This window comes from Cupressus sempervirens, chromosome 10 (assembly GCF_028749045.1).
Source record: "Cupressus sempervirens isolate cs-2001-9-10 chromosome 10, ASM2874904v1, whole genome shotgun sequence".
Classification (NCBI taxonomy): domain Eukaryota; kingdom Viridiplantae; phylum Streptophyta; class Pinopsida; order Cupressales; family Cupressaceae; genus Cupressus; species Cupressus sempervirens.
The window spans coordinates 959641811-960218526 of NC_143127.1; positions in this window are offsets into that span (position 1 = coordinate 959641811).

Consider the following 576716-nt stretch of genomic DNA (forward strand, 5'->3'; position numbering starts at 1 on the left):
GTATGAAGGAAGAAATCAAGAATCCATTTGTTGTTTTCTGTGATAATAACAATGTAATTAACATTTCCAAGAATCTTGTGATGCATACAAAAACCAAGCACATTACAATAAAGTATCATTTTTTGAGAGAATTAGTGCAAGACAAGGAAGTAAGATTGGAAATGTGAATGCAAAAGAATAGATTTCAGACATATTCAACAAGCCATTACCTAAGGATGCATTTTTTTATCTGAGAGGTAAGCGAGGGGTCATTCCCCTATCTAAAGCTCACTAATCATATTTTAGTGATGTATTAACCAAGAATTTTGCTCCCATTTTTGTTCTTACCATGATAAAATAAGTGAACTTCAGATATCAAGTCAAACATGGTATTCTTCTATTTTTCTTGTAGTGAGTCTAAGTCTAGTTTTCCTTGAGCTAGGTGATCTTTATCAGGTTTCCCTTATTTCACTTTTCTTCTAATGAATTGGCTAGGTTGTCCTAAATTGATGTTTCATAATGGGTAAGTTTAGTACCTTACTTGATAAAGATCATGTTCCACTCACTCACAACATAATGCAAATATTCAAGGATGATTTTTAAATTTCCATTCTTTATTTTGAAAACTATACCAAAAAAATTAAATTTCCCTTCTCCTATGTGGGTTTCAACCCATGAACTTGGATTTTCAATCAAATGTAGAAGAGAAAGAAAAAATATTCAGGAATGCCCAATCTTTTTAAATAATGCTGAAAGAACTTGGTCAAAGGTGGTCTAACTTTCTTTGAAATCTAATCAATTGCTTTTATTTAATTTGTGCATCTATGTTGCAAAGTTGACAAGTCAAATGACTCAGAGGTTAAATTTAGATCATTAGATGAAGACTAGATCGATGGATTTCATTTTAAGATGAAATTATAATAGTCCTCAAAGACGTATCTTCTTAGCCATCAGATATTAAAAACCAATGAAGAGTTGCATGGTCGTGAGTTGTTAGATGAGACCCAGAGTTAGTATGGTAATAGAGAGAAAGTGTGCATCTACATCATCACAGGGTTAAATGATGAGTTAAGATTTTAAGTGGAGACACATAAAAAATGGTAATAGTTAAACATTAAAATATCATCACAAGGTTGTTAGCTAAGAAACATTAAAGAAATTTTAAGCCACAACCTGGTGAATATGATTACTAAATGCTAAAATTTCTTCATTCACTTGGTTGTGTGGTTTAAGTGAATGAGATGTATTATGTCAATGAATGAGTGAAAGTAGTTAAAGGTGAAATGATTATGAAATTGCAAGAGAAATAAATGTTAAGTCTTAAACCATAGCAAAGATGTGAGATGGTCAATTTAATGGTCATTGCTAGATTGCATCCTATTCTAGTCAAAATAAAATTAAGGTTATGAAGTTCTGACAAAGAAAACATAATGGAACTTGTTCAGATGGGCCCATTATATTCTATAGTCATCAAAATCTCTAGCTAATGAAATAGTGCCACTTGTCTACCACCATGTACACAGCTAGAAGATGGGCCCACACTACAAATCAAACATTGAATTAATTTTTTTGTTAATTATAGTCATTAGATCTTTATTATCAATGCTCATTTAATGTTTACATTTGGTTAAAGATGACCAAGGTCAAGGTTGTGATGATGCAAAAATAAACAAGATGGTTATGCATTAAAGATTATTGCATGTTTGCAAGAAGTCAAGACTAACCCTAGGTTAGGGGTGTGAAATTGTGAAAAGTATTCAATGTAGTTAAATTAGACATAGGTGCAAGATCACAAGGTTTTAGTAATAGTTAAGGTCTCAAGTTGTGAAGTTACTAAATCAAGAAGCTATCAGTTAGAGTGTGATTGCATGGTTTCTAGTAATTAGAAAGTAAGCCAATGTTAACTAGTGAAGCAGTAGAAGTTAGTGGTCACATCATTGCATGGTTAAATTATTAGAAGAATTTCTGAGTTGTGACCCCATGAAGTTGATAGTAGTCAAACTTTAAAACAAATAGTCACATGGTCACAAACGGTTAATCATAACCTAGGGTTGAAGCTATGAAGGGGAAATAATAGCAATTTGCATGGTCACAAGGGGTTAAATGAAACCTCAAGTAAATGTATTGATGTAGCAAAAAGATAAAGGTCACATTGTAACTAACAATTTAAGTCAATCTTGGATTAAGGTCATGAACAAGAGAAAATCTATTGATCATAACATTACATTGGAAGAGGACATTGAATGAATGCTAGTTGCAAAGAAGTGAAAAGGGAAAAAGTAAAAAGGGTTTTAATGTCTCAATCATGATCATTGTTAGCAGATCAATGGTAGAGATTTAAATTTGTAGTGACCATTGGCATATGAAATACAAATTTTGGTGCCAAGATGACTGCTACATATCAAAGGGGAATACAAATCATTTTTTAGGGTTTCCAACTATTTCTACTTCCTTTCTCTGATGTATTGAATTCCAATCAATGATGATTGGATTTCTGAATGATTCAAGTGCTCTATTAATGTAATTGATGAATATGTAATTGGCCAAGAACCTGGAGAGGAGGCCTATAAAAGTAACTTTCATAGTTAATGAAAGGGTCAAAAAATTTTGGTGTGAAATACTCATTGTTGCAGAGACAAGAATTGTAGTGTTTGATATCATTGATTTATTGTTCCATGCATATATTAGTCTATGTATTTCTTTCAATTTAGATTAGAGATCTAGAAATCAATGGAGTTTTTTATCTCTTTTCAATTTGACAAACTTATAAGTAATCAAAGAATTACTAAAGTTAAAAGAAATACTTTTATTATAGTCTTACATATTAGCATCACATCATATCATTCTTCATATAATTCATATTACAAGTTTTCATATTTGCATTATTAACTACATGCATTCATAAGATGTGTGAATTTTTCAAATTGATCTCATTTTAAGACCAACCCATTACTAAGTTCATCCTCCCTAGGTCTAACTTGGTTCACCTCTTATGTTCTCTATTCAAGCACACACGATCATAGGATTAGAAATAAACAAATTCTTTGTAAATCATATATAAGGGAGTTGTACCTATAATTTAGAGGGAAATAAGTTATCAAGTAACATTTTCCCAGTTGTTTTATTCAATTATTATTTACACACTTGGGCACTTTGGGACTTATTATAAGAAAGAACAATCTATTTATCAATAGATTTTTGGCAAGTCTACTAGGGAGATTGAATAGTCACTAGACTAGAAAAGATTTAACATGAGGAAGAATGGTGCTACCTCATGAGAATGTGTTTCATGTACTCAAACCTAACCTTAGATTTCAAGATGATGAAGAAGACATAATTTCTTGCTTGAATATATTTGTCTGGAGATATAGAAGAAATATTGAACATTACAGGAATGCTAGTCACATGCTTAAACAAGAAGAAGCTAGAGCTAAAGAATGAGAAAGAGAAATCCAAGGGAGAGAACTTGAAAGAGAAGAACAAAAAGCTTGGAAATAGAGTTAATTTGAAGCTTTGTATCAAGGAAGATTTCTTAGAAGTACCAAAGAAAAAGATGAGCAAGATCATGTATTTGAAAGGCTTGTAGAACTTGGATTCCCCATATTAAAATTATCCATTCAAAGAAGTGATAGGAAGAGTAGAAGCAAGCCATCTTCACCTCCTAATACACAAGCTCCATTGTCTTCTACTTGTCAAGGATTGACCCTAATCAGAGTAGTTTCTCCTCCTGTTATTAATTTTCTACAATACCTTGCACAAGAAGTCATGGCAACTCCTCGGGCCACTACAACTGGTCCTTTACAACTTGTAGCATATCATTTGCTTCCTACAAGTTCCAAGAAGAATCTTCCTAAATTTTCAAGAGATGGGAAAACTTCTAAAGATGAGCATATCAAATATTTCTTTGTAGAAACTCATATTTTGGGAATTGGACATGAAGATGTGGCTATCTAATTGTTCATTGAAATATTGGTTGAAGTTGTGGCCAACTAGATTTATCATTTAGCTAATGCTTCAATCAAAAGTTGGGACACCATGAGAGTAGTCTTCAAAGTGAGGTTGAAAATAAATGAAGATGAGAATATGTCATTAGCACAATTAACATCCATCAAGAAACAACCTTCTATAAGTATGAGAGATTTAGTTGCTAATTTTAACAAAATCACTAATAGAATCCCTATAGAAGATAGGCCTACTATAGGAAATTTGAAAACCTTCTTCATAAGTGTCATGCCACCTGATATCAACTTTTATTTCCTACTAATTTGGAAGCTGTGTAGAGAATGTATGTAGAATTAAAAGATGATATTATCTTGGGAGGAAGATGGAAATGTGAGATACAAACTAAGGTCAGTACTAGTAATGCTACCTTTTCAGAGGCTAAAATGATTTAGAAGTTGTCAAACGAACTTTTTCCTTGAAAAGATAGCTTCCCAAATTTAGTAACCCTTATCAGTGGACTTTCTTAGACTAGACTAGAAGGAATATTTATGGGAGAAATAATGAAGGTAGAACCTTACAATTTACTAGTCTGCAACAAAGGTTGGCTATAGAAGCGCCTCCTAAAAAGGGAAACATGTGTCTATTTCATTTGAAAATGGACCATGATAGAGAAAGCTTCCTAGATGTAGTCTCCATGATATAGTTGTTGATGACTAATGAATTAAGCACCTCAATGTTGGGGGCTGAAATAGATTCATGATCAAATGGCAACTTTGTAAATTTATTTTTAGAGTATGAGTCTAACTTAGAAAGACACAAAGAATTCTATGCTACTATAGATGGTACTACATATACCATGTTCACTAGAAGTCAAAAAGGAAAAACCACAATTTCTAATTCTCCTTTAGGAACTCATGATCCATCTACTTCAGGTACTATATATGTTAGTAAAGGAATGAAGATTCTCCAATTAGCTAAGAAACAAGGTCCCTTTGATTTTATTAATTTTTTCTAGGATTCCAAAATTCAAATTTCTCCTACAGATTATTTGAAATCTAATCCCACTGAATTAAAGAGATTCATAGACTACTTTAAAAGTGATGATATAAATCTAAATCATAATGTTGCCTCATCCTTAGAAGATGAATCCTTGACATTCAATTTTTTCCAACAAGGAGAACATATGGTTCTAGCCACCTTTCCTAGCCAAAAGCTTGAGCCTTTTTATGTATCCCTTTATATAAATGGTTGCGAATTGAACAACTATATTATAGACTCAGGAGCTTCCAAAAATTTTATGCCCTACCCTATAGCTAAAGCCTTATGTCTCACTCTGACCAAATTTCATGGTAGATGCTACTCTATGGATGCCAAAAAAGTTCCATTGCTTGGAAAAATCAAAGATGCTCAGGTAGCCATGGTTGCTCATTCAGAGAAGAAATTATTGTTGACTATCTTGATTGCTAATATTCCTACTAGATATGGGTTATTTCCAAGTAGAAGTTTTTGCAGATATTTAGGTAGTGAAATGAGAATAGATAGGTCTTAGGCCATAATTCTAGTGGGTAGTAAGAAAATTAAGCTAGAACCTCAAGAGAAAGCCAAATTCACAGTTCTAAAATCAGATTATCCCAAAGCTCAAATCCTATATCAAGTATTATTATTTGGAAACTACATGTTATTTATTGCTGATAGTGTTGATGAACAAAAAGATGAAGAAGAAGAAAATCAAACCTCTGCAGAAAAAGATATACCACAAATTTGGATGCTAGAATTCAATGGAAGTTGTTCATAATCTGGTTCAAGTGCAAGAATTGTATTGATACCTTGGGAAGGTTAACCTAAACCAATGGCATTCAAATTAGCATTTGGGAACACAAACAACATAGCCAAATACAAATCTTTACTTCTTGGAATAATTGTTGCAAAAGAAAAAGGAGTGAAATTTTTGAAAGCTCAGGGAGATGTTGAATTGATTGTTTTACAAATAAAAGGTCAGTATTCTATTAAAAATAATAAATTAAAAAACTATTGTAATAGAGTATGGGATGAGATAGAAGGATTAGATTCTTTCTCAATAGAATTTGTGACAAGAAACTTAAATTCAAAGGTAGTTGCATTAGCAGTATCTGCATCTTTACTACTACCCCATCTAGAATTTAAAGATAAAAGGTATCATGTAGAATTCATATATAGACCATTTGTGCCTAATACTACAGAAGACTGGTAGGTATTTGAAGATGACCAAAGCCTACAATTATTTCTAGAGAAAGCTAGGAGTTTTAATCAAAATGATTAAAGTAGTTGTCAAGAGGACCATCCTAGAAAATGCAAGAAAGAGTAATTTGGTGTTATCTAATTACAAGTTAATACTATTCCTTCCTATTTTGTATCATTGGAAAAAATGTTCAATCACCATGATAATTATATCAAGGAAAAAAGAGTGAAGAAAGGACCTACCACAAGTGAATATGAAGGAGTGAACATTAGATATGAACAAAGTCCTAAGATGAATTAATGTTAGGAAATTTTGCACACTTGAAGAAAGGAAAGAAGCTGAATTTTTTTTCTCAAATACGAAGATATATTCACATGGAGTTATGAAGATTTGGAAAGTTTCATGAATGGAGAATTCAAGCATGGAATTCCTTTAAAATTATATGCTACTCCTTTTCAAAAAAAATAGAGAAGCTATAATCTAAAAGTTGTTGATGCTATATTTAGAGAAGTGGATAAAATGCTTAAGGCAAGAATCATATACACATTCCATCATTCCACCTAGATAGCTGACATAGTGCTAGTTATGAAGAAAAATGGAGAGATAAGGATATGCATAGATTTTTGAAACCTGAATCAAGAATCACTAAAAGATAATTATGCACTTCCTAATATGGATCATCTATTATAGATGGTGGCATGTGCATAAATGATCTCTAAGTTTGAAGGCTTCTTAGGCTACAATTAGGTTGAGGTGGAAAAGAAAGATTAGCATAAAAACACTTTCACCACCCCATGGGGTACTTTCATGTATCACAAAATATCTTTTGACCTCATCAGTGCTAGTACCACTTTCCAAAGAGGCATGAAACTTCCTTTTAAATATATGAAAGGTAAGATTATTGTCATATATTTAGATGACTTGATAGTGTTTTCAAAGAAGAGGAAGGATCATATAAGAGATTTGAGGAAAGTATTGTGAAGATGCCAAGAACATTGGATTTCCTTGAACCCTAAGAAGTTAGTCTTTTGTGTGACTAAATTAAAACTACATGGCCACATAGTGTCTTAGGAATGGATAAGAATCAACCTAGAATAAGTCAAAGCTATACAAAGATTGTGTCTTCCTATAAATAAGACTAGGTTGAAAACTTTTTTGGTCAAGTAAAATTTCTTAGGAGATTTGTTCTAGAATTTTGCAAGATTACTAAATGTACCATGGATATGATGAAAGGAAATTCAACTTTCAAATGGGGTGATTTTGGAAAATAAGCTTTTAAAGATATTAAAGAAGTTATAGCTAAAGCTCCTATTTTGTCTCACCCATATTATAATAAGGAATTCATGATCTAATTCTATTCTTCTAAGCATACCATGTCTGTCATTCTCATGCAGGAAAATAAATAAAGAATTCAAGATCCTATTGCATTTATGAGTTTACCCCTAAAGGATCATGAGTTGAAGTATTCACAAGTAGAAAATCATACCTTTGTTGTAGTAAAAGCTCTAAATAATTTTAGATTTTATATCTTACACACTCATTCTGTAGTTTATGTTCATGATATATTAGTGAAAAGCATATTGACTCAAAAAGATGTAGGATGTAATAATAGAAGAACATGTATAGCTAAAATTTTGGAATATGATATAACAATCAAACCTATAGAACTAGTAAGAGGGAATGCATTATGCAAAGCTATAACGAGAAATCAATTAGATAAAGAACCTAAAGAAAATCAATTTTTCTTGATAGCGAGCCTACAAGATCCATGGTTTGAAAATATCACGTATTTCTTAACTTATGGAGAATGTCCTGAAGGGCTAACAATGAAACAAAGAAGAGATATGAGACTAAAGGTAGCTAAATATGTTATCTAGGATGATAGATTATAAAAAATGTCCACAAATGGAACCTTCCTTAGATGTGTACATAAGCAACAACAAGAGAGGTTATTAAAGACATTCCATGATGAAGCTTTTAGTCAACACTTCTCGTCTTCAATCACTACTTCCAAGATACTTAGGCAATGTTATTATTGGCATGGAATATTCAAAGATACCTACCATTGGGTATCTAAATGGGAGAAGTGCAAGATGTTCATAGGTAGACCCTAATTGGTAGTATTACCTATCAAACTAGTAATAATTGATGGTCCATTTCAATAGTGGGGTCTTGATTTCATAGGTCCTATAAATGTTGTGTCTAGTGCTAGTCATTCTTACATAATCAATCCTACAAATTACTTCATGAAGTGGGTGGAATCAAAGAAAATAAAAAGAACTACTTCTGAGGTAGTGTACAAGTTTATCAAAGAGAACATCATGGTAAGATTTAGGATTCCCACCAAAATAGTGGTGAATAATTTAGCTTATTTTTCCTTCATTAAAATTTCTAATTTTTGTTTCAAATATGGCATAAAAATTAGTCACTCATTTGACTATTTTTTGCAAGGAAATGGTCAAGTTAAATCTAGTAACAAAAACCTGATCAACATTGTGAAGAATATTGTGTCAAATAACCACAAAACTTGGTACAAGAAAATTCATGAGGCACTTTGGGTTGATAGGGTGATTGGAATTTCTTCTTTTGAACTTATTTATGGAGTTGAGGCAAGTCTTCCTTTGCCTTTAGAGTTGGCTATTAGTAAGTTGAGAACTGTGATAGAAGATGAAATTTTTTAATATGGTTTAGAAAAGGGGATCTTGTATTTGAGAAATCTCAAAGAGGAAAGAGAGGAGATTGTAGACCATATTACACAACTATATATGAAGGTTAAGAATTTGTTTTATAAGAAAACTAGACCCCAAAAGTTCATGATAGGAGACATGGTGTTACTATGGGATAAGATAAGAGCACCTAAAGGTATGCATGGAAAAATTGACACACTTTAGAAGGGTCCATTCACCATTCATCAAGATTTTGAGAGAAACTCTTTCAAGTTGGTGTATCCAAATGGTGAAGTACTACCCTTGACCTATAATAGTCAAGAATTGAAGTTGTATCAAGTTTCTAGTTGAAAATGGGTAATCCATATATTGTATTATAGTTGCATTTAGTTTGTAGTTTTATTTTCTTTACTTAGATTCCTTTTCTTTCTTCTCTCTTCCTTGTGTTTCCTTTGTCCTTGGTTTTTTTTTGTTATGTTTCCACCTTTTGCTTATTCTTTTGCAAAACTAGAGATCTAGGATTCATTGCTTGGACATGGAATTGTCAAAGTTCCTAGATAGAGCCAATTGTTGCCCCCACATTTTTTCTTCCCATGAAAAAAAAAGTGAACTTTAGATATCAAGTTAAAATTGGTATTCTTTTTTTTTTTTTCTTATAGTGAGTCTAAGTATAGTTTTCCTTAAGCTAGGAAACCTTTATCAGGATTCCCTCATTTGAATTTTCTTGTGATGAACTAGGTGGGTTATCCTAAATTGACATCTCATAATGGGTAAGTTTAGTACCTAACCTAATAAAGATCATGTTCCATTCACTCACAACATAATGTTGATATTCAAGGATTATTTTCAAATTCCCATTATTTATTCTAAAACTTCTACAAGAATTTTTAGTTTTCCTTCTCCTTGGTGGGTTTCAGCCCATGAAGGTGGATTTTCAATCAAATGCAGAAGAGATAGAAAAAATATTCAGGAATGCTCAATCTACTTAAATAATGGTGAAAGAACCTGGTCAAAGGTGGTCTAAATTTATTTCAAATCCAATTGATAGCTTTTATTTAAGTTGAGTATCTATGTTGCAAAGTTGACAAGTCAAATGGCTTAGAGGTTAAATTTAGATCATCAAAAGAAGACTAGATTGGCAGATGGCATTTTAAGATGAAATTATAATAGTCATCAGAGGTGTATCTTCTTATTCATTAAAACTCAAAGACCAACAAAGAGCCACATGGTCACATTTGGTTAGATGAGACCCAAATTTAGCAAGGTAACAAAGAAAAGGCATGTATCTGCACTATTGCAAGGTCAAATGATGAGTTAAGATTTTAAGTTACAATGTGGTGAAAATAGTAACAGTTAAACATTGAAAGATCATCAAAATGTCACCAACTAAGAAGAATTCAAGAAATGTTATGTTGTGACTTGGAAAATATGATTACTGAATGTTTAAATTTCTTCATTCACTTGGTTGCATGGTTTAAGTGAAAGAAGATAAAGGTGAAGTGATCACAAGAAAACAAGATAAATAAATGTTAAGACTTAAACCTATTGGAAGATTGGAAAGATTAGAAGATTGGTTTGATAATGATATGTTACATTCATGACTGAGTTTTTCATTGGTGTTAACATAGCATGTTTGGTGTCTTCTATGGTATCTGGCAGAAGAACATCAAAAAGATTAAGTTGGTATAGACAGCTAGTTGAGTATGATAACCACCCAAGGTTATGGGAGATACTTTTGAGTATCTTGTATATGAAATTAACATTAGAAGTGGAAAAGACAAGTCTAGAAGAAGTTATGTTATTTTTGGCGATGTTTGTTCTAAGATAGAGTTTACAGATGCATGTTCTAGTAAACTTGTTATATCTCCTAAAAGAGTTATATCTTGAGGATTGAGGTTGAGGACATGAAGAAGACATGTTTAGGATGATGTGGCTAAGCTTGCTCATCATAATATTGCATGTACAAAAATTTATTTAAGTCGCAAGGTGGAAGATTAAGATTATCGCTAAAGTGTAACATGTTCTTAGTGAGGTCCTATAACAATTAATTGAGAAGGACTAACAACCATCTCAGGAATTTTTTTATGGAATTGATATAAAGGAAGGAAATTTTCCTATATCATGATATGGATGAATGGAAATTTAAAATGTTCAAAACGCAACAGAGAGTATGGAATGCAAAGTTGAGTAGAGCAGTGTGGAAGTAAAGGAAACGTCATTGCCAAGGTTTTGCTAAGTGATCTAAGGTTTAGTATTTGGATTTGAGGTTCATGACCTAGTCTACAAGGTCTAAGAGTGATTGGTCTAGTTGATAGGATAGAGGAAAGAATAGAGAAAAGTAGAAGAAACTAGTAAATTACTTGTTTGAGTAGTGAGCTCTTCTTGTGGTTGAAATTGCATTTTTGGGCAGTGGGCTTTTCTTGCATACATTGTACCACAACTCCAAACAAGGTTGGTACAACTCCTAATAAGGATTTAGAGTCTCCTAATAGGTACTCACTATACTAAATTTTGTAACAAACTCCTAATAGGGTCTATCCTCTAATAAGGAACATTTATATTAGTACATCATCTTATGGGCATCATTCCCACTGGGGGTTGCCCTCTGATCAAGGGTTTCCCTAATCAACATATGTGGTGTAATTGTTTATGTGCATCCTTCTATGGTTGCCATTTACTTTGGTTGAATGGTTAAGTTTGTTTAAAGAAGACAAGTGTTTTAATTATTGGATATCTAATTCACCCCCCCAACCCCCCCCTGCCCCCCACCCCCCAATTATCTTGTTGTACTATTGTTTCTAACAATTGGTATCAGAGCATCATGTCCTTGAAGAAAAATTTTAAGAGCTTTGGAAGATTCATGGAAAACATGTTCAGGATAGATAGTCTAAAGTTTGATGGAACAAACTATGATAGCTAGAAGGAAAATATGAAGAAACACTTGTTGTGTATGGGTCTAGGATATTAGATCTTAACAAAATCAACAAAAAAATCATCAAAGAAAATAAGTTGGAAAGTTTCTCTAAAGAAGAAAGAGATATTTTCAAGTGTGATATGAGAGCTAGGGAAGCACTATTGACTACACTCCTAAGATTGAGTACAATTAGGTAAAATCACTTCCTACTTCACATTTGATTCAAAAAGCTTTGGAAAATAGCTTTGAAGGTGATGCACACTCTAAGAATTTGAGGCTAAAAAGTAGGATTTGTATGTTTCAAGATGCTAAGATGATGGAAAATGAATTTGTAAAACATATATTGGTATAATATCAGAAATTACTATAGGTATTAGAGCTTAGTAGTTAACAAAGAAGATGATGAGGTTATATGGAAGATATTGAAGACTCTAACACCACCATTCAAGCTAGCAGTTTAGAGGATATAGTAGTTGATATCTTGTATCAAGGATTTCACAAAGAGACATTGCTTGGAAGGATTGAAGTAGTTGAGAATTAACTTAGAAAATCCAAATAATTAATTAGAATAGAGATAGTTTTTAGTGCCTTGAATATTTGACCTAACCTATCTAGGAGCCCAAGTGCTAGAGGAGATTTTGCTAGTAGCAGTAGATCTAAAGAAGAAAAAAAGATTGATGAAGTAGTAGCCCTTCTAGTAAGAAGAGAGAAAGGAGGTAAGAAAATATTTACATGTTGGACTTGTGATGACTATGGTCATTATGAATCTAAGTGTCCTAAAAGAGAGAAAAAGTATAAGGGAAATCATAAGTCTAGAAAATATAGAGATTGTTTATATGCAAATAAAGATAATGATTCTAAAGATCAAGCATTAAGTGCTAGTGATAATGAAATTAGACATGTGGTAATTAAAGAATAAATTCTAGAGAGTGTATCTTTGGTATCATAGGTTGAGAAGAAATATAATTGGATAAATGATAGTCATTTTTCACATCACATGACTGGTGATATGAACAAGTTTGTTGACTTCAAAAGTTAGGATGGAGGAATTGTCAGAGTGGGAAATAATGTAGCATGTCAAGTAAAAGGTTTTTGATCTATAACTCTTGATGGTAAAACTAATATTGAGGATGTATAATTTGTTGATGGTTTAAATAAAAATCTTTTGAGTGTTGGGTAACTAGTAGACAAAGGTTATCAATTGTAGTTCATAAACAAGACATGCATAATAAGAGACAAAGACAGAAAGGTAATTAGAATAGGAACTAGATCTAGAGGTAATGTATTTTAGTTGAGTCCCATTGAAATGATGTGTTTGGTTGTAAAGGTAGATGATAGTTGGTTATGACATAAAACATTCTATCATATAATTTTTGATAGTATTGTGAGGACTAGTAAAATGTTTGTTGTTAGAGATTTGCCAAAGATTGTAAAGACTACTAATACAATTTGTAAGGAGTATTTTTTGGAAAAGCATAATAGAACCTCTTTTCCTAGCAAGAAGTTTACAACTACATTGAAGTTGGAGATCATAAACATAGATCTCAAAAGTCCTACAAAGAGTAGAGGGTTCTATGGTGAAAGCTATTTTGTGATTCATTTAAATGATTTTTCTAGAATGATGTGGTTGCATTCCTTAAAGAGAAATGTGAGGCATTTGAAAAGTTTAAGATATTCAAGAATAGAGTTGAGAATGAATTTGGGGTAAAGATTAAATGTTTAAGATTAGATAGAGGAGGATAATTTACTTCAAATGGGTTTAACATGTTTTGTGAGGAAAATGGAATTAATATACAACTATCAGCTTTGAGAACCCCTGAATAGAATGGCACTGAAAAGAAAAGAAACAAGTCTATAACATAAGAATGCTATGTTAGTAGAAAATGATGTATCCAAGACATTTTGGAGAGAAGTGGTGAGTACAATAGTCTACACTATGAATAGAGTTCAAGTCAAGAAGGACACAAACAAGACACCTTATGAACTATGGTTTGGTCACTCACCTACAATTAAGTACTTCAAAATATTTGGAAGTGTTACATTAAGAGATATGATGACATTGGTAAGTTTGATGGTAGAAGTGATGAAAGTTTTCTTCTTGATTATTCATTGAAAAGCAAGGCTTATAGATGTTATAATCAGAGATCTAAGACTATTATGGAAAGTGCTAATGTGAGAATTGATGAGAAGTTTTGAGTACAAGAGAGAATGGTTGATTATAATTTAAACGATGATGTTGTTGTTACCAAACCAAGAAATGATGAGGTATTTCTTGAGACCAACAATGATTTATATAATTAAGGAGAGAAAAGGTAGGAAAAAATCTTGGAACCTTTAATAAAGCCAAGAGGTGATACAAAAACTCCTACTTCAAGAAAGAACATGATAACGAATGATGCAAGAAAGAGGTGAATAACTAGGGCCAAATGCTCACCTAGATATCCAAACCACCCTGCAAGAGCTAACACAATGAAAGCAAACATAAGGAACAACACCAAGGAGAGAGAGAGAACAAGAATATATTTATTGATTTGTCAAATATTTAGGATACATGCCTAGTTTTAAGGCCTTCTGGGTTATGACCAATTAAAAATACATCTAAATCTAGACAACCAACTTCAAGTTTTCATCCTTTACTTGATCCTCTAAGTTCTCCTCCCCTGTTCTCAGTAACTCCCCTAAACTCAAACATAGACCTCTTTAAATACTTGCCAAAATAACTTATAGAAGATTCTAGAACACATAAAGCCACAAGTTGACCCACAATAGATATTAATTGCCCATACAAAAAATTAAATGCAAGAAAAGTCAGCCCAAACTAGAACTAGACATAGATAACTTGGCAAATGAAGACTACCAAAAAACTAGCACTCGACACCCACACAAGCTCGGCATCTAAAGGAATCACTCAAAAAAAACTACAAACCTCGCATCCTCCAATGCTCAAAAACCAAAGGAAATTAGTCGGTAACCAAAGGAACTTGGCAACCAAAGGATTTTCTTAGCATCTAAAGAAATTCACTCAACAACTAAAGGAACTTGACAACAACTAAGAATGACTCAGTATCCAAAGAGTTCACTCGACAACAATAGGAACTCAATAATCAAAGTGATGGCTTGGCATCAACATCAACTAAATGCTCTGCATCCACTAAGAACTCAAAAACAATAGGAAAAAAGAACAAAAGGTGCAAGATTACAAGGAAGCCTAGGATACTCCTACATTAGATAGCTAGGGTTGGAGAAAATGATTCTCCTAAATCATGCAAGTGTCACAACCTTAGTTGAATTCAAGTCAGATTGAGAAATCCATGTAGCATCTTCAATTGGTCTATTCTTCCATTTCACCAAATACTCATAGTAATATTTTCTTCTTGTAATCTTTCCAACTCTCTGATCCAAAATCCATTCAACTTCTTTAAACTGCTTCTTAGGATAATCATCAAGTATAGCCATTTCATCATTTGACTCATTATACTTGTATAAATTAGCAACATTGAATATAAGAGATATATCCATATCATCAGGTAACTCCACTTCATACGCATAGCCACTGTCAAACTTCTTCAAGATCTTAAAAGGTCCAAATTTCTTCATCTTCAACTTACTATACATTCCAACTAGAAATCTACCTTTCTTCAAATGAACCATTACCTCATCACCAATTTAAAAAACATGATGTCTTCTAGACTTATCAGCATTCTCCTTATACTTTTGATTACTTTATTCCAACCTCAACTTCACTTCCTTATGCAAAGACTCCATAAAATGAACAAATTCTTCTCCTATAGTGCTTTTCTTTTGTTCAACAACAACATCTCTCAAATCTGATATACCTCTAGGATGCATTCTAGTAACAATCTCAAAAGGTGTTTTCCCTGTACTCCTATTCATAGAATTACTATATGCAAATTTAGCTTGTACCAATACCATCTCCCAATTACTTGGCTTATTCCCAACTAAACATCTTAGTAAATTACCCAAGCTTCTATGCACAACCTCTATCTATCCATCTATTTTGTGGATGGAATGTAGAACTAAATTTTAGCTTAGTACAGATCTTCTTCCACAAAGTCTTCCAAAAATAACCAACAAACTTACTATCTCTATCTGAAATAATACTTCTTGGTAATCCATGCAATCTCACAATCTGTTTAAAGAAAAGTTCAACAACATGCTCAAAATTTGATTTCTTCTTACATGGTATGAAATGATCCATCTTAGAAAATCTATCCACTACAAAAAAAATACGGAATCATACCATTTCACTATCTTAGGAAATTCAAGAACAAAATCCATACTGATATTAGTCCAAGGTTTCTCAGGAATAGTAATAGGTGTATGCAAACCAGTATTTTGACTCACTCCTTTTGCAAATTGACAAACTCCACAACTTTTTACAAATTTTTGAACATCCTTATACATTTGTGGCCAATAATACTTCTCTTTTAGAAAACTCATTTTCTTTTCAATTCCAAAATGTCCAACTAATCCACCACTATGCTTTTGATTAATTAGATTCAACCTCATAAAACTTCTAGAAATACACAATTGAATACTTTTGAACAACATACCTTCTTGAATGAAATATTCATCATAGTTACTTATGTGATCTATCATATTTGGTGCTCTACACTCTCTCCATGCCTCATAAAAAATAGGATCAACATCATACAACTCCTTCATTTCATCAAAACCAAGAACTTCAACCTTCATTTTAGTCAACAAAGAATGTCTTCTACTCAATGCATCAACAACTCTATTAGTAACTCCACTCTTATGCTTGATCACAAATGTAAAACTCTACAAATACTCAACCCACTTCATATGTCTTTGATTCAATTTATGTTGACTTTTCAAGTATTGTAAGGCTTTATGATCAGTATACAACACAAACTCCTTATGAATCAAATAATGTCTCCACTTCTTCAATGCTTAAACAATAGCATAAGATTCTTGATCATACACAAAATACTTCCTTTTAGCATCATTTAACTTTTCAGTATAGAAAGAAATAGGCTTACCTTCTTGACTTAATACAGCTCCTATTGCACTACCACTCACATCACATTTAACTTGAAATACTTTGTTGAAATCAGGCAAAACCAATATAGGTAATTCAACAACCTTTTGTTTCAAAATCTCAAAACTCTTATCAGCTCCATGTGTCCACTTCAATTCCTTGTTGTCTCCTCTCATTGTCTCAGTCACAACATTACAAATAGCATTGAAATTCTTTATAAAATTTTTTTGTAAAAACTAGCCAAATTGTGAAATGATCTTACCTCACCCACACTCTCAAGTGTAGGCCATTCCAAAATTTCTTTAACCTTCTCATGATCCATCTTCAATCCATCAGCTAAAATCAAAAATCTAAAATACACAATCTCCTCTTGCATAAAAGAACACTTTTTCAAATTAATCAGCAACTTTTCCTGTTTCAACCTCTGCAATGCTCATCTAATATGCTCAAGATGTTCTTCCTTAGTCTTGCTAAATATCAGAATATCATCCAAATAAACAATCACAAAATTACCCAAGAATCTTTTCAAAACTTCATTCATCAACCTCATGAAAGTACTAGGTGCATTAGTCAAACCAAAAGGCATAACAACCATTCATACAAACCATCTTTTGTCTTGAAAGTAGTCTTCCATTTATCACCTTCTCTAATTCTGATTTGATGATAGCCACTCTTCAAATAAATCTTGGTAAAATACTTTGCTCCACTCAAGAAATCCATTATTTCATCCATCCTTGGCATAGGAAACTTGTATTTCACTGTTATCTTATTAATGGCTTTAGAATCAATACACATTCTCCATTCTCCATTCTTTTTAGGTGCTAATACAACAAGTACAACACATGGACTCAAGCTTTCTCTGATCAAACCTTTCTACAATTACTCATGCACCTATCTATTAAGTTCTTCATTCTCTATAGGTGTCAATCTATATGGTTCTTTGTTTTGCAAACTAACTCTAGGAATCAGATCCATATAACGACTTATGCTTCTTACTAGAGGTAAACCATGAAGAATATCTTTAGCAAAAATCTATTTATAATCATTTAGCAATTCAGAAATTTCTTCTTATACTCAACTTCCATTAGTTTCTATTGTCACTCAGTCACCACTGAATGGTACTTGACTAACACTATTTTCTAGCACACAACTCAGTCCTCTAGGAATTATAGTAAAACAAACCTAGTTCCTTTTCATTTCCTTTTCAAAATTTTTCCCATTAACTATGCAAATTTTCATAGTAGTACAATTCACTTCATCTAGAGTTTCGATCAAAGGCAACAATATTTGTTTCTTCTCATTTACCCAAAGAGTACATTGATTCAATCTTCCATTATGTGTAGCATATCTATCATATTGCCAAGGTCTACCCAACAAAATGTGACAACAATCCATGGGCATAATATCACACAAAAATTCATCAAAGTAATGTCCAATTTTGAACTTCACCAGGCATTGCTCACTTAAAAATTTCTTATGCTCATCTTTGATCCATGGAACATGATAAGGTTTGGGATGTTTTAGCCTCTACAACTATAACTTTGCAACCAACTCTTCTGATACCAAATTTGTAGAACTTCCACCATCAATGATCACTTTGCATCATTTTTCAGCCATCTTACATCTTGTCTTCTTCGTAAAATAGGTTCCTCATCACTTCCCTTATTACATAAGGTTCTTCTCACTATCAGATTTTCTCCATCCTTAGGTCCACTTGGTGAACCCTCATCATCTCCTTGAATCATAGAATTTATGTTACCTTGCGTACTTTCAAAGGATCTACATTCAAAAGGTCTATGTCCCTCTTTACCACATCTAAAACAATTACCATGAAATCCACCTCTAGAATAAGAATTACTTCTTCCTCAATAAGAATTACCACTTTTCCATTCAATCTTTCCTTTTTCATCATTCTTCCATTCAAATTTTCCTTTTTCCTATACAAAACTTTTAGATCTACCACCTTCACCATAAGATCTACCTCTGCTTCTCTAAATTCTTCCACCTCTACCTCTTTGTCTTTGCTCAAGCTTCTTTGCCAAGATCTCCTCAGCTTTCAAGGCATATTGATATGCTTCTTCCACACTTTCCAATTTCACAAAACTTATTTCATCTTGAATTCTAGATCTTAATCCATTTATGTATCTTGCAATTTTCTCAACATCATCATCCACATGTCCAAATTTGATGTCTAATCTATAGAATTTCTTAGTATATTCTTTCACACTCATGTCTCTTTGTCTCAAATTTTTCATCTTTCTTAGCAAGCTAACTTGGTAATTAGCAGGACTGAATTTTTACTTTACCTTCCTCACCATCTTTGGCCAAGTTCTGATCTTCTCTTTTCCTCTCCTTTTCCTATTAATTTGCAAGTGCTCCTACCATAGCAATGCATGACCTTTCAACCTAGTAACTGCAATTTTCATCTTTCTATTATCATGAGTGTTTTCATACTCAAAGAACTTATTTATATCAGAGATCCAATCCAACATAGCATTGGTATCCAATTTTTCATCATAAGGAACAACCTCCACAATAGGCTTTTAATTTTATCTAGACAATACTCTCAACAATCTAGTTTAATCTTTGTCTTCTTCAAGTTCTTGATTAGGGTTTGGTGCTACTGCTTCATCATCACTTACATCATCAACATGTGCTCCTCTCCTCTGGGCTATCTTCATAGCATCTAATCTGGCTACAATTTTTCTCAATGTATCAAATATTGCATTATTAGCATTATTTCCTCTACCACAAACCATCTTTATAAATTTGGTTCCACAAGATCATAACCCTCTACAAGTTATAGGTCAAATTTGTAGATCTGCCACCCTACAACCAAATCCAAATTAGGGTTATACACAATCCAATCTTCACAAGGATGAACCTCAAGCTCTGATACCACCTAACATAGGTAAGAGGTGAATAACTAGGGCCAAAGGCTCACCCAGCTATCCAAACAACCCTACAAGAGTTAACACAATGGAAGAAAACACAAGGAACAACACCAAGGAGAGAGAGAACAAGAATATCTTTATTGATTCATCAAATATTCAGCATACATGCCCAGCTATAAGGCCTTCTAGGTTACAACCAATTACAAATACATTTGAATCCAAAAAACCAACTTCAAGTTCACATCCTTTACTTGATCCTCCAAGTTCTCCTCCCCTATTCTCACTAACTCCCCCAAAATCAAACCTAGACCTCTTTAAATACTTTCCAAAATAGCTTACAGAAGATTCTAGAACATAGAAAGCCACAATTGAGCCCAAAATAGATATTAACTACCTATGCCAAAATCAAATGCAAGAAAAGTTGGCCCAAACTGGAACTAGACACAGATAAATCAACAAATGAAGACTCCCAAAAAATTGGCACTCAGCACCCACACGAGCTCAACATCCAAAGGAATCACTTGACAACAACTATGAACTTGGCATCCTCCAATGCTCCACAACCAAATAAAATCACTTGATACCCAAAGGAACTTGGAAACCAAAGGATATGTTCAACATCCAAAGAAATTCACTTGGCAACCAATGAAACTTGGTAGCAACTAAGAATGACTTAGCATCCAAAGAGTTCACTTAGCAACCATAGGAACTCAACAATCAAAGGGATGACTCAGCATCAACTAAATGCTCAACATCCACTAAGAACTTGGCAGCAATAGGAAGAAAGAACAAAAGGTGCATGATTACAAGGAAACCCAAGATGCTCCTACATCAAAGAATCACCCATTCAAATAGATCATTAGAAAAAAATACAAAATTGTGATGAAGAGAATTAGAGTTAATGAAAAACTATGCTTGATATCTCAAGTTGAGCTAATGAATGTAGATGAAGACTATCAACATGGCTATTGGAAGCAAGCTATGAAAGAGGAATTGGATCATATGGTAAAGAATTAGACATGGAAATTGGTCCCCAAACTAGTAGATAAAAATTTAATAGGAACTAAATGGATATTCAAGAACAATATGAATGAGCAAGGAGAAGTTGTATGAAATAAAGCAAGATTGGTATGCAAGGTTACTCACAACAAGAAGGAATAGATTATGAGAAGACTTATGCTCCAATGGCTAGAATAGAAGTAGTAAGATTATTCTTAGCCTATGCAACATAGAAGAAATTCAAAGTATATCAAATGGATGTCAAGTTAGCATTTCTAAATGGAGAACTTGAAGAAGAGGTATGCATTGAGTAGCCTGAAGGATGTTCTTTGATAGATGACAAGGACATAGTATGTAGATAGAGGAAAGCACTATATGGATTGAAGCAAGCACCCAAAACTTGGTATGCAAGGTTGGACAAGCATTTGACAAAGCTTGGTAATATTTGTTGATGATATCATATTTGGAGGAAATGATGAAGAAAATAAGAAGTTTTCAAAAGAAATGAAGAAAGAATTTGAAATGAGTATGATAGGAGAGATGATATATTTCCTAAGATTACAGATAATATAGAATAAAGAAAGAATCTTTATTTCTTAGACTAAGTACTTGAAGGATTTACTAAAAAGGTTTGATTTGGAAACATGTAAACCTATTGGAACACCTATGGTAACTAGACATAAGTTATCTACTAAGGTTGAGACACCTACTATTGAGCAAAATAACTACAAATATATGATCAAAGGTTTGAAATATCTGACTCACACAAGGCCAAATATAGCAAATGCAAGTGGAATTGTTGCAAGATTCTAGGTTGATCCCAGAGAAGCACATGATGTTGTAGTGAAAATGATATTTAGATATCTAAAAGGAACTTTAGAATTTGGATTATTGTATGATAGATCTAATCATTTTACTCTAAGTTCTTATACTAATGTAGATTGGGCAGACAATATGGATGACAAAAAGAGCACTAGTGAAGAAGCTTTCTTTCTTAGAGAAAGATTGGTTTCTTGGTTAAGTAAGAAGCAAGATCATACATCTCAAAGTACAACAAAAGTAGAGTATGTTGTAGTAGCAAATAATTGCAATCAAGTTATCTAGATGAAATAGATGCTAACGGATATAAAGATAGGAATCAGTGAACCTATTTTTATACATTGTGACAACACAAGCATGGTAAATATGTCTAAGAATCTAGTGTTGCATTTGAGGACGAAGCACATTTTCATTAAGTATCATATGTTGAGAGAAAAAGTTGTAGAAAAGGATATCAGATTGGAGTATGTGAGCACTAAAGAGAAAATTGAAGATATATTCACTAAGCCTCTTCCCAAAGAGTCTTCTAAGTATTTGCGAGGTATGCTTAGGGATATGCCCCTTCCTAAATCATAGTAGAAGATGCAAAAGTGCACCAATCTAGGGTAACATAGCACCATTATTTGTCTAGACTAGATGCTGATACTTCCTATATGGGGGAGTATTTCTGATGGATAGAGTCATTAAAGACTCTTATTGAGGCTGTTGATGTTGTTTTGAATAGTGTCTTTTGACACTCAAATTGAATAAGTATCAGTTGTTGTAGAGTTTGATGCAAAGATGTTGGTTGCAAAAACCTTTAACATTGATGTCAATGGGAGAGAAGTGTGGCATGAAAAACATTGTACTATGGGGGAGAAGTATTGCAAGAAAGTATTATACTAAAGGATAAGTTTGGTATGCTTTTGTAATAAAATGTTGGTACTGAGCACATTGAGGTGTATCAATGGGGGAGTATGTTCGATGAAGAGGATCTAAAGACTATCTATCTTTTGTTGCTATTCTTGGAACTAGATATTTTGCATCTATGTTGCCATTGATGCCAAAGGGGGATATTTTTGGAAGATTGGCAAGATTGGAAGATTGGTTTGATAATGATATGTTACATTCATGACTGAGTTTTTGGGCCATTCAGAATCTAATGGAGGGGCATAACGTTTGGACCATTGTAAATGACAAAGAGGCCAAGGCTACATTACCCACAACACTAGCTACTATCCAAGATTGGGAGAAAAAAGAATTAAAAGCCAAGATTCTCTTGCACATGTCAGTAAAAGACTTAGTTATCCCTCACATAAGAGACACTACTACTACTAGTGGTACATGGTCAGCATCGAAAGGTTTGTATGAGATTAAAAACCCAAATAGAATTATTTTTTAAAGACAAATTGTCTATCAAAATGGAAGTAAATGATAGTGCTAGTGAATTTCTATCAAGAGTAAAGGAATTGAGGGATAAGTCAGTTGATGTTGGTGAATAAGTATCTAGTAATGATCTAGTAACATTTACTTTGAATGGAATGGTTGGGTTACTGCAAGAAGTTGGGTCTCACTTTTGGGAAAAAAGTGGAAGTGTTTTTCATGTTTTTAAAATTTCTTGTCAATTGATGTCAAAATTTGAGGCATTTAGAGATAGAATATAAAAACAAATTTAGAAATAAAAATTGTAGTGCTTGGAATCTACTTTTTGAATATGTAATTTATTTGTGTACCCATATGATAGATTTTTTTCAGGTATGGATCTTTAAAAACCATTTTTTCAAAGTGCTTGTTTTAGGACCATACCACACTCATGTACAGACACCATAATTCAACACAAATAAATATTTTTTTGTAAATCCTTTTAAAGGAAGTTACCTAATACACCAAAGATTGATGAAAATATTTTCCCTTAATTTTCTATTGAATAATTATTTTATTATTAATTTTTAATTGGCTATAAAGGTAAATTTTAAAACCTCCTATGTATGGACACCACAATTTGATCAAATTTTCACTTTTTTCAAAAAAAATTAATCAACTTCAAAAGAATTGTATGTAGGTTGATGACATAAAAATTAATTTAAGAAAAGTCATAAAATCAAATAATTATTGAAGTTTTAGTAAGCCTCATTATTTTACATTTAGGTGCCACCTTTGATTAAAAAATAATACAAAAATAGTAGATTAAATCATAACACTATAAAAAAATTATTTTTGAAATTAGGATAGTGAGAACTATAATGGGTTCTTGTTTCGTAAAAAAATTGATCGAGAAGACCCTGTAAAAATTATGAAAAGGCCTGAGTTTGTTTGTTCAATGCCTTAGCGAAATCTTGAGAGGTCAAGGCATAGGCTTGGTTTCACCAAGCCTATCCCGAACTAAAATTTGAGGTGGGAGAAAAAAAATCCTACCCCATGTTGTAAGAAACAAGCACCCATTTTGAAAAAGTAAAATTGACATTTTAAATACATTTTAAATCCCATATATATATATATATATATATATATATATATATATATATATATATATATATATATATATGTATATGTATGTATGTATGTATGTATGTATATATGTATGTATGTATGTATGTATGTATGTATGTATGTATATATATGTATGTATATGTATATATATGTATATATATGTGTGTGTGTGTGTGTGTGTGTGTGTGTGTGTGTGTGTGTGTGTGTATACACACAAGGTTTTAAGATAAAAAAATGGCTACCTAATTTTTGAAAATGGGTACTCATTTTTTTAAAATAAAAAATGGGTGCCTATTTCTATTAAAAAAAAAAAAAATTCCATAAATGGGCACCCATTTTTTGAAAATAAAGAAAGGGTCGCTGATTTTTTTTAAAATGGGTGCCCGCTTTTTAAAATTTGGATCAGGTATCTGAGCCTAATATGGGTGCACATTTCTAAATGACCATGATCTCAATCCACAAACTTTCACGGATTTGAGACCCAACTTCTTGCTTCCACCTTGTTAGTGACTATCATTTTTTCATTACTGGTTTGGCTGCAAGAGAAAATGCACCTTCTTTTGAGAATTTGGTAGCTATCCTTCTATAAGAAGACGATAGAAAGAAGCATGCGAATAATGGATCTCAAAGTGTAGAGTCAGGTTTGATGGTGAAAGATAAGAAGCCATATAAATGAAATCAATGGTTAAAGACCAAAGGATGGCGTAAGTTTGACAACCAAAGAAACAAAGAAGAAAAAAGGTATCATGATGAGGAAGCATCAAAATCAAACATAAAAAAATAGAAATTGTAATTATTGTGGAAAACTTGATCATTATGCATATGAATGTTACAAAAAGAAAAATAAGGAGTCCTAGAAAAAAAATATGAGGGTAATTTTGTGAATAGTGATGATACAATTAGTGATAACCTTCATTATTTAAAGTTGTCTCTAATTATGCTCTTTTAGCCGAATCAAGTAATTGTAATGACTAGTTTATAAATTTAGGGGCATCAATCCACAAGTTATGTCATAGAAATTGGTTTAAAAGAATTCAAGAGAAAGATGATGGTAGAAAGATGTATTTAGGAGATAAGTGGTCACATGATGTAAAAGGATGTGGTGATATATGTGTACAACTACCTAATGGTCATGTAAAGAAACTTTCTAATGTTATGTATGTCCTAGGAATTAAGAAAATTTTTATTTCAATTTTAGAAATTGTTGATCAAGGTCTAAATGTTGAATTTTTGAAGACAGGTTGTCAAGTTAAAGATATGGAAAATTAGAATAATGTGATTGTTGAAGGAATCAAGATGGGAGGTTTGTATAAACTTGATGTCAAAATGAAAAGTCATCATGAAATGACTACTAAATGTGTATCTATAGAAGAGCAATGGCATAAGACTTGTATAGTCATTTAAATTTAAAATAAAAAGAAAAGAGATGGTGCAAAGTCTTCCAATATTTAAGGATGAACAAATCATTTGTTATGGATGTGCATTAGGAAAACAACATATAAATGAAGTTTTAGTAAAAACCAATGTGAAGGAAAAATCTATTCTTGAATTAATGCATTCAGATGTGTGTGGTCCTATGCAAACTTAATCACTTGGGGGAGCATCTTATTTTCTTATTTTTTAATGATTGCACTAGATACACTTGGGTATATTTATAGAGTGTAGTGTTTGAATGTTTCAAAGAATTCAACAACATGGTAGAAAAAAACAAGTCATAATGTTAAGATTCTTAGATCAAATCAAGGGAGGGAATAAACTTCTAAATTTTTTGTGAAATATTGCAAAGATAATAAAATTCTTAAACTATATGCAATTTCTCATAATCCTAAAAAAATGGTGTAGTTGAAAGAAAAAATAGAACAATTGTTGAATGTGCTAGGAGTATGCTAAAAGAAAAAATTCTCCATAATAATGTGTGGGCTGGAGTAGTTAATATAGTCATTTATAGTCCTTATGAAGCTCTTCTTGTAATTAAACTAGTTCTTACTCATTTGATAATTTTTGGAAGTAATGCATATTATTATATTCCAGAAGAGAATAGAAGAAAACTTGATGCAAAGTCATTCAAGTGTGTATTTTTTGGTTATTGTATTGATCACAATGCCTACATGATGTATAATCCTAAGTACTACTAATAAGGTATTTTTAGTAGAGATGTTGTATTTCATGAATTTGCAAATGATGTTTAGAAACAAGAAAAGGTGGACAAAACCATTTCATTCAAACTGCTTAAAGAAGATAATGAAAGTTTGGATATTGTAGATCAACAAACACAAGATTGAAGTGGGTATGAGACAAGTTAGGATAAGGCCAATCCATCCAATAATGAAGCAATAAGAAGATCCACAAGGAAAATCAGGGCACCAATCAGATATAATGATTATGTTTCAGTGACTCAAGTAATGAGTGTAGATGAACCTGAAAACTTTGAAGAAGCTAAAAATCATAAAGAATGGATGAATTCAATACATGAAGAATATGTTTCAATTATGAATAATAACACTTGGGAACAAACTGAACTACAAAAAAGTAAAATTCTTGTTGGTTGTTAATGGTTGCTCAAAAAAAAGTTTAATTTTGATTGTGTTGTAGATAAATTCAAAGCTATACTTGTTGCAAAGGAGTACTCACAAAAGGAAGGAATTGAGTAGCTAAAATAAACACTATTAGACTAATGATTACACTTTCTACTAAATTTGATTGGGTTCTTCATCAAATGGTTTTTAAATCAACATTTCTAAATGATAATTTAAGAGAAGATATTTATCTTGTTCAACCTAGAGGTTTTTTAAAATAATGAAAAGAGCATTTGGTATGTAAGTCAAAAAATGACATTATATGGTCTCAAACAAGCACCAAAATCATGGTATGAGAAAATTGATAAATTCTTTTTTTAATAAGGATATGTCAAGAGTAAAAATTATCCAAATTTGTACATAGAATGATGAACATGGGAATGTTGTTTTGTTTTCTTTATATGTGGATGACTTAATCATAATAGGAAGTTCTATAGAGTTGACTGATCAAATCAAGGAAACTCTATCATAAGCATTTGAAATGAAGGATATTGGAAAAATGCATAATTTTCAATGAATTGAAGTGTGAAAACAAAATGGTAGGACTTTGATTACTCAAAGTAAGTATGTAAAGAAGTTAATCCAAAAGTTTAATATTCAAAATTGTTAAGAAATGTGTATTCCATTGAAAAAAAAAAATGAGTTCTCTTGTGATAGTGACACTTTAGAGGTCAATGGGACATTGTATAGGTAGATGGTGGGAAGTCTAAGCTATGTGACCACTACAAGACCTAATATTTCATATTATATCAGCATACTTAGCCAATTCGTGGCTAATCCTCTTGAGGTTTAGTGGAATGCAACAAAAGAGTCATTTAATACCTACAAGGAAACATATATTTTGGCATTGAATATACTAACCATTTGAATGTTGAGTTGATAGGTTATTCTAATTCTAATTGGGTAGGAGATCTAGATGATTGTAAATCAACAAATGGTTATTCATTCAACATAGGATTTGGTGTTATCTCTTAGAGAAGAAAGAAGAAACCAAATATTTATGTTTCATATACTAAAGTTGAGTACAAATCATTTATGCAGTACTACTTGTGAAGCAATTTTGCAAAGGAGTAATCTTGAAGATATGGGACAAAAGAAAGAAGGGCCTACTTCAATCATGCACGAAAATCCAAGTACAATCAAACTTTCAAGAAATCCTATTTATCATCCAATATCTAAGAATATTGAAACACAACATCATTTTGTACATGAGAGAAAATTGTGTCTCAAGAGATAGAGATGAACTATTGTAATACCAATGATAATGTAGCTAATATATTTACTAAGTCCTTGGGAAAAATAAAGCTTGTAACATTTAGAGAGATGTTAAGGGTCAAACGAAATTTGGTTATTCCTTAAGGGGGAGTGTTAGAGTAATGAACAACCAACTACGCATGTGACAACTCAAGTTTGAGATGTTGGTAGCAAGAGCCTAGTTTAATTGTAGTTGTGTCATATAGTTCTAGTTTGATCAAATGACTAATTATAGATGTGTCTCTTAGATCTAGTTAGTTGTCTAGATTACTCCACTTGTCTATTGCTCTTGTTGTGTTGTCAAATTCTCTTAGTGTGTTTCAAACTCTTAATAGTTTATTGTCAATCTCTTTTGCAATATTTTAGGAATGTAGATTGTTCGTTGAGTTGTATAAATAGGCTTCCATTATTCAATAATATCAAATTGCTAGTTCCTCTTCTCTTGTCTATTTTTCTTCTTGTGTATTTCATCTCTAATTTTTAATAAGTACCCTCTCTAAGTAAGTGGTAAAATTGAAACCTACAAAAGAAACATGAATTGAAAGGCCTTGAAAATCCCATTTTACAATGCAAATGGAAACACCCTGAAGCATGACTTCTTGAAACTCTACACAAAAAATAGAACTAGTCAAGCCCAAATACCTCAAATTCATTTCAAAATGCCAATGGAAATTCCCCAATGTGCAACCATCATACAAATTAGACATTCAAAACTATAGATACCACAAAATATGTTGTGTACAATATTTATTTTTCATCCTACAACATACAATAAATTTCAACTAATATCAATTGCAAAAAAAATAACTACTTTAAAAATCTTAGTTCATACAGATATTTTGTAATAATGTCTTGTAATTTTAGTCTAGTTTAGAGTATTTACTCAAATGTTTGATTTTTATTGAAAATTACCATCCTATACCATTGATAGTCACTAGCTTGCACTACACTTGTGTTCTATGTGACAAAAGAAAAAAATTAGAATTTAAAAATTATCCTGTGCATCTCTTTCTCCCATAAATTTTGACATGTTGTTGGTGTTGTAAGGTTAAATAAAAAAACTTGCCAATCTCAATGAGTTTTTTTAAAAATCTCTTTAAATAAACCTCACCAAAATTTCAATGAATGAAATAATGGATCAAGTATGAAAACTATGACCTAAATATATTTAATCTAAAAACAAAATATTGTAAGAAAAATATGATAGAAAATGAGAATTTATCATAAGAGAGCTTACAAAATTCCTAGAATGAGTCATTGTATTCTTGCCCATCTATTTTCTTATAGCTAGTAACTAGATAATTTTATAAAATGATTCTCAAATTAGTAATGAAAATTTTCTACATAAGTTCAATATCTGCACACTTTTCAATTATATTGAGGGAGAATGTAATTCATTTCCCTCAATGTATTAACCCCAAATTCAATATTCCATAATCACATTAAAAAATGACCAATTTTATTGGTAATTATTCAATCCTAATTGTTTCTTGTAATGACCATAAAAAAGATCCCAAAAGAAGGTGTTGACTTCCTCTATAAAATCTTCAAAGGAATTCATAAAAACAAGTTGAACCCAATTTTAAAACTTGAGGAGTTGGGAAAAAATTATAAGAAAAATAAAAAAGTTTGAAAGGGAAAATTCTAAATAGAACTATCTAATAGTTGAAGACATTCTAGTGTCATAGGAAATTTACTTAATGAAGGTCTAATAGAAAAGAGCTTTATGAATTAAAATCCAATACATTAAAAGCCATTTGAAAATTAAGTAAAAATTGTAGAAAGAATAATCTTAATTTAGAAATTTTTAGATACAAATTGATCAGGTTTTCAAAGAACCATAACATTTCACATCATCCACAAGAATACAATAATATTCTATTTTGCAAATGAAAACCATGAGTGTATAAAACCTTTTCTTTATGGTTATGGCCCATATTTTATATGAAAACAAAGTAATCTCACAAAACATAGATAAATTGGTTTACCAAAGGTGAGTAGCAGTCTATGTCATGTACTCAAAAACTTGTTTGCAACAAAGGAAAAAAAAAAACATCTAGATTAGCCTAATAATACAGAAATTTTGCAAGAGCTGCAATTTAGACTTCATTGGTACATGGGACTAAAACTTGGTGATAGTCTGGAACATGGAACAAGTGTAATTTAGACATCATTGGTATGTGGGATTACAAGTTGTTCATAGACTTGAACATGCTTGATATGCAAAAAGAGTACTAAAAAAAATAACTTAACAATCCAAACATATATAAGTTTTACCTTTCCTTGCTTCTAATTTAGATATGTGGCATTACAAGTGTGTACGTGAAATGTGGGCCTCAGATTCTCACATACACTTCAACATGGTAATTATTCAAAAGATCATCCTAGAATGAATATGAGATTATTTACTGGAATAAATCCAATAGTGCAACCTCTTGCCTTCCAACTAGAAGGATTTTTCATTTGCTCTAAAAACAAGAAGTGAGCAACCATACCTCTAGAATGAAGGATTTTAAGCTATATGAGATATGCAAGATTAATCTAGATGAGAATGCATTGTTAAGCTAAGAAATGAAGAAACCTATCCTTCTAAATGGATGCATATTAAACTAGTATGAAATTGATATGCAAGAATACTAAGCTAAGAATGCAAGAGCAAGTGAGTAGATATTTCAGCATAAATTCGATAAAAATTCCAAATTTTGACCTCTGTAATAAGTAATGTAGAGCTTCTTAAATAGAATCCAAGAGGTGATCGATGGTCGAGATTAATTGAGATGGACGATCAAGATCGAAGAGGAGACTTAGTCATAATGGAAACTTCCTCATGAAAAGGGATTTAATTGGTTGCCTTTGAGTGATAAAAATAGTTAACTAATTTAATTTCAGTGATAAAAGGAGTTAACTGATTTATGTCCTTTTTAAATTTTACTTCACCCAAAGTTTCCATTTCTGAACTGAAGAGAAAATTTTGGAGACAATATTTAATCTAATAAAATAGAATATGACCTTATAAATGGATAAACTTTATTTAATTGAATAATTAAATTCAATAATTAAAAAGAGGATATATCTTATTAAATCAAATGTATTTAATTCCCTTGCACATTAGCTAAAGAGGTAATTTTAATTTAATTAAAGTATGAACACTTATAATTAAATTAAATCAATAGGTTTATTATAGCTATTTTGAATTGATATTTAGGAATTAAATAAGTAGTGCGATCAATGCAAATTGGAGTTTTCTACATTTGACACTTAGGTCAAGTAGCGATTATCAGAATTAGAACTGCCTAGTAAAATAGGACTTAGGAATGATTGAATAAACCAAAATTAGTTAATATGGAAATGTTTCCAATTTTGTGGTAAATCATTTTTCCCTTGTTTGAATGAATGTGTGAGAAACATGTTTGATTCAAAGAAATCAAAAGTATGATGTAAAGATCAAGAAATGAGATTGGTTCTAAAATTGTTGATAGAGAGAAAAATTGATAAGCTTTTAAAGGTTATCTCTAAAATGGAGCTTAATCCTAAGGAATCCAGATAGAACACCTAGATACCTAGATTAATAAGTTTTTAAAGATTATCCCCAGAATGAAGCTTAATATTAAGGAATCTAGATAGAACACCTAGATACCTAGAATTACAAGCTTTTAAATATTATCTCTAGATTGAAGCTTAACCTTAACGAATCTAGATAGAGCACCCAAATACCTAGATTGATAAAAGAGATAACAAGACCTATCATGAGTCATAGAATCATCCCTAGAACAAGGCTTGATCCTCAAGAGTCGAGGTTTAGACTATCTTGATACCATGAACTCTGATAAGAACTATTATAAGATAGATGGAAATGATGCAAGGTAGAGGGGACAAGATGCCTTGAGTGATGAGGACATAAGATTGAGATTGAGTTGAAGTGATTTTTGAAAGATTCAATGATGTAATCATGGACGGCCCCCTCAAGAGCGAAATCAAAATATGACACACCAAAAATATGAAGTAGAATAATATATTAAGAGATATACAAGAAATGTGAGTTTTAGAAGAATATGGAAGAGATTAGAATGACCAGAAAAAAATTTGGAGTCAATTCAAAGTGATTGTGAGGTCCAAAAGGCTAAGTTTGACCAAAGTTGACCAGAGTTGATGTTTTTCCAAAAATGTTAGAAAATTTGAAGAAAAATGTGACTTGAAAATATTCTAAGATTCACAAAGTATCAGCAAAATTGGACTACATAAGCGTTTGATCATGTTGGTCCCAAAAATTTAAAGTGTGAATTTGAGATGTTTAAGTGTGTCAAATTTCAAATTTGATCCCAAAAATGGATTCAGAGTAGCCAAATTAGCCAAGGGGTGATGAATCAATCATTTGTCCAGTCATGAAGAAATGTGATACTTTGAAGGAGTCAACAATTCCTCATCATGAAGGATGCAAATAGATCTGCAATCAAACCATGTGCTTATGCAATGGAATCCTATACTAGATGCAACCTTAAACTAGATGCAAGACTAGGTCCAATTACCAAGCTTCTATAATTAGCATCACTAAGCATGTAGAAAATCCTAGACATCATACAATCCCTACTAACATTGTAATCATAGGAATATGGATAGGACATTTATTCTAGTTTTGTTGGGATTAAATATAAGCATTCAAGGCACAAGAAGCTAGAATGATGAGAACATTTGTCCCTTTTAATGTAGCAAGTTAACATGAGCATCAAAGCATAAATGCTAGGATGACTAGAATGTTTCTTGCATACAAACACACTAGATGCACAAGAGATCCTTCTTATGCTAAGTAATTTTTAAGTCTTCTTTCCATAATGACCCTTACATTCATAGCCTGAGATAGAAGTGTACTAAGTATACTCGCAGTGACTCATACATTCACTTAGCAAGATGAGTATCAATATTTACTATAGCATATCGAATTCACTCAAACAAGCAAGGAGAAGAACCAACCTCACTGATGTATCCATATAAAAGGAGTCGAGTTACAAACGGCCATCTAATATGAGACGTAAGCCTCTTATAGTGGACACCCCTCTTTATATGGTTTTTTCAGATCATTACAACTAAACCACGAATAGAAAGAAAAGAAAAGATCATGCCCCTAGTCCGCACTTCTCTAGTCAAAAGTGACATCATCAAGTTTCTCAAAGAGACACGATAAAGAAAAAGGAAACAAAACAAAGAAAAGCTCAGCATATTCCAAATAAATTCATCATTTTCAGTTCAATTTCTATGTTATAGGATTGATGTCAAGTGTCAATCTTCAAAACATGTTTGAAATAAATCTCTTCAATAGGGTGACAATAGTAGATAGATATAGTTAGAACAACTAGTGACTAAAGTCAAAGAGGAATCTTGAATAAGAAGAACCTTGTTAGGAACTAAGCAATAGTAGAAAGATATAGTTAGAACAATTAGTGATTGATACAAGAGAGATGTTCCATGAGAGGAATCTCAAAAGTGACATGAGCAATAGTGTAATGCCCCACCTAGAGATCCTTGGAAACAAGGATGAAATACAAGCAAGATAAAAATATATTTAAACAAGTGTAAGTGCACATAACAACAACATACACAGATCATAAAGATCACAACAGAATACTGTCAATCATTCCAACACCAATGGATCTCTAAATTCCACTACTACCAAAACCACAAACAAAAAAATCTATGAGATCAACCAAGTTAACAGACAAAAGCTTAGTCTTGAAAATTGGCTAAGTCTGAAATCCTAAAGCCCTGAAATTTGGCTAAGTCTAAATTTCTGAAGCCCTAAAATTTCCTAGAATCTTTATCTTAGCTCGTAGAGGTCTGGAAACTATCTCAAATGAATCATTGCATATATTAAAATATAGCTTAAGTATAAGTTGTCAACTTATACTTAAATGATATATTTTAAACCCCAAAGGACTGACTATGGAAAAATACACAACTGGAGTCAAAATGCAACACCAAAGGATTGAAGAACACCAAAGAGGGTATTCAAAACAACTCCCAAAAAGTTTGGGTCTTACCAAAAAGTGTCCACTACCCATCCGTATAGGTTTTTGCAATTTCCAAGAAATACTTTCCAATATCACGTGATACTTCTAAAGAAGCAGGGAGACATTTTCAGGGACTGATCAATACTTCTCTCAAGGGTGTGTGATACTTTTCAAGTATCATATGATATTTCTTCAAAGTGGGTGTGATAATGTAAAGTATCACACAAAAAAACTCCAAGAGGTGTGTGACACAATCAAGAAATGCATGATACAATTATAATGGGTGTGTGATACATTATTGTATCACACCATGTTGACACATGGTCACCTAGGAAACTCAAGAAACACTTAAGGAGAACACAAGAGGGGAAAAATAGAGAATAAAACTTCCACACTAAGGAGTACCAGATCCACATTTTGAGGCAAGAACACTCAAACAAAATGTGAAAGATAGAAATAACAACTAACCATCTAACAAATAGTAAGAAGTAAAAGTATGGAAAGGAAATATCACAGTGAACTGAAAGCAACATCACAATAGCACAAATAACATTGCAATCAACAAAACAACTAAGTATGTGGATTCCTCCCAACCATCAATGGAATCATAAGACCATCATGGGCCCTAGCCATTCCCCACATGTAACATCCCAAGCCACCAACTAGATCATAGGTACTATCATAATAGGGATGTCACTACTAAAACATGCTACAATCATAAGCATAAGGAAATTTAATATGCTAGTGGAAAGCATAAGATAGTCCTACAAGTAAATAACATCACCTATCACATGCTAATCATCATAATAAGGAAATGCATCGGTAACTAACATCATCAAAACGTGATATTACAGCATCTCAATGAAAGCATAAGTCACTAGAAAGCATACTCCAGAAACTGAAGTACCAAGTGAGACATCCAACCATGGTCACACTAGAACAATAGACCATCTTTGTACACCAATCCCTAGTAGTGGTGAAGGTAGCTATGCCTCTCAACCACATGGCACCTATAGGTCCACACCCACCATGCTGATGAAGATAATGATCCAACCACAAACACATAAAAACAACATCCATGGCTAACACACATGCCAAGTAGTATGATGACTGAATCCAAGTCAAAGACAATGCATATAATATAGGTTCTTGTTAGACATCTCAATGGATTTCTATGTAGGGGCTGACATCATGGAGAGTTGCTTGGCATTGACAAGCCCAAGCTAAAATTAGTAGCTACTCCTTTTAATATAAGGTGCATAGCCTAGGAAGCAACTCTTCTCAATGGAAGGTGCACAACCCAAACATTTTATTATCTTATAATTATTACCACCCAAATATTTTAATTTAGTTATCACTTATTTAAAAATTCTTCAAAAAACCAATGGGAAATAGTCACTAGGTTGCAAGATAGAAGCCCCTCCATATGCTACCCTACCCTACCCATGCCCATCTAGCAATGAGTTCCCATAGGCATCCAAACTCCCAACCCAACCCCAATGATCATGACTTCCAGAAAAACCATAGAAGATCAAGGCCTGCAGGTCACCTGAAAAATGTACACATAGGTACTCGTCTGTGGCACACTACCATCATGAAGATCAATACAAGGACTAGATGAGAACACAAACATAAAGTCACTCAACCAAAATAGACTTGGGAGGACAGATGCGACATGTATCCCAATGCAACATAAAGTGCAAAAGTGATCTAGAAGATATCAAAATGGATCATCTAGGTCCACAACCCACATTGTGCCAATAAAACCTAAGAAAATAGGGTGGCATGCAAAATGAGGATAAAACTCCAAATTTTGGAAAAACTCTAAAATTAAAACCCATTTGGCCTTTGGGTGCAAAAACCCTAAAAATCCAAAAATAAATAAAATTGGACACTGTATGCAAAAATGACTAGCATAATGGCTCAAAATCCTAAACCCCCATTTCAAAAATAGGGAAAATGTTCATACCCAACCAATTGGGTAGAACCAACATACAAAAATGGAGGGGAACACTATTTCTCAACCTCCTAACATACTATTACAAGAAATGGAAGTTGAAACGGAGTAAAAACAATAAAACGAGAAGGCCCTACCTGATAGAAAAAGGGGTAGAAATTGAAACTAGTGCAATAAAATAAATCACTTGCCAAATCTACCAAAAATCATGGCAAATCACAGTCTACCTGAGCCAAATCCAATGAGACCAACCTTGCAAAGATCCCACGCTCATAGCTCCCACAAAAAAAAAAAGTCCAATCCTTCAGAAGAGGATTTTGGAAAAGCTCTCCAAATCTCAAATCCAAAAAAGTAAAAGTGAGGAATTAAATTCCTCTTTCAACACTTATTCACTTTTTGAATGAATAGTCGATTAGGACAAATAGCCAACTATAGCAACAAGACTCCGAATTGACCCAAATGAAAATAGGTTATTATCCATAAGAACAATTCACCTAAGGAAAAGCTACTAAAAATTAAATATAAAAAGATTTAAAACCCAAAATAATAGAAAATCACTTAACACTTTCATGACAATGCAAAATTTTAAATGCATAGACATGCTCACTGGTCTAATCACCAAAAGGTTTTAATTAAAACAATTAAAATAAGGAGATGTTGACCATATAGGGGTGAAATTGATAAAATATGAATAGTTGAATCACTAACTACATGTACCACTGCCAGCGATATAAATCCTACACACTAAAACACACAATCAAGTGTAATTGCATATAATATAATAGCTGAAGCAACATGTATTAAAATACCTATTTAATCCATTTACATCACTCATGTTCACAAAAAAGCATAAAGATACAAGAGTGAAGTAAATAACCATGGCATAAAATTCATCTCATAACATAATAAACAATTATGTCCAATAAACCATATAACCAAATATCATCATAGATCTACTGTCATCTCAAAATAGCATCAACATGCAAATATGATAAATTGAATAGTATAGAAGAAAAGCATCTATGGTACTAAATCAAAGTATACATCTTGTATATGAGAAATATGTTAGCAAGTAACACTAATCTATTAAAAGAACAAAAGCATTAACTAGCATAAAAGACATAACATATATGAGAGACAAAGTGAAACCCTCAAATGAGAATATGAGCTATGGAATGGCTCTCCTAATGAGGATGGTCACTTGATTTAGGGATGAGTCTATTTGATAGGATTTGGGAAGTATGCTCAAGCTTCAAACTAGCTTCAATGGAGATTTTTGTGAATTTTGGTGTGGATGCATTCAAAAGTATGGATTTGGCTTCAAAATGGCATTATAACTTTACTTGATGGATTGTGATTGATATGGCTTGGGAGGGGATTCAATTTATAGGCTAAGGTCTTGAGGGATGGAGGGCTAAGATGCAAGGATGGGGAAAAGCTTAAGGAGGGTTGAGATTGCATGAGAGGAGAGCACATGGATTGTGCTTGTTTAGCACCAATCAACGAGTGACACATGTCACAGGGTGAGTAGATGGAGGAAAGGGGATGGATGAGTCAACAAAGGAGGCTCAAGGGATAATATCTTCATAAAGACCCTTCATTATGGCTTATAAGAGCTTGTAAGAGTCTTTATGGCTTTTGTAAGATCATTCATTGCTAAGTGGTTGGGATATTTTGAGGGGAGTTGAGATTGTTGACTTTCCTTGGCTTAGGAAAGTCTTAAGCTTGCTTAGGGAATGTGACAACATTAGGGGGTGGATTAGGCTTGGGTTTAGGATTAGATTAGGGATGTTAGAGATTTGCAAGTGGATGGCATTCATGAGGGTGGGTGAGTTAGTGACTAAGCTTAGTTAGTATGGGTGGATGGGGTGGATTAGGCTAAAAAGAGGGTTTAGGAATAAGTTAGGGGCTTTTAGATTTGAGGGTTTTATTTATAAAATAGATTTATTTAATAAATGAGGATTTTGGAATTAGATATAAGAATAGGATTTAATTGATAAATAATAAGTTATTTGATTTATCAATTAGGACTATAGATAATTAATTAAATTAATCAGCTAGGGGATGGCAAAGGATTAATTAAATAAGAATTTAATTAATGATGCCTTTAGAGATAACTAAATAGGATAACCAAAGTGGTGTAATCAAATTTAGGTGTCTACATTTTGCCCCTCTTTGACATAGTGTTGAGACAACACTATTTCAAAGAAGTTTGAATGAAGATGAAATGAGGAAGATGTTTTAGCAACAAGGTTGCCCTAGTCTCGAATAAGAAGAGGAGAGACTAGACTTAGATGATGCCCCCTCAAGAAGGTGGCGAAGAGAGAAATTAGGCTCGATGGCTTCTTGAAAAATACAAGAATCTGAGGTGAGCAAGGAGACTCAGATTGGCTTAAGAGAAGAGGCTAAATTATCTCAAGCTCTCACTATGGGAGAATGATAAAGGGGCAATCAAAGGCACAAGAGGAAGCAAGCTTAAGACCTCAAGGATTGTAGAGGATGAAGGAGCAGAGCACTATAAAAGGAATCCAGGATGGGGAGATGGATGAGGGGATTAAAAAGCTGATGCAATAGGATTTCAAAGAGTCAGATTGGTGGAAGATGGGTTTTGAAGATCCCTAGGACTAGGATTGTGGATCTCAAAAGATGAGGCTTGGTGGATTGATTTGGATTGGTGGATCCCTAAGACTAGGATTGTGGATCCCTAAAGCTAAAGGTGAGGAGTGATTCAAAGAGATATTGATGCATAAGCTAGGGTAGGAGAGATGGATGCTAGATATCGATGGGGATAATGGAGAGGAAGGGATTACATTGAAGCTTTTTGAGTGGGGGAATACTTCAAAGAGAAGTACCACCATGTAGTTGAGCACTAGATTTGCTATAGGACTGTTGGTTAATTGCCAAGGTTACCAAGAACATCAAGGCCTTTTCACCAACCGTCCAGAGGACTGACGAACTGACTCAAAACAAACATGCAAGGATTGCCCTAGCATCACACATGAATCCCAGAGGAAGCAGTGTGGAACCAACACTGGGTAACCCACAAGGAGAAAAGAAAAGCAAACAAAAGACATGATCAAGACCTTATGCTCTAATTGCCCCATTCGCAGCATAGCATGATATGGAAGATCATGGCAACTTTGAGGAGGGAACAAAAAGATTGTTTGGAAAAGATACTTCAAGACCTAAAAGGGAAGATTCCAAATCAAAAGAAAGTAAAAATCCAAAATAGAATCATTTGCCAATGAGATGGGTAGGATGAGGTACTAACGGACCAAGATCAGACATGAGGAAAGCTATATCCTACAAGGATCTATCAGAGAGCACCTAAGCTGATGGATCTAGATGAGTGATGTATCTGGCAAGTTGAACTAAGAAGGATAACACTTTGGTGATAGGAGATCTAGCTAAAGGATGCATTGAAATAGCTAACCAAGGGTTGTGCGATGTGTGCAAGATGTTGAGCAAGGACAAACTGACACGAAACCTAGATAGATACAATGGTACTAAACTAAAGAGGATGTACAAGTTGACTGACCAAGATATGTTACAAATGTACAAGGTTGTGTTCATGTTTGGGTTTTGTGAGATGGAAATGTTTATGAAGGGTGGGATGTCTATAGTAGTTGATAGGTGGATAGTTAGATGGTTTGCGAAAAGCTTAAGTGAAAATGGGGTTCTTTGTGTGCATGTGATAGGATACAAGCTAGGATACAAGATTATTTACAAGTTGAAATATGGTACAAGCTTTGGACAAGATTTGGATGTACAAGCTATGATACAAGGGGTGATACAAGATTTACAAGGTATAATACAAGCTCTAATACAAGATTTACAAGCTAAGGTACAAAATTTACAAGCTGTACAGGAGGTATTTACAAGCTCCATTAGATTTTGGATATTTGGTTGGAACACCAAGGGAACAAGTAGGTATTTTTATGGGATGGTGGGTTAATGGATGAGGGATAGGATAGTGATAGATAATGGATTAGTCTTAGTACACAAGGCACCTAAATTACTAGGTTTTCACCAAAGTACCTATCCAAGGCGCTTGAATTGCCAAGTTTTCACCACTGGACACTTATTTCTCTTTACTATTTTTTGTATGTTTCAAAAGCTGGGTATACCAAGGATCTTCAAGCATAGAACTTATTGAGATGAATGATATTAGTGGGATCATTCAAGAGTTCTCCTTCTAGTGTAGATAATTGATAGGCTCCAGAGCCAAAGGATGCTGTGACAACATAAGGACCAAGCCAGGTAGGTTCAAACTTACCTTTCTTTTGTCGATCTGCTTGGACTTTCATATTTTCTTTGAGGACCATGTCACCTAGCTGAAAGTGTCGTGGGAGCAGATTCTTGTTGAAATTCCTTTTGAGAAAAGTTTGGTAGAGTGTGAGATGGTCATAGGCTTGTTGTCTCTTCTTGTCTAAGAGATCTAGCTGGGTGAGTCAAGCTACTCTATATTCTTCATCTGATATTTTCCCTCGCAAAGATATGCATAGTGAGGGAAGTTCAACTTCTATAGGTAATACTGCTTCGAAACCATAGACTAAGGAGTATGGAGTTATTCCTGTGGATGTACGAAAGGAGGTTCGATAGGCCCATAGAGATGGACTTATTTGTAGGTGCCAATCGTGGCCAGAATCATTGACAGCTTTCTTTAGGATTTTGAGGAGGGTTTTGTTAGTTGCCTCTGTCTAGCAGTTACCTTGTGGGAAATATGGGCTAGAAAAGTGGTGATGGATGTGGAGGGAAGTGCATAATTCTTCCATGTTGAGAATTTCAAAGTTACCTCCATGGTCAGTGAAGATGGTGGATGGGATACCGAAGTGGCAAACAATGTGGTATAAGATGTACTTGGAGACATGAACTCCTATAGCTAAGACTAGGGGACTGCTTCCACCCATTTAGTGAAATAGTCTGTAGCTATTATTATCCATTTATTTCCATTGGATGAGAGAGGTGTGATAGTTCCAACTAGATCAAGGCCCCAACAAGTGAAAGGGCAAGGTGGTGCAATAGGCTGTAGATCTTGTGTTGGAGTGTGCACAAGATTTGCATGCTGCTAACATGGGAGACACTTTCTGACAAAGTCACAGGAGTCTTCTTCAATGGTAGGCCAATAGTAACCTACTCTAAGGATTTTTCATGCTAGGACAATACCAATCGTGTGGGCATCACAAAGTCTGGAGTGTACTTCTTTTAATGCCATTGCGGCCTGATTTTCATCTAAACATCGAGAGAGAGTATCATGATAACCCTGACAATATAGGGTATTGGCTATGATAACATAGCAGGATGATTTTCAAATGAGGTTCTGGCGTTGGGTGCATGTGAGGTGAGGGGATATGATACCATCATTAAGGTAAGCATGAATTTCATGGTACCAAGAAGATTGGGGACCAACCAAGATACAAACATGGTTTGAATCCTCATTTGCATAAGCGGGTGTGAGGAGCTACTCGACTAAAAACTCGTACTGCATAGCTTCTTGGGGAATTTCCAAGAGTGAGCCGATAGTGGCCATGGTGTCTGCTACTTTGTTCTGTATTCGAGGTACTTGTGTAAACTAAAGCTTTGTAAAATGTTGGGTTAGCTGATCAACTAGCTCTTTGTAGGGTAATAGATTTTCATCTTTGGTTTGATATTCATTTAGGACTTGCTTGATGATGAGCTAAGAATCGCCAAAGATTTGTAACTCAGTGATATTCCATTCTGTAGCTATCTTTAATCCTACTATAAGAGCCTCATATTCAGCTATATTGTTGGTGCTAGGGAATTGTAGCTTGAAGGCTTTTGGAATGTAATCTCCTTGAGGTGTAACCAACAATATTCCTGCCCCTGATCAATGAGATGTGTATGAGCCATCAAAATAAATTTTCCATGGGGGTTGTTCTTCAATTAGGCAGATATGCTCATCTAGAAATTTAGTGAGCAAAGGATATGCATCTACTAGAGGTGCATTAGTTAGGTGATCTGCTATAGCTTGTCATTTGATTGCCTTTCTATCCACATACTGGATGTCAAACTCACTTAGTAGCATAACCCATTTTGCTAGCTGACCTGTGAGTGTTGTTCTAAAGAGCATATACTTGAGAGGATCAATTTTCAAGACTAGTTGGATGGTATTGTAGACACGTAAAAATCCTTTAGAAAATAAAGTATTTTTATTTTCTGAAAAAAATCCCTGATGACATCATCATTTATTAATTAATTAATTATTTAATTTATTTATTTATTTTTATGCCATTAAATCCCTTTATCTTAATTAAAAATATTTAATTAAGGAATCCCTCCCAAAAATGTTTAAATCTTATTTAAACATTATTTCCTTATTTATTAATTATTTAATTAATAAATTGACCAAAAATCTCAAAATAAATAATTTATTTATTTTTTGTCCAAAACTTGGCCAATTTCCTTAAGACCACTAACCTCTTCCAAAATCTTCTAAATCCTTCTTTAATTTTGATTAAAGGCTAATCCCATCATTTCCTACCCCTAATCCCAACTCAAAATATTTAATTAAGATTAAATATTAATCCTCATATTTATTAAAAATATTGTAATAAATATTTCCTCAACCTAAACTCTTCAAATAAATAAAAATTTATTTATTTTTTAAAAAATCTTATTTATCCTCATCCTAAAAGCCTAGACTCTTCTAGAAGATGTCAATTCTAATCCTAAACCCCCCTCTAACCTTGTCACATTCCCTAAACAAGGTTAGCCAACTCCTAAGCTAATCCTAATCCCTCTTCTAATCATGTGCACAACTTAAGCAAGGGTTAAGACTTGCTAACCCAAGCCAAAGTCAATAATCTCATCCTCCTCCCAACCACCTCTAAGCCAAAGTCAACAATCCCATCCTCCTTCCAACCATCTTTATTTATGACCCAACCATCTCTATTTGACCCAACCATTCCCATTTATGGCTCAACCTCCCTCATTACTCCTTTGACCAACCCATATCCTACCCTCTCACATCCAATCACCTTGTGACATGTGTCACCTCCTAATTGGCTTTAAACAAGCACAATCCATGTGCTCCCCTTTGAGTGCATCCTAGCCCTCCCTTACCATCTTGCCATCCTTGCATCCTGACTGTCCATCCTTCCACCCCTTGGCCTATAAATAGAAGCCTCTCCCTTCACTAAAATCATCCACTTTTGAAGCAAACTTATAATGCTATTTTGAGAGCCTAAAAACTACCAAAATACTATTATAATGCTGAAAACCCTCCATACCTTCATTGTTGAATCATTCATCCACACTCATATTTGATTATCACTCATTCATTTGGAGCTTGAGCACATCGTGAGCATACATCCACTATCCATCAGGGACATAGCTTCATCATCATGAGAAGCACTTGAGGAGTTTACCATCTTTGGTCTACTTTCCTCAATTTTGTCTTCTTTGGTCCTATCTTAAGTGTTTATTTGTTTTTAGTATTGAGAATGCCTTTTATAGATTAGTGTTCATTTTACTCTACTAAAATAGGTGATACATTTTGGTATGCCCGATGGGACCCACTTCACGGGTTCTTTGCAAACATGCTAATGTGATTTAGAGTGTTTTCAGATTTTTTAAGCTTATTGGTGGACGGAGCACTTTGAATTCTTCTTCCTCTTCTTGTCTATATTCTTCTTCTATTCCATCTACTTCTTCTTGTGGGATCTTGGCCATTTTTAATTTAATTTTATTTTTTTAAAAAAAATCTCATCTTCTCTCTTCTTCAAATTTTCTTTAAAAAAAAAAAAATTTAAAAAACATTTAAAAAAAAAAAAAATTTGGGTACACCTTTTTTTTGTGAAAGTTTGGTAAAAATATGCATATTCATATATATGTGTTGTAAAAAAAAAAAATTTCAAAAAAGTCTAAAATACGTGGCCATGAAATTTAAACTTGCACTTTGATGATGTCAGCACGACATCATTTCTACATGCCCTTTTAAGCCTTGAGAAGCAACATTTGGTGTTTTGCTCATAACTTGAGCATCTGGACTCTGTTTTCAGAAAATGAAATATCCTCGAAAAGTTGGTTCAGAGCCCGTCATGATGGTATTGGTTTCTATCATATTTTACAGCCTTTTAAATACTTATTTTCACTATCAATGACTGAACTTTGATGGTTTTTGCAGGGATATTTGCTAACTCATGCATTATCGGTTGAAGACTTCTATGAAACCACTAATCACATTTCTTGCAGGTTCTCCTTACATGGTTTAATGCTCTTGGAAAGTGAACTTGAAAATTTAAACACTTGTCTTTGAATGCATGTTGCTAAAATGAACTTGAATGTTTAAACACTTGTCTTTGAATGTATGTCGCTTAAATCAATCTTGAATGCCATGGATTAAAATCAATCTTTCTTGGAATGTATGCTTAAAACAAACAAACTCAATCTTGAATGCAAAAGATCAATTAACCATTGCAATATCTCACACTTCAATTTTTGGGCATAAAAAGAATCTACATTCTAGAAACTTTCTAAATTATAAAAACCAAATAAAGACGCTTTTAGTGAGTTTGTAGTTGGACTCACCCTCTTTAATCACCCATCAATTCAACAATTGGTTGCAATCTCAGTGCCATCTATGGGGATGGGTACACCTAAGAGGGTGTTAAGTGCTCCACAAAGATCAAACTTCACTTACTTGTGTTTTTATTAGTTTTTCTAACTTAGAAAATTCCTTGAATGCACATTAGGTTCGCTAACACTTCATTTGGGCACTAAAATTGAACAACTCTTGACGTGGAGGGCCTCTGGGCGCACTAAATTTGGTCTAGGATATCATCGTAGGCTCTCTTTTCAACTTCCTCAGGAATGTCTTCAATTTTGACAAGGTCGCGATGGATGTTCAAAAAAGCATGATCGTTCTCATTGGTACCCCCAGTTGTGGGTATGGCAAAGCCAAGACCTGACTTCATTTCCCACTTGTGTGCTTCGATGGGACATTGCATGCCCCTTTCTTCTGGTCTTAGACCACCCCCTTGATAGTTCCATTTTTTAGTGATGAGCTTATGTTCTTTGGGATACTTCTGGCTGAAGTGGTCAAGGCGTGCTTGATTTCTTGGAGGTGCATCCTTATATAACCAATTGTTGATATCTGGAGTGAGCTCCTCATGAAGAGGGGTTTTTGAGGATATAAAGGTGGTTGGGCCAAACTATTTGTATCGAGGAGGTGAAATCTCCTTAGCTTTGTGATATGTCGGTCGTCCATGGGTATGTGGATCAAGTGGGATTGCTCCGACAAAAAATGCATCTGATAGACTATACTCTCCACAGCATTTGTTTTTTATCTTTACGGTAGATAGGGTGGAGGCGAGGATGGTTTTTGGGTCATTACAAGTGTGGGATGAGCTGGCGATGGCTGTGTTGATATCAATTCCAGGGCAATGATTTGTATATTGTTAGTGTAGTTTTTTATTTTTTCTATTTTGCTAGGTTTTTCCTACACTTTTAATAATCTCGCTTAGGTTAATAAAGCATGTCTTATTAGGTGAATGGTTGTGAGGTGTCCCCTTCCTACATGTGAGCATCCATTAGCTATCTTGGGAAGATACTTTGCTATCTTTAGTCCGATAGATGGTTGCTCCTCATTGGTTGGTGTTGCCACCTCCTCCCTCTTCTTAGCCTATATAAGCATGCTACCTGGCTTGTATTTGTATCTCTTATTTTTGCATCCTCTTAATGCTATTTTGCTTCCAGCATTTGCATTACTCTCTTGGAGACTAACTCTATGATGCTATTTTGATTTTGTATCATTTGCATTCATAGTTTAGATATTTACTCTTTGCACTAGTTTTCTGGGTTATTAATCTTTTCAGATTCTAACATGGTATCAGAGCTTTTCTATGTGCAAGAGTAGATTTTAGTTTCCTTATTTGAGAGATTCGGGGGGGGCAAATAAAGTTTATTCTAGTTTTTTGAAAAAAGAAGTATGCTCTTCTCTTGCATCTTTGGATGATCTTGAGAATCAGAAAAGTTTTGACAAAAACAGTTTTTCTCTGGGGTTTCAATCTCAAATCTGACAACCAACTTGCATATTTGGAGTTTTCAATCAGTTTTGCAGGTTCCAGCATGCCATTGATGGACTTGAGAAGCTGATCCAGCATTTGCATGTCAAATTTTGGTTGCTGGGGTCATTTTTTGATTTTTGGAGCCCTTTTTTTCTGTTAAAGGCGTCTGATTTACACTACAGCAACATCTTTTGTTCATCAGCAAGAAAAACGCTTTCTGAGTTTTGTTCGCAGCCCCGAAAAACCATCTGGGTATCTTTTAGATTTTGCATGCAAGCTATATATTTTTCATAATCGAGCATGCAAAGCTACAGCCATACCCCTCTCCGTTGGCAGCCGCAGATTTGAATGCAGTTTTCAAATGTCTCGTTCTTGCTCATACGGACTCCGATTTTGATGATTCTTGTTATGAACTTGGCTATTTTTTTGTGCTCTATCCACTATTGGAGTTATTTTTTGATTTTCATGCATGAATTCTTCAGAAATTGCAGATTATCAGCCGTGACTGTGCACAGTTCTTGTTTTGGAAACTTCGAAGGATCATAACTTTCTCATACGACCTCATATCGAGGCGATTCTTTTTTTGAAAGTGCATGATTTTTTGAGTAGATCGCAGTGGTGCTATTCGTTTCCTTGATTATTGTGCCCAAGTTTCACTTTTAACATATGCTCTTCATGAGGGTTTGTAATGCATTGAAATCAAAACCTACTTGTGGTTTTTTGGCCATAACTTTTGCATATGGAGGTATTTTTCCGGTCTGAAAGAAGCGTCGAAAAGCTGGTTCTGAGACAGAGATACTGGTATAGGTTTTTTTGAGTTTTGATATAGTTTGGTTGCCTATTATGGCAATAAAAGTCAGATGTTCTATTTTGCACTCCGGGAGGCGTATCTTGAGCTTCCGATCTCCATTTTTGGACTTCTTTATATCGCTGGAAAGCTCTTTTGGTGCTCTTTCCAGTGATGTTGGTTGTTGTTCCAGATTCTGTTCCAGACACATCCTATTTAGTCTTTTGCATTTTAGCATTTTGGTGGATATTCTGTTTGTTTTAGGTCCGAAGATCAATTTTGTTCCTTCAGTTGCTTCGTTTTGGGCTTTACCTTCTGTTGTTTCAGATTTATGTTTTTTCTGATCATTGTTGATATTCACTGTAAGCATCTTTATGCAACGCACTGAGATAAAGTGTCACTCTTGCAATTCGGGATCCTTTTCATCATTGTGATTCGTTGTACTCGCACTATTATATAAAGTGCCATGGGGGGGATAGTTGTTTGCCGCTTATAGGCTCTCTTTCTCTAATTCCTCATGCAGTGTCGACGACACATGCCTTTATTTGTGTTTGTACCTCACTCTCGATGAGTTTGGCTCCTGTGTTGTAGGAGATTTTTTGGCCCATATTTTCAGCTGTCTGTCACCTCACCTACCTTAAGGGGAGGTTATATTGTTGTTCTATGCTTCTTTGGTTGATGGTTCATGCCTTCTATTTCCATGGAGGTTCCTTTGGTTGATGGTTCGTGCCTTCTATTTCCATCGAGGTTCCTTTAGTTGATTAAGGGGGGATTATGCTGTGTTCTAATGCATCCGTGGTTCGATGGTTCGATAGTGTGAACTATGTATTCAGTGGTTGATCCTACATACAAGGCGATTGCAGTGGCTGGCTACCTATGCATTTCGGTGAGATGGATCATCTACCATATAGACATGCTCGGTTTGTGCCTTCTTCTTCCATGGAGGTTTCTTTGGTTGATGGTTTGTGCCTTCTATTTCCATCGAGGTTCCTTTGGTTGATGGTTCATGCCTTCTATTTCCATGGAGGTTCCTTTGGTTGATGGTTCGTGCCTTCTATTTCCATCGAGGTTCCTTTGGTTGATGGTTCGTGCCTTCTATTTCCATGGAGGTTCCTTTGGTTGATGGTTCGTGCCTTCTATTTCCATGGGGGTTCTATAGATCAGCATTTTGACAGAGTTTTGCGGTTCTTCATGCTTCAGTGATGCCGCTTCTTCATGATCACTCCTTGTTCCTATTTTAGGGGACAATTTCCCTAGCGGGAGACTTCTTCAGTTCTTCACTAGGTTCTTACCTCTTTTTGGGGGAGGGTTTTTCCCTTGTGATTTTCTCTCTTTCCCCGCTTTCAGAGGTTGCATCTTCTTGCATTGTACTTGGGTACCTAACATGGCCTCGTTGCCGGGACCCATTTCTACATCCACCTAAGCTTCGCTTATGGGGGGGTGTTAGTGTAGTTTTTTATTTTTTCTATTTTGCTAGGTTTTTCCTACACTTTTAATAATCTCGCTTAGGTTAATAAAGCATGTCTTATTACGTGAATGGTTGTGAGGTGTCCCCTTCCTACATGTGAGTATCCATTAGCTATCTTGGGAAGATACTTTGCTATCTTTAGTCCGATAGATGGTTGCTCCTCATTGGTTGGTGTTGCCACCTCCTCCCTCTTCTTAGCCTATATAAGCATGCTACCTGGCTTGTATTTGTATCTCTTATTTTTGCATCCTCTTAATGCTATTTTGCTTCCAGCATTTGCATTACTCTCTTGGAGACTAACTCTATGATGCTATTTTGATTTTGTATCATTTGCATTCATAGTTTAGATATTTACTCTTTGCACTAGTTTTCTAGGTTATTAATCTTTTCAGATTCTAACATATATGAGGCTTCAACTACATTGCAATAAGCAAAGGGTTCTGGATCGGCATGGATGATCACCTCAGTGCCCTGATGCAGAAATTTGATGCACTGATGGTAGGTGGATGGAATGACCTTCATAGTGTGAATCCATAGGCGACCAAGGAGGATGTTAAATGGTAGGTTTAGATCAAAAACATGGAAAACTATCTCTTGGATGACTGGCCCAACCTTGATTGGTAGCAAAATAGTTCCTTCTGTGGTTCTTTCCAAGTTGTCATAAGCTTTGATGGTGATAACTTCACTGATCATATTTGCCTTAGTATACCCAGCTTGTTTTATGAATTTTAGGTTGCAAATGTTCAAGGCTGATCCATTATCTATCATTACTCTTTTCACGGCAAAGTTGGATACCATGATGGCTATGCGAAGTGGAAGGGTGTGATCTGGCTTGACCATGGGTATGTCGGTGGGTTTGAAAGATAGGGCACATGAGGATGAAAGGTGTCCGACGAGATTACAAAAGTCAGTAGTGTTGATATCAGAAGGGACATGGGATTCTATGAGGGCACTGTCAAGGATGTCTTTGTACAGAGAACTAGTGCGGAGAAGGTCTAAAATGGAGATTTGGGCTGGCATGTTCCCAAGGTGTTCCAAGATATTGTACCAGCTTTTAGATGGAGCTGATGGTGTTGATGAAACTGGTGGGCCTGCGATGTTAAATTGCGCTCTTTGAGTGGTGACTGCACACTCATTATCTGGTCCTCGGATATTGATAACATTGAGAGAAGGCTCTTTCTCGGATATACAACCTATAAGACTACCATAGTCTATATAGGATGAAGTGTGGTCATTTTTCTTCCCATGCTATTGGTTTGGATGGCAGTTGTTGGTGTTGTTTTGGATAGGTGCTTTTCTAGGATTTTGGTTGTTGTGTGGAGGAAAAGCATGTTGATAAATCTGTAAGCCTGCATTGGGAGAGGTTTGGGCACCAACAGTGATTTCTTTCCGATCAATGAGGTCCTACACATAATCCTTTAGTTTCATGCATCTGAGGGTGGTGTGACCATTTACCCTATGGAACTTGCAATACTCATTATCTTTGTACCATGCAGCTTTGGATTGGCTTGGATCAATTTGCTGGGTAGGAGAAAATTTGATGAGGTTTTCCTTAGCCAATTTCTCAAAAATGACATCCAATGGCTCACCAAGGGGTGTATAGTTTCTAGGTGCAGGTTGGAATCTGGGTTTTTGCCCTATAGCTACATTGATGGCATTAGCTTGATTGTTAGACCCTTGGAAGTTGGGTCTTGGATTATGGTTTTGATAGTTTTGGTTATTCTGTTGTTGGTAATTGATAGCTCATTGGTTGCTTGGTTGATATGGTGGGTTAGACTGGTTTTGAGAAGGACCAACAATATTCACATGTCTGGTGTCAGTAACCCCATCTGTTGCAACATGCTTGTTTTTTTTCCAATACCTAGACTTGTCATTGGAATGTGATTTATTTTGGTTAGTTTCCTTGTAAATCTTGACCACACCATCTTTAATGAGTCCTTGCTCAAGGATCATTCCTTTCTCTTTGGTATCCTTATAGGTCTACAAATAGTTCATGGTCATGTGGTGAGCCAAGCTGGGATGGGCATTATCAATAAATATTTTCACCACATGGTGTTCTGGCAAGGTGCAGGATATGCGGGTGGTAAGGGTTTTCCATCTTTGCAAGTATTCAGCAAGGCTTTCTCGACCTTTTTTCTTAGTGTGGACAAGGTCAACTATTGATAGCTCTATTTCAACAAGATGCACATATTGGGCTACAAATGCCTCAGATAATTCAGCAAAGTTTTTAATTGTGCCATAGGGGATTTCGTAAAACCATTCAAGAGTTGGTCCAACCAAGCTTTTGGGAAAAAGGTGCAAGAGGAAGACATCATTGTATGCCACGTCTTGGTAGTGCATGTAAAATTCTTTGATATGTGTAACAGGGTCTCCTTTTCCTCTGAATTTGTCAAATTTGGGTACCTCAAAGTGTTTGGGAAATGGTGTCATGGTAATGGCTCTATCAAATGGGTAAGGACACACATTCTCAAACTTGAATGTCTTCGGATCATTCCCTTCTTGGATGGCTTTCAGAGTTGTCTTCATTTGCTCCCATTCTGAATTGATAAGTGATGGCTGGGGTGCCCCCAATGTAGGAGTGCCTTGAGGTAGGTATGCACTAGATGGGGCCACTAAATATGGATGGCTATGAGGGATTTTCTGATAGGGATTGTATATTGTTTGGGCAGCTGAATAGTGGATGATGGGTTACTAAGGGGGAGGTGGTGCATATTTCTACATGTGCTACGAGGCTTGCTGTTGATATGGGATTTGAGGTTGGGATTGAGAAACATAAGCTGGCTATGGGATAAATAGATTGCTTTGTGGCGGTAAGGTATAAGATGGTTGTGAGGCTTGGGGAAAGGATTAGGGGGCTTGTGGGGTTTGACCAATATATGTGGGTTGTGCCCCCATTTGGGATGCTATCTGCAAATAATTGGTGGTTGGCTGGGGTGGTGGATTACCTCCTAGAAGTGGCATTGAAAAGTAGTTGGTAATAGGAGCTAATGGATTAGTTGGTGGTGGAGGTGGTGGAAATTGAAAGCTTGGGAATGGAATTGATGTGGTTTGATGGCTTGGTGGCTAGATTTGGAAGCTCGGTAGAGTGGTGGCAGGAGATGGGGTCACTTGGGAGCTTGGAAAAAAATTGGCAGTAGCTTGTGGTATTTGATAGCTTTGTGGAGTGAAGGTAGTAGCTTGTGGATTTGTGGCTGATGGTATTGAGCTCCCAAGACCTAATGGAAATGATGGAATTGTGCTTTGGGCTATGGTGAACAAGCTAGGGGTGATGAAAGGTTGATTACTTGGCCCCATGGGTGGCATCCCTATTGTATATTGCTGAGGTTTGCCAAAGATGCTAGCACTAATTTGGGAGATGGGTGGATTTGGAAGGCTGGGTTGGGGAGCAATAGCAACAATAGTGAAGGGGGTGAACGGTGAGGTGTTTTGGGTAAAGGGGGTTTGGAGCAGAGAGGTATGAACCAAGGATGGAGAGGTGGTGGCTGGGTTGGCTTGCGGCATGGAGATTTAAACTTGGGTGGATGATGGTATGTTTGGGTGTATTGGATCATATGGATTGGCTGGAGGCTCTTCTTTTGGCATATATTGAGGAAAATCTAGATCATAAGAGCCTATGGGTGGTGGCAGCTACCCAAACAATGGGTGAGATGGATATGATAATGGGGGGGGTCTTCCAAAGTCAAAGGTTCCTACATTGTCCCTTCAAAAATTAGCCATGATCGTCTCTTTATTCTTGTCTATAATGGTGTTTACCAATACTGCATTTCCTAGTTGGTTCATGAAACCTTCAATGTCAGTAGGTGATGGCATAGCTTTTTTTGGGCTGAAGGATGGCTGGGCGCTCAAGGGAGGTGGTGCTATTTGATCCAAATGATAGGGCTCCATTGTTTCTTTCTTCTTGGCTAAGTGAGTGATGGGTGGCATGGAAAATGCTCCTAGGGATGAGATGCAATAATGCTGATGGATGCAAAACAGGGGGAAGGCTTTTCTATGCAAATGATTTCCTAGGTTGAGGCAAAGCTATATGAAAAAACCTAAAGAGGATTGGGTTGGGGATTCTAACTTCAAAGATATGTTGCCAAAGCACAAAAGGTCTACTTTCCTATGTGCAAGCTTGGTGGTGATTGTGTCAACTTAAGGATAGACTGATGATCCTTTAGGAAGAACATGAGATTGACCACTTATGGATCCTAACCTTTAGCTCAAGATGATGAGGGATCACAAGTGACAAAGCTGGATTACCCTAGACAAAGCTTTTTCAAAGGGATAACCTTGGTGAGATTGGTGGATTTGAAAGATTTTAGGAATGGCAAACTTTTGGCAAGGTGACAACAATTTTGAAAGCTTAGATGTGCAGATTTTGGATTGCTGGCTAGATGGTTTAGTCCTAAATGAGATGGATGAGCTAATTATGCTTAAGGGGATAACCTAAGATGGTTGGCTTTTCTACAAAGATGACTCTAAAGTGAAGCTTATCCAAGAAGATGTGGAGAAACAAGGGTGTCTAATCATAGAAATCATGCCTAGTTGGTAAGGCATAAGTAGGATTAACTCCTGGGTGTTGGCTGAATTTGATGGTGCACTCTAACTAGGCCTCTTGAAGTGCTTCATCAGTAGCTTTATCCTCTGTTTTGTGGAGTTTGGCAACTCACGGGCTTGGTATTATTTATTTTCTTGGCTGAAAGTTCTTGGTATGCTAGAGATGGCTTGAGTTTGACTTTGTGAAACTTCTGTTTGGGTTTGGGTTGTTTTGACATAAATTCTTAAATTTTCTTGGCTTTGAGAGATTCTAGTTGTTTTTCTTCAACTTGTTCAACTTCTAAAATAGACAGTGACTATGCTAAGTGTACCCTAAGCTAGGATTGACCAAGTTTGGCAAACATTCATTCAACAAGTAAAATAAAATCAAACAATAGATAGAAACACCCAGATAGAAGTTTGTGGTTCTCAGAATGTGATACTTGCGCCGAGGAGTGTGTATGTTCTACAAATGTTTTGATTAGTCACTCCAAACACATTAACACCGTAAATGGTTTTTTGCAAGGCTAACAGTTGGTTTAGCTAGGGAGTCCTTGATATACGCAAGGTACGTGAGGCCCAAATTCGTAGATGAGACCAAAAAGATGTCACACAACTGAGAGGAGTGGTAACCCACATATCCTCTTTCACTTCTCAAGGGTATAAATTTCCTTGAGGCTTAGCCCGAGTGACAAAATCTTGATCCCAAGAGAGGTGTCTTTCGATTCACCTCCCGATTCTTATACTTCGTCGGAATACTAGAGTTGAGGTCATCCAAGGGGTGATGAAATCTCCAAGCAGGCCTCCTAAAAAGAATCAAGGTTTTGGATCCTAATCTTATGCACCCAAGATGGCCTTGAAAGATGAAAAGGGGAGAGAAGACTTGGATGACCTTGGGCTAAAAAACACGCTTGTTCTTTTACCAACTGACTCTTATGTGTGCTAATCTAGACTTTGCAAGCACTCATGTTTAAGAGACAATTTTCAATTCCAATTTGAAGCACCAACAAAAGTAAATCGATCGAAGAATGCAAACAATAAGAAGAGTTAGGGTCAACAAAAGCAAACTCGCGTGCCCGGAGGCCCTCCATGTCAAGTATCGATTAATTTTCTTTAAGGCATTCAAGTTTGAGTGTGAGTTTGTTTTAAGCCCAAAATAAAAGTGTGTGAGATTCAATTTCAAGCGCGTGCCTGAAGGCTCTCCACCTCAGTTGTTGTTCAATTTTAGTGCCCAAACTTGAAGTGTGACTGATTTAATCTAGAGTTTTGGTCATTTAATAATTTTGATAAAGTTAAAGCAAACGTTCAAAGACCAAGTGAGTTAGTTAGATTGTGGAACATTTAACACATTTTTCAAGTAGACCCATCCCCATAAATGGTGCTAAGATTGCAACCAATGGTTGAATTGATGGGCGATTAGAAAAGAGGTGAGTCCAAAGAACTACTCAAATTGAGTTTTGCAAATTTGTATTTAACTTAACAAAGTTTCTTAATTGTCCAAAAATCAAACTTTGCCTAAATTGCATGCAAAAGAGAGATTTGTTTGTTCTTTTTTAGAAGCTCGAAATGAAGTGTTTGATATTGCAATGGTTAATTGATCCTTGGCATTCAAGATTGGATTTATTGTTTTAAGCATGCATTCCAAGAAAAATTGATTTTAATCCATGGCATTCAAGAGTGTGTTTTGAGCAACATTCATTCAATGAAAAATGTGTTTAACCATTCAAGTTCATTTTAGCAACATGCATTCAAAGACAAATGATTAAAAATTCAAGTTCATTTTTTAGCAACATGAAAACCTACAAGAAACATGTTTAATGGTTTCATATGTGCTCCAACCTGCAATGAGACAAAAAAAAGCAATTTAGTTAGTCGCCCAAAATCTTCAAAAATGAAAGCTTAACTATGGAAAAAAAATTTAAAACTTTTTTTGCTATTTTTTCTACGCATAAAAATGCTTAGAATGGTCTAAATCCTATGGAACCACTAAAAGTTAAATTTTGAAACAAAATTTTAAAACAAAAGTGCAACAGAGACAGGCGAAGATGACAGTTCATCAGGCGCAGACACCAAACTGTGGAGACGCTGATCTGCAGAGACGCCAATCTGCGGAGATGACAAACAAAGAAGCAGAGACAACAGGTTAGTTTTGTAGTGCAAAAAAAAATAGGAGACAAGCGAAGATGCTGATTTGCGGAGATGAAGGTCTAGGTTTGCAATGGTGGAGACAACAGTTCAGGTTGGCAGTGGCAGAGACAATAGTTCAGGTTGCGGAGACAATAGAGTAGCCGGCGGAGGTGCTGATCTATGGAGACAGCAGTCCAAGATGCATAGATGATAGTCAAAGATGCCAAATTTTGGAGATGACAATTTGGTTGCGAAGATGACAGAGTAGCTGGCAGAGATGACAGTTTGCAGGCGCAAACGCCAAATTGTGAAGATGACACTGTGCGAAAAAAGCTAAAAAAATGCAAATTTTTTTCCAAAATTTTTTTGATTTTTTGTTATTTTTGGATTTTTGAGGGTATGTCTTCTTCCTAAGTGTGTTCTTTAACTTGCAAAAATAAGAAAAACACCCTACAACTCACTCAAACAACAAGAAATATTAGATTGTTAGACAAACAACATATAGATAGAAATTGATGATTAAATGACCCATAGTGGGGTCCCACCGAGCATGCCAAAATGTATATGAGAAATATGTTAGCAAGTAACACTAATCTATTAAAAGAACAAAAGCATTAACTAGCATAAAAGACATAACATATATGAGAGACAAAGTGAAACCCTCAAATGAGAATATGAGCCATGGAATGGCTCTTCCAATGAGGATGGTCACTTGATTTAGGGATGAGTCTATTTGATAGGATTTGGGATGTATGCTCAAGCTTCAAACTAGCTTCAATGGAGATTTTTAGGATTTTTGGTGTGGATGAATGCAAAAGTATGGATTTGGCTTCAAAATGGCATTATAACTTTACTTGATGGATTGTGATTGATATGGCTTGGGAGGGGATTCAATTTATAGGCTAAGGTCTTGAGGGATGTAGGGCTAAGATGCAAGGATGGGGAAAAGCTTAAGGAGGGTTGAGATTGCATAAGAGGAGAGCACATGGATTGTGCTTGTTTAGCACCAATCAGGGAGTGAAACATGTCATAGGGTGAGTGGATGGAGGAAAGGGGATGGATGAGTCAACAAAGGAGGCTCAAGGGATAATATCTTCATAAATACCTTTCATTATGGCTTGTAAGAGCTTGTAATAGTCTTTATGGCTTTTGTAAGATCATTCATTGCTAAGTGGTTGGAATATTTTGAGGGGAGTTGAGATTGTTGACTTTCCTTGGCTTAGGAAAGTCTTAAGCTTGCTTAGTTAATGTGACAACATTAGGGGGTGGATTAGGCTTGGGTTTAGGATTAGATTAGGGATGTTAGAGATTTGAAAGTGGATGGCATTCATGAGGGTGGGTGAGTTAGTGACTAAGCTTAGTTAGTATGGGTGGATGGGGTGGATTAGGCTAAAAAGAGGGTTTAGGAATAAGTAAGGAGCTTTTAGATTTGAGGATTTTATTTATCAAATAGATTTATTTAATAAATGGGGATTTTGGAATTAGATAGAAGAATAGGATTTAATTGATAAATAATAGGTTATTTGATTTATCAATTAGGACTATAGATAATTAATTAAATTAATTAGCTAGGGGATGGCAAAGGAATAATTAAATAAGAATTTAATTAATGATGCCTTTAGAGATAACTAAATAGGATTACCGAAGCAGTGTAATCAAATTTAGATGTCTACACATCTAACTCTCAGGTCATCTCAAAATACAAATAACAAGAGTATCAAGTATCTCTTGAATCAAAATAGACAAGGTACAAACTATAAACATGAGAGGCACTCAAAATAGTAGGAAGACACAATTAGAACAATTGGTGATTGATGCGAGAGAGATCTTCCATGAGAGGAATATCAAAAAGTGACACTTGTGACAGTAAGTAGACGTAGTTAGAACAACTAGTGACTGACATGAGAGAGATCTTCAATGAGAGGAATCTCAAAAGTGACATGAGCGATAGTAGGTAGATGCAGTTAGAATAATTGGTGACTAATGCGAAAGAGATCTTCCATGAGAGAAATCTCAAAAGGTGACACTAGCAACAATAGGCATACATAGAAAAATTGGTGACTATCACAAGAGATTCCTATGACACTATAAGGTGTTGCCGTTGAGTTATGACAAGATTCATTCCATGGATACATGAGCAAAAGGAACAAACTAAAGTAGGAAAGAAACTATACATGAGCCTAAAGATGCACTAAAAGATATAGCATTGGGAACAAGAGGCGCTTGTTTACTTGGTTTTCACCTTCTTGGCAGAAATTCTATTTTTGCTACCATGATGTTTGTTTCCAAGTGTCCATCAATGGCAAGAAGTTGGGTCTCACTTTTGGCCAAAAAGTGGAAGTGTTTTTCCTGTTTTTAAATATTTTTGTGAATTGATGTCAAAATTTGACGTATTTAGAGATTGAATATAAAAAACTCTAGAAATAAAAAATTTAGTGTTTGGAATCTATTTTTTGAATATGTAATTTAGTTGTGTACCCATATGATAGATTATTTTTTTGGTATGGATCTTTCAAAACCACTTTTTCAAAATGCTTATTTTAAGACCATACCATGCTTGTGTATGGACACCATAATTTGACACAAATAAATAAATTTTCACAAATCCTTTTAAAGGGAGTTACCTAATACACCTAACACTGATGACAATATTTTTCCTTAATTTTTTATTGAATATTTTATTATTATTAATTATTGATTGGCTATAAAGGTAAATTTTAAAACCTCTTGTGTATAGACTACATAATTTGATCAAAATTTCACTTTTTTCAAAAAAAAAAAAAATTAACCTCAAAAGAATTGTATCTAGATTGATGACATATAAATTAATTCAAGAAAAATTATAAAATAAAAAAGTTATTAAAGTTTTAGTGAATGTCACATTTTAATGTTTAGGAGATAGTTTTGATTAATAAATAATGGAAAAATAGCAAATAAACTAATAACACTATAAAATTTACATTTTTGGAATCAAAATAGTAAGACCTATAATGGGTTTTTGTTTCATCAAAAAATTCAATAGGGATGACTATAAAAAAATTATGACAATACCAAAAATTGTTGATTAAATGCCTTAGAAAAAAAATAGATCATAACGGCATGGCTTGGTGGGACCAAGCCTATGCCATGCCTTTCCCCAAGGCAAAACCCCATGCAAAAGTTGGGTGCTGTACCAAATTATTGCTCATGTCTCAAGAATCAAGCACCTAATTTGTAATTCAAAAATTAGGTGCTTGATTGCTTTCAACCATTGTACCTAATTATTTCAAAATTAGGTACCCAATTATTTTTAAATTCGAGTACCCAATTTGTAAACAGGCACCCAATTTTTAAAAAATTGGGTACCTAATTTTTAAGCAATTGGGTACCCATTTCTAATGTACTTGTTAGGCCCCAAAATTTACCCCACATATCGACTTTCAATTATTGAAATGATTGAATATTAGTTTTGATCTACAATAGTGAATTCTATCATAGTTATTCTATTTTCTTTTCCTCTTATACAATTTTCAAGCTACTAATTCAAATTCAAAAGTAGTGCAAACATAGGATCAAAACAATTAAGAAAGAAGAAAGAAAAAGTTCTGATAGATGAGGAGATTGTAGCAAATAAAGAGAATGAAGCACGACATCAACAAGAGAGAAGAAAAAGAATTAGAGACTTCAATAATGTTTCAAAGGAGAAAGAAATTGAGAATACCACGATGGATGAAGAGGTCAAAGAAGAGAACCCAACACAAAAAAATTCAGGTGCACATTCTAATCATGCATTCAATACAGGTGTGTCTCCAAACACCCTCAAATTTTCTCTCATGATGAAATTGGTGATTATTTAGAAGCAAGTTACAATTTAAATGATTTAGATTTTCTTTATGAGAAGCAATTGTCAAATGATCATGCACAAAAAAATTCCAATTGAAATGCATGCCCCAAAAGAAATACCAAGAAAAATTCAAAATGATATTCAAATCCCAAATAATAGTGAAAATAGTAAAGTTGTTGCATGAATGTAGACATAGAAACACCAACCATTGAAAAAACATGTCAGAATGATAGTAAAGTGTCTGAACATAATTTCCATATTCCTAATGATGTGTCAGATAATCTTGAGGGATTGGTTTAATGGAGACAAATTAGGACACATGTTAATATATTGTATAGGCATTTGTTTTATAATAAGAAATTTGGGTTTCAATGTCAGCTAATGTTGCAACTAATTAAAATGTCTAAAATGCAAAAAGTAATGAGAAGGTTGGGAATGTATGTGAAGCCCAAGCATAAAAATGAGTCTTTAAAACAAGTTGTGTCCACTATTACTAGTGCCTTTGATGTTATCATACAGAGAAGTTAGTCTAAAGATAATAATGTAGTATGACAAGCAATAACAATAGCTTTAGTTAACAAATCGACATCTAACAAAAGATTAATTAGCAACATAAGTGGATATCTTAATGTGAATGGTAAGAATTTAGAAAGAGCTATAAAGAGAAGGGTTAACTTTGAATGTGATCTAGCAAATATTTTATGGACTTCTAGTGGTAGACTCCCAAGATGTGATATGAAACTTACTAGTGAAGTCAAAAGTTTAATTTAAAATTTTTGGCAAGATAATACAAGAGTATCACCTAATTCAAGAGATGTTCTATAATTGAGAATTGGGTAAAAAATACATGATCCACATCCTAAACACCTTTTGGACATGACTTAACTAAATTGTTTTAAAAAATTGTAGATGGTAAGCTATTAAATATTACCATTAGTCAAAGATCTTTTGAAAAGTGTAAACCATGCTATGTAAGGATTAACAAGGAAAGAATCACATGTTGTTGTAAAAATCATATTCAATTTTGTTACCATTATGTTAAAAATGGAAAAATAAATATGAAAATAAGCAATACCAGGAAAGAATCTAAGAGAGTTAATGCATGAAAAGATATTACCATAAGATAGGAGAGAGAAAGCTTTAAGATCGAACACCATGAGACAAGATATTTGGAAAGGGGAAAGCAAAGAAAACCCCTTGTGACATTATGAATGAGGCATGAAAAGCCTAAGAAGAAAGAAAGAGAGAGAAAGAGAGAAATTGCTCATACAATAATCGTGAAGAGGAAGAAACCTCATTAGAAATGAGAGAGGAGGGTCATCTCTTAAATAGAGATGAGAGAAAGGAGTTAAAATGTAACTCCCATGTCTATGAATGCCACCATTCATAAGTGTGTGAGGCCAAGTGTGAGATTCCTCTTAAGGATGAATAATCTAAATTACAAATTATAATAAATATTTGTCCTCACATATTCCACTAGATGACAAAATAAGATGTAGTGGAAAAAGGACAAAAAAGAAATATATTAGGATACCTTGGCTTATATCCTAATATATTATAACAATAAATAAAGGAGTTCTAACCTTGGTTTATAAACACACCAAGGAAAGATTACAACTTCTAACACCCCCCTTTAATCTTTACTTGGGGTAATTACATCAATGGGTATTAAACCCATAATTTACAAAAATCTGCAACTTAATCTCCAAAATGAAGTAATTTGATTGACTTCAAGCCATATGGTACATTTGTAGATCCAAGAGAAGTACATGAGTCCTTTCAATGTGGAAGCATAGACACATCTTCATATGTGAAAAATTGAGAAGGTTCCTTGATGGATCACTTGGAAGAAAAAAAAACTAGAGAACAAAAAAACAAGACAACTATCCAAAGTAGAATTACATCGAATGGTCAAGTTAGTAAAAAAATGAAGTTGTAATAATTTAATCAAGGAGGAACTAAGAGAGATGAGAATAAATGAATGTGTTCACCAACATGCAATGGAGTTAACATAATATCTAAAATAAGTCATAAGCTCAAAATGATCATAATATGGGTCAAAATGACCAATCTTTATGCAATAAATCTCTCATGAAAGAAACATACTAATGCACAAATGACCACAAACAAGGCCAACTAATGAAACCTGCATCAACATTGTGTCAATCACATGGATATATATAGTACACTGATGAGTCATCCCACTACAAGTGAATGGCTCTCTAACTATATATCATGCTTCTATGGTTTTTTGTCTTTTTTCCCATGAACTACTCAACTGGATGCTGGTTTTATCAATTTGGAGGAAGCACTAAGCTCACTTGTGCATTATATTCTAATCATCATCTCTTCTTGGAATTTAGAAAATATCTCTTTTAAAATTTAAAAATTTATTTCAACCATCCGCAAGAAATTTCTATAGAAAGCTTGTTGTTTGTTTCTGTTGGAGGGCTTCTGGTAAATATTGTGGGGTTGGTGTTTTTTTCAGGAGGAGCACCATCGTGCCCATGGTGGCGGTAGCTGTTCTCATTCTAATGGATCTCTCTCTCATGCCCATTCGCATGAAATCCATGATTGTGTGTCAGACTGAAATTGCATCCCTTGCAAGAAGAATGGGGCTCTTTAGTGAGCAATATGGAAAGGTGAGAGTGGCAGGATCATTAAGTATATGACCAAGATCTGGGTTCCTATCAATAATTTCTCGCATTTGTGGATTACTCATAATCAAGTTTCGCATCAGATCAAGATTGTTCATGAGATTCTGGATGGTGGGCATGTTCATCATCTCTCTGATCATGTTGGGATTCTGTGTCAGTTGTTGCTGAACCTATTGAAATTTAGGGATTCCTGCACCAAATGCACCAGTCAACCCATTTCCATTAAGGCCATTTCCCCCCAATCTAGGAAAAAGTAGGCTTCCAAGACCAGGCCCACCTAACCCCTCATTGTTACTTGAAGGAACTCCTTGTACAGGTAATGTCCCTGTAGTGTTTGTGGTTGCAGTATCTGTGTTTGCAACAACTAGAGATACGGACGGTGCTGATCCACACACTAAATGAATGGTATGATCACTTTGCAAACCATAACTCAGAAGTGAATTATCATCCTTCAAAATGCAGCCCTTATAAATTAACCATTCTTGGTCTGTGGGAATATCACATCGCGGAGCCAAGAGCTATTTAAATGCTGCGATGGTGCCAACAATATCTGCCTCCACCATAAACTTGGATCCATTCGAGCAAAAAATGTGAATTTGAGCATCACCACTTCCCTTCTCCCCTTCTCCTTCTCCCCCTCCCATTTTGGGGAGGATAATAATTACTTGTTAAAGGTTAGGGGCTGCGCAAGATAACGACAGCGATAGTAGGTTCGATCCCCCTAGAGCCTAGAGAGTGTGAAGGAGAGCAATGAAACCCTTGCAATTAAAAATTTGTGCGATGGGTGATGGGCTGGGGTTTTATGAAGAGAATGACCTATGCTTGTGATTCTTAGAATAAGAAGAAAGACAATGTGGTCATTGGGGCAATCTGCATGGTCTGCGATTTTAGATTTCAATAAGTAGAGAGTGGCACAGCTCTGCAATTAACTGGAATGTGGCTGTTATATCTCCAGCATAATCATTTCCTACTAGTAATTTAAAACCATGGCCTTTTCTGCCATTGCAATCTGTCTTCCCTTACTTGTCTTCGTAGGGTTTCTGCAAGTGCCTTTAATAAAAGATGCAGGGATTTCTTCCATGCACACTGTAGTCACGCATTATGATACAGTCATTCTGCTGGATAGGAAAGTGAATTTAAGTGGCCGGCCATGTTATGACGGAGTTTCAAACTCGAGACATTGCATTTCCCAGTCCAAAGAATACCATCCCAATTCAAATAGGCTGTGCCCACTACAGGGACTGTCCACTGACACGTGGTGCTCATCCGGTCAAGTGGGGGCCGAGGGGATTATTGTTCAAACTGGAGGTAACATTTTCTTGTCTTTTCTTGCAAGATTCTTTCTTCTTTTTTTAGCTCTTGACAGAGGCATCATTTATTTTTTACCATTGCCTTTTGTCAACCTAATTTTGGCATATTATCATTTATTTGTCAGACAGCTCAATATGCAATTGCAAACACATGTGCAATATTTTACTTCAAATCTCTCTTACTCCTTTGTTGAGATTCTTTTCAATATAAGTTTAAACTAATTAAATCTCTTCCATTGAAAAGAATCTAAAATTACGTGGTTTTAAGTTTTTCAAAAAAAAAAGGGGGAAGTTGTAGGATAATTTTTTTTGAGAAGTTTTCTTAGTATTAAAACTAATTAAGTTTTATTATTATTTTTACATAAAAACTTAAGAGTTTTTATGTTTTTTTAAAAATAAATAAATAAATATCCTCATTTATAATTCCTTTTCTTGCCATAATCTAGGAGGATTCTTGTCTTTGTTGGTGATATCTTCTCACTTGTGTTCACCTTGCATGAAGATTTTAACTGATATCTAATAATTTATGCTTATTGCTCTTCCAAATACTCCTTATTTATCTCAAATTATTTAGGTTTATGAGTATCTTACACTATTGCCTTCATTATTTAATGATTTGAGTTAATTGATCTATCTGCACATGGTTGCAGTTTTATGCTTCTATAGCATCGTTCTATGCCCGTGTTGGCACTTTATGGTTTTATACCATTGATTTATATGATATTTTTTTGTAAGTTTCGTCGGGAGCCAATTTATCAAGGTTAACTATGGTGGACCTGACAGTTTTAAACTGACTCATAGTTGCCTTATCTGGCCTATGGAGTATCCCTCCAACCTATAATTGGTGTGCACTTACTTCAATGGAGTTTCCCTCCATTTGTTCCACTTTCTTCCTCAATGCGAGGATGATATTTTATGGGGATTTCCCATTTCAATCTCTTTATCTCCTTGGTGTATGCTCCTAGTTTTGATTTGGTCATGGTATGACTTCCTACACTTTGCTCATTTTTTGAGTGTATAGTTGATGAGGCTACCATATCTTGGAGCACTCCTATTTTGGAGACTTTATTTGAGAAAGTTGTTTTGACCCATGTTGATCTTTTTCCTCATGGAAATGATGTTGCTTGTCCATGATGGATTTCTTATTTGAAAGCAATATGTTGTTACTCCTCATAAACTCTTCTGTTGGTCCACTTTAGCTATAATTCTTGGAAAACCTATAACTTGAATTATTTGGTGCTTGAGGCACATGTTCTACTTATTTATTATTGTCTCTCTTATATTCCTTTGATAAATATACAATGTGATAATGTTCTACATTCTTTACTGCCTAGATCATGGGTCATGTAGGTGATGGAGTCGCAACCCATTCACTTGTAGTGGGATGACTCATTAGTGGACTGTCTATATCCATGTGATTGATGCAATGTTGATGTAGGTTTCATTAGTTGGCCTTGTCTGTGGTCATTTGTGCATTAGTATGTTTCTTTCATGAGAGATTTATTGCATAAAGATTGGTCATTTTGACCCATATTATGATCATTTTGAGCTTATGACTTATTTTAGATATCATGTTAACTCCATTGCATGTTGGTGAACACATTCATTTATTCTCATCTCTATTAGTTCCTCATGATAAGCAATACCAGGAAAGAATCTAAGAGAGTTAATTCATGAAAAGATATTACCACAAGATAGGAGAGAGAAATCTTCAAGATCCAACACCATGAGACAAGATATTTGGAAAGGGGAAAGCAAAGAAAACCCCTTGTGACATTATGAATGAGGCATGAAAAGCCTAAGAAGAAAGAAAGAGAGAGCAAGAGAGCAATTGCTCATACAATAATCGTGAAGAGGAAGAAACCTCATTAGAAATCTATTAAATAGAGATGAGAGAAAGGAGTTAGAATGTAACTCCCATGTCTATGAATGCCACTATTCATAAGTGTGTGAGGCCAAGTGTGAGATTCCTCTTAAGGAGGAATAGTCTAAATTACAAATTATAATAAATATTTATCCTCACATATTCCACTAGATGACAAAATAAGATGATGTGGAAAAAGGACAAAAAATAACTATATTAGGATACCTTGGCTTACATCCTAATATATTATAATACTAAATAAAGGAGGTCTAACCTTGGTTTATAAACACACCAAGGAAAGATTACAACTTCTAACACATTATGATGTATTTTGATCTATACATGGTAACATGCATAGTAAAGAAATATTGCTAGAACGTGTTATAAAAATACCACCTCAAACTATAATAGATTTCATATCAAGTTTGTTTTGTAAGCCACCTAATGATCAATACTTTCTTTTCAATGCATGTCTTTCCGATACATGTGATATGTGTTGCAATCTTTCTTTGTTAGATGAATGTTTGCATGAAAATGCTTTGACTACTTTTGGACAACAATTAGTTGAGGTAAAAAGATTCAAAACTATTGAATATCCATTAAAGGATGGGAAGATAGGAAGAAGGTGTTATCTAGTTATAGATAAAGTTATTTGTCATACATTTATGGATGAGTTTAAGAGTGTGATCATACCACAATATGTTAAACACTCTCAATATTCTAGATGGCTTGATGGCCAATTTCACATATGTAAGAATACATTTCTAATTGGTACTATACTTTTAGTTGTTGACTTTGTAGATAACTACATGCTTGCACTGCAAGAAGAGGTACAACCACAATATTACAATTTAGTGTGAGTAACAATTTATGTTCATATAGTTTATAGGCATGCACTTGATAGTACAAAGGAGGATCAAAATTTATTGAGAGAGCACCATTTTTATATGAGTGATAATAAACTCCATTCATTTGAGTTTGTCCAATATTGTTTCAAGGTTTTTTATGATAATTTAAAAGAGAGACAAATTCAAATGACATAACATTGGATATGGTCAGATAATTGTATAGGACAATTCAATAATGCTAGAATGTTCTATTGGTTGTGTAGGACACATAGGCAAACTAACATCCAACATGTGTGGAGTTTTTTTGAGGCTGGACATGGTAAAGGAGAACATGATGGTGCTATGCATGCATGAAGAGAGCCCATAGTAGAGAGCAATTGAAATTTGAGAGAAAAGCTAAATTCAAAATTGCACATGAGATTGTCAAATGGTGTAACAAATATTTATACACGGGATCAAGTTAGAACTCTACAATCAAACATTTCTTCTACCTAGTTGAAGAAAAGAATATCCTTTCAAGATATGACTATGATATAGTTAGTGAGTCAGCTAAATGGCATTCATTTAGGAGTTCAAATTCTAACACTTGGACTATATGGACTAGGGAGCTTGCTTATTTTTATCAATTTTGTCTTGCAGGTGAATGGGAAGAATGTGAGAATATAGAATGGGTTGAAGATTGGTAACAAAGATCATTAGCACCTACTGACACACATTTTGAAGATGATATAGTAAATGAAGGCTAGAATGTTACTTTTGCATCATAAGACTATGATCGTATTTTAGACCTCATAGAACCTGGTATGCACAATTTAATTTAATTATTTTGTGATCTCATGCTTCAATTTATATAATCTGCATATGTACACTAATGTGATTAAAGTGTTTATGTACTTTACCTTATCTTGAAGGACATGTTTATGTTGTTATTGCACCTAGTGATAATGATGATCAGATTGAGTATTGGCTAGCTAGATGTGTGGAACCTAAGAAAAAATTGACATGTCATCAAGTAGATGATGATGCTTTTGAGTATCTAATTGGGTCTATCATTGTAGCTGGCAGCTAGCTATGTAGATACCTAACAAGAAGAAATTATTTGCCAGCATTTGAAGACTACCAAACTGAAAAGGAGATTTTACACTATTCTCATTTGGTTGTGGCAACAAATATCAAATTAGAAAGATACAAATGGAGACTCACCAATAAGGTATTATGGACAATTTCAATGGATGAGCACAAGACAATAATAGATGCATTACAAAAGAGAGAGGATGTAGATGGTATAGTGGGATGACTACATTTAAATCAAACACATGTAAGTTTTTCCTTTATTGTATTATTTTTATATATATGTACTTATATAATTTAATTACATGTATGTTTGTATTGTCAATACCAATTTAGAGAACTTATATATACCTCTTATTTAGGTCTCAATTACAATTTATGCAAATTTAAATGTTAAAGTGGATTGAACATCAACATCTTGTGCAATTTCACATAGTAAGTACATACAAATTACACACATATTTACATGGTTCAGATACCTCATATTAACTTATGTGTTTTTGTTTTACAATTTTATTTTATAGGATCTCATTTGAAGAGATGTGTTGAACCAATTTTGTATTTTGAGTTCACTTCTATAAATATATCATTGACATTGTCTTACATATATTGTGAAATATGTTGTACAAACTAATTTTAAAATGAGAGTTTACTTCTATTTCAAAGTTAAAGGTATGCACTTGATAAATTATAAATTAATTGTCAATTTAAGTAATGACCTCCTATTTTGTTCCATTACTTTTACATTCAAGCATGTTTAAATTTATGTTGGTTTGAAATTTCAAATTACTATTGATTGTAATATTAAAAACAAGTCACTTGTACATCATAATTTAAAGATTGTTATTCATTGTATTGATTATATGTTATTGTTATGTTGATAATTGACATGTATGTTTAACCATGTTAACCATGTTAAGTGAGAGGGAGGGAAGGATGAAGATAGTGAGAGAGTCCAAGAGGTTTTGATGGATTATAAGGGTTCCTAACAGGTCTTAAGGGGAGATAGGGATTCCTACCAAGTCATAATGTGTGTTATGTAATAGTGAGTCTTACTAGGTAATAATGTGTGTTATGTAATAAAGATGCCTTATTAGGTAATAATGTGTCTTACATTACCAAATGACACATAAGGACCTCTTATGATACATTTCTGGATATTTTTATCCATATATATGTTAAGGGGACCTAGGGAGTCCTAATAGGTCATTATGTCTATTATAGGTTCTGATAGGTATTGATATATTTACTAGAGCATAATAGGTTATTTTAGGTAATAATGAGTCTTACATTACCAAATAACACATTAAGATCACCTATGATACATTTTTAGGTACGTTATCCATACATGTGTGTCTTAAGGGGACATAGGAGTCCTAATAGGTCATTATGTCTATTATAGGTTATGATAGGTATTGATATGTTTACTAGCACATAATGGGTATTGTTAGGTAATAATGAGCCTTACATTACCAAACAACACATTAAGATCACTTATGATACATTGTTAGGTACGTTATCCATACATGTGTGTCTTAAGGGGACATAGGAGTCCTAATAAGTCATAATAATTTTAATAGGTTCTAATAAGTCTTAATATGTATTATTAGGATATAATAGGTCTTATTAGGTAATAATGAGTCTTACATTATCAAACAACACATTAAGATCACTTATGATACATTTTTGCGTACATTATCCATACATGTGTGTCTTAAGGGGACATAGGAGTCCTAGTAGGTCATTATGTCTATTGTAGGTTCTAATAGGTATTGATATGTTTACTAGAATATAATAGGTATTGTTAGGTAATAATGAGTCTTACATTACCAAAAAACACATTAAGATCACTTATGATACATTGTTAGGTATGTTATCCATACATGTGTGTCTTAAGGTGACATGAGTGTCCTAGTAGGTTATTATGTCTATTATAGGTTCTGATAGGTATTGATATGTTTAATAGAACATAACAGGCATTGTTAGGTAATAATCAGTCTCACATTACCAAACAACACATTAAGATCACTTATGATACATTGTTAGGTATGTTATCCATACATGTGTGTCTTAAGGGGATATAGGAGTCCTAATAGGTCATTATGTGTATTATAGGTTATTATAGGTATTGATATGTTTACTAGCACATAATAGGTATTGTTAGGTGATAATGAGTCTTACATTACCAAACAACATATTAAGATCACTTATGATACATTTTTTAGGTACGTTATTCATACATTTTTAAATCTAGTATGTCAATTTTATTTGTATGAATCTCAAAGCATAAATTTGATGTGATATTTATCCTATAATCATTTTCATATTGGTACTAATGCTCTATAAATAGTTAAAATTATTGTTCATCTAGCATATATACTTACAAAATGTGTCATATGTTCATGAATAAAATATGTCAAAATAAAGAAAATTGTTTGAATACTTAAAACATGATGAAACATCATAATATATACTACATGCACAAACATGATAAGAATTCATGAAAAAATAGTACATGGTATAACATACATCATAACATGATTATGAAGTTAAAAAATACATATATAATACAGTTTGAATTGTCCTAACACAAAGTGTATACATCATAAAAACACAATCTATAGGTGCCAACAAGACCTAATCTATTTGATTGAATGTCCTCTTTACTCCATACGAAGAGGACTTAGATGGATCATCATGTGTAATATGAGCTGTTGTGTTATGTGGGACACTCTATGAGGTAGATGGATCACCCTATGTAACATGAGACATGTCTCATCATGTACATGCTTAATTGAAATGGGTTTCAAAATCTAGCTTGTAAATAAATTAAATATTCACTACATAATAAAATAAATACCACATGAGATGGGTGTCCCTCAAGTGGGAAAAGGTGCACTATGAACACTAACAAATGCAATAGTGGTGAGGTCCTGCAATTTACAATACATACATTTTTAAAATTTGATTTTAGAGCATAATTAACTATACATTATGTGCATAAATCACAATACTAACCTCAAAGGATGATGTAGGTACCTCCATCTAGCTAAGTCATGTGCTTTTAGAAACACCCATGGTGACATAGTCCTAAAATTATGGATACATAAACATTTAGTCAAAATTATATATACATGAATGATTACAAAGTATGCAAACTAAAAAGTACATAATTTGTACACTATATTTTTTATACACTATAAATTTAACATGTATATATATGATACCTGAGTAGTAGCCAATGTCATAGATGTGCCTATAGGTATGCTAACACGATGATCATAAGATGGAGTAAAAAATAGACTATATCGAGGCTTGTATGGATGAGTATGACATGGCTCCTGTTCATAAAATCAAAACACATAAAATATATATGTACATGTGAGTCAATTTTATTCAGATTATAAGTTAATAACAATATACATACCTAAAAATAGTACAAATTATTTGTCTTCAGTCAAAAGTTCATACCCTATGTATTTGAGGCTATGCCTCAGTGGTAACTAGAGTAGGACCTGTACTTACATCAAACTATGTAGCTATGGACAATGCCTACAAAATTAGATAAAAAGAAAATATGAGCACATGCTATTAAATTCAAATTTGAATGTACATTTTTATAGTGTAATTCAGAGTGCATACCATATAAGGGATACCAATGTTTGTAGGTCTCGAAAAAGACTATACTATCTCCTAGGAGGAATAATATCATCAATGCTCTGTTATTTCAAAAGTACAAATTAATATGGTTAATACTATTAGACATGTATGTAGAAAGAAAATAATTGTGTACTTTATATTTAAATTAAAATTAAAAATTTACGTGCTGCTCTTGACTCTCTCTAGGCTCTTCATGTTGCATGAGGTCAACAAATGATGATACATCTATCTCATCACTACCATCACCATCAGCAATGTATACATCATCATCAAAATCAACACCCTTAGCACAATGGTCATCCTGTGTTGAATCAACATCTCCTTGGGGGCCTATGCATAAGCCTCCAAAGCTCGTAAAAATATGTCCAAGTGGAGAAGCATGTGTCACATGCATCCACTGATGTACTAAATTGTAAAAAAGGGCACTCAAATGGGTAAAAGCAGATGAAACTATTTGATGATGGTGAGTAGGCACAACATGTGCAGGAAGAGGTACACGGGGTTGAGCTTGCCTGCAATTTCTCATTCCATCACTCAACTTTTCCCTAGGCATATCCTGAGGCATCCCTCTACCAACCCCCTGAAATTCTTTCATATCAAAATAATTGGGTTTCAAACCCAATTCAAACTCAGTCCATAGCTCCTTAAGGAAGTACATGGAAACCTCATGGTAAGCATGTGGTGGATGGTCAAATACTATCCAACACTACTCCCAAAAATGTGCTGCTATACGTGGATGTGTACACCATCTAATGGAAATGTGAGGCTTCTTCTCATTAATTTCCTCACCTATCCTAGGGTTTAAAAAATAACTTTTAAAATTCCCTTTACCTATATTGAGGTTATGAACCTATTTTTATGATAAGCCATCAGAATAGAAGGCACACATACTTTCCCTCCATGATCTAAATGAATCAATGTCAGAATCTAAATGATGTATGGAGTGAATCATGCCTTGCATACTATTTGGAAGATGTAGTAGGTGAGGAGGGGGGTGGGTCTCATGTCAGATAGCCTCTATATCACACATGAGGTCATTAAGGTTACACCTCATGCTCTCATGAAGGTCATCTGTGGTAGGTGGTGGGGGTGGGGGTGGGGGTGGGGGTGGAGGTGGAGGTGGAGGGGGAGGGGCTGGCGATGGGTCCATCAAATATCATCTGAATATATGTTTAAACAATATAAAAAATGACAAAATTACTATTTAATAAAATTTATATCTAAAATATCAACTAGATATAAATGTGCATATCTTTGTTAAAATCATATCAATTAAATAAATAAAGTTAAACAGTTTAGTCAAATTGAACATTAAATACTGAATTTAAGTCTAATCATAAAATAATACTCCAAAAAACTATATCTAGGTTAATTCAAGGTTTCTTTTCTTAAAACAAGAGCCACCTAACTAATTTTTCTTTCATGTACACTTATTTTGTGACATTGGGGGATTGTATTCTCATTATGGATTATATGTTCATCTTAGGATCAAACAAAGTTAAGATTATGGCAAGGTTATGGTTTACAATTTTGTTATGTTTATGGTTTTCATGATGGCTAAGCTTAAGATTATTATAATGATTATGGTCCTTTAATGTTAGGGATCTTACCTAGGATTGTGGTTTTAGTTAGAATTATATTTAGGTTTTAGATATTTATTATGGTCCCATTGTTTAAAGAATATATAATAGATGGCATTAGGATGAGAGTTAAGGTTACAATTAGAATGAAAGCTTAGAGATAGAATTATGATTTGATTTTAAAATTATTTATGATTATAGTTTGAATCCTAAATATTATCTGCTTTTTAATGCAAACTATAAGTCTAGATCATGTCTTAATGAGCTAATACATGAACCCTATCCCTAACCATATAATAATTCTAATTCTAATCATAAATACTTAAACTTCATAAATTATCATTCTTCTTAAGGTGTTTTAATGAGTTGCTGGATATAAACCTTAATTATAAACCTTAATCATAAATCTAAATATACTTATAAAATCTAAATTATAATAGTTTAGATCCTATTTATATTCTAGAATTGAATACAAATCCTAATACTAGATCCTAATCTTAAGTGTTAAATGTTAAAACCTAACCTTATACATGTAAATTATAGTTAAGGTAAAGATTAGGGTTTAACATCCAAGCTTAATATTTTTATTTAGAATTAGGAGAAGGGCTTACCATTTATGATTATTTTTAGGATAAAGGTTTACCATTTAGGATAACTTAGTTACAAGTTATTTAGAAGCACTTGCAAATCACCTAGAATGATTTGCATAACCTTATTACAAAAAATATAGATATCTCAAAAGCTTGAGTTGATTGCACATTTATAGAAATCCCTAGGAGTTCAATAGTTTGGATTCATTCTCCATGAGTGGTGGAGGTTGAATCCTTGATTGATCAATACATGATTAAGCATTATTGGTGGGAATTAATTTCATTTTCCATTACTGATGATATGGATAATTGATCATTTTAATTAATGCATTTAATTAATAGTTCTAGCCATAGGATTTAAAAATTTGATTTGATTAATTATGTTAGGATTAATTAATGAATCAATGCCCCTTTTTATTTTTATTTTTTTAATATATTAAATTATTGATGTTTTGTCATGGACCTCTAGAGTAGGAATCCAAAGGAGAGCCCACATAAGATGTCATTAGGGGACTCTAGAGAATATTGAGAGTAGCATAGTACTAGGTGATAGTCTAGACATAGGTGGTCGTCTGAGCTAGCAAGGTTTACTATTATGATGAATACTCACTTAGGATATAAAGGTTTAGGCATCTAGTGGAAAGACAAGTTATTCACTTCTCTAGATATATTCTTAGGCATCCAAGGGTGTAGTCCCTCCTACTTGCACTGATGTTCCACCTCCACCTCTTGATGGTGAGGGAGGGTTATTTAATTAGATGTTTGATTCATTCTTCTCTTCTATTTTTTTTTTATGATGTATCATTTTGAGACCTTGATATCAATCTTTAATTAGTTTTAGGATTAGGGTTCAATTTGGTTTACTATTTTCTCTTAGGACAAGAGTTAATAAATTGAATTAAGTTTTAAAGTGCTAAATTTGGTTTTAGATATAGAATATAGTTAGAGCTTTTACATTAAATTCAAAAATATTAGGTTTAAATTGTGTTTTAAAGTGTCGTATATATTATTGAGTTAGCTTTAAGTTTAGGGTGATTTGGTTTAGTCTTAAGGTCAACGTTTAACTTGGTTAAATCTTAGGGTAAGGGTTCAATTTGGTTGATGGTTGGGGAAAGGATTCAAGGTTAAATTTGGTTTGTACCATTAAGTTGGGATATATAATTAGGTTTATGATCATTGTTTAATTTAATTTGGTTTATAAGTATAATATTAATTAGTTAAGGGCTAGGGTTAGCTTTCAATCTATTTTGATATTCAATTTGGTTTAGGGTTACCCAAGGGTTAGTTTATTTAGTGATAAATTAATATATGATGCTTCTAAATCACTCATTTTTTGATATTTTGATTATATCACCCCCATACATTAATAGTATATGTGATGAATCTTACAATTATTATTTGATCTCATTACATGTGTCATGGTAATTTTTTTTAGTTTATACATGAGATGCCCCTATGTGGTATTTTTCTTTTCTTATAATATAGTGTTATATATAAATTCACCTAAGTACCCTTCTTGATTATCTATGGTGGATGTAGTAAATGACATATCTCTATATGATTCTTTTGATATGATATGCATGGATAATACAATGAAATTTTTAAATCCTTCCTATGCAATAAATGATGTGATTAGATATGTAAATGTAGATATGATGCTCCTCTAGGATAATTTAGTTTATCATAAATAAGTTCACGATTATGGTTTGACATTTATAAAATTAGTACTTGGTTCTTAGGATCTAGTTATTTAATTATTTATATATTACCTAGTGTAGGTTTTAGCAAATTAAGATTATGGTTAGGATGACAGTAAGGGTTATGATTAGAGTTTTGATTAAAATTGAGATTATAGTTAATCCTAAATGACACCCAACCAAGGGATCCAAAGAACTAATAAAAAGTTTTACTAAGAAAGCAATAACATACATACAATATTTACATTTATAAAAAACATAAGAGATTACATTCCTTAACAAGCACATTTACATTTCATTTTTGAACAATTATAAGTACTAAAAGTAAAATTTAAATAACACGTCCACATGAAATAATAACTACTTGATTTCAATCCATTTAAATAATATACATTTGTTCTGAATTCCACTTGGCAAATTAATTTGGAATGAACAACCATTCACTGTACATGTCACAAGGTATGAAAGGCTAAAAGAATATACATTTATAAAATAGTTTAGATCATCCATTTTTAATCCATGAAACAAAGTACAATACAGTTTAAGTAAAATCATTAAATACTAAGTTTTGTGTTTGGATCCCTTTGTAGGGTGTTACGTGATTAAGTACTTAGTTATATATGTTTATAGTTTTTTTGTACATAACTATATGGTTAGGTCGAGGTTATAGTTTAAATGATGAATTTAGGTTGAGGTTATATGGTTCGTAATTACATGTTTAAACAATGAATTTACATCTAATCAGAATCATTCAACATTGTAATAAATACATAAAATAAATACATTTCAAAACATCTAAAATAATAATTTTTTAAATGAACATTTACGAAACTATATTTTAATTAACAAATATAATAATCTACACATATACTCACTAACAATGTAAATTTACAATTTTACATATATTAAAACTGAAAAAAAAATAACGTACATATAAAATGTAAAAATGAAAAAAAATAAAGTAAAATAGTACAAAACATATTAAAATACCTGGTATATTGAAGACTAGCAATAGGGGTGGTTAGTAAAGCTGAAAATCGAGCTCCCATATCTATCTCTAATCGAGCTCCCATTTTTGAAGTCATGAAAATGACTTCAAAAATGCCAAAATCGAGGGTTATATTAGTTTTTGAAATCGGGTACCTAATTTGAAGCAAATTGGGTACCCAATTTATAAAGCAATCGGGTGCCCAATTTTTAACTACCTCGAGCACCTGATTAGAGTTTTAAAAATTGGGTACCTAATTTTTAAATCCTGGCTCGGGTGTCCAAACCATGAAATTAGAAATGGGTACCCGATTCTAGCAAAATTGGGTATCTATTTATGAGAAGTACATTTTTGTGGATTTGACTTCTGTAAAATTGTGACCTAACTTCTTGTGGTCACCCAAGCCCCTCATCTGACTAATATTATGAGGTGGAGGCATATCCATGATTGCTTGAACTTTCTTTGGATCAACCTTGATTCTTTGCAAACACAATGTAAGAAAGTAATTTCCCATATGTTACCACAAATGCACATTTCTTGGGGTTAAGTCTCAGATTGAATTTCTACATGTGATCTAGGATAGGTCCCAAATCTTGAAGGTGAGTATTGCATTTTGTGCTCTTAACTAGGGTATCATCAACATAGTCCTACATTGTTTTATGCATTATGTCATGAAAAATTGTAGTAATGGCCCTCTAATATGTATCACTAGCATTTTTCAAGACAAATGGCATCACATTCCAATAGAAAGTTCCCCATGCACAAGTGAAAGCAGTCTTTTCCTGATCTTCTTGTGTAATTTTGATCTAATTATAACTAGAAAATCCATCCATGAGTGAGTACATTTCATATCTTGCTATCATGTCCACTATCATATCAATGTTAGGTTGTGGAAAATCATCTTTCAAACATTCTAAGTTTAGATCTTGGAAATCTATACAGACTCTGATAGATTTGTCATGCTCAGGGATTGGAACACTATTTGATATCCGTTCAATGTAATCAATAGCATGGATGAAACTAACTTTTAGAAGCTTCTCCAATTTAGCTTTGACAAGCAATGCAACATGAGGATTCATTTTTCAAAGTTTCTATTTGACTAGTTTAACTCCTGGTGTGATAGACAAGTGATGCATAATGAGATTTGGCATGTTTGAGTATGTCCATGCAAAGTTTATGTTTTTCTCTTGGAGGAAAGCAATGAATTCCTTTTTTTCTTTTGGAGATAGCAATTGTGAAAGATGTATCATGTGAGGTTGTTCCTCTACTCCCAAGTTTATCAGATGCATTTGTTCTATCAACACTAATGATCTTTCTTGGAAATGACTAGGAAGTGTGTCAAATATCTCATCTGTGGGTGCCTCGGAGAGGTTTTCACCCTTCGATACTCCTTTTATTTTTACTTTTTTAGTTTCTAATATTGCCAAAATGTGCTTTTCACCATCAAACCTTTTATTTCTTTTCTTTTTTATTTTATGACTAAGATATTTGATGTTAGCTTCAATTATGTTGACACTTTACTCACTGCTGGAAGACATTACTAGTTTGATAGTATCTAAGTAGTAGGCAAGACCATAATCATTATGGAATGTAGGGACTTCACTAGATGCATTTGAATTCCAGTCTATGAGCTTAGGATTGGTGATTAAAAGAGATGTAATGGGTTTGATTGAATTCATGGTATAATCATTAAATGCTTGGACAAGTAATTTGAGACCTAGAGCAGCTTCATCCATAAGTTTGTTTGAATATCTCTAAGCTTTGACACCATTAATCAAGGACTCAATGACACCAGTTGGATAAGAATCATCTGACCTAAACCTAGACACTTCACCTACTTTGAGGAGGTTTTCATAGTCATGAACTTGATCTATATCTTTGTATGTAGTTGCTCCTGAGAGAGAGTTGAATTTATATTCCTGAGAACCTATGCTACATGGCGACAGATAGTAAAATTCCCCAACAATGATAGGGACAAACTCTCCTTCATCATTTGAATTTTTCCAAAGATACTCAATGTGTAAAGAATGACTAGACTCTCCTTGTTGTTTTTGAGTATGATGTGAATTAGTAGTATCATCAGAAGAAATAGTATCACCATCTATGGTGTTGATATGTGGTACAAAATGATTAGGTTCAACAAAGAATTTAGCAAGATCATTAGGAATGAGATAAGGATAAGGTTTCTTGTGGTCAACATTGTCTAGGAGGTCATCAAACTCAACTTGTGCCTCATTTTTAGATGAATTTTTAGGTTCTAGTACAAATTTTTTGATCCCTAAATAGAAGGGAATCTTCTTGAAGCCTAGACCAGATGTTTCTTGATTCCTTCTAGCTATTGCCTTGATGGGGTCAACCAAACCATTTTTTTTTACATCCAATAGGACCAGTCCCCTTGTAGCCAAATTTTTTCATGAATTTAAGATTGAGACCATATTTTTCAAGAGTAATTTCACGAGCCTATTTTATGAGGTCAACTAGAGTTTCTTCTTTGTAGATCCATGTAGTAATAGCTCTATTTTCAAAGTCCTCCTCAAGAGGTATAGTAGCTTTGAAAAAGGTACCATCATGCTTAGTTTGAGATGTTAACACAAATGGTCTCTTTGACTCAAAGGGTATCCCATAATGATGAGGAGGCTCAGGAAGAGATATCAAAGATAGAACTAGTTCTATGTGGTATTCACCCATTCCAATTTTTTTTTTCTTGAGTGACTATTCAATTTGCTTCAACTTTTTATCATGATAATGTATAGACTCTTTATTAGTAAATATGAAGTTTGTAGAAGATTTCAACATGTTAGAGGTATAGCTAGTACTTGTAGGTATAGTGACTTCAAAGCCATGAAATGGGAACTTTACACATTGATGATAAGTGGAAGGTACAACCCACATCTCATGTATCCATTGTCTTCCTAGAAGAATATTGTAAGCTAAGGGAATGTCTAGGACTTGGCAAGTGACATCCCATTTGACAGGACCAACCCAAAGAGGTAACACAACAAGACCAAAGATTTGTGCTTGACTTCATCATATGCTTTGATAGTTATCATACAATGAGGGTCTATAGACTCTTCAAAATATTCTAATTGTTTAAGTAAAGTAGCAAAGACAATATTTAAACTAGCTCCATTATTGATAAGCACACGTCAGACACATTTCTAGTGTATCATGACCTCAATATGTAGAGCTTGATTATGTGGATGATTCAGTGAATTGTCATCCTTATTAGAGAAGGACATAGAGTAAGGTGAAGTTAGATGACTACCATAGATTGGAACCTCTCAAGATCAAGATCTTGAGGGAAAATTTACCTCAGTGAGGGCTTTGTCAAGAATCTACCTATGAGCAAGCGAGATTTTAAGTAGTTCAAAGATTGTGATTTGAGAATTTGTTTGTTGTAACTAATTGAGGATACTATAGCTAGCAGTCATGAGTTTTGTTCCTTTTCCAGATGGACCAGCAAGAAGTTTTTCTTTGTGTTGTTCTATCTTAAGAGTAGAAGGCGTAGGGCCTTTGAGTACTAATTTGGCATGAGAACATGTAAGTGTGTTGACACAAGTTTGTGATGACTCATTGTTAGATGTGTTGGAAGTAGGACCCCTTAAGAGAAATGGTGTCATAGGTTTAGTTTTTTCTTGTTTACCCTTGATGGTGATAACATCACAATGCTCAACACTTTATGTAGCACAAGGCAATAGAATCTCCAAAGTAGATGTCCTAGCCACCAGCAATATAACCACACAGTGGAAACACAATAGAAAGAAGCAATAATGCAAGATTTGATACCAAATCACAAATCTTTATTTATAAAATAATTGTTACATGCAATGTATCGGGTTGTAAGGCCTTCCACGTTATGACCAAATACAATAGAAATTACAATAATAGTTCTGCAAAATCCCTCAAGTCCAATCCAAACCCTAGCTAGTCTAGATCCACACTTTGGTAGAAGCCCCCAAGGAAGATCTCAACTTGTGCTTGCAAGCCCACCAAGTAATCTCCTTATTTTCCAAGTTGTATCTACTAGCTCTACTCCAGCTTCATCTAAGATCCAAGTGTAAATTGCCTCACATTTGGTGCTCTATCCACACATTCACAACTCCATCACAATCCTACTGTAAACTACCTCACATTTGACAGTTTGTCCATAGACTCATAAAAACTCACTCTTTAGCTGCTCCCACATTCACTCCTCCTCTATATGAATATTCACTCGATCATGAATGAATAATCCTAAAAGACTCCACAAGACCCCCTACTTATACCCAACTAAGCCACAAGCCAGCCTAGTGCATAACAAGCTAAATTAAATCCCTTACATTAAATATATGTTAAGCCACAAGTTGGCCACAACACAAACTAAATACCCATACATAAATTAAATGCCAAAAGTCATCTCACAAGCAACTTGACACCAATAGGGACAATTACCAAGTCAAGTGCTAGAGAGAGCAAGCCAAGCATCAGTAGAACCACAAGCAATATCGAGTTCATAGAACATGCCAAGTTCTATAGACCATACCGAGTTCTAAGACCATGCCAAGCTCCATAGACCATGCTAAGCTCAAAGACCATGCCTAGCTCCATAGACCATGTTGAGCTCCATAATCCATGTTGAGCTCCAAAGCATGCCAAGTAGTAGTCCTTATTTGATTGAGTACTAATCCAAGAACCCTCCAAAGAAACTATTGAGTCTCCTCCCATGAACTCCAAAGTAGTCACTGACAAAACCCAAGATGCGCCTACATCAGACTCCCTAGGTAAATAAAAAGTGTGTCTGACACTTTGATGCCGAAAGAAAGATCAACAACCAAATTTATCTTTACCAAAGGCTTCCACTCTAATAGGGACAAGAAAACCAATTTTCATATCATCCACACCTATATCATTCTATCAAACACTAGAATCTCAACCATATAATCAACATGCTCACTCCTAGGAACAAACTGAACATAATGCTTCAATAATAAATCCTTGTCCAGATCAACAACTAGTGAATCTACACTAGCAACCAAAAATTCCACATTAGTAGCAACAAAATCCACATCAACACATTCCAAACTCACAATACCAATAATCTCATTGCTCACAATAAGATGCTTTGCAATACATAACTCACCACCAATAGAAACTGGATCATCCATGACCAAGTGCTCTATAGTTTCCATGTCAAACTCAGCCAATTAATCATGAAAACCAACCTCTATCTTAGCATCAACAAGGATAGGAATACTCTCAACAAAAACCTCTAGTTGCTCCATAGGTTCTATGTCAGACTTCACAAACTGATCAACAAAACCAAACTCTTCCACCTCAACCTTGCTATGCCATCTTCTCTCACAAAGAAGTCTCTTAACCAACCAAACAACTCTCTTTTGGATTAGTAGACTCTAGCTCCACAAACATCTATGAAATACCTTCCTCATCTTGTCCTTATCTTGATCAGGCAAACTAGTTTCAAATTGAGCAACTACCTCGTTATCTCAATTGGCCAAACTAGCTTCAAACCAAGTAGACATCCTAGAAAAATTCCTCTCCACCAAATCATGAAGATTCACAACCATCTCCGAGTCTAATCCTCTTGGAGCCATCTCCCAAGATCTTTGTAAACTCTCTACAAAAAATCCTTCCCCTGCTCCTTGTGACAACCTTAAATTTTTTTCAAGTCATATCAAAACCTACCACCTCGCATGAATAATCAAGAACTGCATCACAAGTCTAAGACCATGGATCTACAATCCACAACTCTCTACAATCATACCTCAACAAGATCAGTCTTCCATCTTCACATCGATCGATCCATCTACATATCCTTTGCAATTGAAAGTTAGAACCATGATCTACCACCTTGCAACCAAGGGATCTATGACTCCAAATAGAAAATCCACCACCAGATCAAGATCAAATCAGATCTACTTCTCCAACCCAAGTCTTGGTGCAAACTACCTCAACTTCAGTGATCTATTTACATGCTCAAGAACAACCTTCACTCTGATACCATCTGATGCAATGTAGGGTAGGAGTATCCCTAAAGGAGATGTCCTAGCCCCCAGAAATATAAGTTTAAATTGCCTCAAATTTGGCACTCTATCCAGACATTCACAACTCCATCACAGTCCTACTGTAAACTACCTCACATTCAGCACTCTGTCCATAGAATTAGGAAAACTTTTTCTTTAGCTACTCCCACATTCACTCCTCCTCTAAATGAATAATCCTAAAAAACTCCACAAGACCCCCTACTTATACCCAACTAAGCCACAAGTTGACCAAAACATAAATTAAATACGCATACATAAATTAAATGTCAAACATTGGCTCATAGACAACTTGAAATCAATAGGGACCAAAACCAAGCTGAGTGCCAGAGAGACCAAGCCGAGCATCAGTAGAACCACAAGCAATGCCAAGTTCCCAGACCATGCCAAGCTCTATAGACCATGCTGAGTTCCTAGACCATGCCGAGAAACCATAGACCATGCTAAGCTCAAAGCCCATGTTAAGCTCCATAGACCATGCCAAGCTCCAAGACCATGTCAAGCTCCATAGACCATGCTGAGCTCTAAAGCATGCCAAGAACTAGTCCTTCTTTGACTAAGTTCAAATCCAAGCACCCTCTAAAGCAACTACTAAGTCTCCTCCCATGAACTCCAAAGTAGTCACCGAGAAAACCCAAGATTCTCCTGCATCAACACCTATTGGTTCCACCATGTGGACTATCTCATCATCACCATTAGGGTACATATAGTTGACCTTGTTGTTAGGTTTTGGTTTCAAGTTTTCTCCTTTTTTTTTATTGAGGGAATGGCTAGTTGAAAGCCTTGTGATCCAAGTTCTCGTTATGTCCATCCAAAAAAATGTCACCATCGTCAATTAGGCCTTGGATTTTGTGATGCAAGTTGATACAGTTTCTGCTTTTATGACCTTTGTTTTGGTGGTATTCACAAAATGAAGTCTCATTCCACCATGGTAATTGTGGTTGTGGATCATAAGGATGAGAATTATCCAATGGATAAATGATCTTTTTTTCTAACAAGTTGTTGTAAATCTCATTTAGGGTTTGTATCCCATGAGTTCCTTAGTTTGTTTCTAGATGCCTTATTGTTAGAAGGAGGTTTCTCAACATTCTTCGATGCATTGAGATTATTTGTATGATTGAACGATGCCTTGGTAGGTGTTAGTTTGATTTTTCATATGATAAAATTTCCCTTTCCTAGGTAAAAAAAATCAAATTGGATCCATTAATGGTGAATAGGGTTTATGTTTTAGTCTTCCATATTTTGTTTGCCTTTGAAAAAACTTGTTAAAACCCTATGTGTCATTCCTTTTAAAAGTTTTGGGTGCGAAATCTTTTTAAATTTTTGTGAATATTCTATTTCATTTTAAAATTTCCATGCCTCCAAGTGGTCTTGTTCTTTTTATGTCTCTCACCATTTGATTCTAATGAGATTTATGGCAATCGCTACTTTACTATGGTGTGTTGTGCACTTTTTATGTATAGCAAGGTAGCGAATACCACAAAATTTAAAGACAAGACCATAAAATGAAGATGCGATGGTCAAAGATTCTGTTGCAGCTGAAGTTTTAGTCACATGCACTTTGTTAGTACTATTAGAGCTAGAAAAGGAACCCTTTAAAAAGTAGGCAAAATAAATCACTAGAATAATGATTTCTCCAATGAGTCGCTCCTTCGCTATTAAAAAATCAAAGCATCTCACCAATAGTGACATAGCGAGTAACCGGGAAATATGTTACATGATGGCCTCCAAATTTCCTGGTGACCATAATATTTTCCAAGTGGTGTGGTGAGTAATAACTATTATTGTTAGAAGCATTTAATATGGGTGATGGTGACTTGACTTACCTTTATTCTTCTATCACTGAGTTTTGTTAAGAAACCAAAGCTCGCTAAGTCGCTATCAAACAATTTAAGCATCTTGTCATTAGTGACATGGTGAGCTTTTGTGAAATGAACACATGGTGGGACCTCAAGTAATGTAGAAAGGTGACTAGGATTAAAATATAGTTTTATTATGCTAGCTATGCAAGATTTATCATGTCATTAGTATCCTAGACCTATGCCCCCTTCATAAAACACATGAGGGATTTTGATCATCAAATCAAACTAAGATCAACGATTCTCACTATCTCATTATAGAAAGATGTGTGTTGTTTACTCTATGAGACATAGCGAATATGGGACCCACCATATTTCTCTTAAGAGTTGTATTAAATGTCTTCCACATAATCAAAGTAGGATCAATGGTTGTTGCTAGTTCGTTATAGAAAGATGCTCGAATGTTATGTATAGTGAGGTAGCGACTGGATGACACATGTCCCTAGTCATCAGTGGGTCCAGTCTGAAACACCAACAAGGAAGGAATTACACACATGGCTAAATTTCATTGGGTTGACTACCAACATGTCAAGTTGAACATGATTCATTTTTTCTTGCATCCCTAGATCGTAGGATTTTTCAAAAATCTACAGTGTAAATTTGAACATAGAAGGTGGTGCCACTCTATGCATTTATGAAGCTTGAAAGCTTTGCATGTGAAAGAAAAAAAAGTATAATATAGAATATTTCCTTAGTCTCATCCTACAAAAATAAAAATTTTGAGCTTTTCCTAAGAAGAATCCATTACTAAGAAGGTTGTGAGTTACACAAGAACGTGAAGCAAATTTCCAGTGTTTGCGAAAAGATTGTTGAGTTATAGAAAGAAATAAGAAAAGAATCAAGTAAGTTTTTACACTATAATTTCTATAGTATCTTAATTGTACAAATTAAAATTCAAAATTCCTCCAAAGAAGGGATTTTCTAGTCAAGGGAATTACTTGGATAGGAATGTCCATGATGATTTACTTGAGTTGCTTCCCAATTCCACTAGTGAAACTGTGCAAGTAAAAAAGCTCACTACATTAAACCCTAGTTGAAAATAGCAGATGGATTATATGATAAGGGTAATTGGGTTTGGGATGCCAGTACCTCTCAAACTGGCCTAGAATTGTTTAAAAAATGGTTTTTAGAGAGGAACCTTTGTGCCCACATGCCAATATCTAGAATTATGATCTAGGGAAACTGTTGGTTCCTAGTGTTTTCATGGACTATGATCTTCTTGAAGATGTGGCCAAGAGCTATGAACAAGCCATTAGGGTTGTGAGAAGAACTAATGGCCAGGTCCTAATTACAGTCAGCCTAGATGAGATTAGGGAAGTTTTTGGTTTAGGACCTATCACTGATTATCATGTGCCCATTGATTTGGAAGGATTAGAAAAGGAATACAAATCCAAGAATGATATCATTAGACAAGGTGCATTGAAGGAACATATAGGTAAAATTGGAACCCTACCAGCAATAACAAAAACATATAGGGAACCTTTCAAAAGGTCATTTTCAATTCAAGGGCTATAGAGATATATAGGACCCTGTGCAGAGTTTTTGGGAGAGATGAAGAATAGTTTATGCCTGTGGATTTCATGTATATGGTTGTTCAGATTTCATCTTTTGGTATGGACATCATTTTTTATTTTTCTTCTTATTTAGCTGAAGAAATTCACAATGGATTAATTGGGATTGCCAAGAGTAAGCTAGAAAAAACTTTTGGTTATTATTCTTTGTTGATGAATATGTTCTTTTTAAGGGAGATTTTTATTTTGATAAAGAGATGAAATTAAATAGAGAGGAGAATGGGGAAGCACTGTCAGTCCAATTATGGAGTGCAAATATGACTTGGGATGCAAACAATGCTAGTTTTGCCAGGTTTGACAGGTATTTCACTTCCAAGATGAGATGCCTTTTATTAAGTGACAATCCCAGAATCCCCAAGGCATTAATGGGTCTCATTAGGCCTATGGATAACCCTAGTGGTTTGAAAGTTTCACATAATTGGGGGGATATCATCCCATACTTTGTTTCTACTATTTTTAGAATTTATGGTTTTAAGGGAAGTCCTCATGTATTACCCTACCAAGTTCCCTTGAAGGTAGGAGTAGTTGAGTTTTTGTGGTAGTTGGGAGGAGTAGAGGAAACATTTTTGTTGAAAAGATCAACAGGGTCAATTTTCCCCACTTGCATAGTAGCCCATCATTTTGTAATCACAAAAGGGGTTTGGCTTTCTTTGAACAAAATTTTGGACCCCAAAAAATGGCTATTTCTCACCCTGATTTTTTGATTCCAAGGGATTTTTCAATTTCTCCCTAAGGCATAGAATTAAGCTGGGACAAATTGAGCATGAATTTTACTTCCCAGAAGATATAATAAAAAATGAGTACATCCTACAAGAGCAGGAAGCTAGGAAAGAAAAATGGAGAGTCTTTTCTAAAATTTTGGACTTCATTCATTGTTTTGATCTAGATTATAGTCCTTTGGACGATGTAGTTACATATGTAGATAAGATAAGGAAACTTATGAATACTTTTCCTAAAATAATAGAGGCAATGAATGAAAAGACATAATTCTTTATTAGATTTTACCTGGACAAGGCCAAGGAAGTAATGAGAAGATTGGGTTTTACTCCCAATATAGGGGTAGGTCAATCAACTATCTAGAAACGGCTAGGGTACACTCTTATTCAGAATAAAGGGGCCATTGTCGACAAAGGAAAACAAATAATGATATCCACTAGTGCTATTATGGAAGAGAGGCCTTCTAAACCCTCTCTAAAGAGGATAAAGATAATAAGGGAGGAGGATCCTCATGTTGAGGAATACTCACCCTCATAGACCCCCTTAAGAATTGAAGAGGAACAGTTCACTAAAGAGAAAATTGAACAGATGGGATCACAAAGGGAAATCTTGGTCACACAATCAGAAATAAATGAAGGAGAACCCCAAGAGCCTCCAATGCCAAGTTTTGAATTAACAGTTCTAGATTATAGAGGAAGGGAATTGGATCCTATTTTGGAACAAGCTAGTCAAAAAAATTTGTCTGATGATAGCTTTGTCAAGTCTAGGGCTTTCCATCAATTTGCATGGAGGGAAAATATGAGCAATTTTGAGGAAAGATGCAAAAAATTGATAGTAGAGCATCCAAAAATAGATGAAGCCTCTATAAAAAACCAAATAAAGGAACAAATGATGCAAGAGTTCCAAAACATAACCACTAGAGAGGGGAGGCAAATGGTAAAGGATTCTAATATATTATTGTTGCCCAATTGGGATATTGCAAATGCACTAATTTTTAATTCTATTTCTAATAAATTGGAATTACAAGACCCTGATAAAAAGGAGTTTCTAGGGACTTCATTTAGTGAAGATCAAGCTACTCCAATAATGTGGTCAATCAGAAGAGGATCTAGGGCTATTTCATCATAGCCAGATGAATCTAGGTCGATAGGAAACATCATTGTGAGGAGGGTGTATGATACCTTTCATGTGCAAGCAACACATTGGAATGTGGATTCATCCCAATTTCTTTTGGCTATTGCTAAGAAAGAATAATAGGCTATGTTTGAAATATAGAGTAAATATGAAACAATTCTGGAGGCCTACAATAAAGAGGTGAAAAAGATAATTGAGCTTGAGAATAAATTAATGGGAAGGTCTACAGCCCCAAGAATAACATACGCTTGCCCCTCAGTTGAACCTTCCAAATCCAGCACCCTCATAGAAATACTAGATACACCCCAAAGGCTGGAATACTACATAACAAAAGATTTTCAAGAAGAAAAAAGAAAGTTGTGGGCATTACATGTGGAGTTGGAGGCAAAATATGAAAATAATTTAAGAAATGATCTCACATATTTGGGGGACAAAATTGAATGGCCACTAGTCTATGATCAATTGGCTTAGGTGATCAATATATGGGAGGAATTGAAAGCCAATGATAAGGATTTGAAGCCTATTGTGAATAAGTGGGTGAGAAGGAGTAAAGAAATGACATTTTAATGTTATTCTATCATAAAAAAATCTTATGATCAAATTGAGAAAACCTTTGATATTGTTTCTGATTTTTCTAATTTTTACAATAAGAGAATTCATTTACAAAGAATAATAGTAGTCTACTTGAACAAGTACAAGAGCCAAAATTTTAGTTTGTTTCCTCATGCCCTAGATAGGAGAAATAATTCTAAAAATAAAGATGAATGGGAAAAATAACTTGATGATCTATTCTATTTAAGGATGAATATAACTATCAATGAAACAGGGCATGCATGGTGAGCTACCACAACTAAAGAAATAGTGAAAGCCCAAATATTCTTTGATTCTTTGAAACAATAATTTGTTGATATTGACAAGGAGGTAGAATATGTTATAAAAAAGAAACAGGATATTTTGTAGTTTGATTGGGTGGATGACACACAGTTTGACAAATGGATGGTTGATATAGCTCCTAATGAATAGTTTGAGGAAGTTAAAACTGATAGTGATGAGGTGTAGGATGATGAGAATCAAATCATTGATGCCACTACACAAGGATAACATGAAGAAGAGGATAAAAGTGACCAATCAATTTTAGTTGCAGACCCACAATCTCAAGATGCTGACACAACCAAGGATAGAGAGAGAGAGTAAAAGTAACTCTGATGATACAAGATGAAGATAAAGAGAACCCTTGGGTAAAGATTAACTTGAAATCATTAGAGCACCTTTCATCATTGGCTAGCTTCGCAATTACATACATAGAGGAATTATATTAGTAGTCAAATCAACAACCTAAGAGGACGTAACAGAAAGGGACCCACCAAAAGGAATGTTTGATCTAGAAATCTTCTTGTTACTCACAATTTTGTCTTTTTGTGATAGGTGTATGTAAATATCTCTTGTAGAGGGCACCTATAAATTCTCTATGCCTAAAGCTTGTTGCATCTCATAGTATATAAGTGAGATCCTAGGGTTAGAGAATGGTCTAACTTCCAATGCATTTTAGTATTACACTTAGGATGTTTTCGATCCAATTATGAGCAGAACTTTATGATGTATTTTCTCTACATGTTTTGTAAGAATATGTCAATATGGATTGATCTTTGTATATTTTCTTAAGGTCATTTTGAGTGTATGACAGTGGTATACAATTTTCAAAGAAAATTAATATAAGTTATGAGCTGTCCACATATCATTTTTTATTGAATCTTGTCTTCTGAGCTATTACCTAGTTATTTTGAGATTGTGTGAGTTGAATGCAATTAATTTAGTTTGTATGTCAATTCATTACTGCTATTAATTCAATGAATTAAGTAAATGATTTTGATGAATTTGATGGGGTTATCATGGTAATAGAAAGGACATCTATAAAAATGAAATTTAGTAAGAATTGTTGATAATTCTTTTTGTAAAGCAATAGATTAGATTCATAAATTGAAGTACACTCCTGAATCCAAATGGAATAGGCACTGATCAAATTTTACTTAGTATGCAAAATAGATATATTATGAAGGAGCATCAATTCTAAAATCACAATAAGTTTTAATTTACATTTTTTGAAGATCTTAAATGATGGTCAACACTTGTTTGCATGGAATGTTTTAGCCTTAGTTAGCCACTATTGTTGGGAACATTTTCAAATCTATAGAAGAAATATGGCCAAATTTGCTATATGGGATGTGTTTATTCAAAATGTTTGAACCATGCATGTATTTGAGGATTTGAGATGAAAATAAGAATGAAACTAAAATAATTCTCATATAGTATCTTCTAGTCATATAGTTCACATATTTGGACTTGTCCTTATAAGAGGTTGACCCTTATTTAGTGTCCTTCTAAAATGTTAGCTCACCCTTTTTGACCATGAATTCATCTATCTAGATAGCTTGTGTGACCATGTCTTTGAAGGTACATGGACCTTGAAGTTGAAATTTTTACCCAAAATCAGGTAGGAGATTATCTATAAAGATGTCAAGTTTCTACATTTCTAAGAGTTTACATGAGTATTTGGTGTAAACTTGTCTATATGTCTCAAGGAATGTTAGGAAAGGTTCCCAAACTCTCTATTTAAGGTTGCACAAATCTCAAATGTTAACTGGGTGTTGTATATTGTGAGAGTAATGTTGGAAAAATAGGTTAGCAATCTTATCAAATGTTTTGATACCAATAGGCATGTGTGAGAACCACTCCATAGCTTGACGACCTAGACTTCTTGGGAATAGATGAATGAGATATGTCTAATTATGCATGAATTCCATAGAGAAGGCACTAGATTCTCACAAATGATCTTGGTGATCGATAGTTCCAAAGTATTTATCATACTTAGGTAACTCAACTCCTTTTAGAAAAGGAGGCATGTCCATGCTCTTATCAAAAGGAAATGGACAAACAACATCTAAGGTGTATGTTTTTGTAGGTTTTTCTTTATCATGCATCATTTGAGCTAACTATTCTTGTATAATTTTTAATTTCTTTTGCAATTTGGAAGTTTTAGTTTTCTATTTAGGTGTAATGATAGTTTCAATGTTAAAGTGATAAGGCAGCTTGGCTCCCTCTTGGTCAAGTTTGAGAAATTATTTCTCTTTCTCTTTATTAAGAAATATTTCCATGACCTTTTGGAAGTTTTTTTCCTTACAAAATTTCTCAATATGATTAGGGAGTATTTCTTCCTCTTCTTCTTTCTCATCAGTAAAGAGAGGTTCCTTATGTCATTCATTCCTATGTTGATCTTAGTCTCTACTTTGTTCTTCATGTTTGGTTTCTTAAGCAACCAATATAGGAATGTGACAAGGTTCAATGTGTTTTGGTTAAAAAGGTTGTTTGAATAAGATTTCAACTATATTGTTTGGAGATGTATGACCTTTGCTAGTTTTAGGATCCTCTTGATACAAGGGATTCCTAGTTTGTTGTAAGTTTATAGAGAACGTTCTCTAAACATAGGATGATCTAACAAGTGTGAGAGATCATGAAGATTCCTAACTAGATGAACTAGAGATAGACTGTGTGGGAACTAAAAGGAAACCTCTACCATGATTATGACTCGCAGCTCTACCTCATCTAGGTCTAAGGGGATAAAACATGTTTCCACTTCTTGTTGCTATAGCCATAGACAAGAACAAAAAGTGAAAGCTTAAATAGGGACCACACTAGAACGTAGTCTCAAAAAAGTAAGATAAGTGTACTATATACTAAGGTATGAGTTATTTGAGTAGTGGCTAGAATAGCCAAAGATTATGGCTATCATGACACAAAGTATGACAAGAAAAAGAGACAAAGGACAAAATAAATAAGAGACAAGACTAATTTGTGTGTAGGTCACAAGTTGTTAGCTAAGAAAGAAGTCATTGTTTGGCATTGTTTTCAGATAAAAATGAGGTGAACTATTGCAGGTAATAGACCAAACTTAGAGTGCAAATAGCTCTACTAGATAGTTTGATAGTTTTTGGACAAGATTGTTGGTTGTTTGATAGATTTTAGGTAGATAGAAATATGGTTTTTGAATTTTTGAACAACATTTTGGTTTAAAAAAGATAGTTTGTTTTTAGGTAACACAGAAAGCAAGCAATAGTCGCAAACAATCCAACCAAGGGCAAAGGAACTCGGAGGGATAGGGAAGTATTGACCTTTTCATTTCTTGTATAGGTTTGGACAAGTTTAAGACCCAATAACAAACACACTTTTATCCCTATAAAAAAAATGGTAGAGAAGGAAAAACCTTTGTCCCACAACTTATGTGCATGCATTCACCTCACATAGCCATGTCACCCCACTAAAAGGTGCCCATGTTTTTGGTGAATTCCAAGAGCTCAATAACATATAAACTAAATGAAAACCCTTGTGGTAGGGGTCAAGCATGTATACCACCTTCCAACACCTAGGTACATGCCCATGGTGAGTTCTACAGGAGAGATTCTTCCCCCTCCTTGTACAAAGATTATGCCCCCTTTCAGAGGTGAACCAAGTAGCAACTATCTAAGAGATTTTTACTTGGCTTCCATTTATATAAATCCCCACTGGCTTTGCAAGAAAAGTTGAGGCTAGTAGCCCACACTAGCATCTATAAGTGCACACACTTGACTAGCAAGACTGGGGCCGGTGCCGACTAGTGCAGTTTATAGAGCCTCTTCTTGATATGTGATATCAAAATGAAGAAGAGGAAATTAATATTGCTTTAAAGTATTTTGCTCAACAAAGTGAAAGGATTCTACTCACTTGGGTCATTCCCAAAGGTTGGATCACTCGATAGGCCATCTAAATGTTGACTCAGACTAGTGGTTCAAATCTAAGGGTCCAAGTTTCTGATTTCCCTCAAGGGAAAGAGCAAACTTCTCTTCCTTATCATCTTACCCAAGCATGCAAGACATGTTAATCACCAAGTTAGTGTATTGATCCCACCTTGTCCTATTCCAAGACTTTGATTCCCTAAAAGGAAATGATCATCTCTTCATTAAAGGCTCCATTTTGGAGAACCACTAACTTGCTTGCCTCCCCTAGGTACCATCTTTTTGAGGCTTCTAGGTTTTTTATTTAACCTTGGGCATCACTTCTGAGTGGTAAAGAGCATAGACCCCTATTCCCCTATCTTGCAACCTACAAATTTCACAAGCCCTATTTATACTATGTGTGGAAAGCATTAAAAAAAACACAACATTTTAAGTGTGTTTGGAATGAGTCTTTGACATGTGTATCTTTGATAAAGCATCCTAAAATTACACAATTAGTACTTGTTTCAAGTTTTTTAATAAGGTATCTTTGACATGCGTCTTGCAAACCACTGTCAAGCTATTTGAAAACCAAAAATTAGAAATAAAATGCTTCTGAAAACACCGTTAGTCAAATGAAAGCTTAACTATGGGAAAACAAAAGTTAACTTTTTCTATTCTTTTTTATACCCATAGAATAGATTAGAAAATGTCAAAACCTGTGAAAACATCACAAGTCAAAAAAAAATTTATACTCTTTTTAAAAAAAAATTAAAATATCCTACAAATCACTGTTCAGCTACAAAAAAATAGAAATTCAAAAGAAAATGCTTCAGAGAAAACTATTAGTAAAACATCAAAATAAACCAAAATCTGAAAAACTATACTTTGTATTATTGTTGTAAAATTCTGTGCAAAATCATGTATAGACCTGCGCAAAGAAATGATGTGCACCACATGAGAGTCCACATGATTATGTACATTTTTGTGCAAGGAAGTGTAGAGGAAAATGAAAAATCTTTAGTTCTTCATGGGAAAATGAGATTTCTTGCATGAAAATCTAGATAACTGTATGGACAAACATGATAGAATCATAAAAATGTAGAAAATAAAGAAATTGAGGCCAAAAAATTTGATTTCTCAGCCCCACAGTGGGTGCAAAAATGTATACATGAAATTCGGGCCTCAGTTCCTCACATACACTTCAACATGGTCATTATCCACAAGATCATCTGAGAATGAATATGAGATTATTCACCCAAGAAAATCCAATAGTGTAACCTGTTGCCTTCTAACTAGAAGGATTTTTCTTTTTCTCTTAGAATGAGAAGCAAGCAACTAGACCTCTAGAATGAAGGATTTTAAGCTATATGAGATATGCAAGATTAATCTAGATGAGAATGCATTGTTAAGCTAAGAAATGAAGAAACATATCATGCTAAATCGATGCATATTAAACTAGTATGAAATTGATATGCAAGAATATTAAGCTAAGAATGCAAGAGCAAATGAGTAGATATTTCAACATAAGTTCAACACAAATTCCAATTTTCAACCTCCATAATAAGGAATGAAGAGCTTCTTAAATAGAATCCAAGAGGTGATCAAGGGTTGAGATTAATTGGAATGGACGATCAAGATTGAAGAGGAGACTTGGTCATAATGGAAATTTCCTCATGAAAAGGGAGTTAACTAGTTGCCTTTGAGTGATACAAGTAATTAACTGATTTAATTTTAGTGATTAAAGGAGTTAACTAATTCAATTTGAGTGATAAAAGGAGTTAACTGATTTACATCCTTTTTCGATTTTACTTCACCCAAAGTTTCCATTTTTGAATTGAAGAGAAGATTTTGGAGACAATATTTAATCTAATAAAATAGAATATGACCTCATAAATGGATAAAATTTAACTAGTTGAATAATTAAATTCAATAATTAAAAAGAGGAGATATCTTATTAAATCAAATGTATTTAATTCTTTTGTACATGAGCTAAAGAGGTTATTTTAATTTAATTAAAGTATGAACACTTATAATTATATTAAATCAATAAGTTTATTATAGCTAATTTGAGTCAATATTTATGAATTAAATAAGTAGTGTGATTAATGTAGATTAAAGTTTTCTACATTTGACACCTAGGTCAAGTAGCAATTATCAAAATTAGAATTTCCTAGTAAAATAGGATGTAGGAATGATTGAATAAACCAAAATTGGTTAATATGGCAATGTACCAATTTTGGGGTATTACAACAAGTTGGTGATAGACTTGAACATGCTTGATATACAAAAAGGGTATTAAAACAAATAACTTAACAATCCAAACATGTATAGGTTTTACCTTTCCTTGATTCCATTGCCTTATTCATGGGAATCTAATAATCTATAACACACGTATCAACCAACCATCTACAATATGAATAGGAAACAAAAATAATAGTTTATATCAATATAGCATGTAAAAATATTCCAATAGTACATAATAAATTTAGGAAGCAATATATTTTCAAAGAATCACAATAATTTATTTGGGCGAACAAAATATAATTAATCATTGCTTAATTATAGACCCTTCACCACAATGTACTAACAATATTTCAATCTCAGTTTCTAATAAATTAGTACAAATTATTAGGATTAATTGTACAGAGCACCAAGGCAAAGAAGTGCAATAGGTACATGGATTAGTCATTTGAATAAGGTTTTTGAAACAAGACCATACGTAAGGTCAATTGGATCCTTGGTGTCATTATAAGTCAGGGCACCAAATTGAACCAAAGGTTAAATTTGAGGAATTTGAGTTATTTTGTATGCAATAAGGATTATTTAGGTCTTTAGATAGATTTAAATGCCCTTGGGGTCATTGGGCAAATATTTAGGTGTCTAGGAGGTTATTAAAGCAAAAAGGTCAATGTTATCATGCAAAAAATGCAAAATGACAACTTTTCTTGCTAAATTATTAAAAAGGTTGTTGAACATTGGCATAACCATTTGAATGATGGTTATGACCATTGGAGGTAAGGAATACATGTTTTAAAATGTTTTACATGGAGACAACAACATAGTTGTACAGATTGGTGAAGATTTATATGAATAAATCTCTAATTTTTTGTCATTTTCTCTATTTTTTGAGTTGTACGAACATGTACGGATTGGTGAAGGTGATCAACTAGAATTTTTTTATACCCTAAGGAACTAGGTCTCATTTAAATTTGGTTTTAAGGTTATATCTTTTCATTTGCTTAAGTGATTGTAGATGTAGTGAAGGTTGCTTGTTTGGGCCTGAATTCAAGGGTTTTGGCAAACATGTGCACCTAACTTGCAAACCCATGGTTGGAATTTAATGCCTCTTTGGTAGATTAAAGTTAGGGGAGTTTAATTTTAGATGGTAAAATATTAGACCTAGAGGAGTTGGTTTTATATTTTTACCAGTATGCCCTAGCCTGAAGATCCTTATGTGTTCAACCAAGAATAGAAGAAGAAGTGGCATTCAAGCTTCCAAAATAGTTATTTAAACCTAGGTGAAGGGTGAAATGGATTTTTAGGAAGGAAATTGAGTGTTCCATGGGGTTGAGTTGATTTTATGAACCCATCTTGAAGCACTTGCTTTGGACACCTAGCCTAATTATGCCTATTAGGTCTACAGACTAAAGTGGAGTTTGGACATTTTGGAATGGAGTCAACCCTTGATCCTTTGGATTATTCAAGAACTAGGTAAAGGTCATTTGAAAAGGTGATGATTTGGTATCATCCTTTGGAAACTTTGCAATTTTTCCAAGGAACACTAAATTTTGACCTACTAGCATTTCTAGGCCTAAGTTTGGAAAATTGACTCTTGGAAGGTTTTGGAGCCCTAAAAGTGCATGAATCCTCGTGGTCTAAAAATAGCACAATTTTGAAGTCTTGAAACCTTTTTTCTTATTTTTCCTTATTTGGCCTCGTTGAGGGCAAGTTTCCCTAAAGCCTTAAATTGGTCCAAGTTTGCCTTGAGGCCTAGCAAAGGGGAAGGACCAAGTAGGAAAGTGGAGTCCACTTGGAGAGGTAGAGGTCCTCATTTGGCAAAGGTTGATAAACCACAACATCATATTGAAGTGGATTTGGGTACCACTAGGGGTCTAGGAACCAAGTGGTAGAATTGGGCTTTGTGCTCTTCATCAATTAAGGTTCAATTACAGGAATAATAACATGGATATGTTGAGAATTGGATTTTTAATGATGTTATTACATATAATTTATTCTAAATATCTATACTTAGTAAATTAAGTGTCAAAAATGGTAAATGATGTTGGGGTTGGTCTAACCATTATGTAAGATTTATGATATTTTGAAATAAGCTTAGGGAATAAAATTAAGATAAAGTGCAATTAAGTAGTGTATAAATAAATGGTTACAAATATATAAATGAACATTGTAGAACTTGTTAGAAATAATAGTCCACCAAGACATTTGAGGGGCCGAGGGGGGTGAATTAGTTATCCAATAATTAAAACATTGATCTTCATTAAATAAACTTAACAATTCAACCAAACTAAACATCAACCATAATAAAGTGCATATAGAAAATTACACTAGATATGTTGACTAGGGAAACCCTTAGGATCAAAGGGAAAACTCTGATGAGAATGATGCCCACAAGATGATGTTCTAATATAAATATTCCTTTTTAGAGTATGGACCCTGTTAGGAGTTGTGCCAACCCTATTAAGAGTTGTAATATAATGTATTCAAGATGAGCCCACTTCCCAAACATGCAATTTCAACTACAAGAATAGCTCACCACTCAAATAAGTAATTTATAGTTATCTTCTTCTTTCCTTTTTTCTTTCCTCTATACTGTCATTCAGACTAATCACTATCAGATCTTGTAGACCAGGTCACGAATCTTGGATCTAAATACCAAACCTTGGATCATTTAGCAAAACCTCAGCAATGCAGTTTCCTACACTTTTGTACTACTTTTCTCAACTTTTCATTCTGCACTCTCTATTGCTTTTTGAATATTCACAATTTACATTCATCCATACCATGATAAAGAAAAATGTCCTGCCTTTATATTAAGTCCATTAAAAATTCCCTAAGTTGACTATTAGTACTTCTCAATTAATTATTATAGGACCACATTAAGAATACATTACACTAAGTGATAACCTTAATCTTCTACCTTGCATCTTGAATAACTTTTCATATACACAATATTATGATGAGAGAGCTTAGCCATGTTATTCTCAACATGTCTTCTCCTTGTCCTCAACCTCAATCCTCAAGATAACAACTCTGCTAGGAGATATAACAAGTTTACCAAAACTTGCCTTTGTAAACTCTATCTCAGAAAAAACATCACCAAAACTTACATAGCTTCTTCTAGGCTTGTCCTTTCCACTTCCAACATTAACTACATATACCATATACTCAGAAATATCTCCCATAACCTTAGGTGGTTATCATGCTCAGCTAGCTATCTGTACCAACTTGAGCTTTCCATTGTACTTCTATCAGATTGCACATAAAACTGCTTTGTAGACATCAAACATGTTATGTTGATATCAATGACAAACTTATTCATGAATGTAACATATCATCAATATTCATGCTTCCAACTAATCTTCCAACAATCTCCCCTTTTGGTGTTGATGGCAACATAGATGAAAAAATCTAGTTCCAAGAATACCAACAAAAGACTATCAATCTTCAAATCCTCTTCATCAATCGTACTCCCCCATTGATATACCTCAATATGCTCTATACTAAACTATTATGCCACATACTGTGCTTACACAAAAATTCTCCCTTAGCATATTTCCAACCTTTTCCCTTAGTTTAATGTTTTTCATGCCAAACTTCTCCCACATTGACATTAATTTCGAAGGTTTCTGCAACCAACATCTCTACATCAAACTCAGCAACAACTTACTAGATTTATTGTCAAAAGACACTACTCAGAAAAATATAAACAAGAGTCCTAGATGACTCTATCTATCATAGATACTCCCCCATATAGGAAGCATCAACATCTAGTCTAGACAAACAATGGTGCTTTGTTAAACTAGACTGATGCACTCTTGCATCTTCTAATCTAATGTAGGAAGGGGCATAACCCCAATAATACCTCACAAATACTCAAAAGTCTTTTTGAGAAGAGGCTTAGTGAATATATCTACAATCTTCTCTTTAGTGCTCACATACTCCAATTTGTTTTCCTTTTCTACAACTTTTTCTCTCAACATATGATACTTAATAGAAATGTGCTTAGTCCTCCAATGCAATACTAGATTCTTAGACATATTTACCATGCTTGTGTTGTTACAATGTATAACAACATGCTCACTGATTTTTATCCTTATATACTTTAGAAACTACTTCATCCAAATGAATTGATTGCAATTATTTATTGTTGCAACATACTCTTGCTTCTACTTTACTTTGAGATGTACAATCCTACTTCTTGCTTAACCAAGAAACCAATCTTCCTCCAAGAAAGAAAGCTCCTCCACTGGTACTCTTTCTATCATCGATACTGCCTACCCAATCTACATCAGTATAAGAAATTAGAGTATAATCATTAGATCTGTCATACCATAATCCAAACTCAGATGTTCCCTTCTAAAATCTAAATATCCTTTTCACTACTATCTAATTTGCTTCTCTATGATCAGCCTTGAATATTATAACAATTCCAACTACATTTTCTATATATGACCCTATGTGAGTTAAATATTTCAATCCTCTAATCATAGATCTTTACTTCTTCTACTCAATAGTAGGTGTCTCATCCTTTGTAAATAACTTGTGTCCAATTACCATAGGTGGTTCTAATAGCTTTATATTTTTTCGAACCAAATATTTTTAGTAAATCCTTCAAGTTATTAGTCTAATAAATAAAGATTCCTTCTTTATTCTGTACAATCTAAAATCCTAGGAAATATTTTATTTCTCCTATCAATACTCATTTCAAATCCCTTCTTCATCTCTTCTAAAAACTTCTTACTTTCTTCATTATTTCCTCCAAATATGATGTCATCAACAAATATTACTAAAATCATCAAGGCATCATCATTTTCTTTCCAATATAGATTACTATCTACCACACCTTTTCTATAACTAAGATTTGTCAAATGCTTTTCCAACCTTGCATACCAGGTTTTGGGTGCTTGCTTCAATCCATACAATGCTTTCATTAGTCCCCATACTATGTGTGTTTTATCTATCAAATGACATCCTTTAGGCTACTCAATGTATACCTCTTCTTTAAGTTTTCCATTCAAAAATGCTAACTTGACATCCATTTGATATACTTTTAATTTCTTCTGTGTTGTATAGGCTAAGAATAATCTTACTCCTTCTATTCTATTCACTGGACCATATGTCTCCTCATAATCTATTCCTTCTTGCTATGCGTAACCTTTACATACCAATCTTGCTTGGCTTCTTACAACTTCTCCTTGCTTATTCATCTTGTTCCTAAATACTCATTTGGTTCCTATCACATTCTTGTCTGTTGGTCTAGGGATCAATTCCCATGTTTCATTCTTTTCTATCTGATCCAAATCCTCTTCAGAACTTGCTTCCAATAGTTATATTTACATGCTTCATCTACATTCTTAGTCTCAACTTGAGATATCAAGCATAATTCTTCATTTATTCTTCTTTCTTTCATTATACCTTTGTCTTTTCTTTTGATGATTTGTTCAGATGGGTGATTGGTTATCATGTTCTTTCCTGAAGTACGAGTTGTTATCTCAACTCTTAGCTCTATTAAAGGGTTTGAGCTTTGTTCAAGCCTTGGCTCTCCTTCATTCTAAAAATCATTATTAGTCTCAATAAATACCTCATCATTGCTTGGCTTAGTAACAACATCATCATTTGAATTGTAATCAACCTTTTCTCTCTTGTATTATGAATTTCTCATCAATTCTCACATTTTCACTTTCCATAATAGTCATAGTTCTTTGATTATAATATCTATAAGCCTTTCTTTTCAATAAACAACCAAGAAACATTCCTTCATCACTTATAGTATCAAACTTACCAATATATTCATCTCTCTTTATGGAACACTTACTTCCAAATATTCTGAAATACTCAATTGTAGGTGAGTGACCAAACCATAGTTCATAAGGTTTCCTTTTTGTGTCCTTTTTGACTTGTACTATATTCATAGTGTAGATTGGTGTATTCAAATCTTCTCTTAGATACATCATTTTCTACTAACATAGCTCTTGTAGATTCTATAATAGACTTGTTCCTTCTTTCTGTAATGTCATTCTATTTAGGGATTCTCGGAGCTGATAGTTGTCTTTTAATTCCAATTTCTTCACAAAACATGTTAAAATAATTTGAAGTAAATTCTCCTCCTCTATCTAATCTTAAACATTTAATATTCATACCATATTTATTCTCAAGTCTATTCTTGAGTATCTTAAACCTATCAAATGGGTCAAATTTCTCTTTAAGAAATACAACACACATCAGTCTAGAAAAATCATCAACTAGAATCATAAAATACCTTTCACCAAAGAATCCTTTAGTATTTGAGGGACCAATGAGATATGTGTGTACAATATCTGAATTTTCTATAGTCATAAACTTCTTGGTGGGAAAAGAAGTTCTATTATGCTTTTCCAAAACACATTCCTTGCAAACTATTTTAGTAGGCTTTCAATCTTTAGCAAATCTCTAACAGAAAATACTCTACTAGTCCTCACAATATTATCAAATTTTATATGATAGAATATCTTATTCCATAACCAATTTTCATCTACCTTTGCAACCAGGCATGTCATTTCAGTAGGATTCAACTAAAATACATTACCTCTAGATCTAGTTCATGTTCCAATTACCTTTCCAACTTTATCTTTGATCATGCATGTCTTTTCTATGAATTGCAACTAATAATCTTTGTCTATAGTTTTCCAACACTCAAAATATTGTGCTTTAAACCATCAAAAAAGTATACATCCTCAGTATTAGTTTTACCATCAAGAGTTATAGATCCAATACCTTTTACTTGGCATGTTGTATTGTTTCCAACTCTAACAATTCCTCCATCTTGAATTTTGAAGTCAACAAACTTGTTCATATCACTAGTCACATGATGTGAAAAACCACTATCAATCATCTGATTAGATTTCTTCTCAACCTATGATACCAAAGCTATCTTCTTTAAAATTTCTTCTTCAATTGCCAAAAATCCAATTTCATCATCACTAGCACTTAATGCTTGCTCATCAGAATCATTTTCTTCATTTGCATACAAGCATTCTCTATCTTTTCAAGGCTTATAATTTCCCTTATACTTTTTCTCCCTACTAGGAAACTTAGATGCATAATGACCATATTCATCACAAGTCCAACATTGAAATATTTTCTTACCTCCTTTATCTCTTCTTACTAGAAGGGCTACTCCTTCTTCAATATTTTTGTCTTCCTCAGATCTATTTATATTAGCAAAATCTTCTCTACAACTTGTGCTTCTTAATAAGTTTGGTTGAATATTCAAGGCTCTGAAAGCTATCTCTATTTAGGTTAATTCTTTGGATTGTCTAAGTTCATTCTCAAGTGCTTCAAGTCTTCCATGCATTATCTACTTTGTGAAATATTTGGTACATGATATCAACAACTATATCATCTAAACTTCTTACTTGAATGGTGGTGTTAGATTCTCCAATGTCTTCCATATAACCTCATCATCTTCTTCGGTTCCTCCTTGAGCTTTAATCTCTACTGTAATTTCTAATATCCTCCCTATATATGTTCTTATAGATTTATCTTGCATCATTTTAGTATCTTGAAATTCAAAAATCCAACTTTGGTAGCCTCAAATTCTTAGAATTTTCATCACCTTCAAAACTATTTTCCAGAGCTTTCCAAATCAAATGTGAAGTAGCAAGTGATTTTACACGATTGTACTCAATTTCTGGAAGTGTAGTCAATGGTGCTTCTCTAGCTCTTATGTCACACATGAAAAGATCTTTTTCTTCCTTAGTGAAAATTTCCAAATCCTTTTCTTCAATGAATTTCTTTGCTGATTTTGTCAAGATCCAATATCTTAGACCCATATACAACAATTGTGTCTTCATCTTTTTTTTCCAGTTGTCATAGTTTGTTCCATTAAACTTTTATCTTCTTGTTTCCTTTGTTCTTTCCTCTATCCTATCAACTACACCAATAACTATCAAACCTTGTAGACTAGGTCATGAACCTCAAATCTAAATATGAAAACTCAAATCACTCAGCAAAACCTTGACAATGAAGTTTCCTTCACTTCTACACTATTCTACTCAACTTTTCAGTCTGCACTCTCTGTTAGTTTTTGAAAATTTTCAATTCACATTCACCAATACCATGATAAAGGAAAATTTCTTCCCTTTATATCAAGTCCATAAAAAAATTCCTTGAGTTAGTTGTTAGTTATTCTCAATTAATTATTATAGGACTAGATTAAGAAAATGTTACACTTAGCAATAACCTTAATCTTATGCCTTGCAACTTAAATAACTTTCCATACATGCAATATTATGATGAGAAAGATTATCCATGTCATCCTCAACATGTCTTTTCCATTTCCTCAACCTCAATCCTCAAGATATCAACTATGGTAGGAGATATAACAAGTTTACCAAAACATGCCTCTATAAACTCTATCTCAGAACAAACATCACCAAAACCTACATAGCTTCTTCTAGGCTTGTCCTTTCTACTTCCAACATTAACTAGATATACCATATACTCAAAAGTATCTCCCATAGCCTTGGGTGGTTATCATGCTCAACTAGCCATCCATACCAACTTTATCTTTATGTTGTTCTTCTATCAAATAACATAAAAAACTGCTATGTTGACATCAATGAAAAACTCAGTCATGAATTTAATGTATCATCAGTATTCATGCTTCCAACCAATCATTCAATAATCTCCCCAATCTTCCAATAGAATTCTATTCATGAACAAAGTATAATTTTAATGGTTAAAAATTGAGTAGATTTTTATCCTTAATAAGTTTTGAGGCTTTTATTTTTAATTATTTTTAATATAGAAAACATACATGTAATGGGTTTTCTTTGTTGGAAATAAAAAGTGTAACTAAGAGGGGAGGGGTGAATGATTTACCTCAAAAAAATTCCCCCATCCCTATCTATGTCAATTCAAACTTGCATTGGTCATGCAATATTGTCCATGTCGATTAACACTAGAATATTACTATTACTCAGTTAACAAAGAATTGTTATGATTATTAATCCTTTTTTTTATCCTTTAGTAACTTATTTGTAGAAACATAAAGTATTGGAAAAATAACATTGAAACATATGACACTAATATTCAAAGTGGAAACCCAATTGGGAAAAACCACCTTGCAACTAGTCATTATATTTTCCACTCTTCTAAAGTGAGCCCCATTAGGAGCCAACCTTGTTAAAGGGTACAAAACATACTGTTAAGTATGACCTTGTTAGAGGATTTATATCACCTTGCTAGGAGTGGCTTGGTTTGAGGTCTTCAAACACTTCAAGCTTGAAATGTCACCTTATTAGAGGATTTATAAAATGGTTGTTAATTCAACTCTATTAATAGATTTATTTATTGCTACAATGATTATAAGGTAACATCAATTTGACCTAATTTATGAAGCAATTGTCTTTGTAGATTCAAATCTTTTTTTTGGCTTGATCTCTGGATCCTTAATGATCAGATGTTCATTGCATCTTATCTTCCACACTTTTGTCCTTTGCCTTTTCTTTCTCTCACATGTCCATCTTATTTCATATTTCACTCCTACATTCTATCCTGACAACTTGATCTTTCTTATATATCATAGGATCTATCAATTCATCTTGAATACCATTCCAAATAAATAATAATCATCCAAATAGTCAGCCTCAAACAATTAATTATTAGATAATTGCATTTTGTTGTCACTTGTTCAATACTAGGATTGAATGTTTAGTTTGCACTGTGATTCCTTTCATGCCTGACCACTTGGTTAATACTGCAAGAAGGATATCCTTCACTAACCAACTACTTGGTTAATATTGAAATTTCTTCTTTACCCAACTACTTGTTCAATATTGAGATATGAGTATGTGTAGGATCATGGTGTACCAAAAAGTGGCAATTTGAAAAGTATGTAGCTCTAAAATGCCTTAAAGAATTTCAAAATCTATTCCAACTTTTTTCCCACCCATCCTATTATCAAACCAAAAACATAATACCTTTATAAGGCCTACTATATCTTTGGATACCAACCCTACATGTTCAACTTTAAAAATGTCCCAAAAATGTGTTTTTGGTATATTCTTATGTATTTTTTACTTCAAACATGTAGCTGACAATTTTTTTTCCACCCAATTTTATGAAATGAAAAGGATTTCTTAAGAATGTTCTATTGGTATTAGATTGGTTTTTATAATTGAGTGTCAACACACTTAACCAATTATCAAAGATGATGCCAAGTATAACACAAATGCCAAGTTATAGTATGTGTCAAGCTAGAGACTGAATAGGTGTCGAGTGAACTTCAAGTGCCAAGCAAGTTTCAAGTGCTGAGTGACAAGTGATGTCGACTCACTATAGGTGTTGAGAAAAGTATAGATGCTGAGTGAAATAGATTTACTATAGGAGTCAAGCGAGACATAATTCCTATATGTGTCGAGCATCAGCAACTAGTAAGTCTCGAGCAACATAGAATCAACATATGAGTTTGTGCCTTCACAAACTCATATGCAAACCATTTTTGAAGTTGACTTAAGATGAATCTCAAAGGATCTTGAAGATAAGATCGAATCTTTTGTATTTCCTATGTAACTATCATGCAACCAATAAGAAAAAATGGAGAAGGCATGCAACCAAAAGGAAAATGAAGAATGAATATGGATCATGGATTCATACCTAACCCTAAGTCTTCGAACCATTTATAAGGAGGGAAAAATCTCATTATTCGTGTGCATCTGTGAAGTGTATGGGTGAATTATAGCAACATTTAGAGGGGTTTTTTAAGACTTAGAAGGAAGAGAAGCATTGTAGAATTTAGTTTATTTGAATAGAGAAATTAGGATTTTGAGGAGAGGTATATCAGATCAAGCAAGGTTTAGAGTAGACAGAGCAGAACAAGGATTTGGAATCATTAATTAAAGATTACAAGTCATTAGTTCAAGATTTTCTAATAATCTCTAACCATTGTATTAGTAATGAAAATCCTATAATGATAGGTTGGTTTAATAGCCATGTTGTAAACCTTTCAATAAGGTGCTAAATCCTTTAACAGGGTAACATTCCAAGTGAGTGTTTGTAAATCCTTTAACTAGGTCACTTTTAATAGGGTGTAAAGTATTTAACAAGACAAGCCTTTTATAGGGAAAACTATTGGAAGTGGTCAAGCTTTGTAACCTTAAATAGTTACATATTGTTGTAGTAATACTTTGTGGGTGTCATCACACCCCAATTTTACCTTCTTATTTTGGAGGGTTTCTGGGTTACCAAATTCTTGTGTTATCCATTTTCATGCATGTCTTTACTTTCATGTTTATTAGATGACTTTGATGCATGTGAATGATTTTAAGAGCCTTACAACTTGGAGAAAAGATCTAGAAATGGAAGTCTACAAAGTTGGGAAGATCATAGAGAATCACGTAATTGATATACAACATGGTCTACACACTTTGGAAGAAGCTAGAGAAGAACTGAGAAAATCCTTAAAGAGAAGAAGAGACATCACCATAGCTAAGAATGATACACAATACAAGGAGATTGACACCTCAAAATTGTTTTCAAATGGAGATTCCAAAGAGTTTGATGCAGCAATAGTAGACCTAATGGAGAAGAAAAGAGAGTTCAAGTAGAAGAAATTTGAATACTCAAGCTTGAACAAGAATCACAAGCCATGATGATTTCTGAAGTGATTGAACATAACAAAAGAGCCATTGAAGACAAGGCTATGCTAGAAGAAGACAAGAGAAATATTCCCAACAAACTAGAAGAAAATTCAATTGAGCTTGCAAGAATTTCAAACATGCAGCTAGACACTCTAAGCTAGATGATGAATGCACATCATGAACTAAATGTCAAAGACATTGAGATCTCTACACTAAAGATGCAAAATGAACAACTGGAAAATGACTTGAAAAGAGGGAATGAAATTGCAATGAGCTTCAACAAACCAAACAAGGCCATTAAGTACTTTGAGTAGCTACTAAAATCACCAAGGTCTAGAAATGACACTTCAAAACTAGTATACACCAGCACTGAACAAGGAGAGTCATTGAAGACTATAGAAGAAAGAAGTAATAAAGGTAAGAATACTAAACCTACTGGTCATTTTTGTGGTAAAAAAGGACATACCTCTAATTTATGCAGGAACAAAAATGTCCATCATCATGACAAACCTAAAAATGTGAGTTACTATCATAAATGCAACAAGCAAGGACATCAAGCACATAACTATAGAACTGAGACTATTAGAACACCAAGATTTGAAGGTCACTACTACAATTTCAAGAAGTATGGATATAGATATTTCGAATGTAGATAAAAGTCTATGTGGACACCTAATTAGCTACCAAGGGGAAATAATCATGGACATCACTACAATTGGGACTACAACACTAAGTATTGTTACCTATTTTTTCCTCCTACCAAAAGTTTGAATTTTAATGCAGGCCCACCCAATAGGCATCTTCCATATTTAAGTATTACTTAAATGACATGGAAATATAAAAATAAAATAAAACATTTAAAACTTTATGGTATTTCTTTTCTTTCCTATTTTGTTTCTACTTACCTGCAACTTTTTGCACTGTCAGATCTTTGGCAATCCATGGTGGGTGCTTTCTCGAATTCTCAAGATGAACTACCTTTAAACAATGCGGGGAAGCCCCTTTGTGACATGTGGTAGGTGAGGCAAATATTCTTGCATGGGCCACAGAAAGGAAGAAGGTCTATCCAACTAGCAATTTGAATGGTGCCCACTTTCTCACATTCTTTGTTTTGTCAAACTTCCTAACAATGTGGGCAAGTGCTAGGTCACCACGTGTCCTCGCGGGCCCAAAGGAATAAAATCTAAAGTTGTAGTGACATCAAATCTTCTTAGTTTTACCTTCCATCGTTAGATTCAAATAGATCAAGGGCTGGCACTTGCCTTCAATATGAAAGTACATGAGTTTTAAGGAATGTGGGCAAGCCCCTTTGTGACATGTGGCATAGTGTGACATCATGGGCCCACCTTTCTCGAAAGGTAATAATAGTTCATCTTTTATGGTAGTTGTCAAGTGAGTTAGAGTACAAAGAAAGAATCTCATTGGTCCATCCAACTGACTAGGTATGCAGTCATATAAGATTTTGATCACCGTAGATTCAAATGAGATCAAGGGCTAGTGCTTCCCCGCATCATGAAGGTGCAAGCATGTTAAGTAATGTGGGCAAGTGCCTCACTGTCACATGTCCTTATGGGGTCAAGTTTGATCCATATTCCATAAGGTGATGCCAAATGGGGCCAAGTCAGGTTGAGTTAGATGATGAGTGGTTCATGGGCCCAGGAATTTTGAGGGGCAAGCATAGTATGATAAGATCTTTCATAATCATTGATCTCATGGAGATCAACAATTGGTGCTTCCCCACATTCTAGAGATGTGAGGAAGTTAAACATTGTAGGAAAGCACCTCAAGGACATGTGTCCTTACGAGCCTGAGGAGATATGTTATGGCTAGAGTGTTGGCGGTGAAGGCTGGCAGTTATGAGACTGTCACGGTCAGAGTTGGGAGGTGGCATAGTTAGTTATGCAGATGTGGTCAAACTTGGAAAGACCTTGCGAGGTGGTAGAAAAATAAAAGGCTATTGACTCATGTGGCCCATTTGGGTTGTAAGACTCAGTTGACCTGCTGATTTTGCTGACTGATGAGCCAGAAACAAAGGAAATCAAGTTTTCTTACATGATTTGATCCTCATGATCAATTCCAACTACTCTTGAATGAATGCTAAATCTAATAAATAGTAGTAGAACACTCCACCACCCCAATTTATCCACCTACTTGGTCATAATGGTTAATGGCGTCATTTTTGTTAGGGCCCTATTTCAACAAATATCAAATTTCATTGTATCTAAATTTGTACCTAGATTAGATTTTCTCCAGATCTTTATCAAGACTTAATGGCAATGGTTTTGGAGTAACTTTAGTTATAAAATATCTTAGTTATGCATGAGCTATAAAGGCAATTTTTGTAGATTTTGTTCGTGTCAACTCTTCTCTGTTTTCTCTAATATTGCTCTGCAATTTCAATGTAAATCTCCATTGCCTCTAAACTATGTGACATTCTACCTTATCTCCTTCAGCCATTGATGTGAAGTGCAAGAACTATTTGCCTCTCATTAGTGTGTCATAGATATCTACAATCTTGCATGACTGTATCTCTTTTGGCCTATGAATGGTATATAAGTGAATCCTCTCTTTCCTTGTGTCATTCATTTGGGTTTTCTAATCTACATCTGATTGTTAGATTAAAGAAAGTCTAGATGTGTATATCTTTTGGTGTCATGATGGTTCAATAGTGCATGTATTGGTAGAGATTGGTTTGAACACTCTATTTTGGTGCATCACCCCCTTAGGTCAGAATAAGTAGATTTTCTTTCATGCATTCCTTCTCCCTTTTCCTCTCCAAGAGTAGTTAGGTGCACCCTGATAGTAAAGGAAGGTGGCCTTCTCCAAAGACTCAACCTCATAGCTCAAGTCCCACATCTTGGAGGTTCTTTCCATGTTTCACAAGGTTTTCCTTAGGTAAAAAATTTGGACAAGTGTGCAAAATTTTGTGACAACAATTTTTGGCATGCCTGGTGGGACAATATTCAAAAAAATTCAAGTCTACTAGTGTAAAAAGGAAGATTTCAAGATTAATACTGAGGAGATATTACTAGCTTTGATGGTCAAGCCTTAAAGATATTCATTCTTCAAGTACTTGGTGACTCTAAGCTTCAAATAAATCGGGTTCCAAACTAAAGTTGCAATAATTCATGCCCAAAGCTAAAACAAGGGCATCTTCTAGAGGTAAATATAATTACCAAGAGCTTTCATTTTCAAATCCTAGAAGAAGGAAGGCTAGAGTATCTTTATCGCTAGTTAGGAGTGCAATAGTAACAAATATACCTACAAGATCCATCTCTACTCCTCCTATTGTTAGATCTTAGCTTAGATTTTCATCACCATATATTAATAGATCACTTGTCTATATGGCACAACCTAGGGCTCATGCTTTTGCCACCTTTAATGGTGGAAGTACTCTTTTATTGGCCCAATGACATGACATACCAATAGCTACACTCAAAAGTATACTAGAGTTTACTAGTGAAACTTCTATCTCTACCTTAGAACACATCTGAGAAGTTATAAATGTCTACAATATCCATGGTATTACAGAGGATGACGTTGGAGTTGGACTTATAGCCTCATCCTTGAAAGGAAAAGCACTACAATGGTATAGAGGTTTGGCTCATGGTTCCATAGCAGATTGGAATGGATTAGGAGTAGGACTATGCAAACACTTTGAGGAAAAAAATGACCATTTGTCACTTTTAGAATAGTTGACTACTATAAAAAGAGCCCCCCATAAATGTATGACTGATTTCAACTATAGATTTAAAAAGACATGGAATAGAATACCTACTTCAGTAAAACCTACCCCTGGTAATGCCTTCTTGCATTACCTCAGAGCTTTTGACAGCAACATTGCCACTACAATCCAAACTATGGGAGGAGATACCTTGCCTAATGCTTATGACATAGCAATAAAGTTAGAAAACATCCTAATACAAAGAGGTAAGCTAGCTCCAAGGCCTCCTATGCCTTTCTTTCCTAACATTCCAAATCACCAACTAGCAATGGCTCCTCTTCCCATAACTTCCACATTAGAATCCCTTGCCTTAGTCCCTCAAGCTTCCACATCTTCAAATGGAATAGATGAAATCAAGGAGATGATACAATCTATGATGCTGAACATAGAGAATGTAGATAAAAGATTGCAGGGCCAAGAGAAGAAGATGGAGAACAACTTCTCTATGATGTAGAAAGTGAGCAACGAGTTGGTGACTTTAGAGAGATAGCAAGCTCAAGGTAGTAAGGCTCATCAATTGCAATATCAAACTCTGAATAGTGGTAGGCCTCCAAATCATAATCATGGGAATGTTTCTTTTGATTAGAATAGGAAAAATAGACATGCTTCAATCTCAAATGTAAACCAAAGTACAGCCATAGTTCCTCAAAATAACATGGCCCAAGATCAGGATTTTTGTCCCTCCTATAACTACTCCTATGCCTATTGCATGTGTCAAAAGGATGAATTTTATTTGGCTTTGACCATCCAAGAGCTTGCAACAAGACAATCATACAAGGACAAAGTGATTGCTCCTTTATGAATCATCAAGTGGAGGAACATTGTAATGTAAACTAGGATTCTGTTGCTCACAACACTAGGAGCAAAAGAAGAGCTATTGAAGATGCTACCCCTCCTCTTCCCAATTAGGCCTCAACTTCAAATGCAATACCTCATGAACAAGCAATAAATGATCAATCAAATAACTTTCAATAGAAAAGGTGAAATAATGGCAGAAAGGATGTAAGTGATCCTCAGGTTGTTCCATCTCAACCTCCTACAAATTTAGCTCCCAAGGCTTCTACCAAAGTAACTACTACACCATTTAGTGTGGTAGAACAAATGAAGAAGACAAATGTGAATATTTCAATGTGGGATGTTGTTGCTACTATACCCATGCAAAAGAGGTTGCTATAGCAAGAATTGGAAAGTATTGAACCAAAGGATCAGCCACCCAGCATGGAAAGTGCCACAAGGCTAGTAAAACCATCAAGGGAGGAAGATAAAAATAAAAAGGCTGGACCCCCTCCATTTTATGTCTCTCTAATTATAGGGGGCAAACTAGTCCAAAATTGCATGATTGATTTAGGGGCTAGTAGTTTAGTGATGCCTAGGTGTGTTGCTAATGCCTTGGAAATGAAATATGAGTCCACTATTAAGGATGTATTACAGTTGGATGGTACAATTGTCAAGAGTATAGGGATCATTAGGAATGTAGAAATGGCCCTACATGCATGCCCTAGTTGTGCTATAACTTAAGATATATTCGTTGCTAAAGTCAAGCCACATTTTGCCATCTATCTATCAAGAGATATCATTGCCCAAATATGTGGTTACATATCTTCTAAATGGTCATATATGTCTTTTAGAACAAGATAAAGGACCAAAGCTTCAATCAGAGTAGAGCCTCAAGCCATCCATCATATTGAACCCTACACCCCTAATCTCATCAACATGAATTGCACTATCCTAGAAATGGATGAGAATGACATAATGAATGAGCCTACCACTTCCCTAGCAGAGATACCTAATTTTATCATAGATGAATGGGCTAATGCATATCAATTTGATCCTATGATAGAAATCCTTGAGATAGGCCTCAGTACATATTGTATATTAGAGAAAGATTCTCTAGTTCCCAATCTTATGGAGACTAAAGAAGATGTGAGTGAGATATGGAGTATCTAAACCAATAAACCCTTTAAACCCTTTAACCCAAGCAAGTGTGTCTTTGCTACCAATAAAGGAAAATTATTAGGACACATTGTATCTGAGGATGGTTTAACCATTGATCTAGAAAGAACAAAAGAAATACTTTCTCTCCCTCTTCCTAAACATAAGAAAGGGTTGTAAAGTTTCCTTGGTAGGATAAATTTTGTGAGAAGATTTATCCCTAATCTTGCTAACATGGTAAAACCCATTACGACTATGCTCAAGAAAAGTATGGTCTTTATATGGACCAAGGAAGGGAAGGAAAGTTTTGAAGAAATCAAGGTAGCCATAGCCTTAGCCCCTACTCTCATTAATCCAATTTTTGAAAAGGTTTTCATCCTTTATACCCTTGGTGGTGAGTCAAGAATTTTCGCTATCTTGACTCAAACAAATGATAAAGATGTAGAGCAACCCATAGCCTTCTTTAGTGAAGGGCTTAAAGAGTATGAAGACAAATATAGCTATGTAGAGAAGAAAACCCTTGCAGTCATCAGAGCTTTAAAGAAATTTAGACACCTCCTATCTCATAATAAGAGTCATTTGTTAGTACCCCATGTGAGTGTGAAGGATTTCCTTTTGAGCAAAGATATTAGTGAGAAAAGCCCTGGTTGGATTACGAAAGTAATGGAATATGTTGTTGACATCTAGATCACCAAGCTAGTAAGAGGGAGGGGGTTGTGTAAACAGATGATATCATATCAAGAACTGGATGAGGAAGTCGCTATGATACTAACAAAACAACAAGAGACAAGAAATGATGACCCAAGGAATTGGATAGATGATATGAAGAATTTCTTATTAGGCAATGGATATTCTCAAGGATTAGATAGAACTAAAAGGAGACAGTATAGATTACAATCAATTTCTTATGTCATAGTTGATGATATCCTTTCCAGGAAAGATTTTAATGGGGCCCTATTAAGATGCATTGACATAGACCAAGCTAAAAGAATGATCAAAGATCTTCACGATGGTCCTGATGGTGGCCACTTCTAAGCATGGAAAACTGCAATGAAGATCATGAGGGCTGGTTACTACTATCCATCCCTATTCTATGATTTTCATAGGTATGTGAGGAAGTGTGAAAAATGTGCCTTCTTCTCTAGTAAGAAAAAGCTTACAGCTCTTCCTCTTCTTCCCATTTAGGTGGACCAGCCTTTTTCTCAATGGGGATTGGATTTCCTAGGTCCTATCAATCCTTCTTCTAGTTCTAGTCACAAATGGATTTTAGCTGCTATAAATTACTTCACTAGATGGACAGAGGCAGTTACAATGAAGGATTCCACAAAATCTTTAGTTGTTGAGTTCCTTGATCGAATTGTGACCAGATTTGGTGCCCCTTCAATCGTTATTTCAAATAATGCAAAATATTTTGTAGGAGCTTAGATTTATGCATGGGTAGTTGACCATAATATCTACTTGAGCACATCCTCAAACTACTATCCTCAAGGCAATGGTTTAGCTGAGTCATCCAACAAAAACTTGATTAGGATTATGAAAAGAACTATAGAGGATAACCAGAGGTGTTGGCATCGAAAGTTGAGGACTGCAGTATGGGCTGATAGAATAACCCCTAAGAGGTCAATAGGAAATTCACCATTTATGTTGGTATATGATAGAGAAGCAAGGCTTTCAATTTTATTAGAATTCCCATCCCTAGAACTAGCTCATCAGCTAGAGCTAAATGAAGATGATGCCATGATAGTGAGAATGGAAGAGTTGATGGAGCTAGAAGAGAAAAGAGGTCAGGCCAAGCAAACCCTAGAAACATATTAGCAGTAGGTGAAAGGGAGCTTTGACAAGAAGGCTAGGGTTAGAATCTTCAGAGAAGGTGATTTAGTTTTGAAATGGGATGTGCATAGGGCAAAACTAGGAAGATATTAAAAATTTGATGCACTATGGAGTGGTCCCTATGTGATTGTCAATTGCAAGCAGGCTAATGCTTTTCAATTAAGCAAGCCTGGTGGTGAAATTTTCCCTATCTCGGTCAATGGGATCTACCTCAAGACATGTTTTTGATAGGGGTTGAGGTTTCATGTACATAGGTAGCTTAGTTTTCTTCCGTTGGTTTCTAGCTTTCCAAGAAGTGCATGAGAACATGTGTTTTAAAGGTTGTAGAAGTTTCAGTCTCTAGTTCCAGTTGCAGAGATAGGGCTCTTAAGATTTTGTTCCTGTAGAGGTAGGATTAGGGTTTTATAATGCATTAGATGCACATTTTTTATGACTCTATAGCCCAATGGATGCATAAGGCCATTGGTCATATGCATAGCTGGCTTGCGTGCCCTTTGAGTCACCAGAAATGTTATCTATTTTTGCCTCCTGCCAAAAATTTGAATTGTAATGTAGGCCCACCCAATGGTCATCTTCCATATATAAGTATTATTTAAATGCAATGGAAATATTTAAAAATAAATAAAACATTTAAAACTTTATGGTATTTCTTTTCTTTCCTATTTTGTTTCTGCTTACTCGAAACTTTCTGCATTGTTAGATCTTTCGCGATCCATTGTGGGCGCTTTCTTGTATTCTCAAGATAAACTACCTTTAAAAAATGTGGGGAAGCCCCTTTGAATTGAATGGTAAGTGAGGAAACTATTCTTGCATGGGCTGCAAAAAGGAAGAAGGTTAGTCTAGCTAGCAATTTGATTAGTGCCCGCTTTCCTGCATTCTGTGATTTGTCAGACTTCCTGACAATGTGGGTAAGTGCTAGGTCACCATGTGTCCTCACAAACCAAAAGGAATAAAAGCTAAAGTTGTAGTCATGTCACATCTATTGGTATTTTAAAAGGACTAAAACTACTAACAAAAAAAATTCTTAATACCAAGATGATAATACTCATAAAATCTAAAGGTCAGCCAATTCTTTTTATCAATTGCATGTGTAAAGCATTTGGATCCAACTTCAACAAAACCAAAGGTGGGTTTCTACTCTTTTGGCTCTGGAAAACTAGGGTGGGTATACCCATTGATGATTCAAGATTGGGAAAACTATATGAGGATTATCTTTAATTTCATTCTGATTCTCATCTCAAAATCCTCAAACACATACATAATTCTTAATAACTTGATAAACACATCCCATATAATAGATATGGCCAAAGTTTTTTCTATAGACCTGCAGGTGTTCTTAACAATAGTGGCTAACTTAAGCTAAAACATTCCATGCAGACAAGTACTAGCCAACTTTGAAGATCTACAAGAAACAAAAGTAAAATTAATTTAATTCTCCATTTTTGACAACCATTTTTGACATACTTCTCCTTCAGCTAAATTAATTTGATCAGTGCCTAATCCATTGGATTTCAAATTCTATAGCAAATTCTTAGATCTAACTTGTTGCCTTACAACAAATTCTATTAGCAATTCTTATCAGAATTTATCATTCAAAACCCTTTCCATTACTAAAGAAACCTTATCACATTCACCAAAGCTTTTATTTAATCCATTGAATTAACAACAATGATAAACAGAAATACAACCTGACTAGATTGCATTCAATTATGCAAGCCTTTACTTACACAATATCAAGATAACAAGTAATTAGAAGGAGACAAGATTCATAAAAAACTGATATGGGGACAGTTCACAATATGTATTCATTTTCTTTGAAAATTGTATATCATTTACAATAGACTCAGAATGACCTTTAGAAAGAAACACAGCTCATTCTATATTCATGTATTCTCAGAGAATTAACAAAGAAAATACATCATAAATTTGCTTTCAAAAATTTGGACCAAAGACAGACTAAGCATGTCAATTAGAAACAATAGAATTTAGACCATTTTTTAGCCTTGGAATCTCACTTAAATAGTGTGAGATGCAACAAGCTTCAGGCTAAAAGAAAGTGACAGGTGTCTTCTAAAAGATACTAACATATATCTATCATAAAAGAAAAAACAAAATAATAGAAAGGCTATTACATCGAACATTCCTTGGTGGGTCCCTATCTGTTATGCTTCTCAATTGTTGAGACAAGAAAATATGATCTGATTCTTCATTTATTCTTCATCCTTGGAGTAAGTGGCCATGAGGTTAAAAAGTGACATATCATCTTCAACTACCTACACACTTACTTTAATTTGGGGATTTTCCATGTCTTCATTACTAACTATGAGGGTAACTCTTACTTTTGCATCTTCCTCCTCATCATCTTCTCACATTTGTTCTATAAACTAATTTTTCCATTTATTATAAGCAGCATCATTTGGCCAATCAAAATTTAGAGCCTCTCTTTGTATAATCACTAAAGAATTTGCAAATTCCTCTAAATCATCAAACTCTTTTCTCTTGGCATTATAAAATAACTGTATCTTTACTAACTCTTCGTTTGTCCTTGCCTAGAACCAATGGCCAGTTTCACTCATGATGTTCTTGATCCTTTCATAAAATATTTCATCCAACTCTTTTTTTCACTTTTCCTTTTCCTTTATTGTATCAACAGATTCTAAAACACAAGGAAATAAAATGAAATTTTCAGCAATATACTGGGAAAAACAAAGTGTTAATCTTTTCTACAAAGAATCCCTTTTATCATCAAAATCTTCTAGTTTATTTAACAAATCAAAAAATTTCTCTACTTGATGATAAGGCATTTGGACGGAAAATATACACATATTTGTGATATCATTATTCCTCTCCCTCCACTTCTGTGCAAGGGGAGTCAATTTATCCCTATCTCTATTCAACTCATCCATGAGGGTTGCAATTCTTGTCAACTGATCAAAGAAGGTTGACCATTGTATTTTATCCCTTAAATGCATCACACCCTACTTTAATTTTCCTTCATATTGATTTTTTAATTCTACCTACAATTCATGTAATTTAGTTTTTTCTTCTTCAAAGTCCTCTATAGTATAAAATTGGGGCCTTTTAGGGGTGTCTGGTATTTCAACAATAGGGGTTGCTCTATTAAATGACTGTGGAGGGTATGCAATTCTAGGTGCATTGGATTCCCCCACCTTTCTCTTCCCAAGTATCTTCCCCATTTGAGACACTTTTTTTTCCAGTGACTATATCTATATACCCCTTTCCTCATATGCTTTTAAAAATTCTTCAAACCTAGCATTAAGTTGGGTAAATCTATCTTCTTCCTAGCTAGATACAACACCATCAAATTTCAGCACTTCTGAGTCCATTTGCATTATTTTCTTACTACTTACTTTACCAAACCTGTATACTATCAATGTACCAGTATGCTCTACAGTGGGAAACTAATGTATCCTAGTATTTTCCCTCTTTTCCATGGACCATATAACAAGGGCTTGGTGGTCATCACTAAATTTGACTCCTCTATGAGCCTGTAATATTTCTTCAGTAGTTGTTAGTTGAACATCTTTATCCTTCCTTACTGAATAAAAAATAATAGCATTTGCTATATCCCATTCTGGTAGAAGGAGGACTCCTAACTGTCTAACTATTTGCCTCCCAGCTTTAGGAGTAAACTGGGCAAAATCATTCAAAATTTTTGACTTCACCTCCCCCTTAATAACTGAGTTAGGTTTATTTGGTTGCTCAGCCTTGATTTTCTCATAGGCTTTCTCAAAATTTCCCATATTTAATCTCCACAAAAACTGAACAAAAGCCCTAGATCTTACAAAATTTTCATCATTAATAAATCTTTCAAAAGCCTGTGAAAATATTGGGTCAATTTCCTTACCTTGGTAATCAACAATGGTTAGGTCCAAGGAAGGTGTAGGAGGTTCTTGTGGCTCTCCAACATCCAGGTCTGTAGAAGTGACAATCACATCCCCTTCTCCACCCATTTTTCTAAGGTATTCCCTTAGAGATGCTTCATCATCTATATGGATTGGGGATTGGCTTGGGGAGTATTGCTCCTTTTGAGAAGAAGAAGACCCCTGCTCTAATTTTTTCCTTTTTGGAGAGCGGGCTGCAGATGGGCTTCTTGACCTTGTCTTTTGATGAGAGGGTGTTTGTTGCACATTTTGAATCATGACATAACCTGCCCTCTTCTGCAAGGTATATTGGCCAGGAGCTACCACATTTCTACTACTTATTCTTCTTTGTACTTCTGCAGCCTTGTCTGGATGTGTCTCAACATACATTGCTTTCTTTTCATTCATGGTTTGAATTCTTATGGAAAAATTATTCATTAGTGCTTATATTTTAGCTCCCTAGTATTTCTTATCTTTCAATGGGTCATACTGGGGGTCAAAAGCATTAATAAATTCGAGGGTCTTATTGAAAACTATCCATTTCTCTTTTCTCAACTCTTGTTCTTGCAATGTGAAGATATTTTTGATTATATCTTCTTGATATTAAACCTGATGTACCATATGGGAAGCTCTTACCCTTTGTTTTAAAAGGTCATAGAATCCTTCCGGGTCAATGAATCTGGCGTGAGACTCTACGATGTTATATCTATCCAAAAACAAATTTAGGTGCTTCCACCCTTTTCTGACAAAGAAAAAATCATGTAGTACAATAACAATTGGAAATAAAGTGCCCTTCTTAATCAATTCCCTCTCATATATAGTGCCTATTTTCCATAAGAGCTCAGCAATCCCAATCTTCAAAGGCACATGAAAAGGCAACACATATGGCTTTCCCAAAAAACCATATACCCATATCACAGTTGAAACATTATAAGGGATTATATCCCCCCAATTATGACTAACCAAAAGACCTTGTGCATTATCTCTAGGTCTAACGAATTTCAACAATGCTTGTGGAATTCTAGGGCTGTCCCCTCTCAAAAGCAATCTCAGCCTAGATGCAAAAAATTTGTCAAACCTTACATAACTAGCATCTGTGGCTTCTGAAGTCATATCCACACTCCTTAACCACACTAGATTCCTTTCTCCATCCTTGGTTGTTTCCAACTCCATACACTTGGAGAAGAAAGTGTGTCCCTTGTATAAGCATACATGCATCAGCAATCAATACCAATAGAATCATTTGTTTACTTTTTCGCTTGCTATTCCAACCAAACCATTATGAATATCTTTTGATAGAAAAGTCGCAAAATCCAGAATGGTACTTATTCCAAATTGAAGGGTTTGAGCCATTATAAGGACAATAGAACTTGGAATTTGATCACCTTCATCTATCCCAAAAATCTTGCAAAGAGAAAAATACAGTGCTTGAGCTCTCAAGTTGAAATGTCTTCTCAACAATGGCTCTGGGGTACTAGTTGTAATCATAGGCAAATTACCAACTTTGGCAACATGCTCCTATAGTGGCCCTCTTCTTAGGTAAATTCATTGTGCATCATATCTAGCTTGTAAATCATCCATATTAATGATTTCATGCACAACATGGTTCAGTATGATCCTATGGTTCAAAAATCATCCATCTTTTTAGGGTAATAGGATCATATTTCTTTATCAGGTCCATCAATAAATCACTATCAAAGAAAAAAATGGAGACTGTTAATTTACCAATATCAAACTCCCAAACATTTCTCATGGGAGTGTCCAGTTTTTGCTCTAAAATCCATTTCTTAAATAACTCTATACCTCCCATGGAAACTTGGGCATCTCTTACCCAATTAGCTTTTTCATAAAAACCTTCTGCTATGACTATTCTGGGATGTTTCAAGATGAGTTCCCTCCCCTTAGTTATTTCATGCACTAATAAGGGGAATTTTTCAAGAAAGTCATCATGCATAGAACATTTCAAATAATCTTTTTGCCTAGTAAACTCTTTTTGGAGAGGCATTTTGAATGAACCTTAGAAATTTCACAACAAGAGATACTTTAAATTTACTTAGAAAACCACAGAGTACTTACCTACCAAAATTCACACTTCAGCACTATGAGATAACTTCTGCAATTTTACTGGATTGTTAACCAAGAAATTTCGTGCCCTAGATCTAAAAATTTTGTATGCCCTGATATTCTCTCTATGCTTTAGTGGTTCATTAATGGTGAAATCATGGGCTCTTACCATACAATAAAATTGCATGCATAAGGTCTGAATCATATTTACTCTCAGTAACCGTTACTCACAATTTGCATCCAAGTTTTAATCCCATCCATAGATTTTCACTGGATCAGACAGTCCTGATTTAAAATGTAACAAGCATTACGGCTTTTAAAACAATGCTACATGTCACAATTTTTCTTCCCTGCATTATTTAAAATTCTTTCATTTTAGAATTAAGGGGAAGTGTCATTCGTCGATCAAGACAAGATCGACGATCAAACTAATCCACTTTCTAATCAAAACCAATCAGCTATACTGACCAATAAGAAATCACCATATGAGCTCATGTCATCTGACCACACTCCATGCCAGCAGATCTGATATCTTCTTCTGGGCGAGCAAGTACTCTGCATCATTTAGTACACGTGTCATGCTGGCACATTCCTGCTTTCCTTATCTAACAAGCATCTTCAAATTGTGAGCTTGTGCTAGTTGTCGATCTTTGAAAGATCAACGGTGATACTAATTTTACCCTGTACGGAATCTAAACAAAATTTTTGATGTCACCACAGACATGTGTCTGCAGGGCACATTCCCACTTTGTTTAAACTTCACTCAAATTTAAAATGCAAGGAAGCACCTTTCGTTGATCAGGATAAAGATCAATGATCAGAAACAACTTTTCATTTTATGCTCGTATTATCCACTTGGGCCAATGACATGACTGCATTTAACCTACGTGTTCTAACTATTGTGTTTATTTTTGACATTTTTCTGGCCCAGATCATAAATAGCTCCAACTAAGCACATTTGGCAAATCCTATGGCATGACGCCTGCATTCTTCATAGTTTGGTCCCACTGTGACACGTGTCGTAAAGGCACATTCCCACTTTTCTTATCTAACTAGTAGGTTTATAATGCGAGATTGTGCTAACCATAGATCTTCATTTGATCTATGGTTGATAAGACTTCATTTCCATCCAGTAGTCAAACTCCTCTAGTGGCACATCTGGCAGTACATGTCATCAATTATCTATAGTGTGGCATACTGCATTGCAAATACCTGACCCCACCTTGCCACATGTCAAAAATCTGCTTGCCCACATCACTTATTTCCTGTGTAGTTTCAAATTGTGGGCATGCACTGGCCTTTGATCTCTAATAGATCAACGGTTATATAAACTTCACCATTTGAGTAGCATATTGGCTAATAGTGATGAATGATGTTTCTCCACCTATTCCAACTCATCTGACACACACCATAGAGGACATCCCACCATTCTTCTTTTAACAGTAGGCCCATCTCATCAGCCCATGCCACTTGTCCAACTTTTTCTTCCCCACATTATTTATTTGTCAAGCATATTCTTCTTGCAGGGAAGTGCTAGCCCTTGATTGAGATGAAATCAATGGCTAACGCTTCTTGGTGATAAACTACATATCTTTGTAGGCGAATCCACCAATGACATCATGGGAAAATCAAGACATGCGCAAAAGTACTAACAAACCTACAAAAGTTCTTGACAATTTATGATTCACCAGAATTTAGGAATGTAAAGGCTACGTGTCACCAAGTCACATGCCCGCATTACTTAAAGGTCTTGCATCTTGAAATTGTGGTTATGCGATACTCGTTGATCTAAATAGGATCAACAATTAAAAAGACTTTGCACCATCAGAGGTAATTGCCAACAGAATGATTAATCAATTTGTATGCTAATTGTAGTCACGTAAGATTAAACAAAAATATAATGACCTCATGCTTATGAAAGCCCTCCCTTGGGGAAAAATGTTATTGAAAACATTTTTCTAAAAACAATTTTGAGGGTATTCTAAATCTAGGGCAATCTGATGATTTTGAAAAAACACAAGGAATAAAACCCTAATATTCAAAGTTTGAAGATTTAAATGATTTTTCATGAGATTTCCCCTTAACCTCTACATAGTGAAAAATCAGGCCAACAGTGGCTCTATTTGGGGATGATAGACTACCTGAGTCTATGCAAGAATTCAGAATCTATGGGAGAGTAGACCACATACTTGGTGCAAAGTGGCAACTTCTTCAGAAAGCACAGAGCAACACATAGAAAGAAAAAACCAGACTATACAGGGATATTTACAAGGACTTACAGAATATACAGAATGTACAAAACACTAGAAAACTATAACACTACTATTCATGGAGAAAATAAGTATCTTTCAAGAAAAATACCTCTTCATGAACTATCCCTAAACTAGTAGTTCAAGAATATTGTCCAATAAATCTTTGAGTATATAGGAATCCTCACCCCAAGTAGTTTCAATCAAATAAGGACCTAACCAGATAGGACCAAATTTGCCATGTTTCCCTTTTTCTTCAATTCTAGCATTCCACATTAAGACTAGATCTCCATCTTCAAACTTTCTACTTATCGTTCTTTTATCATAGAGTGTCTTAACTTGCAGTTGCAACTTTTGGTTCTTAAGAGATGCTTCTCTTCTGGTTTCTATCAATCCTACCAATTCATCCATCCTTTCTTGCATTTCATCTATAGTATCTTCATCATACAATTGAATGTTATTGTAGAGTCCCATCAAGTTGTTCTGAGGCATTTTGGCTTGAATTCCATATACCATATCAAATGGAGCTACACCAATGGATTTTTTCACAGTTACCTTGTCAGCCCATATTGCTAATTGTGACTTGGAATCCCATGTCTTTTTGTTATCATCCAAAGTTCTCTTAATAACATTCAACAAGCTCTTATTTGTGGATTTAGCTTGTCCATTCCCTTGTGGTTGATAAGGAGAAGATGATGACCTTTTTATTCCATATTTATCGCAAAATTTAATAAATTCCTCAGACCTGAAGCACATAGCATTGTCTATTACAATTTTCTAAGGACAACCAAATCTAGAGATAATATTATTAAGTAGGAAATTATTGATAACTCTACTTGTTGCATTTCTTGTGGGGATAGCCTCTACCCACTTTGTAAAGTAATCAATAGCCACTAGAATCCAAGAGTAGCTAGTGCTACACTTGGGCAATATTTATCCTATGAAATCCAGACCCCATTGTTGAAAGGGTGCTTGAACCTCTACTGGCTTCAATGGAGTATTACCTGAGAACTTCAGTTTTCCAGCAAATCTTTGATAAGGGTCATATTTTCTAATCATATTTTAAGCATCCTTGAAAAGGAAAGGCCACCAAAATCCAGCCCTCATTACTTTATGTGCAGTAGTTTTGGCCATATAGTGTCCCCCACACACTCCAACATGCATTTCCTTCAAGACTTCTTTTGCCTTTTCTTGATCAATACATTTCAACAATAATCCCTCAAAATTTCTCCACCATAGATTACCTTGGACAATTGTATACCTAATGGCTTGCAATTTAGTACTTCTCTTTTCATTTTCAAGCAAGTGAGGGGAAGCTTCCACGTGTTGTAGGTAATATATAACATTGGTGTACCAATCACAATGATCCATGTCACATAAGTTAGATTTGAGGTTACCAACCTCCATATTTATCTAATTTGCATCCAAATTAGATTCAACCATGAGTTTAGCCAAACCTTGACCTCTTACCAACTTAGTTATCTATATGTCAATATTGAATTCTTGGATCCTGTTGATCCATCTACACCTTCTGCCTGATACTTCCTACTAAGAAAATATAGCTTTCACTACAGCACTAGGTACAAAGGCAATGCTAGTAGCACCTACTAGGTAGCATCTAAAAGCTTTTAGAACCTTTACTAAAGCATTGGCCTACTTTTCATTTATCTCATATTTTAATTTAGTAGGCTGCAGTGAGTTACTGAAAAAGGCAATGGGTTGCTCATATCCTTCTTGATTTTTCTGCAATAAAACATCAACTACACTGTGAAAAGATGCAAAAGAAAAGATATGAATAGGCTTTGTGTAATCTGGAGTTCTCAGTACTGGAGCATTTTTTATTGTAGTTTTAATATCCTAGAATGCTCATGAAGGTTCACCATTCCAATCTATAGTGGCTCCCTTCTTGAGCATCTTTGAGATAGGTCTTCTGATCTCAGCAAAATTAGTAACAAATCTCCTAAGGAAATTGACTTGACCAAAGAAGGATTGAATTCCTTTTATATTTTTTGTCTTGGGGACTTTATCAATAGCTGCTACACTTTCAGGGTCTATTTTCACCCCATCCTTAGACACTATATGTCATAGTAATTTGCCTTCTGTCACCCCAAATGTGCATTTCTTTGGGTTCAAGGATACTCCATATTCCAGAGCTTTGATAAAGATTCTTTTCAAGTGTTTATAATGCTCCTCGGCCTTCTTAGAATATAATGTAAGATCATCCTAGTATACAAGCATAAATTTGTCAATATAATCATGAAATGCCACATCCATGGCTCTTTTGAAAGTAGCTCCTACATTAATCAGGCCAAATGGCATCCTTACATATACATATGTTCCCCATTGGGTTGTGAAGGCTATCTTGAATTGTTCACTTTCCTTTACTAGAACTTGATTATATCCAAAGAAACCATCCATCATTGACATTAACTTAGAACTAGTTACTTGTTGCAACATGGCTTCCATATTGGGCAATCCATAATTGTCTTTTAAAGATGCAATGTTTAAGTTCCTGAAATTGACACACAATCTTATATCTCCATTTTTCATTCTGATAGGTACCAAATTTGAAACCCAGGTGGAATTCCTAATTGGTTTAATTATTCCCCCATCCCTTAGTTTGATCAACTCTTCTTGCATTTTGGGAGCTAGGGTAGGGTTTACTGGTCTCTGTTTCTGTTTGAAAGGTTTTACATTATCTTTTAAGGGTATGACATGTTGGAACAGATCTTCCCTATAAGCCTTAAGGTCATCATATGACCATGCAAAAATATGTCTATACTTTCTAAGCAGGTCAATCAATGTTTGTCTAATTTTAACAGGTAGATTTTGGCCAATATAAACCCTTTTGGGGGCTTCATCAGTACCTAGGTTTATCTCTTCTAATTCCTAAGGTTTAAGATCCTTAACTCCTAGTTTTACTCTGTCCTAGTTATCAAAAATGTTTTCCAAGACCACTAGCCCCTTAGGCACTTTATTGGTTTTTAATTACATGATCTCTTGGCCAAAAATGGTTTCCTTACCATCTATGGTTTCAATCAGTTCACTACAATCCATTTCCTAACCATGGTACTTATCTTCATTTAACAAAAAATTTGTAATGTCTTTTTCATCTTCAAAGACTTGCTAATTTTCAATGTTATCAAGTATGGAATGCCTATTTTGTATCTCAATTTGAGATATTCCTGCAAATGATATTTCCTTAGGCTTGATTGCTACATTTGCTAACAAATTAGCCATCTTATTTTGAGTCCTATCTCTCCATGAGATACCAAATGCATCAAAAGATTCTATCTGATCCCAAACTGCATTTCTATAATGCTTTAGTCTCTTATTCTTGGATGCATAAGTTTCTTTTATCTAGGAGATAACTAACTCAGAATCCCCTATAACATGTAACTTTTTAATCCCATGATGTGTGGAAACTTTCAATCCTAGCAACAATGCCTCTTATTCTGCAATATTATTTGTGTAGGAAAAATTTAGTGTGAATGAATATCTAAAGGTATTATTCTCAGGGGAGACAAAAACTACACCTACCCTTGCACCCTCTTTAGAACTAGCCCCATCAAAGAACATTGTCCATAATTTTGGTGAGTTTGTACAACATTCAACTTCATGTTCAATTATAGTAGGTAAATTCTCAACTTCTTGAATAATCAATTCAGCTCTGAAAGCATTTACCCCAGTATCTAAGAAACAAGTGGCATCTTTGTCAATTTCTTCCCCTAAAATGTGACTAACCCTTGGTTCTATATTTACCCTAATAGCTTTATCCCCAATGTGGAAAGTAGCATAGGTTAAGTCACACTGCAGGCTTACCCCCATGGCAACACTCCATTTTCTGGAGAGCAACATTCCATAGTGTGGAGGTATATCCACCACCAAGATAGACATGGTTAACTCTACGTCAGGATATGCAACTAGTTTGAATGGTAAAGAATTTATGGTGCCTATGACTGGGACTTCTGTAGCATCCATTCCTCTACATCTGCCCTGTTTGGTATCCACTTTCAATCCTAAGGCTTCCATTACTTTGAAAGGCATTATGGTGTTGGAAGCTCCTGAGTCTATCATACAGTTTTTTAGGGTCTTCCCTTTTATGATGAGACTGAGGAAAAAAGGGTAAATATCTTCTATAAATGCCACTAAGGAATCATCTAAAAACATTTGAGGAATCTGGGATATGATACCACTATCCTCTATTACTAATGGGGTTTTTTGGGATATAGTTTGATCTACAATAGTATTATTGTTTCCTATTCCACCCAACCATGATAAAGCCTTGTTCTTATGCTCTTCAATTCTAAGAAGTTTAGACAAGGGCACTTTTATAGTAATTTGGGACAACATAGATATCATATCAATAGGTTCAACAATAGTGGGTTTTACAAGAGTACCTAGAGTTGGAGTCTTTTGAGCAGCAGGCACCACTATTTGCTTGATAGTATTAGGTTCTAATTTCTTTGGTTGCATAACTACTTTTGCTGTTTCATTTGTCTAAAAATGAACCTTCTTTTTTGGTTCCCATTTCTTACCCTTATTTTCCTTGATCTTGGGCACATCTTCATTGACTCTCTTATTTTGATCATTCATCTTATGGGTGATATCTTTGATGAATACACTAGATGGCTTTCCTGCATCATTATTTGTTGTTCTACTTCTCAAATTGTAGTTACTATGGACTTGTGAAATCATTTCTGCTCCAATTCTGTCAATCTCCTCTTTGGAGGGCATTCTTAAGCTTGTGAGACCTACATCAAAAGATGTAATGCATACCTTATCTATATCATACCTTTCATCATCTGAAAGCACTTGCTGATGATGTAAATGATAAGCAATTCTCTTATTGGTAATGTCATTTTCAGGCTTTTCTAAATCAGAATCTATCAAATCATCACACATGCTTACCATATTGCAACTTATATCATCATGGATTTTCTCTTCACTTTCTTCTTCAGGTTGCACACCTTGATCTTGGGAAAATGACTGAGCAACAACACAATAATTAGCAGAATGAGTACCCTTATCCTTCACATTGTGGGTCTAGTTGGGAACTGGCTTACCATCTTTCCACTGAGTGGTGTAAGGGTAATTTTGCATTCTAGGCTACCTATTGAAATTGTTGTTATTTATAGGGGTTCTCTTAGCAACATTTGGCTTATTAAAAATTAGTGGGATTCATCTTTTTGAGCAATTCCAAAACCTGGCCTATAGTGGGTTCTTTTGGCTTCTTTCCTATAGGGGTTTTACCAGCTTCCCTTTTATTATTGTTCTTAGGATTGAAAAGCTTTGGATCATCCCTCCTACCAAGTTTGCCAGATGCCTTCCTATTATTCTCTATATTTACTACAATTTTATAGGCATCCCTTAAAGTCTTAGGATCCTTATCCCTCAATTGATAAGCTATTTTGCTATCAAAAGCATTGAAATATGTTGTGAGATAGACATCTTCATTCAACCTCATAACTTGAAATAGTCAGTACATACCTTTTTGGAATCTTACATTGAAATCAAATGTGGACTCATTTGGATTCTTCTTGATGTTGTTCAATTCATTCAACATGAATCTTGCATTACTGTTGTCTCCGTATTTCTCTTTGAACAATTTCTCCAAATCATTCCATGAGGTAATACTATCATTAGGCAACCTCTTAAACCAATCCCTTGCATCCTCAATTAGTGAATGCACAAACAATTTCATTACCATATCTTCATGTTCAACTTCATAATCATTCAACATATCAATAAAAATTCTCAAATGTTCTTCACCAGTAACAACATTATTCCTAGAGGACTTAACCACTTTATCTCTTAAATCAAATGATATGGGATGTGGTGCACCAAGAATAGCAACAAATGATATTTGTCTATAGTTTTCCAGGTATATAGGTTTCTTCTAGAAACTAGGAACATTTGAGGTACTAGGTATATTAGCTTGACTCAGAGGAGTAGCTTGGGATTATTGAGGTGGGACAAATGGGACTTGGGTGCCAATAGTGGAAGATGAGGTAGGAGCAGATTGGGGTACTCCCTGAGTTAATATTATTGGACTACTAGTTGGTTCAAGAATTGTAGGTGGGATAGACAAATTGGGCCATGAAGCCAATGCAGAATTAGATGTTATGAATTGGATTTTTCTCCTAGTTTCTGCAGCTTGAGCTTCATTCTCAACCTTCTCAAGCTCTTTTGCAAGATCTTCCTTCTCTTTTCTAGCCTTCTCTAGATCTAAATCTATTTTTGACATGGAGGGTTGTATGGGTTTTCTTGGTAGAGCTTGAGGTTCATTTATTTGGATTCCTACATCTTTGCCTTTCTCTTTATCTGGAGCTTTTGCGATGGGCTCTATAGGGTCCACTTATATAGGCTTATAGGCTTGGACTTGAGCAATAACTGGTTCTTGCCTTTGATTCAGGCATTTTTCTTGTTCCTATACTTTAGCTCTTAGATTGTCTACATCCCCAAATACATCAGTATGGAGAGTTGTAGTATTTTCTTCTAACTTTTTATTTTGCTCCTTCAAAGCAACCATCCTTCTTAGCAAAGCATCCCTTTCTATTATGGCATCCAAGCTAGCTTGCTCCTTCTCTTTTTTAAGATGAATGTATTTAGCTTCTTCCTTAGCAATTCATTTCTTCAAAAATCCTATCTTAGAGTGCACTTCTTTAGGATCTGTAGAAGTAGCTTTTGAATCAGTAGGATCATCCAGATCTATAAGGTTGGGCTCCACATATGGAGCTGCCCTGGGATTAAAAGGATTATCAAATGAACTCCTAAATCCTAGCCTATAGTTAATTTCTGCTATAGGATCTGGCCTTGATGAAAAAATTCATATCATGGACACATCTTTGTCCTGAAATACTCTCTCATCTGGTAATGTGGTACTAAAAATGCCTCCTAAGAATATTGTAGTTTTGGATTTAGAACTAAGTGAAGAAGATTCTCTTCCTAATACTGGTTGATACTGAGAATTGACAGATGCATTGCCTTTGGGTTTCCAAGTGGGATTTGGATATGTATTTTTCTTATTTTGGTTCTTCCTACCACCTTGGGGTAGATTAGTATACATTGATACATCAGGATTGCCTTCATGTAAGCTCTTGTGTTCTTTCTCTTGTCAGCCATATTCACCTTTTGTTAAAATAAGCACTAGCTTCAAAACCTTGACTGAGTCACCACCCTATTCTAGGGAAAATATACAATGATAGTTAATGCTGACTCAAAGAAAAAAACACACAAGTAGGAGCAAAAATATCTAGCACAGATAGATCAATCATTGATGTTGTAAGACTACAACTCTTTCTTGTTAGATAAGACACTTGGATAAGCTGGATACATCAGTGTGTAGCTAAGGTACTTGGGCTATATCTTCTTTAAATTTTAAAGGTTTGTCACTAAAATATTCCCTTATAACTATAGGAAAAACTTGGATAACATGACACACACGTACTCAGCAAGACCAAAGAAACTGCAGTACTCTTCATAGATGTGTTGGACAACTCCGTAGTAGAGTCACCATTTTGTTGGTGTTTTAAAAGGACTAAAACTACTAAGCAACAAAATTCTTAATACCAAGATGATAATACTCATACAATCTAAAGGTCAACCAATTCTTTTTATCAATTGCATGTGTAAAGAATTTGGACCCAACTTCAACAAAACCAAAGGTGGTTTTCTACTCTTTTGGCTCAGCTAAACCAAGGTGGGTATACCTAGGGATGATTCAAGACTGGGAAAAATATATGAGGGTTATTTTTAGTTTCATTCTGATTCTCATCTCAAAATCCTCAAACACATACATAATTCTTAATAACCTGATAAACACATCCCATATAATAGATATGGCCAAAATTTCTTCTATAGACCTGCAGGTGTTCTTAACAATAGTGGCTAACTTAAGCTAAAACATTCCATGCAGACAAGTACTAGCCAACTTTGAAGATCTACAAGAAAAAAAAGTAAAATTGATTTAATTCTACATTTTTGACAACCATTTGTGACATACTTCTCCTTCAGCTGAATTAATTTGATGAGTGCCTAATCCATTAGGGTTCAGAGTCTGTAGCAAATTCTTAGATCTAACTTGTTGCCTTACAACAAATTCTATCAGCAATTCTTATAAGAATTTATCATTCAAAACCCTTTCCATTACTAAAGAAACCTTATCACATTCACCAAAGCTTTTATTTAATCCATTGAATTAACAACAATGATAAACAGATATACAACTTGACTAGATTGCATTCAATTGCATAAGCCTTTACTTACACAATATCAAGATAACCAAGTAATTAGAAGGAGACAAGATTCATAAAGAACTGATATGGGGACAGTTCACAATATGTATTCATTTTCTTTAAAAATTGTATATCATTTACAATAGACTCATAATAACCTTTAGAAAGAAACATAGCTCATTCTATATTCATGTATTCTCAGAGAATTGACAGAGAAAATACATCATAAATTTTCTTTCAAAAATTTGGACCCAAGACAAACTAAGCATATCACTTAAAAATAATAGAATTCATACCATTCTTTAGCCTTTGAATCTCACTTAAATAGTGTGAGATGCAACAAGCTTCAGGCTAAAGGAAAGTGACAGGTGTCTTCTAAAAGATACTGACATAATCTATCATAAAAGACAAAAGCAAATAATAGAAAGCCTATTAGATCGAACATTCCTTGGTGGGTCCCTTTTTGTTATGCTTCTCAATTGTTGAGACAAGAAAATATGATCTGATTCTTCATTTATTCTTCATCCTTGAAGTAAGTGGCCATGAGGTTAAAAAGTGACGTATCATCTTCAACTACCTGTACACTTACTTTAATCTGGGGATTTTCCATGTCTTCATTACTAAATATGAGGCTAACTTTTAGTTTTGCATCTTCCTCCTCATCATCTTCTAACATTTTTTCTATAAGTTGATTTTTCCATTTATTATAAGTAGCATCATTTGGCCAATCAAAATTTAGAGCTTCTCTTTGTATAATCACTAAAGAATTTGCAAATTCCTCTAAATCATCAAACTCTTTTCTCTTGGCATTATAAAATAACTGTATCTTTACTAACTCTTCGTTTATCCTTGCCCAGAACCAGTGGCCAGTTTCACTCATGATGTTCTTGATCCTTTCATAAAATATTTCATCCAACTCTTTTTTACACTTTTCCTTTTCCTTTATTGTATCAACAGATTCTAAATCACAAGGAAATAAAATGAATTTTTCAGCAATATATTGGGAAAAACAAAGTGTTAATCTTTTCTGCAAAGAATCCCTTTTATCATCAAAATCTTCTAGTTTATTTAACAAATCAAAAAAATTCTCTACTTGATGATAAGGCATTTCGATGGTAGATATACACATAATTGTGATATCATTATTCCTCTCCCTCCACTTCTGTGCAAGGGGAGTCAATTTATCCCTATCTCTATTCAACTCATCCATGAGGGTTGCAATTCTTGTCAACTGATCAAAGAAGGTTGACCATTGTATTTTATCCATTAAATACATCACACCATGCATTAATTTTCCTTCATATTGTTTTTTAAATTCTACCTACAATTCATGTAATTTGGTTTTTTCTTCTTCAAAGTCGTCCGTAGTATAGAATTGGGGCCTTTTAGGGGTGTCTGGTATTTCAACAATAAGGGTTGCTCTATCAAATGATTGTGGAGGGTATGCAATTCTAGGTGCACTAGATTCCCCCACCTTTCTCTTCCCAAGTATCTTCTCCATTTGAGACACTTTGTTTTCTAGTGACTATATCTGTATACCCCTTTCCTCATATGCTTTTAAAAATTCTTTAAACCTAGCATTAAGTTGGGTAAATCTATCTTCTTCCTAGCCAAATACAACACTACCAAATGTTAGCACTTCTGAGGCCATTCCCATTATTTGCTTACTACTTACTTCACCAGCCCTGTATACTGTCAATGTACCAGTATGCTTTGTAGTGGGAAACTCATGCATCCTAGTATTTTCCATCTTTTCCATAGACCATATAACAAGGGTTTGGTGGTCATCACTAAATTTGAATCCTCTATGAGCCTATAATATTTCTTCAATAGTTGTTAGTTGAACATCTTTCTACTTCCTGATTGAATAAAAAACAATAGCATTTGCTATATCCCATTCTGGAAAAAGGAGGACTCCTGACTGTCTAACTATTTGCCTCCCAGCTTCAGGAGCAAACTGGGAAAAATCATTAAAAAAATTTGACTTCACCTCTCCCTTAATAACTGAGTCAGGTTTATCTAGTTTCTTAGCCTTGATTTTTTCAGATCCTTTCTCAAAATTTCTCATATTTAATCTCCACAAAAACTGAGGAAAAGCCCTAGATCTTACAAAATTTTCATCATTAATAAATCTTTTAGAAGCCTATGCAAATATTGGGTCAATTTCCTTACCTTGGTAATCAGCAATGGTTAGGTCCAAGGAAGGTGTAGGAGGTTCTTGTGGCTCTCCAACATCCAGGTTTGTAGAAGTGAAAATCACATCCCCTTCTCCACCCATTTGTCTAAGCTATTCCCTTAGAGATGCTTCATCATCTATATGGATTGGGGATTGGCTTGGGGAGTATTGCTCCTTTTGAGAAGAAGAAGACCCCTACTCTAATTTTTTCCTTTTTGGAGAGCGGGTTGCAAATGGGATTCTTGACCTTGGCTTATGATGAGAGGGTGCTTGTTGCACATTTTGAATCATGACATAACCTGCCCTCTTCCATAATGTATATTGGCCAGGAGCTACCACATTTCTATTGCTTATTCTTCTTTGTACTTCTGCAACCTTGTTTGGATGTGTCTCAACATACATAGCTTTCTTTTCGTTCATGGTTTGAATTATTATGTCAAAATTACTCATTAATGCTTGTATTTTAGCTCCCTAGTATTTATTATCTTTCAATGGGTCATACTGGGGGTCAAAAGCATTAATAAATTCCATAGTTTTACTGAAAACTATCCATTTCTCTTTTCTCAACTCTTGTTCCTGCAATGTGAAGATATTTTTGATTATATCTTCTTGATAGTAAAGCTGATGTACCATATGGGAAGCTCTTACCCTTTGTTTTAAAAGGTCATAGAATCCTTCAGGGTCAATGAATCTGGCATGAGACTCTGCCATGTTATATCTATCCAAAAACAAATTCAGTTGCTTCCACCATTTTTTGACAAAGACAAAATCATGCACTACAGTAACAATTGGAAAGAAAGTGCCCTTCTTAATCAATTCCCTTGGAGAAGAAAGTGTATCCCTTGTATAAGCATACATGCATCAGCAATGAATAGCAACAAAATGGTTTGTTTACTTTTCCCCTTGCTATTCCAACCAAACCATTGTGAATCTCTTTTGATAGAAAAGTGGCAAAATCTAAAATGGTACTCATTCCAAATTGAAGGGTTTGAGCCATTATAAGGACAATAGAACCTAGAATTTGATCACCTTCATCTATCCCAAAAATCTTGTAAAGAGAAAAATACAGTGCTTGAGCTCTCAAGTTGAAATGTCTTCTCAATAATGGCTCTGGGGTACTGGCTGTAGTCACAAGCAAATTACCAACCTTGCCAACATGCTCATGTAGTGGCCCTGTTCTTAGGTAAATTCGTTGCACATCATATTTGGCTTGTAAATCATCCATATCAATGATTTTATGCACAACATGGTTAGGGTTAAGGTTGAAAACCTCACTGAACAGCTCAGGGAAAACTCTAAAAAGATTGATTCTAGATTGATTTTTTACCCATCCCGTAATAGGATCATATTTCTTTGCCAGGTCCATCAATAAATCACTATCAAAGAAAATAGTGGGGACTATTAATTTACCAATATCAAACTTCCAAACATTGCTCATAGGAGTGTCCAATTTTCGCTCTGAAAACCATTTCTTAAATAACTCTAGACCTACCATGGAAACTTGGGCATCTCTTACCCAATTAGCTTTTTCATAAAAACCTTCTGCTACAACTATTCTGGGATGTTTTGGGATGAGTTCCCTCCCCTTAGTTATTTCATGCACTAATAAGGGGAATTGTTCAGGAAAGTCATCATGCACAAAACATTTCAAATAATCTGTTTGCCTAGTAAACTCTTTTCGGTGAGGCATTTTGAATGAACCCTAGAAATTTCACAACAGAAGATACTTTAAATTTACTTAGAAAACCACAGAGTACTTACCCCCCAAAATTCACACTTCTGCACTATGTGATAACTTCTGCAATTCCACCAATGACATCATGGGAAAATCAGGACATGCACAAAAGTATTGACAAACCTGCGAAAGTTCCTGACAATTTATGATTCATTGGAATTTAGGAATGTAAAGGCTAAGTGTCACCAAGTCGCATGCCCACATTACTTAAAGGCCTTGCATCTTGAGATTGTGAGTATGTGGTACTCGTTGATCTGAATAGGATCAACGATTAAAAAGACTTTGCATCATTAGAGGTAATTGCTAACAAAATGATTAATCAATTTGTATGCTAAGTGCAGTCACGTAAGATTAAACAAAAATATAATGACCTCATGCTTATGCAAGCCCTCCCTTGGGGAAAAATGTTCTTGAAAACATTTTTCTGAAAATAATTTTGAGGTTATTCTAAAGCTAGGGCAATCTGATGATTTTGAGGAAACACAAGGAATAAAACCCTAATTTTCAAGATTTAAAGTATTTCTCACAAGATTTCCCCTTAACCTCTACATAGTGAAAAATTAGGCCAACAACATCTTTTTAGTTGTACCTTCCACCATTAGATTCGAACATATCAAGGGTTGGCGCTTTCCCACAATATGAAAGTACATGAGTTTTAAGGAATGCGGGCAAGCCCCTTTTTGATGCGTGGCATAGTGTGACATCAAGGGCCCACCTTTCTCAGAAAGTAATAATAGTTCATCTTTCGAGGTAGTTTTTCAGTGAGTTAGAGTATAAAGAAGGAATCTCATTTTCCGTCCTGCTGACTAGGTATGCAGTCATATAAGATTTTGATTGCCATAGATTCAAATGAGATCGAGGACATGCGCTTCCCCACATCATTAAAGTGCAAGAATTTTAAGTAATGTGGGAAAGCACCTTGTTGTCTCATGTCCTCATGGGGTCAAGTTTGTTCCATATCCCACAGGGTGATTCCAGATGGGGCTAGGTCAGGCTGAGTCAGATGCTAAGTGGTTCATGGGCCCAAGAATTTTGAGGGGCAAGCATAGTATAATAAGATCTTTCACGATCGTTGATCTCATGGAGATCAACAATCGGTGTTTTCCCGCATTCTGGAGATATGAAGAAGTTAAACATTGCAAGAAAGCACCTAAAGGACATGTGTCCTTACAAGCTTGGGGAGATATGTTACAACTAGAGCGTTGGCGATGAGGGCTGGGAATTATGAGACTATCGCGGTCAGAGTTGGAAGGTTGCATAGTTAGTTATGAAGATGTGGTCAAACTCAGGAAGACCTTGCAAGGTGGTAGAAAAATAAAAGGCTATTGGGCCACGTGGCCCATTTGGGTTGTAAGACTCAGTTGACCTGCTGATGAGACAAAAATGAAGGAAATCAAGTTTTCTTACAATATTTGATCCTCATGATCAATTCCAACTACTCTTGAATGAATGTTGAACTTAGTAAATAGTAGGAGAACACTCCACCACCCCAATTTATCCACCTACTTGGTCAGAATAGTTAATGGAATCATTTCTGTCAGGGCCCTATTTGAACAAATATCAAGTTTCATTATATTTGAATCTGTACCCAAATCAAATTTTCTCCAAATCTTTATCAAGACTTAATGGTAGTTTTTGTGGAGTAACTTCAATTAGAAAATATCTCAGTTATCCTTGAGCTATAAAGGCAATTTTTGTAGATTTTGTTCATGTCAACTCTTCTCTATTTTCTATGATATTGCTCTACAATTTCACTGTAAATCCACTTTTCCTCTAAACTGTATGACATTCTACCTTATCTCCTTTAGCCATTGATGTAAAGTGCAAGAACTATTTGTCTCTCATTGGTGTGTTGTAGATATTTGCAATCTTGCATGACTGTATCTCTTTTGGCCTATGAATGAAATATAAGTGAATCCTCTCTTTCCTTGTATCATTCATTTGGGTTTTTTGATCTTCATGTGATTGTTAGATTAAAGAAAATTTGGATGTGTATATCTTTTAGTGTCATGATGGTTCAATAGTGCATGTATGGATAGAGATTGGTTTGGACACTCTATTTTGGTGCATCACCCCCTTAGGTTAGAATAGGTAGATTTGCTTTCATGCATCCATTCTCCCTTTTCCTCTCCAAGAGTAGTTAGGTGCACCCAGATAGTAAAGGAAGCCGGCCTTCTCCGGAGACTCAAGCTCACAGTTCAAGTCCCATAGCTTGGAGGTTGTTTCCATGTTTCACAAGGTTGTACTTAGGTAAAAACTTTGGACAAGGGTGCAAATTTTGTGACAATAGGTATAGCTATCATTATTGTTAGGAATATGGACACATCCCTAAGAACTACATAAGAAAACATTTTAGTGGAAACTATAGCAGATGGCTTAGCCAAACTACATGCTTCAGTTGTTTGAAGACTAGTCATATTAGTAGAAATTTCCCAACAAGGTCAAAGGCTCCCAACTCAAAGAAAAAAAAAGGAAAAGAGAAGGTGGATGTTGAACACATCAAAGGAGAAATGAATGACTTGGAAGAAGAAAGATGGGAGTAGTACATCAAATGAAGGGATCACTTTACCTAAAAGGTCAAGTTATCACACTTCATCAAACTAAGCACAAGAAGACATATTGAATTTATTTATAAGGCTTTATCATACATCAGTTCCTAAAACAAGCAAGTACTAAAAAGGAAAGATCAACATGAATAGAGATGCAAATTTGAAACTTCAAGATTTCATAATTGTTGCCGAGTTTCCCTCATATGTCAAGTAAAATTCCAATACATGCCATGTTGATTGCCAAAGATAATAGAAGTTGAATGACTAGATATAGTCAAGATGGTAGTGGAAGCCAAGTGAAGAGAAATTTCAGTTGAAGCTGAGTGAGGGATATTTTTGTAGATGTCAAGTGTTTGAAAGACAATGGAAGCCGAGTAATGTAGAAATTCTTAAGAAGCTGAGTGGATAGCTATAAATGCACTAAGCATTAAATGTTGTGAAAATAGGGTATATTATTGGATTTTGAGTCATTTTTCTTCATTGCAAATGAAGAGAAAAGATGAAGAAGAGTGTAAAATGACTTCAAAGCACAAAATCTAGCATTTGAGCCAATTTCAACAATAATTCATCATAGTTTCATTGAATTCAAGGTATTTACATTTGTGCTTAGCTATGTAGTTGTAGACACTTAAAATTATCCTAAACACTATTTTAATTAAATGAGTTCATTCTTCTAAGTATTTAAATTTAATTTAAATACTCCTAGCCTTAATGTGTTAAATTAATTTAACACATGATTCTCCATCATCCCCTTTTTAAATAAATTTTTGTTTATTTAATCCTTACATCCTATTAATTCCTCTAAACATATGATTAAATTAAATCATATTTAATTTAATCCTAATCCTATCCTATAACCTAGTCTACAACCATCACTCTCATCCTTCTAAGCCTACCCACTACTTAAACCCACTTTATTATCCTAAATCCCTTTCTTAACACCTTTTAGCTCCTAAGAGTTTTCTCACACATGTGTGAGAATCTCTTGATCCAATAAATCTTCTATCTCTTACACCTCTTACACCTTTGTCCCCCACTCCTCCCAAGGTTGCTCACACCTGTGTGAGCACACCTTGAGCCTCTCAAAAATTAAAGGCTCTTTTTGACTTTTGCACGGCTTGTCCTTTTGCTCATGTGTCTCCCTTGTGGCACCTATGTGGATGCCACATAGATGCCACCTCCCCAAGGCCTCTCTCAAGCCTATAAATAGAACCCTTGTCTCAAGAATTATCCATCTCCTTCATATGCATTGTTATCATGCCAGTTTAGAGTTAGAAGTTTCTAGAGATTTTATGCATAGTTACTAACCCTTTGGTAGTTGTTTATTTCTTGCATTTCTTTGTATATTCATGATAGTATTACATTTTTAGATTTTCTTTCTACATCCATTTCCATTATCCATTGAGTGCTCTCAAGAATGGTTGCTTCCATAGCCATCTCCTGAAGTATTCTTCATCACTTAGCTTAGTTGCATATTCATTATTGCATCTTTCATCATCTTGGGATTTATAGTTGTGTTTGGGGAGAGAGCACTCACATCCCTCCAATCTGAAACACACCAAAATGGCCTCTCATGGGTGCTTTTGTGTAGTTGTTTGAGGTTACATGAGGACTTGATTTATTAGTTGCTTGGAGTTGCAAAACTCAAGCATAATATTAGTTGTGTTTCATTTTTTCTTCAATATCTTAATATCTATGTCCAACTAATATTTTTTTGTTAACTCTTGCTTCTAATAGGTCAAATTCTCTTGCATACATTTTGGCATGCCCGATCAAACCCACGTCCCTGATTTCATTTCAAAAATTTGCTAACAACCTTGGTTCATTCGTAAAACTATGCTTTGTCATCTGTGCGAAACGTAGTGTCCTCTGCATTTTATCATCTCCACAAATTGACGTCTTCATATACTAATGTCTATGACATATTGGCGTCTCTGCATTTTCTCAATTTTAAAAAAAAAATTCTATTCTATCATCTCCAAATTTTGTTTTGTCATCTCCGCTTTGAAGATTGTCATCTTCATTGTGGGCACACTAAACTGTCGTCTGTGCTTCTATTTTGTCATCTACGCTTTTTTGGAAATCTCTTATTTTGTCGTCTTTTCTTTTTCGGCATCTAAACTATCATCTACGTAATTTGTCATCTGCACATTTTGTCGTCTCTGCCTGCATTCTATCGTCTATGATTTTTTTTTTTTAAGTATAAATCAAATTTTGATTTTTGGTGGTTTCATAGGAATTAGGTCATTTTAAGCATATTTATGTATAGAAAAAATTACAAAAAAAAGTTGAAATAAATTTTTCCCACAGTTAGCCTTGATTTTTGAGATTTTGTTGAAGCTAATTAACTTGTTTATTGCAACATTGCAGATGGGAGCATTTTAAACACCTAACTATATTTTCTTGCAAGTTTTTCTTAATATTTTATTGCTCTTGAGAATTAACCTCTAAAGACTTAAAACAAAAACAATAATGATTTTTATCACTAAGGAAGTTTGTAGTGATTCTTATCACTTTAAACTAAGGGGTTAATTAACTTGTATGTTTAATCACTTTCATTTGAATGTATGATGCAAGTTAATAAGTAAACCATTAACACACTCTTGAATGCCTAAAGGAAATCTTTTGTGAATGCTCACACCTTTTTTCGAATGCATGTTTAGGGTAGAAAATATTTAGATTTGGTGCATAAAATGAACTCACACTATCTTGGATGCATTAAGGGACAATTGACATGTATGCCTAGGCTAGATCACATTTGGATTTGGTGCTTAAAATGAAGTTATACACTCTTGAATGCCCTAAAGTAAATTGATTTTATTTTTAGCATCTTTCATTTTTAGAATTTCATTTATGCACGCTTGCTTAACTTTCTTGTTGACGAATCTGCATTTTCATTTATGTTGGCACTATTTCAAGTTGGAAAGAAACTTGCATGTTTTAATCATGAGTGTCTTCAAGTAGATAGAAATCTTAAAGCTTCATTGGGAAAAGAAAAAGTGTCTTTTAAACCCCAAGGCCACTTACATATTCTCTCCCCTTGCGCCTTCAGGTGATCTTGGGTGCACAAGAAATAAGTGGTCTTATTTTTCTCTTTTTAGGAGGTCTTCTTGGGGATTTCATCACCCCTTGGGATGACCTCAACTCCAGTGTTCTGGTGGAGTATAAATAGCGGGAGGTGAATCGAAAGACACCTCTCTTGGAAGCAAAATATTGTCACTCTTAGCTAAGCCCCAAAGAACTTTATACCTTTGGGAAGTGAAGGAGGAGATTTTGGTTATCGTCTCCCCTTGACTATGTGGTAGTGTTTTTTTCATCTGTAGATTTGGGCCTCACGTACCTTGCATATATCGAGGATGCCCTCTAGTTGATCCTTGTACATCCTAGTTGCAACCTTATAGGTTTGTTGGTGTGTTCTACGTGCTTGAATGTTCAAAAACCTCCCCATTCGAAGGGGAAAAACACCATCTAAACTTATCTTGTATATGTTTCCTTATTTTATTTTTCATCTTAAACCTAAAAATTCAAAAACATCATAAAGCATAAAAATCCAAAAAAATTGTAAAACTTCAAAAATTCAAAAAAAAAACAAAAATTTCAAAAACAACAAAAACAAGTATTAGTTGAAGTCCTCTTAGTCAAGTGGTCCACATCAATTCCACATCACTTCCTCTTTCCATCATAATCATCACCCTCATGCATCTCTTATCTTAATCACCTTCTTAATCATTCAAATCATTGCTCAAAATCTTATTCACCTCTAACCATCTGATTCATTTCCTCATCTTCTTAATCTTCATCCTAATCATGGTTCATAATCCGCATCAAGATCCAATTCCTTCATTTAATGATTCATCCTCGTGATTCTTAATCCAATCCCTTGTCAAATTTATTCTTTTCTAATCAATTTCTAATTCGATCCATTTACATCTTCATCCATAATCATTCTTTCTAATCTCATTCCATTCAAGTTTTCTTCTAATTCAACTTTTCATTACATCTTTTACTTTGGACATAGGAGCATTGTCATCACCATTGGACTTTCATTCAAATCTCACATTCACTTGGTTAGGGTTTTTATCAAATCAAATCAAACCCTTATCCAATCAATATCAATATCATATCACATCAAATCAAATCAAATTCAATCAAATCAAATCAAGTGCAATCCATATCAAGTCCATTCCATTTCAAAGTAAATCAACACAAAATTCCAAATTTCTCCTAGTCCCGAGTTCATATCCCATCCATCTTTCATCACTCTTCATCTAGCATCCATGGATCTAAATTTTCTTCATCCAAGGGTTGATGATCTTGCATGACAATATGGAGTTATACCTCCCGTTCAACCTACATATCAAATCCATCCTCAACATTTCACATCCAACTCTAATCCATCTCATGTTCATTATTCTTCTACCTTTGACAAGGGAAATCCACCTCATTATCCTTACACTACATACACTTCTATTCATAGCCCACACACTTGGACTCCAACACAAATTCCCTTGCCATGGAAATAGAGAAACTAAAGAATTATCTCTTGGAAAGCCAACAAAAAGAGGCCACCTTCCATGCCATGTGTCATCTTCCCCCATGTTTCAAAGACCATAGTCCTCATGTCCCATCCAACCCCAACCCTCCACGCAATCCCCTATCCATAGTTCCACCTTCACACAATCCTAATCCTCCAAAAACATCATGCCCACCTCCTAAGGGGTTTTTCACATCACTCTTGGCTAACTATAAAATACAAAATGAAGTGACCCAATCACCCCAAGTCATACCCCCAATTCCATATCATGATCTTCATCCAAAGCATGACATTATAGGTTCCTCTTCCCCTCTAGATCCGAGCATTTCTCCATCCTATCATTCCCCTATCCTTGAAGATCCATTTATCCCTCCTAGTCAATCTCATGATCCCCTTCCTACTCAAGATCAAGACATTCCATGTACTAAACACCTTACCACTTCCATTCCATCTCAAGAGTTAGCCTCCATAGATCCTCCACTTCATGAAGAGATTCATTCCACTCCATCCACTCATACTCCTCCATGTCAAGATCAAATCACTATATCTCATGATCCTATTCCATCTCATGATCCACTTGTGCCACTACACGATCCTCTTTTAAGTCATGATCAAAGCACCCCTTCATTTTTCTTTCATGACCCCACTCCATCTCACGATCCTATTATCCCTCATAATCCCCTTCATGATCCTAATCCTCCACATGATCCTATCCCACCTATCCAATCCCCTCATGTACCCCATCTACATGGACTTGTATCTTGCATTGAAAATAATAAGTATCCCATTGAACAAATAATGTCTCAAGATTTTGGTACACCTTCGACTCCTTCAAAATCCAAAGCTACTCCTTCCAAGCCTAAAGCTTCTCATCATTCATCTTCCACGTCCATTATAGGTCCTTATCTTCCATCCATTCTAGGTCCTTATGTTCCATCGTCAAACCCTTCATCCCTTCCATCCATTTTAGGTCCTTACATACATCCATCCACCATAGCCATGTTTCCCTCCTCATCCCCTCATGTTCCTAGTAAAGATCAACAAAGGCACACATCCTTGAATTCCTCCCAATGTTCACCATCCATATGCTCTTCTTCATGCACCCATACCATGGCCAATGAAAGAAATTTTGATGCCAAAGAAAAATAAAATAAAGCCAAAAATCCACAAAAGAACAAGGATCAACATGTGCCCTCTAAACAACATGTTCGAGAAAAGACAAATATGATCCAAATAAAAATCAAAAGACCACAAGGGCTTAAAATCAAAATTGCAAATATTTTGTGGATACCAAAGCTACTTAATGTCACAATGAATCTCAAAGAAAGATTCCAAATGGCATCTAATTCTACTAATCCATCCAAGCTTCCATCTTCCATCTCCATTTTGGGTCCTTATATACCCAAATCCACCATCCCAAATCCATCATCTCCTTCATCCATTTTGGGTGCCTATATCCCAAAATCCACAATTCCATATCCTCCAAAATTTCCTCCTTTCCATCACCCTTCAAGATGTGTGCCAATGATGATCTTTCTGCTTCCTTCACAAGTCTTCCAACCTAGTGTCCATCAACCATGTCTTCCTCCCACCCACTCCACCCCCTTAATCCAAACCTATTCATAAGTCATTGTCCTCCATTCCCCAATTTGCTTCATCCTTATTTTCACTACCCTACCAACATCTATGAGAAAATAGTAAAACTTTCTTGAAAATACTAAAGAAAGGAAAAATATATCAAGGGATACCATCCACATATATAGATGCTCGAGTCCTCCCTTCATTTCCCTATCATGTATTCATTGCCTCCCTCTTCCACTTATCCCTCCATTCATTTTTCCTCTTCCACTTGCACTCTACACTGGGGGCAAGCTCCAGCCATACTACACTTACATACATATCTTCCATGCTTCCATCCAGCGTTCATTATCCATTTCCATCTTTGATCTTGACTATCTTATTCATTCCATCCATTTTTGCTTACTTTCCGTGCACATTCATTATCCTACATCTTTCCATCCACTTTCATATATTTGATCTTGACATGCTATCCATATCTTGCCTCCCATAGTCCTTTTCATGTTCATCTCATCCATTTTCCATCCATACTGCTACATATTTCCATCCCCCTTTCATATGTCCTTGATCTTGGTTAGCCCATCTATCCCATCCATTTCATATCCCACATTTCCTCCATATCCTTCATATAATTATCCCTTTTTCACACCCTCCCTCCTATATCCCTTGTTCATTCCACTTTCATACCCACACTTGTGATCACTATTAGAGGCACACTACCAAAATGATTATACATGCTTTGGAAGAAGACATGCCTTCCCATCCTCCACATGCTAGCCTTTGCACCATCTTTCCATTTTCATGCATCCTTACCCACCATATTTTCTTCCATTTTACTATCCTCTATATGGGGCATTTGAACTCCTTTGAAACAGGGTCCTTGGATCCCCATTATCTGATACCATATCCTTTGGTCCTCCATATTATTCCTCCATTCAAATATCTCCACCCTTCCCATCCATTTACCATTCCTTGGTTATCCCTTTTCATTGGTTCTACTCTAGTCCACCTTCCATCAATTTTTACTTCTTCCAATTCATTCAATCAATTCATTTCTCCTCTAATCTAATCATATTCCCTTCTTCTAATTATTTCATTCAAATCATTTCCATAATCAATTCCTTCATTTTTCTATCTATTTTCATATACCTTGATCAAATTTATAGGCTTCCATTCAATATTATTTCCTCTATCGAACATTTATCACTTGCTCTCTCACATTCCTCTTCCATTCCAATTCAATTCATCACTTATCTTATCATATCTTATCCAAATTCTTCTATTTATCTCATGACACTGAGCTTCAACCCATCAAACTGAGCTTATCAAAATAGTGATTGCAAACAAACTTACACAAATTCACACTTAGACTAAATGATTTAAGAACATTGTTCCTTTCACACTATTTCCAATGAACGATCACAAAATTTTAATACTATTCAATCAAAAAATCAATTTTTTCCTTACAGAATGAATCCTTCCTACACAGGCTTAACAATTTCACTATCAGAATCAAGTTCATGGCAAGAACTATGGATTGAATGACTACTTGGTCATAAAGTATTTTTGATGATTTTATCTTTGTGTGTCAGCAATGGCCTCTCCATCTGTGCCTCGATCTTAACTATTTTGGTATCATTTGAATGGCTTAACCTAATTACATGTGTCATTTTGCAATATGATCTATTTTCATGATTCTTTAGTACATCTCAATTGGTTTTCATGTTATGATTATGCATTGCTCACTAGGGGCAATGGGTTAGCACACTTTCCACCAAGAACCCTTACAAGATTTTAGGTGTGCCCAGACCTCTCCAGTGTGTATATGTCATTTGTTCCATCATAACTTTGAAACCTACATCTATTGTGTTGAGGGTCTAGTCCATGCAAAGGAATCTTGTCATCTATGCTACTATAGCATTTGGTGCCTAACTCCTTTTCCAAAATCAAACTAAGGTGTGCTATCCCATATGAACACAACCAAATCTCATCCATTCATGTAGTTAAGTTGCATTTAGATTAATCATTAGCCAATTCACCCCACTTCATTCTAATCTTACCAACAAGTCATGCAAGGTCATCTTTTAAGCCTTTTTTCCTTTCAATTTTCCTTCCTATGTCTCTTTTCGAGAAAATGGGGCAAACTATATTCCTTTTTCACCCCATTTCTTTGAGGGGGCACCCTCCTCCCTTGTCATCACTATGACACCACTCCTAGGACTCCTATCCTTCTCTGGAGCAACCTATATTTTCTTTTCTTTGATATGATGCCATCTCGACATCACATCAAAGAGGGGCAAAATGTAGACACTTAAAATTGTCCTAAACACTATATTAATTAATTTTAATATTGCCTGTGATATTGTAATTAATTATTAATTAATTAATTATATTTCTCCCATTCTTCAACTAATTTAATTAAATTATTTTAATTAAATGAGTTCATTCTTCTAAGTATTTAAATTTAATTTAAATACTCCTAGCCTTAATGTGTTAAATTAATTTAACACATGATTCTCCATCATCCCCTTTTTAAAATAAACTTTGTTTATTTAATCCTCACATCCTATTAATTCCTCTAAACCCATGATTAAATTAAATCCTATGTAATTTAATCCTAATCCTATCCTAAAACCTAGTCTACAACCATCACTCTCATCCTTCTAAGCCTACCCACTACTTAAACCCACTTTATTATCCTAAATCCCTTTATAAACACCTTTTAGCTCCTAAGAGTTTTCTCACACATGTGTGAGAAGCTCTTGATCCAAAAAAGCTTCCATCTCTTACACCTCTTACACCTTTGTCCCCTACTCCTTCCCCCAAGGTTGTTCACACATGTGTGAGCACACCTTGAGCCTCTCAAACATTAAAGGCTCTTTTTGACTTTTGCATGGCTTGTCCTTTTTCCCATGTGTCTCCCTTGGGGCACCTATGTGGATGCCACATAGATGCCACCTCCCCAAGGCCTCTCTCAAGCCTATAAATAGAGCCCTTGTCTCAAGCATTATCCATCTCCTCCATATGCATTGTTATCATGCCAATTTAGAGTTAGAACTTTATAGAGATTTTATGCATAGTTACTAACCCTTTGGTAGTTTTTTATTTCTTTCATTTCTTTGTATATTCATGATAGTATTACATTTTTAGATTTTTTTTCTACATCCATTTCCATTATCCATTGAGTGCTCTCAAGAATGGTTGCTTCCATAGCCATCTCCTGAAGTATTCTTCATCACTTAGCTTAGTTGCATATTCATTATTGCATATTTCATCATCTTGGGATTTATAGTTGTGTTTGGAGAGAGCACACTCACATCCCTCCAATCTAAAACACACCAGCATGGCCTCTCATGGGTGTCTTTGTTGAGCTATTTGAGGTTGCATGAGGACTTGATTTATTAGTTTCTTGGAGTTGCAAAACTCAAGCATAATATTAGTTGTGTTTCATTTTGTCTTGAATATCTTAATATCTATGTCCAACTAATTTTTTTTTGTTAACTCTTGCTTCTAGCAGGTCAAATTCTCTTGCATATAGCAGTTTTAAATTTCTTTATGTTAAAATCCTAGCTAGCACAAATGGCCTCTAGTTCTAGGAAACCATAGGAGAAAGAACCATTTGAGGTACAATTAGTGTCAAACAAAGTGAAACAACCATATTTATGACCAATCCTAGAAGTGGAATACAAAAATGACCCAATAGAAGCCCTATCTATTATACCCCCTAAGGTAGTTATGGTTTAAGATGTTAGAAGATGTTATAATTGCAAAATCTGAGCCATAGGAGATATGGAAATGAGGGAAGCCTATGAGAGATTGTACGAAAATGGAGTATTGAAAGAGGAATATCAAATTGTTGAGAAGAAGGGTTTGATGCATGCCCAAGAGTTCCCTACATTTTTCAAAATTGAATGGATCAAGATAGTGTAGAGTAGGATTCATGATGAAAGCTTGTGGCTAGAGGATAGTCTAGTGAAAATAACTAAAAGGATTGTACATAGAGTAATAGGGTACCCAACCCTAGATTGGAAAAAGAACTTTAGGAGTGATTATAAGGAAGCTATTGAAAAGAACACAGGTGCCAAGTGGAACAAGAGAGGAATGACAATAGACACTATGCTAAACCCTCTTGTTGACTTTGCTGTTAGAGACATTGCACACAAATTTCACCAATCTAGCAAACTTAATAGTGTACCATGTATTGCTGTGAATGTGGGTTACAAACTAGTGAAGAAGGATCATACTTATGATCTTGCAAAATTGCAATTGCAACAAATCAATGAGACTTTAGTAGCAATAAGGAGAACCAAGGGAGAATAGTGCAAGTTTACTATAATTTTGATTTGCATATTTTTCTATGTGCAGAATGAATTTTCATCCTTTGGAAAAGTAAGCTAGAAGACCAATAGGTCCATAGTAGCTCAAGTCAATGAGTATATAGAGCAAATGGGAGCTAATTTTGAAACTCTTATGATAAGTTACTTTGAAGACTTCAAGAAGACCATGAAGTAGAGGCTAAGAATACTAGTTTCATTGGTTGAACAACATGTAAATGATGTATGATTTCTTGTAGATATTAATTACACTTATATTAAAGTAGCCACACATAGAGTTAGATGATTAAGAGCTCTTGGATATGAAATAAATATAGATGAGGCATTTGTAGCTATAATTGCATTAGTAGCTAAGGAAATAGACAAAAGTGCACCACATTTTGGAAATTTTGATGTGGTGAGATCAAATGTGGACATGAAGTTGAAGACTGCCTCCACACTAAAGAAGAAGGAAAAACTTGTTAAGAAGTTAAAGGCCAAATTTTGTGAGGGAACTATAGAAGGAGAAGAAGATGATGAAGAAGCTGAGAATGAAGAAGAAGAATAAGGACATGAAACACTTTCTTTGACCCAAGGCATGGATGAGGATGTAGAAGAAAAGGAAGGTGTCAAGCAGGAAGCAGCCAAGGCTGAACCTAAGAAGAGAAAGACACAGAAATAGCCAGTTGTACAACCTAAGGGGAAGAAGAAAGTAACAAAGCTGATCCCATCCAAGCCAACTACAAGGGTAGACACACGGGAAAAAACACAAGTGGCTAAGGAATAAGGGAAGCAAAAAACCATAGAGCAAGGAGGGCCTACAAAACAAAAGAAAAGAAGAAAATATGTTGCACCTCTAGAGTTAGATGAAGAAAAGATAGAATCTAACAATGATCAATTCAAATTGGTAAGACATTCTACTAAGTCTAAATTGGAAAATATTTTTAATAACATTATAGATAATGCAGATCTAACTGGTTGAAAGACCATTGATTTTAATAAATTGTCAAGAGAAGAATAGAACATAGTGGAAGAATCCATCTACACTATGATGGCTAAGTTCAAGACTACTCCACTTGAACTAGATAATTCTATGTCTAAGGAGTTAAGCTCATTAGTTGAAAATAAATGGCATTACTGCCTGAAGATAGAAAAGGAAATAAGGGAGTCAACATTGGCTCATGTAATGCTTGACCTAACTAAAGGTCAAATAAGAAAGACTAACAAGAAACATGGGAGAAAATTTGCACCTAAATACAAAGCCTTTAGAATTTTACAAAATCAAATTGAAGATGTTGTGCAAAAGGCTAGACAAATTTGGAAATTAATTTATGGATTGATTACTATTGAGGAAGGGTAGGAAGATACCTTTGAGGGGAGAAATGATGAAGAAGAAGAGGAAAATGAAAAAGAGGACAAAGGAGAGAAAGAGAAAGAAGAGTTAATGGTGGAGAAGACTCAACAAGGTGAAAAGGCAACAACTAAGGAGCAACAGCAAGAACAAAGTGTACATCAAACTCAATTACCACCATTAAGTCCTCCACATACAACACCTATAGAAACTATAATTGTCAAGGATTTTCCTAACACATCAGGTTACAACATCAATCCACTAACTGCAGAGGATCTCAAAATAATCCTTCATCAAACAACATTACAATAACAGTTGTGCACAAATCCTATTTTGGTGAGTGTGGAAGAGTTGCAAAAAGTTGTAGTAGAAATTACCAAGGAGAAGGTGAACACACAAGAACCACCTTTACAACCTCCCATAGCTATAGATGATCAACTATAAGAGCAAGCAACACAAGACACAACTGCTAAGCTTGATCCCACAGTAATAGCAACAACAATTGCTAAGGAGCCAACAAAGAAGTAGATAGTACAAGATGTTCCTACAACACAAATCCAAGGTGCACCTCCTCAAATAATTTTCATTGATAAAGGTATAAGTGGAGAAGATAAGGAAAGAGAGAAAGAGGCAATACAAACATTGGTAAATTTTCCTACCTCGGGGACTCCTACCAAGTAGTCGAGCACTGATGCAGTACCACTACAAATCTCAACTGTAGGCTCAAGCTCCACCAAGGTAGCAAGGGTAGTTCACTATGGAGATCCTACACTTGATGAGGAAATAGTCATACCTAGTTATGACTACAAAATAATGAACCTGACATAGATAAATGAAGTGCAAGAGGCACTTGAGAGGAAGAAGAAGCAAGAGATACTTAGAAATGAGTATAGACAGAGACAAGCATTAATAGAGATCAAAGACATATTATTTGATGCATTTAGCTTGCTTTTACTTGATGAAACAAAGCCTATCATGGAGAAACTATCCAACATAGTGGACCAGGTACAAAACAAAGACCTTGATACTAACATCAAATTATTAGAATGGTCTAAAAAGATGAAGGTAATTTAAGAGGATATCTATTGAGATAGCACTATCGTAAGTTGAATTGGCTAAGAAAATAGAAAAGGTGAAAATAGTACTTGAGAACATATTCTCATTGTAATCCAAATTGTGTGACTCATCATTTTTCACACAAGAAACTAGCTAAAGAATACTGAGCTTGAAGAGAAATCTTATGATATTTAGCACACAGCTACATAAAGATCTAGCTCAAAGTGAGAAGCATCTTGCAACAATGTTTCACCAAGGTAAACTTTAAGAAAGCCGCCTCCAAAAAAAGATATAAAATATTGGTGAATCTTTCATTATTTTGAAAAAACAATATTATTTATATTGGCGAAACTCTCAATTTTTTATTCTAAATATGATTAATTTTCAATCATAATTTTCTTTGTATAAAATATTGACAAATCTCAATAATAATAGAAAGTTCATTAATCACCATGGAATATTACAAATCAAAATTGAACATTTTTTTTACCTTATCATAATTATTAGTTAATTTAGGGATATAGCACCAATATTCCTAAATATAGCACCAATAGTGAATAATAAATATTGGTGCTATATCCCTAAATTAACTAATAATTATGATAATTATTGGTCAGTTCAATTTAATTTCTCCAATAATATATTATATTTAAGTAACTCAAATCTATTCATGTAACGAATATTGTGGCAAATATTTGAGTTTAAATTTTTCAATAAAATAAATTATTGAGCGATTTTAAATATTCTAGAACTGAATTTTATAAAACTATGGCAATTTAAGTTGTATCAAATCTTAAATTATTAGCCAAATTACTAGCCAAAAAATTCTAAAATTAGCCAATTTACGAATATTAGCCACTAAATTATACCCTATGTTTCACACTCAAAAGGAATTAGCTATATTGATAGCAGAAGAGGCCAATGTCAAGGCAAAATTAATATAGATTCAATCTACTATTACCCCACATCTGGAAGTACTACATAAGGAAGTGGCCTATGCAAAAAAAAATTTAAACAAAGATCCTAATATTTCTACCTTAGAAGGCCTTGTACATCTTGCAGTAGAGAAACCATTCTACTCAAAGCACTGGAAATGGCATTGGCAAATTGGGATGATTCTCTCAAGATGATAATGGAGGTAAAGAAAACATTTTTGGCTAAATATTCCATTCATTCTTAGGACCCTTTGGCATAAGCATCAAAAAGGGGGAGATATAATAAGAATGGGGGAGATAATACATTATGTAAACAAAAGGGGAGATATGAGATATAAAATTTTGAATTTTGATGAGAAATAAGGAGATATAGCCAGAAGGATAAACTACAAGGAGATGTATGAAAGGGGGAGTAGAAACAAAGGGGGACTACAAATAGACCAGATATAGACTAAACACAAAGTAGACAAGGCAAAGAGTATCAACATGAGACAAATTAAGCACAAGAGATTTTGGATATAGAAATGGCACATTAGCTAAGGGGGAGTTACAAAATTTTGAGGTATATAATCATCTACAAAATTTTGAACAAGTTTTTGAAGTTTTGTACATATGCTGAATAGAATGTGTATTATACTCATAGAGATAAGATCCATAATGTTTAGTTAAGTATTTTTTCCACTCATGTCAAAGGGGGAGATTGTTGGTCTAAGATTGGTTTTGATAATTGAGTGTCAATAGACTTGACCAATTCTCAAAGATGATGCTGAGTATAACACATATGCCAAGCTATAGTACGTGTCGAGCTAGAGATTCAATAGATGTCAAGTGAACTTTAGGTGCTGAGAAAGATTCAAGTGCTGAGTGGTAAGTAATGTTGAGTCACTATAAGTGTCGAGAAAAGTATAGATGCTGATGCAGGAGCATCGAGAGGTATAAGGGCAATCCTGTGTCACCCAAAAAAAAATGTACTTAGACTTAGTTTTTGTTTCATGTGTTTTCATTTCTGGATACCCATTTGGGTCAAATAAAGGTTCGAACTCTCATAGTTCCACTATTAGTGTTCTAGGATAGAGTATTTGAACACCTTGGGATACGTGTAAATGCAAAAAAAATAGGAGTATGTAATTGAGCCATCATTTTGGAACTAGAAGGTGTAAATTGGCTCGATGAATTTAATTGTAATTTAGAGCATTCCAGAAAAAGAATCAGGTCAAAAGGCCCCATGGTTTGAAAGTTATTGGAGTTTTTCAATTTTTAGAGACTTCCTAAGAATGCTTCAAAGTCAGGTTAGGGGCATTAAATGACCTTTAAAAGGGCCAAAAAAATGGGGTATGAATGAAACTGGTCCATAGGGCTATAGAGCACTTTGAGAGCTTTTCAAAAATGTAAACGGTTTGTCAATTGGAGCTACGGTTCAAAAGTTATGCCTCCCAAAAGTTTGGTTACCATTTTTGGATTCTTCTAGATTTTTACCAACTTCTAACATAGATTCTGGAGCCTTCTACTTTGTGGTGGATTCCTACTAGCACTTTCTAGAATGTACTCCTAGTCCTTAACCCTCTGGGGTCTATTTAAGGACATTACTAGCATTGTAAAAGGCAGTTCGGAGTGGAGTTTGAGAGGAGGTACCAAAAGGAGAAATTATCTCCAATTTTGTGCTATTGTAAACCCTTAGGGCATGTTTTGAAGTCTATTATCTCTGTACTAAATGTACTAGCTTATTTTTATAGTTAATACAATTTCCCTTTTCCCATTGTGTCCCCATCAGATGTTGAGTGAAATAGAGTTGCTATATGAGTCGAGTGAGATAGAATTCCTATATGTGTCGAGCATCAGCAACTAGGAAGTGTCGAGTAACACAGAATCAGCATATGAGTTTTTTCCTTCACAAACTCATATGTAGATCATTTTTTAAGCCAACTTAAGATGAATCTCAAAGGATCTTGAGGATAAGATCAAATCTTTTTTATTTCCTATGTCATCAGCATGCAACCAATAGGAAAAGTGAAAGAATTGAATGGGAAATGAAAAATGAATATGGATCATAGATTCATACCTACCTCTAAGTCTTTGAAGCCTTTATAAGGAGGATGGAACCTCATTATTCATGCACATGTGTGAAGTGTATGGGTGAATTATAACAAAGTTCAGAGGGGTGTTTTAAGACTTAGAAGGAAGAGCACCATTGTAGAATAGAGCAATCAATATTTTGAGCAGAGATATATCAGATCAAGCAAGGATCAGAGCAGATAAAGTAGAACAAGGATCTTGAATCAACAATTGAAGATTGCAAGTCATTAGGTCAAGACTTTCTAATACTCTCTAGCCATTGTATTAGGAATGAAAATCCTATGATGATAGGTTGGTTTAATAGCCATGTTGTAAGCCTTTCAATAAGGTGCTAAATCCTTTAACAGGGTAACATTCAAAGAGAGTGTTTGTAAATCTTTTAACTAGGTCACTTTTAACAAGGTGTAAAGTATTTAACAAGATATGCCTTTCATAGGGCAGACTATTGAAAGTGGTCAAACTTTGTAACTTTAAACAATTACATATTGTTGCAGTAATACTTTATGGGTGTCATCCCACCCCAGTTTTACTTTCTCATTTTGGAGGGTTTTTGGGATACCAAATTCTTGTGTTATCCATTTTCATGCATGTCTTTACTTTCATGTTTATTAGATGAATGAGATGGATGTGAATGATTTCAGCTAAAGGGTTTAGAAAAGGTTATAATTAGTTACTTCTAATTCAAACCCCCCATGTAAAATTACAAGGTCAGTACGTTATTATTACTTTTTTTTAATGGAGTTAAGTATAAAGTGTTGATTGACACATTGATTGAAAAACAACTATAACTTTCAAATGATACAACATTTTTGAAATCCAAAAGATGCATCACATTCTATGATTCTTCTACTATAAGGCAAAAGAAGGAAAATTAAGTTTTGTAGAGTTTTGAATTAGTTAAGGTGGTCAGACGCATGAGAATTTTTATTCCAAAAGTACTATAGTAGAAAATTCATAATTAATTAATTATTTAGAATAGAAATACCCAAAAATATGTTTAACATCCAGACATGAGTCTACTTCTTATATATATAATATTATTCAAAAGTATTATCATTTGATTTTAATTAAAGTGGTCAAACACACATCTACTTATTATTTTTGTCCTAAAATTTATGTACTATTGTATTAAAATTTAAAATTTTGAACAATTAATTCTTATTTTTTTTAGATAAGGCCTAGTAGTCTAAAAAATAAATTCAATTTAATAGAGATTATTTTCTCTCAAATTTTTGATATAATTTTTATAACAAGTTGCAAATTGTATGTCAAGTTTACAAAACCCATATTTTCTAATTTTTAATTACCACTTAAAAGCATAATTTGGTTGACCATGATCCTGCACATACCCATATGCAAGGTTAATACTACAAACTCTTCATTTCTCAATTAATATAGACATTTGTGTAACATCAATGACACCATACAATTGAAGAATTTTTTCCAACAAACTCCTTCTTTTGCATTGATCGCAACACAACATGTCAACATAAACTAATAAAAGTATGAGCAATTAGATAGTATCCTTAGTTTCATTTTGATTCTCATCCATATCAACTCTTTATAAGATTCTTCCTATATTTGTCTTAGTTTCTTTCAAATTTAATTCTCCCTCTTGCATCTATCATCAATTTGTTGTGGTCTTCTATCATTCTCTTCCTCTTTGTTGTAAATTCCATTATCTAAATATATTACTTCTAAGATACAAAACTCTCCCTCTTTCATTTTGACATCATTTTTCCCTTGTTGACACTAAACTCTCCCTTTTTGACATCAAATGCCAAAGGATACAAAATTTTGAAGTTGTTATGTACCTTTTTTACTAATTCATATGCAATATGCTCTACATTTTATAGCTAAAGTGTGACAACCTACATCAACTTGATAGATGTTCAATGGAACTTGGTTGATGTCTTGCTATCTTCTACTTTAGTGAGCATCAGATAGGGGAATAACCCCTAGTTTACCTCTTATATACATAAATGCATCCTTAAGTAAATCCTTAGTAAATATATCTTCTATCTACTCCTTGGTGTTCACATATTCCAATCTCATCTCTTTATCTTGAACCAATTCCCTTAAGGAATGATACTTGATTACAATAAGTTTTTTTTTTGTGTGCATCATAGAAATTTTGGATATATTGAATCTACTTGTGTTATCACACTATATAACCACTAGTTTCTTAATTTCCTCCTTCATATCTGATAGTAGTGTCTTGATCCATATTATGTTAGTAAAATTGATTACTATAGCAACATACTCTGCCTCTATTGTTGATTGAGAGATATAATTATATTTCTTGCTTATCCAAGACACTGATCTCTTTCTAAGAAAGAATACTACTCTAATGGTACTTTTTCTATCATCAATACTTCCTTTTTGTCATCAATACTTCCTTCCCAATATACATCAATAAAGGCTCTTAAGTCAAGATTTCCTGCTTTCTTATACCATAAATCATATTCTTCAATTCCTTTTATATACCTTAGAATCCTTTTAACTATCATCATGTGATTTTCTTTATGATTAGTTGAAAACCTTGCAACTATGCCAACTACCAGTGTAATATTAGGTCTAGTAACATACTGAAATTTCAAAATCATTGATCTATAGGTAGTATGGTTTACCTCCTTTGAATCATCATTCTTTGAGGGTTTATGTCTAGTAGACATAGGTGTTCCAATTGGTTTAGAATCTTCCATTCCAAATCTTTTCAATGTTTCCCTGGTGTACTTTAATTAAGTGATGAATATGCCATCCTTCATTTGATGAACTTGTAGACCCACAAAGAATTTAATTTCTCCAAACATAGAAATTTCAAATTCTTTTCTCAAATTTTCAGCAAATGACTTACATAACATTTCATGTCCTCCAAATATCATATCATATACAAATATTTTTGCAAGCAATATCTTTTCTTTTTGTCCTTCCTCTATATACAAATTACTATTATCATTTGTCTTTTCAAAACCAATTCTTACCATATATCTATTGGAAATTTTTTCAGTGCTCCCCTTAGGATTTGTGACAAGGGCTTAACACATCTTGTGTATTATAAGTTGAGTGGTTGTATCAGTCATTGACACATCGGTCTTTTGGTGCAACAACAACCCTACTCTAAGAAGTGGTATCAAAGCTTGGTCACAGGTTTGAATTCTTAAACCCTCAAATAATGTTTAGGGGGAGATTTTTGGAATTTATTTAGTGCTCCCCTTGAGATATGTGACAAGGGCTTAACCACCTCCAGTGTACTATAAGTTGAGTGGTTGTATCAAGCATTGAAAAATTGGTCTTTTGGTACAATGGTAACCCCACTCTAACAATATCCATGTAGTCTTTCATACCATGCTCTAGGAGCTTGCTTCAATCCATATAAAGCTTTGTGAAGTTTACATACCATGTCTATTTTCCTTGGATCAATGAAACCTTTAGGATATACAATATAGACTTCTTCTTCTATGATTCCATTTAAGAAATATCATATTACATCCATCTAATATACTTTGAATACCTTTTGTGTACCATATGATAGAATTATATTGACTCCTTCAAGTCTTGCAATAAGGGAAAATGTTTCCCCATAATCAATACCTTCTTCTTGAGCATAACCTTTTCACACAAGCCTTACCATGTTCCTTGTGACTTCTCCTTTCTCATTCGACTTATTTATGAGTAACCATTTTTGTACCAATCACATTCTTATCCTTAGGTATAAGTACAAGTTACTAGGTTTCATTATTTTCTATTTTCTTGATTTCATCATTCATTGCCTCTATCCAACTTTTATTTTCTCAAGCATATTTTATAGATTTAAGTTAAAATTCAATAACCAAACATGTACCTTTCAAATTTTTCCTTGTCAATATGCCTTTTGTCTCTCTTCCAATCATTTTTTCATGTGCATGATGTCTTCTAACATATTTTGTAAGTATGGATCTTTCTTTCTTGATTTTGAATTTGGTTCACTTGGTTCTCCAAGATCTTATGCATTTTTATCATACACTTTTGGCTGATCTAGTTCTTACTCAAGTTGCACTACCTATGTCTACAACTTAGTTTGAACTATCTATTACTTGAGTTCCTTTGTGTTTTAAATATGGTCAGTTAGATGTCTTGATGTTTTCCATTTATGGTAACATATACTCAGCATTTCATTTATGCATTCAAATATAGAAAATTGTTTGAGTATTAGATAGTTTACAACAGTATAGTAAATAGATCTTAATAGTGTAGATGATGCATAGAAAGTTAGCTTATGCACAGTTGAGGAAAGGTTGGTGACATTCTCATGATGATGTGTACTAGTGTGCATGTGTTTATAGTTAGTACAACACAAGTTACAGTAAGTTTAATTGTCTTTGTATTTACTAGTGCAGGATAGAGCATAGCAAAAAATAGAGCTTTATGGCTTTAGGAATTGTTTTGGTTTCAAAATAATTATTGTCATGTTAAGCCAACTATGTGGAAATTATTTTATATTATGTCAATCATGTGAAAACATGGAAGCTAATTGAGCAATAACTTGTTGACAATTAGCTAATAGTGATATGTAATTGTTTCCATTTATGGCAAGACATGATGTACATGTTCATAGGAAACCTTGGAGGTAAAGATACTTAGTGTATGGTAATCATTAAATTGTCTAAGTATAGAATTTGGTTTATAGCAGTGTATTGTTTTGTTTATAACATGTTGTCGATGTCATATTATGACTAGTGATGTTACATGGAGATAGTATACAGGTTGATGATGATGTGTATAACCTTGAAATCTTGTACAAACTATATGGAATAGAGATAATTATGTTTTGTTGAAGTAGGACAATAAAATTGAAGGAAAGAATTGTTTTGTTTACAAACCAATTACTTTTCTAATTAAGGCCGACATCCTAGATGTTTATTCTAACTTGGAAAAGTGAATTGTGGTCGTAGCCAACCCAATAGTAATTTGTGTAAAGGCATATTATTTATGGAAAGGACTTTTTGTAATAAGAAGTGTGCTTGCAAGTGATATCTTGTAAGATTGTGTAATTTTGAATTGTGAATTGTGATGAGATAACTTTTATGAAAGAGATATATGCGAACTTTTATATGATATATCTAGTGATCTAAGATCAAGTTGAAGATTTCAGATTAGTCAAGGAAGAAAGATAATAGTAAATTACATGTTTGAGTAGTGATCTCTTCTTGTAGTTGAAATTACATGTTTGGGTAGTGGGATCTTCTTCCATACATTATACTAGAGCTCCTAACAAGGTTGGCACAACTCCTAATAGGGTTGGAATCTCCTAAAAGGGATTCAAAGTCTCCTAATAGGGATTGCTTATACTAAATTTTCTCATTGACTCCTAAGAGGGTCGCTATGGATATGCAACATTTGATGAAGAACTTTGAAGAAGCTCTTGAACAAATTGATCTCATTAGTGAAGAAAGAGATAAGGTAAAGGACAGATATAAAGACTTCAAAGTATACATCAATTGGTTGATTGAAGGAAAAGATTGAAAATTTCAAATCCAAGCCTAAATCTACTGAATCTAGAACTAGTGATGATGAATATTCAAAGTTGAAGACAAACTACAAGATCTTGAAGCATGAGTTGAAGATTACAAATCTGACGTTGACTTTGAGAAATGATCCTAGCAAAGTTGAATCTGATTTGAAGACTGGAAATATAGATCTAAGAGCAAGTCTAAAAATGAAAACATTCAAGTTTGAAATATTGAAATAAGATCATGAAGAATTCCATAAGTAAAATAATATTGTGAAAGGTGAATTGACACAATGCAAACAATAGCTTGAGAAACTTTATTCTAGCAGAGATAAGCTTGATGATTCAATGTCAATACAAAGACTTACTTATGATAAGACTAATCTTGGTTATCTAATTATGTCTACAAAGAAACTCTAATTTAGATCAAATCCAAAAGAAAAAGACAAAGTTGATGATAATATTGAATCTAGTCAATCTTCTGATAAACCTAAAGAAGTTGAGAAAAACAAGAAAGTTGAAATCTTGGATGAACCAAAGAAAGTGGAAACTCCTAAGGAAACCAAGTATTAATTTAGAGGTAAGTTCTTTTTATGTAATTAAATAGGTCATATGAAAAGAGATTGTATCATTTAATCATGTTGAGGACTTTTATTTTCATAATTGTGATGGTATGAGTCATAATGCAATTGATTGTAGGAAACCTAAGTATGATAATGATAGAAGAAATAGTAAAATTTCAAGAAATAATAACCCTATAGATAGAAGAAAATCTAAGGAAAGGACATCAAGAGAAGAAAGATCTTATGAAGATAGAAGACAAATCATGTGTTATATGTGTAAGAACTTAGGATACATTGCTCAAAATTTTCATGCACTTGATGATCCGTAGAACCCTAGAAGTAGAGCACCTATATGTCATCTATGTAACAACATTAGATACATAGAAAAGTATTGTAGGATGGACAAAAACTTCGTAGATAGAAGAAAAAATGGAAGAAACTTTGGGAACAAAAGGAATGATAGAAGAAATGAGGAAAGGAACTTTGGAACTAGCAGAAATAGTTAAGAATAAAGAAACATTGTGAGTGAACTTGAAGAAGAACTTAATGAAGCATTCATGAAAGGAATAGACATCTCAAAAGAAAAGTTAGATGATGATGAGATAAGAAGATTGAAGGTAGTTGTTGATTTTTACTCAATTAAGTTGAATTAAGCTCGTTGAAAATATCAAAATTTAAGAACTCCAATCAAAAGCAAAATTAGAGGTAGTGAAGTTGAAAAAAGGTGTATCTAGTTATGTTTATATGGTACCTAAGATCACTTATAATTTGGAGCTCATCTAAACAAGTTATGAAGGAATTTAGAGTTATGATATTACAATAAAGGTTAATTCTACATTAGAAGAGGAAAAGTATCTTTCTCTAGAGAATTTCATGATGTGAAGTCTTGAGGATGTTTATCATGATGAAAGGAGGCTATAGTAAACCTCAAGTGACATTTCAAGATTAGATAGATGATCCTGGATAGTTGATTGATTACAAAATGCAAGTAACAACTTTTTCATATTTGTGAAGTATGCAATTAATGCAAGTTCAAGTTGGTGAATAAATTGAGTGCAGAATTGATTTTTCACCTCATTACGAACACATCTAAAGTGAAGAGCATTCAGAAGAAACTTGGCAAATTGATTTTGAAGAAAACCCTATTTTTAGAAAGATGTATTTTATCATTTTTCTACAAATTTGTCTGGTAAAAGATCATAATTGATAAGATCATGGTGTTGAGAATGAAGATAGACCTAATTTTAAGATTTTTCTATAAATTCTAATGAAGGAAACCCTAACTTAGCATTGTTTATCACTCTAAAAAACATAGTTTATCTTGAAGATTTAGAAAGTTATTTTAATTACAAGTTTGAGTCAATTTGTAGTGAATTCATGAACAAAGCTATGAAACCTTTTTTTAACCATGACGTGACAATGAAGCCTAGATTTAAACATCTAAGGGAATTAGACTTGTTTAAGTATCATTTCTGTCATTAGTTAGACACAGATGAATGGACTCAAATCATATTGAGTAGGATACATGATGGTAAACTATAGATGCAATATAATGTAGTTGACACTTTTGTTGACCTTGTTCATTAGGTAGTTGGTCTAAGTAAACATGTTAGTGTACCTATAGGTGAGAATTTGGTAAAGAAGAAATTTGAAAGCTACACTAAGGTAGTGTACAATTATAAGGCTATGGTGATCAGAACCATCAAGCAAGATGATGTGAGATTTCTTAGTAGAATTATTTCTTATTCAATTTGTGCAAGTTCTAAGATTGATGAAGTTTCAATAGGATTCATATATGTAGCATATAAGATATGTGTAGAGAAAGAACAAGTAAATCTAAGTGAAATATTGAGAATGAAACTCCTAGAAAACCTTGAAAAGATTAAGAAAACAAAGAATGGTGTTTTTAGATTCTAGTCATTGATAAATCACATATTCTTTCATGTACTTAAGAAATTTCCTTACTTATCAGTCACAGACCTAATGAGTAGTGACAAATGCATTATGGAGAAGATTTCAAAGGTATACAAAAGGCACCTTGTAGACAAAATATTAGACAATGACAATCTAATAATGAGGACATTTTAGAATGAGTTGAAACAAAGATTTAGAATTGCACCTGCAATTATGGATAGATTCAAGGAAGATATTTGTATTTTAGTTGAGAAAGACCATACATACATTCAAGCAGTGGAACCTCAAGAGATGTTTCTTGATCCATTGAGCTATCAGTTGAATGATGATGTAGTAGTTGGTTACATTGATTTTTTGTTGAATTCATATACAGACAAAGTAGAGTATAGATTTGGAACATTTGATGAAATCACTCATCAAGCTCATCAAGCAACCTTAGAGAAGGCATCTCACAAGAAAGTTGAATCAATAATGAAGAAGGCACTATCAGAGGTTGTAATGATAGAAAGTGAATCTGAGGCTATAAAAATAATAATGAAGAAACATATACTAAACATACAACCTTTTTCAGTATCAGTTGTTGAGACATCTTTGAAACAGCGCATTTCATATGCAGTTGTCTCTAATGTTCAGCCTAGTAAACCAAAGAGAAAGTCTAAAAGATTGGTGGAATTAGTGTCTACAAAGAAAAAGAGAGTCAAACAATTAGTCACATAACTAGGAAAGAGACAAAAAACATTATTGACAATTGAGTCAAGTGATGAAGAGGATGAGGAACAAGAAACCAAGCAAGCAAAAAAGGTGATTCCACATAAGCAAGTAGTAGTAAAAGCTCAGCAACCTTGGAAGCTAAAGATTGAGAAGATTAATACAATGATTGCAAATAAAGATAAAATTTTTTAGATGAATAAGTTTTATGATTTACACAACAATTTTGAGAAAGATTACATAGATATATCTACTATGAGATATATTGTATCAAATAACCTAAAATTGAAAGACCTTGAGAGAATCATAAACCATAAAATCTATGAGAGACTCATTGAGAAGAAGGTTCCTACAAGGGAAGAGGACCTTAAACTTTAGAAGTCTATTCTCAGAACCATTTGCAAGACTAGTGATGAAGATGAAATTAAAAGACTATTTAATAACCTTGCTCCATACTTGACAAATAAATTGAGGTCATTTTTATTCATGATTTGTGAAAAGGATAAGTTGATAAGAGAGACTATAGAAACAATTAGTCAAATGAAATTAGAGTCATAGGAAGCATCTCCTCTAGCTCCTAGAACCTCAAAAGTGTTGACACTATGCAGATTGATCAAACCAATGTTACCCTTAACATTTATGATACCAATCCTTTTAGTGGTTCCAATCCAAATGAACTAGACACTGAAGATATTAAGGTTAAGTTGAAACAAATTGAGGAAGAGAAGAGGCTACTAGAAGTAGAAAAGAAGAAAATAGAAGAAGCCAAGAAGAGCTTGCTTGAGGAAGATAAGAAATGAAAGGAAGATGAAGAAAAGAGAAGAATTGCAGAAAGAAGAATGAAAAAGAAAACTAGGGAAGAACAGAAGAGAGTAAGAGAGGAAAGAGAAAAGAAAGAAGAGGAAGAGAGAATGACTAAAGAAATAATAAAGAAATAGAGGGAGGATGAGACTAAACCATCTAGTTCATCTACTCTACTCTCTCTTTCCAATTTATCTACTGATGATGATGATTAGACAAATCCGATCTCATCCATGACCAAACTAATTGAGAAGAACAAAAAAGTGAAGAGTTTACAAAGGACATTAATGGAAGTAATAGATAGACTACAAAACACATTGGTATTTCAACGCATAGAATCTGATCCTAAATAGAGGGCACAAGTAGTGCTAAAATCATTTGATGAAGAGTTTACAAATTTGTTGAAAGTTGCTAAGGTGAAGGCACAAATTTCTCATGGTGCTAACTTGTTTAGAACCATCTATTAGAATATCAAGAACAACTTAGTCAATCTTGATACTTGTATAAAAGAACTTCAAAAATGCCTATAGGAAGGGAAAACTTTGTATGTTAAGTGTACCTTATCATAAAAGCTGACTAGAGACATTGTTAGTTAGATAGAGTTAAAGATGAATGAGCTAGAGGCTTTATCTACCCAAATCCAACATCCATCTTGCAAAGTAGATAGTTTTGAGAGTCAAGTTGCTAGTATTCACAGTGACATCAGGAAACTAGAACTTTGAAAAGAAAAGATCTTAAAGAGAAAATTTGACTTTAGAGAATCTATTAGCACTCAAAATTGTGTTCCCATTTTGAGCATCTATTTCAAATTTTGAATCACTTTGAGCCCCCTATAAGCACATAAATGAGATTATACCCAGCTATACTTTTGAGCCCAAACATGTGTTTAATGTTTCTAAAACCTTCCATTCAGCTTGCCCACTTGTTCCATGAAGTTAAATTGAGATTCTAAGCCATTTTTTTTGGTCTTGTTTTGGACTAGTGTCAAATTTGCATTTTCACCTAATTGTCAAATAGCTATAGGAGACCATGTTTGCATCTAAATATCTTGCACCCAGAAATGTTTTGTGATTTGCCACTTTGGGAATATCTAGTGTCCATACTCGAGAACCTATTTTTTAGATTTCAAGTAATTTTGAGATTTTTTGATTAGGTTTTGAATCCCTCAAAGTTGGTCAGTTACTATTTTCATGCATTTGCACTTTGCATATAATTCTAGGAGGCCCTGTTCGACATTTATAACTTTGATCTAGTTGACCCGAATGTTGAAATTCCTTTTGCGTTGCATTTTAGACATCAGAGGCTTGCTATGTTTCAAGTTTCAGCTTATGAAAAATCCGTTTGATTAGTTTTCAAATGTGATTCCAAATGCAATTTCTAAAGTTTTACTAGTGTCAGCACATGCAGATTGTTTGGTACCCTTGTTTGGGATGTTATAACTTGAAATCTATGATTGGCTAGACCAAATGGATTGTACCATTGTGTAGTACTCTAAAAATACTTTAAGTGTGATTAGTTGAATATGCACACTTTTCCAGGTCCATTCCATTTGCAAAAATCACTTTTCTAACACTATTTCTAGTTAGCAAATCCAAATAGCCCACTTTGACTAATCGCCATTTGCGCCTAGTTATTCGTCATGAGCCCAAATATTAGATTGATATTCTTCTCATGACAATGAATTAGTGCCCCCATTTCAGTCTCCCTAGGTGCCCATTTGCCTAGTTTACAAAGCTGAATCCGTACACGATTTATGGTTATCTAATATGTTTACTTGCAAGTGAATTTAAGAAGGCAAATTTGACGGTCAATATCTTTTGACTAGGAATTGATCATGAGACAAGATTTGACAGGGTGCAAGTGTGTGGTACAGAGAGTCAGTGGGTTACATTTCAGAGCTTGGTTAGAGGTTTGGATCAGTTTTTAAGGCTAGTCAAAGGACCTCTTGGAATGACATTGATAGTTTGCATAAAGAGGTGAAATTGAGTTTTAAAAGGTTGAATTAATGATGAATATTGATCCAAATTATAATTAGGCATTCAGTAACTCAATTTGAGATGTCAGTCACCCGAAAATGAAATTTTTTTTAGTCAGACCCACTTTGGGGTCTAACTGACTTAAGCAAGCTGATAGAGTATTCGGGATTGGAGTTGTTTTAAAAGTTATTATAAGTAATTGATATGAAACACCTATTAGTAGTCAAAAGGTTACTTTTAATGATAGATTGAATGCCACCAACTTATCAATTTTTTCCAAATGGAAATATTGTGTAGGTCATCGTAGAATTTTTCACCTAAGCTAAAGTACAATTGTTTTCATCAAAGTTTGGAAGCAACTCAAGATAAGGAGAATGAATCCTTTATTGAAAAGGAAATAAGTAATTCCATTGATATATTTGAAGATCAAAAACATAGGAAAAGGAAGAATATGAGACAGTTTGGATAGATTTACTAGATAGAAGCTGCAAGTAGGGGACCTTGAAGATTTAAAAAAGAGGACGCCATCAAAATAGAGAACCTCACAAGAATTGCTTGAAAGATGATGGCATCTAAATAAAGGAAGTGGACAAAGTGTTGCTTGTAAGAGGAATGAAAAGAGTTCCAAAGGTTCAAGAAGTTGTTTCTAAGATCTATGGCAAATAGCAAAGCAAAGGTGTTAACCCAGATGAGGTTGTTGCTATGGGAGTTGGTATTCAAGGTGGTATACTCCATGGTGATGTAAAGGAACTATTACTCTTGGATGTCACACCTCTACACTTAGGAATTAGAAATCTTGGTGGAATTTTTAGAAGGCTTGTTAGCAGAAATACAACAATTCCAATCAAGAATAGTCAAGTCTTTTCAACTGTTGCAGATGGTCAAAATCAGGTAGGAGTTAGGGTATTACAAGGTGAGCATGAGATGGCTTCAGACAACAAACTTTTATGTCCCAAATTGAAGTCATGTTTGACATAGATGCTAATGGCATTGTTATTGTGAGTGCTAAAGATAAAGCTTATGGAAAGGAACATGCAATGAAGGGGGGGACTCTTTGAGGTTTAAAAATCAAAGACAATGAGCTCCATGTAGGTGTTGGACAAGAATAAGAAAGTATTTCATGCCAAGCTAAAGCATGCTACTTTGCCCATGCATTATAAAAGGAGCTACCCACCTTCAAAAGGAGATGCCATGCCATAAGAAGAAAGAACAAGTTTAGATGTAGGGGATGGTTTCAAAGGCCCTACGTAGACCAAGAAAGACAAAGGCTTAGCAAGCATAAAACAGGGAGCATACATGTTAAAGACAAGCTCACGACATGTGATGGAAGCCAATTGCAAATCAACTGCTCTCTTTTAGAATTACAAAACATAGGATATAAAAGGAAGACCCACACTTAAATGCAATAAGTAACTCAAAAAGAAAGCCGCACAAGCTCATGCCAAATAGTGAAATATGCCAACATAAAAAAGAGGGAAAAGGCATTGAAGCGAATGTTTATTAAGTTGAAACTGAAGATCTAGAAGCATTTGAAGATAATATGGCATGATGAGGATGGCTTGTACATAGAAGCACACAAGTCAGAGTCGAGGAAACATAGTCAAAAAAGTTTATCCCACATTCATTGTGGGAGGAACTTTGAAACTATTTAAATACTATGGCACTTGGATGGTAAGTATCTCAAAGCCATGTAGTTTTTGAAGCCTAGGCAGGTATGGAGGGACTTGCATGCATGTCATTGACTGTTGGCGGGGTCACATAGAGCATAATTTTGACCAAAGTGATGTCATGCTAATGTGGAGGTGGAGGTGGAGGCATAGGATTATGCCACATGGGGCATCCTGTAGTTGGCGCTTCCCCACAATAACAAGTTACGAGGAGGATAAGCAATGAGAGAATGTGCCTAGGTGCCACATGGCAGTGGGCCCAGGATGCATTCTAAGGTGGTAAAAAGGTTGGGCCAAGGGTGAGTATGTGGTGCCTTATAAGGGGAGTATGTAGCATAGGTCAGCCAATCACGGGCTGCCACATGGCAGCCCAGGTGGTGCCTAGTGGGCCCATTGAGGGGTAAAGAGAAATTTGAAAAGTAATAAAAAATATTATTTTTTATTATTCTTTCTCAAAATGGATGTCAGTTTTGTTTTAAATGAAAAAGGGCTCATTTTCTAAAGTTTGAACTTTAGAAAAATTTAAATTTTTGAAATTTTAAACTTTAATTCAAAGTTGCAAATAGACCTAAGTTTCATACTAAAGGGGGACATTTTCAAATGAAGAATTAGGGGGTTTCTGGGAGGCAAAATATGTGATGTTATATATCGTTGGAATCAGGATAGAACAAACTTTCCATTTCTGAGGTTAGTTTCTACATAGGAAGTAGTTTGTTGGAGTTATTCAAGGTTTTCTATTAGGTTTCCAATTTGCAACTGTATTTAGGTATCAAAGTTTAGAACTAATTTTTGACATGTTAATGACTTGAATGTGGTTAAAAGGTAGTAAAAATGTAGTTTGGGTCAAATTTGGTCACCCATTCACTTAGTAAAAACTCAAATTTCACCAGAATTTCATAAGGCAAATAAAATATTTTGGTGAAACAAAAGGGTTCTCATCATTGAATAGAAGATATTTTCAAATTAGTTGCAGAAATGATGAAACCAAATCAGATCAAAATGGGAGAAGGAAAAAAGAGGTTATTCAGTTGCAAAAGATTGGATTCCAAGTGGACACATGTCAATCTCACATTAGATCTAAGAATTCACTTCCTCCTATATCTTTCTTTCTTTCATCTACTATAAGGGTTGGAAATTTTGGAAAGTTTCTCTGGAATGAAGGCATTTAGTAGAGTTAGCCCTAGAATTGATGAACTCTGAATGGAACATCTAGGATGTGCTGGTTCCAGACCATGAAGCTTTGCTTTGGCTATGATACCGCCTTCACATCCCATTAGTTTCTCATTCTTTCCATTTTCTCTCTTGTATGACATCATTTTTTCTTTAAATAGTCTGGTTTATTAGGTTTTTTATGAGTTAAGTTCATAAATTTTTATGTATTATTTCAAGGAAATCAATATAAGGAATAGCAAGTGTTTGGTTTCAGTTTAAATCTTGTCTCCTTTCTCAGTTGAGTTGTGATGTTTTATGGTCTTTGAACAAAGAGCCTGTAGGATTTGAGAAAAAGTGCACAACAAATCTGCGAAGCCCAAGAAAACCTACATGCAGAAAACCTATCATGGAGAAGAAAAAGACAAGAAGAGGCAAGGGTTTGATTTAAAAAACTTAGATGAAGAAGATATTATTCAATGGATCTTCATAATAAAAAATAAAAAGAGATCAATCCTTATAAAATGAGATAGAAACCTGAAAAGGGTAACCTAAAGCATAAAAAAAATAGGTTGCACAATATAATTAATAAAATATTAATTATATGCACCTACAAGATAGCTTAAGAAAACTAGAGTAATAGACAACTTATTTAATTAAATCAAAGTAATTTAATTAATAAGTCAAAACAACTAATTACTCTAACACCCCCCCCCCCCCATTAAGCAAAGCTTAGGAGGTAAACTAACCTAGCACAACTATGAAAGCAAAAAAGTGGGTCCCAGAAATAAGGCCTGATCTAGTACCCAATACAAGGAAATCTTTGTAAACCAGAGACAAAGGAGAAAACCCAGTGGAAAAAACCCCTCTCCAAAAAGAGATAGCAAAGAATGTTCTAGAAGAAGGAACAAAGAGATATCATGAAGAGAACCACTAAAGCATGAAAAGCTGTAAAACTCTATCAAAAGGTGCTAATCTGTAGAACCTCCATGGAAGTAGAAGGAACGAACCAAGTGTGTGTATATGGTAGTTGATCCATCTCACTGAAATGCATAGGTAGCCAGCCACTGCAATTGCCTAGTATGTAGGATCAGGTACTAAATACATAGCTCAAACTAATGAACCATCGAACCAAGGAAGCATTAGAACCAACAATATAAAACCCCCCTTAATGTAGGTGGGGTGAGGTGATAAGCAACTAAAAAGATGGGTCAAAAATCTCATACAACACAAGAACCAAACACATCAAGAGTGAGGTACAGACACCTATAAAGGCACGTGTCATTGACACACCATGGGGCTAATGTCGTGGAAGGGACACTCACTTGACAAAGGAAGAGAGCCAAAATAGCAATCAACTATCCCCCCCATGGCACTTTATAGAATAGTGCAAGTACAAAAAATCACAATGATGATAAGGATCCTAAAATGCAAGAGTGTTACTTTATCTCAGTGTGTTTGCAAAAAGATGCTTACAATGAATATCAACAATGATTAGAAAAAAGCATAAGGCTGATACAAAAGAAGGTACAACCCAAAACATAGCATTTGAAGCAACAAAATTGATCCTTGGACCTGAAACAACCAGGATATCCACTAGCATGCAAAAATGTAGAAGGCTGAATAAAATGTGCCTAAAGTAGAATCTAGAACAACAACTAGCATCACTAAAAAGAGCATAGAAAGAGTTTTCTAGCAATATAAAGAAGTCCAAAATTAGAGATTGGATGCTAAAGAAATGCTCGTCGGAGTCAAAAATAGAACTTTGAACTTTAACTACAAAAATAGGAAACTAAACTACATCAAAACATCAAAACTCTTGTACCACACTCTCCATCTTGGAACCAACTTTTTGGTGCTTCTTTTAGATCAGAAAAATGCCTTTGTATACTCAAGATATGGATAAAAAAGCATGAGTAGGTCAAAAAGGGACCCTAGAGAGCTTGCAGGTGTGCTGATGCAATGCTAACATCATGTTGATGTCAGCATTTTAAGGAAAAAAAGTTGATGGACAAGGGGTTGCTGTAGCAAAAAAAGGGCAAAGTGGTAATGCCATGTGGCATCCACATGGTTGGAAGCTAATTAGGTAGTTGACATGGTAGGGGCCATGTGGAAAAGTGCCAATGTGGCACTCATGCCATGTGTCACCCCCAGAAACTAGATACTTTACAAAAAATGCCACATAGGTACTGATGTGGGCGTTCACTGTAGATAGGCAACAAAGGGGAAAGGATTTTTGGTAGAGTAGCACAAGTGGCAAGATCCCAGTGGAGGTGGCTTGAAAGGTGATGCTACAGTAGAGAGAACAAGAGGTGTAGCTATGGTAGGGTTTGGGCATTGCAAGAGTGGTGCGCCAGCGTCTGGCAGAGCATGAACTGAGTGGGGCCAGCCCTGCAATGGCCACTGGACAATGCCGCACTGGTGCACCCAAAAATTGTTTTTTTTTTAATATATTTTTTTTGCATCTTGATTTGCATGCCAGGGGCTATACAACCCTATTGGGTAAAAAAAAAATTTCCTCCCAAATCAAACAAATTTTATATCAAAATGGGGGTTTTAACACCTTCTAAATCCATCTATGAGGTCTGTTTGGCCTCAAACTACTCTAAAAATCAATGAACCCCCTATTTTCTAAGAAAAAACCCTTAAAAAACTAGATCTGGTCTACCAAACCCTTGTTCTCACTTTTTCTTGAAATACCAAACAAGATACAGAAGATTTGGCTCTGATACCATGTAGGATTTGAGCAAAAGCACACAACAAATCTATGAAGCCTAAGAAAACCTACATGCAAAAAACCTATCATGGAGAAGAAAAAGACAACAAGAGGCAAGGGTTTGATCTAAAAAACTCAGACGAAGAAAATATTATTCAACGAATCTTCACAATAAAGAATACAAAGAGATCAATCCTTATAAAAGGAGATCGAAACCTGAAAAGGGTAACCTAAAGCCTAAAAAAACTAGCTTGCACAATATAATTAATAAAATATTAATTACATGCACCTACAAGATAGCTTAAGCAAACTAGAGTAATAGGCAACTTATTTAGTTAAATCAAAGTGATTTAATTAATAAGTGAAAACAACTAATTACTCTAACAGAGCCTAGATCATAAGTGCAGTCCCTTAAGGTTGTATGTTGCTTCATTGTTCCTTGTAATTCAAGGAATTATGTAAATACTTTAGAGATTCAACAAGCTTGTAGGTTTATTGAGGAGGATATCAAGTAAGAATGAGAATTAGCTCAAACCTTTATGTCTATTTACAAGGTGAATGGATAGATCATATATCTGACTATATGAATAAGTATCAGATATCCAAAATGCATGAGGGAGATTCATGAATTGCTCAATGAATCAGGCACTGATCAGCTACAAGATCATTAGTTTGTTGTTTATACTTGGTTTTCATCCACTTTCCCCACCCACATAAAATCAAATTAAATTCAAATCATCTTTACAATTTTATGTTGAAGAGCTAGAATAGTTTAACCCTCACTCAGCTTATGAGATTCATAGATTTGCATTTTTCTATTGTAGATCTATGTTATTACATGAGTTAATAGGATAAATAAGGGGTTTTCATCTATAGTAGATGGATTTAGGAATATTTTTTTCACTAGTATGATATCAATTGAATCTGAGGTCTACCTGCCTAGGTCTTACAGAGCCTAAAGTAGAAGGGTCAAGCCTTATAGTTGGCCCAAGACTACAGTCAAGTGTATCTGTCATACGAATTTTCTAGCCTTAGATGCATTGGTCTAGTTTCTTGGTCATTTTCAAAACTATTAAATCAGGAGCCAATAGAATCCATTGCTCTAAAATTATCTTTTGTTGAGAAGTAGTTAGAGGAATGTTTCAAGGCCAAGGACACATATTCAAAAATTTTGTATTTAGACAAGAATGCAATTGAGATTGCATCATATGCTTTATGTGCAATTCTCACTTCAGCTGAGTCTACCAAGGAAACATGGTCCAAAGATATGGATAGTTACTATTTTTGATGATTGTATGAAAATCAAATCAGCATAAGAAAAGACAACTATTTTGACAATTTTTGGACAATATTTTGACATTTTGACCTTTTTCATTGATGTCAAAGGAGGAGAGATACAATGTGAAAATTGTATACATATCAAAAGGAGAGATTGTTGGGAGAGATACAATGGAAATTGTAAAAGTGTAAAGTATATTGTAAGGGGGAGCATATAAGTGAAGTTGAACAAGTTGTAATAGATGCAATGTTTATATGTTTGTTAAATTGTCACTTAGCCATTTTTTCTTATTTTGTTGCCATCAATGCCAAAGGGGGAGATTGTTGACAATTGGCTAATAGTGATGTGTAATTATTCTCATTTATGGCAATAGATGATGTACATGTTCACAGGAAATCACAAAAATAAAGATACTTATTGTTTGGTAATCAGAAAATTGTCTAAGTATAGAATTTCGTTTAAGACAGTGTATTGTTTTGTTTATAACATGTTACTAATGTCATATTATGAATAGAAATATTACATGGATATAGTATAAATGTTGGTGATAATGTGTATAACCCTAGAAATTTGTACAAACTATACAAAATAGAGATAATCATGTTTTGATGAAGTAGGATAGGGGAATGAAAGGATAGAATTGTTTTGTTTACAAAACAATTACTTGTCCAATTAGGGCTGACATCCTAGATGTCTACTCTAGCTTGAAAAAGTGAATTGTGGTCTTAGCCAACCTAGTAGTAATTTGTGTAAAGGCATGGTATTTATTCAAAGTTCTTCTTGTGATAAGAAGTGTGTTTGCAAGTGTTATCTTGTAATATTTTGTAATTGTGAATTGTGATGAGTGAACTTTTGTGAAAGTGATATATGTGGAGTTTTATATGAGCTATCTTGTAATCAGAGATTGAGTTGAAGATTAGATATTATTCAAGGAAGAAAGATAATAGTAAATTACTTGTTTGAGTAGTGAGCTCTTCTTGTAGTTAATAGTAGTGAAATTCAAAGTCTCCTAATGGGGATTTCTTATACTAAATTTTCTCATTGACTCCTAATAGGGTGCATCCTCTAACAAAAAACTTATATATCAGTATATTATCTAGTGGGTATCATCCCCACTGGGGTTTTCCCTTGGTCAGGGTTTCCCTAGATAACAAAATATCATCTTATGAGTTATCTTCGTGCATTGTTACTATTATTGTTTAGCATTACTTTACTTCTTTGTTGTGCATGGTTTAAAGTAAGTAATAATATCTAGTTGGTGACTAAATTTTGTAGATTATTGATTCACCCCTCTCTTAGTAGTCCCTATTTCTAACACAATTTGTGAATGTGAAAGATATAAGTTAAGATCTTATATTGTGCAGACAATGGGAATGTGAATTGTGCAATGAATTTGTGTAATGTGTAGATATTGCAGAAGTTGCATGATTAGATGTAGCATGTGAACTATTGTGATAATTGTCTACTAGACTTATGTGATGCAAAATTTGATGTTAGATTAGAGCAAGTGTGACTTACAATATCAAGCAATTATTGTATGTATATATATTCTATGAAGGAACTAAATTTTATAATTGCATGTTAGGAAAGTGGGCTCTTCTTGCATAAATTGTAATTGATCTACCAACTCCTAACAGGGTTGTAGCAACTTCTACTATGGTTGAGGCTTCTAATAAGGACTCGAGACACTATATGTACTTCATAGACTCCTAACAGGATCAATATCCTTAATTGGATCCTATTTTTAAGTGAATCATCAAGTGGGTATCATCCCCATCATGTTTTTCCCTTGGCCAAAGTTTCCCTAGTTAACAAATAATGGTGTTATGAGTTCTTTATGTGTGTTTTTATATTTACTATTCAACATTGTTGGTTTACTTTCATATGCAAGTTGTAAAGTAATTAACAATATTCAGTTTTGGGAAAAACATTCTATAATAATGATTCACACCCACTCCCCTCTCAGTATTATCTATTTCTAACAATTGGTATTAGAGAATAGTTACTTTAAAGAGGCTTAACAACTTAAGTAAACTCCAATAAATATGGAATAGTTGAAGAAGAATCCTGAAGAAGCCCTTGAACATATTGACCTTCTTACTAAAGAGAGAGACAACTTGAAAGATAGATACAAAGATGCAAAAGTTTAAATTGGAAAACTAAAAGATGAAATTGATGATTTGAAATCTAGCAAGGAACCATTTGCATAGACTAGTGACAATGATGATATATAAATCTTAGGAAAGAGAATGAGATCTTGAAACATGAGTTGAAAATTATTGAACTGAAGTTGAGTCTTAACACTAATGGTAATAAGAGTGAACCTAATCTAAAATCTAATAATGCAAACCTTAGATCACAGTTGAGTTGAGTGACATCTAAATTAGATTCTATTAAGATAGAGCATGAAGAGTTGGAAAAATATAACATCATTGTGAAAGGTGAATTAACACAAGAAAAATAGTAGTTAGAGAAATGTTACACAAGTTTTGAGAAAATTAATTAACAAATATTTCATCAAAGACCTTCTTATGACCAAACAAGCCTTGGATATCTTCTTGAAGAGAAGTAAGGAAAGAAAGATGAGATTAAAATAGAACCAAATTCTATAGAAGAGATCCTTAAAAAAAAAGTTCAAGTGGTCTGATGAAGTTGAGAAAACTAAATTGACAGAGAAATTTGATGAACTTAGAACAACATAGCAAGTTGAGAAACCTAAGTAAGATGATTCATCCAAAAAAGTAAGACATAAATTCAGAGGTAGATTCTATATATCTAATGAAGTTGAGCATATAAAGAGAGATTGTATAGGTAAGTCTTTTAAACCTATTAATAATTTCTATTGTTATGATTGTCATGGTTATGGACATAAGGAAATAGAATATAAGAAACCTAAGATCTTTGATAATAATAAGAATAGTAGATTTTTTAGGAATACTAACCCTATAGATAATAGAAAAAGTAGATTGTAGAGCAGATCTAATGATGGAGAGAAACCTAATGGTGAGAAAAAGAAATTTGGTTTTTATAAATGTAACAATCCTAGACATATTGCAAGGAATTGCAGAGCACCTAAAAGTCAGAATGGGAAGAATAAGAGGAGAAATCCACCTCTATGTCAGTTATGCAATAAATTTGGATACACAACAAGATTTTGTAGAATGGACAAAGGGAACTTTAACAAGAACCCTAATCATAGAAGGAATGAAAATGGAGGTAACAACAGTCAGAAAGAAGTAGTCAAGGAACATGCTGAGGAATTCAAAGAAGCATTTGTGAAGGCTTGTAATCTAGAAAGCTCACATACACTATTGGAAGAGCAATTCTTTGATGCACATGATGGAAGCTTGAAGTCACAGATTGTTTGTGGCTCAACCTATCTAGATTAAGCCATTGTAGAAGGAGTAGAGCATCAATGGTTAGAACTGATGTTAGAGAGTTAGTTAGAGATTCTATAGTTGATAGAAGGTAGAAGACATAGAGTGAAAGATATGGTTTAGTGTGCAAGTCTTGATGTGATCACAATAAGCAAGAATTGTAACATGAAGGTCATTGGTAAATAGAGATGCTACACATTTATTGTGCACTATGATTTGAGATGATTTGAGGATTGCAAACAATATTTGATGTACCATTTGTTCATGTGATGTGTCTTGAGAAAATTGAAGAGCGGTTTAACAACAATTGAAGTGCAAAGAAAGCTTGTGAAGATGAAATTTGTAACAACCCTAATATCATGAATTTGGTACTTTATAGATTCTTGAATCTATTTTCTCAAAGTATTTATAGTCATAAAGGAATGGCTAGTCAAAAATTGTATGATGCTAGTGATAGACCAAGGTATGACTTCAAGAAACACCCATTTATTTCTTTATTAGATGGTCCTATAGGTGCATTTTCCCAAGTTCCAAAAAATGTATTACATGTAGAAGATATAAGGAGTTATATACATTATAAAATTGAGAATATAGGTGATGAGGAGATTCACAAGGACTTAAGAGTCATGTGTAATAATGACTTATCCCTAAAGTTAGAGTATGCACACCTTGAAGATTTGAATTTGGTGAAGTATATTTTCTACATAGAATTTGACAATCATGAGTGGACCCAAATTATATTGAGTAGAATACATAATGATATGTTTTTGTTAGGTGATGCATAGATTTTCATTGAAAATGACCTAATCCACAAGGGCACAAGATTTACCAATGAAGGTTGTAATCCTATTAATGAAAAAATTGTCAGGAAAATAATGGAGACAAACTTGAGAATCAAGTTTGATGGAAGGAATATGAGGGTTGATCCTATTGACGATAAAGGAGTCAAATTGTTTAGAAAAATCCTAGGGTACAAGTTGAACCATGGATTAAGGGTAAAATTTGTATTATATAGATTCCTTCATACAACATATGTGATGGCCACTGAAAATAGAAAAGTAAATTCATGTGACATTATCAGAGTGTAGCTATTGGACAATATTGCAAAGATAAAGAAAACAAAGAGTGTACTATTTAGATTTGAGTCCCTATTAACTCATTTGTTCTTTTATGTCACAAAGAAGTTTCCTACAGTAATTAATTGGGATAGCACTAAGTGTGCAATGAAGATTGCAACTCGAAGCTATAGATCTAAACTTGAGAATGTCAAAGACATTGACATTGATAGGATGATGAAGAATTTTTAGTTTGAGATGAAATTGAGGTGTATGATACCTCCCTCTATGGTAGAGAAATATAAGCATGATTTTTGCTTCATGGTGGAAATTGATAACACGTGCATGGAAGTAGTGATACCTAGATTGAAATTCATTGAGCCTATAGGCTATGAAATAAGCACTAAACTAATTAAAGTGTATGTGCAGATCATACTCAAGTCTAAGTAGGACATAGAATGTCCTAGATGGGGGATATATGATGAAATATTAAGGATTTTAGATTCTAAGATATAGAACAAGGAGAGCAAGAAGAAAGTAGAGAAGGAGATAGATTCCATACTAAGGGAATCTAGCACGTCGAGACAAGAATTCAATGATTTGAAGGGAATTGTGCTAGAATGAAGGCTAGTGAGTAGTTCAAATTGTTAGTAGCAATACCTATGGTAGTAGCATGACCTTTAGAAGGAGTAGTAGTGGCACAACCATGTGCACAAACTCCCATTATACCATATGTAGTAGTTGTGCAAGTGCAACCTATAAGAGAAAGGTATGAGCAAGAAAAAAGGTAGCCAGAGGTGCAAATACATACTAGGCAAAGGAAGTTAGGAAGACTAGTGAAGGTTAAGTAAGAACCTACACCTCAAGAAAAGAAAAGAGTAAAGTAGATTAGAAATTGGCCTAGAAAAAGGAGGAAAACCATGCAAGTGAGTGATTTTGAAAGAACACATGATGATCGTAAAGATAAATCTATTAAGAAAGATGTGAAGGAAGCCAAGAAAATTGTAGGAAAGAAGGCATGGAAACCAAAGGTAGAGAATCTAAACATGTAGATTATAAATTATGACAATTTTCTTAAGTTGATTAAATTTTATGGCATGTATAGTAGTATGGATATGAGACAATTAGAGAATGCTATAATAAGAAACATGATTCTAAAAAATAAGAGATTTGATAGCATTCAGAATAAAATTCCTGAAGACCTATACAATAGTTTGATTGGTGGGAAGAAAAGAATAGTAGAATAAGATTTAAATATGAGGATCACATCCATTAATAAGCTCCATGATGTTGGATCAAAAGAGGAATCTAATTTTTTTTTAAAGGGTATTGAGCCCTTACTGAGGAACAAAAGAAGAGAAATTCTTCTTATGCAAGGCAACTATGAGGAGGTGAGGCAAGAAATAGAGGAGGCTGCTGCAGTGGCAGAGAAGAGAAACGCTATAGGAGGCAACATTGTTGAAAATGTAATAGGGAATTTAATGTTATGTTTTAAATGCTTTTAGTTTTTGAAGTTTGTAATAACGTCTTACATGTGGTGGCATACCTAGAGTAGCAGTTTGATAAGCTCTCCAGATATAACCACCTAGTACCAAGTGTGTGGATCTTAAATTAGAATAGTTTTTTTTAGTTCGTAGGTGGAGTGTTTAATGATTTTTAGAATCCAATAATAGGTAGTAGGCAGTTTTTGGAATATTCCTGACTTAGAAAATGACTGTCTAATATTGGTAGGAGAAAAATGTTTTAGATTCTTATCCTTTTTTTGGATAGAAGACATTTTTCTTTTCTAAAATAAGAAGAAAATGTTTCACATCCTTTAATTAGAAAAAGAGAGTCAATTTTAAATAAAAAGCCAGTCGGCTATGTAAGAGAAGGAATCGAATTTGGAGAGATATGGAATGTTTTTTTTTAATTTTGTCTTTGTGCAAGTTTTCGATGGTTTGAGTTTTGAACAGATTTTTCTTATCTTCTCACTGGAAACAAGTTGATAGTTTGGAGAAGATTAAAAAAAAGTTTTAGTTTTGGGTCGAATTCGATATGTTTGTAGAAAATTAGTCTGAGTGCATGGGTAATATCTCCCAAATGCACTATTGGATTTTCATGATCTTTGGATATGTTATTATAGGCCTAATTATGACCATCTTCACTAGAGCGATTGAAGAGTTTTGATCTGGTTCAAGAGTTATTTATGTCTGAGTGTAGGCCTATCTAGAGACAACAAGAAGCAATGTTTTGCAGAAAAATGTACTCTGATGCGTGGTCAATATCTTAGGTTTGAAGCATTGGATTTCTCTAAAACATTTATATGTTGTTTGAAATCTAGTTACGCAAAATCTCAACTGTTAGATTGAGTAAATCTTTTTGAGTTCGAAAGTTATTCATGTCTAAGTACGGATCTATCCGAAGGCAACAAGAAGATATTTTGGGGGATTTTTGTTTTCAAAGTTTTGTTTATTGAATCTGATTTTAGTGTGTGTTCCTAAAGGTTGTAGAAGCCCCTTGAAGCAACTCAGTTGAGTGACTGATTCCTCCTGAGTTTTCCAAGGTGTGGCTCTACATCATTTTTGGTATCAGAGCTTGAGAGTTGCAGGTTGTGAAGTTATATGTTGAACACCCCTCATCAAGTTTCCTCAATAGGGTCAAGCAAGATGGTGACCAATGCAGAGTTAGTGAAGAAAGTCGAGGAGCAAGAAGAACTTATCTAGAAAGAGAATAGGGAGTTGAAGGGGATATTGGCAGAACTAGCCAATAAGTTGGAATATATGCAGAATATAGTTGAGAAGAAAGAAATGAAAGAAGAAATGGAAGAAGAGGAAGACGTACCCGACAATGAAGAAGATAGAATATCTGAGAATGAGAAGCCATTTTTTAAAGCTTTAAAGGCTTTGGGAGGAAAACTCATGGAGTTACCTATGTTTACAGGAAAGATGGACGTTGAATTAGTGTTGGAATGGATTGAAGCCTTAGAGAATCATTTTGAATGTGAGAAATTTTCAGAGTCGTAGCAAGTTAAGTTGGCTAAGTCCAAAATGAAGGGAGCAGCCCTTACATGGTGGAATTTTGTGCAAGAAGAAAGGGTAAAGGAGGATAAAAGAAAAATTTGTTCATGGAAGAAGATGGTGTCAATGATAAGAGAGACATATCTCCCTGAAGACTATGAGGTATAGTTGCATCAGAAAAGGTAGAATCTCAGACAAAGGGATATGGATGTCTGTACTTATACAGAAGAATTTTAGAAGTTAAGTCTAAGGTCAAAATTTGCAGAGCCCGAGAGAATCAAGGTAGCAAGATACCTAAATGTTTTGAGGATGAACATACAAGAAGAGTTGCAGTTGCTGAGTCCTACCACCGCAGCTAAGTGCTATCAGCTAGCTTTGAAGGTGGAAGAGAAAATCAAAAGGAGACAAGAAAATAATAATAGAGGCAGAGGAAGACAACCATTCAGAGGAAGAGGTACATTTAGCAGAAGGAGTCCAAATTTTCAGCCACAAATAGAGATGCATAATGAAGATAATAAGTTTGATAATTTCAGAGGAAGTTTCACAGGTAGAAGGCCAAATTTTAGAGGAAGATCACCAGGAAGGACAAATGGACCAATAAGATGCTACAACTGTAATCAGGAAGGTCATATGGAACACAAATGTCCAGCAAAAGCAAGCTCTAATACTCATGGTGAAAGGGCAATACACCTGGCACAAGAAGTGGATTTACAAGAAGATTTAGATAGTTATGGTTATCCAGAAAAGGGGGAAGCACTTATGATGAGAAGAACACTATTGAAAATGCCTGTCAAAGAAGAACCACCACAAAGGAAGTCCATTTTCAGAACTACTTGTAGATTTGGGGGAAAAGTTTGTAAGGTACTAGTAGACTCTAGTTCTACAGAAAATTTTGTGTCTCTTGAAATGGCAGAAAAGTTAAAGCTACCAAGAATACAACACCTGTATCCTTACAAAATATCTTGGTTAAATAAAGGGCAGCATACTATAGTGGAAGAGCAAGCTTGGGTGGAATTTCAGATTGGAGCCTATAAGGATAGATTATTGTTTGATATTGTTAATATGGATGCATGCCATTTACTTTTCGGCAGACCCTGGCAATATGATCTCAAGGCACATCATGATGGAGTGAAGAATACATATACCATTACAAAGAATGGAAAGGTCATTGAATTGATATCTCTAGTTGAGCCAAGTCAAGAAGAATCAAAAGCCGCAGAAGCCAAAGTTATGATGATGAGTAAGAAAGAATTCTTGAAAGAGGTAAAAGGAAAGAAGACATATCCACTATTTGCACTGGTTCCTGTACTCAAAGATAAATTACAGAAGGATGCTAAAAATTAGACTAAGGAAGAAAATTCAGAGATGGAGTCTTCAAACTTGAAGGTGGAAGTGATAGAAAAGAAGAAAAGAGAGGAAGAAGAAATGAGAAAACAAAGAGAAGAGGTAAGCAAGATAGAAGAGGAAATAAAAAGTTTCATAAGGAAACGTGAAGAGAATGAAGCTAAGTTGAGAGAAAATAAAATGAAGAAAGAAGGAGTGCAGCAAGTAAATGTTGATGAAAAGAATAAAGAGGAAAGCCCTGTGGGATTTGAGTGTGATAAAGTTATGGTTGGAACAATAATGTGTCCTTTGAAAATAGAGAAGAGTACAATGTTGGAAGGTACTCCTATGGAAAAGATTTTAGAGGTAACTAATGAAGCCTTAAATACACATAATGAAGAAAAATGTCAAGAGGAATGGCATGAAGATGAAGCTAAGGAATGTGTAACAACAAGTTCTAAAGAAGAATCTGATTTATGGGAAAAATTTGCAGCCATTGTGGGAGAATGGAAAAGGCATGGCGGTAGTATGGAAACTCAGCTTGAAGAAGAAAGGAAAGAGTGCAATACTGTTATTGTTCTTGAGAAAAGTTGTAATAAGAAAGAGATATTTGAAAGTGAGATTACTATAGAAGATCAAGATGATGATAAATGTTTAATAAAGGAAGAAGAGATAAATACGATTCTTAAGATTCAAGATGTGAAACTGGTTGATAGTCAAGAAGTAGATAAGTTTATCATTACTATTGATGAAGATAGATATGATGCATATTACATGGTGTATAAGGAAGCTCATATTCAAAAAGAGAACTCAAATAATCTTAATGCTGATGATATGTTTTCTTCTAATAATGTTTATGCAGGGATGTAGATTTCATGTATAGTGAATCATGCTGGAGAATTTTTTGTGACATTTACAGCATTAAAGAATCAAAGCTACAAGGTGGAGAAGTTGGATATTATTTTTGTTTTTCTTGTAGATATGCTCATCCTATTTCAAATAAATTGGAAAGTTGGAAAGAAGAATGAGATTCATTTCTACAACACATCATCTCAAGAGGACTTGAGATTCATTCTACAGGGGAGTATGCTGCAGTGGCAGAGAAGAGAAATGTTATAGGAGGCAACATTGTTGAAAATGTAATAGGGAATTTAATGTTATATTTTAAATGCTTTTAGTTTTTGAAGTTTGTAATAACATCCTACATGTGGTGGCATACCTAGAGTAGCAGTTCAATAAGCTCTCCAGATATAGCCACCTAGGACCAAGTGTGTGGATCTTAAATTAGAAATTTTTTTTTAGTTCGTAGGTGGAGTGTTTAATGACTTTTAGAATCCAATAATAGGTAGTAGGTAGTTTTTGGAATATTCCTGACTTAGAAAATGACTCTCTAATACGTTTCAGATTCTTATCCTTTTTTTGGATAGAAGACATTCTTCTTTTCTAAAATAAGAAGAAAATGTTTCACATCCTTTAATTAGAAAAAGAGAGTCAGTTTTAAATAAAAAGTCAGTCAGCTATGTAAGAGAAGGAATCGAATTTGGAGAGATATGAAATGTTTTTTTTTAAATTTTGTCTTTGTGCAAGTTTTCGATGGTCTGAGTTTTGAATGGATTTTTCTTATCTTCTCACTGGAAACAAGTTGATAGTTTGGAGAAGATTAAAAAAAAGTTTTAGTTTTGGGTCGAATTCGGTATGTTTGCAGAAAATTAGTCTCAGTGCATGGGTAATATCTCCCAAATGCACTGTTGGATTTTCATGAGCTTTGGATATGTTATTATAGGCCTAATTATGCCCATCTTCACTAGAGTTATTGAAGAGTTTTGATCTAGTTCAAGAGTTATTCATGTCTGAGTGCAGGCCTATCTAGAGACAGCAAGAAGCAATGTTTTGCAGAAAAATGTACTCTGATGCGTGGTCAATATCTTGGGTTTGAATTGTTGGATTTCTCTAAAAAAATTATATGTTGTTTGAAACGTAGCTATGCAAAATCTCAATGGTTGGATTGAGTAAATCTTTTCAGGTTCAAAAGTTATTCATGTCTGAGTACGGGTCTATCCGAAGGTAGCAAGAAGATATTTTGGGGGATTTTTGTTTTCAAAGTTTTGTTTATTGAATCTAATTTTAGTGTGTGTTCCTGAAGGTTGTAGATGCCCCTTGAAGCAACTCAGTTGAGTGACTGATTCCTTCTAAGTTTTCCAAGGTGTGGCTTTGCATCAGAGGCTATAGTGAAATATATGACCTCGGTACTTAAGGAGAGTGCACAAGGAAAAGCTAATATTCCAATATATGTACAGGTAGACACACATTCTAGTGAAGAGGAAGAGGCAGAAGGGGCACATCAAGCACTATTTCCACCTCACATTGTTATGGTCATTGAATTCGTGAAAATGGATAGTATGCACATAACAATGGATACAAAGGAGAATCCATTTGTAGCATATGGGGAAAATATTGTTGGCAATATCACTACCTATGCTAGTTCTAATGATGAAGAGGAAGAGAAAAAGAAGAAGGAAGAAGAAGAGGAGAAGAGAAAGGAACATGAAGAAAAGAAGAAGAAAGAAGAATAGGAGAAGAATTAGAAAGAAGAACAGGAGAAGAAGCAATAAGAAGAAGAGGAAAATTAAAAGAGAGAAGAAGAGAAGAAGAAGAAAGAGGCTAAGAAAAAGAAGAGTGTAGAGGAACAGATGAAAAATACTACTATATCTTTAGTAGTATTAACAACTAGAACATCAACAGTAGTACCTATTACATCTAATGATGAAGATTAGAAATAGCTAATGGGCACTTTGAGAATTTTTTTTGAGAAAAAAAAATCTACAAAGTCTTTGGAGAAGACCCTTGCTAAACTCTTGAAGCACATGAAGAAGACAATTTCCACAACTCTAGCTAATCCAGACTTGCAAGCCAAGGTAAAAGAGTTGGTGAAGACCTTTGATGGGGAATTCACAACCTTAACTAAAGTAATAGTAGCACAAGCATAGAGTAATCATGATGCAGCCCTATTCAAGATAGTGTGCACTAATGTGCACAATGATTTTAAGGCACTTGATGGAATAATTAAGGAATTGAGATAGTACATTGCTAAAGGTAAGAATTTGTATGGAAAATGCATACATCTTACACTTACCTATCTAATTTTGATGTAAAGATCATAAGCCATATGAGTGAGCTTCATATGACTTACCTTCTTATGAGAATGAGATTGAGAAGATCCACAATGCTTTCAGAAGAATTAAATGTGACAAGGAGAAGGTAATAAGAAGATTCTCTATTCTTAGATAATATCTGGGACCTAAAGTTGTAATTTTGTAGAGGCAACCAGAGGAATTTCTTTTAGCAAAGAATTCCTATGAAAAATTCACCTATACTGACTTGAGCATAGTTGAAGTGGCATCCAATGCATTTTGTGCACTCATAAATATATTTGATACATTCAAAGGCAACTAGAAGGAGTTTGACAAACTAAAGATTGATTTTGCAGGTTGCATATCTAGAATGATGAGTTGATCAACAATAGATAGCAAGTTTTTGTGATATAGTTTTTGACACCTTTTCCATTTATGTCAAAGGGGGAGTATTGTGTTATTATGTAGAGGAAAAAGTATAGATGTTAATGTAAATGTAAGGGGCAGCTTATGTATGTATTAGAATAAAAGGAGTGATAAAGAATGTAATGATTCATCAAAACATGAATACAATTGTAATGTTTTGAAGGCAATTTTTTTGTAGTTTTTTTTATTTTTTTAATTTTTTATATGACATCATTTTGGGACTTAGAAAATTTTCCCAAACATTACCATCAATGGAAAAGGAAATATTGTTTCAAATATGATTAGTTAGATGTCTTGATGGTTGCCATTTATGGCAACATATAATCAGCATTTCATTTATGCATTTAGAGACAAAAATTTATCTAAGTATTATCCAATTTGCAATAGTGCAATAAAAAAATCTTAATAGTATGGATGATGCATAGAGAGTTAGCTTATGTGTAGTTGAGGAAAGGTTGGTGACATTTTCATGATGATGTGTACTAGTTCAAATGTGTGTATAATTAGTATGGCACAAATTATATTACAATTAACTATGTTGGTATTTAAATGTGTAGAATAGAGCATAGAAAAAAATAGGGTTGTATGGCTATAGGAATTGATGTGGGTAAAAGGATTAATAACTAAGGCCAAAGGCTCACCCAACTATCCAAACCACCCTGCAAGAGTTAACACAATGGAAGCAGACACAAAGAACAAAAACCAAAGGAGGAAGAGGAGTGAAATACTTTTATTAATTCATTAAAATATCTTCATACATGCCCAACTATAAGGCCTTCTGGGTTATGGCCAAATACAAATACATTCACATTCAAAGATCCAATAGAAAATTCACACTTTCTAGTTCTACTCTACAATCCTCTTCCAAAAGTTACCTAACTCTAAGTCTAAACACTCTATATATACTTTCCAACATGGTTTATAGATCTTTCTAGAACATTACATAAGAGGAAGGCTGACCCAACAATGGTCTCGAAATATCCCAAGAAAAGATCTTAACATAAATGTCATTATCAAAATAAATTCTACAACTTAGCTCACTAAAATTATGTCCAAATGTTGACACTTGACATAAACAGGAAAACTCAGCACATGAAGGGTCACTTTGCATATACTAGGTAAATCGGCACATGAAGAGTCACTTGGCATACATTGGGTAACTTAGAACATGAAGGAACACTCGGTCAACACTAGATTGCTACAGTAATTTAGCACCAACTAAGTACTACAGTAACTCCACACCAACTAAGTGATACAATAACTCAACACCAATTAAGTGCTATAGTAACTTGGCACCAATTTAGTGCTATACTAACTTGGCACCAACTAAGTGCTATAGTAACTCAGCACCAACTTTCTAAATGAACAAAAATGAGTAGGATAACAAGGAAACCCAAGATGCTCCTACATCAGACAATCAGGTTTGAAAGAAATGATTCTCTTAAATCATTGAGATGTCACAATATGAGTTGAATCCAACTCAGATTGAGGAATCCATGAAGCATCTTCAATAGGCCTATTCTTCCACTTCACCAAATATTCATACTAATCTTTTCCTCTTGTTCTCTTTCCAACTCTCTGATCTAATATTTGTTCAATTTGTTCAATTTGCTTCTTAGGATAATCTTCTGATACAACAACTTCATCATCTTACTCATGATACTTATACAAATCAACAATATTGATTATAGGAGATATATCCATGTCATTAGGTAACTCAACTTGATAAGCATTCCCATAGTCAAACTTCTTCAAGATTTTACAAGATCCAAATTTCTTCACCTTTAGCTTATCGTATGTTCCAACTAGGGATCTTCCTTTCTTTAGATGAACCATCACCTCATCACCAACTTGAAAATCATGGTGTCTTCTAGACTGATAAATATTCTCCTTATACTTCTGATTACTTTGTTCCAACCTCAACTTCACTTCCTTATCCAAAGACTCCATAAAATCAACAAATTCTTCTCCTATAGTGCTTCTCTTTTTTTCACTCTCAACATTTCTCAAATCTGATACTCCTCTAGGCTTCATTCTAGTAACAATCTCAAAAGGTGTCTTCCTTGTACTCCTCTTCATAGAATTATTATATGCAAATTCAGCTTGTTCCAATACCATCTCCTAATCACTTGGCTTATTCCCAGCTAAACATCTCAACAAATTACCTACGCTTCTATTCACAACCTTTGTTTGTCCATTTGTTTGTGGATAGAATATAGAACTAAACTTTAATTTAGTACCCATGTTCTTCCACAAAGTCTTCCAAAAGTAACCAACAAACTTACTATCTTTGTCAGCAATAATGCTTATTGGTAATCCATGCAATCTCACAATCTCTTTAAAGAAAAGTTCAGCAACATGCTTTGCATCTAATGTCTTCTTACATGGTATGAAATGAGCCATCTTAGAAAATTTATCCACTACATCAAATATGGAATCATACACCTTCATTGTCTAAGGTAATCCAAGAACAAAATCTATACTAATGTCACTCCAAAGTTTCTTAGGAACAGTAATAGGTGTATACAAACTAGTATTTTGACTTAGTCCTTTTGAAATTTGACAATCTCCACAACTTTTTACAAACTGCTAAACATCCTTATACATTCATGGCCAATAAAACTTCTCTTTTAGCAAACTCCATGTCTTATCAATTCCAAAATGTCTAGCCAATCCACCGCTGTGCTTTTTCATGATCAAATTCAACCTCATAGAACTTCTAGGAATAAACAATTGAATGTCTTTGAACAACATACCTTCTTGAATGAAATACTTATCGTACTTTCTTATGTGATCTATCAAATTTGGTGCTCTACACTCTCTTCACGGCTTTAAAAAAATCAAGATCAGCATCATACAACTCTTTCATTTCATCAAAACCAAGAACTTCAACCTTCATTTTAGTCAACAAAGAATGTCTTCTACTCAATACATCAGCAACTCTATTAGTAACTCCACTCTTATGCTTAATAAAAAATGCGAAACTCTATAAGTACTTAACCCTCTTCATATGTCTCTAATTTAATTTATGTTGACTTCCCAAGTATTATAAAGGTTTATGATCATTATACAACACAAACTCCTTAGGAATCAAATAATGTCTCCACTTCTTCAATGCTTGAATAATAGCATAAAATTCTTGATCGTACATAGAATACTTCCTTTTGGCATCAATCAATTATTCATTAAAGAAAGCAATAGGCTTACCTTCTTGACTTAATATAGCTCTGATTGCATTACCACTTGCATCACATTCAACTTGAAATGCTTTGTTGAAATCAAGCAAAGCCAATACAAGTAATTTAGCAACCCTTTGTTTCAAAGTCTCAAAACTCTTATATGTTCCATGTGTCCACTTGAATTCCTTTTTCTCTGCCCTCATTGTCTCAGTCATAGCATTACAAATATCACTAATTTTTTTTTATAAAATTTCTATAAAAAATAGCCAAACCATGAAATTACTTACCTCACCCACATTCTCAAATGTAGGCCATTCCAAAATTGCTTTAACCTTCTTAGGATCGATCTTCAATCCATCAACTAAAATCACAAATCCCAAATACACAATCTCCTCTTGCATAAAAGAACACTTTTTTAGATTAATTAGTAACTTTTCCTCTTTCAACCTCTACAATACTTATATAATATGCTCAAGATGTTCTTCCTTTGTTTTCCTAAATATTCAAATATCATCCAAATAAACAATCACAAAATTACCCAAAAATCTTTTCAGAACTTCATTCATCAACTTCATGAAAGTACAAGGTGCATTAGTCTAACTAAAAGTCATAACCAACCATTCATATGAACCATCTTTTGTCTTCAAAGTAGTCTTCCATTCATCACCTTCTCTAATTCTAATCTGATGATAGCCACTCTTCAAATCAATCTTGGTAAAATACTTTTCTCCACTCAAACAATCCATTATGTCACCCATCCTCAACATAGGAAACCTATATTTCACTGTGATTTTGTTAATAGCTCTAGAATTAATACACATTATCTATTCTCCATTCTTTTTAGGTGCTAATATAGTAGGTACAAAACATGGACTCAAGCTTTCTCTGATCAAACCTGTCTACAATAACTCATGCACTCATCTGTTAAGTTCTTAATTCTCTATAGGTGTTAATCTGCATGGCGCTTTGTTTGGCAAACTAGCTCCAGGAATCAGATCCATACAATGCCTTATGCTTCTTAATGGAGGTAAACCATCAGGAATACCATTAGCAATAATGTCTTTATACTCATTCAATAATTCTATAATTTCTATTGGTACTTGGCTATCACTATCTGTTGTCACTCAACAATTACTAGCTTCTACTGCTCGGTTATTACTACCAACACTCAATCCTCTAGGAACTATAGCAAAACAAACTTGATTCTTTGTTACTTCCTTTTTAAATTTCTTTCCATTAACCATGCAAACTTTTATTGTAGTACAACTGACCTCATATGGACTTTCAATCAAAGGCAGCAATGTTTGTTTCTTCCCATTTACCTAAAGAGTACATTTATTCAATCTTCTATCATGCACAACATATCTATCATATTACCAAGGTCTACCCAAAAAAATATGACAACAATCCATGGGCATAATATCACACAAAAATTCATCAAAGTAATGTCCAATTTTGAGCTTCATAAGGCATTGCTCACTTACCAATATTGTATGCTCATCTTTGATCCATGAAATATTATATGTTTTAGGATGCTTTAGCCTCTACAATTGCAAATTTGTAATTAGCTCTTTTGATGCCAAATTTGTAGAACTTCCACTATCAATGATCACTTTGTAGAATTTTCTAGCCATCTTACATCTTCTCTTGAAAAGACTTCTCCTTAAAATAGGTTCCTCATCACTTCCCTTATTACATAATGTTCTTCTCACCATCAGATTTTATCCAACCTCACAGCCACTTGGTGAATCCTCATCATCTCCTTGAATCATAGAATTTATGTTACCTTGTCCACTTTCAGATGATCTACATTCAAAAGATCTATGTCCCTCTTTACCACATCTGAAATAATTACCATGAAATCCACCTCTAGAATAAGAATTACCTCTTCCTCAATAAGAATTAGTACCTCCTCAATAAGAAATACCACTTTTCCATTTAGTCTTACCTTTCTCATCATTCTTCCATTCAAATTTTTCTTTATCCTACACAAAACTTTTAGATTTGCTTCCTTCACCATAAGATCTACCTCTGCCGCTCTAGAATCTACCACCTCTACATCTTTTTCCTTGTCCATGATTCTTTAATAAGATCTCCTCAATTTTCAAGGCATATTGATATGCTTCTTCAACACTTTCCAACTTCACAAAACTTATTTCATCTTGAATTCAAGGTCTTAATCCATTTATGTACCTTGCAATTTTCTCAACATCATCATCCACATGTCTAGATCTAATGTCCAATCTATAGAATTCCTCATTATACTCTTTCATAGTCATGTCCTTTTGTTTCAAATTTTGCATCTTTCTCAACAAGCTAACTTGGTAATTAGTAGGAAAGAATTTTTTCTTTACCTTGTTAACCATCTTTGGCCAAGATCTAATCTTCTCATTTCCTCTCCTTTGTCTATTGGTTTGCAAGTGCTCCCACCATAGTGATGCATAACTTTTCAACCTAGTGACTATAATCTTCACCTTTCTATTATCAGGAGTGTTTTCATACTCAAAGAACTTCTTCATATTAGAGATCCAATCCAACACAACATTAGCATCCAATTTTCTATCATAAGGAACAACTTCTATAATAAGCTTTGAATCTTCCCTAGATGACACTCACAACAATCTTTCCTCATCTTGATCTTCTTTAGGTTCTGGATTATGGTTTGGTGTTATTTCTTCATCATCATTGACATCATCAATATGAGATCGTCTCCTTTAGGCTATCTCCATAGCATCGATTTGGCTACAATATGTCTCAACCAATCCAATATGGCATTATCAGCATTTCCTCTACCATGAACTATCTTTACAAATTAGGTTCCTACAAGATCATGACCCTCTACAAGTTATAGGTCAAATTTGTAAATCTGCCACCCTACAACCAAATCTAAATTAGGGTTCTACATTATCCAATCTCTACAAGGATGAACCTCAAGCTCTAATACCACCTAACATAGGTAAAAGGATGAATAACTAGGGCCAAAGGCTTACCCATCTATCCGAACCACCCTACAAGAGTTAACACAATGGAAGCAAACATAAAGAAAAATAGACAGAGGATGAAGAAGAGTGAAATACTTTTATAACTTGATGTAGGTAAAAGTATGAATAACTAGGGCCAAATGCTCACCTAGCTATCTAAAATACCATGCAAGAGTTAGCCCAATAGAAGCAAACACAAAGAATAGTAACCAAAGGAGGAAGAGGAGTGTAATACTTTTATTGTTGCATTAAAATATCTACATACATGCCCAACTTTAAAACCTTCTAGGTTACGGCCAAATACAAATACATTCACATTCAAAGATCCAATAGAAAATTCACACTTCTAGTTCTACTCTACAATCCTCTTCCAAAAACTTGCCTAACTCTAAGCCTAAACACTCTATATATACTTGCCAAAATGGCTTATAAATAATTCTAAAACATTACATAAGAGGAAAGTCATCCCAAAAATGATTTGGACACATCCCAAGAAAAGATCTAAACATAAATGTCATGATTGAAATAAATTTTGCAACTCATCTTGCAAAAATCATGTCCAAATGTTGACACTTGGCATAAACAAGAAAAATTAGCGTATGGTCACTTGACATACACTAGGTAACTTAGTGCATAAAGAGTGACTTGACATACATTGGGTAACTTGGTACATGAAGGAACACTTGGTCAACACTAGATTGCTACAGTAATTCAGCACCAACTTATTGCTATAGTAACTCAGCACCAACTGAGTGCTATAGTAACTTGGTACCAACTGAGTGCTATAGTAACTTGGCACCAATTGAGTGCTATAGTAACTCGGCACCAACTAAGTGCTACAATAACTTGGCACCAATTGAGTGCTACAGTAACTTAGCACCAACTTGTAGAATGAGCAAAAATGAGTAGGATAACAAGGAAACCTAGGATTCTCCTACATTAGGAATTATTTTGGTTTCAAAATAATTACTATGTCATGTTAAGTCAACTATGTGGATATTATTTTATCTTAGGTCAAGCTTGTGAAGACATGGAAGCTGACTGAAAAATAATTTATGAATGCGTAAGATATAAGGAAAGATCTTATGTTGTGAAGATAATGGGAATGTGAATTGCATAGTAAATGTGTCTAATACATAGATATTGTGGAAGTTTCATGAATAGATGTGACTCCTAATAGTGTTGAGGCTTCTAACAAGGACTTGAGAGACTATATGTACTTCATAGACTCCTAACAGAGTCAATATCCTTAATCAGATCCTATTTTTTAGTGAATTATCTAGTGGGTATTATCCCCACTAGGGTTTTCCCTTGGCCAAGGTTTCTCTAGTTAAAAAATAATGGTGTTATGAATTATCTATGTTTATGGTTATATTTATTGTTAAACATGTTGGAAGCATGAATAATGATGATCTTTCTATGGGGGGGTATTGTAGAAACATGATTAGATCATTATCATGATGATATGTTACATTAATGACTAAAAGTAGTAAGGTTATTCTTACCATATGCAGCATATAAGAAATTTAAAGATTATTAGATGGATGTAAAGTCAGCATTTCTGAATGGAGAACTTGAAGAAGAGTTATACATAGAACATCTTGAAGGTTGTCCTTTAACAAATGACAAGGACATAGTATGCAAATTGAAGAAAGTATTATATGGTTTGAAGCAAGCACCTAGAACATGGTATGCAAGGTTGGACAAGAATTTGACAAAGCTTGGATATAGAAAACATATGGTAGCTAGTAACCTATATTGGAAAGAAATTGATGGTTTTGGTAATATTTGGAGGAAATGATGATGAAAGTGACAAGTTTGTAGAAGAAATGAAGAAGGAATTTGAAATGAGCATAATAGGAGAAATGAAATATTTTCTAGGATTAAAGATGATGTAGGACAAAGAAGGAATCTTTATTTCTTAGACTAAGTATTTGAAAGATCTACTAAACATTTTTGGTTTGGAAACATGTAAACCCATTGGAACACCTATGGTAACTAGACACAAAGTTATTTACAAAGGATGAGATGTATACTACTGAGTAGAAGAAGTATAGATATATGATTGGAGGATTGAAATATCTAACTCACATAAGGCCAGATATAGAAAATGCAGTTGAAATTGTTGTAAGATTTCAAGTTGGCGGAATGGAACTGATGGGGTTTGATAGCTTTGTGGTTGGATTTGGAAGCTTGGTAGAGTGGTGGCAGGGGCTAGGGTCACTTGAGAGCTTGGTAGAAAATTGGTAGTAGCTTGTGGGATTTGATAGCTTTGTGGAGTGAGGGTAGTAGCCTGTAGATTTGTGGCTAATGGTATTGAGCTCCGAAGACCTAATGGAAATGATGGGATTGTGTGTTGGGCTGCAGTGAACAAGCTGGGGGTGATGAAAGGTTGATTACTTGGCCCCATGGGTGGCATCCCTGTTGTATATTGCTGAGGTTGGCCAAAGATGCTAGCACTGATTTGGGAGATGGGTGGATTTGGAAGGCTGGGTTGGGGAGCAGCAGCAGCAATAGTGAAGGGGGTGAACGGTGAGCTGTTTTGGGTAAAGGGGGTTTGGAGCGGAGAGGTATGAACCAAGGATGGAGTGGTGGTGGCTGGGTTGGCTTGCGGCATGGAGATTTCAACTTGGGTGGATGATGGTATGTTTGGGTCTGTTGGATCATATGGATTGGCTGGAGGCTCTTCTTTTGGCATATATTGAGGATAATTTGGATCATAAGAGCCTATGGGTGGTGGTAGCTGCCCAAACAATGGGTGAGATGGATCTGATAATGGAGGGGGTCTTCCAAAGTCAAAGGTTCCTACATTTTCCCTTCAAAAATTAGCCATGATTGTCTCTTTGTTCTTGTCTATAATGGCATTTACCAATACTGCATTTCTTGGTTGGTTCATAAAAGCTTCAATGTCAGTACATGATGGCATAGCTTTCTCTGGGCTGAAGGATGGCTGAGTGCTCAAGGGGGGTGAGGTTGTTCAATCCAAATGATAGGGCTCCATTGTTTCTTTCTTCTTGGCTAAGCGAGTGACGGGTGGCATGAAAAATGCTCCTAGGGATGAGATGCAATAATGATGATGGATGCAAAAGGGGGAATGCTTCTCTATGCAAATTATTTCCTAGGTTAAGGCAAAGCTATATGACAAAACCTAAGGAGGATTGGGTTGGAGATTCTAACTTCAAAGATATGTTGCCAAAGCACGAAAGGTCTGCTTTCCTATGTGCAAGCTTGGTGGTGATTGTGTCAACTTAAGGATAGACTGATGATCCTTTAGGAAGAACACGAGATTGACCACTTGTGGATCCCAACCTTTAGCTCAAGGTGATGAGGGATAACAAGTGACAAAGCTGGATTACCCTAGACAAAGCTTTGTCAAAGGGATAACCTTGGTGAGATTAATGGATTTGGAAGATTTTAGGAGTGGCAAACTTTTGGCAAAAGTGACAAGAATTTTGAAGGCTTGGATGTGAGGTTTTGATTGCTGGCTAGATGGTTTGATTCTAAATGAGATGGATGAGCTAATAATGCTTAAGGGGATAACCTAAGATGGCTGGCTTTTCTACAAAGATGACTCTAAAGTGAAGCTAATCCAAGAAGATGTGGAGAAACAAGGGTTTCTAATCATAGAAATCATGCCTAGTTGGTAAGGCATAAGCAGGATTAACTCCTGGATGTTGGCTAAATTTGATGGTGTGCTCTAACTAGGCCTCTTGAAGTGCTTCGTCGGTAGCTTTGTCCTCTACTTTGTGGAGTTTGGCAATTCGTGGGCTTGGTGTTATTTCTTTTCTCTTGGCTGAAAGTTCTTGGTATGCTAGAGATGGTTTGAGTTTAACTTTGTGGAACTTTTGTTTGGGTTTGGGTTGCTCTGACATCAATTTCTGAATCTGCTTGGCTTTGAGAGATCTTGGTTGTTTTGCTTCAACTCGTTCAACTTCTAGAATAGGTAGTGACTACGCTAAGTATGCCCTAAGCTAGGATTGACCAAGTTTGGCAAACATTCATTCAACAAATAAAAGATCAAGCAATAGATAGAAACAACTAGATAGAAGTTTTTGATTCTTAGAAAGTGATACTTGCACCAAGGAGTGTGTATGTTCTACAAATGTTTCGATCAGTCACCTCAAACACATTAACATCCTAGATGGTTGTCTACAAGGTTGACAGTTGGTTTAGCTAAGGAGTTCTCGATGTACCCAAGGTACGTGAGGCCCAAATCCGTAGATGAGACCAAAAAGATGTTACACAGACGAGAGGAGCGGTAACCCACTTCTCCTCTTTCACTTCTCAAGGGTATAAAGTTCCTTGAGGCTTAGCCCGAGTGACAAAATCTTGATCCCAAGAGAGGTGTCTTTAGATTCACCTCCTAATCTTTATACTCCGTCGGAATGCTGGAGTTGAGGTCGTCCCAAGGGGTGATGAAATCCCCAAGCAAGCCTCCTAAAAAGTTAAGACAAGATTTTGGATCCTAATATTATGCACCCAAGATGGCCTTGAAAGACGACAAGGGGAGAGAAGACTTGGATGATCTTGGGCTAAAAAATATGCTTGTTCTTTTACCAACTGACGCTTAAGTTTTCTAATCTAGACTTTGCAAGAACTCATGTTTAAGATACAATGTTTATTCCAACTTTGAAGCATCGACAAAAATAAAATTGATCGAAGAATTCAAACAAGAAGAAGAGTTAGGGTCAACAAGAAGGTAAACCCGTGCGCCCGGAGGCCTTCCACATCAAGTATCGATTGATTTTTCTTTAAGGCATTCAAGATTGAGTGTGAGTTTATTTTAAGCCCAAAACAAAGGTGTGTGAGATTCAATTTCAAGCATGCGCCCGGAGGCCCTCCACGTCAACATTTGTCCAATTTTTATGCCCAAATGAAGTGTGAGTGAGATTAATGCGCATTCAAGGAATTTTCTAACTTAGAAAAACCACTAAAAACCCAAGTGAGTGGAGTTTGATTTGCGAGGAGCACTTAACACCCTCTTAGGTGGACCCATCCCCATAGATGGCACTAAGATTTCAACCAATGGTTAAATTGATGGGTGATTAAAGAGGGTGAGTCCAACGACAAACTCACTCAAAGCATTTTTATTTGTTTTTATAACTTAAAAGATTACAAAAATGTAGATTCTTTTTATGCTCCAAAAGATGATTATTTGATCTATGGAATTCAAGATTGGATTTGTTGTTTTAATCATGCATTCATAAAAAAACAAAATTTGATCTTAATCCATGGCACTCAAGAGTGATTTTAGCAACATGCATTCAAAGACAAGTGATTAAACATTCAATTTTTTTCCTTTGAGCATTCAAGATTGAGATTTTGTGTGTTGTTTTAAGAACTTTGAAGTGCTTTGTTTTAACCTTAGATCATTCAAGATTGTTTTGGACTCAAAAGTGAAAATGACTCTTTGGACTTTGGTTTTCATTCAAGATTTTGTGTTCTAGTTTGCATATTTTAAGCCCAAAAATGATATTCCTAGATTGTTTTGATGCATGAAAATTCTAAGAAACATTCAAGATTTTGCAATAAGACATTTGTTTGGAAAAAATAACAAAGATTTTAGGATAATTTTTGGCAACCATTTAGGACTCTTAGTTTTCATGAGATTTTTTAAAAGAACTTTAGTGTGCACTTAGTGTTGATTTTGAACCTTTTGAAATGGAAACTTGAAGTTCTTTTTAAATTCCCAAAAATGAAGTGTTCCTAATTTTGCATGAATGCATCTAAAACCTTGATGTTGCAAGGATGCAAATGATTAGATTGGTTTAGTTTCACTTGTTAAAAGATTTTTTCTTTCTTGCAAATTTTTAATTTTTCAATGGATTTAAGTATGATTTGGGGGTTCATTTTAAGCACTAAAAAGAAGTGTGTATGATTTTGCTTCCTTAAAAAAAAATGGCCAAGATCTCCCACAAGAAGAAGAAGAAGAAGTAGATGGAATAAGAAGAATATAGACAAGAAGAGGAAGAACAATTTCAAGTTCTTTGTCCACCTATAACCTTGAAAAATCTGCAAATACTATGAGATAGATTATGAGTTCCTTTGTCTTCTTCATGCTCATGTGGACCTACAAAACCAATTTATACAATCCTACCAATCAAAAAAACAAGAAAAATTAGCCAAAATCAGCAAATGACATACAAAACTTGACTAAAAAAGCTAATGAAGATGACCCATGCGGGGTCCCACTGGGCGTGCCAAAATGTATATGAGCAATGTTAGTATGCTAATAGAAACCAAATTTAAATAAAGCTTCTACAAACTAAAAAAAATTCATAAACTTCAAGATAGACTAAGATGAGCTCTCAATTGAGAATATGAGCCATTAATGGACTCTCTCAATAAGAAGCTCTCTTGTTGAGTAGCTTTATCTAAATGGATAGGATGTATGCTCAATATGCTTCCAAAGGCTTCAATGGATGATTGTGGATTTTTGGTGTGGATAGATGGCTTTAGTATGGATTTGGCTCTCAAAATAGCATTATAACTTTACTTCATGGATTGTGTTAAAATTAATTGGGAGAGGATTCCTTAAATAGGCAAAGGGCTTGAGGGATCAAGGGCTAGGATGCAAGGATGTGAAAAAGCTTATAGAAGGCTCAAATTGCATGAGAGGAGAGCACATGGATTGTGCTTCCTTACAACCAATCAGGGAGTGACACATGTCACATGGTGAGAGGATGGAGGAAAAGGGAAGGATGAGTCAACAAAGGAGGCTCAAGGGATAAAATCTTCATAAAGACCCTCATAATGACTTGTAAGAGCCATAAAAGGGCTTGTAAGAGTCATTTATGACCTAGTGGATTTCATAAAGTTTTATGGTTGAGATATTTTGAGGGTGATGAGAGAAATTTTGACTTGGACTTGATTAGGAGAGTTTTAAGCTTGCTTAGGCTTGTGCAAATGATTAGAGGATGGATAAGGATGGTTTAGGATTAGCTTAGGGATAGGCAAGTGGATGGCATTTAATGAGGGTGGGTGAAGGAGGAGATATTTGTTAACTTTGGCTTGGGTTAGTAAGCTTTAACCCAATTTTAGGGAATGTGACAAGGTTAGGAGGGGATTAGGATTAGGATTAAAGACATCTTCTAGAAGAGTCTAGACTTTGGATGAGGATAAAGACTTTCTAGAATAGTCTAGAATTTCCTAGGATGAGGATGAAGACTTTCTAGAAGAGTCTAGAACTTCTTAGGATGAGGATAAATTAGATTTTTAGGAAATAAGTAAAGTTTTATTTATTTCAAGGGTTTGGGTTGAGGAGATATTTATTAAATCTGTTTTAATAAACATGAGCATTAATATTTAATCTTAATTAAATATTTTGAGTTGGGATTAGGGGTAGGAAATGATGGGATTAGTCTTTAATCAAAATTAAAGAAGGATTAGAAGATTTTGGAAGAAGTTAGTGGTCATAAGGAAATTGGCCAAGTTTTGGGCAAAAAATTTTTTTTTAATTTATTTTAGGATTTTTGGTCAATTTATTAATTAAATAATTAATAAATAAGGAAATAATGTTTAAATAAGATTTAAACATTTTTGGGAGGGATTCCTTAATTAAATATTTTTAATTAAGATAAAGGGATTTAATGGCATGAAAATTAATTAATTAATTAAATAATTAATTAATAAATAAATGATGATGTCATCAGGACTTTTTCAGAAAATAAAAATACTTTATTTTCTAAAGGTTTTTAGGTGTCTACACTAGACACTCCCAATTTTTGTAGATTATCCTAATTTGGGTTGAGGTGCTAAAACATGAATGGTCTCGAATGGTTATGTGTAGAGAATCTCCTCAAGCTTTGATACCATGTAAGAATTTTCCTTAGGGAAAAATTCACCCAAGACCAAGGAGCTCAAACACAAGCACAACAGTAGACCAAGAAAAGTATGATTAGAACAATGATATATTCATTCAATATTCATTGAAAGTACACTAGGAGTGCCTCTATATAATGGCCTCTAGAAAGCTTCTAGAATGCATAGAAGTTAGCAACATGATAAGTCATACAACTAGAAACATCCACCAGATATGGGTTATCCTCCATTAAGAACAAGAGTAAGTGCATTGATGAGAGGATAAGCCTACAACGGTGTAGCATGCTAATTTATGTTGTAGACAACATGCGCTAAAATAGGAGTGTGAATAACTATGTTGTCTACATGAAAACTTAGTTAATGATGCAAACTCCAGTGTTGTAGACACCATGTGCTAAATTAGAGTTGCTTACTCTAGTGTTGTCAACATGACAACTCATGAGAGTATGAAAACTCCTAAGTGTCTCACCAAATAAATAATAAAATAATGCATTAACCTTAGTAAACTTAAGTAAAGTGTAAATAGTAAATACTTATTTACACCAACACTTAGAATTAATCATAAGGTGACATTAGATGTTGCTTTCTAGTAGGTATGGGTCTAAAAGAACTAGTTACTAGTGTAAGACAAATAATCTCTTCATATACATGTCTACCCTTCTCTTTAGATCTTTTGAAGAAAGAGATAAGAGATGCCCTATCAATTCCCAAATCACAAGGATACAATTCACACTTGTAGTGCATAATGTAGAGGTAGGGGAAGGTAGTTGCTTTCTATAAGTTTGTAGTACATAATGCATTTTCCTCCTATTTCTAAGGAGTAGTAGTGTGAACAAAGGAGGATGGATGCCACATGGGCTTGAGTGGAAACTTCATCAACTTTTAGTCCCAAGGAACTCCAATCTCATTATATCCTTACCTGACTATTGCTTCCCCCACTTTTAAAAGGATAGAACAAAGAAAAAGAAGGATGCCTATTGTTTTAGAGCAAGAGAACAATTGGGAAATCAATGGTTAAAGTAGAGAGGAATTTTCACATGAAAGGGGCCAGCAATGCTGAAGAGATAAATGAAAATTTTGAGGAGTTTGAAGCCCACATGTGAGGCAGATTGTAGTTGGATATTTTATCTCAACTTCACTCTAACCTAAGACCAACGCACATTTTTTGTTCGTGACATAGAGAACATCAGAGAAGCCATGAAGTAGTTTGTACAACCTTTCCTACCACTAATGATTGTAATGAAAGAATCTTATTGGTCTAATTTCTAGATTAGATTGTGTTCAATTTTTACCATCAATGTTTCAAATCATACTACATGATTCATCATCAGGATGAGAGAGCATGACTTGGTTTTGCACCTCCTACTCTCTCATCCTGGTGATGAATCATGTAGTATGATTCAAAATGTTGATGGTAAAAATTGAACACAATCTAATCCTAAAATTAGACCAATAATTTCAATGGATTGTTGAAATATGATATCTCTAAATGAAGGAATCTTGTTGTATCGATCAATCATGTGAAAGAGAAGAGTTCCCTATGTAATGAAGAAAGGTAGGGTACCCATGTTGCAACCGACAAGACCCACCTTTTCCACCTGAGGATCCCCGATTGAATTACATTTTGAGGGAGTGTTCAGAAGTTTGAACTAAATGCCATTTGGGAAGTGCAAATGTGTGCACAAGTGTGTGTTGTGATAAAAGTAGAGTGGAGAAAGAAGTGCTTGCCATGATAGAACAAGGATGGATATGAAGGCGCTTCGCAACCAAATCAAACTGTCTCCCCCATGTCATTGACTTTGTAATGAAAATAATGAATTTTCCTTTAGTGTTGAAATTAGTGGTTATGTTTACCTGCATCCAAGGTCATTTTCCCTTGATTTTGAAGGTGAGTAGTCTGTAGTGTCCTTTCAAGGTAACTAAAGATACATTGATATATCGATTGAGGGCTTAGAGAAAATTTCCATTTGGAAATAGTTAAAATGAGACATCCCACATTATTGTGGGGGAATATTTTAAATTTTTTATAACTTTAAACACTCAATATCATAGTGTCTAAAAGACACCATGCTTTTGAAGTGAAAAGATTGTGTGGTGGGGTCGTGACCAGTTTGGCGGCTAAAGTTCAATTTTGAATGACAACAATGACAACATAGCATGATGACATGGCATCCAACAACAAATCAAAATTGAACATGTAGCTACTAGAAAGACTAGTTATAAAGTGACACATGGTGAGAATGACCCAGCTTGGTGTGGAATTTGAGATGTTGATTTGGCATAACCAAGACATGTGTCGCAAAGGTGCATCCTTGCATACACAGTCAACAATTCTGACTATGATGCAAGAATGCACCTAGCTGACACATGGAAGTGGACCATGATCAATGATGATATGTCGATATAGTTAGAAGAATATGTGGCACTAATGGGGTAGTTCAAGAGGCAATAAGAAGCTGACACATGCTGGTCACTAGTCAACCAATTGGAGGGTGCTACATGGCTCTTGGGTGGAAGATGAAATGGAAGATGCCAACCAGTGGTGTGTTGCCACATGGAAAAAAGATGATGCAAAGGTTTTAAGAACTTCACAAATTGGACAACAAGACTCTACACCTTGTAAAACAATCCCAAGGTCTCACCATGTACCTAAGGGAATCCACTAGCTCCAAGAGGTCAAATGACTTACAAATGACATAAGACCAACCACAAGACTTCCTAGGGTCCCAAAAAACTCAAAAAAACTTGTCTTAACTAGTTTCAAATTCCCTTTAATCCTCTTTATTAGATATATCAAAATGAGTTACTAACCCCAAGCAATCCTACCTAGTAGCCTTCTATTTCCTAATTTTGGGACTTTTGGACTAGAATTTACAAAATAATTGAAAATTAAATTGTGGATTCAGATACCCATTTTTAAGTTACACAATATATGTGAAAATGGAGTATTAATCTTTTGGACCAACTATGTATAAAATTGCTGATTCCAATATTGCCATTAGGCCTAATTGGGCCACTTTACAAAGAAACTACCAAAAATACTTATCCCAATACATTATAACTTTTGGTAGTCCCTATTTATACCCCAAAAAAAAGGATTATGGTATTGGTTTTTGCCTAGCAACATTCCATATGGTCAAACTCAAAATCCCTCACCAAATGGCTCCAAAAACTAGAGCCTTCTAGTTTTTTTCCCCTTCCACTTACTTCTAGAACCTCACCTTTAGGATTAACCATGTATTGTACATATAATTGTTCTATCTTAAACAAAAACATGGCCTCCTTAACTCAAATTTCTTGTTGCTACACTCTAGCAAGCAATTTCATGAGGTTTTCTTCACTATTCTTAGTGATCACCATATCAAGTCAACTCTTCTACAGCATATACTATTAATACAATTTTTTATATATTAACTATGCAGCACTCCATGATAAACAACAATCAGATTCATGGAATGATGCTTTTACATTGAAGAATTTATCAAAACTACTAAGAAAAATAGAGATTCAGAGAGTACAGTCAATCCAAATTGATTGAAATGGAAAAAATAATACTTCAAGGCATCAAAACATGTCTTCTACAACCATAATATACCTTCCAAGTATCAAAAAAATGAATGGAAAGTTATGAAATTTTGAATTTTATTGCCATTTTGAGTAGAAATCTATACATTTCATCTCCAGTCCATACCATTCTCTCTTCCAAGCATAAAATAAACTTCCTATCAACTTCATCAACCAATTTGGGTTGTTTGGAAGGCTTACTTAAGTCTAAAGACATCAAAACACCATTTTCCCTCCTAAAAGCTCATAATCGTTGGAATTCAAATATTTGAATTTCCAACTTACATTTAATTGTATATTAATATTAAAAACCTATTAACTACTATCCCAATTAATTTATTATTTCTTCTAGGACCTAATTGACTCCTCTAAACAAATTTAGATCCCATTTGGCACTATTGGCCACCCTTACATTGTTTTGGTCCTAAGTCCTTTGCTAGGACTTCTAGGACTTATAATATTTAAATTACATTGTTTATTAGATATTGCCATTATTGGCCTCAATATATCCAAATTTACTTGTAGGAATTATTTAGATCCAATGCCTCCATTTGGTTCCAAGGTGGACATAGGTGTTTGGATAGTGCTCTTACACCAAAAGGTCAAACTCAGCTGATCCGAAATGCATAAGTGATGGAAAAATTAGAAAAAATAAAAGTGATTTTTAATTGATTTTTCTTAAAGATTCACGTGAATACCTTTTTAAATCAAAGGAGATATAAACTAAATTCTTGAATTTAGGAAATATTTAAATTTTGCATAAAATTTAAATTGATGTGCAGACCATTGAGCTATAACAGGGGCATGATTTTTAAAATGGGATTCTGGGTGTTTCTCGTAAGAAAACATAGCAATATTATATATCATCAGAACCAAGAGAGAATAAAATTTCTATTTCTAGAGTTTATTTTTACATAGGAAGCTAACTATTTAGGTTATATAGGGTTTTGTCCTAGATACCCAGTTTTTAACCACATTTAGGTATTGAAGTTTAGATTTGTTTTCTAGCAGGATGATGAACTAAATGTGTGTAAAAGACAATAAAAATCTAGTTAGGGTCAATTTTGGTCACTTATAAGATAGTTGAATCGAGATATTATCAGCATTTCATGATGCATTTTAGGTATTTCAATAACACAATGGTTTTCATCATTGAGGAAGAGATATTTTAGGTTTGTTACAAAACAATGATGAAAACCAAATAAGATTTCAGGGGTAGAAAGAGGAGAGATGTTTTACAACTACAAAGAATGAAGATTCAAGTGGACACATGTCACTTCTAGATTAGATATAGAATTTCATTCTTCTCCTATATCTCTCTCTTTTTGATTCATTGTATGGATTTCAATTTTAGAGAAAATTTCTAAATACTGTGATACCTCGTTGGCAGTTTTTAGTGTGAGAGCACATTGTTGGATCTAGCACTATGATTCCAACACATTCTTTAGAATATTTCTCTAGTATGAATAGTAGTAGTTAAGATAATATAGCTAGTTCTAATCCATTTAGTGATTTTATGAGTTGTTTTACATGCATCTAAATATATAGTTTTAAAGAAATGAATACAAATGAGTAGGAATCTCTTAGTTTCATTATGATTCTCATCTCCTATCTCTGTAATTTGCAATCTTATGTGTAGGGACAAATAATTGAGACCCATTTACATCCCCATAAGGTTGTATGTCTGATATATTTTACTATTGGAAGAAAGGGCCAAGTAAATGCTTGATTTCATTGACAGGGTTGCTAGTTATTTTGAGAAGGATACTTCATGAGAATGAGGTCTTTATGAACACCAATGTCTAATTCACAAGGTGATAAGATAGATCTGATATCTTGGTGTATGGAATATGTCATTGGTATCATAGATTATGTGTTTAATTTGTGGAATTTCCCAATAGATAAGGTACTAATCAGCTACATGATCAACTTGTTCTTACTACTACATATTTTAGGATTTACTGAAATCAAAATCATTAATCAAATATCTTTCCCTTTAATATTGAAGAACTGAAATGTTATACCCTCACTTAGCTTAGCAATTTCTTTGGTCATGTTATTAGCTATTCCATGTCTAAGATATCTGCATAACTATTAGAAGATTAATGGTTTTATCTACTTAGTTTAGATTTAGTGTATGATTTTGACAACTAGTACCATATGAAGAATCTATAGGTCCACCCACCTAGGTTTTGCAAAGCCTAAAGTAGAAGAAGGGTCTAGCCTTATATTTGGCCCAATGTCTGAAAGGGTATGTTGAAGATGGGAAGTAGCTGCCCTAGATGTATTTTGTTCTCATTGGGGTAATTTGAAATTGTGATGTTTCAAAACACCAATAGGGTGGAGGCCTTTTGAAGATCACATCTCCTCTTTCTTTGTCACGTTTCTTCCTAGATGCCCTCCTTGTGAACACAATAGTAGATGGTTTGGTAGGCTCTATTATAATAACCTTACCTTTCTTCTTTAATATCTTCTCTTCCTCTTATTTCTCTTCATCTTCTACTTCAACTTTCTCAATGTCATCTCCTTTGCCTTTAGCCAACAGAAAAGTGGTGCTAGTTTTCAATTTTACAATTCTCTTCTTCCCTTTGTTGACTACTCAAGGGAGTTTAATTTCAAGTTCAATTCTTTCCTTTGATTTATCATAGGTGCCAAAGTATGCAAATTTTGGGTCAATAGCCTCATTAATCAGTGCTTCAATAATGTCCTTGGTTTCATCTATGTTTACATCATAACCTAGAGGTTTGATCCATACAATTCTTGATCTTACTACTTGTATATATGATTTATCACTATCAACCATGAAACAAATATCATCTTTGTAATCATCAACATGTTTCTTTAGGATCCTAAATCTTTTATTCATCTTATCTCTGAATGCATCAAAGTGATTGTCCATAATACTCAAATAGTTTTCTCCCATTTCAGTTATTTATTCATTAATTTGATAAAGAATAGGTACATCCTTCCTCCATGCAACCATACATTTAGATGGGAAAACAATTTTCACATAGAAAAATAGACAAGTTAAGAGTGAACTAAACTTACAAGGATTGTTCTTTGGAGTTCTTATACTCTCCATATTCTTGTTAAACTAATTTAGTATCAACTCAAAAAGGTCAAGTGATAGGTTATTCTTGACCACTTTGTATGCGAGATCCACTACTTCACATGATACATTGTTGAGTCTTCTCAAGCTATATATTTTGTGCATGATGAAATTTATCCCAAAATTTAGTTCCATATCTATAACAAAGCTGATTTTCATTCCTCTTCCATCCCACTTAGCAAGGTTTTTCTTCTCTAGCTTGACTCGACTTAGAGATTTGGTCATTTTAGCTTTTACCAACATAGGAAGACCAATGATCATATGGATAATCTTCTTAGTTATCAATATAGGTTGTTCTAACCATAACTAATAATTACACACATGATTGATAATGAATCTTATCCATTTGATATAAAAATCTCGTGGCATATGCAGAATGTGAGTTAAACCCTTCACTTCAAGATGTTGATGCTCTAGTTTTAACACACCATTCACACATAATTCTCTTAATGATTTTTCCATTTCCAATGTTCCAATATATTTAATAGCACAAATAAAATGCAAATTAATATCATTAATCAATAGTACCTTTGATGGAATTTGTGGTTGAGCTCCACTTGGATCTAGGGTTTTGCAATGGCAGGACTCAGCTTAAAGTCTAGTGCCTTCTATTCCATGCCTCAAACTAACATATTGGATCCTTTCTTTGATTTTCTATTGGTGCATGCAATATTTCTTGATAAGGTTTTGAGAGAACACAAAAATATTCAATAGTAATTCACTCAAATTGCTTGAATGCCCTAAAAATCACTCTGCATAGATAGCTCTCAAAAATTCATAGTGAGAAATGAATTTGATTCCATCCTTTTATCACATTTTTCCTTTTGTTTACCATAAATGCTTGGTATTATTTTTTTCTCAAATGATAGACTGGCATCCACTTTGCTTGCATTTAATGCTTGACAAAGCCATCCATGACTTGATTTCCATACAAAACTTAGTTACTCTCAACCTTGCTTGGTAGGGTCTTGTAACCCAACCTCCCTTGGTTGGGACTGTAACCCAACCTCACTTGGTAATGATTGGCAACTTCTTGATTACTCGATCATCCCTTTGCATCTCAAATTTTGATATGGATCTTTCATTCTACTTTCTATAATTGATGTGAGATGTATTCCTTAGAATCCTAGTTCTAGTTCTCCTTGAGAGATCAAGTGGAATTGCTGGAGTCACCCAATTCTTGAGTGACATGTTCATTATTGCTCAAACTTGCATTCTCAAAAGATTTTGGAATCCATTTTTGTCTCATTTTCTTTCTAATTTTATCAGCCTTGCCTTTCTTTTCATCTTCAATTCTCCTATTATTTATATAGTTCTTGGAAAAATGACCAAGCTTTGTACAAATAAAATATCTTCTGGTGGTGTTTCTTGTTCTAATGTGATGTTTTACACAATTCATTCCAATAGGTGCAAATTATCCACAATAATGACATCTAAACCAAGTGTTATAGTCCCAACCAAATATAGCTTTTAAAATTTGTTCTATTGGGTTCAATATCTTAGTTTTGCATTCTAAGGATTTGTGCCCATGCTTCTTGCAATTGTGACATTTGCCTTCAAATTTAGGTTTCTCTTTGCATTCATTAGCTCTATGAACATCCTAATTGCAATTGTAGCATTTTCCATTAAATTTAGCTTTCCCATTTCTCCAACATTTGTTTGATGTATGACCTTTCTTATCATGGTGATTGCAAGTAGGTCTTTAGTTCTTTTGAGCTCCTTGCTTAGATGATTCACCTTCTTTTGTATATCTGATTCCTACATTTCCTTTTTGTATGTAATGAATTTTTTGATTCAATTAATTCATTTCTTCTTGAGATTTAATCATCCTCTCATTGGTTTTATTTTTGGTGTTTAGATCATTCTACAACCTTTCATTTTTTGATCTTAGATTCATGATTTCTTCATTTGCATTGGTGAACCAATTAATGAAGTCTGCCTGCTAAAGGGATAGATGTTGAATCTCATTGTTCTTTCCTTCCATCTCTTCTTTTATCCTATTTTTCTCTTCCATGACTTCACACAATCTTACTAACAAGATTTCTTGCTCTCTTCTTAGTTTTCTTACTTCTTCTTGAAGTGTACCATTCTTTTCTAATAGTTCTTCGATTGCCTCATTAGCTTAATTTGAATTGCTTGAATGGATGTCTTCAATTCTTTCTTCAATGTAGAGTTGTTCATTCATCTATACTACAAGATCTTTTCTTCTTTTCAAGGATTGTGAGAGTTTCTCCTTTTCTTTCTTGAGTTGTCTAATAGCCAATTCCAAATCAACTTCTTATTGTCAATAACCTTGTCAAGTCTGAATAACTCGATAGCCTCTGATCTTTGCTCAATCTGTTAAACTTTTCTCTAAGAACCACAAGGCTTTGATACCAATTGTTGGAAATATATATGATAGGCTAAGTTACTAAGAGGGGAGGGGTAAATTAGTAACCAATAAAACTTAATCCTTATTTACCAATTAATCCTTCATGCGTATTCTGATCTAATTATATGATTGAAAAACTAAAAACATCAAAACATTCATAACACTTCAACACATAATTTATGATTTGGAAACCTTCCAAACAGAAAATAAAACTAGGGTGGGGATGATGACCACAAGCTTTAGTACTATAGTATAAAGTTGGCTTGTCAAGGCTTACAATGATCACTTATGATGATCTTCTTTATTAGAAGCAACAAGAACTACTAGGTCCACCTTGCAAAAGGATTTATAGACATACAATAAAGTATGCACTTGGTAAAGATATTTTAAAAATATTGTTAAGTCTACCTTGTAAAAAGATTTAACTAATCCACCTATTAGGATGAAATGGTGGCTGATATTTGATCTACAACTTGGTTTGCTAAGTGAGATTCCTTTGGGTGTCATGATCACCTTGTTGTGATAGATAAATCTTTGCTACTTCTTATACTACTGTAGCCTTTTATTTTACACTTATGCTCTTCTTTTCTTGTTATCTTACTTCATTTATATATTTTGGATGTTATACAATACATTACATATATACAAATCCAATTTACAAATCAACAAAGTCAGCTACAATACAAGTTTACAAAAAATATACAAAGTGGGTCCAACTGCAGGAACTCGGGTCCTAAAGACTAGCTCAGCGAGGTTTTGATACTTGGCATCCATAGTCAATGCTCAAGATTGTCATGCATTTCATAGATGTAGAAGCTTAGTCCATACTAATCAATTCCATGTAGTCTGAACTTAGTCTGCACTAGTGCCTCAGGGAATATTGCAAAAGTCAACATATAAATTGAATCACTTGATTCATATTGCATAGCTTGGTAAATGGTATCACTACGAGCTCAGTATAAACTAAATCACTTAGTTAACACTAAGTGGCTTGGTCAACACTAGATTCACATTGTTGTTATTGTGAACTTGGTAAGCACTGCACAACTTAGTTTGCACTAAGGAACTCTATAAACCTTATGAATCTTGGTTTACACTATTGATCACCATTATGGTAGAAACTGCTCAATGTAAACTAAACTATGTTCTTTTGACTCAATAAGAATTGTAGAACTTGGTAGAGTCTAAAATGCTTAATTAACTCTATTAACTATATAATACACTTGGTAGATACTTATAATCTAAATAAGTATGTGTCACTAATAAGAAACATGACTATAATGTCAACCAATCACATCGAAAGCATAGAACACTTAGAAGCAACTTGTCAAGGCAATTTTGAAGAAAACCCTCTTTAAAAAAAAGGTATTTTATCATTTTTTTTCCATAGATTTTATTTGATAAAAGTTCATATTTGATAGAATCATGGATATGTCAGTAGTTCACAATTTTAAGGATGAGAATAGACCAAAATTGAAGGTTTTTTCCTTGAAACCCATAGAAGAAAACCCTAACTCAATATTATCCATTACTTTGAACAATGTAGTGTATTTGGAAGATGTTGGAAGTTATCTTAATATTAAGTTTGAATCTATTGGGAGCAAATATAAGAACAAGGATATGAAATTGGTCTTTAATTATGATATGATTATGAAACATGGTGTAGTGCCTCTCCCATTTGACTTCTGTAAGTCATCCTGATGGATGCAACCTTGTTGATCTTTCATTGTGATGGATCTTGATTATTACCGTAAGTGGTCTAGACTGTTGAGGTGATTGGATTTATGTTTGTGTATAAGTTGCTTTGATTATGTTTTGGCTGATTTATGAGATTATGATGTGATTTTTGGTTAACTAAGGTTTGTGCCAGTGGTTACCAAGATTGATGTGGTATCATGAGGTTGTTCTATGATTACCTTGAGATGTGTGTAGAGATTGTACTATGTACTATTATCTTGCTACACTAGACTAGGTTCCTATAGCAAAGGTTATTCATGTCTATGACTATGTTCTCTTATGTGGTGTAAGTGTCTTTCCATGTTGTTTAAATAACCATTATTAATTGCTTAAATAATTAGAAATGAATTGTCCATGTTGGATTCTTTGGTTTTGTGTTGAGAATATTTACCTTGTTATATTTTGATTTGAGAGATACTTGTTACTGATGTTATGTTTTACATTTGAGATGATCTAAGGGTTAGATGTTATACCTTGACTTTAGTATCATAGATGTTAGACTACTATGTTGCTCAATTGATCATATTGTATGATGATGCCATTTTGAGATGACAATGTGTTTTATGATGATATTTTGTTATTTGGTATTTTGACATATCTTTGATTATGTTATGTGATGGATTTAATGTTAGGTGTATTTACTTCATTCCTACATTGTTATGCTTTACATGAATGTGAGTGATGTAAATAGATTATTTTGATATAATTAAATAAATGGTTAAATTAGGTGATTTAATGCATTTATTTCTTCCACAATGTTATTATATGCAATTGCACTTGATTGTCTTGTTTAGTGTGTAGGATTTATATCCCTGGCAGTGGCACATGAAGTTAGTGATTCAACCATTCATATTTTACCAATGTCATCCATGTATGGTTGATGTATCCTTATTTTAATTATTTAATTAAACTTTTTAATGATTATTAAATCTAAAATCATTTGCATTATGTGATTAGACCAATAAGCGTGTCTGTGCATTTAGAGGTTCACATTGTCATGAAAGTTCCTAAGGAAATTCTGTGATTTTGGGGTTTTTAGGCTTAATTTTATTTTATTTTAATTTCTAGCAGCTTTTCCATAGATGAATTCCTATTTATAGGAATAACCTATTTTCATTTGGGTGGATTCAGGGTTTAACTAGGTTGGTTGGTTATTTTTCATAATCGATTATTACTTGAAAGGTGAATAAATATCCAAAAAGAAATTTAATTCCTTACTTCTCACTTTTGAATTAGAAAGTTGGAGAGTAAAACCAAAAATCCTCTTCATGAGGATTTACTTTTTATTTGTTGTGGGAGCTATGGGTGTGGGATTGTCACGAGGTTGATCTTGTTGGATCTAGCTCGAGGAGACCTTAGATTTCTATTGTTTCTAGCTACTTCTACAAGGTTTTAATTTTATGGTTTAGTTTTCCATTTTGCTCTTTTGGCTGTGAGGTAGGATTCTCCCATTTTATTGTTTCTACTCTATTTCAGCATCTATTTTTGGTAGCCATTTGTTAGGAGGTTGAGAACTAGTGTTCCCCTACATTTCTGTTTGTTGGTTCTACCTAGTTGGTCGGGTATGACCATTTCCCTATTTTTTAGGATGAGGATTTTGATTTTTGAATCTTTATGCTGGCCATTTTTGCATATGGTGTTTGAACTCAATTATTTTTGGACTTTTGGGGTTTTTTTCCCCTAAGTCCAAATGGGTTCTAATTTTGGATTTTTTCCAAAATTTGGAGTTTTTACCTCATTTTACATGTTGCCCTATTTTCTCGACTCTTCTTGGCATGAGTTGGGTCATTGACCTAGATTATCCATTTGGATGTCGGTTAGACCTTTATTGTACTTTTATGTTTGCATTGGGATGTGTGTGCATTTGTACTCTTACTTTGGGTTCGATTGAGTGATTTTATACCTACTATTATGGTTGCTCTTAGACCTTTGTTATTGTTTCGTGGACATTAGGATTTGTGTAGAATCCATACTCTTGGATTGAGGTTGACTAAGTGAGTTCATAATGTTTGGTCTTATTGCATCGTTTGGATTTGTGTAGAACCCATACTCCCAGATTGAGGCTGGTTCAGTGATTTCATGATGTATGGTTTTATTGTCTTTGGGATTCGTGTAGAATCCATCCTCTTGAGTTGTTTTCAGTCAAGTAATCTTTTTCTTATGTTTTCATCCAGTCCTTGTGTTATGATCTTTGTCATGGTGGTGTACCATACATGAGTACATGCACATACATTTGTTGGATGACTTGCAAGGCCCCATTTTCTATGACTTGCTAGAAGTTATGATCATTGGGGTTGGGTTGGCAATTCACATGCCTACGAGAACTCATCATAGGATGGACATGGGTAGGGTAGGGTAGCATATGGATAGGGCTTCTATCTCATAGCTTGGTGTGATGATGCCATAGGGTTGGTAGAGGAATTTTTAAGTAAGTGATAACTAAATAAAATGTGTGAATAGTAATAAAATTTAAGATAATAAAACAATACTTTAGTGTGAGAGCCTTCCGTTGGGAAGTTGAGTTTGCACAAATCCAACCTTGGGCTTGTTGATGCCAAGTGATTATCCATGATGTAAGCCCTTACTTAGTAACCCATTGAGTTTCTGACTAGGACATGTAGTTTATGCATTGTCTATGTTCTTGGTTTCAGTCATCATACTGTTTGGCATGAGTGTTAGCCTTGGATGTTGTGCTTTTTATATGTTTGTGGTTAGATCATTATCTCCATCAGCATGGCAGGTGTAGACCTATGGGTTCCATGTGGTTGGGAGACATAGCTACCTACACCACTATTGGGGACCAATGTACAGAGATTGTCTATTATTCTAGTGCAACTATTGTTGGATGCTTTCACTTTGTACTTCAAGTTCCATAGTATGCTTTCTTGTGATTTATGCTTTCATTGGGATGCTTGGATATCGTGTTTAGATGATGCTAGTTTATTTGACACATTCCTATATTATGATGTTTAGCATATGATTAGATGATGTTAATTTCTTTATTGGCATATCTATTCCTTATTAGTTTAGCATGTTAGATTTCCTATTCGTATGATGTTTATCATATGATAGATGATGTTATTGACTTACTAGATTATCTAATGCTTTAATGTTAGAATGTTAGAGTTCCTTAATCTTATGTTGTAGCATGTTTTAGTAGTGACATCCTTATAAGATAAAATCGATGATCTAGTTGGTAGTTTGGGATGTTATGCACGGGAGATGGCTAGGATCCACAATGGTCTTATGATGCTATTAATGGTTGGGAGGAACCACATACTTAGTTTGGTTTTTTAGTTATTATGATGTTATTTTTGTACAATGCAATGTTGCTCCTATTCACTACGATGTTGCTTTTTGTATGTTCTTTTATTGCTGTGGTTTTAGATGGATAGATGTTCCTCTTTCTTTTTTTATGGCATCTTGTTGTTTAGGCACTTGAGTGGTTGCTCCTTGGTCTATGTAGATTTGGTACTCCCTGGTGTGGAGGTTTGTTTTCCTATTTTATCTCTTGTTTTGGCCCTTAGATTAATTCTTTCTTTCTTAGGGTGACCATGCATCAACATTGGGTGATACTTTAAAGTATTGCATGTCCAAAGAAGAAGAATCATGTGATACTATAAAGTATCACATGCCCTTGTAAACTCTATCATGCGATAGTCTATTGTATTGCATGCCTCTTAGATAAAGGTCATAAAATATGGGTAAAGAATTGCACACTTTATTGGGAAGTGTTTCTCAATCCCTAATTGTATCACACACCTTTGTCAGAAAGGTTGTATGATACTAGAAAGTATTGTATTGTGCTGATTTAAAGTATCGAGTGGGTTTTGGAAAAATCCATCTGGGCAGACAATAGTCACTTTTCGATTTGTTTAGAAGTTTTTGTGAGTTGTTTTGGATACCCTTTATGGCGTTCTCAAATATTTTGGGATTTCTTTTCAAATTTAGTATGTTTTGGATTTTTTTTTGTTTGCATCCTTCTGTGGTTTATTATTTATGTTTGGTAGTAGTGTTTGGAGATTTTTTGGTTGCACAGATTGTTGGTAAAGTCTTCCATTGTGATCTTTGTGATCCCTATATGATGTTGACATGTGCATTTATCCTTGTAATTTTTTTTTAATCTTGCCTTGAATTGAATCCTTGTTCCAAGGATCTCTGGGCGAGGCATTACACATGGATTTGAACACTTGAAGGAACTAGACCTATTCAAATATCATTTCTATCAAGAATTGGACATAGATGAGTGGACATAGATCATACTGAGTAGAATACATAATGAAAAACTATGGATGGAAGATAGTGTAGTTGATATTTTAGCTAACCTTATCCATTAGCTAACTCATCTTTGTAAATAAGGCAAGTGTACCTATAGGTGAGAAATTGGTTAAGAAGAAAGTTGAGAGCTACAAAAAGGCAATGTATAATGGAAAGGCCATGGTTAGCCTGATTCATCTATGTAGCATATAAGATATGTGTTGAGAAAGAACAAGTTAATCTTAGTGAAATTCTAAGAATGCAACTTCTTAAGAACCTAGAGAAGACCAAAAGGACTAAGAATGGTGTTTTTAGATTTTAATCACTGATCAATCACATATTCTTTCATGTACTTAAGAGATTTCCATATTTTTTAGTCACAGAAATTGTGAGTAGTGAGAGGTGTACAATGGAAAGTTGATAATAAAAACATTTCATAATGAAATGAGGCAAAGATTCAGAATTGTACCTACAATTGTAGACATATTTAAAGAAGACAATTATGTTATGGTTGATATATATTTTACTTATATTCAAGTAGTAGAACCTTGAGAAACATTTCTTGATCCCTTAGGTTATGAATTGAGTGATGATATAGCTATTGGATACATTAATTTATTGTTAAAATTAGAGAAGGACCAAGTCAGATATAGATTTCAGACCTATGATGAGATTACTAAATCAACTCACTAGGCATCCTTGGAGAAGGCATCTCACAAGAAGATTGAAACAATAATAAAGAAAGCTTTGACAAAATTTGGTATGATTGAGAGCGAGTCACAGGTAGTCAGGAAAACTATCAAACAAGGTATAACATATGTGCAACCTTTCTTAGTGTCTATTGCAGAGACATCTTCAGAATAGAACATTCCTTATGCAATAGTATCAAATGTTTAGACAAGTGAGCAGAAGAGGAAATTAGAGAGACTAGTGGAAGCTATGACCAGAAAGACTAAAATGGTCAAGCAACAAGCCACTGGACTAGGAAAGAGACAAAAGAAATTGTTGGCAATTGTTGAGTCTAGTGAAGAAGAAGAACAACAACAAGAAGCCAAACATACAGAGAAGGTAACCACTTCTAAGTAGTTAGTAGAAAAAGCTTAGTAAACCTAGAAATTGAAGATAGAGAAGATAAACTTAGCTATTGCTAACGATGGAAAATTTGTTCAGATGAACAAATTTTATGATTTGTATAATAATTTTGAGAAAGATTAGACTGATATCTCTACTATGAGATACACTATAGAAAATAATCTAAAGCTAAAAGATATTGAGGGCATAGTAAACTAGAAAATTTATGATAGACTCATTGAAAGGAAGGCACCAACACAAGAAACAAGATGATGTAAGATTTCTGAGTAGTCATTGCCTACTCTGTATGTGTAAATTAAAAGGTTGATGAATTCTCAGTCAGATTCATCTATGCAACATATAAGATATGTGTTGAGAAAGAACAAGTTAATCTTAGTGAAATTCTAAGAATGAAACTTCTTAAGAACCTAGAGAAGATCAAAAGGACTAAGAATGGTGTGTTTAGATTTCAATCACTGATTAATCATATATTCTTTCATGTACTTAAGAGATTTTCATATTTTTTAGTCATAGAGATTATGAATAGTGAGAGGTGTACAATGGAGAAAATCACAAATATATGTAGAAGAAAACCAACAGATAAAATACTAGATATTGGAAACTTGATAATGAAAACATTTCATAATGAAATGCGGTAAATATTCAGAATTGTAACTGCAATTGTAGACAAATTTAAAGAAGACATTTGTGTTATGGTTGATATAGATTTTACTTATATTCAAGCAGTAGAACCTTGGGAAACATTTCTTGATCCCTTAGGTTATGAATTGAGTGATGATATAGCAGTTGGATACATTGATTTATTGTTAAAATTAGAGAAAGACCAAGCCAAATATAGATTTGGAACCTATGATGAGATTACTAAATGAGCTCATTAGGAATCCTTGGAGAAGACATCTGAATAGAATGAACCACATACTAAGGAAATTGAAGAGGAGAAGAGGCTATTAGAGGAAGAGAAAAGGAAAATAGAAGAGGCCAATAAGAAATTTCTTGAAGATGATATGAAGAGAAAAGTAGAGGAAGAAAAGAAAAGATTAGTTCAAGAAGAAATGAAAGATAAAATATAGGAAGATAAGAAGAGATCAGAAGAGGAAAAGAAGAGAGAAAGAAAGGAAAGAGAAGAGGAAGAGGAAGAGGAAAGAAGAGTCAAAGAGGCAGCTGAAAAGAAGCAAAGGAAGATGACAAACCTACTAGTTCATCTACTCCACTTTCGCTTTCTATCGTGAGAACTGATGATGATTGCAGTTGAGATTGCATCATATGCCTTATATGTAATACTCACATCTACTAAATCAGCCAAGGATACATGGACTAAAGCTATGAAAAATTTGAAGGCATGTTTTGATGATTGCACAAAGATACTATCAATTTAAGGAAGATGTTTAAAAATATTTTAACAATAGATGGATAGTGTTTGGACAATTTTTGACATCTTAACCTCTATCATTGATGTCAAATGGGGAGAAGTACATAAGAAAATTGTAAATTATGTATTGTTAATAAGGTAAAGAGAAGAAAATAATATTATAAAGTATGAAATCATAGTGTAAGGGGGAGCATATGTAAGATGGACAAGTTATAATAGATGCAATGTTAACATGTTATTTATTTTGAGTTTTTGATACTTATCCAATTTTTCCTATTTTGTTGCTATTAATGATAAAGGGGGAGATTTTTGATAATTGGCTAATGAGGATATGTAATTTTTTTCATTTATGGAAACACATGATGTACATGCTTAAGGGAAATCTCAGAAATAAAGATACATAGCTTTTGATACTCAGAAATTGTCTAAGTATGAATTTAGTATCAACAATGTATTGTTTTGTATGTAACTTGTTACTGATGTCATATTATGACTAGCAAAGTTAGATGGAGATTGTATACATGTTGATGATGATGTATATAATCTTAGAAGTTAGTACAGACTATATAGAAAATAGATATTTGTGTTTAAGTAATATAACAAGACAGTATAATTAAAGGAAAGGAATTAGTTTGTTTACAAAATAATTACTTGACCAATTAGGGTCAACATCATAGATGTTTACTCTAAGTTAGAATATTTTATTGTGATCTTAGCTAACCAAACAAAAATTTATGAAAAGGCTTGGCATATATGCAAAGGACATCTTGCAATAAGATGAGTGTGTAAGTGATGTAAGTTATGAGAGAATTGTGATATGCAAACTTACTATGAAAGCAATATATGTGAAGTTTTGTAAAGCTATTTTTGTGATCCAAGATTAGACAAGAAAGAAGTTATAGTACCTACATTCCAAAAGTCTAATTACTTGTTTGGGTAGTGAGCTCTTCTTGTAATTGGAAGTGCATGTCTGGGTAGTGGGCTCATCTTGCATCTATTATACTACATCTCCTAATAGAGACACTCTATACTAAGTTTTCTCATTGAGTCCTAACAAGGTCCATCCTCTAATAGGGAACTTATATATTAGTATATTATCTAGTGAGTATCATCTCCACTGGGGTTTTCCCTTGGCCAGGGTTTCCCTAGTTAACAAAAATATGGTGTTATGAGTTATCTTTGTGCATGATTATTGTTACTATTCATCATTACTTTATCACTTTGTTATGTATGGTTTAGAGTAACAAACAATATCTTGTTGATGACTAAAGTTTGTAGATTACTAATTCAGCCCCCTCTTTTTAATTCCTATTTCTAACAATTCCATCCACGAAGGCATAAGGAATATACTGTAGTCTGAATTGTCTTCTCTTGTCTCTGTTTAGACCTTGGGGATATCTTTCTTCCACCAAGAAGGCAGTCATGTAATGCAACCAATCATTCTAATTTTCATTCTCTACTAGTTTCTCACGTTCAATTAAGAGGCTAGTTTCCTCAGGTGTCTCAAAAGATGGGCCTTTCTCTCACACAATCCTTTGCCTATCATAAGGTTGGTGGTTTTAATATCAATGGCATACTCCATGACCTTGGTAATCTATCTAGCTATCATTTCATTGTATTAGCTATCCATGAGTCACCATATTTTAAAACATTTTTCTTGAATTTTAAAAGTCTTCCCTTCATTGCTTCATGTATTCATCATCATCTGAAGTGTTGTGCAAATCTCAAGAATTTCCTGTCATAGTCCCTTCTTTTGAACCACTTTTAATCTTGGCTCAAAGTAGTTCAAACTAGTTGAACCAAAGGTTTCACACTAATGAGTTTTCTTGCAAGGATTGCGCACACATCTAGTAGAGTGTTCTTTAGAATCACTTTGAACCACTTTGAACCTCAGTTCAAAGTATTTCAAAGTTGTTCAACAATAGAGTCATCTTGGTGAAATTGGATTATGGTGTATGATGTGCCATCATTTTGCAAGACATTGATGGGTATGTTAGAGAGTGATGATTTAAAAGACATTTGTATTCCTAATTCAAAATCATCATTATGAGAAAAAGTGGAAAATTTGTGGCCGAAAAAGAGATTGGATGTTGCAATAAACATAATCATTATTGGTATAGCTGAAAAGGGGAATTATTAAATGAAATGGTCATATCACAAGGTTTTTGAACGTACAATTTTTAACAAGGAGTGATTTGTCATTAATGCCATATAATGAACTTGTACTTCCGCACGTAAGTGATTTTCCTTCTTAAAATGAGCTTGGATTTCTTTTTTGTGTTTATCATGTGAAGAGTTGGAAGTTTGGAGAAGAAACTGTTAAGGAATGAAAGGAAAATTGTAGTTTTTCAAAAAATTATAGTTGAGAAACATAGAAATCCTTGTTTTTGTTCTACATCTCTGTGTTTTTCAAGAAAATTAGTTTGAAGCCTTGCTATGTTCATTAAGGACGAAGCCTATTTTGCATTTCTTTGGCAATGTTTCCAGTTTGGAATGTAGAAATCCTATCATAAGTGATACAAATTTAGAGTGTGTTAAGGTAGAGAATTTGCAGGAAACTTTCCTTGAGTATGTCGATAAATTGAAAGGGTGCATGGAGGTTTTAACCAATGGACTACTTGAAGCTATGGCATTTCCGCTATTTCTTTTGAGTCTTGAGTTGCTCCAAATGTGTATTGACCACTATGATGTTAGGAGCAAATGTATTGTAAGAAAATATGGTGAAAAGGTAATCTCAATTTCAAGAGACACTATTGCTTTTGTATTATGTCTGCCTGAGGGTACTTTTCCTACATTTTCTTCTATTCAAGCCCAAGCCAAATATCAAGAAACTCCAAACCAATTTTGCAATACCTTGGCTAGGAAATGGACTAAGACCATGTATGGTAGAGGTTTGAGGCTACCCAAAGTTATCACTAAATATCACCTTAAACTTCATATCCATGACCTTGTGGTGTTATTATGTAGAGTCAAAGGCTCTTCTAATGTTCTCCTCTTTGTGGAATAGATGTACAAATATATAGAAATTATTTTGAAGGGGAACAATGGGTGGATTGGGTGGAGATTATTGCTAGTTCATTGAGGACACAGCTTAAGCATGTGAATTAGTCCATGGAAAATTTCTATATGGCTTCCTACTTGACTTATTATATTGCCTATGTTTGTGACTTACCCCTCTTCCTCATAGAGTCTAGAGTGAAGAAATAATGGTGTACCAATATTGCCCTTTGCTACAAAAGGATAAAGTGTTGGGAAACTTTAGGAAGGTTCATGATGTGTTGATTGAAAATGTGCACACAGCTTTGAAGGAAACACCAATGCCTAGGTTTTCTCCCGAAGCTCAAAGGTTAGTTCAACAATATGGAAGTTATTTTATACAGTTTTCCAAGTTCACTTACTTAAGAATAGGAAGATTCAAAGAGGAACCTATAAAACTTCCTTGATATGCCCTAGATTTCTTTGTCATAGCTGAGATTTGCAAGAAACTATTCTCTGTTGTTAAGGATAATCTACCACAAGAGGATTGGGAGATAACTTTCCCGACTAAGTTGGTGACTTTGCTAGGGAGAGTCCCTTTTTGAAGAGAACCTAATCTTTGCAAAGTTATGAATAATGATGGTTCTCCCTCACAATGAGGTTTTCCCTAGATTACAACCTAATCTCAAATTTGAGGATACCTAGGGAGATATAATTTCAAACTTCATTGCAACTGCTTGGGCATAACGCCGAAGTAATCAACAATAGCAATAGGTATTGATTATTTTAGAAAGAGAAGAAAAAAGGGCCAAGTTTTTAAGAGGGATACCAAAAGTTCAAGAAGAAGGGGTTGTTAATAGACTTGCTCAAGTGCCTGCAAGACCTTGAATTTAAAACTAAGAAATAGAGCTAGCTACTCGTACATATACAAGGGGGGAAAGAGAAAAGGGAATCCTTGTTGAGAACTTTGAGCCACTGAAGAATTTAAAGTTTTTGCCAAGTTTCAATGACCCTAAAAAGAAGAAGATCAAATCTTGAAGTAGACTTAGCGTAGACACCTAAAAATCCTTTAGAAAATAAAGTATTTTTATTTTCTGAATAAGTCCCTGATGACATCATAATTTATTAATTAATTATTTATTTAATTTATTAATTTATTTTTATGCCATTAAATCCCTTTATCTTAATTAAAAATATTTAATTAAAGAATCCCTCTCAAAAATGTTTAAATCTTATTTAAACATTATTTCTTTATTTATTAATTATTTAATTAATAAATTGACCAAAAATCCCAAAATAAATAATTTATTTATTTTTTGCCCAAAACTTGGCCAATTTTCTTAAGACCACTAACCTCTTCCAAAATCTTCTAATCCTTCTTTAATTTTGATTAAAGGCTAATCCCATCATTTCCTATCCCTAATCCCAACTCAAAAGATTTAATTAAGATTAAATATTAATCCTCGTGTTTATTAAAAATATTTTAATAAATATCTCCTCAACCCAAACCCTTGAAATAAATAAAACTTTATTTATTTCCTAAAAACCTTATTTATCCTCATCCTAGGAAGTTCTAGACTCTTCTAGAAAGTCTTCATCCTCATCCAAAGCCTAGACTCTTCTAGAAGATGTCAATCCTTATCTTTGACCCTAATCCTAATCCCCCCCATAACCTTGTCACATTCCCTAAACATGGGTTAAGACTTACTAACCCAAGCCAAAGCCAACAAATATCTCCTCCTTCACCCACCCTAATTAAATGCCATCCACTTGCCCATCTCTAACAAGCCTAATCTAATCTTAACCCAAGCCTAATCCAAGCCGCATTACCCAAAGGAGCCCTTAAAATCTTACCTAAGTTTAGTGGAGATGGTAAAGTTTCAACAGATGACCATTTAAGTGCCTTTCTTTCAACTTGTACTATTATAAGCATTCCTTCCCAAGAAGTCACTGTAAGATTATTTGTTTGTACATTAACTGATATCATAGCTGATTGGTTCAATCACTTACCTCATCAATCCATCACTAGCTCAGATGATATGAAAAATGCATTCAAAGGTAGATTCAAGACTCCCAAAAATGAATGTTCTCTATTTTCTCAACTTAGTCAGATGAAGAAGGAGATGCATGAACCTATTGAGAGTTCATTGCCAATTTAATAGGTTAATCCAAAAAATTTCCACAGTGTCTAGACCTCATGCAAAAAACTAGAAATCATTCTTTATTAATGTTATTCCCTTAGGTATAAGTTTCCATCTCATTAAAGATGCCTATGCTGATTTGACTGCTGCTCAAAGGTTAGTTATTCAATTGGAAGATGCATATATCAATGCTAGTAAATGGAAAAGAGAAGTAGAAACACTTGGAACCAGTTCATCTTCTACCCCTAAAGACTTTATTTTCAAAAATTGATGAACAATGTAGCAATAATGAAGAGGCAACAAAATAAAATTCATAACCCTTATTAGACTCCTTACTAGGATGTTCATAGGTGACAACAACCTCAAAATTTTGGTAAAACTCCCTTATTGACTGATCCTCAAACAAGGTTACAAATTGAAGAAGCTCTTAAGGAAGCAATGTGTTCTTTTCATATGACTTCAAACCATGATGAATGAGAGTGTCCCAATTGGCTCATTTGTGTTCAATTAGTGAAAAATACTCTTGTAGCAGAACAAATGCATGAAAATGAGAATGTCGAAGTTGGAGATTTAGGTACTTACATTCTTGAGTACAAATCTGATTTAGAAAGAGGGGGTACTATTTTTGTGACACTTCAAGACCTCGCTTGCATAGTGATGACTAGAGGTCAAAGAAATCAAAAGTCTTATCCAATAGCTAGCCTAAATATGTCAAATTCTAAAGGAAAGGAACATATACATGCTAATCCAACAAAAGTCATAGAGCCAAAAAATTCTATCCAAAACAAAATCAATGGCCAGTATATTAGCATTTGATATTGTGGAATTCTGCAAAACTTCTTCTATAACTATTTCTCTAGCTAAGTATCTGAGACTTAATCCTAAGGAGTTAGACAAGTTAGTTCAATATGTAAAGGGAGGTTCTACCACTAAAGCACATTTCACTGATGATGTTTCTGAGAACTCAAAGGCTATTAATGAACTTGTTTTTGCATCTAAAAAGTGCACAAAAGATGCCTCTTACCATGAGGTAGCTACTAACTCTATTCAAAAGGAAATGAAAGATAAAAAGCCCAATCCATTATATATCATTGCTATTAAATGGCCAGAAGCTTAGTAATTGCATCATTGATTCTAGAGCATTAGATAATATTATGCACCAACCTATCGCAAAGGCTCTTAGTCTGGAGCTTACAAAAACCTTTGGATGTTGCTATTCTATGGATGGGAAACAAGTGCCCTCGGTTGGTCAAGTGGAAGATATACAAGCTCTCCTTTATAATTGTCCAAAAAAAAGATTAAAGCTTACCATTCTTGTAGCTAATATAACAACCAGTTATGGAATGCTACTTAGTAGAACCTTCTGTAAGGATATGGGTGGGGAAATTAAAATGGATTGGTCAGAAGCCCATATTCCAGTAGGAAATAAGAAAATAAAGCTAGAGCCCAAGCCAAAGAATAAATATATAGTAGTGCCCTCAGATAACCCCAAAGCATAGATATTATATGAATAATGTCAGTTTGGATATTATATTATACTAATTGAAGAACCATGCAGAGAAGAAGAGATGGTAAGTTTTGAAGAAGCCCTATGGACTCTAGAATTCAATGGAAGTTGTTTAGGTTCAGGTTCAAGTGTAGGTGTTGTTCTCATTTCACCTTCACGGGACATTTTTCTTTCCTCTTTTAAATTAGACTTTCGTAATAATAATAACACTTTGGAATATGAAGCACTACTTCTAGGTCTGCAAGAAGCCAAAGCAAAAGGAGTACAGTAGTTAAAAGTGAAGGGTGATGCTAAAATTATTGTGAAGCAAGTAAGAAAGCAATTTTTTGTTAAAAATGATAGGTTGAAGCATTATAGAAACCTAGTTTGGGATGAAATTGAGTCCTTTGAAGCTTTTTCTATTGAATTCATACCTCATTCCCAAAACACTAAAGCTAATTCTTTAGCTATTTAAGCATCATTGTTCTTACCACATCCAAAATTTAAAAATGATACTTATAGGATTGAGATGATCTATAGGCCTAGGGTTCTAGACAATGTTAATCATTGGTAGGTTTTTAATGATGATATGAAATTAAGAGAATTCATTGAATGTGTTGGTAATTTTACTGATACCTTCTTTGAAGGATCTAATCATGAGGGTAAATCAATTGGAGAGGAATCAACCAAATCTGGGGAAATCATTCAACTCAAGGATAATCAGATTCACAAGGGATTTCTCTCTCTAGAACACATATTTGGAAGGAAGGATGATAGTTCCCTAAAAATGAATGTTGATTCTGATAAAAATATAGAAGAACACAATAAAATTAATGTCAAAACCAAGGAAGATCCCAGATGGATTTCTATTGGTAAGACCTGTTAGAAGAGGGAGAAAGATAGGTTGAGTAATCTTCTTTCTTAGTATCAAGATGTTTTTTCTTGGGGGTAATGAAGACTTAAAGAATTTTAGAAATGGGGAGTTCATCCATCATATACCTTTGAAACTAGAGGCAACCACTTTCAAGAAAAAGCTCAAAAATTATAATGCTAAAGTATCTGAATCAATTTTTAGAGGGGTGGAGAAAATGTTAAAGGCTCACATAATATACCCAATTCATCATTCAACAAGGATAGTGAACATTGTCCCTGTGAGAAAGAAAACCAATGAAATAAGTATTTGCATAGATTTCAGGAATCTAGACCAAGCAAGCCTCAAAGACAACTATGTGCTTCCCATTATGGATCATATTTTGTAGATGGTTGCTAGATTTGAGGTCATGTCAATGCTTGATGGCTATTCAGGATACAACCAAATCAGCATTGCACTAGAAGACTAGCATAAAACAACCTTCATTACTTCTTAGGGCACCTTTTCTTATAGTTGGATGCCATTTGGTTTGATTAATGTAGGAGCTACCTTTCAAAGAGCAATGAACTTGTCCTTTAAGGATTTGAGGGATAGGATAATTGTGATATATCTTGATGATTTGACCATTTACTCTAAGAGAAGGAAACATCATTTAAAGGACCTAGACAAGGTGCTTGATAGATGTAGACAACATTGCATATCTCTAAATCCTAAAATGTTTGTGTTCTTTGTTAAAGAACTCAAAGTACTCGGACATATCTTCTCAAGGGATGGCATAAAGATTGATCTAAAAAGAGTGAAGGTGATCTAGAAATTGTCTTTGCCCACCACTTGGAGCAATTTGAAGTCTTTCTTTGGCCAAAACAACTTTTTAAGAAGTTTTGGTCCTGAATTCTTTGAAAAGGTGAGGTATATGTTGGAAATGATGAGTGAAAAAATCCCTTTAGATGGCAAGAGGAAGGTAAGAAGGCTTTTGAAGATATTAAAACAACCATTTCAAATGCTCCTATGCTAGTCAGCTTGAATTTTGGAAAATATTTCATCATTTACTGCTATGCTTTAGAGCATTCCTTATCTAGAATTTTGACTTAGAAGGATGATCAGGATAATAAAGCCCCAATTGCCTTCATGAGTGTCCCATTAAAGAAGCATGAGTTAAACTATACTCAAATGGAGAAACATTTATTTTCTATGGTGAAGGCATTGAAGCAATTAAGGTATTACATTCTACACTACCATTTAGTTGTATACATGCTAGAGACAGTAGTTAAAAGTATATTAACTCAGCAAGAAGGTGGAATGAATAAAAGAGTTGTATGGGTAACTAAAGTTCAAGAATATGACTTAACCATTAAGCCTACTTCCTTGGTGAGAGGGCGTGGTTTATGCAAACTGATAGATAAGAGTAAAGATCCATCTTTTGATGATGGTGGAAAAACACCTACTATTTTATTGGTCAGTCTTATAGATCCTTGGTTCTCCAATATCACATATCTTCTAACATATGGTGAATTTCCTCCAAATATGAGTTACAAAGAAAGATGAAATCTTAGATTGAAGGCTACTAAATATGTGATTTCAAATTTTATTTTATATAAAAGGGGAATTGATGGAACCTTTCTAAGGTGTGTAGATACAGAATAACAGGAGAAGTTGTTAAGGGTATATCATTTAGATGTTTGTGGGAGACACTTCTCATCTATAGTAACTACCTTCAAAGTTCATATAAATTTCTTCTCTTGGCTTGGTATGTTTAAAGATGCTTAAAAATTTGTTAAGAATTGTGAGAAATGTCAACTTTTAACTAGTCATCCTAAGTTAGCAGCCTTACCTCTTAGGCCAATAGTCACTGATGAACCTTTCCACCAATGGGGTATTGATTTTATTGGACCTTTAAACCCTCCATTAAGTGATAGACATGTATATGTAGTAATGGCTACTAATTACTTCACCAAATGGGTGGAATCTATCCCAACCAAAAAGGCCAATTCTTAGGTTGTGTGTGATTTCTTAATGGAATATATATTTTTCAGGTTCAAAATTCCCTAAAAGATTATCTCTGATAATGCAACTTACTTTTCATTTGAAGAAATCTCCCTTTTCTACTATGAACATGGCATATCACTAGCCCACTCCTTAGATTATTTTCCACAAGGGAATGGATAGACATAGTCTAGCAATAAGAATTTGGTAGCTATATCAAAAAATTGGTGTCTGATAATTCTTGGGATTGGCACAAGAAGCTATATGAAGCATTATGGGCTAACTAGATTACTCCGAATAGAGCTATAGGCATGGCCCCGTTTGAATTGGTGTACATAATTGGAGCTCAAGTGTCATTGCCTTTAGAACTATCTACTGCTAAATTACAATCAGTAATTGAAGATCAATTCTTTAGAGACTCTTTGGAGAAAAGAATAATGTACCTACACAAGTTGGAAGATGAAAGGGATAAGCTAGTTGATCATATCACTGAGCATCAAATGAGGGTAAATAATTTTTTTGATAAGAGAGCTAGACCATGCAATTTACTCAAAGATGATGAAGTGCTTCTCTGGAATAGAAGGAGAGAACCAAAGGGGGTGCATGGAAAATTTGAGTCTCTTTGGAAAGGTCCATTTACCATTTCAAAAGTCATTGGCCCTAATACCTTTCACCTAAGTTATCTAGATGGAACAGTTCTTCCCTTCACCTACAATGGGTAGGACTTGAAGTTAATCAAATTCTAAGTCTTGTTAAGTCCCTAGTCTTGTACATATCTTTTTGGTTTTGTTTTCGTTTCTTGTGTTTCTTTTCCTATTGTTTTCTTTGTGTTAGGTTAGTTCTTGTTTTAGGTTTTCTAAGTTCTCTGTGTACTCCGCATACCTAGTCCCTAGTTAGAGCCCCTATTAGTTGTCCACGAGTCACCATATTTTAAAACCTTTTCCTTGAATTTTTGAAGTCTTTTGTTCATTGCTTCATGTATTTTTCATTGTTCAAAGTGTTGTGGAAATCAAGAAAGCTTCCTATTTTAGTCCCTTCTTTTGAACCACTTTGAACCTTGGTTCAAAGTAGTTCAAAGTAGTTCAACCAAAGGTTTTATACGAATGAGTTTTCTTGCAGGGAATGCACACCCATCTGGTAGAGTGTTCTTTAGAATCACTTTGAACCACTTTGAACCTCGGTTCAAAGTAGTTCAAAGTCGTTCAATGATAGACTCATCTTAGTGAAATTGGATTATGGTGTATGATGCACCATCATTTTGCAAGGCATTGATGGGTATGTCAAATAGTGATGATTTAAAGGACATTTTTATTCCCAATGCAAAATCATCATTATGAGAAAAAGTCAAAAATCTGTGGCTAGAAAAGAGATTGGATGTTGTAATAAAGCTAATCATTATTGGTATAGCCAAAAAGGGGAATTATTAAATGAAATGGTCATATCACAAGGATTTTGAACGTGCAATTTTTAACAAGAACTGATTTTTCATTAATGCCATATAATGAGCCTATACTTTCAGACTTAAGTTCTTTTCCTTCTTAAAATGAGCTTGGCTTTCTTTTTTTGTGTTTATTGTGCAAAGAGTTGGAAGTTTGGAGAAGAAACTATTAAGGAAGGAAGGGAAAATCATTTTCTTTTAGTGAATTATGGGTGAGAAACATAGAAATCCTTGTTTTTGTTTTGCATCTCTGTGTTTTTCAAGAAAATCAATTTGAAGTCTTGCCATTTCGTTTAAGGATGAAGTCTGTTTTGCATTTCTTTGGCAATGTTTCCAGTCTTGAATGTAGAAATCCTATCATAAGTGATACAAATTTAGAGGGTGTTGAAGTAGAGAATTTGCAAGAAAATTTCCTTGAGTATGCCAATAATTTGAAAGGGTGCATGGAGGTTTTAACCAGTGGACTACTTGAAGCTATAGCTTTTTCACCATCTCTTTTAAGTCTTGAGTTGCTCCAAATGTGTACTGACCACTATGATGTTAGGAGAAAATGTATTGTAAGAAAATATGGTGAAAAGGTAATCTCAATTTTAAGAGACACTATTGCTTCTATATTACATCTACTTGAGGGTACTTTTTCCGCATTTTACCCTATTCAAGCCCAGGCCAAATATCAAGAAACTCTAAACCAATTTTACAATACATTGGCTAGGAAATGGATTGAGACCATGTATGGTAGAGGTTCTAGGCTATCCAAAGCCATCACTAAAGATTCCCTTAAACCTCATATCCATGACCTTGTGGTTTTATTGCATAGAGTCAAAGGCTCTGTTGATGTTCTCCTCTTTGAGAAATGAATGTACATATATATAGAAATTATTTTGAAGGGAGAACAATGGATGGATTGGGTGGAGATTATTGTTAGTTCACTAAGGACACAGCTTAAGCATGCAAAGGAGTCTAGGGAAAATTTCTATATAGCTTCCTACTTGACTTTTTGTATTGCCTATGTTTGTGACCTTACCCCTCTTCCTTATGGAGTCTAGAGTGAAGAAATAATGTTGTACCAATATTACCCTCTGTTGCAAAAGGATAAAGTGTTGGAGAACTTTAGGAAGGTTCATGATGTGTTGATTGAAAATGTGCACACAACTTTGAAGGAAACACCAATGCCTAGGTTGTCTCCCAAAGCTCACAGGTTAGTTCAACAATATGGAAGTTATTTTATATAGTTTTCCAAGTTCACTTACTTAAGAATAGGTGGATTCAAAGAGGAACTAGTAAAACTTCCTCCATATGCCCTATATTTCTTTGTCATAGCTAAGATTTGTAGGAAACTATTCTCTATTGTCAAGGATAATCTACCATAGAAGGATTGCAAGATAACTTTCCTAATTAAGTTGGGTTCTTTGGTCTGTAATAGTATGACTAATGCCTCTGTTATTGGAAGCAATTTACTTGGATTCAATTTTGGTTCCTATCATAGTAGAAGAAACTTTGATAGTAAGGGATATGTAGTTTAGATTGTTGGGCTTGTAGGCCACTCATCAGCAACTCCATAGTTAGAGGATTTATGGCAAGATTTTAAGGATGAGGAGGAGGTTTTAATGAGAGATCATTCAAGGTTAACACTATAGAAAATTGATTCCCTAAGGTTGAAGTTCAAAACAAACGGGTTCATTGAGGATTGCTCAGATATAGTTGAACCAAGTTGGGAAGAATCTCATGAATTGAAGTCATTAGCAGTAGATTGGAACTAGGATGAGGAGGAGGATATAAATCTAAGGGCTAGATTTATATTTACTTACATAGATGATTGGTTAGGGAAGCATAGCAAGAAAGTTGTCAATGAATCCTCTTTAGGGGTGGCCTCCTTTTTTGAACCATCATCTTTTGGCATTCCACTTTCCTCTCCTATTGCAAGTTGTGAATTGGTTCAAGGTAAAAAAAGGAGGACACCCATTCATACATAAAGCATGACTCTAAGGACCAGGTCTCAAGCAAAATATTAGGCCCTTAAGAAACACAAAGTTCAAACAAAGAAGATGTCAACTCAGGGGTAGGATTCAACTGATGATCTTAATTTCTTAGATGGCACAAATGGTGATGTATAGTTCATTGAGGTTCCTAAGGTGGATCAACCAAAATTTATGACTCCCACTAGAGACCCTTAAGCAATTTTTTTAGGTTGCTATCCCTGCCTGGCTATCCAGTACAATTAACAAGAGAAAAAGTCTACAGCCGGTTACATCACCTATGAAGGACATTGTAAATAAATATGTTGCATGAGGTTCCAAGGTTAAGAAGTTGAAGATGAATTCCCACCTAACCAAGGACCCAATGACTAGGAGGATAATTGCTGAAATAGCCACATACAAGTAGAAAATAAAGTTTGACAATATTGATGATGAAGGTTTCAAATTTACCTCAATTGAGTTAGGGACCATTAATAGAAGTACTGGTAATCACTTCTTCAAATTCTCTATGGACCACATGCTAACTTAATCTAAGAAGGATAGCAAAGAGAAAAAAGAGCTTAAAGGCATGGTGTAACTATGGCCACATATATTGATTCCTTGATGAATCTCGGTGCATTTCTAGTTGTTCAAGCTCCCCAAGCTTTTGACAAAAATTCTACCAGAAGCTAATAGCTAATGAAGTAAATGCAACGAGGAAAGTTGTTAGTAGATTCCATGAGGGATTGGGTTGAAGTCATCACTAAAGAAGGTAATAAGTTTATTTTTGAATTCGTAATTGTATATGCTAAAGGGGAATCATTGCTGGCAGAGATTCAAACTTTGATCCCTAGGTGGGAAGTAGAGAAAAGCCATTATTAGGTGATTGTCTTTCAAGTAACAGAGGTCAAGAAGTTTGGGGTGCTCAAGTTTCTGAATGAGAATCATATGAAAAATGTAGATCCTTGCATGTTTTTTATCATGAAAAATAACATGAGTTGGAAGGAGTCAGTTTACAAGGAAAAAATTAAAGAAGTGCAAAGCATTGAGAAAAAAGTCACTGGAATGCATGAACTCCTTAAAGATATGAAAGTAGTAAATCCAAAGGGAATCCTATAGTTTGACAATGAGAATATGGATTCTAAGACACTAACTAAGAGCTTCACTGAAGCTGTTGTTTAGATTAGGGATAATGAATCATCCAACATGAATGACTTCATTGTGTTGGTGAACATTGAGTCAATGCTACATCTCAAAAAGGATTTTATGTATGTCAGAGTTTGAAGATAAAGGAGTTCAAATTGTAGAAGGACACATGTAGGGCTAGGTTGTTGAGTCTAAAAAATCCACATTCCCATGCCTGTAGGAGTTCATGAAAACTTTTACGAGATGGAAGTTGGTGAATCAGACCGTGGGTGAGGAAGAGAAGACTAGCAGAGAGACTTGAACAAGATAGTTGTTTAGTTACATTTTGACACCTATTTTATAACTACTTTCTTGTTCATAAGTGTTTCTTGTTTTAACCAAAATGGTTGGGTTTTGATGGAGGCCTTTCAGATTCTGTAATGGAACTATAAATGCTAGGGCATTGAACTAATTAAATTTAGAAAGAGATAGCTAGAAAACTTTGATAATTAGATACTTTTATATAGTAATCAAAGGATAGTATATGGATGTTTTACTTTTGAATGACTATGTTCATGAAGAAGGTTTAACACACACACACACACACACATCATCATCATCATCTTGAATACATCTTGGAAACTTGGTGTTCAAATTTTTTAGACCATTGTTACTTTGTGAACTCTGGTTTATTGATTTGAGATATTTGGTTGTTGTTCTTATTGTAAGTTCATCTCTATTAAAGTGTTTGAATGATTGATATCAGTTTATGGTGTTATTCATTCCTTTGAAGTAGATGTTTTGTGGAAGTATGGTTTGATTAATATTTATTTTTATTGTGTTTATCGATTCTTACCTCACTACCAAAGAGTAAGTGAGAGATCCTTACATGCTTTCTAGTAAAAGTGCAAAGATAATTTTGAATTCATTGCAAATTTCATGACGGAGTTGTACCTTTAAAATTTAGAGAGAAGATCAAATAACATGAGATTTTCTCAATTGTTGTGGACATTTTGTAATTTTTTCACCTTGGGCATAGAGTGAATTTGTTAAAAAGTTGAAATGACAATTTGTTCACCAACACATTGATATCCTTGTTTAGAAGGAACTCCTTTATACTTCTATGTAAGACTAAGAGCTAGACCTTGTTATGGGATAGAAGGTGTCTGAACTTTTTGAGAGCCCTTACAATAATAAGGACTTGCTTTTATACATATTTATATCTGCTCTCATAATCTTTAAGGCCCTTACTAATGAAAGAAATAGGCTATTCCAAATTCTCTTCATTTAACTATGTTAGAACAACTGATATACTTGACTATCCTCCAAGAGAGTAAAGGATAAAATCTCTATCAAAGTTAGGATTGACAAAAGTGGGGGCTAATGCAATTGATTTCTTGATCTCCTCAAAACTAGAATTTCCTTCCTTGGTTTAAGTGAAAATGATATTCTTCTTCAACATGGCTGTGAGAGATTTCACCATGGAAGCAAGATAAGGGATGAACCTTCTCACAAAGTTGATCCTACCAAGAGAACTTTGCAATCCTTTCTTATGGTTGGGAAGTGGGAGGGAGAGAATTTCTTCCACCCTTTTTATATCTATTGCTAGCCCATCTCTTGATATAATTTTTCTAGAAGCTTTCCCTGATCAGTGGTGAAAACACACTTTTTTGGCTTTAGGGACACACCATAATCTCTAGATTTGATGAAAACCCACCTCAAATGATCAAAGTGATCTGCTATATGTTTTGAAAAAATAGTTATATCATCAAGATATACCAGAACAAAATTATCTACTATGCCCTTGAAGGCCATCTCCATTGCCTTTTGAAATGTAGCACCTGCATTAGTTAGCTAAAATGGCATTTTACAATAGGCATAAGTACCCCATTTGGTTGTGAAGGCTATCTGGTATTGGTCTAACTCTTGGACTAACACTTGGTTATAACTTGAAAAACCATCTAAGAAAGAAAACTTCTTTGAGCCACTAACCTTGGATATAATTTTCTCCATAGAAGGAGGGGGATAGTGATCTTTAAGAGAGGCCTTATTAAGGTCCCTAAAATATAGACATAATCTAATTTCCACATGCTTCTTTCTAACAGGAACAAGATTGGCTACCTAAGAAGAGTTCTTAATAGGGAAAATGTTATTAACCTCTATAAGCTTACACAACTCTTTTCTCATTATCGATTCAATCTTGGGGTTGATTGGCCTTTGTTTTTGTCTAATGAGCTTTGCATCATGGTTTAAATCTGTAGTATGTTGAAAAAATATTGGGTCAAAACCCTTTAAGTCTTCATATGTCCAAGCAATAACATAACTAAATTCTTGACATAAATTAATGAAAAATTCTTGTTTAGTCTCAGTGCATACCTTTCCCAAGTTAAGAGTCTTTCCATAAACAATGGTGACAACCATTTAGTCATTCATCCTTGTAGTTATGTTTGAACCCTTGCTTCTTGCTTGGTCTTCAGAGTTGAATATTCCCTCTAAAGTGACTAGACCTTTAGGAAATTTTTTTGAATCAAGATTCATAACCTAATCTCCATATTGACTTTGCATCTTAGACTAATTTTTAGCAGAGAATTTTACTTCATTTTTTAGGAAATTAACAATTTGTAAATTTGTGTAGAGAGTTCTAATCAAATACTTGATAATTTGTGCAATTAACTTAAACAACATGCCTTACAACAAGTCTAATATGTTGTTCCTTTACATCAACAACATGTTCTGGTATGTCATGATGAGTACCAATTGTTGTAAGCCTATCAACATGCTTTCTTTTATTCATGGGAACACTTTGAATATTGAATGCTTGGAAGCCTTCAAGTAGATCCAAAGCTTTGTGTTTGTATGACTTGACAAGGTCATTCTTTGTGACATTTTGATTTATGATTTGATTGAGAACCAATTCATTGTCCCCAAATACTTTCAAGAGATTAATGCCTCTTATTTATGCAATTTGGAGACCTTGGATCAAGGCTTCATACTTGGCTACATTATTAGTGTAGCTGAATTAGAGTCTATATGAAAAGTAATACTTCTCTAAACTAGGGGGAACACGCATTACACTAGTACCTAAACCATTTTTGTTCTTTGAGCCATAAAAGAGCATATTCCACAATCAATTTGTATCTTCTTTTTCTTTCATGAGAATGGGAATAGGAGAACCCTCCTCAAATATATAATAAGTCCCAAGACCTATCTCTTTAGTTTCTTGTATTGGGTCAAGTTGGAAAGAATTACACCATTCATCTAAAAGATAGTTAAGAACTCCTATTAAGAGTGTAGCATGTTCATGATTTATGCATTCCTCATCCTCTTCGTGGATTGTGCAATTCATATTTATGGGGCTTGGAGTATAAGTTTCAATATGATTAAGGTCCAAGTTCAAACTGTATGGAATCCTTCATTCCATATCTTGTCTTGAAGAACATGTAGGACTACTCACCACCAATTTGTGTAATAAAGTCCCTACATAGGAAAATAGCAAAATATGTAGGGAGTTCAACAATTGATATGTTTTGTATGATAGTACAACCAGGACATGCATGTAATGCCATCTTCATATATTTAAGCACTCTGACTATTATGAAAAAACTACCATCCAACTAAAGAACCCCTTTAGCCATTGGCTCATAATGAATACCAAGGCCATCAACCACACACTTTGGCATAAATGGGCTACTAGTTCTGGAGTCTATCATGTGATTGTGGACTCATTTATCTCCTATAGTAAAATAGAGATAAAAAAGGGGAAGGCTTACTCTTCTTACTTATTTCTTCTTCCCTTGTAGGTTTCACAAAGCTTGTTGCTCCTTCCCTTGTAGGCTTACAATTTTACTTCCAACATGTGGAATAGTCTTTGAAGTTGTAGCCTGATTTGATGAAGAGGATGATGCCTCCTATATAGCTCTCCTTTTTCTTCTAGTGTTATGAGAAATTCCAATGTTACTATCATGATTTACATGGTAGTATTCTTCAGGCTGATAATTCATGAAAGTACATTCCCCTAACTATTGGGATTGGAAACCAATAGTGGGCTAATTAACATCATATTGATGCCCTATTGTTTTTTCTTGTGTAGACAAGGGTTGAGAAGGTTCCACTCTATGGTAGATACATTGCTTATAAGAAAAGTTACAAAATGAACAATATTCTTGTTCTTGGGCTAAATTATTTTGAGGAACTACTACCCTTATTGAATTTGCACTCATATTTCCAAGGGTTGCATTTTCCATGAGTCTATTTTGGTTGTATAGGGTTTGACCAGGATTTGGCAGCCTTTTGAATGAATTATTGTGATAATTAGGTTGAAAAGGCCAACCATCTTGAGCTTGTTGTCTCTCCCAAGCCACTAGCTTGTTGCTCATTTTTTGCATTGCTACATTTTGATCCTCAAATCTTTTATCCATATCTTGCATCATTACCTACATCATGGCCTTGATTTTATCTATTCCACTAGGAGATGTGGAATTTTAAGGGGAAATAACAAGAGGTTGGCTTGTGGATATGGTAGGAATATGGCTATTGTAGGCTGATGATTAGGCATGTTCGGAAATAGTGGCATTAGAGGCCTTAGATCTAGCTTTCCTCCTTGAATTAGGTTATTCTTTTCCTTTATAAAAATTTCATAAGTAGCTGGTTAAGTGTCTCCTCCCATTGTTTGCAATGTGGTAGCAATATTACTATTAAAAGTTCTAGGGAAATGCAAAAAAGCATTACCAAGAGTAGGCTTCATTGCAGTAGGGATTCTATCCCATGTTTTTTGGAATCTATAATTGAAATCTATCATATATTCATGGGGTGCCCTCTTCATTATAGTTAGCTATTCTAAAAGTGATAGATAATCACTCTTATCTTTGAAATGTTTGCACATTATCCTAGCTTGTCTTAGTCATTGATATAATTATGTGCAAATCCCCTATACCACTATAATTTTTTTCCCTTTAGTGATGAAGATTAAAGTCTAACAAAAACATCATCCTCTATGATACAATTTATATTCCAAATATTTGAAACTTCCTGAATCTTTTCTATTGGGGATATTGAAATTTCACTATTAAAATCTAGTAGACTTTTAAGAGAAGATACTAGTGTTGGAAATATACAAGGAGTAACTGAGAGGTGGGGTGGGGAGGGGCAGGTGAATTAGTTACCACTAAAATAAATCCTTGGTCCCTTAGATGTCAACAAAAGTAAATTGATAAAACTGATTACTGCTACAGCTCGATAAACATACACAAATTGATGTAACTTGGTAAATGTAGAGTGTGAATTACTTTAGCTGATCTAACATTAATAGTAATAATTTGCACACATGAGAGAAAGGAAATCAACACATGAGACATGAGATTTAACATGGAAATTCAATATGGGAAAAACCACCAATGTAACTAGTTACTATTTTTCACTCTTCTGAAGTGTGCCCTGTTAGGAGCCAACCTTGGCAAAGGTTACAAAACATACTGTTAGGTGTGACCTTGTTAGAGGATTTAATCACCCTATTAGGAGTGGCCTTACAAGAGGTCTTAAAAAAATTCAATGGAACTATCACCTTGTTAGAGAATTTACAATTGGCTATTAAATGAACTATGTTAAGAGATTTTAAATCATTGCTACAATAGTTAGAGATTAAAAATTAAATGACCTAATTGTGATGCAACTAAATTTTTGAATGTAGATCTTTGCTCTGATTAAAATTGATCCTTCTTGATTGAATATTACTTTTCTACTCCACAAGGATACTTTCTTATCCTTCAAGATTGCTCTCACTCTTTTCTTTCTCAATTCAATCAATACAATTGCACACATACTAGAAATCTCAACCTGCCCTTTTATTTATACCTTCCAGATTGTCAAGATGGATTATTACAAATTAGAGTGACCACTAATCATTACCATAGTTAGCAAGAAATAATACTTAAAATAATTAAGCTTCTCATGGAAAAACAACAAAATCCTTTATTAGCTGACCCTATTCAGTAAACATTAGTTCTGAGATGATTTCATGTGTTAACCAACAGAAGCTTAGTTAATACTATAAACTTGCAGGAATACTTTGGTAATTGAGTAATCTCAGTTAGCACTAACTCTATCCAACTTTCCTTTGTTAACCACGTGAAATCGGTTAACACTATTTTCTGCCATACTTTCCTTCGATGCCTGAGTGAGCTCGGTAGACACTGTCTTCACAAAGTAAATTTTAGGAATGCTCGGTAGACAAGGAAAACTATGGTGCTGACCAAGTGAGCTTAGTAAGCACTAAGTAAAAACTGATATGACATTTGTCTGACATCAAAGACAACACAGAATTAGACAATTGTATCCAATAATCTGCCTCTTTGGCATTGATGGAAACACAACATGTCATAGCACAATAAAATTTGAGAAAAAGACTTTCTCTGATAGAGAGTTTCTTCCTCTTAGATTTTTCACAAAAACTTCTTCCTTCATGTAGTAATCTCCCTTTGTGAAGGAATTACCTAACTTCTCCCTCTTGAAATGACAAACTTTTTTTTTAGAAAGATATGACAGTAATCTTCTCCCTCTTTGACAACACATACCAAAGACAACACATGCCAAATTAGAATCATTGTACCTTGAGTACTGATTCATATGTGATATTCTCTTGACTATGCTACATCAACTAATTGATCTTTAACTTGGTTCCTATTGATGCATCGCTAAAACTTCATTTAGTGAGCTTCAGATAAGGGAATAACCCCTAACTTACCTCTTAGATATAGGAATGCATCCTTAGGTAATGGCTTTGTGAATGTGTTTGCAATCTATTCTTTTGTATGAACATATTCCAATCTAATGTCTTTGTCCTGCACCAATTCTATGATGAAATGATATTTCATAAGTTTTGGAATATATCACTAGGTTCTTTGATATGTTAATTGCGCTGGTGTTATCACAAAACATGACAATTGGTTCTTTGATCTCAACTTTCATGCCTTCCACCAATTGTTTAAACCAAACAATGTGAGAACAATTTACTGCTATTTCTACATATTATGCTTTTTCCATGGATTGGGATTTGTAGTTTTACTTCTTGCTTGTCCAAGATACCAACCTTTTACCAAGAAAGAATGCTCCATGACTTATACTTTTTTTGTCATCAAGATTTCCTACTTAATCAACATCAGTGAATACCTTTAGGTCTAGGTTTCCTCCAAGTTTGTACCATAAACCATAGTCTTCAGTACCTTTCAGATATCTCAAGATTCTTTTGATTTCCATCTTGTGTTTTTCTCTAGGTTTTGCTAAGAATCTTGGCACTACTCCAACTGTTAAGGCAATGTCAGGTCTTATGTGAACTACATACTATAATTTTCCAATCATTGATCTATATAAGTGATCTACTTGTTTGGAGTCATCATCTTTGGTAAGCTTTAGTCTAGTACACATGGGTGTACCAACTGGTTTAGAATCTTCCATTCCAAACTTCTTGAGTATCTCCTTGATATACTTAGATTGAGTAATTTAGATACCATTCTTGTTCTATTTTATCTATAATCCAACAAATAATTTTATCTCACCAAACATGAACATTTCAAAATATTTGTTCATTTGTTCTGAGAATTCTTTGCATATAACATAATTCCTTCTAAATAAAGTATCATCCACAAATATCTTCACGAATACAATCTTGTTATCTGGTCCTTCCTTGATATATAAAATACTGTTATCATTAGTTCTCTGAAAACCAATCTGTATAAGGTAGTTATGTAACCTCTCATACCATGCTCTTGGACCTTGTTTTAGACCATATGTGCTTTTTGTAATTTTTAGACCATGACCCTTTTGTCTAGATTAACAAAGCCTTCTGGTTGTTCAATGTATACTTCTTCATCAAGAATACCATTTAGAAATGTAGATTTAATATCCATCTAATATACTTTGAATCCTCTGTGAGTAGCATATGTAAGTAGGGTCCTAATACCTTCTAATCTTGCAATAGGAGAAAAAGTCTCACCATAATCAATTCCTTCTTCTTGAGAGTAGCCCTCACATACCAGTCTTGCTTTGTTTCTTGATACTTTACCATCTTCATTCAACTTTTTCCTAAATACCCATTTTGTTCCAATCACATTTTTATCTTTAGGTCTAGGTACAAGGGTCCAAGTTTTGTTCTTCTCTATTTTCTCTATTTCTTCGTTCATTGCCTTAATCCAAATTTCATTTTTCAATGCATCTTTAACACTTCTAAGTTCAAATTCAGCAAGTAAACATGTACCTTTTAGCTTACTTCTTGTCATAGTACCTTCTAATTTATTTTCAATAATTTGATCAGGTGCATGATGCCTTCTGATATACTTGGCCAATATAGGTTCTTTACTTTTTGAATGAACCGCACTATCTTCATTTTGAATCTCAACATCTAGTGTGGGTCATTGAGATTCGGTAGGTATTGGCTCGATAGCCTTAGAATGTGACTCGAGTCCTTGTGACTTAGTTTGTACTTTTGGCAACTCAATAGCTGAGGAAGACTCGGGAGATGAAGTCTCCTTATTGTTAGATGTGTCTGGCAATGTATCAGGTTTGAAATAAACAAATCTTTTGTAATCTTTTTGTTCCCTTTTGCTTTCTTCTTCAGTCTTATCTACAAACTCATCAATTCTCACATGTGCAGTTTCTATGATTTTATGAGTAGAAAAATTCAAACATCTATATGCCTTACTTTTGCAAGAATATCCTAAAAATATACCTTCATCACCTTTCACATCAAATTTTCCTTTTCTAGATTCTTTCAAGATATAACATTTACTGCCAAATAATTTTAGGTAACTTACATTGGGTTTGTAGCCATACCATAATTCATAAGAAGTTTTGATTGAATCCTTCTTTAACTGAAGTTGGTTCAAAGTATGGACTAAAGTGCTAATGGCTTCCTTCCTGTATTTGATAGCAACATTCTTTTCAATCATCAAAGTCCTTGCACAATCCATGATGGATCTATTTCTTCTTTCAACTATTTCATTCTTCTTAGGAGTACTAGGGGCTGATACTTGTCTTTTAATTCCTCTTTCAATGAAAAATTTATTGAATTCATTGGAGATGAATTTACCACCTCTATCTGATCTTAGGCATTTCAATCTTTTTCCTATTTCTTTTTCTACTCTTGCTAGATACCATTTAAATTTTTCAAATGCTTCTGACTTTTCTCTAAGATACATAACAATAATCATTCTAGAATATTCATCAACAAAAATAATAAAGAATTTTTCTCCACTATAACTTTCTATTCCATTGGGTCCACATAGGTCAGTGTGTACAATTTCCAAGAGATCTTTAGATTGATAGTTTTTGCTCTTAAAACTAGTCTTTCCCATTTTTCCAATCTAACAATTTTTGTATAATCCAACATCTAGTTTCTTTAAACTAGGGATACCTCTTACATTTCTAAATTCTTTTATCTTGACCATATTATCAAAGTTTACATAACATAGTCTTTTGTGCCATAACCAACTTTCTTTTATTTGAGCAATAAAACATGAGCAATCACCAAGATCAAGATAAAATAGGTTACCTCTTGTTTGTTTTCCTGATCCAAGTAGATTCCCTTTGTCATCTAGTAGTCTTTCCTTGCCATGCATAAATTCTACCTTGGATCCAATGTTGATTAGCTATGCTACACTTAGTAGATTATGTTTCAATCCTTCAACCCAATAGGCATTTTTCACATACAATTTCATTGGTTAATGATATGCAACCTTTCCCTTTCATGCAACAAGGTTCATTATTTCCATACCTTACACTACCTCCATCATAGTATTCGAAGTGTTCAAATTTTGTTCTGTCTCTAGTCATATGATGTGAACATCCACTATCTATGATCCATGTAAAATTTTTACTAACATGAGAGATAAGTGCCATCTTATCTTTTTCTTTATCAATTTCATTTTTACAGCAATGTATACTATCTCATCTTCACTATTATCAGAATCCCTAGTCATAAACCAAGTTTTCTTACCTTTTTCCTTATATGATTTGTGATTTTTGAAATCCTTTTTGCCTTTGTACTTGTGACTATTTTTCACATCCTTTCTTTCTTTGTTTTGGAATTTGGTAGCAATATGACCAATTTCTTCACATGAAAAATAGATTAGGGGAACTTTACCCTTTTATTTTCCTTTGCTTCTAGAATGTTTCTTTGCAAGTAAAGCTTCAACAACTTCAAGATCACTATCAAAATTTTTCTCTATTTCCTCTTCACTTTTTGATTAGATGTCCTTTATTTTTTCTCCTTTCTCTTTGACTAAAAGTTTTTCTTGAAATATAGACTCAACATTTTTGGAAGCTAGAACATAATTGTCAAAGTTGTCTAGCTCAAAAGTTGTCAATCTTCCTACCAAGGCATCCAAACTCAACTTGTGATTTGGGTGACATCTCTTTTCTTGAATAGTAGATACTCTAATTGCATAGATAGGAAGCAATGTTTTGAGAACTTTATTTACAATAGTTTCTTCCTTGATTTCTCCTCTAGAAGCTCTGATTGCACTAACACTAGTTTTGATTCATTCCACATATTTGGAAACATTTTCATCTTCTCTCATTCTCATTTTATCAAACTATCCTCTAAGGCTTTCTGCTTTGGCTCTCCTTATATTGTCATCACCACCATAGATGTCATTTAGCTTGTTCCACATATCTAAAGTAGTTTTATAGTCTTTGATCTCACCAAATTCATCATAGCTGAGATCAGATGCTATATCAATCATCATGATGTTATGGTTCTTTTTCTCAGTAAGATCTCTAATAGATAATGTACTAGTAGGAGTTTTGTATTCTTCATCAATGTATTTGCAGCCTAAATCACTAATGGTGGCCAGATGAAGTCTCATGAGTCCCTGCCATGCTAAAAAATTGTCTTTGTTTAGCTTTGGAATCTCTCTTTTGTAAGACATCTTGATCTTTAGCTTAGGTCCTTGAGACCTTTCCTACAAGCACCTAATGCTCTAATACCAATTGTTAGAAATATAGAAGGAGTAATTGAGGGGGAGGGGGGTGGGTGAATTAGTTACCACTAAAATAAATCCTAGATCCCTTAGATTTCAACAAAAGTAAATTGATAACATTGATTATTGCTACAACTTGGTAAACATATAGAAATTGGTATAACTCGATAAATGCAGAGTGTGAATTACTTTAGCAGATCTAACATTAATAGTAATAACTTGAAAACATGAGAGAAGGGAAATGAACACACAAGACACTAGATTTAATGTGGAAACCCAACATGGGAAAAACCACCAATGTAACTAGTTACTGTTTTTCACTCTTTTTAAGTGAACCCTGTTAAGAGTCAACCCTATCAAAGGTTACAAAATACACTGTTAGGTGTGACACTATTAGAGGATTTAATCAACCTATTAGGAGTGGCCATGCAAGATGTCTTAAAATAATTCAATGGAACTATTACCTTGTTAGAGGATTTATAACTGGCTATTAAACCAACTCTATTAAGAGATTTTAAATCATTGCTACAATGGTTAGAGAGTAACAATGAAATGACCCGATTGTGATGCAACTGAATTACTAAATCCAGATCTCTATTCTACTTAAAATTTATCCTTCTTGATCAGATATTACTTTTCTACTCCACAAGGATACCTACTTATCCTTCAAGTTCACTCTCACTCTTTTCTTTCTCAATTTAATCAATACACTTGCACACACACTAGAAATCTTAGCTTGACCTTTTATTTATACCTTCTAGATTCTCAAGCTTGGTTATTACAAATTAGAATGACCACTAATCATTACCATAGTTAGCTAGAAACAATACTTAAAATAATTAAGCTTGTCATGCCAAAACAACAAAATCCTTTATTAACTGACCTTGCTCGATAAAAATTGGTTCTGAGATGATTTCATGTGTTAACCAACAAAAGTTTAGTTAACACAAAAAACTTGCAAAAATCCTTGAGTGAACTCGGTTAGCACTAACTCTAACCAAATTTTCTTTGTTAACCATGTGAACTCAGTTAACACTTATTTTTGTCATAATTTCCTTCAATGCCAGAGTGAGCTCGGTAGACATTGTCTTCATAAAGTAAACTTTAGGAATGCTTGGTAGACAAGGAAAACTATCTTACTAACCAAGAGAGCTTGGTAAGCACTAACTAACAACTGATATGACATTTGTGTGAGATCAAAGACAACACACAATTAGACAATTGTATCCAACAACTAGGATATCATGTCTTCAAGATAAAATAAGAGGATGACCGCCATTAAAGGTAGAAAATTCTTGATTCCTAGGAAGGGCCATGTGGAATAAAGGTCTATTCAGATGAAAAGATGGTACCATAGGTTGTGATCTATCAATGAGAGGAGTAGAAAGAGATCTTACAGGAGCATGTGCTACTTCTGAACTCCTAACTAGTGATAGAGAGTCTCTACTTCTTTTCCTTCAAGGATTTGATAATGAAAGCTCAATATATTGAAAAGTACATCTAGAAGATGCCCTTGTTTGAGCCTTGGTCATGAATTACAACAATTTTTGTCTAGAAACCAAGATGTAGAGATGGAGTCACCAAGTCCTTGAATGAGAGCCCCTTGAAGGTTGAAATGCTGAGAGAAACACTATCTCCTCAGCATAATTTGAAGTCCTTTGTTGACACCAACAAATTAGGAGACCTCTTAGTAAGCTTTAATGTAGCTCTATCGGGTGTCCCAAAAATTGTTGACACAAAATTTTGCACCCTTTCTTAATGTATGACCCTCAAGTGACCTCATGTAACATAGAAACAATCTCAAAAGTGTGGGACTTTGTAATCAAAAATTGAATTTTTGGAGAAGGCTGACTTTGTTACTATCAGGATGTGCCTAACTACTCATTAAGTGGAAAAGAGAGAAGGAAATATATGAAAATCAAACTACCTAATCTAATCTAGAGGGCTTGTACACCAAATAGTATCTTGATCTACTTCTTTATGATAAATGCTCTAAAATCCAATAGATCTCACAAGACATATCACTATTTATATTCTTTGAATCTTAACACCATGGAATAGTCAAGAACTAGCATAAGAATGCAAGAAATACAACAAATTCACTTAATAAATTAGTCAATTGAAATGAACATGAGTACACAATGTTGTAATTTCCAAAATACATCTAGCAAATGGAGGTATAATCAAGTTACACAAATTCAACTTGTTGAGTATGACATTAGTGATTTCTGTTGAATAAGAGGCAAGAGAATTTACAAAGAATATTGGGAGAAGATCAGAAAAGATAGATCCTTTGAAAAACAACAAAACTTGCCTTTATAGGGTGCAAGAATAACCTGTAATACCTCAAAATTGGCTTATTACCACAATCACCAATTCTTGTATATTTTTGATTGATTCTAAAGTCCTATGTCACAAGGCAATTCTTATTCTACTACTGGTTACTTGACTTAATTGTCAAATGCAGAAAACCTAAATTTGCATTAATATGACTCTTTATTTAATTCCTATAGTATTGACTCAAATTAGTCACATTAAACCTATTGATTAAGATTTAATTTAATCTAAAGTATTAATACTTTATTAAATTAAATTATCTCCTATGGCTAATGTACTACAAAATTAAATTTTTTTAATTTAATAAATATGCCTATTTTAATTAATTAAACAAAATTATTTAATTAAATGGAGAAGCTACTTATAATTAATCAAGAAAAGTTATTTAATTAAATGGGAAACCATTCCTAATTAATTAAATAGAATTATTTAATTAAATAAGAAAAGGTAATTATGAGAGCATATCTCATTTTATTAAATTAAATATCTCTCCAAAATATCTCTTCAGTTCAAGTAAGGGAAATTTCTAGTTCGCTGCTGATCAAATTGGAAATGACTCATATCACTTACTCTGACACTAAAGTCTATTTGAGTTGACTGACTCTTACACTTAGATCTGAGCCAGTTAACTGACTTTGATTTGGGAATCTTCCTTTATGACTGAACTTCATCTTCAATCCTAACCATTGATTGAAATCAATCTCAACCATCAGAGGTTTTTAGGTAAGTCTATTTAGGAGACCCTCATCTCTTCATTTTCAAGAGGATGAATTAGAATTTGCATCGAATTGCTGTTGAAATTCATACTCACACATGCTCACATTTGCTCACATTTTTGCATACATCTTGCATTCTTAGTTTAAATTCATTCAGCTTAATTATGCATAGGTTTATCTAGTTTTGTTTCAATTGTTCCTAGATTAGAATGCATTTCTCATTTTAGAATAAATTGCATATTCATTTAGACTAGCTTCATTTTATCAAATCCTTCATTCTTACAGGGTTTGGTTGGTCACACCTTGATTCTGAGGATATCAACGGGAAAAATCCCTTTAGATAGAAGGTAACAGGTCGGCTGGTTGGATATTTTTGAATGGACAATCCAATGTTCATTCCAAGATGAATCCTCATATGAAGACCATGTTAAAGTGTGTGTGTGAAGCGTAAGGCCACATTATGCATATACATAACCCATATACAACCTTGAGTTTGACTTCAATGACCATGAGTTTGGATGGAAAATGAGAGCAATAACTAAGAATCAAAAAGAGAATATGATCATGAAATGCAATTTCTGACTAGACATGATAGAATGAGCAAGGAAAAGAATGGACTCAGCTACAAGAGATCAAATCAAAGAAAATTCAATTATGATATACATTTAATAAGCATGGAATGAAATGGTGTTGAGGACACCAAAAAAATTTTGGTAGGAAATAAAATCCTTTATCCTATTTTCCATCAAAGAGCTAATTTAAATAGTATTCATGATGAGCTAGGTCATGACGCAGTGAGAAAGTGAATGGATACTACTCTAATATTACAACTCTTCAATAGGTTTACAAACCCAACTCCCCAAAGAAGACAAGAATCCAATTTCTTCCTTGTTGGATCAACAATGGCCTACTACCCCACAACTTGGAAAAAGTTGTTTTGTGGTGTTCCCAACCTTTCTAACACCAATGATGGATTGAGGAAACCTTAACATGACTAAAACAAGACAAATAACTGATTAAACCTACTACTAACAACCCACAAAATAGAATGTAACATTTGACCTAATAGGCAATTAGGCCTCCTAGTTTAGTTTTTCAGCAATAACTTAAAAATCTTCCAAAGGACCTAGCAAGAAAAGTATAGTTTTAGATACCATTTTAAAAGTATTAAAAGACTCCAAATTCTTAAGGTTCTAGTCCACTCCATCATATCCTAACCCAAACCATGCACTCAGGCCTAATTAACAACTTTAGGTGTGGTCTACAAGGGAATGGCCAAGAGATGGGTTCATGGAATCAAACCACAACCTTTAGAGTGTTCTTCTAACCCAAAAAATTATGTTTTGCCTTCACACCAAGTCCCCAACTTCCTTCCTTTACATTACTTCATCAAATTGCATAAAATTTGGTTGAATAAATAAGGAGTATTAGACCTAGGGCTAGCTCCTAAAAATATCTGCTGCAACCTCCTACTTTAGGGCTTTTGAAGTATGAAATTACATCACCCTAACTTTCTCCCTTCCCATTTAGCACAAATTCCAATCGTGGGATCTCAAGTTAGGGCCATTTCTTCGACCAAACCTTGATTTTAGGGTTTCACAGGGCAATAGTCAAGAAAATTCAATATCTTGAGTACCTTGATTGCTAAAGACTTGAAACCAATTCCAATGCTTCAAAATTAAATAGGCCTAACTATCTAGTGTAAAAAATTTCACTTCCTAATCATGAAAGGCCATACTGTATGGAAAAATCAAAGAAAATACGTCCTGAAACAACAGATTTTATTGATTTCAAAAGGCAAGTACAATATTTCATCATGTTTTTTATCCCCTCAGATTTCTAGAGCCTTTATAGGCTATTTAAAATGGGTAGAACCACCCCATGGCAGTTTTAGCCATTGGGGATGGTTTTTTTTTTAACGTTGTTAAATTATTGCAAAAGGTTCTAATGCAACTTTTTGCAATTTATGCCATTTTGACAAACCTTCTTCCTAATTCAATTCTAACCGTTCCTAAATGTTGCTCTAAGGCTCAAAACACCTAAACTACCCTAACAAACATAAAATAAACCAAAATTCTACCTTTTGGACTAATGATGCCCAAGTTCATATTAACACGTTGGGGTCTTGTATCCATTACATGGGTGGATGGCTTTAAGGAGATTTCTTAATCAATCCTAAGGTCTTATTACATTGAAAAAAATGAACATTTTGATTAGGTTATCTACACTATTCTCCCTTGCATAAAATAAACTTCAGTCTTTAGAGTGTTCTGAGGTGAAGGATCAACACCAAGGGCCTTGAGATCTTTCTTTATCATCCATGTTGTATATGCTACTATTTGTCCTTTCCATTGCACTAGATACTCATAATAAGTCTTCCTCCTAGTCTTCTTATTGGTCCTTTTATCTAGAATGGCTTCCACCATGGGTCTAGGCTTTAGTGGGATAGTATTCTTCAACTCTTCCTTGAGATCTGCAAGTGTACTTGCATCCACATCATCTACAACAACACCCATATCCCCCACCTTAAATTGTAGTTCTCTTCTTCTTTTATCTACCTGTTGTGTCTACTTAGTGGAGGTATCTTGCAATCTATCTCTTATTTGTTGGTGGAATTCTCTCCTTACTCTTGCAAAATCCTTAACCTATGCACTTCTTCTTTCCATGTCCTTGACTTCTCTAAGTTCCAAGGTACCCCTAGGATGAGTGCCATAAACAATTTGAAAGGGTGTTAGACCTGTACTTCTATTGATGGAATTATTGAGGAAATATTCTATTTGGGGAAGGACACAATCCCATGAGGCTCCATGTTGTTTTGAAAGACACCTTAGCATGTTCCCTAATGACCTATTGACTGCCTTAGCCAGCCCATCAGATTGAGGGTGATAAGCAGATCAAAAATATAAGTTGGTGCCTAGTTTTCTCCACAAGGTTCTCCAAAAATGCCCCAAAAACTTAGGGTCCCTATTTGATATGATGGATAAAGGGAAACCATGAAACCGAACAACTTCTTTGAAGAACAAACCTACTACATGGGGGGCATCATGAGTGGTTTTGCAAGAAATGAAATGGGCCATTTTTGAAAACCTGTACACAACAACAAATATACTATCATATCCTAATTTGGTTCTTGGTACACCAACAATAAAGTCCATACTCACTGAGTCCCAAGTTTTATGAGATATTGGAAGTGTTGGAAATATTCAAGATATGACAAGTTACTGATAGGGGAGGGGTGAATCAGTAACCCCAAAACTTTTTATTTTACCATACATCCAACTATGCTACTGCATGCATAAATTTTGAAACATAAAACAATCATTACACAAGAGAACACAATATTTGGTGACCCAGAAACCTTCCAGATATAAAGTAAAATTGGGGTGGTGATGATACCCACAAAACATTAATACTACAGTATAAATTTGGCAGGTTAAGGCTTAAATTGACCACTTCTGGTGATCTGTCCTATTAGGAGCACAAAGGACTGCTAGGTCCACCTTGTTAGAGGATTTTCAAACATACAATGAAGTATGCACTCTGTTAGGAGATTTGTACAAAGACTATTAAGTCTACCTTGATAGAGGATTTGAAAATTCTAATTCACCTGTTAGGATGAAGTAGTGGATTTGTTTGCAACTAATTGCTGATAAGATCCCTTATGCACTGATCACCTCATGTGATGGATATAACTTTTCATTCTTTGACTTGACCTTGTTGTTTACCTTGAATTGCTGATGATGATCTTTCACATATACTTCAAATTACTTCACTATTTCTTCTCATTCCATGCATCATACATTCATTCATACATACATACTTGATATCTTACAATGTATCTTACCTATATATCTTTTAAACTTACAAAATTACAAGGTTGGCCAAAATACAAGTAAACAAATACATTACAGAGTTGGTCCAATAGTAAATAAATTTTGTTCACTGAACTGACTTGATGACCTTCTGATACTCGATATCCACTACAGTACTCGGCATTCTCATGCATTCGATAGAAGTGAAGGCTTGGTCCATACTAATCATTCGATGTAGTTCTGAACTCGGTAACCACTGGTGACTCTGTAGATGTAGTATCACTTGGTAGATACTGTACACTAATTTTACCTTACTTCACTCGATAAAAACTGAATCTTTCATAACTCAGTTTGCACTGAATCTTCATGACATGAACTATCTGCTTGATAGACATTGTGAAGCATGGTAGATACTGATAAGCTTTGTAGACACTACTAGACTTCACATTGTTTTTATTTTCTCTGTGTAAACTGCTGAACTACAAATGCTTACAAGGTAACCACTTGGATGCTAAATAAGCACACAAAATTGAGTAAGTGTTGTCACTAATGACAAAAATAATCATAATTCCAACAATCTCCCCCTTTGGCATTAGTGACAAAAACACTTATGATTCAAAACTGATATCTGTATACATATCTATACAATGTTTCTCTAATTCCTTATTCATCTCATATTCCCAATGTCAACAGTCTTATCTCCCCCTGCCAACAATCTCATCTCCCCCTTTTTGACAATAATGCCAAAGAGTGTGTATATAATAAATTTAAATAGAGACACTAAAATGTGGGAGAAATTTGAAGTGTACCTTTAGAATAAGAGACAATGTCTTATCCCAATTATCTTGCAAATTTTTGTAGGTGGAGAGAGCCACTTGAAATTTTGCAGAAAGTTCAATCATATGATCTGCTATTGAAAAATTGCTATCATGATTCAATGTTTTTGAAGAGGCAATGTGTTTTTGCATTTGATCCATGACTAGAAGAATCATATTTTGAAATTCAATCAATGTAGACCAAATTCTAGCTTCTTCTCTAAGTAACTTTGCCTGCATTTTGGACAAAATTTTCACCTTTGTATGATGGGATGAGCTTGAACTATGGTCAAGCTACAACTTTTGAGTGCTAGCCTTCATTTCCACATCTAACTTATTTAGTTTTTCTTTAATATCCTTAGTGTACTCAATAACATCATAGAGCTTGTGAAAAAGTGATGTTACATTTATAAATGCTTTCTCAACATTGCTCAAAATTTAGGGTAATTCAACTTGCTTTATTGCAATGTGCTGAACAATGTGCTCAAGCACCTTATTGTCAAATTTATTTTCTGCCTTTTCAATGAGTTTCTCTTTCCTAGAGGTTTTCTCTTTGAACTTATTTATAGCCTCTTCTAATTGCAACAAAATGTGTTGAGATGAATCAACATCAACACCAATGGCTTCAGTAATTATGTTTTTAGCATTCTCTATTATGTTGTATTCTCTATCTCTCTCTTCTATGAGTTGCTTCTTCCTTGCCTTCTGCTCTAGAAGCTGACTGACCATTCTCATCTCAATGGATATGGAATTGTCCAAGCCTATCTTTGGAATACCAATTTTTGTATCCATGTCTATTTCTTCATCAATTTGTTTTCTAGCAAGCAGAAGTTTTAGAGGAGTTATTAGTTTTCCTTGGATTTGGAATTAGAGACAATAGTTGACATAGATGGACTAGCAGAGAAAACTTGAATAGATGCAACTGGAGGAAAATTGAGAGAAGTACTGATTGAATCCAAAATTGGTTTTCTTCCCAAAAATGATGCTCAAATAGGTAGTGTATAGACTAGAATATTCAAAATTGGAGTTGTAGACAAAATCATAGAAAGAACTATAGAACTTACTATACATGTAATAGAGGAGGTAGACATAACAGATGCTATAGTGACTGATTGCTCAGGTGCTAATGAAGAAGGTTGCAGCTCAGTAGATGAAGTAATTGTTACTTCCATAGAGGATGCTTGGAGCTATGGGGTAGTAGGAGTAGATGATGTTTCTGATGTGCTCAATGCTATTGAAACTATCTCCAACCCTAATGATGTGGTCATCTTAGGTGGAGAGTGAGGAAGGGAAGCAATGACTTCTGTTGCAATCTTCATTGGATCATCTTCTTCATCCTCTTCCTCCTTGTCTTCCTCTTCAACTTCTTCCCCTTTTTCTTCATCATCAGACCTTAGTGCCTGATCATCACTAGCACTTGGAGCACTATCATATCCTTCATCACTACTGGTACCACCATTATCCTCGATCACAACTAGATCATTACTGGGCTTTTATAGATGATAGATGTTCTTCCACATGTTTTTTGCATCTCTTACAACATTCTCAATATCCTTTATTAGAATCAAACATGTGTGAAATCTAATCATCATTTTAGGTTCGTTATTCTTCAAGGATTGCTCATATATGTCCTTTTCTATTTGGGTGGCTGACTCCCACCTTGGTTGCAATCTTACCAACAACTATTCAAAGATTTGAGGGGCAAGGCAGTATGGAAGTATTTCCATTTTCCCATCTTATTGAGCACTAGTTCCTCGATTTGCATCTTTTTTGCATCAGTTCTTGTTTCAAACTTTAGAGCTTTAAAATTTCTGATGCTAGCTCCCTCTTCCATCTATTTGAATCTTTCTTGGAAGTTCAGTTGGGGCTTGTTGAATATTACTTCACCCTTATTCTTACCTTTGCCTCTTACGGTGAAAACAACTATGGAGGCCTTTGGGGGTTTAGTGATGATGACCCTTCCTTTCTTCTTGGCTGGCTCTACCTCCTTTCCTAATTCTTCCTCTTCATTTTATGGTTCTTCTTCCTCTTCTTCATCCTCACCTTTTCCTTTGGTAATCATTAAAGGCTGGGTAGCATTTTTCAACTTAGCAACCTTCCTTTTACCTTTTTTGATTGCTTGGGGAAGTTTGATCTCCAGTTGTATTCTGGTTTTAGCCTCATCATAAGTTCTAAAAATTGGTTTCTTGGGATCTACTGGCTCATTTACCAGTGATTCAATAATATCCCTGGTTTCATCAATGTTTACTTCATAAGGTAGAGGTTTTACCCATGCAACTCAGGGCCTGACTGCCTGAATATATACTCTATTGTAGTCAACCATAAAACAAAAAAAATCTTTCTAATCTTCAACAAGTTTAGGAGGGATTTTGAACCTATTGTTCATTCTCTCCTTGAAGTCCTCAAAATAGTTGTCCATTATACTATCAAAATTGACACCCATTTCTGCTATAAACTCATTAATCTAATATAGAATGGGGACATCCTTTCTCCATACAATAGAACATTTGGAGGGAAAGAATTTTTGTACATAGAAGAATAAACGTGTCAATAATGATCCAAATTTATAGGGGTTATTCTTTGATGATCTGATGCTGTCCATGTTCTTCTTCAGATGCCTTAGCAATAGCTCAGACAAGTCATACTCTAAATTCTTCTTCACAACCTTGAACGCTAGGTCTATGGCCTCACATGACACATTGTTCAATTGGCTTGAATTGTAGATTTTGTGAGAAATCACATGAATTCCAAATCTTAGCTCTATGTCGATAATGGTGCTAACCTTTAAGCCTCTGCCATCCCACTCAACAAGGCTTTTCTTTTGTAGTTCATCTTGACCAGGGGTTTTTGTAGATTTGGCTTTGCTGAGTATGGGAAGGCTAGTAATCTTGTGAATCATCTTTTTAGTAATCAATATGGGTTGTTCCAACCATAGCTAACCATTGTGAAAATGACTAAGGATATATCTGATCCATTTTATTTGGAAGCTTCTCGACATATGAGAGATGTGGGTCAACCCTTTTGTCTCCATATGTTTATGTTTTGGTTTTAGAGAGCCACTAACACACATTTCTTCTAATGTGCTATCCATCTCCAGGGTTCCTACTTCTTGAATTGAACATTTGAAATGAGTTCAAATATCATTGATTAAAAGTACCTTCTGTGGTATCTGCGATTGTGTGCCATTAGGGTCTAGTGCCTCTGCCACTGCAGGAACCAACTTAAAGTTTGGTGCTTTCCATTCTATACCCTTGACCAACATTTATGATCCGCATTTTTCCTTGCTAGTGCTTGTGCTTGTAGAAGCCATTGTTTCTCAGTAAGTAATGGAAAGTTTTGAACAAATTTCTTTATTTGTGAACTCGCTCGAAATCACTTTGAAATTGCTTGAATGCACTTGGAAATCTTTTAGCTATAAGAATATAATGAAAATGAAGTTGAATTTTTCCCATTTTGATAAAAAGTTTGCCATTAATGCTAGGTACCATGTTGTCATAGTGTGTGACAAACTGTCATCTACTAGCCTAATTTAGCATGAGTATTAACTTAGTAGATGAACAAAATTTCTTCTACTCCCAACCTTACTCGGTAAGGTCTTTAACCACTTTTCTCAGGAGATTCTAATGCACTCAGTGAAAGATAAATTTTTTGTGATCTTAGTGTATCTATAATACTGATTGGATCATTTTGCATTCCTCATATTTCTTGGAACTTCTTATGATTTCCTTGTTGAGTACAACTCCAACACATTCTTAGGAATTTAGTTTGAGGGGGTAGAGTCACCCGCTTCTTGAGTGACTTCACTTCCATGATTTGAGCTTGTATCTTCAGTGGATTTAGGAATCCATTACTAAATCATTTGTTTCCTTATGTTGTCAGCCCTCAGGGATTTTTTTAGTGGTGATTATTCACCAATTGGCGAATATGTCCAGATCAGGCTATATAAATTAGTGAAAAAAAAAACATCATATACTAGTTGACCGGTTTGCCCAAATTTTATAAAATACTCATATAGTGATCAGAATGTTTGTCTCTATTATTATGTAATTTTAGTTTGGTAGTCTAGTTCTTTGCCCATATTTCTCTTTAATGTTTACTCTTATTCGCCATGAAATTAATTGAGTGTCTCTTTCGATCACCATCATTTTCCAAATCCCCATTTTCCTATGTGAAATTTTTATTTGTCTTAGGACACAATTCGCCATGCATCACACACAATGGGGTCCCAAATTCTTGCCCTATTTTCCCACTCAATTACTTGAAATTATGCGAGATTCACCAAATATTAGTTCTTATCATATGTAATGGTCGACCCATTCGCCAAAATGAAAATGGTTTATTTGTAGCTATCTATTTGAGATATATGAGTTTCATTATTGAAACATGCCGAAAGAAGGAGCTTTCTTCATAGTATTGCAATTAGTAGAGAACCAAAATGACTATGACTACAAGTCCACAGTATTTTATTGCAGCCTTAATTTGATGGAGATGTCACAGTCAAATTTAAATAGGAAGAGGAGTAGGACTAATGAAGGTGGAGATGTCCAAGAGAGGTAAATGAAATGCAAAAATATATCTTCATACTTTGGTAGGGGTAGACACAATAGTGTTGGTCAAAGTAAGGAAGGTACATCATCAGATGAGCCTGTACAATCTCAACCTACACAGGAGTCCATTCAATAAATTGGGGAGCCTAATAAATGTGGTGATAGGGTTGCAAAACCTGATATCTCTAATGAAGATGACCTTGAAGAAGCATATCTAGTAAATAACTAGTACTAGGACACTTGAACAAGGTTGAGGCTTCATTCCAGACATTTGGTCCCAAAATAAACCTTCAACTGTTTATATATTATCATCGAATGGTAGTCTAAATCATGTAATTAATAATCTATATGTAATTAGTGTTTATCATTTAAATAACCTGAGCTATGTTCATTTTAAAGTTTAAATTTTTGTCTATAATCTACATGTAATTAATGTTTATCATTTCAATCATCCGAGCTTTTTTCATTTTGTATTGGTAATAATAATAAGATATCTTTCGGCTTATTATATATAGTTATAGATAAACTAAGCTGCAATGGTATTGGTAACTGTCGATAAAAAACTATCAAAAATTGGCTGTACAATTTGGGAAGTGGTGTGTGGTTAGTGGTAGCATACTAGCGAGAGAATTTTGCTATCACTGACATGGAATTTAATTTTTTTTGGGTATACTGTACTCCACAGATAACTTACCTTGATACGTGTCAATATTCCAGTGACTACCTCGACAATTCTTCTTCCTTCAAGAAATGTTGGCTGAAATTAAACCTTGGCCATTGATCTTGGATCATCAGATGGTCTGAGTTCTCAAATAATACATTTAACATAATTACAGTGGTAGTGACAAAGATTATGCTTTCATAATGTATGGTCAAACAACCACATCTTTAAACCAGCACTTGCCACTTGCCACTTGCCACTTGCTAATAATTTATGTAAGTTGGTATGTTAGGTTAGGCTACTTATTTCCCATCTTTTGAAAATAGCCATACCAACTATAACTTTCTAAAAACCATTCACCATAAAAAATAAATTAATTCAATTATTTGGAAAATAATTTCATCATTTTTTTTATAAAAAAGGTATTGGTTATTAAAATATTCACCAACCAATATCCATATTTCAAAACATAATTCGCCATCAATATTAATAATTTTATTAAAAAAAAAAATTATAGTCACCATTATTTTATAAAAATTGTCTAAACTATTAAAAAAATTGCCACCAAATATCCATCGATTGATGCATAATTCGCCAACACTATTAATTTTTTTTCACCCAAATGACTTGTGATTTGCCACAATTTTATAAATTTTGGGAGGGGGGGTTCCTTAAAGTTATCCTTGTAGCCCTTGCCTTCTTTTCATCTTTAATTCTACCTATATTCATGTAGTTATTAGCTATATGACCAAGTTCAGTGCATGTATAACACCTTATAGTAGTGTCCTTCTTCCTTAGGTGATGCCTTGCACAATTTATACCAATGTGTCCATATTCTCCACAATAATGGCATCTGCACTAGGCATTGTAGTCCAATCCAAATATTGCCTTTACAAGTTGTTCAGTTGGATTGAATGTTTTGGATATGCATTTAGATGCTTTGTGACCATGTTTTTTTCATTTGTGACAATTACCTTCAAATTTTGGTTTCTCCTTGCATTCATTGGCTTTGTGACCATGCTGATTATAGTTATAGCACTTTCCATTGAATTTTCTTTTTCCATTGCCCCAACATTTGTTTGATGTATGACCAATTTTCTCACAATGATTGCATGAGGGTTTTAGATTCCTTTTTACACCTTTCTTGGAAGATTCACCTTGCTCTTTATTGTATCCAAGTCCTACTTTATCTTTTTGCTTGTGAAGATTTTGCTCATTTTGTTAAATTAGTTGATTCATGTCTTCTTGTGACTTCATCATTCTTTCATTGATTTTTTTTCCAGTATTTAGGTCACTTTTTATTTTTTCAACAATTTTCTTTTCACATCCCAGTTCTCTCAATATTCTTTCATTGATTTCCCTTTCACTATTTAGATCACTTCTTATTCTTTAATTCTGTGCTTTGAGAATCTTGATATCTTCATTTGCTCTAGAGATTTGATCAATGAGGTCTTCATGCTGATTGGATTGATCATTTTTTTCCTCCAAGTCTTCATTTGCCTTATTTCTTTGTTCCAAAACTTCACATAGCTTGATTGATTGGATTTCTTGTTCTCTTTTAAGTTTTCTTACTTCTTCCTGCAGAGAGCCATTCTTTGCTAGGAGTTCCTTGATTGCCTCATTAGCTTCATCTGATCTACTTGATGGTAAAAGGTCTTCAATCTTTTTTCCAACATAGTGATGGTCATTTATTTGTCTCGCAAGTTCCTTTCTTCTCTTTAGGGATTGGGAAAGATGCTCCTTTGCCTCTTTGAGTTGAGCCATGGCCATTTCCAGATCTAGCTTTTCATTTTCAATTGCCTTGTCAAGTCTGAATATCTCCATTCATCCTTAGATCTTTTCTCAAGCTGCTAAACTTTTATCCTGAGAACCACAAGGCTTTGATAACAATTTTTGAAAATATTCAGGATATGACAAGTTACTAAGAGGGGAGGGGTGAATCAGTAACCTCAAAACTTTTTATTTTACCATACATCCAACTATGCTACTGCATGCATACATTCTAAAATATAAAACAATCATTACACAAGAGAACACAATATTTGGTGACCCAAAAACCTTCTAGATAGAAAGTAAAACTAGGGTGGGGATGATACCCACAAAACTTCAATATTGTAGGATAAAGTTGGCTAGTTAAGGCTTAAATTGACCACTTTTGGTGATCTGCCTTGTTAGGAGCACAAAGGACTGCTAGGTCCACCTTTTAAGAGGATTTGCAAATATACAATGAAGTATGCACTCTGTTAGGACATTTGTACAAACACTATTAAGTCTACCTTGTTAGAGGATTTGAAAAATCTAATTCACCTGTTAGGATGAAGCAGTGGATCTGCTTGCAACTGATTACTTATAAGATCCCTTATGCACTGATCACCTCATGTGATGGATATAACTTTTCAGTCTCTAAATTGACCTTATTGTGTACCTTGAACTACTTCTGATGACCTTTCACATATACTTCACATTATTCACTATTTCTTCTCATTCCATGCATCATACATTCATTCATACATACATACTTGATATCTTACAATACATCTTACATATATACGTTTCAAACTTACAAAATTACATGGTCAACCAAAATACTAGTTAAAAAATACATTACAGAGTCGGCCCAATAGTAAATAACTCGAGTTCATTGAATTGACTCTGTGACCTTCTAATGCGTAGCATCCACTACATTACTCAGCATCATCATGCACTCGGTAGAAGTGAAGGCTTGGTCCATACTAATCACTCAATGTAGTTCTGAACATGGTAACCACTGGTGACTCGGTAGATGTAATGTCACTTGGTAGATATTGTACACTGAGTTTACCTTGCTTCACTTGATAAACACTAAATCTTTCATTCCTCGGTTTGCACTAAATTTTCATGACACAAACTATCTGCTCGATAGACACTATGAAGCATGGTAGATACCGATAAGCTTGGTAGACATTGCCAGACTTCACATTGTTTGTATTTACTTAGTAGCCACTATCTACTCAGTGTAAACTACTAAACTATGAATGCTTACAAGATAACCATTTGGATACTTGATAAGCATATAGAATTGATTAAGTGTTGTCACTAATGAAAAAAATAATCATAATGCCAACATGGAAGTGGGGTGTAAAGCCCTGCAATTGATGAGCCTCCTTTTTCTTATTGGAAAATTAGACACTCCTCAACATATCTACTAACATTCAGCTGTAGCCTTGGCCAAAAATAAAATCTTCTTACTTGCTCCAAAGTTTTATCCACCCCAAAATGCCCTGCTAAACTACCACAATGTTTTTCTTTTATGATATTCTCCCTAATGGATCCCTGGGGAACACAAAGCTAACTCCCTTTAAAAAAATATGTTCTTGCAAGCTATACTCACCAAATTTAGTGTGGTACCTTTCACCCATGGATTTTCAAACTTGGTAAGCCTCCTTGAAGTCTTCATCTTGCTCATACATGTCCTTCATGGCATGAATCCCAATGCTTTCCAACTGAACTTCCTGAATGGTCAAATTTCTCCTACTAAGTGCATCAACAACCTTTTTAGTTTCTCCCTTTTCATGCTTAATAGTAAAGGTATAGGCTTGTAGAAATTCAATCCATTTCATATGTCTATGATTTAACTTTTCTTGCCTATTCAAGAAACTTAATGCATGATTATTAGTATATAGAAAAAATTCCTTAGGCAACAAGTAATGCCTCCATTTTCTAAGGGATTGCACCATAGCATAGAGTTCAAGATCATAGGTTGAATATTTTTGTTTAGTCTCATTAAGATTTTCACTAAAAAAGGCCACAAGGATACCCTCCTAACTTAGAACACCTTCAATTTCCTTATTGCTTGCATCACACTCCACTATGAACAATTAGAGATGTCAGGGAGCACCAAAACTGGTTCGTCTACAATTTTTCTTTTCAAACATTCAAAATAATCATTTGCCTCCTTAGTCCAAGAAAATATACATTTGCTTCCTCCTTTAATTGTATCTATCATTGGAGCACACACACCACTGAAGTTCCTTATAAATTTTCTATAGAAACTACACATACCATGAAAGCTCTTTACTTCTAATGGAGTGGTGGGTGGTCGCCAGTTAAGGATGGTTTCAACTTTGGAAGGATCCATCTTTAGTTCTCCTCTTGCTATCACAACTACCAAAAAGATTAGTTCGTTCTACAAAAAGGAACATTTCTCCAAATTTATCATCAACTTCTCTTCATGAATCCTATTCAAAACCAAATCAAGGTGCCTTAAGTTCTCATCCCTATCCTTGCTGAATACTAAAATGTCATCTAAGTACACCACAAAAAACTTGTTCAAGAAAGGTTTTAAGACTTCATTCATTAGCATCATAAAGGTGCTAGGTGTATTTGACAATTCAAAAGGCATCGCAAGCCACTCATATACACCTTCTAAGGTTTTAAATGTTTTCTTCCATTCATCTCCACCCCTGATTCTAATTTGATGGTATCCACTTTTAAGGTCCACTTTTGAATAGATACTTGCCTTCCCCAAACAGTAAAAAAGGTCCTCTATTCTTGGCATAGGAAACCTATATCTACTGGTTATCCTATTGGTTGCCCTTGAATCCATACACAACCTCCAAGTACCATCTTTTTTTAGAGCTAGGACTACAAGGACTACACATGGGCTTATACTTTTCCTAATGAACCCCTTGGCTAGTAGATCTTCAATTTGTTTTTCTATCTCTTCATTCTACTTTAGGCTCATCTTACAGGCTACCTTATTTGGAAGTGTGGCCCCTAGGATGAAGTCTAACAATCTCCTCGTATTTCTCTAACAAATCCATTACCTCCTTAGGCCCAACATTGATAACCTTGGGTGGATCTTGAGGTGGTTTAATGGGATGTTTTTTGAGGTCTAACAATCAATGCATAGTAGGGTGTATCCTTCTCCTTGGTGACCCTCATGAATTCTTTCTCTCCTACTAACATTACTCCATTTGTAACTAGCCTCCCATCATTAGGCAAAGGTGGCATGGTGTATTCAATCCCATCCTTGGTTAAGGTGTAAATTTTTGTCTTACCATCATGTTTGGCACACACATAACACTATGATGGCCTCCCAAGAAGAAAATGGCATGCATTCATCTCTGCCACATCACATAAAACTTTGTCATGGTATTCTCCTATCTTGAATTCTACCCATACATATTCATTGATGAGGGTGTGTTTGTCTTTTGTTAACCATGACACCTTGTAGGGATAAGGGTGAGGACTTGTTGTTAGTTTCAATTCGTCTACTATCTCCCTAGAGTGTTAGGATAAACCATAGACAGAAATAAAACCTACATGCAAATATAACCAATAATAGAAAATAATAGATCACACAAAAATGAACACAAGGCACCAAGATTTAACATGGTTCACCCAATCCCTGGGCTACATCTACCAAATAGCAAGTCTGATCTTATTACAATCTAGTGATTACAACCTGATTACAATCCATAATCCCTTATAGCTCAATAGTGCCACAATAACCAATTTTGCATCACAACATAATGAAAAAATACCCAACCCTAAACTCTTTTATACAAGTAATAAAATGCTTTAGGGTTATAACATGTCGACCATAATTAGCCATAACTTTAATGGAAAATCTACGAATGGAAAATAGTACCAAAAAAATTTCTACAAATGGCGAATAGTACCAATTTTTTTTTTTTGGGCCGATGCCTTGAACCCCACTAATTATGAAGTATGTATAGTACTTTCCTAATTAGTCATCACAATCTAACAATCTCCCACTTAGGGACTGATCAGGCTCGACACTAAACAATAATCTCCCACTTGGAGACTGATCCTGTAGCAATACCACTACCACATGGGGCTCCCACTGGATCAAACCACCCTGGATTCTACTATTCTTTTATTCATGTTCAGTCTAAAAGACCAACCGAAGCTGAAGAGGAGTTCAACTTCTCCCATGTTACAACCTTTGTCAACATATCTACTAGATTGTCATTGGTATGTATCTTCTCTAGCTTTAACTATCCATCTTCCAAAACTGACTGAATGAAATGGTATTGCAACTGTATGTGTTTGGTCTTAGAATGTAGAGCTGAATTCTTTGCAAGATGAATGACACTCTGACTATTTGTAAACAAATAATTATCCTTATGAGGATGTCCCAGTTCTTCCAAGAAGAACTAAAGCCATATCATCTCCTTGGCTGCCTCTGTAGCAACAACATACTCTGCCTCTGTAATGGATAGAGCATTAATCTTCTATAACCTAGAAACCCAGCTCACAACTGCCCCACCAACAGTAAAGACATAACCTATAGTACTCCACCTGGTATCAATATCCCCTACCAAATTTAAGTTAACATAGTTTTGTAAATCAGTAGTAGAGCTCCCAAAGTGGAAACACTTATTGGATGTTCCTCTAAAATATCTAAGAATCCACTTGACAATATTCCAATGCTCAAATCCTAGATGACTCATATACCTACTAACGACTCCCACTGCATGGGTAATATCTGGCCTAGTGCATACCATAGCATACATCAAGCTTCCTACATCTAAAGCATAGGGTACCTTGGACATCTTATCCTCCTCTTCATGTGTCTTAGGACATCTCCTTAGTCAATTTCAAATGACTAGGTAAAGGTGTGCTGACAACTTTAGCATTCTCCATAGAGAATTGTTGCAGCACCTTCTCAACATAATCAACATTCATAAAAATCCATATTAACACATTTCATACCTAGTAAAAATTTCTTTGAATGAAGTAATTTCATACCTTTCTCACTCATGTGCCCAAGTCTGTTTTGACACAGTGTTGTATCAGAATCTACAATAGTTATTTGTTCTCCCTGCTCAACTACAACAATTGTTCCTGAAGATTCATTTTTCTCTGAAACAATCAAAGTAGAAGGAACAATATGACCTATACAAAGATATAAGGTGCCTACTTTCACACCTTTTTCTACTACAAGGGAACCTTTTGCAACCTTCCAATTTTTATCATTAAAAGTAACTACACAACCCTCATCACCGAGTTGCCCTACTAAAATTAATTTCCTACTCAGCCTTGGAACATGTCTTACCTCTTGTAGTAGCCAATGATTCCCATTCTACAACTTAATCTTAATTTTTCCCTTTCCAACAATTTGATAGGGTTCATTATCCCCCAAATAAACAAGCCCAAAATCCCCTTGGACATAGTCAATGAAATAACCTCTATGAGGTGTAGCATGAAATGAAGCACCAGAATCTAAAACCCATGAATCATCTACACTTTCTAAAGACAGAAGAAAAACATCCACTTTGGATTTTTTACTTACCACATTTGCCTCCTTTTCTCCATCTAATTTATCTCCTTCATTCTTCTTTTAATTCTAGCAATCTTTCTTTTTGTGCCCTGGTTTCCCATAGTACTAGAAATCGTTTGGTCCTCTCAATTGAGACCTCCTCCCCTTTGACTTTCCTCTTGATTTCCCACGATTTCCAGAGTTACTTCCTCTCTCAGTCATTCTGCCCCTACTTTGTGCATTCAAAGTACTTTCTGATGTAGATCCACCTAAGGATTTCCTACAAGTTTCCTCACTAAAAACAACACCGATCACATCATCATATTTTAGGGTACTAGATCCAAGAGTAGAATTGCCCTATACAATGAAAAAACTCTTCTATGTTTTGTCGCTCATATTGTCCCTACAATCCGATGCTAGTTTGAAATGAAAAGAAACAAAAAAGCATCCAATTTATTTGCTATTTAAAGGAACTGACGACTTATATAGAAGATCATTAAAGAAAAAGTAAAGAGGAAATACGAAAAAAAATTTGGAATTATTCATAATAGAATAAATAGTTTTTCGACTGTGATCCAGAGCAGACTCTTTATTCTTCAATATCTCTGTTATAAAGAAGAACAGATCGGACATCGTGTTGAACTAAATATGGGCACATCCACTTTTATTTTGTTTATGAAAGATTTTATATATTCCACGGGTGGATCGATACCTATCGATTAGAATCAATATTCTAATCAAACTCAGTTGTCTTTTTAATTTTTTAGCACATCTCACATCATTAGAAACAACGACCCTGAAAGCTCCCTTATTTCAATAGATAAAATTCCATCAAACCATATTAACACGTTACAACATGAACCAACGTGAAGTCTGCCGAATTGCACGGGTTCGAACCATTTCTTAATTTTTTTGTATTAAATAAAAAATATTCTTTTATTCATTTCCGTGTTAAGTCACAGACAAAACATTGAATTAATATACTAAAATGATAATGAATCATTCGGGAGGGGAGAGAAGCGATTAATAAATGGATGATACAACAAATAAAAGAATTCGATTTATTTAAACAAAACAGGAATCATCTATTTATGTTTTTATTTTTTGAATATGATACTTTTTGGATATTTCTATTATTCGTAGAAATATTAATTTCTCGATTGAAGATATTTCTAAAACTCCTTTAATAAGCCTACAAATTGTCAATTTTGACAAAAACTCTTGCTATCATTTTTTAAATAGTTCAGATTTAGAAGAAAAGACCTCTAGCCAGTATTCTCAAAATAGTTTTAGTTCAAACATAGATCTTATTCAAACTCAATCTTATCAAGATGATCTATTGTCCGAAATATCTTTGTGAATGAATCAATTTGTAGAAAAAGAAAAATATAGTTCAATAGAAAGAGATAACAAAACTATAGGTGACTTTATGGAAGACGAAGCCATAGGTGAGTTTATGGAATTCAAATCCATAGGTGACTTTTTTGACAAAGAAAAACTAAAGTTAGTATTTTCAAAACTAAAGTGTTTTGGAATAATTTCTTTTAATCAAAATCAAATAAATATTCTTTTTGATCAAATAAAAAGAAATATTATTTTTGAGAAATGGGGTTTGTTTCAAACACGTAAGTCATGGTTGTGGTTTTTTACTTCCACGGGGTGGAAATATACTAAAAATCTATTTTTTACTCTTTTTTTGGAAATAGAAATACCAATAAATAATATTAATCAGTTGGTATCAATCTCGAGCAATATTAGGCGAAATTGGAATCACAATTTGAATATTTTGTGGGCACTTTATCATCAATTTTGGAAAGTTCTAAAGTGGGAATTTAGAGATAAAATTGATCAAATTATCACAATATTGAATGATCAAATTCTCATAATATTAAATGATCAAATTTTCCCTATATTAAATAATCAAATTCTCCCTATATTCAATCTTATGTTATCCCGCTGGAATATTGACAAAATATTGCAAGAAACAAATAACGAAGTATTTAGACAAGTATTTCAGGTAAAGGATCTATCAATATCATTTGATGTATGGAAATATATACATAATGTTCAAGAATATGATATTTTTCTTTATATCTTAATTGGGTTTTTCTTTTATATTTCCTTCGAAATTTCTTTATTGTTGATTAAGTTCTATAGGAACTTCTATCTCATCAGAGTTTTGCAGTATAATTCCTACTGCTTTAAGAGAGTAGGAGAAATGATTAGATCTTATAAAAGGCTTAGAAATTTTTCTAATTTAAATTGGTATGGTTCTTGGCTTACATTTGTGGACTATATCGAGCTGGACTCGGATCCTGATGATATAGGATTATCGCTACTATTGAAAATTTGGTATGTCAAAAATATTAAATGGTTGCGGCGGCATTTTCGAGAATGCTGGAAATATCACTCACTTATAAAAACAATTTTGTATGAATTTGAAGTGGATGACTTTCTTTTGAGAGAAAATTGATTGTTTTTACTACAAGAAAGAATCTCTCAATTTGAATCGAAATTAACCCCCCCTATTGGTTTATTTCATGAATTTGAAAAAAAAGAATAGCCAGGACTTCTTTACTTTCGATATTTAGCTGAATTTATTCAGAAAGGCCTAACTCATAGAATAGGCTTAATGAATTTTGAATTAAATTCATTGACCAATTTCATAGTCATCATCATGACCAATTTCATAGTTATCCTCACTATAATCATTGCCCTTACCAATTTGATAGATATGATCATAGATATCATCATTGCCAGAACCTATTTTATGGTCATCATAATTGCCGTAAAAAGACCATATATTTGACATTCCTTCTACACCTATTTCATCGATAAGACAAACACCTTTTGCGTCCCCTGGTTCCAGAAAAATATCTCTTTCTAAGAGACTTTCAATTAGTTCGGGTTCTTTCCTTATCCTTCTTATATAATTTTCCAAAATATAAGTCCGCAATAGGCTCATAAACTCTGCATCGAAGCCGGATTCATCGTGGCGACAATGATCATAAGGAGACATATGAGGTTGATGAATCATCATACGACCATTTTTGCTTAATACTCATTTAGTAAACACCCCCCCGTGTAGAAGGAAAGCTCCCATTGAAGCATTTAACCCGAAGCCTGTTGTAGATACCTCCCTTGTTACGAATTGCATAACATCATAAATAGCTACTCCCTATAGAATTCCTCCACCTCGATAGGAAATAAAAGATAGGAAGTCTTTTGTTTGATCTTCTTGATTTAAATAAATCATGCATTTCATTATTTGGTCAGCAGGTTATTTTTCTAGCACTCTACCTAAAAAAAGGTATCTTCCAAAAAAGAGTCTGTAATATATTTCCACCCACATTTCCTCTTCTTGGAGGTTTTCTTCTTCTGGTTTTTTTTCTTCTTGGTTTGGTTTTTCTTCTTCTAGGTTTGGGTTTTCTTCATTTTGGTAGTCTTCTGGGTTTTGGTATTCTTAAAAACCTTATATCCATAAAACATTCAACGTAACATAGATAACAAATAAATGGGAGTTAATATCATTCCAATTGCCGCTATTGCAATAATAATGATCCGAAAGGTCAAAAAATAATTATGATTAGTAATTATGCCCAAAAATATCATAAATTTTGCTACAAAACCACTCATTTCTGGCAATGCAAGAGAAGCCATTGAAAAGCTACTGAACATAGTAAAGATTTTAGGAATTGATATAGCGATTCCTCCCATTTCATCAAGAAAAAGAGTATGTATTTATCCTAAATCTTCCATAAAAAAAGTATAAATCTTCCATAAAAAAAGTAAAAATTCGAGTGATAGTTATTTAATTCAATGAAACATCGAAATAATCTTTTCTTTCAAGAGAAAAAGAAGAAGAAAAAGCACTCTTAGTTTAGTTTGGTAGAATGCAGGTCTCCAAACCTGATGTCAGAAGATAACTGACTAGTAGTAGTATTAAACTCATTTAAATGATCTACAATAGATCCACCTTCTACCATTTTTATATTAAATAAACACTTCATGAGAAATACCTTGTTTGAAGCAGAGGACTTTTCATACAGTGTCACTAGGGTTTTCATCAAATCTTCTATAATCTTTGCTTTTGTAATATTAAATGCCACTGATGGTGCCAAGCATAACCAAATGCTTCCAAGTGCCTTTCTATCCAAAAGATCCCATTCAGCCTTTGACATAGTTCCCTGATTCTTGGCTTTTCCTTCCAACAGCTTCCATAAATCCTTCTGATATAGATAGTCTTCCATTTGCATCTTCCATAACTAGAAGTTCTGCCCATTAAACCTGTCAACCCTCAGGTTACCCTCATCTACCATTACTCCCACTCAAGTGTGAAACTTTCTTGTAGAGGATAATTGAAAAACAACTAGGCTCTGATACCACTTATTAGGATAAACCACAGACAAAAATAAAAACTACATACAAATATAACCAATCACAAAAAAAATAGATCACACAGAAATGAACACAAGGCACCAAGATTTAATGTGGCTCACCAAATCCTTGGGCTACGTCCACCAAACAGCAAGTCTGATCCTATTACAATCTAGTCATTACAACCTGATTACAACCTGTAATCCCTTACAACTCAATACTGCCACAAGAACCAATTTTGCATCACAACATAATGAAAAAATACTCAACCCTTAACCCTTTTATACAAGTATTAAACTGATTTAGGGTTATAACATGTCGGCCATAATTAGCCATAACTTTAGTGGTGAATCTATGAATGATGAATAGTACCAAAAAAATTTCTATGAATGGTGAATAGTACCAAAAAAAAATTCAGGGCGATGCCCCGAACCCCACTAGTTATGAAGTATGTACAGTACTTTCCTAATTAATCACCACAATCTAACATATAGGCCATATTATCAAATGATCCATAATACACTATAATTCTATAGACTTTATTATTCACTTTGCAAAGAGATATTAACAATGTTTTCCTCTATGGTGGTTCTGCAATTATAGGGGCTTTAATCAAGGTTCTTTGCACCATCAAAGATTCACCATTCTCTAGAAGTGCAATCCTTGAAGTGGTAGATTGATAGGAGGTAACACTTTGACTGTCCTCCTCTTGGGTCAACTATATTCTCCTATCCCCTTGCTTGTTCTTTTTAGGGAATCTAAAGGACTAATGTCCTATGTGATTACAAGAGAAGCATTTGCCTATGAACAGACTAGGCCACCTTCCACTAGATCTTCCTCTACCATTGGGTCTCCTCCCCCTAAAAGACCCTCTATTAGTGGACTCCCCATCAACATTTGATCCATTAGACTCTTCCTAATTTTTGTTGAAAGATCTTCTTCTATTGAAAATACCTTTTCCCCTATTATTGTTGCCTCTACCCCTACTACTTGTTTCACCTTTTCTCTTATGTTTTTCTTCAATTTTTAAAGCCATATTAAAGCATTGATGTACTGAACCCAAAGTAATCAATGTTAGTTCATCTTGAATACTATATTTTAAACCCTTTACATACCTTGCAATTTTTTGCTTCTCTGTATCATACATCTTGGCTCTAAGGGTCAGATTATGAAATTCTTGAGTGTAGGTGCTAACATCCAAGTGCCTTTGTCTGAGATTTTACAACCTTTTGTGTACCAACACCTCATAATCTTCTGGTATGAACTACTTTCTTATCCATTCCTTCATCTTCTTCCATGTAGCAATCTACTACTTGCCCTGATCCAAGCTTTCATTTTGCAAAAAGTTCCACCAACTCAAAGTAGGGCCTTTGAGTTTTGCCTAGGCAATCCTGACACTTTGATTGTCAAGTATCTTTTCACATTCAAAGTGGTTACCTAGGGCTTCAATCTAGTCCATGCACATATCAATGTCCAACTTACCATGAAAAGTGGGTAAGTCCCCTTCTCCTTTCTTTCCAACCCTCTCCAATGCAACAAGGAGGGGCCTCTATTTTACAAGAATATCTTCTTGTTCATCACCCCCTTCTATTTCCTTAGGCTTTGATTCATTATCACTTCCTTTCCTCATCTTATTCTTGAATCTATCAAACTCCCTCTTCATGGTCCTATTCTCTTCTTGGACCACCCTACTCTCTGCCATTTGTTCCTTAACTAGCTTGGCTAGTTCTACATTGGTGATCCTCAATGGGATCTCCCTCTTAGGCTCTTCTCCTCCATCAAACATTATGTCTCAACAAATCAAAGTGGCTCCGATACCACTAGATGCAGAGTAAGCACAAGGAAGCAAAAATCAATCAACCTTCTACCCCCAAAACCTCCAAACTCCACAAAGGGCTAAGCAAGGGTTATGACTCACTTCCAAATGGATACTACTCTAATATTACAACTCTTCAATAGGTTTACAAACCCAACTCCCCAAAGAAGACAAGAATCCAACTTCTTCCTACTTGGATCAACAATGGCCTACTACCCCCCAACTTGGAAAAAGTGGGTTTTTCGTGTTCCCAATATTTCTAAGACCAATGGTGGCTTGAGGAAACCTTAACATGACCAAAAAAAATAAAATCATTGATTAAACCTATTGCTAACAACCCACAAAATAGAATGCAACATTTGACCTAATAGGCAATTAGGCTTCCTAGTTCAATTTTTCATCAATAACTCAAAACTCTTTCAAAGGACCTGGCAAGAAATGTATAGTTTTAGATACCATTTTCCAATTATTAAAGGACTTCAAAATCTTAAGTCTCCACTCCACTCTATCATATCCTAACCTAAACCATGCACCTAGGCCTAATTAACAACTTTAAGAGTGGTCTACAAAGGAATGGCAAAGAGATGGGTTCATGGAATCAAACCACCAACTTTAGAGTGTTCTTCTAACCAAGTCCCTAGCTTCCTTCCTTCACATTACTTCATCAGATTGCATAAAATTTGGTCTAATACATAAGGAATATTAGACCTAGGGCTTGCTCCTAAAAATATTTGCTACAACCACCTACTTTAGGAATTTTGAAGTATGAAATTACATCACCCTAACTTTCTCCCTTCCCATTTGGCACAAATTCCAATAGTGGGATCTCAAGTTAGGGCCATTTCTTTGGCCAAACCCTAATTTTGAGGGTTTCACAAGGTAGTGGTCAAGAAAATTTATTATCTTGAGTTCCCTAATTGCCAAGACTTGAAACCAATTCCAATGCTTCAAAATTAAATAGGCCTAACTATCCAATGCAAAAAATTTCACTTCTCAATCGTGAAAGGCTGTAATGTACTAAAAAATTAGAGAAAATACTTCCTAAAATAGTAGATTTTATTGATTTCAAAAGGCAAGTACAATATTTCTTCATGTTTTTTCTCCCCTCAGGTGTCTAGAGCACTTATAGGCTATTACAAATGGCTAGAACCACCCCATGCCAGTTTTATCATTTGGGGATGGTTTTTTCTGAAAAGTTGTTAAATTATTGCAAAAGCTACTAATGTAACTTTTTGAAATTTTTACATTTTTTTCTAGTTTGACAAACCACCTTCCTAATTCAATTCTAACCCTTCCTAAATGTTGTTCTAAGGCTCAAAATAGCTAAACTACCCTAACAAACATAAAATAAACCAAAATTCCAACATTTGGACCAAATGATGCCCAGGTTCATATTAACACCTTGGGGTCTTGTATCCATTACATGAGAAAGTGGCCTTAAGGGGATTTCTTAATCAATCCTAAGGCCTTATTACATTGAAAAAAATGAACATTTTGATCAGGTGCTCTGCACCACAAACTAGAACCAATCATAGACATCTTGGCAAATAAAAACTAGCACTCATGAGCATCCACATGAGCTCAACATCCAAAGGAATCACTTGGCAACAACTATGAACTCGACATCCTCCAATGCTTGGAAAATAAAGAAAATAACTTGGCAACCAAAGGCACTTGGAAACCAAAGGATTCACTTGAAAACCAAAGGAACTCAACAAAAACTAAGGATGACTTGGGAACAATAGGCACTCATCAACCAAAGGATTCACTTGGAAACCAAAGGAACTCTGTAGCAACTAAGAGTGACTCAACATCCAAAGAGTTCACTAAACAACTGAGGGAACTCAAAAACAACTAGGAACTTAGTAGTCACTAGCAGAAAGAGAAAAGGTGTAAGATTGCAAGGAAACCTAGGATGCCCCTACATTAGATAACTAGGGTTGGAGAAAATGATTCTCCTGAATCATGCAAGTCTCACAACTTGAGCTAAATCCAACTCAGATTGAGAAATCCATGTAGCATCTTCAATAGGTCTATTCTTCCATTTCACCAAATACTCATAGTAATATTTTCCTCTTGTGTTCTTACCAACTCTTTGATCCAATATATGTTCAACCTTTTCAATCTGCTTATTAGGATAATCATCAGGTACAAAAAACTTCAACATCTAACTCATGATACTTAAACAAATCAGCAACATTGAATATAGAAGATATATCCATGTCCTCAGGTAACTCAACTTGATAAGCATTACTACTATCAAACTTCTTCAAGATCTTACAAGGTCCAAATTTTTTCACCTTTAGCTTACTGTATGTTCTAACTAGGAATCTTCCTTTCTTTAGATGAACCATCACCTCATTAGCAAGTTGAAAATCATGGTGTCTTCTAGACTAATTAGCATTCTCCTTATACTTTTGATTACTTTTTTCCAACCTCAACTTCACTTCCTTATGCAATGACTCCATAAAATCAGAAAATTCTTCTCCTATAGGGCTTCTCTTTTCTTCAACAACATCTATCAAATTTGATATACCTCTAGGATGCATTCTAGCAAAAATCTCAAAAGGTGTCTTCCCTATACTCCTATTCATAGAATAATTATATGCATATTCAGCTTGTGCCAATACCATCTCCCAATTACTTGGCTTATTCCCAACTAAACATCTTAGAAAAATACCCAAGCTTCTATTCACAACCTCTGTCTATCCATCTGTCTATGGATGGAATGTAGAACTAAACTTCAATTGAGTACCCATCTTCTTCCACAATGTCTTCTAAAAATAACCAACAAACTTACTATCTCTATTAGAAATAATACTTTTTGGTAATCCATGCAATCTCACAATCTCTTTTAAGAAAAGTTCAACAACATGCTCGGCATCTAATGTCTTCTTACATGGTATGAAATGAGCCATCTTAGAAAATCTATCCACTAAAACAAATATGGAATCATACCCCTTCAGTTTCTTAGGTAATCCATGAACAAAATCCATATGGATGTTAGTCCAATGTTTCTCAAGAATAGTAATAGGTGTATACAAACCAATATTTTGAGTCACCACTTTTGCAAATTGACAAACTCCACAACTCTTTACAAAGTTCTAAACATCCTTATACATTTGTGGCCAATAATACTTTTCTTTCAACAAAATCAATGTCTTATCAATTCCTAAATGTCCAATCAATCCACCACTATGCTTTTCCTTAATCAAATTCAACCTTATAGAACTTCTACGAATACACAACTGAGTACCTTTGAACAACATACCTTCTTGGATGAAATATTAATCATACATTTACTTATGTGATCTATCAGATTTGGTGCTTTGCACTCTCTCCACAACTCAAAAAAATCAGGATCAACATCATACAACTCTTTCATTTTATGAAAACCAAGAACTTCAACCTTCATTTCAGTCAACAAAGAACATCTTCTACTTGATGCATTAGCAACCCTGTTAGTAACTCCAACCTTATGCTTAATAACAAATGTGAAACTCTGCAAGTACTCAACCCACTTCATATGTCTCTAATTTAATTTATGTTGACTTCCCAAGTATTGTAAAGCTTTATGATCAGTATACAACATAATCTCCTTAGGAATCAAATATTGTCTTGACTTCTTCAATGCTCGAACAATAGCATAAAACTCTTGATCATACATATAATACTTCCTTTTAGCATCATTCAACTTTTCACTAATGAAAGAAATAGGTTTCCTTTCTTGACTCAATATAGCTCCTATTGCACTACCACTTGCATCACATTCAACTTGAAATACATTATTAAAATCAGGCAAAGCCAATACAGGTAACTCAACAACCTTTTGTTTCAAAGTCTCAAAACTCTTATCAGCTCTATGTGTCCACTTGAATTCCTTTTTATTTCCTCTCATTGTATCTGTCATAGCATTACAAACAACACTAAAATTCCTTATAATTTTTTTGTGAAAACTAGCCAAACCATGAAATAATCTTACCTCACCTACATTCTCAAGTGTAGGCCATTCCAAAATTGCTTTAACCTTCTCAAGATCCATCTTCAACCCATAAGCTGAAATCAAAAATCCCAAATACAAAATCTCCTCTTGCATTAAAAAACACTTTTTTAGATTAATCAACAACTTTTCCTCTTTCAACTTTTGCAATACTTGTCTAATATGCCCAAGATGTTCTTTCTAGTCTTACTTAATATTAGAATATCATCCAAATAAAAATCACAAACTTACCCAAAAATATTTTTAGAACTTCATTCATCAACCTCATGAAAGTGCTAGGTGCATTAGTCAAACCAAAAGGCATAACTAACCATTCATACAAACCATCTTTTTTCTTGAAAGCAGTCTTCCATTGATCACCTTCTCTGATTCTAATATGATGATAGCCACTCTTCAAATCAATCTTGGTAAAATAATTTTTTCCACTCAAACAATCCATTATGTCATCCATCCTCGGCATAGGAAACTTATATTTCACTATTATCTTGTTAATGGCTCTAGAACTTGTACACATTCTCCATTCTAAATTCTTTTTAGGTGCTAATATAGTAGGTACAACAAATGGACTCAAGCTTTCTCTGATCAAACCTTTCTACAAAAACTCATGCACTTGTCTGTTAAGTTCTTCATTCTCTGTAGGTGTCAATCTATATGGTGCTTTGTTTAGGAAACTAGCTCTAGGAATCAGATCCATACAATGAATTATACTTCTTATTGGAGGTAAATCATCAAGAATATCATCAGTAATAATGTCTTTATACTCATTGAGTAATTCTCTAATTTTTACTAGTATTCAACTTTCACTATCTACTGTCACTTGATTATTACTAGCTTCTACAGCTCAGTCATTACTACCAACACTCGGTCCTCTAAGAACTATAGCAAAATAGACTTGATTCTTTTTCATTTCCTTTTAAAATTTCTTTCCATTTACCATGAAAACTTTTATTGTAGTAAAACTAACATCATCTAGACTTTCAATTAAAGGAAACAATATTTGTTTCTTCTCATTTATCCAAAGAGTATATTGATTCAATCTTCCATCATGTACAACATATCTATCATATTGCCAAGGTCTACCCAACAAAATACGACAACAATCCATGGGCATAATATCACACAAAACATCATCAAAGTAATTCCAATTTTGAACTTCACAAGGCATTGCTCACTTACCAATATCTTATGCTCATCTTTGATCCATGAAATGTGATAAGGTTTGGGATTTTTTGGCCTCTACAATTGCAACTTGGTAACCAACTCTTCTGATGCCGAATTTGTAGAACTTCCTCTATCAATGATCGCTTTGCAGCATTTTCCAGCCATCTTACTTCTTGACTTGAAATGACTTCTTTGTAAAATAGGTTCATCATCACTTCCCTTATTACATAAGGTTCTTCTCACCATCATATTTTCTCCAACCTTATGTCCATTTGTTGAACCCTCATCATCTCCTTGAGTCACAACATTGATGTTACCTTGCCCACTTTCAAAGGATCTACATTCAAAAGATCTATGTCCCTCTTTACCACATCTAAAACAATTACAATGAAATCCACCTCTGAAATAAGAATTACCGCTTACTTGGTAAGAATTAGTACCTTCTCGGTAAGAATTACCACTTTTTCATTCAGCCTTACCTTTTTCATCATTCTTCCATTTAGATTTTCCCTTATCCTACATAAGATTTTTAGATCTACCACCTTCACCATAAGATCTACCTCTGCCTCTCTGGAATCTACTACCTCTACCTCTTTTTCTTTGTTCATGCTTCTTTGTCAAGATCTCCTCAACTTTCAAGGCATATTGATATGCTTCTTCTACACTTTCCAACTTCACAAAACTTATTTCATCTTGTATTCTAGATCTCAATCCATTAATGTACCTTGTAATTTTCTCAACATCATCATCCACATGTCCAGATCTAGTGTCCAATCTATAGAATTCCTCAGTATACTCCTTCACACTCATGTCTCTTTGCCTCAAATTTTGCATCTTTCTCAACAAGATAACTTGGTAATCAACAAGAAGGAAATTTGTGTTTACTTTTTTCACCATCTTTGGCCATGTTCTTATCTTCTCCTTTCCTCTCCTTTGTCTATCAGCTTGCAAGTGATCCCACCATAGTAATGCATGACCTTTCAACCTAGTGATTGCAATCTTCACCTTCCTATTATCATGAGTGTTTTCATACTCAAAGAACTCATATTAGAGATCCAATCCAATACAACATTGGTATCCAATTTTCCATCATAAGGAACAACTTTCACATCAGGCTTTGAATTCACTCTAGACAATACTCTCAACAATCTAGCTTTATCCCTATCTTCTTCAGGTTCTAGATTATGGTTTAATGTTGATGTTTCATCATCACTTACATTATCAAGATGTGCCCCTCTCCTCTAGGTTGTCTCCACAACATATAATATAGCCACAATTTGTCTCAATTGATCCAATATAGTATTATCAACATTTCCTCTACCACAAATCATCTTTACAAATTAGGTTCCTATAAGATTGTAACCCTTTGCAAGTTATAGGTCAAATACATAGATTAGCCACCCTACAATAAAATATAAATGAGGGTTCTACATGATCCAATCTCAACAAGGATGAACCTCAAGCTCTAATACCACGTGATGCAAGGAGAAAAAGAATAACAAGGGCCTAGGGCACACCCAACTATCCAAATCCACTCTATAAGAGTTCACACAGTGTAAACAAACAACACAAGAATAACACCAAGGAGAGAGAAAAAGATATCTTTATTGACTCCTCAAGTAAAAAACATACATGCCTAAATATAAGGTATTATGGGTTATGCCCAAATACAAATACAATCGTTCAATTCTCACTTTTAAGCACATATCTTCTTGTTGTGATGTAACCTCTAGCTTCAATCTCCTTATTTCTAACTGCCCCTAAAACCTAACCTTAAACTTCCTTAAATACTTGCAAAAATGGCTTACAGAAGATTCTAGAAAATAGAAAGGCCACAAGTTAACTCTTTACAAATATTATCTACCTAACAAAAATTAAATGCAAGCAGAGTCGGCCCAAACTAGAACTAGACACAGACAACTCGGCAAATGAAAAATGACACTTGACATCCACATGAGCTTGGCATCCAAAGGAATCACTTGGCAATAACTTTGAACTTAGCATCCTCCAATACTCGGAAACCAAAGAAAATCACTTAGCAACCAAAGACACTCAACAACCAAACGATTCACTCGGCAACTAAAGGAACTCAATAGCAACTAAGAATGACTCAGAAACCAAAGGCACTCGGCAACCAAAGGATTTACTTGGAAACTAAAGGAACTTGGTAGCGACTAAGAATGACTTGGCATCCAAAGAGTTCACTCAAAAATTGAAGGAACTCAATAGTAACTAAGAACTTGATAGACATTGGAATCAGGTCAGCAATTGAATTCAACCATCCAACTCGACATGTGGCCGCATATCTTTTAAGCATTTTGGCACCTCTCACAACTTTCTAACTATCATGTTGACCTATGCCTACTCCTATTTGTAGCTTCACAACTCATTCTCTTCATTAACTATTTGGCCATGTGAAGCAACATCATCTTCATTTCATGTCTTATCACTAATTCACAACTTGAAATAATTTTAGCTCACTAACTACAGTGACCTTCTAAATAACATAAAATTGACTGCTCACATCTTCATAATAGTCAATGACTTGAGAACTCTTCTACCAGAAATAATGAGAAACCTTTTTTTTTTTCCTTTGTCACCCCTTCAAAACTACCAAACATAAAGCATGTTTTAACTGTGTGATGTTGCAAATGTAGTTTAGATTGACCATCATCATTATTTCATAGCTTTGTAACCATTTAACTTAACCAAAACCTTAACCCTGCAAACGAGTGAACAAATCATTTCATAAATTTTTAGGCTTAACTTTGGGTTACCTTTGATTTCATGATAATGCTATGGTGCTATTTCTTAATATTCATTCTATGATGTAGTGTTGCAATACCTATTTTGGATGACTACTGGCTAATTTCATAGCTTGACAACTAAAAATTTTAACTACAGATTAGACCCTATGATATTGAAGCAAAGGGAAATAGCCACTTCCCTGCCTAAACCAAGGTTTAGCTTTAACTCCTTGTGATACTACAAAAACTATATTACTAACTATCATCACACCTTCATAACTTAAAATTCCCTAAGGAAAAAATGCTCCATAATCATTCGATCCATAGCTTTCTCTCCTTCACAACCTAAACTTGAATGTTATCCTGAACAATTGCAAAGTTATGCTAATGGTGATTTTTACTATGTCTCACTTTCATAACCAATTTGATGGTTAAGTCACAAACCAAAGTGATAGGGTGTTGAAGGGGAATCACAATTTTACAAATAAAAGATCTTATAGGATGGTCATACAATGTGAAAAAAATAACACTTAGGGATATAAAAAGGAAGGAATGAGGTTTTTATGTATCCCTTATATGCCTACATGGAAAATATGAATAAGTCAATGAATGTAAGATATGGCCATCACCTTGGGTGCTTCATGAGGCTAAAAACTTTGGAATTTTAGAAGGGGCGATAAAATGGCTAATAATAACCATGTTAATGAGAAGAATGTATGAAAAATGGTTGACACAAACTTGAACACAAGGTTTGATGGAAGAAACATGAAGGTAGATGCATTCAACACAAAGGAGTAAAGTTATAAAGAAAAATATTAGGGTACAAGTTCAAACATGGATCAAGGGTTAACTTACTACCAGCTAGATTTTTACATCCAACTTATGTAATGTTAGTTCAAGGGAGAAAAGTTAATCTATGTGAGATTATCAGACAACAATTGTTGGAAAACATTGCCAAAGTGAAGAAATCAAAGAGCACAGTTTTTAGATTTGAGTCCCTACTGATTCAATTATTTATTTATGCTACAAAGAAGTTCCCAAGAGTAAAATATTAGGATAGAAATGAGTGCACAATGAAGATGGTGACTCAATGCTAAAAATCTAAGTTAGAGAATGTCAGAGATGATGACATTGAGAAAATGATGAAAAGTTTCTAGTTAGAAATTAAATATAGATATAAAATACCTCCATCCATGGTAGAGAAATATAAGGATGATATATACTTCATGGTGGAGATGGATAACACTTGTATGGAAGATATGGTACCAAGGGTTAAGTTCATTGAACCCTTGGGATATGAGATGAGCACAAGGCTCATAGAAGGGTATGTACAGATCATACTCCAATCAGAGAAGGACATAGAGTTCCCTAGATGGTGAACCTATGAGGAGAAAATGAGAATAGTTGAGTTACAACTACATAACAAGGAAACAAAGAAGAAAGTAGAAAAGGTGATAGATTCCATCCTCAAGGAATTAAACATGACCATAAAGGAATTTGATGAAGTCAAAGGCATTGCACTGGAAATGAAAGCAAGTAGATAGTCTGAAGTGATAACAACCACTTCTATTTTCTTTTAGGACCTTTAGAAGGTGTGATAATAGCACAAACATGTGCATAGGCCTCCATTACACCATATGTAGCAGCTGTACATGTAAAACCTATGAGAACAAGAAGTGATCGAACAAGGAAGCAACTAGAGGTGGAAGCACCTATAACATAGAGGAAATCTGAGAGATTGGTAAATGTTAAGAAAGAACCTACACTATCATCCAAGAAAAAAGTCAAGTAGACCACTAGTGGACTAGGTAAGAGAAGGAAAATGATGCAAGTTAGTGAATTTGAAATTTCTATGGAAGAAGCTGAGGATAGATCAGTTGAACAAAATGCACAAGAAGGAAGAACATCACTTGGAGAGACAACATGGAAACCAAAGGTAGAGAACCTAAACATGCAAATAATAAATGATGATAATTTTTTTCAATTAAATATGTATTATAATCTATATAGCAATATGGATAGAAGGAAATTAGAGAATGCCATTGTAAGAAACATGATTTTGAGGTATAAGAAGTTTTATAATGTTCAAAATAAGATACCTAAAGACCTATATAATAGGATAATCAATAGGAAGAAGAGAGTATTGGAAGAAGATCTGAATTTGAGGATCACAATGATAAATAAATAGTGTGAAGTTGACTCTAGGGAGGATTTAGAAAAAAAATTGAAGGGTATTGAGCCCTTGCTGAGGAACAAAAGAAGAGTAATTATTTTGATGGGAGGCAATTATGAGGATGTCAGGAAGGAGACTAAAGAGGTAATTATTAAATTCATGACTACAATTCCTAAGGTGAGTGCATAGTCAAATCCTAATATCTTAGTATATGTGGAAGAAAGCACACCATCCACTGATGAGAGAGAAGCAAAAGAGAAACAATAGGCACCCTCACCACCTCATATTGTTATTGTTATTGAATCCATGCAAGTGGACAATACACACATAACCATAGATGCAAAGGAGAATCCTTTTGTAGGATATGGAGCAAATATTGTTGGTGATATCAGCAATATAACAACATGTTCTACCTCTAATGAAGATGAAGTAGAGAAAAAGAAGAAACGTGAAGAAGTCAAGAAGAAACAAGTTGAGGAGAAGAAGAAAGAAGAAGAGATGAAGAAAGAAACATAGATGATAAAATAGGTAAAAATGTTAGAGGAAGAGAAGAAAAAGGAAGAGGAGAATAAAAATAAAGTAGAAGAAGATAATAAAAAGAACAAAGAAGAGGAAAGGAAGAAAGATGAAGAAGATGCAAGGAAAGAAGTAGAAAGATTGGAAGAAGAGAAGAAGAAAGATGAGGAAGAGAAGAAGAATGCAAAATAGAAAGTAATTAAACTTATTCCCACAGTAACTCCAATCATAGTAGCAACAATAGTATCAGTGCCATCAGATGATTATAATAATAAAAAGAGATTAATGAGCTCATTGAGCAAGTTATTTCAAAAGAATAAATCGGTAAAGTGTTTGGAGAAGACACTAACTGAAGTCTTAGATAGAATGCAAAAAATAGTTACTACAACTATAGCCAATCTAAACTTGAAGTTAAAGGAAAAAGAGTTGGTGAAGATCTTTGATGAAAATTTCACAACTCTAGTAGAAGTAGCTTTAGTGCAAGCACAGGCAAAGCATGATGCATCATTGTTTGATACAGTATGCACCAATGTAAAATATGAATTGAAATAACTTGATGGAAGCATCAAGGAACTTAGAAAACACATTGATGAAGGGAATAAATTGTATGGAGAGTTTGCACTATCATAAAAATACCTAATTGACTTTGAGAGTCAAATTATGGATAAGATGAATGAACTTGAATCACTCATTACAAAATTAATGCTCCCAATGACCAGCATTGAAGAGTGTGGAAAAGAAGCGGAGAAGATCCAAAGTGTGATTAGAGGCTTAGAATCTGACTTGAGGAGAAGGAAGAAAAGAGATTCTCTCATCTTAGTGAAAATTTTTCACCCAAGATAAGTACTTTGCAGAGGTAGTTGGAGGAATGTCTTGCAGTAAAGACTTCCTATGACAAGTTTGCATATGCTAACTTGAGCGTAGTTTAAGTGACATCCTATGCACTATGTGAAATAATGATTAATACTAATTAAATAAAGAAAAATTTGAAGAGAGAAGTGAACAAGCTAAAACTTTTTTATACAGATTATTTTTCCAAGATGACAATTTTATCAGCAATAGGTTGCACAATTTTGAGAATACAGTTTTTGTTACATTTTTGATTGATATAAAAGGGGAATTAATATGTGAAGGGAAATTTTATTGTATATGTAGGGAGAGTACACTTATGTACTTATATATCAATGTAAAGGAGTGATAAGGAATGCAATGACCCATCAAAACATGAATAAAATTTTTATGTTTTGAAGGCAATTTTGTATAGTTACTTTTATTTGTTTTTGTTATGTATGACATAATTTTGAGACTTAGCCATTTTTTTCCAATTTTTTCCATCAATACAAAAGGGGGAGATCATTGGAAATATGATCAGATAGATGTTTCAATAATTTTCATTTATGGAAACATATATTCCACATTTTATTTATGCATTTAGAGTTAGAAAATTGTCTAAGTGTTAGATAGTTTGCAACAACATAGAGAGTAGATGTGATGTGTAAAGATGACTTGTTGAGAGTTATCTTATTCATTCTTGAGGAAAGTTCTACGACAATGTCATGATGATGTATACCAGTGCATAGGTGTGTATAGAAAATATAGTGAAATTTATGATTGAAATACTAGTACAGGTTTCTAATAGAGCAAAACAAAGCATAGAAGAGAATTGGATTGTATGACTTGATGAATTATTTTGATGAAAAAATAATTACTAAGACATGATGAGATGGCTATGTGGATATCATTCCATAAGTTGTATTATATTATGCCAAGCATGTGAAAGCATGAAGGTCGACTAAGAAGTGAATTATGAATATGCTAGGTATAATTAAAGATCTTATCTTGCAAAGATAAGTAGTGCAACATATGTGTGATCTATACAATATTTGTGATTGATATGAAGTCAATGAGATGATTTATGAACTACATCTAATTTATTCTTAAAGAAAGTACAAAATACAATAGACAAAAAGTATTGTGTGTATATCTATTCTTGTAAAAAAATGAATTATACAATTGCATGTTAGGGTAGTGGGCTCTTCTTGCATACATTGTATTTGATCTACCAACTCCTAATGGGGTTGAAGAAACTCTTAATAGGGTTGAGGATTCTAACAAGGCCTAGTCCTCTAACAAGAACTTGAGATGGTATATGTATTTCATACACTCCTAATAGGGTCAATATCCTTAACATGATCCTATTGTTGAGTAAATCATCTAGTGGATACCATCCCCACTAGGGTTTTCCCCTGGCTAGGGTTTCCCTAGTTAAAAAATAATGGTGTCATGAGTTCTCTATGTGTATGTTTATATTTACTATTCAACATTGTTGGTTTACTTTTATATGAAAGTTATAAAGTAATTAAAAATACGTAGTTGTGGGAAAAAGTTTGTAGAATACTAATTCACCCCCCTCTCAGTATTATCTATTTCTAATAGTCAAATATTGTTCTACTACATTTGATATGTGGTAAAAGCTATAGAAATTCTATGGAGGTGAAAAAATGTGCAAAGATCCAAGGTAGAAAGCTTTAGATGCAAGTTTGATTGAATGAAAAGGAAAGAAGCTGAGAACATTGTCCAATACAATGAAAGAATCAAAGAAATTTTGAGTGCAATCAGAGCTACATGAGGAGATATAATTGATGAGATAGTGGTCAAAAAGGTACTAAGAAATATTCTTTCTATTTATGAAATTAGAGTTTTAGCTATTTAAGAGATGAGATGCAATCCTGCAAATGATATAACCTTAGATAACTTTGATAGCTATGCTCCTACCTCTAGCAACTTTGAATCTGCATTGAAAGAAAAAATAATTCTTGGCAGAAAAGGAGGAATCTCAAAAAGAAAAAAGGTTGACATTGAAGAAGAAGAAAAATTAGATGAAGACCTTGAAGTCATTGAAGCCCTACTAGCGAAAAGAGTATCAAAAGGGAAAGGAGAATTCAAAGGAAAAATTTCATTAATTTGTTTCTCATGTGAAGAGGTTGGTCATATTGCTACTATATGTCCAAACAAAGAAAATAAAGATGATAAAATATATAGCAAGTTCAAAGGCAAGAAAGAATCCAAGAACTACAAGGACTACAAAGACAAAGCTAATTAATCTTGTTACATTGCTAAAGATTCTAATAGTGATGACAATGATGAAGTAGTCTATATTGTTGTTAAAGAAGAGTTTGATAATGAGGAAAATGAAAAGATGACATTGTTGGAAATATAAGAGGAGTAACTAAGAGGGGAGGGGTGAATAAATTACTACTAAAATAAGTCCTAGATTCCTTAGATGTTAGTACTAAATAAATTTTGAAAATTGAATACTGCTGATGCTTGGTAAACACACACAAAATGCTATAACTTGGTACGTACTAATTATGCAAATTTTTAAATGTTATCTATGATTACCCTTACTTTAACTTAGTTGCAAACACATAAAAGAAAATAGCATGAAAACGTTTGACATTAGGATTTAATGTTGAAATTCAATTTGGGAAAAACCACCAATTGCAACTAGTTATTGTTTTCACTCTTTTGGAGTGAGCCCTATGTCAGCCTCCCAATTAGATCAATAACTTGGTTTTAGAAACACAACTCACAGATTAGACATCCAAAATGAGCAGTTATCTTTCTAATAGAGAAGGTTAATTTAAATTGTCAACCTGAGGACGTATACTTGAAACAAGTCTGCAAAGTATATGCACCATGAAACTCTCTAAGTTATTCTATCGTTGCAAAATAACAATGTTGGAAACAAACTAAATACATAGTAATGGCTACATGAAACTGCACAGTAGTTGCTGCAGGAACTGTATATTATCTAAAATATTTACATCTCTATGTATGTCTACATCTCTTTACTTCTCTACCTCTACTTCTACCTCTAACAACCCTCTAACTACTTAACAAGTTTCCCCCATCATCCTTTTAAATAAGGAAGAATCTTATTACAAAAGTAATGACAAAGTGCTGAATTTCAGTTCCACATTTTCAGCAGTCCACTTCAAACGCATGGTTCTCTTTCATTGTTGTGAATTAGTTCAAACACCTTTACCATTTTATGCTCCTCCATTTCATCTTTCTATATCATTTTGAAAATATTAATTTCATTAAGTAATGTGGAAGTTATGGTCATTTTTCTGAAAGTAGTTTTATGCTGCCTGAAAATGTGCCACTTTTTTCTCAATCGACTTCTAATCCATGTTTCTCATTAACTGCTTCGAACCAACTCAAATTATCAAAAGGGTAAGCCATTATTAATTTCATTAATAATTGAGCAAGATATGCCTATTTTTCTGGAACTGGGTTTTATTTTTTTCTTCATTTCCTGCACTTGCTGAATATTAACAAGTGTCAACTTTATTTCTCCTTCTTTCCAACTACATGAACGACCCAAATAACTCACATACAACATTTTAACCACCTCAAAAATATTATTATTCAATGTTAACCATTTATCACAATAAATCATCATAATCTAGCATCAACTAGCTACACATGCAATTGTTAATCAATACATCATTTATCATAGTTAATGCTTCATAAACTAATTTAATATTTGGAAATGGCTTGGATATATATTAAAATCATGGGTTAAAGTGTTATAAAAAATGGATATAGATATGAAATTTTATAAGCTCATCACCCTATTAGGAGCCAACCTTGTTAAGGGTTACAGAACACACTATTGGGTGTGACCCTATTAAAAGATTTAATCATCCTATTAGTAGTGGCCTTTTTAGAGATCTTAAGACAATTCAATATAACTGTCATCTTGTTAGAGGATTTACAAATAGTCGTTAAGCCAACTCTGTTAACAGATTTAGATCACTACTACAATGGTTAGAGAGTAACAATGAGATGACCTGATTTGAATGCAACTAATTTGTTGATTATAGATCTCTATTTTGGCTTGTACTGGATCCTTCCTAATCAAATATGGCTTTTCTACTCCACAAGGATATTCTTCTTATCCTTCAAATTTGCTTCCTTTTTGCATCATTATATCTTCAATTTCTTCATTACACACTCACACTTGCACACTCTCAAATTCACAATTTGACCTTATACCTATATCTTTCATATTGTCAAATTGGCTCATATACAACTTAGAATAACTAATATTCATAACCTCAATTGGCTAGAACTAATAGATAAATCAATTAAGCCTAATATGTCAAAATAAGAAAATCTTTTGCTAGCCGACCCAACTCGTTGGACACTAACTCAAAAATGATTTCCTGTGTTAACCAATAGAAGCTCAGTTAACACTGCAAACTTGCAAAGATCCTTCGGCAACCAAGTGAGCTTAGTTAACACTCATATTTTGTAGACTTTCCTTTGACACTTGTGTGAACTTGGTAGACACTACCTTCTAGACTAGGCAACCACAAGAATGCTCAGTAGGTACAAAAAATTATCTTCACTAGCCGAGTGTGCTCAACATACATTGACTAATAATGATACGGTATTTGTGTAACATCAAAGAAAATACACAATTAATCAATTGTATCCAATAGATACTTATATCTCATGTTAGCAAAAATGATACATGGATCATTCATAGTGGTTTGCCTCATTACATGACTAGTGAAAAAACTAAGTTTGAACATTTAGAACACTATGATGGTGGAAGTGTTAGATTTGGAAAAAATGAACCATGTTATGTAAAAAGAAAAGGAATCACACCATTAACTAAAGGAATTATATGTGAAAACTAATCTTCTAAAATAAAATAAAGTTGGATATGGAATAAAATGGCGTGTCTTGTTAACTTTGATTACCTAATTACCATAAGAAATAACAAAAGAGTAAGAGGCATACCTTATCTGAAGAAACCTAAGATGGTGTTGGTGTAAATAAGTATTTACTATTTATACTTGCTTAAGTATACTTAGGTTAATGCATATTTTTTATTACTTATTTATTAGCCACTTAGGAGTATGCATACTCTTGTGAGTTGTCATGTTGACAACACAAGAGTCTGCACCCCTTTTATGCACATGGTGTCAACAACACAAGAGTTAGCACATTAATTAAGCACATGGTCTACAACCTTCTCATTCTTTTCCACTCATCTAAAATGTTGGATAAGCTGTGCACTTAGTTTTCAATGCTTATCTTATCTCTTGGTTGTTTCTAGAGACATTCTAGGTGCTTTTTGAGAGGCCTTTATATACAGGCACTCCTAGTGTGTTTATAGACTGAATATACTAATTAGAGAAATGTATAAGGACATACTTTGATTAATTTATCATATCCATCTTTTCTCTACAGTTGTGCTTGTGTTTGAGTTCTTAGTTCTTGGGTGAATCTTGCCCTTAGAGAAATTCTTACATGGTATCAAAGCTATACCAAATTCTTACATGGTATTAGAGCACTTGAAGATTTTTGCATCACATAGCCATTTAAGACCATTGTTGCTTTAGCACCTTAGCCTAAATCTAGAGTATTGCAAAAATTGGGAGTGTCTAAAGCCAAATCTGACCTCATCATTGCCTTTAGAATGCTAAATCAGTGAAGATCGACTATAAACTTGGCTACCTTGGCCCAAAGTTGATCGTGAGACAATGTTTTTGCAAATCAGCACTCGAAGGATTGATCTATAGAATTCGTATGATCATTTCAGATCTATACATTTAATTTTTATATCTAAATTTTTTCATCTGCATCTCTACTATTTTTTTTGGATTTTCATTATTTTCTAGAATTTTTTTGGCCATAGGGCCCTAGGAGAGATTTTTTGTAGGTGAAGCTTGAAGCTTACTGGTGCAAAATCAAATATTTGCATCACATTCTGAAGGTCAAAAAATCCCTAAATCAGATTTTGTTTCATCCAAATTGGACATCTGAGGCAAAATCTAGAGCCATTTGCATTTTTGAGGCGACGGTGGTGATTTAGAAAAAATGATAGTAGCAGTGATTTTCAAATAGCAATATGTCCCTCATACAAACTCCTTTTTGTGAGAAATTTTTTTGTTTTGGGGTAGGATTTCATAATCTACACATTGGTGCAATTGGTTTGAGATTTATGTTCCTGAATTTTTTTGTAACTTGCAAATCCCAATTTTTGCCACTTAAAATGCTTAGTACGGGCTCATCTAGACTCCAAATCAGGTTCCATTTTTTTTGAAAGTGCATATTTCTGTGTCTACTTTCTAGATCTGCAATCATATTATAGATTCTATGGATAGAAATACTACTTTTAGAAATATGCCTTAAATTGGCAAGTGGCTAACAAGTGCCTAAATCATATATTATGGGGGGTTTTTTGATTCTCTTTTACATTTTGGAGGTTACATTGATTAGTCCATCATGGAAGAGGCAGATTTAATTTATTTTACCCCAGACAACTATCAGGAATCGAGTCAACTTGTTATCAGATATCTTAGTCAGCACAATGCACTGCCCTATGTGCCAGCTCTTAAGTATCATCCTAAAAAGAGTCTCATCATCTAGCATACTCTCTTTCTCTTTATGGTTGATGAAATTTTGGATACAATGTCTGATATTAAGTGATCTGATCTATATGTTACTTTGGATGTATCTTTGGGAGCACTATGGAGATCCAAACATTCCTCCATTCCCATAAGATCTCCTACCTTTAGTTGTAGCTCACTCCTCTTTAGATGAGATCACCTCCAGCTCTTGTTTCTTCTATTGATCCTATTCCAACCATAGATTCTTTGGATTCAGTGCATGTGTCTTCTTACTGTACCTTCATGCGATGACTTCCTTTCTGCCCTTGTAGGCCTATTCATGGAGTCTCACATTGAAGATGTGGGAGACATTATTGATGACATTTGTCTTCTTTTTGAGGTGAATTATTTTGCCATAGTGATAGATTCATGTAATTCAGCACTGCAGGGTAAACATGGTCTTCTAGGTGATGACTTCTTATCAAACATTTAAACTTTGTTCTTGGAGTCACACACAATAGATATGGAAGACTTCTCTGATGATATACCACTTCTCTTTATTGTGGATGATACTTCTATAGTTATTGTGAGGGCCCACTCTGACCCTCATGTCCATGCTCTACATGATCAGTGTTTACAGGTTGACGTGATTGTGGATACTTATGTACAACATCTATATGAGGTCTCTTTGTTAGTTGAGAAGATTGTTGGTTCCTTCAAATAGGTTCTACATCACTCGTTGTCTGATCTGCACTTCTTCTTAGCACTGTTGGAGGGAGCCAACATTAGTATTGATAGAGGGACACTTAAATAGGTTTTAGAGACACTGTTCATCTTAGAGATTCCTTCTCCATATAGGGGATGCATCTCCTTTGTCTCCTTGCCATTATTTCTTCCAAAGGGGAGGAACATCATTTAGTGGTCATGGATCAGCTTCTACATTGGAGCATTTCTCATTGATCACCACACTACTTTTAGTGGGGGGCACTACCTCATCTCCTTCTTCTCCTTTTGTGTGTGGGGGGGGCCCTTTTTCCTATTAGGTGGTTTTGTCCTCCATTTTTCTCTTCTATATACTAGATGTATGTCGTAATGGGGGGGGAGGGGTGGTGGTTTTGTCCTTGTTTTATGAGATATTTTCATTTGCCTTATATACATGGGTACATAAAATGGCCTAGTAGTTGGGACCCATTATGCACTTCATCCTAGTTTCTGTAAGCTTAAGAGAATTCCCCTAAGTTGCACTTAAGGGGGGGTGTTGGTGTAAATAAGTATTTACTATTTACACTTTCTTAAGTTTACTTAGGTTAATGCATATTTTTTATGATTTATTTATTAGCCACCTAAGAGTATGCATACTCTTGTGAGCTATCATGTTGACAACACAGGAGTCTACACATCTTTTATACACATGATGTCTGCAACACAGGAGTTAGCACACTAATTAAGCACATGGTGTCTACAACCTTCTCATTCTTATCCACTCATCTAGAATGTTGGATAAGGTGTGCTTAGTTTTCAATGCTTATCTTATCTCCTAGTTGTTTCTAGAGACATTCTAGGTGCTTCCTAAGAGGCCTTTATATGTAGGCACTCCTAGTGTGTTTATACATCACATACTAGATATACTGATTAAAGCAATGTATTAGGACATACTCTGATCAATTGATCATATCCATTTTTGGTCTACAATTGTGCTTATGTTTGAGTTCTTAGTTCCCATGTGAATCTTGTCCTTAGGAAAATTCTTACATGCTATCGGAGCTATACCAAATTCTTACAGATGGGAATGTGCAAATAATGTCAAATTGGGAAGATGAGTAAAAGTAGTTTCAAAAGTAAGTCCTAGAATTTTGAAGAAGTTGTGGAAATAGTTCATACAGATCTTTATGGGCCAATAGGTATAGAAACCTACTGTGGAGAGATATATTTCATTCTATTTGTTGATGATTATTCTAGGATGATGATTGTAATATTTTTAAAATAGAAATTTGATGCTTTTCAAAAATTTAAATTGTATTTTGCTAGAGTTGAGAAAGAAACATGAAAGAATATGAAATGCCTAAGATCAGATAGAGGAGGTCAATTCATCTCAAATGAATTCAATTATTTCTACAATGAAAGTAGAATAAAATGACATGTCATATAAAAGGAACATGAGTCATAGACAAAGTGTTACAAATAGATAATACTGAGAGGGGGGAGGGTGAATCAGTATTCTACAAACTTTTGCCAACAACTAAATATTGTTAATTAGTTTTTAACTTCCATATGAAAGTAAACCAACAATGTTGTGTTAGAAAAAATAGTCCACCAAGATAATTGGGGGGTGGGGGGTGAATCAATTAACTAGTAATTTAAAAACCAAAGTAAACAAAAACCATAACAAGATGTACATGCATAGTTACACTAGATATGTTAACCAGGGAAACTCTTGATCAGAGGAAAAACCTTAGTGGGAATGATGCCCACAAGATGATGTACTAATATAAATATTCCTTGTTAGAGTATGGACCCTGTTAGGAGTCAATTACAACATTTAGTAAATATGAGTCCCTATTAGGAGACTTTGAATCCTTGTTAGAAGATTCAAACCTTGTTAGGAGTTGTGCCAACCCTATTAGGAGTTGTAGAAGATAGAAGGACCCACTATCCAAACAACTTCTGGGGCAAGACCACTGAACTCACCATCCAACTAATATCTCAACTATTCCTTGTAGAATAATTATCTATACTATTCTTCAACTTCTTTCTCTATCCTAGCAACCAAGTCGATCATTGTTAAACCTTGTAAACTAGGTCACGAACTTTTGATCCAAGTATCAAACTTTGAATCACACAATAAAACCTTGGCAATGAATTTTTCTTCACCTTCACTCCACTCTTCTTATCTTTGCATTTCACTCTTCGTGCTTCTTGCAATCATTCATACATCTGATACATGATAAAGGAAAATGTCCTTCCTTTATACAGAAGCCATACAACAATTCATTTAGTCAGCTATTACACCTTCTAAATTAATTATTATAGGACCTCATTAAGAACACCTTACACTTAGCAATAACATTAATCTTTCCCCTTGAAACTTGAATACATTTCTATACATGTAACATTATGATGAGAGAACTTAGCTACGACATCTCTAGAAATTCTTCTTCACATCTTAAACTTTGATTTCTTAGAATAACAAATCTACTAAGAGATATAACAAGTTTACCAGAACATGCCTTTGTAAACTCTATCTTAGAATGGTCTTCACTGAAACTCATATAACTTCTTCTAGAATTAATATCTTATGCTTTTGATGTTAGCTACATATACTAGACACTTATTAGTATCTCCCTTTAACCTTACTTAGTGAAAGTACTCAATGATCTATCCATACCAACTTGATCTTTCCACTTTTCTTTTGTCAGGTACCACAAAAAACTACTATGTTGACATCAATGACAAATATAGTCATGAATGTAACATATCATCATGATAATGATCTAATTATGTTTCTACAATACTCCCCCTAGAAGTATCATCAACATTAATGCTTCCAACAATCTCCCCCTTTAGCATTGACAGAAACATAGATGAAAAAAATCTAGTTCCAAAAATACCAACTATAAAAGACTATTAACCTTTCATTAAAAATCATCTTCATAAATCATTCTTTCCCATTAATATACCTCAATGTGCTTTATATCAAACTATTTCTCCATGCTCAAACTATTTTTTCTCAAATTGTTGTTGCTCAAATTGTTTTCATGTTATAATTCTCCCAAACTATTTTTCATGTTGTACTTCTCCCCCATTGACATCAATGTCAAAGGTTTCAACAACCATCAATCTTTGTAACAACTATCTCTAACCTACTCAAGTGTCCAAAGACACTATTAAAAACAACACCCAACAAGAGTCCTAGATGACTCTATTCATCATAGATACTCCCCCATATAAGAAGCATCATCATTTAGTCTGGACAAATAATAGTGCTCTGTTACACTAGACTGATGGACTCTTGCATCATCTACTCTAATGTAGGAAGGGGAATAACTCCTAGCATACCTTGTAAATAATCAAGAGTGTCTTTAGGAAGAGGCTTAGTATAAATATCTACAATCTACTCTTTGGTGTTTACATACTCCAATCTAATTTCATTTTTAGATACTTCTCTCTCAACATGTGATACTTGATAGAAATGTGCTTAGCCTTAGAATGCAATACTAGATTCTTAGACATATTCACTATGCTTGTGTTGTCACAATGCATGACAATAGGTTCACTAAGTTTTATCCTTATATGCTTTAGCATCTACTTCATCCAAACAACTTGATTGTAATTTTTTTCTATTGCAACATATTCTACTTTTACTATATATTGTGAGGTAAAGTCCTACTTCTTTCTTAGTCAAGAAACCAATCTTCCTCCAAAAAAAGAGGCTCCACCACTAGTGCTCTTTCTATCATCCATTTTGCCTTCCCAGTCAATATCAATATAAGCATATAAAGTAAAATCATTCTACTATCGTAATACATAGCAGATTTATCAACTCACTAATTACTTCAGCAATATTGTCATAATACTCCAGCCCATGCTTACGAACTTTCTGCTACAATACTTTGTCCTCCAATCACTCCAAGACCTTCATAATACCATTCCCTCCAAGTGGCATAAGCATCGGACAAGTAGTGAAGAAGATATGAGAAAAATATCAAATCTGCCTGTAGCCGAAAATGCAACTAAACTGCCTGATAATGAAGCCAATAAGAAAGAATTCTAAAGGCCAAACCCCAAGGGAATGACGTCTAGAATGTTACAAGGAAGCCAACCAAAATCAATCACATTCCAATGACAAGTCTAGGTATTGGAACAAAAACAAGCACGTTGCAACAGATGGTGTCACTGACACCAGACATGTGAATATTGTTGGTCCTTCTCACAACCAGTCCAACCCACCATATCAACCAAAAAATCAACAAGCTATCAACTACCAACAACAGAATAACCAAAGCTATCAAAACCACACTCCAAGACCCAACTTTCAAGGGTCTAGCAATCAAGCTAATGCCATCAATGTAGCTGCAGGACAAAAGCCTAGATTCCAACCTACACCTAGAAACTATACACACCTTGGTGAGCCATTGGATGTCATTTTTGAGAAATTAGTCAAAGAAAACCTCATCAAATTTCCTCCTACCCAGCAAATTGACCTAAGCCAATCCAAAGCTGCATGGTACAAAGATAATGAGTACTACAAATTTCATAGGGTAAAAGGTCACACTACCCTCAGATGCATGAAACTGAAAGACTATGTGCAGGACCTCATTGATCGAAAGGAAATCACTGTTGGTGCCCAAACCTCTCCCAATGCAGGCTTACAGATCTATCAAAATGCTTTTCCTCCACACCACAACCATAATCCTGGAAAACCACCTATCCAAACCAACAACAACAACACCAACAACCGTCAGCCAAACCAACAGCATGGGAAGAACAATGACCACACTTCATCCTATATAGACTATGGTAGCCTTATAGGTTGTATATCCGAGAAAGAGCCTTCCGTCAATGTTATCAATATCCAAGGACCAAACAATGAGTGTGCAGTCACCACTCGAAGAGCACGATTTAACATCGCAGGCCCACCTGTTACACCAACACCATCAGATCCATCAAAAAGCTAGTACAATATCTTGGAACACCTTGGGAACATGCCAGCCCAAATCTCCATTTTAGACCTTCTTCGCACTAGTCCTGTGTACAAGAACATCCTTGATAGTGCTCTCATAGAATCTCGTGTCCCTTCTAATATCAATGCTACTAATTTTCGTAATCTTGTTGGACACCTCTCATCCTCATGTGCCCTATCGTTCAAATCCACCGACATACCCGTGGTCGACCCAGATCACACCCTTCCGCTTCGCATAGCCATCATGGTATCAAACTTTGCTGTAAAAAGAGTTATGATAGATAATGGCTCAGCCTTGAATATTTGCACCCTAAAATTCATAAAACAAGCTGGGTATACTGAGGCAGATATCATCAGTGAGGTTATCACCATCAAAGCTTATGACAACTTGGAAAGAACCACAGAAGGAACTATTTTGCTGCCAATCAAGGTTGGGCCAGTCATCCAAGAGACACTCTGCCATGTTATTGATCTAAACCTACCATTTAACATCCTCCTCGGTTGCCCATGGATTCATGCCATGAAAGCCATTCCATCCACTTACCATCAGTGCATCAAATTTCTGCATCAAGGCACTGAGGTAACCATCCATGCCGATCCAGAACCCTTTGCTTACTGCAATGCGATTGAAGCTTCATATACAAACCATTGCCCTGGAATTGATATCGGCACATCCATCGCCAGCTCATCCCACACTTATAATGACCCAGAAACCATCCTCGCCTCTACCCTGTCTACCGTGAAGATCAATAACAAAGGTTGTGGAGAGTATAGTCTGTCAGATGCATTTGCTGTCGGGGCACTCCCACTTGATCCACATGCCCATGGACGACTGACATATCACAAAGCTAAGGAGGTTCCACCTCCTCGATACAAAAAATTTGGCCCAACAACCTTTGTATCCTCAAAAATCCCTCTTCATGAGGAGCTCACTCCGGATATCAACAAATGGTTACATAAGGATGCACCTCAAAGAAATCAAGCATGTCTTGATCACTTCAGCCAAAAGTATCCCCAAGAACATAAGCTCATCACTGACAAATGGAACTATCAAGGTGGTGGTCTAGGACCAGAAGAAAGAGGCATGTAGTGCCCCATCGACGCACACAAGTGGGAATCGAAGTCAGGTCTTGGCTTTGGCATACCCACAATTGGCGGCACCAATGAGAATGGTCACGCTTTTTCAAACATTCACCACAACCTTGTCAAAATTGAAGACATTCCTGAGGAAGTTGAAAAGAGAGCCTACGACGATATCCTAGACCAAATCTCCCTCGGAGACTCTGTTCTCCAAGAACTATCCATCCACCTCATTGACCTACCACTCACCCATCCACAACTCATAGATTGGGACCAACCAAGTGTCATACACATCGATGAGTTCACATCAGAGGAGGAACTTCTAAGATTCATGGGAGCTGAAACTCCTCACAAGAAAACAAAGCCAGATTCTGCCTATATCTACAAGTTAGATCCCAAGGGGTATTTTTGAGAAAATCCCCAACCTAGTTCCGATACACCCAAAACTGGAACTAAGGTGAATCTAAGACTAGCTAAGGCAACGAAGAGAACCCCTCAGCAAGAAAATCTAGAAGAAAATGAGGATTTAGCATTGCCTCCTCAAGATAATCGACCAGAGGTGTCTTCTATTCTAATTGAGGATACTCGAGAAGTCAACATTGGTTCTTCAGAGATCTCCAGACTTGTTCACATTGCTGCATCCCTATCACAAGACCAAGCTGACCTCCTCTTTGAGGTCTTAAGAGAGAATATTGGCCGATTTGCATGGTCATATCAGGACATGCCAAGACTTGATCCAAAGCTTTTACTTCATCATCTTGCAGTTGATCCAAAGATCAAGCCCGTCAGACAAAAGCTTAGAAAAATGCACCCCAAGGTAGCATTATTGGTCAAAGCTGAATTAGAAAGAATGTTAGCTGCTAAGGTTATCCGACCTATCGACTACTCAGAGTGGATCTCCAACATGGTCCCTATCACTAAACCTTCCGGTGACATCAGAATCTGCACTGATTTTAGAGATCTTAACAAAGCTTTTCCAAAAGATGATTTTCCCTTGCCCAACATAGATATGATTGTAGATCTTACAGCTGGACATGAAATTTTGTCCCTCATGGATGGATTTTCTGGGTATAATCAAATCAAGATTGTAGAAGAGGATCAGCATAAGACATCATTCACCACCCCTTGGGGAACCTTTTGCTACAACATGATGCCTTTTGGCCTAAAGAATGCTGGGGCTACCTATCAAAGAGCTATGACAGCCATTTTTCATGATCTCATCCATAGCATTTTGGAGGATTATGTGGATGATATCTTGGTCAAGTCTCATACCTTCATTGATCATCTTGCTGACTTGGAGAAAGTCTTTGATAGGTTAGCCAAATATCATCTCATGCTGAATCCCAAGAAATGTGTCTTTGGGGTCACATCTGGCAAGCTTCTAGGTTCATAGTTTCTAAACGAGGTATAGAGATCGACCCCAAGAAGGTCAAGGCTATCTTAGACATGCCTCCTCCCCAGAAACTGTGACAACTTCACTCTCTTCAAGGAAAGCTCCAATCTGTTCAGCACTTCATCTCCCAGCTTGCAGATAAGTGTACACCATTTTCACATTTACTAAAGAAGGATGAGAACTTCAAGTGAGATCCTTTATGTCAGCGTAGCTTCGACCATCTCAAGCAGTATCTCATCAATCCCCCTATCTTGTTCCACCAATTCCTGGTCGTCCCCTAATTTTGTACATATCAGCAACACCTACTGCTCTAGGTTCACTTCTAGCACAGCTTGATGACTACAAAAGAGAAAGAGCCATCTACTACAACAGTAGAACCCTAGTTGGTTATGAACTCAATTACACTCCTATGGAAAAAGCTTGTTTGGCAGTTGTTTTCTCAACTCAAAATCTTCACCATTACATGCTAAGTCATACCATCCAACTAGTCTCCAAGATTGACCCTCTCAAGTATATGCTCTCTAGAACAACACTTACAGACCGTTTGGCCAAATGGGTTATGCTCCTTAGTGAATTTGACATCCAGTATGTGGATAGAAAGGCAATCAAAGGGCAAGCTATAGCAGATCACCTAGCTGATGCACCTCTAATAGATGCTTATCCATTGATCACAGAATTTCCAGATGAGCATATCTGTCTAATTGAAGAACAACCCCCATGGAAACTTTATTTTGATGGTTCATACACATCTCATGGATCAGGGGCAGGAATATTGTTGGTCACACCTCAAGGAGATTACATTCCAAAAGCCTTCAAGCTACAATTCCCTAGAACCAACAATATAGCTGAATATGAGGCCCTCATAGCAGGATTAAAGATAGCTATAGAATGGAACATTGTTGAGCTACAAATCTTTGGCGATTCTCAGCTCATCATCAAGCAAGCCTTAAATGAATATCAAACCAAAGATGAAAAGCTATTACCCTACAAAGAGCTAGTTGATCAGCTAACCCAACATTTTACAAAGCTTCAATTTACACAAGTGCCTCGAATACAGAACAAAGTAGCAGATGCTATGGCTACTATAGGCTCGCTCTTGGAAATTCCCCAAGCAGCTACACAGTATGAGTTTTTAGTGGAGCAGCTCCTCACACCCGCCTATGCGAATGAGGATTCAAACCGTGTTTGTATCTTGGTTGGTCCCCAATCCCCTTGGTACCATGAGATTCATGCTTACCTTAACTATGGTATCATATCCCCTCACCTCACACGTACCCAATGCCAGAACCTCATCCGAAAATCATCCTGCTATGTTATCATAGCCAATACCCTATATTGTCAGGGTTATCACGATACTCTCTCTCGATGTTTAGACCAAAATGAGGCCGCGATGGTGTTAAAGGAAGTACACTCTAGACTTTGCGGTGCCCACACGAGTGGTATTGTCCTAGCGTGACAAATCCTTAGATCAGGCTACTATTGGCCTACCATTGAAGAAGACTCCTGTGACTTTGTCAGAAAGTGTCTCCCATGTCAGCAGCATGCAAATCTTGTGCACGCTCCAGCACAGGATCTACAGCCTATTCCACCACCTTGGCCTTTCACTTGTTGGGGCCTTGATCTAGTTGGAACTATCACACCCCTCTCATCTGATGGACATAAATGGATAATAATAGCTACAGACTATTTCACTAAATGGGTGGAAGCAGTCCCCCTAGTCTCAGCTATAGGAGTTCAGGTCTCCAAGTTCATCTTGTACCACATTGTTTGCCGCTTCGGCATCCCATCCACCATCTTCACTAACCACGGAGGTAACTTTGAAAATCTCAACATGGAAGAATTATGCACTTCCCTCCGCATCCATCACCACTTTTCTAGCCCATATTTCCCACAAGGTAACGGCCAGGCAGAGGCAACTAACAAAACCCTCCTCAAAATTCTAAAGAAAGTTGTCAATGATTCCGGCCGTGATTGGCACCTACAAATAAATCCAGCCCTATGGGCCTATCGAAATTCCTTCCGTACATCCACAGGCACAACTCCATACTCCCTAGTCTATGGTGCCGAAGCAGTACTACCTATAGAGGTTGAACTTCCCTCCTTGCGCATATCTTTGCAAGGGCAAATATTAGATGAAGAATATAGAGTAGCTCGGCTCACCTAGCTAGATCTCTTAGACGAGAAGCGACAACAAGCCTATGATCATCTCATAGTCTATCAAACTTGTCTCAAAAGGAATTTCAACAAGAAGGTGCTTCCACAACACTTTCAGCCAGGTGACATGGTCCTTAAAGAAAACATGAAAGTCCAAGCAGATCAAGAAAAGAAAGGCAAGTTTGAACCTACATGGCTTGGTCCTTATGTTGTCACTACTTCCTTTGGCTCTGGAGCTTATCAGCTATCTACACCAGAAGGAGAACTCTTGAATGATCCTACCAACATCATTCATCTCAAGAAGTTCTATGCTTGAAGATCCTTGGTATACCCAGCTTTTGAAAAATACAAAAAAAAATATAGTAAAGAGAAATAAGCGTCCAATGGTGAAAACTTGGTAATTCAAGTGCCTTGGATAGGTACCTTGGTGAAAACCTGGTAATTCAGGCACCTTGTGTACTAAAGACTAATCCATTATCTATCACTATCCTATCCCTCATCCATTCATCCACCATCCCATTAGACACACTTGCTTGTTCCCTTGATGTTCCAACCAAATATCCAAAATCTGATGAAGCTTGTAAATACCTCCTGTACAGCTTGTAAAATCTTGTACCAAAGCTTGTATTATACCTTGTAAATCTTGTACCATACCTTGTATATCCAAATCTTGTCCAAAGCTTGTACCATACTCCAAATTGTAGATAATCTTGTATCCTAGCTTGTATCCTATCACATGCACCCAAAGAATTCCATTTTCCTTAAGCTTTTTGCAAACCATCTACCTATCCACCTATCAACAATTATAGACATCCCATCCTTCACAAACATTTCCATCTCACAAAAAACCAAAACATGAACAAACTTGTACATTTGTAACATATCTTGGTCAGTCAACCTGTACATCCTCTTTAACTTAGTACCATTGTATCTATCCAGCTTTCATGTCATTTCATCCTTGATCAGCATCTTGTACACACCACACAGCTTGTTTAGCTATTTCAATGCATCCTTTAGCTAGATCTTCTGTCACCAAAGTGTTATCCTTCTTAGTTCAGCTTGCCAGACGCACCACTCATCCCGATCCACCAACTTAGGTGCTCTCCGATAGGTCCTTGTAGGATATAGCTTTCCTCAAGTCTAATCTTGGTCCGTTAGTACCTCGTCCTACCCATCTCATTGGCAAACGGCTCTCTTTTGGATTTTCACTTTCTTTTGATTTGGAATCTCCCCTTTTGGGTCTTGAAGTATCTTTTCCAAGCAATCTCCTTGTTCCCTCCTCAAGGTTGCCACGATCTTCCATATCATGGTATGCTGCGAATGGGGCAATTAGAGTGTAAGGTCTTGATCAAGTCTTTCTTTTGTTTTTCTTTTCTCCTTGTGGGTTACCTAGTGTCGGTTCTGCACTGCTTCCTCTGGGATTCATGTGTGATGCTTGGGCAACCCTTGCGTGTTTGTTTCGAGTCAGTTTGTCAGTCCTCTGGATAGTTGGTGAACAGGGCTTGATGTTCTTGGTAACCTTGGCAATTAACAAATAGTCCTATAGAAAATCTAGTGCTCAACTACATAGTGGTACTTCTCTTTGAAGTATCCCCCCACTCAAAAAGCTTCAATGGTTTTCCTTCATCTCCATTATCCCCCATCCATATCCAGCATCCGTCTCTCCTACCCCAGCTGATGCATCAATATCTCTTTGAATCACTCATCACTCTTAGCTTTAGGGATCCACAATCCTAGTCTTAGGGATCCACCAATCCAAATCAACCCACCAAGCCTCATCTTTCGAGATCCACAATCCTAGTCCTAGGGATCTTCGAAACCCATCTTCCGCCAATCTAACTCTTTGAAATCATGTTGCATCAGCTTTATAATCCCCTCATCCATCTCCCTATCCTGGATTCCTTTCTATAGCACTCTGCTCCTTCATCCTCCACCTTCCCTAAGGTCTTAAGCTTGCTTCCTCTTGTGCATCTGATTCTCCTTTATCATTCTCCCATAGTGAGAGTTTGAGCTAATTCAGCCCCTTCTCTTTGCCAATCTGAGTCTCCTTGCTCATCTTGGATTCTTGTACTTTTCAAGAAGCCATCGAGCCTCACTTTCTCTCTTCGCTACCTTCTTGAGGGGGCATCTCACAGTCCATTCTCTCCTCTTCTGCTCTAGCCTTGGGCATCTTATTTTCTTATCTTTGATGCCATGCCACTTGCGGCATCACATCAAAGAGGGGCAAAATGTAGACACCTAAAAACCTTTAGAAAATAAAGTATTTTTATTTTCTAAAAAAGTCCTGATGACATCATCATTTATTAATTAATTAATTATTTAATTAATTAATTAATTTTCATGCCATTAAATCCCTTTATCTTAATTAAAAATATTTAATTAAGGAATCCCTCCCAAAAATGTTTAAATCTTATTTAAACATTATTTCCTTATTTATTAATTATTTAATTAATAAATTGACCAAAAATCCTAAAATAAATAAAAAACTTATTTTTTGCCCAAAACTTGGCCAATTTCCTTATGACCACTAACTTCTTCCAAAATCTTCTAATCCTTCTTTAATTTTGATTAAAGACTAATCCCATCATTTCCTACCCCTAATCCCAACTCAAAATATTTAATTAAGATTAAATATTAATGCTCATGTTTATTAAAAAAGTTTTAATAAATATCTCCTCAACCCAAACCCTTGAAATAAATAAACTTTATTTATTTCCTAAAAATCTAATTTATCCTCATCCTAAGAAGTTCTAGACTCTTCTAGAAAGTCTTCATCCTCATCCTAGGAAATTCTAGACTATTCTAGAAAGTCTTTATCCTCATCCAAAGTCTAGACTCTTCTAGAAGATGTCTTTAACCCTAATCCTAATCCCCTCCTAACCTTGTCACATTCCCTAAAAATGGGTTAAAGCTTACTAACCCAAGCCAAAGTTAACAAATATCTCCTCCTTCACCCACCCTCATTAAATGCCATCCACTTGCCTATCCCTAAGCTAATCCTAAACCATCCTTATCCATCCTCTAATCATTTGCACAAGCCTAAGCAAGCTTAAAACCCTCCTAATCAAGTCCAAGTCGAAATTTCTCTCATCACCCTCAAAATATCTCAACCATAAAACTTTATGAAATCCACTAGGTCATAAATGACTCTTACAAGCCCTTTTATGGCTCTTACAAGTCATTATGAGGGTCTTTATGAAGATTTTATCCCTTGAGCCTCCTTTGTTGACTCATCCTTCCCTTTTCCTCCATCTTCTCACCATGTGACATGTGTCACTCCCTGATTGGTTGTAAGGAAGCACAATCCATGTGCTCTCCTCTCATGCAATTTGAGCCTTCTATAAGCTTTTTCACATCCTTGCATCCTAGCCCTTGATCCATCAAGCCCTTTTCCTATTTAAGGAATCCTCTCCCAAGTCATTTTAACACAATCCATGAAGTAAAGTTATAATGCTATTTTGAGAGCCAAATCCATACTAAAGCCATCTATCCACACCAAAAATCCACAATCATCCATTGAAGCCTTTGGAAGCATATTGAGCATACATCCTATCCATTTAGATAAAGCTACTCAACAAGAGAGCTTCTTATTGAGAGAGTCCATTAATGGCTCATATTCTCAATTGAGAGCTCATCTTAGTCTATCTTGAATTTTATGAATTTTTTTTAGTTTGTAGAAGCTTTATTTAAATTTGGTTTCTATTAGCATACTAACATTGCTCATATACATCTAGAACCAAATCGAACCTTGCCATTGCATCTAGAATATCGATTTAGTGAAAATCAGCTATAAATTTGTCTATGTTGGGCTAAAGTCAATCGTATGGAAAAATATTTTTTTGCAAACCAGCACTCGAAGGCCTCGATTTGCAACTTGGGTATTGTATTTTATTCAATCTATTAATTTATTTCCAGATCTGAATTAATTTATTCTCTGCATTATTTTTTTGAATTTCTATTTTTGGAAATTTCTTTTCACCTAGTCAAGCTAGCAGAGATTTCTTTATTCCACAATTGGGTAGTGACACCTTGGCCCTACAAGGAGGAATATTCATATTAGTTTCAGAAAATATTCTTCAATCAGTTGATGGTCTCAACAATCATAATTTAGCATTCAAATTCCACTAGCGAGTACACAATCTGGTTGGTGGCATAATTTTCCACCTGACTGGCCCCGCCCAACACATTGGCCAACTACCACAACCTAGCAACATCACCGGGGCCCAAGTTTAGTGGCTCTATTTTATTTTAAAGTCCACAGGCTTTGTTTTTTATATTTTGTTGAGGTCCATCCCACATGCAATGTGGAACTAAACCCCAAATCTCTGGCAACTAAACATTGTTTTCCTAGTGCCACTTTTTAATAAATCTGGCTCTAGCCTATTTATTGATTGCTACTCCCCTAGACATATGGAGTCCATGTGGTAGCTCTACCCCTCTCCATGGCACCCACATCAACACAACACTATCCATTCTACGTGCGACAAATGGCCTATCCATGTAAGTAGTGACTCAGTCACGCACCTCATCTATAGAGTCAGTGATCTACATGGTGACACATGGAGTACACGTAGTAGAACCATACACCAAAATAGAAGTTTGTACTATGACACGTCAGCTAGACACATCATCATATGTACAATCCATATGATCTAATGTCATCTTGATGTCATGCTAACATCATCATAGGGTTAAAATTTGCCGACATCATCAAGTTCCTAAGCCTAAATTTGGTGGTCATCTAACCATCATCCCAAGACAAATTTAAACTGTTACAATGGTCATATGATCATCAAATTTAACCCCATCTTTTGCTGATGCAACCCCTTTCTAGATTGATTTTTGATTTTGCAGTCTAACTTTGGGAGGCCATATCTCAGTCATCTGAACTCCAAATCAAGTGTGATTATTTTTGAAATTGGTTAGAATTTCCTAAATTTTTTAGTGTTGTAGTATTTTTCTAGTTTTGGGGCATGGATTTGTCATAAATTGCATCTTTGGTGGTTGTACCTATCTAATCTTGCATTTTGCAACTTCAAATGCTTCATACAGGCTCATTTGTACACGAAAATAGGTTCCATTTTTTTGAAAGTGCATTATTTTTCATCTACTTTCTAGATCTGCAATCAGATTATAGGGTTGTGTAGACAAAAGTGTCACTTTTAGAATTAGATTCTTTTCTCAATTGTAATGCTTTCATATATCTTCAGCATTGTTGTATATCTAGGATACATTGTAAAGTTCTAGTTTTGAACTCCATAAGGAGGTTGTAAAAAGAAAAATTAGAATTCCACTAAGGCCAAAATTGGCAATGGCCATTGTAGTCGCACTACATATAAAGTGCAAAAAGAATCTTTTTTGGGGGGGTTCCTTGATTGAGTGAAAAGGGGGGGTGTTCTTGGTGTTGTGTTCCTCGTTTCTTGCTATTTTTTTTTTCATTTTCTACATCATGGGAATTTTTAAGTTTCCAAAAATAACTCCACATAACTATGCTACATGGTCCATTAAAATGTGGTGTCATTTAATGCATAAAGGATTTTCTTAATATGTAGATGCTTCAATACCAAAATGATAACACTTGTGCAACCTAAGGATTAGCCATTTCCTATTTTCAATTACACATGCACACCATTTGGATCAAACATTAACAAAATCAAGAATGGTTTCCTTGTCTTTAGGCTCTACAAAACCAAGGTGGGTATACCTAAGGGATGACTCAATTTGACTATTGTTGTATGAAAACTGTCTTAGTTTCATTATGATTCTCATCCTCAATCCATAATCACACTACTAATTGTGACATTTTAAACAGAATCCATCCCATATAACAGATTTGGTCATAAAGTCTTCTGTAGATCTACAAGTATTCTTCTCAACAGTGGCTAACTAAGGCTAGAATATTTCATGCAAAAAAGTATTGACCAACTTTAAAGATCTTCGGGAAATAAAAGTAAAATTGATTATAAATTTTGCATTTGATACCCATTTATGATCTATTTCTCTTCTAGATGAATCAATTTGACTAGTGCCTAATCCATTGGGGTTTAGAGTCTACTACAAATCTATAGATCTAATTTGTTGCCTTACAACAAATATTATTAGCAATTCTTACTAGAATCCATCATTCAAAACATCCTTCTCATTACTATAGCAACCTTATGAAATTCATCAAAGTGCTTACTCAATTCATTGAACTAATAGCAGTGATGAAAAGATATACAACCTAATGGATTTCATTCAATTGCACAATTTTTACTCATACAACATCAAGATAACTAAGTAACCAAAAGGAGACAAAATTTAGAAAGAATTGATATGGGGACAACTCATAATTTGGATTCATCTTATTTGAAAATTGTATACAATTTGTAATAATCTTAGAATTATTTAATTAAAAGGGTGACCATAGGAAGAAACACAAAGATCATTTTGTATTAATGTATTCCCATAAACTAACAGAGAAAATACATCATAAAGCTTGCTCAAATTACTTGGATTGAAAACAAGCAAGGTACATGACTAAAAGCATTACAAATCAGACCCTTGTTCCAGCCTTGATATCTCACTTAAATATGTGAGATGCAAAAAGATTCAGGCATGGAAAACTTGACATGTGGCAAGGAAAACAAAACTCAATGTAACAAAAAGTTAACACAACAATGTGTACTTTAGGTAGGCCCATTTCTGTTACATCAAAATGAGTTACTGGCCTTTTTGATTTGCCACCATTATTCTAACTCCTTTGATTATGTTGCCATCAGGCTGGCCAATGATGAGTCTTGTGGCATTTCTATATCAACTTTTACCTTTGGATTTTCACTATTTACCTTGGATGGACAATATTACTTTTATCCTTGATTGTTTCTGTGTCATGTCCACATCCTGGGCTTCTGTATCTATTATTGGAGCTAACTAGTCATTCTTGTCTTCTTCTTCATATTGGTCTTGTGTAATGGTGTCAATGATTTGAACCTCATCATTGTTAGTTTCAACTTCCTCAAATGGTTCATCAAGAGCTATGTTGGCCATCCATTTGTCAAACAATGTGTCATCCGGCCAATCAAACTGCAGAATGTCTTGTTGCCTTTTGATAATGTATTATGTCTCCCTGTTAATATCAACAAATTCATATTTTAAAGAATCAAAGAATATTTGGGCTTTCACTATTTCTTTAGTTGTGGTAGCCCACCATGCATGCCCTATTTCATTTATAATTCTATTCATCCTTAAACAAAATATATCATCAAGTTCTTTTGCCCATTCATCTTTTTTTTCAAATTATTTCTCTTATCTAGGGCATGAAGAAACAAACTAAACTTTTGGCTCTTGTAATTGTTCAAGTAACCTACTATTATTCTTTATAAATGAATCCACCTATTGTCAAAATCAGAAAGATTAGAAACAATATCAAAGGTCTTCTCAATTTGATCATAAGAAGTTTTTATGATAGAGTAACATAAAAATGTCATTTCTTTCTCCCTTCTCACCCATTTATTCACAATATACTTTAAACCCTCATCAGTGGCTTTTAATTCCTCCTAGATACTAATCACCCTAGCCAACTGATTATAAACTAGTGGCCATTCAATTTTGTCCCCCAAATATGTGAGAGCTTTTCTTAATTTATCTTCATATTTTGCCTCCAACTCCACATGTAGGGCCCACAGTTTACTCTTTTCTTCTTCAAAATCTTTAGTAGTGTAGCACTACGGCCTTTGGGGTGTATCTAGTATTTCTATGAGGGGGATAGATTTGAAGGGTTAAACTAGGGGGTGAGGGTATGTTATTCTTGGTGCTATTGACCTCCCCATTAGCTTGTTTTCAAGCTCAATCCTCTTTTTAACCTCTTTATTGTAGCCCTCTAAAATTATTTCATATTTTTTGTGTATTTCAAACATGGCCTGTTCTTCCTTCTTAGTAGTGCCCAAAACAAATTGGGATGAATCCACATTCTATTGTGATACCTTTACATGACAAGTCTTAGCCACCCTCCTCACAATGATGTTTCCTATTAGCCCATATTCATTTGGCTGTGATGAAATATCCCTAGATCCTCTTCTTAATGACCACATAACCAAAGTAGCTTGATCTTCACTAAATGAAGTCCCTGCAAACTCCTTTTTATTTGGGTCTTTTAATCCAATTTATTAGAAATAGAATTAAAAATCAAAGCATCCACAATATCCCAATTAGGCAACACTAATATATTAGAATCCTTTACCATTTTCCTCCCCTCTTTAGGGGTTATGTTCTAGAACTCTTGCATCATCTATTCCTTTATTTGGTTCTATATAGAGGCTTCATCCATTTCTGGATGCTCTACTATTAATTTTTTGCATCTTTCCTCAAAATTTCTCATATTTTCCCTCCATGCAAGTTGATGAAAGGCCCTAGATTTGACAAAACTATCATCAAAAAAAAATCATTGACTAGATTATTCCAAAATAGAGTCCAATTCTTTTCTTCTGTAATCTACAATTGTTAATTCAAAACTTGGCATTAGAGGCTCCTAAGGTTCTCCTTCATTTATTTTTTCTTTTGTAACCAAGACTTCCCCTTGTGATCCCAATTGCTCAATCTTCTTTTCAGTGAGATGCTCCTCTTCAATTCTCAAGGGGGTCTATGAGGGTGAGTATTCCTCAACATGAGGATCCTCTTCCCTTATTATATTTCTCCTCTTTAGAGAGGGTTTAGAAGGCCTCTCCTCCACAATAGCACTAGTGGAGGCCATTATTTGTATTCCTTTGTCTAGAGAGGCCCCTTTATTCTTAATAAGAGTGTACCCTGGCCTTTTCTAGATATTTGATTGACTTTCCCCTATATTGGGAGTAAAACCAAATCTTCTCATTGCTTCCCTGGCCTTATCTGGGTAAAATCTAATAAAGAATTGTTTTTCTTCATTCATTGCCTTTATTATTTCAAGAAAAGTATTCATAAGTTTTCTTATCTTATCTACATTTGTCACTACATCATCCAAAGGACTATAATTTGGATCAAAATAATGAATGAAATCCAAAATTTTAGAGAAGAATCTCCACTTTTCTTTCCTTGTCTCCTGCTCTTGCAAGGAGTACTCATTCCTTATTTAATCTTCTAGAAAGTAAAATTCATGTTCAATTTGTCTAAGCTTAATTCTATGCCTCAAGGCCATGTTGAAAAATCCCTCTAAATCACAAAAATGCGGGTGAGAAATAGCCATCTTGTAGGGATCCAAAATTTTGTGCAACGAGTTCAAACCCCCTTTTGTGATTACAATATGATGGGCTATTGTGCAAGTGGGAAAAATTTACCTTATTGGTCTTTTTAGTAAAAATGTTTCCTCTACTCCTGCCAATTGCCACAAAAACTCAGCTACTCCTACCTTCAAAGGCACTTGGTAGGGTAATACATGAGGGCTCCCCCTAAAACCATAAATTCTAGAAATAGTAGAAATAGAGTAAGGAATAATATCTCGCCAATTATGTGAAACTTTCAAATTATGGGGGCTATCCATAGGCCTTACGAGACCCATCAATGCTTTGGGGATTCTAGGATTATCACTTAATAAGAGGTCTCTCAACTTGGAAGCAAAATACCTACCAAACCTAACAAAACTATCATTCTCTACATGCCACATCATATCTGCACTCCACAATTGGATTGGCAATGCTTCCCCATTCTCCTCTTTGTTTAATTTCATTTCTTTAGTAAAATAAAAAGCTCCTTTAAACAAAAACATATGCATCAACAATGAGTAATGACCAAAGGTTTTTTCTGTCTTGCTCTTGGCAATCCTAATTATACCATTGTGAATTTCCTTTGCCAAATAAGAAGCAAAATAAAAAATTATGTCCACACCAAAAGAAGAGATCTAAAAAACCATATACATAAAATCCATAGCCATAAATTCTTCTTTATCTCTCCCAAAAACTCTACACAAGGTCCTATATATCTCTATAGTGCTGGAATTGAAATATGCCCTTTTGATGAGTTCCCTGGAGGCTGCTATTATCGCTGGCAAAGTTCCAATTTTACCTATATGTTCCTTCAATGGACCTTGTCTAATGATATCCCTTTTGGACATGTACTCCTTTTCTAATCCTTCCAAATCAATGGGCACATGGTAATTAGTGATAGGCCCTAGGCCAAAAACTTCCCTAATCTCATTTGGGCTGATTGTAATTAAGACCTAGTCATCAGTGCTTCTTACAACCCTAATGGCTTGGTCATAGTATATTCCCATAGCTTCAAGAAGATCATAGTCTATGAACACACTAGGAACCACCAGTTTCCCTAGATGAAAGTTCCAAATATTGGCAAGTGGGGTGAAAAGGTTCCTCTTTGAAAACCATTTTCTAAACAATTCTGGACCAATTTGACTGGTACTGGTATCCCTGACCCAATTACCCTTGTCATATAATCCATCTTCTATCCTCAACCTAGGGATTAATGTTGTAAGCTTTTTGATTTGCATATTTTCAGTGGTGGAATTGGGAACTAGCTCTAGTAAATCATTGTGGACATTCTTATCCAAGTAATTCACCTAACTAGAGAATCCCTTCTTTGGAGAATTGTAATTTTCTGAAATAAGATACTATAGAGATTATAGTGTAAATACTTACCTAACTCTTTGCTTCTTTCTCTCTGTAACTATACAATGTCTTTGTGAACACTAGGAAATTTTTACACATTCTTGTTCAGGACACAACTTTCTTAGTAATGACTTCTACTCAGAAAAACCTTTCAATCTTTGTTCGTGTAGGATGGACCTGAGAAAATCTTCTATATTATGCTCTGCCTTCCTTCGCATGTGAAGCCTTCAAGATTCATAAATGCACAGAGTGGAAAAAAAATAGTGTGGCATCATCTTTCCTTTAGAATTTATTTTTTTGATCTATAAAAAATCCTACGATTCAGGGATAAAAATGAAGCTAACTCATCTTTCCTCATAAGACACTGGTAGTGAAACCAATGAAGCATGTCCACCTGTACCTTTCCTTTGCTATTGGCATTTTAGTCTGGACCCACTAAAGACCGTGGACATGTTTCATCAAGTCACTACCTTGCTATACATAACTCTCAAGCATCTTACTATAGTGAAGTAGCAGTAACCATTGATATTGTATTGATTGTGTGGAAGACATTTTAATACAACACTTAAGAGAAAATAGGTGGGGCCCCCATTTGCTACTTCACTATACATAACTCTCGTGCAATTCTTTATAGTGAGGTAGCGATGGCTATAGATTTGAACTTTATTAGATGGCATGGAAACTGCATGTACTTCTTAGTATGTGGTGGGTCCCATATTCACTATGTCACATAGAGTAAAAATTACATATCATTCCATAGTGAGATAGTGATAGCCATAGATCCCATCTTGATCTAATGATTAGAATACCTCATGTGTTTTATAAACAGGGCATGGGTCTAGGATATTGATGGTGTGAGAACTACTGCACTGCTGGCACAACAAAACCATACTTTAACCTTAATCACCCTTCCGTGTTCCTTGAGGTCCCACCATGTGTCATTTCTCAGCAACTCAATATGTTGCTAACAACAAGATGCCCAAATTTCTTGACAGTGAAGTAGTGAGCTCCAGTGTCTCAGCAAAACTCAATGCTAGACAAATAAAGGAAAGTCAAGTCACCAGTACCCTTATTAAATACTTTTGGCAATAACAATTATTACTCATCATGCCACTTGGAAAAGTTTACGGTCACCTAGAAATTTTATTTCTTCTGCCTACCTTCTACTGGGTTCCTACTTGTTCTGACAATACTAACAAAGGGCACGTGCCTAAAAACTTTAGATGCAACATACTTCCCGACTACCGTATCTCCATTTTACGATACTATTCTTTAGTTTCATAGTGTTTTCTACCTCACTATACATAAGTAGTGTGCAATTCTCTATGGGGAAGTAAAAAATGTTGTAGATCTCATCAAGATCAAACGAGGAGAGATAACAACTTGGAGGTGTAGGAATTTTTTTTTAAATGAAGACAAAATATTCGCTAAAGTTTAAAAAGATTTCATGCCCAAGCTTCTGAAAGGTTTGCAAATTTTTCAAAAACCAAATAAAATCTAGAAGACTAAACCAAAAACTTCATTCACCAATAATGGACTCAATCTGATTCTTGCACCTAGGCAAGGGAAATTTCATCATGCAAAAAATTAGACCAACAGTGGCTCTTCCTAGGGATGATAAACTACTTGAGTGTATGCAAGAATTCAAAATCTTTGGGAGAGTAGACCACAAACTTGATACAAGAATGACAACTTCTTCAAAAAGCACAAGATAGAATACAAAAACAAGGAAAAACCAATATACAAGGATATTAACATGGATTTACAAAATATACACAATGTACAGGAATAAAAGGAAACCTAAAACTAACGTTCATTGAAAAATAGATACCTTAAGAAAAGTATCTCTTCGAGAACTATCCATGAACTGGTTGTTCTAGAATATTGTCTGATAAATCCTTGATGATACAAGAATCTTCTCCCCATGAACTTTCAATTAAATAGGGACCTAGCCAAATAGGATTAAACTTACCATGTTTTCCTTTATCCTCTATGGCATTCCACATAAGGACTAAATCTCCATTTTTAAACCTTTTACTCACTATCCTTTTATCATATAATGTCTTAACTTGTAGTTACAGCTTTTTATTCCTAAGAGATGCTTCTTTTCTAGTTTTTGCTAGCCCTACAAGCTCATCCAACCTCTCTTGCATATCATTTGTAATATCTTCATCATATAACTAGATGTAATTATAGAGTCCCACTAAGTTATTCTAAGGCATCCTTGCCTAAATTCCATATACTAGATCAAAAGGAGCTACTCCAATGGCCTTCTTTACAATCACTCTGTTAGCCCATATTGCAAGTTGCAACTTAGAGTCCCATGCCTTCTTGTTATCATCCAAGGTCCTCTTAATAATTTTTAACAAGCTTTTATTTGTGGATTCAGCCTATCCATTCCCTTGTGGATGATATGGGGAAGATGTTGACTTGGTTATTCCATACTTGTCACAGAACTTTATGAATTCCTCATACCTAAAGCACATGGCATTATTTGTGACAATTTTTTGATGACAACCAAATTGAGAAATAACATTACTTTGCAAGAAATTATTTACAATTTTACTTGTTGCATTTCTTGTAGGGATAGCTTCTACCCATTTTGTAAAGTAGTCAATAGCAACTAAAATCCATGAGTAGCCGGTACTAGATTTGGGAGAAATCTCACCTATGAAATCCATACCCCACTGCTGAAATGGTGCTTGCACCTCAACTAGCTTTAATGGAGTATTACCTAAAAAATTTAGTTTTCTAGAAAACCTTTGACAAGAGTCATATTTCCTAACCAAAAGTTGAGCATCTTTAAAAAGGGATGGCCACTAGAATCCAACTCTCATTACCTTGTGTGTAGTAGTCTTAGCCATATAATGTCCTCTACACACTCTAGTATGCATCTCATTCAAAATTTCTTGGGCTCTTTCTTGATCAACACATTTCAGTAATATCCCTTCAAAAAATTTCCACCACAAATTGCCTTTTACAATTATGTACCTAATGGCTTGCAATTTTGTGCTCCTGTTCTGATTTTTAGTTAAGTGAGATGGAACCTCTATGTGTTGCAAATAGTCAATAACATTTATTTACCATTCACAGTGGTTCATTTCACATGAATTAGTTCTAAGGTCATCTGTCACCATATTGATCTGGTTAAAATCCAAATTAGATTGAGCCATGAGTTTAGCTAAACCTTGATCTCTTACCAACTTTGTTATCTATATCTCAATATTAAATTCTTGGATCCTATTGATCCACCTACATCTTCTTCCTAACACTTCTTGTTGAGAAAATATATCTTTCACAATAGCACTAGGCACAAATGCAATGACAATAGCACCTACCAAGTAGGATAAAAAAGCCTTTACAACTTTTACTAGCGTATATTCTTGCTTTTCATTTATTTCATATTTCAACTCAACTAGTTGTAGTGACTCACTAAAAAATGCAATTGATTGTTCATATCCCTCCTCATTTTTTGCAACAAAACTACAGCTATAATATGAAAAGAAGCAAAAGAAAATATGTGCATGGGCTTAGTGTATTCAGGAGTTCTTAGTACTAGAGCATTTTTTACTGCAATTTTAATAACTTGGCATGCTTTTGAAGGCTCACCATTCCAACCTATAATAGCTCCTTTCTTGAGTATCTTTGAAATAGGTCTACTAATTTCAGACAAGTTAGTAGCAAACCTTCTCAAAAAATTAACTTGCCCAAAGAAGGATTGAATTCCTTTTAGATTCTTTGTCTTGAGGACCTTACCAATAGCTGTTACTCTCTCAAGATCTATCTTTACCCCATCCTTTGATACTATATGTCCCAATAACTTACCTTCAATTACCCCAAAAGTAAATTTCTTAGGGTTTAATGACACTCCATATTCCAATGCTTTAATAAAAATCTTTTCTAGATGCCCACAATGGTCTTTAGCCTTCTTGGAATAAGTTGTGAGGTCATCTTGATACACCACCATAAACTTATTTATATATTCATGAAAAGCCACATCCATAACTCTTTGGAATGTAGCACTAGTATTAATCAATCCAAAAGGCATCCTTACATATACATAACTACCCCAAGGAGTTGTAAATGCTATCTTAAATTGTTCTACTTCTTTTACTAGGACCTTGTTATATCTCGAATCCATCCATCATTGACATAAGTTCAGAGCCTGTTACTTGTTGTAGCATGGCTTCCATGTTTGTCTATCCATAATTATCTTTCAAGGAATCAATATTTAGATTTTTGAAATATACACAGAGTCTGATATCTCCATTCTTTTTTCTATCAGGAACTAAGTTTGAAACTTGGGTAGAATGTCTAATAGGCTTGATTATTCCCCTGTCCCTTAACTTGATTAGTTCCTCTTTCTTTTTAGGGGCTAGAGTAGGATTAACTAGTCTTTGTTTCTACCTAAAGGGTTTGACATTATCCTTCAGATGTATGACATGCTAAAAAGATCTTCTCTATAAGCCTTTAAATCATCATATGACCAAGAAAAGAGATGTCTATACTTTCTCAATAGATGAATTAGAGGCTTTTTAATTTTAGTTGATAGGTTCTGACCAATATAGACTTTCTTAGGGGCCTCATTTGTTCCCAAATTTATCTCCTCTAGCTCCTGAGGCTTATAGTCCTTAGCTCCATGTTTTACCCTATCTTGGTTATCAAACATATTCCCCAAGACAACCAAACCCTTAGGTACTTTGTTAGTCTTTAACCATATAACTTCCTAGCCAAAAATTGTTTCGCTCCCATCTATGGTCTCAACCAAATCACTACAATCCATCTCCTAACCATGATATTTATCTTCATTTAATAAGAAATTGACAATATCTTTATCATCTTTAAATACCTACCAATGTTCAATGTTATCAGGCAATGAAGGTCTATTATGTACTTCAATTTGTGATATCCCTGCAAATGATATCTCCTGGGGCTTAATTGCTACATTTTCTAACAAGTCAACCATCTTATTGTGAGTTCTATCCCTCCATGATATACCAAATGCTTCAAAGAATTCAATCTAATCCCACACAACATTTCTATACTATTTCAACCTTCTGCTCTTAGAAGCATATGTTCTCCTTGTGAGATAATCAATTTAGAATCACCTATAACATGTAACTTCTTGATTCCATGATGGGTAGCCACTTTCAATCCTAACAGCAAGGATTCATACTCAACTATATTGTTGGTGCATGTGAAAATTAAGGTAAAAGAGAATCTAAAAGTGTTTTTCTCTGGAGAGACAAAAACTATCCCTGTCCTTGCACCTTCCTTAGAATTGGTCCCATAAAATTATATTGTCCCTAACTTTGGTGAATTCATACAACACTCAACTTCATGTTCAATTAGGAAAATTCTAAACTTCTTGGATAATCAATTTAGCTTTGAATGCATTCACACTAGTATCTAAAAATCAAGTAGCATCTTTGTCAATTTCTTCACCCAAGATGTGACTAACCCTTGGCTCTCTGTCTACTTCTACGGCCTTATCACCTATGTGAAAAGTTGCATAAGTTTAATCACATTATAGGCTACCTCCCATAGCAGCACTCCATTTTCTAGAAAGCAACATTCCATGGTGTGGAGGTATATCAACTACAAGGACTGACATGGTCAACTCTACCTCAGTATATGTAGCTAGCTTAAATGGCAAACCATTTATAGTACCTATGACTAGGACTTCAATAGCATCCATACCTCTGCATCTGCCTTGTTTAGTGTCTATTTTCAACCCTAAGGCTTCCATTAGTTTGAAAGGCATTATGGTTTTAAAGGCTCCTAAATCTATCATGCCATTTTTAAGGTTCTTCCCTTTTATAATTAGACTGAGAAAGAATGGGTCAATATCTTCTATGTATGCTACTAATGAGTCATCCAAGAACATTTGGGGAATTAGGGACATGATACTACTATCCTCTATTACTAAGGGAGTCTATTGAATAGCACTTTATTCTACATTGTTATTTCTATTTCCTATCCATCCCAACCATGACAAGGCTTTACTCTTATGCTCTTCAATTCTAAAGAGTTCAAACAAAGGTACCTTAATAGTGATTTGGGACAACATGGATATTATATCAATTGGCTTAGACATAGTGGGTTTAACAATCATACCAAGAGTAGGAGCCTTCAGAGTAGAAAGGATTACTATTTTCTTGGAATTATTAGTCCCTGATCCCTTCTCTTGCACAATTTCTTTTGATGTCTCATTAGCTTGGAATTTCACTTTCTTCTTAGGTTCCCACTTCTTAGTTTTAATATCTTTAAACTTGACTATCTCTATACCAGCCTTCTTATCTTCATCTTTCATCTTATGAAATATCTCTTATGAATCTACCAAAAGTCTTCCCAACTTCATTATTAACTATTTTATTCCTCAAATTATAATTGCTATGTACTTGGGAAATCATTTCTATAGTGATCCTATCAATTTCTTCTTTGGAAGGCATTCTTAAACTTACATGACCCACTTTAGATGATGTAACACACACTTGATCTTCATCATAGCATTCATTGTCTGAAAAAACTTGTTGATGATGTAATTGATAAGCAATTTTCTTATTTTCCAAATCACTTTCTGTTTCTTCTAAATCAAAATCAACATAGTCACTACACATGCTTACCATATTACAACTTGCATCATCATGACTTTTTTCTTCTTCATCTTCCTCAGTTTGTAAACTATGATTAGAAACAAATGACTAAGCAATGGCACAATACTCTACTGAGTGTGGTGATTGACAAATAATGCACCCTAGCACATTATCATTCACATTTACTAAACTCCTTTGCAAAGGATCTGGTGTACCCTTATCTTTTACATTTTGGGTTTGGTTAGGGATTGGCTTACCATCCTTCCATTGGGTAGTATAAGAGTAATTCTACATTCTAGGCTGTCTATTGAAGTTGCTATTATTCATAGGGGTTTTCTCTACAACATTTGGCTTATTGAAACTAGTGGGATTCATCTTTTTAAGAAATTCCAACACCTAGCCTATTGTAGGTTCTTCTAGCTTCTTTCCTACAAGAGTTTTATCACCCTCCCTTTTGTTATTATTCTTGGGATTGAAATTCTTTGGGTCATCTCCCCTACCCATATTGCTAGATGCCTTCCTATTGTTCTCTATATTTACTACAACTTTATAGGCATCCCTTAAATTTTTAGGATCCTTATCCCTTAACTGATAAGCCATTTTTCTATCAAAAGAATTAAAATATGTTGTGAGACAAACATCCTCATTCAACCTCATAACCTAAAACAATTTGTACATACCTTTCTAGAATTGTACATTGAAATCAAATGTTGACTCATTAGGATTCTTCTTGATATTGTTGAATTCATTTAACATAAATCAACCATTAGTTTTGTCTCCATATTGTTCTTTGAATAACTTTTCTAAATCACTTCATAAACTAATATTGTCATCCAGTAGTCTTTTGAACCAATCCCTTGCATCCTCAGTTAGTGAATGCACAAAAAAATTCATGACCGTATCTTCATGTTCAACTTCATAATCATTTAACATGTCCATGAAAATTATCAAATGTTCTTCACCAGTGATGGCGTTATTTCTAGAAAATTTAACCACTTTGTCTCTTAAATCAAATGATATGGGATGTGGAGCACCAGGAATACTAGCAAATGATATTTGTCTATACTTTTCCATCTATATGGGTTTCTTTTGGAAGCTAGGAAAATTTGAGGTACTTGCTATGTTAGCTTGGTTTAGAGAAACACTTTGGGATTGTTGGGTTTGGACAATAGGGGCTTGAGTATAAGTGGTGGATGATGAGGTAGGAGCAGACTGAGATATTCCTTGAACTAAAACTATTGGTCCACAAGGAGGTATAGAAACTAAAGTTGCCATGGATAAATTTGGCCATGAGGTTAATGTAGAATTAGACTTAATAAACTAAATTTTTCTCCTGGTTTCTACAGCTTGAGCTTCATTCTCTACCTTCTCAAGCTCTTTTGCAAGATCTTTCTTCTCTTTTCTAGCCTTCTCCAAATCTAGATCTAACTTTGACATGGAAGGTTTCATGGGTTTTTTTGGTTGAGCTTGAGGTTCATTTATTTGGACTCCTATAGCTTTACCCTTTCCTTTGTCTGCAACTTTCACAATGGGTTCTATAGGATTTACTTGTAAAAGCTTATACCCTTTGATTTGAGCAATAATTGGTTCTTTCTTTAGATTCAGGCATTTTTCTTGTTCTTGAACTTTAGCTCTCAAATTGTATACATCTCCAAAAACATCAGTATAGAGAGTTGTAGTTTTCTCTTCTAACTTTTTATTATGTTCTTTCAAGGTAGCCATCTTTTCAACAGAGCATCTCTTTCTATTATGGCATCCAAGGTGGCTTGCTCCTTTTCTTTTTCAAGGTGAATGTGCTTAGCTTCTTCCTCAACAACCCATTTCTTTAGAAATCCTATCTCTGATTGTAGTTCTATAGGATCTATAGAAGTAGCTTCTGAATCAACAAGGTCATCCAGATCTATAAGATTTGGTTCTGTGTATGAGATTATTTTAGGATTAGAGGGATCTCCAAAAGAACTTTTAAATCCTAACCTATGATGCATTTTAGCTATGAGATCTGGTCTAGGGGATATATTCCCTACTAGTGAAATATTCTTATCTTGATATGCTCTTTCATCTAGTACTAGGGTAGTAAATATCCCTCCTAAAAATCTTGTGGTTTCTGATTTAGAGCTGAGTGAAGAAGACTCTCTCCCTATCACTAGTTGATACAAGGAATTGACGGATACACTACCTCTGGGTTTCCAGGTGGGATTTGGATCTGTTCTTTTCTTATTTAGGTTCTTCCTACCATATTTAGGTAAATCAGCATACATTGGTTCATTAGGATGGGCTCTTGTGTAAGCTCTTGTGTTTTTTCTTTTGTTAGCCATTTCACCATATACTAAATAAGCACTAGCTTCATAAACCTTCACTGAGTCACCACCCTTTTTCTTGGGAAATACAAAATTATAATTACTCCTAACTTTGAGGAAGAACACAAGTAGAGAAATAAATATTTGATATAGATGGACCAATCACTGATATTATAAGACTATAGCTCTTGCTTGTTAGATAAGACACTTGGAAAGGCTAGATACATCAGTGTATCTTTTTGGTAGTTTGGATTTTCTTTCTTTCTTTTTAAATTCTCAAGGTTTGTCACTAGACATCCCCTTATAACCATGGGAAAAAACTTACACAGTCAGACACACAGGTACACAGTAGGACCAAAGAAACTACAGTACTTTCCAAAAATGTGTTGGACAACTCCCCAACGGAGTCACCATTTTGTTGGAGTTTTAAAAATACTAAGCAATAGGATTCTTCAATACCAAAATGACACTTATGCAACCTAAGGATTAGCCATTTCCTATTTTCAATTAAACATGCACACCTTTTGGATCCAACATTAACAAAACCAAGAATAGTTTCCTTCTCTTTAGGCTCTACAAAACCAAGGTGGGTATACCTAAGGGATGACTCAATTTGACTGTTGTTGTATGAAAACTATCTTAGTTTCATCTTGATTCTCATCCTCAATCCATAATCACACAACTAATTATGACATTTTAAACATAATGCATCCCATATAACAAATTTGGTCATAAAGTCTTCTATAGATCTGCAAGTATTCTTTGCAATAGTGGCTAACTAAGGCTAGAATATTTCATGCAAACAAGTATTGACCAACTTTAAAGATCTTCAAGAAATAAAATTAAAACTGATTGTAAATTTTTCATTTGATACCCATTTATGATCTATTTCTCTTCAAGTTGAATCAGTTTGGCCAATGCCTAATCCATTGGGGTTCAGAGTCTACTACAAATCTAAAGATCTAATTTGTTTCCTTACAACAAATATTATTAGCAGTTCTTACTGGAATCTATCATTCAAAACATCCTTCCCATTACTATAGAAACCTTACCAAATTCATCAAAGTGCTTACTCAATTCATTGAACTAATAGCAGTGATGAAAAGATATAAAACCTAAAGGATTGCATTCAATTGCACAAGTTTTACTCATAGAACATCAAGATAATTAAGTAACCAAAAGGAGAAAAAATTCAAAAAGAACTGATATGGGGATAGCTCATAATTTTTATTCATCCTCTTTGATCTCCATCTATTATCCTCAATCTCGAGTTTAATGTTGTAAGCTTTTTGACTTGCACAGTTTCAATGGTGGAATTGGGAAGCAACTCCAATAAATCATCATGGACATTCCTTTCCAAGTAATTCACTTGACCAGAGAATGCCTTCTTTGGAGGCATTCTAAAATGTAATTTGTACAATTAAGATACTACAGAGATTATAGTGTAAATACTTACCTTACTCTTTGCTTATTTCTCTCTGTAACTCTACAATGTCTTCATGAACATTGGGAAATTATTACATGTTCTTGTTCAGCTCACAATTTTCTTAGTAATGGTTTCTACTTAGAAAAAATTTCCAATCTTTTTCCGTGTAGGAAAAACCTAAGAAAATCTTCTATATTATACTCTGCTTTCCTTCACATGTGAAGCCTTCAAGATTCATAAATGCACAGAGTGACAAAAAAAAAAGTGTGGCATCATCTTTCCTTTTGAATTTGCATCGTATATCTATAAAAAATCCTATGATTCAGGAATAAAAAAAAAGCTAACTCATCTTTCCTCTTAACATGCTGGCAGTCAAACCAATGAAGCATGTCCACCTATACCTTTCCTTTGCTACTAGCATTTCAGTCTGTACCCACTAAAGACTAGGGACATGTGTCATCAAGTCACTACCTTGCTATACATAACTCTCGAACATCTTGCTATAGTGAAGTAGTGACAACCATTGATTTTGTATTGATCACGCAGAAGACATTTTAATACAACACTTATGAGAAAATAGGTGGGGCCCCCATTAGCTACTTTTCTATACATAACTCTCATGCAATTCTTCATGGCGATGTAGCGATGGTCATAGATTTGAACTTGATCAGATGGCATGATAATTGCATATACTTCTTAGTATGTGGTGGGTCCCATATTTTCTATGTCACAGAGAGTAAAAATTGCATATCTTTCCATAGCGAGATAGTGACAACCATAGATCCCATCTATGTATTTTATAAATGGGGCATGAGTCCAGGATATTGATGATGTGAGAATTCATGCACCATTGGCACAATGAAACCATCCTTTAATCCTAATCACCCTTCCACATTTCTTGAGGTCCCACCATGTGTCATTCCTTGGCAACTCGCTAAGTCGCTAACAGTGAGATGCCTAAATTTCTCGATAGTGAAGTAGCAAGCTCTGGCATCTCAACAAAACTCAGCGCTAGAAAAATAAAGGCAAGTCAAGTCAGCAGCACCCTTATTAAATACTTTTGGAAATAACATTTATTACTCATCATGCCACTTGGAAAATTTTACAGTCACCTAGAAATTTGATTTCTTTTGGCCGCCTTCTATTGGGTTCCTACTTATTTCTACAATACTAACAAAGGGCATGTGCCTAAAAATTTTAGATGCAACATACTTCCCAACCATCGTATCTCCATTTTACGGTACCGTTCTTTAGTTTTGAGGCATTTTCTACCTCGCTATACATAAGTAGTGCACAATTCTCCATGGAGAAGTAACAAATGTTATAGATCTCATCAAGATCAAATGGGGAGAGATAACAGCTTAGAGGTGCAGGAATATTTTTTTTTAAATGAAGACAAAATATTTGTGAAAGTTTAAAAAGATTTTTCACCCAAGCTTTTGAAAGGTTTTCAAAATTTTCAAAAAGTAAATAAAAATCTAGAAGACTAAACCAAAAACTTCATTCACCAATGATGGACTCAATTTGATTCTTGCACCTAGGCAAGGGAAATTTCATCATGCAAAAAATCAGACCAACAGTAACCTTCCTAAACCAATAGGTGATCAAGTATCTACCAGTGAAATCACTAATAGGCAAACAATGGATAGAAAAGCCCTAGCTATTATTTGTTTGGGGGTTGAAGACAAGATCATATATCAGATTTAGAAGTCTTATACATCCAAAGAAGCTTGTGATACCCTCGAAATCCTATATGGTAAAGTGTCTGAGGAAGATGATTTCAAAATTGAAGATGAGCTTGTCTCCTTAGATCCTAAGGCATTTGATTCCATATAGGATTTAATCGTAAAGGTGAATGAATTAAGAAAAAAGCTTGATTATTGTGGGATTTCTATTAACGATGGTTGGTTAATCTATCTCATTCATAATATGTTTCCATATAAGTACTCTGCATTTGTTTCTACTTATAACACCTCAAAGACTACATTGGGGTCAACCTATTAGAAAGTATCTTTTGATCATTATGCTGAATTATTGGATAAAGAAGAAAAGAAGTTGAAATCAATGGGTATTCTCAATTCACCAAAGTCTAAGGCATTGGTGGAAAATAATGAGGGTTCTCAAAATTTAGTTGGTCAATCTTCAAGTAAAGGAAAGGGAAAGAATAAGAAATGGAAGACTAACAAATGAGAGGATACAATAAAGACAACACCATAATCAAATCAACAAGGCAAGTCTTTGAGTTCAAATAAGAAGGGAGACAATAATAAGGACAAGAAAAAGTGTGCTTATTGCAAAAACTTGGGTCATCAAGAACATGTGTGTTATCATAAAAAGATTGATGAGTTGATGACTATCATGAAGAAACACAATGTTCCATTGCATAATACTTACAAGGAGCAAGGATTTTCTTCAAATTCAAAGGGCAAAGGGCAAGCACTCACAAAAAATTCAAGCTTTTCAATGGAATGTATTCTTGACTTAGGTGCCTCATATCATATGGGTTCTGCAAAAGGGGATTTTTCTTCATTGAAGTAGTCCAAAGTACCACAAATCTTTGTGGGAGATGATACAAAAATGGAAGTTAAAGGAGAAGGAAATGTGGATATGGAAAATGGAGAGTTCAAAGATGTTCTCTATGTTCCTCACCTAAGTTTTAATCTCCTCTCAATTTACCAAATCACCCACCTTGGAGATGGTCATAAAGTTGAGTTCCTTCTTGACTCAGTGATGGTGTGCAATCTAAAAGATGATTTAGTGGTTGTAATGGGGAAAATTAATCATGACAATAGGTTGTATTCTTTCTCCCACTTTGTTCCCAAGTCTCCTTCAAAAGCCTTGTTAACCCAATCAAATTCACAATTTCAATTATTGCATGAGCGATTTGGTCATCTTGCCTTTCGCTATCTTCAACAACTTTACTTAAACAAAATGGTCAAAGGTCTACCTATAATCAACTTTTCCATAGGTGAATGTTCAACAAGTTTAGTGGATATGCACCTAAAGGAGAAGTTACATAACGGGAAGCCTTCAAGAGCACCAATTTTTCTTTAGTTGGTTCACATGGTACTAGTGGATCCTTTTGCAGTGACTTTAGTCAACTAGGGTCACTACATACTTACTTTCATTGATAACTTTTCAAGGTACACTTGGGTCTACTTTCTTCATCACAAGAATGAAGTGTTGGATAAGTTTCTAGCCTTCAAGACTCATATTGAATAGAAATCAAGGAAATCCATCAAAGTTTTAAGAATGGACATTGAAAGTAGATATGTGAACAAAAGACTTAAAGACTTTTGCAAAATTGAGGGTATTGATCTTAAGAATCCACTAGCTTTCAATCTGCACAAGATAGACGTTGTAGCATTGATGATCTAAACTCTTAAGTCCATGGCAAGTTACACGATACAAGCCAAGTCTCTAGGTCCATCACTTGATGTTGAGGCAATTAGTAGTGACAATCACATACTTAATAGGTCTCCTCATCCTACCTTAGATAGAAAGACTCCTTTTAAGGTATGGTGTGGTCAAAAACTAGTTGTGACACACTTCAAAGTCTTCGGTTGTCTAGTATGGGCAAGCATATCTTCTAGGGGATGCAAGGTACCATCACCTAGGCCTTGTACATTCATAAAATATGAAGACAATGTTAAAGCATATAGACTTATGGATCCTAAGACACATGAAATTTTTGTGGAGAAGGATTTACACTTTGAGGAAAGTTCACCTAGCTTATCCTCTAATCTTCTCCACACATCATACATTGTGGAAACTAATAGTGACACCAGCGATAGTGTTTCAACATATTTAGATACATAGGGTTCTATTGACAGTTGTAGCGAGAGGTCATGACATCAAAATAGTCCACATGCACATATTTCCACAATGATAGTTCCAACACAACAAGGTACACCTTGTCTTCTAGCTCCAACAACAAAGGATCACTTCTTGGCAAACATTTTAGATTTGTTTATGGAGTCATACATAGTGGATTTGGGAGACATCATTGATTATAGACATCTTCTCTTTGATGGAGAAGATCTATCTTTAGTTTTTGCTAGGGCTCACTCTAACCCTCATGTCCATTCTATACATGATCAATCTTGACAGTTTGATGTGATTATGGATACTTATGTATAGTAGTTTTAGAAGGTCTCTTTATTAGTTAAGGAGATAGTATGTTCTTTAGGATAGGTTCTACATTCTTCCTTCACTGAGACAGTTGAGTAGGTTTCAGAGACATCAGTGGTCATGAGGATTCTTTCCACACATAGTGAAAGCATCTCATTGGTATCTATGGTATTGTTTCTTCCAAAGGGGAGGAACACTATTCAATAGTCCTAGATCATCTTCTACATCAAAGTAGCTATCACTAATCAACACTCTTCATTTGGTAGGGGAATGGAGTTCTTCTCACATTTCTCTATTGTATATACTTGATGTATGTCGTAATGGGGGGGGGGGGCGGGGGGGGTGGGTCTTGATTACTCCATCCATCCATGCATCTAGTTTTTTCATCTCTCTTTTTGGGGGAGGGTTTTCCCATGAGTTTTTCCCTCTTTCTCCACTTTATGAGAGATTTCATTTCATTATTTACATGGGTACCAAACATGGCCTAGTAGCTAGGACCCATTATACATTTCATCCTAGCTTTCATAAGCTTAAGTGCATTCCCCTAAGTTCCACTTAAGGGGGGGTGTTGATGCAAATGAGTATTTACTATTTACACTTTACTTAAGTTTAATTAGGTTAATGCATTATTTTATTATGTATTTGGTGAGACACTTAGGAGTTTGCATACTCTCATGTGTTGTCATGTTGACAACACTGGAGTAAGCAACTCTAATTCAACACATGATGTCGACAATACTAGATTTTGCATCACTAACTAATTCATCATGTACACAAAATAGTTATTCACATTCCCATTTTAGCACATGTTTACTACAACATAAATTTGTGTGCTACACCATTGTAGGCTTATCCTCTCATCATTGTGCTTACTCCTGTGCTTAATGGAGGATAACCCATATCTAGTGGACATGTGGCTAGTTGTATGACTTATCATGTTGTTGACTTCTATGCATTCTAGAAGCTTCCAAAGGCCTTTATATATAGGAACTCCTAGTGTACTTTGAATGAATATATCATCATCCTATTGATACTCACCTTGGTCTATTGTTGTGCTTGTGTTTGAGCTCCTTGGTTTTGGGTGAATTCTACCCTAAGGCTAATTCATACAATAAGGTAGATCTATGATTGCAATCTTTGTCACTAGTAGGAAATAAAGTAGAATAGAAGGCACTTGAGATGGATTTAAAAGTTCAAGCTACCAATCTCCCAATAGATCTATCTATACCATTTACCACAAATTCTCGAACAAGTGCCTTGCCCATCATAGAATTTAATTTGGATTCTTTTTAAAATTGTGCCCACACAAGGCCTTCTTCTTTATATGCTCCAGGAAGGGAGAGAGTTCAACATCCTTCTTGTTATCAATAGTAATGTAGTAAATATCATTCTACCCATCCTTTATTTAAGTCATATAGTTTTTTCTATCTCTAAACAATTATGGCCTTCACCCACCGTTCATAGTTTTCTCTCTATGTGGGAATCAAATGCATATTCCATTTCATTCCATCCTTCTTTGCATGTAACTTCAACTTCAAAATTCTAATTACACACATCAAAAAATTCAATGATCAAAACAATTTAAAACATATTTTGAACAATTTTGCTCCCCAATCACTTATCAACTTGATGAAAGCAGTCAGGCCCCAAAGTGGGTTTGGCTAAAAATAATTTAGTTTGCAAACACCTAACATTTCAAATCTATCCAATGGATAACTAGAATTGATTAGAATCAAATTCAACTCTTGTTTAACGTCTAAAAAACTTTTTTTACCACCATTTCTGGCCAACTATCAATTTAGTGCCAAGGGGTCTTTTGGCTGGCTTTAAAAATTGAACAAAACAACTGACTAGGCTCTAAGATCAAACCTAATGATTCTCTATTCCACATTCTTTCTCCTTGTCAAATATCATCTCATGAAAAATTCTTAGTCAAAAGATATTGACCATCAAAGTTTTTCATTTAAAACTTCTTGCAATCAAACATGTTAGAAAATAATAAATTGTGTTCAGATTTAGCTTTGAAAATAGGGCAAACTGACACTTGGGGGCATGAAAGCTGGGGAATTGGTTCATTGTCACAAGGAGAATATAAATATGGGATTTGGGATCATGATGAATAACAAGACGCATTTGGAAAATGGTCAAGTGGGCTACTCAAATTTGCAGACTAGAAACACTGGCAAAAAAGAATTTTCTGGAAACAAAATGGGCCTGGGAAAATGTGCAAACGGATTCATCAAGATTTTAAAATTGGCACACTTAAAGTATTTTAAAAGTAGAATTAAATTTTGCAATCCATTTTATCTCACCTATCATGGATTCAAATATATGACATCATTAACAGGGGTACCAACCAATCTGCACCTTTTGACACTAGTAAAACTTGACAAATTGCATTTGGAATTGCATTTGAAAAATAATCAAAAAGATTTCTCATAGGCTAAAATTTGAAACACAGAAATTATCTAACCTCTAAAATGAAATTCAAAAGGAATTTTCTCATTTTGTTCAACTTGGTCAAAGTTATAACAAGTCAAATAGGGATTCCCAAAATTATGAGCAATTTATATTAGCATGACAACAATGAACAACCAACTTTCAGGGATTCAAAACCTAGTCAAAACATATCAAAATGACTCAAAATCTAAAACATAGGTTCTATAATATGGATATTAAACACTCCAAAAGTGGTGACTCATGAAATATTACTAGGTGTGAGATATTCAAACTCAAACTAGGTCTTATGTCGTCTGACAAAGGCAAAAAATGCAGTTTTGGACATTGCTCAAAATGAAACTTCACAGAATGACTCAGAATGAAAATTTATCTTCATGTGACAAGAGGATATAATAAATGCAAGGTTTTAGAAAAATTAAACACCTTTTAGGCCTCAAAATGATAGGCAGGTATAGATGCATTAGATGCACTTAAAAGGGCTTGGAATGATACTTGAATCAGGAAGGCAATTTTGAGTCCCATCACACCCACCTTTTAGGAAAGGTTAAAAGAAATAGAGTTAGGAGAAAGCATAAAAAAATTAAAAACACTAAGGTATGTGACTATGACTACAAATTAGCAAAAGGAAATAGAAGACATTATAATGTCTAAAATTGGTAAGTGGAAGTATTCCCCCGACTAGCTTGCTCAACAGATTCTATGTGATCTAATGGAGAAAATAAAGCCAAGAGGGGAGAATGCTATGAAAACTACTAAATAAATATATGAGTAGACCCTACAAAAACTCATGCCAAGTTTGAATAACAAGGAGGTAAAATAATCTTTAAAGAAGAATGGAGAAAAACTTACCTTGAGATTCAACACTTGTTTGATATTGATGAGTGACATTGAACATGTAGTGAAAAATGCTACTAGCACATGCAAGAACATTTATGTCCTTCACAAGTAGAGTGATTTTGTGTTTCATGTAAGTGACAAGGATAAAGGTGATGATGATGAACATGAAAAAGATGAGGAAATTTATGATGAAGAAGTTACATATTATGATAACATTGATGATGAGGAAGAGGAACAAGAATAGGAAACTACCGAGGAAGATTTAATTGATTTTTAGAACATAGAGGAGACTAACCCTAAGAAAATTGAGGCAATGGTCATAGCCTCACTTTCTCATTCTCCAAGAAAAACATTGAAAACATTAAGCCCAAAGAAAGCCACTACAGGATTGATTGTATCAAACATTATAAGTACAAACACTCAATCAATTTTTGCACTTGTTTAGCTTAGTATTTCATTGACAGAGGTAAAAAGAACTTCATCTACTGAGAAAAAAACACTTCATCCTACATCAATTTTGGTTACACTAGTTATTTCAACAAAAAGTGCAGTATCTATTTTTTTAGAGTCCTACTATCTCTAACATTGTTTCCATTCCTAGCATGCAAATAATAAGTACAAGGACAGTTGAGACCAAGACTCAACCAAGTACAAGATTTTTGAATGAAGGCAAAGAGAAAGAAGAAGAAATTGATCTTGATGAGGAGATTGTTATTTCAAATTGGGACATCTCCAATATTAGCCCTAATCAAATGCATATATTTGGAGAACTTTTATAGAAGAAAGCTAAGTAGCAAAGGCTTAGAGAAGAAAGAAATAAAGAATTTGAAATAATTGAAGATGCAAAAAATATTCTAGGAGAGGCACTTAGCACAAAGGTTGAAAATTCTCAATCAATTTTGATTTAGTTAGAAAAGGTAGTCCATAAATTCAATGAAGATTTGAATGGATAGGAGAAATTGTTACAGAGAGCAAAGAAGAAATTTTAGAATAAATTATTGGAGCTAATTGCACAAAAGATTGCAATTCATCAAGTAAATCTATCTACTATTCTAAGTTTAGTGGAGACCTCTTGAAATAATTTCTCTTTGTTATTTGGTAAACTCTATGATATTTCAATTTTCACAAAAGAAACTAAAGAAAAACTTTGAAAGATTGATGAAGATCTATAGGCAACTACACAATAGTTGCAACTTGATCTGAGTTATAGCTTTGCCTACTACACAAAGATCAAATTATTAACTATTATGTAGGTAGAATTTCTAAGAGAAGAAGCCAGGATAAGAGCTACACTAATAAACATAGAGGCATGATTCTCCCAAACATGGATGCATTAGAGAAACATATTGCACATGCCAAAATGCTCATCCATGATAACAACTTCTCAATTCTAGATCACATGATAGAACTTTCAATAGAACTTAAAGTTGCATTACACACATGCAAGGTGTTCCAAGAAAATTGGAACAAAACAATGGTGCTAATTTTAAAGGTACATTCATATTTCTTGTCACTTTTTGGTATTACTGTATAGTATATAGCATACATCTTTTGCATTAATGTCAAAAAGGGGGAAAAGATTTATATTGTAGAGAAGATGTATATTATAAAAGGGAAGTATACATAAAGGGGGAGAAAATGTATATATCAGATGTGTAAAGATGTAAAGTATATTGTATATATGTATGGGGGAGCATTATATATGTACAAATTCTCAAAGATACATCTCTTACATAAACAATTTTGAAAAATCTCAAAAATTGAGTACTCTACCAAGTTGGAGACACAAGGTGATGAATAACCGAAGTTCTTGAAATTTAGTTTTGAATAATAAGTGTTTTTGTCACTAATGCCAAAGGGGGAGATTGGTGACATTATAGTCATGTTTATTATTAGTGACATGCACTTATTCAGATTATAAGTATCTACTGACTATATTTTAAAGTTAACAAATTTAACCAAGCATTTCAAACTCTACCAAGTTCTATAGTTGCTATCAAATCTAAGGAACAATATTTAGTTTGTGCCAAGTAATTTTTACCATAATGGTGATCAATAGTATAAACTAAGCTTCATAAGTTTTATTAAGTTTCTAAGTGCAAATCAGGTTGTGTAGTGCTTACCAAGTTCATAGTTATAGCGATGTGAATCTAGTGTTGATTGAGTCACTCAGTGTTAGCCAAGTGATTTAGTTTATACTAAGCTCATAGTGATAGCATTTACCGAGATTTGCAATATGAATTGAGTGATTCAATTTATATGTTGAGTTTCATAGTATTCATCGAGTCACCAGTGCAAACTAAGTTCAGACTAACTAGAACTGATTAGTATGGACTGAGCTTCTATGTCTACCAAATGCATGATGATGTAAATCATTGACTATGGATGTTGAGCATCAAAACCTCACTGAGCTAGTCTTCAGAACCTAAGTTCCTGTAGTTCGGCCAACTTTGTGTATTTTGTGTAAACTTGTATTGTAGTTGACTTTGTCAATTTGTAAATTGGGTTGGTATATATGTAATGTATTGTATCACATCCAAAATATATAAATGAAGTAAGGTGAGAAGCAGAGAAAAAAAATGTGTGAAATATAAGGCTACAACAATATAAGGAGCAGCAAATATTTATCTATCACAACAAACCAAGTTGTAGATCAGAGATCAACCACTATTTCAACCTAATAGGTGGATTAGTTAAATCCTTTCACAAGGTAGACTTAATAGTCTTTTGTAAATCTCTTTATAGAGTTCATACTTTATCGTATGTTTTTAAATCCTTTTGCAAGGTGGACCTATGATGCAGGTGCATCCTAGGTTTCCTTGCAATCTTGCACATTTTATCTTTCTACCAGTGATTATCAAGTTCTTAATTGTTGTCGAGTTACTTTGGTTGCCAAGTGAACTCTTTGGGTGCTAATTCATTCTTAGTTGCTACCAAGTTCCTTTGGTTGTTGAGTGCCTTTGGTGACTGAATGATTTCCTTTGGTTGTTGAGCATTGGAGGATGCCAAGTTTGTAATTGTTTTTGAGAGTGCCAATTTTCATTTGCCGAGTTTTCTGTGTCTGGTTCCAGTTTGGGCTGCCTCTACTTGCATTTGATTTATGTTAGGTAGCTAATATTTGTAAAGATCTGACTTGTGGCTTTTCTATTCTTTATAATCTTCTGTAAGCCATTTTAGCAAAGTATTTAAGGAAGTCTAAGGTTAGGTTTTAGAAGGAGTTAAGAAGGAGATAGAAGCTAGAGGTTAGATTGCGAAAAGAAGATATGTGCTTGAAAGTGAGAATTTGAATATTGTAATTGGTACTAGCTATAACCTAGAAGGCCTTATAGCTAGGAATGTATGAAAATATTTTGATGAATCAATAAAAGTATTTCACTCTTCTTCCTCCTTTGGTTGTTTTTCTTTGTGTTTGTTTCTATTGTGTTAAATCTTGTAGGGTGGTTCGAAGAGCTGGGTGTGCCTTTGGCCTTACTTTTCCCTATCCCTCCTTTCATTAGGTGGTATTCGAGTGCTTCAAGTTCATCCTTTTGGAGATTGGATCATGTAGAACCATGATTTGGATTTGGTTATAGGGTGGTAGATCTAAAAATTTTACCTATAACTTGCAGAGGGTTATGCTCTTCTAGGAACCTAATTTGTAAAGATGGTTCTTGGTAGAGGAAATGTTGATAATGCCATATTGGATTAGTTGAGACAAATTGTAGCTAGATTAGATACTATGGAGATAGCCTAGAGGAGAGGAGCACATCTTGATGATGTCAGTGTTGGAAATATTCAAGATATAATAGGTTATTGAGAGGGGAGGTGTGAATCAATAACAATATAACTTTTAAGTCAATTTAGAATAACCATATACAACATTCACTCATCTAGCCTACTACATAAAAGAACTATTAAACATTTATACCATATATGCACAGAGATTTGGTGACCCAGAAACCTTCCAAAATAGAATGTAAAATTGGGGTGGGGATGATACCCACAAAGCTTTGTTACTGCATTATGAAGTTGGCCGATTAAGGCTTACAATGATCACTTCTGGTGATCTGCCCTGTTAGGAGCATAGAGGATTGCTAGATCCAACTTGTTAGAGGATTTACAAACATACTTTACAAGTATGCACTCTGTTAGGAGATTTGAATAAAGACGGTTAAGTCTACCCTATTAAAGGATTTACAAGAATGATTCACCTATTAGGATGAACCAACAGATCGACTTACAACTTGACTGGATTCTTTATTGTAGATCAACTTCTATGATTGATGAAATCATTTCTACTCCTTGTAGACCTTGTTGAGTATTCTTTACTGCTAATGAATTCGCATATCATATCTTATGTCCCTCTTTTGTGCAATATTCTATATCTTGTATATCTTCCTTGTATACCTTCTGATACACGACATCCACTACATTACTCGGCATCATCATGCACTCAGTAGAGGTAGGGGCTCAGTTCATACTATTCATAAAACATTTCCTGGAACTCGGTAACCATTGGTGACTCGGTAGATATAGTGTCACTCGGTAGAAACTAACTTCTTTGTTAACCTCTTGAGCTCAGTTATCACTGAGTCCTTCTTCACTCGATCATCACTGAGTGCTTCCTCACTCAGTTAATACTGAGTGCATCTTTACTTGGTTAACACTAAGTGCAACTTCACTCAGTTAACACTAAGTGCTTCTTCACTCGGTTAGAATTGTGTCTTTGATGCTCGATTTGAACTGTGTCTTCGATGCTCGATTTGAACTGTGTCTTCGGTGCTCGGTTTGAACTGTGTCTTCAGTGCTCGGTTTGAACTATGTCTTTAGTGCTTGGTTAGAACTGTAAGATGAGTGTTGTCACTAATGACAAATAACTTTATGCCAACAATCTCCACCTTTGGCATTAGTGACAAAAACAATTATGATTCAAAGTTTATGTGCAAAAATTGACATACAGTTCTGAATTTTCAAAATTGATCTTTGCAAGTCTTATTACACATATTTTTCTTACATGTATCTCCCCCATACAATATGCACAGTATTTACAAGTCATTACACATATTTCTTGCACAATTATCTCTCGGAATGTGCTATCTCCCCCTTTTTGATAATAATGCCAAATTAAACAATATATATTTACACAGAGATTACAAAATGAGAGATAAACTCAGAATGTACCTTGAGAATAAGAGCCAATGTCTTATCTCAATTTTCTTGCAAAAGCTTGCTAGTGGAGAGTGCTATTTGAACTTTTGTAGAGAGTTCAATTATATGATCTGCAATTGAGAATTTTTTGTCATGAATCAATGTTTTAAAATGGGCAATATGCTTCTTCATTGTGTTCATGACAGGAAGGATCATATTTTGGATGTCAATCAGAGTACACCTGATCCTTGCTTTCTCTCTCAATAATTCTGTCTATTTCTCTAACAAAAATCTTATTCTGAGATGATGGGATGAACTTGAACTATGGTCAAGCTGCAACATTTGGGCACTGACCTTCATATCCTCATCAATTTTATTCAACTTTTCTTTGATTTCCTTAGTATACTCAGTAACATCAAAAAGTTTACCAAAAAGTGAAGTTACATTAGTAAAAGAATGTTCAAAATTACTCAAAATTGTAGACAATTCTACCTATTTTAATGCAATATGCTAAGCAATGTGCTCAAGCACCTTATTGTCAAATTTATTCTCTGCCTTTTCAATCAATTTTTCTTGGCCGAAGGTATCATCATTGAATTTATATATAGCCTCTTCTAACTGAATCAAAATGTGTTGAGTAGAATCTACTTCAACACCTATAGCCTCTGTTAGAATATTCTTAGCACTTTCAATAATACTATATTCCTGGTCTCTCTCATGCCTCAGTTGTTTTTGCCTTGCCTTCTGATCTAATAGCTGACTGATCATTCTCATTTCATCAACTGATGCATTATCCAGATCTATCTTAGGAATGACAATGTCCTTATCCAAGTCTATTTCCTCATCCACTACCTTGCTGGAAAACATGTATCTCTTTGCTTTTCCTGCAGTGACTTCACCTTTTCCCTTTGAAACTAAAACAATAGTTGATGAGGCTAGATTGGCTGACAAAACTAGAATAGGACTAACTAGAGGAAGACTAAGAGAAGTGCTAACAGTATCAAAAATTGATGTTCCTCCCAAGATTGATGTATAGTTTGGAATGGGAGAACTAACAGATGCAAAATTTGGACCAGATGAAATTGTCAAAATTGAAGTACCAATGGGTACATTTACTGTACACTCTGCAGTAGAAGTTGATATGCTTGATGAACTTAATGTTGTAGCTGATGATGACTCGGTACCCAAAGCTGAGAGGAGATAGGTGAAGATTGAGTAATTGATGAAGCTGTTGTGCACACAATTTCACCAGTAGAAGCAATCTCCACAGTTGATGTAGCTACTTTAGGTGGACAGTGAGGAAGAGATGCAATGACTTTGGCTGTAATTTTTATAGGATCATCTTCCTCCTTAGCTTATTAAGCTTCTTCTTCCTCAACATTTATCATCATCGAATGCAGATCCCCTGGAATATCTTCAATATCATCATCATCACTATTGTCATTGTCCTTAATTTCAATAATATCCTCATTGGATTTATGTAGATGATAGATATGTTTCCACATGTTTGTTGCATCATTTACAACTTAGTCAATGTCTTTGATTAGTATCAAACAAGTGTGGAATCTAATCATCATATTACCTTCATGATCTTTCAGTGATTTCTTCACTTTTGCATCAGTGAGACTCGACAGGAGATTTTTTAGGGTTTGCTCAAAGATATCCTTGATAGTCTTGATTTCAATTTCCCATCTTGGTTGCAACCTCTCCAATAGATCTTTAGGGATCTGAGAAATCTGCATTTTCTCCTGTTCTATTCTTGTTTCAAACTTCAATGCTCTGAAGTTTGTGAAGCTAGTATCTTCTTCTAATTGCTTACACCTTGCTTCAAATGTGAGTGGAGGCTTGAAAAGTACAGGTTCCTTCTTCCCCTATCTTGTTCTCCTGGAGAAGACTGCAGTAGCTTGCTTTTTAGGTTTGGTGATAATCACCTTACCTTTCTTCCGTTGAGGCTCCTCTACTTTATCTGACTTGGTTTCCTCTTCTTCTTCATCATCTTCTCCTTTCCCTTCAGTAATCATCAAAGGACCAAGTTCTATTTTTAGGTTTGCAATCTTCCTCTTTCCTTTGCTAATGACCTGAGGGATTTTGATTTGAAGCTCAATTCTAGCCTTAGCTTCATCATAAGTTCCAAAGATTGGTTGCTTTGGGTCTACTGGTTCATTCACCAGTGCTTCTATGATATCTCTAGTTTCATCAATATTGACCTCATAAGGAAGAGGTTTCACCCATGCAGCTTGGGGCCTGACTGCCTATATGTATACTTTGTCACAATCTACCATAAAGCATACATCTTCTTTGTATTCCTCAACCAGTTTAGGTGGAATCCAGAACCTATTGTTCATTCTTTCCTTAAAATCTTCAAATTAATTATCCAAAACACTGTCAAAATTTTCACCTAACTCTGCAATGAACTCATTTATTTGATAAAGAACGGGAATATCTTTTCCCCATACTACTGATCCTTTTGATGGAAAAGACTTTTGAACATAGAAAAATAAACAGATCAAAAGTGAACCAAATTTGCAGGAGTTTTTCTTTGAAGTCCTTATGCTTTCCATATTTTTATTAAATTGAGACAAAAGCAATTCAGACAAATCAAACTCAACATTCTTCTTTACTACCTTATATGCTAAATCTACTGCTTCACAAGGTACACTGTTTGGACGACTCGAACTATAAATTTTATGAGCAATGACGTGAATACCAAATCTTAATTTAGCGCCAGCTACTATACTAAGCTTAAGTCCTCTACCATCCCATTCTGCTTGGGTTAGCCTTTGTAATTCTTCCAAACCTAGGGTTTTGGTAGTCTTAGCTCTGCTCAACATGGGAAGGCCAGTAATCTTGTTAATCATTTTCTTTGTGATAAGCACTGGTTGCTCTAACCACAATTGCCCATTGTGAACCCGACTGAGTACATACCTAACCCATTTAACTTGAAAATTCCTTGGCAAATGTGAAATGTGGGTGAACCCTTTTGTTTCAAGATGCTTATGCTCGGGTTTCAAATTTCCATCTACACTCATTTCTCCTAGGGCATTATCAATTTCTAGGTTTCCAAGTTCTTAAATGGAATATTTGAAATGAGAGCAAATGTCATTTATAAGGAGTTCCTTTGGAGGAATTTAAGACTGAGCACCATTAGGATCAAGTGATTCTGCAATTATTGGTGCCAATTTGAAGTTTGGCGCCTTCCATTCCACACCTTTAGCCAGCATTTCTGAGCTTCTCTTTGCCTTGGAGCTACTACTTTTGGATGCCATTGCTGCTTGGTAAGTGAAGAGAAATTCTGAATAGATTCTTTTCCCTTTAAAATTTGCTCAAAATTGCTTTAAGCTTGCTCTGGAATCGTAGAAGATAACTTAGCTCAAAGTTCGTAGTGAAGAATGAGATCAAATTTTGCACTTTTTGATGAAACATTCATCATAAATGCTTGGTACGATAGTAGATAAAATGACAGGTTGTCATCCACTTGCTCGATAGATACTATCAACTTGGTGATCAAAAGAAAACATTGATGTACCGACCTAACTCAGTAAGGTCACAAACTGACCTTGCTCGATTGATATAACTCGGTAAATGAAACTTTATTGCACCCAACCGAACTCGATTAAGTCTAGGATCAAAGTGTATCTGAATACTATTCTGATCATCTTTCTTCTTGTGAAACTATTTAGGATAATTCTTGGAGGATGCAGTTCTGTACTTTCTTTTATGAATATTAATCGGAGATGGTGGAGTCACTCATTTCTTGAGTGATATTGCCATTGCTTGACTTATCTTGTTTGGTAGATTTTGGAATCCATTGTTGCTTCATTTGCTTCTGAATGTTGTCTGCTTTGATTTTCTTCTCATCTTCAATTCTTTCTATATGCATGCAATTTCTAGCTATATGACCAAGTTCTGTACATGTATAGCACCTTACAATAGTGTCCTTCTTCCTTAGGTGATGTCTTGCACAATTTATGCCAGTATGTCCATATTCTCCACAATAGTGACATCTGCACCAGGTGTTGTAGTCCCATCCAAATATGGCTTTGACAAGTTGTTCAGTTGGATTGAATGATTTGGATCTGCATTGGAATGCCTTGTGACCATGTTTTTTGCATTTGTGACAGTTGCCTTCAAATTTTGGTTTTTCTTTGCACTCATTTGCTTTGTGACCATGCTGATTGCAATTGAAGCATTTACCATTGAATTTTTCTTTTCCATTGCTCCAGCATTTGTTTGATGTATGACCTAACTTGCCACAGTGATTACAAGTGGGTTTTTGATTCCTTTGTTCACCTTGTTTGGAGGATTCACCTTCTTCCTTGTATCCAAGATGAGCTTTACCTTTATGTCTATAAAGATTTTCCTCATTTTGTTGATTTAATTGATTCATATCTGCTTGGGATTTCATCATTCTTTCATTGACTTTCCTTTCAAAGATTAGATCATTTTCCAAGCTTTCATTGATTTGTCTCTCAGTTCTTAAATCATTTTGTAGACTTTCATTTTGTACTCTGAGAATCCTGATTTCTTCATTTGCATTAGAGAGTTGGTCTATGAGGTCTTCATGCTGATGGGATTGATTATGAATTTTATGGTTTTTATCTTCTAATTCTTCTTGTGTTTGGTTTCTTTGTTCCAAAACTTCGCATAGCCTAATTGACTGTATTTCTTGCTCTCTTTTAAGCTTTCTTACCTCTTCTTGCTGAGATCCATTCTTTTCTAGAAGTTCTTTGATTGCCTTGTCAGCTTCTTCTAAACTACTTGATGGTAACAAATCTTCAATCTTTTCTTCAACATAGTGATGGTCATTCATTTGTCTTGCAAGTTCCTTTCTTCTTTTTAGGGATTGACAAAGATGCTCCTTTGCTTCTTTGAGTTGAACCATGGCCATTTCTAGATCTAACTTTTCATTTTCAATAACTTTCTCCCATCTGAATATCTCCATAACTTAGATCTTTGCTCAAGCTGTCAAACTTTCTCTTGAGAACCAAAAAAGCTCTGATACCAATTGTTGGAAATATTCAAGATATAATAGGTTACTAAGAGGGGAGGGGTGAATCAGTAACAATAAAACTTTTATGTCAATTTAGAATAACCATATACAACATTCACTCATCTAGCCCGCTGCATAAAAGAACTATTAAACATTTATACCATATATGCACAGAGATTTGGTGACCCAGAAACCTTCCAAAATAGAAAGTAAAACTGGGGTGGGGATGATACCCATAAAGCTTCATTACTACAGTATGAAGTTGGCCGATTAAGGCTTACAATGATCACTTCTGGTGATCTGCCCTGTTAGGAGCACAGAGGATTGCTAGATCCACCTTGTTAGAGGATTTGCAAACATACTTTACAAGTATGCACTCTGTTAGGAGATTTGAATAAAGACGGTTAAGTCTACCCTATTAAAGGATTTACAAGAATGATTCACCTATTAGGATGAACCAATAGATCAACTTACAACTTGACTGGATTCTTTATTGTAGATCACCTTCTGTGATTGATGAAATCATTTTTGCTCCTTGTAGACCTTGCTTAGTATTCTTTACTGTTGATGAATTCACATATCATATCTTATGTCACTCTTTTGTGAAATATTCTATATCTTGTATATCTTCCTTGTATCTCTATTATATTGAATGATATAATACATTACATATATACCATTCCAATAATTATTTATGCAAGTTCGGCCAAACACAAGTAAACAAAATATAACTGAATCGGCCAAATAGTAAAATAAACTCGGGTTCTTCAGACAGACTTGATGACCTTCTGATACACGACATCCACTATGTTACTTGACATTTTCATCCACTCAGTAGAGGTAGGGGCTCAGTTCATACTAGTCATACAACATTGCTTGGAACTCGGTAACCATTGGTGACTCGATAGATATAGTGTCACTCGGTAGAAACTAACTTCTTCATTAACCTCCTGAGCTCGGTTATCACTGAGTCCTTCTTCACTCAGTCATCACTGAGTACTTCCTCACTTGATTAATATTGAGTGCATCTTTACTTGGGTAACACTAAGTGCAACTTCACTCAGTTAACACTAAGTGCTTCTTCACTCAGTTAGAACTATGTCTTTGATGCTCACTTTGAATTGTGTCTTCGATGCTTAGTTTGAACTGTGTCTTTAGTGCTCGGTTTGAACTGTTTCTTCAGTGCTCAGTTTGAACTGTGTCTTCAGTGCTCGGTTTGAACTGAGTTGCCATCACTCGGTCTGAACTGTATTACTTGGTGCTCGGTTAGAACTGTGAGATGAGTGTTGTCACTAATCACATTATGCCAACAATAAGTGATGATGAAGCAATAGCACCAAACCATAATCTTGAACTTGAAGAAGATCAAGATGAGGAAAGATTGATGTCAATGTTGTCTAGGGAAAATTCAAAGCTTGTTGTGGAAGTTTTTCCTTATGATGGAAAATTGGATACCAATGTTGTGTTGGATTGGATCTCTAATATGGAGAAGTTCCTTGAGAATGAAAACACTCCTCATAATAGAAAGGTGAAGATTGTAGCCACTAGATTGAAAGCTCATGCATCACTATGGTGGGAGCACTTGCAAATTGATAGACAAAGGAGAGGAAAGGAGAAGATTAGAACTTGGCCAAAGATGGTGAACAAGGTAAAGAACAAATTCCTTCCTACTAATTACCAAGTTAGCTTGCTGAGAAAGATGCAAAATTTGAGGCAAAAGGACATGACTGTGAAATCATATACTGAGGAATTCTATAGATTGGACATCAGATCTAGACATGTGGATGATAATGTTGATAAAATTGCCAGGTACATAAATGGATTAGAATTCAAGATGAAATAAGTTTTGTGAAGTTGGAAAGTGTGGAAGAAGCATACCAATATGACTTGAAATTTGAGGAGATCTTGACAAATAAGCATGAATAAAGACAAAGAGGTAGAGGAGGTAGATTCTAGAGTGTTAGAGGTAGATCCTATGGAGAAGGTGGCAGATTTGAAGGTTTTGTGTAGGATAAAGGAAAATCTGAATTAAAGAATGATGAAAAAGATAAGACCAAGTGGAAAGGTGTTAGCTCATATCAAGGAGGTATTGGATCTTGCCAAGGAAGAGGTAATTCTTATTCTAGAGGTGGTTTTCATGGTAATTGTTTTAGATGTGGTAAAGAAGGGCATAGATCTTTTGAATATAGATCCTCTAAAAGTGGACAAGGTAACATAAATGTTGTGACTTAAGGAGATGATGAGGGTTCAACAAGTGGACCTGAGGTTGGAGAAAATTTGATGATGAAAAGAACCTTATGTAATAAGGGAAGTGATGAGGAACCTGTCCTTAAAAGAAGTATTTTCCAGACAAGATGTAAGATGGCTGGAAAATGTTGTAAAGTGATCATTGATAGTGGAAGCTCTAAAAATTTTGCATTAGAAGAGCTAGTTACAAATTTGTAGTTGTAGAGGCTAAAACATCTAAAACCTTATCATGTTCCAAAGATGAGCATAAGATATTGGTAAGTGAACAATGCCTTGTGAAGTTCAAAATTGGACATTACTTTGATGAAGTTTTGTTTTGTATTATGCCCATGCATTGTTGTCATATTTTTTTCAGTAGACCTTGGCAATATGATAGATCTGCTGTACATGATGGAAGATTCAATCAATATACTCTTTGGGTAAATGGGAAGAAATAAACATTGTTGCCTTTCATTGAAAGTCCAGATGAGGTCAATTGTACTACAATAAAGTTTGCATGGCTAATGGAAAGAAATTTGAAAAGGAAGTGAAGAAGAATCAAGTCTATTTTTCCATAGTTCCTAGAGGATCGAGAGTTTTTAGTAATGATCGAGCAATAGAAGTTGGTAATGACCAAGTGATAATAGATAGTGATAGCTGAGTAGCAATAGAAATTATAGAATTGTTGAATGAGTATAAGGATATTGTTTTTGGTGATATTCTTGATGGTTTACCTATAGTAAGAAGAATAAGTCATTGTATGGATCTAATTCCTGGTCCTATTTGACCAAACAAAGCACCATATTGATTAACACCTACAAAGAATGAAGAACTTAACAAACAAGTGCATGTGTTGTTGCAAAAAGGTTTAATCAAAGAAAGTTTGAGTCCATGTGTTGCACCTATTGTATTAGCACCTAAAAAGAATAGAGAATGGAGAATGTGTACTAATTCTAGAGTTATTAATAAGATCATAGTCAAATATATGTTTCCTATGCTGAGGATGAATGACATAGTGGATTGTTTGAGTGGAGCAAAGTATTTTACCAAGATTGATTTAAAAAGTGACTATCATCATATTAGAATTAGAGAAGGTGATGAATGGAAGACTACTTTCAAGACAAAATATGGTTTATATGAATGGTTGGTTATGCCTTTTGGTTTAACTAATGCACCTAGTATTTTCATGAGGTTGATGAATGAAGTTCTGAAAAGATTTTTGGGTAAGTTTGTGATTGTTTATTTGGATGATATTTTAATATTTAGTAAGACTAAGGATGAACATCTTGAGCATATTAGACAAGTATTATAGAGGTTGAAAGAGGAAAAGTTGTTGATTAATCTGAAAAAGTGTTTTTTTATGCAATAGGAGATTGTGTATTTGGGCTTTGTGATTTTAGTTGATGCATTGAAGATGGACCCAGAGAATGTTAAAGAAATTTTGGAATGGCCTACACTTGAGAATGTGGGTGGGGTAAGATCATTTCATGGTTTGGCTAGTTTTTATAGAAAGTTTATAAAGAATTTCAATGTTGTTTTTAATGCTAGGACCGAAACAATGAGGGGAGATAAAAGGGAATTCAAGTGGACACATGGAGCTGATAAGAGTTTTGAGACTTTGAAACAAAAGGTTGCTAAATTGCCTGTATTGGCTTTTCTTGATTTCAACAAAGTATTTCAAGTTGAATGTGATGTAAATGGTAATGCAATTGGAGCTATATTAAGTCAAGAAGGTAAGCCTATTGCTTTCTTTAGTGAAGAATTGAATGATGCTAAAAGAAAGTATTCTATGTATGATAAAGAGTTTTATGCTATTTTTCAAGCATTAAAGAACTGGAGACATTATTTGATTCCTAAGGAGTTTGTGTTGTATATTAATCATAAAACTTTACAATACTTGGGAAGTCAACATAAATTGAATTAGAGGCATATGAAGTGGGTTGAGTATTTGTAGAATTTTACATTTGTAATTAAGCCTAAGCATGTATTTACTAATAGATTTGTTGATGCATTGAGTAGAAGATGTTCTTTGTTGATTGAAATGAATGTTGAAGTTCTTGGTTTTGATGAAATGGAACAGTTGTATGATGTTGATCCTAATTTTTCTAAGGTGTGGAGAGTGTGCAGAGTACCAAATCTAATAGATCACATAAGTATGATGGTTATTTCATTAAGGAAGGGTTTTTTTTTTTCAAGGTATTCAGTTGTGTATACCTAGAAGTTCTATGAGTTTGAATTTGATTAAGGAAAAGCATAGTGGCAGATTGGTTGGACATTTTGGGATTGAGAAGACATTGAGTTTTCTTAAAGAGAAATATTATTGGCCACAAATGTATAAGGATGTTCAAAAATTTGTGAAGAGTTGTGGAGTTTGTCAAGTTACAAAAGGAGTTAGTCAGAATACAAGTTTGTATACACCTATTACTATTCTTAAGAAACCTTGGAGTGACATTAGTATGGATGTTGTTCTTGGATTACCTAAGACAGTGAAGGGGTATGATTCCATATTTGTTATAGTGGACAGATTTTCTAAGATGGCTCATTTTAGACCATGTAAGAAGATAACAGATGCAGAGCATGTTGCTGAACTTTTTTTTAAAGAGTTTGTGAGATTTCATGGACTACCAAGAAGTATTAGTTTTGAAAGAGATAGCAAGTTTGTTGGTTATTTTTGGAAAACTTTGTGGAAGAAGATGGGTACTGAGTTGAAGTTTAGTTCTACATTCCATCTATAGACTGATGGACAACCAAAGGTTGTGAATAGAAGCTTGGGTAATTTGCTGAGATGTTTAGTTGTGAATAAGCCAAGTAATTGGGAGGTGGTATTGGCACAAGCTAAGTTTTCATATAATAATTCTATGAATAGGAGTATAGGGAAGACACCTTTTGAGATTATTACTAGAATGTAGCCTAGAGGAGTATCAGATTGAGGGATGCTATTGGTGAAAACAAAAAAAGTGCTACAAGGGAAGAATTTGCTAATTAAATGGAGTCTTTGCATAACAAAGTGAAGTTAAGGTTGGAACAAAGTAATCAAAAATATAAAGAAAATGTTGATGAGTCTAGAAGATATCATCATTTTGAAGTTGGTGATGAGGTGATGGTTCATTTGAGGAAAGGAAGATTTCTAGTTGGAACATACAATAAGCTGAGGATGAAGAAGTTTGGACCTTGTAAGATCTTGAAGAAGTTTGATGCTGGTAATGCTTATGAAGTTGAGTTACTTGATGACATGGATATATCTCCTATATTCAATGTTTTTGATTTATAAAAGTATCATGAGTTAGATGATGAAGTTGTTTTACTTGATGGTTACACTAAGAAATAGATTGAAGAAGTTGAATAGATATTGAGTCAAAGAATTTGTAAGAGCATAAGAGGAAAAGATTACTATGAGTATTTGGTGAAATGGAGGAATAGACCTATTGAAGATACAACATGGATTTCTCAATTTGAGTTAGATTCAGCTTAGGTTGTGACACTTGCATGATTTAGGAGAATCATTTCTTCAAACCCTAGTTGTCTGATGTTGGAGCATATTGGGTTTCCTTGCAATGCTACACTTTTGCTCTTTCTACCAATAACTACCAAGTTCTTAGTTTCTATTGAGTTCTTTTGGTTTCCAAGTGAACTCTTTGGATGTTGATTCATCTATAGTTGCATAAGTAGCATACAAGAAGTATCATACAAGAATGATCTTGCAAGTGCATTATCAGTTATTCCGAATAAAGTTGTTATGGTCCAAGATGTTCACAGATGTTATAATTGCAAAATAGGTGCCATAGGAGACTTAGAAATTCATAATGCATATGATAAACTATGTGAAAACAAAGTACTGAAAAATGAGTTTTCAATAATTGAAAGAAAAGGGTTAACCAAAACCCTAGCATTTCTGACTGTTTTCAAAATAGAATGGGTACAGATAGTTTTGAGCCAAATACATGACAAAGATTTTTGGTTAGAGTCAGGGCCAGTAAAATTCACCAAGAAAACTGTTCATAGGGTTATTGGTATTCCAACCCTAGATCGGCCAAAGACTCTGCGAAGTGACAAAAGGGAAGTAATAGAGAAAAATACAGGTGCCAAATGGAACAATAGAGGAATGACTATCGACACAGTCACAGATCCCCTACTAGATTTTGCTGTGAGAATCATTTCACACAAATTCTATCAATCAAGCAGGTTGAACAGTGTACCTTGTATAGAAGTTGATGTTGCATACAAGATAATCAAAAGAGATCACACTTATGATCTGGCAGAGCTCATGTTTCAACAGATTAATGAAAATCTAGGAGCTATAAGGAAGAGCAAGGGAGCTCAATATAAATTTGGATCAGTTTTGATGTGTATGTTTTTCTATCTGATGAAAGAATTTTCTTCTATGGGTAAAGTAAAATGGAATCCAAATAAAACTATTGTTGAACAAATTAATGGATACATTGAACAGATGGGTGAAAATTTTGATGCCCAAATGATTGGTTATTTAGAGGAGTTCAAAAAGTCCATGAAATAAAGAATGAGAATTCCAGTCTCATTGACTAAGAAATATGAAAAAGATATTTTTTTCCTTGTAGATATAGATTATACTTACATACAAGTAGTTATACCTAGAATAAGATGGCTTAGGCCACTACATTATGAACTTGATGTTGATCAAGCCTCTGCAGCAATAACAGCTCTACTTGCAGAAGAAGCTGATAAAAATGCAAAAAAAATTGGAACCTATGATGTTGTCAAGTCAAAGGTGATAACAGATTTGAAGACTACTTCAGTAGTAAAGAAGAAAGAGAAAATGGTGAGACAAATCAAAAGAAAATTTGGTGTGGAAGAAGAAGAAGGAACATCAGGAGAAGACGGAGAAGACATTGAAGAAGAAGGAGATAAACTTCAAAGTCAGACTCAAGGGTTAGGAGAAGACAAAGAGAAAAGTGTTGAGGTAGAAGAAGCCAAGGAAGCACCAATTAAGAGAAAGACCACAACTCCTAAATCCAAGGGGAGGAAAGTAGCTGCCCCTACACCTAAGAGACCAACCACAAGGGCTACAACACAAAAAGCCCAAGAAGAGGCAAAACGAAAGAAGAAAGACTCAAAGAAGACTGTTGTTGAGTCAAAGAAAAGGAAATTTATTCCCCAACCTGAAACAAATGAGGAGAAAATAGAGTCAGAGGACAATAGTCAATTTCAAGTGGTAAGACACAAACCCCAGATTGCTGTTGATAAATTATGTTCAAAAATTAGAAATAATGATTTAAAAGATCTAAAGAACCTAAATTTTTCTAAGCTCACCAAAGAAGAGAAAAATAAATTAGAGGAATCTGTGTATGCTATGATGGCTGAGTATAAGCACACACCTCTAGAATTAGATGAATCTATGCCAAGAGAATTGTATAAAATTGTAGAGGATAAATGGCATTTTTGTTTACAAATGGAAAAAGAAATAAGGGAGTCAACATTAGCGAGATTGTTGCCTGATCTAACTAAAGATCAAATAATAAATGTTGTAAAAAGGCATAATAACAGATTCACTCCCAAGTATAGAGCATTCAGTATATTGCAGAATAAAATTGAAGAGGTAGTTACCAAATCCACAAGATTGTGGAAAATAGTTTACAAGAAAATTGAAGATGTATATAATGAAGAATATAAGGCAAAGGAAATTGCCAAGACAAAGGAAAAGAAAGTATCAAAAACTAAAGAAAAAGAACTAGTGGAGAAGAAGAGTAAAGAAGAAAAGGAAGAAGAGGCACATAATGAGGAGAAAGAGGAAGAGAACAATACAGCTGAGCCACAAGATCAAAGTATGCAAGACATACAGGTATCTCCTTCTAGCCCTCCTCATGCCACCATCACACCTGCAGATATCATAAAAATAAAGGATGTTACAGATACTTCAAATCTAAACATCAATCCATTAACTGGGGAGGATTTGTAAATCCTTGACCAATCATCACTAGTAGCAAAATTAAGTTCAAATCCTGTATTGGTCAGTGTTGATGAATTATAGAATCCAGAAGTTAAAATAGATATAGTCAAGGTAAAAGCATAAGTGCCATGTTTGACCATACAAACTACTGGTATTCTATTCCTTCCACCACCACCTCCACCAAGTATAGTCACTCATACACTCCAAGTGCCGAGTACAGCAGCAGGGGAAATTAAAGAAACATCTGAACAACCAACCCCACCTAGCATTCATAAAAGAGATATTCAAGCTGAAGAAAAAGATGAGACAAAGAAGAAGAAGGAGACTGCAATACAAACATTGGTTGCATTACCAAAATTTGGTACTCCAACACAAACTCTTCAGCAGTCGAGCACAGATGGATTACAGTTGCAAATCAGGACACCAAGCTCGAGCTCATCAAAGACAGTCAGGAGACTTCACTATGGAGTTCTTGAGCTTGATGAAGAAATAAAGATTCCATATTATGAATCTATCACTCTTACTAAAAAAAAGATTAATGAAATTCAGAGTGCATTAGACAAAAGAAGGAGACAAGAAGCAATAAGAAAGGAATACAAGCACAAGCTTACATTGAATGAAATTAAAGACATATTCATGGAAGCTTTTTTCTTACAATCTCCAGATGAGTCAAAACCAATTATGGAACAACTATCTAATATAGTTGACCAGGTGACTAATGAAGACCAGGAAACAAATGCCAGATTGTTTGAATGGTTAGAAAAGAAGTTCCAAGGTAAAGTAAATAGTAAAATATCCACTGATATAGCACTGTTACAAGAAGAACTGGCAAAGAAAGTTATAACTATTAAAATTGTACTAGGAAACATCTTTTCCCTGTACAACAAGTTGTGTGATTTTTCCACATTCACACAAGACACTAGCCAGAGAATATTGAGCTTGGAAAACAATCTAAAAATTTCTAGCATGCAACTCCCCACAGATCTAGCTCAGAGTGAGAAGTATTTTGTCCAATTTCTTCACACACAAAGAGAGTTAGCTATTTTAGCAGCAGAGGAGGCAACCACAAAAGCCAAGTTGATACAAATTCAATCATCAATTACTCCTCATTTGGAATTACTTCACAAGGAGCAGATAAATGCAGAGACAGACCTCAGGAAAGACCCCAATCTTTCTTCATCTGATGGACTTGTACACCTAGCAGTAGAGATTTACATCCAGCATAAGACATTAGATGTTGCATTAGCAAATTAGGATGCAGCTCTGAAGGTACTCCTTGAAGTAAACAGCACATTTTTGGCCAAGTATGGCATTTCATTGTAAAGACCCTTGGCATAAGTGTCAAAAAGGGGAAGAATAAGTAATAAGAGTTGAGTACAGGAATGAAATGATAAGTATAATAAAAGGGGGAGATAGCAAAAAGGGTGAGATAGCAAAAAGGGGAACATAGCAAATTTTGAGGTAGCAATTTTTGAGCAAATTTTGGGAGCAAAATTGGAATGAAGGATAAATTACTGAGTCACATGGATCTTAATTAAGTTTTTTTGCCACTCATGTCAAAGGGGGAGATTTTTAGCTTAAAGAATAAATTTGACAACTGAGTGTCAATACACTTAACCAAGATCAAGAGTAAGTGTCGAGTAAGACAAGTGCCAAGTGCAATAGGTGCCGAGTGATAACAAGTGCTGAGTGCAACAGGTGCTGAGTGATAACAAGTGCCGAGTACAACAGGTGCTGAGTGTTAACAAGTGCTGAGTACAACATGTGCCGAGTGATATAGTTTTGTTCAAGTGTCGAGCTATCCAAGAAATAGCATGTGTCGAGTATCAAAAATACTTTAGGAGCCAAGTAACTTAGTAGATTAGCATAAAAGTATGAAATTGCATAAACTATGATGCAAACAGTTTTTGTAGCCGACAGAAGGTAAATCTTGAAGGATTTAATGATGAGATCGAAACTTTTATTTTTCCTATGTAATTTGCATGCAACCAATAAGAAAAATGCTAAAGGCATGCAACCAATTAGCAAAAGATAAGTATTGAGCAGGAAATTGAGAATCAATATGGATCATAGATCCAAATCAAACCCTAAGTCTTTGAAGTCTTTATAAGGAAGATGAAATTTCACTATAAAAGAGAGATAAGACATATGAAAGGACATACAAGGGTGCATAAGAAAATCTATTTTCAGAAGCAAGGGTTATCAGATCACAAAGGATCAAGATTAGGAGAAGGCGAAAAAGGAGCCTGTATTTAGAAATCAAGGATTGTAATCTATCAAGTTTATTGTATCTAATACTCTCTAGCAATTGTATTAGAATGAAAATCCTATGATGATAGGTTAGCTTTAAAGCTATTTTGTAAGATCCTTTTGATTAGGTGATTAAAATCCTTTAACTGAGTGACACTTCATGTTAAGTGTTTGTAAATCCTCTAACCAGGTCACTATTAATATAGTGTAAAGCCTTTAACAGGGCAGGCCTTTAATAGGGCAAACCATCAGAAGTGGTTGAATAATATTGCTGCAGTAAATTTTTGTGGGTATCATCCCCACCCCAGTTTTACCTTCTTATTCCTAGAGGGTTTCTGGGTTACCAAAATTTCAGTGTTATGAGTTATTGATGCATGAGTTTTGTTACATGTTTATTTGATGTATTTACATGCATGCAACTTACTTTCAGTTAAAAGTTTTATTCACTAAAGTTTGATACTTATGATTCACCACCCCCCCCCCCCCCCTCTCATAAGTACTCTTTCCATATTTGAATATTCCAACACTAAGTGCTCTATGCTTTTGATGTGACTGCAAAAAAATGAAAATTAAGTTTGTGCTCCATTTATTCCATCAACTTGAACTTGTGTTAATTGTGTATTTTGCAAACGTGAAAAGTTTTCAATTGCATTTTAAAATCAAAATAACTACTCAAGATCTTATATTTGATCTTCAGATGCTACTCGAGGTTTACTATAGCTTCCTCCCATCATGAAAATTTTCCTCAACACTTCTCTTCACACAATTATTTATAAAAACATAGTTTTCATCTTCTACTACAAAATTAACTTTCTCTACAATAATAGTAACACTTAATTCATTCATAAGTAGTTTAGATAGGATCCAAATTACAAGCAAGCTTAGGTACCATCTAAACTTATGTTGACACATTTTTCCCAACTTCACTACCAACAATTCGATCTCTGAATGAAGTTTTTTTAATTCTTGTGTTGTGAACAAGCTTAATTCAACTTAGTCAAACTTGATAACTAACTTTGATATTCCTATCTCACCATCATCTAACTTATCTTTTGAGATGTCTAATCCTTTTACAAATGCCTCATTGAGTTCTTCTCAAAGTTCACTAATAACATTTTTTTCCTCATGTCTTTCTTAGTTTTAGAGTTCCTCTCATGGTTCCTTCTATCATTTCTAACATTTCTTTCATGATTCCTTCTATTTCTAAAGTTTCTTCCATTGTTCCTTCTATCTCCAAAGTTTCTATTCATTCTACAATAATTTTTTGTATGTCTAAAGTTCTTGCATAACTGACATACTAATTTTTTTCTTCTAGGATTCTACTGATCATTAGGTATATGAAAATTATGAGCTATGTGTCCAAAGTTGTTACACTTATAACAGATGATCTATCTTCTCTCTTCATAAGGTCTTCCCATTAGAAATAGGGATTACTGATAAGGAGGGGTGAATCAGTAATCTACAAAATTTAGTTGACAAGTGGATATTATTACTTAATTTTAACCATGCATAACAAAGCAATAAAGTAATGTTGAATAGCAATAGTAACAATGCACATAGATAACTCATGACACCATATTTTGTTAACTAGGGAAACCCTAGCCAAGGGAAAACCTTGATGGGGATAATACCCACTAGCTAATATACTAATATATAAGTTCCTTGTTGGAGAATGGACCCTGTTAGGAGTCAATGAGAAAATTAAATATAAGGAATCCTTCTTAGGAGACTTTGAATCCATATTAGGATATTCTAACCCTATTAGGATTTGTTGTATAATGTATGCAAGAAGAGCCCACTACCCAAACATGCAATTTCAACTACAAGAAGAGCTCACTACTCAAAAAAGTAATCTACTATTATTTTCCTTCCTTGTTTGATCTTTGATCTTTAGCTTGATCTTGAATCACCAGATAGTTCAACTTCTTATATATCACCTTCACAAAAGTTTGCTCACTTCGCAATCTTACTTGGCTTACAATATTACACAAAATAGCACACTTCTTATCACAAGAAGTCCTTTGCACAAATACCATGCCTTTACATAAATTACTAGTTGGTCAACTAAGACCATAATTCACTTTTCCAAGTTAGAGTAAACATCTAGGATGTCGGCCCTAATTGGACAAGTAATTATTTTGCAAAAAAAATAAGTATTTCCTTCAATTCCACTATCCTGCTTCATTAAACATGATTGATTATGTTCTGTATAGTCCTTGAAAAATTTTAAGGTTATACATGTCATCACCAACATATATATTATCTCCATGTAACTTTTCTTGTCATAATATGATGTTTGCAACATGTTATAAGCAAGACAATACACTATTGTAAACCAAATTCTATACGTAGACAATTTTTTGATTACCAAACACTAAGTATCTTTATTTATGAGGTTTATTTTCAAAATGTACATCATGTGTTGACATTAATGACAACATACATATCACTATTAGCCAATTGTCAACAATCTCCCCCTTTGGCATTGATGGAAAAAAAATAGGGAAAATTGGCTAAGTGACAAAAACTTAACTATCAAAATAAACATTACATGTATTACAACTTAACATATATGCTCCCCCTTACAATATACTTTACACTTTTACAATATCCAAATGTATCTCTCCCCTTTGTATCTTTCCCAATAATGACATGTATATAATTTTCACATGAATCTCTCCCCCTTTGAAATCAATGACAAAGGTCAAAATGTCAAGATTCTATACAAAAATTGTCCAAAACTGCCAAAGCCATTGTCCTTCCTTATGTTGAAATAAACTTCATCTAAACATTAAAAATGGTCTTCAGACTATCCATACCTTTGTTCCATGTCTCCTTGGTAGAGTCTACTGATGTGAGAATTGCACATAAAGCATGTGATGCAATCTCAACTGCATTGATATGTGAATACAAAAAATTTGTATATGTGTCCTTGGCCTTGACACATTCCTCTAGATGCTTCTCAACAAAAGATAACTTTAGAGTAATGGATTCTCTAAAATTAGGTGTTCTCTTTAATATCTACTCTTTTCAAAGTTCTAGTTTCCTAATATTGCTATGAACACTAGCAACTTGACTCTCAATATCATTAACTTTCCTAGATGGGTGCTAGATTAAGTTGGATAAAGCCTATAGCTCACTCATCTTAGTCTCTATCTAACTATCTAATTCTTTAGTCAATTTGTATGATAATGTACACTTAACATACAAAGCTTTCCCTTTTAGCTGACATTTCCAAAGTTCTTTTATGCATGTATCAAGATTGACTAAGTCATTCTTGATATTCTGGAAGATGGTGCTAAATAGGCTAGCATCATGGGAAATTTGAGCCTTTGCCTCTATAACATTCAGTAAATTAGTAAATTTTTATTGAAATACTTTAGCACTTCTTATGCTCTCTATTAGGGATCTGATTTAGTATGTTGTACTGTTAAAGTAATATGTAGTCTGTTAGTCACTTCCATTAATGATCTCTACAAACTCTTAACTATCTTATTCTTCTATAGAAGTTTGGATAAGGATGAGATCAGATCAGTTTGATCATCATCATGAGTAGCCAAACTAGCAAGAGAGAGTGGAGTAGATGAACTAGATCGTTTAGTCTCATCCTTCCTTTGTTTCTTTGATGCTTCTTTATTTTTCCTCTCTTCCTCTTCTTTCTTTTCATTTTCCTCTCTTTATTTCTTCTCTTCTAATCTTTTCCTTTCTTCCTCCTTTGTTTTTTTTGTCTTTTGTTCTTATACAATCCTTCTTTCATCTTCCTTTCTTTTTCTTTCTTCCTCAATCAATTATTGCATGGCTTCCTCTATCTTATTCTTTTCAACTTCTATTAGCCTCTTTTCTTCCTCAATTTGTTTCAACTTTTCTTCAAAATCCTTTGTGTCTGGTATATTTGGCTTGGATCCACCAAATGGATTGGTATCATCAATGTTAAGATTAACATTGGTTTGATCAATCTTCATAGTGTCACCACTAACTAACACTTCCAATGTTCTAGGAGCTAGAGGAGATGTTGTTTTCAACAAAATTTTATTGATAGTTGTTGTTGTCTCCTTTCTCAATTTATCCTTCTCACCAACAATAAATAAGAATGGCCTCAACATATTCCTCAAGTATGGTGTGAGGTTATTCAACAATCTCTTAACATAATCTTCATCATCAGTCTTGCAAATGGTCCTTAGCATAGACTTCCAAAGTTCAAGGTCTTCTTCTCTTGCTGGAGTCTTCTTCTCTATGAGTCTCTCATAGACTTTCTAGTTCACTACTCCTTTGATATCCTTCATACTTAGATCATTTTCAATGATATGTCTCATAGTAGATATATCAATTTGATCCTTCTCAAAGTTATTATATAAATCATAAAACTTTTTCATTTGAATAAAGCTTCCCTCATTTGCAATCATTCTATTTATCTTCTCAATCTTTGGCTTCCAGGGTTGTTGAGCTTTGCCTACTGCTTGTTTAGGTAGAGTCACCTTTTTTGATTGTTTAGTTCCCTATACCTCCTCTTCTTCATCACTTGACTCAATTTTCAACAATATTTTCTACCTATTACCAAGTCTTGTAGCTATTTTTTTGACTCTCTTAGCCTTTGTGGTCACTACTTCAACCAATCTCTCTAATTTTCTTTTATGCTCACTGGGTTGAACATTGGACATTACTACATATGGTATGTTATATCCCAAAGTTGTCTTAGCAACTTAAATTGATAAGGGTTGTATTTTCAATACACCTTGCTTCATTGTCTATCTCATGGCCTTAGATTCACTTTCTAACATTTCAACCTTAGATAATGCCTTCTTCATGGCTAACTTAACCTTCTTATGAGATGTCGTCTACAAGGTTTCTTAATGAGCATGCTATGTGATCTCATCATACATGCCAAATCTATAATCAACTTTATCTTTCTTTGAATTCAACAAGAAATCAATGTATCCAACTACAACATCATCACTCAACTCATAGCTCAAAGGATCCAAAAATGTCTCCCAAGGTTCCACTACTTGAATATAAGTGTGATTTGTATCAACTAGTGTACATATATCCTCTTTGAATCTATCAATAATTGCTAGTGAAATCCTAAATCTCTATTTCATTTCACTTTGAAATGTCCTCATAATTAGGTTTCCACTATCCAATACCTTGTCTTCAAGGTGCCTTTTGCATAACTCTAAAATCTTTTCCATAGTGCATCTATCATTACTTATTATATCTATTATTAACAAGTAAGTAAATCTCTTTAATACATGGAAAAATATGTGGTTAATCAATGGTTGGAATCTAAATACACATTTCTTTATTCTCTTAATCTTTTCAAGGTTCTCTAGAAGTTGCATCCTCGGTATTTCACTAAAATTAACTTGCTCTTTCTCAACACATATCTTGTAAGCTGCATATATAAATCTTGATGAAAGTTCATTTATCTTAGAACTTGCACAAACTGAATAAGCAATAATTTTTCTAAGAAACATCACATCATCCTACTTGATGGAGATGATTACCATAGCCTTCCCATTGTATACTACCTTAGTGTAAAATTCCACTTTCTTCTTAACCATCTTTTCACCTATGAGTACACTACCTTGTTTGCTAAGACCAATTACCTCATGTATAAGGTTGGTAGAAATATCTACTACATTATCTTGCATCCACATTTTTCCATCATGTATCCTACTCAGTATAAGTTGTGTCCATTCATCTGTATCCAACTCATAGTAGAAATGATACTTGAACAATTCTAATTCCCTTAAGTGTTCAAATCTAGGCTTCACTTTCATGTCATGGTTAAATACTAGTTCCATATCTTTATTCATATATTCACTATCAATTGATTCAAATTTGCAATTCAAATAATTTTCTACGTCTTCAAGGTAAACTATGTTGTTCAAAGTGATAGACAAGGCAGAGTTAGAGTTTCCTTCATTAGGTTTTATAGAAGCTACCTTAAAATTAGGTCTATGCTCATTCTCAACACTATGAACAACTGACATATCCATGATCTTTATCAAACAATATCTTTTACCAAACAAATTTACAGAAAAATGATAAAATGCCTCTTTCCAAAAATAGGGTTTGCTACAAAATCACTCTGACAAGTTTCTTTTGAATGCTCTTTGCTTCAAATGTGTTTTTAATGAAGTAAAATTCAATTTTGTACTCCATTTATTCATCAACTTGAAACTGCATTAATTGCATACTTCACAAATATGAAAAAGCTATTAATTATGTTATGTAGTTGGATAACTGCTCAAACTCATCCATCTAATCTTCAGATGTCACCTAAGCTTTACTATAGCCTCCTTCCATCATCATGAACATCCAGAAGACTTTGAATCATGAAATTCTCTACAAAAACTTATTTTCATCTTTTTTTTTCAGAATCAACTCTTACTGTAATACTAGTAACTCTAAATATCATCATAACTTGTTTAGATGAGCTCCAAATCACAAGTGAGCTTAGGTACCATCTAAACATAATTGAATACACATTTTCCCAACTTCACTACGTCTAAATTGGCCTCTAAATGAAGTTCTCAAATTCTAATGATATGAACAAGCTTAATTCAAATTAATTGAATCACACTCAATAACTGCCTTTGATCTTCCTGTCTCAGCATTATCTAACTTTTCTTTTGAGATATATGTTCCTTTCAGGAATTCTTCATTAAGTTCTTCTCAAATTTCACTCACAATGTTTCTTTTTTCTTCATTGTTAGATCTAAGGTTCCTTTCATGGTTCCTTCTATTATTCCTTCTATTCCCACATTTTCTTCCATTGTTTCTCCTATTTCAAAGTTTTTTATCCATTCTGCAATACCTCATTGTGTGTCCAAAGTTATTGCATAACTAACATACAAGTGCTCTACTTCTAGGATTTTACTGATCATTGGGTGCATGAAAATTTAGAGAAATGTGTCCTAAGTTGTTACACTTATAAAACATGATCTATCTTCTTTTATCATAAGATCTTCTTCCTCTCAATGTCCTTTCATTAGATCTTCTTCTATCTACAAGGTTAGTATTTCTAGACATTCTACTATTTCTTCTATCATTATCATTCTTAGGTTTCCTACAATCAATTGCATTATGACCCATACCATGACAATTATGACAATAAAAGTCCTTAACATGATTAGATGACAGATTAATACAATCTCTTTTTATATGACCTACTTCATTACATAAAAAGCACTTACCTCTAAATTCATACCTGGTTTTCTTAGGAGTCTCTACTTGCTTTGGTTCATCCAAGATTTCAATTTCATTAATTTTCTCAATTTCTTTAGGTTTTTAAAAAGATTGACTAGATTCAATCTTATTATTAGATTTGTCTTTTTCTTTTCGATCTAATCTAATCTTAGGTTTCTTTGCAGACATGTTAATTAGATAACCAAGACCAATCTTCTTATAAGGTCGCTATATAGACATTGAATCATCAAGTTTTTCTCTGCTAGAATAAATTTTCTCAAGCTACTATTTGTACCGTGTCAATTCACCTTTCACAATAGTATTGTACTTATGGAGTTCTTCATGATATTCTTTCAATGTTTCAAACTCAGATGTTTTCTTTGCCAGACTTACTCTAAAATTTGCATTTTTAGTCTTCAAATTAGATTCAAATTTGCTAGGATCATTTCTCAAGGTTAACTTTAGATTTATAATCTTCAACTCATGCTTCAAGGTCTTATAGTCTATCTTCAACTTTTAATATGCACCATCAGTAGTTCTAGATTCAATAGATTCAGGCTTTGATTTCAGATGTTCAATCTTTTCCTTTAATTGACCAATGTATACTTTGGAGTCTAAATATTTGTCCTTCAACTTATCTCTTTCTTCAATAAGGAGATCAATTTGTTTAAGAGCTTCTTCAAGGTTCTTCATCAACTGTTCCATATCTATGGGGATCTTACTTAAGCTGTTAAGGCTCTTCAAAATAACTATACTTTTATACTAATTGTTAGAAATAGGGATTACTGAGAGTGGGGGGTGAATCAGCAATCTACAAACTTTAGGCATCAACTAGATATTATTACTTAGTTCAAACCATGCATAAAAAAGCAATAAAGTAACGTTGAATAGTAATAGTAACAATGCACAAAGATAACTCATGACACCATATTTTGTTAACTAGGGAAACCTTGGCTAAGGAAAAAACTTGGTTGGGATGATACCCACTAGATAATATACTGATATATAAGTTCCTTGTTAGAGGATGGACTCTATTAGGATTCAATGAGAAAATTTAGTATAAGGAGTCCCTTTTAGGATACTTTGAATCCATTTTAGGAGATTTTGACCCTATTAGGAGTTGTGGTATAATGTATGCAAGAAGAGCCCATTGCCTAAACATATAATTTCAACTATAAGAAGAGCTCACTGCTCAAACAAGTAATCTATTAGTATTTGCTTTCCTTCTCTGATCTTCGATCTTCAGCTTGATCTCGGATCACTAGATACTTCATACAAAACTTCACATATATCACCTTCACAAAAGTTTTCTTACTTTTCTTACAATAATACACAAAATAGCATACTTCTTATCACAAGAAGTCCTTTGCATAAATTCCATGCCTTTACATAAATTACTATTAGGTCAACTAAGACCACAATTCACTTTTTCAAGTTAGAGTAAACATCTAGGATGTTGGCCCTAATTGGACAAGTAATTATTTTGAAAATAAATCAATTCTTTCGTTTAATTCCACTATCCTACTTCATCAAAACATGATTAACTCTATTCTATACAATCTATACAAACTTTTGAGTTTATACATGACATCACCAACATGTATACTATCTCCATGTAGCTTCACTTGTCATAATATGATGTTTGCAACATGTTATAAACAAGACAATACGCTGTTGTAAGCCAAATTCTATACTTGGACAATTTTTTGATTACCAAACACTAAGTATCTTTATTTCTGAGGTTTCCTATCAACATGTACATCATGTGTTACCATTAATGACAACAATTACATATCACTATTATCCAATTGTCAACACTTCCTTCTCTCAATGTCCTTTCATTGGATCTTCTTCTATCTCTAAGGTTAGTATTTCTAGACATTCTACTATTTCTTCTATCATTATCATATTTAGGTTTTCTACAATCAATTTCTTTATGACCAATACCATGACAATTATGACAATAAAAGTCCTTAACATGATTACATGACTTATTTGTACAATCTCTTTTCATATGACCTATTTCATTACATGAAAAATACTTACCTCTAACTTCATACTAGGTTTCCTTGGGAGATTCCACTTGCTTTAGTTCATCCAATATCTCAACTTTCTTTTCTTGTCCAACTTCTTTAGGTTTATCAAAAGATTAACTAGATTCAATCTTATTGTTATATTTATCCATTTCTTTTATATCTAAGCTAATCTTAGGTTTCTAGTTAAACATGTTAAATAAATAAACAAGACCAGTCTTATCATAAGTAGGTCTTTGAATGGACATTGAATCATCAAGCTTTTCTTTGCTAGAATAAAGCTTCTCAAGTTGTTGCTTGCACTAAGTTAATTCACCTTTCACAATAGTATTATACTTGTGAAGTTCTTCATGATCTTCTTTTAATGTTTCAAACTCAAATGTCTTCTTTGCTAGACTTGCTCTAAGATCTGCATTCTTAGTCTTCAAATTAGTTTCAACTTTTCTAGGATCACTCCTCAAAGTTAACTTTAGGTTTGTAATCTTTAATTCATGCTTCAAGATCTTGGACTCTATCTTGATCTTAGAATAATCATCATCACTAGTTTTAGATTCAGTAGATTCAGGCTTGGATTTGAGATGTTCAATATTTTCCTTCAATTGTCCAATGTATACTTTGGAGTCTTCATATCTATCCTTTAGCTTATCTCTTTCTTTAGTAAGGAGATCAATTTTTTCAAGTGCCTCTTCAAGGTTCTTCATCAAATATTCCATATCCATAGGGATCTTACTCAAGTTTTTAAGCCTCTTCTAAGTAATATTACTTTGATACCAAATGTTAGAAATAGGAATTACTAAGAGAGGGGGCATGAATTAGTAATTTACAAACTTTATTCATCAACTGGATATTATTTGTAATGCCCCGCCCAGAGATCCTTGGAAACAAGGATGAAATACAAGCTAGAATTTTTTTTTTTACAAGTATGAATGCACATGACAACATCATATAGGGATCACAATGATGGCAATGAAAGACTTCACCACAATCCCGACAACCAACGAGTCTCCAAACGCCACTACCAAACTAACACACACAAACAAAGCCAAAAATGACAACACACATGATCAGGGCTCAAGAAATGACCACTCATCAACAAAACACCAAGTTGGGGTAGAATGCAAAAATCTGAAATTTGGCTAGGCCTAAAATCTTGAAGCCCTAAAAATTGGCTAATTCTGGATTTCTGAAGCACTAAAATTTCCTAGAATCTTTAACTTATCTCCAAGAGGTCTGAAACCTATCTCAAAAGATTCGTCACATATATTAAAATATATCTTAAGTATAAGAACTTATACTTAAACGATATATTTTAAACCCCTTAGGAAATCTATTTAGAACTAGGAAGGTGTAAAAACCAAAAGGGTGTCCAAAATCGACTTCTGAACTTACATATGACAAGCCTAGATAGCCCATGTTTCTCATGTGAGAAAGTACATTGGTCCTGAGTTTCGAGTGAGAAAGTGCATTGCTGCATGCGAGCAAGTGCATGCTTCGCACAAAGACTCACTATGCACCGCACAAAGATTTGAATTCTCATGTGAGAAAGTATATTCTCTTGCGTGAGGAAATACATTCTCGTGTGAGGAACTACCTTTCCACATTAGAAAAAAAATCAGCATGACAACAAAACACAAATGAAAAGCTTAAAAACAAAGAAACCTCTACACCGGGGAGTATCGGATCCACGAAAATCAAGGAATGAACACTTGAGAGCAACAATAGCAAGGAAAGAGGAACATCTATCCATCTAAACCATAGCAGTAATGAACATAGTAAAATAAAAATCATAGTGAACAAAAGCAATATCACAATGTACTGAAATAACATCACAAAAACAAAATAACCAAACTAAGTACATAGTTCCTCGCAACCATCAATAGCATCATAAGACCATCATGGATCCTAGCCATCCCCCATGCGTAACATCCCAAGCCACAGACCAAATTGTCAGTACTGTCATAATAGGGACATCACTACTAAAACATGCAATAATATAAGCATAAGAAAATCTAACATGCTAGTAGAAAAGCATAAGATAATCCTACAGTAGATAACATCACCTATCACATGCTAAACATCAATAAGCAATAGATACACTACTACAAAAATTCACATCATCTAATCATATGCAAAACATCATAATATGGGAATGCATCAAGTAAACTAACATCATCTAAACATGATATCCAAGCATTCCAATGAAAGCATAAATCACAAGAAAGCATACTCTAAAACTCGAAGTATAAAGTGAAAACATCCAGCAATAGTCGCAGTAGGACAAAAGACTGTCTCTGTACATCAGTTCCTAGAAGTGGTGAAGGTAGCTACACCTCTGAACCACATGGAACCCATAGGTTCACACCTGCCACGCTGATGGAGATAGAGATCCAACCATAAACACACAGAAAGCACAACATCCAAGGCTAACACTCACGCCAAACAGTATGATGGTTGCAACCAAGAACCTAAGATAATGCAAGGAGTGCAGGTCCTAGTCAGACACTCAATAGGCTACTAAGTAGGGACTAACATCATGGAGAGTCACTTGGCATCCACAAGCCCAAGCTCAAATCGTGCAGATTCAGCATCCCTCAATGGAATGGCTCGACGCAGTATTTTATTATCTTAAGTTTTATTACCATTCATACATTTTATTTAGTTATCACTTATTTAAAACTTCCTATCCTTTTCCAACCCTATGGGACTAAGGTCACCAAGATATGAGATAGAGGCCCCCTCCATATGCTACCCTACCCTACCCATGCTCATCCTACGACAAGTGCCCGTGGGCATGCATACTCCTATCCCAACCCCAACGATCATAACTTCCAGAAGTACCACAGAAGATTGGGCCTCACAAGTCACCTGAAAAATGTACATGCATGTACTCGTGTGTGGCCCACCACCATCATGAAGATCACAACACAAGGACAGGATAAGAATACAATGCAAAATAAAACACCCAACCAAAAGAAACTCAAGAGGACAGATTCTACACGAATCCTAAAGCCAAAAAAAAAACCATACATCATAAAATCATTCAACTGGCCTCAATATGAGAGTATGGATTCTACACAAATCTCAATGATGTGACAAGACCAAATATCATGAACTCACTCAATCGACCTCAATCTGAGAGTATGGATTCTATACGAATCCTAGAACTCATGAAACAAAAGCAGAGGTCTAAAAGAAACAATAACAACAAGAATGAAAATACTCAACTGAACACAAAGTTGAGAGAACAAATGTGACAATCATCCCAATGCGAAAAAAAGTGCAATAGTTGTCTAACTGATATCCAAATGGATCATCTAGGTCCACAACCCACATTGTGCCAAGAAAACCTAAGAAAATAGGGTGGCATGCAAAACGAGGTAAAAACCGCAAATTTTAAAAAATTCCAAAATTAAAACCCATTTGGCCTTTGGGTTCAGAAACTCCAAAAATCCAAAAATAAAAGGAATCAAAAATTGTATGCAAAAACGGCCAGCATAATAGCCCAACAACCCAAACCCTCATCCCGAAAAATAGGAAAATGTTCATACTCGCCCAACCAGGTAGAACTAACATACAGAAATGAAGAGGAACACTAGTTCTCAGCCTCCAAACAAATGGCTAACAAAAATAGAAGTAGAAACAGAGTAGAAACAATAGTATATCCAAAAGGGAAAAATGGGAATCTAAACCATAAAATAAATATCTCGCAGAAGTAGCTAAAAATTGCAACAATCCAAGGTTTCCCTGAGCTAGATCGAATGAGCGCAACCTTGCAATAATCCCACGCCCGTAGCTCCCACAACAAACAAAACAATAAATTCTCATGAAGAGGATTTTTGGTTTTACTCTCCAACTTTCTAATTCAAAAGAGAGAAGTGAGGAATTAAATTCCTCTTTAGATATTTATTCACTCTTTGAGTGAATAATCGATTAGGGCAAATAACCAGCCAAACTAGTTAAACCTCGAATCGACCCAAACAAAAATAGGCTATTCCTATAAATAGGAATTCATCTATGGAAAAGTTTCAAAAAATTAAAATAAAACAATTAAAAGGCCCAAAAACCCAAAACACAGAAATCTCCTAACAACTTTTGTGACAATGCAAAACTCTAAATGCATAGACATGCTCATTGGTCAAATCACATAATGCAAATGAGTTTGGATTTAATAACCACCAAAAGGTTTAATTTAAACATTTAATTAAGGATACCTCGACCATACCAAGATGAAATTGGTAAAATATGAAAGGCTAAATCACTAACTCCATGTGCCATTGCCAGGGATATAAATCCTGCACACTAAACAACACGATCAAGTGAAATTGCATATAATAACATAGCTGAAGCAATAAATGCATTAAATCACCTAATTTAACCATTTATTTCATTATATTAAAATAATGTATTTACATCACTCACGTTTGCATAAATATAACAATGCAGGAATGAAGTAAATAACCATAGTATTAAATCCATCACCTAACATAGTCAGAGGTATGTCCAAATACTAGATAGCCAGATATCATCATAAAACACACTGCCATCTCAAAATGTCATCATCATGCAATATGATTAACTAGATAGCATAGTAGTCTAATATCTATGATACTAAAATCAAAGTATAACATCTGACCCTTAGGTCATCTCAAATGCAAACATAACATAAGTAACAAATATTTCTCAGATCAAAATATCACAAGGTAAATGTCTGCAGCACATAAACAAATAATCCAACATGAATAATCCATTTGTAATTACTTACGCATTAAATAATAATTGTTTAAAGAATGAACAAAAAGGCACTTAAAACACATAAGAAAACACAGTCATAAACATGACTAATCAATGCTGTAGGAACCTAGTCTAGTGTAGCATGGTAAAAAGTACATGGTGCAATCTCTGCACATATCTGAAGGTAATCACAGAACAACCTCATGATACCATATCAATCTTGGTAACCACTGCCACAAACCTTAGTGAACCACAAATCACATCATAACCTCAAAATAGCTAAAAGCATAATCAAAGCAACTGATACAAAAACAAAAATCCAATCACCTCAATGGTGTAGACCACTCATGGTCACAATCATGATCCCTTCTCAAAGAAGGATCAATGAGGTTGCATCCCTTTGGATGACTTAGAGAAGTCAAATGGGAGAGGCACTACATTATTTTTTACTTTCAACCATACATAACAAAGTGATAAAATATAATGATATAATGAGGAGCAGGCAGCTAAGAAATAGAGGAGGTGAAAAAAGAAGGATGTTGAGGGGATTGTGGATTCTGGGTCGGAGCTTCCTACTATTCCTCTTTCCCCTATTCATCCTTAGGAATTGGACATGGAGAAGAAAAATGGTAAGGGAGGAGAGGTGATCATTAAGGATAGGTGCATGGCCTAGAGATACTTTAATGTAAGAACTTCTAAAATGGGTATAGTAAGAGAGGCAATGAACCCAAAAATTTTAGAAGAAAAATAGGGTCAACTCCAGTTAGAGGATCTCATTGATCTAGCAATGGTAGCCATAATGGATAATGCTAAGGAGACTAGCATAAATTTTCTTAACAATGCTAGGAACAACATGATTGACAATTTTAGGTGAATCAAATGGCTTTACCATGAGTTTGAGGAGTTTAGAGAAAAAAATAGGCCAACTAGAATAGAAAAGGAAAATGCCAGATTGTGAGAATTACAATTACTAGGGCAATCATCTTAGTTTGGCTAAGAAGAGAATCTTCAATTTGGAAAATTACAACCATAATATGGCAAATTAGATGCTTACCATTCTGACCTCTATCAATGATAATATCTCTTCCCTTACTGGAATGCTAAAAACAAGGGGTCTTCCGGATGAAAGTGAGAAGAAGGACAAAGAAAGAGATAAGATGGAAGAGAAAGTGAATACTAACATAACCTTCAGCAGGATGAAGTAGGATAGTCAAAAGAAGTAGGACTAGGTGGCTAAGAAGATTAACAAAGCCAATAAAGTAGCAAAAATGATGCAGGAGCTGGAGAGAAAGACAGAGGATTAACAATGGTTTTTCTTTTCCTGTCTTTTGGAATGAATGATTGATGTAGTTATTTTTGTCTAATAGGTTTGTTAGTCTATTATACTAGCCTTTAGGTTTTCCTTCATTCTTTGGTTGGGCTTTATCTACTTATTATCAGCCTTGGTTTTTTGTCTATCTATTGAACTAGCCTTTTGGTTGGCATTCTTTTACTGGCTGGGCTCTTTCTTCTTATTATCAACCTTATGATGTGTTTTAACTCTCAAGTTTTAGAATCCTTGTAAAAATTATTTTTCTTATTAAAACTAAAGTGATAAAGTAATGTTGAATAGTAATAGTAACCATGCACAAAGATAACTCATAGCACCATATTTTGTTATTTAGGGAAACCCTAGCCAAGGGAAAACCCCATTGGGGATGATACCCACTAGATAATATACCGATTAGGATTCAATGAGAAAATTTAGTGTAGAGAGTCCCTATTAGGATACTTTGAATCCCTATTAGGACATTATGACCCTATTAGGAGTTGTAGTACAGTAGATGCAAGATGAGCCCACAACCCAAACATGCACTTCCAATTACAAGAAGAGCTCACTGCCCAAACAAGTAATCTGACTTCTAGAATGTAGGTACCATAACTTCTTTCATGTTTCATCTCTAATCTTTAGCTCAATCTTGATCACAAAAATATCTTTACAAAAATTTGCATATATTTCTTTCATAGTAAGTTTTCATATCACAATACTTGTATAACTTACCCTATTAGGAGTTCTAGTACAATGTATGCAAGAAGAGCCCACTGCCCAAACATGTAATTTCAACTAAAAGAAGAGCTCACTACTCAAACAAGTAATTAGACTTCTGGAAGTAACTTCTTTCTTGTCCAATCTCTAATCTTTAGCTTGATCTTGGATCACAAAAATAGCTTTAAAAAACTTTACATATATCACTTTCATAGTAATTTTGCATATCACAATACTCACATAACTGACATCACCTACACACTCATCTTATCGCAAGATGTCCTTTGCATAAATACCATGCCTTTTCATAAATTGTTGTTGGGTTGGCTAAAACCACAATACACTTTTCTGACTTAGAGTAAATAGCTAGGATGTCGGCCCTAATTGGTCAAGTAATTATTTTGTAAACAAAATAATTCCTTTCCTTTAATTCCATTGTTCTATTGTATTGCTTAAACATGAATGTCTCTTTTTTGTATAGTCTAGACTAACTTTTGAGGTTATAAACATCATCATCAATATGTATACAATCTACATCTAATGTTTCTAGTCATAATATGACATCAGTAACAAATTACATACAAAATAATACTGTTGTATACCAAAATCATACTTAGACAATTTTTGAGTACCAAAAGGTAAGTTTCATTTCTGAGGTTTCTTTTAAGCATGTACATCATGTGTTGCCATAAATGACATATCTTCATTAGCTAATTGTCAATAGGAATATTGTTCAAGAAGGATCCTAATGGATTCTTATTGAGGTGTATAAAAATTGATCAGATCAGAAGGTTATTAAAAGAGTTCCATGATGGCCCTATTGGTGGTCATTTCTTAGCTAGGATTACAGCAATGAAGATAATGAGCGCTGGTTATTATTGGACAACCTTATTCAATGATTCTCATAAGTTGGAAAGGAAATGTGAGAAATGTGCATTCTTCTTAGGATAATAAAGATGGGTTTCCCTTCCTCTTCATCCTATTCAAGTAGATCACCCATTTTCTCAATGGGGTTTAGACTTCATTGGTCCATTAAACTCACCCTCTAGTTCTGGTCACAAATGGATCTTAGTAGCCACAAAATTATTTCACGAGGTGGATAGAAGTGGTAGTTTTGAAGGATACAAAAGAGCTATTAGTGGTTGAGTTCCTTGATTGAATAGTGACCAAATTTGGTGTTCTTTCAACTATCATATTAGATAATGCCAAATCTTTTTTTTTAACTCATATAAGTTCTTGGGCTATTGAACATGGAATCTATTTGTGCACTTCCTCAAATTATTACCCCCAAGGAAATGGATTGGTTGAATCCTCAACAAGAACCTCATCAGAATAATAAGGAGGAAAATTAAAGATAATCAGAGTTGTTGGAATTCCAAGTTAAAGATTACCCTTTGGGCTGTTAGAATTACACCCAATATAGAAATTGGGAACTCACCCTTTATTTCAGGATATGGAAGGGAAGCAAGGCTTCCTATTTCAATTGAGTCCCCTCTCTTAAGTTGGCTCATCAATTGGAGCTAGTTGAGAATGATGCTATGATAGGTAGGCTAGCAGAGTTGATTGAGCTAGAAGAAAAAAGATAGTGATCCATGCATACAATTTAGGCACATCAAAAAAAGGTCAAAAGAAGCTTTGACAAGAAGGCTACAACTAGAATCTTCAAGGAAGGAAACTTTTACCTAATTTTACCCTCGCCAAAATTTGAATTTGAACATTTGAACCATCCCAATGGTCTTCTTCCATATTTAAATATTATTTAAATGACATGGAAATATCAAAAATAAAATGATTAAAACTTATGGTATTTCTTTTATTTTGTTTCCACTGATCTGCAACTTTCTGCACTGTCAAATCTTTGGTGATCTATGGTGGGTACTTTCCCATATTTTCAAAACAAATGACTATTAAAAATTGTGGGGAAGCACCTCCATGACACATGGCAGGTGGGTATGTCTTCTTTTGTGGTCCATAGAGGGAAGAGGTCTCAGTCCAGTTGGCATTTTGGTTGGCGCCCACTTTCCCACATTTTGTGTTTTGTCAGACTTCCTGACAATGTGAGCAAGCACTAGGTCACCATGTGTCCTCGCAGGCTCAAAGGAATAAAAGCTAAAGTTGTAGTGATGTCACATCTTCTTAGTTGTACCTTCCACCATTAGATTCAAATAGATCAATGGCTAGCACATACTTGCAATAAGAAGTTGCAAGGATGTTATGTAATGTGGGCATATACCTCACTCCTGCATGTCCTTGTGGGGTCAGGTCTATTCCTTATGTATAGTTGGATGCCAAGGTGGTGCCAGGTCATGCTAAGTTAGATGTTGAGTTTTTGTGGGCCCAAAAATTTCAAAGAGTAAGCATAGTAAATGGAGGATCTTTCATGATCGTTGATCTCATAGAGATCAATGATCAGCACTTTCTCGAAATATGAAGATGCGATAAAATTAAACATTCTGGGGAAGCACCTGAAGGACACATGTCCTAGTGGGCCTAGCTAAGGAATTAATAGTTAGAGGCTAGTAGTTACGTGACCACCATAATTAGGGTCTTGAGGAGGTGGCACAGAGACTTTGCAGGGTGGTAGAAAATTAAAAGACTATTGGCCCATGTGGCTCATCCCAGTGGTTGAGTTCAGTTGATTTGATGACTTTGCTGATTCATGAACCAAAAATGAAGGAGATCAAGTTTTTTTGTGTGATTTGATCCTCATAATCAATGCCAACCACTCTCGAATGAATGTTGAGTCTAGTAAACAATGAGAGAACACTCCACCACCTCAGTTCATCCATCTACTTGTTCAGAATGGTTTAATGGTGTCGTTTCTATCAAAGCCCTATTTCAACTAAATAGCAAGTTTCATTGTATCTAAATCTATACCCAAATTAGATTTTCTCTAGATCCTTACCAAGACTTAATGATAGTGGTTTTGGAGTAACTTTAGAGAAAATATCTCAATTATGCCTGAACTATAAAGGTATTTTTTGTAGATTTTGTTCCGGTCGACCCTTCTTTGACTTCTCTGATATTGCTTTGCAATTTCACTATAAATTCCCTTTCTCTCTGAACTATATGACATTCTACCTTATCTCCTTCAACCATTGATGCAAAGTGCAAGAACTATTTTCCTCTCATTGGTGTATTGTGGAGATCTACAATCTTGCATGACTGTATCTCTTTTTGCCTATGAATGGTATATAAGTGAATCCTCTCTTTCCTTGTGTCATTCATTTGGGTTTTCTAATCTCCATGAGATTGTTAGATTAAACCAAGTCTTGATGTGTATATCTTTTGGTGTCATGACGGTTCAATAGTGCATGTATGGATAGAGATTTGTTTGAACACTCCATTTTGGTACATCATCCTCTTAGGTTAGAGTAGGTAGATTTTCTTTCATGTATTCCTTCTCCCTTTTCCTCTCCAAGAGTAGTTAGGTGCACCCTGATAGTAAAGAAATTCGGCCTTCTCTAGAGATTCAACCTCACAGTTCAAGTCCCATAGCTTGGAGGTTGTTTCCATGTTTCACAATGTTGTCCTTAGGTAAAAACTTTGGACAATGGTACAAACCTTTGTGACAATAGAAAACTTGTTCTCAAGTGGGATGTAGATAGACTTAAACCAAGTAGACACTCCAAGTTTGATGCTATGTGGAGTGGCCCATATGTTATCACTAGTTTTAAAGAGGCCAATGCTTTTCAGTTGTCTAGGTCTGATGGTGATATTCTGCCAATTTAGTTTAATGGAATTTAACTTAAGCCTTTCTTCTAGATAATTTTAAGGGTTTCTATACATAATAGACTAGTTTTCTTGTTTTCAAAGAAGTCTGTGAGCGAAGGCTATTTCTCTGTGAAATAGTGAAGTTAAATTTTTCAGTTGTAGGGGTTACAGTTTTTGTTGCAGCATAAGGTCTATTTTTGTGACCGTAGCTCAATGGATTATTTAAGGCTAATAGTCCATGCTTAATAGGCAAGCATCCCTTTGAGTCACTAGAAATGTTATCCTTTTTAGCCCTCCTTCTAAAATTCCAATTTTGTGAGCCTCATGAAGCACCCAGGGTGATGGTCATGTCTCACATTCATTGAATTACTCATATTTTCCATCCAAGCATATGTGGGTTATGTAAAAAACTCATTCCTTCCGTTTTATATCCCTCAGTCTTATATGTTTTTACATCATATGGCCATCCTATAAGTGCTTCAAGTTCTAATGATGTGATTATGCTTCATTTCCCTATCACTCTGGTTTGTGACTTAACCTTTAGATTTGTTGTGAAAGTGTGACACGCTCAAAATCATCATTAGCATGACTTCAAATCTATTTGGGCTAACATTAAAGTTTAGGTTGCGAAGGAGTGAAAGTTATGGATCGCATGATTGTAGAGCATTTCTACCTAAAGGTATTTTAAGTTGCAAAGGTGTGATGGAACTCAATAATGTAGTTATCACAATGTTGCAAGGAGATGATACTAAACCCTTGTTTAGGCAGTGAAGTGGAAATTTCCCTTTGGCACAATATCAAATGGTCTGATCGACAGTTAAAATTTTTAGTTGCAAAGCTACAAAATCAACTAGCAATCATCCAAAATAGGCATCAGAACATCGCACAACAAAAGGAATGTTAAGTCCTAGAACTGCAACATCATATGAAGTCAAAGGTAACATAGAGTTAAGCATGTGAAGTTGTGAAATGCTTTGTTCACTCATTCATAAAGTTAATATTGTGGTTAAGTTAAATGGTTGTGAAGCTGCAAAACACTGATGGTGGTCAATCTAAACCATGCTCACAACATCACATAGTTAAAACATGTTTTGTTTTTGCCAGTTGTGAAGGGGAAACAAAGGTAAAATAGAAGGTTTAACAACATCACATGTAGAAGAGTTGTCAATTCATCGAATGTTGCAAAGATGCAAGTGGTCATTTTTATGTTTTTTGTAAGGTTGCTACGGTTAGTAAGCTAAAAGGATTTCAAATTGTATAGCAGCAATAAGACATGAAATGAAGATGTCACCACTTCACATGGAAAAATAATTAATGAAGAGAATGAGTTGTGAAGCCACAAATAGGAACAGGTGTAGGTTAACATGAGAGTTAGAAAGATGTGTGTGGTAGTAGAATGCTTAAAAGATATGAGGCTACATGGAAAGTTGGATGGTTTAATTCAATTGACTTGATGACATGGCTGACCTGGAGCATCGTGAATACTATTTGAAGCAACTCTTTGATGGTGAATAGGAGAAAGCATTTTTTTTCTTGCAACCACTTTTTTGGTGTCCTTGGTGCCATTGCATTCAATGCTTATTAAATGCATATCATGATCAAATTTTGTTTGATTTTATCTCTTGCATCTAAGTGCACTCTTGTCCTTGGTCATTCTATCATGTTCATTGAGCAATTGTACTTCATTATCAGATTTTCTTTTTGACTCTCAATTATTTCTCTCATCTACAATCAAACCTCATGGTCATTGAAGTTAAACACAATGTTGTACCCAGGTTATGCATGCACCCTATAAAGGAAATTTTTGTTGTTTTTCAGAGGATCTCTCTTTTCTAATCTTTTGTAGATATTCTCTATAAATGATCTTTCATATTTTTCAATAGAAATAACTATTGTCAAATCTATTCTCAATTAGTTGAATTTGTGTAACTTGATTATACCTCATTTTTTTGGATATATTTTAGCAATTACAACACTATGTGCTCATGTTCATTTCAATTAACTAATTTATTAAGTGAACTTTTTGTATTCATTGCATGGTTATGTTAGTTCTTTAATATTCCATGGTGTTAAGATTGAAAGAATATAGATATTGGTATGTCTTGTTAGGTCTATTGGATTTTAGTGCAGTTATTGAAAGAAGTAGATCAACATACTATTTGGTGTATCACCCCTCTAGATTAGATTAGGTAGTTTGATTTTCATACATTTCCTTCTCCTTTTTCCTCTCAAGAAGTAGTTAGGTGCATTCTAATAGTAAGGAACACAGACTTCTCCAGAGATTTAATCTCTGATTGAAAAGTCACACACTTTTGAGATTTTTTACATGTTACATGAGGTTGCTTGAGGGTCATACCTTAACCAAAGGTCCAAAATTATGTGTCAATAGTGACATCCCTCATTACTCAATCATGTGGCCTTATGAATTAGCTCATTTTCAATAACTTTCTATGCATCACCTAGCCATAACAAATTATTGTGTACCCTACTCAAAATAGTTTGGGTCCAATCATGATTATCAAACTCCATATAAAATATATATTGTACTAAATTCAACTCACTCAAGTGTGCATACTCAAATTTCAAGGATAGGTCACTATTACACATGGCTCCAAAATCTTGGTGAATATATTCATCTCCTATGCTTTCAATCTTATAGTGGATATAACTTCTAATATCCTCAACATGAAGCATGGTCTTTAGAACTTGGAAAAATGTGCCCAACGGATCATCCAAATGTGAAATAAATGGATGTTTCTTGAACACACACCATGGTCTATTAATCAAATCATAGACAATCTAACTAGCCATTGAATTGTAATTGTAAGCACTTAAAAACTAGATTCAAACTCCATAAAATACCTTAAAATCACATTTTAGTGATTCAGCAACTTTGCACTTCACAAACTTCTCTTCACACTTTAATTCTCTATCAAATCACTCTTAAAGTCTCTCAAGACACTTCATGTGAACAAGTGTTGTACACAATCTTGTTTGCGATCCTTAAATCATTTCAACTTCCACTGTGCATTAAATGTGTATCTACCACAAATTCAAATACTATCTATATTTATGAGTAAACTTGTTTTATAAATTCCTACTCATTGAGATCATATCTAGAATTGTGCACTTGACCATAGCTTTCTCTCTATGTCCTTTACCTTCTATAAATTTTGCAACTTCCAACTCTCTCTCTCTAACATGAGTTCTAGCCATTTGATGCTCTACCTATAATAGAATATCTTAATTTAGGTAGGATAAGTCACAAACAATTCATAACTTCAATTTCTCATGAGATGCATCAAAGTAATATTCCTTCAAAAGTTTATAAGAGCTTTCTGGTGTTGGAAATATTCAAGATAAGATAGGTTATTGAGAGGGGAGGGGTGAATTAGGAACTTGTAAAACTTTCAAAAACTTCAGTATTTTAGCCATTCATCTGATCTACTGCATAAATGAAAGATCAAACATTTATTGCACATGAACATAGAGATTTGGTGAACCAGAAACCTTCCAAATAGAAAGTAAAACTAGGGTGGGGATGATGCCCACAAAAACTTCAATACTATGGTATAAATTTGGCCTATTAAGACTTACAATGATCACTTCTGATGATCTACCTTGTTAGGAGGAAGTAGGACTACTAGATCCACCTTGTTAGAGGATTTACAAACATACAGTGAAGTATGCACTCTATTTGGAGATTTACAAAAAGACTATTATGTCTACCCTATTAAAGGATTTATAAACTGATTCACCTATTAGGATGAAGTAGTGGATCTACTTACAACTGTTTGCTGATAAGATCCTTTTTTCATTGATCACCTGATGTGATAGATATAACTTTTCTGCTCCTATGTTGACCTTGCTATATTCCTTTTATTCTACTACTGATTCGCTTTCATTTTTCTCAAAATATAGCAATACCTTTTTCACATGCGAACATCACTCTCTTTATATTTTCATACAGATCATACCATACTATAAATGATATCATACATTACATATATACCATTCCATTATTTACAACTTCAAGGTCGGCCAAAACATAAGTGAACAAAACATTACTAAGTTGGCCAGATAGTAGAAAACTTAGGTTCCTCAAGCTGACTCAGTGACCTTCTGATACTCAACATCCACTACCTTACTCGTCATTGTCATGCACTCGATAGAAGTAGAGGCTTGGTTCATACTTGCCACACAACACTGCTTGGAACTCGGTAACCATTGGTGACTTGGTAGATATAGTGTCACTTGGTAGAAACTAAATTCTTCGTTTACCTTGCTTTGCTTGGTGAACACTGAGTTCTTTATTTACCTTGCTTTGCTTGGTGAAAATTGAGTCCTTTGTTTACCTTTTTCACTTGGTAAAATCTGTTGAACTTCTCATTCACTCAGTATCCTCTAGAATGCTTGGTGAGAACTATTTACCTGTTGAACTTATAAGGTAACCACTGAATGCTCGGTAAGAAAATTTTACCTACTGAACTTATAAGGTAACCATTGAATGCTTGGTATACACTGTAGAATAAGTGATCAGCTAGATATTTAGGATTGAATAAATGTTTGCACTAATGACAAATATATCATAATTCCAACAATCGCCCCCTTTGAAATTAGTGACAAAAACACTTATGAGCCAAAACTTATGTGCAAAATTTGATGTACTAATTTACATATATCTCCCCCATACAATATGCATAGAATATTTACAAATATTTCTATCTTTACACATGGCTTTCTTATTTACATATATCTCTATCTCTTCTCTCTATCTCTTCTTTGGTACTCTATCTCCCCCTTTTTGACAATAATGCCAAAATCAACAATATGTATTTACACAGAAACACCAAAATGAGAGATAAACTCAAAATGTACCTTGAGAATAAGATCCAAAGTCTTATCCCAACTTTCTTGCAAAATTTTGCAGGTGGAGAGTGCTATTTGAATTTTAGCTAAAAGTTCAATCATGTGATCTGCAACTAAAAAATTATTGTTATGGATCAATGCTTTGGAGTAGACAATGTGTTTTTGCATGGTGTCCATGATAGGAGGGATCATATTCTGAATGTCAATCAAAGTAGATCTAATCCTTGCTTCCTCTCTCAACAATTCTACCTACTTTTCTAACAAAAATCTGATTCTAAGATGATGGGATGAACTTGAATTGGGGTCAAGTTGCAGCATTTGGGCACTGACCTTCATATCCTCATCAATTTTATTTAATTTTTCTTTGTTCTCCTTGGTATACTCGGTAACATCACAAAGTTTGGCAAAAAGTGAAGTAACATTATTAAAAGAATTTTCAAGATTGGCCAAAATTGTGGACAATTCTACCTATTTTATTGCAATGTGCTCAAGCACCTTATTATCAAATTTTCTTTCAGCCTTTTCAATCAATTTTTCTTGACCAGAGGTGTCCTCATTGAATTTTTTTATAGCCTCTTCTAACTAAATCAAAATGTGTTGAGTAGAATCTACTTCAACACCTATAGCATCTATAATTATATTCTTGGCATTTTCAATTATTCTATATTCCTTATCCCTTTCAGACCTTAACTGCTTCTACGTATCCTTCATCTCTATTAGTTGACTAGCATACCTCATCTTTCAATGGTAGCATTTTCATAGTCAATTTTTGGAATCACTATTTCTGTGTCTAAATCAATGTCTTCTAGAATTTCCTTTCCAATGATCAGAAGTCTTAATGGTTGCTTTTGTTTGACTTCTGTGATGACTAGTTTGACCTTAGGAATAGACACAATAGTGGAGATGGAAGGACTAGTAGTGAAAACTGGGATAAGAGTTGAGGATTGAGTGCCAATAGGAGTATTTACCGGATCAAAAACTAGAATACTTCCCAAAAATGATGATACAGTCAGTATGGCAGTATCTGAACTAACTAGATTTGAAGTAGATGCAGATAATGCTGACAAAATTTTAGAACAAGCTAGAATTGATGAAGACAAAATTGTGGAACTTACTATTATTCTAACTAATGATGATGGATCTAAGAAGGCTGGCTCGATAGCTAAAGAAGTAGAAATCATCTTGGTAGATGAAGTGATTGGCACATCTATTTTAGATACCTAGAGCTAGGAGGAGGCTGGTGAAGATTGAGCAATTGATGTAGAAATTGTGCTCACAATCTCACTTGTCGAAGCTATCAAACCTACTGAAGCTGACTCCAACCTAGATGATGTGATAGTTTTAGGTGGAGAGTGAGGAAAGGGATGCAATAACTGTTGAGAAATTTTTACTGGATCATCTTCATCCTTATCTTCCTCTTTAGCTTCTTCCTTCATTCCTTCTTCCTCCTTGTCTTCTTTCATTAATGCATGCAGCTCTCCTGGTGAGACTGTGATGGATGGAGTGCCATCAATATCATCACTATCACTACTATCATCATCCTTGATTTCCATTGGGTCTTCATTAGGCTTATGCAGTCGATAGATGTTTTTACACATGTTTGTAGCTTCATTTACAACATGCTCAATGTCTTTGATCAAAATTAAACATGTGCGAAATCTTATCATCATCTTACCTTCATGGTTTTTCATCTCAGTCTTTATTTTTTCTCTAGTGAGACTTGGTCTAAGATTCTTCAGAGATTGCTCATAGATGTCTTTTACCACTTGGGTGGCTGACTCCCATCTCAGTTGCAATCTCTCCAAAAATTATTTTTTGATGTGGGAGGCAAGTTGGTCTAGGGAGTATTTCCATTTACCCATCTTGTTGAGTACTAGTTCCTCTATCTGCATTTTCTTAGCATCTATTCTAGTTTCAAATTTCAATGCCTTGAAATTTGTGATGCCTGCTCCTTCTTCCAATTGTTTAAGCCTTTCCTCAAATGTGGGTGTAGGCCTAACTAGTATAGGTTCCTGCTTACCTTTTATGGTTCTTCTTGTGAATATTGTAGTAGGCTTCTTCTTAGGTTTGGTAATTATTGCCTTTGCTTTATTCTTCGGAGGTTCTTCTTCAGATTTTTTATCTTCTTTTTCTTCTTCTCCTCCTTCTTCTTCATCATCTCCTTCATCCTCACCTTTTCCTTATGTTAGCATAAGAGGGCCAAATGCAATTTTCAATTTTGGTATCTTCCTCTTGCCTTTGCTTATGGCATGTGGTAGCTTGATTTCAAGCTCAATTCTGGCCTTTGCTTCATCATAGGTTCCAAAAATTGTTTGCCTTGGGTCTACTGGCTCATTTACTAGTGCTTCTATGATTTCTCTAGCTTCATCAATGTTTACCTCATAGGGAAGAGGTTTTACCCATGCAACTCTGACTGCCTGGATGTACACCTTATCATAGTCAATCATGAAGCATACATCATCTCTGTAATCTTCAACTAATTTTGGTGGAATTCGAAACCTATTATTCATTCTCTCCTTGAAATCTTCAAAATAATTGCCCATGATGATATCAAAATTTTCACCCATCTCTGCTACAAACTCATTTATCTTATACAAAATTGGAATGTCTTTTCTTCATACGATAGTTCCTTTAGATGGAAAGAATTTTTGAGCGTAGAAAAATAAATAGATCAATAGAGAACTGAATTTACAAGGTTTATTCTTGGAAGTCCTTATACTATCCATATTTTTATTCAATTGTCTCAGCAATACTTCAGATAGATCAAATTCAAGGTTTTTCTTTACAATCTTGAGGGCCAAATCCATAGCTTCACAAGGTACACTATTCAATCTACTGGAACTGTATAATTTATATGCAATTAAATGAATGCCAAATCTTAGTTCAACATCTAATACAGTGTTGACCTTTAAACCTCTACCATCCCACTCAACTAGGGTTTGCTTCTGTAGCTCCTCCCGACCTAGGGTTTTGGTGGTTTTTTCTTTATTGAGCATAGGGTGACTCATGATTTTGTGAATCATCTTCTTTGTGATTAGCACTAGCTGCTCTAACCATAATTGTCCATTATGCACCCAAATCAAAATATACCTAATCCATTTGGTTTGGAAGTTTCTAGGCATATGCGAGATATGAGTCAAGCCTTTGGTTTCAAGATGCTTGAACTCAGGTTTCAGAGAGCCATCTACACTCATTTCACCTAGGGCATTGTCCATCTCTAAGTTTTTGATTTCTTGAATAGAACATTTGATATGAGTATGAATATCATTGATAAGAAGTACCTTAGGTTGTATTTTTGATTGAGCTCCAGTTGGGTCGAGTGATTCTACAACGATCGGAACAATCTTAAAGTTGGGCGCTTTCCATTCTGTACCCTTTACCAAAATTTTTGAACATCTTTTTTCCTTGGTGTTGTTGGTGCTTGTGGATGACATAGCTGCTCGGTAAGTACAAGAAAATCTTGAAAAAATTCTCTACTTGAAAATTGCTTGAAATCGCTTGGAATTTGCTTTGGATTCACTAGAAATTTCTTTGCTCTGAAATCGCGATGAAAAATGAAATTAAATTATGCCCTTTTGACAAATATACTATCATTAATGCTTGGTATGAAGGTAGTTGTGATGACATAGTGCTTTCCATTCTGTCATTCACTTGCTCAGTAGAAGCTTGTAACTCGATGATCAAACAAAACTTTTAGTTACTCCCAACCTAGCTCGGTAAGGTCTTCAACCAACCTTGCTCGGTAGATGCAACATAGTGACTGATAACTTTTCTTTGATCCTTATATCTAAAATACTAATTTGATCATTTGCACTCTTTCACTCTAGGACTGCTTGAAATATGGCTTGATGATGCAGTTCATGATTCTTCTTAAATCTAATTGGAAATGGTGGAGTCACCCATTTCTTGATTGACATGACCATCATTTGAACTGTCTTGCTCGATAGATTTAGGAATCCACTGTTGTCTCATCTACTTCTGAATGTTATCAGCTTTAGCTTTTTTTTCATCTTCAATTCTTCTAGTATTCATGCAATTCTTGGCTATATGACCAAGTTCAGTACATGTGTAACATCTTATGGTTGTATCCTTCTTTCTTAGGTGATGTCTTGCACAGTTTATCCCAATGTGTCCATATTCTCCACAATAGTGACACCTACACCAAGTATCGTACTCCCAACCAAATATTGCTTTGATAATTTGTTCTACTAGATTGAATGTTTTTTATTTACATTCATATGCCTTGTGATCTTGTTTCTTGCATTTGTGACATTTGCCTTCAAATTTTGGTTTCTCTTTGCATTCATTAGCTTTGTAACCATCCTGATTGCAGTTGAAGCATTTACCATTGAATTATGCCTTTCCATTACTCCAACATTTGTTTGATGTATGACCTAATTTACCACAATGACTGCAAGTGGGTCTTTGATTCCTTTGGGCACCTTGTTTGGAGGATTCACCTTCTTCCTTGTATCCAAGACCGGCTTTACCTTTTTGTCTATGAAAGTTTTTCTCACTTTGCTGATTTAATTGAGTCATGTCTACTTGAGATTTCATCATTCTTTCATTGACTTTCCTTTTAGTGATTAATTCATTTTCCAAACTTTCATTGATTTGTCTTTTAGATCTCATATCACTTTATAAGCTTGCATTGATTTATTTTTCAGTGATTAAATCATTTCTCAAACTTTCATTCTCAAATCTTAGATTCATAATTTCTTCATTTGCATTAGATAGTTGGCCTACAAGATTTTCATGCTGAAGGAATTGATTATTTCTTACCTCTAAGTCTTCATTTGCCTTGTTTCTCTATTCCAAAACTTCACATAGCCTGATTGATTAGATTTCTTGTTCTCTTTTAAGCTTCCATACTTCTTCCTGCAGAGAACCATTCTTTGCTAGGAGTTCCTTGATTGATTCATTAGCTTCATTTGAACTACTTGATGGTAAAAGGTCTTCAATCTTTTCTTCAACATACTAATGATCATTCATTTTTCTTGCAAGTTCCTTACTTCTTTTTAGAGGTTGAGAAAGATGCACCTTTGCTTCTTTGAGTTGAGCTATGGCCATTTCCAGATCTAGCTTTTCATTTTCAATAGATTTGTCAAGTCTGAATATCTCCATTTTCCTTGATCTTTGCTCAATCTATCAAACTTTATCCTGAGAACCACAAAGCTCTGATACCAATTGTTAGCAATATTAAGGATAAGATAGGTTACTGAGAGGGGAGGGGTGAATCAATAACTTGTAAAACTTTCAAACACTTTAGCATTTTAGCCATTCATCATTCATTCATCTAATCTACTGCATAAATGAAAGATCAAACATTTATTGCATATGAAAATAGAGATTTGGTGACCCAAAAACCTTCCAAATAGAAAGTAAAACTAGGGTGGGGATGATGCCCACAAAAACTTCAATACTGCAATATAAAGTTGGCCTATTAAGGCTTACAATGATCACTTCTGATGATCTACCCTGTTAGGAGCAAGTAGGACTGCTAGATCCACCTTGTTAGAGGATTTAAAAACATACAATGAAGTATGCTCTCTGTCAGGAGATTTGAAAAAAGACTATTAATTCTACCCTATTAAAGGATTTATAAACTGATTCACCTATTAGGATGAATCAGTGGATTTTCTTACAACTATTTGCTAATAAGATCATTTTTGCATTGATCACTTGATGTGATAGATATAACTTTTCTGCTCCTATGTTGACCTTGTTGTATTCCTTTTATTCTGCTACTGATTCACTTTCATTTTTCTCAAAATATAGCAATACCTTTTTCACATGCAAACATCACTCTCTTTATATTTTCATACACATCATAACATACTACAAATGATATCATACATTAAATATATATATACCATTCCATTATTTACAACTGCAAGGTCGGCCAAAACATAAGTGAACAAAACATTATTGAGTCGGCCAGATAGTAGAAAACTCAGGTTCCTCAAGCTGACTTGATGACCTTTTGATACTCAACATCCACTACATTACTCAGCATCATCATGCACTCGATTGAAGTAGAGGCTCGGTTCATACTAGCCACACAACACCACTTGGAACTCGGTAACCATTGGTGACTTGGTAGATATAGTGTCACTCAGTAGAAACTAACTTCTTCGTTTACTTGGCTTTGTTCGGTGAATAGTGAGTTCTTCATTTACCTTTCTTTTCTTGGTGAACACTAAGTCCTTTGTTTACCTTTTTCACTTGGTAAACACTTCTGAACTTCTCATTCACTCAGTATCCTCTGGAATGCTCAGTGAGAACTATTTACCTGCTAAACTTATAAGGCAACCACTGAATGCTCAATGTATACTATAGATTAAGTGATGAGATGGATATTTAGGATTGAATAAGTGTTTGTACTAATGAGAAATATATCATAATTCCAACATCTAGATCCTTAGTTATCACAAATTCTTCTTTGAATTCATAAACATGTTCCTTGGCTTCTTCCTTCTAACTATTATCATTGTATTTATCATTCCTTATTTCATTTTTTTTGTTATTCCTCCTATTATTAGGATTCCTATTAAAGTTCCTTATGTCTATTATACAAAATCTTGTTGTGTGTCCAAATTTATTTAATAACTAACATACAAGTGCATTTCTCCTTTGATTGGTTTCATTTTGATTATGGGGTGCTCTACAATTCCTTACAATGTGTCTAGGATTTTTATACTTGTAACATACATATGATTTCTTTCACCATTAGTTTTCTCACCATCATTGTATCTACTTTGGGATCTCCCTCTTTTATTACTTGTAAGGTTAGTATTCCTGAGCATTCTACTATTTCCATTATTCCCATCAAACTTAGGTTTCTTACATTCTACTACTTTATGTCAATAACCATGACAATTATAACAATAGAAATTTGTAAATGGTTTAAAAGACTTACCTGTCCAATCTCTTTTCATGTGTCCAACTTCATTGCATATGAAGCATCTACCTCTGAACTCACATCTTACTTCCTTGAGTGGTTCATCTTGCTTGGGTTTATCAACTTTCTCTATTTTCATAGGTTCATCATGTTTCACTAATAAATCAATTAACTCAACTTCCTTTCATACATCAGTAGATGTTCTAGATTCTACCTTACTCAGATCAAATTTCTTAGGGTATTCAATAACTAGATATAGTTCTCTTCTAATTTCAACTTTCTTAGTTTATTTCTCTCAATTAATATTTCCAAGTCATGTCTTTTCATAAGAAGATCTCTAGTGAAATATATGTTCATCTATCTTCTCACTACTGAAATAAATTTTCTCTAACTATTGCTGACCTTGTGTTAATTCTCAATTCACAATGATATTATCCTTTTCTAATTCTACATCCTCAATCTTGATAATATCTAGTTTAGATGTAACTTGAGTTAACTGGGATCTAAGATCTGCATTCTCAATTTTTAGTTTAGGTTCATTCTTGCCACCATTTTTCTTAAGACTCAACTTAAGTTCAGCAATTTTTAGTTCATGTTTCAAAATCTCGTTTTATTTCTAGAGATTTCCTACTTCATCATTATCACTAGTCTGCATAATTGATTCCTTGCTAGATTTAATATCACCAATCTTGTCTTTTAGTTTACCAATGAAAACTTTTGCATCTTCATATCTATCTTTCAAGTTATCTCTTTCTTCAATAAGAAGGTCAATCTTCTCAAGAGCTTCTTCAAGGTTTTTCTTCAACTATTTCATATCTATAGGGATCTTACTCAACTTGTTCAACTTCTTCAGAGTAACTAGGCTCTAATACCAATTCTTAGAAATAGATAATAGTGAGAGGGGGGATGAATCAGTATCCTACAAACTCTTTCCCATAATTGAATATTTTTAATTACTTTATAACTTGCATATGAAAGTAAAAAAACAATGCTAAACAATAAATATAACCATACAAATAGAGAGCTCATAACACCATTATTTTTATCTAGGGAAACCCTAGCCAATGGAAAACCTTGGTGGGGATGATACCCACTAGATGATTCACTAAAAAATAGGATCTTGTTAAGGATATTGACCCTATTAGGAGTCTACAAAATACATATAGTGTCTTGATTCCTTGTTAGAGGACTAGACCTTGTTAGAAGCCTCAACTCTATTAGGAGTTGGTAGATCAATTTCAATGTATGCAAGAAGAGCCCACTGGCCTAACATATAATTATACAATTTAGTTCTTCACAAGAATAGATATAGATACATGGTAGTACTTTTTGCCTATTGTATTTCATACTTTCTTTGATCGTACATTAGATGTAGTTCACTTATCCTCTTATCAACTTCACATCAATCACAAATATTGCATAGATCATACATATGCCGCACCACTTATCTTTGCAAGATAAGATCTTTACTTATACCTCACATATTCACAATTCACTACTTAATCAGCCTTCAGACTTTCACATGCTTGGCATAATATAAGATAACTTATGGAATAATATCCACATAGTTAACTCATCATGACTTAGCAATCATTTTGTCATCAAAATAATTCCTCAATTCGTACAATCCAATTCTTTTTTCTACTATTTAAATACCTATACTAGTATTTCAATCATAACTTTCATCATACAATCTACACACACATGCACACTGGTTTATGTCATCATGACACTACCATATAACTTTGCTCAACTGTGCATAAGCTAACTCACAATGAGTTGTCTGTGCACATCACATTTTCTCTCTTTGCTACTACAAACTGTCTAATACTTAGACACTTTTCTAACTCTAAATGCATAAATGAATTGTAAATATATGTTGCCATAAATGAAAACTATCAAAACATCTATCTGACCATATTGCCAACATTAACCTCATCAAATTTCAAATATTTCATAGAGAAAGCTATATTAATCATCATTATATTGTGATCCTTAGTTTCTTTCATTTGTTCCATAGTCATAGGTTTAGGTGGTGGTACATATTTTTTCTCCCAGTAGAATAGACCAACATCATTTATGCTTGATAGATGAAGCTTCTTCAATTCTTGCCATGTTGAAAAGTTGTCTTTGTTAATCGTAGAAATATCCCTTTTGTAATACATCTTGATCTTTGGCTTAGGTCCTTGAAACCTTTCCTACAAGCACCAAAATCTCTAATACCAATTGTTGGAAATGAAGAGTATAACTAAGAGGGGAGGGGTGAATCATTTACCACAAAAATAATTATGTGTCCCTAGATGTCAATTCAAACTTTCACTAATCATGCAATGTTTTCCAATGCAGTTAACACTAGAATATTATTATTACTCGGTCAAGAAAGAAATCTTATGATTATTAACCTATTTTATTCATTAGTAAATTAGTTGTTGAAACTAAAAAATTAAGAAAATAAAATGAGCACAGATGATACCAAGATTTAACATGTAAACCCAATTTGAGAAAAACTACCTTGCAACTAGTCACAATATTTTCCACTCTTCTGAAGTGAGTGCTATTAGGAGCCAATCTATTAAAGGCTAAAAAAAATACTATTAAGTATGGCCTTGTTAAGGGATTTAGATCACCATGTTATGAATGGCCTAGTTAGAGGTCTTCAATTACTTCAATCTTGAAATGTCAGCTTGTTAGAGGATTTACAAAATGACTATTAAGTCAACTTTGTTAAGATATTTCTTTACTACTAAAATGATTAGAAGGCAACAAAAATTTGACCTATTTCTTTACTACTACAATGATTAGAAGGCAACAAAAATTTGACCTAACTTATGGAGAACCTATCTTTGTAGATTCATATCTCTATTCTAGCTTAATCATTAGATCTTTACTAATTAGATGTTCTTTGTAGCTTATCTTCCACACTTTCCTACTCTACATTTTCCTTCACTCATGTATGCATCTTATTTCATATTCCACTTCTACATTCTATCCTCACAACTTGACCTTTCTTATATATCATAGGTTCTTTCAAGTCATCTTCAATACCCTTCCAAATAACTAATAATCATCCAAATAGTCATCTTCAAACAATTAATTATTAGACAAATAAATTTTGTTGTTACTCAGTCAAAATTAGGATTGAACATTCAGTTAACATTGTGATTCCTTTGATCCCCAACCACTCAATTAATACTAGAAGCATGATATCCTTCATTAACCAACTACTTGATTTACACTAGAGTTGCTTCTTTATCTAAGTACTCAATCAATATTGAGATATACAAGGTTAATACTACAAACTTTTCATTTCTCAATTAATACTAACATTTGTGTAACATCAATGACAAGATACAATTGAAGAATTATTTCTCTTTAAAATTTATAAAATAACTAAGAGGGGGAGGGATGAATTAGTTACTCAAGGTCCATAAGTACCACTTGAACAATTAAACATAAAACATTCATTGCTCTACTTATCATGTTGTTGCTTAGTCTCTACTGTACCAATAAATAAAATTATCATCCTAAACATAACATACTAATAAACCCAATATGGAAAAAACCACCAACAACATGTCACCACTTTTTCACTCTTTCAAAGTGAGCTTTGTTAGGAGCCAACTCTATTAAAGGTTTGCAATACACATTGTTAAATGTGACTATGTTAGAGGATTTAATCACCCTATTAGGAGTGGCCTTGTCAAAGGAATTATATCATTAAATTTAGAATGTCACCTTGTTAAAGGATTTACATAGACTATTAAGTCTTTCAAATGACTGTGTTAGTGAACATACATTCTTCTCCTATAAAAAGAAATAATTTAATCTATGCCCAAGGCTAGAAAATCCAATAATGTTCATAATAGTTGGGTAAGTGTTATGTTAATCATTTTCCTTTTAATTTTTATAGGTACAACTCCCTTTATAAATGATTTATTGATAAATTCAAAAGATCAAATGAACAAATTACACACTTTTTCCAGAAAGTGCTTAAGGGACACTCATGTACTCATGGGTACTGAGGTAATGGTCTACAACTTCTAAGATTTAACAATGAATGAAAATCTCATAGTCTTTCCACAAGTAAACAAGACTTAAATATAAACTTAAATTCTATAGGGACTTAAATCAATTTTGAGAAATGAGAGATAAATACAAACAACAAGAATTATAGTAGTAGATGTCATACAATATTACCCATCACAGCTCGCAAAGTAACCATAATTGATTCTACTCAAACACTAAGTTTTAAAGCACAACAAAATATGATAGATATATATATATTCAAAAATATTTCCCAAGCACAAAGTCATTAAGAGAGCTTTATTACTATTTGTCTATTACTATTTCCATCCAACTAACTTTAATAGTACTAAAATTTATCAAAGTATATTTAAGCTACTAAAATATAACCCCCTTCTAGCCAAATGCTCCATCATTTATAGTCTTTTACAAACCCAAAAAGGCCTCTATCAAAACCCATCCTTTCAGTTGGAAATAGTTATGAACAAATAAATAGTTTCTTAAATAGTTTTGAAAATTCAAATGCCAAAAATAATTATTTGCAACTAAACATCTTCGCCAGTCTTTTCTCTATTTGCCACGATCTGCTTGACTAATTTCCAGCTCCTGAAGGAGCTCATAAATTCCTACATTATGTGGGAGTGAGTATTTTTCAAGTTGAGTAGTTTTTATCGATAGGAATCTTTTTGACACTTGAGCTCCCTAATCCTACGACTTTATCTTGGCATAAGGTCCCTATTCACATTGATTTAATATTGGTTGGGGTGGTGAAGTCTCTGGAAGTAGGGGTTTTCCTATCCTTTTTTCTAGACATGGCATCATTGAAGCTCTTGCTTAAAACCTCTAAGTCCATGTTGTCATCCTCAAACTATAGAATACCTATAGGGTTGCCAATCTACATATCCCTCAAGAGCTCTTTATGCATTCTAACGACTTCAAGTTCCATTGCTCATATCTCTTTGATGGTTCCCTTTTAAATTAAATCCTTCCAACCCATATTATTTTTTAGGATGAACAACATGCATGAGTCTACATTTTTCATCTGATTCTTGCTTAGAAACTTCAACACACCATATTGTTCGTCTTCATGGACTTGAAACACAATGGCTTGACACCAAATTTGATCAGCTTCACACACCAAAACAAGGGTTTTCACCTCACCCAATAGTACTTCTCCTTCTACATAAATGGTAGTGAAATCTAAAATAAATTTACTACACTCCTTTACTATGGATCCCTGATGCAACAATAATCTAGATGTACCACAAAATGAGGTGATCCAGAAACCAAAAAACAAAAACATAGTGGAAAATGAACAAGAGGAGTGAGATTCAAATCTAGAGAGACAATATATCATATATTCAAACCAAGAAGTTTACATTCAACATGCCTAGCTATATGGCCTTCCAGGTTATAGCCATTACAAAGAAGAATAGATCTCCAAACTCAAATGTGAACTTCTACCTCCAAGCTACTCCACCTAAGACTTCCCCATGCTCCACTTAACACTCCTCTACCAAACTTAAAGAGTAAGACTCTAACCAAGATCCCTACTTATACCAATCTAAGCCAAAAGTTGGCCTAGAATGCTAAAAACCAAAATTAAATACTTGAAGAGCCAAAAGTCAGCCTGCATCGGCAATTAAATGTCAAGAAATCGATATCTGAGAAAAATCGCGATATCTCCTAGCTCCAATTGAATTAGAACTTGTGATTTTAACTATTGGTATTAATTTAGGTCCTCTACAACCCCTTAAATTTTAAAAGGCTGATTCATCAAGATTAAGTGTGCATCCATCCTAAAAGTCAAGCATGGAAAACTATCACATAGAATTGTCAGAAATTGATACTTTGTGAGAATTGCCATTTTTTCCAACTTATGAGGAATTAGAACTTGTGCCTTTGAAAAAAGAAATTAATCTAGGCTCTATTCAATCTTTGAAAATTTAATCCTCTCATTAATTGTGAAAAAATAGTTAGACAATCTGCAATTGGCACCCAAAACCAAAAAACATAATTTTGACAGCAAGGTAAAAATAGCTCAAACTTCAACTCAATCCATCAAATCTCTAGGCAATCATGAGGAAAGCTTCCCCAATGTGTCTCCAACACATCCCTAACCATGAAAATCATAACTCCACAAAAATCCAAGCTTGATACTCCTACATAAAATTCCCCAGGTAAATAGAAAAGTGTGTCCCATACTTTGATGCACAAAGAAAGATCAGCAACCAACTTCACCTTTACCAAAGGCTTCCACTCCAAAAAATTCAATAGAAAAAATATGAAAATAAACCATCTATCTTCATTCATTCAAAAATAAAAATCTCATCCAACCAATCAACATATGAACTCAACTGAAAAACATAATGTTCCATCTACAACTTGTCATTAGCATACTCCATAATATCATCCTCATACATGAAAACCAGATCAGCAACAATATCCATTTCATAAACCCAATCATGAACAATATATAAACTTAGATCCATCATACCAAAATCATATAAATCCGTAACATAGGAATCTTCCACCAAATCAACAGGCAATGAATCCATATATAGAACATGCAACAATAACCCTATGTCATCCATACTCATAACCGTATATATATATTCATTCTTCTAGCAACACATAAATCAATAGCATCATCAAAATCCACATTAATAGTAACTTACATATCCTTCAACATCTCAGTAGCAACATATAAGTTTAGATTCATATCAGAAAAAAACAACATCATGTAAATCCATATCAATAACACCTCTGAAACCCTCAATCATATTACTAGAAAGTAAATCCATCTTCTTACCACAAGCAACATCCAGATCAACATCATTCATAAGAGAATGAGCATATAACTCCAAATCTACAATAGAAACAATAGATAAGTCCTCAATCACATCCATTCCAATATTAAAATCCTTCTATTTAATAACATCCAATTCCTTGCCAACATAAGTGAAAATATCCTCTTCAACAATCTCATTGTGCACAACAAGATGCTCTACAATTTCCATGTCAGATCAATCCATCTACTCATGAAAACCAAAAGATATTTCCTCCATTTTAGAAAAATCATCATTTACTTTCATGATATGTCTTCTTCTCTTCATAATATCTTTAACTATCCAACAAACCTTCTTTGTAATCCTTAGATGCCTACTCAAATCAAATGCTTCCAGATCATCATTCCTTTCATGTAAATGATCCCAAAAAGAATCATATTCATCAAGATGTCTTCTACGATTTTGTGCTAACTCAGTAGCTTCTACTCCTACTAAAAGTTTCCTCAGCATGTCCAATAACTCTAAATCAACATTTATCCTTCCGAAAATCATATTTACACATACAAAAAACAATTAAATAGTGAGTCCTCTGCAAGTGTAGGCCAATCCACAAACCTGCCACGCTACACCAAATTTCCAACTAGCTAGGACTTCCAAAATTGAAACTCTTCTTTGATAATTTTTTCCCAACCAAGGTCTTGGTAAAAACTACATCACACTTTGGTGATCTTCTTGTACACTCAGGAAAAACAGAGCTCTGATGCCAACTGATGCATTGGTAATTCAGATGTATCCCAAAATATGGTGATCTAGAAATTGACAAACAAACACACAGAAAAAAATGAACAAGAGGAGGGAGATTTAGATCTAGAGAGACAATATATCATATAATCAATAAGTTTACATCCAACATGCCTAACTATATGGCCTTCTGAGTTATGACCATTACAAAGAAGAATACATCTTTCAAAGAAGGAGAGATCTCCAGACTCAAATATGAACTTCTACCTCTAAGATGCTCCACCTAAGACACCTCTACTATACTTAATTATTAAGACTCTACCCTAGAACCCTAATTATACTAATCTAAGCCAAAATTCATGCCAAAATGATAAAAACCAAAATTAAATACTTAAAGAGCCACAAGTCAGCCTACATCAAAAATTAAAAGTCTAGAAATTGATATCCGAGAAAAATTGTGATATCTCATAGATCTAAGTGAATTAGAACTCACACTTAAAACTATGGGTAATAATTTAGGTCATCTACAACACCTTAAATTTGAAAATTCTGATTCATCAAGGATAAGTGTGTATCCATCTCAAAAGTCAAGCACAAAAAACTATTGCGCACAACTGCCATAAATTGATACTCCAGGAGAATTTCCATATTACCCAATTTATGAGGAATTAGAACTTGTTCCTTTGAAAAATGGATTTAATCTAGGCCCTCTTCAATTACTAAAAATAAAATCCTCTCATTAATTTTTTTAAATAAGTTACACAATCTACAACAAGCACCCAGAAACCAAAAAACACAGTTTCAATAGCAAGGTAAATACAACTCAAACTTCAACTCAATCCATCCAATCTCTATGAAATCTAAGGAAAGGTTCCCCAATGTGTCTCAAAAACATCCCTAACCATGAAATGTGTAACTCCAAAAAAATCCAAGCTTGATGCTTCTACATCAATCCCACCCACTCTTGCACTACATCTGAGAGTAATTTTCCCTTTTGCATTTGTTTAACCAATTGTTGGCTAGCTGATGAATTGGGATCAAAAGGCTATGGCATTTAAATCAATGGAAGGGCATCCAAATTCATCAAATAATCTATGTTCTCAGCCATAGTTATTACAAACCTTTTTATCCCTTTCTTTTCTTTCTTATCCTTTTTAGACTGAGTCAACATATGATCTATAGAAAATTGATGTGGTTCATGATATATCTAGTGATGGCCCCCAATTCCATAGTAGTAACTTCAAAATATTCTATGTCAATATCCCTATTGGTGTGATTTTTCATAGTATAGAAAAATTTTGATATTTGGATGAAAAATTAGTTAAGTCTTTGTTTCTTGTAGACTAGGGTTTTATTGTGTAAAATCCTGAAAATTATTAGATTACCCTAATTATGCCCTATTCTATAAGTTGTATCTTCCCTTTAAATTCTTAGGGTTTGGCTTTCAAATTATCCATAAAAAGGCTCTAAGTGTGTAAAAAACCCTTATACGTTGGTTTTATGTTGCCCTAATTTTCAAATTTTACAAAAAGGGGGGTTTTTCTTCAAGTATCTTGGCGGGATGTTTTATCCTAATGTTTTGTTCGCATCAGAATATTTTTTAATCCTTGTGATAAACCTTTCATGTGCCTTTAATTGTGATATTCTTTTTGAAATGATGCCAGGTTGAAGGATTTTTTCAAACACCATTGATCTATCAGAGATCAAGGGCCAGCGCATCCCCACATTATGAAGATGAATGTTTTTAAGCAAAGCAAGGAAGCGCATTTGCGACATGTGGCAAAGTGTGGTCAAGTATTTTTGATTCAGTGTGCTACACTATAAATGATGGATGACCCGTACTGCCAAATGTGCACTGAAGGATTTTGGCTACTGAATGGAAGTGAAATCTTATCAATCATAGATCTTTCCAAGATCTATGGTTAACGTATCCCCACATTATGAAGATCTAGGAATTTAAGTAAAGCAGGGAAGTGCATTTGTGACGTGTGTCATAGTGGGGCCAGACTATGAAGAATTTAGAAGTCATGCCATAGGATTTGACAATTGTGCTTAGCTAGAACTACTCATCCATGTGGGCCAGAAAGCTTTCAGAAATAAATGCAACAGTCAAAACATGCGGGTTAGCAATAGTCATATCATTGGCCCAAATGGATAATGTGAGCATGAAATAAAGGGCTATTTTTGATCGTCGATCTTATCTTGATCAACGAACGGCACATCCCCACATTTTGCATTTGAGTGAAGTTTAAACAAAGCCGAGATCTGCCCTACAGACACATGTCTGTGGTGATATCAAAATTTTTCTTAGATGCCCGGTAAGGTGGAGTCAGCATCACTGTTGATCTTTCAAAGATGTACAGTTGGTGCATCCTCACATTATGGAGTTGTAGGTTTTTAAGTAATGCGAGGAAGTACATTTGTAGCACATGGACTAGATGATGTCATTTACTTGCTTGCTCAGAAGAAGATATGGGATCGATTGGTGTGGAATGATTTCAAACAGTATGAGAACATGTGGTAGTTTCTTATTCGTCAGCTCAGCTAGTTGGTTGTTAATAAAAAGTGGATTAGTCTAATCATTGATCTTTTCTTGATCAACGAATGGCACATCCCCACATTATGAAGTTGTAGGTTTTTAAGTAATGCGAGGAAGCGCATTTGTGACATGTAGCATTTTTCTAAAACCCATAAAGCTTGTTATTTTTTAAATTAGAACCATCTGATTTGATAAAATCTACGAATGGGATTCAAACTTGAGTGCAAATTGCAAGCAATGGTTACTGAGAGTAAATGTGACTCAAACCTTATGCATGTGGTTTTAATTTATAAAAAGAGCCCACGATTTCACCATTAATGAACCATCAAAGTGCAAAAAGAACATCACGGCATTCAAGATTTCAGAGCTAGGGCACAAAAATTCTTGGTTAATACTCCAATAAAATTGTAGAAGACATCATATAGTGCAGAAGTGCAAATTCTGGCGAGTAAGTGCTCTGTGACTCTCTAAGTAAATTCAAAGCATCTGTTGTTGTGAATTTCCTAGGGTTCATTCAAAATGCCTCCCCAAAAAGAGTTTACTGGTCAAAAGGATTATTTAAAACATTCTGTGCATGATGATTTTCTTGAACAATTCCCCTTATCAGTGCATGAATTAACTAAGGGAAGGGAACTCATTCTGAAAAATCCTAGAATAGTTGTAGCAGAAGGCTTTTATGACAAAGCTAATTGGATAAGGGATGCCTAGGTTTCCATGGGAGGTCTAGAGTTGTTTAAAAAATGGTTTTCAGAGCGAAAATTGGACACTCCTATGAGTAATGTTTGGGAATTTGATATTGGAAAATTAATAGTCCCCACTGTTTTCTTTGATAGTGATTTATTGATCGACCTAGCAAAGAAGTATGATCCTATCACGGGATGGGTAAAAAATCATTCTGGAGTCAATCTTTTTAGGGTTTTCCCTGAGCTGTTTAGTAAGGTTTTCAACCTTAACCCTAACCACGTTGTACATGAAATCATTGATATGGATGATTTGCAAGCCAGATATGATGCACAATGAATGTACTTGAGAACAAGGCCACTACAGGAGCATGCTTCCAAGGTCGGTAATTTGCCTCTGATTATAGCCAGTACCCCAAAGCCATTGTTGAGAAGACATTTCAACTTGAGAGCTCAAGCACTGCATTTTTCTCTTTGCAAGATCTTTGGGATAGATGAAGGTGATCAAATTCCAAGTTCTGTTGTCCTTTAATTGCTCAAGCCCTTCAATTTGGAATGAGTACCATTCTAGATTTTGCCACTTTTATAGAAAAAGAGATTCACAATGGTTTGGTTGGAATAGCAAAGGGAAAAGTAAACAAACCATTCTATTGTTATTCATTGATGATGCATGTATGCTTATACAAAGCATATACTTTCTTCTCCAAGGGTATGGAGTTGGAAACAACAAAGGATGGAGAGAGGAATCCAGTATAGTTGTGGAGTGTGGATATGACTTCAGAAGCCACAGATGCTAGTTATGTAAGATTTGACAGGTATTTTTCATCAAAGCTTAGACTGCTTTTAAGAGGAGATAGCCCTAGAATCCCATAAGAGTTATTAGAATTGGTCAGACCCAAGGACCATGCTAAAGGGCTACTTGTTAGTCATAACTAGGGGGATATAATTTCCTACAATGTTTCAACAGTGATAAGAGTTTATGGTTTTTTGGGAAAACCTCATGTGCTACCATTTCATGTGCCTTTGAAGATAGGGATTGCTGAGCTCTTATGGAAAATAGGTACTATAGATGAGAGGGAATTGGTTAAGAAGGGCACATTCTTTCCAATAGTTACTGTAGTGCATGATTTTGTCTTCATCAAAAAGGGGTGGAAGCAAGAATTGAGGAAAGAGAAATGGATATTTTTCAGTAAAACCCTGGAATTCATTAATGCTTTGGACCCCCAGTATGACCCATTGAAAGATAAGAAATACTGGGGAGCCAAAATATAGGCATTAATGAATAATTTTGCCATAATAATTCAGACCATGAATGAAAAGAAAGCTATGTTTGTTGAGGCACATCTAGACAAGGAAGCGGAAGTACAAAGAAGAATAAGCAGTAGAAATATGGTAGCTCCTGGTCAATATACATTGCAAAAAAGGGCAGGTTATGTCATGATTCAAAATGTGCAACAGGCACCCCCTCATAAGAAATCAAGGTCAAGAAGTCCATCTGCAGCCAGCTCTCCAAAAAGACAAAAATTAGAGCAGGGGTTTTCTTCTTCTCAAACGGAACAATACTCCCCAAGCCAGTCCCCAATCTAGATAGATGATGAGGCATCTCTAAGGGAACAGCTTAGACAAATGGGTGGAGAAAGGGATGTGATTGTCACTTCTATAGACCTGGATATTGGAGAGCCACGAGAACCTCCTATACCTTCCTTGGACCTAACCATTGCTGATTACCAAAGTAAGGAAATTGACCCAATCATTTCCCTGGCTTCTAAAAGATTTATTAATGATGAAAATTTTGTAAGATCTAGAGCCTTTGCACAATTTTTGTGGAGATTAAATGTGAAAATTTTTGAGAAAGCTTGTGAGAAGATCAAGGCTGAGCAACTAGATAAACCCAACCTGGTTATTAAAGAAGAGGTAAAGTCAAAAATTTTGAATGATTTTGCCCAGTTTACTCCTGAAGCTAGCATGCAAATAGTTAGACAATCAGGAGTCCTCCTTCTGCCGGAATGGGATATAGAAAATGCTATTGTTTTTTATTCAGTAAGGAAGCAGAAGGATGTTCAACTAACAACTGCTGAAGAAGTACTACAGGCCCATAGAGGGGTCAAATTTAGTGATGACCACCAAGCCCTTGTTATATGGTCCATAGATAAGAGGGAAAATACCAGGATGCATGATTTTCTTGCAGCAGAGCATACTGGTACATTGACAGTACATTGACAGTATATAGGGCTAGTGAGGTAAGTAGTAAACAAGTAATGGTAATAGCCTCAGAAGTTCTAAAATTGGGTGGTGTTGTATCTGGCCAGGAAGAAGATAAGTTTACCTAACTTAATGTTAGGTTTGAAGAAGTCTTAAAAGCATATGAGGAAAGAGGTATACAGATACAGTCACTTGAAAACAAGGTTTCTCAAATGGAGAAGATACTTGGGAAAAGAAAGGTGGGAGAATCCAGTACACCTAGAATTGCATACCCTTCACAGTCATTTTTTTGAGCAACCCCTATTATATAAATACCAGACACCCTTGAAAGGCCCCAATTCTATACTGCATAAGACTTTGAAGAAGAAAAAACAAAATTACATGAGTTGCAGGTAGAATTAAAAAATCAGTGTGAAGGAAAATCAAAGAAGGGTGTGATGTATTTAAGGGATAAAATACAATGGTCAACCTTCTTTGATCGGTTGACTAGAATTGCAACCCTCATGGATGAGTTGAACAGAGATAAGGATAAATTGACTACCCTTGCACAGAAGTGGAGGGAGAGGAATAATGATATTACAATTAAATGTATATCTACCGTCCAAATGCCTTATCATCAAGTAGAGAAAATTTTTGATTTGTTAAATAAACTAGAAGATTTTGGTGATAAAACGGATTCTCTACAAAAAAAAGATTAACACTCTATTTTTCCAAGTATATTGCTAAAAAATTCACTTTATTTCCTTGTGCTTTAGAATCTGTTGATACAATAAAGGAAAAAGAAAAGTGGAAAAAGGAGTTAGATGAAATATTTTATGAAAGGATCAGGAACATCATGAGTGAAACTGGCCACTAGTTTTGGGCAAGGACAAACGAAGAGTTGGTAAAGATATAGTTATTTTATAATGACATCAGAAAAGAGCTTGATGATTTAGAAGAAATTGCAAATTCTTTATTGGTTATACAAAGAGAGGCTCTAAATTTTGATTGGCCAGATGATGTTGCTTATAATAAATAGAAAAATCACTTTATAGAACAAATGTTAGGAGATGATGAGGAAGAAGATGCAAAAGTAAAAGTTACCCTTGTAGTTAGTAATGAGGACATGGAAAATCCCCAGGTTAAAGTAAGTTTGCAGGTAACTGAAGATGATACATCACTTTTAAACCTCATGACTATTTACTCTAAGGATGAAGAATAATTGAAGAATCAGATCATATTTTCTTGTCTCAACAACTGAGAAGCATAACAGAAAGGGACCCACCAAGGAATGTTTGATGTAGTAGCCTTTCTGTTATTTGCTTTTGTCTTTTATGACAGATGTATGTCAGTATCTTTTAAAAGACACCTATCACTTTCTTTTAGCTTGAAGCTTGTTGCATCTCACACTATTTAAGTGAGATTCCAAGGCTAAAGAATGGTCCAAATTCTATTTTTCTAAGTAATATGCTTCGTCTATTTTTGGTCCAAATTTTGAAAGCAAGTTTATAATGTATTTTCTCTGTCAATTCTTTGAGAATACATGAATATAGAATGAGTTGTGTTTCTTTCTGAAGGTCATTCTGAGTCTATTGTAAATGATATACCATTTTCAAAGAAGATGAATACAAATTGTGAATTGTCCCCATATTATTCTTTTTTTAATCTTGTCTCCTTCCAATCACTTGGTTGTCTTGATATTGTATAAGTAAAGGCTTGTGCAATTGAATGCAATCTAGTTAGGTTGTATATCTATGTATCATTGCTGTTAATTCAATGGATTAAATAAAAGATTTGATGAATGTGATAAGGTTTCTTTAGTAGTGGAAAGGATTTTGAATGATGGATTCTGATAAGAATTGCTGATAGAATGTGGTGTAAGGAAACAAAATAGATCTGAGAACTTGCTATAGACTCTGAACCCCAATGGATTAGGCACTGATCAAATTGATTCAGATGAAGGAGAAATACATCATAATGGTTATCAAAATGCAGCATTAAATCAAATTTTACTTTTATTTCCTATAGATCTTCAAAGGCTGGCTAGTACTTGTCTGCATGGAATGTTTTAGCTTCAATTAGCCACTATTGTTAAGAACATCTGCAGATCTATAGAAGAATTCTTGGCCATATCTGTTTTATGGGATGTGTTTATCAAGTTAGTAAAAAATTATGTATATGTTTGAGGATTTTTGAAATGAGAATCAGAATGAAACTAATAATAATCCTCATACAGTTGTTCCAGTTTTGAATCATCCCTGGGTATACCCACCCTGGTTTTGTAGAGCTGAAAGAGTAGAAAACCATCTGTGGTTTATTTGAAGTTGGGTCCAAATACTTTGCATATGCAATTGTTAATAAGAATTCGCTAGTCTTTAGATTGTGTATGTACTGTCATTCTGGTATTAAGCATTTTGTTGCTTAGTATTTTTAGTGCATTTTAAAACACCAACAAAATGGCGACTTTGTTAGGGACTTATCCAACACATCTATGAGAAAGTACTATAGTTTCTTTGGTCCTATTGTGTACGTGTGTGTCATGTTATCTAAATTTTTCCTGTGGCTATAATAGAATCTTTTAGTGACAAACCTTGAGAATTTAAAGAAGATAGAGCCCAAGTACCATTGCTGCACATTGACGTATCCAGCTTATCCAAGTGTCTTATCTAACAAGCAAGAGTTTTAGGCTTATGACATTAGTGATTGGTCTGTCTATGCCAGATATTTTTGTTTCTACTTGTGTATTTTTTTCCTTGAGTCAGCAATAAGTGTCATTACATACTTTCCCAAAATAGGGTGGCGACTCAATCAAGGTTTTGAAGCTAGTGCTTATTGTAACAAAGGTGAATATGGCTGACAAGAGAAAGAACTCAAGAGCTTACATAAGAGCCAATCCCAATGTATCAATGTATACTGATTTACCCCAAGGTTGTAGGAAGAACCAAAATAAGAAGAAGACAGACCCAAATCCCACTTTAAAACCCAGAGGTAATGCATCCGTCAATTATCATTATCAACCAGTAGTAGGAAGAGAGTCTTCTTTGCTTAGTTCTAAATCTAAAACTACAAGACTCTTAGGAGGCATTTTCAATACCATATTACCAGATGAGAGAGTCTTTCAAGACAAATATGTGTCTACTATGGGAATTGCTTCATCAAGGCTAGATCTTGTAGCAAATATGAACTATAGGCTAGGATTTAGAAATTTATTTGATAATCCTTTTAATCCCAGAGAACTCCCTTATGTAGAGCCAAATCTTATAGATCTGGATGACCCTACTGATTCAGAGGCAACCTCTGCAGATCCTAAAGAAGTGCACTCTGAAATAGGAATTTTGAAGAAATGGATTGCTGAGGAAGAAGCTAAACGCATTCGTCCTGAAAAAGAAAAGGAGCAAGCCACCTTGGATACCATAATAGAAAGGGATTCTTTGCTAAGAAGGATGGTGGCTTTGAAGGAGAAAAATAAAAAGTTAGAAGAAAATACCACAACTCTCCATAAGGATGTTTTTGAAGATGTTGATAATTTGAGAGCTAAAGTACAAGAACAAGAGAAATGCCTAAATCAAAGGAAAGAACCAGTTATTGCTCAAATCCAAGCCTATAAACCTGTTCAAGTGGATCCTGTAGAACCCACTGCAAAAGCTCCAGATAAAGGAAAAGACATGGCTATAAGAATCCAAATAAATGAGCCTCAAGCTATGCCAAGCAAACCTATATAACCCTCCATGTCAAAATTAGATCTAGATCTTGAGAAGGCTCGAAAAGAGAGGGAAGATCTTGCAAAAGAACTTGACAAGGCTGAGAATGAAGCTCAAGCTACAGAAACTAGGAGAAAAATCCAATTCATAAAATCTAATTCTACATTGGCTTCATGGCCCAATTTGTCTATCCCACCTGCAATTCCTACACCAACTAGTGGTCTAATAATCTCAACTCAAGGAGTACCCCAATCTACTCCTACCTCATCTTCCACTATTGGCACCCAAGTCCCATTTGTCCCACCTCAATAATCCCAATCAGCTCCTCTAAGTCAAGCTAATATAGCTAGTACCTCAAATGTTCTTGGTTTCCAGAAGAAACCTGTATATCTGGAAAAGTATAGACAAATATCATTTGCTGGTATTCTTGGTGCTCCACACCCCATATCATTTGATCTAAGAGACAAAGTGGTTAAGTTCTTTGGGAATAATGTTATTACTAGTCAAGAACATTTGAGAATTTTCATTGATATGTTGAATGATTATGAAGTTGAACATGAAGATATGGTAATGAAATTTTTTTTGCATTCACTAATAGAGGATGCAAGGGATTGGTTTAGGAGGTTACCTAATGATAATATTACCTCATGGAGTGACTTCGAGAAATTGTTCAAAGAGAAATATAGAGACAACACTAGTGTAGGATTCATGTTGAATGAGTTCAACAACATCAAGAAGAATTCATATGAGTCCACATTTGATTTCAATGTAAGATTCTAGAAAGGTATGTACAGACTATTTCAAGTTATGAGGTTGAATGAAGATGTCTGTCTCACAACATATTTCAATGCTTTTGATAGCAAAATGGCTTATCAATTGAGGGATAAGGATCCTAAGACTTTAAGTGATGCCTATAAAATTGCAATAAATATAGAGAATAATAGGAAGGCGTCTAGTAAAATGGGTAGGAGGGATGATCCTAAGCTTTTCAATCCTAAGAACAATAACAAAAGGGAGGGTGATAAAACTCCTATAGGAAAGAAGCCTGAAGAACCTACTATAGGCCAAGTTTTGGAATTTCTCAAGAAGATGAATCCCACTAATTTCAATAAGCCAAATGTTGCTGAAAGACCCCCTATGAATAACAACAATTTCAATAAGCAGCCTAGAATGAAAAATTACCCTTACACCACTCAGTGGAAAGATGGTAAGACAATTCCCAACTAAACCCACAATGTGAAGGATAAGGGTACTCCAGATCCCCTGCAAAGGAATACTATAAATATGAATGATGATGTACCATGGTGCATTATATGTCAATCACCTCATTCTGTTGATTATTGTGGTGTTGCTCAGTCATTTGCCCAAGGTCAAGGAGTGCAACCTGAAGAAGAAACTGAAGAGAAAAGACATGATGATATAAGTTGCAATATGGTAAGCATGTGTGATGATTTGATAGATTATAATTTAGAAGAGCCTAAAAATGATATTACTAGCCAGAGAATTGCTTACCATCTACATCATCAACAAGTGCTTTCAGATGATGAAGGGTATGATACAAATAAGGCATGCAGTACATTTTCTGATGTAGGTCTCACAAGCTTAAGAATGCCCTCCAAGGAGGAGATTGACATAATTATAGCAGAAATGACTTCACAAGTCCATAGTAACTACAATTTGAGAAATAGAGCAGTAAATAATGATGCAGGAAAGCCATCTAGTGTATTCATCAAAGATATCACTCATAAGATGAATGGTCAAAATAAGAAAGTCAATGTAGATGTGCCTAAGATCAAGGAAAATAAGGCTAAGAAATGGGAACCAAAGAAGAAGGTTCAATTTCAGATAAATGAAGCAACAAAACCAGTTATGCAACCAAAGAAATTAGAACCTGATGTTATCAAGCAAAATGTGGTGCCTACTGCTCAAAAGATTCCAACTCCAGGTACTCTTGTAAAACTCACTAGTGTTGAACCTATTGATATGATATCTATGTTATCTCAAATTACTATAAAAGTGCCCTTGTCTGAACTGTTTAGAATTGAAGAGCATAAGAACAAGGCTTTATCATGGTTGGGTGGAATAGGGAACAATAATATTGTTATAGATCAAACTGTGTCCCAACAAACCCCATTAGTAATAGAGGATAGTGGTATCATATCCTAAATTCCTCAAATTTTTTTAGATGATTCCTCAGTGGAATTCATAGAAGATATTGATCCTTTTTTCCTTAGTCTAATCATAAAGGGGAAGACCTTAAAAAATTGCATGATAGACTCAAGAGCTTCCAACACTATAATGCCTTTCAAAGTAAAGGAAGCCTTAGGTTTGAAGGTGGATACCAAGTAGGACAAATGTAGAGGGATGGATGCTAGGGAAGTCCCAGTCATAGGTACCATAAATTCCTTACCATTCAAACTGGCTGTATATTCTGAAGTAGAATTAACCATGTCTATCCTTGTGGTAGATATACCTCCACACTATGGAATGTTACTCTCTAGGAAATGGAGTGCTGCCATGGGGGGAAGCTTGCAATGTGATCTCACTTATGACACTTTTCATATAGGGGAAAAAGCTATCAGGGTAAATAGGGAGCCAAGGGTTAATCACATTTTAGGAGAAGAAATTGATAAAGATACCACTTGTTTCCTAGATACTGGGATTAATGCTTTCAAGGCTGAATTAATTATTCAAGAAGTTGAAAATTTACCTGCTATCATTGAACATGAAGTTGAATTTTGCATGAACTCACCAAAATTATGGACAATGTTCTTTGATGGGGCTAGTTCTAAAGAGGGTGCAGGGGCAGGTGTAGTTTTTGTGTCCCCTAAAAATAACACTTTTAGGTATTCATTCACTTTGAAATTTTCTTGCACAAATAATATTGCAGAATATGAAGCATTGTTGCTAGGACTCAAAGTTGCCACACATCATAGAATTAAGAAATTATGTGTCATAGGGGATTTTGAACTAATTATCTCTCAGATCAAAGGAACCTACTCATCCAAGAATAAGAGATTGAAGCCATATAGAAATGCAGTTTGGGATTAGATAGAATTCTTTGATGCATTTGGAATATCATGGAGAGATAGGAATCAAAATAAGATGGCTTATTTGTTAGAAAATGTAGCAATCAAGCCAAAAGAGATATCATTTGTAGGAATCTCTCAAATTGAGGTACAAAATAGACCTTCCATACCTGATAATATTGAAAATTGGCAAGTGTTTGAAGATGAAAAAGATATTACAAATTTTTTGTTAAATAAAGACAAGTACCACGGTTAGGAAATGGATTGTAGTGAACTGATTAAAACCATAAATGGAAAGGAAACCATTTTTGTCAAGAGATTATGCAACTAAAAACAAATAAGGTGTCAAAGGGGTTAGTAGTCTTGGAAAATATTTTTGATAACCAAGATAGTGTAAAATCAAGAGTTAACAACCCCAAACCTCAGGAGTTAGAAGAGATAAACTTGGGTACTAATGAAGTTCCCAAAAGGGTTTATATTGGCCAAAATCTGCCTATTAAGATCAGGAAAACATTGATTGACCTACTTAGAAAATACGGACATGTTTTTGCTTGGTCATATGATGACCTTAAGGTTTATAGGGAGGATCTATTCCAGCATGTCATACCATTAAAAGACAATGTAAAACTTGTCAGGCAAAAACAGAGACCAGTGAATCCTACCCTGGCCTCAAAAATGCAAGAAGAGCTTATTAAACTAAGGGATGGTGGGATAATCAAACCAATCAAGCATTCCACCTAGGTTTCAAACTTGGTTCCTATCAGGAAGAAGAATGGAGATATTAGGCTATGTGTGGATTTTAGAAATTTAAACATTGCATCTCTGAAAGACAATTATGGTCTACCAAATATGGAAGCCATGTTGCAGCAAGTGACTGGCTCTAAGTTAATGTCAATGATGGATGGTTTCTCTGGATATAATCAAGTTCTAGTAAAGGAAAGTGAACAGTTCAAGAAAACCTTCACAACCCCATGGGGAACATATGTATATGTGAGGATGCCTTTTGGCCTGATTAATGCAGGAGCTACCTTCCAAAGAGCCATGGATGTAGCATTTCATGATTATATTGATAAATTTATGGTTGTGTACTAGGATGATCTTATAGCATATTTTGATAAGGCTAAGGATCACTGCAAACATTTGGAAAAAATCTTTATCAAAGCTCTAGAATATGGAGTTTCTTTAAACCCAAAGAAATGCACATTTGGGGTCACAGACGGCAAACTACTAGGACATATAGTGTCTAAGAATGGGGTGAAAATAGACCTTGAGAGAGTAGTGGCTATTGACAAAGTCCCCAAGCCAAAAAATGTAAAAGGAATTCAATCTTTCTTTGGCCAAGTTAATTTCCTTAGAAGATTTGTTACAAATTTTGCTGAGATCAGTAGACCTATCTCAAAGATGCTCAAAAAGGGAGTGACTATAGATTGGAATGGTGAGCCTTCACAAGAATTCCAGGATATTAAAATTGCAATAAAAAATGCTCCAGTATTAAGAACCCTAGATTATTCAAAATCCATGCATATTTTTTCTTTTGCATCCTTGCACATTATGGCTACAGTCTTATTGCAGAAAAATCAAGAAGGATACAAGCAGCCTATTGCCTTTTTCAGTAAGTCACTACAGCTTGCTGAAATTAAGTATGAAATAAATGAAAAGCAAGAATATGCTTTAGTAAAGGTTGTAAAAGCTTTTAGATGTTACCTGGTAGGTGCTACTATTATCACTTTTGTACCTAGTGCTGTAGTCAAGGATATATTTTCTCAACAGGAAGTATCAGGCAGGAGATGTAGATGGATCAATAGAATCCAAGAATTCAACATTGATATATAGATAAGAAAGTTAGTAAGGGGTCAAGGTTTGGCCAAACTCATGGCTGAAGCTAATCTAGAGGCTAATCAAAAAAATTTGGTAAATGATGATCTCAGAGCTGACTTATGTGACATGGACCAGTGTGATTGGTACACCAATGTCATATATTACTTGCAACACATGGAAGCTCCTCCCCATTTGCCTAAAAATGAAAAGAGGAATACTAAATTGCAAGCCATCAGGTATGTAATTGTCCAAAGTAACCTATGGTGGAGAAATTTTGAGGGAGTATTATTGAAATGTGTTGATAAAGAAAAGAAAAAAGAGGTCTTGAAAGAAATGCATGCTGGAGTGTGTGGGGGACACTATATGGCCAAAACTACTGCACATAAGATAATGAGGGCTGGATTTTGGTGGCCTTCCCTTTTTAAGGATGCCCAAGTTATGGTTAGGAAGTGTGACCCTTGTCACAAGTTTGCTACAAAGCTAAAGTTCTTAGGAAATACCCCATTGAAGCCAGTGGAGATTCAAGTTCCTTTTCAACAATGGGGTCTAGATTTCATAGGAGAGGTTTTCCCCAAGTCTAGCACTGACTATTCTTGGATTCTAGTTGCTACTGACTACTTTACAAAATGGGTAGAGACTATCCCCATAAGAAATGCAACAAGTAAAGTTGTCAATAATTTCCTACTAAATAATATTATTTCTAGATTTGGCTGTCCACAGAAAATTGTAACAGATAATGCTATGTGCTTCAGGTCCAAGGAATTCATTAAATTTTGTGATAAATATGGGATGACAAGGTCATCATCCACTCCATATCATCCACAAGGGAATGGACAAGCTAAGTCCACAAATAAGAGCTTGTTGAAGGTCATTAAGAGAACCTTGGATGATAATAAAAAGGCATGGGATTCCAAGTTACAGTTGGCAATATGGGCTGATAGAGTAACTATTAAGAAAGCAATTGGTGTAGCTCCATTTGATTTAGTGTATGGAATTCAAGCTAGAATGCCTCAGAACAAATTGATGAGACTCTAAAATTACATCCAGTTGTATGATGAAGATACTACAGATGAAATGCAAGAAAGAATGGATGAATTGGTAGGACTGACAGAAACCAGGAGAGAAGAATCTCTAAAGAACCAAAAGTTGCAATTGCAAGTCAAGACACTCTATGATAAAAGAACTATAAGAAGAAAGTTTGAAGATGGAGATCTAGTCTTAATGTGAAATGCCAGAATTGAAGATAAAGGGAAACATGGCAAATTTGATCCTATTTGGTTAGGCCCTTATTTGATTGAAACTACTTGGGGTGAGGATTCTTATATACTTAAAGATTTATTGGACAATATTTTTGAACTGCCAGTTCATGGACAGTTCTTGAAGAGGTATTTTTCTTAGAAGATACTTATTTTCTCCATGAACAGTAGTTTTAGGGTTTCCTAGTGTTTTGTATATTCTGTAAATCCTTGTAAACATCCTTGTGTAGTCTAGTTCCTTGTTTCTTTATGTTGCTCAGTGCTCTCTAAAGAAGTTGTCATTTTACCAAATATGTGGTCTACTCTCTTGGAGATTCTAAATTCTTGCATAGACTCAGGTAGTCTATCATCCCCAGACAGAGCCACTGTTGGTGTGATTTTTCACAGTATAGAAAAATTTTGATATTTGGATGAAAAATCAGTTAAGTCTTTGTTTCTTGCAGACTAGGGTTTTATTGTGTGAAATCCTAAATATTATTAGATTGCCCTAATTATGCCCTATTCTGTAAGTTGTATCTTCCTTTTAAATTCTCAGGGTTTGGCTTTCAAATTATCCACTAAAAAGGCCCTAAGTGCGTAAAAAACCCTTATACCTTGGTTTTATGTTGCCCTAATTTTCAAATTTTAAAAAAGGGGGGTTTTTCTTCAAGTATCTTGGTGGGATGTTTTATCCTAATGTTTTGTTCGCATTAGAATATTTTTTAATCCTTGTGATAAACCTTTCATGTGCCTTTAATTGTGATATTCTTTTTGAAAGGATGCTAGGTTGAAGAGTTTTTTCAAACACCGTTGATCTATCAGAGATCAAGGGCCAGCGCATCCCCGCATTATGAAGATGAAGGTTTTTAAGCAAAGTGGGGAAGCACATTTGTGACACGTGGCATAGCGGGGTCGAGTATTTTTTATTCAGTGTGCTACACAATAAATGATGGATGATGTGTACTGCCAGATGTGCACTGAAGGATTTTGGCTATTGAATGGAAGTGAAATCTTATCAACCGTAGATCTTTCAAAGATCTACGATTAGTGCATCCCTGCATTATAAAGATGTAGGAATTTAAGTAAAGCGGGGAAGCGCATTTGTGACGCATGTCACAGTGGGGCCAGACTATGAAGAATGCAGAAGTCATACCATAGGATCTGACAATTGTGCTTAGTTGGAACTACTCATCCATGTGGGCCAAAAAGGTGTTAGAAATAAATGCAACAGTCAGAACATGCGGGTTAGCAACAGTCATATCATTGGCCCAAGTGGATAATGTGAGCATGAAATAAAGGGCTATTTCTAATCGTCGATCTTATCTTGATCAACGAACAGCGCATCCTCGCATTTTGCATTTGAGTGAAGTTTCAACAAAGCAGGGATGCACCCTACAGACACGCATCCGTGGTGACATCAAAATTTTTCTTAGATGCCCAGTAGGGTGGAGTCAGCATCGTCATTGATCTTTCAAAAATCTACAGTTAGTGCATCCCTATATTATGGAGTTGTAGGTTTTTAAGTAATGCGGGGAAGCGCATTTGTGACACATGGACTAGATGATGTCATTTACTTGCTTGCTCAGAAGAAGATATGAGATCTGCTAGCGTGGAATGTTGTTAGACAGTATGAGCTCATATGGCAATTTCTTATTGGTCAGCTCAGCTAGCTAGTTGTTAATAAAAAGTGGATTAGTCTGATCATTGATCTTGTCTTGATCAACAGATGGCACATCCCCACATTATGAAGTTGTAGGTTTTTAAGTGGTGCAGAGGCACCTAAATCTCAAGAAGACAAAGATATAAAAGCTAGAGAAGCCATTTGTAATAAGTTGTCAAAGGAGGTCTTAATATGATAAATAATGTAAAAATATTTATTTAATTGGTGAATGGATCTATTAGCATCCATCTAAAGTCATTTGAGTCATAATGTTGGTCTAGGTTGGGTTTGTATGAAAGTTGTAATGTAAAAAAATGAATAAAATGCATAAAACGTTGTCAAGAATGCAAAGGGGTCAGAAGAATGTGAAGGGTTAGTTTAAAGGGTGGTTTGGAAGTTATAACCAACCAAAAAATCTATAAAAATGTATGTAAGGTCGAACCAAAGCATGAATAAAAGGAATAGATACATTTTGAAGCAAATTTGGTAATATTCTGAGTTGTTATTTTGATTGGTTTTCTGTTTTAGTGTTGGTTCCAAGCCTTGTACGACCATGTACAACCTGGAAACCATGTAAATTTTGTATATTTGAATAGAGAATTGAATAACCTTTCTTTTGGCTTTGTTTTGTATTTTTTTCATTTAGAAATGAAGAAGTTGTGCAGGTTTTGGCAAAGCTTGTAAATTGCAGATTTGAGAATGCCCAACTATAGTCAGGTTGAAACGTTTGGTACAGGAATATTTTGGAAAATAAAGACCTCTAAAAATATTAATTGGAAAGATACATGAATTAAATTTCATTTCCTTTTGGTTTGGGTTGTTTTTATATAGATTTGTGAAAGTTATGAGCATTTGAGTGAAAACTAGTTTTTAACAATTTTCATTGGAGTTATAGACAGTGATTTGTGATTGGAACTTTATATATGAATGAGAAAAATGAATGTCTTACATATTTGGAAACTAGGCTCAAGAATGGATAATATGGAATTGGTTTGGTTTAATTTATATTTATTTTGAGGAAGATATCTGATGCCCTAGGCAGGGTTACCAGTTTTGTTTCTGGTTTATGACAGAAAATATGGATCTTGGTTCAGAGTACATAATTTATAATCTGATTATTGGATTGGTCTCATCTTTGGATATGTTTTATAATTGCTAATTTAGAAAAATTTCTCCAAAAAAAATTTCAAGAAGATATTTAGAACTGGAGTTATGAACAATGCAATTAGACATAGCAATCTGATTGTGTGAGTGAAGATGTTGTCTTTATCGGTGTATAATGTCAGGGTTCTTTGTTGTAATCTTTGAGATGTTCTTGGTTCCTTGAGGGTGTACCAGCCTATTGTGAATCCCTTGAGTTGAACTAAGATTCCTGGAAGATAAATACAGAGGGCTCTGCATCATTAAGTAATGCAGGGAAGTGCATTTGTGACACGTAGCATTTTTCTAAAAGCTGTAAAGCTTGTTATTTTTTAAATCAGAACCGTCTAATCTGATAAAATCTACGGATGGGATTCAAACTTGAGTGAAAATTGTGAGCAACGGTTACTAAGAGTAAATGTGATTCAGACCTTGTACGTGCAGTCTTAATTTATAAAAAGAGCCCACGATTTCACCATTAATAAACCATCGAAGTGTAGAAAGAACATCAAGGAATTCAAGATTTTAGAGCTAGGGCACAAAAATTCTTGGTTAATACTCCAGTAAAATTGTAGAAGACATCATATAGTGCAAAAGTGCAAATTCTGGTGGGTAAGTGCTCTGTGACTCTCTAAGTAAATTTGAAGCATCTGCTATTGTGAATTTCCTAGGGTTCATTCAAAATGCCTCCCCAAAAAGAGTTTACTGGTCAAAAGGATTATTTAAAATGTTTTGTGCAAGATGATTTTCTTGAACAATTCCCCTTATCAGTGCATGAATTAACTAAGGGAAGGGAACTCATTTCAAAAAATCCTAGAATAGTTGTAGCAGAAGGCTTTTATGACAAAGCTAATTGGATAAGGGATGCCCAGGTTTCCACAGGAGGTTTGGAGTTGTTTAAAAAATGGTTTTCAGAGCGAAAACTGGACACTCCTATGAGCAATGTTTGGGAATTTGATATTGGAAAATTAATAGTCCCCACTATTTTATTTGATATTGATTTATTGATGGACCTAGCAAAGAAGTATGATTCTATCACTGGATGGGTAAAAAATCATTCTGGAGTCAATCTTTTTAGGGTTTGCCCTGAGCTGTTCAGTGTGGTTTTCAACCTTAACCCTAACCATGTTGTGCATGAAATCATTGATATGAATGATTTGCAAGCCAGATATGATGCACAATGAATGTACTTGATAACAGGGCCACTACAGGAGCATGCTGCCAAGGTTGGTAATTTGCTTGTGATTACAGCCAATACCCTAGAGCCATTGTTGAGAAGACATTTCAACTTGAGATCTCCAGCACTATATTTTTTTCTTTGCAAGATCTTTGGGATAGATGAAGGTGATCAAATTCCAAGTTCTATTGTCCTTATAATTCCTCAAACCCTTCAATTCGGAATGAGTGCCATTCTGGATTTTGCCACTTTTCTAGCAAAAGAGATTCACAATGGTTTGGTTGGAATAGCAAAGGGAAAAGTAAACAAACCATTATATTGGTATTCATTGATGATGCATGTATGCTTATATAAAGGATATACTTTCTTCTCCAAGGGTATGGAGTTGGAAACAACAAAGGATAGAGAGAGGAATCCAGTGCAGTTGTGGAGTGTGGATATGACTTCAGAAGCCACAGATGCTAGCTATGTAAGATTTGACAGGTATTTTGCATCAAAGCTTAGACTGCTTTTAAGAGGAGATAGCCCTAGAATCCCACAAGCATTATTAGAATTGGTCAGACCCAAGGACCATGCTAAAGGGCTACTTTTGAGTCATAACTAGGGAGATATAATTCGCTACAATGTTTCAATAGTGATAAGAGATTATGGTTTTTTGGGAAAACCTCATGTGCTACCGTTTCATCTGCCTTTGAAGATAGGTATTGCTGAGCTCTTATGGCAGATAAATACTATACATGAGAGGGAATTTGGTTAAGAAGGACACTTTCTTTCCAATGGTTACTATAGTGCATGATTTTGTCTTCATCAAAAAGGGGTGCAAGCACTTAAATTTGTTTTTGGATAGGTATAATATGGCAGATTCTCACACTCGATTCATTGACCCTGAAGGATTCTATGACCTATTAAAAGAAAGGGTGAGAGCTTCCCGTATGTTACATCAAGTTTACTATCTAGAAGATATAATCAAAAATATCTTCACATTGCAGGAGCAAGAATTGAGGAAAGAGAAATGGATAGTTTTTAGTAAAACCCTGGAATTCATTAATCATTTTGAACCCCAGTATGACCCATTGAAAGATAAGAAATAATGGGGAGCCAAAATATAGGCATTAATGAATAATTTTGCCATAATAATTCAAACCATGAATGAAAAGAAAGCTATGTTTTTTGAGGCACATCTAGACAAGGAAGTAGAAGTACAAAGAAGAATAAGCAGTAGAAATATGGTAGCTCCTTGCCAATATACATTGCAGAAAAGGGCAGGTTATGTCATGATTCAAAATGTGCAACAGGTACCCCCTCATAAGAAATCAAGGTCAAGAAGTCCATCTGCAGCCAGCTCTCCAAAAAGACAAAAATTAGAGCAGGGGTTTTCTTCTTCTCAAAAGGAACAATACTCCCCGAGCCAGTCTCAGATCTAGATAGATGATGAGGCATCTCTAAGGGAACAGCTTAGACAAATGGGTGGAGAAGGGGATGTGATTGTCACTTCTACAGACCTGGATATTGGAGAGCCACAAGAACCTCCTATACCTTCCTTGGACCTAACCATTGCTGATTTCCAAGGTAAGGAAATTGACCCATTCATTGCCCAGGCTTCTGAAAGATTTATTAATGATGAAAATTTTGTAAGATCTAGAGCCTTTGCATAGTTTTTGTAGAGATTAAATATGAAAAATTTTGAGAAAGCCTGTGAGAAGATCAAGGCTGAGCAACCAGATAAACCCGACCTGGTTATTAAAGAAGAGGTAAAGTCAAAAATTTTGAATGATTTTGCCCAGTTTACTCCTGAAGCTAGGAGGCAAATAGTTAGACAATCAGGAGTCCTCCTTTTGCCGGAATCGGATATAGCAAATGCTATTATTTTTTATTTAGTAAGGAAGCAGAAGGATGTTCAACTAACAATTGCTAAAGAAGTACTACAGGCCCATAGAGGGGTCAAATTTAGTGATGACCACCAAGCCCTTGTTATATGGTCCATAGATAAGAGGGAAAATACCAGGATGCATGAGTTTCCTGCAGCAGAGCATACTGGTACATTAACAATATACAGGGCTGGTGAGGTAAGTAGTAAACAAGTAATGGGAATGGCCTTAGAAGTGCTAAAATTGGGTGGTGTTGTATCTGGCCAAGAAGAAGATAAGTTTACCCAACTTAATGTTAGGTTTGAAGAAGTCTTAAAAGCATATGAGGAAAGAGGTATATAAATACAGTCACTTGAAAACAAGGTTTCTCAAATGGAGAAGATACTTGGGAAAAGAAAGGTGGGAGAATCCAATGCACCTAGAATTGCATACCCTTCATAGTCATTTGTTTGAGAAACCATTATTATTGAAATACCAGACACCCCTAAAAGGCCCTAATTCTATACTATAGAAGACTTTGAAGAAGAAAAAACCAAATTACATGAATTGCAGGTAGAATTAAAAAATCACTATGAAGGAAAATTAAAGCAAGGTGTGATGTATTTAAGGGATAAAATAAAATGGTCAACCTTCTTTGATCAGTTGACTAGAATTGCAACCCTCATGGATGAGTTGAACAGAGATAAGGATAAGTTGACTCCCCTTACATAGAAGTGGAGGGAGAGGAATAATGATATTACAATTATATGTATATCTGTCGTCCAAATGCCTTATCATCAAGTAGAGAAAATTTTTGATTTGTTAAATAAACTAGAAGATTTTGATGATAAAAGGGATTCTTTACAGAAAAGATTAACACTTTGTTTTTCCAAGTATATTGCTAAAAAATTCACTTTATTTCCTTGTGCTTTAGAATCTATTGATACAATAAAGGAAAAAGAAAAGTGAAAAAAGAAGTTAGATGAAATATTTTATGAAAGGATTAGGAACATCATGATTGAAACTAGCCACTGGTTTTGGGCAAGGACAAATGAAGAGTTGGTAAAGATACAGTTATTTTATAATGACATTAGAAAAGAGCCTGATGATTTAGAAGAAATTGCAAATTCTTTACTGGTTATACAAAGAGAGGCTCTAAATTTTGATTGGCGAGATGATGCTGCTTATAATAAATGGAAAAATCATTTTATAGAACAAATGTCAAGAGATGATGAGGAGCAAGATGCAAAAGTAAAAGTTACCCTTGTAGTTAGTAATGAGGACATGGAAAATCCCCAGGTTAAAGTAAGTTTGTAGGTAACTGAAGATGATACATCACTTTCAAACCTCATGACTATTTACTCCGAGGATGAAGAATAATTGAAGAATCAGATCATATTTTCTTGTCTCAACAACTAAGAAACATAACAGAAAGGGACCCACCAAGGAATGTTTGATGTAATAGCCTTTCTATTATTTGCTTTTGTCGTTTATGACAGATGTATGTCAGTATCTTTTAAATGACACCTGTCACTTTCTTTTAGCCTGAAGCTTGTTTCATCTCACACTATTTAAGTGAGATTCCAAGGCTAAAGAATGGTCTGAATTCTCTTTTTCTAAGTAATATGCTTAGTCTAATTTTGGTCCAAATTTTGAAAGCATGTTTATAATGTATTTTCTCTGACAATTCTCTGAGAATACATGAATATAGAATGAGCTGTGTTTCTTTCTGAAGGTCATTCTGAGTCTATTGTAAATGATATACCATTTTCAAAGAAGATGAATACAAATTTTGAACTGCCGCCATATTATTCTTTTATGAATCTTGTCTCCTTCCAGTTACTTGGTCGTCTTGATATTGTATAAGTAAAGGCTTGTGCAATTGAATGTGATCTAGTTAGGTTGTATATCTATTTATCACTACTGTTAATTCAATGGATTAAATAAAAGCTTTGATGAATGTGATAAGCTTTCTTTAGTAGTGGAAAGGATTTTGAATGATGGATTCTAATAAGAATTCCTGATAGAATGTGTTGTAAGGCAACAAACTAGATCTGAGAACTTGTTATAGACTTTGAACCCTAATTGATTAGGCATTAATCAAATATATTCAGCTGAAGAATAAATACTTCATAATGGTTATCAAAATGCATTATTAAATCAAATTTTACTTTTATTTCTTGTAGATCTTCAAAGGCTAGCTAGTACTTGTCTGCATGGAATGTTTTAGCTTTAGTTAGGCACTAGTGTTAAGAACATCTACAGATCTATAGAAGAGTTCTTGGCCATATCTATTTTATGGGATGTGTTTATCAAGTTAGTAAAAAATTATGTATATGTTTGAGGATTTTTGAAATGAGAATCAGAATGAAACTAATAATAATCTTTATACAGTTGTTCCAATTTTGAATCATCCCCGGGTATACCCACCCTAGTTTTGCAGAGCCGAAAGAGTAGAAAACCATTTGTGGTTTTGTTGAAGTTGGGTCCAAATACTTTGCATATGCAATTGTTAATAAGAATTGGCTAGTCTTTAGATTGTGTATGTACTATCATTTTGGTATTAAGCATTTTGTCGCTTAGTAGTTCTAGTGCATTTTAAAACACCAACAATCCCTAGATTCATCCTTCTATTTATAAGTAGCCACCTCTATCATCATCTTTCCATTCACTAGATCTTTGATCAACCATTCTTCACTTTTCATCTTCTAGCTTGTAGAACCGTGGGCTACATATTTTGTGACAATGTCCTTAACTGGTATAGACACCAAGAAAATTTGATAACCATGGTGGAATAGTGGAAGTAGCTATCATCCCTTGACTTCCTTTAGGAGGAGTCATGAAACTAGGTTGATCGGACTTTCAGGCCTCTATTAACTCTACATCACCATCTTGATTATCTGAAAAGGTGAATTCTTCTCCTTGATTCTATCCTTGAGTCATCATTTTCTCTTTTTGAACCTTCTGTTGTATGAGAGCCTCAAATTTGGTCTTGGACCTAGTTCTAGGAGTCATAATTTGTTTAGGAGATGCTACTTCTTTCTACTTCATGGTACTACCTACAACATGAGATGAAATTTGGATGTTAGAAGTTAATGTTTTAGAGAAAGAAACTGCCTTTATGAATTTTGTGTTTTTTTCATTGACTTCTTTCAGGTTTCTTCTCCTTATCTAGTTATCTATATGGGTTAGAATGGATCTAGTTCTTAGGTTTATATCATCTTCCTCACCTTGGCTCTAGTCTACTTCTAATTGCTTTTGTTCACTTGCCTCTTCACGTCCTAGTTCAATAATATTTGAACCATCTTCAATAATTCCTTCCAATTTGAACTTCAATTTCAAGTAATTAATTTGAGGAAGTGTTAATCTTGAATGGTCCCTTTTGACCACCTCTTTCTCATCATCGTAATCTTCCCACAGATCTTCTAAATGAGGAATCATTGGTAATTGACCCTTCAGGCCAAGTACTTTTGTTGTGAAACCTTTGCTATCAAAATTTCTCCTTCCTTGGTAGGATCCAAAGTTGAAACTGAGCAAATTACTTCCAATCATAGAGGCATTAATCATATTATTAAAATCTAAATGACCAAGTCCAATAGGTAAAATGGACTCCAACTCCTCCTGGGGTAGATTATCCTTAATCACAGAAAACAATTACCTACATATCTTAGCTATAATAAAACAATCTGAAGCATACCTAGGTAGCTTCATTGGTTCTTCTTCAAATCCCCCTATTCGTAGGTATGTAAACCTAGGAAATTTAATAAAATAGATTCTGTGCATTTGAATTAGTTTTTGGGGCTCTGGGTATATCCTTAGAATTGATGCTTTTTTGAGTTTCAAATAAACACTTTCTATCAGAACATCATATGTTTTCCTAAATTCTTCCAATACTCTATCATTTTCTAGCAAGGGGCAATATTGATAAATAGTTACTTCTTCATTCCAAGGTTCATGGGGAAGGGAAGTAATATTGTTGACACATGCAATGCAATAGGTTAGGTAGGAAGGAATATGGAAATCTCCCTTGATATCTTAGAATGTTTGAGCTGATTCCTTAATGAACTAGCTATCAATTCTTCCCAATCTAAAGATTATTCTCCTTTTAGGATAATATCTATGTATTTGTATATCTAGTCTTCAAAGAGGAAAACATATGCAGACCCTTTAACCTGGTGTAAATAAACCATGAGATCATGAACATGAGGCTTCATATGATCTTTACTGATTATTTTGGGTAGCCTTAAGCAACCTTTATAATTAGTCTCTGTACATTTCCTATCCAACATGTTATTTTACTTGTCTAGCTTTTCTTGGTATTCAATCAAAGACTGTGTAGGGCTAAATGAAGAAAAGGTTCACTCAAGTAGATGCAACACTAATGAGATAGTCTTCCTAGAGATGGAAAATATTGGTTCCTTGTCCTTGTTCAAAATATTCTTGGTTCTCACATCATAATAAAAAATGAACAACTAAAGTAGTTTAGGACTTAAAAGGGCAGGAGGAAAAGAAGTAGCTTTGAGTAGACCATTCGTTAGGACTTCTAAATACCCAGTAACCTCATTAGCTTGCTCAAGAAAATTCTTTTATAGCTTCTCAACCTTAACTCCTAAATTAGTGTCAAAAATGATGGGTCTCTTATACTCAAGACTGGAAATATTCCCAAAGAAATGCAAAATAGACCTCATTCTAAACAAAGGAAAGAAAAACCCAACACCATTATTGTTCTTCAAAGTAACACATAGAAGAAAGGACAAGGGATTTCTTATATTCTCACCTGTAATTAGCTAAAAGAAAACTAGACCTCTTATATTCTCTTACTACTGCTTCACTTTTGGTTTACCTTTGCACATGATAAGAAAATTAATGGGAGACTGATGTTTTAAAGGTAAAGGAACATATTGGAAAAAGTACTACCTCATAATGAGGTATTCATGGTGATTTTTTTGTGGCTTGATTTGCATGCTTGAAACTATGACAAGAAACCTTCATCAAATGATCACCCTTCGTGAATGTCCTTGCAATAATTATAAACTCCTGACATCCAAATCCAACCTCCAAATGAAAGATTTTCCTTCCTTTTAATCATGATGACAACTCATTCTTCACCTCAAGCAATGATAAAATGGACAAGACCCTTTAATCATTACTCTATCACCTCATTTAATTTCTCAGGAATTGTTATCCTTTCTGGAATTATTAACATCTGTGTGCAAAATCTTCAATTATAGAACTACTTTGAACTACTTTGAACCAAGGTTAAAAGAGGTTCAAGGTGATTCAAGTAAATGTATCCATTGCACTTAGTAGGTCCCACCTGTAGAAAAGGATTAGTATCAAGACATTTTGGTTGAACTACTTTGAACTACTATGAACCAAGGTTCAAAGAGGTTCAAAGTGGTTCAAGAGAAATATTTTTGAAAGCCATCATAGGACTAACTTCCATATGCAAAGCACGGTGACTCTTAAAAATAAGAAAACAAGAGGAACTTGCTTGACATAAGATTTCAAGCTTGAAAAAGGAACCAAAAAAGTTAAAATGGCAACTCAAAACTAGGGCTAATAGGGTCTCTGACTGGGGACTGTGTACAAAAAGTACATAGAGAACTCAAAATGCTAGGAATAGAATTGACCAAAAGAACCCAAGAAAAATAGGGCACAATAGAAAATTGAACAAAAGAAAACTAGAAAGCCAAAAAGGATATATACATGGGAAGGACCTTTTGGGGGATCATAATTTCAATAATTTTAGGTCTTTTCTATTGTATGTAAAGGGTAGACTAGTACCATCTAGGTAACTTAGGCAAAAAGCATTTAGACCAACAGCTTCTATGACAACAAATGGACCCTTCCACAATGAATTGAATTTACCATGTGCTCGTTTGGGCTCCTTCCTTTTATCCCATAAAAGAACTTCATCTCCCTTTGTGAAATTATGAGGCCTCTCTCTCATATCCAAAATCTATTTTACTTTCATCTAGTGTTCATTAATGTGATCCACAAGCTTATCTCTTTCTTCCTCAAGTTTATTCAAATACATCACTCTTTTTTCTAAGGAATCTCAAAAAATAGGATCCTCAATTACTAACTACAATTTCCCAGCAAATAACTCTAGAGGTAGAGATATTTGAGCTCCTACTTTGTACACTAATTCAAAGGGGTTCATTCCAATAGCTCTTTTAGGTTCAAAGAGGTTGAAGAGAAATATTTGTGAAAGACATCATAAGATAGACTTCCATATGCAAAGCATCATGACTCTTGAAAATAAGAAAATGAGAGGAACTTGCTTGATGTAAGATTTTGGGCCTAAAAAAGGAATTGAAAAAGTTAAAATGGTGATTCAAAACTAGGGTTGAAAAATTTTTAGGTTGAACCTTATGTTAAAAGGATTTCAATACAAATTATTTACAATGATTAGAAATAAAATAGTAGGTATTGATTTGTATAATTACAACTCACTTTTATAAATTCATATCACTATTTGATTCATGTGTTGATTCACTGATAAGATCTCCATTGTCATATCTATTCTTGATTCACTTGGTAACCCTTTAGGAAATTGATTCTCTCTTCTCATCAAAACTTAAGCCATTTACTCAAATTCACTTATCAATATCAGTAGCCTTTTCATAAGCAATATCCTTTACCTTTGCTCTCACTCTTACACTTGATTTCATATTTTTTCCACCTTTCTCTATGCACTCTCTCTCTCTCTCTCTCACTCCTCAAGTTCATCTCTATACCTACTTAAATAGGTAATTCATGATTTTTCTCTTTCCACAATCACTATAGATCTTAAGGTTTACAATTTGGTTTGTCAAGATTCATTGTATATGTCCACCATCTTGATCATCCTCTAGAAACTTCTTTAGAATTTGTCTATTACGTATTTACATAATCCTTGTCTTGACTTTAATGATCCAACTCATCAATCTTATCTTCAACATGGTTTACATCTAGCAAGAAACCAACTCAGTTGTCTAGGAGTCACGATTTCCTCAGATTCATTCAAAACACTATTACTCGGCAATCACTAAGTTCTAACACTTAGTCATCACTTAATTAATTGGTCACTATAAAATTTCTATCTTAGTATCAACTATCTTACTCAATCAATATTTTTTCTCAGTCAATACTAGATTTTCTTGACACTTATTGTGGCTTGGTTGACACTCACATCACTTGACATTCCTTAACCTTTTACTCTATTGCTCGACTTAGCTTTACTTTCTTGATATAAATAGTCACTTTGTCTTATCAAAGTATAACTAATAAAATTTCCATTGTAGCTTCCTTTTCATAACTCAAGCTCTCCTCTAGGTGCTATTTTTATGTGCAATTATCAAATTCTCTTCATCAATCAAAATAGATACGACATTTAGATTAGGTAGTAATATGTCTTATCAGTAGATTTGTGATGGCGGCACAAACCAAGACCAAAATGAACATAATAGGAAAAGGAAAATATTATTATCAAAAGTGATCTACTATTACATTTAGTACACTAAAAATAGACTCTGAGACATGGCCTATGGGCTTACAAAGTTGTCTAAATCTGGAGAAAATCTTCCTCTAGTACCTTCTCCCAAACTCCACCAAGAACTATCTTTACAATGCTAGAAATGTTATTAAGTAAACCCCAATTAGGTTTAGGGTTAGGAATAAATTCTATAATATTCCATTTTTCATCCACCATCTAAACAGAAGGTTCTAGAAATCATGTTAGAAGTCAGTGTAAAATTAGAAGAATTCGAAAATGGTAGTCCAACTTCCTGGAGGCATAACTTTTGATCTGCAACTCTGATTGACAAACTGTTTACATTTTTGGAAAGCACTCCAATCACTCTATAGCCCTATGGACAATATTTTCTTATTCCCCATTTTTTGGGCCTATAAAAGGTCATTTATGCCTCAAATCTAACTTTGAAGCATTCTTAGGAGGTCTCTAGGCAACTTAAAACTGCAATAACTTTCAAACCGTAAAGCCTTTTGACCTAAATTTTTTTCTATATTGCTTTAAATTAAAATATAATCATTAATCTAACTTACACCCTCTAACTCATCATAATTATGGCTCAATTAAAAAATAACCCATTTTCTACATTGGCATGTATCCCAAGGTGCTCAAAAACTCTAACTCAAAAAACCAATAGTGGAACTATGAGAGTTGGAATCTTTATTTGACCCAAATGGGTATCTAGAAATGAAAACACTTTAAATAGAAACTAATACTAATCATATTTTTGGGTGATACAAGATTTCTCTTATGCCACTAGATGCTCCTGCATCAATTTGACATCCATGACAAAACAACAATTGTTCCAATTGTAAGTTTCCAATAATGACCCTCTTTATCATTGATGGAAACATCTCAATATTTGTAGTATCTCAATATTCTTTACTTGGTTACCATAAAATCCAAAATATTTGACTACCATGAGTGGTCAATATCCTTAGCTTCATTTTCCCTCTAAGGCCCTCAATCTCTCTTAAAATTTCTCCTTGTTTGATGTATCTCTCATTCTATTGTTTCTCTCTTTATTTTCTTTAGGGTAAATTTATTTCTCCCTCTTTATATCTCTCCCTTTTTGAAAAAAATACCAAAGACATGTAGCTTTCTTTAGCTTCAATCTCTTCATACATCTGAATTATGTAGATATTTACATGTCTAACTAATTTGTTTCATCTATCTATGAATGATCTATTATTTTGTACTTAACTATCTACCTTAGGCATCTCCCAAAGTAGAGTTGTGTTGAATCAATATGTAAGGTAGTCTGTGTTAGCACATTTGATGCAATGCACCTTTTCTCATTTAAGTTTCTTTGTTTAGGGGAATCACCCCTAATTTACCTCTAAGATATTCTTGACTATCTTTAGGTATGGATTTTATTAACATGTCAACAATCTGTTCTTTGGTGTGCACATATTTTAACTTCAATTCTTTTTCTTGAACTAGTTCCCCCAAGTACTGATACTTGATAGAAATATGCTTTTTCTTAGTGTGCATCACTAGATTCTTTAAAATGTTAATAACACTTGTGTTGTCACAATAGATAACCACTAGATTTGTTATTTCTTTTTTTATTCCTTTTAGTAATTGATTGATCTACATAATGTTTGAAAAATTCATTATAGCTTCCACATGTTCAGCTTCAGCTATTGATTGGAAAATATAGTTTTGATTCTTGTTTGTCCATGACACCAATCTCTTTCCTAGAGAGAATTCACCTCCACTAGTGCTTTTTTCATCATCAATATTTCTTGCCCAATCAAACTCAATAATTACCTTCAGTTCAAATCTTTCACTTCTCATGTAATACAATCCATAATCTTTTGTACCTTTCAAATATCTCATTATCCTTTTTATTTTCATTGTGTGATTCTCTTTAGGATTTACTAAAAATCTAGCAAATGTCTCAACTATAATTTTCCAATCATGGATTTGTATAAGTCTAGTTCACATCAATATATCATCATTCTTAGATAGCTTATGTCCTATAGACATAAGTGTTCTCACTAGTCTTGAATATTCCATGCCAAAAGTCTTTAGTATCTCCTTGATATATTTGGATTGAGTAATGAACCATACAAAACTTCATTTGACATACTTGCAATCCAACAAAGAATTGTATCTCACCAAACATAGACATTTCAAATTCCTTCTTCATTTCATCAGCAAATTATTTACATAATGCATCTTTTCCTCCAAATATAATGGCATCAACAAATATTTCAAATAGCAATACTTCATTACTCATACCCTTCTTTAAGTATAGTTTATTGTTATCATTTGTCCTTTCGAAACCAATCTTCACTAAATAATTATGCAATCTTTCATACCGTTCTCTTGGGGCTTATTTCAATCCATATAGAGATTTGTTCAATTTACATACCATATTCTTCTTGTTTGGATCTAAAAATCCTTTAGGTTGTTCAATATACACTTCTTTCTCAAGTGTAACATTCAAAAATACATATTTGACATCCAATTAATATACTTTGAATTTCTTGTAGGTTGAATATGCAAGAAGAGTTCTAACTCCTTCAAGTCTTGCCACAGGAGAAAAAATTTCTCCACGATCAACTCCTTGTTCTTGAGCATATCCTTTGCATATCATTATTTCCTTGCTTCTTGCAACTTCACCATTTTATTGAGTTTGTTTCTGAAAACCCATTTTTCTTAATGACATTTTTGTCTTTAGGTCTTGGCACTAGAGTCCAAGTATTATTCTTTTCAATTTTTTCAATTTCCTCATTCATTTTTTGAATCCAATCTTCACTTTCTAGAGCTTCTTTTACTAATTACGGCTCAAATTCACAAAGTAAGCATGTGTCATCTTTGAGTCTTTTTCTTGTCATAACACTTGATTTAGCATTACCAATGATTTGTTTAGGTTTGTGGTCTCTTCTTACAAGTTTTGCTAGCACATGTGATTTCCTTCTCTATTCTACTACAGGTTCATCTTGGAAAATAATATAAGGTTTATTTTCTCTTTCTTGTTCAATTTTTGGTCTAAATTTTGGAATCTCAATATTATCTCTCTAATGGTTGGCATTGCTTGTCTGTGACTTGACATCTTCAGTCTATTTCTTAGCACCCACTATTTGTTGCTTGGAAATTTTTTGCATTTCTTCATTTCCTATATGTTGGGAAATCACAGCTTGATTTATTTTTTAATTTGGAGTGTTGGCAGCACCATCATCCATATAGATGAATGTATTGTAATCTTTAGGTTCTTCATTGCATGTAATGTCACTTCTTTCTACAAACTCATCAACTTTCTATTAGAGTGGGGTTTCTATTGCACCAAAAGATTGAGCTATCAATGCTTGATGCAACTGCTCAACTTATAATACACAAGAGGCAGTTAAGCCCTTGTCATGAATCTTGAGGGAAGCATTGAACAAATTTCCAACAATCTCCCCCTCAGCACTGCCTAAGGGTTTGAGGATTCAAACCTATGACCAAGCTCTGATACCACTTGTTAGAGTGGGGTTTCTGTTGCACCAAAAGACTAATCTATTAATGCTAGATACAACCACTCAACTTATAGTTCATAGGAGGTAGTTAAGCCCTTGTCATGAATCTTGGGGGGAGCATTGAACAAATTTCCAACACTTTCACATTTGCACTTTCATCAACTTTGTTAGTGTTAGAGTTTAAATGCTTGTAAGCTTTACTCTTGGTAGAATATCCTAGTAATATAACTTCATCACTTTTTGCATCAAATTTTCTAGTCCTATTATCTTTAATTATATAGCATTTAATTCCAAAGACTTTGAAATATTTATACCATAGTTCAAAAGGTGTAGCATTTGTACCTTTCTTGACTTGTACTCTATTCAGAGCATAGACATCAGTAGTAAATCTTCTCTCTAGTACCATTTTGATACACTCTTCTCCATCATCAATGTTCTTGCAAAGTTCATTATCGATATATTTCTCCTTTTAGCTATTCCATTATGAGGAGGGGTTTTTTCTGCTAACATCTATCTTTTGATTCCTCTATCATTGCATAATGTATTGAACTCATTGGAAATGAATTCACCACCATTGTCAGATCTCAAGAACTTCATATGTTTCCCTTTTTCTTTTTCAACTCTGGCTAGATACCATTTGAATAACTAAAAGCATCATATTTAGCTTTAAGGAACATCACAATCATCATCTTAGAATAGTTATCTACAAATAGAATGAGATACTTATCTCCACAATATCTTTGAACATCAATAAGCCCACATAAGTCAATATGAACCAATTCCAAACTATCACTAGAAGTGTATTTCTTTCACTTGAAACTAGACTTAGACATTTTTCCAATTGACATTGTTTACACATAGCATTGTCAAGCTTCTTCAATTTAGGCAACCCTCTTAATTTCTTCATTTTACTAATGTTTATCAAATTTTTAAAATTCACATGACAAAACCTTTTGTGTCATAACCAAACATCTTCTTATTGTGCAAACAAACATGTCTCATTAGATAAATTTAGATAGAATAAGTTACCTCTTGTCTGATCACCACTTCCAGTTAGCTTAGTATCAACATCATATATCTTGGCCTTCCAATGATGGAATTCAACTCTAGAACCTGATTTTTTTAGATGTGAAACATTCAATAGATTTTAGTTAATTCCTTTAACCTAGTAAACATTATTACACTTGATCTTGTCAATCAACTAGATTGAATCTTTACCTTTTACAACACCTAGAATATCATTGCCAAATTTAACGCATCCACCTTTGTATGGACCAATATCCTCAAATTTATCTCTATCACTAGTCATATGATTTGAACATCCACTAAAAATTATCCATCTATAACTTTTGTTCATACAAGAGATTAATATAGTTTTTTCATCTTCATCAAAATCTTCTTTCATAGAAATATAGACAATTTCATCATCATTACTGTTAGATTCATTATTAGTTTCTTCTTTAGGAATAGAACAAGATCTCTTACCTTTGTCATCTTTGTTTCTCTTGTAATCATTTTCATCTCTTCTTCCTTTGTACTTTCTTTCCTTTATTTCATCCTTATCCTCTTTGTTAGGACACCTAGTAGCAATATGATCGACTTTGTTGCATGACAAACAAATAATAGATAGTTTACCTTTGTATTTACATATTCCTCTTCTAAATAATTTTGCAATAAGGGCTTCAAGGTCATCAATATCATCTTTAGAACTCTCAATGTCACTCTTCACATGTTTTCCTTTCCTTTTGTTAAGAACCAGTTGTGATTTAAAGCTAGATTCAATAGTAGCAGCTTTGTAGTTATCAAAGTTAGACATCCCAAAAGAAGCAAGTCTACCAATTACACCTTCCAAGGTTAAAGTGTTACCTAGTGTAAATCTTAGTTCTTTAATTTAAAACACTCTATAATGGCATATATGAGGAGTAGAGTCTACAATATCTTTCTTATCATAGTTTCATCTTTGATTTCTTTATTTGCAACATGAATAGCATTAACAACTTATTTGACTCCTATGTAATATTGCACTATGTTCTCACCTTCCATCATTCTTATGTCATCAAATTTACCTCTCAGGCTCTCTAATTTTGATCTCAAGACATTTTTATCACTTTCATATATGGTTTTCAATTTATCCCACATCTTCTTTGCACTATCATAGTCTATTAAGTCATCAAACTTGGTATAGCTTAGGTCTGAGGCAATCTCCAACATTGCTTGATTGTGTTCTTTCTTTTGCTTCAATTGATCAGTTGTCAAGGGAGTAGTTGTTACCTTCACATACTCATTGTCTACAAAGTTGATAGTAGCATAACAGATACTGGATACATGTAACCTCATCAAGGTTTTCCATGCAAGAAAGTTCTCCTTGTTCAACCTTGGTACATCTCTTTTGTGAGTCCTAATCTTTGGCTTTAAGTACCTTCAAAAAAATTTTTGATAAAAACCATCTCTAATACCAATTATTAGAAATGTCTAGAATAACTAAGAGGGGGAGGGGGTGAATCAATTACTCAAGGTCCATAAGTACAACTTGAACAATTAAACATACAACATTCACAACCTTGCTTATCTCGATTTTTATCAGTTTCTACTATACTGATAAAAAAAATTATTGTCCTAAACATAACATACTTTGAAAAATGCAAACTTTATAGATTGTAAAACATATAAATCATTCAACACAAGTTTGACACTACAATTTTATGTGGAAACCCAATTTGGGGAAAACCACAAACAACATGTCACCACTTTTTCACTCTTTTGAAGTGAGCTATATTAAGAGCCAACCTTGTTAAAGGTTTACAATACACATTATTAAATGTGATATGGTTAGAGAATTTAATCACCTTGTTAGGGGTGGCCTTGTTAGAGGATTTTAATCATTTCATTTAGAATGTCAACTTGTTAAAGGATTTACATAGACTATTAAGTCTTTCAAATGTTTGTTAAGTCAACCTATGTTAAAAGGATTTCAATACAAACTATTTACAATGATTAGAAAGAAAATAATAAGTTTTCATGTGTATGATTACAACTCACTTTTGCAAATTTAGATCACTATTTGGTTCATGTATTGATTCGTTGATAACCTCTCCATTGTCATCTATGTTCTTAATTCACTTGATAACCCTTCAAGAATTTGATCCTCTCTTCTTATCAAAACTTAATCCTTCTTCTCAAATTCACTTATCAATATCAATAGCCTCTATGTAAGCAATCTCCTTTAGCCTCACTCTTACTCTCACACTTGATTTCTATTGGAAATGCCTGAAAAAGCTCATGAATGAAGAGTAATGAAACTGGTAAAGAAAGTTTTCAATCATTGTTTTGTCATTGATGTCAAACTTTCTACTTGCAGGAATAACAATTGCTTTAGTGATCCAAATACTATAAGTTGGTTGATTGACAAGGAGGTGACAATCAATAAGATGTAACTAGAGTACCTAGACAAAGGTTGAAGTTATGATGTTGTAATAAAGTATAAGGATCAGCTAAGCCATTGATGAAATAAGTGTATTGATGACATACTCTAAGACATAGAGGATGGACACACCAAGAAAAATAAAAGATGTAAGGTTTAGCTAAGTCATTTGTTAAGCCTAACTAAGTTCATAAGAGAGTTCTGAGCAAGCTAGTTAGTGTCGAAAAAATTCTCAGTTGAAGCTAAGCAAGTTCACTTTTAGATTGTGTTGAGTGATCTTCAAGTGTTCAGTGATCTTCAAGTGTCAAGTAAAGATCAAGTGGCGAGCGAAGATTAGGTGCCGAGTGAAGATCAGATGCTGAGCAGAATACAAGAGCCAAGTAACATAGAGGAAGTCAAGCATCAATAAATCAATAATGTCGAGTTGTTGCATTATTTTGAAAATCAAAGATTCGCCAGATCTAAGCTGACATGGTAGTTATCTAGAATTTTTTGAATCAAATAGAAGATAAGAATGATGAGCTAGTGGCACAAAAAACTATGTAAATTGTTCTTCACAAATATAATTGGATTCTAGACGAAGTTTCTATATAAGAGTAAGATATGGGATAGATACATTGTATCTTACCTAATCCATTGAAACCCTAAAATTGGAGAGGAAGAATCAAGTGGGAAAGGTATTCCATATTTCTATTTAAGGATTCATAAGGTCACGAATCAAAGTGTGGTGTGGTGGTCAAGCATGAAATTATGAAATGCTAAAGAAGGTGCTAAGGTGGAAGAGAGAACAGATACTCTACTTCGATAGGTGACCATAGATATGATTGCATTGGTATGATGAGTAAGAAGACTCAAGATGACAAAGCTTGAGATGACAAGCTTTCAGAGCTACAGGAATTAAAGCCAAGCAAAGGATTGAATTGAAGTGTGATCTGTAATCTGCAAGATATGTTGTAAGTTGTATCAGATCAAAAGCCATTTTTGTTACTCTCTAGCAATTATAATAGTTAAGATAAATCCTATGGACTTAGGTTGGTTTAATAGCCATGTTGTAAATTCTTTAACAGGGTGACATTCCAAGTGAATGTTCCAAAGTCCTTTAACCAAGCCCATTCCTAACAGTATGGTGAAATCCTCTAACAAGGTCACATTTAACAATGTGTTGTAACTTTTAACAAGGCAAACCATCAGAAGTGGTTGAAATCAATTGTGCAATTATTTTTTAGGTATCATCCCCACTCTAGTTTTACCTTCTTATTCCTAGAGGGTTTCTAGGTTATCAAATTCTTAGTGTTATGGTGTTATGCATGTTTACTTTTCATAATTGGTTAAATGTTCAAATTACATGCATGATAGTTTTAGTTATGTGCTATTAAGGATTTAGAGAAAAAGTGGAATTGGACCTTGAATAACTAATTCACCCCCCCCCCACCCCACTCTCAATTATTCTAAAGAATTATAACAATTGGTATCAGAGCATTGCTGTTGACTTAGTTTAAAGGGACTAGAAGCAGAAAAGATCAAAATGCCTAAGAGAGAAGTTTCCAAGCTCAAGAAAGACAACTTTGTTGCATGGAAAAGCTTGATGAAGCTACATCTTGGATCCATCATATATTATGCCCAAAATTCAATTGTTAGTGAACATGTTGATCCAACTAGTACTCTTACTGCAGAAGATTTGAAAAACAAACAGGAACACAATCAGACAATGCTAGAAATTGTTTCTACACTCAACTATGTTGAATTCAATGATATCAAAGGATGTGACACTGCATTCAAGATGTGGAAAGCCCTATCATACATTTATGGAGGAGATCAGAATGTCCAAAGAGAAAAAAGAGAAAGCCTCAGAGAAAAATTTGATGATATGAAAATGGAAGAAAGTGAGAATGTTGTTCAGTATGCCTCTAGAATAAAGGAAGTGGTAAGTGCAATAAGATGTTTGAATGGTCAATTAGATGATGATATTGTTAATAGTAAGTTTTTAAGAGCCTTTCTCCCTATCTATTCTATTAGATTATCAGCTATACAAGAGCTAAGATTTGTATCAGGAAACAATCTAAGTTTTGAAGGTATAGTGGGTAGACTCACTACATTTGAATTATCTAACTTTGACAACTACAGACCTAAGAATGTTGAATCTTCTTTCAAGGCCAAGCTATCACTGAAAGATGTTGATCAGGTGAAATCAAAGAAGAGAATAAAGATGAAATATGTATCTAGTGACAGTAGCACTGATGAGGAAGATGTGGATCAATTAGAAGCTTTACTAGCTAGAAGATTTCATAGAGGCAAAGGAAAATTCAAAGGTAAGCTTCCTATCATTTGTTTCAATTGCAATGAAGTAGGACATATTGCTGCAAGGTGTATACATAAAAAGAAATACAAGGAAGGAAACAAGTACAAAAATAGAAGAGAAGATGATAAGAGAGATTACAAAGACAAAGGCAAGAAGTGCTATATTGTTGAAAAAGATTCTGATGATAATTATGATGAAGTTGTTTACGTAGCCATGAAGGACCAATCTGATGAAGAAGAGCCTACAACACTGGTAACATGTATGAACAAGAATGATATATGGATCATAGATAGTGGATGCTCATATCACATGACAGGAGATAAAAGTAAGTTTGTTAACTTCACTCAGTATGATGGAAATAGTGTTAGATTTGGTAATAATGCTCCATGTCAAATCAAAAGAAAAGGTTCCATTAATCTTATAGAGAAAATTTCATGTGATAATGCATACTATGTTGAAGGACTAAATTACAATTTTCTAAGTGTCTCATAGTTAGGCAATGTAGGGTGCAAAGTAGAATTTTGAAATAAAACTGCAAATATCTATGATACTAATGGTAGATTGATAGGAAAAGGAGATCAAACAAGAAGTAATTGTTCTATCTTGATCTGGAAAATACTTCTTGTCTTCTTGCAAAATTTGATGATGTGTGGTTATGGCATAGAAGGCTATGTCATGTCAACTTTGATAATCTGGTCAATATCAGTAAAATGAAGAAAGTCAGAGGTTTACCTAAACTGAAGAAACCTAACAATATCATGTGCAAACAATGTCAGCTAGGAAAGATGACCAATTCAAGTTTCAAGAGTAAAAACTATACATCTAAAGAAGTACTTGAGTTAGTCCATACTGACTTATGTGGTCCAATAGAAGTACAAAGCTACAAAGGAGATAAATTTATAATGTTCTTTGTTGATGATTATTCTAGGATGATGACTATTATGTTCTTAAAACAAAAATCTGATGCTTTTCAAATGTTTAAGTGGTAGGTGGCTAGAATTGAAAAAGAAACAAGAAAGAGCTTGAAATGCCTGAGATTAGACAAAGGTGGTGAATTCACATCAAATAAATTTGAGACATTTTGCAATGACAAAGGAATCAAGAGACAAACATCAACTCCTAGAACTGCCCCACAAAATGGAATTGCTGACAGAAGAAATAGATCTGTGATTGACTGTGCCAGAACATTAATGATGGAAAAGATTGTTGCTCTAAAATATTGAAGAGAAGTTGTGAGTGTGGCTGTTCATACACTAAACTGAGTACAAGTCAACAAAGGTACTAATGCAACACCTTTTGAATTATGGTATGGTCACTCACCCAATGTAAAGCATTTCAAAGTATTTGGTTGCAAATGCTTTATCCTTAAAGATGCTAGAAATCAAAAATTTGATGCAAAAAGTGATGAAGGAATATTCTTTGGTTACTCCACTAGAAGTAAAGTGTACAAGTGTTTAAATACTAACACTAACAAAATTCTGGAAAGTGCAAATGTAAACTTTGATGAGCATGCAAATGTCCAAGTTGAAAAACCAAAGAGAATGGATGACTACAGAACCTTTGTGTATTCTTATGAAGGAATTCCTATTGATGAGGATACTATCAATCAAATTGGGATTCAATAGCAAGTTTTAGTCTCAGTTGAGTCACAACCAATGAATGTTGAGCTACATTCAGAAGCTGAGTTGCAGAATGAAGGAAATACTCATTCTAACTCTAAAATTAGTACACATGATAGAAATGTAGAACTACATGACAACGAAGTGCATAGTGATCCTAAATCTGAAAGATCAAATATGGAAACAAGGACAGAACCAAGATTGTCCAAATATGTGAAGAGGCATCACCCTGCTGAATAGATAATTGGTAACAAAGATGCAAGACCAATGACAAGGAATAGACTAAGAAATGAATCATGTTTGTCAAGAAAATTTGAACCTAAGACAATGTATGATGCATTACAAGATGGTGACTAGTATAAAGCTATGGAAGAAGAGAATGGTCAAATAAAGAAGAACAAAACTTGAACTTTGGTTCTCAGACCAATTGACAAGAATGTGATTGGCACCAAGTGGGTATTCAGAAACAAGCTAGATGAGAATGGTGAGACTACTAGAAACAAAGCCAGACTAGTATGTAAGGGTTATGCTCAAGAAGAAGGATTAGAATATGAAGAAACATTTTCCCCTGTTGCGAGAATGGAAGGAGTAAGAACTTTACTTGTATATGTAGCATATAAAGGTTTTGAAGTCTATCAGATGGATGTAAAGTCTACTTTTTTGAATGGTATATTGGAAGAGGAAGTCTATATTGAACAACTAGAGGGATTTTTTGATGTGAACAACAAAGATATGGTTTGTAAACTACATAAAGCACTCTATGGTCTGAAACAAGCACCTAGAGCATGGTATGAGAGACTTCACAAGTATCTAGTGCAAATAGGATTTGAAAGAATGGATGATAACAGCAACATGTACATCAAATCAAAAAAAGGAAAGGATATTATTGTATCTAAAATCTTTGTGGATGACATAATGTTTGGAGGAAAGGAAGTGCTTTGCAAAAGTTTTGTTGACAAAATGAAACATGAGTTTGAAATGTCTATGTTTGGAGAAATCAAATTTTTTGTTGGTTTGCGAGTACATCAGCTAAAACATGGTATATTTATGACAAAATCAAAGTACATCAAAGAGATACTTAAAATGTTTGGATTAGAAGACTCCAAACCAGTCAGCACACCAATGGCAACTGGACATACGCTATCTAAAAATGATGTATCAGCTAAAGTTAATCAAAAAATGTACAGATCCATGATTGAAAAATTATAATATGTTGTACATAGCAGACCAAACATAGCATTAGCAATTGGAATAGTAGCTAGATTCTCTACAAATCCTAAAGAGAATCATCTTATTGCAGTAAAGAGAATAATGAGGTATCTCAAAGGAACTGATGATTTTGGCCTATATTATAAAAAGAATGAAAAGTTTGAGCTCAATGCATACACAGATGCAGATTGGGAAGGCAACATTGATGACAAAAAAAGCACAAGTAGAGGAGCATTATTTTTAGGTAAAAGACTAGTTACTTGGACTAGCAAGAAGCAAACATGCACATCTCAGTCCATTGTAGAATCAGAATATGTGGTAGCAGCATTCAATTGCACAAATATTGTGTGGCTCAAGCATTTATTGCAAGGAATGAAAGAAGAGGTAACCAAACCTATGATATTGTATTGTGATAATACAAGTGCTATAAACATATCCAAGAATCCAGTAATGCATGCAAAAACTAAGCATATTGCAATCAAGTATCACTATGTTAGAGAATTGGTAGAAGACAAACAAGTGAAGATGGAGTACATTCACACAAAGGAACAAACTATAGATATCCTCACCAAACCATTGCCCAAGGATGCTTATGAATATCTTAGAGGCAAGTTGGGGGTAATGCCCCTAACTCAAGCAGTTTAAAAGAGACAAAGAAGCTTCCCTGCATTAATAGGACCAAATCAATGAAATATCAGAAGAATGATGTAGAGGATGAAAACAAAAGAAAAAATCCAAATCAGTCACAAGCATGGTGACAGAAGGAGACAATATGAGATGCAAAGCTTATATTTCACATGTTAAAGATGTTATATCTTTGGCATTTATGTCAAAGAGGGAGATATATATGTAGAAAATTGATCATCTATACAAAGTAAGAGGGAGATATATATATGAAAGAGGGAGATGAAAGGTAAAGATATGGAGATATATGAGATTAGTAGTAAAGGATGTAGCAATCAAGAAGGAAGCAGAATGTAGCAAAAAATTTTGGTGGTAACTAAGTTGCTCGAGTGATCAGTCTATTTTGCCATCAATGCCAAAGAGGGAGATTGTTGGCAATGCCTGAAAAGCTTATGAATGAAGAGTAATGGAACTGGTGAAGAATTTTTTCAATCATTGTTTTGTCATTGATGTCAAACTTTCTACTTGCAGGAATAACAATTGCTTTAGTGATCCAAATACTATAAGTTGGTTGATTGACAAGGAGGTGGCAATCAATAAGATGTAACTAGAGTACCTAGATAAAGATTGAAGTTATGATGTTGTAATGAAGTATAAGGATTAGCTAATCCATTGATGAAATAAGTGTATTGATGACATACTCTAAGACACAGAGGATGGACACACCAAGACATATCAAAGATGTAAGGTTTAGCTAAGTTATTTGCTAAGCCTAACTAAGTTCATAAGAGAGTGTTGAGCAAGCTAGTTAGTGCCAAAAAAATTCTTAGTTGAAGCTGAGAAAGTTCACTTTTAGAATGTACTGAGTGATCTTCAAGTGTCGAGTAAAGATCAAGTGTCGAGCAAAGATCAAGTGCCGAGTGAAGATCAGATGCCAAGCAGAATATAGGAGCCGAGTAACATAGAGGAAGTTGAACATCAATAAATCAATAATGTCGAGTTGCTGCATTATTTTGAAAATTAGATTCACCAAATCTAATCTGACATGGTATTTATCTAGAATTTTGTGAGTCAGGTAGAAGATAAGAATGATGAGCTGGTGGCACAAAACACTATGTAAATCATTCTTGACAAATACAACTGGATTCTAGATGAAGTTTCTAGATAAGAGCAAGATATGGGATAGATACATTGTATCTTATCTAATCCATTGAAACCCTAAAATTGGAGAGGAAGAATCAAGCAGGAAAGGTATTCCAAATTTCTATTTAAGAAGTCATAAGGTCATAAAGCAAAATGTGGTGTGGTGGTCAAGCATGAAATTATGAAATGTTGAATAAGGTGCTAAGGTGGAAGAGAGCACAGATACTCTGCTTTGATAGGTGACCATAGATATGATTGCATTGGTATGATGAGTAAGAAGACTCAAGATGACAAAGCTTGAGATGAAAAGCTTTCAGAGCTGCAGTGATTAAAGCCAAGCAAAGGATTGAACTGAAGTGTGATCTGTAATCTGCAAGATATTTTGTAAGTTGTATTAGATCAAAGCCATTGTTCTTACTCTCTAGCAATTGTAACAGTTAAGATAAATCCTATTGACTTAGGTTGGTTTAATAGCCATGTTGTAAATCCTTTAATAGGGTGACATTCCAAGTGAATGTTCCAAAGTCCTTTAACCAAGCCCATTCCTAACAGTATGGTGAAATCCTCTAACAAGGTCACATTTAACAATGTGTTTTAGCTTTTAATAGGGCAAACCATCAAAAGCGGTTGAAATCAATTGTTCAGTTATTTTGTGGGTATCATCCCCACTCCAGTTTTACCTTCTTATTCCTAGAGGGTTTCTAGTTTATCAAATTTTTAGTGTTATGGTGTTATGCATGTTTACTTTTCATAGTTGGTTAAATGTTCAAATTACATGCATGATAATTTCAATTATGTTATTAAGGATTTAGAGAAAAAGTGGCATTGGACCTTGAATAACTGATTCACCCCCCCACCCCCCCCCCCCCCCCCCCCCCACCCCCCCTCTCAGTTATTCTAAAGAATTATAATAGATTTCATCATTGTTCCACCTTTCTCTATGTGATCTCTCTCTTGCTCTTCAATTTTATCTCCATACCTCCTTAAATAGGTAATTCTTTCTTTGTCACTTTCCATGATCACCATAGATCTTAGGGTTTACAATCTACTTTATCAAGATTCATTGTATCTATCCACCATCTTTTTTATCCTCTAGAAACTTCTTTGGAATCCTTCTATTAGATCTTTACCTAATCCTTGCCTTGAATTTAATGATCCAACTTAGAAATCTTATCTTTGACATGATTTACATCTCCTAAGAAATCAACTAAGTCAGCTAGGAATCATGATTTTCTTGAATTCATTTAAAATATGGTTACTCAAAAATTACTAAGTTTTGACACTTGGTCATCACTTAGTTACACAATCACTATAAAATTTATATCTTAGCATCACCTATCTTACTCAGTCAATACTAGATTTTCTCGACACCTATTGTGGTTCGATTTACACTAGCATCACTCGATATTCCTTAACATTTTACTTTATTGCTTCGCTTAGCTTACCTTTACTTTCTTGATATAAACAATCACTTTGTCTTATCAAAGTCTAACTAATCAAATGTCAATTGTAGCTTCCTCTCCATAACTCAGCCTCTTCTCTAGGTGTTATTGTTATAAGCAATTCTCAAATCCTCTTCATCAATCAAAATAGATATGACATTTAGATTAGGTAGGAATATGTCTTATTAGTAGATTTGACATGAATGAAAAAGCAACAATTGTTCCAATTGTAAGTTTTCAACAGTTTCCAACATTCTTCTCTTTGAATAATTACTACAATGCTTCATACTTCTTGCACAAGGTGGGACTATAGCTCTCCAAAGCTCTCAATGGCTTATATTATCTTCAGAATTTGATTAATAGTCTTTTTGTGATAATTGAGAGAAAATAAAAAACTTCAATTTTTTTTAATGAAAAATAGTCCTCAAGAGCATCAACTAACATAATTTATCACCTAGGCAAGAGCATACAACGCATTGGTAAATTGCAAACCTCTCATTGGGGAGGTCTTTGGTTCAAATCTACATGAAATTAACACATAATAATAGTTAATATTTGTGATTAAAAAAAAGAATAATAAATAATCTAGGCTTTGGTTGATTACTTATAAAAAACAACATAATTTAGAACCTACTTAATATATGGATGTTGGAAATTTATTCTATTCAAACACTGATATCTTCATTTTATAGGTTGAATATTGAAGCAATATGCACTCATTATATGTAATTGACTATATGCATTTTCATCATGTATTAAATTATGTCATGGCAATAAGTATTGCAAATAAAATCACTTTGTTTAATATTTTTTAATTTATAGATGGTTGTTGCATACTTCTGAACTAGTTGAAAATATCAACTTACCCCATTCTTCATGTATTATAAAATGAGCCTCTTTCTTAATATTTTTCAATCGCACTCTAGAATCATGACTCCTTGAACATTTCAACTGCAACCTTCTCCCATTTGTTGGTCTGGTTTTTCACCCTTTATGTTGTGTTATGCCCCAAAGTAAAAACCTTAGTTTAGGGTTTCAAAAATCTTGTGAAATTTGTTTAAAACCTTGGATGAAATCTTTTGGTATTTCATGAGCCCTTGTTTATTTTTCCCTAACCCTCAAAATTCATCGAAAGTAATATTTTAAATAAAATTATGCAAGATACTCTTATCCTAAGTTCTCATTTTCCAAAATTATTTTATTACTTTCCATGAGGTAAACCAATTCAGTATACTCAATGCCCTGACCATGGTTATTTTTTTAAGTGTTTGGTGAAGTATCTTAACTATGGTAGTTTATTTGGTCCGACCATTGATCTTGAGCATGCTCGCATGATGAATGTACTTGAATTTTATGTAAAGAAAGCAAGTGCCTTTGTGCCACATAGCACATTGTGACGTTGGGTTTTAATTGTGCACTACAAAGATTAGAGCTTATTAGTACTTTGTCAGACCTTTTTTAGAGTTGTTAGTAAGGGTCAGTGCATGTTTGATTTTCCAGTGATGTCATTGGTTAAAGCCAAGTAGTGGGGTTACCTTTTGATGCCATATCATTAAGCCATTGATCTTTAGAAGATCAATGGTGGGTGCATTACCACTTTGTGGAGATGTGAAGATTTTAACCAAAGCGGGGAAGTGCTATGGTGACACCTATCCCTAATAACATCACCAAAGATACTTCATGTGGTTCAAAGAACATAGATTATGTACATTGTTGATCTCAAAGAGATCAACAGAGGTCACATCCTCGCTATAAGAATTTTCTCAATGTTTATGCAATGCGAGCAAGTGCACATGTAGCCTATGATGATGTCATGAACTTGTAGTCTTTAAAACATATTAGGACAGTATGCATAGTTGGAATTTGTTAGACATGGTGGAGAAAAGGGATGCATTTATTAGTCAAGTTTTGCTAACTAGATCCAAGAAAACATGATTTACACATACCATTGACCTTGAAAAGATTAATAGGTGGTGCATTCCCATAGTATAAAAGTGGAGGATCTTTAACCAAAATGAGGAAGTGCCCACACAACATGTGGCAAAGTGGGACCTATCATGAAGAAGATTGTTGAGTCATGCTAGGGTGGAAGGGTGTGATGAAATGGAATGCAACAATTAGTAAAGTAATACATGTACTTGTCAGGATATAGATGAATGTACTGGTAGGGCCATAGTTTTAAAGCCTTGATTGTAAAGTTATAATGATCTATCATGATCATCAATCTTTGGGAGATCAATGATTAGTGCTTCACAACATTATAAAAATGATTGAACATTAGTCAAAGTGGGGAAGTGCATGTGTGATACGTGACAATTTTTAAAAAGTTTTAACACAATTTTTCTGATTTTAAAATAGGCCATTTGATGCTTGAGGATTGACGGAGGAAATTCAAATTTGAGGTGTGACATACAAATTAACTGTTAGAAACATTAATGTTGTCCAGTGCCACTTTGTGCAACCTTAATGCTACAATATAGTTTGAAATTCACCATTATTGAGCCACAAAATTGAAAAATTATTAGAGCACAAGTGTTTCCAGAGCTAGGGCACAAAATTCTTTAGGGTTTTCAGCAATTTTTAGAGTAATTTACCAAGAAAAATCAGCAAGAAAAAGGCAGGTAAGTTGTCTGAAACTTTTGAAAATTGAAAAATTGTAACTATGCTAAGATAAGTTGAGAAAATGCCTCCTCGTAAGGATTTTTTTGGCAAGGTGGATTACCTAAAAAGAGTAGTGCATGATGATTTTCTTGAGAAAATACCTCCATCAATAAATGAGCTAACAAAGGGTAGAGAATTTATCCCCAAAAACCCAAGGTTGTTAGTCAGTGAGGGTTTTTATGATAAGGCCAATTACTTGAGGGATGCAGAGGTCTTTGTGGGAGGTTTAGAACTATTTAAGAAGTGGTTTGCAAAATGAAATTTGGATACTCTAATGAGTAATGTTTGGGAATTTGATATAGGAAAATTAATTGTTGTTGGAGTCTTTTTTGATGGTGACTTATTAGCAGATATGGCTAAAAAATATTATCAAATTACCAAGATTGTTAAAAACCATGTAGGGGATAACATTTTTAGGGTTTCACCCAAATTATTTAGAGAAGTGTTCAAGTTTAACCCTAACCATGTTGTCCATGAGAGAAGTGATATGAAATACTTTCAAGCTAGGTATGATGCTCAAAGGGTATACCTAAGGGGAGGACCATTGCAACAACTTTTTGTTAAAATTGGATCATTGCCTCTGGTCACACTAAATACCCCAAAACCCTTGCTGAAAAAGTATTTTAATCATAGGGCATAGGCCTTATATTTTTCTCTCTACAAGATCTTTGGAATGGATGAGCAAGATCACATCTAGGGCTCTATTATTCTCATCATAGCTCAAACTTTGCAGTATGGAATGAGTTCTATCCTAGATTTTGTTACCTTTTTAGCTTAGGAGATTCACAATTAATTAATTGGAATAGCACAAGTTAAGGTTAATAGGCCCTTTTTCTGGTACTCAATGTTAATTTACATATGTTTGTATAAAGGAGTTACTTTCTTCTCCAATGAGATGAAATTGGAATTGGAGAGAGATGGAGAAAGACTCCCAGTCCAATTGTGGAGTATAGACAAGACATGGGAGGTCATAGATGCTAGTTTTGTTAGATTTGATAGATATTTTGCTTCAAGGCTTAGATTATTATTGAGAGGGGATAGCCCTAGAATACCACAACCCTTATTATAATTAATAAGACCTAGGGATCATGTTAAGGGACTGTTGGTAAGTCATAATTCGGAAGATATCATCCCATATCATGTTTCTACTATTTTTAGAGTTTATGGTTTTTCTAGAAAGCCCTATGTGTTACCATATTAGGTGCCTCTAAAGATAGGAATTAAAAAATTGTTATGGTAGATTGGGTCAATTGATGAAAGGGATTTACTAGGAAAATCCAAAGGTACATTCTTCCCAATGGTTATTGTTGTGCATGATTTTGTGTTTATTAAGAAGGGATGGAGAAGTTTGGGAAAGTTTTTAGATAAGTATCAAATGGCCCAATCCCATGCTCATTACATTGATCTAGAAGGATTCTTTGATCTCCTTAGAGAAAGGAGTAAAGCTAAGGTTTAGACAAAAATTTGTGTATTTCCTGAAGGATGTCATCAGAAATATATTTTCATTGCAAGAATAGGAAGTCAAAAAAGAAAAGTGGATAGTTTACAACAAAGTCCTTGACTTTATAAATGCTTTTTAGCCCACTTATAATCCTTTAGTAGATAAGAAACATTGGGGAGCCAAAATGGACATGTTGATGAATAATTTTGTTGGGATAATGCAAACCTTGAATGAGAAAAAGGACATTTTGGCAAAGGCACATCCAAACAAAGCTATTGAGGTAGAGAGAAGATTAAATAGCAGAATGATTGTAACCCCAAGTTAGTATACATTACAAAGAAAAGATGGATATGTTGTGGCTCAAAATGTATAGTATATCCCTCCTTACAAGAGGCCAAGATCAAAAAGCCCATCTGACACAAGTGCCCCCAAGAAACAAAAGTTAAAACAAGGATCATCCTCTCAAGTAGGAAAATACTCACCATCCTAGACCCCACTTAGAATAGATGATGAGAAATCTCTTGGAGAATAGCTAAGGCAAATTGGAGGGGAAGAGAACATAGTTGTTACAACTACTGATATTCAAGGAGGAATACCTGAAGAGCCTCTTGTGCCATCTTTTGACCTTCCTATTGTAGACTATAGAGATAGTGAGATAGACCCTATAATTGCACAAGCATCTAAAAAATTCATCAAGATGATGAAAATTTTAGGAAATCCAAATCCTTTGCACAATTTTTGTGGAGAAGAAACATTGGCAATTTTGAGGCTAAATGCAAATCAATAAAAGTAGAGGAACCAAATAAATTAGACCCTGAGATTGAGGAAGAGGTTAAGGTTGACTTCATATAGGATTTTTCACAATTGACCCCTAAAGAGAGAAGATAGTTATTAAAAGAGTCAGGAGTTTTGATACTGCCTAAGTGGGACATAGCTAATGCTATGATTTTTGACTCTGTTAGGAAAGAAAAGTATGTCCAATATAAAACTAAGGAGGAGATTTTGCAAGCACATAGAGGAATTAAGTACAACAATGATCACCAAGCATTGGTGATTTGGTTTATTGAGAAAAGAGACTAACCAGGCTACAAGAAAATTTCAAATGCTAAGCATATAGGAACTCTCATAATATACAGAGTACATGAGGTGGAGAGTGAGGGGATAAGTAAAATGACTAAAGAAATGGTGGACTTTGGGACGATGGTTGATGGAAAAGAGAAAAGTAAATTCCTAGAGCTCAATGCCAAGCTTAAAGAAATACTAAAGGCATATGAGGAAAGAGGAAACAAGATACAATAGTTGGAGACTCAAGTATCTCTGATGGATAAGTGGCTAGGCAAGATGAAAGTGGGAGAATCTAGTAGGCCTAGAATTGTCTACCCTCACCCCCCAGTTGAGCCATTTAAGTCAACTCCAATTGTAGAACTACCTAGTACTCCACAAAGGCCAAAATTCTATACTACTGAGGAGATTGAGGAAGAGAAGAACAAGCTTTGGGCATTGCATGTTCAACTGAATAATCAGTATGAAGAAAAACTCAAAAAAATAATCTTATATCTAGTAGATAAGATTGATTGGCCAGCATTTTATGAAAAATTGGTGAAGATCCTTGATATGTGGAATGAAATAAGAAGTGATGAAGATATTTTGAAGCCTATTGTGAAAAAATGGAGTGGAAGAGATAAAGATATCGCCCTTATATGTATCTCAATTATTAATTTATCCTATGAACAAATAGAAAAAACTTTTGATATAACTAATACTATGTCTGAGTTTGATGAGAAGAGGGTTGCAGTCCAAAAAATAATAATGATTTTCCTTTCTAGGTATTTGGTTGAAAATTTTGATTTGTTTCCTAGAGCACTTAAAAAGATTGATAAGATAAAAGGAAAGGAAGAGTGGGGGAAAGAATTAGATGATTTATTGTGGCAAAGGATGAATAAGTTCATAAATGAGAAGGGACATTTGATATAGGCAATAACAAATGAGGAGTTTGCTAAAGTGCAGTTGTTCTATAATTCCATTAGAAAAGAACTTGTTGAGATAAATAAAATAGGGGAATTTGTGATTAAGTAGCATGAAATCTTGAGCTTTGATTGGCCTGATGATGCAATTTTCAACAAATGGATGGATGATTTTGTACGTTCAAAACAAATAGAAATAGAAGAAGAGGACATGGATTAGGATGAGAGTCAAACAATGGATATATCAATGCATGTAGAGGAAGACAAAGAAGATCAATCAACCAACCTTGGTGGTAAGTGCAGTGGTCCCAATTGATGATGTGGCAACTAAGGACTCAGATATAATTGTTGTTTTAATAGTACATGATGATGAAAATGGAGATCCTCGAGTTGAAGTAAAAATGCAGAAATCAAAGCTAGACACATCACTAACAAACCTAATGGCTACATATTTTGAAGAGTCACAATAGAAAATGGGGAAATCATGAAATTTGTAGCATTTGAAAGTGTAACAAAAGGTGGTCCCACAATAGAATGTTTATGATATAAAGTTTTTCTATTTCTTTTTTTGTCCTTTATTGTAGTAACAATATAAATATATTTTGTCTAAAGGACAATTATCAATTCTCTATGTCTAAATCTTGTTGCATCTAATACTATATAAGTGAGATTCCAAGGCTACAGAAAGGGTCCAAGTCATTTACAATTTTAGTATTGTTCAGTATTGTTCAGTCCAATTTCTTGGTGCAAATTTTATGATGATTTCTCTATAAATATCTAAGAATAATTGATGTTATAGGATTTAATGTCTTATCTTGAGTCATTCTGAGTTCTATTACAATTGTTATACAATTTTCAAAGGAAATTAATACAAAGATGAACTATCTCAATATCTTTTTTTATTGAACCTTGTCTCCATTCTTATTATTTGGTTATTTTGAAATTACATGAGTAAAGCTTGTCTAATTAAATGCAATTAAATCAAGTTGTGTGTCATTTCACTATTGCTTTTAATTCAATGAATTAAGTAAATGCTTTAGTGAAGTTGGTAGGAAGTCCATGGTAGTAGGAAGGATGCATATAAGAATGAGTTTTAGTGAGAATTGATGATAACATTGATTATAATGTAGTCAATTAGGTCTGGAAATTAGATAGACTCTAAATCCCAATGGATGAGGCACTCATCTATTAGTTTAGTCTAAAGATGGAGAAACCATGAACAAGAATTAAGCTTAAAATCAAATAAAATCAATTTTACTTTAATATTTGAAGAGTTTCAAAGCTAGTCAATACTTGTTTACATCTAACCATTGAGTCTTAGTTAGCTATTATTTCCTAGAATTACTTGTAAATCTAAGAAGAATTGTGGCCAATCTACTATAAGGGATGTGTATTATTATAGAATGTCATAGAATGAGTGAAATATGTGTGTAGTATCATGTTATAAATCTTTCATCCCTTAGGTGCACTCGCCTTGGTTTTGCAAAGCCTAAAGAGTAGAAAATCTTTCTAATTTTGTTCAAGTTGGGTCCAAATCTAGAGCACACATAAATGTTTATGGGAATTAGCTAACCCTTAGGTTTTTGTGATCTTTTTATCTTGGTATTAAGTATTTTGTTGCTTAATAGTGTAAAAGCACCAATACCATCTACTTCATTTCCAAAATTTAATCACACCACAATAAAAATAAAACCTATAACACCTATTTCACTTTGAATATAGATATATTCATATCAAAATAAATACATAATTGATGAAGGATGCTCCCTTTAATACCATAAACCCATAATAGAAACAAAGAAACAATAGAAAATGTGAGAACAAAATATGGACTTCTTATTATCACCACAAATGTGGGATTACAGAATTCACAAGTACAATGTGCTAACCCACATGGGTAGCTTCATTATAGTAATCTGCAAGACTGAGCTGTGAACTACCTATTAAAATCAATGTCCACCAAGATAATTGAGAGAGGTGGGGGTGAATTAGATATCCAACAATTAAAATATATATCCTCTTTAAATAAACTTAACCATTTGACCAAATTAAACAACCATACAAAGATGCACATAAACAATTACACTAGATACGTTAATTAGGGAAACCCTTGATTAGAGGGAAAACCCTGGTGGGAATGATGCCCACAAGATGATGTACTAATATAAATATTCCTTATTAGAGGATGGACCCTATTAGGAGTATATCACAACATTTAGTACATATGAGTCCCTATTAGGAGACTTTGAATCCCTATTAGGAGTTGTGCGTACAATGTATGCAAGATGAGCCTATTGCCTAAACATGCAATTTCAACTACAAGAAGAGCTCACTGCTCGAACATGCAATTTATAGTTATGTTCCTCTTTCCTTTGTTCTATCAACCAAACCAACCATTGTTAGACCTTGTATACCAAGTCACAAACCTTGGATCCAAATATCAAACCTCCGATCACTCAGAAAAACCTTGGCAATGAAGTTTCCTTCATTTCCACTCTGCTCTATTCAACTTCGCATTCCACTCTCTCTGTTGCTTATAATTACTTCTAATAAATACAATTCCATATTACATTTTCCTTTATACCAAGTCCATAAAATAATTCCTTGAGTCGTCTGTTAGACCTTCTCAATTAATCATTATAGGACCACGTCAAGAACATGTTACACTCAATGATAACATTAATCTTCCATCTTGCAACTTGAATAACTTTTTGTACATGCAATATTATGATGAGAAAACTTAGCCACATCATCACCAACATGTCTTCTCCATATCCTCAACCTCGATTCTCAGAATAACAATTTCGCTAAGAGATATAACAAGTTTACTAGAACATGCCTCTATAAATTCTATCTCAAAACAAACATCACCAAAACTTACATAACTTCTTCCAAAATTATAATTTCTTCATCTGACATTAATTTCATATACTAGATACTTTGAAGTATCTCCCATAACCTTGGATAGTGAGAATACTCAACTAGCTCTCTGTACCAACTTGATCTTTCCACTATTCTTCTATCAGATACCACAGAAAACTACTATGTTGACATCAATGACAAACTTAGTCATGAATGTAAGATATCATCATAGTAACATATTTACAATACTCCCCCATAGGAATATCATCAGCATTCATGCTACCAACACTACCACCTAGAGATGTCGTAGACAATGTTTGGGTCTTTCTTAAATAGGCAATTTATGTCACCTGATAGGGTTCTAGACATTGAAACTTAATACCTAGGTCTGAAAAAACCTAACAATACATATAGAGTTGGCCAAATACATCTTTGAAAATTATTTTAGATATTTTGGGCATCCTAACTTTGAAAGGCTATAACTCGCGAACCATTTCTTTGATTGGCTATTCTAACAAATTTTCAAAAACACTAGCTTCTGATCTACATGCTTAGATTGGCACAAGTGCCTTTCTCTTGAGTTTTCAAACCTCATCTAGGCACTCTAAGGCCTCCAATAGTGAACCTAAAAAAAATTCTACAAATTTTTCCACCAAAAATCTATAGTAACTTCTCTGATACTTAAGTTGGAGCAATGAGATTTTTATGGTAGGCTTATAACTCTAAAATGAACCTTCATGTAGAAAATAAGAACATTCCAAGCTTGTATGAAAAACTTAATAAAAATGGAAAGTTCCCATAAATAGTAACCACCATGTCTACTAGTCCTTATTAAAATAGAAAAGACTGAAAAGAAAATATTTTTGGGTGATGCAAGACTTCTCTTCCACCTAGGATGCTCCTACATTAGACACCTGGGGTAATTTGAGAAGTGACTATGTCATGTCTCGGGTGTTTAGAGGAAAACCAAGATAGTTAATCTCCTCCCTTGCTAGCCATGATGAATCCTTTACTGGCCTCCCTTTCCATTTGACCAGGTATTCTGCATAAGTTCTGTTCCTGGTATTTTTGCCAACATGACTATCTAGTATCTCTACAATCTACTTTGTAGTTGAACTAGCAGGTAGAATACTCCACTACACTTCTGTAACTTTATCCCCATCACCTCCTTCACAATACTCTATCAAATCTGAAATATCAAATACTAGTGAAATATTCAATTCAGCAGGCAACTCCACTTCATAAGCATTTCTAAAATCATGTCTTTTCACTATCTTACATGGTCCAAACTTCTTCATCTTGAGTTTATTATATGTAGCCACTAGAAAATGCTTCTTTCTCAAATGAACCATGACTTCATCTCCAATTTGAAATTCCTTATACCTCCTTTTCACATCTACCTTAGCTGTATACTATGTATTCATCTTTATGATATGTTTCCTCACCTCCCCATGAATGTTCTTCAAATATTCAGCAAATTCTTCTACTTCAACACTACTTATCTCTCCTTTATCCAAATGCCTTAATTTGAAAGCATTTATGGAACTACTCTCATATGCAATCTGGAATGGTGATTTACCAATACTTCTATTGACATAATTATTATATGAAAATTTTTCCTATGGTAAAATAGTATCCCATCCTTTTGGCTTGTCTCCAACCAAACATCTCAGCAAATTTCCCAAACTCCTATTCACCCGTTCTATTTTTCCATCAGTCTGTGGATCATGCGATGAACTGAACTTCAAATTTATCTTCAACTTCTTCCATAATGCAAGCTAGAAATACCCAACAAAGTTGGTATCACAACTTGAAACTATACTCTTTGGCAGACCATGTAGTCTCACCACTTCTTTGAAAAAAAACTAAGCCACATGAACAACATCACTAGTCTTCTTAGAAGGAATAAAATGTGCCATCTTTGATAACTTGTCAACCACTAGAAAAATAGAATCATGCCCATGCTATGTCCTCATTAATCCAAGAACAAAATCCATGCTAACATCCTCCTACAGCTTCACTGGTATAGGTAATGGTCGATACAATCGCATATTCTCCTTCAATCCTTTCGTCATCTGGCATACTCTGCAACTTTGTAGAAACTCCTTCACATATTGTTATAATTTTGGCTATTAATAATTCTCAACAACAAAGCAATGGTATTATCTCTACCAAAATTTTCAGTCAATCCTCCACTATGCTTCTCCTTGATGAGCTTCTCTCATTCAACTTCTTGAAATGCACAACTAGCTTCCTTTGAACAACATACTATCTTGGATCATGAAATCCAACCACTTTGTCATGCCAAGTGTAATAGAAATTGCACAAGCCTTCCATGCTTCACCAAAATTAGGATCAACTAGATACAAAGTATTGAGTTCCTTGAGCTCAACCACCTCTATTTGCATTTCCGTCAACAAAAGTTATCTTCTAATAATGAAATTCGCAACTTTGTTAGACTTCCCACTCCTATGCTTCATAAAAAAAATATAACTCTAAAAAACATCAACTGACTTCAAATGCCTTTCATTTAATTTCCTTTACTATTTGAATATTGCAAAGTTTTATGATCAGTATACAAAACAAACTCCTTAGGAAGAAGATTGTGTCTCCACTTCTTCAACTATAAGATAAAATTCATGATCATAAATAGAATATTTTCTTTTTGTATCATTTAACTTCTCACTAAAATAAGAAATAGGTCTACCTTCTTGGCTCAAAATAGCTCCTATTGTAGTACCACTAGCATAACAGTCTACTTGAAACACCTTGTTAAAATAAGGAAGTGCTAAAATAGGATTCTTAGTAACTTTCTATTTCAACTAATTAAAACTCTTATCTGCTCCTATAATCCACTTAAATTCTTTCCTATCTCCTCTCATTGTTTTAGTCAAGGGTCCACAAATACTACTAAAACCTCTTATAAACTTTCTATAAAAATTAACTAGTCCATGAAAAGATCTTATCTCTGTCGCACTCCTTGGAGTAGGACATTCAAGGATAGCCTTCACTTTCTCTAGGTCAATTTCCAAACCTTTTGCTAAGACTAAAAGTCCTGGGTACACCAACGTCTTCTTTACAAAATTGCACTTCTTCAAGTTTATCAATAACTTTTCTTACCTCGACTTATCAAAAACCTTGTGAATATGGACCAAATGCTCCTCCACTATCTAAGTAAAGATCAAAATATCATCTAGGTAAACAATGACTAACTTACCTAAAAACTCCTTTAGTACCTCATTCATGAGCCTCATGAAAATGCTCAGTGCATTGATTAGCCCAAAAGGCATGATTAATCACCTGTATAGTCCTTTTGTCTTGAAAGGAGTCTTCCACTCATCACCTTCTCTAGTATGAATCTAATAGTACCCACTCTTTAGATCTATCTTTATGAAATACTCAACTCTACTCAAACAATCCATAATATCATCCATCCTTGGCAATGGAAATCTATACTTGATTGTGATCTTGTTGATAGCATGAAAATTTGTGCGTATCCTCCATTCTCCATTCTTCTTTGGTGCTAATATGACTGATACAACACATGGACTCAGACTCTCTAGAATCAACCCCTTCTGCAACAACTCATGAACTTGTTCAACTCATCACTTTCTGCTAGTGTCATTTTGTGTGCTGCCTTGTTTGGCAAATTGTCTCCTGGAACCAAATTCATTTGGTGACTAATCTTCCTCATTGGGGGCAACACATTAGGTACATTATCTGATACAATATCAAAAAACTCACCCAACATATCTGCAACTCATTTAGGTACCTCCTCTACTTCATCTTTACTATCTTTTGGAATTATAGCAATACACATATGCTCATGCTTCATACCCTTGAGAAACTCTTTTCCATCAACAAAACATATTTTGGCAGTACTAGATATGTTTTCTTCTTTCTCCTTCAATGGCTTCAACTTATGATTCACTCCATCCTTAGTCAGGTTCTAGGTATTTGCTTCCCCATTGTGTATAACATTCCTATCAAATTGACATGGCCTAGCCAATAACATATGACATATATCTATAGGTATGATATCACATAGTACCTCATCCTAGTAGCTTCCAATCTTGAACTTCACTAAGCACTACTCATTGACCATGACCTTGTGGTCATCTTGCACCCAAGCAATACAGTATGGACGCAAGTGTTTCTATCTCTTCAATTTCAACTTGGTGACCATCATTTCTAACTCCAAATTTTTATTACTTACACCATTAATGATCACATCATAAGACTTATCTTCACATCTGCACCATGTGGGAAACAAGATCCTTCTTTGATCAGGTTCATTCTCACCACTTAGGAGGACTCTTCTATTAACTAAGACTTCTCCTCTTTAAGCATGTTCAGAATGTGATGATCTACCATCTTCATCAACATGTGCAACTCTGGCCTAGCCTTCTATTTTTTGATATGTCCTTCCTTGGCACTAGAAATATTCAAATGCTCTATGCCCTTCTTCTCCACAATGAAAACATTTCCCATGGAAGCCTCCTCTTCTAGATCCTTTTCCTTTGCCTCTTCCTCTCTAATCTCTATTATTTTGATCATGGAAATGATTGGAATTGTTTCTTCTCTAGCTTTGACTTCTACTTGTAGCCTCATCCTTGTTCTTCTGATCATCATTATGGCCACCATAAGATCATCCGCCAGATCTTCCACCACAACCTCTTCTAGTATTCTTGTTGTCAAACTTCTTGCTCAATTTCTCCTCAACTTTTACGAAAAATTGGTATTCCTCCTCACTATTGTTCATTCAAACCAAACTCAACTCATCCTAAATACTTGACCTTAACCCATTAAGATAATGATCCACTTTCTCCTTGTCAACTTCTGTGTGGCTAGTTCTAATAAGAACTTGGTAGAACTTTTCGATATATTCTTCAATAGATTTTCTCGCTTGCTTCAACCATTGCAATTTCTTCAAAAGATCAAGCTCATAATCCATGGGAATGAATTATCACTTTACTTTTTCTATCATCTAATCCCATCTGGTTATTTTTTTCCTTTCCCTTTCTATTTCGCTCCAGCTAAATCTCCTACCACCAGATCTTTGCATGACCCTTCAGTTTCACCTTCACAAACTTGACCCTATCAAGATCCTTAATATCTTCATGCTCAAAGTACTCTACTAGTTCATTTAAATTCAATCAATCAGCTCCTTTGGGCTAATATTTCCTAAAAATGTGGGAACCTCAAACTTAGGTCTTTTTCCAATCTTGGAGATGGCCCTAAAAAGCCTCTCTTCCTCTGGGTTTAAAAATACCTCTGCTTTGGCATTTTTGTCTACTTTGTCCTCATCCTTGCTTTCATCTCTTACGAGAAGATTTTTTCATCTACACATTTTTTCTTCCAATGCTTTCATTTGTCTTTGGAGGGCTCTAAAACCCTCAAATGTAAGACCTACAACTCTTCCGCCACACTCTCTTCATGGAGGCACTTTCACACTTTCATTGAAACCCTAATGCAAACTACCTCACAATTGGTGATCTATCTACATGCTCAACCAAAACCACAGTCCTAGTGGAAACTACCTCATAGTCAACAATCTATCCACACATTCAAAAACTCTAGCTTTGATACCAGGGTAAAAGCACAAACCTGTGTCACCCTTTTGTAAAGGAAAAGGCTAACAAAAGAATAACTATTTGCCTTCAATGACATAAAATTGGTATTATTATTTTGAATTTGAAAATGAAGTAAACTAATGAAATTTGTAGAAATGGATGAAGTTTATGATTATAATTTTTAATAATTATTTGGAATAACAATTGATATATTTTCTTAATTTTTATAGATAATGTTTTAGTTGTTGAACAACACTAAGGTCTAGTTCCCACTACAAAACTATATGGAAATAAAGTTATTTTCCTTCGATCTAAAACTATGTTATAGATAACATATATAGCTAGAAAAATAAAAAATAAAAAATGTCTTTAGACCTATATTTTCTCTTTTATAATGATTCAAATTTCAACTCACCTGAAATCAATAGTTTTCATCTTCCACCACATTTTTCAAAACAAATCTATTCTAACCAGGAGAAAAATTATACATTCTAGAAGAGGATTCTCTCCTGTAGAATGTCATATAATTTTTATATTTCTTGATATGATTTCATATATTTTTCTTTCTCAAAACTGAAATCTTTTTGAATGTTAAAATATGTGCTTGTAGAATTTTTTAATTAAAATATACTATATCTAATTAAAACACTATAAACTCTATATGAGAATATTGTTGACTCTCAACTCTATAAAATGGTGTTTATATGTTATTAAAAAAAACCTCATAAAATAATAATAAGAGTTTTTGAAAGGCTACTTTTCTAAAATAATTGTATTTCTTTAATAATTGGACACAAATTAATATAAAACATGCATTTAATAGACATTTCCAATTGGAAACGTGTGAGACGATATATAACTTAGCTTGAATGAATTTATCTAGATCATATGTTTGAACAAAATTGATTTTTAGATAGAAATACTCAAATTCAATCATTCTGATAAGTCAGCCTAAAAGTTAACATAGCTTTGTACTTTTACTCACCACTTAATGAAGGGTGCTCTCCTTAATACCATAAACCCATAACTAAAACAAAGAAACAACAACAAATGTGAGAATAAAATATGGACTTCTTTTTATTGTTACAAATGTAGAATTATAAAATTCACAAGTACAATATGCTAACCCACATGGGCACCTTCATTACAGTAATCTACAAGACTAAGTTGTTAACTACCACTCAGAGCTATCTGAGGCAATGCTTAGGCCTTTCTTAACTAGGCAATTTATGCCACCCGGGAAGGTCCTAGACATTGAAACTTAATACCTAGGACTAATAGACCCTAAAAATACATATAGTGTCAGCCAAATACATCTTTGACAATTATTTTGGATATTTTGGGTATCTCAACTTTGAAAGGCCATAACTCATGAACTGTTTCTCCAATTAGCTATTATAGCCACTATTTGGAAACACTAGCTACTAATCTATAGACTTGGAATGGTGCAAGCACCCTTCTGACAAGTTTTCAGACCTTATCTGGGCACTCTAAGTCTTCCAACAGTGAGCTTCAAGATTTTTCTACAAATTTTTCCATCAAAAATCTACAATAATCTCTCTGATACTTAAGCTGGAGCAATGAGATTTTATGGTAGGCTTATAACTCTAAAATGAACCTTCATGTAGAAAATGAGAACATTTTGAGCTCGTATGAAAAACTTACTAAAAATAGCAAGTTCCCATAAATAGTAACCACCATGTCTACTAGTCCTCATTAAAATAGAAAAGACTAAAAAGAAAATATTCTTGGGTGATGCAAGATTGCTCTTACACCCAAGGTGCTCCTGCATTAATAATCAATCACATCTCATTTAAGTATTTTATTTTACCATAACAAAATCAAATCCTCTTAGCACTTAGCTCACTTATACTCTATAATTGTTCATATTATATGTATCAAAATAATTTTGCATTATGATATGAAATTACTATATTCTAACCTCTATTAGCATATTGTGATGGTTAAGTTATGATTCTTGTCATTAAATTTTAGAACTCTACTAAAGTTATATTGTTAAAGTTTCAAATTAAGAATGAGATCCTTAGTTCTTAACTCAGATTAACAAATATTTAAACCCTATATTTTTATATTAATTCACAAGGATTAATTGATTAATTATTATTAACTAATTGAGGAAAAATGAGAATGTGGCAAACATAGGACTTTAAAATAAATTAGTCAAATTAATGGTTATTCATCTCCAAAGATGATTAATTAAGCGATGTGTTATTTAATCAGACAAGTGATTAAGGGTGAATGATTTAAATTAATTGAAGATATGAAAATTAGAGGGAAAATGTTAATGATTAATTAAATAAATTTGATTAATGAAGAATGACACAATGTTGACAAATAATAAAAGATAAAATGTGTAAGATAGAGGAATACTAGTATTGGATGTTGAAACTGAGATACCCAATTCATAACTTCAATAAAGAATATTTACCATAGATTGTTATTGTTTAAATATTAATGAATAAAAATTAAAAATATTCCACCCTATAGTCTATAGTAGAGGAAGATGAGAGGATGTGGGAAATGCAAGAGCATAGGCAACTAAGTATGACAATGGAATTATGGAGTGATGTGTGTTTCCATCTAGATGAGTTTAGACTCTAGAAGGAGGCTTGAGATTTGACATGAAATATAGGTTTTTTGGTGATCATTGACGAAAATGAGAGGAAGTGGGAAATGTAGGAAGATAGCCAACCGAGTATGGCAATAGAATCTAGGAGTCATGTGTTTAAATTAGATAAGTCTAGAATCTAGAAGGCTTGAGATTTGGCATGAGTTAAATAAGGATTTTGGCAATTATAGACAAAAGAAAGAGGAAGTGAGAAATGCAAGAGCATAACTAGCCAACTATGATAATGAAATTATGGAGTGAAATGTGTTTGCATTATGTGAGTCTACACCTCTAAAAATAGGCTTGAGGTTGATATGAACTATGGGTTTTTAGGTCATTGTAGAGGAAAATATTTATCTCTAATTGTTATTGTTTAAATAGTAATGAAGATGAATTGTAAATTGTTTTCCCCTTCAGACCACATCCCCAACAAAGAAAAATGAGAGGATGTGAGAGATACAAGAGCATCTAGCCAACTAAGTATGAAAATGGAATTATGGAGTGATATGTTTTTGCATTTAGGTGGGTCTAGACTCTATAAGGGGGCTTGAGATATGACAAGAATTAAAGGTTTCTAGGTCATTGTTGAGGAAAATTAGAGAAAATGGAAAATGGGAGAGGATAGGCAACCAAGTACAATAATAAAATTATGGACTAATGTGTTTGCGTTAGGTAATATAGACTCTAGGAGGCTTGATATTTGACTTGAATTATATGTTTTTTAGTCGCTATGGAGGAAAGAAAGAGGGAGTGGGAAATATGAGAGCATAGCCAACCAAGTAGGAAAATGGAATTATGGAGTGATATGTTTTTATTGGGTATGTCTACACCTATAGAAAGCAGATTGAGATTTGAAAATAAGTATAATTTTTTTGGTCATGGTACAGGAAAATGAGAGGAAGTGATTGTTCATGTAAATAATTATTATTTACACTTTGCTTAAGTTTACTTAGGATAAATGCATTATTTTATTATTTATTAGGTTAGACACCTAGGAGTTTGCATACGCATTTGAGTTGTCATGTTGACAACACAAGAGTTAGCAACTCTATTTTAGCACATGGTATCTACAACACTAGAGCTTGCATAATCAACTAAGTTGTCATGTTGACAACACAGTTATTCACACTCCTAATTAAGCACATGGTGTCTACAACATAATTTTACATGACACACCTTTGTAGGCTTATTCTCTCATCATCTCACTAACTCTTGTGCTTAATGGAGGATAATCCACTCTTGGTGGACATGTACTTAGTTGTGAGGCTTATCATATTGCTAACTCTTAGAGATTCTAGAAGCATTCTAGAGACCTTTATATATAGGCACTCCTGGTGTACTTGAAAATCAATTACAATCAATTGAATATCGTATTGTTATTCTGATCATACTCTGTTGGTCTATTTTGTTCTAGTTATTGTGCTTCTTGGTCTTGGGTGATTTTTCCCTAAGGAAAAATCTTACATGGTATCAAAGTCATAGGAGCATCATTTCATAGCCATTGGAGACCACTCTCGCTTTACCTTTCTAAGGACACCTTGATTCAAATCTGAAGTATCTACAACTATTGGGAGCATCTAGATCCAAAGTAGACCTCACCATTGCATTTGGAGCATCAATTTGATGATAATTAACTATAAATTCACCTATATTAGGTCATAGTCAAATCTGAGGCAAAAAAAATTTGTGAACTGGCACCCAAAGACTTGATTTGCAAATTTGGTATGGTCATTTCAGATCTCTGAATTTAATTTATGGATCTATCTATTATTTTCTCTGTAAAATTTTAGAATTTTTGGGTCTACAATTTTTCTATTATTGCTTGAAAAAAATTCGGCCTATCAAGCTTACAGAGAAATTTTTTTTGCAGGAACTGGGTCGTGAAATCCCAGCCCCTGTAGATGGAATATTCTCTAAAATATCTACATATTCCTTGGAAAAAATTTGTAGTTTAATCCAAAAAAATTTGGCATATTCCTTCATAATATTCGATGAGTACACATTCACCAGCCACATCAACCACTGGCCAAGCATACAACACTGACCGATATATAAACTTGATGGCCTTGTTTGGTGTTACCGTTAGTGGGTTTTACTTTTAAACACCTACTATGTGTTTACCCACTGCATGTGGGATAAATTTTACACTCCCCTCTAGTAGTAATAAAACTCCCCACTAGCCCTTGTAATTCTATCAGCCGATGGCAACTCCAACACACAGCTCCAACAGATCCAGTGGCATTGATCTCACCTACCACTAGTCACCGAAGAACTCTCACTGATTGTCTGTGCTCCATGCGACATTTTAGCAACCTACCATGTGGCCCAATCAGTAGCCACACATTCTTTGCCACATCACCCTCTACTAACGTGGTTGTAGACTCGTCACGTTGATGCAACCTCCACTGACATAGTTAGTAGTGACAAAGCACTCTAGTTAACAAAGATCTGCAATCACATCACCACAGCCATACACCACCATAGTGTCATGTAGGAGTGTCCACATTAGTTTTTTTTGTACCATCCATATAGCTGATGTCACTGCCATGTCATCTAAGGAGGGCATCTTTTTTACGGATGTTAGCTGAACCCATCATTAAAATTGATGATCATTTGACCATCATTTGCAAGCCTAATTGAGCTACTGCGATGGTTTTTTGGACATTAAATTTAACCTAGTAATTTGCTAATCAGACCCCTCTCCAAATTCAGTTTTGATTTGACAGTTCGACTTTGGGAGGCTATATCTCAGTCATCTAGGCTCCAAATCAGGTGCAACTTTTTTTTATTTTGGGTAGAATTTCCTAAATTTTTTAGTGGTGCTTTTATTTTCTAGTTTTGGTGCACATATTTGCCAAAAATTGTAGTTTTTGGTAACTATAACTACCCTATCCTACATTTTGCAACTTCAAGTGCTCCATACAAGCTCATCTGGACTCCAAATCAGGTTCTTTTTTTTTGAAAGCAAATAATTTTTTGTCTACTTTCTAGATCTGCAATCAGATTATAGGCTTGTGTGGACAAAATTACCACTTTCAAAATTAGGTCTTTTTTTGCATTATAATGCTTTGATATAACTTCATAATTGTTGTATATCTAAGATACATTGTAAAGTTCTAGATTGAACTCCAAAATGAGGTTGTAAACAAAAAAATTAGAATTTCACTAAGGCCTAAACTGGCAAGTGACCTATTGTAAATGCGCTACCTATAAAGTGCCAAATCATACATTAGAGGGGGTTGATTGCTTATTTTTTTATTTTGGGGGGTGAATACATTCATTGATCTCATTGATTTTTTCTCACATGTCAGTTTGGTGTAAGACCTAGGTTGACAAAGAGGAACTATCAAAAATGGAGTGCTTTGATAATTGATCATCTAAGAGAGCATTAGGAAGTATTTCCTTATCTATGTTCCAATGAACTGCTCTCTACCATTGATATACCACTTGTTAAAACAATTATGGATGTCATTTATTTTAGTGTCACTCATTCTTTCTTTGAGGTCATTAACAAGGTCACTTATCCTTATGACATTTGGATGGCTCTTTGGGAAGCATACGAAGATCGTATAACTCATCTATTTGTAGAGGAGATTCTACCTCCAGTCACTCTAGTTATGATACCTCCAACTCCAGATGAGATCCTATCTCCTGATGATCCTATTGCTTCTACTGATCTAGTTCCAACCATAGATGCTCCTAATTCAGTGCAACAAGAAATATCATGTCTTCCTACTTTAGCTTCATGGAATGACTTCCTTCTAAACATTGTCAGGTTGTTCATGAAGTCTCACATTAAAGATGTAGGAGACATCATTGATGACATCAATCTTCTCTTTTTTGAGGATACTTCTTCACTTGTTATGAGGGCACACTCTAACCCTCAACCACTTGATTATTCTGACATGTTTATGGACATTTCTTTACAGCAGATGGAGAAGGACTCTTTCACTTATGAGGAGTCATATCAGTCTTTGGAGATTGTCTTATAGTTTACTCAAACATCATATTTTCTGAGGATTCTTCCTATTAGTTGGGGAGCATTCTCTATTACACCTATGGCACCATTTCTTCCTACAAGGAAGACCATCATTCAACTTTCATGGTGTAGCTTCTTCAGTCATCAAGGATTTTCTATCATGGGTGTGCATCCATCATTGAGGGGAGGAAAAATTTCTTCTCTTCCTCCATCTTCCTATAAGGATGCTTCATCATCTTTTGAGCTTAATTTAGCGTCATACATGGACATGCTTCCTTGGTTGTCACCTTCTTGTGGGTATTCACCAGATTGGTTCATGGCATCTTCCTTCATCGAGGACTTGTCAACATGTGAGAAAACTTTAGAGGAAGCATCCACAACATACTACATCTGGATTCCTCTTCCATCTGTTGGAATTATGATATATTTTTCATTAGTTACAACACTTATTCGATTCTGAATGCTTATCAAGCTCATACCGAGCATTCCTTTGGAAATTGAGCTTATGGGCAGTTCAGCAGTGTTTACCAAGTTCATAGTGGTTATTGAGTAGAATAGTGTTCTCTAAGTAGTTAGTGGTCACCGAGCTTTGTAGTGTTTACCAAGTTCTCAGTGCTCACCTAGTCATCAGTTGAAATCAGTGTCTACCGAGTGATCAAGGTAAACGAAAGACTTAGTGTTTACCGAGTGATCAAGCTAAACAAAGAACTTAGTATTTATCGAGTGATCAAGGTAAACAAAGAACTTAGTGTTTACCGAGTGATCAAGGTAAACAAAGAACTTAGTGTTTACCAAGTGATCAAGGTAAATGAAGGAATCAGTATTTACCAAGCGAAGAAGGTTGTCAATGGATTCAATTTTTATCGAGTAACACAATATTCACTGAGTCACCAATGGTTACCAAGTTCCAAGCTACTTAGAATGGTCAGTATGAACTATGCCTCTACTCTTACCAAGTGCATGATGATGCGGTGTATTAAGTGGATGTCGAGTATCAGAAGGTCATTGAGTTAGTTTGAGGAACCTGAGTTTTCTACCATCTGGCTGACTCAGTAATGTTTTGTTCACTTGTGTTTGGCTAACCTTGTTAAGTAAATATTGGAATGGTATATATGTGATGTATTATATCATTTGTACATATATGATAAGGAAATTGGATGGTATTTTTTATTGCAATTTTTTGAGAAGAGGGAAAGCGAATCAGCAACAGAACAAAGGAATACAGCAAGGTCAACATAGATGCAGAAAAGTTATATCCATCACATCAGGTGATCAGAGCATAAAGGATCTTATCAGCAATCAGTTGTAACCAGATCTACTGCTTCATTCTAATAGGTGAATCAGTTTGTAAATCCTTTAATAGGGTAGACTTAACAGTCTTGTGTAAATCTCCTAACAGAGTGCATACTTCATTGTATGTTTGTAAATCCTCTAACAAGGTGGATCTAGCAATCCTACTTGCTCCTAACAGGGCAGATTATTAGAAGTGATCATTGTAAGCCTTAACAGGCCAACTTTATACTGTAGTATTAAAGTTTTGTGGGCATCATCCCCACCCCAGTTTTACTTTCTAATTGGAAGGTTTCTGGGTCACCAAATCTATGTGTTCATGTGTTATAAATGTTTATCTTTTCATGCATACAATAGATTAGATGGATGAATGGTGAATATGTTATTATGCAGAATTGATTTAAAGTTTTAGAGTTACTGATTCACCCCTCCCCTCTCAGTAACCTTGTTAGTCTTAATTATTTCCAACACTTGGTATCAGAGCATTGTGGTTCTCAGGATAAAGTTTGACAGCTTGAGCAAAGATCAAGGACAATGGAGATATTTAGACTTGACAAATCTACTGAGAATGAAAAGCTAGATCTGGAAATGGCCATGGCTCAACTCAAAGAAGTAAAGAAGCATCTTTCAGAATCTCTGAAAAGAAGAAAGGAACTTGCAAGACAAATGAATGATCATCAGTATATTGAAGAAATGATTGCAGACCTTTTACCATCAAGCAGTTCAAATGAAGCAATCAAGGAACTCCTAGCAAAGAATGGTTCACTGCAGGAAGAAGTAAGAAAGCTTAGAAGAGAACAAGAAATCCAATCCATCAAGCTATGTGAAATTTTGGAACAGAGAATTAAGGCAAATGAAGACTTAGAGGTAAGAAATAATCAATCCTTTCAACATGAAGATCTTGTAGGTCAACTATCTAGTGCAAATGAAGAAATTATGAATCTAAGATCTAAGAATGAAAGTTTGAGAAATGATTTAATCACTGAAAGAAAAATCAATACAAGCTTACAAAGTGATTTGAGATCTGAAAGACAAATCAATGAAAGTTTGGAAAATGACTTAAATTTTGAAAAGCAAGTCAATGAAAGAATGATAAAATCTCTAATAGATATGGATCAATTGAATCAGCAAAATGAGCAGAATCTTCATAGACAAAAAGGTAAAGCAGGCCTTGGATATAATGAATAAGGTGAATCTTCCAAATAGGGTACCCAAAAGAATCAAAGACCTACTTGCAATCACTGTGGTAATTTAGGTCATACATTTAACAGATGTTGGAGCAATGGTAAAGGAAAATTCAATGGTAAATGCTACAATTGCAATCAGCATGGTCACAAAGCCAATGAATGCAAAGAGAAACCAAAATTTGAAGGCAAATGTCACAAATGCAAGAAACAAGGTCACAAGGCATCTGAGTGCAGATCTAAATCATTCAATTCAGCAAAAAAAATTGTCAACGCATTATTTGGTTGGGACTACAATACTTGGTGCAGGTGTCACTATTGTGGAGAATATGGACACATTGGAATAAACTATACAAGGCATCACCTAAGGAAGAAAGATACTACTATAAGATGTTATATATGTACCAAACTTGGTCATATATCCAAGAATTGCATGAACATAAGAAGAATTGAAGATGAAAAGAAAGCCAGAGCTAATAGCATTCAAAAACAGATGAGACAACAGTGGATTCCTAAATCTACCGAGCCAAAAAATTCAAATGATGGCAATGTCACTCAAGAAGTGGGTGGCTCCACCATTTCTAATTAGACTCATCAAGGAAGATCAGGGACTACATCTTCAAGCAATATCCTAAGTAGTTCCAGAATAAAGGAGTGCAAATGGAAAATTAGAATTCCAAATATAAGACATAGTTCACTATGATGCATCTACCAAGCAAGGTTGGTTTCAGACTTAACTGAGCTAGGTCAGTGATATGAAAGGTTTTGTTTATTTACCGAGTTGAAGGTTTACCGAGTAAGTCAGTGACTATCTGACAAACCCTAGGTCATCTCAGCTACCTTTTTACCCGAGCATTAATGGAAAAATTTTCATCAAAAAGGAAGAATTTGATCTCATTTTTCACCATGAATTTAAAATATACAGAGCGAAGAAATTTCCAAGAGCACGCAAGTGAGTTCAAGTGATTTGAAGTGATTTTCCAGCGAAGAATTTGTTTTATGAAATCATTCACTCATTGAGCAGCAATGGCATCTGTAAGCACCAATAGCAGCAAGGCAAAGAGAGGCTCTGAAATGCTTGTGAAGGGAGTGGAATGGAAAGCACCTAGCTTCAAGCTTGTTCCTACCATAGTTGAATCGTTCAACCTGCATGGAGCCCAATCGTAGATTCCACCAAAGGTACTACTTATAAACGACATTCGTACTCATTTCAAATGCACTGTTCAAGAGATGGGGACACTAGATATGGATAATGCCCTAGCTGAGTTATGTGTGGATGGAACCCTCAAACCCGAGTTCAAACATTTGGAAACCAAAGGTTTGACCCATATGCCGCACTTGCCAAGGAACTTTCAAATGAAATGGATAAGATACATTTTAAGCCATGTGCATAATGTTCAGTTGTGGTTAGAGCAACCCATCCTGATAATGAAAAAGATGATTCATAAGATCACGGGTTTACCTATGTTGAGAAAATCCAAAACCATTAAAACCCTAAGTCGGGATGAACTTTAGAAGTTAACCCTAACTGAATGGGATGGCAGAGGATTGAAACTTAACAATGTATCTGATGTAGAGCTAAGATTTGGAATTCATTTAATTGCATATAAGATGTATAGTTCCAGCAGATTGAATAGTGTGCCCTGTGAGGCTGTGGACTTAGCCTATAAGGTTGTAAAGAAGAATATGGAATTTGACCTAGCAGATGTGCTATTGAAGCAACTAAACAAAAATATGGATAGCATAAGGAATTCAAAGAATAACCCCTATAAATTTGGATCTCTGTTAATATGTTTATTTTTCTATGTACAAAAATTCTTTCCATCAAAAGGAACAGTAGAATGGAGAAAAGACATTCCAATTTTGTATCAAATAAATGAGTTTGTAGCAGAGATGGGTGAAAATTTTGATATTATTATGGATAATTATTTTGAAGACTTCAAGGAAAGGATGAATAATAGATTCAGAATTCCTCCTAAGCTTGTTGAAGATTATAAGGATGTTGTATGCTTTATGGTTGACTGTGACAAGGTATACATTCAGGTGATCAAACCCCGAGTTGCATGGGTGAAACCTCTTCCCTATGAGGTAAATATTGATGAAGCCAAAGATATCATAGAACCACTGGTAAATGAGCTAGTAGACCCAAGGCAAAAAAATTTTGGAACCTATGAAGAAGCTAAGGCCAGAATTGAGCTTGAAATCAAGCTACCACAGGCCATAAGCAAGGGCAAGAGGAAAATAGCCAAATTGAAAACTACAACTGGTCCTCTTATGCTTACTGAGGGAAAAGGTGAAGATGAAGAAGGTGAAGAAGAAGGAGGAGGAGAAGAAGAAGGAGAAGAAGAATCTGTAGAAGAATTGCCAAAGAAGAAAGGTAGGGTAATCCTTACCAAACCTAAGAAGAAGCCTACTGTAGTATTTACTAGAAGAACCAGAAAAGGTAAGTAGGAACCTATACTAGTCATGTCTGCACCCACATTTGAGCAAAGGCTCAAACTATTGGAAGAAGGAGCTGGCATAACAAATTTCAAGGCATTGAAATTTGAAACTAGAATAGATGTTGAGAAAATGCAGATTGAGGAACTGGTACTCAGTAAGATGGGTAAATGAAAATACTCCCCATACCAAATTGCCCCTCAAATCTCAAAAGAACTACTAGAGAGATTGCAATCGAGATGGGAGTCAGTCACCCAAATGGTAAAAGATATTTATGAGTAATCCCTGAAGAACCTTCAACCAAGTCTCACTGGAGAAGAAGTAAAAATTGAAATAAAAAGCCCTGAAGGTAAAATGATGATTAGATTCCACACCTGTTTGATTTTGATCAAAGACATTGAGCATGTTGTAAATAATGCTACAAACATGTGGAAAAACATCTATCGTCTACATAAGCCCAGTGAAGAACCAGTGGAAATCAAAGATGATGACAGCAGCAACGATGATGAGTTTGATAGCACTCCATCCATCACAGTCTCACTAGGAGAGCTCCATGCACTGATGGAAGATAAAGAGGAAGAAGACAAGGAGAAAGAAGCTGAAGAGGAAGATGATTCAGTGAAAATTGCAGCAGCATTTATTGCATCCCTTCCTCACTCTCCACCTAAAACTATGACATCATGAAGGTTGGAGTCAGCTTCAATAGGTTTGATAACATCTACATCAGATTTATCATCTACACCTGCCACATCTTAGCTCCAGTTATCATCAATGGAAGTCTCTACCACTTCAACTACCGAGCTGCATCCCTCTTCCTCAGCTACTGAGCTAGCCTCCTCAGCTCCATCATCATCAGTTGGTATAGCAGTAAGTTCCACAATTTTGTCAATTCCAATTTGTTCTACAATTTTGTCAGCATTATCTGCATCTACTTCAAACCTAGTTAGTTCAGATATTGCATTACCGAGTGTATCACCATTTTTGAAAAGTACTCCAATTTTTCATCTAGTATATACTCCTATTGGCACTCAGTCCTCAAGCATCCCAGTTTTCACTGCTAGTCCTTCCATCTGTACTATTGTGTCTATTCCTAAGGTCAAACCAGTCATCACAGAAGTCAAACAAAAGCAGCCATTAAGACTTATAATCACTGGAAAAGAAATTCTTGAAGACATTGACTTAGACACAGAGATAGTAATTCCAAAGATTGACTATGAAAATGCTACCTGTTGGTCTGAATTTTTGTAATAGGTTTCGTCTCGCTTGGATAAAAAAAAATTCAAATTGTGATCCCTTAGTGGTGACTAGGTTTCCAACTAAGTTTGTGTTATTTTCTGGCTAGTCCTTTATTTCTTTTTAAATTTTCCTTGGCGCGAAAATTCTTTTAAAAAAAGGGGGGGAAGGGGGTTAAGCAAATGATCTTTATTCACCTTTGTTGAAATCGTTGTTTTAATCCTTGCGAAAATGTTTTACCTCACCGTTGGATTTCTTTTAAATCTACAGTTTTCGTTGACTCGCTAAAGAAAAGTGTTCAGAAGTTAAGCATGGTGAGTTAGCAACGTGATGACACATGTCCGTGATCATCAGGAATAATAAATTTGGCATCCAAATAACTCTAACAAGTCGCTAAGTCACTATCAGAATATACAAGCGAGTTGCCGGTAGCGACATAGCGAGAATGAAATCATCACCAAAGGCAACATTCTTTTATGACCAGAAATGATTTGGAAAGTCCCAAAAAAAAATTTTGTAGGCTATGCTACTTTTCTTGGTGTCTATTTTCTGGTGGGTCATTGCATCGCTAGCTGGGTATTTTTGTGTTTTGCCGGTAGCGACATAACGACTAATCCTAAAGTCAAAAACATGGAAGAACCTAAGATAAAGGATGATTAAAATATATATATGTATGCTAGCGCATTGCGCCAGCTCGGCAATAGCGGTACCATGGACCCACTTACCAGGAATGTAATACAAGGATTTCTGACTGTGAGATTGGGCCAAGATCAAGGGTTGTCATTAGCTCGCCATGAAGAAGTGCTCAGAAGTTAAGCATGGAAATTTAGCGAGTGATGGCCCACCATTGATTCCTTGAAAAGTCATTTCAAATGTCTGCCACACGATTAACATAAGATCAAAGGCTATCGCTAGCTCGCCATGGAAAGATGTTCGAGGTATAAGTATAGCAAGTTAGCGACGTGATGACACATGTTCGTGGTCATCCATGGGCCCAGTCTAAAGCACCAGCATTGAAGGAAAGGTGTAGGTGGAGCTATTTTATTGGTTTGATTGCAAATATGTTAATAAGAAAATGAGCCAGCTTAGTTGTCATTACCAGATCACAAGATTTTCCAAGAATCGACGGCACATTTAAAAAAAAAAAAAGGAAGTGTGGTGACATTCTATCCTGCGCATTTATGATGAATAGAGACTTTGTGTGTGAGAAAAAAGTAGAGTATAATCTGTAAGATTTTCTTTTATTATTCATTACAGTCCACTCTAGCAAAGATTTCATTTTCTCTGAGCATAAGCACCCGTCGATCACGTTGTGATTAAGCATTGGTGAAGACGTGAAAACAATTCCATATCTATGTGAAAGCAGTTGCAGAAGTTCAAAGGAGGATAATTTTGGTAAAATCAAGTAAGTACTCGATCATAACCTCTCTAACATTCCAATTCCCATTATTACAATCAAGATGCCTCCTAAGAAATCATTCTCTGGGAAAATTAACTATATGAATAGGAATATCCACGATGATTTTTTAGAATTACTCCCAAGATCCACTACAGAGTCTGCACAGGTCAAAAGATTAATTTCATTAAATCCTAGGCTTAAAATTGTTGATGGCTTATATGACAAGGGGAACTGCGTAAGGGATGTAGTAACCAATTAGACTGGCCTTGTTCTGTTTAAAAAGTAGTTTTCAGAGAGGAATCTGTTTGCCCCTCACACTAATATATGGAATTTTGACTTGGGAAAGTTAGTAGTTCCTAGTGTTTTCATGGACTATGACTTGCTAGAAGACATTGCCAAGAACTATGACCAAACCATTAGGGTTGTGAGAAGAAATGATGGTGTGCCTCTAGTGTCAATTAGCCCTGAAGAAATTAGAGAGGTTTTTCACTTAGAACCATTATCAGATTTCCATGTGCCAATCAATTTGCTGGAATTAGAAAGGGAATACAAAGCAAAGAGAGATATAATTAGGGGAGGTGCATTGAGGGCACACATTGGTACCATAAAAACTCTGCGAGTAATAACTGTAGCCTCTAAAGAACCTTTTAAGAAGAGCCTTTTCACTTCTTGGGCTGTAGAGATATACAGGACCCTGTGTCGTGTTCTTGGTGAAGATGAGCAGGATTTCATGCCTATTGACCTTATGTATATGATGATTCAAATTGCCTCTTTCAGTGTAGATGTCATTTTTTATTTTGCCTCCTTTCTAGCTAAAGAAATTCACATCGGTTTGGTTGGAATTGCGAGAGGTAAGGTGGAGAAAACTTTTGGCCACTATTCCTTATTAATGCATATGTTCTTGTTCAAAGGGGTAACATATTTTGGTAATGAGATGAAATTGAAGAGAGAGGAAAATGGGGAAACACTGCCAATCCAGTTGTGGAGTGTAGATATGACTTGGGATGCAAATAAAGCCAGTTTTGTCAGATTTGATAGATATTTTGCTTCTAAATTGAGATGTCTATTTTTGAGTGATAATCCCAAGATCCCTAAAGTATTGATGAATCTTATTAGACCTATGGATAGCCCTCATAATTTGAAAGTTTCACACAGTTGGGGAGATATTATTCCTTACCCTATTTCTACAATTTTCAGAATTTATGGTTTTAAAGGGAGTCCTCATGTCTTGCCTTACCAAGTGCCCCTAAAGGTAGGAATGGTAGAAATCTTATGGCAACTAGGAGGAGTAGAGGAAATGTTCTTGTCAAAAAGGCAACTAGGGTTGATTTTCCCTACCTGCACAGTGGCCCATCAGTTTGTGATTACTAGAGGATGGCTCTTTTTGTACAAATTTTTGGATTAGTATATGATGGCTATCTCCCACCCCCATTTTTGTGATTCTGAGGGATTTTTCAATCAGGCTCTAAGGCATAGGATCAAGCTGGGACTGGTAAAGCATGATTCATATTACCCAGAAGACATTATAAGAAATGAATTTTCTTTACAAGAACAAGAAACTAAAAAAGAAAAATGGAGAGTTTACTCCTGGGTCCTAGAATTTATTCATTGTCTTGATCAGAATTATAGTCCTTTAGACAATGCCAATATAGAGGTTGATAGAATAAACAAGCTCATAAATAACTTCCCTACAATAATGGAAACCATGAATGAGAAGAAACAATTTTTTATTAATTCTTCTCCTGATAAGGCCAGAGAAGTCATGAAGAGGTTAGTTTTCACTCCTAATATAGGGGTTGGTCAAATAATTGTATAGAAAAAACCTGGTTACACTATAATTCAGAATAAAAGGGCTCCTATAGATAAGGGTAAGCAAATAATGGGATCCACCAACATAGCTCTAGAGGAGAGACCTGATGAGCCTAGCCCAAAGAGGCAGAAGGTAATAAGAGAAGGGAGACCTCAAACTGAGGAATATTCACCCACCCAATCTCCTTTGAGAATTGGAGAAGATAAGCTCACAGGTGAGAAAGTTAAAGAGATTGGATCACAGGGAGGTGTTTTTATTACCCAAGCATAATTGGATGAAGGTAACCCTCCAAAGCCTCCTCTCCCAAGTTTGGATCTAACAAGAGCTGATTATAGAGGCAGGGAATTGGACCCTGTATTAGAACAAGAAAGTCATCAATTTTTGACTTATGACAATTTTGTAAAATCAAGAGCTTTTCAACAATTTTCATGGAGGACAAACATGAACATCTTTGAGGAGAAATGTTAAAAGATGAAGACAGAGCATCCAAAAATGGATGAAACTTCCATACAAAACCAGATTAAAGAAGAAATGATGAAGGAATTCCAGAACATTACTCTTGAAGAAGGAAGGCAAATGGTAAAGACCTCTAACATATTATTGTTGCCAAATTAGGATATTGTAGATGCCTTAATTTTCAATTATGTTTCAAGTAAATTGGAATTGTAAGACCCAAATAAAAGGGATTTCCAAGGAACTGCATTTATTGAGGATCAAGCTACATTGGTCAGTTGGTCATTGAAAAGAGGATCTAGAGCTACATCATCGCAACCAGATGAGTCTGGATTGATGGGCAACACACTTATAAGAAGGGTTGCTGACACCTCCCATGTACAGGTAGCCTATTGGAATGTGGATTCTTCCCAGTTTCTTTTGGCCACTGCTAAGAAGGAGGAACAGGTCATGTTTGAATTACAAAGCAAGTATGAGACAGTGGTGGATGCATACAACAAAGACGTAAAGAGGAGGATTGAGCTTGAAAATAAGCTATTGGAACAATCCACCAGGCCTAGAATAACATACCCTCATGCCCTAGTAGAACCTTTTAAGTCTACCCCCCTCATTGAAATGCCAGATACACCCCAGGGGCCACAATATTACACTGCTAAGGATTTTGAAGAAGAAAAGGCTAAACTATGGGCCTTACATATAGAGTTGGAATCTAAGTATGAAGATAAACTAAGAAAAGCTCTTACATATCTGGGAGACAAAGTTGAATGGTCACTAATCCATCATCAATTGGTCAGGGTGATTAACATTTGGGAGGAGTTAAAAGCAAATGATGAGGCTCTAAAGCCTATTGTGAACAAATGGGTAAGAAGGGAAAAAGTAGTAACCTTTTTGTGCTTATCTGTTATATATAGTTCTCATGATCAGATTGAAAAAATCTTTGATATTGTTTCTGACCTTGCTAACTTTGATAGTAAAAGGATACATTTATAGAAGATAACAATAAGCCACTTAGACAAATATAAGAGTCAAAATTTCAAATTATTTCATCATGCCCTAGATAAGAAAAATAATTTAAAAAGCAAAGAGGAATGGGCGAAAGAACTTGATGATGTATTCTATTTAAGAATGAATCAAGTAGTAAATGAAACTGGGCATGCATGGTGGGCCACCACAACAGAAGAGATGGTGAAAGCCAAAATATTCTTTGATTCTTTAAAATAGGATTTCATTGATATTAATAATGTGGCTGATTATGTAAAAAAAAAAATAGAAGGATATTTTGCAATTCAATTGGCCAGATGATGCATTATTTGACAGGTGGATGGCAAAAATGGCTTCTAGTGAATAGTTGGATGCAGATGAAACTGACAGTGATAGCGTGCAAGATGAGGAAGTCTGGATCACTGATACTATCATTTCTCAAACCCAATCAGAAGAAGAAGACAAGAAAAACTTGTCATTTTCAGTTACAAACTCAGGAACACAGGATGCTAATACGGCTAGAGAAAAGGACAAGATAGAAGTTGTTCCTACCACCCAAGATAAAGATGAAGAAAACATACAAGTAGAAGTTAATGTGCCATCATTAGAACAAGCTTCATCGTTGGCTAATTTGGTAGTTACTTATGTAGGGAAAACAGATTAGTAACCAATAAGCAACACTAAAACGTATAACAGAAGTTGACTCAGTTAAAAGAATGTTTTGATCTAGACATCTTCTGTTACCCACATTTTGTCTTTTGTGGTAGGTGTATGTAAATATTCTTTGTAAAGGACACCTGTCACTTTCTTTTAGCCTAAAGCTTGTTGCATCTCACACTATTTAAGTGAGATTCCAAGGCTAAAGAATGGTCCAAATTCTATTTTTCTAAGTAATATGTTTAGTCTATTTTTGGTCCAAATTTTGAAAGCAAGTTTATGATGTATTTTCTCTGTCAATTCTTTGAGAATACATGAATATAGAATGAGCTGTGTTTCTTTCTGAAGGTCATTCTGAGTCTATTGTAAATGATATACCATTTTCAAAGAAAATGAATATAAATTGTGAATTGTTCCCATATCAGTTCTTTCTAAATCTTGTCTCCTTCCAATTACTTGGTTGTCTTGATATTGTATAAGTAAAGGCTTGTGCAATTGAATGCAATCTAGTTAGGTTGTATATCTATTTATCACTGATGTTAATTCAATGGATTAAATAAAAGCTTTGATGAATGTGATAAGGTTTCTTTAGTAGTAGAAAGGGTTTTGAATGATGAATTCTAATAAGAATTGCTGATAGAATTTGTTGTAAGGCAACAAACTAGATCTTAGAACTTGCTATAGACTCTAAACCCCAATGGATTAGGCACTGATCAAATTGATTCAGCTAAAGGAGAAATATATCATAAATGATTATCAAAATGCAGCATCAAATCAAATTTTACTTTTATTTCCTATAGATCTTCAAAGCTGGCTAGCACTTGTCTACATGGAATGTTTTAGCTTCAGTTAGCCACTATTGTTAAGAACATCTGCAGATCTATAGAAGAATTCTTGGCCATATCTGTTTTATGGGATGTGTTTATCAAGTTAGTAAGAATTATGTATATGTTTGAGGATTTTGAAATGAGAATCAGAATGAAACTAAGAATAATCCTCATACAGTTGTTCCAGTTTTGAATCATCCTTGGGTATACCCACCCTAGTTTTGTAGAGCCAAAAGAGTAGAAAACCACCTTCAATTTTGTAGAAGTTGGATCCAAATGTTTTACACATGCAATTGTTAACAAGAATTGGCTAATCTTTAGATGTAATGAGTATTATCATCTTGGTATTAAGCATTTTGTTGCTTAGCAGTTTTAATGCATTTTAAAACTCCAACACTACCATTGAAGAAATGAGGTATGCTAGTCAACTAATTGAGATGAAGGCTACGTAGAAGCAGCTAAGGTCTGAAAGGGATAAGGAATATAGAATAATTGAGAATGCCTGGAATATAATTACAGAAGCTGTAGGTGTTGAAGTAGATTCTACTCAACACATTTTGATTTAGTTAGAAGAGGCTGTAAATAAATTCAATAAGGACACCTCTGGTCAAGAAAAGTTGATGGAGAAGGCAGAAAAGAAGTTTAATAATAAAGTGCTTGAGCACATTGCTCAGCATATAGCAATAAAACAGGTTGAATTAACCACATTTTTGGCCAACATTGAAAATTCTTTTAATAATGTAACATCTCTTTTTGCTAAGCTTTGTGATGTTACCGAGTATACTAAAGAGATAAGAGAGAAACTGAATAAGATAGATGAGGATCTGAAGGCAAGCGCACAAAACCTGAAGCTTGACCCCAGTTCAAGCTCATCTCATCACCTCAGGATCAAATTTTTGTTAGAGAAGTAGGCAAAATTGTTGAGGGAAGAGGCGAGGATCCGATCTACATTGTTAGATATTCAAAATATGATCCTTCCCATCATGGATACAATGCAAAAGCACATTGCACATTCAAAAACATTGATCCATGACAACAATTTCTCTGTTGCAGACCATGTGATTAAACTCTCTATAGAAGTTCAAATAGCTCTATCCACATGCAAAATCTTGCAAGAGAATTGGGATAAGACTCTGCAACTCATTCTCCAAGTACATTATGAGTTTATCTCACATTTTGGTGTCTCTACGTAAATACATTATTTTATTCTTTGGCATTATTGTCAAAAAGGGGGAGGAAGAGATACTCAGGAAGAAATATTGGTGAGATAAATGTACAAAAGGGACAAAGAGATACTGTGAATAAAAGTCATATAACTCATGTAAATACCTTGTGTATATTGTATGGGGGAGTTATATGTAAGGAAGCCATGTATATTCAGTAGAATCAGACGTCAGTATGTTAGATGTTGTATATAATTTTGGCTCATAAGTGTTTTTTTCACTAATTCCAAAGGGGGAGATTGTTGGAATTATGATATATTTGCCATTAGTTACAACAGTTATTCGATTTTGAATGCTTACCAAGCTCATACCAAGCATTCCTTTGGAAATCAAGCTTATGGGTGGTTCAGCAGTGTTTACCAAGTTCATAGTGGTTACCGATCAAAACAGTGTTCTCCAAGCAGTTAGTGGTCACCGAGCTTCGCAGTGTTTACCAAGTTCTCAGTGCTCACCTAGTCATCAATTGAAATCAATTTCTACCGAGTGATCAAGGTAAACGAAAGACTTAGTTTTTACCGAGTGATCAAGGTAAACAAAGAACTTAGTGTTTACCGAGTGATCAAGGCAAACAAAGAACTTGTGTTTACCGAGTGATCAAGGTAAATGAAGGAATCAATAGATACCAAGTAAAGAAGGTTGTCAATGGATTTAGTTTTTATCGAGTAACACAATATTCACTGAGTCACCAATGATTACCGAGTTCCAAGCTACTTAGAATGGTCAGTATGAACCGTGCCTCTACTCTTACCGAGTTCATGACGATGCAGCGTATTAAGTGGATGCCGAGTATCAGAAGGTCATTGAGTCAGTTTGAGGAACCCAAGTTTTCTACCATCTAGCTAACTCAGTAATGTTTTGTTCACTTGTGTTTGGCCAACCTTGTTAAGAAAATATTGGAATGGTATATATGTGATGTATTATATCATTTGTACATATATGATAAGGAAATTGGATGGGATTTTGTATTGCAATTTTTTGAGAAGAGGGAAAGCGAATCAGCAGAAAAACAGAGGAATACAATAAGGTGAACATAGATGCAGAAAAGTTATATCTATCACATCAGGTGATCAGAGCATAAAGGATCTTATCAGCAATCAGTTGTAACTAGATCCACTGCTTCATTCTAACAGGTGAATCATTTTGTAAATCCTTTAACAGGATAGACTTAACAGTCTTGTGTAAATCTCCTAACAAAGTGCATACTTCATTGTATGTTTGTAAATCCTCTAACAAGGTGGATCTAGCAATCCTACTTGCTCCTAACAAGGCAGATCATCAGAAGTGATCATTGTAAGCCTTAATAGGCCAACTTTATACTACAGTATTGAAGTTTTGTGGGCATCATCCCCACCCCAGTTTTACTTTCTAATTGGAAGGTTTCTGGGTCACCAAATCTGTGTGTTCATGTGTTATAAATGTTTATCTTTTCATGCATACAGTAGATTAGATGGATGAATGGTGAATATGTTATTATGCAGAATTGGTTTAAAGTTTTAGAGTTACTGATTCACCCCTCCCCTCTTAGTAACCTTGTTATTCTTGATTATTTCCAACACCGTCTTCCTATCTATTGTGGGAAGCATACTTGTACCTATACTTGGTGTATCTTCTTCCTAAAGGGAGAAATGTTGTTTGTAGGCATTGAATTTTCTTTTGTCTTCAAGCACTTATCATTTGGAGATCCTTCACTAAAGGGGAGATTTCATCAAGGGATTCTCTATTTTATATGCATGATGTATGCCATAATGGGGGGGGTCTTCTTTACTCCATCCATTAATCCATCTTTCTTTATTGTATTTTTCTATCTTTTTGGGGGAGGGTTTTTCCCTTGAGGATTTCCCTCTTTCTCCATTTGTAGAGAGATTTTATTGCATTTTTACTTGGGTACCTAACATAGCCTTGTAGTCAGGACCCATTATGCATTTCATCATAGCTTTTGTGAGCTTAAGTGCATTCCCCTAAGTTGCACTTAAGGGGGCTTGTTAGTGTAAATAATTATTATTTACACTTTACTTAAGTTTACTTAGGATAAATGCATTATTTTATTATTTATTAGGTTAGACACCTAGGAGTTTGCGTACGCATTTGAGTTGTCATGTTGACAACGCAAGAGTTAGCAACTCTATTTTAGCACATGGTATCTACAACATTGGAGTTTGCATAATCAACTAAGTTGTCATGTTGACAACATAGTTATTCATACTCCTAATTAAGCACATGGTGTCTACAACATAATTTTGCATGACACACCTTTGTAGGCTTATCTTCTCATCATCACACTAACTCTTGTGCTTAATGGAGGATAATCCTCTTGGTGGACATGTGCTTAGTTGTGAGGCTTATCATATTACTAACTCCTAGACATTATAATAGCATTCTAGAGGCCTTTATATACATGCACTCTTGGTGTACTTGAAAATCAATTACAATAAATTGAATATCATATTGCTATTCTAATCATACTGTGTTGGTCTATTTTGTGCTAGTTATTGTGTTTCTTGGTCGTGGGTGATTTTTCCCTAAGACAACTTCTTACATGGTATCAGAGCTATACCAAATTCTTACAATGAGAAATGCAAGAGCATGAACAACCAAGTACGACAATGAGATTGTCAATCTTATTGTATTCATATTGAGAATAAAATATCTATCATAACTCTTAATAAGAACATATACCTTAACTTTTTGAAAATAGCATTAAATCATGTTGAAAATGAGGTTCCCTTCATACATCCTAAAAAACGTATTGACATCATATTATTGAGCATAATTTATATTAAGAATGAGATATCCAATTCATAACCCAGACTTAAAAAACATTTTCTCAATTTTCTTAATATTTTAATGAACAATAATCATAGGCTTTTCCCTTTCAAGCCATCATAGAGAAAAACAAAAGGAAGTGGGAAATGCAAGAGCGTAGACAACCAAGCATAGTAGCGAAATTGTGAATAATATTGAAAGGTCAAAATGAGTTCCCTAATTCTTAGCCCTAATAAAATTATGCATTCATCTAGTTATTATTTAGAAATATTAATGAGCACAAATCATAAATATTTCCCCCTTATAGACTACACTAGAGGAAAATGAGAGGAAGTGGTAAATGCACGAGCATAGTCAACCAAGTACACCGATTGAATTATGGAGTGATGTGTGTTTGCATTAGGTGGGTCTAGATTATAGGAGGCTTGAAATTTTACAAGAATAATAAGTTTATTGGTCATTGTAGAGGAAAATGATAGGCAGTGGGAAATAGAAGAGCATAGCCAACTAAGTACAATAATAGATTTATGGAGTGATATGGGTTTGCATTAGGTTGATCTAGACTCTAGTAGGCTTGACTTTTGATAGAAAATATAGGTTTTTTTTCATTATAGAGAAAAATGAGAGGAATTGAGAAATGCAAGAGCCTAGCTAATCAAGTACGACAATAGAATTATGGAGTGATATGTGTTTTCATTAGGTGGGTCTATTCCTCTATATAGAGGCTTGAGATTTGACATGAACTAAGGGCTTTTGGGTCATTATAGAGGAAAATGAGAGGAAGTGGGAAATGCAAAAGCATAGCCAACCAATTATGGAAGTGGAATATTGGAATGATGTCTTTACATTAGGTAGGTGTACACCTCTAGAAAGAGGCTTGTGATTTGACAAGACTTATGGCTTTTTGGGTCATTGGAGAGGAAAATGAGAGGGAGTGAGAAATGCAAGAGCATGAACAACCAAGTACGACAATCAAATTATGAATATTATTATATCCTTGTTTAAAAATGAGGTCTCCGTCACAACTCTTGAAAAGAACATATACCTTATCTTCTTTAAAATATCATTAAAATCATGTTGAAAATGAGATTTCCTTCATAACTCCTATTAAAAAAAAACATTTACGCCAAAGAAAGAAAGCTATAGATAGACTTTCCCCCTCTTTCTAGGTATTTTGGTCATCATAAAGGAAAATGTAAGGAAGTGGGATATGCAAGAGCATAGCTATCCAAGAATGATAGTGGAATTATGGAGTGATGTGTTTCCATTAGGTTGGTCTACGCTTCTAGAAAGAGGCTTGAGATTTGACAAGACTAATGGGCTTTTGGGTCATTGTAGAGGAAAATAAGAGGGAATGAAAAATGCAAGAATGTGAACAACCAAGTACGACAACGAAATAGTGAATATTATTATATTCATGTTAAAAATGAGATCTCCATCATAGCTCTTGACAGGAACATGTACCCTAACTTCTTTAAAATATCATTAGAATCATGTTGGAAATAAGGTTGCCTTCACAACTCCTATTAAAAAACATTTACCCCGACGAAGAAAGAAAGCTATTTGATAGACTTTCTCCCTCATAGCTGACCATAGAAGAAAATGAGAGGAAGAGGGAAACGCAAGAGCATAAGCATTGAAAGTACGCACTTTGAGTTGTGCTTGCAATAAGTGGGTTCGGGAAAGAGGAGTGAGATTGCAATTGAGAAGGGCAGTTTGGGAGTGGAATTGTAGGGGGATTGGAAGTGGGAGTTAGGGCGAGGCCCATGAAACCTAGTTCCCAAATATTCAAATTTTAAATGATACGCATTTGTAGGAAGGTCTAGCTGGCAATGACGAAAGATTTACCCATCCACCATGGCAATGACGAAAGACGTACCCTTCCACCATGGCACCTCACACATGTTTGGAGATCTGCTTTGTATGGAAAAAACAAAATCCTCAGTTTTTTAGCGATTCCAAATATACTAAATTGTTGTCCCAACGGTGGTGATAAAATGGAGAATCTTAGTGTACATGTCATCATTATTATCAATTAATTAATTGATTAATTTATTGCTTTCAGATATATCATTTTCATCAACTTGAAAAATTGACGGTTGTTCATAAAGGAGTTTAGTGTGGCCGATTTGATTTTCTCATATGACCTACCCGCTTAACACGCGGTGGCCACCACCTACAACAAACTGACGGGCAAGCATGTGGAAATTGACTGGGGCCGACGTGGGACCTGCCTATGACGTTTAGTTGAGGTGAGGTCACTTCTTACATCATCAGAGCTGAGTCAGACTTTTGGATCATTTATCCACTAATCATCACACTAACTCGTGTGCTTAATGGAGGATAATCCACTCTTGGTGGACATGTGCTTAGTTGTGAGGCTTATCATATTGCTAACTCCTAGACATTATAGAAGCATTCTAGAGGCCTTTATATACAGGCACTCCTGGTGTACTTGAAACTCAATTACAATCAATTGAATATCATATTGCTATTCTGATCATACTCTATTGGTCTATTTTGTGCTAGTTATTGTGTTTCTTGGTCATGGGTGATTTTTCCCTAAGACAACTTCTTACATGGTATCAGAGCTATACCAAATTCTTACAGTGAGAAATGCAAGAGCATGACCAACCAAGTACGATAATGAGATTGTCAATCTTATTGTATTCATATTAAGAATAAAATCTCTGTCATAACTCTTAACAACAACACATACCTTAACTTTTTGAAAATAGCATTAAATCATGTTGAAAATGAGGTTCCCTCCATACATCCTAAAAAACATATTGACATCATATTATTGAGCATATTTATATTAAGAATGAGATATTCGATTCGTAACCTAGATTTAAAAAACATATTCTCAATTTTCTTAATATTTTAATGAACAATAATTGTAGGCTTTTCCCTTTCGAGCCATCATAGAGAAAAACAAAAGGAAGTGGGAAATGCAGGAATGTAGACAACCAAGCATAGTAGTGGAATTGTGAATAATATTGAAAGGTCAAAATGAGTTCCCTGATTCTTAGCCCTAATAAAATTATGTGTACCTCTAGTTATTATTTAGAAATATTAATGAGCACAAATCATAAATATTTCCCCCTTATAGACTACACTAGAGGAAAATGAGAGGAAGTGGTAAATGCACGAGCATAGTCAACCAAGTACACTGATTGAATTATGAAGTGATGTGTGTTTGCATTAGGTGGGTCTAGATTATAGGAGGCTTGAAATTTTACAAGAATAATAAGTTTATTGGTCATTGTAGAGGAAAATGAGAGGAAGTGGGAAATAGAAGAGCATAGCCAACTAAGTATAATAATAGATTTATGGAGTGATATGGGTTTGCATTAGGTTGGTCTAGACTCTAGTAGGCTTGACTTTTGATAGAAAATATAGATTTTTTTTCATTATAGAGGAAAATGAGAGGAATTGAGAAATGCAAGAGCCTAGCTAATCAAGTACGACAATAGAATTATGGAGTGATATGTGTTTTCATTAGGTGGGTCTATAACTCTAGATAGAGGATTGAGATTTGATGTGAACTAAGGGCTTTTCGGTCATTATAGGGGAAAATGAGAGGAAGTGGGAAATGCAAGAGCATAGCCAACCAATTATGAAAGTGGAATATTGGAGTGATGTCTTTACATTAGGTAGGTGTACACCTCTAGAAAGAGGCTTGTGATTTGACAAGACTTATGGCTTTTTGGGTCATTGGAGAGGAAAATGAGAGGGAGTAAGAAATGCAAGAGCATGAACAACCAAGTACGACAATCAAATTATGAATATTATTATATCCCTGTTTAAAAATGAGGTCTCCGTCACAACTCTTGAAAAGAACTTATACCCTATTTTCTTTAAAATATCATTAAAATCATGTTGAAAATGAGATTTCCTTCATAACTCCTATAAAAAAAAAAAACATTTACTGCAAAGAAAGAAAGCTATAGATAGACTTTCCCCGTCTTTCTAGGTTTTTTGGACATCATAGAGGAAAATGTAAGGAAGTGGGATATGCAAGAGCATAGTCAACCAAGAATAATAGTGGAATTATGTTTGCATTAGGTAGGTCTACACATCTGGAAAGAGGCTTGAGATTTGACAAGAATAATGGGCTTTTGGCTCATTGTAGAGGAAAATGAGAGGGAATGATAAATGCAAGAATGTGAACAACTAAGTACGACAACGAAATAGTGAATATTATTGTATTCATGTTAAAAATGAGATCTCCATCATAGCTCTTGACAGGAACATGTACCCTAACTTCTTTAAAGTATCATTAGAACCATGTTGGAAATAAGGTTGTCTTCACAACTCCTATTAAAAAACATTTACCCCAACAAAGAAAGAAAGCTATTTGATAGACTTTCCCCCTCATAGCTGACCATAGAAGAAAATGAGAGGAAGGAGAGAAATGCAAGAGCATAAGCATTGAAAGTACGCACTTTGAGTTGTGCTTGCAATAAGTGGGTCCGGGAAAGAGGAGTGAGATTGCAATTGAAAAGGGCAGTTTGAGAGTGGAATTGTAGTGGGATTGGAAGTGGGAGTTGGGGCGGGGTCCATGAAACCTAGTTCCCAAATATTCAAAGTTTAAATGATACGCATTTGTAGGAGGGTCTAGCTGGCAATGACGAAAGATGTACCCATCCACCGTGGCAATGACCAAAGACGTACCCTTCCAGCGTGGCACCTCACACATGTTTGGAGATCTGCTTTGTACGGCAAAAACAAAGTCCCCGGCTTTTTAGCGATTCCAGATATACTAAATTGTTGTCCCAACGGGTGGTGAGAAAACGGAGAATCTTGGTGTACACGTCATCATTAATTATCAATTAATTAATTGATTAATTTATTGCTTTGAGATATATCGTTTTCATCAACTTGAAAAACCGACGGCCGTTCGTAAAGGTGTTTTGCGTGGCCCATTTGATTTTCTCATATGACCTACCCGCTTAACGCGCGGGGGCCACCACCTACAACAAACCGACGGGCGAGCATGTGGAAATTGACTGGGGCCGACGTGGGACCCGCCTGTGACGTTTCGTCCGGGGTGAGGTCACTTCTTACGTCATCGGAGCTGAGTCAGACTTTTGGATCGCGGTGGGGCCTGGGTCCCACCGCAGCGCTGGCATGTTGGGGGCAATGTTTTCGCGTCTATTTAATAATGGAGATACGAGGGTGGAATGATTTGTTTAAGAAAGCAATTGTCACGACATTGGAGCAATAGCCGTCATGCTGACTGTACCTTGTTCTCTGCCACGTTTGAACCAGCGATGCTTCCCAAGTGGTTGGTTGGTTTGTTGGTTTGTTGACACACGTTTTACACGATTTGCCATTGACCATGGTTTTGACTGAGTCTAAACTAGAACTTTGACCCTGCCCCAGAAGCCATTTTTTGGGTGGCAATTACCATTCATACTAGAGTGCTTGAATGGATGCATGATTGTTTTATGGTTTCAAGTGTAATGATTTTAGAGATCAATTATATAAATTTATGTTCAAATCTAGATTTGAATCCGTAGATTTAAAAACAATATTAACCATACTAGATTACCTTTCAGTTATTAACCATACTAAATTACCATAGCAAGTCTATTGGGGGCAATTCTCTTTCATTCCATAGTTCTTGCATGGTTGCATGATTTTTTAAATTTTAAATTTTTAAATTTTTAAATTTTATTTTTTATGGAGGTCATTCATGAAGTCTATTTAGTTATTCGATATGGGAGCATGAGCATTAGGTCATACCTCTTTGACTAAGAGCCAAGGATTAAGGGATATCTATTTTGCAAAATTAGATTGAACCTCTTTGGCTATTGGTTGGCTCCTTATTTAACAACTTTTGAATAACCCAGTGATAGGAACACATACATCTAGGGGTAGCTAATTTCCATGTTCAACATGTCTATTCAGACATCGAGGCCAACTATAAGGCAAACTCCTCCTTCTACTTTAGTTTCTCCAAGACCTAGGTGGGTAGACCTCATATTCGTTTATATAGTACCCGTAGCTAAAACATACATCTGAATCTATACAAAGCAGATAAAACCCTTATTTCTCCTATACTTATGCAATGACGAAGGCATGCAGTAGCAAATTGCAAAACCTGTGAAATCCACAATCTAAGTGAGGGCATCCTTTCAGCTCCTAAACTGAAAGGGAAAAGGAGAATTGATTATAATTTGATATCAACAAAACCCAAATATGCAACAACAAGAACATGTTGATCTTGTAACTTATCAATGCATTATTTATTGGGCAATTCCACAAATCACAAACATACATCTATGATATTAGTGATATATCTCATACATCAAGATATCAGATCTATCCTATCACTTTGTGAATATGACATCAATGTTCATAAAAACCTCATACTCATGAAATATCCTTCTCATGAAACCTGCAACCGTGTCAAGATAAGTAAGCATTTACTTGGCTCTTTGTTCCAATAGCAAAGCCTACCTAGACATACAACTTTAAGGGGCTACAAACATGTTTAAGCTCTTTGTTCCTAAACCATAAAACATTACAGAGAACATAGATAGGAGACGAGAATCAAAATGAAACTAAATAGTTTGTTGTTCTTTGTGTTCATTTCTTTGAAACAATACATTCAAGATGCATGCAAATTAACTCATGAAACATCTGAATAGACTAGAACCATCTCTAAAACTCCATTAATGTTGTTCATATACAGAGAAATATACTAAGGATAAAGGGTGAGATCATAGCTAGAGCTCTACTCAATAGTCTGGAAAACAACCAACCATCCATCAACCTTAGAGAATGAGAGAAGAAAGAAAGACATAAAAGAGGGGAAATCCTAGATTTGGTCTAGAATCAACACTTTTCCACTTGAATCTCCAACCATTGATGCTGCAAAACCTCTTTCTTCTTTGTAGAACTGAAAACTGAATCAAATCCCATAATTGCCTTCAACAAACTAAAAATATCTTTCAATAGAGATGAGCAAAGGCCCATTTCTGATAAACATCAGATCTGGTATAAAATGATGCCAAAATCCTTAACCAGCTAATTTAGAGTCAAAACAACACAACTATTGAGGTCCTCTCCAAATCTGGTAGCTACCCACTTCGTCATTAGACCACAAATAGAAAGTGAACTGCACATACTAGAAAGTTGCTAAAATCTAAGTACCTCAAACAAAACCCAGTATAATTCTTACCAATGACCTCTTGTGCAAAAATAAATGTCATATCTAGAAAGTTCATTCTGAGACCTTTTCTTCGATATAGGATAGTCATATGTTAGCCTCAAGGACATGCCTAGGACAACCAAAAGAATTTTAGGTTGAGACACAGACCTATAGACTTGATTTTCTTCAAAAAAATTAACCCTTATGCTAAAGTTTTGACTTTAACATATAAAACCATTTATATTTAAAAGTTTGCACATTGATTCTATTACGGTTTTAAAACTTCCAAGCAACAAAAAACCTAATACTAGGATGAAGAGGGCAAAACTCAGCATAAGGGTTAACTACTTCCCATCTTCAACTAAGGATTCTTTAGATTTGGAGCCAACATTAACATAATCACAAGGATTCTCTACTCTTCAAGCTCTGTAGGGCTTAGGTGGGTGCACCTTAGGGATTAGAATGATTGGGTACTTGATATTCTTCTCACAATTCACTAGCTATATTCTTTCCTTACAAAAATCTATCCATTATAGCAAAAATGGTCATAATTCTTCTTGAATTTGCAAATAGTTATTGATTACAACAACTAAGTATGACACACAAAAAACTATTCCAAATAAGAGTTGACCAACAATTTTATCTTCAAACAATAAAGTAAAAGTTGATTTAAGTGTTATGCTTCATGCAACCCCATGATTTCTTCAATATGCAACTAAATAAATGAGTAGTGCCCTATCCATTGGTATTTAGAGTCTATCCAACAAACTTTGACCTAATTAATTGCCTTACAATCAATTATATTAGCAATTAACCCTAAACCCCATTCTTATGAATATCTTTCTTATATGACTGGAAATCCTACCAATTTATTGAAGCATTTACTTAATTCCTTGAATTATTAGCAACAACAAATTGATATATATACAACCAATCCTAGTTGCATTAAATTGCACAAACCTTTCTCATACAATCCCAACATTACCAACACATAACAATGGAGATAGAATTTAGAGAAAATAGATATGGTAGAACATTCCTTTTGTATTAATTCTCCTTGAAAATCATAGAATACTGATGTAAACTTAGAAATATTTTAAGACATGAAAACTTATTATTCAATGTTCACTTATATTCTCAGATTTGTAGATGAATACATCACAAAATTGACACAAAGACTGACTAGACCAAATGCAAATATCATAATACTAAAAGTTAAATGAATTTCAGACCTCAACTCCACATCTTGGAAATCCTTTTATAGGAAGCATTGCAACAAGATTTAGATGGGAGGACACTTGTCAAAATTCAAGTGGAAATAAAATAGAAAGATATTTTTCATTTGGTTATAATACAAAAGATTCTCTATACTTGATCAAAATTTTGGATTGTAGTTGCAAAATTGACGTGTGGCATTTTCAATAGGTATCTCTTCGCAAACTTTGTTTGTCTTCAACCATGTCACAATCCATGCCTTTTCTCTATTCCTTATGCCTTTAACTACATCCTAATTGCACCTTTTTATTGTATTAGTCATTGTCTCTAGATGGTAGGGCTTTGATGTCTGCAATGACTTCCCATATAGCAGTATCTATATCTACATCCAGTCAGGTAGCATTTCTAACTGCATCCAACTCATCTAAGCATTTGGTCCACTTGGCATCTATTATTGCTTCGATCTTAGCAATTATTTAGACATCTCTGCTTCTATCTTGTAAAGCACATCAATCATATCATAAACTGTTATAACACTTGCCTCATTTTTGTAGTAAGCTAAAAACTTGAGATGATCAAGAATATCATCAAGAGAAGATGACCAATCTACCTAGTCTTTCATCTTGCCATCACTATCCAAAATTGTAGGCACAAATCAGGTGTACTTGTAGCAATTATGTTCATCTTATTTTGGATCAGCTCCATTTTCCCACTAAAGAAAACATTTATATCCTTTACTTTATTGATCATTTTTCTAGTGTTTATGTTAGGAACCTGTGTGTTCCTTCTGTTTATTTTGTTAGAGTAGTGTTGTTGGACGCATATGCTTTATAAGTCGTCCCGTGAGTATATTTTATTATCCCACATGCATAGGTAGTATTACTTTTCTAGATCGTACCCAGTATATAAGAATAGGTTGAGGCCCTTGATGGGCACGGACGAATTTATTGTATTGAGCTTGCTCAAAGGAGGTTACCCCCTCGAAGTGGCCTGCGATCAGTAGATTCATTCTGAGTTCTGCTATCACTTTGTATTCTGTTATTTCGAGCATTCTCATGATATTGCTATAAGGAGGTTCTTCACATCTGGTATCAGAGCACTCTCTTGGGCTCGCTGGGTGGAAATTACATCAAATTTTTTTCTGTCGTGGCCTTCAGGTTCCTCTCACTTCTAATATCTCTTGTTATTGCAATAACTCTTTTCAGTTGTTCTGTCTGTGAGTGAATTTTTCTAAGTCGACTGTTCAAAAAAAAAATTAAAAAAAAAAAAAAAAAAAAAAAAAAAAAAAAAAAAAAAAAAAACAGAGTAAAAATTTTTCTGTTTTTTAGTCGTAGCTTCCTTGTTTGCTTTCTGTTTCTGCTCATACTTCCGCAGAACGTCTGCAATATCATTTTGCATACTTCCTTCCTTGGCGACCCAACCCCAAATTTTACATATCAAAGCCCTAAATCCCTCATTTATCTAATTTTAGGGTTTGCCCTATCTTTTTCACCTCTCATCCAATCGCCACCAAACTGAGCCACAAGATTCAATTCCTCATTTTGGTCCCTTATCCCTCTTGGACTGTTCGCCTCCTTTCGCCTCCCTACCCTTGAAACCCTCATTTTTCTTTTTCCCTTGTCCCCAAATAGTCTCCCACCACCCGTTGAACACCCATTTCCTATATGAGTTTTACCCAAATCCAAGTTTGCCGTAACTAAAAAAGTTTTTGTTTCTCATCTTCTACCCATTCCAAAAAAAAAAAAAAAAAAAAAAAAAAAAAAAAAAAAAAACCTTGTTTTATGGTTGTTACGCGTACAGGAGCAAAAATCATGGAAGAGGAAATTGCATCCCTCAAAACCAAACTTCAAGATCTGGATGACAAAATTCTGGGTCTTAACTTTTAGCAGTCAGCCATGAGCCGAAACCATTCAGAAGATACTGGGTCCTCTTCTGGCAATTTCCGTGGACCAAAGCTTGATTTTCCACGCTTCGATGGTTCTGATCCGACTGGATGGATCTATAGGGCAGAGCAGTATTTCAGCTTGCATAATACTTTGGATAACCACAAAGTCCCCCTTGCATCTTTTCATTTGGAACATGAAGCTCTTCAATGGTTCCGTTGGTACATCAAGGCTAATGTAGGCCCAACGTGGAGAGAATTGTGCACCCTCATTTTGGAGCGCTTTGGCCCTAGTTCCTTTGATGATTTCACAGGAGCACTCACTAAACTGCGTCAAACAGGCACTGTAAGAGAATACCAGACAGAGTTTGAAAAATTAGCTAATCACACAGAGGGCTTGTCTGATGAATTTTTCCGTAGTTGTTTTGTCAGTGGTCTGAAGGATGCACTTCGCTCAGAAGTCAAAATGTTTCGACCTACTACAATGATGGAAGCCCTTGGGTTGGCTAAGTTAGCGGAAGACAAGATTAGTGCTCTATAACGCTCCAGATCTAATTTTGTTCCATTCAGAAATACAGGTTCTCACAACCCTCCAGTCATACCAGCTCCCAAAACTACTCCGATCAAGCACTTGTCTGAAACAGAGATGCGAGTCAGGCGAGACAAAGGGCTTTGTTATAATTGTGATGAGAAATGGTCTCGGGGCCATAGATGTGTTCAGCAAAAGCTCTATCTCTTGGATGTGGATTCTCCACCGGAACTAGAAGAATATGTAGATGCTCAGGAAACAGTGGATGATGAGGTTGAGCCTCACCAGCCTGAACCTCCTTCACCAGAAGCTCCACCAGAGATATCTGTCCATGCTTTGGCAGGAGTCACTACTCCACAAACCATGCGGGTCCAGGGTTTCTTCAAGAAGATCCCTCTTACTATACTCATTGATTCTGGTAGCACTCATAACTTCATTGATCCACGAATAGCCAAACAGGCTGATTGCTTTATCCATCCCTGCTCTAGCTTTGAAGTCATGATTGCCAATGGGGGCACTTTACCTTGTAAAGGGAAATGTCGCAATGTGCGTCTCTCTATTGGAGATTATAACATGCACTCTGACATGTTTGCCTTACCCTTGGGTGGCTGTGATGTGGTTTTGGGTGCCCAATGGTTACGCACTCTTGGCCCCATTCTCTGGGATTTTGCTGAACTTTGGATGCAGTTTTCAGCCGAGGGGCACCAACACACTTTGAAAGGCTTACAACCAGGGTCTCTCAGCATCATCAGTTCACACCGTATGGAAAAACTTCTTAAGAAGAATTCACATGGTGTCATCGCTCAGCGCCATTCCATTCAGATGCAGCCATCAGCAGTCTCTAGCACTCCTGCCGATCTCCAACACATTTTGGACAAGTATTCTGGTATATTTGCTGAACCTGTGGGATTACCTCCTTCTCGTCCAGAGGACCACCGTATTCAGCTCCTTCCTGGCAGTGTTCCGCCCAACATCAGGCCCTACCGCTACCCATTTCATCAGAAGACCGAAATCGAGATACTTGTCCGTGACTCACTGAAGCAAGGTATTATTCGCCCTAGTACCAGTTCCTTTTCTTCTCCAGTTCTGCTTGTTCGCAAAAAAGATGGGTCATGGCGACTCTGCATTGATTTCCGAGCACTTAATCATCTCACTATAAAGGACAAGTTTCCCATTCCAGTTGTTGATGAACTTCTTGATGAACTTCATGGGGCTCATTTTTTCTCCAAGTTAGATCTTCGTTCTGGGTATCATCAAATTCGGGTTAATGAGGAGGATATACCTAAAACTGCCTTCCGCACACATGATGGTCACTATGAATTTTTAGTCATGCCCTTTGGCCTCACGAATGCTCCTTCAACATTTCAGGCAGTGATGAATAACATATTTCGACCATACCTCCGGAAATTCATTCTGGTCTTCTTTGATGATATCCTCATATATAGCAAAACTTGGGCTGAGCATCTCCATCATCTGGAGCTTGTCTTGCAACTTCTCTCTGATCATCAACTCTGTGCAAAACTATCTAAATGTGTGTTTGGCCAGGAGGAAGTGGAGTATCTCGGGCATATTGTTGCACACCATGGAGTGCGGGTGGATCCTACAAAAATAGATGCCATGAAAACTTGGCCGCATCCTAAAACTCTCAAGAGCCTTCGGGGTTTTTTGGGGTTGACTGGCTACTACCGCAAGTTTGTCAAAGATTACGGGAAAATTGCAGCACCATTGACAGCTCTGTTAAAAAAGGATGCCTTCTCCTGGACCCCTGTTGCTGAGACTACATTTGAACAACTGAAACAGGCTATGTGCAGTACACCTGTTCTCGCGATGCCAGATTTTTCCAAACCCTTCACTATTGAGAGTGATGCTTGCGGCAATGGATTGGGTGCTGTTCTCCTGCAAGATGACCATCCTATTGCGTTCACTTGCAAAGCCCTCTCTGGTAAGAATCTAGCCCTCTCTACTTATGAAAAAGAAATGATGGCTATTTTGCATGCTGTACAGAAGTGGCGGCCATACCTCTTAGGGAGTCATTTTTGCATTAGAACCGATCACCAAAGTCTGAAATACTTCCTGGAACAACGGGTATCCTCTCCTACACAACAGAAATGGGTCAGCAAACTCATGGGGTATGATTATGAGATCACCTACAAGAAGGGTAAGGAGAATATTGTGGCAGATGCTCTTTCTCGCACATTTGATAATCAAGCTTCCCTTTCCGCTATTTCTATGCCCATTCCCAATTGGTTAGCGTCTGTTCAGCAGGGCTATGACAGTGACTCTTCTTTATCTCAAATCATTCACCAGCTAGCCAATAATCCTTCTGCTATACCACATTACTCTTGGGATGGTGCTTCTCTTCGATACAAGGGTCGGCTAGTGCTTCCTCAGAACCCAGCTCTACATCAGGCTATTTTTTATGAACTCCATGCTTCTCCTTCAGCAGGGCACTCAGGCTTCCTCAAAACTTATGAGCGAGGAAGGAGAAACTTCTTTTGGAAAGGGATGAAACAGACGATTCAACAGATGGTGGCTGAATGTGATACTTGCCAACGCCACAAGGGTGAAACGACCCTCCTTCCTGGCTTGCTTGAACCATTGCCCATCCCTACACGGATTTGGACTGATATTTCTATGGATTTCATTGAAGAGCTTCCTAAATCCGGTGGCAAGACAGTGATCTTGGTTGTGGTTGATCGTCTCTCGAAATATAGTCATTTTTGTGCCCTCAGCCACCCCTATACTGCCTCCTCTATTGCACAAATCTTCATGGACCAGATATTTCATCTTCATGGACTCCCTTCTTCCATTGTCTCTGATCGTGATGCAACTTTTACCAGTCATTTTTGGACTGAACTGTTTCAGAAAACTGGCACCAAACTGAAGATGAGTTCGGGCTATCACCCACAAACTGATGGTCAAACTGAAATTGTCAATAAATGCTTGGAAACTTATCTTCGTTGCTTCACTTCCGAACAACAACATCAGTGGGCCAAGTGGCTCCCTTTAGCTAAATGGTGGTACAATACCTCTTACCACACTGCCTCTAAAATGACTCCATATGAAGCAGTCTATGGTCAGGCACCTCCAGTGCTCCTTCCCTACACTCCCAACAGCTCACCAGTCCAGGCAGTTGACATAGTTCTCCGCAGCAGGGATCAGATTCTTCGTACCTTACAGGATAATCTTCACATGGCCCGTAATCGGATGAAACAGCAAGCAGATCAACACCGTTCTGAGCGCTCATTTCAAGTTGGGGATATGGTTTTTCTTCGTCTACAGCCATACAAACAATCCTCCCTAAAGCTGAAAGGGTGTCATAAGCTGGCCCCAAAATTTTATGGGCCTTATAAGGTTCTGCAGAAGATTGGTTCAGTTGCTTATAAACTGGAACTTCCTCCTTCTTCCCGCATTCATCCAGTCTTTCATGTTTCTTGTCTAAAGAAAGTTCTGGGTACCACTATCAGAGCACAAACTACTCTCCCTGAAATGGATACGGAAGGATCCATTATCCTGGAGCCGGTGGCAATCATTGACCAGCGCATTCGCCAGCTTCGCTCTCGCTCCATCTCTGAGGTCTTGATTCAGTGGCATGGCATGCAACTAGAGGATGCTACCTGGGAACCCCTTCTTCAGATTCAACAACAATTTCCACACCTTAAGCTTTGAGGACAAAGCTTTTTTCTAAGGGAGAGGGGATGTTAGGAACCTGTGTGTTCCTTCTGTTTATTTTGTTAGAGTAGTGTTGTTGGACGCATATGCTTTATAAGTCGTCCCGTGAGTATATTTTATTATCCCACATGCATAGGTAGTATTACTTTTCTAGATCGTACCCAGTATATAAGAATAGGTTGAGGCCCTTGATGGGCATGGACGAATTTATTGTATTGAGCTTGCTCAAAGGAGGTTACCCCCTCGAAGTGGCCTGCGATCAGTAGATTCATTTTGAGTTCTGCTATCACTTTGTATTCTGTTATTTCGAGCATTCTCACGATATTGCTATAAGGAGGTTCTTCACAGTTTACAATGGTTATATTTGGAAAATATTTCTTTTGTGTTAGCATGTGTATCAGGTTAACCAAAAATGAGTATATGGCCCCCATGTAGTGAAAAGTGGAGATAACACAACAATAGCCTCTAAACATATATATTCTGCTCCCTATAATGCAAGATAACTACTATGCACATTCTAAGAGATTGTTTTCACTGCATTTATTTTGCGAATCAACAAATTTTTTATTGTTTTTATTTTTGTATCCTTGTTTTCTTCTAGATCTCCTTCATCAATCTCCATTTCATGGCCTGATGCCTCCCCTATTTCAGGTGCTTGGCCTTCTATCTGCACACCTTTGTCATGGATCTTTGTAGCAATTCTAAAAATTTTCCTCAATGCTACTATCTCCATTTCTAGCTTGATGTTCTTCTATTCTAAGACATAATTCCTTCATTTCCTCTTCATAACTCCTAGTTTTGATGAATCTTTCATAAGCTCCTTGTAGTTGAGCTTTCATAGTATCCATTTTGTTTTTACCCAATAGGGCCACTAAAGTGTGCATTCCATAGATTTGATCACTAGAAGTAGAGTGTACATTCCAAAAGATAACATTCCCTCTAGGGGATTCTTTGATCTCCATCAAATTAGATTACTACTCTTCTAGAGCTAAACTCCATATTGCCATTGTTTGGGCATCTATGCTATACCCAAAGCCTCTTAATTCACCAAGTTGGTTTTCATCCTCAAATGAGATAGACTTATCTTGTCTTCTCATTTGGTTGAATAGGAAAGAAGAGTTGATGTCCCATAGTGGGAGGACAATCATTCAACTTCTTCTTACCAAGCCCCTTGCTTCTTTTATAGTAAGGGTTTCAAAGATAGGGTCATACTCTCATAAATTCTGAATAAGTCTAGCAACTACCTCATCAGAATCCCCTGGCTTCATCTATAGAGACAAATCATTTTGCTTCAGTTTGAAAAGGAATCTCTTAAACTCTTCTATTTTAATGAACTTGTCGTCATTCATGAGTTCAGTTGCCTCTATAATTCTATAATCAATCATCTGAGCTTGCAACTGCAAATCCCTGGCCCTTTTTTCATTCTATGATGCTTGAGATACCAAGAATCTTCTCTTAATGTCATCAAAGTATTTACTACCCCTTGGCATAATTTGTAAGGCCTTTTTGTTGAGCCTTTGGTGGCACTTCCACCATCTTTTGTCTTTTATTTCTTTGCTCTACCCATTCAGAGATTTTAGGAATGTCCTCTTCAGGTTGATCTTCTTTAGCTTGATCCTCATCATCAGTGACCTCAAAAATAATTGCATCCAATGAATATTCAAGGTCAATCTTCTTTCTGATTGCTTTAGGGACCTATGATGCCAACTCATCAAAATTTTCTACACACTTGTCCAATCTAGACTAGTAGTCTTCATTAGGATAAAATCCCTTGAAGGATGGGTTTTCTTTTCTCATCTCATGTTCAAAACTAACAATGTCTCTATACTTTATCATCCTTTCCCACATAGGTTTTGTAGGGGGACAATGATATCCTCTCATATTTTTCAATGCATGCCTAATTACATTGCAAGGACCAATTAGCAATTTTTATGCTCTTAGATAGGCATCAATATCTTCTATGGAATTCTTGCCTATTTCAAAATCTCACACCTTGGTGAATCTATACAAGAAAGTCTCTTTCTTGACTAATTTCCCTAAATACTCCCTATTCAATGAAATTAATTACTAGAAAGTGTCTACAAATCCTAGCCTCTCAATGACAAATTTAGGAAAAATTTGGGGTGGCTGAGGGCATCCATAGATTCTAATGCCAATATATTCTTTGAACAAAAATATACTTCCCTAGTCATGTGTTAATTGCTTACTAGCATCAAAATACATTTTAGGTTTAACAACATTTCTAACATTTATAGGAATTATTTCAATTACCACTCCTATGATTTTAAAAACTGGATGAACAAAATCATTATAAAAGAAATGACATTGGAGTATGGATAAAAACTTTGCCATACTCTTTTCCACCATTTGTACTGGTAGCATTTCTCCCCATTCTTGTGTAGTCTCGAAGAAGCTTTGATCAAACACGTCAACATTCTTGAATAGGATCAAATGCACAATCATTGAGTAATATCAAAATCTAAAATTCTCCAGTTGACCTTACTAAGCTAAAGTGATCTCTTCATGTATCCTATTAATTATGTATGCTACATAATCATATCCAACATTTGTGTCGGGATCTTGAACATTCAAAGCCATGACATAATGTCCACCCAAATCATCCATAGTTCCATCTGAACCTAGGACCTTGTACAAGCCATAGACAATATTCTTGAAATACCTGTAGAAGAATTGAAGAGGCATAATCCTTTCCACTTCCTTCTTCTTTGGAATCTCTCCTTTGTTCTTATGAAGTGAAGGGACATGTCTTTTCATTTCTCTACCCATGTACAAATTCTTATGCTTCTCAAAATTATCACTCAACTCATGCACATTAATAGGTAATGTCATTGGGCCTCCTAAGTCAAATGCCTTAATGAATGTCTCTTTGTATAGGGTCAAGAAGATACTTCTGTCTCTCCTATGAAATGACTTGCTCACTAGATTGTAGCATTTAATTAAGGCCTTCACTAGATCTACATCCACAAAAACCTCTGGCATGATTAACTTACCCAAATTTCTTACCCAAGGATTGCAAAATGGTACCTTCTCTATTCTATTTTTGTAAAAATACCAAAACAATTCATATCCATTTCTGTTAGGCACCTCTACATCTCTACAAAAGACATATGGGTCCTTGAAAGTGTGACCATTTGCAGCTTGTGCATTGGTAAAACTAGGAAGAATATGTATCCATTCCTCTATGAACAAGATAGGGTTTTTTGTTGGTGATGTTGGTTCTTCAATTACTACTTGTGTAATCAAATCTCCTTCTTTCTGAGCCATTTCTTCAAATAGTTCAATCAAATCTATATACTGAATGATGAAAAATCACTTGAATATCTATCAATTCTTGAAAAGCTAGCAAAATCTATGCTTTTTAACATTTCCTACTTCTAGCTCATGTTGTTTTTATCTAGCTCAGACATGGCCATTAAAACTGCTTTTATGCCTTAAAATAGACATCTGTGATAGTACAAAGGCTAGTTGATTACTCCTTCGCCATGACTTCTATGTTTTTCTTGATTTTGGCTATGACCATGTGAATAGGGTTCCCCTTTTAATGCATTGCAATGTCACATCTTATTTCTCTAACTGTTAAGTATGGTTTGCGATGTTGCTATTGCCTTTGTTTGCTCCCTTGTAGTTTCATTTTACTTTACCTTTTAGACCCCTATGATTTGGCAATGACTACTTTATCTAATATTTTGCACTTTCACTACTTTTTATCTCTTAACAACTTTCATGCCTATGATGCCACAATGCTTCAAATCTTTACCTTATCACTCCTTTGCAATTGCTAGACAAGATGCTCATTCTAACCATGCAATGCTGGGCCAAGTATTTTTCTTTATCATATTCTTCACCTTGCAACATCACAACTTAATACTCTAACTATCTATAGGACCATGCAAGAGTGCAATAAAAACTTTTAACTACAAAAATTCCTTTGTTCGCATGTTCGCAACATTACTCCTTTAACTCATGTGAACCTTTGTGAACATGTTCTAGTCTTTAGCCCTAACCATTTTGAACTCATTTCACAGGTTTGCAACTTCAAATTCACAACTGTAGTTAAACCTTGCAACAATGTGATCTTGAGCATTCTCTAGTTTGCAACCTTCAATCTGAATCAATTATTAGCTCAAGCAATGTTGCGATAGTCTAAAAATTTAATTGAATGATCACTTGATTAGTCAATTACAACTTAATTTATCACTTTTCATTAGAGCTTTGCGAGCTAGCGATAAGCATTTCTTCTGATTGCTAGGCATCTTTCGTGATTTCACAACTTAGAATTCATCTTCACAACTTAACCATGTGATCATGCAAATATGGCTCTGACTTGAGTATTTTCTATTCATCGATACTTCGTGACTTAAACCTTTAACTCAACAAGTGACCTTGTGAAGTCATGATTACAATATTTCACATCCTCTCTCCATTAACCTAAAGTTTCCTTAATTCACTTATGAAGATGTGCTTTTTGTTAGCTCTTAACCATGAATGCCTTTTTGCATCCTCATAACTTAATCATCCTAGTCCATTTGATCCTCTGTGATGTTGCATTGACATTTTTGCTAATTGTATCCTTCTATTCTCATGGTCACAACTTAAGATATCCTTAATGCTTGTGGACTTGTGACCTTGCGATGATGGTTTGAACTTAACCTTTTATGTTTATTGTAGCATCGCCACTTGAATTGCTTTAAGTCAAAAATGACTTGTGATGATGCACCCTTCATTGATCACTCAATTGCACCTTTGACACTGATGTTATCATTAAATGATGCAAAGCTAGGCTAAGATGAAAGATAGACCATTTTGCCTCTTCGCAACCTTAAAAGGGTTAGTGAGAAAAATGGAGTGATGTTGTGATCTTAGAGACCGCACAACATTGTGGCTTAAAAGACATAAGAAATCATGAAATATATGGTCTATATTAGCTCAAAACATAGGGATATAAAGATATAACGTAATAGACTTTTCACACATCCCCTTTTGAATTGTGAATTGATTTCTAATGAACTTCATTGAAATAAAAGACAAAACTTTTCACTTAGGTTTTTTTCTATGAGGGTTACACAAACTTCTGAAAGTGTAAGCAAGGATAAGCATGAATTTTTCTTAATTTTCATAGATTTTAACAAGATTTTAGGAAAGTGAGAATTTAGGCCAACAGATTCAAAGGAAAAAATAATAAAAATTTAAATTTTTTGCATTTTGAATTTTCCCTCCAATCTTGCACTTGGGTCAAAACTAGTTGAGCACCTATGATATGTGTCATGATATGATTGATCCATTCTACACAATCAACCTATCTAATTAGCATCGTCTAGACACCTCACCACATCATCACCACATGGAATTACTTGATTGGTCTACTAATAACCACCTTGCCTCTGATGCAATGCCACATGTTACCATCTGATTCATTGTCGCATTGTCACATTCTTTAACTAGTGAGCAACTTCATTTTGTGACAATGCGACAACCACCAATTTCTACCATGTGGTGTGATCTGGAGTGTCCATCTACACAACACTACGTCATCACCTATGCTAGGTGTTACCTTATCACTTTTTCGCTTTGGCTAGCAATCGAGCAACTTCATTTTGCCACAATGTGATGACCATTATGTCACCACGTCGAACAATCTGGAATGTCAACTTGCATATCACCACATCATCTTCTTTAAATCCTTTTTTAGGCTTGGAAGCATGTGCCACATGTCACTCCACCCTTGCTCCACCTTGTGCTACTTACCAATGTTTTATTGGTCTGCCATGTTGATGTCATCATCTTGTCATCAACTTCCTTAGTCAGAATCTATTTAGTCATGCTCCAACTAACTGTGGGTCCCATGCACAAAGGGTCTCTAGTCTCAAAAGGCATATGCCTTTAATATAACTTAGAGTCAAGTGTTTGGGTATATGAATAACTACAAAGTCCACCATGGGATGAATGTGGGATACATCCAATTTCTTTATTTCAAAATATTGTGCCCCTCCCACCTACATTTTCCTACTTGTTGCCTTATGCTACTCACCCTTACATCCCCTTTTGAAATTGGAGATAGATGCCTGGCAGATTTGGTACGTTGCCACTCTAAAATCTCACTCACTATCCATTTTATTTCACATCAAATGATTTCATTTGAAAAATGTACTCAAGATACTTCCATTTACAAGTCCACGTGAACCATGTCAAGGGAATTCACGTTAGCAGCCCAAGCATAGGCTTCATTTGGAGTCCAACTGCATGCCTTTTGTTTATGCACTTAGAAATTGTGGAAAAAATTAGTATTTTCTTTATTTGGACTTGCATTTAGATTGGGGAGCGGTGGGGGTAAAATGGAGGCCATTTTTGATAATATCCTCTCTCCAAAACTGTTGGTTCACCCATGTTGCTCAGAATGTTTTCAAACATCTTACAAAGATACCTTTTATGTACTGGAAAAAAAGTTCCTTAGTTTTTTTCGTATAAAATTCCACATACAAAAATTGCAATAGGAAATTCATGCATTCTTAATCATTACATTGGCATGGCCAAATTGCTTGCTAAAATTTTTTAATTATGTGCATAGTGAATTTGACAAGAAGGTAACTAAAAAACCATTGACCCTAACTTTTTGGAGTTGAGATAGGCGCAAATTATTTGTTAAGTATGTGACAAAATGTCAACAAGAAGACGTGCTCCTTCATCTTTCTGTGAATTAGCTCTAGGAAGTCTCATTTGAGCACTTCCAACAACACTCTACTTTGTTTGCTGTTATCTTAAAAGAAACTTCACCAATATGAGTCGTATGATTCCATTGGTATCTTAGTTAAACCATGGATGGTTACTCCATCCTTAACTCCCTTTCGAATAGGGGGGGCTTTCCTTCCTTACTCTAGTGAATAGGTTGATCCCATTAAGTGGGTGTTCATATGGATGATAGTTGTGGCAACTTCTCATTCTCAATTGGTCTTTATTGCACCATAGAATTCCCCCTCCTTCTTATAGTTGAAAGCATGCTCAATAGCTAGATAGCCGGTGCCTAAGCATCTTTCACATCACAACTGAGTGTCATTATTCTCTTACACTTGAATTGGAAAATGTGGGGTTTTGTCAAGTTGAAAAAAATTATTTTAGGAAGATTTTACAAAACATATACGAAAGTCTGTCAATTCTAGCACATGGTGGAATAGTTTGTAAAAGAGGATAGTATGAAACAATACATTTGCATTCCTTGCATCATCTCAAGTAGATTTGGAATCAATTTTACAATGGAGTAATGAAACTTTGGTTCTTGTTGCCAATTTAATAAACCTTTTCTTTATACACAACCTTATTACTCCACTAGCCTAATGTAGAAATATAACATGCATCTCAATGATAAAGGCAAGATGATGATTTCAAATACAAAATCCAATGCCAGAGTGGACCATGGAAAATATAAGGATTAAGGCTAGACCCCTTTTGGTGTGCTTAATTTATTTTTTAATATTCACTTACGCATATGTTCTTAGACACTTATTTGACCTCAAATGCTAACATATTCATATTGAAAACTCATAATGACTGTAACCATTATAATTCCTTCTTTAAAATATCTTCAATTCTCCCAAATTCTATCAATCTTGTGGAGTTAGTCGGGCCCCATAGTGGGTCTAGCTAAAGAATTTTCATTTTCAAATGACTGAAATTTCAGATTGGTCTATCCAACTCCTTATACTAATTAAAAATAAAAACAATCATTTTTTGATCATTGAAAAGCTCCTTTTACCCCATCTTGAAAACTGTGATTTTCTGCCTGAAAGACCTATAAATTGGCTCTAAAAAATGATTAAATTAATCAATCTAACCCTAAAAATAAGCATATTGATTATCTATTCCATATTCCTGTACCCTGCCATATTTTGTGTCATGATGACATCTGGGTCAAAAGATATTGACCATCAAACTTTCTGACTTGAAACTTACTACAAACAAACATGTCAAAAAATAATAAAGTGCATTCAATTTTGGCTTTGGAAACATCTCAAATGAACACTTGGGGGCACAAAAATTGGGGCATTAGTTAATTGTTATGTGGAGAGTATGGATCTATGATTTTGGCTCATGATGAATAACTGGGCAAATTTGACAAATGGTCAAAATTTGGTTCTTAGAATTGTAGAACTGGGAACACTAGTAGAATAATGATTTTTGCAAATGGGATGGACTTGGGAAAGTGTGCAATTGGATTCATCAAGACTTAAAAGATGGCATACTTAAAGTATTTTTAGAGTAGAACATAGTGGTACAATCCATTTGGTCCCATCTGTAATCCTAAAAACCTAGCATGTTACAAATATTAATAATAATCTAACATTTACAATATTAACTAATAGCAACATTTGTGATTAGACAAGGTGAACACCAAGAAGGAAGGAAAACCAAGAATGGTAAGTGTTTTCACAAATTTTTGCACCCTTGTCCAAAGATTTTACCTAAGGATGACCTTATGAAACATGGAAATAACCTCCAAGTTGTGGGACTTGAATTATGAGCTTCAGTCTTCGGAGAAGGCTGACTTCCTTTGCTATCAGGATGCACCTAACTACTCTTAGAGAGGAGAATGGAGGACGAATGCATAGAAGAAAACTACCTTGTCTATTCTAAGGAAGTGATGCAAAAAAATAGAGTGTTTGATCTTATCTCTTCCCATAAATTTGTAATTAACTAGTTATATCCTCAAGGAATATAGATTTTTGACTTTTCTTAATCCAACAACCACATGTAGATCATACAACAAAAGAATGCTATAGGAAGAACTTTAGCTAATATCATTCAAATGTAAAAATAGATATAATCATGTAAATTATAGAATATGAACAAGAAAATTAACTAGAGGCAAGGGAGTCTTGTACAATGTGTTAATGGCTAAAAGAGATACAATAGAGAATTACAATGGCTCAAAGGCATGAGAAAATTATAGTAGTATGCATGGGAAGCAATACTAGAGAATCAAAGAAAGATCAACCCTTTGAATGGGTACAAAACTTGATTTTATAGTTGAATCATAACTGAGAAACTTCTATTAGAAGCCAAGGCACAATTACCATCATTAAGGTAACCATAAAGATCGAGAAAATATGATTTTGGAGAAGACCCAAGTGCAAGAAAATCCAATATTTTTCCAAAAGAACAACTCTAAGAAGACAGAATTGGTGGTCATTAATGCATAACTGGGTAGATGGATAACTAGGCGATGAGTGTATGCTCCTTTTGTATTTACTAGGTACGAGAAATGCTAAAAACAATCTACAGATGATCAAAAATTTGATCTACCATAATAGATTCATTTTTTCCTCACTATCAACCTGCCAAGTTGGATGTATGAGTAGGTCAATCATATTCAATGTTCATTCTATACTTTTCCTACAATTCCATTGGACAAAGACCCTTTTATTTTTTAGCTCAGACATGTGAAATACCTTCATCATGGTCAACTCAAGGTTCTACGATCTTATGATCGTCAAACTATCTTAACCTCAGGCCCCCCTTGAAGTCTCTTTACAATCTTATGATTGCCACGATGCTACAACAAACCCTTTTTCTTTGTATCCATTTGGAAGACCTCTTTAGCTACATCTACAATCTTACGAAAACCACATATTATAAGAGTGTAACCCTTCTTACCATCTCTTGTGACCATATGCTTCTACAATGTTCTGATAACTGAATATCATAACATCATTGTCTTTGGCAATTAACTTCGTGATCTTACACTGGATAGTAAGATCATAGCTTGGAAATATGGTCGTATCATTGTAGCTTTGAATGTTCACCCTTATGATAGGGACTAAAGTAATGGGACCCACTAGGACATGTGTTGGGACCTTGCTATGTCACTATGACTAAAGGTTGATCATTTTCTCATAGCAACATAATGAGGGATGTTGATCTTCTTCCATCTGATGGCCTAGAAATATGCAACCAACCTATTGACCATGCCAGAATCCAAACCAATTTGAATGCATCCGTGTGCCAACCTGTGTGACATTGCTCCACCTCACCTAACAAGCCTTTACTTTTTTGGCCCGCTAAAGGAATGATGCCACCTAGTCCAGGTATCTCAATGTCACTTTGTAACCTTCCATAAAACCCTTGTAACTTCCTAAGGCAACAAGCCAATAGCCATAGATCTAGAAAGATCTAATGGTAGACAAAAACTTTCTAGTGGATCATGCTTAACAAAGAAGAACAAAGGCCCCACCTAGACGTGTGTCATACTATCGCTTTGTCACATGAAATAAAGTTTGTGTTTCTCTGCAAGGCAATAAAGTAAAACTCATCAATCTGGAAAGATCTAATGGTGGAGAAAAATGTGAGCTTGAGGGGATATTAAAATATGAACTTAACCTTGGGACTTAGGATATAATGTGCATAACCAAGGTATTCTCACATGCCCTAATATTTGAAATTTCAAATATATGAATGTTAGGGTATGCTTAGGCCTTAAATTCAATTTTTAGTGGGAAGGCATTTTGGGCTAACAATAAGCTCCTTGGCATAACCTATGATGACGTGGAAGTATTTAGATAGCTACAGGATGTGTGATAAGTTGTGCTTAAGCTTTAAGTGATGGGTTATTTATCAAGCATGGAGTTTAATGGAGGATTCAACAATGGAGGTGAAGATGGATTTTAACATGGTAATGGTGTAAATGGATATGTTGTAGTGGTTAGTAGGGCATTATAAGTTTGCATGGATGGATGATGGATTATGACAGGGGAAGGGCTCAATTTATAGGCTAAGGGGTAGTGAGATGAAGGGGCAGGATGCAAGAACAAAAGAATGGTGATAGAGGGCTAGGATGCTTTGAAAGGGGAGCACATGGATTGTGCTTCTTTAGGGCTCTATCCTTGTGAAACTTGTCACAAGGGTATTGGATGGTCAAATGGAGGGTCAAAGGGAGTGATGAGGGAGGATGAGTGTGTAAGAGGGATGTAAGAGGCATTAATAGAATGTAAAAGCCATCAATGCTCTTGGATAGGGATGGAAGAGGACAAGGGAGACTATTGACTTTGGCTTGGGTTAGTAACTCTTAACCCTTGCTTAAAGTTATGCACATGTTTAGGAGGGGGATTAGGCTTAGCTTAGAAAAGGGGTTAGGGGGTAAGTGGCTTAGCTTTGATGGGATGGGATAGTTAGGTGGCTAAGTGAGGTTGGTATGGGTGGATGGGTTGGATTAGAGGTAATGGTAGGGTTTAGGGGTTTAGAATGATTTATTAATTGATTTATTTAATAAAAATGGGATGTGGGATTAAATTAAATAGATTTGGACATTTATTTAAGTTAATAGAGGAATAGGGGTTTAACTAATAAATAAATTTTGGGTTAGCATTTGATTTTACCAATTGGACTATAGTTAATTAAATAAATTAATTAACTAGGGGATGATGATTAATTAATTAAATAATAAATATTTAACCAATAATGTATTAGAAGATGACTAAATAAGATTACTTAATGGTGTAATCATATTTAGACATATAAATTTTTCCCCTCTTTGACATAGTGTTGGGACAACACTATTTCAAAGAAGTTTGAATGTGAATGATGTGAAAAAGATTTGTAAAAAAAAAATGTTGGCCCAGTCTTGAGTAAAAGAGGAAAGCATGGACTGCATGATGCCCCCTCAAGAAGGCGATAGTGAGAGAGAATGAATCTCAATGACTTATTGGAAAAGTTAAAATAAAGTAACGAGAGTTGGGGGACATAAAAAGATAAAAGGAGTGTGAAAAGGAAAATTAAATGGTAAAAAGAATAGGGCCAAAGGAAACAATGGGTGTAAGAGGAGTCAAAGAGGGAAGGAGGGTACCACTCGAGGTCTATGAGGGGGGCTCTCATGCTGACATTAATATATTATTGTTTGAAGCTATGAATTGGATGATATGATGGCTGCATAGGGATGATTAGAGCATTAGGTGGATGTCGTATGATAAGTACAATTGTGGCAGATACCAGATTGATCAGTAGGGTCAAAAAAATTTGCTTAGTCATTTATGCATTCATTTTTGTAGTGTTCTCAAAAGTTAGAAAATGTTTTCCTACAAGCACGGGTCTAGTGGGATCATTATAGGGATCAAGGGGATTGCAATCTCACAAAATTAGCTAAAAGATATGGTTAAAAATTGGTGTCAAAAGCCATTTTTGGAAGATTAAAAATTTGGTATGAAGGTCTTGCGAGAACGCAAATCCACCAACAAACTTTTGTGGGGTAGCGAGTTTGCTAAAAAAAATGTGTTCCTACTTGTAGGAACATGAGTTAGTGGTTAAGGTTAGTGTTTATGAAAAGATTAACATGGGAATGGGGAAAATTTTGACTGGTGAGGGTAATGGGTTGGGTGCATTCCCATGGTAAGCTATGGTTGTGGGAACTTTGGGGTGCATTTGGGATAGCAGGAATGTTAGATAGGGTTTTTGGGGGAGAAAAGAGTCAAAAAGTGATCTCATGGTAAAATTGAATAGCAGGATCACGTGTGGTGATTGGTCAAAAGAATACTCTAAAAAGAATGTCAGGGTAGGGTAAGTACAAAATTTTGTGGGAAGGAAAAGAACTTGGGGAAAGGAGGGCAGGTGGGTTGTTGGGTTTCTGAATCAGGATTAAACAATGTAGAAAATGAAAACTAACATGCTATTGGCTTTGATGTAGTGGTTGCTAGAAACATTGGTGTCACGAGAGTGACGAGTGACCGTACTATGTGCTAGAGAGTAGGTCACACCTGCAAACTAGTCTAGGATTGATGGTATCGGCTTGGGGTACCTGGCAAGATTGTTGCGTATAAGCACATATATAGTGATGGTGACAACCTTATGTGAGTGATGACATAGTGAGACTGACACCTTTCACCTATCAACAGGGGAGATGACAGTTACCTTAGAGGATGTCTACAGGATCTTTCGGTTACCTATGCTAGGGACACTAGTGATGATGACCAGTGAGATGAAAGGAGAGGTGGTGGTACAGTAGGTGGTGGGGCTGGAGTGTAGTATCATATTCAGAGTAACCAGTTTCCTTTAGATGAGCACATGGATTGAGTAGCCACATAGAGGAGGATCTATTTCTATGTATGTAGGCTATTTTTGGGATATATTGCCCTAGATATAGGTGGTACAAGAGTTATGTTGGCATTGATACCAACTATTATGTAGATTGTGGATGCCAGAGTGCCTATGACATTATGTTTATTGATGCTCATGGAGTTGTATTGTGATCTTCATCAGATAGTATATCAGGGTATAAGGCACTAGGGGAGGAATGTGGGATTCCTGACATTGTTACAGGTGTGGGCCTAGGAGCATATTATGACATTCAGGCCAATTGGGCAGATGAAGAGGTAGGAAAATGAGCTAGCTGTGTATAGCTAGGGTGATCTACTAACTTATCATCATACAGAGGAGGTGGACTACTAGTGAGTCCAGATAGATGAGATCTGTGTTGTTACATGGAGGACATATATAGGTCTCGAGCCATGGGCCAAGGAGAGACAACATTTTTGTAATATCCTCCCCTAATTCGAACTTTGACTTGTAGAAATTTAACTTAAGGAATATTGTCAAACACTTTGTATGCAAACTCATAAAGCTGATTTCCTCAATAAATTGCTTTCCAATGAGTAGATTTACGAACAACTATGAAGTGACATTAAAATGCATAATACACATCATAACATTTTCACAAACACTTGGCACACATTCAACAGTATATGAAAAATCTGGAAACTCTTTCAATCTGCTGATAAAAGGGTGATTTTTAAATGTAGATGTGCACTTACAGCTGCCTTAAAGGCTGCAACAACTATTCAGACTTGTATTCAACAATTATTATGCAAAGTATCAAAATTTGACAGAAGAAACCTGGAATTAGTTGCGGTAGTATTTTGCAGATGTAGTCGGTAGCCCTCCAAACTTCTAATTAGCCGGAAAACAAGTAAACTTGATACCAACACTGTTCACGCCATACTATAGCAAAATATTGTTCATGCCGACTGTAGCAAAATAATGTTCATGCGGCACTATAGCAATAACTAACTTCAGATCTGCACCTCAAACCCTTGTAAATTTCTTTATGCGAATGCCCCAAATGAAACCCAGTGTGTTTCCTAAAGTGAAAACACCCTTGATCCTCCTGACTATGTCTTCCAACAGCGAAGAGAATGCTAGCAAAGAGGGATTCCATCCTCCAAGCCCAATAATCAAATATCCAACAACATAACATTAATCTTCATCCAAGCATACAAAAAAAAAAGCTCTTCCATTTCTTTTATAGTGTTCTCACAAGAGCTCAATCCTTCATTTTCTCAATGTAGGATAAAACATAACTCCCTTTATGTACCTTATGTCTCCAATGTGTTATAAAAATAAAGGGAACTCTTTTAATTTAAATATTTCCCACAAACTATAGTCTATGCATTAATAAAGTTAAATATTTAAATTTAACTTTATAAAATGGCTTTATCAATGCATAACAAATCTTATCAATGATAAATAAATTTTGCTGTCAATTTTAAACAATTACCATCGACATACCACTATGATTGAATGTCCGGCCATGTCCAAGATGACTTACTATAAATAGTAAGTATGCCCAAAGTTTCCCGAGAACCCCTTAGAAAGAACTGCAACTGAAACGGTCTAGGCCAAATGGCCTCTAAGCCCCTTTAATGTCCTAGTTACCCTACGGGACTGTGGGGAAATAGGCTAACGACAACATCATGCTATGAATGCTAGAAAGGGGACATTACAGTCCGCCCTTCCCAAAATTGCTTGTCCTCAAGCAATTTCAGCTCTGGATGCTGCAATATCTGCTCATTTTCCCAAGTAGAATCCTCGACAGATAGGTTCCTCCACTTCACTAGATACTCCTTGATAGTCCTACTACGAAGCACCCTCTCCCTGGAGTCAAGTATGGCCTTGGGAACCAAGATAAGCTTTCCCTCATCATCAAGAGGTGGCAATACTACTGAAGGCACCACATTGTGACCCAATGCCTTCTTAAGGCGTGACACATGGAACACATTATGCACTTTACTGTCTGCAGGTAACTCCAACTCATAAGCTACTTCGCCCACTCTCCTAATTACTTTGAATGGTCCATAGTAGCGTGGTTTCAATTTCTCTACTTCACTCTTCTTGAGAGAGGACTGTCTATATGGTTGTAACATGAGGTACACCATATCTCCCACCTCAAAAGACCTCTCAACCCTATGCTGATCAGCATATTGCTTTTGCTGCTTTTGTGCTTTTTGCAAATTTTCCTTCAAGGATTGCATAATGTCTTGGCACTCTTGCAAAGTATCCTTGGCCTTAGGCACCCTGCTGTCCCCAAATAAAAAATCCAAAAAATTAGGAGCATCATACCCGTACAGTGCCATAAAAGGGAACATTTGAATAGACATATGGAAAGAGGTATTATAGCAGTACTCCCCTAGATGTAGCCACTTCACCCAAGCCTTTTTCTCTCTTGCAATGTAGTTTCGAAGGTACCTCTCAACCCATTTGTTCACTATCTCTGTCTGCCCATCAGTTTGGGGGTGGTAGCTGGTACTCGGAGTGAGCTTTGTTCCACATAACCTGAACAACTCCTGCCAAAAGTGGCTCATAAATCTACTGTCTCTGTCACTGACTATGCTCCATGGTATCCCATGTAGTCCGAATACCTCTCGAAAAAATAGTTCCACTATTTGTGCTGCTGAATATGTAGATGAAATTGCAAAGAAATGTGCAAAATTCATCAATCTGTCTACCAAAACAAAGATAAAATCCTGACCCTGTGCCTTGGGGAGGCTTGTGATAAAATCCATGGAAATGCTATCCCACTTCTTCTCTGGTATGGGTAGGGGCTATAGTAAACCACCCGAAAAAGAATGTTCCTGTTTGTTCTGCTGACACACAGGGCATTCCCTCACAAACTGAAGCACCTCTAATTTGAGTCCTTTCCAAGTGAAGCGCTCTCTCACCTACCGATATGTCTTAAAGAATCCGGGACGTCCTTCCATTAGTGAATCATGAAATGCCCTCAAAATCTTCTGCTTCATAGCAGACCCAGGTACTAAATAAATCCTTTCCTTGTAGACGATCAGATCATTTATGACAATTTATCGACTATCTTGAATAGCTCCCTCAATAATGCTTGATGCCCAACTATCCTTAGCATATTCTACCAAGATCATCTCTCTCCAATCATCCATGACTATCCCAATAGCAAGCAAATGAGGCCTTCTAGATAAAGCATCTGCAACAATATTTTTCTTCCCTTTGACATAGGCTATGTCGAAATCATAGGCCTGTAATTTACTCACCCATTTCTGTTGCCTGTCATTAAGGTCCTTCTGTCCAAGGAAATGTTTCAAGCTATTATGATCTATTTTTACTATGAATCAGCTTCCCACTAAGTACTGCCTGAACTTAGCTAGCGCGTGCATGATTGCTAGCATCTCTTTGTCGTAGATGCTGTAGGTTCTCTCCACACCTCATAATTTTCTACTCTCATATGCGATGGGATGTTTGTCTTGCATGAGAACAACTCCTATGCCCTCTCCCGAGGCATCACACTGCAGCTCAAAGGGCCTGGTGAAATCTGGAATGGCTAAAACAAGACATGTACTCATCAGCTCCTTAAACCTATCAAAACAATCTTGAGCCCTCTCTGACCACTTGAAACTATCTTTCCATGTAAAATTTGTAAGTGGTGCTGCTATCTATGAAAATCCCTTCACAAATCTGCGATAAAACCCACAAAGCCTGAGAAATCCCTTGAGTTGTGAAGTGTTCCTCGGTGGTGGCCAATCCAGAATGGCCCTGATCTTGTCTGGGTCAACCCAAACACTTCCTGCACTAATAATATGCCCTAGATAGAGCAACTCTATCATCCCAAACTCACATTTACTCATCTTGGCATATAATGACTCCCTCTCTAGAATATTGAGCACTGTATCAATATGCTTCAAATGTTCCTCCCAAGTACGACTGTATATCAGTTTATCATCAAAAAATATCAACACAAACTTCCTTAACTGATCTCTGAACACTCTATTCATATAGGACTAGAAAGTGGCAGGGGCATTTGTCAACCCAAAGGGCATGACTAAGAACTCAAAATGTCCATAGTGGCATCTAAAAGTTGTCTTCTCCACATCCACCTCTCTAACCCATATCTGATGGTAGCTGGATCTCAAATTAATCTTGGAGAAGTAGCATGCACCATGCAATTCATCAATAAGCTCATTGGTGCGTGGGATAGGGTATTGGTTCTTGATTGTCTTCTTGTTTAGCTTCCTATAATCAATGCACATCCTCATTGTACCATCCTTCTTCTTCACCAATACTACTGAAGAAGCGAAAGGACTTTTGCTTGGCCATATGTGCCCCATGTCAATCAACTCCTTAATTGCCTTTTCTATTTCATCCTTACATCTCTTCAGATGGCTTTAAGGTGTGATGATAACTGGCTTAGGCCCTTCCTCTAATTCAATAACATGCTCGATTCCCCTATCTCGGGGTCTCCCTCGAGGTATCTCACCAAACACCTTAGTATGTTTGGTTATTATTTTTTGTACATCAGGTGGATACTCTTGTTTATGCTGCTCTGTCATCTCAGGCATTACTCTAAACTCTGCTTCCCACTGCACCTGATCATGTCTAAAGAAACTTTGCATCCGCTTGAGTGACACCACTCGAAGTCTCCCATCTAACAAACCTCTAAGCACTATCTTCTTACCATTTTCCTCAAACCTCATTTCCATTTTCTCAAGGTTAAATGTAAACTCTACCAGAGACTTCATCTATTTCATCCCAAGCACCATATCCTGATCACCAATGTTGACCACAAAGAAATCTCCTGTCATGTCATAATCTCCCAAATGAAGCTACAAGTTGGAGATTTTCTTGGTACATTCAATTTTGAAGCCATTGGAAACCATCACCTTGAATCCCCTATGCTCCTCTGTATGTAGCCCTCTTCGTGTCACAAACTTCTCATCAATGAAGTTATGTGTCGCCCCTGTATCAATGAGTGCCACAACTCTCTGTCCATCCAAGGTTCCCCTAACTCTGAAAGTGACGGCCTCCTATATACTTGACAACTGAGCTATCATGCTATCACTGCGTGCTTCGTCCTGTGAAGAACTATTATCATCTCCATCTAATTCGGATGACTACTCTGAATCTCCATCTACTGACTCTTCAGCTAAAAAGTACTCCATCTGCTTAGCTTTTGCTTTCAATGGACACTTATGTGACAAATCCCAAGGCTCCCTGCAATGAAAACAAAGCTTCTTCTTCCTGAGATCATTAAGTGTCTCATTGTCCAACCTCTTACTTTCCTCCTTAGCTGGCTGAACCTCTTTATGAAAAGGTTTCCTATCCTTATCTTTCCTTGAAGGCAAACTCTTTGCCTGGAATTTATTTTTTGAAGATGAAGAGGAATCCATGTCATGAGCTTTTTTAATGGCTTCCTACAAAGTGGGAGGGTTGAGAGATTTAATCCACCCTCTCAACGGATCAGCTAACCCATCCATAAATAGAACAAGTATCCTCCGTTCAGATACATCTGTTACTAACATTGCAAGTTTCTAAAACTCTAAAATGTATGTTTCCAATGATCCCCATTGTTTAAGCTGAGCTAACTCCTTGAAATGGAGTTCTAGATCCTTCCTATCAAAATGTTCAATCAGCCTCTCTGTAAACTCCACATATGAGGTAATGTGTGCATGTCCCATAGTGACCATACCATGATGCCACCACTCGTGTGCTAACCCATCTAGATGAATTGCTACGTACTTAATAGCTTCTTCCTTGGGCATAGGGTTCAATTGAAAGTATGTGTCAAGCTTTTGAACCCAAGCTCTTGTTGTAGACTTTCCTGAGCCATCATAATATGGTAACTCAAGTCTCCCTACTTTCTTTTGTAGCTCATAGCTCTGGTTCTTGTCATGTCCACATGGCATATGTTTCATCCGCACATCCATATACTCCCTAAAGGTAATTGCAGCAGTAAAATCTGGCCCTCTGGCTTCCCAATCTCTCCTCAACTGGTCCTGTATATCAGTAATCTACGGCTCTGGTACGAACTACTTTGGAGCTCTAGGAGTAAATGTAGGAATCATGGGCCTTGAACTCACTGTCCTAGCTTGCTGGGGTGCATGACCAAAATTGTTCCCAACTTGTTCATCTCCATTATGTGTCCCATCCTGATCATTTCCATTCTAATTGTTACCATTTTGATTATTTCCTCCACCCATGTTAGCATTCAACCCCATTTGACGAGCCATCATCTGCATCATAAGATCCAATCTCTGATTCTATTCCTGTGCCCTTTGTTCTGCTACTTGTTGACCCTGTACCAAGGTCTCTAATAACTATAAGAATCTTTCCTCTCCAGGCTTTGGATCGGCATTCCCACCTCCACCTAATCTTGTATTCCTGTCATCTTGGTCACCCATATTGCTGTCTTGATCAAAGAATACCTCCATTGTGTTTGTATGATTGGATTCTATACCCCCCTGTACGAATGAACTAGACTGTTTGCTTTGCAGGTCTGAACTCCTACTTTGTCTTGCTCTGGTATTGCAGAAATTATAAGGCCCCTGTCGCATGCTCAAACATAAATGCTCTGATTTTAGTGTTTTGACATTTCATCAAACACTTTCCCCTCTATCCACCAGTTCCAAATTTCCTATAAGACCTCCACAGGATGGCAGGACTTATAGCTCTGATACCATTGTAATATCCTCCCCTGATTTGAACTTTGACTTGTAGAAATTTAACTTAAGGAATATTGTCAAACACTTTGTATGCAAACTCATAAAGCTGATTTCCTCAATAAATTGCTTTCCAATGAGTAGATTTATGAACAACTATGAAGTGACATTAAAATGCATAATACACATCATAACATTTTCACAAACACTTGGCACAGATTCAACAGTATATGAAAAATTTGGAAACTCTTTCAATCTGCTGATAAAAGGGTGATTTTTAAATGTAGATGTGCACTTACAGCTGCCTTAAAGGCTGCAACAACTATTCAAACTTGTATTCAACAATTATTATGCAAAGTATCAAAATTTGATAGAAGAAACTTGGAATTAGTTGCGGTAGTATTTTGCAGATGTAGTCGGAAGCCCTCCAAACTTCTAATCAGCCAGAAAAACAAGTAAACTTGATACCAACATTGTTCACGCCGTATTGTAGCAAAATACTATTCATGCCGACTGTAGCAAAATACTGTTCATGCGACACTATAGCAATAACTAACTTCAGATCTGCACCTCAAACCCTTGTAAATTTCTTTATGCGAATGCCCCAAATGAAACCCAGTGTATATCCTGAAGTGAAAACACCCTTGATCCTCCTGACTGTGTCTTCCAACAGCGAAGAGAATGCTATCAAAGAGGGATTCCATCCTCCAAGCCTGATAATCAGATATCCAGCAACATAACATTAATCTTCATCCAAGCATACAAAAAAAAAGCTCTTCCATTTCTTTTATAGTGTTCTCACAAGATCTCAATCCTTCGTTTTCTCAATGTGGGATAAAACATAACTCCCTTTATGTACCTTATGTCTCCAATGTGTTATAAAAATAAAGGGAACTCTTTTAATTTAAATATTTCCCACAAACTATAGTCTATGCATTAATAAAGTTAAATATTTAAATTTAACTTTATAAAATGGCTTTATCAATGCATAACAAATCTTATCAATGATAAATAAGTTTTCCTATCGATTTTAAACAATTACCATCGACATACCACTGTGACTGAATGTCCGGCCATGTCCAAGATGACTTACTATAAATAGTAAGTATGCCCAAAGTTGCCCCAGAACCCCTCAGAAAGACCTGCAACTGAAACTGTCTAGGCCAAATGGCCTCTAAGCCCCTTTAATGTCCTAGTTAGCCTACGGGACTGTGGGGAAATAGGCTAATGACAACATCATGCTATGAATGCTAGAAAGGGGACATTACCATTTTCCATACACTATTTAACCATGTTTTATTTTTGGGTAGTGGGAGTACATTGCAAAGAAATACCACCTAGATAGGGCCCTTCAATAGTTTAGATGGCCATAGGTTACCCTAGGGGAGCCAAACTAGTATCAATGCATGATGCGAGATCCAATCACTAATTTTGGGCATGAATTACAGATGGACGGGCTGCTACAAGCATGATGAGACTTAGTACCATAAGAGTGGGATTGGTTTGGGGGTGTTATAGATGTAGACTCAAATCAAGAGTATCAAGATGGTTTTGAGAACCTTAGGCTAGTAGGCCATGCTTAGGTCACCAGAGTAGTAGTGGTGGAAAGAGAGATTGCCCGAGTAGTGAGTTAGGGGAGATATGCTACCAAAGGGTTATGAGATATTGAAAGAATATGTCCATGAGGATTTTGATGTGGATATTAAAGAGATATCCAAATTCTATTTCAATATAGACACACCCCTTGGATCTAATAAGAGTTTGATCTAGGTGCTAAGTTAACAAAACACAATAGGGTGTTGATTATTCTTAGGTGATCGAAAATGTATTTAGAAGAAGAAACCACTCTATAGAAACCAACCACACTAACAGGAAACTACTCTAATAAGGAAATCCACCACACAATAAAAGATAATAATTGCATTCAAAGTTAAATAGGGAACTTCATTCTATTTCAACATAGGCACTGTAGACACCTAAAAACCTTTAGAAAATAAAGTATTTTTATTTTCTGAAAAAGTCCCGATGACATCATCATTAATTAATTAATTAATTTTTATGCCATTAAATCCCTTTATCTTAATTAAAAATATTTAATTAAGGAACCCCTCCCAAAAATGTTTAAATCTTATTTAAACATTATTTCCTTATTTATTAATTATTTAATTAATAAATTGACCAAAAAACTCAAAATAAATAAAAAAATTATTTTTTGCTTAAAACTTGGCCAATTTCCTTAAGACCACTAACCTCTTCCAAAATCTTCTAATCCTTCTTTAATTTTAATTAAAGGCCAATCCCATCATTTCCTACCCCTAATCCCAACTCAAAATATTTAATTAAGATTAAATATTAATCCTCATGTTTATTAAAAAAGTTTTAATAAATATCTCCTCAACCCAAACCCTTGAAATAAATAAAACTTTATTTATTTCCTAAAAATCTAATTTATCCTCATCCTAAGAAGTTCTAGACTCTTCTAGAAAGTCTTCATCCTCATCCTAGGAAATTCTAGACTATTCTAGAAAGTCTTTATCCTCATCCAAAGTCTAGACTCTTCTAGAAGATGTCTTTAAACCTAATCCTAATCCCCTCCTAACCTTGTCACATTCCCTAAACATGGGTTAAAACTTACTAACCCAAGCCAAAGTTAACAAATATCTCCTCCTTCACCCACCCTCATTAAATGCCATCCACTTGCCTATCCCTAAGCTAATCCTAAACCATCCTAATCCATCCTCTAATCATTTGCACAAGCCTAAGCAAGCTTAAAACCCTCCTAATCAAGTCCAAGTCGAAATTGCTCTCATCACCCTCAAAATATCTCAACCATAAAACTTTATGAAGCCCACTAGGCCATAAATGACTCTTCCAAGCCCTTTTATTGCTCTTACAAGTCATTATGAGGGTCTTTATGAAGATTTTATCCCTTGAGCCTCCTTTGTTGACTCATCCTTCCCATTTCCTCCATCCTCTCACCATGTGACATGTGTCACTCCTTGATTGGCTGTAAGGAAGCACAATCCATGTGCTCTCCTCTCATGTAATCTGAGCCCTCCATGAGCTTTTTCCCATCCTTGCATCTTAGCCCTCAATCCCTCAAGCCTCTTGCCTATAAATTGGATCCTTCCCCTTTGCAAAATAACACAATCCATGAAGTAAAGTCATAATTCCATTTTACATCAAAACCATACACTCACACCCAAATTCCAACTCCATTTGAAGCCCTTTTTGAAGCATAAAGCTTGAGCATACATCCTATCTATTTAGACAAAGCTACTCAACAAGAGAGCTTCTCATTGAGAGAGCCCATTAATGGCTCATATTCTCAATTGAGAGTTCATCTTAGTCTATCTTGAAGTTTATGAATTTTGTTTAGTTTGTAGAAGCTTTATTTAAACTTGGTTTCTATTAGAATACTAACATTGCTCATATACAGGCACAACACTTGAAAAATGTTCAACTTACATGGTAAGTTAACTAGACACAAATGAGGGATACCCACATATGAATGACTAATCTTTTGGCACTTGTTTCTACCATTATCTTATTAGAGATAGAAAATCCTAGACACCTTCATAATGGGACAAAGTTCTGTCAATCAAGGCTTAGATAATAGGTCGTGTTATCTAGCATTAGTCTCTAATGCATCATTTTATCTTGGATTGGTCACTAAAATGGCATGTTATCACACCTAAGGTTTAAACCATAACTATTTTGTCTTTTATGCTAAAACTATTATACCCTTTCAAGTTTGACTAGCCCTTAGAATTTATGTAGTTGGTAAACATGCACATTCATAACTTCAACACTAAAATGAAAGTAAATATAACTAATCTACTTCAAAATATGCATGTAAGCATAAACCATAACATCACAATACATGATACATATATTTGGTGATGTAGAAACCCTTGGTTAGAGAGAAAATTGTGGTGGGCATGACACCAAAAATTCCTTCACTTTGAAAGGATCTACCTTTCTTAAGGATTTTACAACACAAAAAATGATATCCCTATCATAACTTCAGTAATAGAAACTTCAAAAAAGAATACATCAACAATATTAAACTATTCCCTTATAGGTCCTTAAATATAAATATTGGTGCAGTAGAACCTATAGACTTGGTTAAACTCCAGTGAAATTTTAGCTTGTAGTGGTCCTATTCAGACTACAAGTGAATAAGGGAAGGTTCAATTAGCATGAATGAAAATGGTATTCCTTTGGGGGAATATCCTAAGCATTACTAAGCATGTGGCAGAATTTACATGTTGCATTCATGTCCTTGTTTAATGTAGATGTCAACATAAAAGTAATTTTGTCAAGACTGGTAGAGTAGTAGGCATAGATCATGGTTGTAAAAACATATGTTTCATGATCAGGTGACTCGTGGTTAAGGACATGTTCCAAAGTGTGTCATGATGATGAGGTTAAGTGCACGCAACATAAGTCAAAGAAATAAATAAGATATATATGATTTACAGAGAGTAGTGTAGAGACATAGTACCTAATAAGTAGTTTCTAATGATTGGATTCTTTCTCCTAACAGAGATATAATCAGGGTATGCAAAGTTATATAGTGGCAAAGGATAGTTTGATGATGGTGCCAACAAGTGTGCAAGTCCTAAAGTCACATGTTTGAGAAGTTGTATAGACTGTGAACTGATAGTGTGATGTGATTTCAGAATAATTAATTATCTTATTATGGTACTATTATAATTAATTGGGAAAGGCTCAAGGCTGAATCAAGGAATTGTTTTGAGGACTTGGTACAAAGAAAAGTATTTTCCATAATTGTAAAGTGTTTTGTGAATGTGAATAAAGTGTGAAGTATGTGAACAAGGAGCATAGTATTTGGTAAATGTGAGTAAGTGATCCAAGGGATTATTGGATGTGAAGTTGGTGGTCTAGTATCAAGATTAGAAGTAGAAGAACTATAGTTGACAAGATAGAGGAAGAGGAAATAAAGTACAATTCATTCTATTATTTTGAAATGAATCATACAAAGATCATTCGTATAGTGGGTTCATTACTCATGCCCTTTAAGCTGTTTGGACAATGGGTCCATCTACATTTTACGACTCCTACCTACATTGGCAAGCAAAGCAAGAAAGCTTAAGGGTATGAATTCTTGAAGGGTGAACAATCTACTAGAGCTAAAGTTTGTGAAAGCCAAGTATAATGGAGGACTAAAAACAAAGCTCTATAATATGCAAAATGGAGTTGCAAGTTGTTATTAGATCAAGCCTTACTATTACTTTCTAATAATTGTATTAGTCTAGGGTAAATCCTTTGGATTAAGGTTGACCTAACATTCATTTTAAATCCTTAAACCAAGTGACATTCCAAGTGAATGATCTAAAGTCCTCTAACAAAGCTCACTCCTAATAGGGTGATTGAAATCCTTTAACCAGGTCACATTTAATAGTGTGCATTGTAACCATTAACAAGGTTGGTCTTTCATAGGGCATCACTTCAGAAGAGTGAGAATGAGTAGCATGTTACTAGTGGTTTTTTTCAAATTGGGTTTTCACATTAAATCATTGTGTCAAATGTGTTATTGAATTTGTTATGTTTCATGCTTACATTTTTTGCAAAGTTGATTTGACAGTAACCTACAAATTTAAGTGATTGTATGACCTAATAGATGCATGCATGATGAAAATGTTTTATGGATATGGGTTCACTAAGTTGTGAAAAGTTATATTTATACATCTAGACATTGGATAACTAACTCACCCCTTCTCTCAGTTATTCTAAAGAATTCCAACAATAAGATGGATGTCAAATTAGCATTTCTGGATAGAGAACTTGAAGAAGAGGTATGTATTGAGTAGCCTGAAGATTTTCCTTTAATAGAAGAAAAGGATATGGAATGAAAATTGAAAAAAAATCTATATGGTTTAAAGAAAGCACCTAGAACCTGGTATACAAGGTTGGACAAGTATTTGGCAAAGCTTGGATTTGCTAAAGGTATGATAGATAGTAACTTGTATTTGAAAGAAATTGAGAATGGTTTGCTAATAATAGTAATATTTGTTGATACATATTTTTTGGAGGTAATGATGAAGCAAGCGATTTTCTTTGTGAAAAAATGAATAATAAGTTTGAGATGAGCATAATTGGTGAGATGAAGTTCTTTCTAGGTTTACAAATTGTGCAAAGAAGTGATGACATTTTCATTTCACAAGCTAAGTACTTGAAAGACTTGCTAAAAATATTTGGCTTGGAAAGTTGTAATCCTATTGGTATACCAATGATAACTAGTCATAAGTTATCTAGCAAGGATGAGACACCCACAGTTGAGCAAAAGAGGTGTAGTTGTATGATTGGAGGTTTGCAATATCTAACTCACATTAAAGAGGAAATTTAGATATTTAAAGGGAACATCTGATTATGGGATATGATATGAAAAATCAAGTGATTTCACTTTATGTTCTTATTATGATGTGAATTTGGGAAGGCAATATGGATAACACAAAAAACACTAGTGGTGGAGCATTTTTCCTTGGAGGAGGATTGGTTTATTGGCTAAGTAAGAAACACAATTGTATTTCACAAAGCACGATTGAGGGAAAGTATGTAGCAACAAAAATTAATAAGTATGACTAAGAATCCAATTTTGTATTCTAAGACTAAGCATATATCTATTAAGTATCATGTTTTGAGAGAGAAGGTAGCAAAGAAAGAGATTAGGTTGGAGTATGTGTGTACTAAAGATTAGATTGCAAATATCTTTACAAAGCCATTTCATAAAGATACATTTGAGTACTTGAGAGGTATGCTTGGGGTTATGCCCCTGACTACTTCAGACTAGATGATGCAAAGATTGCATCAATCTAGTAGTATAGAGAAATATTGATTGATTAGAGTAAATTTTTATGCTTCCTTTATGGGGGAGTATCTATGATGAAAAGAGTCACTAATGACTCTTAGTAATTGGCCTTGAACAATGTCTTTGCAGACTCGAGCTGGTTGAAGACTTGGAGTAGATGATTGACACAATGATACCTTTATTATTGATGTCAATGGGGGAGAATGCATGAAAAGAATCTCCTAAATATGGGGGAGAGAAGCGTGACATATCCTCTATATAAATGGGAGAGAGGTATATATGAGAAACACCCTCTAGATGAATAGGGGAGAGATAGATAACCATAAATTTATTAGGGAGATTTAGAAAGATTCATGTAAGAAAGGAGAAGGAATATCTCTATGAGGGAGATATATAACATGAACAATTATGATGTATGGGTGAAAAGCTGAGATTTATTTCGCCTGTGAAAAAATGATGCCAATCCTAAGAAGATGTAGAATAGAGCAGAGTTCTAGAGGATTTCATATTTGATTGATGAAGAGGATTTGAAAAGATGGGAACAACAACAATAGAGTGTTGTTTGGTATTCTTGGATCCTAGATGTTTTTCATCTATGTTGCCACCAATGCTAGAGGAAGAGATTGTTAGCATGAATGCTGATGGTATTCCTTTGGGGGAGTATCATAAGCATTGGTAAGCATGTGAAATAACTAACATGTTGCATTCATGACCTTGTTTGTCATTGATGTCAACATAATAATAATTCTATGAAGACTGGCCGAGTAGTAGACATAGATCATGGTCATACAAGTAGAGGTTTGATGGTAAGGTGATGCCCATATAAGGACATGTTCCACACTTTGTCTTCATGATGAGATTAAGTGTGTATAACATAAGTCAAATAAATATGAAATATATACGTGATTTATGAAGAGGAGTGAAAAGAAAAAGTAATAATAAGCAATCTATGATGATTGGATTTTATCTCCTAACATAGATATAATCAAGGTACACAAAGTTATACATTGGAATAGAACAATATGATGATGACATCAATGAGTGTGCAATTCCTGAAGTTACATGTATGAGAAGTTTTATGAATTGTGAGCTGAAAATGTTATGTGATTGAGAAATAATTAATTATCTTATTGTGATCCTATTATAATTAATTTGGAAAGCTACAAGGCCTAGTCAAGGAATTTTTTTGAGGACTTTGTATAAAGGAAAGTATTTTCCTTGATTGTAAAGTGTGTTGTGGATGTGAATAAAGTGCAAAGTCTATGAACAAGGAGCAAAGTATTTGGTAAATGTTAGTAAGCAATCCAAGGGATTATTGGATGTGAATTTGGTGATCTGGTATCAAGATCAGAAGGAGCAAAAGTCTGGTTGACAGGAAAAAGGAAAAGGAAATAAAGTACAGTTCATTCTATTATTCTACAAGGAATAATATAGAGATCATTTGGACAATGGGCTCATTGGTCTTTACCATTAAGCTATTTGGATAATGGGTCCATCTTCCTTCTAAAACTCCTAACAGGGTTGGGACAACTCCTAACAAGGTTGGAATCTCCTAATAAGGAGATATATATACTAAATGTTTTCATAAACTCCTAATGGGGTCCATCCTCTAACAAGAAATATTTATATTAGTACATCATCTTGTAGGTACCATCCCTATTGGGGTTTTCCCTTTGGTCAAGGGTTTCCCTAGTTAACATATCTAGTGTTATTGTGTATGCATATCTTGTTATGGTTCCTAATTATATTACCCATATGGTTAAATTTGATAATTATTTTAATAATTGGATAATAGATTCACCCCCCCCTCTTAGTTATATTGGTGGACTATATATTCTAACAATTTCATAGTCATAAGGGTGTGTGTTTATGTTGTTTAGGAGTTCCATAGGTCATTGACACAAGATTGCCAAAGAAGTTGCTAATGTAAGTTTGCTTTTGCAATAGTTGTCCTGAGAACATTGAAAATATTGTAGAAATTTACCTAAAATAAATTGGAGGGCCATACCAATGGTTTCCACACATGTACCATATCTATATAAATTAATTTCAAACCCATGAGAAGGGTTGGAGGTTAGATTATACGATCTTTTTATTTGAAGCAATCAGTTATAGCAAAGATTTAGTTCTTAGTTTGTTTGCAAGACAAGCATCTACATGCCAATGGATTGACTTGGAAATATTTTTTGTATGGTTAGATAGAATTTTCTTTCTAGTTTCTCAATTTGCCATTTGATCTTCAATTTTTTAGTTTTGACAGTGATTGGTAAATTTATTTAGAGTAACCTATTTACTATCTTATACATGGTAGTTTAGCAAGAAATGAATCTTACTTGAATTCCAATGGTTGAATCACCATGGTCACTTGGAATCAAGTACATAAGTGTGTTAGAAATATGACTAAGTAAGACAAGTTGGTATATTTTTGGAGTTTTCATTTATGGTAACATATACCTTGTGTAAAGAAGGCACTATGTACAGATGAAGTTTCCACAATTAGATATAGAAAATTGTCTAAGTATCAAACACTTATCTAGTAGAATATAGACAATTTTGGTATACAAAAATGATAGAGTAACTATTGAAATGCACATACCTAAGGAAAAATAGTACAATACATCGGGATGATGCATGTAAGTGTGCAAGTCTATACAAATAGTATGGAAGGAGTTATGGAATAAACACTAGTAAAGGTAGTATACAAAGAAAAACATAACATATCACTATTTGGGTAATTATGGGTTAAAGAATTATATTGTTTAAAAAATAATTATTTAACTAAGTAGGTACAACATCCTAGATGTTAATCCTAAGAGAGCAATAATTAGTTCTATATTTTTACAAGTGTGTGAAAGCTTGAAGGCCAACAAGGTAGTTTTGATAAAATGTAAGGGTATAAAGGAAAGATTGTATTATGTGAAGTTAAGAGAAAGTTGTATGAAATATTAGAACTCATATGTGAATTGTATTGATTTGAATTCTAATGTATGATCATAAGTATGCGAAGAGAAGAAAATGAAAGATTAGATATTGAAGATATCAGTTGTAAAAAAGTTTTTGTATCTATCTCTTTTGTATAAAGGAATTGTATTACATAGTTGCATGTTTGGGAAATGGGCTCATCTTGCATATATTTTTAATTATATATAAAAAATCTTAACTAGGTCAGGGCTCCTAACAGGGTCTAGTCCTTTAACAAGGACCAGGTGTTAGATTGTGGTGACTGATTAGGAAAGTACTATATGAAAAAATAAATTTGGGCCCTATTTTATCAAGATTTTTGGGCTAACATGTAATTATTAATTATAACCCTAAAATGACATAAAATACTTGTATAAAAGGGTTTAGGGTTAGGTATTTTTTATTATGATGTGATGCAAAATTGGTCCTTGCGGCGGTGCTGAGTTGTAAGGGATTACAAATTGTAATTAGGTTGTAATAACTAGATTGTAATAAGATCGAACTTGTTGTTTGGTGGACATAGCCCAGGTATTGGGTGAACCATGTTAAATCTTGGTGCCTTGTGTTCATTTCTATGTGATCTATTATTTTTTGTTATTGGTTATATTTGCATGTAGTTTTTATTTCTATCCATGGTTCAATCCTAACAAGTGGTATCAGAGCCTAGTTGTTTTTCAGTTATTCTCTGCAAGAAAGTTTCACGATTGAGTGGGAGCAATGGTAGATTAGGGTAAGCTGAGGGTTGATAGGTTTAATGGGTAGAACTTCTAGTTATTGAAGATGCAAATGGAAGACTATATATATCAGAAGGATTTATGGAAGCCGTTGGAAGGAAAAACCAAGAATCAAGGAACAATGTCAAATGATGAATGGGATCTTTTTGACAGAAAGGCACTTGGAAGCATTCAATTATGCCTAGCACCATCAATGGTATTTAATATTACAAAATCAAAGATGACAGAAGAATTGATGAAAACCCTAGCGACACTGTATGAAAAGCCCTCCACTTCAAACAAGGTATTTCTCATGAAGCATTTATTTAATATAAAATTCGCAGAAGGTGGATTTGTTGCAGATCATTTAAATGAGTTTAATACTATTACTAGTCAGTTATCTTTTGTGGGTATAATTTTGAAGAAGAAATTAGGGCTCTCTTGATTTTGTGTTCTTTGCCTGAAAGCTGGAATAGTTTGGTAATGGCTGAGTAATTTTGTTCCTGGATCTAGTACCCTAAAAAATGATGATGTGATCGGTGTTATTTTAAGTGAGGAAACTTGTAGGAAAACCTTAGGTGGATCTACATCAGGAAGTTCTTTGAATGCACCAAATAGGGACAAAATGACTAAGAGAGGAAGTAATTCAAAAAATCATGAGAAAACAAGAGGAAAGTCAAAGGGGAAGAGGTCTCAATTGAGAGGACCGAATGATTGCTAGTACTATGGGAAACCAGGGCATAAAAAGAAAGAATTCTAGAATTGAAAGAAAAATGAAGGACATAAATCAGATGGAGACAAGAAGAAAAATGTGTTAAGTAACAAATATGAAGAGGATGCTTTGCTTCTATCTTTAGAAAGTGTTGATGATTCATGGGTATTAGATTTTGGTGCTTCATTTCATGCTACACCTCATAGAGGTTATTTCATTGATTATGTCTAAGGGGATTTTGGGCTTGTTTATTTGGGGGATAATGAACCTTGTTAGATTTTTGGAAAGGGAAAAATTAAGATTAAGTTGCAAAATGGGAATCATTGGCTACTACATGAGGTAAGACATGTTCTAAGGCTGAGTAGGAATTTAATTTTAGCAGGGTAACTTGGTGATGAGGGTTGTGTAGTTACTTTTAATGATAAAAATTGGAAGGTTTCAAAAGGTTCCCTTGTAGTAGCAAAAGGTGTGAAAGTAGGAACCTTATATCTTTGTACATGTCATATTGTTCCTTCTACTTTGATTGTTTCAGAGAAAAATTAATGTTCAGGAACAATTGCTGCAGTTGAGCAGGGAGAACAAATCTAGCTGCTGTAGATTCTGATACAGTACTATGGCACAATAGACTTGGGCACATGAGTGAGAAAGTTATGAAAGTAATTCATTCAAAGAAAGTTTTACCAGGTTTGAAATGTGTTAATATGGATTTCTGTGAAAGTTGTGTGTATGGAAAATGAAAGAGAGTGAGTTTTGCAAAGACTGGGAAGGAAAACAAAAAGGAGAAATTAGAGCTTTTGCATAATGATGTATGGGGACAGGCTCAAGTATCTTCCCTTGGTGTCTCTCATTATTATGTTACATTTATTGTTGATGCAACTAGAAAAGTATGGGTTTATTTCCTTAGACATAAATCTAATGTATTTCAAACTTTTAAGAAATGGAAATGCTTGGTTGAAAATGAGACTGGTAAGAAATTACAATGTCTCAGATCTGATAATGGTGGTGAGTATTGCAATCATGAATTTGAAGATTATTGTTGCACTAATGGTATTCATAGACATAAAATTGTTTCAAGGACTCCACAAGAAAATGGAGTGGCTAAATGCATGAACATGACTATAATGGAGCACGCAAGGAGCATGAGGTTGCATGTTGGGTTGCCCTTATACATGTGGGCAGAGGCTATCAATACTGCTATATATTTGATTAATAGAGGTCCCTCTACTCCTTTGGGCTGTGGTATTCCAGAAGAGACATGGACTTGTAAGAAGGTGAGTTATCCTTTTCTCAAAACCTTCAGTTGTGAAACATTTTCTCACATAGATTCTAAAAATAAAATCAAGCTAGAAGCTAAGTCAAAGAAATGTTTATTTGTTGGATATGGCATTAATGAATTTTTTTATAGGCTTTGGGATTTTGAAAATCAGAAAATTGTAAGAAGTAGGGATGTCATATTCAATGAGAAAGTGTTGTACAAAGATCTATTGCAGCAACATGAGAAGAAAGAAGATGATTATGTAGTGTTGTATGATACTCCAAAAGCTGATGTTCTAGCCATTCCTCATGATGTGCAACAACCACAACACCAAATACCACACACACTAGTGAATGTTAGATGGTCAACAAGGAAAATTAGACCTCCACAAAGATTTTCCCCCTCTTTGTATTTTATTTTACTTACTGATGCTGGTGAACCTGAAAGTTATGATGAAGATGTGTAGGTGGATACTAAGATTTAGTGGGAGTCTGCAATGAAAGATGAAATGGACTCTTTGTTGAAGAATAAGACATGGGATTTATGTAAGTTGCTTGCAGGTAAAAAGGCTTTATAGAATAAGTGGGTTTATAGGTTGAAAGAAGAGGAAGGAGGTAAGAAAAAATTTAAAGCCAGGTTAGTTGTAAAAGGATTTGCATAGAAAAAGGGAATTGATTTTGATGAGATATTTTCTCCTGTTATTAAAATGACTTCTATCTGTACTGTTTTAAGTCTTGTGGCTACTGAAGATTTGCATTTAGAGTAGCTTGATGTTAAAATAAACCTTTCTTCATGGTGATTTGGATGAAGAAATATATATGGCTTAGCCACGGGGTTTTGAGGTCAAAGGTAAGGAGAACCTAGTGTACAAATTGAAGAAAAGTTTATATGGCTTGAAGTAAGCACCTCGACAATGGTATCTAAAATTTGACAATTTTATGCATGACCATGGATATAATAGGTGTCACTCAGATTACTGTGTTTATTTTAAGAGGTTGTATGATGATAGCTACATTATTGTATGTTTATATGTTGATGATATGCTTGTAGCTAGGTCTAACATGGATCATATTAAGGAGCTAAAATGTCAGTTAGCACATGCATTTGCTATGAAGGATTTGGGGGCAGAAAAAAAAATCCTGGGTATGAAGATTTCGAGAGATAGGAAAAATAGAACATTGACGCTATCTCAGGCTGATTATGTTGAGAAGGTGTTGCAACATTTCTCTATAGAGAATGCTAAAGATATCACCACACCTTTACCTGGTCATTTGAAATTGACTAAGGAGATGTGTCCTAACACACAAGAAGAGGATGATAAGATGTCCAAGGTACCCTATGCTTCAGCTATATGAAGCTTGATGTATGCTATGATATGCACTAGGCCAGATATTGCACATGCAGTGGGAGTCGTTAGCAAGTATATGAGTCATCCAGGAATTAAGCATTGTAATATAGTCAAATGGATTCTTAGATATCTAAGAGGCACATCCAATAAGTGTTTACACTTTGGGGGCTCTACTAATAATTTATAGGGCTATGTTTACTCTGATTTGATAGGGGATATTGATACCAGATGGAGTACTACATGTTATGTTTTTACTATTGGTGGGGCAACTGTGAGCTGGGTTTCTAGGTTATAGAAGATTAATGCTCTATCCACTACAGAGGCAGAGTATGTTGCTAGTATAGAGGCAGCCTAGGAGATGATATGGATTTAGTTCTTCTTGTAAGAATTGGGACATCCTTAGAAGGATAATTATTTGTTCAAAGATAGTCAGAGTGCCATTCATCTTGCCAAGAATTCAACTCTGCATTCTAAGACCAAACACATATAGTTGAGGTACCATTTCATTCAGTCAGTTTTGGAGGATGGATAGTTAAAGTTGGAGAAGATACATACAAATGACAATCCAATAGATATGTTGACAAAGGTTGTAACAAGGGAGAAGCTGAACTCCTCTTCAGCTTCGGTTGGTCTTCTAGATTGAACATGAATAAAAGAATAGTAGAGTCCAAGGTGGTTTGATCTAGTGGGATCCCCATGTGGTAGTTTTATTGCTATAGGATTAGTCTCCAAGTGGGAGATTGTTCTTTAGTGTGGAGCCTAATCAGTCCCCAAGTGGGAGATTCTTAGATTGTGGTGACTAATCAAGAAAGTACTGTACAAATTTTTTTTTTGGGCCCTATTTTATCAAGATTTTTGAGCCAACATGTAATTAATAATTATAACCCTAAAATGACATAAAATACTTGTATAAAAGAGTTTAGGGTTAGGTATTTTTTATTATGATGTGATGCAAAATTGGTTCTTGCAGCGGTATTGAGCTATAAGGGATTACAGATTGTAATCAGGTTGTAATTACTGGATTGTAATAAGATCAGACTTGCTGTTTGGTGGACGTAGCCCAAGGATTGGGTGAACCATGTTAAAACTTGGTGCTTTGTGTTCATTTTTGTGTGATCTATTATTTTCTATTATTGGTTATATTTGCATGTAGTTTTTATTTCTGTCCATGGTTTAATCCTAACACCGAGGCACTATATGTACTTAATAGACTCTTATTAGGGTCAACATCCTTAACATGATACTTTTGTTTCCCTAGTTAACAAAATATGGTGTTATGAGTTCTCTTTGTGTATGGTTATTATTAATTTTCAACATTTTTAATTTACTTTCATATGAATGTTATAAAGTAATTAACAATATTCAATTTTGAGAAAAGGTTTGTAGAATACTAATTCACACCCCCCCTCTCTCCCTCCCTCTTAGTACTCCCTATTTGTAACAATTGGTATCAAAGAAAAGTTAATCTGAAGAGGCTTAAAAACTTGAGTAAGATCCCTATGAATATGGAACAATTGTAGAGGAATCTTGAATACACACTTGAGTAGATTGATCTTCTTACTAAAGAAAGAGATAACCTAAAAGAAAGATACAAAGATGTAAAAGACTACATTGAAAAATTGAAAGAAAATATTATTCGTCTCAAATATAGAAAGGAACCTAATGATAAGATAAAATATAGTGATGAGGTATCAACATTAAAGAAGGAAAATGAGATTCTGAAATATGAGCTGAAGATTATTGGACCAATGTTAAGTTTGATTAACAATGATAGCATGGTTGAATTAGATCTAAAATCTACGAATGCAGATCTAAGATCCCATCTTACTAAAGTGACATTTTAACATGAATATATCAAGATAGAAAATGTAGAACCTAAGAAGTACAATACTATTGTGAAAGAAGAATTAACCTAGACTAAGCAATAATTAGAAAATTTATATTCCAATAGTGAGAATATTGATGAGCTACTATATTATCAGAGACCTTCCTATAATAAGACCTGTCTTGGATATTTCATTGGAGAAAAATCAACAAAGAAATCTAAAGAAAGAAAGGAGCTAGATCCAGATGTCGAATCCCCTAAACCTAAGAAGAATGATATAGATAAGATTGAATCCACTCAATTTATAGATGTACCTATAGAAGTTGAAAATGAAAGTAAACATGAGAAACATGATGAACCTAAAAGGACAAAGAAAGTTGAACCACTTGGAGAGGTAAGGTATGAACTCAAAGGTAGATCAGCCATTCATTCATCCAAGCTTTAACTTTCCTATTTAGAAAGTTATTGTAAATCAACATGCATGCATAACACATAAAAAGATCAACACATAACATAGTGATTTACGTGGAAACCCAATTTGGGAAAAACCACCAGTAACATGCTACTCAATTCTCACTCTTCTAAAGTGATTCTTTGTGAAAGGCCTTCCCTGTTAAAGGCTTACAACACACTATTAAATGTGACCTTGTTAGAGGATTTATCCACCCTATTAGAAGTGGGCCTGGTTAGTGGACTTTAGAACATTCACTGTTAAAGGATTTACAAATGGCTATCAAACCAACCTAAGTCCATAGGATTTTCATGTTTAATACAATTGCTAGAGAGTATTAGAAAATCTTTGACCAAATTAACTTGTAGATCTTAGATCACTCTTCATCTCATCACATTGCTTAGCCTTCAATCTCTTCAGTTCTATTAGCTTGCCCTCCTTGCAAGCTTTGTCTCCTTGAGTCTCCATGCTCAATGTACTAGTGCAATCATCTTTCTCTAACCACTTTAGTAAAGTAGACTCTTTATGCTCTTCCTTCTCCTAGATGCCTTCTCCTTGACACCCTTCTAATCACTTCACAAATTTGGCACTTCAACAACAATAGATTCTTGGTTTGTGACTTCTTAACTAGAAGTCTTGGAGTTCTTTTTCCCACTTGATTCTTCCTTCCTTTGATTTCACTACATATGGACTAGGTAGGATTCATTGTATCTAACCCATATTATGTTTCGTCTAGAAATTTCTTGAATAATCCTTTGAATTTTCTCAAAAATGATTTACATAGAATTCTATGTCACCAGCTCATCATCGTTATCCTCCAACTAGTTCACAAAATACAAGGTAACAACTATGTCAACTCAGATTTGGTGAATCTTTGACATTTCCAATAATGCAGTAGCTCAACACTATTGAAATACTGGTGCTCGACACATACTGTGTTAATTGGCATTAACTACATTTTACTGATGCTCGACACCTGAAGTATACTTGGCACCTACTAATATTTTTTGATGCTCGACACTTGTTACTTTTCTCGACACCTGAAGATTACTTGGCACTTTTTTCTTTGCTTCGCACCTGAAGATTACTTAGAAAACACTAGATTTTTTCATTTTCTCAGCTCCAACTGAAAATTTTCTCGACTTAAACTAGCTTTCTCGGCACCCACTAATGAACTTAGTTTAAGCTTTGTAGTCAACCCTATTACAACTTATTCCTCCAATGTTTCTAAGTGTAGCCAGACTTTGTATCTTTGAGTATGTTATCAATACATCATTTAACCGTTGTCTTAACTGATCCTTGCACTTCATTACAATATCATAACTCAACCTTTCCCTTAGGTGCTCTTGTTACATCTTGTTGATCAAATCCTCTTCATCAATCAACTAAGTGATAGTATTTGGATCTTATAAGGAAATGACATTCGTAAAATAGTAGGTTTGACATCAATGACAAATCAATGATTGAAAACATTCTTTTAACAACAATCTCCCTCTTTGATTCAATCTTCTTCATCAATGATCTTTTACTTCAGATTTCCAACAGTCTGATGATGAGATCAACAAGTGCACAAGTCTTGAAGTCACACATTTGAAAATTTGTATAGACTATGAGCCAACAGTGCTATGTGGTTGAGAAATAATTAATTATCTTATTGTGGTCCTATTATAATTAATTGGGAAAGAGTCAAGGTTGACATAAGGAATTTTTTTGAGGACTTGGTATAAAGGAAAGTATTTTGGTTGATTATAAATAAATTGTTCATGTGTGAGATACAAAGTAATTAAGGAAGTACAAACAAGAGCAAAGTGTTTGGAAAATGTGAGTAAGTGATCTAAAGGATTATTAGATGAAAAGTTTGTGATCTAGTATCAAGATCAGAAGGAGAAGAAGTCTAGTTGATACGACAAAGAAAGATGAAGGAGAAGTAAAGTTCAATTCTATTATTCTGTAAGGAATAATGCAAAGATCATTTGGATAGTGAGTTCATTGGTCTTTCCACTAAAGTTATTTGGACAGTGGGTTCATTTTTCTTCTACAACTCCTAATAGGGTTGGAGTATCCAAATAAGGATTCAAAGTATCCTAATAGGGACTAATATGTACTAAATGTTTTCATAGACTCCTAACAAGGTCCATCCTCTAACAAGGAATATTTATATTAGTACATCATCTTTTGGGTATCATCTGCACTAGGGTTTTCTCTTTGATCACGAGTTTTCCTAGTTAACATATCTGGTGTTATTATGCATAAGGATCTTGTTATGGTTTCTGATTATATTTCTCATATGGTTAAGATTTAATAAGGTTGATAATTGTGATAATATTTGTATAACTAATTCACCCCCCTCAAGGTTATATTGGTGGACTATATAATATAACAATTAGTATCATAGCATAAAGTACTTGAAGAGAAAGATTAACAATTTTGGGAGACCACTAGTGATTCACTTCAGGAAAGAAAGTCCTAAGTATGATGGAGGAAATTTTGACACCCATAAGATGGAGCTTCTTGGTGAGATATCAAAACTATGTACAGAACAAAGCATCAAGTTTCCATATCCAAAAATATTTTGTTTCATACAAAATAATATAGACACAAGTAAAGACAGGTCTAGCTCTGAAGAAGACAAGAAGATCAAAGAAGGTATTGATCTACTTATGAAAAGAGAGATAAAAGATATGATTTTTTTTGTTTGTTGGACATGTAAAGAATTTGATCATTTTTCATCTATATGTCCTAAGAGAGTAAGAAAATCTAGAAAAAGTTCATTTTCTAATGAAGATGAATAATTTAAAGAAAGTATGTAAAGATTCTTGAATGACTATGATGATGAGCTTGAATTGGTTAAGAAAGATGAAGTAATAGAAGAGATAGCTTTGGTAACTATTGTTGATCCAAAGGCTAACCATGAAAATATCATGGAGACTAACAATGATATTTAGAATGATGTGAAAATTGTTGAGAAAAGAAGAAAAAATAGACCCGAACCAAGAGAAGAGATAAGAGTTCAGTTAGAAACTCCTACCTCTAACATGAATCTCACAAAAAATCACCCTCCAGAGAAGATAATTGGAAGCACAGACAAATGAGTGATGAAAAGAAATAAAGTTAATGAGGAATTATGTTTGATTTCTCAAGTTGAATGTAAAAGTGTAGATTAGGCATGCAAAGATGATCACTAGATTGAAGCAATGAAGGAAGAATTAGATGAGATTGTGAAGAATGATACATGGGAATTGGTTCCTAGGCCTAAAGATAAGAATGTTATAGGAACTAAGTGGGTATTCAGAAAAAAGATGAATGAACAAGGAGACATTGTAAGAAAAAAAAGATAGACTAGTATACAAATGATGTTCATAGCAAGAAGGAATAGACTATGAGGAAAAATATGCCCCTATAGCTAAAATGAAAGCAATGAGAATATTCTTGGCTTATGTAGAAAATAAGAAGTTCAAAGTGTATCAGATGGCTTGTTGGCTATGGGCCAACATTGCTCATAGGATTCATGACATGGCTTAACCACCTCTTGTGGTTCTATAAGACTATTGGTTGTATCAGGTATTGACAAGTTGATCCTTTTATGCAATTAAAACCCTGGCCTTTCTAAGAATTGGTACAAGAGCTTGGTCATAGGTTTGAATCTTGTAGGCTATGATGAGTGATACTAGGAGAATGATTATTGGTAGTGAGTGAGAATCCCTCATAGGATTTAGGAAATGGCTCAATTGACTCCTATGTTTCTATAAGACTATTGGTTGTATTGGGCATTGACATGATGATCTTTTGGTGCAATGACAACCTTGGCCTTTCTAACATGGCTATCAAATGAGCCTTTTTGAATGGAGAACTTGAAGAAGAGGTATACATTAAGAAGCATGAAGGTTTCCCTATGATAGAAGATAAAGATATGGTATATAGATTGAAGAAAGCTTTATATGGTCTAAAACAAGCACCTAGAACTTGATATGCAAGGTTGGCCAAGTACTTGGTAAAGATTTGATTTGATAAAAGTACGACGGATAATAAATTGTATTTGAAAGAAATTGAGAATGGTTTTTTGATAATAGTAATATTTGTTGATGACATAATTTTCGGAGGTAATTATGAAGAAAGTGATAATTTTTTTAAAGAAATGAAAAATTGCTAGAATTCTTTAGAATAACTAAGAAGGGGCGGGGGGGATGTGGTGAATCAGTTATCCAAGGTCTAGATTTACAAATAAAACTTTTTAATGCTTAGTAGACCCATATCCATAAAACCTTATCATGCATGCATCCATTCAATCATACAATACTTAAACTTTGTAGGTTATTGTCCTATTCAAAATAACTTTGCATAAATGTAAAGATGAAACAACATAAGAACATTCACACAATTTCACACAAGGATTTTATGTGGAAACCCAATTTGGGAAAACCCACTAGTAACATGTTACTAATTCTCACTCTTTTAAAGTGATGCCTTGTGAAAGGCCAACTCCATTAAAGGTTATAATACACACTATTAAATGTTACCTAGTTAAAGGATTTCAATCAACCAGTTAGGTGTGAGCCTTGTTAGAGGACTTTAGACCATTCCACTAGAATGTCACTTGATTAAAAGATTTACAAATGATTGTTAAGTCAAGCTTAATCCAAAGGATTTACCCTATTTGATACAATGTTTAGAAAGTAACGGTAAGACTTGATCTAATAACAAATTAAAACTCACTTGTAGATTATAGATCTCTATTTTAGTCCTCCATTTTTCTTGGTATTCACACACTTCAGCTCTAATAGCTTGTTCACCCTTCAAGAATTCATACTCTTAAGCCTTCTTTCTTTGCATGCCAATTGTAGTCACTTCTATTTAGCCACTAAATGAAGCAATACCCTAGACTCCTTGTCTTCCTTAGATTTTTGCACATGACAACATTTACTTATGACCAATTGTTGATATAAGATTGTTTTGAGGTGAAGAATCTATAATGGAACAATCATTATTTTGTCAATATGGAAAATCTTCTACCAGTTGGTGAGACAATTTCTTTTTGGTTTGAAAGGTATCATCTAATTAAAGTCTGAAATGAAATATTACTCAAGTTAAGACTGGAAGAAGATCAAGTACGAAAAGTGTCTTTTGGTGCAAGCTAAGAATAAATTAGAGGAAGCTGAGACAAAAACAAGTGGTGCTAAGAAAAGATGAAAAATAGTGCAAGCCGAGTGATTGTCAGTATACAACAAGTAAAGTTTAGGTGGTGCCGAGCATTAGTAAAATTTAGTGTTCATCAAGTAAAATATTGTTGGCCAACTGAAAGAATAGTATAGAAGTTGAGTGACAACATATTGATGCTGAGTTCCTATAAACATGTTAAATCAAATATTTGATGAATCTAAGCTAACTATTTTGTTTTCTTGAATTGTATAAAGCATGTGGAAGGTAACTATGATGAGATGGTGGCACAAAATTCAAGTTGAACCATTTTGAGGTGAATTCAAGGAGGATTGAAGAAGAAATTTCTAGAGGAACCGAATAAAAAGGGAGTAGATTCATTGTATCCTACCTAACCCTAAAATAAGTGGCAAAAGATCAAAATTTTCTATTTATAGAGATAGCTAGTTAGAAGAAAAGATTGTCATTTGCGAGAACCTAAGGAAGAAAAGGAGTCTAGGGTATTGCTTCATTCAGTGGCCGAACAAAAGTGATTGCAGTTGGCATACAAAGAAATAAGGCTTATGAGAATGAATGCTTGAAGGCTAAACAAGCTATTAGAGCTGAAGTATGTGAATACTGAGTAGAATGGAGAAATGAAATAGAGATCTATAATCTACAAATGAGTTGCAATTTGGTATCAGATTAGGCCTTACTATTACTTTCTAATCATTATATCGGTCTAGGGTAAATCCTTTGGATTAAGGTTGACCTAAAAGTAATTTGTAAATCATTTAACCAGGTAACATTCTAATGGAATGGTATAAAGTCATCTAACATGTCTCACTCCTAATAGGGTGATTGAAATCCTTTAACTAGGTAACATTTAACAATGTGTATCATAACCTTTAATAGGGTTGGCCTTTCACAAGGCATCACTTCAGAAGAGTGCGAATTAGTAGAATGTTACTGGTGGTTTTCCCAAATTGGGTTTCTAAGTAAAATCCTTGTGTCAAGGTGTTATTGAATATGTTATGTTTCATGTTTTCATTTCTACAAAGTTGTTTTGACCAAGGATAGTAACCTACAAAGTTCAAATATTGTATGATCTAATGGATCCATGCTTGTCAAGGTTTTATGGATATGGGTCCACTAAGAATTGAAATTTTTATTTTTACATCTAGACCTAGGATAACTAATTCACCCCCCACCTCAATTATTCTAAAGAATTCCAAATTTTTTTATTAGAGTGCCATAGTGCTTAGGAGGACTAGTTTGAAGGAACTAGAAGCAAAAGATCATGATGTCCAAAAGAGAGCTACCCAAGCTTTACAAGGAGAACTTTCCAACATGGAAAAGTCTGATGAAACTACACCTAGGAGGTCTCAGAGACCATGCACAATCTACCATCACCATTGAGCATGTTGACCTTGTTGAAGCCCTAACTACCGAGGATCTGAAAAAGAAGAAAGAACATAATCAAGCAATGTTGGAGATTACCTCTTCAGTAAGTTATTCTAAGTTCAATGAAATCAAGGGTTGTGACAATGAAAAGAAGATGTGGGATACACTTCACACTATTTATGGAGAAGACACAAATCTTTTGAGATCCAAGTCTGAAGGTCTTAGAGTTATGTTTGATGACATGAGGATGCGAGAAGTTCAGAACATTGCTGAATATTTCTCTAGAATAAAAAGATGTTGTTAATGCTATAAGAGGAGCTAATGGAAAGATTGATGATGATACTATATTAAGAAAAGTATTGAGAACACCATTTCCCATCTATTCTATTAGAGTTTCTTCCATACAATAATTAAGATGTATACCAGGTTCTAATCTATCTCTTGAAGGTTTGGTAGGTAGGCTCACTACCTTTGAACTCTCTAATTTTGATAATTTCAAATTTGAGAATGTTGAATCTATTTTCAAAGCTAAACTATCATTAAAGGAACCTAAAAGAGAAGTAGAAAAATGTGAAATATGTTTCTAGTGATAGTGATACAAATGAGAAAGATGTAGAACAACTTGGAGCACTACTAGCAAGGAGATTTCACAGAGACAAAGGAAAATTCAAAAGTAAGCTACCTATCATGTATTTTAATTGAAATGATGTTGGTCATATTGCTACTAGATGTCCAAAGAAGAGGAAAAATAGAAATGGAGAAAAATACTGAAGTAAAAGAGATGAGTACAACAAAGATTACAAAGAAAAAGACAAGAAGTCTTTTACATTGCAGCAAAGGAAACCAAAGATGGATTCGATGACCATGATGATGAAGTGGTCTATGTTGAAATCAAGGATGATTTTGATGAGGATGATGAAACTACACTAGTGTCTCATGTGAACAAGAGTGATAGATGGATCATTGATAGTGGGTGTTTACATCACATGTCTAGAGATAAAAGTAAGTTCATTACCCTAAATTATTATGATTAAAATAGTGTAAATTTTGGTAACGCTCCACCATGTTTGATAAAAGGTAAAGGATATATCAAACTCATAGAAAAGATCATGTGTCACAATGTTTATTATGTTGAAGGACTTAACTATAATTTGTTGAGTGTGTCACAACTAAATAGTTCAAGTTGTAAAGTTGAGTTTGAGAATAAGATAGAAAACATCTATGAAACTGATGACAAATTAATTTTGAAAGGTGATTAGACTAGAGGTAATCTATTCTATCTTGATAAGAATGTCGCTACTTGTTTTTTTGTAGAATTTGATGATGTGTGGTTATGACACAATATGTTATATCATGTTAAATTTCATAACTTAGTCAATATCAGAATCATGAAAAGAGTTAAAGATTTTCCAAAATTGAAGAAACCTAAAAATATGATGCATAAACAATGTTAGTTAGGCAAGATGAAAAAACCTAGTTTTAAAAGTAAGACTCACACCTCTAACAAAATTCTTGCGATTGTTCATACTAATTTGTGTGGATCAATTGAAGTACAAAGCTATAAAGCTAACATGTACATTTTGCTATTTTTTGATGATTATTCTAGGATGATGACAGTTATGTTTTTGAAATAAAAATTTGATGCTTTCCAAATGTTTAACTGGTACTTACCTAGAGTTGAAAAGGAGATAGGCAAAAGCTTGAAATGTCTGAGATCTGACAGAGGTGAAGAATTTTCATCAAATGAGTTTGAGATGTTCTACAATGACAAAGGAATCAAATGAAAATTATCCATACCTAGGACCCCTTGTGCTAGGACACTCATGATGGAGAATAATGTTGCTTTGAAATACTAGAGAGAGGGTGCAAGTACAACTATCTATACTTTGAACTATGTACAAGTCAAGAAAGGTACTCATTCTACACCTTTTGAATAATGGTATGGATACTCACCTAATGTAAAATATTTTAAGGTATTTGGAAGCAAGTGCTACATTCTTAAGGATTTCATGAATAGTAAATTAGATGCTAAAAGTCAAGAAGGTGAGTATTCCACAAGAATTAAAGCTTATAAGTGTTTAACTACTAACAATAACAAAGTTGTGGAAAATGCAAATGTGAAGTTTGATGAATATACAAAGTTACATGAAGCTGAACCTATGAAGGAACTTGAAGAGTAAAAATCATTTTTATAATTTTATGAACCTATGCCTACTAATGAAGATGATTTAAACCAAGTTGTAAATCAACAAAAAGTTTTAGTGTTTGTCGAGTCACATACAATGAATGTTGAGTTGCTTTTAGGAACTGAGTTATAGCCAAGAGCTGAGTTACAGATAGAAGATGAGACTCATTCTTATTTTGAGATTAGTGTATATGAAAGAGATGTTGAATTAACCAATAGAGATGTACACAATGATTCTTAAGTTGACAGACCTGATGAAGAGAGAAGTGTAGAACCAAGATTGTCAAAGTATGTCAAAAGGCATCACCCTACTGAACAAATTATTAGAGAAAAAGATGCTAGACCAATGTTAAGAAATAGGTTGAGATGTGATACATGCTTTTTGAGCATACATGTGTAAGAATTTTCCTTATGAAAAATTTTACCCAAAACCAAGAAGCATAATAACTAGCACAAAATAGACCAACAGAGTATGATTAGAATAACAATATGACATTCAATTGATGTAATTGTTATGTTTGATACACTATGAGTGCTTGTATATAAAGGCCTCTAAGATGCATCTAGAATGTCTAGGAGTTAGCAATATGATAAGCTTCATAACTAAGCACATGTCCACCAAGAATGATTTATCCTCCATTAAGCATAGGAGTTAGTGTGATAATGAGAGGATAAGCCCACAAAGGTGTGTCACATAAAATGATGTTGTAGACACCACATGCTTAATTAGAGTGTGAATAATTGTGTTGTCTATGTTGGTGTTTTATTTTGATGTTAACAGTGCTAAAACTACTAGGCGACAAAAGGCTTAGTACCTAGATATTAGTACATACACAACCTAAAGAATAGCCAATTCTCATTATCACTTGCATATGCAAAGTACTAGGGCCCAACTCCAACAAAACCTTAGACAGTTTTCTACTCTTTTGGCTCTGTAAAAACCAGGGCGGGTGCACCCGAGGATGGTTCAAAGATGGAACAATTGTATGAGAATTATTCTTAGTTTCATTTTGATTCTGATCTCTAAATCCTCAAACATATACCTAAATCTTACCAAATTGATAAACACATCCCTTGAACAGATATGGCCAAGAAATCTTCTTATAGCTCTGCAGATGTTTCCAACAGCAATGGCTAAATGAAGCTAAAACAATCCATGCAGGCAAGTGCTGGCCAACTTTGAAAATCTTACAGGAAATATAAGTAAAAATTGATTTTATGATGTATTTTGAAAAAAGCTAGTCATAATATACTTCTCTTTTGGCTGAAATACTTTCGATCAGTGCCTAATCCATTGGGAATTCAGAGTCAAGTAAATTCTTAGATCTAATTTTTTGCTTTGCAACAAATTTTCATCAGCAATTCTTACAAGAATTTATCATTCAAAATCCTTATTAACACCCAAGCAACCTCATCACATTCATCAGAGCCTTTATTTAATCCATTGAATTAACAGCAATAACAAATGGATGTACAGTCTTACTATATTGCAATCAATTGCATAAGCTTTTACTCACACAACATCAAGGTAGCTAAGTATTTAAAAGGAGACAAAATTCAGAGAAGAACAGATATGGGGACAGTTCATAATTTATATTCATTTCCTTTCAAAATAGTATATCCTTTACAAGACCCAGAAAAACCTTCAAAGAAGGAGCACAGTTCTTTCTACATTCATCTATATCTCAGAAATTTTGACAGAAAAAGTATACTATAAATTTCTTTCCCAAAATGTTTGGACCAAAAACAGAACTAAGCACAATACTTAGTGAAAACCAAATTCGGACCCATCTTTAGCCTTGGGATCTCACTTAAATAATGTGAGATGCAACAAGCTTTAGGCTACAGAAGGTGACAGGTGTCCTTCTTTTAAAGAACAAAAACAAGAATAACAGAAAGGTTGATTATAACAGCAAATCTTGGCGGGTCCCTTTCTGTTATGCTTCTTGGTTGTTATGATCTGATCTCACAATCATTCTTCATCTTCAGAGTACATACCCATAAGGTCTGTAAGTGATGTATCATCTTTTGTTACATGCAAACTCACTTTAACCTGGGGATTTTCTATGTCATCATTGCTGACTACAAAAGTAACTATTACTCTTATATCTTCTTCGTCATCGTCTCCTGACATCTGCTCACTAAACTAATTTTTCCATCTGTTAAAAGTATCATCATCTGGCCAATCAAAACTTAGGGTTTCTCTTTGTATCTTTATTAAAGAATTGGCATTTTTTTCTAAATCATCAAAATCTTTTCTTATATCAGCATAATATAATTGTATTTTTACCAGCTCTTCATTTGTCTTTGCCCAAAACCAATGGCCAGTCTCACTGATGATGTTTGTTATTCTGTTATCGAATAATTCATCCATTTCCTTTTTCCATTTGTCTTTTTCCTTTACTGTATCAACAGATTCTAAGGCACAAGGAAATAGGGTGAATTTTTTAGCAAGATATTTTGAAAAAGAGAGTATCAATTTTCTCTGTAAAGAATCTCTTTTATTCTCAAAATTATCTAATTGATTCAATAAATCAAAAATCCTTTCAACCTGATGATAAGGAATTTGGACTGTAGATATACAAATAATTGTAACATCATTGTTTCTCTTTCTCCATTTCTGTGCAAGAGAATCTAGTCCATCCTTTTCTTTATTTAACTCATCCATGAGGGTTACAATCCTTGTCAACTGATCATAAAAAGTTGACCATTGTATTTTATCCCTCAAATATGTCACACCCTGCCTCCATTTCTCTTCTTGCTGATTTCTAAATTCTATCTGCCACTCATGTAATTTGGTTTTTTCTGCTTCAAATTCCTCTGCAGTATAGAATTGGGGTCTTTCAGGGGTGTCAGGTATCTCAATAATAGGGGTTAATCCCACAGATGATTGTGGGGGATATGCAATTCTCAATGTACTAGATTCTCCCACTTTTCTCTTTCCAAGTACCTTTTCTAATTGAGATACCCTGTTTTCTAACTCAATTCTCCTTTTTACCTCTTGGTTATAGGCTTCCACCACTATTTCATATTTATTATGCATATCAATCATTTCCCTTTCTCCTCTTTCCGCAGTAGCCAAGGAAAATTTAGAATAATCCACATTCATGTGGGCTGCCTGTACATTTGAAGTGTCAGCAACTCTTCTTACAATGATACTCCCTGTTAATCCTGAATCATCAGGCTGTGATGAAGTAATTTTGGATCCTCTTCTCAGGGACCACATAACAAGGGCAGCTTGATCATTGCTGAATGCTATACCCAAGAATTCCTCTTTATTTGGATCCTGGAGTCCTAAATTATTTGAAACAGAATTAAAAATTAAGGCGTCAGCAATGTCCCAATTGGGCAATAATATAACATTAGAATTTTTTACCATCTGTCTTCCCTCATCAGGGGTTATATTTTGGAAATCTTGCACCATTTGTTCCTTTATTAGATTTTGAATGGAGGTCTCATCCATTTCTGGATGTTCTGCTTTCATATTATTACACCTTTGCTCAAAAATGTGCATGTTTACTCTCCACACAAACTGATGGAAAGCCCTAGATCTTACAAAATTGTTATCAGATAAAAAATGCTGGCTGGCTTGTTCCAAAATAGGGTCCAATTCCCTTCCTCTGAAATCTACTGTAGTTAATTCAAAACTTGGTACAGGGGGTTCCTGAGGGTTCCCTTCATCAATCTCTGCTTGTGTAACAAAAATTTCTCCTTGTGACCCCATTTGTTCGAATTGCTCATTAGTGAGCTATTCTTCCTCAATTCTTATTGGGGTTTGAGAAGGTGAGCAACTTTCATCAGGGGATTCTTCCTCCCTTATTATTCTCCTTCTTTTGGGAGAAGGTTCAGGGGGTCTTTCTTCTAGGACAGTGCTGGTGGATTCAACTATCTATTTTTCTTTATGTACAATGGGCACCTCCTGTCGGACAATAGTATATCCTGTCTTCTTTTGTACCACCAGTGGACCTATTCCAATGTTGGGGGTGAAACCCAATTTTCTCATAATTTCTCTGGCTTTATCTGGAAAAGAATTAATAAAATGCTGTTTCTTCTCATTCATTACTTCCATTATCTCAGAGAAAGTACTCATGAGCTTATGTATTTTATCTGCATTGTTTGCAGCATTACTAAGAGGACTGAAATCTTTGTCAAAACAATTAATGAATTCCAAAACTTTTGAATAGACTCTCCATTTTTCTTTCTTTATTTCTTGCTCATGGAGAGAGTATTCATTTCTTATTATATCTTCAGGAAAATAGAATTCATGCTGAACTGGACGAAGCTTGATTCTCAATCTAAGGGCAGAGTTAAAGAAACCTTCTGTATCACAAAAACGAGAGTGAGACACTGCCATCTTATATTGATCCAAAATTTTATGGAGAAAGACCCACCCTTCTTTAGTTATCACAAACTAGTGGGCTATAGTACAAGTAGGAAAAATTGATCCTGTCCCCCTTTTGTGCAAAAAGGCCTCGTCCACTCCTCCCAACTGCCACAAAAATTCAGCTATCCCTACCTTTAAAGGTACCTAATAGGGTAACACATGGGGTGTTCCTTTGAATCCATAGACCCTGATGACAGTTGAGACTGAATATGGGATAATATCTCCCCAATTATGTGAAACTTTTAGATTATGGGTTTTGTCCATAGGCCTGACAAGGTGCATTAATGCCTTAGGGATTCTGGGATTGTCACTCAATATGAGGCACCTTAGTTTGGAGGCAAAGTGCCTATCAAATCTAACGAAGCTAGCATTTTCTGCTTCCCAGGTCATGTCTGCACTCCATAATTGGACTGGCAGTGCTTCCCCTTCTTGTTCTCTATTTAAAACCATTTCTTTACCAAAATAAGTGGCCCCTTTAAAAAGAAACATGTGCATCAATAAGGAATACTGACCCCAAACCTTTTCCACCTTGTCTTGTGCAATCCCCACCAATCCCTGATGAATCTCATTTGCCAAGTAAGATGTAAAATCAAAAATTATTTCCACACCAAAATAAGAGATTTGGGTGATCATATACATGAAGCTCACAGGAATAAAATCTTCTTCGCCCTCTCCGAAGACTCTGCACAGGGTCCTATATATCTCCACTGCCCTGGCATTAAAGCATGATTTCTTGAATGGTTCTTTAGAAGATGATGTTATGGTTGGGAGGCCTCCAATCCGGCCTATGTGGGCTTTCAGTGCACCCTGTCTAACTACATCCCTCTTGGATATATATTCTTTTTCTAAATCTATCAAATTAATGGGCACATGATACACGGTGAGGGGTCCCAGACTGAAAACCTTCCTAATCTCCTCGGGACTGATGGTAACTAAAGCCTCACCATCCATTCTTCTCACTACCTTAGTGGCTTGGTCATAGCTTTTTGCTATAGCTTCAAGCAGGTCGAAATCCATAAACACGCTGGGGACAACAAGCTTCCCAAGATCAAAATTCCATATATTGGCATGAGAGGCATATAACTTCCTTTTCGCAAACCATTTTTTGAATAAACTCAAACCAGTTTGAGAAGTTTCAGCATCCCGAACCCAATTACCCTTATCATACAATCCATCAGCTACCCTTAGCCTAGGGTTGAGTGAGGTTAACCTCTTAACTTGCACCGTTTCTACAGTGGATTCATGAAGTAACTCAAGCAAATCATCATGCACATTTCTATCCAGGTAGTTTATTGCACCTGTAAATCCCTTCTTAGGAGGCATCTTGGGCTATCCTTTTTAAAACTTAAAAGCTCACGAAGATGATGGCATTTTTACTTGAATTCTGTCTCAATTCTCCTCTGTATTCCTGCAAATTTTTTGCGAACAGACAACTTGACAAATTTTTTTTTTTAAAACCTTGGCACGCTTTTCTTTCAGTAATGGCTTCTGCACAAGAATGGCTTCAAATCTTTTCTCGCGTGAAACGAAATTGATGAAATCTCTCTGTATTATACTCTGTTTTTCCTCACGGACGAAGCTTTCTTGTCTAATTAATACAGAGAGTGGCACTACATTTTTCATTTAAAACGACGTCGTTGAGCTTCAAAGATCCTACGATCATGCGGTACAAAGAGAACAACTAGGAGTTATATTTGCCATGTCAGTTATTTTACCCAATGAGAACTTGCCACGTAAAAAATTCTTTCTTTTGATGGCGCTTATATTTAGACTCACTAACGATGGAGAACACGTGTCAGCATGTCGCTACTTCGTTATGCATAAAGAACAAGCACCTTGCCATGGCGAGGCGGCGACAATCGTTGATCAGATCAAGAAATGATCGAAAGATACGCTACAGGACTTCTTAAGAAAGAAGGCGGTGGGCCCAACTCACTATGTCGCTGTAATTATCTTCCTTGCAACTCTTCATAGCGAGGTAGCGAGCTCCGTTGATCCACTTCAAGCTGACGTTCAAGATTTCTTGTACATTCAGTCAGATAGGTATTAATGAGAATCGGATCTCCGCACAGCTGGCACATGTCAAAATTTATCACAGTCATCTGTCATTACACGTCATCAAAGATCTTGCCTATCTTTTGCCATTTTACGGGGCCTCGCTAACTCGCTAATGGTGAAGCACCTGAATTTTCCGATAGCGAGGTAGCGAGCTCCAGCACTTAAAAGGATTCCGTGCCGGAAAATGCAAGGGTTACCCAGTAATTACTTTTGTTAATTAAAACTGATTCTGACAACGGTATTTATGACTGGTCATGCCACCTAGTGTAATTATGATACAAGCAAGATGCAATGTCATCATTTTTAGATTTTCACGTGGCCTCGCTACTTCGCTAACGGTGAAGTGCCTGATTTTTCCGATAGCGAGGTGGCGGAACTTCCAGAAAAATCAACATTTTGGCTCTAATGTCAGATATTGTAGTGGGTCCCTCTCCTTTTTTTGGATGGCGAATTGCAAAGTGTACCTACACAATAAAACATTTAATAAGCAAATCTCCGATCGCCGCATCTTCACTTTATGGTCCCACCGCTTAAAAAACTCAATACTCGCTATCTCGCTATACTTAATGAGCATGCAACTCTCAATAGCGAGGTAACGCTAGCGGTAGATCTAATCGAATCCGACGGTTGGGACAAATAGGAAGAAAGGTAACCTGGGAGAAAGGAAAAGGAATATGAAAGCATATTCGCCTCTTTTGAAATTTCAAAATTTTGCGCCCAACAATTTATGAATAGGGATGAATATAGGGTTTATATGGCGATTATTTCTTATAGATGGTTTATCCAAAACCCTATGCTTCACTTAGACATAGAACATCTGACTTTTCTATGGTTTAACTGAAAAAATTTTTACTACAGAAAAAGTCAGACCAACAGTGGCTCTGTCTGGGGATGATAGACTACTTGAGTCTATGCATGGATTCAGAATCTATGGGAGAGCAGACCACACATCTGGGAAGTGAAAACTTCTTCAGAGAGCACAGAGCAACACACAAAAACAAAAACTCAGACTGTACAAGGATTTACAGAAAACAGGACGACAAGAAACCCTAAAACTAATGTTCATGGAAGAAAAAAAAGTATTTTTTCAAGAAAAATACCTCTTCAAGAATTGTCCATGAACTGGAAATTCAAGAATATTATCAAATATATCTTTGATTATGTAAGAATCTTTACCCCAAGCATTCTCAATGAGATATGGGCCTAACCAAATGGGATCAAATTTGCCATGTTTTCCTTTATCTTCAATTCTGGCGTTCCACATTAAGACTAGGTCTCCATTTTCAAATTTCTTGTTTACAGTTCTTTTATCATAGAGTGTTTTGACTTGTAACTGCAATTTTTGATTTCTCAGAGATGCTTCTCTTCTGGCTTCGGTCAATCCTACCAATTCATTCATTCTTTCTTTCATTTCATCAGTAGTATCTTCATCATATGACTGGATGTAATTGTATAATCCCATCAAATTGTTCTGGGGCATTCTAGCTTGAATTCCATACACTAAATCAAATGGAGCCACCCCAATTGCCTTCTTTACAGTTACTCTGTCAGCCCATATTGCCAACTGTAATTTGGAATCCCATGCCCTTTTATTATCGTCCAAGGTTCTCTTAATGATTTTCAACAGGCTTTTATTTGTGGACTCAGCTTGCCCATTCCCTTGTGGATGATATGGAGCAGATGATTTTCTTGTCATTCCATATTTATCACAAAACTTGATGAATTCCTCAGACCTAAAACACATAGCATTATCTGTAACAACTTTCTGTGGACATCCAAATCTGGAAATGATATTATTCAATAGGAAATTATTTACAACTTTACTCGTTGCATTTCTGGTAGGGATAGCCTCTACCCATTTTATAAAGTAGTCAGTAGCAACCAGAATCCAAGAATAGCCAGTACTGGACTTGGGAAAAATTTCTCCTATAAAGTCCAGACCCCATTGTTGAAAAGGTGCTTTAGTTTCAACCGGCTTCAGTGGAGTATTTCCTGAGAATTTCAGCTTTCCAGCAAATCTCTGACAAGGATCACATTTCTTAACCATAACTTGATCATCTTTGAACAAAGTAGGCCACCAGAAACCAGCCCTCATTATCTTATGCGCAGTAGTTTTGGCCATGTAATGTCCTCCACATACTCCAGCATGCATTTCTTTCAAAATCTCTTTTGCCCTTTCTTTGTCAACACATTTCAACAGAACTCCTTCAAATTTTCTCCACCATAAGTTATTTTGAACAATTACATACTTGATGGCTTGCAATTTAATATTCCTTTTTTCATTATCACGCAGATGGGGAGGAACTTCCATATGTTGCAATTAATGTATAACATTAATGTACCAGTCACACTGGTCCATGTCGCATAAATCAGTTCTGAAATCATCATTTACTAGGTTTATCTGATTAGCTTCCAGGTTAGTTTCGGCCATAAGTTTGGCCAAACCTTGACCTCTTACTAACTTAGTTATCTGCATATCAATGTTAAATTCTTGGATTCTATTGATCCATCTACATCTCCTTCCTGACACTTCCTGCTAAGAGAAAATATCTTTAACTACAGCACTTGGTACAAAGGCAATAATAGTAGCGCCTACCAAATAACTTCTGAATGTTTTTACAGCCTTTACCAAAGCATATGCTTGTTTGTCATTTATTTCATACTTTAGTTCAGCATGCTGCAGGGATTTGCTAAAAAAGGCAATAGGCTGCTCATACCCTTCTTGGTTTTTCTGTAATAAAACTGTAGCTACAGTATGGAATGATGCAAAAGAAAAAATATGCATGGGTTTTGTATAATCTGGGGTCCTCAACACTGGAGCATTTTTTATCGCAATTTTTATATCCTGGAATGCCTGTGAAGGTTCACCATTCCAATCTATAACAGCTCCTTTCTTGAGCATTTTTGAAATGGGTCTACTAATTTCAGTGAAATTGGTAACAAACCTCCTCAGAAAATTAACCTGGCCAAAAAAGGACTGTATACCTTTCACGTTTTTAGGTTTAGGGACTTTATCAATAGCTATTACCCTTTCTGGGTCTATTTTTACCCCATCCTTGGACACTATGTGTCCTAATAACTTTCCTTCTGTGACCCCAAACGAGCATTTCTTTGGGTTTAGAGATACCCCATATTCCAGGGTTTTTATAAAAAATTTTTCCAAGTGTTTGCAGTGATCTTCAGCCTTGTTAGAATACGCTGTAAGATCATCCTGGTACACAACCATAAATTTGTCAATATATTCTTGAAATGCTACATCCATGGCTCTTTGGAAAGTAGCTCTTGCATTAATCAAGCCAAAAGGCATCCTCACATACACATACGTTCCCCAAGGGGTTGTGAAAGCTGTTTTGAACTGTTCACTTTCTTTTACCAGAACTTGATTATATCCAGAAAAGCCATCCATCATTGACATCAATTCAGAGCCAGTCACTTGTTGCAACATGGCTTCCATATTAGGTAAGCCATAATTATCTTTTAGAGATGCAATGTTTAGATTTCTAAAATCCACACAAAGCCTAATATCTCCATTCTTTTTTCTTACAGGAACAAGGTTTGAAACCCAAGTGGAATGCCTAATTAGTTTGATTATTCCACCCTCTCTCAGTTTTGTCAGTTCTTCCTGCATTTTTGGGGCAAGGATAGGATTGATTGGCCTCTGTTTTTGCCTAAAAGGTTTTACATTTTCTTTCAACGGTATGACATGCTGGAAAAGGTCCTCCCTATAAGCTTTAAGGTCATCATATGACTAAGCAAAAACATGCCTATACTTTCTAAGTAGGTCAATCAATGCTTTTCTGATTTGAACTGGCAGATCTTGGCCGATGTAAACCCTTTTAGGGAATTCATCCGTTCCCAAATTCATTTCTTCTAGCTCCTACGGTTTGGGGTCCTTTATTTCCAATTTTACTCTGTCTTGGTTATCAAAAATATTCTCCAAGACTACCAACCCCTTAGGCATCTTATTTGTTTTTAATTGCATGATTTCTTGACCAAAAATGGTTTCCTTCCCATTTATGGTTTCAATCAGTCCATTGCAGTCCATCTCCTGACCATGGTATTTGTCTTCATTTAGCAAAAAATTTTTGATATCTTTGTCATCTTCAAACACCTGCCAATTTTCAATGTTGTCAGGTATAGAAGGTCTGTTTTGGGCCTCAATCTGGGAGATTCCTGCAAATGATATTTCTTTTGGTTTGATAGCTACATTGGCCAAAAGATCAGCCATTTTATTCTGGGTCCTATCTCTCCATGAGATCCCAAATGCATCAAAGAATTCTATTTGATCCCAGACTGCATTTCTATATTGTTTTAATCTCCTATTTTTTGAGGAGTAGGTTCCTTTAATCTGAGAGATGATCAATTCAGAATCCCCTATGACACACAATTTCTTAATTTTGTGGTGTGTGGCCACTTTGAGTCCTAGCAGCAATGCTTCATATTCAGCGATGTTATTAGTGCAAGCAAACTTCAAGGTGAATGAATACCTGAAGGTGTTATTTTCAGGGGACACAAAGACTACACCTACCCCTGCACCCTCTTTAGAACTAGCCCCATCAAAGAACATTGTCCACAATTTTGGTGAATTCATGCAACATTCAACCTCATTTTCAATGATATCAGGCAAGTTTTCCACTTCCTGAATAATTAATTCAGCCTTGAAAGCATTAATCCCAGTGTCTAGGAAACAGGTGGTATCTTTGTCAATTTCTTCACCTAAGATGTGGTTAACCCTTGGTTCCCTATTTACCCTGACAGCTTTGTCCCCTATATGGAAGGTGGCATAAGTAAGGTCACATTGTAGGCTTCCCCCCATGGCGGCACTCCATTTTCTGGAAAGTAGCATCCCGTAGTGTGGGGGTATATCCACCACAAGGACAGACATGGTTAATTCTACCTCAGGAAATGCAGCCAGTTTGAATGGTAAGGCATTTATAGTACCTATTATTGGAACCTCTCTAGCATCCATCCCTCGGCATCTACCTTGCTTAGTATCCACCTTCAATCCTAGGGCTTCCATTACTTTAAAAGGCATTATAGTGTTGGAAGCTCCAGAATCTATCATACAATTTTTCAAGGTTTTCCCTTTTATGATTAGACTAAGGAAAAAAGGATCAATATCTTGTATGAACGCAACTGATGAATCATCTAAGAACATCTGAGGAATCTGGGATATAATACCATTGTCCTCTATTATTAATGGGGTCTGTTGGGCTACAGCTTGATCATCAATACTATTGTTGTTTGCTATTCCACCCAACCATGACAAAGCCTTATTCTTATGCTCTTCAATTCTAAAAAGCTCAGACAAGGGTACTTTCATAGTAATTTGAGATAACATGGCAATCATATCAACAGGTTCAACCACAGTAGGTTTTACAATAGTACCTAGAATCAGAGTCTTTGTAGTAGTGGGTACCACTCTTTGCTTGACAACATCCGGTTCTGATTTCTCTGGTTGTACTATGGTCTTTGTTGCTTCACCTTTCTGAAATTGAACCTTCCTTTTTGGTTCCCATTTATGACCCTTGTTCTCCTTGATCTTAGGCACATCTATACTGACTTTCTTGTGTTGATCATCTGTCTCAAATTGTAATTACTATGGACTTGTGAAATCATCTCGGCTATAATTCTATCAATTTCCTCCTTGGAGGGGATTCTTAGGTTTTTGAAACCTACTTCAGAAAATGTATTGCATACCTTATCTGTATCATTCTTTTCATCATCTAAAAATATTTGCTGATGATGTAACTGGTAAGCAATTCTCTGGCTGGTAACATCATTCTCAGGTTCTTCTGAATCAAAATCTATCAAATCATCAGATGTGTTCCCCATATTGCAGCTTATATCATCATGATTTTTTTCTTCTGTTTCTTCTTCTGCTTGCACTCCTTGAGCTTGGGCAAATGATTGGGCAACAACACAATAATCAGTAGAATGAGGTGATTGGAATATAATGCACCAAGGTACATCATCATTCATATTTACAGTGTTCCTTTGCAGGGGGTCTGAGGTACCCTTATCTTTCATATTTTGGGTCTGGTTGGGAACTGGTTTACCATCTTTCCACTGGGTGGTGTAAGGGTAATTCTGCATCCTAGGCTGTCTATTGAAATTGTTGTTATTCACAGGGATTCTCTCAGTAACATTTTTCTTATTGAAAATAGTGGGATTCATCTTCTTGAGCATTTCTAAAACATGGTCTATAGTAGGTTCTTCAGGCCTTTTTCCTATGGGAGTTTTGTCACCTTCCCTTTTATTATTATTCTTAGGGTTGAAAAGCTTAGGATCATCCCTCCTCCCTAATTTGCCAGAGGCCTTTCTATTATTTTCTATATTCACTGTAACTCTATAGGCATCTCTTAAAGTTTTAGGATCCTTATCTCTCAGTTGGTAGGCCATTTTGCTATCAAAGGCATTGAAATAGGTTGTAAGATAGACGTCTTCATTTAACTGCATAAACTGAAATAGTTTGTACATCCCTTTCTGAAATCTCACATTGAAATCAAATGTGGATTCATTCGGATTCTTCTTGATATTGTTGAACTCATTCAACATGAATCTTGCATTAGTATTGTCCCCATATTGTTCTTTGAACAATTTCTACAAATCACTCCATGAAGTAATACTATCATCAGGCAACCTCCTGAACCAATCCCTTGCATCCTCTGTGAGTGAATGCACAAATAATTTCATCACCATGTCCTCATGTTCAACTTCATAATCATTGAGCATGTCAATGAAAATTCTCAAATGTTCTTCACCAGTAACAACATTATTTCTAGAAAACTTAACCACTTTATCCCTTAAATCAAAATATATGGGATGGGGGGCACCAGGAATACCGAAAAATGATATTTGTCTATATTTTTTGAGGTATATAGGTTTCTTCTGGAAACCAGGAGCGTTAGAGGTACTAGCTGCATTAGCTTGACTTAGGAGAGCAGCTTGGGACAGCTGTGGTGGGACAAATGGGACTTGAGTGCCAATATTGGAAGATGAGGTAGGAGCAGATTGGGGTGCTTTTTGAGTCGGGATTATGGGAGCATTAACTAGTGCAGGATTTGTAGGTGGGATAGAAAAACTAGGCCATGAATTCAATGCAGAATTAGACTTTATGAATTGGATTTTCCTTCTGGTTTCTGCGGCCTGAGCTTCATTTTCAACCTTCTCAAGTTCTTTTGCAAGGTCTTCCCTCTCCTTTCGAGCCTTCTCTAGTTCTAGATCTAATTTTGATATGGAGGGTTGTATAGGTTTGCTCGGTATGGCTTGAGGCTCATTTATTTGGATTCCTATAGCCTTGCCTTTCCCTTTATCTGGAACTGTTCTAGTGGGCTCTATTGGATTAACTTGAATGGGTTTATAAGCTTGAACTTGAGCAATAATTGGTTCTTGCCTTTGATTTAGGATTTTCTCCTGTTTTTGAACTTTAGCTCTTAGATTATCAACATCTCCAAAGACGTCCTGATGGAGAGTGGGGGTATTCTCTTCTAATTTTTTATTTTGCTCTTCCAAAGAAGCCATCCTTCTTAGCAGAGTATCTCTTTCTATTATTGCATCCAAAGTGGCTCGCTCCCTTTCCTTTTCAAGACGGATATGTTTAGCTTCTTCCTCAGCAATCCATTTCTTCAAAAATCCTATTTCAGATTGCACTTCTTTAGAATCAGCAGAGGTTGCCTCGGAATCAGCAGGGTCATCTAGATCTATAAGGTTTGGTTCCATATATGGGGCTACTCTGGGATTAAAAGGGGTATCAGATGAACTCCTAAATCCTAGCCTACAATTTATATCTACTACAGGCCCTGGTCTTGATGAGGCAATTCCCATAGTAGATACGTCTTTATCTTGAAAAACTCTTTGATCTAGTAATGGGGTACTGAAAATACCTCCTAAAAGTCTTGTATTTTCGGATTCAGAACTAAGCGAAGATGACTCTCTTGCTATTATCGGTTGATAATGGGAGTTTACGGAGGCATTACCTCTAGGCTTCCAAGTAGGATTTGGATCTATTCTTTTCTTATTTTGGTTCTTCCTACCACCTTGGGGTAAATCAGTATACATTGATACATCGGGATTGGCTCTCATGTAAGCCCTCGTGTTTTTTCTCTTGTCAGCCATATTCTTCTTTTGTTACAATAAGCACTAGCTTCAAAACCTTGACTGAGTCACCACCCTTTTTCGGGAAAATATAATAACACTTCTTACTGACAGAAAGAAAACAATACACAAGTGGGAACAAAAATACGGCACAAAGAGACCAATCACTGATGTTGTAAGATTGCAACTCTTGCTTGTTAGATAAGACACTCGGATAAGCTGGATGCGTCAGTGTGTAGCAATGGTACTTGGGTTATATCTTCTTTAAATCCTCAAGTTTTGACGCTAAAGATTCCCTATAGCTACGGGCAAAATAAAGATCACACGACACATACTTACTTAGTAAGACTAAAGACAACTGCAGTACTTTTTACAGATGTGTTAGACATTCCCCAGTAGAGTCGCCATTTTGTTGGTGTTTTATTTTGATGTTAACAGTGCTAAAACTACTAGGTGACAAAAGGCTTAGTACCTAGATATCAGTACATACACAACCTAAAGAATAGCCAATTCTCATTATCACTTGCATATGCAAAGTACTAGGGCCCAACTCCAACAAAATCTTAGACGGTTTTCTACTCTTTTGGCTCTGTAAAAACCAGGGCGGGTGCACCCGGGGATGGTTCAAAGATGGAACAATTGTATGAGAATTATTCTTAGTTTCATTTTGATTCTCATCTCTAAATCCTCAAACATATACGTAAATCTTACCGAATTGATAAACACATCCCTTGAACAGATATGGCCAAGAAATCTTCTTATAGCTCTGCAGATGTTTCCAACAGCAATGGCTAAATAAAGCTAAAACAATCCATGTAGGCAAGTGCTGGCCAACTTTGAAAATCTTACAGGAAATATAAGTAAAAATTGATTTTATGATGTATTTTGAAAAAAGCTAGTCATAATATACTTCTCTTTTGGCTGAAATACTTTCGATCAGTGCCTAATCCATTGGGAATTCAGAGTCAAGTAAATTATTAGATCTAATTTGTTGCTTTGCAACAAATTTTCATCAGCAATTCTTACCAGAATTTATCATTCAAAATCCTTATTAACACCCAAGCAAGCTCATCACATTCATCAGAGCCTTTATTTAATCCATTGAATTAACAGCAATAACAAATGGATGTACAGTCTTACTATATTGCAATCAATTGCATAAGCTTTTACTCACACAACATCAAGGTAGCTAAGTATTTAAAAGGAGACAAAATTCAGAGAAGAACAGATATGGGGACAGTTCATAATTTGTATTCATTTCCTTTGAAAATGGTATATCCTTTACAAGACCCAGAAAAACTTTCAGAGAAGGAGCACAGTTCTTTCTACATTCATCTATATCTCAGAAATTTTGACAGAAAAAGTATACTATAAATTTCTTTCCCAAAATGTTTGGACCAAAAACAGAACTAAGCACAATACTTAGTGAAAACCAAATTCGGACCCATCTTTAGCCTTGGGATCTCACTTAAATAATGTGAGATGCAACAAGCTTTAGGCTACAGAAGGTGACAGGTGTCCTTCTTTTAAAGAACAAAAACAAGAATAACAGAAAGGTTGATTATAACAGCAATTCTTGGCAGGTCCCTTTCTGTTATGCTTCTTAGTTGTTATGATCTGATCTCACAATCATTCTTCATCTTCAGAGTACATACCCATAAGGTCTGTAAGTGATGTATCATCTTCTGTTACATGCAAACTCACATTAACCTGGGGATTTTCTATGTCATCATTGCTGACTACAAAAGTAACTATTACTCTTACATCTTCTTCGTCATCATCTCCTAACATTTGCTCACTAAACTGATTTTTCCATCTGTTAAAAGTATCATCATCTGGCCAATCAAAACTTAGGGTTTCTCTTTGTATCTTTATTAAAGAATTGGCATTTTCTTCTAAATCATCGAAATCTTTTCTTATATCAGCATAATATAATTGTATTTTTACCAGCTCTTCATTTGTCTTTGCCCAAAACCAATGGCCAGTCTCACTGATGATGTTTGTTATTCTGTTATCGAATAATTCATCCATTTCCTTTTTCCATTTGTCTTTTTCCTTTACTGTATCAACAGATTCTAAGGCACAAGGAAATAGGGTGAATTTTTTAGCAAGATATTTTGAAAAAGAGAGTATCAATTTTTTCTGTAAAGAATCTCTTTTATTCTCAAAATTATCTAATTGATTCAATAAATCAAAAATCCTTTCAACCTGATGATAAGGCATTTGGACTGTAGATATACAAATAATTGTAACATCATTGTTTCTCTGTCTCCATTTCTATGCAAGAGAATCTAGTCCATCCTTTTCTTTATTTAACTCATCCATGAGGGTTACAATCCTTGTCAACTGATCATAAAAAGTTGACCATTGTATTTTATCCCTCAAATATGTCACACCCTGCCTCCATTTCTCTTCCTGCTGATTTCTAAATTCTATCTACCACTCATGTAATTTGGTTTTTTCTACTTCAAATTCCTCTGCAGTATAGAATTGGGGTCTTTCAAGGGTGTCAGGTATCTCAATAATAGGGGTTAATCCCACAGATGACTGTGGGGGATATGCAATTCTCAATGTACTAGATTCTCCCACTTTTCTCTTTCCAAGTACCTTTTCTAATTGAGATACCCTGTTTTCTAACTCAATTCTCCTTTTTACCTCTTGGTTATAGGCTTCCACCACTATTTCATATTTATTATGCATATCAATCATTTCCCTTTCTCCTCTTTCCGCAGTAGCCAAGGAAAATTTAGAATAATCCACATTCATGTGGGCTGCCTGTACATTTGAAGTGTCAGCAACTCTTCTTACAATGATACTCCCTGTTAATCCTGAATCATCAAGCTGTGATGAAGTAATTCTAGATCCTCTTCTCAGGGACCACATAACAAGGGCAGCTTGATCATTGCTGAACGCTGTACCCAAGAATTCCTCTTTATTTGGATCCTGGAGTCCTAAATTATTTGAAACAGAATTAAAAATTAAGGCGTCAGCAATGTCCCAATTGGGCAATAATAAAACATTAGCATTTTTTACCATCTGTCTTCCCTCATCAGGGGTTATATTTTGGAACTCTTGCACCATTTGTTCCTTTATTAGATTTTGAATGGAGGTCTCATCCATTTCTAGATGTTCTGCTTTCATATTATTACACCTTTGCTCAAAAATGTGCATGTTTACTCTCCACGCAAACTCATGGAAAGCCCTAGATCTTACAAAATTGTTATCAGATAAAAAATGCTGACTGGCTTGTTCCAAAATAGGGTCCAATTCCCTTCCTCTAAAATCTTCTGTAGTTAATTCAAAACTTGGTACAGGGGGTTCCTGAGGGTTCCCTTCATCAATCTCTGCTTGTGTAACAAAAATTTCTCCTTGTGACCCCATTTGTTCGAATTGCTCATTAGTGAGCTATTCTTCCTCAATTCTTATTGGGGTTTGAGAAGGTGAGCAACTTTCATTAGGGGATTCTTCCTCCCTTATTATTCTCCTTCTTTTGGGAGAAGGTTTAGGGGGTCTTTCTTCTAGGACAGTGCTGGTGGATTCAACTATCTGTTTTTCTTTATGTACAACGGGCACCTGCTGTCGGACAATAGTATATCCTGTCTTCTTTCGTACCACCAGTGGACCTATTCCAATGTTGGGGGTGAAACCCAATTTTCTCATAATTTCTCTGGCTTTATCTGGAAAAGAATTAATAAAATGCTGTTTCTTCTCATTCATTACTTCCATCATCTCAGAGAAAGTACTCATGAGCTTATGTATTTTATCTGCATTGTTTGCAGCATTACTAAGAGGACTGAAATCTTTGTCAAAACAATTAATGAATTCCAAAAATTTTGAATAGACTCTCCATTTTTCTTTCTTTATTTCTTGCTCATGGAGAGAGTATTCATTTCTTATTATATCTTCAGGAAAATAGAATTCATGCTGAATTGGATGAAGCTTGATTCTCAATCTAAGGGCAGAGTTAAAGAAACCTTCTGTATCACAAAAATGAGAGTGAGACACTTCCATCTTATATTGATCCAAAATTTTATGGAGAAAGACCCACCCTTCTTTAGTTATCACAAACTGGTGGGCTATAGTACAAGTAGGAAAAAATGATCCTGTCCCCCTTTTGTGCAAAAAGGCCTCCTCCACTCCTCCCAACTACCACAAAAATTCAGCTATCCCTGGACCTTTAAAGGTACCTGATAGGGTAACACATGGGGTGTTCCTTTGAATCCATAGACCCTGATGACAGTTGAGACTAAATATGGGATAATATCTCCCCAATTATGTGAAACTTTTAGATTATGGGTTTTGTCCATAGGCCTGACAAGGTGCATTAATGCCTTAGGGATTCTGGGATTGTCACTCAATATGAGGCACCTTAGTTTGGAGGCAAAGTGCCTATCAAATCTAATGAAGCTAGCATTTTCTGCTTCCCAGGTCATGTCTGCACTCCATAATTGGATTGGCAGTGCTTCCCCTTCTTGTTCTCTATTTAAAACCATTTCTTTACCAAAATAAGTGGCCCCTTTAAAAAGAAACATATGCATCAATAAGGAATACTGACCCCAAACCTTTTCCACCTTGCCCTGTGCAATCCCCACCAATCCCTGATGAATCTCATTTGCCAAGTAAGATGTAAAATCAAAAATTATTTCCACACCAAAAGAAGAGATTTGGGTGATCATATACATGAAGCTCACCGGAATAAAATCTTCTTCGCCCTCTCCGAAGACTCTGCACAGGGTCCTATATATCTCCACTGCCCTGGCATTAAAGCATGATTTCTTGAATGGTTCTTTAGAAGATGATGTTATGGTTGGGAGGCCTCCAATCCGGCCTATGTGGGCTTTCAGTGCACCCTGTCTAACTACATCCCTCTTTGATATATATTCTTTTTCTAAATCTATCAAATTAATGGGCACATGATACATGGTGAGGGGTCCCACATTGAAAACCTTCCTAATCTCCTCGGGACTTATGGTAACTAAAGCCTCACCATCCATTCTTCTCACTACCTTAGTGGCTTGGTCATAGTTTTTTGCTATAGCTTCAAGCAGGTCGAAATCCATAAACATGCTGGGGACAACAAGCTTCCCAAGATCAAAATTCCATATATTGGCATGAGGGGCATATAACTTCCTTTCCGCAAACCATTTTTTGAATAAACTCAAACCAGTTTGAGAAGTTTGAGCATCCCGGACCCAATTACCCTTATCATACAATCCATCATCTACCCTTAGCCTAGGGTTGAGTGAGGTTAACCTCTTAACTTGCACTGTTTCTATAGTGGATTCAGGAAGTAACTCAAGCAAATCATCATGCACATTTCTATCCAGGTAGTTTATTGCACCTGTAAATCCCTTCTTAGGAGGCATCTTGGGCTATCCTTTTTAAAACTTAAAAGCTCACGAAGATGATGGAAGTTTTGCTTACTTGAATTCTGTCTCAATTCTCCTCTATATTCCTACAAATTTTTTGCGAACAGACAACTTGACAATTTTTTTTTTTTAAAACCTTGGCACGCTTTTCTTTCAGTAATGGCTTCTGCACAAGAATGGCTTCAAATCTTTTCTCGCGTGAAATGAAACTGATGAAATCTCTCTGTATTATACTCTGTTTTTCCTCACGGACGAAGCTTTCTTTTCTAATTAATACAAAGAGTGGCACTACATTTTTCATTTAAAACTGCGCCGTTGATCTTCAAAGATCCTACGATCATGCGGTACAAAGAGAACAACTAGGAGTTATATTTGCCATGTCAGTTATTTTACCCAATGAGAACTTGCCACGTACAAAATTCTTTCTTTTGATGGCGCTTATATTTAGACTCACTGATGATGGAGAACATGTGTCAGCATGTCACTACTTCATTATGCATAAAGAACAAGCACCTTGCCATGGCGAGGCGGCGACAGCCGTTGATCGGATCAAGAAATGATCGAAAGATATGCTACAGGACTTCTTAAGAAAGAAGGCGGCGGGCCCAACTCGCTATGTCACTGTAATTATCTTCCTTGCAACTCTTCATAGCAAGGTAGTGAGCTCCGTTGATCCACTTCAAGCTGACGTTCAAGATTTCTTGTACATTCAGTCAGATAGGTATTAATGAGAATCAGATCTTTGCATAGCTGGCACATGTCAAAATTTATCACAGTCATCTGTCATTACACGTCATCAAAGATCTTGCCAATATTTTTCCATTTTACGAGGCCTCGCTAACTCGCTAACGGTGAAGCACCTAAATTTTCTGATAGCGAGGTAGCGAGCTCTGGCACTTAAAAGGATTCCGTGCTGGAAAATGCAAGGGTTACCTAGTAATTACTTTTGTTAATTAAAACTGATTCTGACAACGGTATTTATGACTGGTCATGCCACTTGGTGTAATTATGATACAAGCAAGATGCAATGTCATCATTTTTAGATTTTCACGTGGCCTCGCTACTTCGCTAATGGTGAAGTGCATGATTTTTCCGATAGCGAGGTGGCAGAACTTTTGGAAAAATCAACATTTTGGCTCTAATGTCAGATATTCTAGTGGGTCCCTCTCCTTTTTTTGGATGGCAAATTGCAAAGTGTACCTGCACAATAAAACATTTAATAAGCAAATCTTCGATCGCCGCATCTTCACTTTATGGTCCCACCGCTTAAAAAACTCAATACTCGCTATCTCGCTATACTTAATGAGCATGCAACTCTCAATAGTGAGGTAACGCCAGCGGTAGATCTAATCAGATCCAACGGTTGGGACAAATAGGAAGAAAGGTAACCCGAGAGAAAGGAAAAGGAATATGAAAGCATATTCGCCTCTTTTGAAATTTCAAAATTTCGCGCCCGACAATTTATGAATAGGGATGAATATAGGGTTTATATGGCGATTATTTCTTATAGATGGTTTATCCAAAACCCTATACTTCACTTAGACATAGAACATCTGACTTTTCTACGGTTTAACTAAAAAATTTTTTACTACAGAAAAAGTCAGACCAACAGTCTACATGATGACTCAGTTGATTATGCAAACTCTAGTGTTGTAAACACCATGTGCTAAAATAGAGTTTCTTACTCCTATGTTGTAAACATGACAACTCATATGAGTATGCAAAATCCTAGGTGTCTAACCTAATAAATAATAAAATAATAAATTTATCCTAGGTAAACTTAAATAAAGTGTAAATAATAATTATTTACACTAACATCCCCACTTAAGTGCAACTTAGGGGAATGCACTTAAGCTCACAAAAGCTATTGTGAGAAGCATAATGGGTCCTGGATACTAGGCCATGTTAGGTACCCAAATACAAATGCAATGCTAAACACACGATGCAATGAAATGTCTTTCCAAATGGAGAAAGAGGGAAAACCTCATGGGAAGAAATATGTACAATAAAGAAAGATGCATGAATGGATGGAGTAATCAAGAACCCTCATTATGACATGCATCATGCATATACAATAGAGAATCTCTCCATGAAATACCCCCTTAGTGAAGGATCTCATAATGATAAGTGCTTGAAGAAAAAAGAGAATCCAATGCCTACAAACAACATTTCTCCCTTTAGGAAGAAGAAAGACCAATTACAGGTGCAAATATGCTTCCTATTTTTTATAAGAAGATGGAAGATGGATCCAGATGTAGTATATGGTGGATGTTGCCTCTAAAGTCTACTTAAATCTCAACAAGTCCTTAATGAATAAAGATTCCGAGAACCAATCTAGTGGATGTCCAAAATATGGTGCCAAGCAAGGTGACATATCCATGTATGAAGCTAAATCAACCTCCAAATATGATGAAGCATCCTGATAGGAAGATAATAGAAGAGAAGCAATGTCACCTCCCCTCAATGATGTATGTACATCCATGAAAGAATCTCCTTGATGACTAAAAAATTTGTGCCATGAAAGCTAAATGATATTCCTCCTTGTAGGAAGAAATGGTGCTATAGGTGTTATAAAGAACTCTCCCTAACTAGTAGGAAGAATCCTCAGAAAATATGATGTCCGAAGAAACTGGAATACAATCTCCAAAGATTGATATGTCTCCTCATGAGTGAAAGAGCTCTCCTCCAACTGCTATAAAGAAATGTCCACAAGAATGTCAGAATGATCAAGTGGTTGAGGGTCAGAGTGTGCCCTCGCAATGAGTGAAGAAGTCTCCTCAACAAAGAGAAGATCTATACCATCTATGATGTCTCCCACATCTTCAATGTGAGACTCCACAAATAGCCCTGCAATGTCTGGAAGGAATTCATCCCATGAAGTTGAAGTAGGAAGACATGTTAATTCCTATTGCACTAAATTAAGAGCATCTATGGCTGGAACTAGATCAGTAGAATCAACATGAGTATCAGAATGAGTGATCTCATTAGGATTTGGAGGTACCATAACTGAAGTGACTAAAAATATAATATTTTATGCAAAGGGAGGAATATTTGGATCTCCATATTCTTCCCAAAGACCTATCCAAATGTCATAAGGATAATTGTACTTGTTAGTGACTTTAAAGCAAGAATGAGTGACATTGAAATAATGATGTCCAAAAGTCTTGCAATAGGTGGTTGATCAATGGAAGAGATTAGTTTGTTGAAACATAAATAAGGAAATACTTCCTTATACTCTCTTCTTAGATGATCAATGATTAAGGCACTCCATTTTTGATAGTTCCTCTTTATCAACTTAAGTTTAAGACCACCCCAACATGTGAAACAAATCTCCATGAGATCAATGAATGTATGCACCCCCCAAAATACAAAAGTTATCAATCAACCCCCCCCACCGCTAATGCATGATTTGGCACATTTTAGGTAGTGTGAATACAATGGGCCACTTTATCAATTTTGACCTTAGCAAACTTTTGATTTTTTAATTTACAACCTCCTTTTATAGTTAAAATCTGGAGCTTTACAATGTAGCTTAGAAATACAATAATTTTGAAGCAATATAATGCAAAGAAAGCACCTATTTCCAATAGTTTTATTTTTGTCCACACAAGCCTATAATCTAATTGTAGATCTAGAATGTAGAGAAAAAAAAATTCACTTCCAAAAAAAAGGAACCTATTTATGTTCTAGATGAGCCCGTACGACGCAATTGAAGTTGCAAAATGCAAGATTAGATAGGTATAGTCATCAAAAACTACAAATTTTGACAAATCCATGCACCAAAACTAGAATATAATAGCACCACTAAAAATTTCAAGAAATTCTACCCAATATAAAAAAAATTACAGTTGATTTGGAGCTCGGATGACTAAGATATAACCTCCCAAAGTCGAACTGTCAAATCAAAAATGAATTTGGAGAGGGATTTGATCATAAAATTGTTAGGTTAAATTTGATGTCAAAACAATTTTTGTAGTAGTGCAATTTGGCCTACAAATGATGGTCAGACAACCATCAAATTTAAGACAATGTTTGGCTGACGTCAAAATTTTTTTATCCCACAAGGTGATGTGGCAATGATGTCAGCAATGATGTTAGTACTATAGATGTAAAAATAGTCTATGTGGCTTGTATAGATTTTTTGACATGGGGTTTGATGGGGCCTATGATGTGGATGTATGACACTATGATGAGCTAGCTAGGTAGCTAATGTGGCAGGTTTGACTCAGCCTACTGACTAGGTGGAGGAGCTAGTGGGTCTGAGTTTGCATTGGCACTAATGACATGGCTCACTTGCAAAACTAGCTCTACGTGGTGGCTAGATATCCTATGAATGTCACATGGAGCAGAGCTTTGACATGCAAGTGCTTTGTTTAGTTGTTGGGTTTGTAACAGTGGTGCCAAGATTTTTCAATTTTGGCAAGATGCAATGACCCACATTTTGAATGGATGACACCGAATATACATATTTGATTCTTATGGTAAATTTTTAAGGATTCATATTGAGAATGGTGAACTTGTTCCTCAATTTAATATTAGATTTGCAAGAACCTTGAATGAGATCCCTGAGAAATTTAGACCAGATGATCAATTGTGTCTAATAGTTTATCTTGATGCATTTGATAAGAAAATGAGTTATTAGTTAAGGGATAAAGAACCTCAGACATTATATCAAGATATTATGATGACTATGGATATTGAAAACATTTTGAAGTATGGATTGAATAGAGGTCATTTTTCTATGAATGATTGTCAATATAATGGTTATGAAAGAAAAGTTGAACATAGTGTTGACACTTTAATTCTAGATTAGTATATGCATTCCCCTGCTATTGTAGATAATCTTATTAAGAATTTAGAATAAAAAATATGTGAAGCTGAAGTTGAAGTCTCTTTGTTTCAAAGGAGAAATGATCTTGTTCTTGCCAAACAGAAAGCATATGTTTGTAGTACTTCAGTAGTAGATATGAAGGTTGATTCACTCGATAAGTTATACATAGAAGATTTAATTTTAGTTGGTGCTTCTCCAATTGATGATTTGCTTTGTGTTGAGAATGTAACTAATCATGAAGTTTCAAGGCATTCATCTCAGTTTTATGTGGGTGAATAAGCTAAAAGTTATGTTTCAGGTGATGTGAAGAAGATGAAGAAGCATAATCAAGAGGTGTTATATGAAGAAGATGAGAGTGGTTACTTGAATCAAAGTGAGGAAAGTGATGTTATATTTTCATCTTCATATGAGTCTAATGCTGATTGGGAAGAAGAGAGCAATGAGGAAAGTAAGTGTCCTTATCCAAGTAAAAGTATAATTTCTTCTTCTAGATCTGAAAAATGAAAGTGAGATTCCATTTTTGAGTTGTATAAACCAACATGTTGTGAAAAGATGTGAAGAAGAATTGTGTACACAATGTGAGGACAAGGAGACTACTTACAAAGATCAATTACCTGGTTGTGTAGATGAATGCCATGGTGTTGTGTGTAACTATAATCATCAACATATAAGTAATTCTATAGATATTGCAACAACACCTAGTGATAAAATAAGAGATGATTGGTGGGTAAGTCATTTGAATCATCTCAGTGAAGATGCTGAAATTTTTCATGACAATGATGTCGAAAATGGTTTCAAGGTTTATACTAATGATTTATATGATGAATATTTTGGTGATGATTAGCCCATCTTTTGTCAAAATGTTCAAAGGGGATCCTTGCATGGAGTTATCAGTCCATTATTTGAAAAAGACATGGAAGTTTCAGATTTAGCTAAGTTAGATGCAAATGGTGACACACTATCATACTGCTATAACAAATCATAATGTTGTTCTTCCATTTGTGATAGTGAATTTTCTAATGATGTTGCATTTTGTGAGTTTTAAAGTGAGGTGCTTGATAGAGTTTTCTTTGAAAATAAGTTGACACTTCATAATAAGTTTTATAATGATTCATATGAGGTAAAAACTGATCAACATTTCAATTGTGATGATGATGGCGAGGTGTTAGATGAAATGGTTATTGAAAATCCTCCTATACCTTGCAAGGAATTTTATGATGAATCCTTTAACTTTATTGATCCATTTGCTAATTTTGAAGAATCAATGGAGAGCCCTAGATTTGTTTCAGTCATTAACATCAATAGTTTTGGTGAGTATAAATCTGAATACTCATTTGAAATTCAACTAGCTATACATAGAGATACACATTTTCAAGGTGTGTTTGATTCTTTTCCAAAATTTGACAGCATGCATAATTCATCTATTGAAGATAGTTATCAGTTTGATCTTGGTATATTTGAGCATTCTGACCCCTATTTTCATAATGAGCATTATGTTAAGGATGTCCCTAGTATGCACTATGAAAGTCAAGAAAGTTATTTTGTTTTGCCAACTGAGCTAATTGAGAATTTTTTAATGTTTGGTAAAATTGATGGAACATTTTTTCTAGCTTACCTCAAGCAGATGTAAATGAGAATCAAGTGTTTGATAGAGGTAAAACTTTTTGAGAAGTTTGGTGGCCCAGGGTCACCATCTTGTACAATTAAAATTGGTTTCATGCTTTAGTAGTTGTTTGAGAAAATTTTGAGTGGTCTTCTTCCACCAGAGATTTGATTTATTGCCATGTCTTTAGGGGTCATGCATCCCTAGATAGAGCCACTAATGGGACTCAAATTTGCATTCCCTATTTTGAGTACCATTCCAAATTTTGAGTCATTTTGAGCCCCTATGAATGCTTTTTGTGCATATGTAACCAACTATCATTTCAAGGCCTAAGTGTTGTTTTAGTTGTTTAGCACCCTTCATTTGGCATAAGCATGTTTTTGTATTGTTATTTTGACATTCTAAATCATTTGGTGAAGTCCCATTTTGAGCTAGTGTCATATTTCATAATTCTACCTAAGTGTTAAAAAGTGATAGGAGGGCATGTTTGCATTTGAATATTTGTTACCTGGTTAAAATTAATGACTCGCAACTTTGAGGATGTTTAGTATGCATATCAAAGAACCTATGTTCCAAGTATCATGTTGTTTCAACATGTTTTGACTAGGTTTTGAATGTCTCAAAGTTGGTTAGTTGCCTCTGTTGTAAATCTGCATATTGTTTATAATTTTGGAAGACCTTGTTTGACAAGTTATAACTTTTGACTAGTTGATCCAAATAAGAAATTTCTTTTTGCCTTGTATTCTATAGGTCACATACTTTCTATGCTCAAGTTTCAAGCTTATGATGAATCCATTTGATCAATTTTCAAATGTGATTCCATATGCAATTTATAACATTTCACTGGTAATTAGAAATGCAGATTGTTCAATACCCCTGTTTGGGATGTTATAACTTTAAATATTTGCTTTCCTAGATCAAATGGATTATACCCCTACATTCTAATCCAAAGATATTTCAAGTGTGCCAGTTTATAAACCTTGATGAATATGTTTGCACACTTTCCCATGACCATTCCATTTGCAAAAAAAAAACAATTTTCTATTGATGTTTCAGTCTTGCAAATCCAGGTAGCCAACTTTAGACCTTTGCAAAATTTTCCTAATCATTTTTCATGATTCCAAATCATAGAATTACTTTCTCCTCATGGCAATGAATCGTTCCCCCGATTTTCAAGCCTTCAAGTATCTATTTGCCCTATTTTCAAGGCTCAAACCAAACACAATTTCTAGTTTTCTGACAGGTTGATTTGTAGACAATTTTAATTGGGTAGCTTTGAATGTCAATATCTTTTGACCCTAATGTCATCATGTAATGAGATTTGGTAGGCCTATTGAAATTTCAAAGAGACAAGATATCTAGAGTTTCAGAGCTCAACCAGTTGTTTGTGTCAGTTTTTAATGCTAGGCAACATGCCCTATCATTAGAACATCATAGTTTGTAAAGAATAGGGTAAATGAGTTTTTAGTGATCAATCAGTGGTTAAATTTGATTTTAGAAAATTTGAGATGATCAATGATTCACTTTGCAATGTTAGTGGTTCAAAAACAATTTTGTTTTTAGCCGAAACCACTTTGGGGTCTGATTGATTCCATCCGACTGATGAAGATATGTGCAAGTTAGGATTTTTGGAGTGGGAAGTGTGAGGTTCAAATTGAGAAGTGAATCCCCAAACCTTATTAAAGTGGTATTTATTATGGTGAAAACATAGTGTGTAGGGGATGACATCATAACTAGCACTCCACACATAAAAATGTTGGTCATGGACTTAAATATAAAAAAGAACGACCTCTGAAGGAAGAAGGAAAAGCACCCTATGCTAGATTAAAGAGAAGCTGCAACAAGGATTGGCATTCACCCATAGGCCAAAGGAGGCATAAGCATCTCATGGTAGCAGAAGGTAAAATGCAACAAGGTAAGGTAGCCCACATTTAAAGTCAACAAGTCATCCACAATGAGGTCATTGCATATAGAGGAAAAACTCATGGTAGAGGAATGAGGTCATCCATGTCCAAAAATCCTTTAGCAAAGACAAGATCCACAATGAATAAGGAAGTTGCAACTAGACGTAGCATCCCAGGCAACATCAAAGAGGCTCCATGCTGAAGGGAAAGGATGGTAATGTAAGGAAAAGAAACAGTGCCTCCTTTTTCAATGTATCTTCTTCTTTTTTCATATGCATGGGCTACCTCATGGCATTTTTAGCTGATATCCAAGGAGTCCAAATAGGAAACATCCTCTTGTAGAATGTATGAGAGTAGTGAAGGTAGTATGAGAAAGGTTTATGTTTACAAAGGAATGTCAAAGTTTTTAATCCCATATTCATTATGGGAAGATCTTTTCATACTTTAAAAATTGTAATCACAACATCCTTGCTTGTCATTAAGACATCTTCTTGAAGACAAGTCACTTCTCATGCATGGAAGGGCTCACTATGGCAAGGCTAGCGGCATAGACAAAGTTTTGACTTCTAGTGCCAAAGAGGGAGTGCTATGTGGAACAACTCAAGTGGTTTTTCATGAGATTGCTAGGTGCAAAGAAGGTAGCTATGATATTACAAAATTTCATAAGGTCATGAGAAAATTTTTAAGGATTCAGGATCTTACAAAATTTCTTAAGATCGTTCAAAGGGAGAAGACGACCCATGATAATATGATTGGTCGAGAAATCGGAGGCCCAAAAATGAAGATGCAAGATATTACAAAAAAAAATTGGATTGTCATATGGTTGCGAACATTTGTATATGAACTATGATGTTACGATTTTATCATAATATTGTAGACTCATAAAATTCAAAAAATTCAAATTTATAAACTTCTGTGGGGTCGACCTAGTTTGATTTCAATGAATGATGTTTTAACAAGTGGCAAAGGGAAATTGCAAAGAGTTAAATAAATTTTAAAGTTCTCAACGCATGATTTTAAAATGATGGAAAGTTTTAAATGAAATTAAATGTTTTATATATTTTATACTATGTAAAATTTTAAATTTTTCCATTTTATTGCTCTATTCATGGTCTGGGAGCCAGAATTTCAAATTGGTCTTAGGGGCTCAATTTTTGTGCAAAATATGTAATGTAGCATATCATTGGAATTGAGAAGAAATAAATTTTTTATTTTTTGCAGTCCATTTTTGAATATGTATTAACTAGAAGCAGCTATAGGAGGTTTTATGATTCTAGGGGCTTCTCAGTGAAAAATCCAGACTTGTGTTTCTAGTTTGAATTGAAATTAGATATAGCTAGTTTTTCATTAGATTTGACTTCATCAATAACTTTAAGGGAGATTTGATGGTTTTAAATGTAGTTGGTTGCAAAATGATGTTTTTGGAAACAATACATTTAAATTTCATGGAAAAAGTAGAAGTGATAGGCCAAGATTGGATTTGACGCTTTAGCATAGCTTATCATGTATTTTTGATATTTCCTTCACAGGATATTTTGTTGCATCATTTATGGTTTTAATTGCGGGTAGATGAAGGAAGTTTAGTTTTAGCAAACATCAGATTGAAGAAATTTTCAGTGGGACACATGTCAATTTTGGAGGGAAATCCTTGAAATTTCTTCTCTTGTATATATTCTTCCTCTCTGCTCATTGTAGGGGTTCCAATTTTGAGATTTTCTCACTATTGTGAGACTAGACAGGTTCCAATTTTTTATGACTAGTGAGACCACATGGTTGGCTCTAGTTTTGAGATTTGTAATACCATTTTTCTTAGTATTCCTCTGTTATGAACAACATAAGTGTATTTCTTTTGAAGCTTTTTATACTACACAATCATCTCTTTGTGTATTTTCTAAGTTTTGATATACAGGTTAAGTGTTGATTTCAAGGAAATTAATACAAGAGTTTCATTTCTTTTAGTTTCATTTTGATTCTCATCTCCTTCCTCTATTATTTGCAATCTTTTATGTTTGATAATGAATATCTTAAACTCATTTGCAATCCCTTAAGGATGTATGTCTAGATAAACTTGCTAGTGGAATAAACATCCATGTAAATGCTTTTTTGCATTGATAGGGTTGCAGGGTACACCAAGAGGATATTACCACAAGTATGAGAGTTTTTATGAAGATTGATGTCTATCTACAAGTTAGATAGATAGATCAGATGTTTGGATATACAAGTATACTTTAGGTGTCCATGTCTATGTTAAGGTTTAATTGATGCCTAATGGTAAGGGACTGGTCAGCTCAGAGATTGCATGTTCTCTGTTTTTGCATACTCAGGTTATGTTGAGATCCAAATTATCAATTAAATATCTTTCCCTTTGTGTTTAAGAATTGAAAGAGTTTTCCCTCACTTCATTTATCAAGTTCATGTACTTTGTTATTGGCTATTTCACCCATGAATGCTTGCATAAACATAGAATAAGATTAAGGGATTTTATCCATTATTGAGATATAGTTATATGCCTTTACATTGGTACCATATAAAGAATCTAAGGTCCACCCAACTAGGTCTTGTAGAGCCTCAAGAAGAAGAAGGAATTATCCTTATAGTTGGCCCAAGACTACAATCAAGTGCATCCATCATAGGAAATTGCTAGCCTTAGATGTATTGTTCTAGTTTCTTGATTATTTTCAAATCTATTAAACTAGGAGCCAACATGGTCTATACTATAAGAAAATTGAGAAATTTGAATTAAGAGCCTAGACTTATGCTGATTGGGCTAGAAACCTGATGATAGAAAGAGCACCAATGGAGGAGCATTTTTATTAGGTGAGAGGCTGGTTACATGGACTAGAAAGAAACAAAACTACACTGGACAATCTACTACTAAAGTTGAATATGTTGCTACTGCTATAAGTTGTACAAACATTATATGGATACAATAGTTACTCAAAGGTATGAAGGAAGAGATCATAGAACCTATGATATTATATTGTGATAATACAAGTACCATAAACATATCAAAGAATCCTGTGATGCACACAAAGACTAAGTACATTGCAATCAAGTATCATTACTTGAGAGAATTAGTTTAAGATAAAGAGGTGATGATGGAATATGTTAAGATAGAATTAATTCAAGCTAAAGAGGTGAAGATGGAATATGTTAACACTAAAGAGTGAATTGCTGATATGTTCACAAAAAAATTACCTAAGGATGCTCATGAGTATCTAAGAGGTAAACTAGGTGTGAAACCCCTATCAAAGGCTATCTAAGTAACAAGACAAGTGCCCTACATAAAAAATCAGATGTTCATATGTTACACATTGATGTAGATGATCTTACTTTAGGAATTGCCTAAAGTAATCAAAGAGCTAAAATTAAAAATCAATTACAAGTAAGGTGACAGAGGGAGAAACCGAAGAAGTTCATATCTACATGTTAAGATGACAAGTCTTTGACATTGTTGTCAAAGAGGGAGAGATATATTGATCAGAGGGAGAAATACAAGAATGAATTAAAAATGATCTTAGAGGGAGATAGTTGCTGATTAGGAGAACAAAGAGAAACATCCTAACATTTGCCTAGTAAGAGGGAGATACAAGAAGAAATTCTAAGGGAGTTATAAGGAAGAATTTTTTAACCTATTCAGAAGATGGAAGTTTCTAATAGAGGGAGAGATTTCAATACAAGGAATTATTTTCTTTTTGGTATTGTCTTACTATTTTAACCTATTCAGTTTGGTTGATTAGGTTGGTTTTCCATCAATGCTAAAGAGGGAGATTGTTGAGAATAGATTGAAAATGGTACAAAGAGGGAGGTTGTTGAGATCAGATTGAAGATGAATTGTTGAGGACAAAGTATGATCAATATGTTGCAATCTTTGTTTTTTCATTGATGTCAAACCTTCTATTTGTTGGTAACACAAATGCTTATATGATTTATGTACTATCACTTACTTGATTGATGAAGAGGATTTGATCAAAAGATTAAACAATAGCACCTAGAGGAAAGGTTGAGTTATGATTATGCAAAGAAGTACAAGAATTAGTTAAAATAGTGATAACATGATGTATTGATAATCTACTTAAGGTTATAAAGTTTGGTTACACTAAGAAAGTTTAGAAGAACAAGTTACAAAAAGTTTGTCTGCAAAGGTTGATCAAGTGAATAGTAGGTGCCGAGCAAAGTCAATGCAAGCCAAGTAGAAAATTAGTTGGAGCCATGTTAATGCTTATTCTAGTGCATGCCAAGCAGAACAATGGATGCTAAGTAAAGTTTAGTTGATCTTGAGCACTGGTAAACTTTAGTTTGTGTCAAGTGATTTTACAGAGGATGTTGAGCAATATAGTATGTGTCGAGCATCAGAAGAAAGATAATGCTGAGTGACTACATTATTTAAAAGATCATGAATTTGATTGATCTAAGTTGACAAGTTTGTTTCCTTAGATTATGTGAACCAGGTGGAAGATAAGATTGATGAGCTGGAGGCATAGAATTCAAGGTAAACCTTTTTTAGGAGAATTTAAAGAGGATTCAAGGAGAAGTTTCTAGAAGAGATATATAATGTGGGATAGATTCATTGTATCCTACTTAATCTATCCTTACCCTAAATTTTATAATGGAGAATGAGTAGAAAAAGATCTTAATTTCCTATTTATAGGAATGGCTACTCAGGAGCAAAGGTTTCCATGTGTGAGAACCTAAGGAAGACAAGGAGACAAGTGTTTTGCTTCATCAAGTGAACTAAGAGAAGAGTTTGCAATGGCATGTTAAGAAAGAAGGCTTAAGGGTATGAATTCTTGAAGGGTGAACAAGCTATCAAAGCTATAATGAGTGAAGGCCAAGAAAAATGCAAGACTAAAATAGAGATCTATAATCTACAAATGGAGTTGTAAGTGTATATGAGAAATGTTAGTATGCTAATAGAAACCAAATTTAAATAAAGCTTCTATAAACTAAACAAAATTCATAAACTTCAAGATAGACTAATATGAGCTCTCAATTAAGAATATGAGCCTAAGATGGAAGGGAAGATGAAAGCTTAAGGAGGGCTAGGATGCACTCAAAAGGGAGCACATGGATTGTGCTTGTTTAGCACCAATCAGGGAGTAACACATGTCACAAGGTGAGTGGATGGAGGAAAGGGGAAGGATGAGTCAACACAATTCATAAACTTCAAGATAGATTAATATGAGCTCTCAATTGAGAATATGAGCCATTAATGGGCTCTCTCAATGAGAAGCTCTCTTGTTGAGTGGCTTTGTCTAAATAGATAGGATGTATGCTCAAGCTTATGCTTCAAAAAGAGCTTCAAATGGAGTTGGAATTTGGGTGTGAGTGTATGGTTTTGATGTAAAATGGCTTCTTAAAATGGCATTATGACTTTACTTCATGGATTGTGTTGAAATGGCTTGGGAGGGGATTCAATTTATAGGCTAAGGGCTTGAGGGATGGAGGGCTAAGATGGGAGGGGAGATGAAAGCTTAAGGAGGGCTAGGATGCACTCAAAAGGGAGCACATGGATTGTGCCTGTTTAGCACCAATCAGGGAGTGACACATGTCACAAGGCGAGCGGATGGAGGAAAGGGGAAGGATGAGTCAAAAAAGGAGGCTCAAAGGATAATATCTTGATAAAGACCCTTCATTATGGCTTGTAAGAGCTTGTAAGAGTCTTTATGGCTTTTGTAAGAGCATTCATTGTTGGGTGGTTGGGATATTTTGGAGGGAGTTGAGCTTGTTGACTTTCCTTGGTTTAGGAAAGTCTTAAGCTTGCTTAGGGAATGTGACAACATTAGGGGGTGGATTAGGCTTGGGTTTAGGATTAGATTAGGGATGTTAGAGATTTTCAAGTGGATGGACTTCATGAGGGTGGGCGAGTTAGTGGCTAAGCTTGCTTAGTATGGGTGGATGGGGTGGATTAGGCTAAAAGGGGGATTTAGGATAGGTTAGGGGTTATTAGATTTGAGGGTTTTATTTATCAAATAGGTTTATTTAATAAATGGGGATTTTGGATTTTAGATAGAAGAATAGGATTTAATTGATAAATAATAGGTTATTTGATTTATCAATTAGGAATATAGATGATTAATTAAATTAATCAGCTAGGGGATGGTAAAGGATTAATTAAATAAGAATTTAATTAATGATGCCTTTAGAGATGGCTAAATAGGATTACCAAAGAAATGTAATCAAATTTAGGTGTCTATAGTAAGTTGTTATTAGATCAAACCTTATTGTTACTCTCTAATAATTGTATTAGTCTAGGGTAAATCCTTTGGATTAAGGTTGACCTAACAATCATTTGTAAATCCTTTAACCGGGTGACATTCCAAGTGAATGCTTTAAAGTCCTCTAATAAGGCTCACTCCTAATAGGGTCACATTTAACAACGTGTATTGTAACCTTTAATAGGGTTGGCCTTTCATAGGGCATCACTTTAGAAGAGTGAAAAAGAGTAGCATATTAGTGGTTTTTCCCAAATTGGATTTCCATGTAAATCATTGTGTTAAGTGTGTTGATGAATCTGTTATGTTTCATGTTTATATTTCTACAAGCTAATTAGTAACCTACAAGTTTTAAGTGATTGCATAATCTTATGGATGCATGCATGAAGATCAATGTTTTAGGGTTCACTAAGTTTTGAAAAGTTTTATTTATACATCTAGACCTTAGATAACTGATTCACCCAACCTTGCCCCCAACCCCCCACCCCCGCCTTGTCCCTTATTAGTTATTCTAAAGTATTCCAATAGTATGTAGAAAGAAAATAGTGAGAAGCTTACCAAATCTACATAAACTATATTCTCTCACTTGAGTTTAGTTGAAAAAAGGAAAAAACAAGACACCATATGAACTCTGGTATTGTCATACAATGAACGTAAGTTATTTCAAAATATTTGGAAGTAGGTGTTATATTCCTAAAGATGCAAGGAATGAGAAATTTGATGAATATTTTTCCAAGGGTACTGGTTTAGGAGAATCTTGGTTGCAAGAGAAATATTGCATCAACCTTATGTTTCTTGAATAAGGGTTGTCTTATTAAAAAGTTTTTGTTTGTGGAAGGTTTATATTTGGTAACTTGGTCAAATGAGCTTAGAATTTCCTAATGTATAGGTGGAGGTTCATCTTGGATATATCATCCTAATAGTTGAGGCTTAGTTCCATATAACGAGTATTTTTAAAGTTATTTTGGATTTTGGTTGTGCATTTTGGTAAAAGGTTTTTAGGATCCATTTTGAAGGCCTTAGAGGCTATAGATGGGCTTTGAAATGAGGCTAACTAGAGCTTACATGTTTCAAGTCTTATAGATCAAAAGATGAGGATTCTAGAATGAGATTATCATAGCCAATTAGATCAATTATTTGGAAGTTATGGTGTTTCAAAGTTGGGCCAACCAAAATTTCAAAAATAAATGTTATAATTTATTTGAGCCAACTCTATATGTAATTTTAAAGTTGGTCACCCTCAAGGGTTATGGTTTGATGTCTAGAAAGTTCTTGGGTGGGGTGAAATTTTATATAAAAGGAAGATTCATAGATTGTCTAGGACAACTCTAGATGATACTTCATAGATCTAGCTTAAAAATTATTGTAAGGAAGGTGCCCATGTTGGTTTGCATATTGTATTTTGAAATTCTATAATTTCACATTTATGGCAATAATAAGAATCCCATTTTTTTTCTCACAAATTGTTGTTATCTCTCTTTTCTTGTTCTTTTTTTTGGTTTATTTTATTAAGGAGAGCACCCTGTTAGTCCCTACTAATAATGTAATTGATAATTCTATGAATGTTTTTAAGTGAGTTATATCAATTGTTATGTTTGCAATGATGTCAAGTCCTAAGTTAATTAAACATTTTTTTACTTCATTAGAGTGCCATATCATTTGATTGATGTAGAGGATTTGAACCAAGTATGATGAAGATAGTATTGATAAGTATGGTATTCAATGGGTACTCAAATGAGATGGATAATGATAATATAATTTTGGTTTGATTATTTTGCAATCATATATTATTACAATGTATTGAGGAAGACAAGCTTAACTGAGTAACAAGGTTGATAAAGAAAGATTGTACTCACTGATTGACTACAATATTGACCAAGCACTTTAGGAAATTAGGAGGAAATTTAGTGATGCAGGAGCATCTAGAGGTATAAGGGAAATCCTATGTCACCCAAAAAAATGTACTTAGACTTAGTTTCTATTTCATGTGTTTTCATTTTTGGACACCCATTTGGGTCAAATAAAGGTTCCAACTCTCACAGTTCAACTATCAGTGTGCTAGAAAATCCTGAAAAAATAGGAGCATGCAATTTGGCCATCATTTTGGTGACCTAGAAGGTTTGAATTGGCTAGATGAATGTAATTGTGATTTAGAGCATTCCAAAAAAAGAATCAGGTCAAAAGGCCCCATGGTTTGAAAGTTATTGTAGTTTTTTGGGTTTTGGAGACCTCCTAAGAATGCTTCAAAGTCAGGTTAGGGGCATTAAATGACCTCAAAAAGGGCCAAAAAATGGGGTATGAGAAAAGATTTTCCATAGGGCTATAGAGAACTTCAAGAGCTTTCCAAAAATGTAAACAATTCGTCAATCGGAGCTACGGTTCAAAAGTTATGCCTCCCGGAAGTTCAGTTACCATTTTTGGATTCTTCTAGATTTGCACCGACTTCTAACGCAGCTTTTGGAACCTTCTATTTGGTCGGTGGATGCCTACTAGAACTTTCTAGAATGTACTCCTAGTCCTTAACCCTCTGAGGTCTATTTAAGGAGATTTCTGGCATTGTAAAAGGTAGTTTGGAGTGGAGTTTGAGAGGAGGTACTGAAAGGAGAAATTATCTCCAGATTTATGCTATTGTAAGCCCTTAGGGCATGTTTTGAAGTTTATTTTTTCTATACTATTTGTACTAGCTTATTTTCTCAATTAATACAATTTCCCTTTTCCGTTGTGTCCATTATGTTCTTGGGTTGTGTTCCCATCAAGTGGTATCAGAGCAGGTTTTCCTGAGTGTGTAGACAGAATGCCGACTGTGAGGCAGTTTGCACTAGGACTGTGTGGTTGTGGGTTTGAGTTAAGAAGATGCCTCCATGAAGAGAGCATGGTGGAAGGGCTAGATCTATTAATCTTGAGGAGGTTAGAGCCCTTCAAAGGCAGGTACATGCATTGCAAGAGGAGCTCCATAGAGGAGAAAATGTTGCCACAGGTGACGACAGTGAGGATGACAATGAAGAAGAAGTAATGGAACCAGAAGGGGAATTTGATGAGGAAGTTCTGAATCATGCAGAGGAAAGGATTTTTAGGGCCATTACTAAGTTTGGGAAAAGACCTACAATTGAAGTGGGTGTATTTTTCAGGAAATATGAAACCAGATGAGTTGATCGATTGGATCAATGAATTGGAAGAATACTTTGAGTATGAGGATATCAGGGACCCAAATAGGGTTAAGTTTGCAAAGGCCAAACTGAAAGGCCATGCCAAAATCTGGTGGTAACAGGTCCAATTGGAAAGAAATAGAAGAGGAAAGGAGAAGATCACAAGATGGGATCACATGGTGGACAAATTGAAGTAGTTCATTCCTATGGACTATGAGCTTGATTTGTTTAAGAAGATGCATGGGTTAAAGCAAGTCGGAAGATCAGTCCAAGAATATATAGAAGAATTTTACCGACTCTTGATTAGAGCAGGACATGCAAAAGCAAATAAGGAGAAGGTTTCTCATTATATCAGTGGGTTGTGACCTAGCATCCAGGAGGAATTAAGTCTGGTAAGAATGACCAGCGTTGAAGAGGCATACTAGTTTACCCTACAAGTTGAAGAGAAGCTGAATAAAAGGTTTGAAGGAAGACAAAGAGGGTGTGGTCAAGGAGGAAGGGGAAGCAGTAGATCATCTGGAGGCCGTAATGAAACCCAAAAGAAAAATGAAGATGTGGGTACTAGCAGGAACCAGAGGAATGAGGGTTTCAACTGCTCCCATGATCAAGACTTTGGAAATCAGAGAAGAAGAGGTAGAGGACGTGGAAAAGGAAGAGGAGGCTTTCGTGGTACCTATTTCCATTGCAATGAAGAAGGTCATCATGCCTTTGAATGCCCTCAATGACAAGGAAGGACAGATAAGAGAGCTGAGGGCCAAGCTAGGGTTGCTCATGTGGATGAGGATGCACAATCATCACATTTAGAGGATGCAAAAAGATGAGAGACCTTGGTAAATGAAAGAGTCCTACTAAGTGGTGAGATTGAACCAAGACAACAGAGGAGTTTGTTCTGTACTAGATGCAAGTGTGAGGATAAATGTTGTGATGTGATCATTGATGGTGGTAGCACTGATAACTTGGTATTAGAAGAGATGGTCTCTAAACTAAAGCTCAAGAGGGAGAAACATCCCCAGCCCTATCGGATTGCTTAGGTAAAAGATGATCATAAGGTCCTAGTAAGTGAACAATGTTTAATGAAATTCAAAATTGGGAGTTACCATGATGAAGTTCTCTGTGATATTATTTCGATCGATGTTTGCCATCTATTGTTGGGTAGACCATGGTAGTTTGATAGACATGCAATGCATGATGGACATGCAAACACATACTCTCTGAGAAAGGATGGAGTTTGCCACAAATTGAAGCCCATGAAAAAGGAAGGTGGAAAGGTATGTAGCAGTGCTAGGATTTGTCTTGTTGATGGAAGGAAGTTTTTAGATGGCATGACACATCAACATATGTGCTATGCTTCGATTCCTAGGAAAGATAAAGAAGGTAGTAGTGAAATACCACTTGAAGTTTCAGATTTACTAGGGGAATTTGGAGATATTATCTCTGATAATGTTCCAGATGGATTGCCACCAGTGAGGCAAATCAGTCATCAAATAGATCTGATTCTAGGAGCTAGTTTGCCTAACAATGCTGCTCACAAGATTATTCCTACTAAAACAGAGGAGCTAAATAGACAGGTTCAGGAGCTATTGAGGAAGGGCTTGATTTGAGAGATCCTGATTCCATGTGTAGTACCTATAGTACTTGCACCAAAGAAGGATGGAGAGTGGAGGATGTGTACAGATTCTTGAGCTATAAATAGGATAACCATCAAGTACTGGTTTCCTTTGCCAAGGATGGATGATCTTATGGACTGCTTGAGTGGAGCTCAGTACTTCACAAAGATAGATCTGAAGAGTGGTTATCACTAGATACGGATTTGAGAAGGAGATGAGTGGAAAACAGCCTTCAAGGCCAAGGAGGGTCTTTATGAGTGGTTAGTCATGCCCTTTGGATTTACGAACGCCCCAAGCACCTTCATGCGGCTCATGAATGAGGTACTTAAGAAGTTCTTGGGAAAATTTGTTATTGTCTATTTGGATGATATTTTAATTTTCAGCAAGATTTTGGAAGAACATTTACTGCATATTCATAGTGTCCTTGAAAGGATAAGGGAAGAGAAACTATTAATTAATCTGAAGAAGTGTATCTTTGCAAAAAGGGAGTTAGTCTATTTGGGGTTTGTTATATCACCTGAAGGTCTCAAAATGGATCCAGAGAAGGTAAAAGCCATCTTGGAATGGCCTAATCCAAGGTTTACTATAGAGGTAAGATCATTTCATGGTCTAGTTAGTTTTTACAGGAAGTTTATTAATAATTTTAGTGGCATATGTTCACCCCTGACTGATACAATAAGAGGGGATAGAAAAGAGTTCAAATGGATTGCAATAGCTACGAGAAGTTTTGAATTGCTAAAGAAGAAGGTGATAGAAAAACCTATGTTGGCACTTCCAGATTTTAGAAAAGTGTTCCAAGTGGATTGTGATGCTAGTGGTAGTGCTATTGGGGCTGTATTAAGCCAAGAAGTAATGCAGGTTGAAGTAGTTGGGTTTGATGAACTCAAGAATTTGTACCCCAAGGATCCTGATTTTGCTGAAGCATGGAAAGCTTGTAAAGAACTTGTTGCTGTAGATAGAACCAAGTTGTTAGACTATTTGATTCAGGATGGCATGTTGTTCAAGGGTAGTCAATTGTGCATTCCAAGGAGTTCCATGAGGGAAAATCTAATTAAGGAGAAACACAGTGGAGGGATGGTAGGACATTTTGGTCGAGATAAGACCATTGCCATTCTTAGAGAACATTATTTTTGGCCTCAAATTTCATAGGATGTGAAGAAGTTTGTACAGAGTTGTCAAGTTTGTCAAGTTGCCAAGGGGCTTGGTCATAATACTGGCCTATATCAGTCATTGCCTGTTCCATCAAGGCCATGGGAGGACATAAGTATGGATTTTGTTCTTGGATTGCCAAGGACACAAAGGGGTAATGGCTCAGTATTCATGATGGTTGATAGGTTCTCCAAAATGGCACATTTCATTCCATGCCACAAAACTCATGATGCTGTTCATATTGCAGAATTGTTTTTCAAAGAGGTGGTAAGACTACATGGTCTTCCAAGGAGTATAGTTTCTGACAGAGATACTAAATTTGTGGGGTATTTCTGGAGGACATTGTGGAAAAAGTTGAGAACATACTTGAAATTTAGTTCCACGCATCACCCACAAACTGACAGCCAAATAGAAGTGGTAAATAGAAGTCTGGGCAATTTGCTGAGATGTTTAGTTGGGGATAAGCCCAAGGGATGGGATTTGATTCTACCACAGGTAGAGTTTTCTTATAATAACTCTATAAATAGGAGTACTAGAAAATCACCATTTCAAATTGTATATGGGAGTAGCCCAAGGATTGCGCCAGAGCTGAGGAAGATAGAACACAGGGAGAGGACAAGTGCTAAAGCTGAGGAATTTGCTGAACATATCAAGCGTCTACATGAGGAGGTTCAAGCACACATTACCAAGATGAATCAAGAGTATAAGGCTAGGGCTAATCAAAGGAGAAGACATAAGGAATTCCAAGTAGGGGATTTAGTCATGGTGCACTTATGAAAATAAAGATTTCCAGCCGGTACTTACAACAAGCTGAAAATGAAGAAATTTGGCCCCTGCAAAATTTTGAAGAAACATGACTTAGGAAATGCATATGAAGTGGAGCTGCCAAATGGTATTCACATTTCTCCCATTTTCAACATTGCAGATTTAACAGAGTATCATGATGATGGTGCAGATGAGGAGCTTGTGTTAGAGCCATGTCCAATTCCTGCTTCTAAGAAGGAGGAGATAGAAGACATTCTAGATCATCGTGTGGGTAGGAGTACCAAAAACAGGCAGTATGAAGAGTATTTGGTCAAATGGAAAGGACGAACGATCGAGGACTCAACTTGGATTTCAGCAACTGAGGTTTCCCATTTGGGATTTCCTCTACCATTCATAAAGTGACAGGGTCACTTTTCAATCTACCCTGGGTGTCTGATGCAGGAGCATCCAGAGGTATAAGGGCAATCCTGTGTCACCCAAAAAAATGTACTTAGACTTAGTTTCTGTTTCATGTGTTTTCATTTTTGGACACCCATTTGGGTCAAATAAAGGTTTCAACTCTCACAGTTCAACTATCAGTGTGCTAGAAAATCTCAAAAAAATAGGAGCATGCAATTTGGCCATCATTTTGGTGACCTAGAAGGTGTGAATTGGCTAGATGAATGTAATTGTGATTTAAAGAATTCTAGAAAAAGAATAAGGTCAAAAGGCCCCACGGTTTGAAAGTTATTGCGATTTTTCGGGTTTTGGAGACCTCCTAAGAATGCTTCAAAGTCAGGTTAGGGGCATTAAATGACCTCAAAAAGGGCCAAAAAATGGGGGATGACTGAAGCTTGTCCATAGGGCTATAGAGCGCTTCGAGAGCTTTCCAAAAATGGAAATAGTTCGTCAATTGGAGCTACGGTTCAAAAGTTATGCCTCCCGAAAGTTTGGTTATCGTTTCTGGATTCTTCTAGATTTGCACCGACTTCTAATGCAGCTTTTGGAACCTTCTATTTGGTCAGTGGATTCCTACTAGCACTTTCTAGAATGTACTCCTAGTCCTTAACCCTCCGAGGTCTATTTAAGGAGATTTTTGGCATTGTAAAAGGCAGTTCGGAGTGGAGTTTGAGAGGAGGTACTGAAAGGAGAAATTATCTCTAGATTTATGCTATTGTAAGCCCTTAGGGCATGTTTTGAAGTTTATTTTCTCTGTACTATTTGTACTAGCTTATTTTCTCAGTTAATACAATTTCCCTTTTTTGTTGTGTCCATTCTGTTCTTGGGTTGTGTTCCCATCATTTAGTGTTGCCCAAAAAATTCTAGTATTGATTGAGTGATATATTTCCCAAGAAAAATGTTATGTTCAGCAAGTAATAGATGAAAGAAAAAGTTTGGAGAATTTGAATCGAAGACTTAATTTTGACGGAAATATGGAAAGTCTGAGATGTTCAAAGGTTATAGTAAAAGTTTGTTACAAGATCTATGATTGATAAAATTTAATAAGGATATAATTATGGAGATTGAAGAAGGATAAGGATGCACACAAAGTTTTATGCAAACTTCTATTTTTGTAATTAAATGACAATAGATGGAAGAATTTAGAAGCTTTGAGAATACTATTAAAGGAGGAGATCAAGACAATTTTTGTTGCTGATCATGATTCTTATGTTGTTGATGCTAGTATTACTATAAATGCAAAGTATTGAGAAGAAGAACAAAGCAAGGTGAGTAGAGAAGAGAAAAGGAAAGCAAGGAGAAGAGTTGGTAAAACTAAAAGTCTAAATTAGTCAAGTGATAGATTAGGAGGTGAAAAAGAAAAGAATAGAGATTTGAACAAGAAAAAATATATTTTATACTTAACAGATCATTTCTAATATTAATTTATAATTATTGTATCAAAAAATATTAAAAAACCAAGTGAACCTAAGATGTCACTGAAATATTGTATGGTAACATTGATTAGTGATGTTTGCATGTCCTTTAGAGAATGTCATTCTTTAGATAGGATCAAGAAGTGATAAGATCTAGATGAGATTTTGGTAAAATCCTTTGACAAGGTCACACTAACAAAGTATATATAAACTTTTAACAAGGTTGTATTCTAGCAGATCTTACTTTAGAAGAGTGAATATTTTTGGGTTGCCAATCCCTGGTGGTTTCTCCCTTTGTAGGATTTCCATGTTAAAATCATGGTGTCAAATGTGTGAATGTTATTTGTGTTCATGCAAGTTGTTTTACATGATTTATAGTTTATTGAAACTTAGAGATAACTAAGTATTTGCAAGGCTATAAGTAAATTATTTTGATCATTAGTCAGTTATGGAAAGAATAGTAAGTTAATAGTTTGAAGTAAGAGTTGTTTGACAAATTGAATGTGCACACAAAGTGTTTTCTATTGATGTTTATGAAGTTACATTAGTACTAAAAATATTGACAAGATTAGTTATCTAATAATTGGTATTAGAGAATAGTGCTTGGAGAAAAAAGTTTAAAGGAACTTAAGCAAAAGATCAAAGATGTGTAAGAGAGAGGTACCAAGGCTAACAATGGAGAATTTCTCAACATGGAGAGAAAAAATTAATTTGCATCTATATATCATTGGAGATAATGTCATACATTCATTGGAACATTAATATGGTACACCTACTAGTCCCCTAACTATGGAAAAAATGAATGAGAAGACAAATTATAATAGCCTAATGATTGAGATTGAATCTGCACTCAATGATGTTGAATTTTATGATATAAAAAATTGCACTAATAAAGTAGAAAGTATGAGAGGCAAGTTTGATGACATGAGAGTGAAAGAAGGTGAGAATGTTGCACACTATGTGAACCAAATTAAAGAGGTTTTTAGTGCAATTATATTTATAGGAGGAATAATCAATGATTGAGAAATCATAATTGAAGTTCTTAAAACTCTTCTGCCCATTTATGTTATACAAGTCTTTTCTATTCAAGGAGTTAGATCTTTTATGAATATGGATTTGACTGTAGATGGTCTAGTTGGTTGGTTATCTACATTTGAATTGAGAAAGTGTGATAATAGTATGGTTATAGTGGAAAATGTATTTAAATATTGACTAAACATCAACTGTTGAAAAAAAGAGAATAAAAGTAATGAAGAAAGTGAATCTAAAACTAAGGATGATCTTGATGAACTTGAAGTATTTCTTACAAGAATTTTGTCAAGAAGTAAAGGTAAATACAAAGGTAAATTGCTCTTGATTTTTTTTAAGTGTAAGGAAGTTGGTCACCTTGCTGCTAAATGTCCTAATAGAAGTAAGAATGATAGAAAATAAAAGAAAGATTTCAAGAACAAAATAAATAGAGATAATAAAGAAAAAGGAAAGAAGTCATGCCACATTGCTAAATAAGAGCATATTGAGTCAAGTTTTGATCATGACAAGGAAGTAGCCGAGATGGCATATGTTGGAAACAAAGAAGATCCAAATTGTAAAAGTGAAACTACCCTTATTTAATATGTTAGTAAGAATGAATCTTGGATTATTAAAAGTGGATGTTCACATCACATGACTAGTGATTTAAGAAAGTTTGATAAAATTGAAGAAATTGATGATGGTGGAACAACAGAGCTAGGTAATGACATTTTATGCCCAATGAAAGGTAAATGATCATTAATGTTGAATGATATGATCAAATGTGATGATGGGTAAGTGCACAAAGTTGTGGACAGAAAAGATACAACTTTTTTTTTTCCCAGTCTAAAACATAGTGTAATCATGCAATAGCGCAGTCACAATATTGTGTGATCACATTATGGTTCAGATAGCTTGAACAAGAGACTTGGAAAATTTTCAAAAGAGTGCTAGTGAACTTTAGCATGAGCGCACTTTTTAAATTTCCAAAATAATATATTTCTATGTTAAAACAATATTCTAAATTTTCAAGTAATGTGTATTTTAAGGGTTCTAAGGACCCCTTAGCACACATATAATGGTTTGAATGGGTCAAAAGAGGCTATAAAGTATCTGACAATCCCTTTTGACCCATTTGATTATATAATTTGTGTCTTAAGGGGTCCTTAGACACCTTAGCACACATATAATGGATCCAATGGGTAAAAAGTGAAATAGAGTACCCTATAACCTCTGTTGAGCCATTTGATCAAGATCCTAAATAATATTTTAAGGGGTGTAAAGAGTCATTTGGACATATGTATAATGGTTTTAATGGGTCAAAATGGGTTATATGATATCCTATGATCCCCTTTGACCCATTTGATCACAACTATTGTTAGAGTGGGGTTGTCATTGTACCAAAAGGCCGATCTATTAATGCCTGATACAACCACTCAACTTATAATAAATAGGAGGTAGTTAAGCCCTTATCACAAATCCATTAGAGTATACTAAATTTTTTTCTAAAAATCTCCCCCTCAACATTACCCAAGGGTCTGAGGAATCAAACCTATGACTAAGATCTGATACCACTTGTCAGAGTGGGGTTTTCATCACACCAAAAGATTGACCTGTTAGTACCCAATAAAACCACTCAACTTATATTACACAAGAGGTATTTAGGCCCTTATCATGAACCTTGAGGGGAGTGTTGAACAAATTTCTAACAAATGTGTACCTTAGAGGAAACCTTAGCACACATAATATGATCAAATGGTACCCTATGACCCCCTTTAACACATTTGATCACATTATATGTGTCCTAAGTGGTCTACAAAACCACTAGCACATATATAATGGTTTGAATGGGTTGAAGGGGGCCATAAAGTACCCTATGACCATCTTTTACACATTTGATTAGACAATGTATGTCTTAAGGGGTCCTCAAGCCCCTTGGCACTCATATAATGGATAGAGTGGGTCAAAAGAAGTCATAGAAAACCCTATGAGCCCTTTTGACACACTTTATTACATAATGGTTTTTGAAGGAGTCTATCAACCTCTTAACAAACATAAAATGGTTTGATTGGGTTATAGGGGACCATATGACCCCTTTTGGCCCATTCAATCACATAATATGTGTTAAGTGATCTGAGGAAACTATTAGCCAGTTTGCCCCTTGAGCTAAAATTTGAATTTTTTGGGTGGAAACCATCTCCAATAGTCAAATATTTGAAATTTGAAATATTGGACACATGAAAGATATATATATATATGTTTGTATGTATGTATGTATGTATGTGTATATATATGTATGTATATATATATATATGTATATATGTATGTATATATATATATATGTTTGTATATATATATGTATATATGTATGTATACACATACATATATACATACATATATACATATATATATATATATACATAAATATATATACACATACATACATACATACATACATACATATATATATATATGGATGTATATGTGTGTGTGTGTATGTATATATATATATATATATACATACATACATATATATACATATATATGCATGCATATATAAATACATACATATATATACATATATATATATATATATATGTATTTTATATATATATATACATACATATATACATAAATATATATATACATATACATATATATATACATATATATATGTGTGTGTGTATATATATATATATATATATATATATATATATATATGCATTATATCCTAAGTCTTCAAGTTGTTTCATGTTATAAAAACCTCAATGGGCTCCCATCTTCTCAGCCATCTTATTTAAAGAGATTAATAAAAATCACTTTGTCATTATGAAAAGTTGCATGATGAATATTCATAGAGATATAAAAAAAATGTGACATGCATCTATGTGGGGCCTCTTTTTTTGAGTCATGCATAGTAGTTAGTGAAGCATTGAAAACCATAGATTGAAGATAGATCTATGACTGTCATATTGTCACTATAGAAAAATGCAAGATCTTTAGTCATAGAGACATAACAAAAACATGTCATGCATCCTAGTGGGCCAGTTTCTTTAGTGACTTTTAAGGATGTTAGAGTAGATGATAGGTGTTTTGTGTTTAATTAGTCATTCTACAACTGAACCAGGTTCTTGAAATTTTTAATCTCCACTGTAGATCTCTGGATAGATCCATGGCTATCATTTTGTCGCTATGGAAAGATGCAAGATTTTATGTCATAGAGACATAAGGATAGCTTGACATGTGGAGGTGGTAAGACTAGCCCATACAAGAAGTTTTTGAGGGTTTTCTACCATAAATCAAGCTCTAGGTGTCAAGTTACTATTTATTGTAGATATAAGCACAGAGAGAAATGATTTTTTTTCATGGTTGTTTGATCTTCCAAGATCAACGATCATCACTTTGTCAATATTGAAACTTGCATGATGAATATAAATAGTGAGATAGCAATGATGCAACATGCATCCCAAGGGGCCCATCATACTTCATAAGGTGTTGTATTTTCTCCACCATCAGTTTGAAGATAGATAAAGGGTTGTCATTATTTCATTATAAAAAATTGCTAGATATTTAGTCATAGTGACATAATGATAGGTTGACATGTGTCCTTGTAGGCCAAGGTGGTGAAGCTAGAACAAAGGAAAGAAAATAAAATGTTGCCATATGGAATGCTCTAGAAAGGTTGAAAAGTCAATAGGAAATGGTAAGAAAGTTAAGCTTAACTCAAAGGAAAAGGTGGATAAGTCGCAAATAATGGGTAGTCAACTGGTCAATATAAAAATAGGAGGACTAGCAAGGTGGTAGAATGTTTTGATATCATTGGGCCACATGGTAAAGGAAAATGTGGAATTTGTTTGACTTGTTGATATATCTAATTTGAATATCAGAAACATGGAGAAACGAAGCTCCTTAATGGTGAATTGACCTTTTGATTGTTTGCAACCACTTTCATCATTCTCCATCCCTTTTTAATATAAAGGAAATTCAATCACTCCTCTATGGTTATCCATTTATCTGGTTATGCATTAATGGCTACCATTTTTGTCTTCTCAAGGCTCTATTTGATAAATGATATATTTTTCCTACATCTAGATGTATATCAAGATAATCTCCTCCCTCAATTTTAGTGATTGTTCTTTACAACCTGAATGGTAGTGGTTGAGCTTTGCCTTAGGGCATAAGCTATCTTCTTTATTCTTGAACTATAAAAGAAAATTTTGTAACCCTTCTTAGGGTAAACCTTTTTCTGATACATTGGTATTGCATTTCATGTTCTGCTATTGTAATTTTTCTTTTGTCTATGAGTGAATGTTGTTGATCTAGTTTTGATAAGTAAGTTTCTACACAATTATGTCATTTATTGAGTTCATGCCGAAAAAGTAATACATGTTGAGCACAACATGTATATGACAGGGCATGTCGAGTGATATAGATGTTGAGTCACAGTATAGAAGACAATATATGTAGAGCATTAGAGACTTTAGATGTTGAGTGAGATAGTTTTCTCATAGTTGTTTGTAATGGTACAAACAATTATGTAAACTATTTTTAAGCTGACTAAAAGATTGAATTATGATATTTTGGAGATAAGAATGAATTTTAAGTTGGATTCTCAATGCATTACATGAAACCAATTAGAAAAAGGGAAGGTTTAAGAAACAAAATGGATGAATCACAGCCATTGATTCATAACCCTAAGTCACCTAAGTTTTCTCAAGGAGGACAAAAACTAAACTTTCTAAGGTGCATAAAGGAGTGAAGAGAGGAGAAGTTTTCATCAGCAAATAGAGCATTCATGGTGGCTGAGTTATGAAGTGATATTGCTAAGAGAAATTGGATCAAGAAGGATCAAGAATACATTAGTTTAGAGGTGATCTATCATCAAGCAACCAAGTGCTAACCACAAGATCAATGTTAAGTCAATCTAGTAGGTGAATTAGTTAAATCTCTTAACAAAGTAGTCCTAACAAGGTGTATTGAAATCCTTTAATAGGATGTTTACTTAATTGTGATTTAAAGTCCTTTAGCAAGGCACACTTCTAATAGGGTGTTGAAATCCTTTAATAGGATGATACCTAACAATATTTGTAAGCCTTTAACATGACAAACCTTTCATAGGGTAGATCATGTCTCATGATCAAAATATTGTAACCTTCATTGGATACACTTTATTACTACAATAGTGAAGATTTATGGGTCTCATCCCCTCCCTAATTTTACCTTCTCATTGGAGGGTTTTTGGATAATCATATTTGGTGTCATACATGTGTGAATTCTTATATGTTTACATGATTTTGATGTACATACTTTACATGTTATTTAAGTTTACTTAGTGAATGTATGAGATGGATGTGTGGTGAATGTATCTATGGGTCAAAATTTAAACTACTAATTCACCCTCCTCTCTCAGAAGTTTACCTTTCCTATTGTAATTCCAACAAGTATAACCCTCTATCTTATCTCATTCTCCCATTAATATAAGTCCAGAACTTCCTTGCCTTTGTTGATGTTTTTTCTTCTATTCTTCAATTTGCATAATAATATCCACTTGGCCTTGAATGTTATGGAGAGAAGTTCCTTCCTTTTAGAATCTCAATTGGATTTTGATTTGTAAGTAATTATTGGATTAAGACAAGGTATGAATCAATGCATTTTGATGTTATGTTGGTGAATATTGCATTGTTAGGTAGAAACAAGGTTGAACAAACTATTTTGGTGTATCACCTCCTTTAGACTAGATTAGGTAATTTTGTCTTCATGCATTGCTTCTCCCTTTTTCCTCTCAAAGAGTAGTTAGATGCACCTATATAGTAAGGAAAATGACCTTTCTTTGGAGATTCAATCTCATTTTTAAAGCTCCATAGCTTGGATATTGTTTTCACATTTCACAAGGTTGTATTTAGATAAGATATTTAGGCAAGGGTACAATATTTTTATGACAATGCACTAGCAAAGTGGCATAATGTTTTGATATCATTAGGCCATGATGTAAAGGGAAAGGTGGATTTTTTTTGGCTTACTGATATATCTAATTTGGCACATCAAAAACATGGAGAAAAGAAAATATTTAATGGAAAATTGACGTTTTGATTATTAGCAACCACTTTCATCATTTTCCATGCCTCTTTAATGTAAAAGACATTCAATCATTGTTCTATAGTTATCAATTTATTTGGTTATGCATTAATAGCCACTATTTCTATCTTCTCAAGGATCAATTTTATAAATGATATATGTTTCCTACATCTGGATGTGTACCAAGATCAGATCCTCCCCATATTGCAGTGATTATTCTCTATAACCTTAATGGTAGTGGTTGAGCTTTTCCTTAGGGTAGAAGCTATCTTGATTATTTTTGAACTATAAAAGAAAATTTTGTAACCCTTTTTAGTGTCGACCTTTTTATGATTAATTGGTATTGCATTTCATGCTCTACTACTATAATTTTTCTTTTGTCTATGAATGAATGTAACCCTCTTTCTTACCTCATTCTCCCAATAATATAAGTGCAAAACTTCCTTGCCTTTGTTGATGTTTTTTTTTCTATTCTTCAATTTGCATAATAGTATCCACTCGGCCTTGAATGTTATAGAGAGAAGTTCCTTCCTAGTGGCATTTTAGTTGACTTTTGATCTATATGTAATTGGTGGATTAAGAAAAGGACTAAATTAATGTATTTTGAGCTTGTGTTGGTGAATAGTGCATTGCTAGGAAGAAACAAGGTTGAACAAACTATTTTGGTGTATCATCCCCTTTATACTAGATTAGGTAGCTTTATCTTCATGCATTCCTTCTCCCTTTTTCCTCTCAAAGAGTAGTTGGATGCACCCAGATAGTAAGGAATCCAACCTTTCTTTGAAGACTCAATCTCATAGTTTAATTCCCACAACTTGGAGATTGTTTCCATGTTGCACAAGGTTGTCTTTAGGTAAAAAAATTAGGAAAGGGTGTGAGCTTTTGGGAAAATTTTTTTTTGCCATGCCCAATGGGACTCTCATATTGAAACATTCTAAGTTCACTGGTGTCAAGGAAAGAACTTCAACTACATGTTGAGAAGATAGTGTTGCTCTCAGTATTCTAGGCCTTCAAGAGGCCGAGTTTTGCAAGTACTTGGCAACTCTATTATATTCTATGCATCCTAGTTTCTAGACCAAAGTTTCTATGATTCATGCCCAGATCTCATACATAGGAATCTTCAAGAGGTAACTTTCAATATAGTGAGATTTCATTTCCAAACCCTAGGAGAAGGAGAAATAGATCATCTCTATCACTAGTTAGGAGTACAACAGGGACACATACACCTACAAGATCCCTCTCTACTCATTCTATAGGTAGACCATGACCTACGGTTCCATCTTTCCATTTGAATAGATCACTATTTCATACGGACCTTCCTAGAGCCCATGCTTTTTCCACCTTCAATGGTGGAAATTGCCTCCTTCTAGCTCAAAGACATGATGTCCCAATTTCTTGTCTTAAAAGCATACCTATTTTTACTAGTGAGATTTCTATCTCCCCTGTAGAACATATTCAAGAAATTTCATATGTCTATAATATACATGATATTACAGAGGATCATGTTGCTATTAGGTTGCTAGCTTCTTCACTAAAAGGAAAATCCTTACAATGGTATAGGGGTTTACCACACAATTCTATCACTGATTGGGATGGGTTAGGAGTAGGATTTTGCAAATACTTTGAAGATAAAAGTGATCATTTCACTTTTGGAGAAGCTAAAAAATATCAAAAGAGTACCCAATGAATATATGATTGATTTTGATTATAGATTTCAAAAGACATGGGATATAATACCTGCTACAGTAAAGCCCACCCCTAGTAATGCTTTCTTGTATTACCTTAGAGACTTTAATAGTGATATTGCTACCACCTTACAATCCATGAGAGGAAACACCTTACCTAATGCCTATACAATTTCTATAAGGGAAGAAAATATCGTGATATAAGAATGGAAGCTAGCTTCAAATCCTCTAATGCCTTTCTTTCTTGGCATGCCTAATCATTGGCCTACTATAGCTCTATCCCTAACACATCTACAAGTTGGCCTCTTGCTATTGTCCCTCAAACCTCCCTATCTTCAAATGGAATAGATGAAATTGAAGATATGATGTAGTCTGTGATGCAAAATATAGACAAGAAGTTGGAGGATCATGAGAAGAAGCTAGAGGATAGCTTCTCATTGATATAGAAGATGAGTAACAAGGTGGTGACCCTAGAAAGGAATAAAGCTCAAAAATATAAGTCTCCCCCACTTTAGTATCAAGGTGTCATACATAATAGGCTTCCAAATCAAAATCAAGGTCATGTTCAATTTAATTAGAATAGACCTATAGGTAATACCCCTACTGCAAATATAAAGCTAAGTAGGCCTTTAGTCCCTCAGAATAATCTTGCTCAAGATCAAGACTTTTTCCCTTCTTGTAACTATTCCTATGGATATTGTATGTATCATAAGGAAGAATCATTTCTAACACTAACTACATAGGAGCAAGTAATAGGGCAACAATATAATGTTAGTCAATCTACTCGTGCTTCTCATCTACAAAAACAAAATGATATCTCTTTCAAGAACCATCATCTAGGGGAACATTACCATGCTAATAATGATTCCATAGCTCACAATACTAGAAGTAAAAGAAGAGTTATTGGAGATGTTATTCCATCACAAATTCAAGCTTCAAATTCAAATGTTTCTCCTCATGTGTTAGTGATGAATGCATAATCCAATGTTGCTCCTCAATAGAGGCAAGATATGAGCAACAAGAAGTCTACTAAATCTTAGACTTCTCAAATTCAGCCACCTATCCATGGAGCTCCCAAGGCTTCAATCAAAGAATCTAATACTCCTTTCAATGTGGTAGATCAAATGAAAAATACTAATTTCAATACCTCTAAATGGGATGTTGTTGCTACTACACCATCACAAAATAGGCTATTGCAACAAGAGTTAGAGAATGTGGAGCTGAAAGATCAACCACATAGAGAAGATGATGCAACAAGTGTAATGTAACCAACATAAGAAGGAGAAACAAGTAGGACAAGAAAACCTCTCCCTTTTTATGTCTCTTTGATCATAGGGGATAGGCTAGTTCATAACTACATGATAGATTCTAGAGCTAGTAGTTCAGTAATTCCTGAATCTATAGCTGACCTTCTTGGTATTAGGTATGAACCAATGGTGAGGAATGTTATTTAGCTATATGGTAGCTCTATAAAGACTATAGGGATCCTAAATAAATGTGGAAAATGGCCTTGTATGCATGCCTTGGTTGTACTATAATTCAAGATATATTAGTAGTTGAGGTTGAACTAGATTTTTCTATCAATCTTTCTAGGGATTTCACTACAAAAATAGCAAGTGATATTGCAACATATTGGTCCTATATGTTCTTTAGAACAAGGTATGGCACAAAATCTTCCATAAGAGTAGAATCTCTAGCCCTTAATCATATATAGACTTATACTCCAAGCCCTATAAACATGAATTTTAAAATTAGTGAGGAGGATGGGAAATACACAATACATGATCACACTAATTCCTTAGTAGAGGTGCCCAATTATCTTTTGGATGAATGAGCCACTACTTATTAGTTTGATCTAGTACAACAAGCCCAAGAGATAGGCTTGTTGGTGTTTAGAAACAACATAGTTTCAAATTACCCCGATGAGAACAAGATACATCTAGGGGTAACTACTCATCTTCAACATACCCTTTTCAAACACTGGGCCAACTATAAGGCTAGACCCTTCTTCTACTTCAGGTTTTACAAAACCTAGGTGGGTGTACCTCAGATTCATTTATATGGTACCAATGCTAAAACATATTATTGATTCTAACAAAGTAGATAAAACCCTTAATCTTCTAACACTTATGCAAAGATCTCAACCATGGAATAACTAATAACATGACCAAAGAAATTGCTAAGCTAAGTGAAGGCATCCATTTTAGTTCTTCAACATTAAAGGGAAAGATATTTTATTAATGATGTTGATTTCAGCAAAACCCCCAAATATGCAACAATAAGAATAAGTTGATCCTATATTTGATTAGTGCCTTATCTATTAGGCAATTCTACAAATCACACACATACACCAAGTTATTAGATCTATCTTATCACTTTATGAATTAGATATTGGTATTCATAAATACCTCATTCTCACTTAAAGTATCCTTCTCAAATAACTACCAACCCTATCAAACACATCATGCATTTACTTGGTTCTTTGTTCCAACAACAAAATATATTAGACATACAACCTAGAGGGGATGCAAATGGGTCTCTGTTCTTTGTCCCTAAACCACATAAGGTTATAGATTACAAAGATAGGAGACAATAATCAGAGTGAAACTCATAAATTTCTACTCATTTGTATTCATTTCTTTGAAACTATACAATTCAAATGCATGTAAAACAATTCATAAAACCACTAAATAGATCAGAACTGGCTATATTATGTTCACTACTACTACTCATACAAGAGAAATATACTAAAAAATGTGGTAGAATCATAGCTCTAGATCCAACAATATGATCTCATAGACAAACTAGAATCAACAATGTGGTTCACATTGAAAACTACCAACCCTTACCATGGATGAGAAATAGGAAGATATAGAAGAAGAATGGAATCCCATATTTGATCTAGAAGTGTCCATTTCAATCTCCATTGTTTTCTTTTGTAAAACATCTCTTCTCTTTCTACCCATAAAATCTATTATGGTTTTCATCATTATCTTGTAACAAACTTGGAAATATCTCTTATTAAAGATGAAAATCCTTGTGTCACCAAAATATTTGAAATGCATCATGAAATGTTGATATCTAGATTCAACTAAATTGAAGGTGACCAAACTTGACCCTAACTATATTTTTACTATCTTTTATACACATTCAGTTCATTACCTTGCTAGAAATCACATTTGAACTTCAATATCTGATTGCGGCTGCAAACTAAGAATCTGGGACAAAAACTCATATAATCTAAGTAGATGGCTTCTTGTGCAAAATAACTCTAGAAATAGAATGTTCATTCTCTCCCAGTTCTGACGATATATAACATTACTATATTTACTCATAGAAATACCCAAAATCCCATTTTGAAAAATATGCCGCTGCTAGGGTCTGTGGTCTAAAAATATTTTCTCAAAAATTTAAAAATTCCTAAAGTTGAAACTTTAGATTTTACCCTTTTTGAATTTAAAAACTTTGTATGGGATTTTTTTGAAAAATATTTTTTAAAAATCAACTTCTAAATCATTTTTTATTTTTCTCTATCCCTGCATTTTGGGTCAATTGGGGTCTAACTTTTTTTCCATTTAGCAACATGCCATTGGTCAATGTCTGCAATATCATCATCCACCTTGGCACCACATGGCACCCTCTGACTGGATAACATGTCATCACTATGTGTTAACTTCTTATTGGCTTTCCATACCACCCTATCACTACCACATTACCTACTGACTATACTACCATGTCATCACTGACTAGGGCCCACTGCCACATGTTAGCTAGGCACATTACTGCATTACAATCAGTAGACTATTGATTGTACATGTAGGATGAACCTTTGAGATACATGTCCCCAGTGCTATGTCAACATCTCATTTCTCACACCAAGCTATATGGTTCTCTTCCACTTGTCATCTCCCAATTCATTATTCTTGCACCATGTGTCAATTTTCAATTTGTCTAGACTCTACATCACCTAATGAAAATAGTATGGCCATTCAAAAAATTTTCATAGTCACCTTGAGATGGTTGGACCCACCAAACAAGCTCTGCCTTTCAAAAGGCAGTGTCTTCAAGACATCTCTCTATTTGTGCCTTATGGTATTTATACTATTTAAAGAGTCACCATATCCCCAATGTGAGACTAAAAGCTTCTCACTATTTTACCCCTACTCACAATCCTATCTTTTACAGGGCGTCTTCTTCCCTACAAAGTCTATTGTAATTTTCTAATCATAGACCTATATAATGTTTGATTTACCTTAGCTAAATCATCATTCTTTGACAACTTGTGTCCTATCACCATAAGTGTACTTACAAGTTTGGAATACTCCAATCCAAAAGTTTTCACTATTTCCTTCACATATTTTAACTAAGTGATGTATATACCATATTTCATTTGATACACTTGCAAACCTAAAAAGAACTTGATCTCTCCAAACATAGACATTTCAAA